The sequence below is a fragment of the Bufo gargarizans genome, chromosome 1 (genome assembly GCF_014858855.1).
Source record: "Bufo gargarizans isolate SCDJY-AF-19 chromosome 1, ASM1485885v1, whole genome shotgun sequence".
NCBI lineage: Eukaryota > Metazoa > Chordata > Amphibia > Anura > Bufonidae > Bufo > Bufo gargarizans.
The window spans coordinates 755,719,078-756,286,876 of NC_058080.1; the positions used below are offsets into that span (position 1 = coordinate 755,719,078).

The following is a 567,799-nucleotide window of genomic DNA, read 5'->3' on the forward strand; positions in this document are numbered from 1 at the left end:
TGGCCAATCCATCCCTGAGGGCCAATAAAATATTAATGTGATACCTGATGGAAAGATGAATACAAAGTTTCGGAATTTCCTGGTATCTACCATGGGTCTAATAAGGTCCTACATGGTCACCTGCATAGTAAAGGCTATAGAGAAGTTTCCTTCATTTTCCTATTGGGTCACATTAAACAGATAAGCTCCACCTCTGCTTAGAAAAGCCCTTTTCAGACAACTAGGAGAACCCTTGCCTAAGAGCGGAGATGAAGTTGGGAGCTTCTCTTTTGGTAGGACCAAGTAATCATCCCTGAAGTTTTCTTATGATAGCTATGCATAGGGCCGGGAAGGAGAATCTGAAACCGTTCAGAGGGTGGTGTAAACCCACAGAAACCCAAGTATATACGGGACACTGACAGAAGACATGAGGTACTTGTAGATCCACCAGAAAATATAACATGGCTACTAATTCAAGGGGCAACTCCAATCTTCTTGCCTTGAAATTAAAAGGTTGTAGGGAAAATAGTTCAAGATTCGGTTTAGGAAAGATTCCAACTTCTTAAGGAAAATATGGTTTCTATTGCAGGCTGAAGGCCTCCTGTGACCTGTCTACAGTAGATATTTACTTCTTAGAATCTTTTTGGATGAATCTACATGGAGTTCATCAAATTGGTAGCAATGTCTTCATAAAAATTATTGCTACTCTATTGCTACTTTAGACTCATAAGATCTAATTTCCTACATAATTTACCCAAAGCATTGTCCTTTTTTGCTCATAGAAACATAGAAACATAGAATGTGTCGGCAGATAAGAACCCTTTGGCCCATCTAGTCTGCCCAATATACTGAATACTATGGATAGCCCCTGGCCCTATCTTATATGAAGGATAGCCTTATGCCTATCCCATGCATGCTTAAACTCCTTCACTGTATTTGCAGCTACCACTTCTGCAGGAAGGCTATTCCACGCATCCACTACTCTCTCAGTAAAGTAATACTTTCTGATATTACTTTTAACCCTTTGCCCCTCCAATTTAAAACTATGTCCTCTTGTAGCAGTTTTTCTTCTTTTAAATATTCTCTCCTCTTTTACCTTGTTGATTCCCTTTATGTATTTAAAAGTTTATATCATATCCCCTCGGTCTCTTCTTTCTTCCAAGCTATACATGTAAAGGTCCTTTAATCTTTCCTGGTAGGTTTTATCCTGCAATCCATAAACCAGTTTAGTAGCTCTTCTCTGAACTCTCTCCAAGGTATCAATATCCTTCTGGAGATATGGTCTCCAGTACTGCGCACAATACTCCAAATGGTTATCATGTCAATGGAGAATAGAATGGCATCTTCATTTTTGTTCTGGAAGATGTGCTGTGGACAAACAAAGGTTTAAAGGGAACCTGTCACTGCCATAACGGCCCCGCAAGTGCTTGGAGAACCTTACAGCTCTGTTCATCAAGTCTCCAAAGATGTTTTCAGTTACTCATCCGATGGCTAAGTCCAAGTTCACACTCAGCCTAACTTTGAAGAATAATGTCTTTATTCCCCCCATGCATCATATGTAAAGAGACCTTTTGAAGCCAAGGGGGCAATGGACCTCACACGCCAAGTCAAGCTTGCAGAGCTCTCAAACCAACAATATTGATGGACACCTCTCAGCTTAAGTCATACACGATGCATCTGAGATCCAGCGCATGTGCTATTTTCAAGTGTTTTTTGAGTGTCTGCACAGTGAGTCCAACTGTCATGTACCTGGCTCCAGAGGCTCACTGTCCAGGCGCAGAACTTCATGAGTAAATCCATGAGATTCTCTGAAGCCAAGTACACAGCAGTTGAGCTATCTGCTCAGACATCAAAAATAGAAGATGGTGGCACATGTCCAGATCTCAGGTGCATTGAGTCTGACTTAAACAAGCTGCAAGCGTCCATCAAGACTGAAGAGGCGGGATGAGGGCTCGGCAAGCTTGACGTGGAGTGTAAAGTCCTCTGCCTTCTTGAATTACAAAGGTCAACTTGCATCCGGCACGTGGGGAGGGAATAAAGAGGTTTTTCTCCAAAGTTAGCCATCAGACAAAGTAACCAAAAGCATCCATGGAGGTTTGATGAACATAGCTATAAGGTACTCCAGGCTGTTAGGGTGGGGAAAGGTTTCCTTTACGGTGCGGCATAAAAGACTTGATCACCCAGTGTTTTCTTGCTTGTTGAGTGATCAGTGGGACATTTACATAGGCCGATTACGAGAAACGAGCGTTAGATAGGTCCTCTGATGATACTGTGATCAAAGAGACCTTCAGCGATCAGTGTTCAATTTCCCTACAGCGCCACCACAGGAGAAAAAAAAGCATTACATCATTCTCAATGATATGATGGGCTGTCTGTGTACAAAGAGGTGATTCCTCCAGAGAGAGATGCTCTCCACTCTCGCTAATGTATGAGGATATTGAATGTCACCATCTATTTGCACAGAATAAAAAAAATAAAGAAAAATGACCGCTAGTCAATGGGATAAACTGAAATTTTGTATCATTTTTGCTATAATTGCCCCATTTTCTGTCATTTTATCAGAGCAATTTCCTAACAAAGTAAATCTTCGACAATCTAACCATAAATATCAAAGCTATCGCTGGAGTCAATGAAGCATCCAAGGGATCAGTTGCGTCCGTCTTGGATTCCAGTCACATGACGACATGGCAGCCGCCTGCAGACACATTGATTTATCACTGATGGATGCGGCTGAAGGATGAAGCTTAATGCGGCAGATCGATGGCATCCCAAATGAAACCATAAAACTTACTGGCGGCCTGTGATTTGTCACCTTTTGCAGCATTATTTATCTCTCGAGCCCGGCCAGTACCTGACTCCAGCGTAAGTGCAGACAGACGGAGCGACATTCAATGCATATAACGCTGAGCTAGCATAATAGGGAAAGTTGCCGACTGGTACTTTAAATAAAGTCCTCCCACACACTTTTTTTTGCCTGTGTGCATTGATTTAGCTCCATCGTGAGGAGCTTGGGGGTTTCCCTAATGTCTCTTTCAGTCATATTATTCTCTGTTTCAGCTGCACAGATAGATATATTTCTCTCACAAGCAGGGATGTGTCCCTCCTGTGGAATCTGCCAGCACTGTACTGCTGTGGCGTCATTTCCCTTACTTCCCACTATGTTTTTTTTAGCTCCGAAACTCATAGAACAGATAACGAGGGACAAATCACACTCATAGACACATAGACTTCTATGATGTTCAGAAGCAGTGTAGAAGCAGTTCTTTTATCAGGCTTAGTATCTCAGCTAGCTCTTAGATGCCCCCACTTTCTCTCTGCAGTCTTTTTAGTCTATGTTACACAACAGGCAGTAACCTGCAGGTTAGAGGGAAGTTAGCCCCCTAGTGACCATAACTTTACAGCTTTTTTCAGCTAGATGCAGGCAGATTTTTTAACTGAAGTAATTTAGAAATTTGCTATTTACACCATTTTCTATTAAATGAAATGAAATTGTGTGAAAGTAGAGTGACTCTTTAAAATAGTGGTAGTGAGCAGGGCTGCGGATTCTGCGGCATTTTTTGCAAATCTGCTCCATTTTACTGAATTAGCTGCAAAATACCACATACCACAAAGCGTGATATCAGGATCAGGATTTTAGGTTAGAAGCCCCCTATACTCTGCCGGGGCGGCCATACTTTGCTGGTTCTATACTATACTTATACTGTAGATGCTAAACCTTTCTTTCCATTCCATAAATGTTCTAGAAAACCAATGTCAAGTGGTTTGTGTTCTCTGCTGTTTAATGGCCTTGTAGATAAGAGTGAAGTGCTTCATGCAGGCAGAAGAACTTACTGTGAAACCGCTAAACTTGTCCGAGGTCATTAGCGCATCGATAAAAAATATTTCCTTCAGTCTTTAACGTGATGTTCCCAGACTATAATTGTCCCTAATAATGTCACTCTATTTCCATACAGAGAATTATACTGAATGTTTCCCACCGCTGTGTACGCCCAGAGCACTATTTAATGGCACGGAGATGCTCCGGTAAATTATATTGCTTAGTGTAAGCTACCGCCAAGGTGTTATTGGATAGAATTAGAAAAATAGATATTTGTTGCAACTGTATTTAATGTAGAAGCACCTCTGACTTAAAAGAGGGTTCCTATAATGTAAATGTGTACATAAATTACATTACTGATCCTGACTTACATCCTGTATTATACTCCAGAGCTGCATTCACTATTCTGCTGCTGCAGTCACTGGGTACATACATTACTTATCCTGTACTGATCCTGAGATACATCCTGTATTATACTCCAGAGCTGCACTCACTATTCTGCTGGTGGGGTCACTGTGTACATACATTACTTATCCTGTACTGATCCTGAGTTACATCCTGTATTATACTCCAGAGCTGCACTCACTATTCTGCTGATGGGATGTCTCTTTACATACATCCTGTTACTTATGCTGTACTATCTGTACTTACATAAGTTGCAGAGAAAGTTGTGGAGGCAGTATTGTCCAGCTCCATATTATTTACATATAAAAAAAAACAAGGATGCAGTACTATCTGTATCTAAATCATTTACAGGGAGATACAGAGAGGTAGTACTCTGTATGCCAATAATGTTTACAGCCAAAAATGGGGAGGCAGCACTATATATGCTTAAATCATTTACAGGAAGATATGGGGAGAGAGTACTATTTGCACCTATATAATTAACAATTAGAAACAGGGAGGCAGTGCTATCTGTACCTACATCATTTACAGGAAGAGACATGGAGGCAGTACTATCTATACCTACATCATTTACAGGAAGAGACAGGGAGGCAGTACTATCTGTACCTACATCATTTACAGGAAGAGACAGGGAGGCAGTACTATCTGTACCTACATCATTTACAGGAAGAGACAGGGAGGCAGTACTATCTGTACCTACATCATTTACAGGAAGAGACAGGGAGGCAGTACTATCTGTACCTACATCATTTACAGGAAGAGACAGGGAGGCAGTACTATCTGTACCTACATCATTTACAGGAAGAGACAGGGAGGCAGTACTATCTGTACCTACATCATTTACAGGAAGAGACAGGGAGGCAGTACTATCTGTACCTACATCATTTACAGGAAGAGACAGGGAGGCAGTACTATCTGTACCTACATCATTTACAGGAAGAGACAGGGAGGCAGTACTATCTGTACCTACAGCATTTAAAGAAAGAGACAGGGAGGCAGTACTATCTGTACCTACAGCATTTAAAGAAAGAGACAGGGAGGCAGTACTATCTGTACCTACAGCATTTACAGGAAGAGACAGGGAGGCAGTACTATCTGTACCTACATCATTTACAGGAAGAGACAGGGAGGCAGTACTATCTATACCTACATCATTTACAGGGAGGGACAGTTAGGTAGTACTATCTGTACCTACATCATTTACAGGGAGAGACAGGGAGGTAGTACTATCTGTACCATTATCATAGAGAGTCTACGGTCAAAGGAGAGCTTTGTCTAGATCAATTTGTTGCCAAAAACATTTTCCCTTCTCCTCCTATCAGCTCAACTTCCAGAGTTGAGGGTTTCCAATACATGAGTCCTGGAGCTTGCATTTTATAGGGCCACCCCAGTGGTGTACCTACCATGAAGACACAATTCCCTGCAGCCGCCAGTAGAGATGTGTGGCGAAACCAACTTCGCCACTGGGTTTTGGAGGGGCCTGGTTGCCAGCCTCTTGCCCCAGGATTATGGCCCATACTAACTTTGAAGAAGAAGACAGACCGGCCGCACAGCTTAAATCTGTGAAAACTGTTTTGGGCAGGAAAGCCATGCTTGCGGCCAGCCAAATGTGACTTCCATGGAATTCGGGAACCCCTGCCCGGATCTGGGTGATTTTTGGATATGTTGTTCGCACAGATCAGAGCTATCCATGGATGTATACATTATGGGGATGTGTGGGGTTTTGAGGTGTTTTCTGTGTGTTGGGAAAAATGTGTGTTTCCTGTCTGTGAGGGATTAAGTTAGCCCATTACGTTTGGTAATTGTATTTTGTTGATTGCGTCTCAGACAATGCCAGTGTGTTAGTTAATTGCGTCTCAGACAATGCCAGTGTGTTAGTTAATTGCGTCAAAGACAATGCTCATTGTATTTTGTTGATTGCGTTACAGACAGAGGGAAGGGGGTTTTGTGTACAATTGCTGGGAAGGTTTCAATACTGTAAATGCATGTGATTGGCTAAAATATAAACTGTCACAGTCTTTTACAAGTGCCCCAGGGGGAGTGTCCCTTGCTAGGAGACCTGCATAAAAGCCTGAAAAATAACCCTTTAAAGAGTTGTTGCTGTTTTACATTCAACATAGAGCCTCGGCTCATGTGTGTGGGGATTGCTATACGTGTATACTACCCTGGCTATTACTTCTAGCTCTTATAAGAGCTGTTCCTGTTCCTGGCTCCCGTTGTGGTTTTGTTGTAGAGCGGAGTGCTTGGAGTCCTCGGGAAGCACTGGGAGCATCCATCAACGGAGGTACCCGGTCGGGGTGCTAGGAGATCCGTTACAAGATGTATACAGCTTCTACTGAATTTTGTTGTGGCTATATAAATTCATATGCACTGTTACCACCTTGTAGAGGTCTAGTCATCCAGAAATAAACTTTCTGAATTATATAGATGCAGTAACCAGGCACTGAGCTTCGGACTCGCCATGATGCTGCTAATGGATGTAAAGCTTCATCTTATGTATGATTTTGAGCTGTTTACTGCAGTAATTATGCACAGACACATCTGCACTGGTTTGTCATTCCCTCGATGCTCCTGTAATCTCCTAGAAATTATGCTATTAGGGCACAACATGACTTCAAGACCAAGAAATTAGCAACTGGGAGGAAAACTTTTAGCGTTAATGTGTCAGGTGCTAACTATACCTCCCCCCCGGGATATGCTCTCTATATGAAGATAATGGAGTGTCTGCATGATCCTTTTGGTAGACTCTGCAAGGTAGAGGAGCAAAAATAAGATTCCTTGCTTATATTGAGAAGTTCATATGTACCTCAAGACAAGTCTCTATGAAAGTGTTCTCCTGCACTTTAAAGTGTGGTTCAGCTACATAACACACAATCAGTTGTACCGCTTTTGTCTTTTATTGAACACATGGAGAAAACATCCAAGTTGCAGTGGAAAAAAGTGATTCCTTAAATTTGATAAGTTGCAGATTTCCCTTTAGAAGCCATCATCTTCATCAAGTGTTCCCTGTAGCTGCAAATAAGAGTTGCACATGGGTTTCATCAGCATATCTGGGATGACACATGTGCAAAGCTTGAACTTATGCCACAGCATTTCCATAGGGATAAGGTCAGGATTCTCCTTGACCATTCCAAAACACAAATCTTCTTCTTTATCCTTTATTTTTTAATTTACATATATGCTTTGGGTCATTGTCTTGTTGCATCACCCAATATCTCTTCATCTTGAGGCCATGGGTGCTGCCATTACACCCTCCAGTAAAATGTTTTTATATACCTTAGAATTCATTGTTCCCTCAATTATCTCAATTCATCCAGAACCTGAAGCAGCAAAGAATCCTCATACCATGATTCTTCCTTCATTACCTCTAAACCATAATACCCCCTTCATCATCCCCATACCATGACACTCCCTCACCGTGATGCTCCCTCCTCCAACCCCATACCATGATGCCCCTTCTACCAGCCACATACCATGATGCTTCCTCCACCAGCAAGTGTATAGAGTTTGTCAGCTTACCTCATGTGGGTGCACAGGATTCAGGACGCTTTCTATGACTATGGACCCAGGGGGTCGGAAACACATCAGATGGTGTGCTACCTTTGCACTTTGACATGATGTATCGTATTTTAACAAGTATGGAATAAATTTTATATTTTATTAAAAAATGTTGTGCTGTATTTGCTCTCTTCTTCTGAAATTCCTCCACCAGCCCAAAACTATGATGCCTCCTTCACCAGCCCCATACCATGATGCCCCTTCTACCAGCCCCATACCATGAGGCTCCCTCCACGTGCCGCAAACCATGATGTTCCCTCCTCCAACTCAATACTACGATGCCCCTTCTACCAGCCCCAAACCATGATGATCCTTCCAGCAGATCCATACCATGATGCCCCCCACCACCAGCCTCATACCATGATACTTTCTCCACCAGCCCCAAAACCATGATGTTTCCTGCACCAGTCCCAAACCATGATGCTCCCTTCAGCAGCCCCAAATCACGATGTTCCCCCTTCCACTCCCAAACCATGATGCTCCCTCTGCCAGCCCCTAATCATGATGGTCCCTCTACCAGCCCCAAACCATGATTCTCCCTCTGCCAGCCCCAAACCATGATGCCACCACCACCAGTCCCATGCTCCCTTCACCAGTCCCAAACCACGAAGCCACCTCCACTAGCCCCAAACCATGATTTCCCCTCCATCAGTGTCAAACCATGATGGATCTTCCACCACCTCCAAAGCATGAGGTCCCCTGCACCATGCTTCAAAGTTTGGATGAGGTTTTGGTATTGGTGCAGTGTTCTTTTCCACCTAAACTTTGTGAAGAAAGGAAGCCACTGCTGTCCACAAAAACAGTGCAGTTTGTCTCAAGTTTGCTCAAGACCACCAGGATGTTCCACAATTTGTTTTGGAAAATGTTCTTACCTTTCTTAGTAAATACTAGCTAATCCAAATTAGCATAAACTTTCTCCATGGTTTGTTTTCTCCCAAGGATATAATAGAACCAGCTGTAGGATTTTGTCCATGCAGGGCAAAGGTTCAGTTTACTACCGTAGCTCTGCTTCTGTATATCCCACCCAATTTCCCCACTTATGCGCCTGCCATGGGTAACAATAGAAACCCCGACCCTATTGTGAAGGAAAGGCAGGATTAAACCCATCTGTCCTCAGATATTAATTCTTTTGCACTTACTTCGCATCTGCAAATTGCTTCTTCTGATGTATTTTCCTCTAAGAATAAAGAGAAACATTGAGATGACACAGATCCAATAAACCAGCTCATAAATTATTAATATTGAAGATTGAAATCTGAATGAAGAAACCCTATAACTCCACAGATTCTCCCTGCAGATGAGTCGTTCTCATTACCCCCCATCGCTGATCATATTAACATCTTTAATCCTGCCATATACAAGGAGGACAATTTAGAAATGCTAAAAGCACTATCTATTCAGACCCCACAATGGAGGGGGTTAATTACCACCTGAACTACCAAGTTCGACTTTCACGTGTGAAAGTTTTGTGCTTTTTGAGAGATTATGCAGCTGCCTCTCTCCTCCAGATGCTGAATGTGAAATGTCTCCTCATCCTTCATCACGACATGATTAATCTATACTGGAGGATGCTGCTTGAATTTAAGAAGATAAACTAAACTTTCATGTTCATTAAACCAAATTTTTTGCTAATTTTACTCTCTGGTGTTAATGAAATAAAAATTCTACAAAATTTGGAAAATCTGTTCATCATGTTCCCAGTCTTTGATGATTTACTTATAGCTACTTCACTTCTCAACTGTACTCTTTAGTAGCACAACGAGCAACAGCAAAATAAGTCATCAGGAACAGATTTAAAACAGAATCCAATTGGTACATCAGGTGCCTCCTGCTTTTTGCTGAACTCCTCTGCAGACATTTTTCTTTATTATTTGTGTCTCTTCTGACACTGACTGAAGACTCCCTTCAGTCTCTAGCTCTTTAATTCACTTTAGTCACCTGACTGATCTTGGTGGGACATAACCCACATACAGGCTCCACTTCTCCAGGGTACACTGCCAATATCCTCTCACTGTTTCCACTATCTCTTACTGTTTGGCAACTTCTCATGGTTCTCTTCGAGGATTCATACTGCACTTTAATCTGCTCTACTACTTGCTTGACACACAGCACATAGGATCATACCTTACATCAGACTTCCTGTGCCTCAGAAATCTTTTTTCCCCGGGGACTGGTTTCTCTCCCCGGGGGGCCCCAATAAGTAATTTACCTAAATTCTCATTTTTTTTTATTAGTGGTCACTGTTCTTGGAAGAAGCAAAACAGCCATCCTCAGGGAACCACCAGATACACCATGGGGTACATGATGGAGGACGTTGGACATAATAGGGGGTTCAGATGTCCATATTATTTGCACATATGTAGCCCAGACTTCTGATAGCTGCCTTGCCCAAAATTTGCAATGTCTATAGGTAGCACTTATAGATTAATATAGAGTAGAAAGGGATTAAGAAAGGGAGACCCATAACAAAAATGTTGCCCATTCCTGGCTCATGCTGCCACATGCCAAAGGCCCAGCACCTGTACACCCCACTGTCCTATCTCCAGCTGTTCTGTAGGAGCATAGGGCACTGTGACCCTTTGGAAAAAAAAGCCCTGTGGGTTAGACCACCCTTGATGAAGAGGGATGGAGCACACCTGGGCTGAGATAATTCCTCTCAATGGGCCTTTGGTAGGTCAAAAGAACCATTGTAGCAAAAAAAAAAGTCTTGAGTGTTTTTTATTCATTTGGTTTAATGGACCTACCAACAGTGGACATAATCCAAAATTGACTGAGACTTGTAGATGGACTTGAGAGGGTAGAAACCATCACTTGCTTATGCACTGCACCTAGTATTGTCCTGCTACTGTACATGGAGGATGAACTCGAAGAAGCACAGTCATGTATAAAAACAATATAAAACAAAACAATCCACCAGCACCAATTAATTCTATATCTTGTAGGCTTTCAGCTGAATTTTAAAAGTGTTGTTGAAAAGTGCACTGGGACAGTGTGTAAGGGGTTCAGACCTTACCCAGAATATTTTTGACCACCGAGTTGTGCTCTCCACTGAAGGATAGCAGAAAGAATCAGAGGGCCACTGTTGCAGTTTGGGACAGCATTTTTACCAAACTCACAAGAGGTAACAAACTTGGTGGTTGTGCAAAGGGTTGAAATATATTTTATTGGATCTATGCATCTTGTGTAATAAGCAGTTAATGGTTAACAGGCTGTAACAACCAGTTGCTAGGTGGCGCTGTATACCTTTTCTCATAGGGTGGAGGAGTTTAGTCAGGTAGTGTCTAGACAGTGAAGTGAGCAGACACAAGCTAAAAACAGCCCTGGAGAACCGGCCAGAGAGGAGCAAAAGCTAAAGAGAAAAGAGCAAAAGATAAATTTGAAAAGCATTCCAGTGTTGAGAGGAGGTGCATGTAGAAGATCTGTGGAGATACGTTGCCTACAAGAAGTTTAGGGACTTTACAAGCATACTGTGGAAGTTACTAAACATCCACATATCCCTGATGACATTATGGAACCATCATTTGTGAGTATAATGACCTGTGGAAAAGATGCAGAACCAGCGCAGGGCAAGGGAGAACATCGGAGCATGAAATGCTCAGATGCTCATGTTAGAGGGGCCGGAGCGGTGAAAATGGGATATGTCTGGATTCAACCCGAACAACCCCTTTATGTCATCTAGAGAAGTGCAGTGTGAGGGAAATTTGTTTAATGTTGGCAACTGGACATTTAAAAATGGTGCCCACCATCACCACTTAACAGGCAAAAGACATTTAACACTTCAGATGCCGTGGTCGGGGGGATCAGGGGAGCCGGAGACTGTATGCAGCAGCCCCTGTCCTCCTATGTGACAGGAAGCTGTTGCATATTAGTTTCTATGGAGCCCTTGCCATTATCAAAACACAAGAAAAACTCCTAACTAGGTTTCTAGGGTAGTGGGCCAGTTTGCAAGCATCACTTACCTCTACTTGGTAGCTAACTACCATCCTGGATGGCTGGTCTTCTGTAGACCAATGGCTGCAGCCTTCACCATTTACCATGAAGTCCTCATGGGCATCTCTATTTATCTGCTATGGGAAGGTGATACACAGCTCAGAGATGTCCTAGGCATAGCCCTTATGTTGACACCTGACTTAGCCCAGCATGGCCTGCATGGCAATTAATGATTATGTCCAGGTATGAACCAACCATCTTCAGTGCAATTTCTCAATATCCCTGATTTCCCGACCACCTGTGACATCACTCACAACATACATCTTCAACATGGAATGAAAATTTTTATGTAAGAAAAGGTGCAAGCCTCTTAAGTGCCCTTACAAAGCAGTTTAAGATTGGGGATGGCCCCCACCTTCAGGACCCAATCGACCATGGAAAGGCAAGAATTGCTACCTACTTCCACAGGCTCAGGACTGGTTTTAGCCTAATCAAATCTGAGTAGGGGTTTAGGCATCATGCACGGTTTTGACTAGGGTTTATACAAATGGGGACTCTGGCAGGTTGGGAGAGATGCCCAAAGGGTCATGACGCTAATCATTCTTAGAAGGTATGAAATAGGATCGAAAATCATGACCAGTACTGGGCAAGTGACAACAGGGGTACGTTTTGGTTTGGTTCCTCTACTTAGTTCTAGCCTGCGACTTCCCTCTTCTGCAACGTTTTGTTTGAAGCAATGACACATGGCCGCCATTTATCGCACGGTGGATGATGCTTTCTGTGGTTTCGTTGGCTCGTAACATGAAAGTGAAGGTGAAACCCAGGTCGGGCGCTAGACGGGAGACTGGTCTAAACACTCGATATGCTTGTATCTTTCATGATCTTGTGAGTATAATAAATGCTGATTTTAGAAAATCTACTGCGATGCTTCACTATCCCTTGCTCCTCTATCTAACAACTTACAGGAGAGACGGGTGAAAGTATAATTTGAAGCGCTGGTTGAACAGTGATTGGTTGCATTGTGGAGTATCGACATCTTCTGGAGAGGTCGGACTTGCATTTGTTGGGAGCAGCGATTTTACCTTGGAAATGAAAGCTTTGGAGACCATTCGGCTAAATGGAGAAAATTGCTGGATTTTGTGTCTATTACCGTAGTTGCATTTGTAGATGTATCTGACACCTGATGCCGCATTCTCCTCATTTCACTTGTAATTAGCTAATGTCTCCTCCCCGGTCGCCTCTGATAGAGGGCGATGGAAATATCCCGCCATAAGGACGCAAAGTGCTCTGATTTATTTTGGCAGATACTAAGCAGGAGTCAGATGTTTCATTCTGACAATATTCTGGAGCTGGACGAGAGAGGATTTCACAAAGCCAATACCTCATGTCTGAATGATAAGACCTGCTCGGGCTGCACATGGTCTGACTATTGCAGATGTCTACAAAAGTCTCCAACACCCAGTGAAGGTCATTTTCCAAAATGCACTTCTCCAGATACAAAATCATCAGAAATTTCTGAAAGGCCAGGGAAGGGCATGATGAAGCTTATTCAAAATGTGGTATTTCAGGGAAAAATACCTATAAATTACCAGGCATGAAAAAGTCCTGGGGAGGCGGGGGCGGCAAATGGTGGAACCGGGCAATTCATGATGTACTCTTTGGCCAAATACATAAGACATCGAGCGGTGAGGAGACAAACCTCTTGCTAAAAGTGGTGGATGTGAGAATTGTCCTAATTTAAACTATATCTGCACCCTCATGGGGTAGCTATAGTTTAATACAATGGTGGGGCATGGAGCTGACAGATCTGACCATTCACTCTGTGATCCTGCTATTGTTGGTTTGTGCAATTCAGTGACGTCATCAAATCTGCTGCCCCAAACCACAGGTAGCACAGACAGGGTCATATTTACAATTAGGCATTATTTTTTTTCTACCCACTTGAGGTCCAGGCGCAACAGCAGTTGCTACCAACCAGAACCTACTCTGCAAGAATGAGGTTGTGTCATCTTATCCATTGAGGGCAGATCGCTAGGATATGCCCCCAGTGTCTGATAGGTGCAGGTCCTACCTCTGGGACCTGCACCTATCTCTAGAATGGAGCCTGGAAAGTGGAGGAGGGCGCACTGCGCATGAGCAGCCGCCCTTCATTCATTTATATGGGAGTGCTGTCCCTTTGAAATGAATGGAAAGCGCACTGCGCAAGCGCAGCCACCGCCCCATTCACTTTTATGGGGCTGACGGAATTAGCCAAGCCAGTGCTCAGCTATTGTCATCAGTCCCATAGAAATGAATGGAGGGTGCCGCGCACGCGGGGTACACCTTCTTCATTACTAAAAAGTGCCCCGCGACACAGCATTCGGTGCATCTGATAATTCACTCCCACTATATGCTGACAAAAAGATCTGTTACATTGTTTCTGCTTCAGTCGTTGTCATTTCAAGTCTCCTAAATTAAATTATTTTGGAATTTTCATTCACTTGCAGATTTATTTGGATCATAAGTGGATGAAAATCACCTTGAGATTAAATAGAATGAAATTAAATTATTTTTTATGTGCCACGATAACAAAAAATGAGAAACACAATGGGAAATTCGATATTCTCACTGCTGAATTATAAAAAATAAATTTAAAAAAATCACATAATTTCCTCTTCATCCTTTAATCAAAAAGTAAAAATAAGATAAAGTGTCCCAGGAGGATTACATTTTGTCCCCTGCCAGGCAGAGAAACGGGGAGTCTGTTAAAGGGGTAAAACCCCATAAGGATTGGATGTGGAGCCGTTGGCATATATTACCATGACCAGGGGTGCACCTAGCCTTTATGCGAAAACTGAAACCGCGCCCCCCCTCCCCAATTTCTTAATCTAACCCCTCCCCTTCAGCCCATGGACCTTCAGCTGCCCCCCTCTTGCCCCTACCTAGTGCTGCCTGTTCTGTCTTCTTAAACGTTCACACAGTGTGCAGTCTGACATTCAGTATATACCATATCTGTCTTCTAAATAAGAGGACCGTTCTTTGTAAATCTAACTTGTTTTAATTGGTCAACAGGTTGTGCTCTCTGCGGGGTGCGCGTGGGTGAGAGATTGTATATGTATGGTAAAACTACAAGAATACAAATAACATGTATAAGTATAACGCATAGGATAGCATGTACTATAACATTACATTAACACAGAAGCACATGGTAAAATGGCTGCCTGTTCATAAGATTACATGTCTAGCTAACAGTAGTAACAACTCCCAGAGTAACAATTACAACTGACTGAACAGCTCTGCATAACATCTTGTCCCTTAAACAAAGGTAGATCTCTCACCAGATATGCCTATACAAGGATGGTGGAGTTTGAGAAGGAGATATGCAGAAGGACAGCTCTGCTGATGTGCCCTGGTGACTGGAGACGTCTCTTTCCCAGGATGCTTATCACTCCCACAATGCTTAACACCGTTAGATGATGCCATAACCACACTAATTACTACAGAAATACCAAAACTGAGGCAGACGTGATCTGTAATGATTCTCAAACTCAGCTGGGCAGAACACTCCCCGTCTGGCGTCAATAGATGCCACTACTGAATCCTTCATTCTTAGCAACCCATTTTGGTCAATGGTGGGCTCAAGCTTCATCAAAGCGCTATCCTTAGAGACTGTTTGACCTTTGCTGAGGTAGTCCATTTCCTTAGCATAACATTCATGTTGTATCGTGCAAATTATTATGTTCTTGGACCTTTCCAGATTAGGAGCGGTAAAGGCGTGTTTGCAGTGATGCCAACCTTTGCAGGGCTTCTGGCTCACAGGTAATGTCAATTTGTAAGACTGAGCTATATGAACTAGACAGGCTATAGCATGAACGAGTGACATCCAGGTGGAGAACTTTTTGAAACGATGAGATCTGAGTTGGTGGTCCTAAGCCACCGTATGTAGAATAGATACTTCAGGTCGGATTTCTTCATCGGCATCTGGGTCTACCAATTCAAACGTGTCGGCTCTGGTACTGCAAGACGTTAAACGATACAGGGATGCAGGACCCATAAACCATGTTGTGTCCTTAAAGTGGCTCACTGCGACAGATCTAGTCGCGTGGTCCGCAGGATTATGCTGTGTAGGCACATAGTGCTACTGTTTAGGACAAGTGGATCTCCTGATCCTTAGTACACGATTGCTGACAGACGTAAAAGCATCTGGTTTCGTTGCAAATATATCCTAGGACTACCGTGTAAAAGTCGACTTCCTCGATTTCCAGGTTCTTTACTGTTGTTATAAGCTCAGCCAACTCCACTGCAAGCACAGCAGTGCAGAGCTCTAGTCTGGGAATTGTGTGTTCGCAGAGTGGCGCCAGTTTGGTCCGGCTCATGACTAATCCTATATGGCATTGTCCTTTGACGTCTATGGTCTTTAGGTATGCTACGGCCGCAATCGCCTTGACTGAAGCATCGCAGAAGATATACAGTCTTTGCATCTTGACTTCAGTTGATGGCACAGAAGCATATGGTCGTGCCACATGAAGGCTGGACAAAGCTTTGAGAGATTTCCTTCAACCTGTCCACAGATCCTTTTTATCCGTGGGAAGCAGATCATCCCACTCAGGTGTCTCTGTGGTGAAGTCTCTTAACATCATTTTACCTTGGATGGTAACAGGCGCTACAAATCCCAGAGGATCATATAAGCTGTTTATGGTGGACATAACTCCCCTGCGTGTGAAGGGCTTTTCTTCCTTGCTGATTTTGAAGGTGAATGTGTCTGCCTTTAAAGCCCAGAGCAAACCGAGGCTCTGCTGCATGGGAATGGAGTCGGTGCTAAGATCCAAGTCCTTTAGATCACTTGAATGGTCATGGGGTGAGAAGGCCTCCATTAACTTACAGTTGTTAGAGGCAATTTTGTGCAACCTCAAATTAGATAAAGCAAGCATCTCTTGAGCCCTGTTCAGGAGACTGATTGCGGTCTCGTTCATGGGTGTGGATTTCAAGCAGTCGTCCACGTAGAAATCTTTTTCCACAAAGGATCTGACATCTGACCCATACTTTGCTTCACCCTCTCAGGCTGACTGTCTGAGACCATAGATAGCGACTGCAGGGGTAAGTATCAACACTCCTCAGAGTCTTGGAGAGCAGGTGTCATTTCTGCATGGTTGTTCTGGAATATTCATTCCATGAAGGTAAAGAAATGTTCTTTTGTCTCTGGTGTGCTCTGAAGTTTGTGCTTGAGAGAGATGAATCGACTGTAGACAAGTTCTTTGTTGTTAGGTAAGCGTTGTCTCTGGGGTTTAATCGGTAAAGGTGCGATCCAGCTTTTTGACTTATCTTTACTCTTCCTAGATCCATGATATCCAAGAACATGCTGTCTTCTATGGACATTGCAAGGACGTCCATTCTCAAGTGTGTTGGTGAGCACACTGTCGACCGAGGCCGGCTTGTGTGCTCCTCCTAGACAGACGTCTCCTATGATGACCCATCCTAGGTCAAGTCTCTGGGCGTATGGAGCATTTTGGGGACCATTAATCTGTCCTTTAGCCTTATGAACTCGTAGTATGTCTCTTTCAAGGAGTAAGACTATCGGGGCTTTTGGGTCCAGTTCTGGTATCAGGCAAGCTATATGCATCAGGTGGGGGTGGTATGCCGCTACCTCTGGCATAGTTATCTCAGAGCAGCTGTCAGGTATATGATTGCACTCCAGTAGGGTTGGCAGTGACAACAGGTCAGACCATCTATGGACTCTACCTTGTATCCAGTTGCTTTCATCCCCGCAGTCTCAACGGTGCCTGCACATGTCCTTAAGGAGTAGGGGAGTAGGGGGAACAGGGCCCTACTATGTTGAAGGTGTCGAAGAAGGTGGACTAGCTAAAGACCTGTTGCTTTGATCATCTAAGGGTGCATATATCTTGATTGCGTTATCTCGTTGGCCGACCGGATAAACTCTGACAAAGCAGATGTTGTTTTCTTTGAGGAATTCTTTGCGGTCCTCTAAAGACTTCTCCCTGAAGACTCTGCATTTTAGTAGAGAATGTGGTTCCTTGTATAGGGGGCATTCTTTGGTAAGATCTTTGTATTTGTTTTTCTTCTTGAGAAGACTTAAAAACGGCCTGTAAGGAGAACCTGTGGAAGCAATGTTAGTTTTGTGGACTGCCACTGGTGTTTTATGAGGGTTGACACCAGGGGTAGGGAAACATGACAATGTAAAGTCAAAACTGGGATAATTTCTAATCCTTGCCTGTTGAGTAGCAAAGTCTACAAACACCACGAAGGGGGGAAATTGTACATTATGAACCTGTTTATAATGGGAACCATGCATGATCCACTTCTCCTTCTGCCTGAACAACCTGTACCTCTATCAACAAGTAGCTGAGTTCCCTGAGCTTCTGGTAACCCCTACCCACTATTCTGGGAAAATGATCAATTCTGTTATATAAGGCATTTTCTATAGCTTCTATTGACCCATAACACTCATCAAGTCTTTTCCTCACCATCTTTAGGCCTTTACCCAGATAGTTTATGTTAATGTATGATTCTTTTGGCATATTCAGCATACTCGCTTCCAAGCCACTTTACCAAGAGCTCTAACTCCTCAGCACAGGAAAGATCTAAGTCTCTTATGGCATTTTGGAAGGAGGCTCGCCATGCCCTGTAGTTCTCGGGGTGATCGGTGAACTTTATAAGTCCTTTGGTAACCAGCTCCCGTTTAGCAAAGAATTTAGCAAAGTCCATGGCAGTCTGGTTAGCGCCAATACTACCCGGTGGGCTGTTATGTTGCATGTGTGGTGTATCACCATAACTTTTAGGGGTTTCTGGCTTAGGGAAGTCTGTATAATACCATTCTGACACAAAGTTTGTCCCTCTAAGTTGAAGCGATGGTTGTAGCTTCTGTTCTATAGGGCGGTAGTTGTGGTCAGCATCGTTTGGTTGCATACCGACCTGCTGTGGTCAGCATCGTTTGGTTGCATACCGACCTGCTGGAGGTACTGCGGTTCAAAGTAGGATCTTTGACACTCTGTATAAGCTGGCTGATATACTGAATCATAGTTGTCACCTGTCTTTGGATGCTGATGGACATATTCTGAGATACGCTGTCCTGCATCTTGTTGATCTAGGTCTGGCCCAAGTACTTGGCTGTGTTTCTCGGATTCGGGAAACTCCAAGGCTTCTAGGAATTCTGCTTTGGCTTCTGCGACTGCCGCTTCTTTCTCTGCGGCGAGTTTTTCCAGTGACACTTGCAGGCATGCCGTATCTTCTTCCAGTAACGCTCTCTCTTTTTCCTTTGATGCTTGCAGGCATCCTCTCTCTTCTTCCAGTAACACTCTCTCTTTTTCCTTTGACGCTCTCTCTTTCTTTAGTTGCATCTCTTGTGCAGCAAAGGAAGACCTTACTTTTGCAGCCTTGGCTTCTGCATGGGCGAGAGCAGACTTTTCTTTTTAATGAGGACTTGCTAGAGCAGTGTCACGGCTGAGGATGGGGAAAACCCTCAGCCGTGCGATGCAAGAAGATGTAAACCACTGCTCGGCCAGGACGAGAGAATTAGCGAGCAGGTCACCTCCTAACGCATCCCTAATCCGTCCCTAACTCCTAGCAGCATGGGCCGACCTTGAAGGTAGGAGGGCCCATGCTCAGGAACCTCAGATCCCTACTCACCCTCCGCCGGTCCCTGAACTAGGAGTGAAGGGTAAGACGACCTGTTCCTTCTGGACACGGAGGAACAGGAGTCTCACTGGCCAAGCTGCAGGAAAAAGGGGAACAGAAACAGGCCTATGGATATGGCAGGTGCTGCACTAGTTCCAGCCACCTGCCACAGCCTTGCTGACTGGATCCGTGTGCAGGCAAGCTGAAGTCCACAACAATACAAATAGAACTCAGCACACACACATCCACACACAGGAACCCAGATCCATAGCTGCACTGAATAATAAAGGAAAACATCAACTTAAACATCACACATAAACTTAAACTTATGACCACAAGGGTGGCCCCCACTGGCAGGTGATATAACACAGGAGGCTACTCCAGCTAGTCATGGCTGAAGTACCCCTCAGACTGGAGATAACAATGAGGCTTTATAGGCCCAAGTAGTCACACCCACACAGACACACCCAGTGTTCACACACACAGAAGGGAATTAACCCTTCCAACACCAGGAAGTGTAGTGAGACCACATAAAAGGAAATACACACAAATACTCACTGCAGCTGTTACCGATGACAACGACATGTGTGGCAAACGTGTCCTGGGAGCCGGCCAAAAGGCCGAGACACTACCACCACATGTACTAACACCAAACGTTGCCACGGGCAGCCACAGTGAAGGGAAAATGTCACAGTGCACACCAAACATAACACCAAGTGCACACCAGGCATACAGAGTGCATACATACACCCACACAAACAAAAGTCAACCGCACACATACCTGTTGTCCGCGGCAACCGCACTTGAGGCAGACAGCAAAGTGCCCCCAGCTGCGGTTGACACAACAAACCAAACCGCGGGCAACTGTATGCGGCTCCCAAGGAGTCACGGCCATAAACATGGTCGTGACAAGCAGCTTGTTTGTGACCTGGTCCTGTATAATGATGCCTGGCTAGCAGATATTGTGTGCCTTTTGCTGGCTGCTTAATGTCTCTGTGCAGACTCAGTCTATGCAGAGATGGACTTTAGAGTGGTCTGAATTGTGCTGCACTTGCTGGGGGCTGAACTCTCGCTTCTTGTGACTGTATGGCAGCTGCTGCAATCGTGCACGCAGGTCCGCGTGGCTGATGGCGACTCCGTATAGTCAGATCCACTATTGCTAGTGACTAGCATCTGTTTTACTGTTCTGTCTTCTTAAACATTCACACAGTGTGTATGTAGTCTGACATTCAGCATAAACCATTCCTGTCTTCCAAATAGGAGGACTGTTCTTTGTAGTCTAACTTGTTTATTGGTCAACAGGTTGTACTCTCTGCACGGTGCGCTGGGTGAGAGAATGTATATGTATGGTAAAACTACAAGAATACAAATAACATGTATAAAGCATAGGATAGCATGTAGGATAGTATGTACTAAAACATTACATTAACACAGAAGCACATGGTAAAATGGCTGCCTGTACAAAAGAATATATGTCTAGCTAACAGTAGTAACAACTCCCAGAGTAACAATTACAACTGACTGAACAGCTCTGCATAACATCTTGTCCCTGAAACAAAGGTAGATCTCTCACCAGATATGCCTATACAAGGATGGTGGAGTTTGAGAAGGAGATATGCAGAAGGACAACTCTGCTGATGTGCCCTGGTGACTGGAGACTTCTCTTTCCCAAGATGCTTTTCACTCCCACAATGCTTTGCACCAACCACAATGCAGCAGTCTTTTTAACAAGAAAAACAAAGTGTAATATAACTTAACACCGCTAGATGGTACTATAACCACACTAATCACTACAGAAATACCAAAACTGAGGCAGACGTGATCTGTAATGATTCTTCAACTCAGCTGGGCAGAACACTGCCTGAAGCGATCGCCTCACTTGGCCTCATTGGTGGTGCACCCCTGACCATGACTGACTGCTAGTCAATGGATATTTCCGAACTGAGGTACCAGATGTTGTTTTACAAGTTAAGTCCAAGCTTAGGGCTGGCAGAGTTCATGCACTACAGGAAACAAGTGAAATCTAAATAAATGGTCAGAACAGACTTAAATAATCAGTGGAATAAACACCAATCACCTGGTGTGTAGGGCCATTTAACAAGATATGCACCATTATGGGAATTCAGCAGCAACGGCAGGAGTAGAGTGACTGGCGGTCCATTATAGGCATCTTTCAGGTGCCATCTCTCTCGGGGGTACCAGGCCCAGAAGCAATGAGCACTTCCATCAATACAGATGGAAGCGCTCATTGCTGGAGCGGTGACGCCCACATACTGCGGCGGGGCATGGGAGCGCATAGTTCCCTGCCTGCCCGGCCGCCGATCGCCGCCATAGGCTTCAGGCCTATTATGCCTGAGGCCTATGCAGTAGCGAAATCCCGACACAGGCAGTGTGAGGGGAATTACTGTATGGGGCAGTGGGGGGGATATTACTGTGTGGGGGCAGTGGGGGGGATATTACTGTGTGGGGGCAGTGTGGGGCAAATTAATATATGGGGCAGTGTGGGGGAATAAACTATATGGGGAAGTGGGGGGGGAAATTACTGTATGGGGGCAGTGTGGGGGAAATTACTGTATGGGGGCAGTGTGGGGGAAATTAGTATATGGGGCAGTGTGGGGGAAATTACTATATGGGGCAGTGTGGGGGAAATTACTATATGGGGTAGTGTGGGGGAAATTACTATATGGGGTAGTGTGGGGGAAATTACTGTGTGGGGTAGTGTGGGGGAAATTACTGTGTGGGGGCAGTGAGGGGGACTTTACTATATGGGGGCAGTGTGGGGGAAATTAATATATGGGGCAGTGTGGGGGAATTTACTATATGGGGCAGTGTGGGGGGAAATTACTGTATGGGGCAGTGTGGGGGCATTGCTATTGGGGAGGCACTGTAGGGGCAATTCTATTATTTCTGGGGACACTATACAGGGATTATTACCTAGAGCACAATATAGGGTGTAATTATTACTGGGGACACTCTAGGGGACATTATAGCTGCTGTGGACACTATAGGGACATTTGGGGTAATTTATCAAATGGTGTAAAGCAGAACGGGCTTAGTTGCCCATAGCAGCCAATCAGATTCCACCTTTCATTTTTGACAGCTCTTTTGGAAATCCAGTTCTACTTTACACCAGTTTGATAAATGACCCCAATTATGTCTACTGGAGTCACTATATTTTCAGCAGTATAGTACCTGGGGCATTGGGAGGGGCACAACAGGCACAGTATGGGGTGGCAGCAGGATGACACTGTGGGGACACCAGGATGGGGAGGTTGATGGAAAAATTTAGAAATCTAACGTGTCTGTGTTACAAACTCTGTAGAGATGAGATGCGGCTGAAAGAATTTGTCATGGCGGTCTAACGGAGGAGAAGAGGAAAGAGAAGGTCTACATGACAGTAGATGTCCCTGGATGTAAGAGGTATGTGGTCAAGTATTGAGGGGCGGGGGGCAGAGAAAGGACCCGCCCCGGTTCATCAGTTCCTACCTAAAGAGGTGATCTACATGGGACACTCCCTCTTTTGTAGAACTCTCTTGAAAATAAGCTGAGTGTCCAGAAGCCGAGATCCCCAGCGATCTGCTGCAATCTGCAAAGGAATGCATCAGAAAGCCCTGCAGTGCCACCACAGGCAAAATGATGCATTACATGAAAAAGTAATACTGTCCCAGACATACCTCCAGCAAGACAGATGCTCTTAGTAGCTGCTCTCTGTTCAAACCAACTGATGGAGACCCCAAATGAAAGATGCCTCCCCCACCATGAACATAGATACCTTTAATAAAAGTATTTTCTGACCCCTCCTTGGTGGCCTTTCTGATTGCCCAATGCTTGAAAAAAGCCTCAATTGTGGCTGAACTAAATAAAAATACAATGATGACTGACTCCCCCGATCACAATAGTGATCAAAAACCTCAGGCACTCCAGCTGTTGTGAAACAACTCCCAACATGTACAGTTGCTCAGCTGTTGTCAGAACTCCCATAGAAGTCAATGGAGAACGCTGGGAGCTGTAGTTTCACTACAGCCAGGGTGCTGGAGGTTGCTGATCCCTGCTTTAGGAGGTGCAATTTAAGGTAGCAGTTACACCGGGGTCCTGGTACCAGGAAGGGCCTGAAGACCCCCCTGCATTGTAAGAAGACACCTGTATTATAAATGGCTGATAGTAGGAGAGGTGCTGGACCTATTATACATTTGGGCCCAGGGGCTTCCAGTGACTCCTCTGATTTAGATGCATTGTTTAAGCAGCATTTTCCACCTGTGAACCAACAGAAGTATATGACAGCAGCTTTCTCTCCCCATTGAGGACACATGCATGCTCAGCAGAGCCCAGCATGCATGTGTGTGCAGGGGGTGATACTGCTTGACCGACAACCATCTAATCTTTATTTCAGAGCTAGATTGACATTTACCATCCTGATGAACCCCCCCCCCCCCATCCAGTGTGACAGTGGCCCCGATTGATCTGTCCCTGATGTATATTTTCTATGTCAGCACAGCAGATGATCAGAAATACAGAATTGTGTAACAAAAGATTGTGAACATCAGGGTGCACCTTCATTAGCTCCCAGGCTGCCGTGCACAGATATCAGCACCATTCTTGGGATGCCGATGGAAGACATAGGAAGTCCGTTCCCTCTGTAACCGTTTAGATGCCACAGTTAATAACTATTGACTGCAGCATCTAGGGGTTAAATGGTCCAGATCAGCGCCTCTGTCGATTGGGGCCGTAAGACCAGCTATCAAGTGAGGTTTGACTGGGCTGTTGCAAATAGGTGGCAGCACAGCCTAAGACCCATAGTGACCACCATAAAAATTGTGTATTGGTGGTCACTACGTTGTTAAAGGGGTAATATGACATATAGATTGGATGTCGAGCCATTGTACATACGTGGGGACTTGGCATATGTTACCGTGACTGCTTGCTAGTCAATGGGTATTTCTGAAGCAAGGTACCAAGGTAAGTTCAAGGTCAAGGCTGGCAGAGTTCATGCACTACGGGAAACAACTGAAATATAAATGAATCCAGAAAACAGAGTTAAAGAGGAGCTTATTTATTTACTTATTTAATGCAATTATATATCGCTACTATATTCTGCAGCGCTTTACAGACATTAGCATCCAACTGTCCCCAATGGGGCTTATAATCTAAGTTCCCTATTGGTATGTCTTTAGAGTGTAGGAGGAAACAGGAGAACCCGGAGGAAACCCACGCAAAAACGTGGAGAACATACAAACTCCATGCAGATGTTGTCCTTGGTCGGATTCGAACCTAGGACCCCATTATTACTTTATAAAAGCAATACCCAACACTGTAGCCCATGTAGATATCATATCACTATGCTATATTTTTTTTCATGATATGCTCCTCTGTTCCTCCGCTGTGCCCCCCGTTAGGTTTTGGTACCTGGTATGCTAATTAATAGCATCGGTACAGGAAGAAGGGAAGAGGAAGTGGGCACATTTCTCAGTGGGCATCTCCTTCTCGGAGGAGCATATCATGAAAAATTTTACATCTACTGAACTGGCTGAGTTTGAGGTATTGCTTTTATAAAAAGGTAAAAACTGGTAAAAGGTCCTCCTTAAATAATCAGAGGTGCTCAGACATAGAATGAACACCAAACACCTAGCATGCACCGGCCATTTAAGAACTAGCCTGGCGGAGCTAGCCTGACAACCCCCTGTGTGATGATATCTCTGATCAATCTGTCCCCTCCGTATATTTTCAATGTTAGCGCAGCAGATGATCAGAAATACAGAATTGTGTAGGAAGAGGAGGCCAGGAGTTTCATTTGCTTTCTCTTGTGGAACATCTTGTGTTTGTCAGTTACGCAGCAAATAGGAGCTCACAACATCCAATCTGTTGCCTCTGCTCGTGGTGAGAACGGCGGGAGCCGATATCCGCCATCTGCAATGTGTAGGCTGTATATTTTCGAATATTTGTGTTGCTGAAGTGACCGCAGAAGCGTCGAGCAGAGCTGCAGGACGTGCACAGGGTGACCTGATGCTCCTGGGCCCCCAACTACACCCCTGACTGAGTGATGGATTATCTTGTGCCTGCAGTCACCACTAGGGGGAGCTCAGCAACTTATGGGATACAGATTATACGCTGAACTTAAAGAGGTCCCACCTTCCGGGAACCACCTTACGTAATATTTTTTATGGATCGGATGCTTCTGAAAATCCTGCTTCCTCCGACGTCAAGTCCTTTAGCAGGTTTCTGGCCTGGGCTATAGATGGGACGACATTTCTACTGTGGACAGGGCCAGAACTATTCCTCTCTTACTCCTGACTCCACCTCATCTGTGCATGGAACACCTGGCTCCGTCTATAGCGAAAGTCATGTCCCATCAATTGCCCAGGAGGCAACCCTGGTAAAGGATGTGATGTTGGTGGAAGCTGGACTTTAAGAAGAGGAGCATCACATGACTGGGGTTCCCACAAAACTTTGGGGTGGTATTTTATGTAAGTAATATGGCCATAACTACTTTCAGCTCCATAAAAAAAATATATAGGGTTTTTCATTTACCAGTATTTCATAGCATGTGGTAACAAAGCCTGTGGAATAAAGAAGCTCTCCTTCCTCTCGCAGCAGGAAGTCCCAGCAGAAGGTGAATTAATCCCAATCAATTGATGACACCCCAGTCATTATTATGTTCTCCCTGTAGTTTTGCTGTTCTGGTGACTACCCGCTGTTAATGGAAAATACTTGACATCGATCTATACAATTTAGGACGCTGCTTGAACGGTCCCTTTAAAGCCAAGAGTAACATTTTTGGAATCTCCTGAAATAAATCTACAGTCTGAACTTTGGACCATCTGCAATAATGAGGAAGATCATATTCATTTCGCCATAAGGTGTAGCCTTCAGCTGTCATTTCCCGTATGTGGTTCGGGCACCTGCAATGTCACCGCCACCCGCTGAGATTATAATGAGCGGCGCTAAATAGGAAGATCTGCAGACACTTTTTGACCCAGTTTAAATGTCAGTTCCTGTCACAGATAGAAATAGATCGGTAGAATGAGAGACTCGGGTCGCGGATCCGTCGCTGACATGACTCGCCTTTAGCTAGGACTGACAGTGAGGAAACTTTTATTTAGTTTTCAGGGTTGGTGAGATTTTAGAATTGGGGATTAAAAGGGGAAGTCCATCTTTCAAAAGTTTTTTTTATTTTTTATTGTATTTTCCAATTTCTTTATTGTAGCTTTTTTATTGTGACAACCAATATACCAATGACCACGAAGATTTTTTTTTTGTGGTTTGTATTAAAAAAAGCCACAAAATACATGCAATATTTTTTTTAAAAGAAAAAAGTATGGATGTCACATCCACAGGTCATGCAATTGACCCGATGCTTCTCAGCAAAAGGCCTCTTTCACACGACCGTATGGCTTTTTCAGTGTTTTGCGGGCCGTTTTTTCCGGATCCGTTGTTCCATTTCTTGTTTACGTTGTGTTTCCGTTTCAGTTCCGTTTTTCCGTTCCGTTTTTCCTTATGGCATATACAGTATGCAGTAATTACATAAAAAAAATTGGGCTGGGCATAACATTTTCAATAGATGGTTCCGCAAAAAACTGAACAGATACGGAAGACATACGGATGCATTTCCGTATGTGTTCCTTTTTTTTTGCAGACCCATTTACTTGAATGGAGCCACGGAACGTGATTTGCGGGCAATAATAGGACATGTTCTATCTTTCAACGGAACGGAAATGGAATGCATACGGAGTACATTCCGTTTTTTTTGCGGAACCATTGAAATGAATGGTTCCGTATACGGAACGCAAAAAACGGCCCCTAAACGGAAAAAAAAAAAAACGGTTGTGTGAAAGAGGCCAAAGGTATAAACTGCAAGAGAGGCTCTTTGTATCCTTTTTCATCAAAATGCATAACCCCAATCAGCAGAACTGCCTGACGGATCCGGAAATCCGTATGCAAACGGAAAGCATACTATGTTTCCGGATCCGGATGCGTCTCACAAATGCATTGCAATACCAGATCCGACTCTCTGGTGTCATCCGGAAAAACGGATCCGGTATTTATTTTTTTCACATTTTTAAAGGTCTGCACATGCGCAGACCGGGAAACCGGATCAGTTTTTCCAGAACACTTAGGGCCGGCATTAATGCATTTCAATGTAAAATAATGCCAGATCCGGCATTCCGGCAAGTGTTCCAGAGTGTTCGCATGCTGCGGTATTTTCTCCGTCCAAAAACCGTACAGTGACTGAACTGAAGACATCCTGAACGGATTGCTCTCCATTCAGAATGCATTAGGATAAAACTGATCAGTTCTTTCCCGGTATAGAGCCCCCGAGGATGGAACTCTATACCGGAAAAGAAAAAAAAAGTACCCTTAATCGCACAGGCGTTTTTGCACTGTGCTCACCCCATAAGGCCTCTTTCACACTGGCGTCCCGGATTTGCTCCGAATGCATCGCGTGTGCATTGCGGGAAACCCACGTGAGTGCGCACGCAATTTCAGTCAGTTTTGATTACAATTGCATTGTTCAGTTTTTAGCGCGCGGGTGCAATGCGTTTTGCACGAGCGTGATAAAAAACTGAATGTGGTACCCAGACCCGAACCCGGACTTCTTCACTGAAGTTCGGGCTTGGGATCGGTGTTCTGTATTTTTTATTATGTTCCCTTATAACATGGTTATAAGGGGAAATAATAGCATTCTGAATACAGAATGCGTAGTAAAACAGCGCTGGAGGGGTTAAAAAATAAAAAAAATTAACTCCCCTCATCCACTTGATCGCGCAGCCGATATCGTCTTCTCTCAGGACTTGCAAATGGACCTTTGATGACGTAATCGCGCTCACCACGAGGTGACGTCAGCGCATTTTTTAACCCCTCAATCGACATTTTAGTAAGCATTCTGTATTGAGAATGCTATTATTTTCCCTTCTAACTATGTTAGAAGGGAAAATAATACAGTGAATTTACTTTAATGGGGTCCGGGGTTGCTCATCACTGTCATCTCCTAGCGACCATGTGTGAAAATCGCACTGCATCCGTACTTGCTTGCGGATGCTTGTGATTTTCACACAGCCCCATTTATTTCTATGGGGCCTGCGTTGCATGAAAAACGCAGAATATAGAACATGTTGAGATTTTCACGCAACGCACAAGTGATGCGTGAAAATCACTGCTCATCTGAACAGCCCCATTGAAGTGAATGGGTCCGGATTAATGGGCCTGAGAGTGCCAAGGGCAGCACGTTAGCACTAAACCCAGTCACTGGCGCTGCATCTGACCACGCCCATGCACTGCCGAATGTACACAGCGCGGGGACCAGAAGATGGAAACAGCACAGAGGACCTGATCGGCAGGAAACAGGTAAGTATCAATCTTCTGTTTCAGCAGGCGGTCTGTGGGCACTGGCCTAAAAATCATTATATTTAGTAAAACCATTTAAGGGGTCTGGTCTGGGGTCTATATTTATTTAGGGGGGCTCTGTATTAGTTTAGAGGGTCTGGGCTGGGGTCAGTATTAGTTTAGAGGGTCTGGGGTCTGTATTAGTTTAGAGGGTCTGGTCTGGGGTATGTATTAGTTTAGAGTCTGGTCTGGGGTCTGTGTTAGTTTAGAGGGTCTGGTCTGGGGTCTGTATTAGTTTAGGGGGTCTGGGTTAGTTTAGGGGGTCTGGTCTGGGGTCTGTATTAGTTTAGAGAGTCTGGTCTGGGGTCTGTGTTAGTTTAGGGGGACTGGTCTGGGGTCAGTATTAGTTTAGAGGGTCTGGGGCCTGTATTAGTTTAGAAGGTCTGGTCTGGGGTCTGTATTAGTTTAGGGGGTCTGGTCTGGGGTCAGTATTAGTTTAGAGGGTCTGGGGTATGTATTAGTTTAGAGAGTCTGGTCTGGGGTCTGTGTTAGTTTAGAGGGTCTGGCCTGGGGTCTGCATTAGTTTAGAGGGTCTGAGTTAGTTTAGGGGGTCTGGTCTGGGGTCTGTATTAGTTTAGGGGGTCTGGGTTAGTTTAGGGGGTCTGGTCTGGGGTCTGTATTAGTTTAGAATGTCTGGGCTGGGGTCTGTATTAGTTTAGGGGGTCTGGGTTAGTTTAGGGGGTCTGGTCTGGGGTCTGTATTAATTTAGAGGGTCTGGTCTGGGGTCTGCATTAGTTTAGGGGGGTCTGGTCTGGGGTCTGTATTAGTTTAGAGCAGGCATGTCCAAACTGCGGCCCTCCAGCTGTTCCAAAACTACAACTCCCAGCATGCCTGGATAGCTTACAGCTATTAGAGCATGCTGGGAGTTGTAGTTTTGGGAAACAGGTAAGTATCAATCTTCTGTTTCAGCAGGCGGTCTGTGGGCACTGGCCTAAAAATCATTATATTTAGTAAAACCATTTAAGGGGGCTGGTCTGGGGTCTATATTTATTTAGGGGGGCTCTGTATTAGTTTAGAGGGTCTGGGCTGGGGTCAGTATTAGTTTAGAGTTTCTGTGGTCTGTATTAGTTTAGAGGGTCTGGTCTGGGGTATGTATTAGTTTAGAGTCTGGTCTGGGGTCTGTGTTAGTTTAGAGGGTCTGGTCTGGGGTCTGTATTAGTTTAGGGGGTCTGGTCTGGGGTCTGTATTAGTTTAGAGAGTCTGGTCTGGGGTCTGTGTTAGTTTAGGGGGACTGGTCTGGGGTCAGTATTAGTTTAGAGGGTCTGGGGCCTGTATTAGTTTAGAAGGTCTGGTCTGGGGTCTGTATTAGTTTAGGGGGTCTGGTCTGGGGTCAGTATTAGTTTAGAGGGTCTGGGGTATGTATTAGTTTAGAGAGTCTGGTCTGGGGTCTGTGTTAGTTTAGAGGGTCTGGCCTGGGGTCTGCATTAGTTTAGAGGGTCTGAGTTAGTTTAGGGGGTCTGGTCTGGGTTAGTTTAGGGGGTCTGGTCTGGGGTCTGTATTAGTTTAGAATGTCTGGGCTGGGGTCTGTATTAGTTTAGGGGGTCTGGGTTAGTTTAGGGGGTCTGGTCTGGGGTCTGTATTAGTTTAGAGGGTCTGGTCTGGGGTCTGCATTAGTTTAGGGGGGGTCTGGTCTGGGGTCTGTATTAGTTTAGAGCAGGCATGTCCAAACTGCGGCCCTCCAGCTGTTCCAAAACTACAACTCCCAGCATGCCTGGATAGCTTACAGCTATTAGAGCATGCTGGGAGTTGTAGTTTTGCAACAGCTGGAGGGCCGCAGTTTGGACATGCCTGGTTTAGAGGGTCTGGTCTGGGGTCTGTGTTAGTTTAGAGGGTCTGGTCTGGGGTCTGTGTTAGTTTAGAGGGTCTGGTCTGGGGTCTGTATTAGTTTAGAAGGTCTGGTCTGGGGTCTGTATTAGTTTAGGGGGTCTGGTCTGGGGTCAGTATTAGTTTAGAGGGTCTGGGGTATGTATTAGTTTAGAGAGTCTGGTCTGGGGTCTGCATTAGTTTAGGGGGTCTGGTCTGGGGTCTGTATTAGTTTAGAGAGTCTGGTCTGGGGTCTGCATTAGTTTAGGGGGTCTGGTCTGGGGTCTGTATTAGTTTAGGGGGTCTGGGTTAGTTTAGGGGGTCTGGTCTGGGGTCTGTATTAGTTTAGAGGGTCTGGTCTGGGGTCTGTATTAGTTTAGAGGGTCTGGTCTGGGGTCTGTGTTAGTTTAGAGGGTCTGGTCTGGGGTCTGTATTAGTTCAGAGGGTCTGGTCTGGGGTATGTATTAGTTTAGAAGGTCTGGTCTGGGGTCTGTGTTAGTTTAGAGGGTCTGGTCTGGGGTCTGTATTAGTTTAGGCAGTTCAGTTTCTGCAGTTGTTTAGGGGGGTTCTGGTCTGGCATGGGTTCTCATTTTTTGGTGTGATGAAGGCGGGCAGGCCATGCACTATTTATTAATGAAAATCAAGTGGAAATGTTTGCTAGCACATCGCTTAAAAGAGTACTCCGGCAACTATTTAAAACAGTCGCCAGCAACCTGTCCTAGAATTTGAACTTCCAGAGCTGCCTAGGGCAGTGATTTTTATGCCACACTGCGCTCTGGCACTTGCATATACTACACATTGGTGAAGCGTTCCTGTCAGGCTGCTCAGCCATGATGGTATATCATAGGCAGGATTGCATCATTACCATCTATTGAAGAGCAGTGTAGTGAAGCCCCATCTCCTCACCCCGCCTAGTCAGCTCTACAAGCGGTGGCCACCAGTCCTGCTCACGTTCTAGGACAGCATGCTGGCAGCCACGTTAAATCATTCCGTCTGGAAATCTTCAGGATGCTGCTTGTTGACGAGTGTGCATCGCTCTTACAGGACACTGTGGCATCATATGGCAGTAGTACGTGGGACCTTGTGGAAGCTCCGCACACATGGCGCTGTCATAGGTATGAGGCCTTATTGTAGGAGCCATGCTGGTAACTCCCCAATATACTCACACGAAGCCATGCAGTACATGGTATATACGGAGGCCACGCCCTGCGCAGACCTGTTCGCCTCACCGTTTTTCTACATGTTTTATATTTGGAATTGATTGATTTTTTTTATTTTATTCCTCTGAACATCAATATTAATTTATCAGAGGTCACCCACCTCAGAAGGCTGGAGCTCACTGTTCCCACAGCCTCCCGGACGATGTCCGCAGCCTCCGCTCGCCACAGACGTTCTCTGGATCTAAAAGAAGAACAATGGCGTCATTACCCTGCAAATAGAGGCACGAGGCGGTTTATTTTAATGCCTCCGCTCCTCGTCCTGTGGTCACCTGCTGCCTTCTATTTACAGCTCACCTTGTCCTATAGATTCCACACTTAGGAATAAAAGACGGGGGAGGGGAAGGTGACCGCGCGACATTGACCGGTCTTCAGAATAGTTTAAAAAGTCTGAAAACTGCAAGTGGAAATCTACACAAGACAGCGCCCCCTGTGCACAGGTCAATAACTGCGATGGACACCCCAATAGTAGGCATCCAAACGAAAGGCTTTTTACATTGCACAAATGTAGCAGAGCTGAATTTGTGACCATTTCTTTGATACAATGAGACAGTCATGTCATGAAATCAGGAAAATAAAACTCAGCTCCCCTACACCCAGAGGAGGACACAATAATCATCCCTGTCCCATTATGGCACTAGGAGCCGTATAAAAGGAGGGAAACAAACACCTCCATGTCTACTTCACACTTGTTGTTTTGATACATCCTCTTTTTTATGCCTCTTTTTGTCAAAAGCAGAAAGGAATAAATGAAGTAGAATTTAAATTAATAAACTTTATAACAGATTGATTTATGATAGCAGTCAAAGCCCCCAAATGATAAATTCTGTATTTCTGAGGCCACCACTAGGGGGGAGATCTCAGTATAACTCCACAACCCCCTGAGTTGGTGCTGGTGTGTGTTATACTCCTGAGCTCTAACTGATGGTGGCTGTATATAACTGTATTAGTAATCCCCTGAGCTCCCTCTAGTGGTGGCTGTATATATCTGTATGCAGTAATCTCCTGAGCTCCCTCTAGTGGTGGCTGTATATATCTGTATGCAGTAATCTCCTGAGCTCCCTCTAGTGGTGACTGTATATATCTGTATACAGTAATCTCCTGAGCTCCCTCTAGTGGTGGCTGTATATATCTGTATGCAGTAATCTCCTGAGCTCCCTCTAGTGGTGGCTGTATATATCTGTATGCAGTAATCTCCTGAGCTCTCCCTAGTGGTGGCTGTATATATCTCTATGCAGTAATCTCCTGAGCTCCCTCTAGTGGTGGTTGTATATATCTGTATGCAGTAATCTCCTGAGCTCTCCCTAGTGGTGGCTGTATATATCTGTATGCTGTAATCCCCTGAGCTCCCTCTAGTGGTGGCTGTAGATATCTGTATGCTGTAATCCCCTGAGCTCTCCCTAGTGGTGGCTGTATATATCTCTATGCAGTAATCTCCTGAGCTCCCTCTAGTGGTGGCTGTATATATCTGTATGTAGTAATCTCCTGAGCTCCCTCTAGTGGTGGCTGTATATATATGTATGCAGTAATCTCCTGAGCTCCCTCTAGTGGTGGCTGTATATATCTGTATGTAGCAATCTCCTGAGCTCTCCCTAGTGGTGGCTGTATATATCTGTATGCAGTAATCTCCTGAGCTCTCCCTAGTGGTGGCTGTATATATATATATGTATGCAGTAATCTCCTGAGCTCCCTCTAGTGGTGGCTGTATATAGCTGTATGCTGTAATCCCCTGAGCTCTCCCTAGTGGTGGCTGTATATATCTGTATGCAGTAATCTCCTGAGCTCCCTCTAGTGGTGGCTGTATATATCTGTATGTAGTAATCTCCTGAGCTCCCTCTAGTGGTGGCTGTATATATCTGTATGCAGTAATCTCCTGAGCTCCCTCTAGTGGTGGCTGTATATACAGTACAGACCAAAAGTTTGGACACACCTTCTCATTCAAAGAGTTTTCTTTATTTTCATGACTATGAAAATTGTAGATTCACACTGAAGACATCAAAACTATGAATTAACACGTGGAATTATATACATAACAAAAAAGTGTGAAACAACTGAAAATATGTCATATTCTAGGTCAGGGATCAGCAACCTCCGGCACTCCAGCTGTTATGAAACTACAACTCCCAGCATGCACACTTGCTTTGCTCTTCTCAAAACTCTCATAGAAGTGAATAGAGCATGCTGGGAATTGTAGTTTCACAACAGCTGGAGTGGCGGAGGTTGCTGACCCCTGTTCTAGGTTCTTCAAAGTAGCCACCTTTTGCTTTGATTACTGCTTTGCACACTCTTGGCATTCTCTTGCTGAGCTTCAAGAGGTAGTCACCTGAAATGGTTTTCACTTCACAGGTGTGCTCGTCAGGTTTAATAAGTGGGATTTCTTGCCTTATAAATGGCTCCCTCTAGTAGGGGCTGTATATATCTCTATGCAGTAATCTCCTGAGCTCCCTCTAGTGGTGGCTGTATATATCTCTATGCAGTAATCTCCTGAGCTCCCTCTAGTGGTGGCTGTATATATCTCTATGCAGTAATCTCCTGAGCTCCCTCTAGTGGTGGCTGTATATAACTGTATGTAGTAATCTCCTGAGCTCCCTCTGGTGGTGGCTGTATATATCTGTATGCAGTAATCTCCTGAGCTCCCTATAGGGGCCAGCAGAGTTTAACCTAAACTACTTTGTGATAAAGAAAAAAAAAGTGGACATTCACTTGACACTGGTTCTGTAATTTAAACACAGCTCTTCTCTCTCCTCGTTCTAGCCATCAGTGGGTATCTCAGCATTCAGCCCCAGTCCAATTGTCAGCAAGTTGCAGTAGAAGAGTGATCCCTACGGGACACTGGGAAAACATCCAAAGGATCAGCATAAATATTTGATGGATGCAAGTCAGGGGTATACACAGTTAGTTACCAAGGTGCCCTGTGCGATTTCCAATTTCCTTTCTTTTTTCTAGTTTGTGAGGAATTGGTCATTTTAGACAGCTTCTATTTAAAAAAACTAAAAAAAAGTGTGCTTCTAATTATCATGCATCATTCTGAATACCATATTTCTCAATGCATTTATTTATGCCAGTCGCCTGGTGATAACCCACACCCCATACAGATCCATGATTCCTGGACATAATAAAACAGTTTGGCTAAGCCACCACTAGAGGGAGCTCAGTGCATAGAAATTGCACTTACTGAAAACCATAAAATCTTTATACAGCGAGCTCCTCCTAGTGGTGGCTACAGGAAAATGCAGTGAATTTGTCAGGAAGCAGAGGGCAGAGTCCAGCAGTGAGGGCCATTCACTGGCCCCATAGCTGTGGTGTGGTATGTCTCCATGCTAAGCATGCACTTTTGGGAGAACATGGGTCATAGGACCACCATTTCATTCAGTGTGGTCATTAACAGCTACTTTTAACCTTTTGGATAAATAGATAGTGATAGACGAACATCGGCCGGGACGTTTCAAATATTCGCAAACTGCGCGTTCACGGCGGGCCCCGTAGGGAGAAGGCTACAGATTATTAACAAACCCAAGCACAAAGCCAGGGTTCACGAGTCCCAGAACCCCCCCCCCCCCCTTCTAAAATCACTGCTAGATCAATTATAGGACAATAAGAACCAAGCAAGAAGAACAGTCACCAGCGATGGAAGCGCCCGAGGGGTTCCAATTCCTCAAATTATTATCTTACATGAGTTTCTTGACAGCTCCTCAGAAGAGAGCGCAATGTCATCAGGACACAGAAAAGCCATGAGTATGGATTTCTCATTCGTCATGTCAGCCGCCTCCCGGGGTATTTTGGATGGAGAATATACTTACTAGTTTTATGGAATGTTCGCTTGGCTTCTTTCCTGAAATTTCCAGAAAGGTTAAAGAAAGAAAAACAGTTGTGTTTTTCCTTTATTTTCTTCTTCTTCTCAAGGTTTAGATGACATCTACTTAGGTTGTTACTTAAGCTTTTGGTCCCATTGCTTATTACGCCTATCCGGTTGCCTTTTTGGCATTGCTATTATCAGGTATTCACTTGTACACATACAGCTCAACAATAAAACCTCCTGAAGAAGATTATGGAGGTTCCTTCTCCTGCTCTGATCCATCGAGGTCTGGACTCCACAAGACATCTGAAGAGTCCTGTGGCATCAGATCCTGTAGGTCAGGGATGCTCAACCTATGGCCCTCCAGCTGTTGCAAAACTACAACTCCTAGCACGCCCTAACTGTAGGCTGTCCAGGCATGCTGGGATTTGTAGTTTTGCAACAGATGGGAGTGCCACAGATTGGGCATCCATGCTGTAGGTTGCTCGGTGTAGACTCCATCTTTTCCAGCACATCCCACAGATGACAACCAGATTGACATCTGGGAATTTAAGTACAAGCTGTCGATTTCATCTCTTTTTTTGTCACGTTCCTCATGTCTTGGACAATTTCTGCAGTATATCTGGGGCATAATCCTGCTGACAAAAGGGCACTGCCATTAGGGGGCAATGCTGCCATGAAGTTAGGCACTGGAGGGTAGTCTGGTTAGATATGGGTCACATCCACATGATGTCAAGGTTTCTAGCAGAACATTGTCCAGAGCATGACTCTGCCTCTACCAGCTTGTATTCCCAAAGAACACCTGGTGCCATCTCTTCTCCAGGTAAGTGAAGCACACACACCCAGCCACCCACATTACATAAAAGGTATTCATCAAGACCAGGCCACCATGTTCCATTGCTTCAAGGTCCAGTTCTGGTGCTCATGTGACCATCACACACTTTCAGCCAAGGGTAGGGGTCAGCATGGTTACCCTGCAACTATGAAGCCCCATAGACCGCAAACAGCAATGCCCTGTGTGTCCCGACACCTTGCTAACATAGCCAGCAGTAACGCTGTCAGTAACTTGCTCTCCAGTAGCTTCTGTGGGACTGGACCAGACAGGCTAGCCTTCACCCACCACACATTAAAGAACCTTAGGCATAGCACAACGCCCCAGATTGTCCTTCCCTGGACCAATTTTGGTAGGTACTAACCACTACATACCGAAACTCCCCATTCTGGATATGTTCTGACCCAGTGGTGTCCACACCACGATTTGGCCCATATCATTTACATCAATTTAAAAAAAAGGACTGGTTATTTGCTGCCCGACATATCCATAGGAGCCACTGTCACCAGATTCATTTCACCCATCAGTGGTTTTAATGTTACCAGAGAGTTCATAAAAAAATAAAAACACACACACCACAAACAAAAACACAAGGCACTGCAAGTGTTAATCAAAACTACAATTTATTTTTATTAATCCCCATCTCTCCCCCAGCCCTATGTAACAAGTCACCACTGTCAGTAAACGGGTCCTAGTTGGTAGACATCCATCTCTGTAGGACAGGGTGCTCCTCCACCACCACAAATATTCACAAAACCTTCAGTTGCTGATCTGCTGCAGAGGCTTCAGGTCAGGAGAAACCTGGAAATAAAGGGTGAAATCCATCAATTCATATTTTAGGCTTTGGAGGATAAAACACATTGAAGATAGGAATATGGCCACCGTAACGCCCACTACTCACTGCAAAGTCACAGCCAGTGCACTTCTTTATATCGTCTACGGAGAGCCCTTCGGCCACTTCTATCAGGGTCAGCCCCTTCTCCCTGTCCACATCAAAGACGGCCTAGGACACACAGGAGCGAAATCTGATCAGAAACGCATCCATATTTACATACAGGAAGAGTAGCGCCATTATACAGCGGCCCGATCCATAGTCATCCGCAGTGGACCGAAATTAAGCCACCGCCATATCCCTCACCACATGCTGCGATCGGTTCAGTTACGAAGGCTGGAAAGAATGGCCGGGCATGTTGAATTTCATTATGCCCAATCCTTCGTCCCTGCAGGCAATAAACCTCCACCTGAAAACAGCTAGTCTTCTTATCCCCAAAGGCCACAGACAGCAGAGTCTGTCAGCATTTTTTACTATAATAAACTACTGACTGCACTAGGTAGCAGATGAGGAGAGCACTATAAACATAACTTTGCTGCAGTTTTAATCATCAGGAGTAAGGTGAATATGAAGTTTTATTCTGCCAGGTTCTGCTCCTGCAAGAGGCATCGGCGACATTAATCTGTACTGGGTGCAGTAGAGCGCGGTGTCCTCCACGCTGGCACCGACTACACCCTGTGGATGTGACACTGGGCACCAGAATTACCTTCTCTGTAATGATCCGGTCCACGCACTGCATACCGGTGAGCGGTAAGTTGCACTGTTCCAGAATTTTGTGGGTTCCCCCCTGTAATAAAAAAAGCACAGGAGCGCACGATGACGACAGGAAACCAACAAGGTGAAAACAAAGATACTACACATGTGAAAATTATTCTGCATCCAGTCTTCTCCCTCAGGCAATTAAAGGAGACGTCCTGGATAACAAAAACATGGCTACTGGCTTCCAAAAACAGCACCACACCTGTCTATGGCTGGTACTGCAGCTGAACATTACTCATCACTGCAGTACCAGACACGGCCTGAGGACAAGAGGGGCACCGTTTTGTGAATCAAGCTTCCATGGTTTTTTATTAATCCTGCACCACACCTTTAGAAGTGGTTGTCCAGGATTAGAAAAACAGCACCGCCCCCCCCCCCGTCTGCGGGTTGCATCTGGTACTGCAGCTCAGCTCCGTTGGAGTCCATGGGGGGGGACCTAGGGGCAGATTACAGTACATCACACAGGGCTGGTGCTGTATGCTACATGTACAACCCTGCAGCGGGTAAGTACCTCATGCAATGAGCACTCCCGTCACAGGTGTATAAAAAAAAACTCCTCACTTTTCAAAACCTGTGCTTGCTGTCATTCAATAGAATCCTCCATAGTTTACTTTAAGGGGGATGAGACTCTGTCCTGGCCACGTAATGGGACACGGGTGCAAACGTAACAAGCTGTGCACCCGTTTCTCCATTACAAAAATTTTTAAAAAAATAAAAAACAAAACAAAAAGTATATTGGATTTTAAGAGCTCTGCTTGCCGTCATCCACTAGAGATCTTTATTGCTCACTGTCCTGGTCATGTGGCACACAAAGTTTTCAACCGAATGACAGCAAGCAGAGATCTTTCAACTGAGCAACTTACGCAAAAAGTGTTGGAATTTTTTTTTTGCATTTTTTCCAGGATCTTTGCTCACCATAATTCAAAAAATATGTTTCCAATATATTCAAGATCTCTGCCTGCTGTCACCAACTGAGCCATCACCGTTAACTTTGAGGGGGATGATGGCAGCAAGCAGATATCTTTAAAAATGATCTATTGTTACAGAAAGCATTGAAAAAAATGTACCCTTCTCAATTTTTCAAGATCTCTGCTTGCCGTCATCCAATAGGATGGTTTACTTTCAGGGGAGAATAATCGGACCTGGTCCTGTGATGGTCACAGCTCTGATCATTGACCTGTAAAGAGCAGTGCACCTGCATGCCCTTCACATGCCCGGGACAGCGAGCAAGGAAGGTTTCTAGTAAATGACCGCAAGCAGAGATCTTGAAGAAAAAAAAAAAAATAAAAAGTATAGGAAAATCGTAGGACTAGATATCTGGAAAGAATTTATACCCCAATGGTGGGGGCCAGCGGTCTATAGAGGAGGCCGAGAGAAGATGAGGACTGTAGTCAGGTTGAATGACTCCGCTCCACCCGGCTCCCGTCACATGCCGCCTTAAACTAGATTACAGCAAGCAGAGACACAAGACAGGCATCCGGAAAATGAGCCGTTACCAAGGAAACAGCCGTGGCTCCCCCTCAGTCACTTAGCTATTTAAGCGCTATCCATTAAATCCAGAAAAGCCTTCACGAGGACGTTCAGACTGAGCGCTCACACCAGAGCCACCTTAGACATGTATTGGCGCAATTCCCCCTTAAGACTCCAGACCTTACAAGACATGGCCCAGAAAAAATAAATAAATAAAATGGGCCACCCCTGTCCACAAGCCGTACAGCGGCTCAGCTCCACTGAAATCAATGGGACTGAGCTGCAATACCGCACCCCCCTGCTGACAGTGGTGGCGCTGTTCCTAGAAGAGAACGGCCGTGTATTTCCAATGCTGGGAAGGGATGTTGGCAGTAGCAGCACTGACCACGGTCACTGATCATGGAGGACTCCTAGTGCGAGGTACATAGCGGGCACGGCGGCTTTTTGCAGAGATGACACCAGTTTTACAGACATCTCCATGTGACCAATAGTGGGAATGAACGAGGGAACGCTCCGCCATATCCCTGCTGTCAGTGGTGTGAGCACAGTGCGGGGGACATACTCATCTAGCCACAGACAGCACATACGGGAGGGTGGTGCAGACCTGGTCATAAAATATGGAGGCACTAAGGGCCCTTAAAGTGGAGGGGGGATCCGGCCTGTACGATTCCCTCCATGTCCAGGGTGTGGGGTCTGCCCCCCCCAAAAAAGGCCCCCAGGGGTGAACAACCCTTTAAAAAAAAAGGGACCTCACTATTTCCCAATATTGCATATGACCCCAGAACTCCACAGGACATCCCAAATGTGCAGGGACCGTTTGCAAACTAGGGACCGATCCCGCAAATTCAGGACTGTTAGCAGCTATGTGCTGGGGATCATTCTAGCGTGCGGGGAACTTGGGGCATACTGGGTAGTGTCCGTCCTTACATTTGTTCAAACTCCAATCAGGAGCGGACACCCGGATCGGAGCATGAAGACTACCGCCTCACCAGCCGCCCCCAGTAGATGGCGGTATGACAGGCGGCTCTAGAGGACAAGCAATGTCACTCCATATTTATAACTCAAGTCATAGGTCTTCTGCGGAGCGGAGGCCGGGGGTCATCCTGACGATCCGAGCACACACAGAATCCTCCACATCCATGACCTTAAACCCAAAATATCCCACCTGCTTTACCGCCACCTTACCTTGGCCGAATGTTCCATAGTCACAACTACTTTTGTTCCGGAGCTGGAAACCAGATCCATGGCGCCGCCCATGCCCTTCACCATCTTGCCCTGAAAGTAAATAGAGAATGTCATTCATCCCGCATATGGATCTAGTCGATGCTGCAGTTGCGTTGCGGTATTACACTAAAGTGCTGCAGTTTGCCGTTACTCGAATGTCAGAAATCTAGTGCGCCTCAATGTTATTTAAAAAAAAGTTTTGTTTTTTTTTTTATAAAAACACCTTGCATTTTTATTTTTATTTTTTAATCAAAAACTGAAGTACACTCTTAACTGTGCGCCATTTTGCAGTTTCGGCCGCGGGGGGTTCCTGGGATTTTTGGTGGAAACGGTGCAGTTTGTAGGAGCGTTAATATAAAAAAAAAAAAAAAAGACCAGATCCCCAGCAGAATCCCGCTGGCCTCCACTACAAGTCAACGGTATCTGTCTGCATTTTATGGGAATCGACCAGTGTGAACAGAGCCCGAGGATTTAGAAGGCCGCTCCTTCACGGAGGAGACGCAGTGTCGGAAGGGATTTACAGCTTCTTCTGAAGTCTGCAGAAATCCTCCACAGGAAATGAGATCCACGCGTAACGGTGACCCGTGTCCTGACCACAATATACTGGGGGTCACCTACAGATGTAACCTACCCGCTCAGCAATGATCCTAATGCTTGAACAAGTCTGGAGGCTGCGCTACGACCACAGGTCAATCAGAGCGTAATCCTGGAGCCATAAGGAGAGACGATGCCGCCACCCTGTGTAATAATTGCTTCCGGCATCAGAGGAGATGAGAAGTAAATCAGAAATACCGCAGACATCCACAACGTCATGCCGCACAATACCAGAAGGACAATTCCATAAACTCCACGTTCAGGTGTTTGTGCATGACAACTGCCTAGAAGACCGGACACAGGCGCAGGCGACCTATTCTATAGTGTCCAGCGGGTGTTAACATGGCGACGTTACGGCACCATTATATATTTCTTGCCAAATCGTGGCACTCCAAAAAAGTTAACTACAACTCTCAGAACGTACAGATGCCACAGATCACAATTCAAACTGTAGATGTGATCCATTTTTGCAGTTATACAGAAAGAATCTGCAAAACCACAGCATTTATTATGGGAGAATACTCCAGAGCTGCACTCCCTAGTCTGCTAGTGCAGACACTGTACATACATTACTGATTCTGAGCTGCACTCACTATTCTGCTGGTGCAGTCACTGTGTACATACATTACTTATCCTGTACTGAACCTGAGTTACATCCTGTATTATACTCCAGAGCTGCACTCACTATTCTGCTGTCTTGCTTTTTTTGTTCTGTTGCTATGCAACTGTGCCCGCCCGCCCCCCCCCCTTCCATCAAACCACGCGATACCAGATGTAGCAACCAGCTTCCAGTGACCAGTCAATCATGGAGAAATCTAGAAAGCAGATTCAGAGCACGTCTTCTCACTCATCCACAGCTGCATTCAGAATTCTGCTAATTTTTTTTTTTTAAATATTCTTTATTTATCAATTTTCATTGTATAATCACATCGTAAAGAAGCACTAGGATGATACAAGTACGAGAACGAGAGGTAACAATACATCTAAATACCAGCATTCTAGTACAGCAGTACTAGTCATCATTAAATGAGTGCAAAATAGAGTCACCTCTTGCCGCCTCTAAACTGTCTCAAGTGCTTTACAGTATCACTATAATACTTAATAGAAGAAGAGAAAGAGAGGTAAAGAAAATAAATAAAAGAAGAGGATAAAGGAAAAGAGAAAGGTAGAGGAGAAGGCGGGAGGGGGGGGGGGGGGGGAGAGGGTGCCACCAGGCAGCCACACACTGAGTATAAACGACATCAACGACATCAACACACTCCTGCTAGGATCCATCTACGTCAGATCTCTCCAAGGGCTCCAGACCTTGATAAATTTGTCATGTGTTCTATCTATCCAGCTGGTCATCTCTTCAAACCTGCAGAAGAATTCTGCTAATTTTTTTTGATCAAATAGTTTTGCAGTCTTTACAGATGGGTGTTGCTTCTGCTAGAGCAGAGTGGTCCGATGTAGACATGCACGGCTCAGCTTCACACCGCTGCAGAGACTTTGTGTCTTCAGCTCAATGTCAAGCAGTAACTGCAAAAGCCGGTATCATTTTAGAAATTAAAGTGCCGCCCTATACTGTACTGGAACAGCCGCCCTCCATGCCGAGATGTCCTGCTGAGCCTGTCTTTATCCACAGCAGCCAAACTGAAGAGGCCGAGCTGCAGTGAGTGGGAGAATAGGTAATCAATATCAGATCGGCAGGAGAACCCCTTTAAGATGTAGTCACCTGTATGTATGATCTCTGCCCCAGAAAGAATTACATGCAAGCCTGTCCTAGAGGTTCTCCGTGTACAAATGGACATCTCCTTTAAGGCATCAAAAGCAAAACTTTATTACGGTTCTGCCAAGTCCACCACAGTTGGAGCTGCTCTGCCAGGAACAGCGCCACCCCCATCTACAGGCTGTGTGTAGTATTACAGCTCAGCCCCAATCAATGCAATAACCCAAAGACAAAGCCCCGCAGTCTCTGAAGGAGCGGATGAGTTTTCCTGATCCAGTAATGAGGTGACCCCGGCACCCGCACACTCATATCTGCAGGTTATTATCCACTTTGTGCAGGTAACTGATGTGCTGCAATTACTGCCTCCCCGGAGCAGCAGAGAAGGGTTTGTGATTATCACGTTTTGCAAATATTGCTGGGCGTAAATATTACAGATCGGGAAATGTCAGAGTCATTATTTCCTCCGAGTAGAGACTCGTAAATGCCACTTACTGGAACAGCCCAGTGTACACAGCGTTCCCGAGCAGCAGCAGCAGCAGCAGCAGCAGGCTACCCCGAGCCACGCAGCAAACACAGGGCCACTAGGTCGGGATGTTACTATACCATGTGCACATGCATTAAAGGGGGCCTCCACCCAAAAGACCCAACTGTTCACATGTTGGTATATCAGGTGTAAGAAACCCAATGACGGCACTGGGGCTGCTGACCCGATATACAGAGATTGCCAGATCCTGTATACTACACCGCACAGGAGAGCCGACAGAACCCGTATACTACACTGCGCAGGAGGGCCGAAAGATCCTCTATACCAGTGTTTCCCAACCAGTGTGCCTCCAGCTGTTGCAAAACTACAACTCCCAGCATGCCTGGACAGCCTTTGGCTGTGTGGGCATACTGGGAGTTGTAGTTTAGCAACAGCTGGAGGCACACTGGTTGGGAAAACACTGGTATATACTACACCGCACAGCAGAGCCGACAGATCGTATATACTACACCGCACAGCAGAGCCGACAGATCGTATATACTACACCGCACAGCAGAGCCGACAGATCGTATATACTACACCGCACAGCAGAGCCGACAGAACCCGTATACTACACTGCGCAGGAGGGCCGACAGATCCTCTATACTACACCGCACAGGAGAGCCGACAGAACCCGTATACTACACTGCGCAGGAGGGCCGACAGATCCTCTATACCAGTGTTTCCCAACCAGTGTGCCTCCAGCTGTTGCAAAACTACAACTCCCAGCATGCCTGGACAGCCTTTGGCTGTGTGGGCATACTGGGAGTTGTAGTTTAGCAACAGCTGGAGGCACACTGGTTGGGAAACACTGGTATATACTACACCGCACAGCAGAGCCGAAAGATCCTCTATACTACACCGCACAGCAGAGCCGACAGAAACACAGGGAACTCATGCAGATCACATTGAGGATTCTGCACCATAATATGTCCTGTGTGAATTAGAAGTGATTTTAAGCTTCCCGACTTTCCAGGAGTCCTCCAGGGGAGGTGCCGCTCGCCTCTTCACGCTGGTTTAAGCTTTCTGTAGTAAATGAGCCATTTCTGAACAGGTCCTAATGGCGCTACTTCAGCCATGACGCCAGGCGTAATAGGATTATTAAAGGTTGGAATGGAGGAATTTATGGAGGCGAATATTTAAATTGCTGAATATGTAGAGGGAAGTATTAAGTTAATTTTTAGGGTTTTTATTCTTATTATTAACTTACTGAGCCAAAGAATATGAATATATATATTTTATTATTATTTTTTTTTACAATTGGACCAGCTTGTCTTCTGCCTCTTTTCAGACACGGCTCGGGCTCCTGTCTCCTTCACCGTGAAATCCATAAGAGCAGAGGATACACAGAGCGGTCAGACATTGAATGGGGTGGAGTTGCAATACCAGACTGACAGTCCACAGACAGGTGTGGAGTCCCTGCTACAAAACCAGAAGACCCCTTTTCTAGTCCTAGACACCTTAAAGTCTCAGCAACTTCTCTGATGGGATCCCCACATGGTAAACTCTGCAATACTACAAGGGTCCAGCAGAGGATCCTCCAAAACTGATGGATTCACAAGGTTCTCAGAAGTAAGAGTTTGGTTGGTGCCTCTATTCTCCACCTTTGTGGTCCATAAACTTACAGCAGAAAAAAAAAAAAAAAAAAAAACACCTTTATGGCCACAAAAAAAAATAACCACAGAAACCCCATTCCTTAGACGGCGTCTCCACTTTTGTCAGAAGGGTCTCTTGACAATGAGCTGGTCACAAAGTGTCCTCCTGATGGAATCCCCAGCGATCAGCTGTGATCTGGGAGGGAACCTGGCAGTAAGCATTCCACTTCCCTGCAGTGCGCCCGCAGGAGAAACAAAGCATTACACTGTCCACTCCCCCCACTGGACTGTCCAGATAATACAGGACAGGAGATGAAGATCCTGTGACATTTGGAGGTCATCGGCTTGTACAGGAGATTGTATTCGTGGCCACATCTCAGAAAAGTGAATGAGCTGCAGCCCCCGAAGAACATTTGAGAGGTTTCTGGTAATCACAGCTTAGTTCCGGGCTCATTTTCTGGAGGGGATTAACTCATTGGTTTATGGCGGTGTACAGCGGTGACCCACTTCTGACACGCTCGCAGCCTACACTACTCCGCAGTGCATCAGCACTTAACGCCGATCATCTAATTATCCTGCCCAATTTAACTTCATTGCTCCAATGCATCCAAGAGGGAAAAAAAAAAAAAAGCAACCTCGCCAATAATCATTAAAAATGTCTCCCACCGTTTTGAGTCTACAGCTCAGAACTAAGTGTCCCTACGGTTACAGTGACCTATAAGAAACTGTGACAAACAAAGGGCTTGTTTGTGTGATGTGATCCGGCAGTCTGTTAACCCCTTCCCACCAGTAACTACCTTTCGGCAACCCGCTAGTGTGCATGAGTGGCGGTGTAATACAGCATACTGAAGTCCTGTCCCACAGCTTCTATCTAACCTTCCACATCTACAGTAGTAAGAATTAGGTTTAAGATGGCAGGAGTATGACTGCACTATCAGACTACATTAGATTAGCTTGTAGTCTAACGCATTGTAACTGCACCTACCACTAGGAAAGCTTATAGCATACTGATTTACTATCAAGACAAGTGTATAAACAGCAATCTCCTGAGCTCCCTCTAGTGGTGGCTGTATATATCTGTATGCAGTAATCTCCTGAGCTCCCTCTAGTGGTGGCTGTATATATCTGTATGCAGTAATCTCCTGAGCTCCCTCTATTGGAATTATAGCAAATAAGACTGTACCCAGGAGTCGTCTGCCACTCTGCATGCTTACATTGAGGGAGGACGATAAAGCCTTTTAGCTTAACTTGGCCTGACAGACATTTCTTATGACATAGGGAAGTGATGGCTAACCTCCGACACTCCAGCTGTGGTGAAACTTCGACTCCCAGCATGCTCTATTCATTTCTATGGAGTTCTGAGAACAGTCAAGAAAGTGTACATCTTGGGAGTCTGGGGTCCGGGATGTTTAGCTCACAGAGCATTGTCTAGACTGGATACAATTGTATCTACTTCTCGGCTCAGAGCAGGACGAGCTGTGGACAGGATTGCTGCCTCCAAATGGAAACAAGTTGCACCAAGGAGATCTTTTATTTCAAGATCTTATTAGAAAGCAGTTTTAATGTATACAGAGACTGGAGGACAGACACCTTGTGACTTTGGTACTGGACTTTTGAGGTTGCAGCCCTAAAAATTCCCCATTTGGTTTCATTTTTGGATCAGATACAATATTTTGCGCGTTTCCCCAACTGCCTAACCTTATAACAGGCAGCGATGCCCAGAAAGTAACAGTTTCCCAGGATCAGTTTAAGAAAAAAAAAATAATTGTCAAAGGCACAGAAAAGAAAAAAAAAGAAAAAAGAAAAAAAAACTATAAAAACACGACACCCAGACAAAAATGGCAAAACGTTCCACGTGTCAGCCGCCTGGCACAGGCAGATCGTTACGGCCACTTATCTGTTATCGGGAGATAATCGTGCTCTACAATATCTCCAGAGAACGGCAAGGATTTGGATTTGATTTCTTTCCAATTAAGGGAAGAAGCTTCATTTCTAAACTTCCCAAAGAAAAGGGGGGAAAAAAAATAAATAAAAAAAATTCACACACCCCTCCACGAGACCAATGTGGAGCCTCTGAACCCCTGGGTCATTAAAAGGAATGACCGGCAACATCCACCCATGTCATCTGGAGTTTTCTGCCCGTGTATGTAGATAGAAAATGCACAACCCCCTCTTAGTGCTGGGGAAACGCCTCCACCTTTCCTCCGAGCACATTTACAAAATTAATAGACTATAAAAAGTTAATTAAATACTTAAAAGGAAACTGCAGAAAAATACATTTATACTTTTTGCATCAAAGTATATACACAGATAAGGGTCTGTATGCAGCTGTACTTCACATCCTGGAGACTAATATTCCAAGACATTTCTTTGACAATCAAAGGCATATTCAGATCTCAGAATATGTCAGCCACGGGTGGTCGGGACAATGGTAAGAGCCATTCCCAAGTGCATGGGCGTTACGGAAACAACGTAACGCGCCCACCTGGCTGTTTGTCATTCCAACCACGTCCGGCTGCTGGGACTGAATAAAAACTTCATCAAAGTCCATTTCTGCTCATCAGATGGCAGTATAATTACTTCCAGGAAATTAACGGAGCGGCAGACTGAAAAAGCAGAGCCATTTTTCGGCAGCCCCATTGAAATGAATGGAGAGTGGTTGCGCATGCGCAGTTCACCCTCCATTCATTTCCCTGCTCTGTTCTCATTGTAGGGTCCCGCACCTATCAGACAATTGGGGCATATTCTAGTGATATGCCCCCATTGTATGTGATGGCAGAACCCCTTCAAGTTCCCAAATCTGCCCCTGGCTGAAGCCATCTGTACTGCGCATGCGCAGATTCCCAAAGAGACAGTGCATGTGCCAGAACTTGAGGCCACAGAAGCTTACATCTCCATTGCCTGGTCTGGGGTGTGGGGGAGGCCGGCAGCAGTAAAGGGAGAAGCTTTAAGCAGCAAGGTGCAACAGTGAGCCCCCGATGGTGCAATCAGCTCATTTGCGTATTCTAAACAGCAGCATTTCTCAGTAACAGACACTGAGCGGGAAGGGGGCAACGGCGCCAGGTGTGAGCTTTGCTGAAATAATGGAGCTGAAGCGTGGGGGGGGGGGGGGGGGGGGGCGCCCTGCACCTGGACACCTATCGATCTAAGTGTCTGACCTTGCAAAATTAGAGTGACAATTTAAAGGGGATTTTCCAGGATTTGACATTGACGGCCTGTCCTTGTAGGAATCGGGTGAAGTACAGATATTACATTGAATTAAAGAGTCTCTTGGGACTACAAGATGTCCAGGCTGTGGGGGTAAGGTGCAGTTTTGGGAACGGGACCAGCTTGTGTATTGTACATATGGAGGTTGTTAATAGGGAGACACTCACGGGAATCATCCAGTTTGCCAGATCTCCGTATTTAGAAACCTGCATGGCGCCCAACATGGTCAGATCCACATGGCCCCTGAAAGGGAAGGGACGAGAGAAAAATCAGACAGAGCGCCCATTCTCCAGATATACAAGTATCCCCCCAGTATAGCTTTGAGTGGTCCTCACCCAGCTTGCCCTGAACGCTCCTAACCCCAGAGATGCCAACCAGTGGCAGATTAACCAATGTGGGTGACAACACATGGACCTATTTGATCCCACCTAGTTGACAGAGCCAACATGTCTACTAAAGGACTTATCGCTCCGATTCTAGGTTAAAACCCCGCTGAATGGGGCGGATTCTGCATAAAATCTGCCATTTGTGACTATACTCCGTGAGCGCAAGATGGGTACCGGGTACTCACCCTCTGATCATGGCGAAGGAGTCGTCACTGGAGAAATACGCTGCTCCTGGAAGGACCGTGACGGTTTCTTTACCTAAGAGGACAGCCAGAGTTTAGTTATAACTAATGTACTGTACCACCCAAAGAAAGCAATAGTAACAGGGGTGGTCCGAGCTCTAGAGTAACAACCTGTCCTTCAAATAGGTCATCAATATCAGACAGCTGCACCCACCAAACCGGCTGCTCTCTGCTTGTGCGGGGGGAAAAAAATGTGGATGAAGCAGAAAGGCCATGTTAGACCCCCACAGATTTGATGACCTACCCTGAGGATGGCTCATCAGTATTTAAATACCATAAAACCCCTTTAAGCTGTAGAGTCAATAAGTACATACATTACTCTGTACTGATCCTGAGATACATCCTGCATTATACTCCAGAGCTGCACTCACTATTCTGCTGGTGGAGTCACTGTGTACATTACTTATCCTGTACTGATCCCGAGTTACATCCTGTATTATACCCCAGAGCTGCACTCACTATTCTGCCGGAAGCTACTAGAACAAGTTGACCTAGCTCAGCTCCAATACAAAGTAACCTTGTAGAACGGAAACCTGCGGAGCACTGTCTGTACAGACTCTGAACAGGCAGGAGATGCTGCTCAATGTCATGAATTAATAATTAGTTTATTGAAGTATTTGCAGAGTTACTTAATCAGGTATTAGGGAGAGGGGCAATTACTTTTATAAACGGAACCATTTGTACCTGCGTTGATGAGATCTGGATCCACTTCATCTTCTGTGGGGTAGGGGCCCTGCAGGGAACACATGGGCACAGTATTTAGTATCATGCACTTCGTCCGGTAACCAGGTTAGAATGAGGCTCATCTTTAACCCCTGATGTCTGCTAACCATTCCCCGCCCTAGAAAACCTCTATGTGCAGGGGCCCAAACTTGGTCTGGGGCCTACGGTCACTGAGGGACTGAGCTGACGAATTCTACAGCTTACAATTACGGAGAGGGGAAATGCTGAACATAGGGGGCGCTCTAAGCTGGGCTAGGCCCTCTGCACAACCTCTTTAAATAGCACCCCAATACTAAACAGGCCGGGGGTCCCTGAACAAAACAGGTCTTGTAATGTAGATTGCAAACGTACCAGGCCTAGGACGCCGTTCTCGCTCTGTAGGTGCACAGTGATATCTTTCGATATGAAGTTGCTCGCCAGCATTGGGATCCCGATACCCAGATTTGCTGGAATTTCAGTCCATTAAGGTGGAATAAATCATGAGAAACAGTGACCTTCACAGCTTCTGTGCCATGCTGAATGCCACCACTAGGAGGTGCTAGCATTACAGATGGCAGTTTGAGGTGGGACTAAAAAGAACATACATACATTAAAAGGGACACTCATCAGATCAGGTATCAGCAACCTCTGGCACTCCAGTTGCTGTGAAACTACAACTCCCAGCACACAAACATGCTTGGCTGTTCCAACTCCCACAGAAGTGAACCAAGCACTGTGGGAGTTGTAGTTTCAGAACACCTGGAGTGCCGGAGGTTGCCATCCCTGCATTAGATGAAGGTCAGCCAATCCCACATGTGTATGAGAGGGACATACAAAAACAGGTACCTGATGTGTAAGACCAGCCTTAGTCTGGGTTCACAAAGCTTCCTTGGAGAGAATGGGCCTCTGGCACTCCCATCATCAACTAGGCACCTAGATGTCACGGTTACTACTGGCCGAGGCATCTAAGGGGTTTGCTTCAGTAGCACTGTCCTGCTGTGATCATGGCACCCTGCAATTCAGCTGCCTCATAACTCTGTTCTTACATTTTTTACAGTGGTCCAAGCTCAAATAATATATATATATATATATATATTATATATATATATATATATATATATATATATATATATATATATATATATATATATATATATATATTATATATATATCCTATACCACCTTAAAAATGAAGTTAAAATTAATTTTTTATATAATATACTAGCAGAAGGACCTGGCTTCGCATGGGTATATTTAATTTTATGTTTTTGTGTGTCGTAAAAAGATATGTTTCCCCATAACAGTGACCTCCACAGCACCCGCCCCTTTAACAGTGGCCCCTGCCCCCATGCATGCAGCAGCGTAGTTGTGCAGTCATACGACTGAATATTTAAGGACCTGCGAACTGCCAAGACCTGTGATCAGTTATGGCAACTTGGAGTAGGACCTGCGAGCTTCTATTGGCTAATAAGGGACATGTGACTAAATGGCAGTTCGGATTTAAAGGGGTTGTCCAAGTTATATTTATTGATTACCTATCCTCAGGATAGGTCACCAATATCAGAGCGGCTGGGGTCCAACACCTGGCAACCCTACCGATCTCTTCAAATAGCTGAAGGCCCGTGCCAGCGCTGCCTCCTTCATTGTTTACCTGCACGCCGTTGCAGCTGCAGCGGTGAGCAGGTGTAATTACACCCAAGCCGTCCCATTCATTTCAATGGTATGGATCGCTTCTATACAAGTGTATGGGAACGATCCGTACCATTGAAATAAATGGGACGGCTTGGGTGTAATTACACCTGCTCACCTGCAGATGCAACGGCGAGCAGGTAAACCATGAGGCAGCGCTGGCACGGGCCTTCTCTTCAAACAGCTGATCAGCAGGGGTGCCAGACCCCTGCCGATCAAATATTAATGACCTATCCTGAGGATAGGTCTTCAACAAATAACTTGGACAACCCCTTTAAGTGAAAGGCTTGCTCACCTTGTATTGGCTAATGCAGGTAATTTTTTTGAGAATCTCAGGAACGGTATGTCCTAGAGAGCTAAAACCTTCCCAGACACCTGATGTACCTGTGCGCCAAATTTGATGAAAATCGGTCCAGTCGTTTGGTCGCACATATAGAACATCTAGACAGACACTCATTTTTATATAGATTAGAGAATCTCCCTGCCTGTAGTCACCACTAGAGGGACCTCAGAAAGTTACTGCATAGAGATATATACAGCCACCACTAGAGGGAGCTCAGGAGATTACTACATACAGATATATACAGCCACCACTAGAGGGAGCTCAGGAGATTACTACATACAGATATATACAGCCACCACTAGAGGGAGCTCAGGAGATTACTACATACAGATATATACAGCCACCACTAGAGGGAGCTCAGGAGATTACTACATACAGATATATACAGCCACCACTAGAGGGAGCTCAGGAGGTTACTGCATACAGATATATACAGCCATCACTAGAGGGATCTCAGGAGATTACTGTATACATATATACAGCCACCACTAGAGGGAGCTCAGGAGATTACTGCATACATATATACAGCCACCACTAGCGGGAGCTCAGGAGATTACTGTATACATATATACAGCCACCACTAGAGGGAGCTCAGGAGATTACTACATACAGATATATAACTGAAATAAATAGACAGTATACAGCAGCCTCCAGAGTTCCCTTAGTGATGGCTGCAGGCAGATAGACAAATGATGAAATACTATCAGAGCTCACACATTTTCTTAATACAAGCAGATCATGAGTCATGGATGTCCTGTAAACCACGGCAGAATCTGCTAAGGATATCTACCCAGCTCCTGGCATTGGTCCACCTACAAGAAGCACAATCTCCACATAAAGGATACCATACATCCCATCCTGGAACTCCAGGGCGGCTCGTCTGATGATCCGCTCTCTTACAAGGTCAGACTCTTTCTTCGGTTTTGGCGTGGACTTTTCCGTTTTCCTCAACGTGAGCCTCTAATGAAAACACAACAACATAAGATTAGATTACAAGGAACATCATATAAGTGGTGGTTAACGACCGACGAGGTCACGCTCCCCCTTGTAGGATCCATCCTGAAAACACGGCAAGATAAGACACCAGAGACCGAAGCCGGAAATGAGACGAGGCGAGCTCCTGACCACAGTGATCAGAGCCGACCATCAAAACAAGATGAAGGATCCTGAAGACGGTAACGAGGACCATGGTGGCAACTGCTGCCGCCTTCAGTCTAATGAGCCGGGGATACAGGTCATATGGACACCTAAACACACAAGATCATACCTCGATTTTTTTCTGATAGCCTTCACCCTTAATGATCCGATCTACGTAAATGCTGGGAATGTGGATGTCTTCTGGTGCAAAGCTTCCGGTATCCACGATCTCCTCCACCTGGAAACACAAGCAGAAAGACAACTAGTAGTATAGAGGCTGACTACCAGGGGTTGCCCGATTACAGTTTGCATGGTGTAGCAGAGGCATGCAAATGAAATGTTTTTAAATCTTGATGTACCCCGACATGCAGAAAAGCAGAAGGCAGGGGTGGGGTCAAGAAAAGGGCAGGGGACCAAGAGGAGGCAGAGAAAGCATGGGATGAAGACTGGGCAGAGAAAGCAGAAGGCATGGGGCAAAGAGATGGGCACAGCAGGAAGCATCAAAGTAAGAGAAAAATATCGCACCAGGAAGAGTCTGCCCGTCCAGAGAGCATAGCCATGCAATAGAGAACCCAAAACACACAGGTTAGGACTCGTGCAGTGGCATGGATCCTGCAGAGCAGTGCACAAAGGCCATACGGCTCCCAGTACAGAGCTGCACAGCCTCCGTAAGTACAGAGACTGGGTCTTAAACTCCCCAAACATTTTTTGAACCAAGAAATAGAATAGATTAGAGCTTTTAAGACATTTCCCACGAAACCTTCGGCGGTCTACAGAACCAAACACCAGCAGGGAAATTAAATCTGTGCAACGATCGTCTTCACTCATTGTAAAGTTTTTCCGCCAAAAGGGGCTGAGAATTTACAGCTGGTGTCACGTTTCCAGCCACACGTTCTGCCCTTCAGGGGGCGCTCTGCTTACAATAAACAGTCAGCGCCTGTCTGCATTCAGCACAACGCATGTCAACTACAGTCATTTACTGTGTTCAGGTATCTCTGCAGCTATAGACGGGCACAGGGTTGTTTTTTAGTTTTTTTTAAGTTAGTAAAAAAAAAAGCACACTTTTTGGCAAGTTAGGAATTTTCGTTTTCAATTACCTGAGAGAGAAGAATTAGAAAACACATTTGCTACTCATTTTGTTTAAAATTGCACCAATATATCAAAATACATATAAAAAAAAAAAAAGTGAAGTATATGGCTGTTAGGCAGATCCATTTATCTCCATGGTAACAGAACAAACAAAATTTTCATAGTCTGATCCCGCGGTCACATACTACTTTTGAAACCACCAAGTTTATGTCAACGTGCAGTAGGGGGACAGATGGGAGTACGATGGAAGGATCAGACTACACAAGGTATGTTTGTTACCATGGAGACTCAAATCTGCCATATTCCGCCATAATATGGCAAATTACATACTTCTCACAAGCCTCCACATATGGCATATGGATGTATAGCAGGGCACCCATGGACATCTGAGGGTCCCCATTAGAGATCTGCACAAGCCAGAGGTCGTGCACGTTCCAAATAGATGATCTCGTTACGACAAAGTTTACGCCCTGTAACCAGTCATTATAATAGACATGAACAAAACCGAACATAGTCAGGTTCATTACACACAGATAATGGAAGGCACTGGAGCCGACTCCGCAGCGTTACCAGGCAACAGCGGCGAGGAGGCCTCCATCGTCGGAAGCCGCAACGCTCTACTGCACAGCAAACCATGCAAGAAACAGGAGCCGCCCAGCCCGTCACTAGGAATCCAGCCTGACAGGCAATGCTGAGAGTTGTAGTTGCATCAGTCGTTGCGGAATGCACACGGCTGGTGACCAGTGTATTGCGGAACCACTGTATGCGGTCCGCATCACGGGCACGGAGCCCCTACGTTCGTGGGCATAAGCCCTAAACCAGAGGAAAAGTCTTGCATGACATGTTTTTAATGGCGCCCCCCTGCCGTTTTGATTCCCTTGCCATTATACAGCAGGTACAACAGGAATGCCCTAACCTAGGTGAACCCCATAACGGTCAGACCTGCTGTTGCCATCACTGGGGTGATAACCAGTGTAAAGCGAGCTCGGCCTCGGCCATGTCACATCACATTCACCGGTCACGCGGGGCCTGCCATACCAAGCACCGCCGCTATCCAGTGTACGGTGCGGAGCTTGATAAGCTGAGAGGAGGCTGCAGTATAGCGCCAAGGATTCATCATACAGCTGATCAGCGGGGGTGCCAGGAGTGAGACCCCCGCTGATCTCATGCTGCCAAAAATCACGGAATACCCTTTTAAAAACGGCCAGGATCAGACAGCGTCTCAAATCCTAAAGACTTTAAACAGGTAATGGCCGCGAGTGGAAATCTTTGACAGACTGGTTGCTACAGACTCCTGAGAAATAAGAACCACAGCAACCAGCGTCTCCGTTCTACAGCCACAAACTCCTGGAAATTCATTGCCCCTCGATGTAATTTTGGGCTGTTCATCAGGCGGTATTCAGCACCCATGTATTACCGCTCAGGGCTGTGCGTGGGGCACATAGTCCCTTCTATCTGAAGTAGCGTTCGGCCCCATAGTTCATGGGTGCATACACAGTGCTACTGGATTAGACACCCCACAGAGCATCCTAAGGAGGGTCCTGTTATACAGAGACCCTCTACACTGGCTCCCGGGGCCACAGAGTGTGTGCGAGTGTGATTTTTGACCAGTTTGCATCCCCCACCGCCCCAACAATACAGTCAGCACCTACCTCCACCACCGTCACTTTTGCTGCTTTACACATCGGCTGGTTGAAGTTTCTTGCGGTTTTCCTGTTCACAACACAAAATTATGTTCACGTTACATCAAAGATGAAAAAACCTGAACTATCCAGCATAGAGGGCAATTAAATGACATGGAGTCCGTGTATGTAGCAGAGCTGAGGGATCGGTACCAAACACCTTTAGGTTCCCATTCTGTAGATTTCCTCATTTAAATCCATAACGGCCGTCGTTATATGCGTCGGCCCTTAGCGCTATCCATCTCATGGTCAGAAAGTTTCCATATAATAGAACAGAGATCCATGGCTGGCTTATGTCATGCAGCAGAGCCGAGTGATGCACAGGCCTGCATCTAGTAGGAGGCTGCCGGAGCATACGGCTCGGCCTCTATCAATGTATGTAGACCGTTTTCTGCCCTATACAGTAATATTAGGGTGAGGAGAAGACCTATTAGAGGAGAGATCACTTCCCCCATCACCCATGGACTGCAGACAGCCACCTACAGGCCTACACAGTGTTCTCAGGCCGCTTACGTGATCTGCAGAACCTACAACCTCGTGCTAAAATAAATCCAAGACAGAACACGTGAAGCTTGGGGTGGTGCCCAGAAGACAAGCCCTTACAGTGGCCGTCAGCTCAGCATTAACGTGCATGAAGACAAGTCGCCTTCTGCATCCATGGGAGGGTTATCTGAAGTCCAATTACAATGCATTTCAGGGTCTCACATAATTTTAGATATGAGACTAAGGCTACTTTCACACTTGCGGCAGAGTGATCCGGCAAGCAGTTCAGTCGCGGGTGGTCCTGGAGGCAGAGCCGGGCCATATTACCCTGGTAACTACACATGGAGGGAACAGAAGTTACGGGCCGGGAAGAACAGAAAGAAAAAAAAATTTTTTTTAAATGGACAGAAATGTTTAAGGGCATCCGTCAGCAGATTTGCACCTATGACACTGGCCGACCTGCTAGAGGTCTTCAGCTGCCAAGCGCACATGTAACAGGTCAGCCAGTTCCATAGGTACAAATCTGCCGAAAGATGCCCTATTATGTTGTGATCCAAACAGTCACCCATGTGGCCTCCCAATTGTCACTTGAACACAAGGTGGATGTCAGCAAAAAAAAAAAAAAAAAAAAAATCACGGCGATCGCCGATGATAAAGATCCTGTCACTGGGCACACATTCCCTGCAGTGGCCTCTACAGGAGAAATGTGAAATTACACACCCATATGACCACTCATTTTTAGTGGTTTGGTCTCCTACCTATGGTAGACATTCGGACACCAAGCAGCTTTTGACAAACAGCATCCGATTAGGCTACACTGTCGTGGTGTTCATCAGTGGTCACTCCCCAAAACAGTCGCATTGAGAGAATTGTGTAAGCAGCGATCCAGCTCCAGACCTTACCTGAATACAACGTTCCCGGCACGATCCGCTTTCCAGGCCTTAATCAATGCAAAGTCTCCAGTGATTGAGTCCTCCATAACAAACTGGCGCCCATTAAACTCTTTCACCTAGAAGAGAAGGGTTGGAGGCTTCATTAAGTGGGGCGTGAGCAACATCCTACGTGTAGCAAGGCATTTTAGTGGTTCTTTCCTCTTTAATTTCTTGTAATATAGAAGGTGGTTAGTGGTACCAGGTACGTGGCCGCGTTCTTGAGGTCTGAAATAAATGTATACGACACACTGAAGACCAAGAAGCTAGAACAAAGCTAGGCAAGTAACAAAGAAGTCATCTCCATTGAAGACATCATCTGGATAAGAGGCGTATTGCTACCACTACCATCCTTTCTATCATACAAGTGTTGACCGGGTGCCATGTTGGTAACTGGTCGATGGGGAGCTTGCTAATTTGTTTACGGCTTTGGGGACTTAAGACTTTATGCACCCAAGTCATGTTAAGCCTATTTATTCCCGAACCTCAGAATTCACAGTAATTCACCCTACTATCTCCTTAGACCTTGCAAGATGACAGATTAAGTGCCATTCAGGAACCCCCCCTTCAAAGCTATAACACACAATAGGTGTAATCTCGTAAAACTATACCAGTTTATCACACGGCGGGCTCGGCAGTTCTGTACTCATGTGGATCCACATTTAATAAATGAATATAGCAGTGGCAAAAATACTAATTGAAACAAAGAAAAAAAAAAAAGATAGAAAAAAAGCGGATCCGTCTGACAAATGCATTCAAATACCGGATCCGTCTCCGGTGTCATCCAGAAAAACGGATTAGGTATTTTATTTTTCACAGATTTAAAAGGTCTGCACATGTGCGGACCGGAAGAACGGATCCGGAAATGCGGCAATTTTAACCCCTTAACGCAAAACGCTGTGCATGTACAGCGGGGGATGCATTGCCAGAATGCATTCCGCCGTAAATGCACGGCGGGCTGATCGGGCGGGCACCGGAGCGGTGTGTGTCCGATCACTGCAGCGGTCCGGCAGTCCCTGGTAGCCGGGCCCCTGCTGTGAAAGCCGATGCCGGCGGATTAACCCATTCTATGCTGCGGTCCGCGCTGACCGCAACATAGAAGTGGTTTGAGGCGGGTGAAGGAGCGAATCGAGTCCCCGTGCTGCTGTGGCAGGGACTCGATGTGTCAGAAGGCAGCCCGATGCCATGCAGAGGCTGCCCAATGCCTTACACGGCATTGGGACCTGCCTTCTACGGGTGCCTAGGAGATCCAGCCTCAGGGTGGGTCTCCTAGGCAACCTGTTAGTGTATGACTCAGTGTCATACACTAACAGGTAATGCAATACAGATGAATTGTAATGCATTGCGGAGGGGATCAGACCCCCAAAAGTAAAGCCCCAGAGTGGGACAGAAATAGTTAAAAAAAAAAAAATAAATGCCATTTGTCACCTTACATCACTAAGGCTGGGTTCACACCTGAGCGTTTTACAGCGCGTTCAAACGCGCTGTAAAACGCTCAACACATGAAAACCAATGCTTCCCTTTGGGAATGGTTCTCACCTGGGCGTTTTACAGCGCGTACGATCGCGCTGTAAAACGCCCGACGCATAATCAAGTACTTGAGCTTCTTTGGGGCGTTTTGACGCGCGTTTGTGGCCATAGGACACTGCAGTCAATCGCACAAACGCGCGTTTACTATTACAAAAAACGCGCGACAAAAACGCGCGTTTGAGAAACGCTCAGATGTGAACCCAGGGTAAAAGTGCAACACCAAGCGATCAAAAAGGCGTATGCCCCAAAAATAGTACCAATCTACTAGTCACCTCATCCCGCAAAAAAGAGCCCCTATATAGGCAAAAAAAAAAAAAAACTATGGCTCTCAGACTATGGAGACAAACATGATTTTTGGTTCAAAAATGCTTTTATTAGGTTAAATGTAAAAACATAAAATTGCCGCATCCGTAACGATCTGCTCTATAAAAATAGCTCATGATCTAACTTGTCAGATGAACGTTGTAAATAAATATAAAAAATAACCAGTGCCAAAACAGCCATTTGTTAAATTGCCTCACAAAAATCTGTACCCTAAAATAGTACCAACAAAACTGCAATCTTATCCCCTAGTTTCCAAAATGGGGGGGGGTCACTTTTTTGTAGTTTCTACTCTAGGGGTGCATCAGGGGGGCTTCAACTGTGACATGGCAACTTAAATTATCCCAGTGAAATCTGCCGTTCCTTTCCTTCTGCGCCCTGCCATGTGCCCATACAGCAGTTTACGACCACATATAGGGTGTTTCTGTAAACTACAGAATCAGGGCAATAAATATTGAATTTAGTTTGGCTGTTAACCCTTGCTTTGCTAGCGGCGGGAAAAAAAAATAAATAAAATTTAAATGGAAAATCTGCCAAAAAAGGGAAATTAATTTTCCATCAATTCTTGTGGAACACCTAAAGGGTTAACGTTTGTAAAATCAGTTTAATACCTTGGAGGGGTGTAGTTTATAAAATGCGGTCATTTTTGGGTGGTTTCTATATTATGCAAGCCCCACAAAGTGACTTCAGACCTGAAATGGTCCTTAAAAGTGAGTTTTGGAATTCTCTTAAAAAATTTCTAGATTTGCTTCTAAACTTCTAAGCCTTCTAACATCCCTAAAAAAATAAAATGGCATTCCAAATTGATCCAAACATGAAGTAGACATATGGGGAATGTAAAGTAATCACTATTATATGAGGCATCCGTTTTAAAAAGCAAAGAAGTTGAAATTTGGAAAGTTGTGAATTTTTCCAAATTTTGTATTTTATTTTTTTTTAGAAATAAAAATGAAATATTTTGATTCAAATTTACCACCGTCATGAAAAACAATGTTTTTTAATCAGATTTTTTTATTAGTTTTCCCAAAAGGTAAAAAAATAAAAATATGAATACTATTACACGTACATAATACAGCAAGACATATACACAATGTCGGTTGAATAATACTCAAAGCATTACCAAACATTGTGCATATTATCCAGAATGAAGTACAATGTGTCACGAGAAAACATTCTCAGAATGGCCTGGATAAGTAAAAACGGTTTAAAGTGAACACGTCAGATTTGCAAAAAATGGCCTGGTCCTTAAGGGGTTAATGCCGAATCCGGTATTCTGGCAAGTGTTCCGGATTTTTGGCCCAAGTGTAAACTGTATTTTCTCCGGCCCAAAAAAAAAAAAGTTAGAAAGCATTAGGATAAAACTGATCAGTTTTTTCCCCTGGTATTGAGCACCTAGGACGGAACTCCATGCCGGAAAATAAAAAAAAAACGCTAGTGTGAAAGTACCCTAACTTTTTTTTTTAACCACTACAGGACCGCCGCACACAGGATTGCGTCGGCCCTGTTATTCCTCCTGGATGCGCCGGGGCGTCATCTCGCAAGATTTCCTGTGAACGCGCGCACACGTTCACAGGAACTGCAGGTAAACTAGCTGATCTACAGCCTGCCAGCGGCGATCGTTCGCTGGCAGGCTGTAGATGCGATTTTTTTTAACCCCTAAAAGGTATATTAGACGCCGTTTTGATAACCGTGTCTAATATACCTGCTACTCTGGTGGTCGATCCAAGCAAAAGGGACCACCAGAGAACACAGGCAGCTCTGTAAAGTAGCACCAAACACCACTACACTACACCCCCCCCCCCCCCTGTCAATTATTAACCCCCTGTAAGGCTCCATTCAGACGTCCTTATGCGTTTTGCAGATCCTTGGATCCGCAAAACACAGACACTGCAGATACGCACATTGCCAGAACTATATAGAAAATGCCTTTTCTTGTCCGCAATTGCGGACAAGAATAGGACATGTTCTATAGGCTCTACAAAAAAAACGCAGTGTTCGCCCGATCTTGTGCGCACACTTGCGTTCAGTCCGCCCCACCGCAGTGACAGAAATATATATTTTTTCTGATCACTGCAAAAACACCGTAAAAGTTAGCGGAAATTGATTTATTTAATTTTTCTTACAAAGTCTCATTTTCCACTAACTTGTGACAAAACATAAAATCTCACATGAACTCACCATACCCCTCACGGAATCCAAATGCGTAATTTTTTTTTTACATTTATATTCCAGACTTCTCACGCTTTAGGGCCCCTAAATTGCCAGGGCAGTATAAATACTACCCATGTGACCCCATTTTGGAAAGAAGACACCCCAAGGTATTCGCTGAGGGGCATATTGAGTCCATGAAAGATTGAACTGTCACAAGTTAGCGGAAAGGGAGACTGTCACAAAAACAACTTCTATGGAGTCGCCATGCCCCTCACGGAATACCTTAGGGTGTCTTTTCCAAAATGGGGTCACATGTGGGGTATTTATACTGCCCTGGCATTTTAGGGGACCTAAAGCGTGAGAAGAAGTCTGGAATCCAAATGTCTAAAAATGCCCTCCTAAAAGGAAGTGTCACACATCTTGTATCACCGTACTCAGAAGTAGGGCAATGTTTTGGGGTGTCTTTACATATACCCATGCTGGGTGAGAGAAATATCTCTAAAAGGCCTCATGCACCCGACCGTTGTGTGCATCCGTGGCCGTTGTGCCGTTTTCCATTTTTTTCACGGACCCATTGACTTTCAATGGGTCCGTGGAAAAATCTGAAAATGCACCGTTTGGCAGCCGCATCCATGATCCGTGTTTCCTGGCCGTGAAAAAAATATAACCTGTCCTATTTTTTTCACGGCCAACGGTTCACGGACCCATTCAAGTCAATGGGTCCGTGAAAAATCACGGATGCACACAAGATTGTCATCCGTGTCCGTGATCCGTGTCCGTTTTTTCCTATCATTTTAATGGCAAACTTGACTTTTTTTTTATACAAAGTTGGCATTTGACAGATATTTCTCACCCAGCATGGGTATATGTAAAAAGACACCCCAAAACACATTGCCCAACTTCTCCTGAGTACGGCGATACCAGATGTGTGACACTTTTTTGCAGCCTAGATGGGCAAAGGGGCACATATTCTAAAGAGCACCTTTAGGATTTCACAGAACATTTTTTACACATTTGAATTTTAAACTACTTCTCACGCTTTAGGGCCCCTAAAATGCCAGGGCAGTATAACTACCTTACAAGTGACCCCATTTTGGAAAGAAGACACCCCAAGGTACTTCATGATGGGCATAGTGAGTTCATGGAAGTTTTTATTTTTTGTCACAAGTTAGTGGAATATGAGACTGATGATTTATTTTATTTTTTTCTTCTTACATTTTCCGCTAACTTGTGACAAAAAATAAAAAGTTCTATGAACTCACTATGCCCATCATGAAATACCTTAGGGTGTCTACTTTCCGAAATGGGGTCATTTGTGGGGTGTTTGTACTGTCTGGGCATTGTAGAGCCTCAGGAATCATGACAGGTGCTCAGAAAGTCAGAGCTGCTTCAAAAAGCGGAAATTCACATTTTGTACCATAGTTTGTAAATGCTATAACCATTTTTTTTTTTTACCCAAACATTTTTTTTTTTAATCAAAGACATGTAGAACAATAAATTTAGAGAAAAATGTATATATAGATGTAGTTTTTTTAAAAAAAATTTACAACTGAAAAATTTAATTTTTTTGCAAACATTTCTGTAAATTTCGATTTATAACAAAAAAAAAGTTAAAAATGTCAGCAGCAATGAAATACCACCAAATGAAAGCTCTATTAGTGAGAAGAAAAGGAGGTAAAATTCATTTGGGTGGTAAGTTGTATGACCGAGCAATAAACCGTGAAAGTAGTGTAGTGCAGAAGTGTAAAAAGTGGTCTGGTCATTAACCACTTAACGCAGGATCACGGTCCGGAGGCAGCTGTTCCAGGCAGAGTAACGCATCGGTGCGTCATCTCGCGAGACTTCCTGTGAACGCGCGCACACAGGGTGTTTAAAGGGGGTTGTCCAGGTTCAGAGCTGAACCTGGACATCCCTCCATTTTCACCCCGGCAGCCCCCCTGACATGAGCATCGGAGCAGTTCATGCTTCGATGCTCTCCTTTGCCCTGCGCTAAATCGCGCAGGGCAAAGGCATTTTTCTGAGTTCCGGTGACATACCGGGCTCTCTATGGGGCTGACAGGCAGCCCGGTGATGTCACCGGCACTGATGGGCGGGATTTGGCTCTGCCCTAGCCAGTAAAACGGCTAGGGCAGAGCTAAAGCCCGCCCCTCAAAGCCGGTGACGTCACCGAACACACTGCTGGGCGGAAGTTACCGCCCGGCAGTGTGTTATTGAAAACACAAGAGCCTGTGCCCTGCGCGATCTAGTGCAGGGCACGGGAGCGCATCGGAGCACGAGATGCTCCGATGCCAGGCTCAGGAGGGCTGCCGGGGTGAAAATAAGGGTATGTCTGGGTTCAGCTCTGAACCCGGACAACCCCTTTAAGCTAGAAGAGCTGAGGTGGTTAATATTAAGCACCATAGAAAAGGCTTTAGTAACGTCATTGATATGGGACTTCTATTTCTTTAGATTTGTATTAGTATTTTTGCCACTGCTATATTCATCTATTAAATGTGGATCCACAGGATTATTTTTTATATATATGTATCTACATAATTAAAATAATATTTTAAATCTCGATTTTAAAAATACATTTGCATATGTTTATTTTGAATACCTGCCCGTTATTAATTTGACAAAAAAAAAAGCTTGGCATGTGCTATATATAGCTCTATGTGTCGCCATGGTAACAGACTACACGTGGTTGTTTTGTAGTCCGTTACCATGGAGATACACAGATCTGCATAGAAGCTGTAGACAAATCATTCCAATTTCAGCAAATAAGGCTACTTTCACACTAGCGGATCCGGCAGGGTTCAGCAAAAACATTTCCGTTACCGATAATACAACCGTCTGCATCCGTTATGAATGGATCCGCTTATATTATATGTAATATAGATAAGACCAGGGATGCTCAACCTGCGGCCCTCCAGCTGTTGTAAAACTACAACTCCCACCATGCCCTGCTGTAGGCTGATAGGTGTAGGTTGTCCGGGAATGATGGGAGTTGTAGTTTTGCAACAGCCCGCAGGTTGAGCATGCCTGGCCAAGACGGATCCATCATGAACTCCATTGAAAGTCAATGGGGGACAGATCAGTTTTCTATTGAGTCAGCGAAAACGGATCCGTCCCCATTGACCCGAATTGCTCCACATCCAATAATGGAAAGAAAACCGCAGCATGCTGCTGCTCTCCGGTATGAGAAAGGAACGCAACGCATTTTGGAGGAGATCTCAGTTCTGTTAGGCTACATTTTGTCACCATTGACAATGAGGACAAAACCCTATGACAGATCTCAATACCGGGAAATAGAAATGCTAGTGTGAAAGTAGCCGAAATCGTCGAGCAATGAAAAGGTTCCATAATTTTTTACTCTGTGCCCATTTGGCGGTTATCGCAAGATCTCTGCTGGCCGTCTTCCAGAAGGACCCTTCATTGTTCACTTCCAGGGCATGTGATAGACACAGATGAACGGCTCCAATAACCCTAAGGACCAGGACAGTGAGCAATGAATGTGCCAACCGGATGACAACAAGCAGAGATCTTGAAAAGTATTCAGAAAATATACAAAAGATGTACAGCCATGGTTATGCAGACAAGTGTGGTGTCGCCCTTGTGGTACCTGGCTGCTGGCACACAGTGTCCTTTTGAAAAGATTAAATCTTATGGGGGGGGGTACCCGCTCCCAACACCGGTACAGAAGCATGTGCATTTTAACCTAAACCTTTTCAGAGCATCTGATCTAATGCACAAACCAAGTGTCTTCTGCTGCTAGAGCTCCATCTGGTGGAGAAGCACAGACATTGCCCACACCACGGACCAGGCCAAGCAAGCCAGCGCCACTTACCTATGGGGACATGTCATCAATATTACAGTGGTTTTTGGGATATCCTGTTTAGGGGAAGCTGTAAAAGTCTGCATCATATTTAAGTGGAGAAGAGAAAGGGTTCAGCACCGGGCTCCCTCTTTCATCCTTGGGCCCCATAGTCACACTGTCAGTGCACACAGTAGGTACCAGACGGGCACAAGACAAGAAGGCCAGGATCAGAGATTGACAATTTCTGGATAGGTCATCAGTATCTGATCGGCGGGGGTCCGACACCCAATCAGCTGTTTAAAGGGATTCGGTCACCAAGTTTTGGGCTATAGAGCTGCGGACATGCACGGCGATCTAGCCGTGCAAGTCCGCAGCTCTATAGCCCAAAACTTGGTGACAGAATCCCTTTAAGGCAGCACTGGTGAGCCGACGAGCCACAGCGCCGCACATTATATAGTGGCCGTGCTTGGTATCGCACTCAGCCCCATTATGGAGCTGAGCTGTGCCTAGGTCACATGACCAATGAACATGATGTCACTGCCTTCTCACAGAGCTGATCGTTGGGGGTCCCGGGTGTCAGACCCCCTACCGATCAGATACAGAGCACAAGTCATCAGTATGAAAGTCTCAGAAAACCCCTTTAAAAAGGTAAAACACTTATCCAACATGGCGACCGCTGTTTCGAACATGTGTACGTGCAGTAACAGACTCCTCGCACCTCTTTCTGTTTGCTGGCGATCGCTACGCTGCCATCTTTATTGTATTTTATAGGCGCTCCTCCTTGCTGGATCAACGTGCCGTAACCCGTGGGCGTATAGAACGCTGGGATACCTGCGCCGCCGGCCCGAACCTTCTCTGCAAGGGTTCCCTGTGGGATTAGAAAAGACAATTTCTTCATGAAACCTCCATTCTCCTACTAGAGGCCTGACAACGCTGTGAAGTGCAGGGTTGTCAGGTACCTGCATAGCGATAGGGGCTTGGCTTTTACGGCTAGAAGTCTGTATGGATCCATGGTTGTGTTGATGCTGCCTGTTTTTTTTTTCCTCCTTGCTTATGGTTTCCCTACAGTTGTGTGCCCTGTGGTGGTGAGGGGGAATAACAGTAACCAGCTGGCTGATGACCTTCTGTACCGAGATACCACATGCCCCGCCAGCCAGCCGATGACTGTGTGAAGCCCCCTCACCACTACAGGGCACAACTGTAGGGAAACCATAGGCAAGGAGGAAGAGAAATAAACAAAGCACGCAGATTTGCAGAGGATTACCCATCATGCATTGCTGCAGCATCACTTTACATGGAAGAAGAAGTCAAAAATCCCCCTGCAGGACAATTTGTGCCCATTTACACAGCGCTACAGATTTTCCCATCCATAATTCCACAGCAGAAAGTCAGCAGCGCATGCGCCCCACGTGGATGACAGACCGTGTGAGAGACGCGCCGCTGCAGGGCGTGTCATGTTGTTCCACAGGTAAAGCGAGGACAGGGAAGTCTATGGAGGACGGAGCACCTGAGGGACCAGCTCCACTTCCAGCTCTCCTTGAAGGTACTGCCTCTCAAACTCCACATTCTCCCCGACGTAGGAGGACACCATGCGCTTGATCTGCCGGCTCTTCAGGAGTAACCCCAGGCCGAAGTCGTCGACTCTGCCGAAAGAAGATCAGGAGGGGAGCAGGGTGAGAAACGAGGAGGAGGGCACAGCGCCACGGCAGGCCTAGAAACTCAGTGGTGAAGGGAGGACAATCACTTTCTGGGCCTTCTTTATAATATTTGTGCATGGAGGTGATCAATCTTACTGAAACAGAGCACCAAACCCCCTGCACAGACATCTGATTAAAGGGGTCCTCTCACTTCAGCCAGTGGCATATATCATAGAGGAAGTGAATACAAGGCACTTCCTAATGTATTGTGATTGTCCATATTGTCTCCTATGCTGGCTGGGCTCATTTTTCCATCACATTACACAATGCTCGTTTCCATGGTTACGACCACCATACAATCCAGCAAAGGTGGTCGCGCTTGCACACTATAGGAAAAAGCACTGGCCTCGCTGGCGGCAGAGACTGTGGGAGTGCACAAAGGTTGGTGCTCTTTCCAATAGTGTGCAAGCATGACCACAGCAACTAAAGGAATAATATATATATCCTGGGGGAAAAAAAAGAAAATGATTGTGGCAGGAAGGGGTTAAGCGAGGGCCTCGGCCATACACCTATATATCCTGTGGTCAGGAGAGGCCACGAGCAAAGTAAACAGAAAATCCAGATAGGGGTTATCTATGTAGTGGAGCCATCAGTGTCAGGGGTCAGATAACGGGCGCACTCCGCACACCAGCAGCAGATTCACGGATCCTCCTATAGATGCACCACACGGATCAGCCATCCCACCATCTCCTAGCAGTAGGCTTACTACAGCTGCTCTGTATGTGGCAGCGGGATAGTGCTGGCAACTGTGCTACTGTGAAGGGGGGCACAGCCACCGTGAAAGGTGGGGGGGCACCCACCTGGGCACAGCCACCGTGAAAGGTGGGGGGCACCCACCTGGGCGTGTGTAGTTACATTTTGAGCGGAGTTAGGGGCGTGGTCTAGTACGAAAAGTTTGCCGCTACGCACATATTGTTCCTGAGTTGGAGGTGAGCCTCCGCCGTCCATGAGGAAGTCCAGGTAATGGGCGACAACCACCATAGGAGCCGATATAACGGCCATAGCGGTAGTCACCCAGCTTTCCCAGAAGCAACCATAGGATAACCCTGCACGTTAGGACACGGCCCCCCCAGAGCTCTACTCTAATATAAGGTTACACTGCAATGTCGTACAGTGGGTACAGTCAGGAGATAAGAGGTAAGTGACCGCGGCAGTGCTGAGGGCGTCCCGGGAGAAGCCTCCCCTCCCCTGGCAGGGGCGCCATTAATATAAACCTCACAGCAAGGTCAGGGAAGGATTTTCCAGCCTCACAAGACATGCTAATCTCACAAGACAAGTGTGAGGTCACAGCCTTAAAGGGGCAGTCCAGGATTAGAAAAACATGGCTGCCTTCTTCCAGAAATAGCACCTCAGACCTTCCAGAAGAGCGGGTGTGTCTCCCAGGCACTGCATCCTGACTAAATGCCCCCTTTACTACCCCCCCCCCCCCCCCGCCCCCCAGGTCAGTCCTGACAACGTGCTGTCCCAGGGTTCAGCTTATTTCTTACCAGGAGTAGTGTGACTATAAAGTTTTATTCTGCCAGGCTCAGCTCTTCCTAGTGTCCAGGAGGCGGAGCTCCACTGTGAGGTGCTCTGCACTGAGCCTATTGACAACCCCTCCCCTCTGCTCTGAGTGACAGTTGTAGCCTCCAACCAGGAGACCCTACAGCTGTCACTCCGAGCAGAGGGGAGGGGCTATGAAGCAGCTTCATTGAGAGAGCACTTCATAGTGAAGCTCCGCCTCCTGGACACTTTCAAGAGCAGAATAAAAAAAAAAATAAACTTCATATTTACACCACTCCTGATGAGGAAAGGGATGTTTATTCTGCTCTCCCCGACGGCCAACGCATGCTGTAAGCAGCGTAGCATGGTCAAAACTGCTGACAGACTCACTTTAAAAAAGTACAAAAACTACTCCGGGCAGACCCCGCACAGTCTGAACACTGCACAATGAACATCATTAAAGAGGGAAACTATGTCCCAGCTCCAGAAAATCCATGAGTTGTTTACAGCCCGATTCTGAACCGCCGCACACTACATCTACAAGCTTCCTCATAGTCCGTGCTGCTCCCGTCCGCGCACCAAGTCACCTAGGCGCTATCTTGTCCCTTATGTCGCAGTGGCGGGCCCCATCACCTCATTAAGACTTAATGTACAGAGGGCGGTTAATCATTAGCAAGAGGCTATCCATCAGCTGCCGTGTGTGGAGTAGCTTCATTACACATGGGTACCGATGCAGCAGAGCTGAGTGTGCGGCCTAGTGCGACCCAAAACATGACACTGCATCAAGACAGGGTATATAGAGATCTCACAGAGTCAGCTCTGCTACATCTTCCTCAATTCTGGAGAAGACCCGGCACTCACCCGGCGTTGTTGCTCACGGCCGTTATTCCCTTCACGCCAGTTTTAAGGAGACCCCCGATAAGATTCTCAGGAATACCGCACAAGCCGAAGCCTGGGGAAGAAGCAGAACTGTCAGAGGGAAGCGTCCGCGGAAGAGCACGTCCAGAGATGAGGCGGGGTAAAACCTCTCACTTCACAGACCCCCCCCCCCCCCCAGCGACAACTATACATCCAGCCCGCGGCTGTAGGCCGCCCGTGCACTAGCCGTCTGAGCGGGGCTCCTAGTCAGAGGAGGGGATGGAAAAGGGAAGATTTACTAATGCAAGGGCCCATCGAGCGCCATAGATATGGGGGAGCCCTACCAGACAGGAGATAAAACGAGGAATTTAAGCAGCACCTTCAGCAGCATCAACCCTATTAAACTTGGCAGGGTTGATACTGATTGGTAGGGTGAAAAAAATGATACTTTTTTCACAAAAGATACTCCTAGTGGTGTGGCCCAGCTGCTTGGTGCACCTCAGATTTCAAGTCCTACAGGGAGGACAAACAGAGGACACTTACCGCCAACGAGCAGCGTGGATCCATCCGGGATGTCCCTCACCGCCTCCACCGGATCGCTGTAGAACTTGGCGCCGTGTGAACCGGATGTGGAGAAGTAACAGGCGCAGACCTGAAATCACAGGGGTCAGTGAGCAGACGGAATGTAAAGACCCCCCCCCCCCCCCCCCCCCCCCCAATATCTGGACTGAGGCTGGCGCTGCCCACTGGGCATACACATCCCCTGGTGGCGGTATTATAATGGATCCGACAACAGCCCATGTATGACAGGTGCACCTTTCCACATAGGAGATCAGCGGCGCACAGCCGCCTGTCTCCACTTCTCTCCATCTGCCTACCGCAGTAGAAAAGCACCCCGCGTGCGCCTCTGGGTGAACGGAGCCTGCGCCGGCAGCCACACGATTTCAGGGCCAGGTGCAATTACGTCTACACCTCCTGGCCCTGTCAGTGAAGTGCAACAGCAATGCCCTCATTGCACCAAAGGGACAATTTGCATACGGCCAATTTCTCCACATGAGGGATCGGAGGCGATGCGAGTCAAGAGATATTTCATGTAATGTTTGGGCGAGATTGGGACAAAACTGCATCAAAATCCGTAACCTCCCCCCCCCCCCCCCCCCATGTGCTGTATGAGGGAGGACGAGACGGTTACTGGTTGTGCCGCCACCTGCTTCACTTGTAAGTGACCTTGTGAGAACAATGCCGGTCACCGCCGCAGTCATGTGACCCCGGGGACAGTCGGAGGGCAGCCTCTCTACAAGTCAGTGTCCGGAACCTGCATAATGGAGAACCTCAGGCTCTTTTCAACAACTACAAGAATTTCTCAACAAAAAGTTTCAAATATCTCCAAAAAAAAGTAAAACTATGACCCATGGACAGGAATAAGGCGGAGCGGCCAGGGGAGGTCACCCAGCCGCCGGTTCTGCCGCTCCATTCTTAGCGCCGTTTCAATGGTGCACAGAGCAGCTGGGGGCCCGCCCTTGGTGCACAGAGCAGCTGGGGGCCCGCCCTTGGTGCACAGAGCAGCTGGGGTCCCGCCCTTGGTGCACAGAGCAGCTGGGGGCCCGCCCTTGGTGCACAGAGCAGCTGGGGGCCCGCCCTTGGTGCACAGAGCAGCTGGGGGCCCGCCCTTGGTGCACAGAGCAGCTGGGGGCCCGCCCTTGGTGCACTTAACTACTCAGGTGCATACAGATTTTTCCGATCACTAAGTGCCAGGAGTCATTACATCCCCGCCGAGCTGCACAGGGCCCGGGCATCTGTCACAGCCACGCTCCCTTTAACACCGACAGGCAGGGGTCAGGTGGCACTGTGCCCCCCCCCCCCCCCCCCCAATAAAATACTTATGTTATACTCCATAAATCTAAAGAAAAAAAAACCTCCCCCCTTTAAGTCTGGCAGTTCTGCAATAGGACAGGTTTAAGCCTCTATTCACACTGTGCGGCCACAGATTAGGTTTATTGCTGCAAAAAGGAAAACAAGGACAGACCGCAGCGTGTGAACACAGTCAGAGGAGACGCGGCACCGTGCCCAGTACCAGGCCACAGCTGGCAGCCCCTATAGTGCCCTCACCCACAGCTCGCTATGGGTGCTCTGGTCAGAACCAGGACCGGGCACCCGGCAGGGCACCGCCAGGACAGGGCACCCGGCAGGGCACCGCCAGCACCGCCGCTGTCCCCGGGGCTGGTGACGTCAAGGTCACGGTCGGAGCCGCCGTCCCGGGTCCCGTGCAGTCAGACCGCGGCGGCCTCACGGCGGCGGGACACCTACCTGGCCGGGGCTGCTCCTCTGCAGGCTCAGGCCTCTCCGGAGAGTCGGGAGGAATCTACAGACCGCCATCATCATCCAGCACCGAGGACTGAAGGCGGGAGAGCGGCCGGACTAGTGCCAGGAGGAGGAGGAACAGCGGGGCCTCCCAATATATAGCCGCCCTGCAAGGCGCCAGTGTGTCATATATAGCGATATAGCAGAGCCGAGTGTGCTGAGGTAGCTGTCATATATAGAGGTATAGCAGAGCCGAGTGTGCGGGGGTAGCTGTCATATATAGAGGTATAGCAGAGCCGAGTGTGCGGGGGTAGCTGTCATATATAGAGGTATAGCAGAGCCGAGTGTGCTGGGGGCAGCTCTCATATATAGAGGTATAGCAGAGCCGAGTGTGCGGGGGTAGCTGTCATATATAGAGCTATAGCAGAGCTGAGTGTGCTGAGGTACCTGTCATATATAGAGATATAGCAGAGCTGAGTGTGCTGAGGTAGCTGTCATATATAGAGATATAGCAGAGCTGAGTGTGCTGAGGTAGCTGTCATATATAGAGGTATAGCAGAGCTGAGTGTGCTGAGGTAGCTGTCATATATAGAGATATAGCAGAGCTGAGTGTGCTGGGCCAGCTGTCATATATAGAGGTATAGCAGAGCCGAGTGTGCTGTGCCAGCTGTCATATATAGAGGTATAGCAGGGCCGAGTGTGCGGGGGTAGCTGTCATATATAGAGATATAGCAGAGCCGAGTGTGCGGGGGTAGCTGTCATATATAGAGATATAGCAGAGCCGAGTGTGCGGGGGGTAGCTGTCATATATAGAGGTATAGCAGAGCCAGCTTTCATATATAGAGATATAGCAGAGCCGAGTGTGCTGGGGGGCAGCTGTCATACATAGAGATATAGCAGAGCCGAGTGTGCTGGGGGGGCAGCTGTCATACATAGAGATATAGCAGAGCTGAGTGTGCTGGGGCAGCTGTCATACATAGAGATATAGCAGAGCTGAGTGTGCCAGGGCAGCTGTCATACATAGAGATATAGCAGGCCGAGTGTGCTGGGGGGCAGCTGTCATACATAGAGATATAGCAGAGCCGAGTGTGCTGGGGGGCAGCTGTCATACATAGAGATATAGCAGAGCTGAGTGTGCTGGGGCAGCTGTCATACATAGAGACATAGTAGGCAGAACTGATTTAACCCTCGGTTCTCCCCTGAACAGATCCTGACCGAATACGTATCGTTTGTGTGAAAGAACCCTAAGGCCACCTTTATGTGCGTTTCTGCAGCATGTTTTGGCGCAGATTTGATGCGGTTTTGCCGCAGATCTCACCCTAACACTAAAAAGGGTTAAATCCGCAGCTAAAACCGCAAACGTAATTGACAGGCTGCAGATTCTGAAATCCGCGCGGCCGGTCAATTCCCACACGTAAAAGCCGGTTATCTCATACACTTTGCTGGTACTGTACGACGCTGACTTTTTTTGCACAGGATTCTCCGCGAGAAAAAAATCGCACGTATTCTGCAAGTGTGAAGGTGGCTTAACCCTTTCTATCCTGGAGGTTTTTAGTTTTTTTCGCTTCCCGCCTTCCCAGAGCCATAACTTTTTTACTTTTCCGTTCACATTGCCGTATTTTTTTGCCGGACAAGTTGTACAGTTTTAGGCCTCATGCACACGACCGTTGTTCTGGTCCGCATCCAAGCCGCAGTTTTTGCGGCTCAGATGCGGACCCATTCACTTCAATGGCGAGCACTCCGTGTGCTGTCCGCATCCGTTGCTCCGTTCCGTGGCCCCGCAAAAAGAATATAACCTGTCCTATTCTTGTCCGTTTTGCGGACAAAAATAGGCAGTTATATTAATGGCTGTCCCCGCCGTTCCGCAAATTACGGAACGCATGCGGACACCATCTGTGTTTTGCGGATCCGCAATTTGCGGACCACAAAACACACAACGGTCGTGTGCATGAGGCCTAACTGTGTTTTTTTACGGCGTTCTTTATGCAGTAAGGGCTCATTCACACGACCATGCTGTTTTTTGCGGTCTGCAAATTGCGGATCCGCAAAACACGGATGGCGCCCGTGTGCCTGCCGCAATTTGTGGAATGGAACAAGAGGCCTATTATAGAAATGCCTATTCTTGTCCGCAAAATGGACAAGAATAGGACAGGACTCAAAATTTTTGCGGGACAACGGAACGGAGCAACAGATGCGGACAGCACACAGAGTGCTGTCAGAATCTTTTGCGGCCCCATTGAAATGAATGGTTCCGTAAACGGACCGTATGCGGAACGCTGAAAACGGCCCGTATACCGAACGCAAAATACGTTCGTGTGAACGAGCCCTAAAACTGACAACTTTTCCTTGTGTTTTGATGCTGAAAAAAAAAAACTTGAAAAAAAAAAAAAAATTTCTGTCATTTTCGGACCCCTATAACTTGTGTAAGCGGAGCTGTATGAGGGGCTCATTTTTTGCAGGGCGATCTGTACTTTTCATTGATACCATTCTGGGGTGTGTATGACTTTTTGCTTACTTTTTGTAAAAAAAATTGTGGGAGGAGAAACGACCAAAAAATTGCAAATCGGCCATTTTGACCCTTTTTTTTTTCGTTTTGCCTTTTTTTCCGTATGGGATTAATACTTTTAGATTTTGATAGTACTGGCATTTATGCATGGGGCGATACCCATGATGTGTAATTTAAATTTTATTTTTTTACATTTTTTATTCTCATTTTGGGGAAAGGGCGGTTGTTTGACCTTTTTTTTGTAAAAACTTTATAAATTTTTATTTATTTTTTACACTTTTATTTATAGTTTCTATAGGGAACTTTAACAAGCTGAAGCATAACCAGAAGATCGCGCTTTCAGTTTCTAGCGCGCTCACATGCCGTGGTCAGGATTGACCATGGTACCTGAGGGGTAAAATGTCCGCGATTGGCATTACCGCCGGTCGTGGACATTAGCCGCTGGTGTCTGCTGTAAGAAAGCAGGCACCTGGTTTATATGGCGCCCGCTCCGCTCAACAATCGCCACGCTACAGATTTCCTAATCCACAGAGTGTCCCTGGGGTCCCTGTTCTCATACACTTTGTATTACGTAAATCCATGCGTAAAAACTCTGCATAAGGGCTCATGCACATGACCGTACGTATTTTGCAGTCCACAAAACGCGGATCCTCAAAAACAAAACAAAAAAAAACTAATGACGTCTGTGTTACATCGTTTTTTTTTGCGGATCCAAGGTAACAATGCCTGTCCTTGACAAACATAGGACGTGTTCTATTTTTTTTGCGGAATAGACTTGCGGACATCACACAGACACAGAATGCACACTGAGTTATTTCCGTTTTTTTGCGGCCCCATTGAAATTAATGCTTCCACATACGGGCTACAAAACAAAACAAAAACGAAGTGGATACGGACAAAAAATACATTCATGTGCATGAGCCCTAATCCTAAGGGTATGTTCGCACATCGTGGACGCGATGCTAATTCTCCATCTGGGAATTTGCGTGCAAAAAATCTGCAAGACCAGCAAACTAAATGGGGGTCATTTATTAAGGCTCATCCAACTGCCGAACCCGGTGAAAAACCGCCCATGTGACTAAATATTGTCGCACGGCAAGTTAATAAAGGACCGCAACTATTTTAGTTATAGAAACAATCGTGAGTCCCTTTTTTTTAAGTCGCACGGCCGATTTTACCTGTGTTCATCAGTTGGGGCGTGCAAATTTACTAACATTTACACCTGGAAACAGTTTCTGTGGCAAAAATCGCATGTAATACACACGGGAGATTTATAAGAACTGGTGTAAAGTAAAGCCCATAGCAACCAATCAGATTCTTCCTTTCATGTTCCAAAGGAGCTGTCCAAAATGAAAGGAGGAATCTCATTGGTTGCTATGGACAACTAAGCCAGTTCTACTTTGCACCAGTTCTGATAACTCTCCCCCTTATTTCTTTAAGGGGTTGTCCAGGTTCACCCTGGCAGCCCCCCTGATGTTAGCATCAGAGCATTTCATGCTCCGGTGCTCTCCTTTGCCCTGTGCTGGATCGCGCAGGGCAAGGGCTCTTTTTTTTTTACAATAACACACTGCCGAGCAGAGGCTTCTGCCCTGCAGTGTGTTCGGTGACATCACTGGCTCTGATGGGCGGGTTTTAGTGCTGCCCTAGCTGCTTTACTGGCTAGAGCAGCGCTAAAGCCTGCCCATCAGTGCCGGTGACGCCACCGAACACACTGCCGGGACGGAAGCCTCCGCCTGGCAGCTTCATGGAGAGCCGCGGTACGTCACCGGATCTCCAAAAAATGCCTTTGCCCTGCGCGATTAAGTCAGGGGGGCTGCCTGGGTGAAGATCTCATGCTGGTTCTGTACGGCACTGCACATTTGCAGCACAAAAATCCACGATGGCCTAAGGGCTCATGCACGTATTTTTTTGCGGTCTGCAAAAAGGGGTTCCGTTGTTCCGTGATCCATGTCCGTTTTTGTTTCCGTGTGTCTTCCTTTATTTTTGGAGGATCACCAGACATGAAGGAAAGTAAAAAAAAAATCTAAGTCAAGTTTGCCATGCAAATGATAGGAAAAAAACAGACGCGGATGACAATCTTGTGTGCCTCCGTGTTTTTTCACAGACCCATTGACTTCAATGGGTCCGCAAACCTCAAAATAGGACAGGTCCTATTTTTTTCACGGACTGGAAACACGGATCACAGACGCAGATGACAAACGGTGCATTAGCCGAGTTTTCCACGGACCCATTGAAAGTCAATGGGTCCGCAGAAAATCACGGAAAACCGAACAACGGACACGGGACACAACAACGGTCGTGTGCATGAGGCCTTAGGGCTATGTTCACACAGTGCAGTTTGACAACATCCACTGTGTTCTCACACTGCGGTTTTTGCCGTGTTTTTGGAGCTAAACAGTGAGCATACTCCTGTCGTGGTTTCCCGTGGTGTCCACGCTAAGAATGGGCCTGATCACCCTTGGAGCGGTCTGGAAAACCACACTCAAAAAATCAGCATGAATGGCGGTGTGGATTGCCATTGAAAACAATGGCAGGCGGTTTCAGCGCGGATGCCGACAAGTTTTCTGTGCAGAAATCCTTAGTGAACTCAGCCATAGGGTACATGCACAAGGCAGGGTAGTAAGAGGTATTTTCCGTAAGTATTTTTTTGTTGTTATTGTTATATTTCGCATTTCCGCACCAAAATATGCAGGTGTTACTTGGGGATTTTTGCACTGATTTGCTCCCATGTTAAATCTGCACAAACAATTGACCGGCTGCGGATTTCAAAATCTTGACCGCAAACTTTCACACTGTGTACGCGAGATTTCGAAAAATCGAATCTAATCAGCTGTATTTATTATACTGAGGATTTTTCATATGAAAATCTGCGCACAGAAGGCACCGTATACATATACCCTAAGGCCAGCTGCACGCGGGTGAGCTCTCATAAGATCCATGCGGATTTATGTGCGTTTCTGCGGCATATCCGCGCCAAAATCCGCAATGACTAACAGCGTTTTTGTTGCGGTTTTGCCGCAGATCTCACCCTTCCATTGAAAAGGGTGAAATCTGCAGCCAAAACCACAAACATATTTGACGTTATTTAATTTGAAATTGCACGTCAGAATATTTTGCGCACGGAAAAAAAATATGCAAAGCGTACATAAGATTTGTGTAGTCTCATACACTTTGCTGATACTGTAATACACTGCGGTTTTTCTGCGCAGGAATCCGTGCTGAAAAACCGCACGTATTCTGCAACGTGTGCTTTCACACACAGGTTTTCAGGAGAGTTTTTCTGCACTTTTGTCAGATGTCAGCTGACGTTCTTTGGGAAATATGAGACGCAGGTCACACAAGTGTTTTTTTTTACTGCTGGAGTTTTCGTTCATTAGGTGGCGGCGTTTCTTGTCTTTCTGAAATCTTTCTGACAGCGCAGCGTGCCGGAGCTCTGGGCGCCTTCCTCTGTAGGGGAGAGGTTTCCCATTCCCCTACGTCACCCCAGGTTTGCAACTTTTTAAAAAGCACTTGCACATTTTTATTTTTTTTGCACAAATTAAATTTTTACATCTCTTTGGCCATTTCTGGGAAAAGGGGAATTGACAAGGGCAGGGAGTGGGAGGCGCCATCAGGCCCCGCAAATTTGTCATCATCTCTGGTAGTTTTGTGGTGTAACAGATGATTGGTGTATTTAATAAAATAATTTTTTTTTTACAAGTTTTCTTCCTACTTATTATCACGAGAGGCAGATGGCAGGCTTCCTGTTCCCTGCGCCGCCGCCGGCCTCCGATCTCGCGGCAGCCAGGACATTCTAGTCTCCTGGCTGCGCTCTCCTGTCTGCGGCGTCCCGGTTGCCATGGTGACGGGGGAGGCGGGACGTTCAGCCGCACTTCTCCTAGCTGGGGCTGAGCGCCGAGCTAGGCACTCGGCTACTGTCAGGGAGGAGGGATCATGTGACGCTGGCCACGTCACATGACTCCTTCCCTTTACTATTTAAACAGGCAACCTGCTGCCAACAGGTTGCCTGTGATTTTCGTCCCTTAGGCTGTGTACAGTTGTTATTTTGCTAACCTCTGGAATTGACCCTTAACTTGCTTCCTGACACCTCTTCTGCCTTCTCCCTGAACCTTGACGTGACCTCCAGGATTTTGGACCTCGGCTTGCCTTCTGATTTTGTCTTGTCTCATGCCTTGTACCGACGTGACCTCCTGGACTGACCTCAGCTAGTTGACCCGCCTTGCCCCTTCCCTTTTTGGAGGTACTTGCTTGTTCTACCTCTCTGTCCGCTCTAGTGCTGCGTCTCATTGCCTGTCCGCTTCCCTGCTGTCTCTATCTCTCTGCTTGCACTTACGCAGGTCAGGGACTGTCGCCCAGTTGCGCCCCGTCACCTAGGGTGGGTGGTGCAAGTAGGCATGGACAGCGGACCGGGTGGCAGCTCAGGGGGTGCACTTCCACTCTATCCTACTACCCGTGACACTTATTACCATTTATCAATACATGGCATCACTCATCTTACATCGGTCATGTATTATATTCCAGAGTTGCACTCACCATTCTGCAGCTTCAGAGCTGAAATCTTCCAGAGTCCCTTGCTATTCAGTGTAATCTGGGAAGGATCAACTACATACCAGACAATACACTAATCACCCCCAGTACTGGTCCGGTCAGCTAATCACACACCTTCACAGTTTCTCATCTTAACATTTTGTGGCTCTTTTTTTCTCGCTGGAAAACAATTTTAAGGTGGATTTCCCATGAGATCCAGTAGCCGTTTGGGGTGGTTCCAACACTGCACAGCACGCCCTGGACAGGTGTCACCACATGTTGCTGCTCTCCGGAAGGGGTGGTAAGGCGTGGTGCATCCTAATAGGAAATAAGTGCAGAGAGTCAGGGACTGCAGTAAACCAGTGTGCTTCTTTACTGGAGAAAGTCAAGTGCAAAACAATACGGGCAGTGCACTGAGCTGGTTTCTCCAATCTCCTCCCTGGCAGAAGAAGGTTCTGTGCTGAGGAAAGGCCTGAGCGACCTGTCCCTTTCTTTTAGAAGGCTGGTACCCTGGCCAAAGGGCTGGCGACCCTGGATCTGTGACGCAGTACCGAACATCTCAGCGTCTTCTTCTGGTCACTCGCGCAGTCTGGCAGAGTCTCTCCTACTGAACACTGGTCCCCTGCAGACAACTAGGGGCTCTAACTGCTCTTATATTCAGTTTATATATATATATATATATATATATATATATATATATATATAGTTTATATACAGTTTCTATCTGAACTAGAACCTTCTAGTGGGAGGGGTGGAGTGGAGAAGTGCAGCCTTTTTTTTAAACGGATCTGTCACCCATTGACTTTCAATGTAGTTAGTGACGGATTCTGATGTACAAAATCAAAACAGATGCGTTTAATTCTGGTTTTGAGATCCTCTGCCGGATCTTAATACCGGAATTAACAACGCAAGTGTAAAACAGGCCTAAAGCCTCCTTCACACGTCAGTGTTTACTCAGTGATTTCCATCAGTTAGGGCTCATGCACACGACCGTATGTATTTTGCGGTCCGCAAAAAATACGGATGACGTCAGTGTGCATTCTGGTTTTTACGGAACGGAACAGCTGGCCCCTAACAGTACTATCCGTGTCCGTAATGCGGACAATATTAGGACATGTTCTATTTTTTGGCGGAATGGACATACTGACATACGGAATGCACACGGAGTAACTTCAGTTTTTTTTGTGGACCCATTGAAATGAATGGTTCCGCATATGGTCCGCAAAAAATTAGAGATCCGTCACTTAAACGCTAATGTGAAAGTAGCCTAAGGCTAGTTTCACTCCTCCGCTGTGAACTCCGTCAGGCTGGGATCCGTCCAGACAGCGGTTTGTGTCCAGCCGATCCTCCACATTGTCTGCCGGAATGCGTACGGATCATTGAGTAGAACGTGGTCCAGGAGAATTCCGGCAGGCGGTTCTCTGCTGGAATTCACACGGGGGTGTAAAACTAGCCTAAGGGCTCATGCACACGAACGTATTTTCTTTCCACTTCCGTTCCGGTTTTTTTGCAGACCATATGCGGGACCATTCACTTCAATGGGTCCGCAAAAACAATGGAAGGTACTCCGTGTGCATTCCGTTTCCGTATTTCTGTTCCGCAAAAAAGTAGCGCATGTCCTATTATTGTCCGCAAATCACAGTCCGAGGCCCCATTCAAGTCAATGGGTCCACAAAAAATACGGAACGCACATGGAACACATCCGTATTTTATCCGTATTTTTGCGGATCCATACTGTAGAAATGCTAGGCCCAGCCCATATTGCTCATGTGTTTGGTGATTAATAAGTTACTGTTTCTGATCCGCAAAAAATTGATTGCATACAGAAACCATACGGATATGTTTTGTGGAATAATGGAATTGAAGAGGACATAAATCAGAGAGAAAAAAACCTCCGATACGAAACAATGGATCAGTGAAAAACGGACCGCAAAACAACAACGGTCGTGTGCATGAGCCCTACACCAGTTAAAAAGTTTATTGGGGGAGATTTATCAAACTGGTGTAAAGTAGAACTGGCTTAGTTACCCATAGCAACCAATCAGATTCGCCTTTTAATGAAAAGTGGAATCTGATGGTTGCTATGGGCAACTAAGCCAGTTCTACTTTACACCAGTTTGATAAATCTCCCCCCCACTGTGTCTGTTTTTTGTCTCCAAAACTTAGCTCTGCATATTCTCTTACAGTAAGGCCTCTTGCACGCGGCCGTTCCGTACAATTTGCGATCCTCAATGCACGGGCATCATCCGTGCGGCTGCCGCGACAGATCCAGACCCATTCAACTTGAAGAAGTTCTATTTTTTTGCGGTGCGGAGGCACGTACAGAAACACCACGGAAGCACTCCTTTCCGCCCTGCAGCTCCGGATTGCGGACCCATTCAAGCTGTTTGCGGCCCGCAATACATGCCATGTGCATGAGGCCTAAGGCTACATTCACACAACCGTATGTGTTTTGCGGTCTGCAAAACACTGATACGCAAAAAAAATACGGATGATGTCCTTTTGGCATCCGTATTGCATCTGTTTTTTTGGCGGATCCATTGTAACAATGCCTATCCTTGCCAGCAAAACGGACAAGAATAAGACATGTTCTATATCCATGATGCGGAATGGCCACGGAACGGTGCCCGTGTATTGCGGATCCGCAAATGCGGTCCGCAATACGGCAACGGGCAGCACAGGTTCGTGTGAACGAGCCCTAACTGGAAGATTTGTAACTTCTCAGTGCCCAGGCCAGAAAGTCCCAAAGTCTCTCAGTATTAGCTAGCTGTGCATTACCCTTTCCACAGTGCGGTGCAGATACAGAGCAAAGGGACAGGTTATATATCAATAAATATATAAAATGCAGTCTAGCAATATAAACCAGTGTACGTGTAAACGACGGCAGAAATCACAGTGCACGTTAACACTTCAAAGTGCAATAAATTAGGGCGTTGATGGTTTTGCGTAGCAGCTATAGGGGGCAAACGTCCAGAAACGTCTCCTCGGCAGCCTTGCACCAGGGCACTACCCACGTCTTCTTGTAATAGTCTTGGCTTCAGGCTCTGCAAACAGGGTTCACCGGTTTCTCCAGACGTCTTCATCCAAAGAAATAAGGCTGAAGCTGTTTTTGGCCAGACGTCCTCCTGACCTTTGTTCACGTTTGGTGTCTCGGTCTGGAGCTAAGAAATGTTAAAACCTCTTAGGCTGCGTTCACACGGGCGAGATTTCCGCGCGGGTGCAATGCAGTAGGTGAACGCATTGCACCTGCACTGAATCCTGACCCATTCATTTCAATGGGGCTGTGTACATGAGCGTTTTTTTTCATGCATCACTTCTGCAATGCTTTAAAATCGCAGCATGTTCTATATTCTGCGTTTTTCACGCAGCCCTGGCTCCATAGAAGTGAATGGGGCTGCGTTAATAACGCATTGCATCTGCAAGCAAGTGCGGATGCAATGCGTTTTTCACTGATGGTTGCTAGGAGATGTTGCTTGTAAACCTTCAGTTTTTTATCACGCGCGTGAAAAACGCATCAAAACGCATTGCACCCGCGCGGAAAAAACTGAACAACTAAACGCAATTGCAGCCAAAACTGACTGAACTTGCTTGCAAAATGGTGCGAGTTTAACTGAACGCACTCTGAACGCACCCGGACCTAATCTGTCACGCTCGTGTGAACTCAGCCTTAAAGGGGCGGCCTGGGCTAGCAAAAACATCCTGGAATTCCATAGTAGAGAAATCAGAGTTTTTGAGGAGGGCCAGGGCCGGACAAGAAGCAACACTCGCTCAGGGGGACCCAGCACACCTATGTATTAGGGTCTATTCACACGTCCGTATGTGTTTTGCAGGTCCGCCAAACACGGACACCGGCAATGTGCGTTTCGCAGTTTGCGGACCGCACATCGCTCTCATAGAAAATGCCTTTTCTTGTCCGCAATTGCCGACAGGAATAGGACACATGTTCTTTTTTTTTTTTTGCGGAACGGAAGTGCGGATCCACAAACCTGGGGCTCCTGCCTGTATAACCCTCCCCACCCGGGAAACTATAAGAAGGATCGGGTAACATGAGATAGGCCTCATTCAGACAGCACCCGCGTCACTTCTAATTAGGGTTGCCACATTTCCCAACAAAAAATACCGGCCAAGTTAAGCCACATCCCAAAGGGGGTGTAGTTGTGGGGGCGTGGCTTAACATGGGGTGTTAAGTCGCTAATATGCTATCATACTGTGGCTCCCAATAATATTAATTCCCCCATTAGTGCTGTTCATAATTAATAATGCCCCTATTAGTGCCCCCCAGTAAGAATAATGCCCTCATTAGTGCTCCCAAGAATTAATACTGTCCCCATTAGTGCCCCCCAGTAATATTAATGCCCCCAGAATTAATGCCTCCTAGTAAGAGTAATGGGCCCATTAGTGGCCCCCAGTAAGAATAATGCCCCCATTAGTGCCCCCCAGTAAGAATAATGCCCCCATTAGTGCCCCCCAGTAAGAATAATGCCCTCATTAGTGCTCCCAAGAATTAATACTGTCCCCATTAGTGCCCCCCAGTAATATTAATGCCCCCAGAATTAATGCCTCCTAGTAAGAGTAATGGGCCCATTAGTGGCCCCCAGTAAGAATAATGCCCCCATTAGTGCCCCCCAGTAAGAATAATGTCCCCATTAGTGTCCCCAGTAAGAATAATGCCCCCATTAGTGTCCCCAGTAAGAATAATGCCCCAATTAGTGTCCCCCAGTAAGAATAATGCCCCCATTAGTGTCCCCCAGTAAGAATAATGCCCCCATTAGTGTCCCCCAGTAAGAATAATGCCCCCATTAGTGCCCCCCAGTAAGAATAATGCCCCATTAGTGTCCCCCAGTAAGAATAATGCCCTCATTAGTGTCCCCCAGTAAGAATAATGCCCCCATTAGTGCCCCCCAGTAAGAATAATGCCCCCATTAGTGCCCCCAGTAAGAATAATGCCCTCATTAGTGTCCCCCAGTAACAATAATGCCCCCCCTCCATTTGCTTGCGCTGCTGACTGGAAGCTCAGGACAGGACCTGCGCTCCAGCGTGATGACGTCTCGCAGGTCCTGTCCTCCAGTCAGCAGCGCGAGCAAATGGAGGTGTTGAGTGTTTTTGGTTTTTTTTATTAATGGGGGAGGGGTAAAGGCTGCACTAATGAGCACTCCGCAATGGAAGCGCTCATTAGTAGCAGTCCTATTAGGAAAGAAATTGTGGCAACCCTGCTTCTGATCCCCGCATGGGCGCCAATGCATCTCCCCGTTGTGCGGAAAATAGCAGGCTGCGACGGGGACAAGCCTCCCTAACATCGCGGGTGACGCCAGGGAGGCTAGTCCCCATCGCGGCCTGCTATGGCAGGGATCAGCAACCTCTGGCACTCCAGCTGTTCTGAAACTACAACTCCCAGAATCCTCCTTTTAAGGCTACTTTCACACTCGCGTTTTGGGTGGATCCGTTTGTATTATCTGTAACATAGCCAAGACGGATCCGTCATGAACTCCATTGAAAGTTCTATTGTGTCAGAGAAAACACCATTGACTTACATTGTGTGCCAGGACGGATCCGTTTGGCTCAGTTTCGTCAGGTGGACACCAAAACGCTGCAAGCAGCCTCCAGAGCGGAATGGAGACAAACTGATGCATTCTGAGCGGATCCTTTACCATTCAGAATGCATTAGGGCAAAACTGATCCGTTTTGGACCGCGTGTGAGAGCCCATGACGGACCTCACAAACGGAAACCATAACGCCAGTGTGAAAGTAGCCTTTTCTACAGGAGGTACAATAACAGCCAAGAAAGTGTGCATGCTGGGAGTTGTAGTTTCGTCTACGGTATACTTGTAGCCTACCCATGAACCTATATGCTCGTTTAAATATCGCCCTCTGCTGGTTGAGGTTGTGCATTACATGCTGTATCTGTAGGCCTGGGCTACACTGCGACTTTTTGTGACGCCACTGATTGATTTTAACTATTGAATGACCGCTGCATATCACAAGAATACACTCAACTGAATGTATTCATTCGGACTGCAGCAGTGGTTCAATAGTTAAAATCAATCAATCGCGCCACAAAAAGTCGCAGAGTAGCCCAGGCCTTAGGGTACGTCCACACGTTTATTTTCTACGTAGATTTTGGCATATACCTGTTAATTCATATGGCACGGCAGCTTCCAAAACCGTGCCGCAGAGAAAAGGAACGCCATGTCCATTGAGGGTATGTTCACACTGTGCTGTAAAAAAAACTGACGTGGAATGTGCTTCTTAGGCCTCATGCACGCGGCCGATGTTGGGGTCTGCATCCGAGCCGCCGTTTTGGCAGCTCGGATGTGGACCCATTCACTTCAATGGGGCCGCAAAAGATGCGGACAGCACTCCTTGTGCTGTCCGCATCCGTGGCTCCGTTCCGAGGCCCCGCAAAAAAAATATAACATGTCCTAAGAATAGGCATTTATAGTGCCGGCTCCCGTTCTGTTCCACAATTTGTGGAAGGCAACACGGCGGCTTCCGTTTTTTGCGGGTTTGCGGACCGCAAAATAACGGCACGGCAGTGTACATGTGGCCTTACTCCGATCTGGACGCGGATTCTGAATTAAAGGAGTAGTCCAGGACTTAAAGGGGTCGTCTCACTTCAGCAAGTGACATTTATCATGTAGAGGAAGTGAATACAAACCACTTACTAATGTATTGTGATTGTCCATTATACACCGCTCGTTTCGATGGTTACGACCACCCTGAAATCCAGCAGCGGTGGTCATGATTGCACACTATAGAAAAAAAGGGCCGGCCTCTCTGGTGGCTGGGACTGCGGGAGTGAGTGTAGACCGAAGCTTTTTCCTATAGTGTGCAAGCACGACCACCGCTTCTGGATTGCAGGGTGGTCGTAACTATGGAAACAAGCAGTGTATAATGCGATGGAAAAATGAATCCAGCCAGCCACGGAGGCAATATATTGTGAATCCCAACACATTAGTAAGTGCCTTGTGTTCACTTCCTCTACATGATAAATGCCACTTGCTGAAGCGAGACATCCCCTTTAAGAAGGGACAGTTTCTTTAGTTCACTAGAGATAATTGCAAGCGCTTTTGCTGGGGTTTTTGGGGGCAGAATCTGTGCCAAAATCCACCTCGCGAAAAAAATCCCATGTGGACATAGCGTGATGTGGATTCCACGTTCGGAGTTTCCATTGAAATGGATAGGATGAAAAACCATGTAAAAACGTGGAATAAAAAAAGTGTGTTGGAATAAAAAAACACATCCTGAAAAAAACGCACGGGAAAAATCTTCAGCCGCATGAACTGCACCACAGCCTTACAGCGCAGATTTGCCGCAGTTTTCGTCACCGAATCTGTGTTGAAACCCATGCTAAAAAATTGTGTGTGAACGTACCCTGAACGCGGGTTCTGCATCCAATTTTTTTCAGCACGGAAAAAACTCCATGTCCACCTACTCTGAGATGGAGAAGTTGATCACACTTAGGCCTCATGCCGTGGCCGTATTGCGGCCCGCAAATAGCGGGGCCGCAATATGCGGGCACTGGCCGTGTGCTCGCCGCATCACGGATGCGGACCCATTCACTTGAATGGGTCCGAAATCCAGAGCTGCGGTGCAGAATGGAGGCACGGGAGCACTGCGGAGTACTTCTGTGGTGTTTCTGTCCGTGCCTCCGCACCGCAAAATAATTGAACATGTTCTATTTTTTTGTGGTGCGGACGGTTCACAGACCCATTGAAGTTAAATGGGTCTGGATCCGTCCAGGCCACGAATTGTGGTCCCCAATGCACGGAATGGCCGTGTGCATGAGGCCTTAGGGTTCAGCTACACGTCGATCGTGGTCTCAAGATCGCGCACAAGGATCGCAGTGTGGCGGTGCTAGCATAGAAATGAATAGGGTGACAATGTGACTCTATTATCCGCATTTATGCTTGTATACAGGGAGATCTGTACAAAGGTCTGGTCTGTATGCAGAGGGTCTGATCTGGGGTCTGTATACAGGGGGTCTGATCTGGGGTCTGTATACAGGGGGTCTGATCTGGGGTCTGTATACAGGGGGTCCGATCTGGGGTCTGTATACAGGGGGTCTGATCTGGGGTCTGTATGCAGGGGGTCTGATCTGGGGTCTGTATGCAGGGGGTCTGATCTGGGGTCTGTATACAGGGGGTCTGATCTGGGGTCTGTATACAGGGGGTCTGATCTGGGGTCTGTATACAGGGGGTCTGATCTGGGGTCTGTATGCAGGGGGTCTGATCTGGGGTCTGTATGCAGGGGGTCTGGTCTGGGGTCTGTATGCAGGGGGTCTGATCTTGGGTCTGTATGCAGGGGGTCTGGTCTGGGGTCTGATCTGGGGGTCTGTATACAGGGGGTCTGATCTGGGGTCTGTATACAGGGGGTCTGGTCTGGGGTCTATGTACAGGGGGTCTGGTGTCTGTTGTATAGGGGGTCTGGGGTCTTTCTAGGGAGGGGAATCTATAAAGGTCTGTCATGGGGTCTTTATACTGGGGGTCTCAATAAAGGGAGGTCTTGTCTGGCAGTCTGTATGAAGGGGGTCTGTATAAGTGCTGGTCAGGTTAGGGTCTATTTAAAGGGGGTGGAGTCTGTATATATTTGGTCTGGTTTGGACATAGTTGGGGGGTCCATATTGTATTTGTGGTCTGTATTTATTTTAGGTTGTGCTGAAGGAAGGTCATATGATTAAAATTCCATTGGTAGGGATGGTGGTTGGGAGGGGGTGACCTATACAAATAGGTTGGGCATAAATCCAGAATTTTCTGCAGTCCACTGCCTATTCCCCGCTTCATATAATCTCCCTCAACTGGCAACCAGGTCTAACATTTATCACTCATCCAGGACTGGCACCCCTCAGTCATGAGTTTGTTCACTAGAGGTAAGTACACTAGTAAATCACTTTGTGCCATTTTGTTCAGAGCGTGGGATCTGGGTATTACACATTTTTGGGAAGATATGGGCTGTTTGCCCATTTCCAAGATGGCGCTGTCTTGTGACGTCGCGCCGTCCCGGAAGTACTTGCCGCTGATATAGCGGAAGTCTTTCCCTAGTTCCGGTCTCTATCGTATCGGCCGCTGGGCAAGATGGTGAGTGTCATGGTGTCAGGGCCGTTGAATCCGTTGCCATCGGCCTCTATCCCGTCCTGGCGGGACGCCTTCCTGTTGTCTGCGGGCGGCAGTGGCGGGGGCCAGTTATTGGTGCGGGGTTTGGGGCAGATGGCGGCTTTAGTGCCGTGTTGTGGGGAGGCCGCTCTCTTCTCCCCTCTGCCCTGGCTCCTGGGCTCTGCCTATGGTGCAATCTACCACCGGCCTTACATGGTTAATGCTGCTGGGGCCCCTATGACTGCATTATCAAGATCTCTACTTGCTGTCAGTGGATGTTTACCTCCAGAGGCTTCTCCCTCTGCTAGTTTGCTGCAGTCCGGAGTCAAGGCTGTTTTCTGGATACAATTGTAACAAATCCTCAGCTGTGGAAGTTCAGGTTTTGTTTTTTAGGAGTGTTTCTATTCACTGACTGCAGAGGTGTTGAAAATGATGCTAAATTGAAAGGCAGAGTATTTTTTTCGGAGCACACTAACGCCCCCGCAGCTCTCGCCTGTCCTGGTGCATTTATCGGTGATGTTCTGTAGTAAATGTCTGAACAGATGACTTCCGCTGATTTCTCTTCTGTCTCTGAGATGAATGCCGCGCTCTCGGGCAGCCGGAGCTGCGCTCTCTCGTCCGCCGTCTCACTGCGTGCCTTTTTGTTTTGCTCTAGACGAAGGGGACCTCGTCATTCGGAAAGCGCCGCAATAAGACGCACACTCTGTGCCGTCGCTGCGGGTCCAAGGCCTACCATCTGCAGAAGTCTACCTGCGGCAAGTGCGGCTACCCCGCCAAGCGCAAGAGAAAGTGTGAGTACCCCGAGCTATTGAAGGGGATGTGACCTGTAACGGCTGGTGTATTGTAACGTGGATATCCACAGGATGGGGGATGGCTATCAGATCTGTGGGGGTCCTGTTAACCCCATGGTGCCCCCCACCCCGTTCATTTCAGTGGGAGTGCGGTGCCCTCATGGTAATGAATGGAGCGGTGGCACTTTTCCGACTGACATGTTCTTTTCAGGGGGGCTCCTATTCTCGTGATCCATTAGGACCCTATCAATGTGATAGTTGACTCCCTATCCTGTGGATAGGGAGTAGCTTCTTTAAACGGAATACCCTGTTAACAGTGACACAAGTAAAATCTTGCGTTGGACGAGCGAGTGAACCGATGAGTGGCTCTGTGGATGCTCGCAGCTGCAGCTCTGGTCCTGTGTCCCATGTTCCTTCTGGTTTACCCAGGCTGCAGCTGGTCAGATAGCGGGGTACGGGATGGTCCTGTGATATTTATTGGCATTCATTTTGTTTTGTGTGTTTGTTTTTTTAGACAACTGGAGTGCGAAGGCCAAGAGACGCAACACCACCGGCACTGGCCGCATGCGGCACTTGAAGGTTGTCTACCGCAGATTCAAGTAAGTGTGTGCGGGGAACTGGCGTGTTCTGCCATTATTAGGGATGAGCGAATCGTAGGCCAAGTGACAGATGAACTGCCAATCGACGAGGAGGGGCCATCAATAAGTAAGTCTTAGAAACCCCCTTTAAGATAACGGCTAGGGAGGAGCGAAGCATCCGTAGTCGATTCGCATAAAACTTTGTTCTAATACTGTACGGAGTGAGCGCTCCGTACAGTATTAGAATGTATCGGCTCTGATGAGCTGATGTTACTACTTCATGAAGTCTCGCGAGACTTCATGAAGTAGTAACTTCGGCTCATCGCAGCCAATACATTCTAATACTGTACGGAGCGCTTGCCCCGTACAGTATTGAAACAGTTTTATGAGATTCAACTTAGGATGTTTCGATTTGCTCCTCTCTAGCCATTATCCTAAAAAGGGGTTTTCTAAGACTTACTTATTGATGGCCCCTCCTCGTCGATCGGTCACATGGCCTACGAGCAGCTCGGTCCTGTACAAGTTAATATGGCTGAGCTACATTACCGAACGGCCACTATGCAGGGGATGGCGCTGTGGTTGGTAAGCTGCCAGGAGGCCACTGCACTCGGCAAACCTCCTCAATACCTTGTGTTGATGAACGCGATATCGCTGGCTGCAGCTCAGAGCGCTGGGCCTTTTCTAACAACTGATCAGGGGGATACCAGGAGTCAGACCCCCGGAGTCATCTATTGATGGGCCATCAGTACGGGTCTTTTAATGTGTCCTGTTTTGTTAGAACGGTCCCTGATGTTGACGGTCCTATGGTGCCCCACTATACAACCTGTCAGAATCTTGCATCGAGCGTTCACACACAGCGTAGATTGGCTGCATCTCCCGGACAGACGGCGACTGCTCTGATCTCGCTGTATCACAGTGATAATAGTTCTTGTCTGATCGCGGTTCTGTTATGTACATGTGAGAACAGTACAATAGATCCGCCATCATATAGGCACTCGCTGCATTATATATCGCTATGAAACAGCTGCAGCGGGAAACTGTTTCTCCTTGAAAGAATGTTTTGGCGCGTATTGTGCCCAGTTACTACCAGTATGGTGCATGCGATGGTTGACCAGCCATTCATTCATTGGTGGTTCAGCCACCAGCCTACAGTTCCCAGCATGTTCCATTTCTGTGAGCCCTGAGAACTGGCAAACAAGTGTGCCTGCTGGGAATTGTAGTCTCTCCACAGCCAGAGTGCCAGAGGTTGCTGATTTCGCCCCCAATACTGAATACGTCCTCTGCAGATCTTTGGCTGTCTTGCACGTTATTGGGTTGGGTTCCTGCAGACTCTTATTAACTCTAAAGAGCTTTTCCCGCTAGATATGTCACATCTGCCTAGTTTGCCTTGAAGTTTTCGGGGTTAAAGGGGTTATCCAATTTCGCAAAGAGTTTCCCCATGTGCCGGGCCCCTCACAATATACTTACCCCGCTCCCGGCGCCGTTTTTCCTCCCTGTACACAGATAAAAAACGTCCCCGACACTGGATGTTTTCAGCAGTGTACAGGGAGAAGCAGCGGTGCGGGGTAAGAATATTACCTGTGAGGGGCCGGCACATGGGGGTCTGTTTGTGAAATTGGATAACCTCTTTATTATTGATGGCCTGTCTTCAGGATTGGTCAGTGGGGTCCTGCACCCCTCAAACTTGTCAGTGGGGGTGCAGTCAGACCCCACCCATGTGATATTGACCCATCTGTATTATAACACCAGAACTCCCCTTGAATCCCGAAGTTGCAGGTGTGCTGATCAGTGGTCCTGCAGTGAGGAGAGGGGACTGTATAACCCCCCCCCCCCCCCCCCAGCCCCCCCACCCCCAGGGACTTTGGATCCAGGTCCCCATCTACATCGGTGTTCAGACACTGCATCTAGTCAAGCCAGGACAGGGCACAGCGTGGTGCACACAGGGTCCTGTGATAAACTCTTCTGCTTATCTATGATGTTTCTCAATAAATGTCTGAACTTATGACATCCAATGATTCCACATTGTAACTGAGATAAGCGGCTCAGCGTCGCCGCCTCTCCTCTGTCTGTGATGGTTTTCTGTAACGCTTGTCTGTTTCCTCCCCCCCCTTACAGAAATGGTTTCCGCGAAGGCACGACACCCAAACCCAAGAGGGCCGCAGTTGCCGCTTCCAGCTCTTCATAAGGACAGAAACTTGTTAAAATAAATGTTGCTAAAAAAGTGTCTGCTCCCCTGTGCGTTCTCTTGGTTTGTGTATGACATGTTTTCTGATGCTTTGCTCGCTGGTTCTTCAGGTATGAATGTGGGAACGTCTGATGGGAGTTAGGTGTAGGCGATGTGCGATATAAATTTGTGCCACGATATGGATTTTGTGCATATCGGCGGACTGCGATATGACTACGGAGCGGCACCGATTGGTTACCATGGCAGCCAAGATGCTACTGAAGTCCTGGCTGCCATGGTATGTCAGTGAGCAGCATTATACTCGCGTGCGCCGCACAGACCTATGAGAAGGAGCGGGCACGGTGCACGTGAGCTATAAGCATTAGCAATGCTCCGCACAGACAGAAGGAGCGCCTGGCGGCCACCAGGGTGTAATGCTGGGGGGCGGGATGAGGCTGGCTGCCATGGTCAGCTCCCTGCTGTTGTATGCACAGGGCAGCAGGGAGAGTGTAAAGTCCTATTCACCCTAATAGAGCTCTATTAGGGTGAATATGACAAGGGTTGTAGCCCTTAAGGTGGCTAATGGTTATTAAAAAAAAAAGTTTAACCCCCCCCCCCTTAATATAGAAAACAATATATTGCGATATACGGTATATCGCACATGCTTAAAATTATATCATAATATAGATTTTAGGCCATATCGCCCACCCCTATTGGGAGTTTTTTTCCTGGACAATAAACCTTCCCCGTATCTATGTATTTGCTGTTGGGGCAGCAGGTCGCCATGTGCGGCTTAGGCTATCGTCACACCAGCGTTTTTGCTGAATCAGCAAAAACGCTTCCATTCTGACAATGCAACTGTCTGCATCCGTTATGAACTGATCTGGTTGTATTCTCTTTAAAATAGCCAAGATGGATCCGTCATTAAATCCCATTTAAAGTCATTTGGGGACGGATCCGTTTTCTATTGTGTCCGAGAAAACCGATCCACCCCCCATGACTTACATTGTGTGTCAGGACATCTTGCTCCGCACCACATCGCGGACAGAGAAACACAGCTTGTTATTGAAAATGAATGGGGACAAAACGGAAGCATAAGTAGCCTTACACGTTCATTCTGCTGCTGCGTCGCTCAGCCTATGGAACTGACAGGTAGCAGATGTCCCAAGTCATCTCAGGTAGACCCATGGAGGTGGTGAGCAGAGCGGTACCATCAATGGTAACACCAGTCTCGGATCCTGGGCCTGATGGGTGGTCCGCAGGGTCACCCCTTTCCTGGCATGTGCCATACATGTACACTGCAGTGGGATTCTTGCAAACAGAGTCATTTCTTTCCCGATCACAGCTCAGGGTGTGTGATGGAACTGAGCATGTGCGACCACCTCAGTAGTTGGGTGTGCACATTGCTATACATATTAACCCCTTAGTGACCAGACTGTTGCGCTTTTTTTTTTTCTTCCTCAAGTGATAGCGCTGTACTTTTTAATGGCCCAATTTTAGGGTACAACATCTTTAAAAAATATATATGCTATTTTCACTGTATGGGATGAATTACACTAATTGTGTAGTGAGGTTTTACTTTCCAATTTTTTTATTTTAAAGATTATCTTTTTGATTTCAAATTAGTTAATGTTTTGATTTTAACAGTTTACTAGTCCACCGAGGAGACTTGCAGGTGAACGGTTTATCGGTTATACGTTGTACTGCTAAAGCGTTATACTACCAGTGCGATACGGACAGTGATCAGCTGAGAATACACTGCAGGCAAGCCCGAGACCTTCCTTAGGCCCAAAGCTGCTATGTGAAGACGTTGGCACCCTGCGATTTCATTCATGGGATGCAAGGGGAACTAGAGGAGGCTCTGTCCCACTAAGCCACTTAGAAGACTTGGTTGCCATTGAGGGTTGCATCTAAGGAATTAAACAACCCGGGCTGGTTCTTCTGCCAGTCTGGGGACCTCTGTACGGCACAGGAAACCCATAAAGCGCTTAGACTAGGCCAGCGTAAAAGGGAATTTGGGAGGCCACTATGTATCGGATATGGAATGGGGGGGTTGAGAAACAATTTTATTTTTTCAGGATATTACATCAATCTTAAAATGGTGAGAATAAAAAACGTATCCTACAATAAGAAGCCCTTATATGGGGAAAATAAAAACTTCATGATGTATGTGGTGGGGGGGGGGAAGGAATTACTGGACCATAATAAGAGTGTAAGGGGTTCAAATAGCACCAAAAAAACGGTAATATACTGGCGCCGCTCTGGCTTCTCCCTGCACAAGGGTGAAAACATCCGATGTCTGAGGGGGCAGACGGAGTCAGGCGTCACCCGCGATGCTAGGGAGGCTCGACACCAGATGTTTTCATCTGTGTGCAGGGAGAAGCGGGGTAAGTATATTTCCGGTGAGGGGCCTGGCACTTGGGGACATTGAGAAATTAGATAACACCTTAAGGACCCGCAAGGTGCGCTAGGGAACAATCGGGGGCACCCTGGCTGCTCTTACCGGCAGGCAGCCATGTTTGGTAAGGGCACCATGGGGCTGCACCGCCTTCCCTGCAGCTCCAAGCGCTGCGATTTGACCGGCACATCGCAGCACCGTGAGCTGTATACAGCTGTGTGAATTGGTTAGCACCGATCTCCTCCGAGGTGACGCAGGAGACACCAGTGTTTTGGGTCCCCTGCCAGCGCTGCGATTGGCTGGAACAACGCTCCAGCCAATGGCAGTGCTGTAGCTGCACAGGAAAGGGCAGAACCTCCCTGCATGCAGCCATTCTAGCTGGTGACTGCGTGCAGAGAGGTTCTGTGTTGGCTTACTGCGCTTTTAACCCTTTCCTGCTGAAAGAAGAAAAAAATATCTGGAATTGCTGCACAGTTTTTTTTTTTTTTTCATTTGCAGCTGTTCCAGATCCCTAAACAACCCCCTGTCGCCGCCCCCCCCCCCCCCCCCCCCCCCGGTCTTTTTTTTATTTATTGATGCCATTTGGTCCGTGTGCTTTTTTGGGTCTTTATTTTTTTGCACTTTTTCAGCTCTGCACCACTTTTTCTGCGTGCGAGCTGTGACTTTTTTTTTAAGAATAAAATTGTAGTTAGGGCTTTATCTAAATATACAGTATAGTTATTTTATATATATATATATATATATATATATATATATATATATATATACAGTACAGACCAAAAGTTTGGACACACCTTCTCATTCAAAGAGTTTTCTTTATTTTCATGACTATGAAAATTGTAGATTCACACTGAAGGCATCAAAACTATGAATTAACACCTGTGGAATTATATACATAACAAAAAAGTGTGAAACAACTGAAAATATGTCATATTCTAGGTTCTTCAAAGTAGCCACCTTTTGCTTTGATTACTGCTTTGCACACTCTTGGCATTCTCTTCATGAGCTTCAAGAGGTAGTCACCTGAAATGGTTTTCACTTCACAGGTGTGCCCTGTCAGGTTTAATAAGTGGCATTTCTTGCCTTATAAATGGGTTTGGGACTATCAGTTGCGTTGTGCAGAAGTCAGGTGGATACACAGCTGATAGTCCTACTGAATAGACTGTTAGAATTTGTATTATGGCAAGAAAAAAAGCAGCTAAGTAAAGAAAAACTAGTGGCCATCATTACTTTAAGAAATGAAGGTCAGTCAGTCCGAAAAATTGGGAAAACTTTGAAAGTGTCCCCAAGTGCAGTCACAAAAACCATCAAGCGCTACAAAGAAACTGGCTCACATGCGGACCGCCCCAGGAAAGGAAGACCAAGAGTCACCTCTGCTGCGGAGGATAAGTTCATCTGAGTCACCAGCCTCAGAAATCGCAGGTTAACAGCAGCTCAGATTAGAGACCAGGTCAATGCCACACAGAGTTCTAGCAGCAGATACATCTCTAGAACAACTGTTAAGAGGAGACTGTGTGAATCAGGCCTTCATGGTAGAATATCTGCTAGGAAACCACTGCTAAGGACAGGCAACAAGCAGAAGAGACTTGTTTGGGCTAAAGAACACAAGGAATGGACATTAGACCAGTGGAAATCTGTGCTTTGGTCTGATGAGTCCAAATGTGAGATCTTTGGTTCCAACCACCGTGTCTTTGTGCGACGCAGAAAAGGTGAACGGATGGACTCTACATGCCTGGTTCCCACCGTGAAGCATGGAGGAGGAGGTGTGATGGTGTGGGGGTGCTTTGCTGGTGACACTGTTGGGGATTTATTCAAAATTGAAGGCATTACTGAACCAGCATGGCTACCACAGCATCTTGCAGCGGCACGCTATTCCATCCGGTTTGCGTTTAGTTGGACCATCATTTATTTTTCAACAGGACAATGACCCCAAACACACCTCCAGGCTGTGTAAGGGCAATTTGACCATGAAGGAGAGTGATGGGGTGCTGCGCCAGATGACCTGGCCTCCACAGTCACCGGACCTGAACCCAATCGAGATGGTTTGGGGTGAGCTGGACCGCAGAGTGAAGGCAAAAGGGCCAACAAGTGCTAAGCATCTCTGGGAACTCCTTCAAGACTGTTGGAAGACCATTTCAGGTGACTACCTCTTGAAGCTCATCAAGAGAATGCCAAGAGTGTGCAAAGCAGTAATCAAAGCAAAAGGTGGCTACTTTAAAGAACCTAGAATGACATATTTTCAGTTGTTTCACACTTTTTTGTTATGTATATAATTCCACATGTGTTAATTCATAGTTTTGATGCCTTCAGTGTGAATCTACAATTTTCATAGTCATGAAAATAAAGAAAACTCTTTGAATGAGAAGGTGTGTCCAAACTTTTGGTCTGTACTGTATATATATATATATACACACACACACACAGGTAAGTAAATTTTTAGGCAGTTTTTTTTTTTGAGCAGAAAACTTTTTTCTTTACTAATGTTTTTCTTTTTTTATTTTTTTTATTTTAAACTTAATTTAAAATTTATTACAAGCCCCTTCACGTGTGAACACTACATACACACCCCAATAAAATAAGTGGCCCATCCATCCCAACGAGTATACTCAGCTGAAGAGGCATATGCCATGCTTCCCTCCGATACTGAGTCTGCCAGTGAGGGAGAATAGGATGCCACTTTCCTCTACCCCCTCATCATCATCCGTTGATGAGGGACCCTCTAGAAGGCGCCCCAGGGAGGCAGCCCCCCAGAGTGAGCCCATATGGACCCCACCCCATGACAATTAGCAGCCCCAAATTCTGTATTTTGAGGGCAGCTCCGGAATACAGATAGACTCTGCGGGCTCCACTGAACTAGATTTTTTTTTCAAAATCTTTGAAGATTTTGTAAATGTAATGGTGGCCCAAAACTATACACCCAACAATTTATTGATCAGAACCCTACATCGTCATACGATAGACCCCTAGGTTGGACCCCAGTGAGTGCAGCAGAGATGGTGAAGTTTTGGGAAATCGTGCTTCATATGGGCGTTGTAAAAAAAAAAAAAAAAAAACATTAGACAATATTGAAGTTTTGCCGTTTTCTACCAGACTCCAATTTACAGTCAGACCATGACCCGGAAGCGATTTGAGTCAATTAGGAAATTCCTACACTACAACGACAATGCACAGTGCCCACCCAAAAACGACGGGACATTTGACCGTCTGTACTGTGGCTTGCGGCACAGTGCGCAAAAAAATCTGAGAGGCCTCCCTAGATCCCTGGTAGGGCAACCACTGAGTGGGTGAAAGTAGCGCTCTCCTCCATGAGAACATGCTGGTGGTTAAGTACAAGGACTAGAGGGACGTCATAGTACTGACCACCATTCACACTAACAACAGCTCCCCTGCCCCTGTACTAGGTACCACTACCCCCAAACCAGTTTGTGTCCTGGACTACAACAGGCACATGGGAGGGGTGGACCTTTCAGATCAACTTCTGAAGCCCTACAGTGCCACATGGAAAACGAGTGTGGTACAAAAAGCTGGGCATACACATTGTACAGATGGCAATGTGCAATAACGCGTACGTGCTATTTCAATCTGCAGGCCACAGTTTCCTTCCAAGAGGTGGTTATAAAGGCCCTTACTTTTCAAACCCAGGCCGGGGAGGGTCCCAGTACTTCTGGAAGTCATGGTGCCCGTGTCGTACCAGGGCAACATTTTCCAGGTCAAGTCCCCCAGACAGCAAGGAAGAGAAGGACCCCAAAAAGAGTCAGGGTGTGTCACAAAAGGGGGATAAGGAAAGACACCATTTACCACTGAAAAACCCGGCCTGTGCATGCAGGAGTGCTTCAGAATCCACCACTCATCCATGGAGTATTCATTCAATTTCATCCTTTATGCTCCCTGTAATGTTTCCACTTTATATCTCTGATTTAGTCCACCTCGCTTACAGATCCACTTTCCAACAACCACTACATATTCTTTTCTGTGAGACAACTGTTAGGTCCAAAGTGCCCTTTCCACCCCTTAAAATGTTCATACAAAGGTTTTCTTTCCAAAATGGGGTCACTTCTTGGGGTTTAAAATTTTTAGGGACCTCAGGATTTTTTTTTTATAGCGGCATGGCACCTAAAATCCATGTCTTGCTGTTTGCCTGCTGTGCGCCCATACAGCAGGCTACAAGCACATATGGGGTGTTTTCTGAATGGGGAACAAATACTGGGGTGCATTTTCTGCTTTAACCCCTTGTGAAAGGGAAAAATTGGGGTCTGCTAGTAATTTCTATTTTTTTCACAAATGTGTGCTTTGAAATCCTTTAACAAGTGTTTCTGCCTTCTGTGAGACACCTGTTTGCTGAAAAGTACCCTTTCTACCACTTAAAATGTTCGTACGAGGATGCTCTTTCCAAAATGGGGTCACTTCTTGAGGTTTTTAATTTCTGGGGATCTTAGGAATCTTTTAAATGCGACATGGCACCTAAAATCCATGTCTGCCAATTCAGGTCAGCAAAATCCATATTTTGCTGTTTGACTCTAGAGCTCTGCTGTGTGCGCCCATACATAATATTTTTAGCACATATGGGGTGTTGCCGTATTCGGGGGGGAAATGGAGAACAAAATGTGGGGTGCATTTTGTCCTGTTACCCCTTGTAAAAGTGAAAAATGTGGGTGTAAAGCAATGTTTTCCTTTTCACAGCCAAGTGTTTCCTAATTCTGTGAAACGCCCGATGGGTCAAAGTGCTCACTACACACCTTGAAATATTCCTTGAGGGGTGTAGTTTCCAGAATGGGGTCACTTTTTGGGGGTTTCCACTCTAGGGCCACCTCAGGGTGTCTTCATATGCGACATAGCTCCCAATTACCATTCCAGCTAAATCCGCTCCCCAAAACCCATATGGTGCTCCTTCCACTCTGAAGCCTGCTGTGCGGCCATACTTCTGTTTTTGAGCACACATGGGGTGTTTCTGTAAACCCCATATTCAGGGTAAAAGATTTATAGTTTTGTTTGGCTGTTAACCCTTGATGTGTTGCAGAAAAAAAATTGATTGAAATATGCAACAAATAAAGTGAAATTTTGAAATTTAATTCCCATTTTCCTTTAATGCTCATGGGGCACCTAAAGGGTTAACACAGTTTGTAAAATCAGTTTTGAGTAGCTTGAGGGGTGTAGTTTCTAAAATAGGGTGATTTATGGGTAGTTTCTAATATGTAAGCCCCAGAAAGTGACTTCATAACTGAACTGGAAAAATTGTGTTTTGGAAATTTTCTAAAAAATTTAAGATTTGCTTCTAAACTTCTAAGCCTTCTAACATCCCCAAAAAATAAAATGTCATTTTATAAAATGATCCAAACATGAAGTAGACATATGGGGAATGTAAAGTAATAACAATTTTTGGAGGTATTACTATCTATTATAAAAGTAGAGAAACAGAAATTTGTAAATTTGCTAATTTTTCAAATTTCTTTGTAAATTTGCATTTTTTTTTAAAATAAATAAAAATGAAATATTTTGACTCAATTTTACCACTGTCATGAAGTACAATATGTGACGAGAAAACAGTGTAAGAATGGCCTGGATAAGTAAAAGCGGTTTAAAGTTATTACCACATAAAGTGACACATGTCAGATTTGCTAAAAATGGCCTGGTCCTTAAGGTGAAAAATGTCAGGGTCCTGAAGGGGTTAAAGTGTAACCACCGTGTTTTCATTTAAAAAAATCAATTTTAGTATATGTTACTGCTGAAGCAGCATTATGCATAAAGCAATCTTTAGTTTCTTCAAATACCACTGTTTGCCTTGAGTTTTTCCCTTAGTTACGGCTGTTTTAACCTCTACAATATGAGGACCTTCTCAAGATGGCTCCTCTGCCAGTTCTCTGAGGCCAAAACTGCTTTCCCCCACTTCCCATACATACTTGCTGTAGCCAGCAGCTCCCTGCCAGCCAATCAGATTGGATTACTGAGAGACACGCCTCCTCACTCTGAAGCCTAATGCAGTGTGAAGGACCGCCCCTCTGTCTTCTGTTTATACTAAAGGGAAGACAGACCAGCCCTAGCAACGGTCTTTTATGGGAGCAGTGGAAAGGGACAGGAGACATTAATGACAGCTGTTATTATTACAGACTATCTCAGGTATACATGCCTAGCTCTAATAAACTAACAAATAAAATACAAATATGACAGTTACCCTTTAACATTCCAGTAAGGCCTCATACACACCATGGATAGGGGCCTTGTGCATCCTGCAGTTTCTGGAGTCCTGTTTGTCAAAATGACGTGCCACAATTTGCGGCATGACCACATGGATGAGGACCGCACACTGACATCTGTGTGCTGTCCTCGTCTTTTGTGACCCCATAGTAATGAATGGGTCCCTGTGCACCCGACCATCAGCATTATGGTGTCCACTAGGCTTGAGCAAATCTAGCTTCGGATCATAGGTCCGAAGTTAATTAGTTAAAAAAATGTCTGTTTCCGTACACAAGTGGCATGAAACTTTGGTGAATTATTTCGGTATTCTTATCTGTGCATTGAAAAACATTTAAAAATAGGAATCTGAAGTGGGCTTTGGTACTGGCTGGTACCTCGGTAAAGGATGTGGGTGACATGGACACGTGTGGGTGAAAGAGGCCTAAGGAAGGAGTGGTGCAAGGGCTTCATGAACAGGGCATACGTCCTGACTAGAGATGAGCGAATTTCATATTTTGAAATTCGTTCACGCTTCATTTGGTGGTTAAAGCAGAATTGCTAGTAGAATCAGCCGTCCCTGTCACGTTATGGGGGGTACAGGACTAATACTAGTCATACACATTGGATACAAAAAAATATAAAATTCCTGGATATCCAGGCTTAATGGGTAAGCTATAGACTTTGCCCACCTGCTCCTACGGGGACGTGTCCTAATAAAACATTCCCTGCAGTGGTTTCTGACAATGATGGCTTCCAAATAAAGACGTAAAAATGTTGCTTTCCTGATATTTCTAGTACGCTTCATGGAATTTAAAGGGAGTGTATCATCTCATACACTGGGGAATATGACTAGTATTTGCCACCAATTTCTGGCACCGGCACCTACCTCTAGAACAGAGCCCGCAACGTGAAGGAGAGCGAACCGCGCATGTCTGCCTATCCACCATTCGTTTCAATGGGAGCGCTGAAAATAGCCCAGCTAGTTTTGGAATTCCCATAGAAATGAATGGGAAGTTCTTGACCACCATGCAAACCATGAAATTGTGTGGGGCCCTCGCCTATTAAGCAAGTCAGACAGTGCCAGTTGACAGTGGTGCATGGGAGCCTATGGCTCTCATCCCACCGCCTGAAGCCTATGAGGAAGTATACCAGCACAGGCGGTCGTATTTCACACCATCCTGCACCGCAAAGATGTCACCAGGTAGCACTACTGGAGGCAATGGGACACTGCTGGGGGCCATTATACTAATGCAGAGGGCACTACCGGTGGCCATTATACTAATGAAAGAGGCACTGCTGGGGGACATACTATTGCAGAGGAACTAATGGGCGCCATTATACTAATGCAGGGGCCACTGCTGGGGCATTTTAATAATGCACGGGGCACTACTGGGGGCCACTATAATAATGCAGGGGACACAGTATTGGGGGCAGCAGGATAACACTGTTGGGCACCAGAAGCATGAGGATGATGGTGAAGTGAGGAATCTAATATGTCTGTATGTTAAACTTTGCGGTGGCGGCTGGAATACCTCGTCATGGCGGTCTGGTCTGAATAGAGAAGATGAGAAAAAATAAAGTCTACATCAGAGTAGACGTCACTGGAGGTAAGAAGTATGTGGTGCCGTATGTAATGTCCAATTCAAATATGCCTTTAGCAGTATGGCAGGGGGGAGGGGTTAGATTAAGAATTTGGCACCATTTCAATTTTCACCTGAGAACAAACTGCAGAGATGTCAACGCCCCATGTAGAAGAGCGACGCCACCAGCCGATTACGATTTGTCGGGGGAAATGTTTTCTCCAGTGGCAGGAGATCTGCATAATCAGATGTCCTCTACTGATGCTTACACCATAGCTTGATGGTTGGATGAAATCTGAGGGTGACAGATCCAGGTTTGTATTGTTGTACCTGTTTCTACACTCACCCTACACTACCCTGTCTACCTGTGGAACCCCCACCCAATATGGCTTTCCACTGTTAATCTGCCTTAAAAGTTCATGTCCTGATGGTATGTCTATCCTCGCAATCACCGCACACACTCAGCACTGTCTCACCACAGTCCTCTTATCTCTCTCCTTGTGGTATAAACATGTTTTGCTCACAGTCACCTACCTCTGTGTGCTGTACTTCATCTCAGGCTGGCTGGTCTTGGTCACAGACCTGCTTTAAAGGGGTTGTCCAGGTTCAGAGCTGAACCCGGACATACCCTTATTTTCACCCCGGCAGCCCCCCTGAGCCTAGCATCGGAGCATCTCATGCTCCAATGCGCTCCAGTGCCCTGCGCTAGATCGCGCAGGGCACGGGCTCTTGTGTTTTCAATAACACACTGCCGGGCGGTAACTTCCGCCCAGCAGTGTGTTCGGTGACGTCACCGGCTCTGAGGGGCGGGCTTTAGCTCTGCCCTAGCCGTTTTACTGGCTAGGGCAGAGCTAAATCCCGCCCATCAGTGCCGGTGACGTCACCGGGGTTCCTGTCAGCCCCATAGAGAGCCCGGTACGTCACCGGAACTCAGAAAAATGCCTTTGCCCTGTGCAATTTAGCGCAGGGCAAAGGAGAGCATCGGAGCATGAACTGCTCCGATGCTCATGTGAGGGGGGCTGCCTGGGTGAAAATGGAGGGCTGTCCAGGTTCAGCTCTGAACCTGGACAACCCCTTTAACTTCATATCTTTGTCTTTCTACCCCTATGCCTTGATCTTTATTCCTCTGTGCTGCTCGGCTGTGTCTTTCCCCTATCTTGGCTAGTTGGCTGCAACTTTATGGCTGCAGCCATTCACCTCCACTGCTAGCTAGGTGCATGCAGGAATCTGCAGTGTCTCCCAGCGTACACGATTTCTGTGTGCCTCTCTCCAGAGTGGATCTCCTGCATCTGACCACGAGGCTCCTCCTGCACAGCTGTCGTGGTGAGTAGAGATGTGTGAAATGCTCAAAATTTAACTCAGGTTCCATTCAACTGAAAGGGGCATCTAAAACTATTGGGTCCAAATCCATTCTACACAAAGTTAAAACACTACGATTGGCCAGAAATGTGTGTAGGACACTCTAAGGTCTCCTAGAACTCATTTTTTTCTCTCTAGTGTGTTCCTTTTTTATTTTTATATAATAAATTTTTTCTGCCGGCAGTGTGACCCTGTTGCTGACCTCTGACTCAGCCCAGCCCTTGGCTCATTACCAGGCAGTTAACCCTTCATCACCACCAATGGTTCATAAGTAATAAGTGCAGACCATCTATGAGGCCCCCTGACACCCTGCAAGGTATATTACTCCCCCAAGTTTTCAGAACATCATGGGAAGCCAGTAATGCCATCAATACACATCCCACCGTGGTCATCTCATTATTAATGCACATCCCATTATCAATGCTATTCCAGAGGTGTAGCTATGGGTTCAGCACAGGGGATGAGCAAAACACATCAGAGTGGGCCCCAACACATGGAACGCCCCACCATACCTACTACCAATAACACTAACGAGTGACTGAATAATATACCCATACTATTACTGCACAGACCACTATACAGTGAGCACACAATTGTATATACCAGTTCTACATAGGTCTGCAGACTGTAGAAGTGATTACACTGCAGGAAACCGAGGGCAAATTCCATAAGTTCTGGCCTCACAACCCCGCCAAACTAAAGCTGGGACAAAACAGTACAATATAGAAATAGTATCCGTATATTTATTTTTTGCATTCATAATTATTTATTCATAATTTTTTTTTAAATGTATATATATATATATATACATTTTTTTTTATAACAAAATGAAATTTTGAAAACATAAAACAAAGGATAAAACCATGGGGAAGGTGGGAGGGCTTGTCACCTTGAGAGACTGAAGTTGCAATGGACTTTGTGCTGAAGAAAACTATAGGTAGGGGCTAACCCCTCCTTCCCAAGGGGGGTGACTAATAAGGAGAGGGAAATCAAAACTAGGTTTTGACTTTTAAATACCCAGACATGACCCCTGCCTTGCTTGATGCTAGGGCTAGTCATGACCTCCGTGGCTTCCATACAGAGGCCCCGAGAGTCACATAGTGGTGCTCACCAGGTGATGGCCAACGCTCCCCGATGGGTCCCACCATGTGAGTGGGCTTGGGGCCACTTTCCTTTTGCACCCCTGCTAGCTATACCTCTGAGCTATTCAAGTAGATCTAGGTAATAACAAAGGGACCCGAGCCCAGCCCCATCTATGATGGCCATATGTCTATTTAACCCCTTCTACCCCAGACCAGTTTTCACCTTCCTGCCCAGGCCTATATTAGCAAATCTGACATGTGTCACTTTATGAGGTAATTACTTTGGAATCTAACTGATTCTGAGAATGTTTTCTAGTGACATATTGTACTTCATGTTAGCGGTAAATTTGGGTCAATATTTTTTCCTTTATTTATTAATAAAATGCAAAATTTTGAGAACATTTGGAAAAATTCACAGTTTTCTAAAATTTAAATGTATCTACTTTTAAGACAGGTAGTGATGCCTCATAAAATAGTTTTAACTCAACATTTCCCATATGTCTACTTTATGTTGGCATCATATTGTAAATTTAATTTTATTTTTAGGACATTAGAAGGCTTAGAATTTTAGAAGAAATTTTTTAAAAAAGTCAGTTATAAAGTGATTTTGTAATAAAAACCACCAATAAATTACCCCATTTTAGAAACGACACCCCTCATAACTAATGTAACTGATGTTGCAAATTTTGTTAACCCTTGAGGCGCTCGAGTTAAAATAGAATTTTTTTTAAAGCAGATTTTATGCTAATCCATTTTTTTCCTGCAACATAGCAAGGGTTAACAGCAAAATAAATCTCAATATTTATTACCCCGATTCTGCAGTTTACAGAAACACCCGTTTGTGGTTGTAAACTGCTCTATGGGCACATGGCAGGGGTCAGATTTTGGAGGGCAGATTTTGTTAAAATGTTTTTTGGGCACCATGTTGTATTTGAAGAGACCCTGAGGTAACCCTACGTTGATTCTTCCAATAAAAATTAGCTTTAGCCCCAATTTTTTTCTTTTCAGAAGGGGGTAACAGATAAGCACTCCATAATTTGTTACCCTTTTTCTCTTGAATACAGGAACACCCTATATGTGGTGGTAAACTGCTGTAGGGGCACATCACAGGACTAAGAAGGGAAGGAGCGCCATATGGCTTTTTAAGCGCAGATTTTGATGGATTGGTTTATGGGCACCATGTTGGCAATCAACAGTCTCTGGGTACCAGTACAGCTATTTTCAGACAGCCACACGCTTTTCTCCATGTGAGGACTTTTGCTATGAGTTGCTATCATCATTCATTCTATTTTGGGGCACATACAATTTTTTGATCACTTTTTATTTAGCTTGGGAAGCAGGATAAAGAAATGTAAGAATTCTGCCATTGCTTTTTGGGTTTTGTTATTGCGGCGTACACTGTGCGGGAAAAATGAATGAAAATCTTTAGCTGGTGAGTACGATTACAGAAATACCAAGTTTATATATTGTTTCTTACATTTTACATAAAACATTTTCTGAAAGCCATAATTGTATTTTTTTTTTCTGGCGATTGTCTTATGTAGGGGCTCATTTTTTGCGGGTTGAGATGACGGTTTCATTGGTATCATTTTGGGTATATATGACTGATCGCCTGGTATTACACTTTTTGTGAGGCAAGATGACCAAAAAATGATTGTTTGGCACCGTTTTCTTTACGGCATTTACCTGACTGGGTAGCTCATATGATCGTTTTATAGAGCCAGCCGTTACGGATGCGACGATACCTAAAATGTCTATTTTTATGACGTGGGGCTCATTCAAACGACCATATCAATGGGTCAGCATCCGTTCTGCAATTTTACGGAACAGGTGCGGACCCATTTATTTCAATGGAGCCACAAAAGATGCAGACAGCACACCGTATGTTGTCCACATCCGTAGTTCCGTTCTGCAGCCCCACAAGAAAGATAGAGCAAGTCCTATTCTTGTCCACAATTGCAGACAAGAATAGTCATTTCTATCATAGTGCCGGCCATGTTCGGTCCACAAAATACAGAACACACATGTGTTTTGCCGATCTGCAATTTGCGGACCACAAAACACTACGGCCGTCTGAATGAGCCCTTAATTATGGGAAAGGGGCGCTTTTTTTTTTTACCTATAACTTATTTTTTTGTTATGTAACATAATGCATAATAAAACACTTTTACATGTGGTGTATTGTAATGCACTGACCGTCAGTAATACACTGACAGAGTGACTATGAGACCCATTCAGGGGGAGGGGTCCCACAGGCTTCTGCAGGAGGCGGGCTGCTGTTCCAGCTATAGGGTACCCTACACCGCAGCACAGGGACCTGATGGGATCAGAGAGGGAGCTCCATCCCTCCGCAAACTCTGTACATGCTGTACTAGTCAGAGTTGACGACAGCATAGAAGTGGTAATATGTCGGCATCTGTGTATTCACCGAAGCCAGCATATACAGCAGGAACAGCCGGGCCCCTGCCGCTGATTGAGCGCATACAACTTCTGCAGCTGCCCAATTACAGCGCCGTAACCCTGCTTTCACACCTGAGCGTTTCTCAAACGCGCGTTTTACGCGCGTTTTTATGCGCGTTTTTTGTAATAGTAAACGCGCGTTTGACGCGCGTTTGTGTGATTGACTGCAGTGTCCTATGGCCACAAACGCGCGTCAAAACGCCCCAAAGAAGCTCATGTACTTGATTATGCGTCGGGCGTTTTACAGTGCGATCGTACGCGCTGTAAAACGCCCAGGTGAGAACCATTCCCATAGGGAAGTATTGGTTTTCATGTGTTGAGCGTTTTACAGCGCGTTTGAACGCACTGTAAAACGCTCAGGTGTGAACTTAGGGTAAATGTACGGGTCTGGGCGGCAAGTCACGTACTGCAGCGCCGTACATGTGCAGTGCTGGTCGGGAAGGGGTTAATGGGGTTATCTATAACTAGGGCCCCCCGAGTCTCCTCTTTGAAAGTAGCAGCAGTGCACATCACCCACTGCTCCATTCACTTTTGTAGGGCTGACGCACTATCCAGAGGGGACCCGGGATCCCCTCATTCTTGGGGTCATGGGAGTTCCAGAGGCTTAACCCCTGGCCATCTCTTATTTATCACCTATCCTTAGGACACGGGTCAAGTAATTTTGGTGGGATAACCCCTTTAGAGCAGCAGATTGAAATGAAAGTACTAGGAATGGCTATGACAGAGGAAACCTAAGACCATAAGTGTAGACAAAGGCCTTAACACCCCCCCCCCCCCCAAAAAAAAGCAGTACATTCTTATCATTTTTATTTAAAATACATAATTAGGGTCAATTTAGTAGGAATCAATTAACCTATCAGTATATTTTTGGAGTGTGGGAGGAAACCGGAGAACCCGGAGGAAACCCACGCAGACACGGGGAGAACATACAAACTCCATGCAGACGTAGTCTTTGGTTGGATTGGCACCCAGGGATAAAGCGCTGCAAGGCACCAGTGCTAATCACTGAGCCACCGTGCTGCCCATGATGTTGAGGAGGAGACTCTCCAGAGGACACTTCTTGGTTTTCTCTGTTGGTCAGTGATGGTCAGTAGAATCTAGCTGAGGATGAATGTGAAGCATCCAAGGTGGAACTCTTCGGAGGTCATCTGGGTGATCTTTGAGTATATTGGTGCTGATTTTTTGGCGTCCGTGATGAAGGAGAAGTAGAAGACTGGATAGTACTGGAGACAAAACAAAACATAATCAGACCTCTGATTACTGTGCAGTGCTGGTCGGGCTTATCTATAACTAGGGCCCCCCAAGTCCCCTCTTTGAAAGTAGCAGCAGTGCACGTCACCCACTGCTCCATTTACTTTTGTAGGGCTGACGCACTATCCAGAGGGGACCCTGGATCCCCTCATTCACGTCTTCGTCCTCTGCCTGGGACATTCTCGTGGTCACCATCAGTTTCCACTGATTGACACGTCCAATCCTTTGAGACCTCAGTCTTCCATCAGCAATGCCTAGAAATGACACAAGGGTACAATGATACAAGGGACAGGGAATGGGGGAAGGGGGGGCAGGCAGATAAATTGTACATAAGATTTTCTACCTAAGGTAACTGTCCCTAAAAATTCTCCTTTACCTTCATCTCCTGATTGGCTCATCCATGAGCTCTGGTCAATGGCCAGCTGCAGGAGTTCCCGGTAGCTCATCGCTCCTGGTTGTAGGCAGTAATATAGAAGACTGTAGAGTCCACAAATCGGATGGACTCTACTATTCAGAAGTTGCACTTGGTGTTTATGTGCAGTTTAAGTAGCTTTGGCAGTAGCCTCTGCTTAGGAAATGTCCCTGTGGACCAATAGGTTATGAAGTTGCCTCCGCTTAGAGAAGTTTCGGCAGAGCTTCCGCTTAGGTAATAGTCCTGTGGACCGACTGGTTTTTTGGAAGTAGCCTCCGCTTAGAGAAGTTTTGGCTGTAGCTTCCACCAGAAAATGGCGCTGGACTGACTGCGGTTGGGGACTTTCTAGAGTCATGTCTTTGTGATGTCATAATTAGTGATACCTCTGACAAAGCGGCTGTGATTGGTCTGATTGGTCCTTCTGGAATGATGATGTCATAATGGGTGCTGCACCTGACATTCTACCTACAACTCTACTATCCAGACATGGTATAATAATGTACAATATATATATTGTAGGAAGGCGCAAGGGTCCGTAGTTGACGGAAGGTATGTGTCACCGAGGTTCCTGGCCTTGGTGGAGTAAGAGCCAGTTTTCATGTGTCAGCAGCAGTTGCTGTTTGACACCTAGCTATTTAGTATAGCTTTATAGCTGATCCGGGACAGCTCTTACTGGGAGTAGTCAAAGTGCTGGGTGGATGACTACTCCCCACGTTCCAGGCCGGGTCTTGACTGGCCTATAAAAAACCCAGCCAGCAGTGTCAGCTGGGTGTGATTACCTCTCTCTGACAGAGGAGCTCTGGCAGTCGCTGGATTGGAATCTGAACCATGTGCTAGGCTGAAGGCCTGAGTTTGGGAGGTCTGCTGTGTCCTGAATAATGCCGATCGGATGTGAACTAACACCTAAGATAACAGGTGACTGTGTTGCTGTATGAACTGTCTAGGTGTGAACGAACACCAAAACTGCAAATGGACTGCCGTACTGTTTTGTTGCCATAAGTGTGAATAAAACACTGAAGTTTTTTGAATTACAAACTGGTCTTTGCCTCTATACTGCGTCCGCTTGTCCTGTCTACTAGAGCGAATTCACACAATATATATATATATATAAACACACACACATACATATAGCGGTAGTAAGCAGGTAAGAGGACCTGCTAGGTAACATGAATTCAGCATATTAAACATTTGTATATCGGCCCCTATTACTACCTGAGTCTACAGTATGTGCTGTCCCCATACAGTACTGCTCTTATACCAGTGCAGTGACCCCTGTCTGCACAGTAGAATGGTATGGTCCATGGATCAGTGTATCCATGGCCTAGAAATGGGGTCATTTATGTGACACACACACATATAATGTGACTCCTGGCATTCCGTGATTAATTGTGGACTAATCTGTGGGCTGTACCATAGTTTTTCTAGGCAGGGGACTACAACATAGAGGAACAGTACATGAGGAAGATGTTAAATACATGTATTTTTATAAGAGTATTATAATCTACAAAACAAATGAATAACATATCTATATACACCGGACAACCCCACAACTATATAAACTTCACAACCCCCCAAATATATGCTGACATTGTAGGCCTTATTTATAAAAATCACCTCATAAAAGATCAGGCCTTGTCGCCCATAGCAACCAATCACAGAGTTGCTTTCATTTTTACAGAGCAGTTTACAAAATGAAAGCTGGTCTCTCATTGGTTGCTATTGGCAACAAGGCCAGATTTATAAATGGGGCCCTCATGATTACATAGCTTATATATTATTATTACTTGGCGGCCATCTTGGAGTTAAGGCCCCCATACACATTAATGTATTGTCAGCCAAACCCATTGAGAACAGCGGCCTTGGTCAACACCATAGTTGCTGACTGACCCTAATTTTCAAAGACAGTCCCAGCAAATTCACTCTGTCTGGGGCCGACAATGGGCGGGACTATCATATGTGGGCGTTCCAGGGTGGGATCAGAGCGATCCCAGGGGCAGGGCTTATTTGCCCCAATTTTACCCACTATAGCGTTAGTAACTATGGAACACTCTAAGGTTACTTTCACACTAGCGTTTTCAATTCCGCTATTGAGATCCGTCATAGGATCTCAATAGTGGAAAAAACGCTAAGGTTTTGTCCCCATTCATTGTCAATGGGGACAAAACTGAACGAAACGGAATGCATTCCCTTCTGTTTGGTTGCGCTCCCATCGCGGACTGAATAACGCTGCAAGCAGCGTTTTTCTGTTAGTGATGTGGTGCGGAGCAAGACGGATCCGTCCTGGCACACAATGTAAGTCCAAGGGGGACGGATCCGTTTTCTCTGACACAATAGAAAACTGATCCGTTCCCTATTGACTTTCAATAGTGTTCATGACTGATCCTTCATGGCTTCAATACAACCGGATCCGTTCATGACGGATGCATGCGGTTGTATTATTGTAACGGAAGCGTTTTTGAAGATCCATGACGGATCCGCAAAAAACGCTAATGTGAAAGTAGCCTAATGTGTCGGGGGAGAGAAATATTGGGAGAAATTAATATCCTCTCTCGTGTGTATGGAGGAGATGTTAGGGGGTCGGGGGAGACGATATTGAATGTGTATGTCCAGTGGCGTTGCTAGGGCTGGTGTCACCCGGTGCGGTAGAAAATGGTGTCACCCCCCCCTGGGTGACACCTGACAGTGTAGGCTATATGTGTATAACAAACATATTTCATATGAAAACTTACAGTTACTTGGCCCTTGGGGATCTCAGACACCACTTCCACACTTGGCCGGGGGCTCGGCGGAGCTGATGTTGTGTTTTATCCTAATGAGAAAGATTTCATAATAAGTATTTGGAGAAGGGGCAGAGGGATAGCAGAGCAGGGAGAGGCTGGTGCTGATACTAGGGGGTCATACCATGGGGGAGTGATAAAGCCCACCATAATGCCCCCCCCCCCCCCGTAGAAATAATTCTCCTTATAATGTGCCAGTGCAAAAAATACCCCCCTGTAATGTCCCCAGTTGAGCTAATGTCCCCATAGTGCCCCCATAATGTGCCAGTATAAAATACCCCTATATAGTGACCCCAGTAAATGCCCCCATAGTGCTCCTCTCCCCCCTAGTGCCCCCATAATGTACCAGTATAAAATGCCCGATATATAGTGCGCCAGTAATGCCCTCAGTGTCCCCCATAATTTGTAAGCATAAAATACCCCTTCTCAGTGCCCCGTAGTAGTCCTCTCCCCCCTTCCCCATAGTACCCAACACAATGTGTCCCAGTATAAAATGCCCCTATACAGAGCCCCCATATAAAATAACCGTTCTTTGTGGCCTCAGTAGATGCCCCTATAGTGCCACCAATAATGTGCCAGTAAGAAGTGCCCCCATAGATGTCCCCCAATAATGTGCCAGTGAAATGTGCCCTCATAGATGCCCCTTAATCATGTGCCAGTAGCCTAAGCCCCCCATCAACATGTGCCAGTAGCCATAGGCGCCCCCCTATCATGTGCCAGTAGCCATAGGGCCCCCCTATCATGTGCCAGTAGCCATAGGGCCCCCCTATCATGTGCCAGTAGCCATAGGGCCCCCCTATCATGTGCCAGTAGCCATAGGGCCCCCCTATCATGTGCCAGTAGCCATAGGGCCTCCCTATCATGTGCCAGTAGCCATAGGGCCCCCCTATCATGTGCCAGTAGCCATAGTGCCCCCCTATCATGTGCCACTAGCCATAGGGCCTCTCCTATCATGTGCCACTAGCCATCAGTATTGTACAGAAAAAAAAAAAAAAGGAAAAAAACACTTACCTCCTTGGCAGCGATGCGATGCAGGCCTCTTCTGGCCTGTGTCCCGCGCTGTGTACGGCTCAGGGCTCAGGCGGTGCGATGACGTCATCGCGCCGCCTGCGCCGGCCTCTGATAGCAGGGCTCCAGACAAAAAAAAATACCTAGTAGCCATTGGCTCCTGAACTGAAAAATTTAGGAGCCAAATTACATTTTTAGTCGCCAAATCAAAACCGAATGAAAATTTTGGTATCGTGACAACGCTACGCCGATCAGATCGGCGTAGGGTTGTTTCAATACCAAAATTTTGATTCGCTTTCATCACCATAAAAAAGTATTGCGATACTCAATACCAAGCAAAAAAGCCGCGTGCATTTCGCATTTTATGAAACGTTCGGCCCATAATAGAACAGTCCTATCCTATTTTTTGAGGTGACAAGGTGACTAAAAAATGGCGAATGCTCACCGCATAGGAGATATTTTTTAATAATTTAATAGTTTGGACTTTTCGGACGCAGCGCTATGTAATATGTTTATTTATTGTATATATTTTTTATATGTAAAATTGGGAAAGGGGGGGATTTAAACTTAATATTTTAGAGTACTTTCACACTAGCGTTTTTCTTTTTCGGCATAGAGTTCCGTCACAGGGGCTCTATACCGGAAAAGAACTGATCAGGATTATCCGCATGCATTCTGAATGGAGAGTAATCCGTTCAGTTTGCATCAGGATGTCTTCAGTTCAGTCATTTTGACTGATCAGGCAAAAGATAAAACCGCAGCATGCTACAGTTTTATCTCCGGCGAAAAAAAACTGAAGACTTTCCTGAATGCCGGATCCGGCATTTTTCCCCATAGGAACGTATTAGTGCCAGATCCGGCATTCAAAATACCGGAATGCAGGATCCGTCCTTCCGGTCTGCGCATGCCGGTAAAAAAGACGGATCCGTCTGTCCGCATCACAAGCGGAGACATGGATTCATTCTTGCAATGCATTTGTGAGATGGATCCGCATCCGGATGTATCTCATAAATGCTTTCAGTCACATCAAGATCGGCGGATCTGGCACGCAGTTCTGACAACGGAACTGCTTGCCGCATCACACTACCGCAAGTGTGAAAGTAGCCTTAGTGTTTGTGTTTTATTTTCACTTACTATTAGCCCCCTTAGGGGCTGGAACCCTTGTCCTATTCACCCTTAGGCCCCTTTCACATGGGTGAGATTTCTGCGCGGGTGCAATGCGTGAGGTGAACGCATTGCACCCGCACTGAATCCGGACCCATTCACTTCTATGGGGCTGTGCAGATGAGCGGTGATTTTCACGCATCACTTGTGCGCTGTGTGAAAATCGCAACATGCTTTATGTTGTGCGTTTTCATGCAACGCAGGCCCCATAGAAGTTAATGGGGCTGCGTGAAAATCGCAGCAAGTGTGGATGCGGTGCGATTTTCACGCTTGGTTGCTAAGATGAAAGTCTATTCACTGTGTTATTTTCCCTTATAACATGGTTATAAGAGAAAATATTAGCATTCTTTAATACAGAATGCTTAGGAGAAGGTAGATATAATAAACATTGAGTGCGCCCCCCCAGTATAATAAACATTGAGTGCGCCCCCCCAGTATAATAAACATTGAGAGCGCCCCCCCAGTATAATAAACATTGAGCGCCCCCCCATTATAATAAACATTGAGAGCGCCCCCCAGTATAATAAACATTGAGTGCGCCCCCCCAGTATAATAAACATTGAGAGCGCCCCCCCAGTATAATAAACATTGAGTGCGCCCCCCCCAGTATAATAAACATTGAGTGCGCCCCCCCAGTATAATAAACATTGAGTGCGCCCCCCCAGTATAATAAACATTGAGTGCGCCCCCCAGTATAATAAACATTGAGTGAGCCCCCCCAGTATAATAAACATTGAGTGCGCCCCCCCCAGTATAATAAACATTGAGTGCGCCCCCCCCAGTATAATAAACATTGAGTGCGCCCCCCCCAGTATAATAAACATTGAGTGCGCCCCCCCCAGTATAATAAACATTGAGAGCGCCCCCCCAGTATAATAAACATTGAGAGCGCCCCCCCAGTATAATAAACATTGAGAGCGCCCCCCCAGTATAATAAACATTGAGTGCGCCCCCCCAGTATAATAAACATTGAGTGCGCCCCCCCAGTATAATAAACATTGAGCGCCCCCCCAGTATAATAAACATTGAGTGCGCCCCCCCCAGTATAATAAACATTGAGTGCGCCCCCCCAGTATAATAAACATTGAGTGCGCCCCCCCAGTATAATAAACATTGAGTGCGCCCCCCCCCAGTATAATAAACATTGAGTGCGCCCCCCCCAGTATAATAAACATTGAGAGCGCCCCCCCAGTATAATAAACATTGAGAGCACCCCCCCCCAGTATAATAAACATTGAGAGCGCCCCCCCCCAGTATAATAACATTGAGAGCGCCCCCCCCCCCCAGTATAATAAACATTGGTGGCGCAGTGGGCAGTGCCAATGAGGGTTAAAAAAATAAATCAAAATTAACTCACCTCCTCCAATTGATCGCAGCTGCCGGTCTCCTGTTCTATCTTTAGGACCTGTCAAAGGACCTGTGGTGACATCACTGTGGTCATCACATGGTACATCATATGATCCATCACCATGGTACTGGACCATGTGATTAGCTCAGTGATGTCACCACAGGTCCTGAAGATAGAACAGGAGACCGGCAGCTACGTGATCAACTGGAGGAGGTGAGTTAATTTTTTATTTATTTTTTTAACCCTCATTGGCACTTCCCACTGCGCCACCAATGTTTATTATACTGGGAGGGGGGGGGGAGGGGGGGGGCACAAAATGTTTATTATACTGGGGGGGGGGGGGCACTCAATATTAATACAAATACAGGAGGCGGGTGCCGGAATGAAATAGCCGGCACCCGACCTCTATGATAGGGGGCTGCGATCAGTGGCAGTTAACCCCTCAGGTGCCGCTCCCTGTCATAGAGGTCGGGTGCCGGCTATTTCATTCCGGCACCCGCCTCCTGTATTTGTATTACAGGTCAGTTTTCTTCATTGGTGGCTCAGTGGCCACAGCCCCTCCCCTCCTCCTCCCATCCCTCTTCTCATTGGCGGAGGCAGCGGCAGCAGCAGCACAGGGGGGAGGGAGAGAGCCCCCCCCCCCCTGCCTCTATGGAAGCGCCGGCCCTGCCTAAAGTTAGTTAGTCAAGGAGAACTCCGGCCGCGGCGGCCGGCGGGTGACACCCCATCAGACTGGTGTCACCCGGTGCGGCCCGCACCCCCCGCACCCCCCTCGCAACGCCACTGTGTATGTCCAGCTATAGACCGAGCTGTCTCGTCCTGCGGATCCCAGGACTGCAGAGAGTGACCCACTATCTTAGAATTAACCCCTTCCCTACACATGACATACTATTACGTCATGCAAGCCAGTGCGTTCCCGCATCATGACGTAATAGTACGTCATGGTTAACTCCGGTCACCGCGCTGCATCACACGGTGACCGGAATAAGATGGCTGCACTAATCGGCGGGCAGCCAACTTAGCTGAGGGCGAGGAGGAGTTTTTCCGCCCCCCTGTAGCCCTGATCTCTGCAATTGGCTGGTTAGTGAAGACCGGAGCAACGCTCCAGCCAATGGCAGTGTTATACTACTATTAGCGAATCTGTGGTGCTGCTGGTGGCTGGGACGGAGGTGATTGGGGCTGATTACATCAGCCCATGTCACCTCTGAGGTAAGGGAGGGGACATCAGACACTGATGTCCCCTCCCAGTGCTGCGATTGGCTGGAACAACGCTCCAGCCAATGGCAGCTCTATGCAGCTGAAGGAACAGTTGGTTCCTCTCTGCAGGCAGCCATTCTAGCTTGGTGACTGCTTGCAGAGAGGACTTGTTCCCCACTGTGCTGCTGGTTGTCAGCTGGGACTTGTGGTACTACCACATAAATCACTGCTTTTCACTACTTTCAGAAGAAGAAGAACAACAACAACATCTGGAACAGCTGTAGAGATCTTTGGCTCATCTGCTGCAGTTTCAGATCCCCATATTCCCTGTCCCCTGTCCCCCTCCCTGACGGAATTCAGTCTGTCCTTTTTTTTATTTTGGGGCTTTTTTGCCTTTTTTTATTTATATTTTTTGTGTGCGAGCTGTGACTGGCAAGTGCTGATCAGTACTTGTGTTTTTTAGTTAGTTTTTTAGTTAGTGCCAGCTAGATATATATATAAGTAAATTTTTATCAGTACTAGGTTAGATTTTTGAACCCACGCACATGCCTTCTGCGTGCGTGGGTCCTGCACCTGCTGAGCGCCGGTCAGTAGTTGTCAATTACTGACAGCGTCTGCTCAGATTTGAGTGCTATTTTTTTTAGCCTTTTTTTCTAAATTTTTTTCTTCTTCTTTCACTTATCTTTTTCTCTTTTCTTTTTCTCTTTCCCTTCTTTCTCTTTTTTTCTTTATCGTAAATTTTATTTAAAATTCATTACAAGCCCCCTCACGTGTTAAATCACTACATGTACTCCGCTGAAGAGGCATACGCTATCCTTGCCTCTGAAATGGAGTCTGCAAGTGAGGGAGAAGAGGATGCCACATTCCTCTACTCCTTCATCATCATCATCATCCGGTGATGAAGGACCCTCAAGGAGATGCCCCAGGAGAGATGAAGTAGCTCCCCCCCTAGTGATCCCCTATGGACCACCACGGTATGGAATTAAAATGTACAAGCTGTGCGAAAGTACCTCCGGGTACACCTACAGGTTCCGGGTTATTGAGTGGAAAGATTCCCGGATACAACCCCTTGAATGGCCCCCTGTCCTAGGAGTTACTGGGAAGATCGTGTGGGACTTACTGCACCCACTGCTGGATAAGGGTTAGCACCTCTATGTGGATTACTATTATACCAGCATACCCCTATTCATGTCCCTAAAAGCCAGAGGTACTGTGGCTTGCGGCACAGTACTCAAAAATAAGAGAGGCCTCCCTAGATCCCTGGTAGGGCAACTACTCCGAAAAGGCAACAGTAAGACTCTCCGCCATGAGAACATCCTGGTGGTAAAGTACAAGGACAAGCGGGATGTCCTTGTACTGACCACCATTCACACTCACACCAGTTCTCCAGCCCGAGTGCGAGGTACCACTACCACTGTCAACGAGCCAGACTGCATCCTTAATTACAACAGGCACATGGGAAGGGTTGATCTGTCTGATCAAGTTCTGAAGTCCTACAGTGCCATGCGTAAAACTAAGGTGTGGTACAAAAAGCTGTCTGTATACATTGTAAAGATGGCAATGTACAATGCGTACATTTTACATCAATCTGCAGGCCACACAGGAACTTTCCTTCAGTTCCAAGAGGTGGTCATCAAGGCCCTAATTTTCCAAAGTCAGGAAGGAGAGGGTCCGAGTACTTCAGGAGGTCATGGTCAGGGCCGGCTCTATAATAAGGCAGACCAAGCGGCTGCCTGAGGGCGCAGAGAAGGGGGGGGGGCACCAGGGTGGAAAGATTTAATTTATTTTTAATTATTATTATAATTTTTTAAATACATAACTTGCGGACTTGCCCCGCTGGGCCCGGCTGCCTGCCCCAGCCTGCAGGTGTGCAGTGCGGCCTCCGGCCCTCACCTCCTCACAGAGCGGCACGCAGGCTCAGCAGCAGCACGGCATCGGCAACACAGACAGTCAGGGGGTTTCAGGGGGGTGTGAATGCCGAGTGGCACTGCGGCGGGCGGCAGGCAGCAGCAACTGGTGTAGACTGGGGAGCGGAGGTCTGGAGACTGGAGGTGGAGCTGTTGGTGGTGAGTAACAATATGGATGGAGGGGGAGAAATGTGACAACAGATGGAGGGGGAGAAATGTGACAACATGGATGGAGGGGGGAGAAATGTGAGGGCTGATGTGATATAGGTGATTTTACATGGAGGGGGATAAATGTGACATGGAGGCTTTGAGGGGGAGAAATGTGACATGGGGGGATGATGGCTGATCTGAGGCATTGGGGGTCTGATCTGAGGTCTGATTAACATTGGGGGTCTCATTGCTGGTCTGACCTGAGGTGGAAAATATTTTTTTCTTATTATCCTCCTCTAAAACCTAGGTGCGTCTTATGGCCGGTGCATCTTATAGGGCGAAAAATACGGTCCTCAAACCAGCGATTGTCTGAGGCAGAGTGAAGATACCATCCATGTGTTTACTCACCACCAACATCTCCGCCTCCAGTCTCTAGACCTCCGCTCCCCAGTCTACACCAGTTGCTGCTGCCTGCCGCCCGCTGCCGCAGCACCACTCTGCAGTCACACCCCCCTGACCCCGTGACAGTCTGTGTTTTGCCGATGCCATGCCGCTGTGTGAGGAGGTGAGGGCCGGGGCCGCAGAATTAAAAAATTTAAAATAAAATAAAATGTCGGTTTATTCAGGCCTGCAAAAAACAGTTTTTGCACTTTGCCTCTAGAGACCTGCTGTGCGCCAATACAGCAGGCTACAAGCACATATGGGGTGTTTGCAAAAAGGGGAACGTATACTGGGGTGCATTTTCTCCTTTAACCCCTTGTGAAAGTGAAAAATTGGGGTCTGCTAGTAATTTTTAATTTTTTCAAATGTGTGATTTGAAATGCTTTCTCAAGTATTTCTGTCTTTTTTGAGACACCTGTTTGCTAAAAAGTACCCTTTCTACCACTTAAAATGTTCGTACGGGGGTGCTTTTTCCGAAATGTGGTAACTTTTTGTGTTTTTTTTTATTTCTGGGGACCTCAGGAATTTATTTAATGTGCCATGGCACCTATAATCCATGTCTGCCAATTCAGGCCTCTCAGGAAAATTAATATTTTGCCGTTTGCCTGCTGTGCGCTTATACAGCAGGCTACAAGCACATATGGGGTGTTTCCTGAATGGGAAGAAAATGGGGAACACAACTTGGGGTGCATTTTCTCTTTTAACCCCTTGTGGAAAAAATTGGGCTGTGCTAGTAATTTTTTTTTTCTCACAAATGTGTGATTTGAAATGCTTTCTCAATGTCTTTTGTGAGATACCTGTTTGCCAAAAAGTACCCTTTCTACCACTTAAAATGTTCGTACGGAGATTCTTTTTCTGAAATGGGGTCACTTCTTGGGGTTTTTCATTTCTTGGGACCTCAGGAAATTTATTGAATGCGACATAGCAGCTAAAATCCATTTCGGTTTATTCAGGTCTGCAAAAAACAGTTTTTGCACTTTGCCTCTAGAGACCTGCTGTGCGCCAATACAGCAGGCTACGAGCACATATGGGGTGTTTGCAAAAAGGGGAGAAAATGGGGAATATATACTGGGGTGCATTTTCTCCTTTTAACCCCTTGTGAAAGTGAAAAATTGGGGTCTGCAAGTAATTTTTCATTTTAACAAATGTGCTATTTGAAATGCTTTCTCAAGTATTTCTGTCTTTAGTGAGACACCTGTTTGCCCCAAACTACCCTTTCTACCACTTAAAATGTTCATACGGGGGTGCTTTTTCCGAAATGTAGTGACTTCTTGGGGTTTTTAATTATTTCTGGGGACCTCAGGAATTGATTTAATGCGACATGGCACCTATAATCCATGTTTGCCAATTCAGGCCTGTCAGCTAAATTTTTATTTTTCTGTTTGCTTGCTGTGCGCCCATACAGCAGGCTACAAGCACACATGGGGTGTTTCCTGAATGGAGAGAAAATGGGGAACATAACCTGGGGTGCATTTTCTCCTTTAACCTCTTGTGAAAAAAAAAAAATTGGGGTCTGCTAGTAATTTTTATTTTTTTCACAAAGGTGTGATTTGAAAAGCTTTCTCAAGGATTTCTGTCTTTTGTGAGACACCTGTTTGCCTAAAGGTACCCTTTCTACCACTTAAAATGTTCGTACGGGGGTGCTTTTTCCAAAATGGGGTCACTTCTTGGGGTTTTTCATTTCTGGGGACCTCAGGAAATTTATTTGATGCGACATAGCAGCTAAAATCCATGTCAATTTATTCAGGCCTGCAAAAACAGTTTTTGCACTTTGTCTCTAGAGTCCTGCTGTGCGCCAATACAGCAGGCTACAAGCACATATGGGGTGTTTGCAAAAAGGGGAACGTATACTGGGGTGCATTTTCTCCTTTAACCCCTTGTGAAAGTGAAAAATTGGGGTCTGCTAGTAATTTTTAATTTTTTCAAATGTGTGATTTGAAATGCTTTCTCAAGTATTTCTGTCTTTTTTGAGACACCTGTTTGCTAAAAAGTACCCTTTCTACCACTTAAAATGTTCGTACGGGGGTGCTTTTTCCGAAATGTGGTAACTTTTTGTGTGTTTTTTTATTTCTGGGGACCTCAGGAATTTATTTAATGTGCCATGGCACCTATAATCCATGTCTGCCAATTCAGGCCTCTCAGGAAAATTAATATTTTGCCGTTTGCCTGCTGTGCGCTTATACAGCAGGCTACAAGCACATATGGGGTGTTTCCTGAATGGGAAGAAAATGGGGAACACAACTTGGGGTGCATTTTCTCTTTTAACCCCTTGTGGAAAAAATTGGGCTGTGCTAGTAATTTTTTTTTTCTCACAAATGTGTGATTTGAAATGCTTTCTCAATGTCTTTTGTGAGATACCTGTTTGCCAAAAAGTACCCTTTCTACCACTTAAAATGTTCGTACGGAGATTCTTTTTCTGAAATGGGGTCACTTCTTGGGGTTTTTCATTTCTTGGGACCTCAGGAAATTTATTGAATGCGACATAGCAGCTAAAATCCATTTCGGTTTATTCAGGTCTGCAAAAAACAGTTTTTGCACTTTGCCTCTAGAGACCTGCTGTGCGCCAATACAGCAGGCTACGAGCACATATGGGGTGTTTGCAAAAAGGGGAGAAAATGGGGAATATATACTGGGGTGCATTTTCTCCTTTTAACCCCTTGTGAAAGTGAAAAATTGGGGTCTGCAAGTAATTTTTCATTTTAACAAATGTGCTATTTGAAATGCTTTCTCAAGTATTTCTGTCTTTAGTGAGACACCTGTTTGCCCCAAACTACCCTTTCTACCACTTAAAATGTTCATACGGGGGTGCTTTTTCCGAAATGTAGTGACTTCTTGGGGTTTTTAATTATTTCTGGGGACCTCAGGAATTGATTTAATGCGACATGGCACCTATAATCCATGTTTGCCAATTCAGGCCTGTCAGCTAAATTTTTATTTTTCTGTTTGCTTGCTGTGCGCCCATACAGCAGGCTACAAGCACACATGGGGTGTTTCCTGAATGGAGAGAAAATGGGGAACATAACCTGGGGTGCATTTTCTCCTTTAACCTCTTGTGAAAAAAAAAAAATTGGGGTCTGCTAGTAATTTTTATTTTTTTCACAAAGGTGTGATTTGAAAAGCTTTCTCAAGGATTTCTGTCTTTTGTGAGACACCTGTTTGCCTAAAGGTACCCTTTCTACCACTTAAAATGTTCGTACGGGGGTGCTTTTTCCAAAATGGGGTCACTTCTTGGGGTTTTTCATTTCTGGGGACCTCAGGAAATTTATTTGATGCGACATAGCAGCTAAAATCCATGTCAATTTATTCAGGCCTGCAAAAACAGTTTTTGCACTTTGTCTCTAGAGTCCTGCTGTGCGCCAATACAGCAGGCTACAAGCACATATGGGGTGTTTGCAAAAAGGGGAACGTATACTGGGGTGCATTTTCTCCTTTAACCCCTTGTGAAAGTGAAAAATTGGGGTCTGCTAGTAATTTTTAATTTTTTCAAATGTGTGATTTGAAATGCTTTCTCAAGTATTTCTGTCTTTTTTGAGACACCTGTTTGCTAAAAAGTACCCTTTCTACCACTTAAAATGTTCGTACGGGGGTGCTTTTTCCGAAATGTGGTAACTTTTTGTGTGTTTTTTTATTTCTGGGGACCTCAGGAATTTATTTAATGTGCCATGGCACCTATAATCCATGTCTGCCAATTCAGGCCTCTCAGGAAAATTAATATTTTGCCGTTTGCCTGCTGTGCGCTTATACAGCAGGCTACAAGCACATATGGGGTGTTTCCTGAATGGGGAGAAAATGGGGAACACAACCTCGGGTGCATTTTCTCTTTTAACCCCTTGTAAAAAAAAAAATTGAGGTCTGCTAGTAATTATTTTTTTTCCACAAATGTGTTATTTGAAATGCTTTCTCAAGTATTTCTGTCTTTTGTGAGACACTTGTTTGCCGAAAAGTACCCTTTCTACCACTTAAAATGTTCGTACGGAGATGCTTTTTTCGAAATGGGGTCACTTCTTGGGGTTTTTCATTTCTGGGGACCTCAGGTGTGACATGGCAGCTAAAATCCATGTTGGTTTATTTAGGCCTGCTGTGTGCCAATACAGAAGGCTACAAGCACATATGGGGTGTTTGCAAAAAGGGGAGAAGATACGGGGTGCTTTTTCCGAAATGTTGTTACTTTTTGGGGGTTTTCACTGTAGGGCCTGCTAAATTCGCTCTCCTAATGCCATATGGTGCTCCTTCCACGCTGAAGCCTGCTGTGCGCCCATACATACTTTTTTTAGCACATATGGAGCGTTGGCGTATTCGGAGGGAAATGGGGAACAAAATGTGGTGTGCATTTTGTCCTGTTACCCCTTGTGAAATTTTTCATTTTCACAGCCAAGCGTTTCCTAATTCTGTGAAACGCCCGATGGGTCAAAGTGCTCACTACACACCTTGAAATATTCCTTGAGGGGTGTAGTTTCCAGAATGGGGTGACTTTTTGGAGGGTTTCCATTGTAGGGCCACCTCATATGATGCTGCTTCCACTCTGAAGCCTGCTGTGCGCCCATACTTCAGTTTCAGGGGTGTTTCTGTAAACTCCAGATCCAGATAGATTTTGAGTTTTGTTTGGCTGTTAACCCTTAATGTGTAGAAGAAAAAATAGATTAAAATTTAAAATCTGCTAAAAAAAAGTTACATTTTGAAATTTCATTCCCATTATCCTTTATTTCTCATGGGGCACCTAAAGGGTTAACAAAGTTTGTAAAATCAGTTTTGAATACCTTGAGGGATGCAGTGTCTAAAATGGGGAATTTATGGGTGGTTTCTAATATGTAAGCCCCAGAAAGTGACTTCATAACTGAACTGGTCCTAAAAAATTTGGGTTTTGGAAATATTGTTTAAAAATTTTAAGATTTGCTTCTAAACTTCTAAGCCTTCTAAAGTCCCTAAAAAATAAAATGTAATTTTCAAAATGATCCAAAAATGAAGTAGACATATGGGGAATGTAAAGTAATAAACTATTTTTGGAGGTATTACTATCTATTTTAAAAGTAGAGAAATTGAAATTTGGAAATTTGCTAATTTTTCAAAATTTTTGCTAAATTTGGTATTTTTTTATAAATAAAAATGTTTTTTTTTTACTCATTTTTACCACTGTCATGAAGTATGATATGTGACAAGAAGACAATCTCAGAATGGCCTGTATAAGTAAAAGCGTTTTAAAGTTATTACCACATAAAGTGACACTTGTTAGATTTGCAAAAAATAGTCTGGGCAGGAAGGCGAAAACTGGCCCGGGGTAGAAGGGGTTAAACCATCCAGGCTCAACCAAACCTTGTAAATAAAACCCTCACACTTTTTGTGCAGAATTGTGGGGTGGCCACAGCTTTATTTAACCACATAAAGGGAATCAACAAGGTAAAAGAGGAAAGAATATTTAAAAGAAGAAAAACTGCTACAAGAGGACATAGTTTTAAATTAGAGGGGCAAAGGGTTAAAAGTAATATCAGGAAGTATTACTTTACTGAGAGAGTAGTGGATGCATGGAATAGCCTTCCTGCAGAAGTGGTAGCTGCAAATACAGTGGAGGAGTTTAAGCATGCATGGGATAGGCATAAGGCTATCCTTCATATAAGATAGGGCCAGGGGCTATCCATAGTATTCAGTATATTGGGCAGACTAGATGGGCCAAATGGTTCTTATCTGCCGACACATTCTATGTTTCTAATGTGAGCCCTGAAAACAGTCATTTAATGAAACCCAACTTTCCGTTTTCCAAAGACACATAACCTCCTGTTATGCTGACCGCTGTAGGCAGCGACGCACGTAGGATTTCCCACTTGTTTCAGGGCTACCTTCCGCCAGCTGTGACAATTCTGAAAGAAAAGAAAAAACAACACCACGAAAAAACAAAAACCACCAACAAAATAAACTGATATTCCCAAAACCAAATCAGGGCCGGCGGGCACGTCCTCTCTGCCACTGGTGAGCTCTGTCTTATGTAACACCCCAGAGTGGTGTTATCACGTCTGCACCTTGCTACTGTTTTTATTGGTCTAACCTGATGTCCAGTGGCGTAGCTATAGGGGTCGCAGCGGTCGCAATTGCGACCGGGCCCCTAAGTCAGGGGGGCCCACAGGGCCCCCGCCTCAAGCCAGGAGAACGCGGCCCGCAGGCGCAGCTAACTGTCTGAAATCAGATTCACAGGACAGGGGGCGGAGCTGGGGCTGAGAGCCGAGCCCTGCGTGACGCGCACTGTGCAGGGCAGGGCCAGGCGATGTGAGGAGGGGGAGCGGCTTCAGCCTTCAGTTGCGGTCGGAAGAGGAAGCTGCTGTGTGCAGCGCGCGGTGCTGCGAACTTGCGAGACAAGTGAGTGACTCACTGACTGTAGAGTCAGTGAGTGACTGTCCCTGAGTGATTCCGGGCCCCCCTGACCCGCCTACGGTCTAATTCTCCAGGTTTGCCATTCAGGGGATTGGGAAAGCTGGGTGCAGGCAGTTACAGTGGTCATACTGGGACAATTATTTCTAAATGCTTTAAAGGGTTTCTACCACTTAGGTGTCACATATTTGGCTGTCAGACACTAGCGATCCGCTAGTGTCTGCTCTGGCCAACCATCCTAATACAATTGCTTTTGGGGCGGTGGTTTGGCTAAAAAAACTACTTTTATTAATATGCTAATGAGCCTCTAGGTGCTATGGGGGCGTCATTAGCACCTAGAGGCTCCGTCTACCTTCAGAAACGGCCGCCGCCGAGCGCGTCCCTCCAGCCCGCCCATCTCCTCCTGAATGCGATCCTCGTATGTATTCTGCGCATGCGCAGTGAATGTCTGATCGCTTCCTTGCTCAGACATCTCCACTGTGCCTGCGCGATGACGCCATAGTGCTCCGAGGACAGGCGCAGTGGAGATGTCTGAGCAGGGAAGCTGTCAGACATTTACTGCGCATGCGCAGAATACATACGAGGATCGCATTCAGGAGGAGATGGGCGGGCTGGAGGGACGCGCTGGGGGCGGCAGTTTCTAAAGGTAGACGGAGCCTCTAGGTGCTAATGACGCCCCCATAGCACCTAGAGGCTCATTAGCATATTAATAAAAGTAGTTTTTTTAGCCAAACCACCGCCCCAAAAGCAATTGTATTAGAATGGTTGGCCAGAGCAGACACTAGCGGATCGCTAGTGTCTGACAGCCAAATATGTGACGCCTAAGTGGTAGAAACCCTTTAAATCTTGGCGAATATCAGCGCCACCTCTTGCAGTCATGTTCCACCTCAGGCTCAGGAATTTTCGGGTACGGCTGATCTGACGTGTCACGTAGGGAACATATGCTACTTTTGAGCTGGCCTGTGGCCCTAATGCCTGTAGGGCCCCTATGCAGCTGCACCAGTTGCAGCTATGGTATGTCTGCCCCGGAGCACTAATGTCACTTCATTAAAGCCTTGTCAGTTTGCTACACAATGGGTCAGAATTATCAAGGTGCTGCCATATGTAAGGGGCCCTTCAGGTAAATGACCTTACATCTGTCATTCAGCTTGGATGGGCCCCTTTGTGTGGCCCCTTATTCTTCGGCAGCTGGTTTGCGTAATCTGATTTCTCTCTGGGTGCCCTGATCTATTAGCAGACAAACTCAATTATATAGGGAGCAATTACAAAGTCACCCCAGTGCCTCCTAACAGTTCCCATCAGATGTGAGAGCAGCGAGATCAGCCAGGATTAATGTGCACAGTGGGAGGCCCCCCCCCTTAGGCAATTGACAAACTGCCCCCCCCCCTCATTCTTAGGCAAGTGACTAACTCAGCTCTGCTACATCTACAATGAGCAACTACAGAAAATGTAATGCCAAACTGCAGTTCCTTGTGATGCCTTGGATAGCTTCCACTGGACCCACACAGCCTGTGGGTCCAGTGGAAGCTATCCAAGGCATCACATAGAGGAACTGCAGTTTGGCATTACATTTGTTGTAGTTGCTCTTTGTAGATGTAGCAGAGCTGAGTTTGTCACTTGCCTAAGAATGAGGGGGGGGGGGGGGCAGTTTGTCAATTGCCTAAGGGGGGGCCTCCCACTGTGCACATTAATCCTGGCTGATCGATCGCTGCTGCTCTCACATTTGATGAGAGATTTCCTAGGGACGGGCTGGTAGATGAGGGCAGCCACCCGATCCTGCCTATTGATCACCCAGTTTGCACTTAGCTATGCCCAGGCCCCATGCCAGGGGGTCCCTGATGTATTAACTGACCAATAACATGGAGATCCCAGTGCCAGCTGCCTTGCTGGTGGACGATAGGCATGGGGCTCTTATCTGAGGTCTGATTGGGGGTCATTCATATTGGGGTCTGAGCTGAGGTGTGATCTGAGGTCTGATTAACATTGAGGGTCTGATTGGTGGTCTGACCTGAGGTGTAATGAAAAATATTTTTTTTCCGGAGCAGCTTGTAGAAAAAAGGCCTCACAGTCTCCCACACTCCTTTTGCCAAGCCAGCCAGCACCCCTGAGTCTTCAGAACTGTAAGTAAATTATATATAAGGGAAGCATATAATATGAAAGAGACAAATTATGTCTGAACAGACATATAGCGCAAATTCCAGTTTTTGTTTATGTTGCACTGAATTTTCTGCTATATATATATATATATATATATAATTTATATTTTATTATTATTTTTTTTTGGGGGGGGGGGGGGTTGGGGTGGCAGTGGATCTTGGGTGAGTTCCCACACTTTCTTTCCCAGGACTTGACCCCTGGAGTGGTCCCGCAGTCTGGGCGGCAGTTCTGACTAGTCCTACTTTAATACACAGACATTTAGATTCATACATTTCCTACACTGGCACAAATGCGTTGCCAGTGACCAACTGTCTATGCTCAGTCCTACGCGTAACCGTCGCAAGTGCATGAGGAGCTGCGGATGTGGGGGTGGGAGATCCGGGAGGGGGGGCCCATAAATTTTTTTTGCTATGGGGCCCAGTCATTTCTAGCTACGCCCCTGCTGATGTCATCTTGTGTATTTATTCCAGGTCCTCTACAATGTGCATTCCTATTTTGTTAAGCAACTGTTATGTTCACATGTAATGTACCTGGTTCACCAGCAGGTGGCAGGCAGCAAACACGGCAGAGCTATAGTTAGACAGAATGGAACTCACCATTCCATTCTCCCCCCCTTTGGTCAGAAGTGGGCCAGTCCTGCTCGTTACCAGAAAGAGGCGGGGCAGTTCTGGTTTGTGCTGGTTCAAACTCCATGTTAGAGCTGCCAGGATTCTAACTTATTCCTTGGCTGGAGATAAGTCCTACTAAAAAGTGAAGTGCAGCATAAAGAAGAAGCCAAGTTACCAAGTCAGCTTTGTCAGTACAGCAGAGTGAGAGAAGGATATAGCAGAGTTGAGTTTGCCTGCCAGTTTAATGCTAAAGCCTGCTGGAACCAAGACAAAGCCTGAAACAGTTTAAAGAGACATTTATTCAAAGTAAAGCTGCCATTGAACTTCACCTCAAGGTCTGGACTCAAGTTATTTCTTCAAATCCCTCAATTATTCCTCCTATTTATTGCTTTGGAGCCAAAGCCTGGGGTCCAGTCGTATCCAGGTAGGAGCACCTCCTAATCATCCAGGTAGGAGCTCCTCCTAATCATGTGGCGACAAAGTGAATAACGAGGGCGCCTGGGACTGCAGGGGGAAGGAGGGGAAAGACGCATTAGGGGTTAATGCTCTGGCGGGAAAATCCAGGCAAAGGGTTGATTAATGCACAACCATAGGAGTGCCTGGCGGGAGATATAAAAGAGCAGGAGGGAGGAGCTAAGGGAGGTGCTCTTTTATATCTCCCTCCAGGCACTCCTATGGTTGTGCATTAATCAACCCTTTGCCTGGATTTTCCCGCCAGAGCATTAACCCCTAATGCGTCTTTCCCCTCCTTCCCCCTGCAGTCCCAGGCGCCCTCGTTATTCACTTTGTCGCCACATGATTAAGAGGAGCAGAATGGGGGAGACCACTTACCTGCCGATATCAGCTACTACATACCTCATAGTGATGATAGACGGACAGACTGTGTATGATGTGTATCAGATGGAGGACTACAGGTCCCAGCAGCTCTTCACCACATCCAAGGGGGGCCTGCCGCCAGTCTGGTGCGTGATGACATCATATCCTGGGGGTTACACAACACTTAGCCCCCTTGCAGATGAGCGATCCTCCTGCAGCAAGTCCGCATCGCAGTACCCGGCCTGACCTCCCATCTCTGCCGGGAGTCACATAGCATTATATTGATTTATGATGCTATGTAACCCTTAAAGTTCTGGAATGTATTGGATAACACTGGCACTATGTCACTAGCATTTATGTCACTATGTGATAGACACGTGACAGATCTAAAGTAAGTGCACATTGCCATCTAGAGGTAGACAGGTGACAGATCTAGAGGAAGGGTAAATTGCTATCTAGTGGTGGACAGGTGACAGTTCTAGAGTAAAAGAGGACAGAAGGTCACATATTCCTCTTCTAAACATAGCGAACATGATACCAGGCCACATTGAATTTGGAATCCAGGCGCTAATCCTTGTTTCCCACTGGAGGAGACGTCTTTGAGCGAGACAACGCCGTTGCTATTGGGTTCACCCGATCACTTCAGCCCAAATGAGAAAGGGTGCATTTGAAGTTCTTTTTCCCGAACTACAAAATTATCCTGACAAGTTTAATAACTATCTACGGATGAGCGTTTCCAGTTTTGACAATCTGCTACAAAGGGTCTCTCTATTTGTGCATACTTTATTATAAAATATTTAACGGAGGTTAACCCACCTAAACCCAGACATATCTCCCTTCCCCTTTGGTATGAAAATCTGCAGTATTTAAAACAGTGACATCACCGGCTCTGATGGGCAGGCTTTACCCCTGCACAGTGGCGTAGCGTGGGTTGCCAGCACCCGGGGCGAGCCATGTATTGCGCCCCCCCCCCTCCCAACCTGTGGACACGCCCCTTTTACAGCTAATGTAGCAGTCCTATGTAACACCACAGATAACATGGTGACAACGCTCTAAGTACAGATGATGTAGTAGATGGGTATAAGGCCCCAGAATTCAGAACACGCACAGTGTGACCTGAAGTCTGGGGCCAGGATGCAGCAGGGATGCGCCAAATTCTCAATCCACCCCCCCCCCCCCAACCCTACCGTATAACAAATATGTGTTTGGACATTACATACATCACTACAAAATATACAGTATAATACAGCACCACATACCTCATCCATCCAGTGATGTCTCCTGTGATGTAGACTTTCCTCAGCATCTTCATTCAGAGATAAGACCGCCATGACACCTTCTTTCAGCCACGTCACATCTCTGCAGAGTTTTATTAATATTAGTTATTATTATTATATATAATGCCCCACTCTGTATAATGACCCCTCTGTAATATTAGGATATATAATGGGCCATTATATATCCTAATAATACAAAGGGGGCCATTATATATAATAATTATCCAGAGGGTCCATTATATATCCTAATATTACAGAGGGGTCATTATATATAATAATTATACAGAGGGGCATTATATATATATAATATTAATACAGAGGGGGCCATTATATATCCTAATATTACAGAGGGGTCACTATATATAATATACAGAGAGGCCATTATATATTATAGTTATACAGAAGGGGCCATAATAAATAATAATTATACAAAGGAGCCATTATATATTATACAGAGGGGCCATTATATATTATAATAATACAGAGGGGCCATTATATATTATAATAATACAGAGGGGCCATTATATATCCTAATATTACAGAGGGGCCATTATATATTATAGTTATACAGAGAGGCTATTAATAATGGGCCCTCTGTATAATTATTATATATTATGGCCCCCTTGTATAATTCTAATATATAATGGCCCCTCTGTATTATTATAATATATAATGGCCCCTCTGTATTATTATAATGGCCCCTCTGTATAATATATAATGGCTCCTTTGTATAATTATTATTTATTATGGCCCCCTCTGTATAACTATAATATATAATGGCCTTCTGTATAATGTATCATGGCCCCTCTGTATAATATAAAACGGTACCCATTCTTTAAATATACTGGCCACCTCCATAGTGCCCCCAGTATGACCCCCAGTACTTACATAAAAAAAAATAAAAAGTACTCACCTCTCTTCATCACCTCTTGCAGTCTTTGCTTGGGCGTCGTCCCGGCGCAGGCAGTCAGGAACACATCACCGTGGCCTCCTGCGCCGCGTCATCGCGTCATCTCGCGAGACCCGGCGCAGGCAGTCAGGAACACATCACCGTGGCCTCCTGCGCCGCGTCATCGCGTCATCTCGCGAGACCCGGCGCAGGAGGTCACGGTCATATAATCACGATCTCCTGGACTCCTGCGCCGCTCTACTGCGTTTTAAAGCTTGATGCCAGGCGGAACGGAGGGGATGGGAGCCATAGGCTTCCATCACCCTCATTTTACTGCCTTCTGCCTGGCGCCCCCTACAATTTGGCGCCCGGGGCAACGGCCCCCCTGGCCCCCCCCACGCTACGCCCCTGCCCCTGCACTAGCCATACAGGGTGACTGTCCTAAATCTCGGCCATCAGAGACGGTGACTTCACTATGAACAATGCTAGCCAGAAGCGTCCACCTATCGTTCTCCATGGAGAGCCCGTTCCATCACTGGATCTTCCAAAAATGTCCTTGGCCCTGCGAGATTCACCCCGGAACAAAGGAGAGCATTTAATGTCTAGGCTAACTGTGGTGTAAAAATGGTTATATGGCCAGTTTCTGGTCCAAACCTGGCCAACCGAATTATATAGCGTGTAGGATTTGTTTTGCCTTGTTTTTCCTTCTTGGCTCATTTGTATTTACACAGCTTTTTTTGTTTTCTTCCGATAGATTTCCAGCAACAGGAGAGAGTTTGACGTCCCTGGATTATCAGTTTGGGCTGGGAATTTCAACAGTTTCCATGATTGTTAAAGATACTTGCCGTGCTTTGGGGGAGCTGTTGTATGAAGAGTTTATACCTCACCCAAGTAGGCAACAGTGGATCGATATTTCAGAACATTTTCTGGAAGTGTGCAGTTTACTAACTGTCTTGGGGCTGTGGACGGGAAACATATCTGTATTATGGAGCCCCAAGGCAGTGGTTCTAAGTACTTTAATTACAAAAAGTATTTTTCCATTATATTAATGGCCATCGCTGATGCCCAGTACCGATTTGTGGCAATCGATGTTTGGACTTATGGCAGAACCAATGATTCAATGGTCTTCAAAAATTCGGACATGGGGCGCAGGGTGTACAATAGACAATTTGATTTTCCACCTCCCCAACCTCTACCAGGTACTGATGCTCCCTCCACACCCTTTGTGTTGGTTGGCGACAAAGCATTCCAAATGTGTGGCAACCTAATTAAACCTTATTTCAGCCGTGGATTAAACCAGAGCAAACCCATATTTAACTACTGCCTGACTAGGGCCAGAAGAATGGTGGAATGCGCATTCGGCATTCTTGTGGCTAAATGGAGTATTTTCACCAAACCCCTTCAACTAAAAATAATAACGGTTGATGAGGTAGTAAAGGCATGTGTGGTGTTACACAACTACCTCCTCAAAAGAACCACTACATGTCAAACAGATCCCAGAAGACTTGGGATTTGGCCAGTATAGAAAACTTTGGACCAAGGACCAGTGATGGCCAGTTCGCCGTGTTCGCCCGCGAACACATGCGAGCTGCTATCTTAACTCACAAGTCCGGCTATGCACAGGTAAGTCCTTACCTGTGCCTGTGCGCGAGTCGGTCTGAAATGAAATGTGGTCTCCGGGTGCAGGCACTTCCGAGAACAAAAATAATGTTATTTGAATATATTCTACATTTACAGTGTGGGTGGGCGGTTACAATTACAGTGTTTTGTAAAATTATTTTCACCTTATTACATTTTTTCTCTGTATTAATCTCCCCACGAAGGCGGAGCGACAAATACTTGTGTCGCTCCGCCAGCGTAGGGAGATTATGTGAGCCCCTCTTTTCCAAACTAGTGTTCTCTTGTCTACATACTCTACCCACGCAGGAGTAGAGACATTTGTTGCACTGCCAGAATATGTGAGCACTAGCACACTCTTGGACCTGGGAAGGGGAAATGATGTGGGGCGGTGTGGCACCTGCCAAAAGGTGCAGTCCACTTGTCTTCGGGCCTCAAACAACTGGTTGGGCATGAATTGTTCCATCACGGGGACCAGAGAGTTCAAATAGAGTTGCACCGGACTCATTTGAGACGTCAACACTGCCCCATCCTGTAGACGCCGCAAATTATGCTCCAACCTGGCAACCCTATTTGTAAATCCCATCAAGGACTTGTAAACAAGCCTTGTGAGATCCTCATAGTTCGCCTGATGGCTCCTACCTGTCCTCTGGTGACGCATGATTGCCTCAAATAGTGGGGCTAATTGGGCCATCGTTAAGTCGCCAGGGGGTGGAGGTAGGGGAACATCAGTATCACGAACCAGCGGGTGTACACCCACTGTGCCACGTGTCCTACCTCTTCTAAGGGCATTGTATAAGTGAACTCCTTGTTCTTCACAGTACCCCTCATGTTGGGGATAGACTTTCCAGGGGAGAACACCTGGTCGCTACCTCTTGTGGAGGATTGGCACACGAGGCAGCTGGTCCAGGCGGACCAGGAGGTACCTGAGCAAGGTACCAGAGGTACAGACGTAGTCAGCAGGCCGAGTCATAACCAGGAGCAACAGTGCAGGACCGAAGGATGAGGCAGAGGCGAAGTCAAACAAGCAATAGGTCAGGGCAGGCGGCACAGGTACAGGTCAGGCAATCCAGATCGGCAACAGGAAAGTCAAGGCAAGCAGGCAGGGATCAAACAGGTAGCGGAGACATTCATCCTTAATCCGGCCAGAAAGGCCCTCCCAGAACACTGCCAGTTAAGCCTCATTGTTCCATGCAAGTTCGGCAGCCAGGGTACGGAACTGGATGGCGTACTGACCCACAGACAAGGAACTCTGTCGTAGACGCAGCAGAGCTGATGCAGCGTAAGATGTGCGGCCAGGCTCTTCAAAGACCAGCCGGAAAGTAGCCAGGAAAGACCGCAGATTAGTGGTCTCTGAAACTCCATGTTCCCAAATAGGATTTGCCCAAGCAAGGGACTCATCAGACAGCAGGGACACAATGAAGGCAACCTTGGACCGCCCAGTGGGAAACTTCTGCCCATGCAACTCAAAGTGGATCAGGCACTGGTTCAGGAAGCCATGACAGGTTTTTGGATCTCCACCAGCGGCACACAAATCTGGATTCACCGGTATGGGTATTGCAGGGGTATCAGCGACTGGTGACCCTGCAGTAGATGGAGAAGAGCTGGCATCCAGACAAAAATGGAGACATTTTGTATGAACGGCATCATGACATCCTGACGTTCGCTCTGACGCCTCACTTCATGTAACAATTCCTGAACGACAGACTTGGGGTGACCAGCGGGGTCCATGGCCTCAGTGTACTGTCACGAACCAGCGGGTGTGAACCCACTGTGCCATGTGTCCTACCTCCTCTAAGGGCATTGTCTAAGTGAACCCCTCGTTCTTCACAGTACCCCTGATGTTGGGGATAGACTTTCCCGGGGAGAACACCTGGTTGCTACCTCTTGTGGAGGATTGGCACACGAGGCAGCTGGTCCAGGCAGACCAGGAGGTACCTGAGAAAGGTACCAGAGGTACAGACGTCAGCAGGCTGAGTCGTAACCAGGAGCAACAGTGTGGGACCAATGGATGAGGCAGAGGTAAAGTCAAACAAGCAATAGGTCAGGGCTGGCGGCACAGGTACAGGTCAGGCAGTCCGGGTTGGCAACAGGAAAGTCAAGGCAAACAAGCAGGGATCAAACAGGTGGCGGAGTCCAGAAACACAAGCACAAGTCAGGTACACAGGACCCACAAGCAACACTATCAGCAGCCTTTGCAGGACACAAAGACCTTTACACTGAGGCATCTGGGAAGGGGGCTGAGCCACTTATATACGTGCAGGAGGGCTAGGATTGGTCAGCGAAGTCACATGACCTAACCCATAAAGCACAGGAAGTGACGTGCGCCGGCCCTTAAGGAAGTGCTGCAGGGGACAAGCAGCAAGCATGCTGTGGCCACGGCAGAAAGGAAACTGTGGAGCGGATCACATAACAAACAGTACCTGCACGGACAGAGCCCAGGACTGCAGCGGTGAATGGGGAAGCACTGGCAGCAGATCACCACTGAACACGGTGTGTGGGACTGTAAGCAGGGGAACAGCGGCGCACAGCAGATGCTGTTACAATCAGAGTACTGACCACCTGCTTGACCAAGACGAGAGGGGCCTGCGGTGGCTGGCTCATCAGGGACCGTGTCCTGAGGAACTTTGGGCACCCGAGTACTGCTTGCTGTTTTGGAAAGCAAAGAAAAAAAACTAAATTAGGGTTGGATTACAGTAGAGAACCTCATAAATAGAGATGAGCGAAGCGACTTCTGTTGCTACATATGAAGTTGCATTGCAAAAAATTTGATCCTAAGGTCTCATGCACACGGCCGTTGTGCGGCCGTTCTGTGCATTGAGGACCGCAATTGCGGTCCCCAATGCACTTGCAACATACGTGCAGCGGGCCGGACCCATTGAACTTGAATGGGTCCGTAGTCAGTCCCCACCGCAAAAAAATATGAAACAACGGAAAGAAACACCACGGAAGCACTCCGTAGTGCTTCCGGTGTTCCGTTCTGTGACTCCGTTCCGCATCTTCGGAATTGCGGACCCATTCAAGTGAATGGGTCCGCATCCGTGATGCGGGGTGCACACGGCCGGTGGCCGCGGATTGCCGACCCGCCGTTTGCGGGCCGCAATACGGCCACGGCCGCCCAACGGCCGTGTGCGTGAGGCATAATACTGTACATAAATACTTCTACATAGAAAGTATGGTAACAGTGTCTCATCGGAGCCCATACATTCTAATAATGTACAGAGAAGTATATATGTACAGTATTATAATAAAAAAAAATTCAAAGCGACTTCAGATGTAGCATCCGAAGCTCGCTTCGCTCATCTTTACTCAATAAAATACTATGTGGATGTCCAAGACAGAGGGACAAATGTCTGTCTGGGTCATACACAGACTGGATAGCAAAATTCTGAATCACTGTATACATAATATCTTACCTGCGCAGGTCTAAGGTTCTTCGTAGGAACCCCAAGACGGCAGGATTTCTATATTCCCGAAGTTCCTCGTAATCTTTCTTAGAACGGTCCCTGATGGAGCGCCACCGAACCATGATCGTCATCCCTGCGGGAAAAAAAAAAAAGGTTATTCTTTACACTGTTATTCAAAAATGGTTTACTGTTGAATTAATGGAGCCACAGCAACAAAGAAAATAATTTTGGTGTGAAACTATTAGTGGCAGTGACCCACATCAACTGTACGGAAAACCACTTTTGAGGCATTCAAATAGATGTATCCAATCAACAAATGAAATACTGTATACTTATGGCACTGATCCCGTTGCCTCTTTCGGAGGTCCTCCCAATTCGGAACGATCGCCTCGCAGATCTCATGCCAGAGGAGCCGGCTCGTGTTGTGGTCTGCTTGACGGCGTTGTGGTCCCACAATGCTGGGCGCGCCTCCACAATCTGGAGGAGGTCATTGTCAATATAGAAGCTGACCTCCTCCTCATCCATCCTGGTGGAGACTCGGGAACCCTACAAACAAACAAAAAAATATTATTTCTAATACTGTTCACAACTTTATAAAATTACTAGATTTCAATTAAAAATACTTACACAACCCCGACCGCCGCAAGCTCCCTGACTTCCTGTGGCGGGGGCTTAAGGACCTCTCTGCGAGGCAATGGAACAAGATGGCTGTAAAATAAAAAATACATTCAATTAGAGAACATAGAATAAAATATATTTAGGGTAAAAAAAATAAAAAGATAAACACCTACCATTTGCTACTGGTGTTCAGTTTTAGCTCCACCGCCACTTTCATCTTCAATCCTTTCTTCTTGGCCGGGACGTCACTCCTCTTCAGACGATGACTGAGAGAAAAAATATAAATGCATAATTAGAACAGTGACAAAATAGTACAGTGGGGCTAAGCTGTAATCCAACTCGACATACCGTAACATTTCTGTGATGTTGGCGAGGAGGAGGGCTACCGGCTTCACTTGAAGAAGATATGTCTATAAAAAAAATATCTGAACTTTACACTAGATAAGCAGACCTATAGAAATTTTACTTACTTTTTTTTTTTAATTGGCTGGTTGGCTTGCAAAGTAGATAAGTGACAGATCTAGAGGAAAGGCATATTGCCATCTAGTGGTGGACAGGTGACAGTTCTAGAATAAGTGCCATCTAGTGGTAGAAAGGGGGAAGTTCTAGAGTACGCAGGCACGCCCATCTAGTGGTAAACAGGTCACCTTTCTAAAGTAGGACACACTGCTATCTAGTGTGCAGATGACAGTTCTTTAGCAAGCACCGACCTCCATGTAGAGGTAGACAGGTAACAGTTTTAGAGTAAGCACACGCTGCCATTTTGTGGTAGACAGGTGACAGTTCTATTATAAGTAAAGCAAATCCCAGCGAGTGCTTGTAACGAACTTCAAGGTTTTATTATTTCATATTATATCCAATCAATACAGGGACGCGTTTCAGCATATCCAGCTTTCATCAGCATAAACATAGAAAGTAAATCTCCATCCTTATACAGCAATACAATTCACATAATCAATGACATCAGACGCCCATCTGCGGGCGGTAAGTTACATGATTCAATAGCAACCAAACGTCATTTCCTAGTTCCAAAATAAGAAATCACCATATCACTACTAAACAATAATCATCAGTGTATAAATAAATAAATAGATAAATAAATAAACAGGAGCCTAACTTGATGCAGCTCATATTTCATCTTTGATTCGCTATCTGTAAGAAAAAATTCATAAAAATCAGTACATATTGCAGCTTGGTCCAGGTGCTGGCTATCCCCTGAACAGTTCTATTATAAGTGCACATTGCCATCTAAGTGGTAAATAGGTATCAGGGGGGCGCTAATGGGGCATAACTATTACTGGGGGAACTAATGGGGTATTATTAATTCTGGGCGGCACTAATAGGGGCATTAAAGGGATTCTGTCACCAGGTTTCACCCCCTCCAGATAAAAATATGGTTATGTTCAGGGAGCTTTAACCATTCCTAATGTGGTCTTATAAATGTAATCTGTAGGCTCATTTTGCTAAAAATACGCTATTACTAACCTGTCAGTGATAAAAATAAGGTGCCCAAGGGGATGTAAATGGCTCCAAGCTGCCGCCCTCACCTGCTGCCGTTCGTGCGCAGCGCCGCCTTATAATCTTCTGTGACGCCTCCAGCTCTCCCTCTGTAACATGCTGTGAAAGCCTCCCTCCTCCCTCTGTAACATGCTGTGAAAGCCTCCTGCTCGCTCTCTATCCCTCCCCCCTCCTCCCTCTGTAACATCGCTGTGAAAGCCTCCTGCTCTCCCTCCCTCCCCCCTCCTCCTGCTGCTGTAACATTGCGATGTTACAGCAGCAGGAGGAGGGGGGAGGGAGGGAGAGCAGGAGGCTTTCACAGCGATGTTACAGAGGGAGGAGGGAGGCTTTCACAGCGATCTTACAGAGGGAGAGCTGGAGGCGTCACAGAAGATTATGAGGCGGCGCTGGGCACGAACGGCAGCTGGTGCGGGCGGCAGCTTGGAGCCATTTACATCCCCTTGGGCACCTTATTTTTATGACTGACAGGTTAGTAATAGCGTATGGTTAAAGCTCCCTGAACATAACCATATTTTTATCTTAAAGGGGTGAAACCTGGTGAGAGAATCCCTTTAATATTATTGGGAGCCACAGTATGACAGCGACTTAACACCCTGTGTTAAGGCACGCCCCCACAACCACACCCCCTTTGAGGCGTGGCTTAACCTGGACGGTATTTTTTGTTGGGAAAGGTGGCAACCCTAGCCTAGCCCTATGTATGATGGCCATTTGTTCATTTAAAGGTGTTACATGGAACCAGGGGTCTTCAAGTTCCAATTTTAAATGTAGCAGCAGCGGACATGTTGGACCACTGCTCCATTTGCTTCTGTAGGACTGCGCACTATCCAGAGAGGAGACCCCTCAGTCTAAGGATGATAGAAGTTCCAGAGGCTGAAACCCCCTGCCATCTGTTATTTAATATTTAGGGCTCATGCACATGGCCGTGCCTGTATTCCGGCCTGCAAACAGTGGGTCCGATATATACAGACACTAGCCGTGTGCACAACGTATTACGGATGAGGACCCATTCTCTTGAATGGGTCTGAAATCTGGAAGAAGCGTTCTATTTTTTTTTTGCAGTGCGGACGGATCACGGACCCATTCAAGTTTAATGGGTCTGCACCTGTCTGCTGCAGCCGCACAGATGGTGCCCGTGCATTGAGGTCCCCAATACGTGGAACGGCCGGTACACGTTCATGTGCATGAGCCCCTATCCTCTGGACACTTGTTAAGTAATTTCTGTTGGATAACCCCTTTAAAGCAGCAGATTGCAATGATAGTAGTAGGAATGACAGAGGAAACCTAAGACCATAAGTGTACACAAAGCCCTTTAATTCCACCCCCCAAATAAATAAATAAAATATATATACACACAAGACATTTTAATGTGAATTTTATCATTTTTAATTAACCTATCAGTATATTTTTGGAGTGTGGGAGGAAACCGGAGAACCCGGAGGAAACCCACGCAGACACGGGGAGAACATACAAACTCCATGCAGACGTAGTCTTTGGTTGGATTGGCACCCAGGGATAAAGCGCTGCAAGGCACCAGTGCTTATCACTGAGCCACCGTGCTGCCCATGATGTTGAGGAGGAGACTCTCCAGAGGACACTTCTTGGTTTTCTCTGTTGGTCAGTGATGGTCAGTAGAATCCAACAGAGGATGAATGTGAAGCATCCAAGGTGGAACTTTTCGGAGGTCATCTGGGTGATCTTTGAGTATATTGGTGCAGATTTTTTGGTGTCCATGATGAAGGAGAAGTAGAAGACTGGATGGTACTGGAGACAAAACAAAAGATAATCAGACCTCGCTGTATCCTCACTTACATTACTATATGGAGTGACACTGGACTTACCTGTGTCTTCTGCACCCAGAGGTCGCACTACATTTTTTTCGAAAGAGTAAAAATACTTCTCTTACCGTTTTTGAGGAGTATTTTCAGCCGAAGAGGAGTATGAAAGTTGAAGTAATCAATATATACAGTCATGTGAAAAAATTAGGACACCCTTTGAAAGCATGTGGTTTTTTGTAACATTTTTAATAAAAGGTTATTTCATCTCCGTTTCAACAATACAGAGAGATTAAAGTAATCCAACTAAACAAAGAAAACTGAAGAAAAGTATTTTCAAGATCTTCTGTAAATGTCATTCTACAAAAATGCCTATTCTAACTGAGGAAAAAGATAGGACACCCTCACATGTATTCCCTCTTAAATTGGCTCAGATCTCACACAGGTATATCACACCAGGTGCACATAATTAGTAGATCGTTACTCTGCATGTTGAATGAGGCTTGCCCTATTTAAACCTCAGACATTTAGTTTGGTGTGCTCCTGACTGTTGAAGTGAGAGTGAGCACCATGGTGAGAGCAAAAGAGCTGTCAGAGGACTTCAGAAAAAAGATTGTAGCAGCCTATGAGTCTGGGAAGGGATTTAAAAAGATCTCAAAAGATTTTGAAATCAGCCATTCCACTGTCCGGAAGATAGTCTACAAGTGGAGGGCTTTCAAAACAACTGCCAACATGCCCAGGACTGGTCGCCCCAGCAAGTTCACCCCAAGAGCAGACCGCAAGATGCTAAAAGAGGTCTCCAAAAACCCTAAAGTGTCATCTCGAGAACTACAGCAGGCTCTGGCTACTGTTGATGTAGAAGTACATGCCTCTACAATCAGAAAGAGACTGTACAAGTTTAACTTGCATGGGAGGTGTGCAAGGAGGAAACCTTTGCTTTCCAAGAGAAACATCGAGGCCAGACTGACATTTGCCAGATATAAAGTTGACAAAGACCAGGACTTCTGGAATAATGTTCTTTGGACAGATGAGTCCAAAATTGAATTATTTGGACACAACAGCAGAGGACATGTTTGGCGTAAACCAAACACAGCATTCCAAGAAAAGAACCTCATACCAACTGTGAAGCATGGAGGTGGAAGTGTCATGGTTTGGGGCTGCTTTGCTGCAGCAGGACCTGGTCAGCTCACCATCATAGAATCCACGATGAATTCTACTGTGTATCAGAAGGTGCTTGAAGAACATGTGAGACCATCAGTTAGAAAATTAAAGCTGAAGCGGAACTGGACCATGCAACATGACAATGACCCAAAACATACTAGTAAATCAACCAAAGATTGGCTGAAAAAGAAGAAATGGAGAGTCCTGGAATGGCCAAGTCAAAGTCCAGATTTGAATCCCATTGAGATGCTGTGGGGTGACTTGAAAAGGGCTGTACGTGCAAGAAACCCCTCAAACATCTCACAGCTGAAAAAGTTCTGCATTGAGGAGTGGGGTAAAATTTCCTCAGACCGATGTCGAAGACTGGTAGATGGCTACAAGAACCGTCTCACTGCAGTTATTTCAGCCAAAGGAGGTAACACTCGCTATTAGGGGCAAGGGTGTCCTATCTTTTTCCTCAGTTAGAATAGGCATTTTTGTAGAATGACATTTACAGAAGATCTTGAAAAGACTTTTCTTCAGTTTTCTTTGTTTAGTCGGATTACTTTAATCTCTCTGTATTGTTGAAACGGAGATGAAATAACCTTTTATTAAAAATGTTACAAAAAACCACATGCTTTCAAAGGGTGTCCTAATTTTTTCACATGACTGTATAATACATGGGTCTAAATAACATTAAGAGGCTGCTATGTATGCAGGAAACCGTTACCAGTCTGCTCTAAAATTGTTTTCTATACATAAATAGCAGATTTAGACAATTTTACATTTCTGACTTTTGTGCAATTTAAAAACGCGTGTTTTCTCATATTTAAAATACAACGCAGCCAAAATGGCAAATTATCAGCTCTCTGCATCTCCAGTATTACATTGGCCCAGCACCATGATTGTCCCCACAATGTTCTGCTGTGTAGATCCAGTGCCCACATATAAGATGTCCGAGCAGCGCAGAAATCTCTTTGCTGGGATGATGCTGATGGGGCAAAAAAATACAGGATACACAGAGCACTGCATTAACATGATATAGACTGATAGGAGGCAAATACACTCACTGATTACTGCACCAGCAGGCCCTGGCTGAGCAACTGATCCAGAGCTTGCACTAGCAGGCCCTTGCACTCAGCCAGAACATGCTGGTGCAGTGATCATTGAGTCCTCTGACTCAGATGCTCAGTGCTAAGACTCACTGATTAGTGCACCAGCAGGCCCTGGCTGAGCACCTAACACAGGGAGAACACAGGAGAGTTTAGTGTTGTACTTTACTAGACCCTGAGAGGTATGATGACCTCTTGTCTGGCAGTCACCTCCTCACCTCTGATGTCGGCAGCTGGCTCCGCAGCCACGCTGCACTCTAAGGCTGGGTTCACACGGGCGTGTCCGGATTAGGTCCGGATGCGTCCCGGTGTATTGTGGCAAACCCGCGCGATTAGGTACGCAATTACAGTCAGTTTTGACTGCGATTGCGTTCTGATGTTCAGTTTTTATCGCGCGGGTGCAATGTGTTTTGCACGCGCGTGATAAAAAACTGACTGTGGTACCCAGACCCGAACTTCTTCACAGAAGTTCAGGTTTGGGTTCGGTGTTGTGTAGATTTTATTATTTTCTCTTATAACATGGTTATAAGGGAAAATAATAGCATTCTGAATACAGAATGCTTAGTAGTCAGTTGAGGGTTAAAAAAAATTAACTCACCTTCTCCTCTTGATCGCGTAGTTCCCGGTCTCTTCTTACTTCTTTAATGATGAACTACCGGCTAGGACCTGTGGTGATGTCAGATCACATGCTCCAATCACATGGTCCATCACCGTGGTGATGGACCATGTGATTGGAGCATGTGATCTGACGTCACCACAGGTCCTAGCCGGTAGTTCATCATTAAAGAAGTAAGAAGAGACCGGGAACTACGCGATCAAGAGGAGAAGGTGAGTTAATGTTTTTTAACCCTCAACTGACTACTAAGCATTCTGTATTCAGAATGCTATTATTTTCCCTTATAACCATGTTATAAGGGAAAATAATACAGTGAATAGACTGTCACCTAGCAACCATGCGTGAAAATCGAACCGCATCCGCACTTGCTTGCGGATGCTTGCGATTTTCACTCAGCCCCATTCACTTCTATGGGGCCTGCGTTGCGTGATAAACGCACAATATAGAACATGCTGCGATTTTAACGCAACGCATAAGTGATGCGTGAAAATCACAGCTCATGTGCACAGCCCCATAGAAATGAATGGGTCCAGATTCAGTGCGGGTGCTATGCGTTCACCTCCCGCATTGCACCCGCGCGGAAATCTTGCCCGTGTGAACTCAGCCTAAGTGATCCCATTACCCCGTTGCAGAGCAAAGATCAGGGCTCTGCTGTCCATCCGCAGCTCCTTATCAGCTTGTCCCCAGGCATCTGTTGGCCTCCTCACGGGCTGCTCTTCAGTCTTTACGGATCTTTCCTCGGCCAGCCACTAGTTAGCCTGCACAGTCAGGGACTCTGGAGAAGCAGCGCGCCGAAATTGCCCAATGAGCAGCCTCCCTCTCTAATAACAAGCTCCTTACTTGCTGCCGTCCCTACACCTGCCAGTAAGGAGCTTAGCTATTGAATGTTTTGGGTAACGCCAGTATTGCTGTGCTGCCCATGAGATTCACAGCCTGCAGTGCGCTGGTTAACTACATGAAAAGCTTTAATGCGTATTCATACGCATTAGCCTTTTTTCAAAGCGTAAAATTGCCTGAACAGGCGTCTATGACACTTGTACAGGCGTTATTGCGACCTCTGTCTGCACCACCTACATCTATTTCATTAAAAGCAGCGGATGCGGCACAGGGGGCAGTGTGGATTTGCCCGAATCCAGCGTGCGATGCAAGGCAGGTGGAATACGTGGGAACATGGCAGAACGGTGACTTGCTCTCCAATCTCAGAGTCCTCCATGCAGATGGTGCAGGACTGGAGGTCTTCATTATCAGTGGAGTTTCTAGATGGGAGTCTCAGAATCTGCCTGGCCCTCCTACCTCACAGACGTCTTCCTCGCACAGTCCTGTTGTTTGTAGCCTGTGCAGTTGGCTGTATGTTGGGAACCAGTTGGCTGGTGATTGGTGCTGGTTCCTCCAGCCTCTCAGATGTTCGCTGAGGAGATCTGCTTCGGTCTCTGGATGCTTGCAGGATATTTAGCGGCTCTCTGGTCCTGGAACCTGGTGTTGGTTCTTCCAGGGTAGATGGATCAGTCCTGGGTTGGGATTCTCTAGCAGTTCTCAGCTCAGTCCCATTATTTATACGAACGCCACTTGTTTCAGGCTGTTCGGCTGGTCGTATTGGAAACCGGCTTCTATCCGCATCCTGCCTGCGGCGTGGTGGAACTCGACCACGTCTTCGTCCTCTGTCTGGGACATTCTCGTGGTCACCATCAGTCTCAACTGGTTGATGCCGTCTAATTCTTTGAGACCTCCGTCTTCCATCAGCAATGCCTAGAAATGACACAAGGGTACAATGATTTGAGAGACGGGGAAGAGAGAGAGGGAGAGAAAGTCGGGGGGAGAGAGAGAGGGACAGGGAATTAGGAAGGGGGCAGATACATTGCACAAAAGATTTTCCACCTATGGTAACTGTCCCTATAAATTCCCCCTAACCTTCATCTCCTGATTGGCTCATCCATGAGCTCTGGTCAATGGCCAGCTACAGGAGTTCCCGGTAGCTCATCGCTCCTGGTTGTAGGCAGTTATATAGAAGATTGTAGAGTCCACAAATCGGATGGACTCTACTATTCAGAAGTTGCACTTGGTGTTTATGTGCGGTTTAAGTAGCTTTGGCAGTAGCCTCCGCTTAGGAAATGGCCCTGTGGACCAATAGGTTATGAAGTTGCCTCCGCTTAGAGAAGTTTCGGCAGAGCTTCCGCTTAGGTAATGGTCCTGGGGACCGACTGGGTTTTTGGAAGTAGCCTCCGCTTAGAGAAGTTTTGGCTGTAGCTTCCACCAGAAAATGGCGCTGGACTGACTGCGGTTGGGGACTTTCTAGAGTCATGTCTTTGTGATGTCATAATTAGTGATTCCTCAGCCAAAGCGGCTGTGATTGATCTGATTGGTCCTTCTGGAATGATGATGTCATAATGGGTGCTGCCCCTGACATTCTACACACACATACATATAGCGGTAGTAAGCAGGTAATAGGACCTGCTAGGTAACATGAATTCAGCATATTAGGGTGTAACAATCATTCTTAGTTTTTTGGTAATGTGTAGGGGCAGTGATACCAACCAATTTATAATATACTTTAATTATTGAAAAATAGTTCTAAAGTGGCCCATTTTGAGCCTTGGTGACGCCCCTCTATCTTCTGTTTATATGTGGAGCGCGTCTTCACAGTCATGTACACAGAAGACAGGGAGCATCGCTTTAGAGCTATCCTTCTAATAGAAATGTATAATTTCAGTAATTAAAGTTTATTACAAAAATGGTCAGTATCACTGTCCCTACACAACAAATGAGTTACACTTTAAACCTTTGTATATCGGCCCCTATTACTACCTGTGTCTACAGTTTGTGCTGTCCCAATACAGTACTGCTCTTATACCATGCAGTGACCCCCGTCTGCACAGTAGAATGGTATGTTTCATGGATCAGTCCTGTGCAATGTGTCCATGGCCTAAATCATACCTTCCCACCGTCCCGGATTTCAGTGGCTACCCCGCGGTCCCCGTATAGGGCAGCTGTAGCAGCTACCATAGGACGCAGAGACAGCTGTCTGTAATGATGAAGCAAGAGCCATCCATCGGCTGTCTACTCCATCATTCCTCCCCCTGTCTGTGCTCCATCCACACTGCTGGTCTAGGCAGGGGACGGGGCCAGGAGCTCTGTGTGCCCTGCTGTTGCTGCTGCTGGGGAACGAGGATTATGTGGAGTTTTTTTTTTTGCTGACTGTGAAGGGGGCACTTTACTGGGCATATTACTGTCAGGTGGCACAGCTGTGCATATTACTGCAAGGGGTCACAACTGGGCATATTACTGTGAGGGGCACAGCTGGGCATATTACTGTGAGGGGGCACAGCTGGGCATATTACTGTAAGGGGGTACATAAATGAGCATAGCTACTGTGAGGGGCACAGCTGGGCATATTACTGTAAGGGGGCACAGCTGGGCATATTACTTTGAGGGGCACATAAATGGGCATAACTACTGTGAGGGGGCACAGCTGGGAATATTACTGTGAGTGGGCATATATCTGGGCATAACTACTGTGAGAGAGCACATAACTGGGCACATTACTGTGAGGGGGCACAGGTGGGTATATTACTGTGAGGGGGCACAGGTGGGCATATTACTGTGAGGGGGCACAACTGGGCATATTACTGTGAGGGGGCTCCTATCTGGGTATCACAACTCTGAGGGGGCACACATCTGGGCATAACTACTGTGAGGGGGCACATATCTGGGCATAACTACTGTGAGGGGGCACATATCTGGGCATAACTACTGTGAGGTGGAAAATATCTGGGCATAACTACTGTGAAGGAGGCATATATCTGGGCATAATCTGTGAAGGGGTCACAATGCTGGCATAAATACTCTGTGGTGGCATAAAGGGGGAATAATTACTATGTGGGGGCATTTAGGGGACTGAGTGGTATTAGTTGTCTTGTTATGTTTTGGGCGGAGTTAGAGGCATGGCCTAATGCGGAAAAAACTTTGCCGCAACGCACACAGTGCCCTTCTTTTGTATGCCTGAATGACTAGGACTAAACATGGGGTCATCGCTGCTCTCCAGTCTCGTGATGCAATTACAACACTGGAGTGCAGCGATTTCTCTACAATTGTTGAACTGACTTCTCTGTCATTTTGCTTGCACCAAAGAAGAGCAGGGCAGACCCTACCGTTTTTACATAAACATGGGGTCATACATGTGACCCCCTCCCACACTATAATTCTATCATACAGAATGTATACAGTAGATTCTGCTGACATTGACGGCCATATTTATAAATATGAGGCACACATTTTTAATGGTTTCAATACACTCAAAGTGGTGCAGTTTGCAGAACTTAAAGGGGTTCTCCGTGAATTAAGAAAATGAAAATACTTAAATATTACTTTATTATAAATATATTCTCAAATACTTTTCATTATTTATAATGGCTCGTTTTGTCTGGGGAGCAATTATCAGGGGAAACAAAATGGCCGCTGTCCAATTAGTTCACACAAAACCCGTCCTGATCACACATGAGGACAAGTTACTTCAGAACACTGAGCTAAAGAGCTGCATCATCCTCCTCTCTACTAGTCAGGGATTATGATCCTGAATACAGATTATAAGAACTTTAGCTGAATCTCTGGGGAGTTTAGTTTATTAAGAGACATGAAGTACAGAGAGGATGGACAGGACAGACGACGGTAATGTGTTGCTGTGGTAATGGAGGCTGCATATGTAATGCCCCAGAGTGGAATTACCACCTCCTTTTGTACCCCCCACTATCTGCATTGTGTGATCCTGTGTCATCTTAGATATCTATTGCCATTTCCTGCAATGTGTGTATATATTTCCTTGTAAAACAATGTTAAAGTGTAATGTGCCTGGTTCACCAGCAGGTGGCAGTAACATCGGCAGTGTGATAGTTTTCCTGCAGAGGAACCTTCTTGTTTCTTCCAGCCTTTAGAGAGGGAAGAGTTAGTGAGGTCAGTCTAGCCTACCCCCTCCTAGGGAAAGGTTGTGTGTTGGCTAGCAGAGCACTGTCTGCTCTGATGGGCCAAGCCTCTGAAGTCTACATGGTTGCTTGTCCCCTCCTGGGCATGCATTGCCTTAACCCCAAGCTAAGAGAGCTTGATATCAGGAAGAAGTTCCTAGGATTAAAGTAAGAAACAGACTACAGCTAAACTAAGTTCCAGCAGAATAGGAAAGTTCCTGTTTTACCCAGCTAACATAGCAGAGCTGAGAAAGCTACAGCATAGCAGAGCTGAGATTTTTGCAGAAGTGTTTGCCTGCCAAACTTAAGCCAATACCTGCTGATGACCAAGATACCATTTGGAAACTGTGTGCATTATCGTTTATACCAAGTAAAGCTGTGTTCTACGTTAATACAAAGTCTGCACTCCGTTTATTCTATTTATTCATCACCCAAGTACAGTGTCTGGGATCCAAGGATATCCAGGGGTGTTAAGGGAAGAGACTTTTGTTTTGTAGTCAACACCCATCACACAAGCTGCAACATATCCATAGACCTCCACTAACAAAAAAGGCCCCTTTCATTGCCCTCCCAGCAGTCATGTTATGCTGAATCCTTGTCGGTCTCCTGGCCTACTGACGTTGACATGTCAGGCAGATTAGACCTCGTCTGTACTGCCCTGTGGACGGGAGGTCAGCAGTAATTTACTGCTTCAAGGCAGTGTTTTGTGTTCTGTGTAATGGACATCGCAGACAGTAGCTGGATCCACACATGCACGCTGCAACCGATAACATTTATTTCACAGTGCTCAGCTATTTCCAGAAGAAATAAATGGAGAGGCTGTGTGTATTTCAGACCTCAAGTGGTAGGACACCCACCGATCTAATAATTTCATGTAACCAGAGATTTCCTTTAATATTGTTTAGTAGCCTTTAAGGCACAGAAAATTCTATCCTTACAACAGGGAAGTTTTATAGTGTAGTGGTAAGTTTGCTGCCTGCTATACAGAAAGACTGGGATTCAGTTCCCAGCAGAGACATACTGCCACAAACTTACCTGTCCGGGATCCAGCGGCAAGATCTTCAGGTGTCACTGCACTGGGAGAGACACGCTGCTAAGCCACGTCCCCTGGTCATGCAACAGCGTCCTTAGCAACAGGATGCAATGCTCCTTCTAGCATTGGGCTGATTGCTCAGCTGATCTAATCCTGTGTGCTGGTGTTCTGACTAATGGAGCGCCAAGTCATGATCTATCAGGATCTGATCCAGGGACTCTGTGCTCTATTTAAACTCCTTTCTGGCCTGTCCCTGCGCTGGTAATAGTCTCTGACTCACTAGCTGTGTTCCTGGTTGCATATTTTGGATTACTGGTGTTTTGACCTCGGCTTGTCCTTTTGACCACTCTCTGTCTAATGTATTGTTACTGAGTAGGGATGAGCAAATCGACTTCGGATGAAACATCTGAAGTCGATTTGCCTAAAACTTCATTCCAATACTGTACGGAGCTCCGATGAGACTTCGCGTAATAACTTCATAAATTAATTTGTACTGTAAAAAACCATTTCCCGAACTCGGGTTCGGCTCCAAGGTACCAATCAGCTAATTGGAGGATCTAATCGTGGCAAAAGATATCACACGAACTACCCCAAACGATCAAAAATTCCAATACAGACCAAAGTAGTACCAATCAAACCGTCACCTCATCGCACAAAAAATGAGGCCCTAAATGAGACAATTGCCCAAAAAATAAAAAAATATTGCTTTAAAAAAATGGATACACAAAAACTGTTTTTCAAAAATGCTTTTATTATATGAAACCAAAATAAAATAATATAGACATATTAGGTATCACTGCTTCTGTAACAACCTGCTCTATAAAAATATCACATTATGTAACCTGTCAGATGAACATTGTAGAAAAATAAAAACTGTGCCACAACAGCCTTTTCTTGGTTATCTTGCCTCACAAAAAGCATAATATAGAGCTTTCAAAAATCATATTTACCCCAAAATAGTATCAATAAAACTGTCACCTTATCCCGTAGTTTCCAAAAGGGGGTCACTTTTTGAGAGTTTCTACTGTAGGGTGCATCAGGGGGTCTTCAAATGGGACATGGTGTTTAAAAATCAGTTCAGCAAAATCTGCCTTCCAAAAATTTCATCTCCATTTTCATTTAATTCTTGTGGAACACCTAAAGGTTTAACAATATTTTTAAAATCAGTTTTGAATAACTTGAGTATGTTTCTAAAATGGGCTCATTTATGGGTGATTTCTACTATGTAAGCCCCACAAAGTGACTTCATAACTGAACTGGTCCTTAAAAATGAGGGTTTTGGAAATGTTCTTAAATATTTTAAGAATTGCTTCTAAAATTTGAAGCCGTCCAACTTCCTAAAAAATAAAATTACATTTACAAAATGATGTCAACATAAAGTAAAAATATGGGAAATGTAAAGTAATAACAATTTTGAGAGATATCACTATCCACCTTTAAAGCAGAGAAATTAAAATTCTGAAATAATTGCGAATTTTTCTAAATTTTCTGGAAATTTAGGATTTCTTTTTATAAATAAAGGCGATTTATATTGACTCAAGTTTACCACTAACATGAAGAACAATGTGTCACAAGAAAATAATCACTTGGATAAGTAAAAGTGTTCCAAAGTTATTACCACAGAAAGTGACACGTCAGATTTCCAAAATTTGGCCTGGTCCTTATAAGGGGTTGTCCCTCGAAATATATTTTACAGTTTTCAAACAGCACCTGGATCTGGATACTTTTGTAATTGCATGTAATTAAAAATGTAGCATAGCCACTGATTTATTCAATAAAATTTATCTGTATGTCGCCACCTGCTGTTTGTTCTTTTCCTAATTTCTTTGACCTGCTCACTGAGATGGCCGCACATGCTCAGTTTCATCCTTCAACTGCCTCCCGAGTTGTGATAGGGAGAGCGTAGACACGCCCCTTAGCTGCAGCAGAAAAGACACTCCCCCTGAGCTATGATAGGGAGAGCGTAGACACGCCCCTTAGCTGCAGCAGAAAAGACACTCCCCTTGAGCTGTCAGCTTGGTATAAATCTAGCAGAGCAATGAATGGGGAGATCTCTGGATCCATGTGAGGTACAGGGCTGGATCTAGCTTTGTTAGAAAGATGTTGTCATGTCCTATATGATGTCTGAGTTTCATTTTTTACATTAGTCATGGGATAACCCCTTTAAGGTGAAAAAGTGCTTTTTATAACAGTTTTTTTTTGTATAGTAAAGCACACCTGACTATGCAGTATTACGTCACCAGCCCACTGCACGGGGGCAACTTTATGCAATGTAGACCCCCTTGTGTTTGTACTGAAACAGATCACTATAGGACCGCAGGGGGTCAGTGTTATATCCATAATGCGGCCACGTTATCAGTGTATTTGTCAATAATAGATCCACCTGAGTGAGCCCCAACCTGCAGAACGCCACACCATACCCACCAATAACACTAAAGAGTGACTGAATAATATAACCGTACTATTACTGCACAGACCACTATACAGTGACCAGTAACAGGGGAGCACCCAGGAATCTTGTCTAGGGGGTGGGTCCTGGTGGGAAAAATGCTGCCGCAAAAAATTTTTTATTATAAGCCACTCCCCTGTGTAATAGGCCACTCCTACCATACAGCTGAAATTATATAACTGTTCTTACAGCAGGATTAACAGAACAACCTGTTATGTATTTTATGGCTAGACACTTCGTCAGGTTATGATTACAATCTTGTTGCCTGTATAGAGCAACATTATAATAATTCTGCTCTCTACAGGCAACAAGATTGTAATCTGAACCTGATGAAGTGTCTAGCCTTCAAGGGGTTGTCACTCTGAGCTATCAGCTTGATATAAATCTAGCAGAGCAATGGATGGGGAGATCTCTGGATCCATGTGAGGTACAGGGCTGGTTCTAGCTTTGTTAGAAAGAGGTTGTCATTTACTACATGTTGCCTAATTAAGAAAACATTTTTATACATGTTTTGTTCCCAATAATAAAAAAAAAATTACATACAAGGAATGTGCATTGTGATACTTTTTTTTATTTTTTATTTAATTTGATTTTCATTTTTTACATTATTCACAAAACATGTTCTAATAATAAAACTTAAATTCTTGTTCATTGTGAAGTTACAAGTTTCCCTTATTTTGTCAGCACTACTAACCACCCAACGTTTCAAAGGTCCTGAGTGGTCGTAGACCGTATACTCTTCCATCTCATATACAGGTGAAACTCGAAAAATTTGAATATCGTGCAAAAGTTCATTTATTTCAGTAATGCAAATTAAAAGGAATCGCATTAATGCAGCTTAAAATTAGAATTTAGTGAAAAGGTTCCATATTCTCGGCTCAGACTGTCAGACTCTAGTCAGCTAATTAATCCATACCCCCTGATCAAAGGGGACCTCAAAATTGTGACTTTGGGTTTTTTATAAGCTGTAAGCCATAATCATCCAAATTAAAACAAATAAAGGCTTGAAATATCTCACTTTGCATGTAATGAGTCTCATATGTTAGTTTCACCTTTTAAGTTGCATTACTGAAATAAATGAACTTTGCACAATATTCAAATTTTTCGAGTGTCACCAATATCTAATGGATTCCACCAGTGGATGCCGGAAGCAGATCAGCAGCAGCTAAAGGGGTCCATGCTTCACTTTGGAGAGTGGAGCCGATCACTCTGTCTGCACCATTCTCATAGATATATATTTTATTCCCATGACGATATTTCACAGGCTTCGCCCATTTTTTCCTTTGTTTGCTGTTGTTCAGTTATGCCATCATGATGTATATCCTCCACTAGGTTAAACCACACAAAGTAGCATAAAAAAGCATACATTTGTAAAACAGGAAACAGTATGTATTCATCGATCATATGTAAGCTATAGTTCAATGTCTTTACTTGATAAAGAGACGAAACCCGTCAAACAGAAAATGAAAAATAAGTCGTATCGTAATTTAAAGGCAAGCACCAACGTCATGCTGCCCTTTCTGAAGGCATGCTAAAGTAGTGGCACAGTCCCTGGATCAACTGAGGTATAGCTTAGGGCTGGTTCGCATTCGCAATTCTGTTCTAGGTTCTTTGTGGAATATAACGTTATTCTAGGACGGAACGCAAAAGGGAAGGGTTATTCCGTTTTGCTCTGTTCTAACACGTGTCTATGGGCACACAACGGTTCAGTATGAACCTATAACAGAATTCAACGCAAATGTAAACCAGCCCTTATTCACATAGGTGCAATTGTGTTCATAAAATAAGCCTCTCTGCCAAGTGTGTAGCCATGAATATTCATGAGCGTGAGCCCAGTAGTCCTCGATCTTCATAAGCTTATCTCGACTCCTTCCACCTGCCTGACAAATGTTTTCCAGCTGTCAATCAGTGGCTGGTGGGTGGGGAAGAGACAAGCTTGTGCCTATCCAGGACTAGTGCGTACATGGATGGTAAGGATCATTTTATAACTGCTGGCTAGACAACAAAAAGTGATAGCGTGCTGGATTCAGGGACTCTGTCAATACCTTACTGCCCTCAGATTGGGCAACATGAAATTGTTGATAGTTTCTCTTTGTAGACCTTGACAGCTGCCAGCAGTGTTTCAACCAGGGTCGTAGCTAAAGGCTCATGGGCCCTAGTACAAGAGTTCAGCTTGGGCCCCCCTTCCCTCAGTGCTTTGTGGCTAGGGGCAGGGGTGCACATAGCTTCATGCTGCCTGAAGCAAAATTTTAAACGCCCCCCCCCCCCCTATGCCAAGTTCTTGACCTAACCCCTTTCCCTCTGGCCAGAGGTGTAACTTGACCAGCATGCACTTTCTATAATACCAGTGTCTTCTTATGCTGCACAAGAGTCTTTGGGCCCCCCAGGGCTCCTGGGCCCGGTAGCGACTGCTACCTCTGCACCCCCTCTGCAGCCCCTGGTTTCAACATAGCAGACTAGTAGGTGATCTGTGAAGGGAAAGCAAAGCATCATGAGCATCAAGAGGCAGGTGATTGCAGCCAAAATAAAATTAGTTCTGCAAATGAAAGCAAAAACACCATAGCATCCGGTTATAGTGGAAAACAATGTCTTAAAGAGGACCTTTCATGGGTGCCAACATTACAAGATAACTATCTGCGATTGGCCAGCGCTACAGCCTAGGAGAAGGAGACGCCCAGGAGAACAAGGGTTAGTCTCCTCCTACTATAACCAAGTGACCGAACATACCGGAAGGGCATAGCAGGGGAACGGAGCGGCGCCTGGGGATAATAGTAAGTGCAGTGAGATCCCTGGGCGCCGCTCTACAGATCATGACAATTAGTTCACCATTTTTTGCCAGATGAAAGGTCTTCTTTAACTGGAGTTTGTAAACCTAAAACTATAGCTGATAGTCCTAAAGCACTGGCTACAAAAAAATTACAGAATACGTTATCAAAGCCCACTATCAAATTTCTGTAGGTGGTTAATTTTTCTTCTCTTACCAGTAAATTTAATTGGACTCATGTTTGGAAGTAGTTAAAGGGGTTGTCTCACTCAGCAAGTGGCATTTTTCATGTAGAGAAAGTTAATACAAGGCACTTAATATATTATTATCCATATTGCCTCCTTTGCTGGCTTTATGCTTGTTTCCATACTTATGACCACCTGCAATCCATCAGTGGTGGCCGTGCTTGAGCAATATAGGAAAACGCATAGACCTCCCCGGTGTCCAGGACCGTGGGAGTGCACATAGGCTAGTGATTTTTCCTATAGTGTATAGGCGCAGGTTCCAGCCGCTGACTTTTATTGATCAGGGTGGTCGACTAGTAACCATGGAAATGAGCAGTGTATACTGTGATGGAAAAAAATGAATCCAGCCAGTAAAGGAAGCAATATTGACAATCCCAAGACATTAGCTAGTGGCTTGTATTGACTTATTCCGCATAATAAATTCTATTTGCTGAAGTGAGACAACCCCTTTAACATTAAAGGTAGGTTGAATCTCACATATTAAGATCTCTGTGCATTAAAGGCATGCTTATAATTCAGGTCAATTTAATGACTGACGGTACAAGACTATTTGTGTTATACGAGACGGTGGCGTTGACACGTATAAAACTTTCTAATACATAGACATCCAACGTCTAGGTTTCTTCATCAGCTCTTGAAGGACTTCCTCACAAGAAACACTTAGGTGGCGGTGGATGTTCAGTAAAGCAAGGCCATTAAGCCGTTCATTTCCCATGGGATTTCTTAAGTAGGATTTTAGGCTCTTCATAGCACAAAATGATCGCTCACTTGTACTAGTTGTTACAGACAGAGTAATAAAGATCTTAAACAAGTCCTTAATATGTCGGTAGAATGGCAAATAAAAGCAGGTCTTGTAAGCCTCCAACACTGAAGAAAAAGACTGACTGTCCACAGTATTCATCCAGAGCTGGTATTCTGATAATAATTGCTATTGGACTGTGCATAAAATTTGGATAACTGCAGGAAAGCCTCTTCACTCTGGTCTTCTTTACAAGCCATTAAACATGAAAACCTGTTTAATATATCAGAATGCTTGGTAAATCTTAATTTCATTTGTGACTGCGTACTTGCCAAGAAGGGAAGAAATATGGATCTTCTGTAATACTCTTCAAGGTTTTCATCAGGAATGTTACAACGGTATTGTGACCTTTTATGGGAAGAACATCTGGGAATTGTTATATCTCCACCGAGCTCAGACACCTTCTTAGAAACTTTCTCATAAATAGCTTTAAATTCACTATCTGCAGAAAGACTGTAGTCTTGAAGAACTTGTAGAACACTATCCAAATGTTTTAGAGCCTTCTGTAAATTCACATTTGCACTCTGTAGTTACCCCAAAAATATGATTTACAACATGAATTGTAATGAGGAAGCTTGGGCTGCATACTTTAGTGTGTAGCATGTCAGCTTTAGATGAGGCATCTCTATCAGAACACAACGAAATTTCTTCAAGAGATGTTATAACAGCATCCATAAATTCAACAAGAACATTTACAGAGTTGTGTCTTCCTACCCATCTGGTAGCACACATTTGCTGTAGGCTTGTTTTTTTTTGCTTTCAGAGCAATGCACTTTGTTGTCTACCTGTCATGCCCTGCCCTGTAAGTGACCTGAGAAGAGCTGTCAGACTTGCTTTGTTGTGGTGTTGGGCAGGATCCCACCTCCTCACAGGTTCTGCTAATTGGTTAGTTAGTTATGCTATTTATCTCAGCCTCTCACTATAGCCCTTGTGGTTTATAGCTTCTTCAGGAGTTCTCTGCTGGTGCTTGGTGGATCTCCTGCTAGCAGTCTGTCTTGAGATAAGTCCTCTTTTTCTTCCCTTTTGTTGTATTTCCTGGCTAGGCCTCAGGAAGACACTGGTTCCTTCATCTCGTGCAAAACAGTCAGGAGGGTAACCATGAGGAGAGAAACCCAATTCCGATCTACGGATTCCGGAAAAACAGAAAACTAGATCAAAACATATTAACAACTTGCCCTAAGTGTGAACTAGAAGATACCGACCTCTTCCATGGAATATGGAGTTGCCAGGCTTCCAGAAATTTCTCGACCCAGCTTAAAACTTTTCTCAAACAGAAGTTATCTTCTGAGTTCCCATTATCACCAGAGATGATACTTTTTCAGGCAGTGGAGAATGAGGAACACTATCCAGAAATAATCCAATTTGTTTGTTCTGGCTGCAAAAAGGAGTCTACTAAGAAAATGGCTCGACCGACAATGCCCAAGTATACCAGAAGTGGTAGAACAGGTCAAGCATTGTATGCTGCTAGAGGTGGTTGAGACGGAAAAGAAACAAGAATCACAATCAACAGCTTTTTTCAAAAAATGGAGAGCCTTTATTGGTGGATTCCTGAATGAGCTGGAAATAAACAAACTAATATATCCCTTTAGAGATTCAACCGGGCATCTCAAAGAAGACATTGCAGGCACTCTAGGCAGGCTGAAATACACCATCAGAGAAAACAAAACTTGACAGGTTAAACCTATAGAAGCTTAGTTGAATATGTACAATAAATTATTTTGAGGTTTATAGTGGTGAACCACCTGAGAGGGCAAGGGGGAAGGAGAGTTATGATGTTGAGTCATGTTATTGCTTTCTTTTTTAAATAAAATTGTGAAACCAAATGTCAAAATTTTAATGTACTGTAAATACCGTACATGTAAAAGCCGAATAAACATTTTGTTTAAAAAAAACTTTACAGCAAGAATAATACACAGAGGCCCAGCTAAGAAACTGACCTAAGCATTCAAAGAGTCGCCCCAAAAAAAATATATTTAGAGAAGAGATCATGCCATGCTGCCCATGCCCAGCCAAGAATAAGAAGAGAGAGGATAGGAGGACAGAGAGCAGATTTACTTGACTAGTCTGTGCAGAAAGATGGTGCCGCATCCAGGCATCCACCACCTCGCTCTTCATCTTACCGCGCTTCTGAGCGCTCCTCCGGCGGGGAGAAGGAGGAGGCAGCAGAAGCGCACAAAATCGTGTGGGCGGTGCCTGCATGCACAGGAAGATGGCGCCGGCATCCACCACCTCGCTCTTCTTCCAGCGCTTCCAGCGGGGAGAAGGTGGAGGCAGAAGTGAGCAAAATCCTGTAGGCGGTGCCAGAGCAGCGCGGTCAGAGGCTGAGCTGAGAACAGGGGGAGGGTAAATGAGTCCTGGGAACGAATGCTGCCGATGGGAAGCAGCAGAACTTATAAATTATAGAAAGAAATCAATAAAATTAAAACGGACGTATCTAGGGGGGGTCCAGACCCGTTGGACCACCCCTGTAGGTGTGCCACTGACCAGTATTACCCCATACAGTGAGCACAGAATTGTAGATACCAGTTCTACATAGGTCTGCAGACTGTTATGTTATGTTACTAAGTCCTTGTATAGCGCTCTACAGGAACTCAATCCGATCGAAGCGCTTGTCGACGGCTATATTGGTGGGCCCCTACGTCATCCTACACAAAAAGCCAGGTCTTAACCAACTTCCTAAATTCCAGGTAATTTGATGTTGTTCTAATGTGTTCTGGGAGGGAGTTCCAGATCTTGGGGGCCAATACTGAGAAACTGTAGAAGTGATTACACTGCAGGAAACTCCAATGACCTACAGTTGATGCATGTGTTTTCTGTTTTGAGTCATCCCGGGCGATGTTCTGTTTGCACCCCCACTAGCTATACTTTGGAGCAGATCTAAGTGACAAAAAATGGACCTTAACCCAACCCCATCTCTGATGGCCATATGTCCATTTAAAGAGCTGATGTAATCTATAAATTGGGGCCCCAAAGTACCCTCTTTGAATGTAGCAAAAGGGCACATGTCTCCCAACCTCCATTCACTTCTGTAGGGCTGACATAGAACTGCGCTCTATCCAGAGGGGACCCGGGATCCCATCATTCTTGGGATCATGGGAGTTCCAGAGGCTGAACCCTCAGCCATATCTTATTTATCACCTATCCTGAGGACACAGGTTAAGTAAATTTGGTTTTAAAGCAGCAGATACCAATAATAGTATTAGGAATAGCTATGATAGAAATGATAGAAAGAGGAAACCTAAGACCACTTGTGTACACAAAGCTATTTATAACCCACCCCACCACCCCAAAAAAGGACACATTTTTATTTAAAATACATAATTAGGGTCAATTTAGTAGGAAGCCAATTAACCTATCAGTATATTTTTGGAGTGTGGGAGGAAACCGGAGAACCCACGCAGACACGGGGAGAACATACAAACTCCATGCAGACGTAGTCTTTGGTTGGAATGGCACTCAGGGATGAAGCGCTGCAAGGCACCAGTGCTAATCACTGAGCCACCGTGCTGCCCATGATGTTGAGGAGGAGACTCTCCAGAGGACACTTCTTGGTTTTCTCTGTTGGTCAGTGATGGTGAGTAGAATCCAGCAGAGGATGAATGTGAAGCATCCAAGGTGGAACTCTTTAAAGGTCATCTGGGTGATCTTTGAGTATATTGGTGCTGATTTTTTGGCGTCCACGATGAAGGAGAAGTAGAAGACTGGATAGTACTGGAGAGAAAACAGAACATAATCAGACCTCGCTGTATCCTCACTTACATTGCTTTATGTAGTCTGGCTGACACTGGACCTACCTGTGTCTTCTGCACCACCTACATCCTCCTTCATTCATTTTATTAAAAGCAGCGGACACGACACAGAGGGCAGTGTGGATTTGCCTGAATCCAGCGTCCGATGTAAGGCAGGTGGAATACGTGGGAACATGGCAGAATGGTGACTTGCTCTCCAATCTCATAGTTCTCCATGCAGATGGTGCAGGACTGGATGTCTTCATTATCAGTGAAGTTTCTAGATGGGAGTCTCATAATCTGCCTGGCCCTCCTGCCTCGCAGACGTCTTCCTCGCACAGGCCTGTTGTTTGTAGTCTGTGCAGTTGGCTGTATGTTGGGAACCAGTTGGCTGGTGCTTGGTGCTGGTTCCTCCAGCCTCTCAGATGTTCGCTGGGGAGATCTGCTTTGGTCTCTGGATGCTTGCAGGATATTTAGCGGCTCTCTGGTGCTGGGACCTGGTGTTGGTTCTTCCAAGGTAGATGGATCAGTTCTGGGTTGGGATTCTCCAGCAGTTCTCAGCTCAGTCCCATCATTTATACGAACGCCACTTGTTTCAGGCTGTTCGGCTGGTCGTATTGGGGACCGGCTTCTATCCGCATCCTGCCTGCGGCGTGGTGGAACTCGACCACATCTTTGTCCTCTGTCTGGGACATTCTCGTGGTCACCCTCAGTTTCCACTGGTTGACGCCGTCTAATTCTTTGAGACCTCAGTCTTCCATCAGTAATGCCTAGAAATGACACAAGGATACAATGATGTGAAAAAAGGAGAGAGAGAAAGAAAGAAAGGGAGAGAGAGAGAGGCACAGGGAATTGGGGGGGGGGGGAGAGATATTCCACCCAATGTAGAGTAACTTTGCCTAAAATTCCCCCTTACCTTCATCTCCTGATTGGCTCATCCATGAGCTCTGGTCAATGGCCAGCTGCAGGAGTTCCCGGTAGCTCATCGCTCCTGGTTGTAGGAAGTTATATAGAAGATTGTAGAGTCCACAAATCGGATGGACTCTACTATTCAGAAGATGCACTTGGTGTTTATGTGCAGTTTAAGTAGCTTTGGCAGTAGCCTCCGCTTAGGAAATGGCCCTGTGGACCAATAGGTTATGAAGTTGCCTCCGCTTAGAGAAGTTTCGGCAGAGCTTCCGCTTAGGTAATAGTCCTGTGGACCGACTGGGTTTTTGGAAGTAGCCTCCGCTTAGAGAAGTTTTGGCTGTAGCATCCACCAGAAAATGGCGCTGGACTGACCGCGGTTGGGGACTTTCCAGAGTCATGTCTTTGTGATGTCATAATTAGTGATACCTCAGCCAAAGCAACTGTGATTGGTCTGATTGGTCCTTCTGGAATGATGATGTCATAATGGGAGCTGCACCTGACATTCTACCTACAACTCTACTATCCAGACATGGTATAATAATGTACAATATATATATATATATATATATATATATACATACACACACACATACATATAGCGGTAGTAAGCAGGTAAGAGGACCTGCTAGTTAACATGAATTCAGCATATTAAACCTTTGTATATCGTCCCCTATTACTACCTGCGTCTACAGTATGTGCTGTCCCCATACAGTACTGCTCTTATACCATGCAGTGACCCCTGTCTGCACAGTAGAATGGTATGGCCCATTGTTCAGTGTATCCATGGCCTAGAAATGGGGTCATTCCTGTGACACACACACATGTATAATGTGACTCCTGGCATTCCATGATCCATGTCTTGTTATTAATTGTGGACTAATCTGTGGGCTGTACCATAGTTTTTCTAGACAGGGGACTACAACATAGAGGAACAGTATATGAGGAAGATGTTAAATACATGTATTATAAGAGTATTATAATCTACAAAACAAATGAATAAAATATCTAAATACACTGAACAACCTCCCAACTATATAAACTGCACAACCCCCCAAATATATGCTGAAATTGTAGGCCTTATTTATAAAAATCACCTCATAAAAGATCAGGCCTTGTCGCCCATAGCAACCAATCACAGAGCTGCTTGATTTTTTACAGAGCAGTTTACAAAATGAAAGCTGGTCTCTCATTGGTTGCTATTGGCAAAAGTCTAGATTTATAAATGGGGCCCTCATAATTAAAAAACCTCTATGTTATTATTACTTGGCGGCCATCTTGGAGTTAAGGCCCCCATACACATTAATGTATTGTCAGCCAAACCCATTGAGAACAGCGGGCTTGGCCAGCACCATAGTTGCTCACTGACCCTAATTTTCAAATACAGTCCCAGCAAATTCACTCTGTCTGGGGCCGACAGTGGGCGGGACTATCATATGTGGGCGTTCCAGGGTGGGATCAGGGTAGGGTGGCTACTTGCAGAACCCCAAAAAGGAGGACATCACACCCCGAAAAAGAGGGCATTGTATTGGGGACAGTGGCGTACAAGAGTTCAATACTACAAATACACCATGCAAGATACTACATTATACAGATACTATTATGAACAGAATGTAAACATTAATCTACGGTATATTATAGTATCAGCTAAATAAAACAAGAAATCAGTAAGAAATGTTGTACTCACCAAACCTAGCTTCTACTTTCGATATTTCAGTTCTTTCCTCGCTGCCTCCAAGTCCACCCAGCATTAGCTGGGCGACCATTTCCCACAAGGCCGAGGCTCAACGAGCCGAGGCCCCCCCCCCCCCCCCCCCAAAAAAAAAGCAACACAGGCATTTTTCCAAAGCATTATGCAAACCTAAATTAAAAATATCTAGACCCACTTCAGACAGATGTACGTTGTCTGATCTGTACAAACCTGGTACAAAACCCTCTAGATCACTGTGCCTGTAACTAAGCCCCCCTAAAATAGGCAGAAATTTAAACATCGCTCTGTTGATTCTTTTTCTTATTCTCTCAGAAGGTCGGCCTTCTAAGGACGACCATGAGAATCTTTGGACGATTTCAGAGAAAATCAGCACAGTGTCTGGCAAGAAACTTTTCAATAAAGCCAAATCCTGTTTCATTCTCCACAATTCCATTGTTCTAATTTTGCCTAGATCATTCCCACCCAAGTGGATGATCAACACATGAGGCAGAGGCCATTTTGACATAAATTTTTTAAGCAAAGGCAATAAGTTGTTCCAATGCGAACCTCTGACCCCCCCACCAGATAACTTTAAATTCATTATAATCAAATGATAGATTCTCAGAATAATTCTTCTTGCTGGCTCTCTTCTGGGCCCAATACACATAGGAATGCTCCACCACCCAAACTATATATTGGACACCTGCAAAATTTAAGGAAACAACGAGCTACAATAAATCTGGCCTTATATATATTTTAAAACTGTTAGATTTCCAGCGACCTAATTTTTTTATGATGGCATTCTTCAATCCCAAACTCGCTGCCTCTGTAGCTGCTCCTATACGAAAGGAATGGGAGGATATTTTTACGTGCCCCATCTCCAAGGCACACAGAGATTTCTTAAGTACCGAATTAAACTGAAATCTAGTTAATGGACTCAGATCAGCATGTAGTATAAAAGAACCACGAACCGCTGGTCTAATTTGAAGCCAGGCTTTGACAGCTCTGACCGGACATAAGCTTGAATTAGCCCAACTGTTCAGATAGATAACCTGCCCTCTCCCTAACTGATCTGTCTTTGAACATCTAATTTTGATTGATATCCTGTCATCCAGAAAAGATACGTCTGAAAACAAAAGACCCGTGCACTCAGATTTACTAACAGACACTAATTCTCCTATTCTAAATGCACCAAAGAAAGCTAAAATGAAAGTTGTTTTGAACAAAGCCATTTCAAAATGATCCCTAGTTACCACCGGCAGCACATTTATTAACCACTCCAGAATATCCAAAGAAATAGGTCGCCGTATGCCATTACTAAACTTACATTTACGGTAACCCTTCAGCACCTGTTTAATGGCAAAACTTGCAGACAATGGAGACTGGCCACACAGCTTCTGGAAGAAGGATACCCCTGCTAATATTTTAGAGATATGAGACGCAGAAACATTTTTAACTAAAAGGGAAGAAACAAACATAAGTCCAATACTATCTACATTAAACTCCTCACTATGATTCATAGAACTAATGAAACATAGCCAGCTATCCCATGCGGATGCATAAGCAGCCCATGTTCTGGGAGCCAAAGAATTCCTGTAAACTGTCCACAATTAATCCCGAACCAGGTCCCATAAATGCGAGGGGCAGGGGACACCCACTTCTTCTGCTGCAGGAGCCAACTCTCGAAAACCTGAGCCACTGAAATCGACAGAGAGTCGGCTATAACGTTAGATTTACCTTCTATGTACTTTGCCTTCAACCAAATATTAAATGATAAACAACACAAAACCAAATGCCTTAATAAACAAACCGTCTTCTCACATTTCGAAGACAGCGTATTAATTGCAAATACAACCCCCTTATTATCAGAACAAAGAAGAATTATTTTGTTCCTGAAATATCGACCTCAAACAACCATAGCCACCAAAACGGGAAGCAATTCCAGTAATGTAATGTTCACTGTAAAACCTCCTTCAATCCAAAATGACGGCCATTTTTCCACACACCACTTGTTGTCACAAAACGCACCAAACCCACAACTACCTGCAGCATCCGTATACAACCTGAGCGCATCTGAGTCTTGAAATTCCTCCTGCCAGCAGCTTCTCCCATTAAACTTTGACAAACACTCTAACCATATTAACAAACCATCTTTAAGGGGCCTTGTTAACCTAATGTGTGCTGCTCTAGGAGACTTCAGACCCCTTGTCGCAAAATAAAGCCTCTTAGAGAATACTCGTCCCATTGGTATAATTCTACATGCAAAATTCAATGATCCCAAGACTGATTGTAACTCTTTTAATGTACATTTAACTCTGGTTATTAATGACACTAAACTAAACCTTAGTGATTCTAGCTTAGTTTCTGATAAACTAAATTCCATCCTAACACTATCTATGACAATACCTAAAAACTCTAATGATGAACACGGAACAATGGTTTTCTCTACTGCAATAGGAATACCAAAAACAGATGACATATTAATGAAACCATCTAACAATTCTAAACACAAACCAGAACCAGCATATCCTACAAACAAAAAATCATCCAGATAATGTAACACTCCACCCTCCGCCACTGAAACCTGCACAACCCAATGAAGAAACGATGCAAAAGACTCAAAATATGAACAAGACTTAGAAAAACCCATGGGAAAACATTTATCAAAATAGAACTTATCCTCAAAACAAAAACCCAAAGAATTAAAACCAACTGGATTAACCGGCAACAATCTAAAAACAGCTTTAATGTCGGGTTTTGCCAACAGGGCGCCTTGACCGTACTTTCTTAATAAGTCTACTGCCTGGTCAAACGAAGAATAAACTACAGACGCCTCCTCCTTACTAATCTCATCAATAAGGGAGTTATCTTTAGGGAAAGACAAATGGTGAATTAATCTAAATTCACCAGGCTCTTTCTTTGGTACAACACCAAGCGGGGACACCCTAAAATTTTTAAACGGTGCACAATCAAACCGACCTGCAATCCTACCGCTAGCTAATTCCTTGTCAATCTTATCCCGAACCACACTAGGAAACATATCAACTGATTTTAAATTCTTAACCAACAAACAACCCTTGGCTTTAAATTCTGGGACAGGAAAACCCTCTGAAAAAACTTTAAAAATTAACTTAGCTGTCTCCCTGCCTGGATAGACCCTTAACCATGGCAGTCTTTCCAGCCTCACTGGCATCAATGCTTTTTGAAAGCTGCTCCCTGGTTGACGGAAAGCTCCCACTATGTTTAAAGCATTTGGACATTGGGTGCGCACCTCCACAAAAGGAACACTCGTGCTTATACCTACAATTCGCTAACCATTTACAGGTGTTCTCATTAAAGGCAAAGCAAACTCCTTTTCTCAAATTCTGAGAAGGAGCCTGCTTGACCGGATTAGATCTCTGAGGAAGCATCAGGTTAATCCATAACCCAATGTCTTTGGTACCCCATTTTAAGGAGGGATGAATGGCCAATTTCTGCCTTAACATTTCGTCATAACTAAACCATGCCATTCCACCTAAATTCTTATAAGCTTCCAGGATTATATCCAAGTGTTGGAAAAGTCCACAACACTTGCCTGGAAACTCCTCCCCAAAACTGCCACATATATACAGAATAGCCCCCCAGAGCGTTTAGCTTGGGGGGCACAGGCACCTCGGTTATATATGTAGGCTAGGTATATATAGGTATGTTTGTATGTGTGTATGTATATATATATATATATATATATATATACACACATACAGTACAGACCAAAAGTTTGGACACACCTTCTCATTCAAAGAGTTTTCTTTATTTTCATGACCCAATTTTTCGGACTGACTGACCTTCATTTCTTAAAGTAATGATGGCCACTCGTTTTTCTTGCCATAATACAAATTCTAACAGTCTATTCAGTAGGACTATCAGCTGTGTATCCACCTGACTTCTCCACAACGCAACTGATGGTCCCAACCCCATTTATAAGGCAAGAAATTCCACTTATTAAACCTGACAGGGCACACCTGTGAAGTGAAAACCATTTCAGATGACTACCTCTTGAAGCTCATCAAGAGAATGCCAAGAGTGTGCAAAGCAGTAATCAAAGCAAAAGGTGGCTACTTTGAAGAACCTAGAATATGACATATTTTCAGTTGTTTCACACTTTTTTGTTATGTATATAATTCCACAGGTGTTAATTCATAGTTTTGATGCCTTCAGTGTGAATCTACAATTTTCATAGTCATGAAAATAAAGAAAACTCTTTGAATGAGAAGGTGTGTCCAAACTTTTGGTCTGTACTGTGTATATATATATATATACATATATGTGTGGGATATATGTATGTATATATATATCCCGCTCTTTTGTTTTAGGGTACCTGTAAAGGTGTTCTGAGGTAACAGTTTTTTTTCCTGTTCTGGGATGTTGGCTGGCTGAAGAATCCTGGAAGCTGATTGGTGGAGATTGGTTGCTGGGGGAGAATTCCGGAGATTTGATTTGTTCTGGTGATTGCGGCGGGAAGCTTGTCCCCTTTATATTGCAGCTGCTCCGGTGGTTCGTGGCCAGTCTGAAGAGTGAAGAGGAGCATCGCCCCGCCCTCCCCCCTTTTAAAAATAAATAAATAATTTTTTTTTTAAAAGAGAGGTTTTGTCGCTTTGCTGAGTTAGTGGGGCAGAATCACTCAGTGTAGCTGGGTGGATGCAGTTCTAATTAATTGATTATGCTTATGGATTATTGAATTAATTTTTTATTGGAGAAGTATTTATAATTATTTAATTATTTATGATAATTTTTTCTGGTGTTAATTTAATTCAGGTAACCCATAATAAAGCATTGCGGCCATTGTTTATCCAACCCAGATTTTGGTGTCTTATTTATTGTTAGTAAGTTCTTATGAGGAGGGTGCGATGTGCCTCCACGCCTGCAGCCAATTATTAAATGACCGCGGCTGGCTACGCTTCCTAACATCTTCAGCTTTCTCTTCCTTCCTATCCGTAACAATCTGATCTTTACTAGAAGGTAATAAAGACAACAAATCAATGAATTCCATACGCCAAATACGCTCCTTGATATTTAGTGGTAAATGAAAGCCCAAAGGAGATACCTCACAAGGCAATGCCTCCTTTGCACAAGCTTCAGATACCCCTAAACACTTGTCAAGATTAGGAGCCACTAACATTTGGACGCAAAGCCCCTGGCTGGTTAATCCATACACCAGATGGCGAGTTAATGTTCTCTTTTTGCATAAAAATCCGAAAATTTTTGGTTACACAATAAATCAGACATTGACTGTGTATTCATTTTCGCACCCCTAGGTGGCGCCTCCTGTCCAGGAACCGAGGAAACTTCAGCTTGATTTTGCCTGGAAATTCACTGCTGGCTTCAGGAACTCCTGCTTGTGCTGCTGAAGGGGGGGTCGCCATTACTGCTGCCAGGTAAGTTGCCCATCCACAAGATGTCTGGGTCAGAAGGGTCCGATACACTGTTAGCTCCTGCCGCTCCCATGCTGCCAGCTGACTGACTATAGAATCCGGAAGTTCCATCCCACGTCGGACGAATATGACGCTGCCTGAAACCAGAGGACGACGAGCGGCTCATTTCCGGGCATTCCTTACTATGCGCCCGCCTACTGCCAGCCCTGGGAGGCGGAGAACCCATGCGCTTAGACCGCTTAGCTCTTTTTTAAGGTAGCGCTGGGAACTCCGCTAGTGTCTCCCTCTCTTGTGCCGCCTCCAGAACTTCGTCTTCATGAAATCGCCACTCCTCTTCCTCCAGCGCCGGAATAGTTTGTTCAGGCTGGGCGAGGCATCGCCGCAGCCACTCTTCACCGCCGGCAGATTGAGCTCTCTGTATCAGCTGGCGCAGAAGGTCTTCCATCACAGCGCAGGTCCCGATCTTCTTCAAACTACAGCTCCTAACAGCGATCCCTCTTCTTTTATCTTCATAGGATTCCCGCCAGTGACGACTCTGCCAATCAGCTGATTCAAATATTCCCGCCGCTGGACCGCAAACCAATGGGCATCTGACTTTTTTGACAGCTGACAGGAACCAGCTGGAACCGGATTCATCCAGATAATACCTGAAACATAGAAAAGGTGGGGGGAGGGGAGAGAGAAGCAAACACCAAAACCAGAAACCACCAGCCAAAACATTAAAACACCTGAAAGAAAGTGATCATGTCCCCCAAGCTATCCGCTCTGGGGGGCCCCTGCATTCTTCTACAAGGTTCACACAGATCTGAAGCTCTACCTTTACGCTGTCCACCTCCAGACGGTTTCTCTCATTTCTCCACGCTGAAGACATCATAGAAAACGCGCGCTCTCCACGGGATGGAGAATACATAAGCACTGACAACCTTCAGACTTCTGAGGGGCACCTCAGACTTAGCAAACACCTGTAGGTATCTTTCCTGACCGCTGCTGTTAGCTGCCCCTGGAGAAGTAATAAAAGTCTCTACAATAGCATACTCCTCATAAAGGCTATCCATATCAATGCCTTGCAGAAAGCCGGCACCGGACTTCCAAGACTCAGTTTAGATATTTGGCTATGAAAGCTCTTTTCAGATAAATCATATCTGTCATTTAAGGGTACTGCCGGAACTGCCTGCCGGCAATCTGGACGCAAACTGATGCATTTGTGAGACGGATTCGCATTGCAATACCAGATCCGTCTTTCCGGTTGTCATCCAGAAAAACGGATCCGGTATTTATTTTTTTCTCAGATTTAATGGTCTGCTCATGCACCGACGGAAAGAACAAATCCGTTTTGCCAGAACACTTGGGGCCGGATCCGGAATTAATACATTTCAATGGAAATTAATGCCGGATCCGGCATTCTGGCAAGTGTTTAGGATTTTTGGCCAGAGAGAAAACTGTAGCATGCTGCGGTATTTTCTCCGGCCAAAAAACGTAAGAGGAACTGAACTGATGCATCCTGAACGGATTGCTCTCCATTCAGAATGCATTAGGATAAGGCCTCATGCACGTGGCCGTTGTTTTGGTCCGCATCCGAGCCACCGTTTTGGCGGCTCGGATGTGGACCCATTCACTTCAATGGGGCCACAAAAGATGCGGACAGCACTCCGTGTGCTGTTCGCATTCCGTTGCTCCGTTCCGTGGCCCCGTTAAAAAAATATAACATGTCCTATTCTTGTCCGCGCTTTGCGGACAAGAATAGGCATTTATATTGAAGGCTGTCCGTGCCGTTCCGCAAATTGCGTAATGCGCATGGACGCCATCCGTGTTTTGCGGATCCGCAATTTGCGGATTGCAAAACACACCACGGTCAGGTGCATGCGACCTAAAACTGATCAGTTTTTTTCCGGTATTAAGCCCCTAGGACGGAACTCAATACCGGAAAACAAAAACGCTAGTGTGAAAGTACCCTAAGTATTTCTTTGCCCTTTCTATTTTTTTGCGGTGCAGATGGATCACAAATCCATTCAAGTTTAATGGGTCTCGATCCGTCCCGGCCGCCGCACGGATGCACAACGTACGTGTGCAAGAGGCCTTAATGTAGTTTTGTGTACAGTTGCATTTTGTCACCATTTATGACAATTCATTATTATTTTTTAAAGGTGAGTTTGAAAAAGCCTAGTAGGAAGAGAAACCTGGAAAAGAAAACGTAGTAACAAGGATTCCACTAAAAATATGACTTATAAAAAAACATATAATCCTTAAAGAAAAATAAATGATTAAAAAACATAAAACAATACTAATAACTATACACTAGTGTTTATATGGGTGGCATTTGAGGGAAAAAAAGGGTACAAGCAAATTTGGTATGGCAAAAAAAAAACAATATAATAAATTATTCCTAATATAATGGTCTCCTATATACATTTAAAGTTGGACACCAACTCCAGCGTGTTGTCGTAATTGAGTGTCTATACTTTTTTGCATGTTTTCATGTTTTTTTTATGTTTTTTATGATTTTGCAAACTCACCTTTAAAAAATCATAATGAATTGTCATAACTGGTGACAAAATGCAACTGTACACAAGAAAACGCATTGGTATGCAACAAAATGCATGGAAAACGCATAACAATCGCGACGTGTTCTTTGATGGCAATACAACAATATGTTGATTAATACGAAGAAAACTAAGATATTCAAACAGGAAGACACAATTATATACAAGATTTTTTTGATTATTTGGAAAAACAAAGCTGGCAAAAAATGAGGCAAATAAAGAATCCAGTTTGGGTTTTTATGATAATAACAAAGGTGGATATAAAAGTGGGCAGGATGTTCAGGTGTATGCTGCCACTGAGGAAGGAGTTAGTTTGAACTCCCAAAAACGCATCTGGCGTGAATTGGCATACACATAGGATCCAGGACCCACCTACTAAATATCTATGGATATGTAAAGAATATACTCTTTCATCAAAAGAGTCGTGGAGCGCTCCACAGATACCGTCCCCTATCTTTGAAAAGAACTGGGCAGCTCGAGGTTGGCGTGGCGAGACACGTGGGACGCCAAGCACCGCATCAGCCTGTAAAAAAAAACAAAAAACACCATGAGTAAGGTAACATTACCCGCACTCAACACAGAGGCGGAGGCGAGGTTGTAAATCACCACGGGGGCATACATCAGCCGCTAACAGTGAGTATCCATTACCGACCACTGTTGGAGACATATCGATATAAACAATTAGCGCTAATACAGGCCAAGTGGAACTATAAATGTAAGGCTGAAACAATATAAATAAGGAATATTTGAATGTATCGCTTTACTATTTTTGCCTAGACTCATTATATTGACAGCCTTAGGGCTCATGCACATGAACGTATTTTCTTTCTGTGTCCGTTCAGTTTTTTTTGCAGACCGTATGCGGAACCATTCATTTCAACGGGTCCGCAAAAAAAAAAAAGGAAGTTACTCCATGTGCATTCCGTTTCTGTATGTCCGTATTTCCGTTCCTCCGCAAAAAAAATAGAACATGTCCTATTATTGTCTGCATTACGGACAAGGATAGGACTGTTCTATTAGGGGCCAGCTGTTCCGTTCCGCAAAATACGGAATGCACACGGACGTCATCCGTAATTTATGCGGACCGCAAAATACATCCGGTCGTGTGCAAGAGGCCTTAGTAAGCGCAAGTAGTGCGGACTTTTCATCTTTAAAAACAGAATCTCTGCACACTGCTTAAAAACAGGATCTCCGCTTACTTATACGAACAAATAGAAAGAAGCAAAGCTACTATCTATATCCTACTATAGCAATATGCAAATGTGATATTCGCCATTGGATGCAACTGTGGCTGTATGCGCAATAGATACTAATCACATACGTATTAGACGGCTGCTGTTTGAATTCTGCTGCTCAATAAATGATCAGTAGATCTACTGCACACACAACCTACAGTTAGGTCCATAAATATTGGGACATGGACACAATTGTAACATTTTTGGCTCTATACACCACCACAATGGATTTGAAATGAAGCGAACACGATGTGCTTTACCTGCAGACTGTCAGCTTTAATTTGAGGGTATTCACATCCAAATCAGGTGAACGGTGCAGGAATTACAACAGTTTGCATATGTGCCTCCCACTTGTTAAGTGGTCAAAAGTAATGGGACAATTGGCTTCTCAGCTGTTCCATGGCCGGTGTGTGTTATTCCCTCATTATCCCAATTACAATGAGTAGATAAAAGGTCCAGAGGTCATTTCCAGTCTGCTATTTGCAATTTGGAATCTGTTGCTGTCAACTCTCAAGATGAGATCCAAAGAGCTGTCACTATCAGTGAAGCCATCATCAGGCTGAAAAAACACAACAAACCCATCAGAGAGATAGCAAAAACATTAGGCGTGGCCAAAACAACCGTTTGGAACATTCTTAAAAAGAAGGAACGCACCGGTGAGCTCAGCAACACCAAAAGACCCGGAACACCACGGAAAACAACTGTGGTGGATGACCGAATAATTATTTCCCTGGTGAAGAAAACACCCTTCACAACAGCTGGCCAGATCAAGAACACTCTCCAGGAGGTAGGTGTGTGTGTGTCAAAGTCAACAATCAAGAGAAGACTTCACCAGAGTGAATACAGAGGGTTCACCACAAGATGTAAACCATTGGTGAGCCACAAAAACAGGAAGGCCAGATTAGAGTTTGCCAAACGACATCTAAAAAAGCCTTCACAGTTCTGGAACAACATCCTATGGACAGATGAGACCAAGATCAACTTGTAGCAGAGTGATGGGAAGAGAAGAGTATGGAGAAGGAAGGGAACTGCTCATGACCCTAAGCATACCACCTCATCAGTGAAGCATGGTGGTGGTAGTGTCATGGCGTGGGCATGTATGGCTGCCAATGGAACTGCTTCTCTTGTATTTATTGATGATGTGACTGCTGACAAAAGCAGCAGGATGAATTCTGAAGTGTTTCGGGCAATATTATCTGCTCATATTCAGCCAAATGCTTCAGAACTCATCGGACGGCGCTTCACAGTGCAGATGGACAATGACCCAAAGCATACTGCAAAAGCAACCAAAGAGTTTTTTAAGGGAAAGAAGTGGAATGTTAAGCAATGGCCAAGTCAATCACCTGACCTAGATCCGATTGAGCTGCATTTCACTTGCTGAAGACAAAACTGAAGGGAAAATGCCCTAAGAACAAGCAGGAACTGAAGACAGTTGCAGTAGAGGCCGGGCAGAGCATCACCAGGGATGAAACCCAGCATCTGGTGATGTCTATGCGTTCCAGACTTCAGGCTGTAATTGACTGCAAAGGATTTGCAACCAAGTATTAAAAAGTGAAAGTTTGATTTATGATTATTATTCTGTCCCATTACTTTTGGTCCCTTAACAAGTGGGAGGCACATATGCAAACTGTTGTAATTCCTGCACCATTCGCCTTATTTGGATGTGAATGTTAGAATTGTGTCGATGTCCCAATATTTATGGACCTGACTGTATAGTGCGATATGGCCATTGAATGTGGTATTTTCCATTTACTTTTTTGTTTCTCATTTTCTTTTATTTTTTACTTTTATGTTTTTTTTTTAGGTTTTTTAATATATTTTCTCTGAAGAGATTTGATGCGAACTGTTAATGAATTGTGTTATAATAAATGTCTATATAAAGAGATACCCTCATTGGTCAGTTTCAAATGCAGAGTGTTTGCCCCATCTACATATAGCTAATTGTCATATTGAAAGTGGTGACAGAGCACCATTGTCAAACTGACAAGAGGGTGACCTGTTGTGTAACGGATCTCCTGGCACCCCGACCGGGTACCTCTGTCGATGGATGCTCCTAGTGCTTCCCGAGGACTCCAAGCACTCCACTTGACACCGTAAGCACTGCAGACCCCACGAAGCGCCGAAGCTTGGTTGAGGTCTCACCGTCTCCTACCCACCCTGGACCTACGACAAGGCTCCAGGCTCCAGTGGGTGAACCTCTCCTAAATCCAGAGAGCAGGAACAGCTCTTACAAGAGCTAGGAGTTATAGCCAAGGGAGTATACAGTGTATAGCAATCCCCATACACATGAGACGAGGCTCTATGTTGAATGTAAAACAGGAACTCTTTATTGAACACACAAGCATTGACTTATATACACATATATGGACCTGGTTGGGAACTGAGGACATGACTTAGCAGCCAATCCTTTACAGTTTAAACACAAAAACTAACCCTATTCAACAAACACAATGGCATTGTCTGTGACACAATTAACAAACACAACATGCAAACAGACATCTTCACCCCCTCCAAAATGAATGAATAGGTACAGTGGAGACACATGTGATGGGATTATCTCCTGTATGTATTACCTCATGTATCATAGGGTGATCTACTCATCTAGGAGTCGGCTGCTCCTATAATCAGCTATCTTAATCCCATCACTAACACAATCAGTGGGAGTCTCAGTGCAGAGTTAACCCTTTTTGTGTTGCTGAATCCACACCATGCCTTTTTAATGGGCAATAGGAAATATGTGGCATATAAATTACACACATAAATCAGGGTTCATAGTTCCCTGTAACTCCAAAAGGTCTTAGGGGGTCTCCATAGTTCTCGGTCCATAGTCTGTAGGAAGGAGGCTGGCCCTCAGGCTTCTCCAGCAGCCCCAGTGATGGTTCAGTCCGTCACATGTTGTTATACTTATTCAAGCATCTTATATGTACTTTAACCATTGATGTTTTAATTGTGTTTATGAACTGGTTTTATTTATTATGAATTTAGTTGGGAAATATTATTTTTTTAGGATATATTCCCTCTGAATGGTTTTAGATGTAGAGTGCCTGTCATAGATACATTTAGTTATACTTGTCCTATACACACACTATATAGACTTCACTTACTGTATACACACATTATATAGACTACACTTATCCTATATACACACACAATAGAAACTATACTTATCCTATACACACACTATATAGACTACACGTACCCTATATACACACTATATAGACAAAACTTATCCTATATACACACTATAGAAACTATACTTATCCTATACACACACTATATAGACTACACTTACCCTATACACACTATATAGACTTTACATAACCTATACACACACTATATAGACTACACATACCCTATATACACACTATATAGACTACACGTACCCTATATACACACTAGATAGACTACACTTAGCCTATACACACTATATAGACTTTATGTAACCTCTACACACACTATATAGATTACACTTATCTTATATACACACTATACTTATCCTATACACACACTATATAGACTACACTTACCCTATATACACACTATATAGACTACACTTATCCTATATACACACTATAGAAACTATACTTATCCTATACACACACTATATAGACTACACTTACCCTATACACACTATATAGACTTTATGTAACCTATCCACACACTATATAGACTTTACGCAACCTATACACACACTATATAGACTACACTTATCCTATATACACACTATAGAAACTATACTTATCCTATACACACACACTATATAGACTACACTTACCCTATATACACACTATATAGACTACACTTATCCTATATACACACTATAGAAACTATACTTATCCTATACACACACACTATATAGACTACACTTACCCTATATACACACTATATAGACTTTATGTAACCTATCCACACACTATATAGACTACACGTACCCTATATACACACTATATAGACTACACTTATCCTATATACACACTATAGAAACTATACTTATCCTATACACACATTATATAGACTACACTTACCCTATACATACTATATAGACTTTACATAACCTATACACATACTATATAGACTACACATACCCTATATACACACTATATAGACTACACTTATCCTATATACACATTATAGAAACTATACTTATCCTATACACACACTATATAGACTTCACTTACCATATATACAGATATAGCAGGGTTAGCACTCCAGCTCTTAACTCAAATTTCTTAACTCATCAAGTTATCTTGAGACAAAAGCCATTGAAAAGCAATTGAAGGTGTTTGCTTAGATTAGATAACACAACTCAGAAATCTCAGAAAACTGGAGTGTTAACTCTACTCCATCTGTACACATTATATAGACTACACGTACGCTATATACACACTAAAGAAACTATACTTATCCTATACACATTATATATACTACACATACCCTATATACACACTATATAGACTACACTTATCCTATATACACACTATAGAAACGATACTTATCCTATACACTCACTATATAGACTACACTTACGTTATATACACACACTATATAGTCTGTACTTAACCTATACACACACACTATACCGTATTTTTCGCCGTATAAGACGCACTGGCCTATAAGACGCACCTAGGTTTTTGAGGAGGAAAATAAGAAAAAAAATATTTTGAACCAAAAGGTGCACTTTTGGTGGGTTTTGAACTAATTGTGGTCTGTGGGTGACACTTATGGGGGATCTGTGGGTGACACTTATGGGGGATCTGTGGGTGACACTTATGGGGGATCCTCTCTGGATGGCACTGTTATGAGGATGAGGATCTGTGAATGACAGTTATGGGGGGGATCTGTGGATGACACATATATAGCATCTTATGCTGTCATCCACAGATCCCCTCCATAAGTGTCCCTGTAGTGAATGACCCTCAATACAGGGAGTGGGGGTCGCATCTGCTTTAATAATGACAGCGGGGCCCGTGCAGTGACTATTCTACTACACGGGCCCCGCTTACTGTATAATCATATCTCTCTAATAGTTAATTGTTGTATGCATGTAATCGCATAATGAGCGCTAATGAGCGCTGTGTATTACCGTACTTAAAACTAGCAGCGCTCGCCGTTCGGAGCAGAGAGGAGGCAGGAGGCAGGCCGGGAGGACGGGCGCTTGCAACGTGAGTCATACGTCACGCGCCTGCGCCGCCTGCTTCATTCATAAGTGGGCGGTGCAGGCGCGTGACGTATGACTCACGCTGCAAGTGCCCGTCCTCCTGGCCTGCCTCCTGCCTCCTCTCTGCTCCGAACGGCGAGCGCTGCTAGTTTTAAGTACGGTAATACACAGCGCTCATTAGCGCTCATTATGCGATTACATGCATACAACAATTAACTATTAGAGAGATATGATTATACAGTAAGCGGGGCCCGTGTAGTAGAATAGTCACTGCACGGGCCCCGCTGTCATTATTAATGCAGATGCCGCCCCCAGCCCCTCCTCCCTCACAGCTGATACACCCGCCGCACGGCATCGCGGCGGGTGTATCATTGAAAACTGGGCAAAATCAGCTACATTCGCCGTATAAGACGCACTAAGTGCGTCTTATACGGCGAAAAATACGGTATATACTTCACTTACCCTTTACATACACTATGTAGACTACACTTACCCTATATACACACTATAGAAACTATACTTATCCTATACACACATTATATATACTACACATACCATATACACTGTCACCGTCCCGCCTGTGACAGGGACTAGAAGATCGAGGAGACTGGCTGCACGTGATTGACAGCCTCTATGGTTTCACTTGTTTCTGTGTTGTTGCTGGTTATGACCACACCTCGTCTCAAGTGTAGCCTAAGTGGTCATTCCTTCTCCTCTATTTAGTCTGGCCTCACCCATCATGCTATGCGGTTGATAGCTCCTTGTTTGTGGAAGTCCTGGTGTTGGTTCTCTCTAAATTCCTGCTCGTCCGCGTATTTCTGGAAGTTAAGTTTATCTTCTTTGTTGTTTTCCCCTAACTGCTGATATTAGGCCTGAGGGGGTCTCCTATTCCTTCATCTGGGAAGGAATAGGCCATCCGTGTCCTGACACTATCTGCATGGCACTGTTAGGGTGAGATTGGGCTTAGGTTCCTGCGTATGAACATTCCTACCATCAAGGTCTGTTCATACTGATAGCAGTCGGGGCTCAGCGTACGGACTTACTAGGTGGTGACCATCCCCCATCCCTAGTTTCCAGGTCTAGTACCTTTTCCCTTCCCTTCTGTGTTCAGTGTGGAGTGTATTTACCACACTGCGCCGTGACATTATTAACCGCCGCAAACCATCATTTTTTTGTCTGTATCAGTGAGGCTATGGATCCTATCGCTGCACTGGCTGGACAATTGCAGGGTCTGTCTTTGGAGGTAGCCGACCTCCGCACGCAGATCCAGGGATCACAGGCTGCGGGTGTCAGTAGTACTTACCAGGCCTGTCCTGAACCTAAGGTTGCACTTCCGGACAGGTTTTCGGGGGGAGTGACGACTTCATTCGGTTCAGAGAGTCGTGTAAGTTGTACTTTAAGTTACGCCCGCTCTCATCTGGGAATGAGAGTCAAAGAGTTGGTATTATTATTTTGTGGCTTAAAGGGGACGCTCAGTCTTGGGCTTTTTCTCTGCCGACCGGATCACAGTCCCTCCCTTTCGGTAGATGAATTTTTCAGAGCTCTAGGTCTTATCTACGATGACCTGGATCGGATTTCCCTGGCCGAGACAAAGTCAGGTGATTTACGACCAGGGCAGTTTCTAGGGAATTTTACCAACAGGACGAACATCAAAAAAGCAATGTTGCATAGCATACACAGTACAGAAAAGGTTTTGTCTGTCCATGGGCTGTGCCTGGTATTGTAGCTTAGCTCACTTCTGTTGAATGGAACTGAGTTACAATCACATCCATATCTCATCATAGGTTAGGGTGGTGGAGTTTCCAATCATGGACAACCATTTTATGTATTTCTTTAAAAAGTGTCTGTAGCAACACTTATGCAATATATTATTTTCTTACTGTGCAGTTGTAGTCCAATTGATGTCGTTCAGATGGTGCAATCCAGTTGATGTTCTTCCGATGGTGCTGTCCAGTTGGTGTACTTAAGTTGCTGCAGATCTGTGTTTCCACTTCTGATGCAGAACAAGCAAGAACCTGTGAATATAGGACAGAAGCCACCATGTAAAAATGCTTCCCATAGACTGAGTTTAAGCTAACACCAACTCTCCTTTCCAGAAAAGATTTTGTCGGTCCATGGGCTGTGCCTGGTATTGCAGCTTAGCTCACTTCTGTTGAATGTAAGTCTGATACAATCACATCCATATCTCATTAAAGGTAAGGGTGGTGGTGTTGTTTCTAATCGTGGACAACCATTTTAGGTATTTTGGTCTTTATCTAAAAAGTGCCTGGAGCAAAACTTATTCAAAAGATATTTTTTTTACTGTGCAGTTGTAGTCCAGTTGGTGTAGTTCAGATGGTGCAGGCCAGTTGGTGTAGTTCAGATGGTGCAGGCCAGTTGGTGTAGTTCAGATGGTGCAGGCCAGTTGATGTAGTTCAGATGGTGCAGGGCAGTTGATGTAGTTTAGATGGTGCAGGCCAGTTGGTGTAGTTCAGATGGTTGTAGGCCAGTTGATGTAGTTCAGATGGTTGTAGGCCAGTTGATGTAGTTCAGATGATGTAGTTCAGATGGTGCAGGCCAGTTGATGTAGTTCAGATGGTGCAGGCCAGTTGATGTAGTTCAGATGGTGCAGGCCAGTTGGTGTAGTTCAGATGGTGCAGGCCAGTTGGTGTAGTTCAGATGGTGCAGGGCAGTTGATGTAGTTCAGATGGTGCAGGCCAGTTGGTGCAGTTCAGATGGTGCAGGCCAGTTGATGTAGTTCAGATGGTGCAGGCCAGTTGGTGTAGTTCAGATGGTGCAGGGCAGTTGATGTAGTTCAGATGGTGCAGGCCAGTTGGTGTAGTTCAGATGGTGCAGGCCAGTTGGTGTAGTTCAGATGGTGCAGGCCAGTTGATGTAGTTCAGATGGTGCAGGCCAGTTGATGTAGTTCAGATGGTGCAGGGCAGTTGATGTACAGGGTGGGCCATTTATATGGATACATCTTAATAAAATGGGAATGATTGATGATATTAACTTCCTGTTTGTGGCACATTAGTATATGTGAGGGGGGAAACTTTTCAAGATGGGTGGTGACCATGGCGGCCATTTTGAAGTCGGCCATTTTGAATCCAACTTTTGTTTTTTCAATAGGAAGAGGGTCATGTGACACATCAAACTTTTTGGGAATTTCACAAGAAAAACAATGGTGTGTTTGGTTTTAACGTAACTTTTTTATTTCATGAGTTATTTACAAGTTTCTGACCACTTATAAAATGTGTTCAATGTGCTGCCCATTGTGTTGGATTGTCTGGAACAGTTTCCTGGAAAGTGGATTGGTCATCGTGGGCCAGTTGAATGGCCCCCAAGGTCTCCCGATCTGACCCTCTTAGACTTTTATCTTTGGGGTCATCTGAAGGCAATCGTCTATGCTGTGAAGATACGAGATGTGCAGCACCTGAAACTACGGATACTGGAAGCCTGTGCTAGCCCTTCTCCTGCGGTGTTGCTATCAGTGTGTGAAGAGTGGGAGAAGAGGATTGCATTGACAATCCAACACAATGGGCAGCACATTGAACACATTTTATAAGTGGTCAGAAACTTGTAAATAACTCATAAAAGAATAAAGTTACGTTAAAACCAAGCACACCATTGTTTTTCTTGTGAAATTCCCAATAAGTTTGATGTGTCACATGACCCTCTTCCTATTGAAAAAACAAAAGTTGGATTCAAAATGGCCGACTTCAAAATGGCCACCATGGTCACCACCCATCTTGAAAAGTTTCCCCCCTCACATATACTAATGTGCCACAAACAGGAAGTTAATATCACCAACCATTCCCATTTTATTAAGGTGTATCCATATAAATGGCCCACCCTGTAGTTCAGATGGTGCAGGCCAGTTGGTGTAGTTCAGATGGTGCAGGCCAGTTGATGTAGTTCAGATGGTGCAGGCCAGTAGGTGTAGTTCAGATGGTGCAGGCCAGTTGATGTAGTTCAGATGGTGCAGGCCAGTTGGTGTAGTTCAGATGGTGCAGGCCAGTTGGTGCAGTTCAGATGGCGCAGGCCAGTAGGTGTAGTTCAGATGGTGCAGGGCAGTTGATGTAGTTCAGATGGTGCAGGCCAGTAGGTGTAGTTCAGATGGTGCAGGCCAGTTGATGTAGTTCAGATGGTGCAGGCCAGTTGATGTAGTTCAGATGGTGCAGGCCAGTAGGTGTAGTTCAGATGGTGCAGGCCAGTAGGTGTAGTTCAGATGGTGCAGGCCAGTAGGTGTAGTTCAGATGGTGCAGGCCAGTTGGTGTCGTTCAGTGGCTGCAGTCCAGTTTAATGGTCTGGGATAGCTACTCCTGATGCAGAACAAGCAAGAACCTGTGAATAAAGGAAAGATGACACCATGTAAAAATGCTTCCTGTAGACTGAACTTCAGCAAAGACCAATGCAAATGATATGTCTCTTACCGTTATCTTCATTATGTTGATCTTCAAGATATCTAGTTTTAAACAAAGTTCACTTTTCTTGACTTAGCTGCAGCAAGGGCATCTATTGCTGCAGAATAATCAGTATTTTCTGCAATCTCACTTTCAATAGATAGGATTGCTTGAGCCGATAGCCTGTCTTCAGACATAGTAGAACGCAAGTACAGTATGTACTTATGTATTAGCTTTAATTTGCTAAAGCTCCTTTCACAACTTGCAACTGTCACTGGAATAGTTAATACAATTCTCATTGCAATCCATATATTTGGGAATAGGTCATGGCATTGGGTATCTTGTATGTGTTGCAAAACTTCAAGTGGTCTAATAGAATCTTTGCTTATAGTTGGTTGGATATGCTGTAGCTCCTCACACAGCTGGATGCCATTTGTATCATGTTGCAGTCTACCATCTTCAGCAGTGTGGCTTAATATTTGCTCCAAGTCCTTACATAGACCTAGAAGTTTGTCTTTTACTGGCAAATCTATAATAGTATATAGAAAACCCCAGTGCTTATTATGTCTGGATAACTATAAAAAACGGGTCTCTAAGGATGCAGTCATGTTGTCGATCAGGGGGTAAAAGACAGACGTCTTATAATGCTGTTCTGGATCTGTAACAGGTTCATCTTGACTTTCATAATCAAACATTCTTTTCTTTTTACTTTGCCTTTTCTTCACAATGAAACCTGCTTCAATGCCCAAATCCAGAGCAATTTCTGATGCAGTTATTTTTGCAGAATTCAAATCTGAGGACCGATAACTTCTGACATACTCAGTACAATTTTTCAGTAAATCGTTGCAACGAGTTAGTTCCATATCTCTAGACTGCATTGCCTTGCTGACTATGTTCACTTGAAATAGCACATCATACCAAATAACAACTGTCAAAAGAAAACTGAAGTCCTGCAGCATAAGTGAAAGGGATTTAGCTTCAGATGAAAGTTTTGGATCAGTGTTTTCTTCTAAATCCATAAGTGTAGCTGGCCAGCTAAGACCTGTCCTAGGTTCCTAGTATAGCTTATATGTGTATACAGCTAGACCTGCCAATAGCCTTAATACAGTTCCTATGTTTATGTGTTAAAGACAAAAGCAGAGTTATTGACAGTGACATCATGTTTTGGAGGTCATATAAATGTTATATTTTGTGTTCACAGAAGCAGAAAAGATAATCTGCCTTTAAGATCCATTATATTAATGTAAGGTAAGCTCAGTGACACAGCAGAAACAACAGAAAGCATAGTGTTAATCTGTTGTTGCTGGGCAGAAGTCTAGACCAATCACAGCCAGCTTCTCACACACGAGAGTTTTCACTAATCACAGCCAGCCTCACACATAGCCTGTCTGGGAATTCCCCTAGCAGGAGCTGCTGGAATCATTACTCACTAGAGAGAGGAGCTGAACAAACACACAGTTCCAGTCAGTGTCCAGTTTTATGAGAACAAGAGGCCAAAATAGGTATTTAGAACAGTTATATAATGTTCATATTGTGATTAGAACTGTATACTGAACCAGTTATATGTGTGTTTACTTACAGTTCCACCAAATCTAAATTGCCAGCAAATCAAATTGCAAGCATACAAACCAGATTCCATACAAATTTTAAACAAACTGCGAACTGCTCATACCAGATCATAAGCAATTGCATACTGCAAACCAAGTTGTGCAAGCAGAACTATTAGTTAGACCTCAGATATACCTCTCAGAGAGATCAGAAAGTGCTTAAATAACTTAAAGTGAGAGTACAGATACTGAAGAGAGAAATATATCCACCATTTTATGTTGAATGACAAGATTGAACAGTTGAACAACCATCTTATGCATACCGCCATTTTGTGATATCTTTTCAGCACGTGTTATGTACATGGACTATCTGCTGCGGAGGCGGCAGTGTTATATATGAAGAAAAGTTGAAGTTAATAAATAAGTTATTTGAAGCATTTGCTGTGCTCTTTAAACCTACTGTTTCCATAGAACGGCGCTAGAGGAATTACAGAGTAACAGACAGTCTGGTTAGACTAAAAGTCAGAGATATCAAAATTCTTCTAATGCCGCAGCGCACAAGGCACTTCATAGCGCTGCGCCTGCCACAATAAGAGCTTCATAATTCTCAGTATACTGGTAACAGACAGTTTTCAAGCTTTGAACTCTGCATTCCCAGCGTGTTGCACACACTTTCTTCAATGTTATATGTTTCACATGGTCACTTCTAATACACCATCTTTTTGAAGAAGAAGCAAATAAATAAAAAAAGCCTTTGCAGAGTGCCAAAAAGGTTCACAGACTTAACAGATGATTTGGATGCATCTGCCACTACAAGATTCAAGCTGTGGCAACCACATGGATTAAAAAAATGCTCAAGGGTATTGTTGTAAAACTCTGGTTTGCACACCTTTGTTAATGCCAATCATATTGGCCCCGTTATCATACCCTTCGCCTCTACAGTTGTCCATATCCAGACCACAATTCGATATCTCATCAAAGAGAAGATTACTAAGTCCTTCATCTGAGGTATCATTTGCTGGTCTGTAGCCAATGAAATGTTCATCTACTGATAGTTTTTCTCCTGTGAGATCTACAAACCTTAGGGTATATGATAGCTGTGCAATATGACTAATATCTTGGGTGCAATCCAAAATAATTGAAAAGTATTTAGCTTTCTTTACCTTATCTAATATGTTGTTTTTAACTTGAGAGGCCATTAAAATGATAATCTAATTTTGAATAACATTACCACAGTAATGGACGAAGGTTTTCTGAGACATTACTCTTTGTAAATGATCTTTCATTACTGGTTTAAATATTGTGAGAAGTTGAATCAGACCAAGAAAGTTGCCATTATTCAGTGTATTTAATTTATTGGATGACCCACGAAATTGTTACTGATAACAAATCCCAAACAAGCCTTCCCTCATATCCTTGAACTCTTCTCCACCTTTGGTTCCTTATCTAATTTTAAGATAAATTACTCAAAATCAGTAGCTATGGGTGTGGCCATGCCTCCCTGTTTGACGCATTGTCTCAAACTTCCTATCCCTTTAGATGGAACGAAGATTCCCTCACATACCTAGGTATTAAACTCACTAAAGACCCCTCTAATCTTTTTAGATCTAATTACTTGCCTCTCCTGAAGAGGATCCAGAATCAGCTTCAAACCTTGTCACTCCCATGGGTCTCCTGGTTAGGCCAAAAAAATCTTCTCCAAACATATATTGTTCCAAAATTTCTGTACCTTCTTCAAATGGTCCCCATCCATCTCCCTAATTCATATTTCAGAAGAGTTAGAGCAAACTTTTTCATTTCTTAAAGTGTTCGGAAAAAAATAAAAGGTGAGCTCTGGTTGGTTGCTATGGGCAACTTAAACAGTTTTCTTATTAGACATTTTAATAAATGTGCCCCCATATGTATTTTTTTTTTCCAGAAAAGTTTTTTTCTGTCCATGGGCTATGCCTGGTATTGCAGTTTAGCTCACTTTTGTTGAATGGAACTGAGCTACAATCACATCCATATCTCATCATAGGTAAGGGTGGTGGAGTTTCTAATCATGGACAACCATTTTATGGATTTCTTTCAAAAGTGTCTGTAGCTTCACTAAGGTGTATTTACACTGCCTGAACATTGGGCCGACTACCGGCCACAAGTGTTCATAGAAACGCTTGTGCCAGATAATCAGCCAGTGTAAAGATGCCACAGATCATGCGATGAACGCTTGGTTGAAATGATCAGAGGCGTGGACGCCTGAATCAATGTTCCTAGTCAGCAGCTTGTGTTGTCTAAACAGACGTCTGCCTGCAGAGAACAATGCTGGCTTATGAGAACAAGCGATAGCTCGTTCTCATATCTGGACAGACAATCGTTGTGTGTAAATGCAGAGCTTTTCCTCCACTGAATGAGCAGCAGATTGTCAGGAAGGAAGCTAGTTGCTGTGTGTAAATCCACTTTGTGCAATAGATTGTTTTCTTACTGTGAAGTTGTAGTCCAGTTGGCGTAGTTCAGAATGTGCCGTCCAGCTGGCGTAGTTAAGTTGCTGCAGATCTGTGTTTCCACTCCTGATGCACAACAAGAAAGAACCGGTGAATATAGGACAGAAGACACCATGTAAAAATGCTTCCGCACATCCTCTCATCACCCAAAAACTTAAAAGTGTTGTTCACGATTAGAAACACCACCACCACCCTTAGCTATTAAGGGTGGTGGTGGTGTTTCTAATCGTGGACAACCCTTTTACGTTTTTTGATCTTTATTTTAAAAGTTTCTGTAGCCACACTGAAGCAATAGATTGTTTTCTTATTGTGCAGTTATAGTCCAGTTGGTGTAGATCAAATAATGCCGTCCAATTGGCGTAGTTCAGAATGTGCCGTCCAGTCGGCGAAGTTAAGTTGCTGCAGATCTGTGTTTCCACTCCTTATACAGAACAAGAAAGAACCCGTGGATATGAAAATGCTTCCCATAGACTGAGTTTCAGCTAACGCCAATTCTCTCTCCCTCCACTATGATCAGTGTTATAAAAAAAAAACATATGAAAAGTGATTGTCTAGGATTAGAAAGAAACACATGCTTTTGCCCAGATTTTGTCCGTCCATGGGCTCTGCCTGGTATTGCCGCTTAGCTCACTTCTGTAGAATAGAACGGAGCTGTGTGAAGGCTTGATTTTTGTGTGACGCCTTGTGGTTTTCATTTTGGGGTACATATCGCTTTTTAATCCCTTTTTTGGTGGCAAATAAACAAAAAGCAGCAATTCTATTTATTTTTTTAAGCCATTGTTCACTGTGGCAGTAACGCAGCCAGCTGCTCTGGCATACATGCTTGCCGTTCGCCAGGCTAAAAATGCTGCAGCATGAATTTTTTGTCTGGATGAACACCGACATTTATGCCAGAACTTGTTGTGAGTGTATAAGCCCCTGGCTTGCACTGGCTAGCATTAGGCTACCTGCATACAATGTGGGTAGCATTTTTTTTTTCTCTATGGATTCTTGTGTGGAAAAACAGCAGCTTAAGGACTCATGCACATGAACGTGTGCAGGCCGCAAACAGCGGGTCCACAGTATATGGGCCCCAGCCGTTTGTGCACGGTATCACGAATGAAAGGTGTGGTGCAGTACGGAGGCACAGAACCCCACAGAAGCACTATGGAGTGCTTGGGTGTGGTTTCTCACCATGCTTCCGCACCACTAAAAAATAGTAAAAAATTTTTGTGGTGTGGATGGATCAGTGGAAACCGCACACAAATTGTGGTCCAAATGAATGGAACGACTGGTCAACAGCCGTATGCATGAGCCCAAATACAGTACAAGCAATGTGTATGAGATTAGATAAATCTCATTCATGTACACTTTGCTTCTGGGACTGTATGTTGGAGGGGCTGAAGTGAGGGAGTGGTAATGTGATTTACATGGGGCTGCATTGGAGCGTCTGATGTTATTTACATGGCACTGTAATATATATATATATATATATATATATACAGTGGATATAAAAAGTCTACACACCCCTGTTAAAATGTCAGTTTTCTGTGATGTAAAAAAATTAGACAAAGATAAATCATTTCAGAACTTTTTCCTCCTTTAATGTGACCTATAAACTGTACAACTCAATTGAAAAACAAACTAAACTGAAGAAAACAAAAAAAAAAACTAAAATAATGTGGTTGCATAAGTGTGCACACCCTCTTATAACTGGGGATGTAGCTGTGTTCAGAATTAAGCAATCACATTCACAATCCTGTTAAATAGGAGTCGGCATACACCGGCCATCATGTAAAGTGCCTCTGATTAACCCCAAATAAGGTTCAGCTGCTCTAGTTGGTCTTTCCTGAAATGTTCTTAGTCGCATCCCACAGCAGAAGCCATGGTCCACAGAGAGCTTCCAAAGCATCAGAGGGATCTCATTGTTAGAAGGTATCAGTCAGGAGAAGGGTACAAAAGAATTTCCAAGGCATTAGATCTACCATAGAACACAGTGAAGACGTCATCATCAAGTGGAGAAAATTAGGGCTGCAGCTAACGATTATTTGAATAATCGATTAGTTGCCGATTAATTTCTACGATTAATCGATTAATCGGGAAAAACGACAAAATTACAAAACAGAGAGGTTTATATGATCTTACTTGAAAAATTATGTTCAAAGGCCATATTAAAACAAATTGTGGACGACACTATTATGGGGGATCTGTGGACGACACTATTATGGGGGATCTGTGGACGACACTATTATGGGGGATCTGTGGACGACACTATTATGGGGGATCTGTGGACGACACTATTATGGGGGATCTGTGGACGACACTATTATGGGGGATCTGTGGACGACACTATTATGGGGGATCTGTGGACGACACTATTATGGGGGATCTGTGGACGACACTATTATGGGGGATCTGTGGACGACACTATTATGGGGGATCTGTGGACGACACTATTATGGGGGATCTGTGGACGACACTATTATGGGGGATCTGTGGACGACACTATTATGGGGGATCTGTGGACGACACTATTATGGGGGATCTGTGGACGACACTATTATGGGGGATCTGTGGACGACACTATTATGGCGGATCTGTGGACGACACTATTATGGCGGATCTGTGGACGACACTATTATGGCGGATCTGTGGACGACACTATTATGGGGATCTGTGGACGACACTATTATGGGGGATCTGTGGACGACACTATTATGGGGGATCTGTGGACGACACTATTATGGGGGATCTGTGGACGACACTATTATGGGGGATCTGTGGACGACACTATTATGGGGATCTGTGGACGACACTATTATGGGGGATCTGTGGACGACACTGATATGGGGGATCTGTGGACGACACTAATATGGGGGATCTGTGGACGACACTTATGGGGGATCTGTGGACGACACTTATGGGGGATCTGTGGACGACACTTATGGGTGATCTGTGGACGACACTTATGGGGGATCTGTGGACGACACTTATGGGGGATCTGTGGACGACACTATTATGGGGGATCTGTGGACGACACTATTATGGGGGATCTGTGGACGACACTATTATGGGGGATCTGTGGACGACACTATTATGGGGGATCTGTGGACGACACTATTATGGGGGATCTGTGGACGGCGTAGTTATGGAGAGGGGGATCTGTGGACGGCGTAGTTATGGAGAGGGGGATCTGTGGACGGCGTAGTTATGGAGAGGGGGATCTGTGGACGGCGTAGTTATGGAGAGGGGGATCTGTGGACGGCGTAGTTATGGAGAGGGGGATCTGTGGACGGCGTAGTTATGGAGAGGGGGATCTGTGGACGGCGTAGTTATGGAAAGGGGGATATGTGCACTGTTATGGGCATAACAGTGCACAGATCCCTTTCCTCATAACAGTGCACAGATCCCCCTTCCCATAGCAGTGCCATACACAGACCCCCCCTCCTCCCCATAGCAGTGCTATACACAGACCCCCCTCCCCATAGCAGTGCCATAGACAGATCCTCCCCCCTCCCCATAGCAGTGCTATACACAGACCCCCCTTCCCATAGCAGTGCCATAGACAGATCCCCCCTCCCCCTAACAGCCCCGGCCCCGATGCTTGCATCTTTATTTTACCTTTTTACAATGACGCTCCTGCTCCTGTAACAGCCAGGCAGAGCGGACGGCGGCGTAACGTCACTCAATCACGTGACGCGCCTGCTCCGCCCACTTCATGAATGAAGGAGGCGGAGCAGGCGTGTCACGTGAGTGAGTGACGTTACGCCGCCGTCCGCTCTGCCTGGCTGTTACAGGAGCGGGAGCGTCATTGTAAAAAGGTAAAATAAAGATGCAGCGACCGCCCGCCCGCCCGAATAGCAATGAATCGGCGATTATTCGATAACTGGATTCGTCGACAACGAATCCAGTTATCGAATATAATCGATTACATCGATTAATCGTTGCAGCCCTAGAGAAAATATGGCACAACAGTGACCTTACCAAGAACTGGACGTCCCTCCAAAATTGATGAAAAGACGAGAAGAAAACTGGTCTGGGAGGCTACCAAAAGGCCTACAGCAACATTAAAGGAGCTGCAGGAATATCTGGCAAGTACTGGCTGTGTGATGTACATGTGACAACAATCTCCCGTATTCTTCATATGTCTGGGCTATGGGGTAGAGTGGCAAGACGAAAGCCTTTTCTTACGAAGAAAAACATCCAAGCCAGGCTACATTTTGCAAAAACACATCTGAAGTCTCCTAAAAGCATGTGGGAAAAGGTGTTATGGTCTGATGAAACCAAGGTTGAACTTTTTGGCCATAATTCCAAAAGATATGTTTAGCCCAAAAACAACACTGCACATCACCAAAAGAACACCATACCCACAGTGAAGCCTGGTGGTAGCATCATGCCAAGGGGCTGTTTTTCTTCAGCTGGAACTGGAGCCTTAGTTAAAGAGGACCTTTCACCAGAAAAAAGTATGTAAACTGACTATACCGACGTGTAGAGCGGCGCCCAGGGATCCCCCTGCACTCACTGTTATCCCCGGGCGCCGCTCCGTTCTCCGGTTATAGCCTCCGGTATGTTCCTACTTAGGCTCCACCCGGGGGAACTTAGGCTCCACCCAGGGGAACCTGCCGCGGTCTCTTTCTCCTATGCTGTAGCGCTGGCCAATCGCAGCGCTCAGGCTATGAGCTGAGCGCTGCGATTGGCCAGCGCTACAGCATAGGAGGAAGAGACCGCGACAGGTTCCCCTGGGTGGAGCCTAAGTTCCCCCGGGTGGAGCCTAAGTAGGAACATACCGGAGGCTATAACCGGAGAACGGAGCGGCGCCCGGGGATAACAGTAAGTGCAGGGGGATCCCTGGGCGCCGCTCTACACGTTGGTATAGTCAGTTTACATACTTTTTTCTGATGAAAGGTCCTCTTTAAGCTAGAGGGAATTATAAACAGTTCCAAATACTAGTCAATATTGGCACAAAACCTTCAGGCTTCTGCTAGAAAGATGAACATGAAGAGGAACTTCATCTTTCAGCATAACAACGACCCAAAGCATACAAATCAATAAAGGAATGGCTTCACCAGAAGAAGATTAAAGTTTTGGAATGGCCCAGCCAGAGCCCAGACCTGAATCCTATTGAAGATCTGTGGGATGATCTGAAGAGGGCTGTGCACAGGAGATGCCCTCACAATCTGACAGATTTGGAGTGTTTTTGCAAGGAAGCAGAGCCGGTGCAAGGATTTTTGCCAACACAAGCGAAGCTACATTTTGGCGCCCCCCCCCACGCTTCTCCTCTCTGTGGTCCTGGTATCTTTTCTCTGCTTTAGACAATGGCTGGTTTAAGGACCATATTTTTCGCCCTCTAAGACACACCTAGGTTTTAGAGGAGGATAATAAGAAAAAAATATTTTCCATTACACCTCAGCTCACAGCCCCAATCAGACCCCCAATGTTAATCAGACCTCAGATCAGAACCCCATGTCAGACATCATCCCCCAGCCTTCAGCCCCCAATGTCAGCCATCAGACCCCCATGTCACATTTCTCCCCCTCCATGTCACATTTTTCCGCCCTCCCCCAGGGTGCGCCCTAAGGCGGCCGCTTGGTCTGCCTTATGGTAGCACCGGCCCTGCAAGGAAGAGTGGGCAAATCTTGGCAAGTCAAAATGTGCCATGCTGATAGACTCATACCCAAAAAGACTGAGTGCTGTAATAAAATCAAAAGGTCCTTCAACAAAGTATTAGTTTAAGGGTGTGCACACTTATGCAACCATATTTTATTTTTATATTTTTTCTTCCCTCCACCTAAAAGATTTCAGTTTGTTTTTCAATTGAGTTGTACAGTTTATAGGTCACATTAAAGGTGGAAAAAGCTCTAAAATGATTTATCTTTGTCTAATTTTTTTTACATCACAGAAACCTGACATTTTAACAGGGGTGTGTAGACTTTTTATATCCACTGTATATATAACATATTATAATATTATATAACAAAATGACCTACACAAAATAAACACGAATCCTCTGTTTCAGAGCTATGCTGCAGGAACTCGTTAAAAATTAGTTTTTAGGCCGGATTCACATCATTGTTTCGTTTTTCATTGATCTGATCTATAGTTGTTAAGGTTGGAAAAAGACTAAAGTCCATCAAGTCCAACATGTAATCCTGTTATATTGATCCACGGAAATCCCTGGATCAATGTCCATCTTCCTTTTGAAAATGGGTTGGGTCAAAGGGAAGGGTGTGTAGAACAAGATTTCTATACATTGGCATAAGCCTCAATGTTATTTTGAATTAAAAATCCATCCAAACCTTTTTAGAAGCCATCTACTGTATCTACTGTATCCAGCTAATGCGGCTGTTCCAGAGATTCACAGACCTTAAGGTAAAGAATGCTTGTCGCCTCCTATGACTGAATCTTTTTTTCTCTAGGCGTATGGAGCGGCCCCTTGTTTTTGACGGGGTTTAACACAGAATAGCTTCCCTTGATATTTTTTCTATGGTCCGTTTATATATTTGTACAGGTTAATCATGTCCCCCCTTGGACGTCTCTTCTCAAGACTAAATAAATTTCATAATTTTATTATTTCCTCATAACTAAGACCCTCCATGCCCCTTATCAGTATAGTTGCTCTCCTCTGTACTCTAACTGGCTCCAGAGCATCCTTTCTATGAACGGGTGCCCAGAACTGAACTGCATATTTCAGATGAGGCCGCAACAGCACTTTGTATAGTGGCAGTATTACATCCCTGTCCCGCGAGTCCATACCGCTTTTAATACAAGACAAATTCTGTTGGCCTTAGAGGCAGCTGACTGGCATTGCATGCTGTTATATAGTCTATGATCTACTAATACACCCAGATTGTCACGAACCAGCGGGTGTGAGCCCACTGTGCCACGTGTCCTACCTCCATTAAGGGGGTTGTCTAAGTGAACCCCTGGATCTTCACAGTACCCCTGATGGTGGGGATAGACCTTCCCGAGGGGAACACCAGGTTGCTACCTCTTGAGGAGGATAGGCACAAGAGGCAGCTGGTCCAGGTGGACCAGGAGGTACCTGAAAAAGGTACCAAAGGTGCAGGACCGAAGGATGAGGCAGAGGTGTAGTCAGACAGGCAAAAGGACAGGGCAGGCGGCACAGGTACAGGCCAGGCAATCCGGATCGGCAACAGGAGAGTCAAGGCAAGCAGATAGGGATTTAACAGATAGCAGAGTCCATGAATACAGAAACGAGTAAGGAACACTAGCGGAAAACAGGAGCCTTAGCAGGAAAATGGGAATGAAATTAAAAAACTTCACTTTTTTAGCAGATTTTAAGTTTTAATCTATTTTTTTCAAACAAAGCTCAAAATCTATTACCCTGAACCTGGAGTTTACAGAAACACCCCATGTGTGCTCAAAAACTGATGTATGGGCGCACAGCAGGCTTCAGAGTGGAAGGAGCACCATATGGCATTTGGAGAGCGGATTTAGCTGGAATGGTAATTGGGAGCTATGTCACATATGAAGACACCCTGAGGTGGCCCTAGAGTGGAAACCCCCAAAAAGTGACCCCATTCCGGAAACTACACCCCTCAAGGAATATTTCAAGGTGTGTAGTGAGCACTTTGACCCATCAGGCGTTTCACAGAATTAGGAAACGCTTGCACCCCACATTTTGTTCCCCATTTCCTCTTGAATACGCCAACACCCCATATTTGCTCAAAAAATGATGTATGGGTGCATGGCAGGGTTCAAAAGGGAAGTAGCGCCATAGGGCTTTTAGAGGACAGATTTTGCAGGATTGGCTTTTGGGAGCTATGTCGCATATGAAGACACCCTGAAGTACCGCTAGAGTGAAAATCCCCAAAAGTGACCCCATTCTGGAAACTACACCCTCAAGGAACATTTCAAGATGTGTAGTGAGAACTTTGTCCTCAAAGGTGATTCATGGAATTGGCTGTGAAAATGAAAAATTACCATTTTTTCTAGAAAAATTGACTTTAGGCCCATATTTTTAACTTTTACAAGGGGGAACTGGAGAAAATGCACCCCCTAATTTATTGCCTCCTGATTACAGCAATACCCCATATGTGCTTGTATACTGCTATATGGGCGTACCACAAGGGTCAGAAGGAAAGGAGCACCAAATGACTTCTGGAAGGCAAATTTCTCCAGAATAATTGACAGGTGCCATCTTGCCCAAGAGTGGAAACCCCCAAAAAGCCACCCCATTCCGGAAACTAAACCGTTCAGGTAATATTTCAAGGTGTGTAGTGAGCTCTTTGACCCATCGGGCGTTTCACAGAATTAGGAAACGCTTGGCTGCGAAAATGAAATTTACAATTTTATCCAGAAAAAGTTTTACACCCACAGTTTACACTTTCACAAGGGAAAACAGGACAAAATGCACCCCAAAGTTTGCTCCCCATTTCCCCCCGAATATGCCGACACCCCATATGTGCTCAAAAAATGATGTATGGCCGCACAGCAGGCTTCAGAGTGGAAGGAGCACCATATGGCGGTTAGGAGAGAGGATTTAGCTGGAATGGTAATTGGGAGCTATGTCGCATATAAAGACACCCTGAGGTACCCCTAGAGTGGAAACCCCCAAAAAGTGACCCCATTCCGGAAACTACACCCCTCACGGAATATTTCATGGTGTGTATTGATCACTTTGACCCATCGGGCGTTTCACAGAATTAGGAAACGCTTGGCTGTGAAAATAAAAAATGACAATTTTTTTCCAGAAAAAGTTACTTTTCACCTACATTTTTCACTTTCACAAGGGGTAACAGGACAAAATGCACCCCACATTTTGTTCCCCATTTCCCCCCAAATACGCCAACACCCCATATGTGCTCAAAAAATTATGTATGGGCGCACAGCAGGGCTCTACATACAAACAACTAAATATGGATTTTGTTGACCTGAATTGGCAGACATGGATTTTAGCTGCCATGTCGTATTTAAAAAATTTCCTGAGGTCCCCAGAAATGAAAAACCCCAAGAAGTGACCCCATTTTGGAACGAGCACCCCCATACGAACATTTTAAGTGGTAGAAAGGGTACTTTTAGCAAACAGATGTCTCACAGAAGGCCTAATTACTTGAGAGAAGCATTTCAAAGCACACATCTGTAAAAATGAAAAATTACTAGCATCCCAGTATATGTTCCCCATTTTGCGAACACCCTATATGTTCTCGTAGCCTGCTGTATTGGCGCAGTGCAAAATATGGTTTCTGCAGGCCTGAATTGGCAGACATGGATTTTAGCTGCCATGTCGCATTTAAAAAATTTCCTAAGGTCCCCAGAAATGAAAAACCCCAAGAAGTGACCCCATTTCGGAAAGAGCACCCCGGTACCAACATTTTAAATGGTGGAAAGGGTACTTTTTAGCAAACAGGTGTCTCACAGAAAAGAAAAGAATATGTAGTGGTTGTTGGAAAGTGGATATGCAAGCGAGGTGGACTAAATCAGAGATATAAAGTGGAAACATTACAGGGAGCATAAAGGATGAAATGAAATGAATACTCCATGGATGAGTGGTGGATTCTGAAGCACTCCTGCATGCACAGGCCGGGTTTTTCAGTGGTAAATGGTGTCTTTCCTGCATCTTTTTTGGGTCCTTCCCTTCCTTGCTGTCTGGGTGACTTGACCTGGAAAATGTTGCCCTGGTACGACACAGGCACCATGACTTCCAGAAGTACTGGGACCCTCCCCGGCCTGGGTTTGATAAATTAGGGCCTTGATAACCACCTCTTGGAACTGAAGAAAAGTTCCTGTGTGGCCTGCAGACTGAAATAGCACGTACTCATTGTACATTGCCATCTGTACGCCCAGCTTTTTGTATCACACCTTAGTTTTTCGTGTGGCTTAATAAATTGATCTGCAAGATTCACCCATGTGCCTGTTGTAATCAAGGATGCAGTCTGGCTTGTTGACATTAGTTGTGGTACCTTACACAGGAGCAGGGGAGCTGTTGTTAGTGTGAATAGTGGTCAGTACTATGACGTCCCTCTAGTCCTTGTACTTAACCACCAGCATGTTCTCATGGAGGAGAGCCCTGCTTTCACCCATTCTCAGTGGTTGCCCTACCAGGGATCTAGGGAGGCCTGTCTGATTTTTGCGCACTGTGCCACAAGCCACAGTACCTCTGGTAGTTAGGGACCTGAATAGGGGTATGCTGGTATAATAGTTTTCCACATAGAGGTGGTAACCCTTATCCAGCAGTGGGTGCAGCAAGTCTCACACAATCTTCCCACTAACTCCCAGGACGGGGGGCATTCTGGGGGTTCTATCCTGGAATCTTTCCCTTCGTAAATGCGGAACTTGTGGGTGTAACCGGAGCTACTATCACAAAGTTTGTATATCTTTATGCCATACCTTGCCCGTTTGCTAGGCAGGTACTGGCGGAATCTAATCTTCTCTTTGAACCAGGGGCGTTGCTAGGGTCTCAAAAGATCCGGGGCACAAGCCCCAATAAATATGCCCCCCCCCCCCCCCCGCACTATGCTGTACTTGCTATACAGCGGCACTTACCTGTCACATCCAGGGCCTCCAGGTGACGTCTCCTCTCTGTCATCGTCTTCTCGGTCTGGACAACTTCTCTCAGCCGCCTCGTCTCTGCAGAGTGTGACACACAGACATCTTAGCTTCCTCACTTTCTATCATTATCCCCCAACTGGAGTCCCCACAGTGTTATCCTGCTGCTTTCTATGCCAAAACCTCAACCCCCCCCCCTCATACCCCCAAATACTATCCTAAAGAAACATTACTGCCCCCCATAGTAATAGTGCTCCTCATAGTCCCACCAATAGTAATTCCCTTCTAGAATGCCCTTATTAGTAACACTGCCCCAACCGTGATAATGCTCCTCAACAATGCCCTCCCATATTAATAATACCCTCACAGAGTCCCTAGTAGAAATAAGGCCCCCTATTGTTCCCCCAGTGGCAATAAAGCTCCCTACAGACCCCACAGTAGTAATAAGGCCCCCATAGTGCGCTTAGTAGAAATAAGGCAGATCTACAAGACCCTCCTATAGAGCCCCCAGTAGTAATAAGAACGCCTATAATGTCCCCTGGATTTGCAGTGCCCCCTGCAGTTATAATCCTCCCTCCACCATACAGTCCCATGTATATAACATCACCTCCTCCCCAGCCGCCTCCAACGCACAATCCCATGTAAACATCACCCCCTAAGGCTACTTTCACACTTGCGTTCATGTACTTGTACAGGACGGATCCGCACCGATAATACAAACGAATGCATCCGTTCAGGACCAATTTGTTTGTATTAGATTTTAATTTCTAAGTCCCAATACGGATCCGTCCTGACTTACATTGAAAGTCAATGGGGGACGGATCCGTTTACAATTGCACCATTTTGTGTCAATGCAAAGGGATCCGTCCCCATTGACTTACATTGTCAGGACGGATGCGTTTGGCTCCGCAAGGCCATGCGGACACAAAAAACGCTGCTTGCAGCATTTTGAGGTCCGCCTCCAAAATGGAACGGGGGACCGCACGGAGCCGAACGAATGCATTCTGAATGGATCCGCATCCATTCAGAATGCATTGGGGTTAAACTGATGCATTTGGGGCTGCTTGTGAGAGACCTGAAACGGATCTCACAAGCGGATCACCAAACGCAAGTGTGAACGGACCCTAAACATTAAGTCCCATGTACATAAACATCATTCCCCCCCACCATCCACTTTCAACATACAGTCCCATGTAAATAACATCCCTCCCTCCCCCAGCCACCTCAAGCACACAGTTCCATGTCAATAACATCCCTCCCTTCAGCCCTAAAATACATCCCAGTTAAATAACTACAACTCCCAGTTTTTTTCTACCTCTCCCTTCACTTACCTCGCCTGTACAGACATCACTATTAGGCTCCTTCTCCTCTTGACTCCGGTCCAATCCTGAACTGGGAAGAGGCGAAAGACCTTTGGTGACATCACAGGCCATGTGATCAGCAAAACAGGCTGTGATAGGATGACCTGGATGGTGACATCATCCAGGTCATCCTATCACAGCCTGTTTTGCTGATCACATGACCTGTGATGTCACCAAAGGTCCTTCGCCTGTTCCCAGTATAAGATTCAATTGTATTTGCCGTTCTGTGTACGGCAATACAGTTGCATCTAGCAGGCAGGCAGGACATTCGGGGCATGGGACAAAACATCCGGGGCCCAGGCCCCGAATGTTTTAACCTAGCGACGCCCCTGCTTTGAACAATAATAGGGACTCATCTACACTGACATTTTTATCGGGGTTGTACACCTCAGCAAACTTGGTGCTGAAGTGGTCAATGACAGGCCTAATCTTGAACAGTCGGTCAAATGCTGGGTCGTTTTGGGGTGGGCACTGCGCATTGTCGTTGTAGTGTAGGAATTTTCGGATTGATTCAAATCGCTTCCGGGTCATGGTCTGACTGTAAATAGGAGTCTGGTAGAAAATGTCCGAACTCCAATATTGTCTAACGTTTGGATTTTTTACAACGCCCATATGCAGCACGAGTCCCCAAATCTTCATCATCTCTGCTGCATCTACTGGGGTCCAACCTAGGGGTCTAGCATATGGCGAACTAGGGTTGTGAGCAATGAATTGTTGGGCGTATAAATTGGTTTGGGCCACCATTAAATTTACAAAATCTTCAGAGCAGAAGATTTTGAAAAAATCTAGCGCAGTGAAGCCCGTACAGTCTATCAGAATGGGGGGTGGGGTCCATGTGGGCTTACACTGGGGGGCTGCCTCCTCCGCTACTCTGGTGGGCCTTATAGAGGGTCCCTCATTAGCGGATGATGATGATGATGATGATGGGGGGTAGAGGAAAGTGGCATCCTCTTCTCGCTCACTGGCAGACTCTGTATCGGAGGCAAGCATGGCGTATGCCTCTTCAGCTGAGTATAGTCGTTGGGATGGAAGGGCCATTTGTATTTTATTGGGGTGTGACGTGTGAAACGTGGAAACCTCTATTTAGTGTGAGGGGTGTATGTAGTGTTTTCACACGTGAAAGGGCTTGTAGAATTTTTTTTATTAAATTTAGATGAAAAATTGTAATAAAAAAACTTCTGCACAGAAAAAAAGTATTTTCTGCACAAAAAAAGGGACAGGGACTGAGGGATCTGGAACAGCTGCAAATGAAAAAAAAATATATAAATCTGTGCAGCTATTCCAGATGTTCTTCTTATTTCTAGTAGCAAAGGGGTTAAATTTGCAGTGATGGTACACCACAAGCCACAGCAGCACAGAACCTCTCTGCATGCAGTCACAAGCTAGAATGGCTGCATGCAGGGAAGTTCTGCCTCTTCCTGTGCAGCTATAGCGCTGCCATTGGCTGGAGCGTTGTTCCAGCCAATCGCAGCGCTGGCAGGGGACCCAAAACACCAGTGTCCCCTGCCTCACCTCGGATGTGACCGGTGCTGACCAGTTCAGCACCGGCCACCGTCCCCTGACTTCCTTCCAACCCGCCCTGCAGCTTCTGACAACTTCCTGTGCTGCGATGCAGTCTTATTGATCGGCCAATCGCAGCGCTTGGAGCTGCAGGGGTGCGGACCGGCACCATGCTGCGCTTACCTGGCATGGCTGCCTGCCGCTAAGAGCAGCCATGGTGCCGCGATTCCACCCCAATCTTCCCCCAGACCTCATGAAGTACATGTATGTCATGGGTCTTTAAGTCCCGTCCAGATATGATGTACATGTACGTCATGTGTCCTTAAGGGGTTAAGCAAGTGCTGAAGGAAACAAGCAGCAAGCATGCTGTGGCCAGGGCTGAGAGCAAACTGTGGAGCGGATCCCAGAACAACAGCACCCACACAGACGGAGCCCAGGACTGCTGCGGTGAAAGGGACACAACGGGCGCACAGCAGCCGCTGTTACACAGATCCTTCTCAACCAGTTTTACTCCCCCTAGGACACATGCTGCATGCAGATTATTTGCCCCCAGGGGCAAAACTTTACATTTATCTCTATGGAACCTCATTTGCCAAGTGGAGGCCCCAACAGTAAGTTTGTCCAAGTCAGCTTGTAACTTATTAACAGCTTCCATAGACTGGACAGTATTACAACGTTTGCTGTCATCTGCCAAAATAGAAACAGCACTACCACTCCCATCCTCTATGTCATTAACGAATAGCACAGAACCTTGGGGTACACTGCTTATAACCGGGGACCATTCTGTCACCACCAGACATCTGAGAAGCTCTGACAGACGTCTAGAACCTCCTCCTTGAGGTTCCTTTGTTTTGCTTTCATTTTCTCATCTCGTTAGCCTCTCTCAGCTGTCATGTAGTTGCACTGATTGCATCCCTTTAAATCCTTTTCCCATAGTGCATCACTTTGCGGTTTATACAACTTCCTGGAGTGTGTGCATGCTGCTCCTACTTGAGTCTTCTACAAGATAAGTTTTGTTCTAGTGTAGGGAGCCGGTGGTCGTGTCCCCTCACTATTGTAGGGTGTTCAGGTGTTATACAGTCGAGGTACGAGGATATGCGATCATCTACCATTGGGATTTTCGCATAGGCTGAGCAGTCAGGGAGAGAGACAGGTCTGATGCAGGGCTCTCCCTTTTTGTTCCTTAGTTTTGGATCCAGTCAGTCGTATATTCATTTTGTGTTTTCTAGTTTCCTGCACACCTTCCGTGACACATTCAGAGTAGAATCATTGACCACAACTCTTTGGATGCGATCCAATTACAAATCATATTTTCTAAACCAATAGACCTCAATTTACCCATTAGTCATCAAGTGTAGAAAAAAAACACAGATCCTGTATTTTCAGTATCCGTTATGCTAGTTTTGCATCCGTTTTACCCATTTCCTTCTGAGATCTGTGCATGCAGGACTTCTGTCTAAAATAATGGATCTTAGGTAGAAATGACTAAGGCTACTTGGGGTAGCAGGGTCCGACGGGAGAACAGCCTGACGGATCCGTGCTAACACTAGCCCACCGTGCCGCCAGAGGTCCGCTTCGGCCTCATTCACTATAATGGGGGAGGCGGAGGTCCGGCCGCAGCACGGCAAACAAGCCGAGAGGCGGCCAGACAAAAATCGCTGTGAGCTGCGGCCGGACCTCCGCCCCCCATTATAGTGAATGGGGCCGGTGTGAACTTCTGGCGGCACGGTGGGCTAGCGTTAGCATAGACCCTGCTACCCCAAGTGTGAAAGTAGCCTAAAACAGAGGCAAACTGTGCATCGCTGAACATAACGGATGCACGGAATCCACTTTTTTCCTTATTTTTCTGCTCTGCTGACGGATCAGATGAACGCTATAACGGTGATGTGAGCTCCTTTTACACTGCACAGTATTTGGGAACCAGTGTCCAGAGGAACGCTCATTCCTTAAAAATTCGCCCTTTGTAATCGTGCCGCTGATCAGCCGATAATTGAGCAATCACTCGTTTGTCGGCTGACTTGGATATTTTATCAGGATGAAAGATGTACGATATTCGTCAGCACTATGGATGAGCGAACCCGTGGAAGTTCGGGTTCGCCTGAACTTCAGGTCAAAGTTTAGGTTTGGGACCTGAACTTGACCCCGAACCCCATTGAAGTCAACGGGGACTCGAACTTCACTTTATTATTATTCTAACGTGGTTATATCCGAAAATAATAGCGTTCTCAAGACAGAGTCCCATGTGGAGAGGGTGGTGACGTCATCACGCACATCGCAGGTCCTTTGGCAGGTCCTGCTGAATGAAGACAGAAAAGACTGCTGCAGCGCGATCGAGTGGAGGAGTGGAGTTGTTTTTTTAACCCATAAATGGCCATATTCTTTTACATTCTGTCTTAAGAATGCTAATATTTTCCGATATAACCAAGTTATAATAGATAATTGAATGAAAAAGGCAGCTCTTACCTGCATCTCCTGCCAGAGCACGGATAGGAGGCCTGGACGCGGCTGATGCAAAACTGAAGAGAAGAGAGAAATCATGAGTAAGGACCAGCATGTAAAGGTCCGAAACGCGTAGATTTGACTGCCATGCGTATGTGGAAGTTTTTATACCGCTGTAAATAAAGGATTCCCTGCTATCAAGAGCTGGATTTTCTTTCTTCTCTTCAACCAAGTTACAATGGAAAATGATAAAATCACCTGAACACCGAACTTCAGTGAAAAAGTCCGGGTTCGGGTACCCCCAAACTTTGCAGTTCTGGTTCACTCATCCCTAGTCAGCATAGATCTGTGTGATAGGTCGATGCAATCGAGCACCAATCGCCTTTTTTTTTGCGGACCCTTGAAATAGAACAATGTGTTGATGTGGCCCTCTGACCAAAAAAAAAAAAGGTAGTGATGCCCATCCTCTTGCCTTCAGCTGTTGCAAAACTACAACTCCCAGCATGCTCGGACAGGGAATGTTGGGAGTTGTAGTTTGGCAGAGGGCCACAGATTGGGCATCCCCGCTCTGAAGGAACCAAGGATTTTATAACCGTAGTTCCTACAGAGACCTGCAGGTGGCAGAGCTCCATAAGAACACAGCAAATCTGCAGCGCATGGCAGGGTATTCGAGATGGAATGTATCATTGCTTGTTATAGACACCAAGGGTGACTTAAAAAAAAAAAAAGTATATATATATATGTATACAGGGTGAGTCAAAAAGTCTTAGGACAACCTATTATCTCAGAAATCAAAGGGAAGATAAAATATCTGAATACCCCAGCAAGTAATGTGTGAGGGGGGCCTATCTTTTAGGCCAGGCATCCTCAAACTGCGGCCCTCCAGCTGTTGCAAAACTACAACTCCCAGCATGCCCGAACAGCCTACAGGTATCAGCCTACAGCAGGGCATTGTGGGAGTTGTAGAACAGCTGGAGGGCCGCAGTTTGAGGATGCCTGTTTTAGGCTATGTCAAGAACATAGTCCCCATCTTGAAAGCCGCCACATTGGATCAAAGGCAAATTTTTCCAATCGGCAGGGGTTCACGCAGCACATCAAAGAAGACCAGAATTTTCTCAGAAATCGATTGCCGCCATCAGATTTGTGGTTCAAAAGTCAATCAACATAGAAAGTTCAAAACTTCAAACTTCTGTGTTCAGCACCAGAGATAACACACTGAACACGTCAAATAGCCGTGCATCACAGGGAACGTTCCCGGTTGTTGTTGCAACTTTCTATGTTGATAGCTTTTGAACCACAAGAGATATTGCAATCGATTCCTGAGAAAATGCTTTGAATTGGAAACATTTGCCCTTGATCTGATACGGCAGCCATATCCCAGACATAGCCTAAACGATAGGCCCCCTCACCCATTACTTGCTGGGGTATTCAGAATATTTTGTATTAAAAACACAAAAACAGTATAAACGCGATAGCGTTTTTTTGCATTGACCGGGTGAACAGGTCAGTTTCATCGCTTCCTTAGAGAACACCGTAAAAACAAAACCTATTTGGATTTTTTTTCCCCCCAGATTTACACTAAATCGGAACAATCGCAATATAAAAATAGAGCCATTAGAAAGTACAACAAGCCCTCCTGCGGCTACGTGAATGGAAAAATAAAAAAGTTATGGCTCCAGGATGCAAAAAAAATATGAAAATGCAAAATTGGAAAATCGCTCCATGCTGGAAAGGGTTAAGTGCATGTCCACACGCTGCATATTTAGTCACAGAATGAATGTGAATGGACTGCAGGGATTTCCGCCCCGTGTGAACACACACTAAGCGCAACATGTCACTGAGCCGCCGTCTCAGACTGTCTGCTCTGCGGGTGGCCGTGCAGTGGCGGGCGAGGCGGGGGCGCGCAGCGCTGAGCGACCCCTCACCTCACTGCACCAGCGCTGAGCGACGCACGACGCTTGTTTACCAGGAAACACTGGTAACCCCGCCCCCCGTCCCACACCAGCCAATCAGCGCCTCTCTTTGGCTGATAAATAAACATACGTCCCCCTAACTCCGCCTTCGACGCATTTCTGCCAGGCTCCGCTCCTCCGTGCGCGCCGCCGCCGTTTCCTCTCATACACCCCGACGGTCGGGAGCGCGCAATGCGCAGCCTCAGTTCCTTGCTGAAGATGGCGGCCGATAAACAGAAGCATCATGACGGCAGGGTGAAGATCGGCCACTACATCCTGGGGGACACGCTGGGGGTGGGCACCTTCGGCAAAGTCAAGAGTGAGTGTGGGCTGCGGAGGAGTGAGGGTGGGGTGAGAGCTCAGTATTACAGCCCGGGGGGCTTCTTTATTATTGGCCCATAGAAGTCAATAGAGTGTGACCGGTTTTACGGTATTGCGTAGCGCCGATATGGCGGTGAAGCGGCGTCTATACATACGGTCGTAGATAAGTCAGTGGTCTGACCGTAAAGGGACTTTCTAATATTACCGCCATATACATCTGCCTGTCTCAGGCATTTAGTCGGTAGTGGTCACATGACGCGTCATCCAGTGGCGGCTGTGATGGTGGCGGTGGGCGGCCGATGTCCCCTTTAAGAGACGGCGGTCAGGACTGGACGTGGCGCTGGATGAGACGTGGCCAAAAATTAGAGAGAATTTCACGCCATGTTGACCCCCTCCGCCGGTAATTGTGGCTGATGGCGGTTTTCTGTCGTGTGGGGGAGGGGGGTCACCCGTCATATGTACCCCCTGGGCCGCCCTCCTCATTGAAGAGACCTGGCGGGGGTATGGAGGGTTCAGGCAATGCTCCATGGGAAAAAAGTATGTAAAGTAGCATGAGCTCATTTGCATACTATTTTCCCATGATGCATTGCCTGAACATAACCCTCCATACATCCCCCGGGTCTCTGACTAAAGGAGCCCCCCCCAGTGTAGCAATTAATGTCCAATCGCTGGGACCCCCCACCGTCACTAGGACGAGGGGCCCGAGTCCCCCTGGACTGCAGCGAGGAGGATCCAGAATGGACTGCGCTCTGCTGTCAGTCTTGTAGCCTCTGGAGGATTGCACCGACCGTTCTAACGATCAGTGGGGCCCCTCTGATCAGACATGAGCAGTTAATGGCTGATAATTGGGTTGGGGGGATTTCAGCAGGCGTTTGAGAATCCTGTGCAGGTTGTGCTTGAAACTTTGAAGCCGCACATGTATGTGAGTGGAGAGGGGAGAAAGCTACTGACGGATCCCCCAGAACTGTTGGATTTAGCATTGTATAATTTTGTAGTTGATCACCGCTGATACCTGCCATGGGGGAGGGGGTGTCGGAGGTCCTCCATATGGTAATTTCTTTTATTCTGCATACAGTCGTGACAGACATGCTGGAGAAGAGTCCGGCTTATTCATGAGCTCTCACCGCCCACCTGTCGATGATTGACAGCTTTTTCCCAGGATCATGTCGCGCTTACGATACAGCTGTGCTGCGTGGCCTTAGGGGCCGCACGGGCCCTAATTAAACTAATGAGACCACATTGTTAATGGCCACACTATATGGCGGTTGCCACATGGCCGTTACCAATGCAGATTGACTGAACGGAGTGGTCTCCTTGTCACGTGTGGGTGGTCGTACCGCCAGTCATCAGCAGGAGCTCATGAATGGGAGGGGGACGGCTTCTCCTGCGTCTATACTGCCACACACTGCAGCGCGTGGCCTCTGCCTCATACATCGCGCGCCTGCCAACTTCTGCAGAGTGACGGTGTCCATACACTTCAGACTCGCGGACTCCTTGTCTGGATGGTCTTGACTCGGGCATGTTGAATTTTACATGTCTGATCCTTTTCTGCATGCACGCTCGGCCGTCATAAGCTGTCGGCTGAGCATGCATGTGTATGGGGGTTGGGTAGAAGAGCTGGCACTGCACGGCTGCCTTGGACATCATGGTGCGGTGTAAGGCTACTTTCACACTTGCGTTTTGGGCGGATCCGTCATGGATGTGCAAAAAACGGATCCATTCAGATAATACAACCGCCTGCATCCGTCATGAACGGATCCAGTCGTATTATCTGTAACATAGCCAAAACGGATCCGTCATGAACTCCATTGAAAGTTGATGGAGAACGGATCCGTTTTCTATTGTGCCGGATTGTGTCATGGAAAAGGAATCCGTCCCCATTGAACTTGCATTGTGTGCCAGGACGGATCCGTTTGGTGTCGCAAGCAGCGTTTTGGTGTCCGCCGCCAGAGCTGAACGGAGGCAAACTGATGCGTTCTGAACGGATCCTTATCCATTCAGAATGCATTGGGGCTAAACTGATCCGTTTTGGACCGCGTCTGAGAGCCCATGACGGATCTCAGAAACGGAAAGCCAAAACGCCAGTGTGAAAGTAGCCTACGACATTTTTATGGCGTCCTATCTGCAGGTTCACCTTGAAGACGGCATTGTAAATATAGAAGCCACAGTTCCTGAAACATTAACCCCGTCCTGTAGGTGGAGGAGGCACATTCCAGCGTCTCACACCTTACAGGCGTCTTCAGTCTTGTCCGAGGAGCTCTTAAAGGAGCAGCACAATCCTGTGTCTGAGGAGGCATTTTCTTAAACTTTTCTTCTGTATTTTCTTCTGTCCCCTCTTTCTCCCAGATCTCAGATCGGACTATCCTCTTGCTGTCTGCAGTATAGCTGGCCATACATGAGGTGATAGCTGGCGGAGGACTCCTTTAGCTGAGCAGAAGCGTATACTGATCCCCTGTGAGCGTGCCCAGAGGTGTAGAGGGGCCTCATCCATTGCAAAACCAGGCAATATCCCCGTGGCTGGCATCCACGGCTCTGGGCTGGAAAGGGCCGGTTCCACCACTGACTGGGACGCTGACTTGTAGGAAGGTCGGGGGACAGCGAACAGCAAACCCGACTGGGAAGAGGCTGCTCTCCAAGCATCTTCTCAGCTCGTCACTCTCTCCCACCTCCGCCCAGGACACTGACTTTGGGGGGGGGGGTTTGCGGTGCTTTGTTCAGAAGTCACCACTGTTCCTTCCTGCTTTTCTGCCATGATGACTGGCTGCGTCATGGGGGTCTCGGCTGCAGGTAGGAGTGGGATACATAAATCCCCCCTCTTCCTCCCTTCATCTCTGAATACATGAGATCAGCCATGTCTCACTCCTCTGTCCTGTGTGGCTGTGAGACAGCTGGCTGCAGCAGGAGCCTCCCCATCTGCCCTATCTGCCTTACAACACAAAGCCCCATCCTGTGGCTAAACTTTTTTTTTTTTTTTTTTTTTATCGGCGGAAGAACAGTCGGTGGAGATTAACCCTTTGTTCTCTGCAGAATTTTTTCCAGAATTTCTGCAGACCAACAGACATTGGGGGTCTCCTTCCTATATTCATTTCTAGGTAACTGTTCCTTTAAGCAGCATGTTATCCAGAACAGGGGTGGGCAACCTGCGGCACTCCAGCTGTTGTGAAACTACAATTCCCAGCATGCCAGAGTTCTGGGAAGAGCAGAGCAAGTGTGCATGCTGGGAGTTGTAGTCTCTCAATTGCTGCAGGTTGCCCACCCCCCTGATCTAGAATTTCCTCTGCCTTCTGTCAGGATAGTTCAGTGTATGGCTTGCACGTGGCGTCTTTGCTGTGTGGAACGTCGGGTGGGATTTTTAAAAATTTTATATTTTTCAAGCAAATTTTTGTGCAGTGTTATATAACTGGTGGTTTTCGCGAAGCTCGTGTGTGTTTTTTTTATTTTATTTTTTTATGGCTAATCTGTGGCACCTTTGTGCCTTTCTTGACAAGCACTTGAGACCGTTGTATGCTCAAACAATGTGATTTCTGACTGATCGGCGGTGCACCTTGGGTAGTTAGCGGTTTTCTCTGTTTTTGCTTGCATGGTATAGTAATAAGGCCCCTGGAGCGGCTGGGGTTTGTAATGTTTGTGCAGCCATATCGGTGACTGTCCTGCAGTGTAAGATAAAAATCAGAGCTTGCAGTGACAGGATGTCGGCGGCGCGTCCTAAGCCCCACCCTGCACAGATCGTGCGTCAGTGTATGCAGGAAGGGAGCGGGAGGCTTCCATTGCATTTATACTTTGCCTTCACATTAAGATTCATCCCTCCTTAAATAGGAACAAAATAATCAGAAAATGCATAAAACGGCTGTGGCGTCCAATGTCGGAGGGCGGCATAGGATAGAGGGGGAAGGCGCTGAGCTCCGGGATATAGTTGTCTGATTTGGGTTTATATTTCCTTGTAAAAAGCTGTATAACTGCTGCTAGGGGAGAGAGCCCAGGAGCCCTGCCGCCCTTGTCCAATCCGAGGGGGGAGAGCCCGGGAGCCCTGCCGCCCTCGCCCATCCGAGGGGGAGAGCCCGGGAGCCCTGCCGCCCTCGCCCACTCCGAGGGGGAGAGCCCGGGAGCCCTGCCGCCCTCGCCCACTCCGAGGGGTGAGAGCCCGGGAGCCCTGCCGCCCTCGCCCACTCCGAGGGGGGAGAGCCCGGGAGCCCTGCCGCCCTCGCCCACTCCGAGGGGGAGAGCCGGGAGCCCTGCCGCCCTCGCCCACTCGAGGGGGAGAGCCCGGAGCCCTGCCGCCCTCGCCCACTCCGAGGGGGGAGAGCCCGTGAGCCCTGCCGCCCTCGCCCACTCCGAGGGGGGAGAGCCCGGGAGCCCTGCCGCCCTCGCCCACTCCGAGGGGGGAGAGCCCGGGAGCCCTGCCGCCCTCGCCCACTCCGAGGGGGGAGAGCCCGGGAGCCCTGCCGCCCTCGCCCACTCCGAGGGGGGAGAGCCCGGGAGCCCTGCCGCCCTCGCCCACTCCGAGGGGGGAGAGCCCGGGAGCCCTGCCGCCCTCGCCCACTCCGAGGGGGGAGAGCCCGGGAGCCCTGCCGCCCTCGCCCACTCCGAGGGGGGAGAGCCCGGGAGCCCTGCCGCCCTCGCCCACTCCGAGGGGGGAGAGCCCGGGAGCCCTGCCGCCCTCGCCCACTCCGAGGGGGGAGAGCCGGGAGCCCTGCCGCCCTCGCCCACTCCGAGGGGGGAGAGCCCGGGAGCCCTGCCGCCCTCGCCCACTCCGAGGGGGGAGAGCCCGGGAGCCCTGCCGCCCTCGCCCACTCCGAGGGGGGAGAGCCCGGGAGCCCTGCCGCCCTCGCCCACTCCGAGGGGGGAGAGCCCGGGAGCCCTGCCGCCCTCGCCCACTCCGAGGGGGGAGAGCCCGGGAGCCCTGCCGCCCTCGCCCACTCCGAGGGGGGAGAGCCCGGGAGCCCTGCCGCCCTCGCCCACTCCGAGGGGGGAGAGCCCGGGAGCCCTGCCGCCCTCGCCCACTCCGAGGGGGGAGAGCCCGGGAGCCCTGCCGCCCTCGCCCACTCCGAGGGGGGAGAGCCCGGGAGCCCTGCCGCCCTCGCCCACTCCGAGGGGGGAGAGCCCGGGAGCCCTGCCGCCCTCGCCCACTCCGAGGGGGGAGAGCCCGGGAGCCCTGCCGCCCTCGCCCACTCCGAGGGGGGAGAGCCCGGGAGCCCTGCCGCCCTCGCCCACTCCGAGGGGGGGAGAGCCCGGGAGCCCTGCCGCCCTCGCCCACTCCGAGGGGGGAGAGCCCGGGAGCCCTGCCGCCCTCGTCCACTCCGAGGGGGAGAGCCCGGGAGCCCTGCCGCCCTCGTCCACTCCGAGGGGGGAGAGCCCGGGAGCCCTCGCCCACTCAGAGGGGGAGAGCGTAGGACTTTTGGGAGGACCCTCGATCACCATGAACAGATTGCTGGGGATCTGCTGGCCTGCCTTCTGCTGTAAGAACAGATACCGCACCTTATGGTTGTTTCGATACCAAAATTTTGATTCGGTTTCGGTACCATAAAGTATTGCAATACTCGGTACCACGCAAAAAAAAAACTCCATAAAAAGCCGCATGCAAAATGCAAATTCTCATTTTATGGAACGTCTGGCCCATAATAGAACAGTCCAATCTTATTTTTTTGGGGGGGACATGGTGACAAAAAAAGGCAAATCTCTGATTTTTATTTTATTTTTTTTCTTCCTGTTTCGGAGTTCACTGCAGAGAGATTACCATAGCAGCCAGGGCTTCAGTAGCATCCTGGCTGCCATGGTAACCACCAATGAGGAGGAGGGGAGGGGACCCTGTGGCCGCTGCCACCAATGATTTTAATACTGGGGGGAGGGCACACTGCGCCACCAATGATAATTAGCATTTAATACAGGAGGTGGGTACGGCACCTGAGGGGTTAACTGCCGCTGATCGCTGCTCACCGCCAGCACCCGCCTCCTGGATTTGTATTAAACGTTTACTTTCTTTGGTGGTGCAGTGTGCCCGCCCCTCTCTCATTGGTGGTGCAGGGGGGGGGAGAGACTGCTTCCTTCTCCCCTGTGTTGCTGAGGAGAACATGGAGCGCGCTGAGAGCAGCGTGCTCCATGTTCTCTGATACTAGATTGCTCAATTGCAAAGCCTAGTATCGGAAAAAGGCAAATCCCGGTATCTAGGTTGATGGCAGACAAGGACCCTACTGCACCTTGAGAGCTGCTGGTCTAGCCTGGATACAACTGTAGCAGACTCTGCTACGAGATGTTTGCGCTGGGTTCACGTGTGTTGGAGGCTCTACCTAATGAGTTAGCTGGGTCTGCGGGAAGGTGGCCATCATGCAACTGATGCAGCATGGTGAACACAGCCTTAGGCTCCATTCAGACGTCCGTAATGCATTGCGGATCCGCCATACACCCGGACGGCACCCCCCCCCATAGAACATGCTCTATTTTCTAGCGGAGCTGCGGGCCGGAAGATCGGGGGCGCGCTCCGGAAATGTGGATGCGGAGAGCACGTGTGCTCTCCGCATCTCTTCTGGTCCCATGGAGAATGAATGGGTCCGCACCCGTTTCAGATAATTGCGCACCCATTCTACAGGCGTCTGAATGGAGCCTTAAGTTGAAGAAGTGTACACAAATGATCCCACTCGCTGACAGCTAGCGGAGATCTTGCAAATAGAGGTTGGAACACATTCCTCTTCACCCTGCCGCGGCTTATCTTCCCTCAGCTCCGCAATAACAGTGCGTCCTGGACGTCTTATCACTGTGCATACACCGGTGAAGCAATGAGCCGCCCTGGGAATGACGGGTCAGAGGTCGGCCATGCTGCGCATATCTGCTAACTGACTAGAATAGCGTTCATTAATAATTATATCGGAAACTGGCAGCCATGCCAGGAGAGCGGTAGGTTGTTGTCTCTTCATGGCCGGCAGCTCCATTCATCTGTAGTGAGGTCAGGGAGGAGAAGTAAGCTACTTCCTGTCTCATGGAGATCCCTGGGTCCGGATCCGGCAGGCTGTCCATTCAGATCCTGACAGGGTAGCGGCCGGATCTGTCAGTTCCCATCATGGTTAATGTGGAATTAGATGCAGCAGTTTTGTCAGTCCATGTGGACCTGAGAGCTTTCCCGCCTACGTGACACCGATCACACAGGCTATCCTAATGGGCCCGGGGTGCCAATATAAAATATAGCAGTGATGGCTAACCTCCGGCGCTCCAGCTGTGGTAAAAACTACAACTCCCAAAATGCACACTTGCTTGGCTGTTCTCCGAACTCCACAAAAATGAATGGAGCATGCTGGAACAGCCAAGCAAGTGTGCATTTTGGGAGTTGAAGTTTTTGAAGTTTTACCACAGCTGGAGTGCCGGAGGTTAGCCATCACATAAATATAGTATTTGATAAGATGCTCTGTGGACCTACATTTTAAAAGGAGCTGTCAGCATGCTAAACTGCTGACAGTACTAGGTAGCGGCTGAGGAGAGCAGGAGAAACACTTCTTTTGTGGAACTTTCTCGTCAGGAGTTTTGTGACTATGAAGTTTTATTCTGACCCTGCAAGTGTCCAGGAGGCGGAGCTGACTGAACTTAAGTGATCTCTACATTCATAACCCCCCCATTTCTGAGTGACAGCTGTAGTGGTCTCCTGGTTAGATACTAAGCTGTCACTCAGAGCAGAGAGGAGGGGCTCTCCTCACTGCAGAGAACAATTCATTGTTAAGCTCCGCCTCCTGGACACTTGCAGGAGCAGAAACTAGCAGAATAAAACTTCTGATTCTCCCTACTCCTGATGAGAAAAGCTCCGCAAAAGGTTTTTGTCCTGCTCTCTCCAGACACTACCCGGTGCTTTCAGCAGTTTAGCATGGTCAAACCGTTTACATTCCAGTTGCTTGTCAGTGGTTGTCAATTCCTTAATCTATGGTTAGTACCAGAGAACAGCCACATTCTGTAGATACCTGGCACATTGTGCAGTTGCCAGTACTCCACAGTGACAATTTTGCACTTAAAATTATTATTTTATTATTTTTTATTTTTTTTTACCTCCTGGATAGGTCATCAGTATCTGATCGGTGGGAGTCTGACACTCGGGACCCCCGCTCATCAGCTGTGTGAGAAGGCAGTAGTGTCGCGCCCATCTTGCAGCTTAGCCTAGGCCATGTGATGTCACGTTCATTGGAGCAGCTCGGTCCTATTGAAGTGTACGGGGCTTAACGCAATACTAAGCGTGGCCACTATACAATGTACAGTGCCGTGAGAAGGTCGCACCATCAAACGCCTGATCAACAGGGGTCCCAAGTGTCGGACCCCCACGATCAGATACTGATGACATCCTCATTTAGTCGGAAAGCCCCCTTAATGCATAAAAAAATTGTACCTAAAGGTCCGACCTGGGAAGAGCCTAAGATATAGGACCTCTCCTATAGATTAATGTCTGAAGGGAAACTTTAGCCACATTTTCACCTGTTTTATTAATCCCTTTAAGGTGTTGCTCAGGTTTGGGGGGCCTTTCTGCCAGAGCCCCCCTCCAATCAGACCTGTGGAGGGAAGCATACGTACCTGCTCCCCACTGCTGTTTCATCTCCTCCAGTCCTTGGCTGCAGGGGACCACGAGATTACATGTCCTGCCGTGGAAACCTGTTGGCCACTGAGCTGGCAGAGGAAAGTGCTGTGGTTGCATGTGATCGGGGGATTAAACAGCTGGGATCGGGGTGATCTGATCCTGGTCATTGCAGCAGTGTCTGCTGATTATTATGGTTTTAGGAGTCCAGGGGTGGTCCTATAAATGATGGACAGCTATCTCTGAAAGCACACTGATGGCTGTCTAACTTTTAAGCACCAAGCACTGGACTCCTAAGCCTGGAATGAGCACAGGTTTCATAGCTGTGTATGTCGAATATCCTCCCATAAAACCGTAGACTAATGTGCTCAGCTCCTTTGGCTCTATAACCTGCTGTCTGCAGGACAGGTTCCTGACTTTGCCATAGTCCACTGTAGTTGAGACTCGATACTTGCTGGAGGTCAGGATGTAACCCTTGTGTTCCTAAATCCATGAGTGCCCAGACGTTAAATTACAACAACTGACGTCCCGTGGTGCTAGAACGGGGCTCCTGATCTGGGAGATGATTGGGCATGCCGTAGTCTACATGGGCAGTCACTTCTGGTTCTGGAGACCTGCGAGTCTGGCTCCGGTTCTGATATCTGATAATCTGATCTTAATTTTTTTAATTTATTTATTTTTAAATCTTTTTCTCAGTCGGGAAGCATGAACTAACGGGACACAAGGTCGCGGTGAAGATTCTAAACAGGCAGAAGATTCGAAGCCTCGATGTGGTGGGGAAGATTCGGAGGGAGATCCAGAATCTGAAGCTCTTTCGGCATCCTCATATAATTAAGCTGTAAGTATCAGCTTCTGTCCGAGGCGCTGAGAGTCCATGTTTGCAGCTGTTTCCATATCTCCAATGTATAGTAAAGAGGCACTCTCTCAAACATTTTTATTATCTGACCTGTTAGAAAGATTCATGATGTAATCTTACCAGAGACTGTATTTGTGAGTTATAACCTCCCTTCTGATCCTCAGCTGTATCACATGACCAGCACTCTGCTTCTCTAAATAACAGCATCTTATGTGTGGACAGGAAGCCAGTTTCTCTTCATTCTTATGGGAGCCTCAATGCCAATCTCCTAGGAATGGATAGAGAAGTAACTGACTTCCTGTCCTGTGTCAGCTGGAGGTGAGTGTACTGGTCACATGACACAGCTGAGGATCAGAAGGGAGGTTATAACTCACAAATAGTCACTGATAAGATTACATTCTCTACAACTTGCGTCGTGTGCCTTTCAACAGGAGATTTGTGGGAGTGCTTTTTTTAAATATGTAATTCAGACTCCCGGATTGATGTGATCTGCCCGGTATGTTTTTTGGAAAGGGTTTTTATATACTTAAGAATGATTCCCCAGAAGACTGGGTCTGTAATCGTAGCAAATCTGTCATATAGAAGGCCCGGACCGTGTCTGCCGGCTCCTGACATTCGGGGCTGTTTTGCAAGGTTGCACAATGTGACTCATGTCGGCTTGTTGCACCATCGTCAGAGGTTTGCATCATCCTGAGTATGTGAAATACAGAACAGTACGTCCAGACTGTGGACACAAGGAGCCTGCACCCCGAAGCCTAAACCTCACCATAAAATATACCTCCTCGAGTTGTCAACTATTCCTGGTAAAGCTTAGAGACAGCTGATATAACATCCATAAGGCTACTTTCACACTTGTGGCAGAGGATTCCAGCAGGCAGTTCCATCGCCAGAACTGTCTGATCTGTCAAAACACATGCAAACTGATATCATTTCTTAGCCGGATCAGGATCCTGATCCGTATGACAAATGCATTGAAATGCCGGATCCGTCTCTTCAGGGTCATCCGGAAAAACAGATCCGGCATTTATTTTTTTCCCCAATTTTTTGCGGTCTGAGCATGCGCAGACCACAATGCTAGAACACTTGAGGCCGGCTCCGGAATTGATGCTTGTCAATGGGGGAAAAAATGCCGGATCCGGCATTCCGGCAAGAGTTAGGGCTGTTTCACACGAGCGGATGCCGTGCATGACAGCCAAGACCCGATGCGGACAGCAGAAGCACGGAGCATTAAAGGGCTTCTGTCACCCCACTAAACTTTTTTTTTTTTTTTGCTTACTTATAATCCCTACACTGCGATTTATGGCTACATGATCAAATTATGTGCGCCTGCGCCAATTGAAGACAGGTACGGCCGCGGCGCAGGCGCAAGATTTTAAATGCAAACAGGCAGGGCCAGCAGAGAACGATTCCGTTCCCTGGCCCTGTCAATCACAATGCGGAGGGGGCGTCTTTAGGATCGGAGGATGCGGCTGCTACCAGCAAGTAGCCGCCCTACTTGCTGGTAGAGAGGTAATTAGCATATTTTAAAAGCTTGTTTTAAACTAAATCTACAGGACCAAAATGATTAATTTGATCATGTAGCCATAAAGCGCAGTGTAGGGATTAGAAGTAAGCAAAAAAAAAAGGTTTAGTGGGGTGACAGAAGCCCTTTAACATGACTGATAATGCTCCGTGCTTCTGCAGTCTGCATCGGGTCTTGGCTGTCATTCACGGAGCAGATGTCGCGCACGGCATCCGCTCGTGTGAAACAGCCCTTAGGGAATTTTGGACGGAGATAAAACTGCAGCATGCTGTGGTATCATCTTCGTCCTGAAAAAATACTGAACTGAAGACATCCTGATGCATCCTGAACAGATTGCTCTCCATTCAGAATGCATTAGGATAAAACTGATCAGTTATTTTCCGGTATGGAGCCCCTAGGACGGAACTCCATACCGGAAAAGAAGCGCTAGTGTGAAAGTACCCTTACCGCTCCCCTATAGGGCTGTGTTCACATCATGTTTTAACTTTTTTTTGTTAAACATAAGTTGGTGAATAAAGCTGCAAAAGCATAATACACTATCCCTTTCCATCTTGCAGAGTCCAGCAAAAAATACGTATACGTTAAATGCTACCCTATTGTGATGGATGCCGCTGTATGGCATCTGTTAATGCGTACATCGGGCTGCATCCACATGACCGCGGTTCACAAAATACAGATGCCGCCTGTGAGCATCCTGCACTCTTCTCAGTCCCCATTATAGAAATGCCAAGTCTTGTCTGCAGAATGTTCTGTAACTTGTGGAACGGCTGCGCGGATGCGAACATCAGAGGTGACATCTGGTCTAAACGTGATTTGAACACAGCCTTAGCTCATGGAGGGGGTTCTCTTGCTAAGGCAGCCCCCCCCCCCCTTCATTAGTGAGAGTGAGACACTCTTCAAACCATTAAAGGGGTATTTCAGTCTCAGACATTGGTATATCGCTAGGATATGCAATTAGTGTTGGATGCAGGTCCCTCCCCTGGCACCCACTCCTATCTCCAGAACGAGCCCCCAGAATTTGAAGGGAGAGCAGCCCCGGAAGCATGGCCACCCTCTGTTCACTGCTGTGGGTGTTCCAAAAATGACCGGCAGTCCGATAGTGGTGGATAGAGAGGTGGCCGTGCATATGTGGCTGCTGTCCCTTCACATCAACGGACCTGTTCTGGAGATAGGCGAGCCATCAACGGCTGAAAAAGGAATACCCCTCTAAAGACCTGCATAGCTATGCTTTTTCATGGCGGACCTTAAAAGGGTTGTCACTGGAAAAATATTCTATATTTTACATACCAGCACTCTTTGTAATTGCATTTAATTAAACATTTAGCATAGCCACTGAGTTCAATAAAATGGACATGTAATCCTTATTTCTCCGTCCCCCTCACTGAGATGGGCGCACATGCTCAGTTTAAATCTTTAACCTTCCCCAACTGTATCTAATATTAGAAGCCATCACAGTTATCGGGAAAGAGCTGCAGCAGAAAGGATACACCCCCTGAGCTGTGATAGTGAGCGGCTGTAGAAAGGACATGCCCATGAGATGTTAGGGCTCATGAACACGACCGTGTGCTGTCCGTGGCCGCATTGCGACCCGCAGCGGCGGGTCCGCAATACACGGGGCACCTGCCATGTTCAGCCGCATCACAGATCACACCCATTCACTTGAATGTGCCCGCAATCCGGGAGATGGGGTGCAGAAGCATGGATCAGAAGCACTGCGGAGTGCTTCCGTGGTGTTTCTGGCCGTGCCTCCACACCGCAAAAAAGTAGTGCATGCATTACTTTTTTGCAGTGCGGATCGCGGAACTCATTCAAGTGAATGGGTCCGCGATCTGCTGCGGATGCACCACGGGCACGGAGCCCTTACGTTCGTGGGCATGAGCCCTAAGGTAGAGAGCTGCAAAAGGACGTGCCCACGGGGCTGCCAGCACAATATAAATATACTGGAGCAATGAATGGGGAGATCTCTGGATCCATGCTTAGAGATTTCAATGTATTATGTGATGTCTGATTTTAATCCTGATTGAGTTTTATCAATCATGGCATCACCCCTTTAATGGGTTTTCTAGGCTTTATTATGAAGAAGCTGTAGGGACGTTGTTAATGACGTAAACTACAGCTCTCCTTCCTGAACCCCCTCTGGTCCAGCACTGCCTCTAGGTTACCCCCCCCTCCCAATCATCTTTCCTGGTCAGACCTGCAAAGTGAAGCATACTTACCTGCGGGGCAGCCTAGGCTGGAAAGCAATGGAGTCGGGACTGAGCAGCTGTGGATGCACTGAGCTCCCCCTTGTGGCGGAGCGGATGCAGGCAGTTGTGTTTGGAGAAAATATATGTTTATCTTGCAAATGCCAATAACAATCTTCCTGTAGCAGCTGCTCAGACAACGTACTGAAGATCCTTTTTTCTTTGCCCAGGTACCAGGTGATCAGTACACCGACTGACATCTTTATGGTCATGGAGTATGTCGCTGGCGGAGAACTCTTTGATTATATATGTAAGAATGGGAAGGTAAGTGATTACTGTGCTCTCCTCTGCCCCGTGCCACCTGCTGCTCAGATATGGTCATAAGGAAAATTCACTATGTATAGACAGTAATGAAATTGTCGCCCCATATAGGTTAGGGCACATCGCGACTAGTGGCCGCAGGACATAACATCAATGTTGTGCTACTACCTTGCAACTAATGATGATGGATGTGGTTATGATGTGACCCACTTCTGCTGGTTTTCGTTGACCATCGTTCGTTGCAGCCCACCTTTGCAGTCTTAAAGGGCATCTTCAGCAGGTTTGTACCTATGAACCGGCTAAGCTGTTGGCAGCTGAAGGCATCTGTGTTGGTCCCATGTTCATATGTGCCCGCGTTGCTGAGAAAAATGATGTTTTAATATATGTAAATGAGCCTCTAGGAGCAATGGGGGCGTTACCATTACACCTAGAGGCTCTCCTCTCTCTGCAACTGCTGTGCCCTCTGCACTGTCACAGGACCAGGTGTTGTCACTGTTTCATTCTGCCAATCTAAATGGAGAGGACCCGGCAGTTGCAGAGAGCAGAGCTTCTAGGTGTAACGGCAACACCCTCATTGCTCCTAGAGACTCATTTGCATATATGAAAACGTCATTTTTCTCGGCAATGCAGGCACATATGAACATGGGACCAACACAGATGCCTTCAGTTGCCAAGTGCCCATGTAAAAGGTTAGTCACGTTCATGGGTACAAAACTGCTGACAGATGCCCTTTAATGTCTCACGACCATGAGTCACGGTGTAGCCTAAATCAGACCTGAACCTACGGGTGAGAAGGAGCAGTCCTAATCGGGGTGTTCGTTCCTGTCCTCATTTTTCATACTGTTCTATTCTAGTTGGATGAGAAGGAGTCCCGACGTCTGTTCCAGCAGATCCTCTCCGGCGTGGACTACTGCCACAGACACATGGTGGTGCACCGAGACCTGAAGCCAGAAAACGTTCTTCTGGACGCGCACATGAATGCCAAGATAGCGGACTTTGGTAAGTGACTTTACTAAAATGACCAAAACCTGTGCCTACCGGGAGAAGATGTGTGGATGGTCAGCTGGGTTGTCGAAATGGGAGGATAAGTGAAGCAACCAGACACTCAGGTCTCCCAAAAATCCACTCCATGCTGCAGTCCCTTCAGTCCAAGAGGTCGGACCCCCATTTATCAGAAGGTGACAGCCTCTCTTAGCAGTGTGCTCTTCTGTGATGGAACCTGTCACCATGATGCACCTATTAGCACATAGCTCACGGGGAGGTCCTATCATTTCTACTACTTACCTTCAGGGTCCGAACCTAAACACTGGACATCAAGTGTCCCCCCCCCCCCGTCCTAAAATTGAGGACCTCTTATACTAGAGGGGTTTCTTTAAACCCCCAAGTGCTAATTACGCATTAGTTTAGCGCTTTTAGGCCTATTGGGCAGAACTATATCATGGCAGCACATTGCCTGGGTGGACACTTGCAGGAAGGCAGCAGGCGGTACTTGGCACGGAGGCAGGCCACACCACTGCTGTATGGGCTCGTGGTGAGAGGGCATCCTATCCTATGAACTACTTTTGCTCCCTGACCTGAACATTTTCCTGAAGCAGTCGCTAGCGGGGGAGCTCAGTGCATATATCATTACAGCTACCATTGAGTTCAATGGTAACGGTATACATTTCAATGCATTGAGCTCCCCCCTACTGGTGGCTGTGGGGCCCTGTGTGCAGCAGGATTTGATATTTTCTATGTTCAAAGCAGTTTTACAGCTAGTCCATTATCGTGATATCAAACGGAGCAGTCTAGGTCTAGTAATGGACTGCGCCATTCTTATGTTGTCAGGTCTCTCAAACATGATGGCAGATGGAGAATTCCTGAGGACAAGCTGTGGATCTCCCAATTATGCGGCTCCGGAAGTCATATCGGGGAGGTAAGAAAAGGACGTTGCCTCATCTTCATATAACAACTGTGCCCCGGTGTTGTGGGGTGCCCTAACTGCCCTGTAACCTGTGCCAGGAGCTGTGTCCTTCACATCTTGGCAGTGATCCTGTGTTATGTGGCCCCTGTGCCACTCAATCATCAGAATTAGAGGGACCCTTGTTGTGAATGCAGTGATAGAAAATGGTGGCGAATGTTGTCCATGAGGTCCTGCCTTTTCTCTAGATGGTTGCAGACATGAATCGATCCTTGATAGTAACCTGTTCGTTTTGTGCCTCAGACTGTACGCAGGTCCAGAGGTGGACATATGGAGCAGCGGGGTCATTCTCTATGCGCTGCTGTGCGGGACTCTCCCGTTTGATGATGACCACGTGCCAACGCTCTTCAAGAAGATCTGCGATGGCATCTTCTACACGCCACAGTATCTGAACCAGTCAGTCATCAACCTTCTGAAGCACATGTTACAAGTGGATCCCATGAAGAGAGCGACCATCAAGGACATCCGGTAATGAAATGCTTCCTGGTGGTTATATACGGTAAAGACGGGAGGGCAGCTATGGGGACGCAGCAGGTTCTGTGGTTTATGAATGTGTTCTCACTTGGTTTAACGCGCCGTGTTTATGAATAGGATGATGGACTGGTCTCTGCTCTCTCCTGCACCCTGACCCCACGGTCCTGTACCGGAATTATCAGTTCCCATCACGCCCCTAAACGCGTCGCTTGTGTGCAGAACTGTGTTCCAGAGTTCAAAAGCGGATGGTAGGGAACTTTGGAACTTTAACCCCTTAAGGATGACTGCAGTACATGTACGGTGGAAGTCCTGGGTTTATACATGGCGCCTGCTCAGAAGATTAGCAGGCTCCATAGCCACCAGGTTTGTTTTACACAGCAGAAACCAAGAGGCAATGTCTGATCGGCGGTATTGCCGATCATGAACATTTAACCCATTAGATGCCATGGACAGTTCTGACCATGGCATCTGGGAGGCTTTTCCCCAGGAGTGCTGCGATTGGGGAAGCCATTCATTCGCCGTGGTAGCCTCAATCCTTAGGTAGGATCCAAGGGCTACCACAGCAAGAGTTTCTATGGAGCCCTGCCACAGGAACGTATTAAATAACCTATAGGCTGCTGTAGTCATTTGTAGCAGTTTATGGGACAAGCAATCTAAGGATCGCATTTTCAAGTCCCCTGAGAAGACTTAATATAATAAAGAAAAAATAAATGTTTTTATGAATATAAAAATTCAAATCTCCTCCCTTTCCCCCATAATAAAAATTAAATAAACCTCATTACCACCGTGTCCCAAAACGCCTGAACTATGAAAATATAAACGTATTTATCCCGTACGGTAAACACCATTACGATTTGCTGCTTTATCACCGCTTGCTTTGATGCAAAGAAAACAAATATATATTTCCCATACTTTTTGTCACGGTGTTTATCCTGCAGCTTTTTACTGTTTTGTTTAATCTCCATTTTTAATTTAGAGAACATGAATGGTTCAAACAGGATCTCCCCAAGTACCTGTTCCCCGAGGACCCCACCTACAGTACAAACATGATTGATGACGAAGCCTTAAAGGAAGTGTGCGATAAGTGCGAGTGTACGGAGGAGGAGGTGCTCAGCTGCCTGTACAGCCGCAACCACCAGGACCCTCTAGCAGTGGCGTATCATCTGATCATAGACAACCGGCGGATAATGAACGAGGCTAAAGACTTTTATTTGGCCACGAGCCCTCCGGATTCCTTTGTCGACGAACCTCACACACCCCGTCCCCATCCAGAAAGAGTCCCGTTCTTAGTGGCAGAGTCCCCTCGGCAGAGACACACTCTTGACGAGCTGAACCCTCAAAAATCTAAGCATCAGGTTGGGGTCAGAAGAGCGAAATGGCATCTTGGAATTAGAAGTCAGAGCCGGCCGAATGACATCATGGCCGAGGTCTGCAGAGCAATGAAACAGCTGGACTATGAGTGGAAGGTAAGTACAAAGTGCCACTGACCTCACCAGAAAGATCAAATATGTCTCTGAAGAATCTGGTCTTTGTTCTTGGGCTCCAGATTCCTTCTTCTCTTCACACTGCCTGCATCCACCGCTATGGCGAGCTGACTGACTGATTTATGCAGATCCATCTTCAGTAAGCTCCTGAGCTCCCCCTAATGGTGGCTGCAAGCAGACCGGTTTTAGAAATGACAAGGATACAGTCACCAGTTTTATGCAACATTGCTTAGCGACAGGTCCCCTACGCAGAATGCTGGGTCACTTTCTTAAACTGACCCAGCCATTTTCCTAAAATCTGTATTGAAAAGCTCCAGCACAGTCACCATTGTCCTTACCCCTCTGCTCGCTGTAAATATTTTCCCCACTAAGTTCACTAGTCAGTCTCCTTTCTCCTCTGGCAGCTGTAAATAGTTTCCTAGTCCGTGTCCTTCCTCGTGGCAGGCATGAATATAGTCTCCAATAAGTTAAATAATCCGTTTCCTTCAGCCTGAGCATCACGTTCCAAATCTTCTGACTATGGCAGCAGTAAATATAGTCCCCGGTAAGTTCCCAGTCGGTCTCCTTTACCTCCTGGTAGCTGTAGATATAGGCCCAGCTTAAGGGCTCATGCACACTAACGTATTTTCTTTCTGTGCCCGTTCCATATTAAAATTTTATGTTTTGCGGACTGTATGTGGAACCATTTATTTCAGTGGGTCTGCAAAAAAAGAAGCAGTTACTCCGTGTGCCTTCCGTTTTCGTATTTCTGTTCTGCAAAAAATAGAACATGTCCTAATATTGTCATTACGGACTAGGATAGGACTGTTCTATTAGGGGGCCAGCTGCTCTGTTCCGCAAAATACAGAATGCACACAACGTCATCCGTTTTTTTTTTTTTTGCGGACCGCAAAATACATACCATTGTGTGCATGAGCCCTTACTAACGTGTCTGAAGTGGTGCAGTTTGGCACAACTAGGGTTTCTACACTTTTCCCGACATGCTTGACAACGGGATGGGACTTAATTGAAAGGGTGGAGCATCGCACAAAAGGGTGTGGGGGGCCTGCGATGCACCAATAGTTGTGCTACAATTCTGGAGTAAAAACCTGTCTCATAGTAAGCCAACCCATAGCTGGTATAGAGTCAGAAGTGTCTGTCCCCGCACCACATTTATCATCCGGCCTGAGCTCCTGGGATAAATCTGGGGCAGGTCCAGAAGTGTTGTCTAAGCCTCTGCCATCCGCAGGATTAGTAAATCTGGGCCGTAGTCCCCAATAGACTCTCCTGCTCATAGAGAATTAGATGAGCTGGATCTACACACTGATGAACACCAGGTGGCGCTATAGTAAATGTCGTAAATCTTCACTGGTCGTTTTTTTTTTTTTTTTTTTTTTTTTTTTTTTTGACATGACATTTTTTATGGTCTGTACAATAGACAGAAGACCTCTTTAACGATATAGCTGTGCACTGACGAGTCTCATGGCTCTGGTACTGGAGCTACATGAAGGATAAACCTGGTAATGGCTGTTGTCTCTTGTGCTTGGATCCTGTAGGTGGTGAATCCGTACTATCTACGAGTCAGGAGAAAAAACCCGGTTACTAGCATGTATACGAAAATGAGCCTGCAGCTATACCAAGTGGACAGCAGGACGTACCTGCTGGACTTCCGCAGCATTGACGGTAAGACGGGTCCCCAGGAGAGGGCTCATCATTCATGACTGGCAGGAGGAAGTCCTGATGGGGGTCCTCTTGACTCCTCTGTACGGCTCTGCCCTCATCTGACAGGTCTCTCCTTATACGCAGACAGGGAGAGACTTGAGAAGCGACACTAGAAAAGTGATGGGACAGAACCCGTCACGGGCAGATTACACCCGGATATACACTGATTTACGACGTTCCCGGTGAAATCTGTAAAGGAGCAGGTTGTAGAAGGAGAAAGAGGGAAGCGTGGAAAGAAAAGGGTCTTTAGAAATTGGGAAGCTTTTTTCCAAAGACCTTGCATGGTCACAAGGCTGGTATGTGTGCAGTATACACCAGAGCTGTTCCTGTGGCGGATGTAGATTATGAAAATATATAATGGCTGTATGTATATTATGGTTTGGTATTTCCTTTTGATCCTGGCTGTTTAACTCCTTAGACGCCGTAATCAATAAAAACTGCAGCATCTAAGGAGTTTAGCAGAGGAGGCTCCCTCTGTCAGCCAACCAGTGCCCTGTGACATGATCACAGGGGCACCAATAGGTTTCCATAGCAACTGGGGGCTAATAGTTTAACACTGATAGACAATTGTGCTTTGAAATACTGCCATTTTTGCGCAAAGATTTGTTACTTTTCACCATTTTACGCTTCTATCGCCACTTTTTAAAGGGGGTGAGGTAGATGGGTGGGGTTTAGTGGGATGGGCAGGGCAGCCTTAATATAACTTATGCCAGAAACTGGCATAAATTCGGGTACAAATGTAAGCCAACTCCTAGCCGGCATAGACTTAAATTTTTGGCGCAGAGACTGCCAGATTTATGAAGAGACCTGTGCAGTCCAGGTTAAGACTGGTGTATGAAGTAGCAGATTCTTGTATTCCCCATGAAGTGTCTATTCTGGGGAGTTTATTTCTTAGAATTCTGTTTTATGCCATTCCTCTGTTATTCCTCCTAGAGAATAATGAATCAACTGACACCTGGGTGTTACTATTCTTGTCAAAGGAGTGCGTCCCTACAGTTTGAACCCGTTGGCTCTGATTGGACAGTGTATGGATGCTCCCTCCCGCCCCAAACTAGTGACACCCAGTTTTCATAAATTGGAATAACAGAGGGACAACATAATAAAATCCTAAGAAAAAAAATTGGGAATGTAAGCAATTACTAAAACAGACCTGTCAGGGGTTTTTTGATAAAAAAAAAAAAAAAAAGCAACAACGTTGGTGCTCATCAGAAAAAGTCACCCCTGTGTAGAACGCCCTGCTCCAGGTGTGAGATGGGACTTAGCAGGCGGGGAGTATATTATGCTTGATCCTGGCTCAGTTTCAGCAATGTATGCGGGTTGCGCCTGTGCAGTCAGGCAGCCTCAAACTGCGGCCCTCCAGCTGTTGCAAAACCAACTCCCAGCATGTCTGAACAGCCTACAGGTATCGGCCTACAGCAGGGCATTGTGGGAGTTGTAGTTTTACAACAGCTGGAGGGCCGGAGTTTGAGGATGCCTGCTCTAGCACTACGCAGGCACCACCCGTGTACTTTGTGGGTTGAAACTCTGCACGGATCACAAGTGCACGGTGCATGCACACTGCATGGAACGATGCTGCTGCCCACAATGGTCATCGCAGTGCGCATGCGCTTGATCTCGGCCAGTACACTGGATGACGTAAGAGGCTTACAGGGCAGGCCAAGAAACAGGCTGGGGAGGGGTTATGTGAGGACGGCAGAGCGGCCTGGGCACTTGCGAGCCCTCATTTACGTATGAATAAAACTCAGTTTTTGCACCTGGTGAACATCCAAACAAAAAGACAAAGGTATTCCCTGGTCGCTCTTGACACGCAGGAAATGACCGCTCACCCTGTCACTGGCTGGGGCGGATCACTGCTGTGATGAGGGGGACCAGAAAGCAGAGACCAGCAGGGACCTGGGCAGCAGCGGAGAGCCCCTTTATTCAAGCCAACAGGCCACATGGCTGATTATCCGTAAGTGTTAATTATGTTGGTGTGATTGGCAATGGCAACTGGTACTGCCCAAAAAACAAAATCTACCCCCATTGGGGCACAAGGTCTAGTGTGGGGTATGTAGCAGTGTATGTGTACCCTATCCACAATCAGAACAGCCGGTGACATCTTAAGCGCCAGGTGGTCCCTTCAAGTAGTGGGCATCATGCCCACTTGGTGGTGAGATCCTCCAGTTACAACAGCACGTCTTGGATCTACTCGCTTTAACAAACGCTTTTATGTCTCCAACCAGACGAAGTAACAGACCCCAAGTCTGAAGCTGCCCCCCGAAGACGCTCAGGATCCGTCAGCAACGCCCGCAATGCCCAGAAAAGCGACTCCGACGCCGAAGGCCCGGGAAAGTCGTCTGACGGTTCTGTCCCCTCCTCCCTGACCTCCTCCGTAGACTCCTCCAGCAATGACTTGGTCCCTCGGCCGGGAAGCCATACTATAGAGTTCTTCGAAATGTGTGCAAACCTAATAAAAATCCTGGCGCGGTAGGCGGAGCTCTAACTTTCATATCCAGCAATAAACATGCAGTAACTTGTAGCCAAATGCTTCCAGTTTTAATCCAGTCCTACTTATACCAAGAGCTGAAAGCGACGCCACAAATGCTATTTGCACATAGAAGTTAAGCTTAATGTGTGATTCCTTATCCTAGCGATCGGATTGTATATACTGTTTCCTTCAGGTTGACAACCTTTTAATTGCACATTTTATCGAACACTGGGCGTTGTCGCGTCTCTTTAATTTTTACATTTTTTTTCTTGCGTTTTAATTTAGCATTATTTCTGGTTATGAACATATCGGGGGGGCATTGTATCTGCACAACGGGGGTTAATGAATGATCAAAGGAATCGGTAAAATGCAGTGAATTTTTATTTTATTTTTGCTTGATACAGGACGTGATGCAATCGGCGAAATAAAACAGATTTTTATTTCTCACTGATTAAACATTCCTCAGATCTTCTATTATAATTCACCTTGTTAATTGTAAAAAAAATCTTTATTAAAAAGAAAAAATGCAAATCTGTGTGAAATGTAGATATATTGATGTCATTGGCAGCTCGGGAGGATCTTTTTTTCATATCGGTTTAGGACTATTTGACCAGTGCATGTTTTTCTGATACAGAGATCCAAACCTCCTGCGTATAAATGGCTAGATGATAAAATTCTGCCTGTAGCCACCACTAGGGGGAGCTCAGGAGGTTACTACATACAAATCTAGAGCTCCCTCTAGTAGTGGCTGTATATATCTGTATGCAGTAATCTGAGCTCCCTCTAGTGGTGGCTGTATATATCTGTATGCAGTAATCTCCTGATCTCCCTCTAGTGGTGGCTGTATATATCTGTATGCAGTAATCTGAGCTCCCTCTAGTGGTGGCTGTATATACCTGTATGCAGTAATCTGAGCTCCCTCTAGTGGTGACTGCAGGCAGGTAGCAATTTATTATGTAATTAGTTGGCATTGCATAGGTGGTCTAAAGTGATGTTGGAATTGCATCAAATTTTTTAAGGGATTCTGTCACCTCGTTTTAGCCTATAGAGCTGCGGACATGCACGGCTAGATTGCCGCTAGCATGTCCGCAATATACCTGTCCCATAAAGCTGTGTCCTTTTTTTTTTATTTATTGTTTAAAAAAAATATTTTTTTTTATAGATATGTAAATGACCCTGGTAAGAGCAAGGAGGCGATTTCGGAGGACGCAGGCGGTGCTGGGCTCCTTCACAGGGGGCGTGGCTGGGCTCCAAGAAGGTTAGTACAGCCCCTTGGACACCTACCAGGGTCATTTAGAGATCTATAAAATCCTCTTTTATTGTTTATAAAAAAAAGACTGCTTTATGGGACCGGTATATTGCGGACATGCTAGCGGCGATCTAGCCGTGCATGTCCGCAGCTCTATAGGCTAAAACGAGGTGACAGAATCCCTTTTTAAAGGGGTGTTTTTTTTTTTTTTTGTTTTTTTTTGCAATTTGGACTTTCTAGTCAGAAAATGAAACCAGCTGTGTCATTTTCTGGCTTTTGTATTAGTAAATCTAAGTTTTTTATTTGTTTGCATCATTTATGGTGTGGCTGAATAGTTGTAGGCCTGTGTCTGTCTGTTCAGGGGATTTTTTTTGGAGCTCAGAAATATAAATTGTAATACCTCTGCGATCTGTAGCTGCTTTTTTTTTGCATCCATACCAAATTCTCTGGGCTGGCAGCTTCCGATTCTAAGACCAGTGTAAGCCCCCCTCCCCCCCCCCCCCCTCCCCTGCCATGTGTTGGCATTGCTGCGAAGCACAGAATGATGCCAGTGAAGGCAGGCACGCTGTCATTCTCTATTTTTAGATCTACCTTTCGGCACTGATTCATTTCATAATTAAAAAAATATATATTTTTTTTTATATACAGAGCGCAAAATCCTTTGTATTGATGTAGCGTTTAATGATCTGTTACCTGCAGCCACCACTAGGGGGAGCTCACTGTATACGGTGCTATTAAAGAGCTATTTACAGAAATTGTGGTCATTCCATGCAAAAATTAAACGTGTAGGCCAGGGATGCTCAACCTGCAGCCCTCCAGCTGTTGTAAAACTACAACTCCCACCATGCCCTGCTGTAGGCTGTCCGGGAATGCTGGGAGTTGTAGTTTTGCAACAGCTGGAGGGCCGCAGGTTGAGCATGCCTGGTGTAGGCAAAGGCTTTAGAATCCCCCTCGTGTGAGCGACCAGTGCTGTTGCTTCCCCCTCTAAAGGTGTCTTGTGGACGCACCTTTTACGTGACTGGACCTCAGTGTCCTCGTTTTCTGTATGGCTCAGGGCTTGTGCAGCGGGCGCACGTTCAAAGGAGATCCTCCCAACCGATCAGACATTGACCTATCCTGGTGCCATCAATATGAAAATCCCAGAAAACCCATTCAAAGTATGTAATAGAAACAAAAGTGCACAGTATAGATTGAGGTTCAGCGGTGGACACTCCCTTTAAGTAAACACCAGCCTCACGTACAGTTTTTGTCTTCTAGTATGTGCAACCCTACCCTGTCTTCTGTGCTCCCAGGATGCACTGCTCTCTGGTAATGGGAATCCTGCAGCTTTCTGTGTGACTGGAGAACACAAGGCAGAGGTTAGACTGAGACTGGGGAAGCCATCTATTCCTGCATGTCATGGTGGGGCCCTGGTCTGCCTGCTGTGAGGGGGCCCCGGGTTATTGGCTGCTCTGCTACACGTGCCCTACGACGTCCACTACGTGCATTCATTCTGTGACCATAGAATTGAGCAGTGTAATGGTTGTACAATCGGTCATGGTGTTTTTTTGTTTTGTTTTTTTAATTCATTTTCTTCAGTACTTTGAGTATTTTTATACTCCGTTATCATGCTGCTAGCCTTCCAGAGCACTTTAGCCATCCATGGACATAAAGGGTAATAGTGCTAACTTTAGTCTATACCTCAAAGCGATTTTATTAAATTAGGAAAAAAAGTGATGGTGCCCCGTCTTGTCTGGTGGCTGTGTGGGGTACTGCTGTTCAGCCGCAACCATGGACCAGAACCTTCTAGTATAATGGCTGATGATGTAAGTAAGGCTAGTGTTGCACTAGGGATGTGGCATGCTGCACGCAGCGGTTTTCCGCTGGACGATACGCTCCATATTTGCCAGAATGCAGCTGGATCTCCGCCAGTCCCCATTATAGTTCATGGGGCCCAGATGGAGATTTACAAAGTTCTGGCAATGCCAGAATGGAGAGAGATTGGACTGGCTGTTCCCTGTCGGAACAGGATCTTGAGCACTATTTTTTTTTTTTTTTTTAAAAGCCCAAAGTTGTGCTTTCTCACCCCGAGCAACAAAAACATGCACTAGGTTGCGGTCTATCGCAGGCCCTCTCCATAAGAGAAGGGCCCCCCACAAACCATTCCTTGCAGGAGCTTCGGCCCGGAGGGATAGGGGACTGGGACAATTGGCAACCCTCAGCCGAAGCCAAGGGTACGCCCATCTATGCTCCCAGCTCTCGCCTAGGCTGCCGCCCAAGGCGTCAGCCAGGAGCTTCAACTAAGGTTACCCGTTAGACCTCAGGGTTGGGGGGGGGGGGGGGTTTACCCGTAAGGGTGCCGCAACCCTGAAAATCCTAGTGGACACTACAAACGTGCACACAAAAATAAATAAGGTGAATGTGTGCCATTACGGCCCGGACATTCGACCGGAATTCTAAAAAGTCCTCGTATTTTCAAGGCCGAAGCTGAGCAAATAGAGGCGTGTGCGCTAAAAATGTGAGAAAGAAAAGTGCATGTGCAAATGTGCCATCACTCTGTGGGCCGAAAAGAACCCAGTGAGTTAAGGCACCCCTGGGCTTTCAACACAACCCGGCCACGTGGCTTTGATCCAGCAGAGCCCAAAGGTCACATCGCATAGGCGCTCGCACTACACCCACGCTCCGTAACCCAGGGTTACTGTGTGGTTCTCCGTTCCGCTCGACAACCATGGCCGTAACACCATAGTTGGAGTACAGCCGGGATCTTAAACACTAGTGTGAAACTAGACTAAAGTAGGCGATTACCAATCTGTCCTACTGGGTAGAGGTGGGAGGCTCCTGCTGCAGCCACTTGTCCTACAGCCTGACACAGGACAGGGAGGGAGGGAGGGGGTCATGAGTGACCACCTAGGACATATAGGCAAAAAATTTTTATATAAATATACTTTCTTTTTTTTGTTCTAAAATGACGAATAAAGGCTAGGAAGGGAGGAAGATTCTCCATAAAACACTGAGGCTATTTCTTACATAGGAGACCATGTAAGACCTCTCATTAGGGCCCAGCGATGTCCAGAACCAGCAGCTCTGTCTACAGGATTTAGGGGTGTGATGGCCGTGCATGACCAATCCTTACGACTTGTACTGTTTCCCCTTTTTTTCTTCTTTGTGGCGTCTATGACCTTCACTAGGCCGGCTGTATGTGACCTGCCCCTGGAGGCCACCTGTATCCCTAGGACTACTACTGCTGCTGTTTCCGTTCTGTATGCTGGAGAATGGGTTTAGTTGTTTCAGAAAATAAGCTGAAGCTGGGACTTGATGCACAATGTGTAACCCTCCCCCGGTGCTGTAGAAAACCCGCAGGCTTCCCGCTATACAGTGGCTTCCACATCAAACCACTGCCAGAAGCGGGAGTGGCATCAATGTGCAATGTAGGGGAGGGTATGTACAGTAAAACCGATTGGTGCAATACAACAGAATATTGTTGTAAATCGTGGAGAATTTTTTATTTTTCCACTTATTTCTGTATAAAGTTTGAATAAAATCTGGAGATTGTCACCACAGCGTCTTGTTCAGTGTCCTTTTGTTGGAGGTGGATATTTTGGTTAGATACAATCATGTATAGGGTAGACTGGGCTAGTATATAGATCCGTCCACTAGGTGGCGCTCACGTCTATGGATTTATATAGCAGGCATTGAGCTCAACCTGTCGGTGTGCAGTAAGCTCCCTCTAGTGGTGGCAATGTGGATATTATAATCTGGAGCTGGGTAGATTGGGGTCCTCTGTTTCGTGGAGGTATGGACTTTGCTGCAGTGGTGTCAGAAGTGCTGATCTGTAGCAACATAGTGAAGATCAGAGAAAAGGGTCAGTCTGAGAGTGGTCTGGATGCAACCAGTCAGAGGACAAGAAGGGAGTCATAGTAATTTTTCCATTTCCGAAAGTAGTCTTAAAGGGGTAGTCTGGCTTTGTCATTTTCATACCCTACCCTTAGAATAGGTCATCCATATCACATTGGTGAGCTCCACTTCTTGCCACCTCTGCCAATAATTTGCCGTAATGATCCCACACTGCCGGTACTGTACAGACTGCAAGCAGAGCCCACAGGAGAGCCTTGACCGCTTCTAACTACAGCCTGGCGGAGATGCCAAGAGTCACCAATCTGTTTATACCGCTTTAATTTTCAGCAATTTCCTATGTTGCCAAAAGGCAAACTGTAATGTAAAACTATAAATATAAGATGAGACTGCAGCAGTATTCTACAGATCAATACATTGAGTAACGAGTACTCTAATAAGAAAAAACAAATTTAAATAACGCTTTCTATAAAAACGTATCAGTCCTCAGCACCATCACCACCCCCCTCCCTTGTGCCATCGACTCCCCATGCCATCAGTGTGCCACCAGCTCCTTCCCCTATACCATCAGTTTCCCCATTCCACCTCCTAGCCATCAGTGACCAGCCGCAGCACCAGTGAAATCAAATACTTACCTCTCCTGTAGGGGTGCTGCCGACACTCCACAGCTCTTCATCATCTTCTTCACGTTACTGTCACGCTTCGGTGTAGGAGGGAAATGCCACACCAAGCATAAGAGGGAAGGGGGGGACAGGGAATCAGGTCTGAGAACTAGGGAAGGAAGATGGACACCTCCTAGTAAAACCCTGACTGACTACCAGTATGAACAGACCCCCAGAGGTAGGTGTTCATACACAGGGATTGCTAGAGTCCTATCTAGCCCTATATGACCCTGGCACTAATGGCAGGGACGAGACTACCTGTTCCTCCAAAAGGAAGGACGAACCGGAGTCTCCTACAGGCCTAATACAAACAACAGGGAAATGCAACACACAGAACCCAAACAAAATACAAAAGGGAATAGAAAGACTTTACTTCAAAGGGGCTATGGAAGCACCAGGAACTCTGCCGAGATCCACACACAGCTATCCACAACTGAAACTGCATTGTGGGAGAAGCAACAATAAATAAGGAAGGTAAAATGACCACATTAGCAACACCTGAAGCAAGGGGTGTGGCCATTACCAGAAATAACACAGACGCCTATTGATCCACAAGGAAAACCTGTCGGATCAAACCACGTGTTGCGGGAACATCCGTGACAGTGCCCCTTCTTCTACGGGTGACCTCTGGGCACCCAGGACTGACCTTATCCGGGTGAGACCTGTGAAAAGTTTTCACCAAACGACTGGCATTCACATCAGATGCCGGTACCCACATCCTCTCCTCTGGTCCATAACCCTTCCAGTGAACAAGATACTGAAGAGATCTATGGAGAACTAGAGAGTCAATTATCCAAAGCACCATTTTACTAAAGCTATCAACTACCACCAGAATAACTCTTTCCTGAAGAATTAGGTAGATCAGTGATAAAATCCATGGATAAGCGAGTCCATGGTCTGGACGGGATGGGCAATGGAAGTAGAGATCCGGAAGGCCGAGTATGTGTCACCTTAGCACGTGCACAGGTACTACACATAGTCCTCAACAGACTTACGCAACCCCGGCCACCAGAATCTACGAGAGATGAGGTCGGCAGTGGATCTACTCCCAGGGTGCCCAGCAAGCACCGTACAGTGATGTTCCTCAAACACTTTGTGACGCAATTCCGATGGCACAGTTTCCCAGAGGGACAAGAATCCAGTGCGTCTCCCTGGGCCTCTTAACACCTTCACTTCTAGGTCAGGGTAAAGAGCGGATATCACCAGGACTCAGATTTTCAAAATCACCACCTCCAGGAAAACTATGTGACAAGGCACCTGCCTTGACGTTCTTAACCCCAGGACGATAGGTGACAATGAAATTGAATCTGGTAAAGAAAACAACGACCATCTGGCTTGTCTCGGGTTCAGTCGTTTAGCCGACTCCAGATAAGTAAGGTTTTTGTGATCAGTGAACACCGTGATCGGATGAATAGCCCCTTCCAACCAATGATGCCATTCCTCAAAAGCAAACTTAATGGCCAGTAACTCTCTGTTCCCCACATCATAATTTCTCTCTGCGGAAGAGAGTTTTTTAGAGAAAAAAGCACATGGACGCCGTTTACCAGGTGGTGGGCCCTGCGATAAAACAACTCCTACCCCCACCTCGGACGTGTCCACTTCCACAATGAAAGGTTGTGATACATCCGACTGCACCAATATAGGGGCAGAAAAGAAGAATTCCTTAATCGCAGAAAAGGCTTGCAATGCCAAATCAGACCACACTGAGACATCTGTCCCTTTCTTAGTCATGTCAGTTGAGGGTTTTACATTTGTCGAATAATTCTGAATACATTTTCAGTAATAGTTGGTGAACCCCAAAAAACGCATAAGAACCTTCAGATTTTCGGGTCAATCCCAGTCCAATACAGCACGGACTTTCTCTGGATCCATTCGAAAACCTGAAGATGACAGCAGGTAGCTCAAAAACCACCTCATGTACAGCAAAAACGTCTCTAATTTTGCGTACAATTTATTGTCCTTTACGATCTGTAACACCTGTCTAACGTGACCCCGCTGTCGATAAACACCTCAATCCCTACAGTTTTTGACTCTAGCGCCACCTCAGCAGCCAGGAGGAATTGGGTGTGTTCATACATAGGAATACCTAGAGTCCTATCTAGCCCTATAGGACCCTGGTACTAATGGCAGGGATGAGACTACCTGTACCTCCAAAAGGAAGGATGAACAGGTGTCTCCTTCAGGCCTAATGCAAACAATAGGGAAATGCAACACACAGAACCCAAACCAAATACAAAAAGGGAAAGGAAAGACTTAACTTGAAAGAGGCTATGGAAGCACCAGGAACTCCGCCGAGATCCACACACCAGTTATCCACAACTGAAACTGAAGCTATTAACCGCACAGCATTGTGGGAGAAGCAACTATAAATAAGGAAGGTTAAATTACCACATTAGCAACACCTGGAGGGAAGGTGTGTGGCCATTACCAGAAACAACACAGACGCCTATTGATCCACAAGGAAAACCTGTCAGATCAAACCACGTGTTGCCGGTCTCACAGATCTCCTGCCACTTGTCGCGGGAACGTCCGTGACAGTTACACAGCATTAGGTCATAGTGCGTGCTTATGTGCGCTGTGTCCTGACGATTTGTGTACGTCAGGTTACAGTGCAGTGCGGGTGACCACGGAGCGGTGAATAATAGCAAGCATTTCACTCATGCTCCGTCGTCACATGGTACAAATGAATCCTCGATCCCCAAAATTTGCATTGAAGATTTTTTTTGTGTCGAGTTACTCAATTAATTTGAGTAATCGTTTCAGCCCTAGCTGCAGAATAATTTCTCTTCTTCAGTGTCTGTGAAGCTCATGCTGTGAGAGGGGAGAAGGAGAAGCTGCAGGCCATGAGAACTCTATGGGGGAAATGCACCAAAATTATTAAGAAGTGCACTTGGTTTTTGCGCATCTCGGCATGTCGTGCATTATAATCTGAATTCTATGCCAACTAGGATCCGGCATAGGTTTCAGGCATTACTGATGGTAAATGTATTTGGTCGCTTAGCCTTCTATCCACATTTAATAAAAGTGGCAAAAAGTCGCACAGAGTTTTGCACCAAACGGAGCTTGTGCAAATATCGGCATTTTTTGACACCATAATTCAGATGGCAAATCTCCTCCACTGGCTCCAAGAACGAGGTTTATTTATTTATATTTTTCATTTTATCGTTATACGTCTAAAAATGAATGAAGCAACTTTGCAAATGCTCTTAATTAAAAATCTACTGTTCTGTGTCTACAGCTGCTGTACAGGCCTATGTGTCTCCATGGTAACAGACTACAAACAATCCCTGTAGTCTGATCCTGCAGTCCTATTGATCTTCATCTGTCCTGTTCTTCTTGCTCGTCTGCCAAAGGTAAATAAAAAAGAAGTAGGGAGTACGACTGCAGAGGCTGCTTTGTAGTCTGTTGCTATGGAGACACATAGGTCTCTACAGGACCTGCATGATAAAAGCTGTAATATGTGTGATTTGTGAAGCTTCTATGAATATTTATTATTAAAGAGGTTTTCCAAGCTTTTACTTTTGATGACCTATTCTTAGGATAGGTCATCAATATCAGATCGGCAGGGGCCAGCTGTTTCGTTCCCCAAAATACGGAATGCACACGGACGTCATACGTATTTTTTGCGGATACGTGTTTTGCGGACTGCAAAATACATACGGTCGTGTGCATGAGCCCTAAGGGTTCCACATCCAGGATCTGCACCTACGTTGTGAACGGGGTGTCTCCTGTCCTGCCAACTGCAGTGTTTTATACGGGCGAGTGGACTCCTAGTTAAGTCCTTCAGTAGGACTACTATAGAAAGAAAATAAAAATAAAATGTTCTTCCTATCAATGCCTGACTGATATATCCATCACATGTGTGCGGGGTATGCATGAAGCTGGCACATATGCTAAGCCCACCCAATGCACACAGCCAGCACCCGGCCACAATGTGTGGGATCGTGGATTACGCTGACCCTGGTCATTTAACCCTTCAGATGCCGCTGTCAATAGTGACTGTGGCATCTGAGCGGTTAGACATAGGTAGGGGGCTCCGATCAGAGCCCCCGATGGCAAAATTGTGGCACTCTGTTTGACTGATATGACAGCCTGGGGCGTTGTGAAGGCTACCAGGCCTGTCATAGTGAGCTGCCTGAAAAGCCATGTCTAAGGGCTCATGCACACAACCGTATGTATTTTGCGGTCCGCAAAAAAGACGGATGACATCCGTGTGCATTCCGTATTTTGCGGAATGGAACAGCTGGCCCTTCTAACAGTACTATTCTTGTCCGTAATGCAAACAATAACAGGACATGTTCTACCCCTTGGCGGAATGGATATACGGAAACTGAATGCACACAGAGTTACTTCCGTTTTTTCTTGCAGACCCATTGAAGTGAATGGTTCCGCATACGGTCCGCAGGAAAAAAAACAACGGAACGGACACAGAAAGAAAATACGTTTGTGTCCCTAAGGCAGAGCCTGACAGGCAGCCTGTAAAAAATCCCATAGACCGCAATAGTATTCTATTGCAGTCTATGGGAAAAGTGATCAGGAGATCACATGTCCAAGTCCCCTAAGGGGACTAGAAATTACAGTAAAAAAAATGTTAAGTTTTTAAACATCTAAAAAAAATATCAAGAACTCAAATCACCTGCTTTTCCTAATTTTACCTTGAAAAATAACCATAATTAGTATTGCTGCATCCGAAAAAAATAAATGTATTTATCATATGCAGTGAACACTATAACGGGGGGGGGGGCTAATTTGGAATTTCTTTGATCTCCTCGCTGCCCCCCCCCAAATTGAATAAAAAGCGATCAAAATGCTGTATGTACACCAAAATGGTACTAATAAACACTACAGCGCGCCCCACAAAAAACTGGCTTTTACACGGCTGCATACAGAATATGGCAATGCAAAGAAAAATATAGATTATTTTTAAAAGTTTTTTTTATTTATTTTTTCAAATTAGTAAAATAAAATGTATATAAATTTGGTATCGCCGTAATAGTCCCGACCTGCAGAATAAGTCTGCCATGTCACTTTTAGTGCACAGTGAACGCCGCAAACAAAACCCCAAAAACCTTGGCGTGAACTGCGTTTTTTTTTTCAATTTTGCCTCACAAATATTATTTTTTTCCTGTTTCCCAATACAAGATATGGTAAATAAAAAAACAACTTATTCCCACAAAAAAATACGTCCTCTTATGGCTATGGGAACGGAAAGCAGGCAGGAAAACGCAAAAATTAAAACTGGCCCAGTTGTAAATGGGTTAAAAATGTAAAGGCGCATGTACCCCAAAAATTAGGCCTCCTCCATCTATAAAAAATAGAACATTCCTTCCTTTCAAAACATGGCGCCTCAAAAATTGAAAATTACAACTGATCCAGCGGAAAACAATGGTATCTCCCAGTCTGCAGCGGTTACTAATAGCAACCAATTAGATTCAAGCCAAAATGCAAGCAACAGTCTGATTGGTTGACGTGGGCAGTGCTACTTGATTGCTTCGCTCATGCAGTCTGTAAACCTGCCATAGCGACCAATCAGAGTCACTCTAAATTGCAAGCAACCATCTGATTGGTTGATGTGGTCAGCGCCACTACGTTACTCTGCACATACAGTCTGTAAAACCCGCCACAGCGCCCACACGTAACCCTAGGCAACCGCAACAAACCGGGCTTAGACCATAATTGGCCGAAAACAGTCACATGTCCCCGCTCCGTGGCGCGCAACTTTTACGTCACACCTGACAAGCTGACGACTGCCGTAAATAAACACACTGTAGGCCGAATATAAACCAACCCAGGGAAATTAATCCACCAGACGTGCATCTTCAACGTTTGCGTCTGGTTTCCTGTGAATGTTTATGTTTGTCCGCAGGACGCTGCGAGCTCACCGCCACTGTGCACGGAGGAGGAAGAGGCTATAAGTAGCGCCTGAAGGTAAACGCGGGAGTGTGAGCTTGAGGCCGAGAGCTGCCTGAGGGTTATAGGCGGGTGTACAGACAGGGCCGTGCGCGCCTGTATACTGCGGGGTCGTCATGTGGACTGTGGAGTCAATTTAAAGGGATTGTCCATTTTTATGTAAATAAAGCTCGTAGAACAGGACAGACCTCTCCCCATGGTTTAAAGGGCTTCTCCAGGCTGTGTTACAGAATTATGTGGTGGCAGGAAAAACCAGCACATCCATTATATGTGACATGTTATCTGCGGGTTATGTTCTGGAAAATGTGCATTTTTTTTTTTTATGGTTTGCTATTTTATCTCTTAAAGGGAACCTGTCACCGGGATTTTGTGTATAGAGCTGAGGACATGGGTTGCTAAATGGCCGCTAGCATGTCCGCAATATCCAGTCCCCATAGCTCTGTGTGCTTTTATACAATAAAAGCACACAGAGCTATGGGGGCTGTGTATCGTGGATGTGCTAGTGGCCATCTAGCAACCCATGTCCTCAGCTCTATACCCAAAATCCCGGTGACAGGTTCCCTTTAAGCATTAAGTAATGATATTTTTAGTCCCACCAGGGGGCTTGAACCTGTGGTCATCACATGATGTACTCCGAAGCGATATGGTCTATTATTGCTCTCGGATGGGTCGCGCCCTCGGATCCTGCACCCGCTCGCTCGTCAGGTGGCGAGTCCTTTGTGGCATGAAGATCGCAGTTGGGACGTGACTGTGCGGTCAGATGTATACCGTCCCCATTGTAGTGGACAGTTTATGTTGCGTCCTGATAGTTGGGGGCAACTCGTATTATGGGTTCTGTCATAACATGCCCACCCCCGCTGCTCCCCCCTCCTCCATGCTGGGAGGCTGGCTGCATTACCGTGCTCTGTCTCAGGCTGTATAGCAGCTACAGATGTGAAACAGTCTAAGCCTTAAAACCAGACCAGGATTGCGGTGCCGCCTTTACATCCAGAAATACGACCAAGTATAGTTTTCCGGTTTCTAAAGGCCCAGTGTCCGGCTGTATGGAGGCCGCTGTGATCCTGCTCTCGTTTTATTGAACGGGAAATTACCGCCCGTCTGGGCCACAAAACGCAGAAGTGCTGAAAACAATTCCACAAAACACCTCTGAGATCCAGACTCCTGCTTTAGGCTACTTTCACACTTGCGTTTTTCTTTTCCGGCACTGAGTTCCGTCCTAGGGGCTCTATACCGGAAAAGAACTGATCAGTTATCCCCATGCATTCTGGATGGAGAGTAAGGCCTCTTTCACACTTGCGTTCAGGGCTCCACTTGCGAGTTCCGTTTGAAGGCTCTCACAAGCGGCTCCGAACGCATCCGTCCAGCCCTAATGCATTCTGAGTGGATGCGGATCCGCTCAGAATGCATCAGTCTGGCACCGTCTGTCCTCCGCTCACAGCTTGCAGCGTTCGGGTGTCCGCCTGGCCGTGCAGAGGCAAACGGATCCGTCCAGACTTACAATGTAAGTCAATGGGGACGGATCCGTTTGAATTTGACACTATATGGCTCAATTTTCAAACGGATCCGTCCCCCATTGACTTTCAATGTAAAGTCTGGACGGATCCGTCTGCGGCTACTTTCACACTTAGAATTTTTTCTAAACTATAATGCAGACGTATCCGCTCCGAGCGCAAGTGTGAAAGTAGCCTAATCCGTTCAGTTTGCATCAGGATGTCTTCAGTTCAGTCATTTTGACTGATCAGGCAAAAGAGAAAACCGCAGCATGCTACGGTTTTATCTCCGGCGAAAAAAACTGAAGACTTGCCTGAATGCCGGATCTGTAATTTTTTCCCATAGGAATGTATTAGCGCCGGCCATTCAGAATACCGGAATGCCGGATCCGTCCTTCCGGTCTGCGCATTCGCAGACTGAAAAAAAGGTGAAAAAAATAAATGCCGAATCCGTTTTGCCGGATGACACCGGAAAGACGGATCCGGCATTTCAATGCATTTTTTTCGACTGATCAGGCATTTTTAAGACTGATCAGGATCCTGATCAGTCTTACTAATGCCATCAGTTGGCATACGTTTTGCCTGATCCGGCAGGCAGTTCCGGCGACGGAACTGCTTGCCGGGTCTCTCTGCCGCAAGTGTGAAAGTAGCCGAAGACATCAGATTTCTGGCAGCCTTCTCTGTCACGCGCGAATGGAAACGCCGCCTTGTCGCCAGTAATGACCAATCTGTCATGGCGAGAAGTTGAGGCTAAACTGGAGTCAAATTGATGCAAACCTGTGATTTGGTGCAGCTGAGCTGAAGGTATTGCAGAGTTGATGGTGCAGCGGAGCTGACAATGATGCTGAGTTGCTGGTATAGCAAAGATTGCAATGTCCTGAACAAGGGATTTAGCAGAGCTCATAGTGTTCTGAACAAGGGATTTAGCAGAGCTCATAGTGTTCTGAACAAGGGATTTAGCAGAGCTCATAGTGTTCTGAACAAGGGATGTAGCAGAGCTCATAGTGTTCTGAACAAGGGATGTAGCAGAGCTCATAGTGTTCTGAACAAGGGATGTAGCAGAGCTCATAGTGTTCTGAACAAGGGATGTAGCAGAGCTCATAGTGTTCTGAACAAGGGATGTAGCAGAGCTCATAGTGTTCTGAACAAGAGATGTAGCAGAGCTCATAGTGTTCTGACCCAGGGATGTAGCAGAGCTCATAGTGTTCTGACCCAGGGATGTAGCAGAGCTCATAGTGTTCTGACCCAGGGATGTAGCAGAGCTCATAGTGTTCTGACCCAGGGATGTAGCAGAGCTCATAGTGTTCTGACCCAGGGATGTAGCAGAGCTCATAGTGTTCTGACCCAGGGATGTAGCTGAGCTCATAGTGTTCTGACCCAGGGATGTAGCTGAGCTCATAGTGTTCTGACCCAGTGATGTAGCTGAGCTCATAGTGTTCTGACCCAGGGATGTAGCTGAGCTCATAGTGTTCTGACCCAGGGATGTAGCTGAGCTCATAGTGTTCTGACCCAGGGATGTAGCTGAGCTCATAGTGTTCTGACCCAGGGATGTAGCTGAGCTCATAGTGTTCTGACCCAGGGATGTAGCTGAGCTCATAGTGTTCTGACCCAGGGATGTAGCTGAGCTCATAGTGCTCTGACCCAGGGATGTAGCTGAGCTCATAGTGCTCTGACCCAGGGATGTAGCTGAGCTCATAGTGCTCTGACCCAGGGATGTAGCTGAGCTCATAGTGTTCTGACCCAGGGATGTAGCTAATCTAAAAGACCCACCAATGTCATTTGCTATGCGATTTATTACATGATCTGTAACATCTGAAATTGAAGAGAAAAATTAGCATAAAATTTTCAGCAACAATGTGTCCATATTACAGTGCATTGAAAAAGTATTCATATCCCTTGAACTTTTCCACTTTATTTTTCACGTTGCACCGACAAACTTAGTGTAACTGCCATTCTATTTTTTTATTTTATTTTGTAATGTGTAGGGACAGTGATACTAATCATTTTTGTAATATACTTTAATTACTGAAATCGCACATTTCTATTAGAAAAATAGCTCTAAAGTGGCCCATTTTGAGCCTTGGTGACGCCCCCTCTATCTCCTGTTTACATAACACAGTGTAGTCTCCACTGTTATGTAAACAGGAGATAGAGGGGGCGTCACCAAGGCTCAAAATGGGCCACTTTAGAGCTATTTTTCTAATAGAAATGTGCGATTTCAGTAATTAAAGTATATTACAAACATGATCGGTATCACTGTCCCCATACATTACAAAATAAAAAAATAGAATGACCGTTACACTTTAACTACCTCAGCCCCCCTAGCTGAAACCCCCTTCATGACCAGAGCACTTTTTACACTTCTGCACTACACTACTTTCACCGTTTATCGCTCGGTCATGCAACTTACCACCCAAATGAATTTTACCTCCTTTTCTTCTCACTAATAGAGCTTTCATTTGGTGGTATTTAATTGCTGCTGACATTTTGACTTTTTTTGATATTAATCGAAATTGACCGAAATATTTGCAAAAGAATGACATTTTTTTTCACTTTCTGTTGTAAAATTTTTCAAATAAAACTACATTTCTATATAAATTTTTCTCTAAATTTATTGTTCTACATGTCTTTGATAAAAAAAAATGCAATAAGTGTATATTTATTGGTTTGGGTAAAAGTTATAGCGTTCACAAACTATGGTGCAAAAAAATCAATTTCTGCACTTTAACTTTCTGAGCACCTGTCATGCTTCCTGAGGTTCTACAATGCCCAGACAGTACTTTTAGGATTTCACAGGGCATTTTTACGCATTTGGATTCCAAACTACTTCTCACGCTTTAGGGCCCCTAAAATACCAGGGCAGTATAAATACCCCACAAATGACCCCATTTCGGAAAGTAGACACCCTAAGGTATTCGCTGATGGGCATAGTGAGTTCATGGAAGTTTTTATTTTTTGTCACAAGTTAGCGGAAAATGTTTTTTTTCTTTTTTCTTTTTTTCACACAGTCTCATATTCCACTAACTTGTGACAAAAAATACAATTTTACATGAACTCGCCATGCCCCTCACGGAATACTTTGGGGTGTCTTCTTTCCAAAATGGGGTCACATGTGGGGTATTTATACTGCCCTGGTATTTTAGGGGCCCTAAAGCGTGAGAAGTAGTTTGGAATCCAAATGCGTAAAAATGCCCTGTGAAATCCTAAAAGTACTCTTTGGAATTTGGGCCCCTTTGCGCACCTAGGCTGCAAAAGAGTGTCACACATGTGGTATCGCCGTACTCAGAAGAAGTAGGGCAATGTGTTTTGGGGTGTATTTTTACATATACCCATGCTGGGTGAGAGAAATATCTCTGTAAATTGACAACTTTTCCCATTTTTTTTTTATTTTTATTTTTTTATACAAAGTTGTCATTTTACAGAGATATTTCTCTCACCCAGCATGGGTATATGTAAAAATACACCCCAAAACACATTGCCCTACTTCTTATGAGTACGGCGATACCACATGTGTGACACTCTTTTGCAGCCTAGGTGGGCAAAGGGGCCCAAATTCCAAAGAGTACCTTTAGGATTTCACAGAACATTTTTACGCATTTGGATTCCGTGAGGGGAATTATCGCCGCTGGCAGGCTGTAGATCAAATCGTTTACCTCGCGATCCTGTGAGCGCGCGTTTTCAGGAAATCTCGCGTCTGGCAAGATGACGCCTCGGCGCGTCACGGAGGAATAACCCACACGGCCGCCCGCAGGACTCATCCCTGCGTTAGGCGGTCGGGAGGCGGTTAAATGTATTTTATGTGAAGTGAGAAGACAATGATACAATGTTTTCCAAGGTTTTTAATAAATAAAAAATTGGCAAAGTGTGGTGTGCACTTGTATTCAGCCCCCAGAATCAATACTGTGTAGGACCATCTGTTGGGGTCTGTCTCCACCAGCTTTACACACCTAGAGGATGAAATTTGCCCATTCGTCTTTGCAGAAGAGCCCGCGCTCAGACAGAACGGATGGAGAGCGTCTGCAAACAGCAGTTCTCAGGTCTGGACTGTGACTGGGCCATTCTAAGGCCTCATGCACACGACTGTTGTGTGCATCCGTGGCCGTTGTGCCGTTTTCCGTTTTTTTTCGCGGACTCATTGACTTTCAATGGGTCCGTGGAAAAATCGGAAAATGCACCGTTTTGCAGCCGAGGCCGTGATCCTGTCCGTCAAAAAAATATGACCTGTCCTATTTTTTTGACGGACAACGGTTCACGGACCCATTCAAGTCAATGGGTCCGTGAAAGAACACGGATGCACACAAGATTGGCATCTGTGTCCGTGATCCGTGGCCGTAGGTTGCTTTCATACAGACGGATCCGAAGATCCGTCTGCATAAAAGCTTTTTCTGATCTAAGTTTTCACTTCGTGAAAACTCATTTCCGACAGTATATTCTAACACAGAAGCGTTCCCATGGTGATGGGGACGCTTCTAGTTAGAATACACTGCAAACTTTGTACAAGACTGCCCCCTGCTGCCTGGCAGCACCCGATCTCTTACAGGGGGTTATGATAGCACAATTAACCCCTTCAGGTGCGGCACCTAAAGGGGTTAATTGTACTATCATATCCCCCTGTAAGAGATCAGGGCTGCCAGGCAGCAGGGGGCAGACCACCCCCCCTCCCCAGTTTGAATATCGTTGGTGGCACAGTGTGCCAACCACCATCGGCCCCCCTCCCTCTATTGTATTAAATCGTTGGTGGCACAGTGTGCCAACCACCATTGGCCCCCCTCCCTCCCTCCCTCTATTGTATTAAATCGTTGGTGGCACAGTGTGCCAACCACCATCGGCCCCCCTCCCTCCCTCCCTCTATTGTATTAAATCGTTGGTGGCACAGTGTGCCAACCACCATCGCCCCCCCCCCTCCCTCTATAGCAGTAACATTGGTGGCAGTGTGCGGTCTCAACAGTAGAAGATTCATACTTACCTGCTTGCTGCTGCGATGTCTGTGTCCGGCCGGGAGCTCCTCCTACTGGTAAGTGACAGTTCTTTAGCAATGCGCCGCACAGACCTTTCACTTACCAGTAGGAGGAGCTCCCGGCCGGACACAGACATCGCAGCAGCAAGCAGGTAAGTATGAATCTTCTACTGTTGAGACCGCACACTGCCACCAATGTTACTGCTATAGAGGTGGGGGGGGGGGCGATGGTGGTTGGCACACTGTGCCACCAACGATTTAATACAATAGAGGGAGGGGGGCCGATGGTGGTTGGCACACTGTGCCACCAACGATTTAATACAATAGAGGGAGGGAGGGGGGCCGATGGTGGTTGGCACACTGTGCCACCAACGATTTAATACAATAGAGGGAGGGAGGGGGGCCGATGGTGGTTGGCACACTGTGCCACCAACGATTTAATACAATAGAGGGAGGGAGGGGGGGGGCGATGGTGGTTGGCACACTGTGCCACCAACGATATTCAAACTGGGGAGGGGGGGGGCTGCCCCCTGCTGCCTGGCAGCCCTGATCTCTTACAGGGGAATATGATAGTACAATTAACCCCTTTAGGTGCCGCACCTGAAGGGGTTAATTGTTTTATCATATCCCCCTGTAAGAGATCGGGTGCTGCCAGGCAGCAGGGGGCAGTCTTGTACAAAGTTTGTAGTGTATTCTAACTAGAAGCGTCCCCATCACCATGGGAACGCCTCTGTGTTAGAATATACTGTTGGCTCTGAGGTTCACGAAGTAGCTCATATCCGACAGTATATTCTAACATAGAGGCGTTCCCATGGTGATGGGGACGCTTCAAGTTAAAATATACCATCGGATTGGAGAAAACTCCAATCCGATGGTATAAAAGAACTCCAGACTTTACATTGAAAGTCAATGGGGACGGATCCGTTTGAAATGGCACCATATTGTGTCAACATCAAACGGATCCGTCCCCATTGACTTGCATTGTAATTCAGGACGGATCCGTTTGGCTCCGCACGGCCAGGCGGACACCAAAACGACTTTTTTTTCATGTCCGTGGATCCTCCAAAAATCAAGGAAGACCCACGGACAAAAAAACGGTCACGGATCACGGACCCCGTTTTTGCGGACCGTGAAAAAAAACTGTCGTGTGCATGAGGCCTAACACAGGAATATGCTTTAGTCTAAATCAGGGATTCCCAACCTGTGGCCCTCCAGCTATTGCAAAACTACAACTCCCAGCATGCCTGGACAGCGTACAGCTATTAGGGTATACTGGGAGTTGTTGGGAATCCCTGATCTAAACCTTTCTTTTGTAGCTCTGGCTGGATGTTGAGGGTCGTTGTCCTGCTTGAAGGTGAATCCCCTTCCCCAGTCTGAAGTCTTTTGCAGCCTCTACCAGGTTTTCCTCCAGGATTGTCCTGTATTTAACTCCATCCATCTTCCCATCAACTCTGACCACCGTCCCCGTCCCTGCTGAAGAAACGCCTCCCCCAGCATGATGCTGCCACCTCCATGTGTCACGGTGGAATGGTGTGTTCAGGGTGATGGGCAGGGTTAGTTTTCAGCCACACATAGGGGGGCATTGTCTAAATCTATGCCAGCTCCCTTGGCGTAGATTGAGACCCTTTTCTACACCTAAAACACGCGTAAAAAATCATAACTGTGTATCCGTCCCGTCCTTTTCTCCGTCTGTGCCCCGTCCCCTTTTTTAGACATGGCGTGAGCGGCAGGAAAGGGGAAAAAGTCTCCGATTGCACTGCAATCTGTGACAGATATACGCCAAAAACTGTTCTATATCTCAGTGCTCCAGACTAAAAAAAAATACCTAGTAGCCATTGGCTCCTGAACTGAAAAATTTAGGAGCCAAATTAAATTTTTAGTCGTCAAATCGAAACCGAATCAAAATTTTGGTATCGTGACAACGCTACGCCGATCAGATCGGCATAGGGTTGTTTTGATACCAAAATTTTGATTTGCTTTTGTCACCATAAAAAAGTATTGCGATACTCCATACCATGCAAAAAAATAAAAATAAAAAAAAAGCCGCGTGCATTCCGCGTCTTATGAAACGTTCGGCCCATAATAGAACAGTCCTATCCTATTTTTTTTTTGGGGGTGACAAGGTTACAAAAATGGTGAATCGCATGGTTTTTATTTATTTCTGTTACAGCGCTCACCGCATAGGAAATATTTTTTATTAATTTGATAGTTTGGGTTTTCGGACGCAGCGCTATGTAATATGTTTATTTATTGTTTATATATTTTATATGTAAAATTGGGAAGGAGAGGATTTAAACATAATAATTTTATATTTTTTTTACTATTAGCCCCCTTAGGGACTAGAACCCTTGTCCTATTCACCCTGATAGATCTCTGTCAGGATGAATAGGACCTCATACTGTCCCTGCTACCCTGTGCTCTGTGCACACAGCAGCAGGGAGCTCACCATGGCAGCCAGGGCTTCAGTAGCGTCCTGGATGCCATGTAACCGATCGGACCCCCGCAATTACACTGCTGGGGCTCCGATAAGAGCTGCGGCGCGGGTCTAGTCGCAAATGGCAAGAAGACTAAAGTCTTGTCGCCATTTGTAAATTCTCAGTCGCGTTGGCGACCATTTTGGTCGCTATCTGGAGCCCTGTATCTGTTCTTAAATGACCCCCATAGTGTTTTGCATTTAAAGGGCTTCTGTCATTCCACTAAACTCTTTTTTTTTTTTTTTTGTCTCCTTAAAATCCTTATGCTGCGATTTCTCAATATATAGGGCTATTACTCCGTTTGGTTCAGTAGTTATATAAAAAAAACTGACTTTTATAATATGCAAATTACCTCTCTAGCAGCAGGTAGGGCGGCTACCTGCTGCTAGCAGCCGCATCCTCCATTCATAATGACGCCCCCTCCTCATGTTGATTGACAGGGCCAGCGGACGCGCTCGTCCTCTGACTGGCCCTGTCTGCATTTTAAATCTCGCGCCGGTCTTCAGTTGGCGCAGGCGCACTCAGTGGAGGCCGCTCACTCGGCCGCTCCATCCTCAGTGCGCCTGCGCCGATGACATCACATGTACACCAGGTGCACTGAGGATGGAGCGGCCGAGCGAGCGTCCTCCACTGAGTGCGCCTGCGCCAACTGAAGACCGGCGCGAGATTTAAAATGCAGACAGGGCCAGTCAGAGGACGAGCGCGTCCGCTGGCCCTGTCAATCAACATGAGGAGGGGGCGTCACTATGAATGGAGGATGCGGCTGCTAGCAGCAGGTAGCCGCCCTACCTGCTGCTAGAGAGATAATTTGCATATTATAAAAGTCAGTTTTTTTTATATAACTACTGAACCAAACGGAGTAATAGCCCTATATATTGAGAAATCGCAGCATAAGGATTTTAAGGAGACAAAAAAAAAAAAAAAGAGTTTAGTTTAAGTAAAAAAGCCAAAAAGTTCAGCTTTAGTCTCATCTGACCAGAACACCTTCCACATGTTTGCTGTGTCCCCTACATGGCTTGTAGCAAACCGCAGACCGGATGATGGCGTGATCATGGCTTTCTTCTTGCTGCTCATCCATAAAGGCCAGATTTGTGGAGTACACCACTAATAGTTGTCCTGTGGACAGACCTCTTGTCTGCTTCTCTAGTTAGTGCTCTCCTTGCCTGGGCTGTGAGTTTGGGTGGGCGGCTTCCCTTTTCGGATGAGGGATTAAACATTGCTCCGTGAGATGTTCAGAGCTTGGGATATTTTTTATAACCTTTAGGGCTGTTTCACACGAGCGGATGCCGTGCGGGTAATCCGCTGGGAGAAAGAGAGCCAAGCCCCGTTCCGGACAGCAGAGACACGGAGCATTAACATGATTGATAACGCTCCCTGCCTCTTTGTGACCTTTTTACTACAAAATCACAGTAAGATACGGAGCATTATCAGTCATGTTACTGCTCTGTGTCTCTGCTGTCCAGAACAGCGCTTGGCTCTTTTTCATGCAGCAGATTACCCTCACGGCATCCACTCGTGTGAAAGAGCTCTTACACTTCACAACTTTATCCCTGACCTGTCTGGTGTGTTCCTTGGTTTTTATGATGCTGTTTGATCACTAATGTTCTCTAACAAACCTTCACAGAACAGCTGGAGTTATACTGAGAATACACTACACACAGGTGGACTCGCTTTACTAATTAGGCGACTTCTGAAGGCAGTTGGTCATATTGGATTTTATTTAGGGGTATCAGAGTACAGGGTGCTGAATATAAATGCATTCCTCACGTTCCAGATTTTATTTATTAACCCCTTAAGGACCGGGCTCATTTTCACCTTCAGGACCAGGCCATTTTTTGCAAATCTGACCAGTGTCACTTTATGTGGTGATAACTTTAAAACACTTTGACTTATCCAGGCCATTCTGAGATTGTTTTTTCGTCACATATTGTACTTCATGACACTGGTAAAATGGAGTAAAAAAAATAAATGCATTTTTTGTTATAAAAAAATTACCAAATTTGGAAAAATTAGCAAATTTCCAAGTTTCAATTTCTCTACTTCTATAATACATATTAATACCTACAAAAATAGTTATTACTTTACATTTCCCATATGTCTTCTTCATGTTAGGATCATTTTGGGAATGACCTTTTATTTTTGGGGGACGTTACAAGGCTTAGAAGTTTAGAAGTAAATCTTGAAATTTCTCAGAAATTTTCAAAAGCCAACTTTTTAAAGACCAGTTCAGGTCTGAAGTCACTTTGTGAAGCTTACATGATAGAAACCACCCCATTCTAGAAACTACATCCCTCAAGGTATTCAAAACTGATTTTACAAACGTTGTTAACCCTTTAGGTGTTCCACAAGAATTAATGGAAAATAGAGATACAATTTCAAAATTTCACTTTTTTGGCAGAATTTCCATTTTAAGATTTTTTTTTTTTTCCAGTTACAAAGCAAGGGTTAACAGCCAAACAAAACTCATTATTTATGGCCCTGATTCTGTAGTTTACAGAAACACCCCATATGTGGTCGTAAACTGCTGTACGGGCACACGGCAGGGCGCTGAAGGAAAGGAATGCCATACGGTTTTTGGAAGGCAGATTTTGCTAGACTGTTTTTTTTTTTTGACACCATGTCCCATTTGAAGCCCCCCTGATGCACCCCTAGAGTAGAAACTCCAAAAAAGTGACCCCATTTTAGAAACTACGGGATAGGGTAGATTTTTTTTATTATTTTTTTTGGTACTAGTTTAGGGTACATATGATTTTTTTGTGAGGCAAGGTAACAAGAAATAGCTTTTTTCGCACCGTAATATTTTTTTTTGTTATTTACAACATTTCATCTGACAGGTTAGATCATGTGGTATTTTTATAGAGCAGGTTGTCACGGACGTGGCGATACCTAATATGTATACAATTTTATTTATGTAAGTTTTGCACAATGATTTCATTTGTGAAACAAAAAAAAATAATGTTTTAGTTGTCTCCATAGTCTGAGAGCCATAGTTTTTTCTGTTTTTGGGTGATTATCTTAGGTAGGGTCTCGTTTTTTGTGGAATGAGATGACGGTTAGATTGGTACTATTTTGGCGTTCATGCGACTTTTTTGATCACTTTTATTACCTTTTTTGGGAAGTAAGGTGGGCAAAATTTCAATTTCCTCATAATTTTTTTATTTTTATGGCGTTCACCGTGCGGAGAAAGTAACATGAACGTTTTATAGATCAGGTCGTAACGACCTGATCTATAAAACGTTCATGTTACTTTCTCCGCACGGTGAACGCCATAAAAATAAAAAAATTATGAGGAAATTGAAATATGTGTAGTGTATTTTTTTTATTCAGTGATAAATGTTTTTTTTTTATCTTTACTTTTTTCACTTTTTTTTACTTTTTTTATTTTTTTGACCCAGACCCACTTGGTTCTTGAAGATCCAGTGGGTCTGATGTCTGTATAGTACAGTACACTATATAGTGTATTGTACTGTATTTTACTTACACTGAACAGATCTATGCCTTTAGCACAGATCTGTTCAGCACCATGGACAGCAGGATGCCTGAGATGGCGTCCTGTTGCCATGGGAACCTTCCTCGTCACAGCACAGATGTTAGACATTTATACCAGAGTGTCAGCAATGTGCTGACTCTCTGGTATACCCACTGGACGCCAATGAATATTCAAGAGGAGGCGGGCGGGGGATCGCGATCCCGCCTGCAAACCCGCCGGCATAAAATCATTCAGGGGTGCAAAATCTTTATTTTGGGGATTTTAAAGTTTCTGATCCCCGCGGTCCCTGACTGCAGAAAGCACTGCTGTGATCGCCAATACGGGGGGGTTACATGCCCCCCCCCCCCCGGCGTTGTGACAGGATGCCCGCTGAATGATTTCAGCGGGCATCCTGTTCCGATTAACCCCCACCGTGCCGCAATCGCGTTTTAAACCCATGACATACCGGTACGTCTTGTGTCCTTATGGACTCGGGGAAACACGCCGTACCGGTACGTCATGTGCCCTAAAGGGGTTAAACATTTAGAAAACCATGTATCATTTTCTTCTCAATTCACACATACTTGCTACTTTGTGTTGGTCTATCACATAAAATCACAATAAAATACATTTTCGCTATGGCGTTGGCGCTATGAGCAAACATGGCGCCCACTCGCATGTGCAGTGGGCGTCATGGCCGGCAGGTCTCTGCTGTTTCAAACAGCAGAGACCTGCGGCTAATTACCACAACCGGCAGTAATGCAGATCGTGGTAATTAAAGCCTTTAGATGCCGTGATCAAGTGAGATCACAGCATCTAAAGTGTCCAAAAAACAAAACTGTGGTGTGGCCTGCCGAGCATGGTGTGAGGACGTCTCAGGCTTGAGCTCCCCTAAAATACTGCTTTCCAGACAGGACAGACCACAACTGAGAGCCACACTATATCAGTAGGAGGACCCCTGCCCTCGCCCCAGACCTGTGACACGCTGTCAGCGGCTTCTCTCATCCACCATCGGCTCCGGTGAGCTGCGCTCCTTCCTCCATCTGAGCGGGCGGCCATCTTCCCTGCCGGGAGTGGGTGAGTCGGCGGGACATCACGAACATTACTGAGCGCTCCCCACTACTGCTTCTGCTTCCCCCCCATTACGCCGCCTGAAGCCTGGAGGAGACACCACTACAGGGGCATCCTGACCAAAGGGCAGGAGAATGCATGTTGCGGCTGCCAGAGACAGTGGGCGGCCATCTTTCCCTCATGTGGCGCTCAACCACGTGCATCAGATAGAGGAGCGCTTTCACTGAAGCTGTGGAGGAGGTTGGAGACCCCCACTTCTTGCCCAAGTCCTAATAGAGGTGAAGTGGGGGCCAGAGCCTGGCTGAGTAGCCTTGGTCTCATTTTCGGTGGAGTTAGTCTGCAGCCCCCTCTCCCTCTGGGATTTGTCCCGTCTTCTAGGGAACCCTGTTTATTCATCATAGATGGACACTGGTGATCTGTACTCTTTAACTCTGAGGTCCTGCAAGCTGCTGAAATATCACTAAAATATCAAACCCGCACGGAGGGCAACCTGACACATCACAATCTGAACTGTCTCTGGTTCTATCCAGGGGACATCGTTGCCACAAAGTATATTCCTTCTAAGGAGAACCTGCAACGCACATCATATCTGAAACATACTTATAAGACGTAAAACCATATCTTCTACTGCACCTACATCACCGAAAGCACTGGAGGACAATATGAGTCAGAATGACTTTGACCCCGAACAAGGTTCCTCCGTGGATACTGAGTTAAGCTGATAAGATAATGTCCGCTATAGCTGCATGTTAGGCAGCGCTAACCGTGAAAATCGATCATTTACAAATTGACATTAACTGTCTGCGCCATGACCTAGACAAAATGAGAGATCGCACAAAGGAGGGTGAGAGTCGCCTGAGTGATGTGGAAGATTCAGCATCTGCTACTACTGAAGTCGCCAGAAATCTGCAAAATCAGGTGAAGACCCTGCAGGCCGGAGTGGAGGACGCGGAAAACCGCAATAGAAGAAATAACGTTAGAATTCTGGGACTACCTGAAAGATCTCTGGGGTGGAGCCCTCCACTCTATGTGGAACAGCTGATTCGAACCTTCCTTGGGCCCCAAGCTTTGTCGTGGAGAGAGCCTATAGGACTCCTACAAGACTTCCTCCGGGTTCCGCACCAATTTCATTATGAAAATTTTCAACTATAGACACCGGGATGCCATTCTAAAAGCAGCCAGGAAAAAGGACATTCAATATGAAAATGTAAAGATCTCCTTTTACTACAAGAACGTTTAGACTAGCACATTCATATTCATAGTCACAGGTGCATATCCATCAAGCAAACATTGGCTGCACAACTTTACACATACAAACTATAAAGCTCAAAAATGGGGATCGTTCTAAATTAAAGTGGTATTATACCTACTATAAATGGAAGAATGGCTCTTTGCGCACATTTTTTTATCAAACTTGTGTCGGGCCCATCTACCAGGCGTCAAGGTGGCTTCCGCAGACAGGTACCTGACACTAATATACCGCCTCTCTTGGACTTACCTAAGCCTACATTTTCAGGGCAGTGTAGGAACCAGCTACATTTTTTATTATTTTTTATCAACCAAGATCTCCTCCTTTTATCCAGACTTCACAACTGAATTGCAGAAACAACGCAGGCAATGTACAAATGTCCGAGCTCGCCTCCGTGAGTTGGGGATCAAGTATGCAATGCTGTACCCTTCTAAGCTGCGGATCCAGGAATGGTGATCGAGCCAGACTCCAGAAGAAGCATTGGACTGGATTGACCAGTTCTGCATACAACCCGCTCGCGGGAACTTCCGCTGCTCACTTTTCTTATTTCCTTTTCTGGGGTTTGAGGGAACGCCACTGCCCCTTGGGGTGTTCTTGTTTTATTATGTAGTTGTGGTGCCCTCCTGTTGGAAGTAGGATAACTTCTAACAAATTTGCAGTATAATTATTGACAGGGGTTAAGCTCTGTCCTTAGTCAGTTCTTGGCTTCATTTGTTCCATTTAGATAGGCAGATAGCGCCTTAGTCTTCCATAAGTCCTTACTACGTAGGTTAGGGACAAATAGGCTCAGACCAGTTGGGGATGTTTGGGTGGGGTGGGGGTTGTGGTAGGGAGTTTCAGGTTTTTCATACTTTGGTGTGTGTGTAAATGGGGCAGGGACTCTGAAGAACGCCGGGTGTGGTGGCACCCCCCCTCCCGAATAGAAACCTAGAATGTGTCGGAAGATAAGAACCATTTGGCCCATCTAGTCTGCCCAATATACTGAATACTACACTACGTGCAGAATTATTAGGCAAATGAGTATTTTGACCACATTATCCTCTTTATGCATGTTGTCTTACTCCAAGCTGTATAGGCTCGAAAGCCTACTACCAATTAAGCATATTAGGTGATGTGCATCTCTGTAATGAGAAGGGGTGTGGTCTAATGACATCAACACCCTATATCAGGTGTGCATAATTATTAGGCAACTTCCTTTCCTTTGGCAAAATGGGTCAAAAGAAGGACTTGACAGGCTCAGAAAAGTCAAAAATAGTGAGATATCTTGCAGAGGGATGCAGCACTCTTAAAATTGCAAAGCTTCTGAAGCGTGATCATCGAACAATCAAGCGTTTCATTCAAAATAGTCAACAGGGTCGCAAGAAGCGTGTGGAAAAACCAAGGCGCAAAATAACTGCCCATGAACTGAGAAAAGTCAAGCGTGCAGCTGCCAAGATGCCACTTGCCACCAGTTTGGCCATATTTCAGAGCTGCAACATCACTGGAGTGCCCAAAAGCACAAGGTGTGCAATACTCAGAGACATGGCCAAGGTAAGAAAGGCTGAAAGACGACCACCACTGAACAAGACACACAAGCTGAAACGTCAAGACTGGGCCAAGAAATATCTCAAGACTGATTTTTCTAAAGTTTTATGGACTGATGAAATGAGAGTGAGTCTTGATGGGCCAGATTGCTGGATTGGTAAAGGGCAGAGAGCTCCAGTCCGACTCAGACGCCAGCAAGGTGGAGTACTGGTTTGGGCTGGTATCATCAAAGATGAGCTTGTGGGGCCTTTTTGGGTTGAGGATGGAGTCAAGCTCAACTCCCAGTCCTACTGCCAGTTTCTGGAAGACACCTTCTTCAAGCAGTGGTACAGGAAGAAGTCTGCAAGGTAAGAAAAACATGATTTTCATGCAGGACAATGCTCCATCACACGCGTCCAAGTACTCCACAGCGTGGCTGGCAAGAAAGGGTATAAAAGAAGAAAATCTAATGACATGGCCTCCTTGTTCACCTGATCTGAACCCCATTGAGAACCTGTGGTCCATCATCAAATGTGAGATTTACAAGGAGGGAAAACAGTACACCTCTCTGAACAGTGTCTGGGAGGCTGTGGTTGCTGCTGCACGCAATGTTGATGGTGAACAGATCAAAACACTGACAGAATCCATGGATAGCAGGCTTTTGAGTGTCCTTGCAAAGAAAGGTGGCTATATTGGTCACTGATTTGTTTTTGTTTTGTTTTTGAATGTCAGAAATGTATATTTGTGAATGTTGAGATGTTATATTGGTTTCACTGGTAAAAATAAAGTTGCCTAATAATTATGCACAGTAATAGTCACCTGCACACACAGATATCCCCCTAAAATAGCTAAAACTAAAAACTACTTCCAAAAATATTCAGCTTTGATATTAATGAGTTTTTTGGGTTCATTGAGAACATGGTTGTTGTTCAATAATAAAATTAATCCTCAAAAATACAACTTGCCTAATAATTCTGCACTCCCTGTATGAATAGCCCTTGGCCCTATCTTATATGAAGGATGGCCTTTAGGGCTGCAGCTAACGATTATTTGAATAATCGATTAGTTGCCGATTAATTTCTACGATTAATCGATTAATCGGGAAAAACGACAAAATTACAAAACAGAGAGGTTTATATGATCTTACTTGAAAAAATTATGTTCAAAGGCCATATTAAAACAAATTGTGGACGACACTATTATGGGGGATCTGTGGACGACACTATTATGGGGGATCTGTGGACGACACTATTATGGGGGATCTGTGGACGACACTATTATGGGGGATCTGTGGACGACACTATTATGGGGGATCTGTGGACGACACTATTATGGGGGATCTGTGGACGACACTATTATGGGGGATCTGTGGACGACACTATTATGGGGGATCTGTGGACGACACTATTATGGGGGATCTGTGGACGACACTATTATGGGGGATCTGTGGACGACACTATTATGGGGGATCTGTGGACGGCGTAGTTATGGAGAGGGGGATCTGTGGACGGCGTAGTTATGGAGAGGGGGATCTGTGCACTGTTATGGGCATAACAGTGCACAGATCCCTTTCCTCATAACAGTGCACAGATCCCCCTTCCCATAGCAGTGCCATACACAGACCCCCCCTCCTCCCCATAGCAGTGCTATACACAGACCCCTCTCCCCATAGCAGTGCCATAGACAGATCCCCCCTCCCCCTTCCCCCTAACAGCCCCGGCCCCGATGCTTGCATCTTTATTTTACCTTTTTACAATGACGCTCCCGCTCCTGTAACAGCCAGGCAGAGCGGACGGCGGCGTAACGTCACTCAATCACGTGACGCGCCTGCTCCGCCCACTTCATGAATGAAGGAGGCGGAGCAGGCGTGTCACGTGAGTGAGTGACGTTCGCCGCCGTCCGCTCTGCCTGGCTGTTACAGGAGCGGGAGCGTCATTGTAAAAAGGTAAAATAAAGATGCAGCGCCCGCCCGCCCGCCCGAATAGCAACGAATCGGCGATTATTCGATAACTGGATTCGTCGACAACGAATCCAGTTATCGAATATAATCGATTACATCGATTAATCGTTGCAGCCCTAATGGCCTTATGCCTATCCCATGCATGCTTAAACTCCTCCACTGTATTTGCAGCTACCACTTCTGCAGGAAGTGACATGTAATCTGTTCTCCTGGAAAGTCTGGGGGTTAAATGATAAGGTAAAGAGGTCCTTAGTGTTCAACTATACACTCACCTAAAGAATTATTAGGAACACCATACTAATACGGTGTTGGATGCCCTTTTGCCTTCAGAACTGCTCAGGTAGCCCGTGGCATTTAAACGATGGCCAATTGTCACTAAGGGGCCTAAAGTGTTCCCAGAAAACATCCCCCACACCATTACACCACCACCCCCAGCCTGCACAGTGGTAACAAGGCATGATGGATACATGTTCTCATTCTGTGTACGCCAAATTCGGACTCTACCATTTGAATGTCTCAACAGAAATCGAGACTCATCAGACCAGGCAACATTTTTCCAGTCTTCAACAGTCCAATTTTGGTGAGCTCGTGCAAATTGTAGCCTCTTTTTCCTATTTGTAGTGGAGATGAGTGGTACCCGGTGGGGTCTTCTGCTGTTGTAGCCCATCCGCCTCAAGGTTGTGTGCGTTGTGGCTTCACAAATGCTTTGCTGCATACCTCGGTTGTAACGAGTGGTTATTTCAGTCAACGTTGCTCTTCTATCAGCTTGAATCAGTCGGCCCATTCTCCTCTGACCTCTAGCATCAACAAGGCATTTTCGCCCACAGGACTGCCACATACTGGATGTTTTTCCCTTTTCACACCATTCTTTGTAAACCCTAGAAATGGTTGTGCGTGAAAATCCCAGTAACTGAGCAGATTGTGAAATACTCTGACCGGCCCGTCTGGCACCAACAACTATGCCACGCTCAAAATTGCTTAAATCACCTTTCTTTCCCATTCTGACATTCAGTTTGGAGTTCAGGAGATTGTCTTGACCAGGACCACAACCCTACATGCATCGATGCAACTGCCATGTGATTGGTTGACTAGATAATCGCATTAATGAGAAATAGAACAGATGTTCCTAATAATTCTTTAGGTGAGTGTATAGAGAAACATAACCCAGATGTTCTTATCTTCCAGGAAACACACCTCCGAGGTCAAAAAGTATTGGCGCTTAAAAGACCATGGGTAGGATACGTGTACAATGCGACCTATTCTAACTATGCCAGAGGTGTATCCACTAGGGATCGACCGATATAGATTATTATTATTTTTTTTAGAGCCGATACCGATAATCTGTGAACTTTCAGGCCGATAGCCAATAATTTATACCGATATTTTATATCTCATAATATATATATTCTATTAATTGGTAGTCACTGAGGTGGTAGAAATTTGCATTTGGCACAGTATATTGTAAATTTATAATTTTAATAAAGCCTTTAGTTGGTAGTCAATTTATAATTTACATAGTGCCAAATGCCAATTTCCACCCCCCCTCACTGACTTTATTAACCCCTATCAGACCTCAGATCAGACCTTAGTTAACCCCTATCAGACCTTAGGGGTTAACTAAGGTCTGATAGGGGTTAACTAAGGTCTGATAGGGGTTAACTAAGGTCTGATCTGAGGTCTGATAGGGGTTAACTAAGGTCTGATCTGAGGTCTGATAGGGGTTAACTAAGGTCTGATAGGGGTTAACTATCAGACCTCAGATCAGACCTTAGTTAACCCCTATCAGACCTTAGTTAACCCCTATCAGACCTCAGATCAGACCTTAGTTAACCCCTATCAGACCTTAGTTAACCCCTATCAGACCTCAGATATATAAAATAAAAAACTCCTCACCTCTCGTGCGCCGCGGCTCTTCTTTATCTCCGGGTCCGGCGTCTCGCTCCCCTGTGTTCTCCGGCCCGCGCTGCACTGTCACCTGACAGTGTGCAGCGTCAGGTCATGGTGCGTCAGGACAGTGCAGCGTGGGCCCCATCAAAGAAGACCAGGGAGTGTGAGTGTCGGGAAGCGCTTGCTGCGCTTCTTCCCCGTCCCGGCACCCGATGCATACTAGTGCGTGCTTCCATAATGGAAGCGCTCACTAGTATTTGCTTTATACGCATTATCGGTATATCGGCAAGGTTAGATGCCGATACCAATAATGTACAAAATCCAGAATATCGGCCGATTAATATCGGTACTTCCAATAATCGGTCGACCCCTAGTATCCACACTGGATAGTAAAGCATTGCCGTTTCAACTGATTTCTGTGCACATTGATCCGTCTGGGAAGTACGTACTGCTGCAGGGCACTATTACAGGCCGCGCTGTTATGGTTGCAGGGATATATGTCCCCCCACCTTGACGGGGAGGTTTTAGACCAGATTATGGCCCGGGTAGCCGTACTACCGCCGGCTCCACTATTTCTGCTGGGTGATTCCAATGCTATATTGGACAAAAAACTGGACAGGCTGCATCCAAACTGCCTTTCTTTCCATGGCGGAGGGCATGGATGTCAAACTCATGGCCCTCCAGATGTTGCAAAACTACAACTCCCATCATTCCCTGATAGCTGTAGTATGCCCAGGCATGATGAGAGTTGTAGTTTTGCAACAGCTGGAGGGCCACGAGTTTGACATCCCTGGCGGAGGGGGAAGACCCCCGGTCCGGATGGCTTTCCGGTTGAGTGGTATAATTTTCAGATAGAGGAAGTTAGCCAAAGGCTGAGTAAGTTATTTGCACACACACTGGAGCACAGGTCACTACCTGCGTCTTTTTATGAAGCCACTATAGTTGTGATCCACAAAGCTGGGAAGCCACCGGACCAATGCAGTTCTTATCGACCCATTTCGCTGATAAATACGAATTCTAACTAAAGTTTTAGCACTCTTCAGTCATCCTATCTATTGTTGGTACTGACCAGTCGGGCTTTATGCCAGGGAAAACCACCAATATAAACCTGAGGCGCCTATTGCCTCACTAGATTTGAGAAGGCATTTGACTCGGTCGAGTGGAGCTTCATGTGGGAAGTATAAGAAAGTGGGGGTCCCCCAGAGCAAGTGTAGCCATGTGAGGAAGTTCTATCTGCAGCCGACGGCCCGGGTGAGAGTTAATGGGTATTTGTCCAAATCATTGTTATTGGGAAGGGGTACTAGACAGGGGTGCCCATTGTCTCCCCTCCTGTTCGCTTTGGTAATGGAGCCATTATCTGCGCATAGAAGGGGAACTGTGAGAATACAAGGTTGGGATATCGCTGGCCTTTCTGAAAAAATATTACTATATGCGGACGACATGTTAATTTACCTGGGAGATGTGGGCCCTTCTGCTCGAGGCTCTACTTGAGGTGGTCAACGAATATGGTTCATACTCGGGGCTGAGGGTCAATTGGGGTAAATCATTACTATACCCGGTGTACGATGTCCATGCACGATCTAGATCCTCCTACTCGTCACTGCAAATAGTAGATAAATTTACACACCTGGGAGTAGATATTCATAAGGATGCCACCCGGTTCTTTGCACTCAATATGGGTCCAGTGATGATCTATGCCTCACAAAAGCTTAAAGCCTGGGAAAACTTACCCTTGTCCCTCATAGGACGAATCAATGTTTTTAAAATGGTTATCCTCCCTAAGCTCCTTTACCTCTATAGGGCGGCCCCCATGGTACTGCCAAAGTCAAATTTTCAAGCACTTGACCGCCTGTTGACCCCCTTTCTGTGGCGTCGGTCGGTGCCCCGCATTGCCAGGGAGACTCTTCGAGCCCCTTATGGGATGGGTGGTTTGGCTCTCCCCGACATGTATCTATACTATATAGCCACACAATTGAATTACGCGTCCCGGTGGATTAGGGCAGATTAAAAAACAACCCTGCGATGGTGCTGGAGGCGGCTCTGATGGGATCATACAAGGCCATGACGAATTTGGCCTATAGGGCAGGCAAATACCCAGTGAAACATCTTACTTCCCTTATGGCGGGGGTGATCAACGCATGGAATTCATTTGTCGTAGTGAGGGGGGGGATAAGGGACAGAGTGCGATATGGTGATCAGTTTTACCTATGGAGAAACCCTAAACTCCAAGAATTATTTTCTTTGCCAGACTTTGAGTTCTGGCCGCAGAGGGGCATTAAACACCTCACCCAATTGTATGAAGAGGGGGGTTTTAAGACCTTCTCTGCTCTGCAGCCCGAATACAACATTCCACGCTCATCCCTTTTTAGGTTTTTCCAATTGAGGCATGCATCTGTATCACAATTCGGGGCTGGCCCTCTGCGGCTAGACTATAGGGAGGTGGAAAAAATTGCGCAGACCCTAGAAAAATAGTTTCCTCCTTCTACGGGACACCAATATCCTACCAATCTTCTCCTATAGCCAAGGCTTTTACTAAATGGAAAGGTGATATTATGACTCTAGACTTGCAACGTGAGAAGGAACTGGCTTCCTCATGGAGGTCAACGGTGATTTGTGCAAGTGGCTAAGTGGATACACAGAGTATATTTGACTCCTGTACGTCTGGCACGTATGCATAAACTCGCATAAGATATCTGTACCAGGTGTGGTGGAGGCAGAGAGATGTTGATACACATGATTTGGGAATGTCCGGTTATTGCAGATTTCTGGGAAGAAGTGCACAGATATCCTAATTCTAGACTGGGTCTTCCAGCAGTTATATCCCCAGAAGTTAGTCTATCGGGCCTTGTCATTGAAATTTTTCCTACCAAGTATAATAGAATCCTCTATAGGTTATTACTTATTAATGCAGCATTACCTATGTACAAATTGAACTTTGAAGCTAGGTTTGAAAAGATTTGGGGTCTCTGGTTGAGGGCCAGCTTTGTGTCAGGATAGTCCATAGCAATGACTCAGGTGTCTGTGGGTCGCTGCCCATGTGAGTGCTGTGTGTGAATGTTGGACAGTCGCAGATGAAGACCATTTGCATGAAGGAATGCTAGGGTTGTGGGCTGAAATTGGAAATGTATTGATCTGGAATGATATGCCAATGCTGCGTAACCCCCTTTTCTCTGACTGTAACTGAATGTAATGGTGTTTTTTTTTATTTTATTTAATTTTTTTTGTTTGTAATTTCATTGTTTTATCCTTAAAAAAGAAAAAGTCTAAAAAAGTGTAAAAAACCCCCCAAAAAACTGCATCCTCTCTGGCCTCGCTGCAATTCTTATTTTGGCCACCAGGTGACAGGCTAAAAATTCATGGATGTCAAACTCATGGCCCTCCAGATGTTGCAAAACTACAACTCTCATCATTCCCTGATAGCTGTAGTATGCCCAGGCATGATGGGAGTTGTAGTTTTGCAACAGCTGGAGGGCCACGAGTTTGACACGCCTGGGCTAAATAAATGCATTTTAAAAACCCATGATTGTTCAAAAAAATAAAAATGCATATAAAAGTTTAAATCCCTCCCCTTTCTAAATATCTAAATAACAAATAATATAAAAATGATGGGTATCACCGCAAACAAAAACGCCTGTACTATTTAAATATTTAAAATATTTTCCCACTACGGCGAATTGCGTAACGGAAAAAAGGGTTAAATGTCCAATTTGCCATTTTTCATTGCTTCTCTTACCCAAAAAAAAATTTGATCTAAAAGTCACACACACTCCAAAATGGTATCAATAAAAACTACAGATTTGTCCTGCAAAAAATGAGCCCAGACACAGCTCAGTAGATATAATTATCAAAAGTTATGGGGGGTCATAAAATTCCAATTCCACCCCATTTGGAATTCTTTTACCGCTTCCCACTACATTGTATGCCATAATAAGCCCTCATACAGCTATGTGAATGGAAAAATAAAAAAGTTATGGCTCAAGGAAGATGGGGAAGAAAAATGAAAACACAAAAATGAAAAAAAACAACAACTGTATCCTAAGGGTTAAGTTTGTTGCTGTAAGCTGAAGAAAATATGGAGAAGTTCAGGGGGTATGAATACTTTTTCAAGGGACTGTATAACATGAAAAAGAAGATGCATAAGATATATATGAAAATAAAGAAACACATCCATAAATGCTAAATATTAATGAAGCTCTCCACCCCAAAAAATTATTCTCTGACCTGTTAGAAATCTCCATGATGTAAACTGTAGTGAATGTAACCTTCTTACCAGCGACTGTATTTGCAGATTATAACCTCCCTTCTGATCCTCAGCTGTGTCATGTGACGAACACCCTGCCTCTCCAACTGACACAGGACAGGAAGTCAGTTAGTTCTTTATTCATTCCTATGAGACTGACATTGAGGCTCCCATAGGAATACATGGAGAAGCTGGCTTCTGGTCTACACATAACACACATGACACAGCTGAGGATCAGAAGGGAGGTATAACTCACAAATACAGTGAAAGTGATCTACCAACGGGGGCCTTGCTGGCATATATCTGATTATACAATGAGTCGGTCGATGCATCAGTTCTGGAGCGTAAAAATCCATAAGTTATGGTCCGCGGTAGCGGAATCCATAACGGAATTCTTAGATAACCCGAACCTTGTACGCTGGACTTGAAACACAAGTTGGCTGAATACTAGAAGCTGACACTACTGCAGCTCCTGCATGTGAATATACAGGACACCAACCTGCACTAACAGAGGGCTGACCATATCATGTGCTCACCTGGGATGGTGGGGCCACTAAGCCTCTGGTCACTTTTTTAACACTAATGAATTTTTATACTACAGTTTTTGCATGCACTCACGATCTCTGTGCGTGCTGCAGAGCACCAATCAGTAGTGTGCTCATTTGCATCATAGCTCCCAATTACCATTCCAACTAAATCCGCTCCCCAAAAGCGATATGGTGCTCCTTCCACTCTGAAGCCTGCTGTGTGCCTATACATCAGTTTTTGAGCACACATGGGGTGATTCTGTAAACTCCAGATTCAGGGTAATAGATTTTGAGTTTTGTTCGGCTGTTAACCCTTGATGTGTTACAGAAAAAATAGATTAAAATCTGCAAAAAAACAAAGTGAAATTCCCATTTTCCTTTAATTCTCGTGGGGCACCTAAAGGCTTAACAACATTTGTAAAAATCAGTTTTGAATACCTTGAGGGGTGTAGTTTCTAAAATGGGGTGATTTATGTGTGGTTTCTATTATGTAAGCCCCAGAATGTGACTTCATAACTAAAACTGGTCCTGAAAAAATTGGGTTTTGGATTTTTTTTTTTTTTAATTTTAAGATTTGCTTCTAAACCTCTAAGCTTTCGAACGTCCCCAAAAAATAAAATGTCATTTTCAAAATGATCCAAACATGAAGTAGACATATGGGGAATTTAAAGTAATAACTATTTTTGGAGGTATTACTATCTATTATAGAAGTAGAGAAATTGAAATTTGGAAATTTGCTAATTTTAATTTTTTTTGCTAAATTTAGTATTTTTTTTAAATAAATAAAAATGAAATATTTTGACTCCATTTTATCCTTTTCATGAAGTACAATATGTGACGAGAAAACAATCTCAGAATGGCCTGGATAAGTAAAAGCGTTTTAACGTTATTATTACATAAAGTGACACTGGTCAGATTTGCAAAAAAATTGCCTGGTCCTTAAAGAGGACCTTTCATGGGTCCAAACATTGTAAACTAACTATCAGGACATGTAGAGCGGTGCCCAGGGATCTCACTGCACTTACTATTATTCCTGGGCGCCGCTCCGTTCCCCGCTGTGGCCCCCGGTATATTCTACCGCTCTCTTTGCTAATTGCTAGCATCGGAGCAAAGGGGAGGAGACTGTCCCTTTTCTCAATGGGCGTTCCTTCTCCCTGGCTGTAGCGCTGTCCACTCAAAGCACAGAGCGTCACAGCCAGTGAGGAAAAAAAAACTCACCTTCACCCTGGCTGTGACGCTCTGCACTTTGACTGGACAGCGCTACAGACAGGTAGAAGGAACGTGCATTGAGAAAAAGGGCAGTCTCCTCCCCATTGCTCCGATGCTAGCAATTAGCATACAGAGCTGGAGAATATACCGGGGGCCACAGCAGGCGAACAGAGCGGCGCCCAGTAATAATGGTAAGTGCAGTGAGATCCCTGGGCGCCGCGCTACATATCCTGATAGTTAGTTTACAATGTTTTGGATCCATGAAAGGTCCTCTTTAGGGTGAAAAATGGCAGGGTCCTTAAGGGGTTAATTGCGCTTTCAAATAAATAATAATAATCATTGTTTACCAGGCGCAGCGCCACACATTTCCTAGTGGCTGTGCTGGGAATTACAGCTCATTTCCATTTGAATGAACTTGCAGTACATTTTATAGCCACTAACCAGTCTACAGAGCTGTGCCAGTTTTGCTGCAATCTGATTCCTGCATTCATCATCAGGAGCAGTGTGGATATGAGGTTTTACTCTGCCAGGTTCTGCCCCTCCAAGTGCCCAGGAGGAGGAGCTAAATTGTGAAGTGCTCTTTGCATTGAGCTGCCTCTCAGCACACAGTGAAGCCCCGCCTCCTGGCCATTTGCAGGAGCAGAATTTAACTTCATATTCACACTACTTCTGATAAATAAATAAAAAAACTCACAAAAGGTATGCTTGTCTTGCTCTCTCCAGCTTACCTAGTGCATGGTCAAAACTGCTGACAGATTCCCTTTAAAGGGTTTCTGTCACCAGAATTAACTCTATTAAACTAGCTGACATTAGCGATGTGCTAATGTCTGCTAAACCTAACTAGCCTATTCCTACTTTTATCTATGCCCCCGTTACTCCAGAAATATAACTTTTATAATATGCTAATCAACCTCTAGGTGAGGGGGGGGGGCGTTGCCCCTGCTCCTAGAGGCTCAGTTCTCCCACCTCCCTTGTCACGCCCTTCTACACTACACTCTGCCCTAACCCCTGAAGACGCCTTGATACGGCGAAACATGTCGGGGGACAGCGTGAAGCTCTGATTTTTATGGCCGTAAATCACTATGGCCTAGCAGTATAAGAAAAATGAATCGCACAGCGCATATCTAATATACAGGCAGCGCGCAGCCTGTTGGCATAAGTGTGTATCAACCTAGTAACCTAGTCAGGTGACAGTCCTGACAAGGTGGTCTAAGTGACATATAAAGGCCAGTGATCACTGAAAATTTAAACTAATTAGCTATTTACACCAGTATTATTAAACAAATAGGAAATAAAAGTTAAGTCTTAGTTAAAGGGCTTCTGTCAGCCCACTAAACCGTTTTTATTTTTTTAATTTTTTTTTGTTAATAATAATCCCTATACTGCGAGCTCCCTATACATAAGCTAAATATTCATTTAGGTTCAGTAGAATTTGATAAAAAGCTATTTTTATAATATGTAAATTACCTTGCTACCAGAAAGTAGGGCGGCTACTACTGGTAGCAGCCGCATCCACGATCCTAGTGACTCCCCCTCCGCATTGTGATTGACAGGGCCAAATATCGCGCCTGCGCCGTACCTGTCTTTTAATCTGCGCAGGCGCACTGAGAGGCGGCCGCTCTCTCGGCCCCTCCATCCTCAATGCGCCTGCGCCGATGACGTCACATCTACACCCGGCGCAGGCGCATTGAGGATGGACCGCCTCTCAGTGCGCCTGCGCCGATTAAAGACAGGTACGGCGCAGGCGCGAGATTTGGAATTCAAACAGGGCCAGCAGAGAACGATTCCGTTCCCTGGCCCTGTCAATCACAATGCGGAGGGGGCGTCATTAGGATCGGAGGATGCGGCTGCTACCAGTAGTAGCCGCCCTACTTGCTGGTAGCAAGGTAATTTACATATTATAAAAATAGCTTTTTATCAAATTCTACTGAACCAAAATGAATATTTAGCTTATGTATGCAGAGCTCGCAGTATAGGGATTATTATTAACCCCCAAAAAAACAAAAAACGGTTTAGTGGGCTGACAGAAGCAGGTAGGTGCAGGAAAAATTGGTGGAATCTAGTCCAATAGGACATTAGTAGTAGTGTATGTTGGTTAACACACCATATCCCTGCTCTTAAAGGGGAAGTACAGTAATTGTACTTCTACACTATATTGACAGGCCAGGCAGCCTTCACCTCCAACTGCCGGCCCTGTGCGCTGGGGAAATCTCGTGCATTCAGTATTCAGCGCAGGTGCAGTGAGGAAGCCGGCGAGCGCCCTTTTACTCACTGCGACTGCGCCCAATACTGAACGCACGAGATTTCCCCAGCGCATAGGGCCGGCAGTTGAAGGGGAAGGCTGCCTGGCCTGTCAATATAGTGTAGAAGGGCGTGGCCAGAGGTGGGAGAACGGAGCCTCTAGGAGCAGGGGCAACGCCCCCCCTGCACCTAGAGGTTAATTAGCATATTATAAAACTGTAATATGAAGACTGAAGATGACATGTTGGGTATGTTTTAGTAAATTATATTTGCAGAGAGATTTCTGGAGAGGACAGGTTGTGGCGAGGTATCAGTGGAATGGCTGTAACATCAGCATACATAGCGTTAACATGAGAGCTAGGGAAGACAGCAGCACCATGGACTCACAGATCTATCATGTATTACTGGGAGGGACTCGTCCTTTTGAGAAATGCAAACTGAATATCAGGGGTCTGAAAATGAAAAAAAATGAAGATTAAAGGGAGTCTTTCACCTAATCTGAGCGTTTTAGACCGAGTGTCCCTCGTCCAGATCATGAAAATAACACTTTAAATTAAACGTATGCAAATGAGCTTCTGAAGGTGCCCAGGGGCGGCGTTACTGGGCGATGTGCCCAGAAAAACACACCTCTTTCAGCCCTTCTGTCCTATTATTACCTCCTCCAGCCGGCGGACGTCACGAGCGGCAAGAGAAGAAGTCAGGCTGGGAACTGGCCCGCACCTGCGCACTGCTCCTGGGCAGAGGAACCGCTTTTCATTATGCGCATGCGCCGGCCAGCTGTCTTTAGTTGGCCGGCGCATGCGCAATATGAAAAGCTGTTCCTCTGCCCATAATTAGGTGAAAGACTCCCTTTAAGATTGCAGCCTGAAATTTAGTGCAACTTTTCTCCTTACTAAGGTAACTAACATGTGAAAAAAAAACGATGTATTGTATTTCACAACCTTTAAAGGGGCCATCCAGTAAATGAATAACGTACCTTGAGGACTTTCTTCCCATTCTGTGAGTGAGCAGCAGCTCATTAAGTATCTGCCTTCCTCCCATGCATAGAAAATAGTCCCAGAGATACTTCTAGTATGTAGTGCCCCCACAATTCCCTCCTCCACAGCCTAGAGAGATAGATCTATATACATCTATGTGCGGATGAATGAGTGAAAGGTGTGCGAGCGCTGAGGGCAGCGGGGAAGCTACTGAATGTAGGAGAAGGTGGACCAGAAGGAGAGACAGCAGGGGGCGCTACCAGGGAGGAAAATGTCAGGTACATAAAACACACCAGATGCATCAGACCTGGACTGACAGTAGGTTTGATTGGTCTGCTGTCTCTTACAGTCCGCCATGGCCTCCTTTGGATGGAAGAGGAAGATTGGTGAGAGAGTATCAAAGGTGACTTCTCAGAACTTTGAAAAGGAGTCCGCCGATGAGTCCATTAACGCGGAGAGCGATGACGTGGACTGGCTGCACTCCATTAAGCGCAAGAAGGAAATTCTTCTGGAGGACAATATCGCTAAAAGTAAACGGCTGAAGGACGAAGGAGCCTTACTGGCCCTCAACGGAAGGTACGAGCAATGACCGTCACACTTATCCATTGTCTTGTGTCATCAGGAATGGATGGAATGAATTGTATATTAGATGTGACTTAAAGCGGCTCTGTCACCCCTATAGCCTGGTGGGGTTGATGATGCTGATTAAAACGATACCCGTATTTTTCTCTGCAATGATACCATCGACAGACCCCGATAGGGTTGATCCAGGTGACTGAGCCTCTTTAAAGGGAGATGAAGCCTTGAAATAAGGGAACGGGAGAAATGTTCTTCTTAATATTTGCTTTGTACTCTTCAATTTTCTTGCCTGGGAGATGGTAGAAGGGGTGGAGCTTAGTCATTGGGCGGAGTCATAACAGTGGGGAGAGGCTCCTGCTGCAGCCAGGTACCTGAGGCTAGGCTCACATCTCTGTTTAGGAGTGTCCTCATTATCTGTAATGACCCCTTCTGTAGTGCCCCCATTATCTATAATGACCCCTTCTGTAGTGCCCCCATTATCTATAATGACCCCTTCTGTAGTGCCCCCATTATCTATAATGACCCCTTCTGTAGTGCCCCCATTATCTATAATGACCCCTTCTGTAGTGCCCCCATTATCTATAATGACCCTTCTGTAGTGCCCCCATTATCTATAATGACCCTTCTGTAGTGCCCCCATTATCTATAATGACCCCTTCTGTAGTGCCCCCATTATCTATAATGACCCTTCTGTAGTGCCCCCATTATCTATAATGACCCTTCTGTAGTGCCCCCATTATCTATAATGACCCCTTCTGTAGTGCCCCCATTATCTATAATGACCCTTCTGTAGTGCCCCCATTATCTATAATGACCCTTCTGTAGTGCCCCCATTATCTATAATGACCCTTCTATAATGACCCCTTCTGTAGTGCCCCCATTATCTATAATGACCCTTCTGTAGTGCCCCCATTATCTATAATGACCCTTCTGTAGTGCCCCCATTATCTATAATGACCCTTCTGTAGTGCCCCCATTATCTATAATGACCCTTCTGTAGTGCCCCCATTATCTATAATGACCCTTCTGTAGTGCCCCCATTATCTATATTGACCCCTTCTGTAGTGCACCCATTATCTATATTGACCCCTTCTGTAGTGCCCCCATTATCTATAATGACCCCTGCTGTAGTGCCCCCATTATCTATAATGACCCTTCTGTAGTGCCCCCATTATCTATAATGACCCCTCGTGTAGTGCCCCCATTATCTATATTGACCCTTCTGTAGTGCCCCCATTATCTATAATGACCCTTCTGTAGTGCCCCCATTATCTATAATGACCCTTCTGTAGTGCCCCCATTATCTATAATGACCCCTCGTGTAGTGCCCCCATTATCTATAATGACCCCTCGTGTAGTGCCCCCATTATCTATAATGACCCCTCGTGTAGTGCCCCATTATCTATAATGACCCTTCTGTAGTGCCCCCATTATCTATATTGACCCCTTCTGTAGTGCACCCATTATCTATATTGACCCCTTCTGTAGTGCACCCATTATCTATATTGACCCCTTCTGTAGTGCCCCCATTATCTATAATGACCCCTTCTGTAGTGCCCCCATTATCTATAATGACCCTTCTGTAGTGCCCCCATTATCTATAATGACCCCTCGTGTAGTGCCCCCATTATCTATATTGACCCTTCTGTAGTGCCCCCATTATCTATAATGACCCCTCTGTAGTGCCCCCAGTGTCCATAATAGCCCCAGTTTATATAAGGCCCTGAAAGAGACTTAATGTCCGTTAGATGGGTGCACTTCTGTCTATACGGCTGTTAAAGGGGTTGTCTAAGTTATTACTATTGATGACAAGTCCTCAGGATAGATCATCAATATCAGATCGGCGGGGGTCCGATACCCGGCACCCCCGCTGATCAGCTGTGTGCCTGTGCCGCCTCCTCTTCACTGTTTACCTGCTTGCTGTGAATAGTAAAGAGCCGTCCCATAGAAGCGAATGGCTTAGGTGTAACTACACTGCTCACCTGCGGATGTGACGGCGAGCAGGTAAACAATGAAGAGGAGGCAGCGCTAGCGCGGCGCGCGCCTTCTCGTCAAACAGCCGATCTGATATTGATGACTTATCCTGACTATAGGTCATCAATATAAATGCAACCTTTTACCATGCTTTTGAGAATTAACGCCTTGCCCATTTTCAATTTCTGCTTGCTGTCACTGAACGTGAACATTGTTTTCATCCAAAGGCTGAATGCATATTTTTGGACGACCCCTTTAACAACAGGCCCATTCATTTCATTGAGGTCCGTCTGGCCGTGAAAGGAGATGTCCTATTTTTTGACGGCTGCTATTCACAGGCGGTTAAAAAAAAAAACAGCCATGGGAGTAACCCCATAGACTTTGGTTCACCGTTGTGCGAATTTAGTCTTAGCGGCGTTAGTATTCGTGATGACCACTCCGCATGAAATGCAGCTTTTTGAGGTCCATAGCTATATGACCTTTTTAGAAAACCTTGGAGGAGACCGCGAGTTGGGGTAAGTGGAGTCCACAACCTGTCTATGGGCCGTTCACCAGGATGATGTGGTTTACTTATTTGGCCACATGGGGGCAGTGGAAGCCTTCGAGATGGGATTTTTGGGAGGTGGAATGGAAGCTGTTCTGTTTTCTATTGGAATTTCCTGGTTTTTAGAAAGTTGGTGAAAGTCATTCCTTTGTCAGTTGTGGTCGCACTCTCAGCGGGAGTCTCATAGACCTGCATGTCCGTGACATGGGATTACAGACACCTGCATCTCATCCGACTTTTTGGAGAGACACTTATGGTCCGTTGCGTGATCCATCTGTTCGCCAGAATCGTTTTAAATTCGAATATTTATCCACAAATGATATGAGACATTTTTAGGGCGCAAATTGCACCAAATGATGGGATAAAGTGCACGTCGGGGTCTGATATTCAGGTAGGAACCAGAAAAAAAGTTTCTGGTGCAAGACGGTCCATGTAGTTTTCTGGGTTTTACTAAGTGCACGCCATCAGTGGGGGGGTTCAAAACCTATGACCTCACTGATCGGCAGAATAAAGGGGCCACAACGCCAGCGCGCCTAATAAACTATGAAGGGGAAGCTGCCCCTTCATTCTGCTGATCAGTAGGGGTTAACCCCCTGCTTATGGAATATGGATGACCTATTTTAAAGGGGTTCTTTGACTTTTTTATACTGGTGGTCTGTCCCCTGGATAGGTCCTCAGTCTCTGATTAGTAGGGGTCCGAGACCTGGGACCCCCACTGATCAGCTGTTTGAGGAGACCAATGCGCTTTGCTGAGCGCCGTACGTTGTATAGTGGCTGGCTCGACTATTGCCGTCTACTCCATAAAAATGAATGGGAGCATGCGCGGTGCGCTCCCATTCACTAATATGGGAGCAGCTCTTGGTGGTGGACGGACCCTGGGAAATCCGGAGTCCTCCAGCCACAGCGCTCCCCGCTTCGTTCTCGTTGTAGGTGCGGGTCCCAGCGGTGGGACCCGCTCCCATCAGACAATGGGGCATATCCTAGTGATATGCCCCCATTGTATGTGATGGGAATAGCCCTTTAAGGATAGTACATAAATATTAAAGGGAGTGTCAGCAGTTTTGACCAGGCTAAACTGCTGACTGCACTAGGTAGGGGATGGGGCGATTAAGAGCAGACATACTTTCATGGCATGTTTAAAACAGAAACCCCACTGAATGGCGGCCATGTCCATCGTCGCCCTACTTTTTCCCATATGTAATTTTTTTAACAATACGACAGAGAAGGGTGATACCAAGCGTTGGGGTGGAATTACACGCCCCCATAGTCCCAGTAACGCACCGCTCCGATCTCTCCAGAGGTGAATGTTTCGGTCTCTTGTGATACTTTGTGTCCTCAGCCTCACTGTATGTAGCAATAATATAAAGTGGACTCACTCGCCTCCTCTCCTTTGTGCGGCCACTCCGGTATTCATCTGGCAAAACGTTTCGTTTTTGTCCTGGCTTCTCGGATACAAAGTGTTTTCCTACTCTCGGAGAAGATTTGCTTCGTCATCGTACAAACCACTAAATCCTCAGTTATTAAACTTGTAAACTGCCAGATAAAAAATAAAATAAAAGGAAAAAAAATCTGATTACTAATGCTTCATCCAGTCTGTCTGAGAGTGTCAAGGCATTGGATCCTTTATTGTGACCATGGAAGGAGGTTTATTAATACCGTGCTGTGCCTATGTGGTCAGTGTGGTCGGATGGCGGTAAGTGACCGCTGCGAATCCTCTCATTCTGACGTCAAACCCCTTAGAAGCTGCGCTCAATAGCAACTGCGACATCCTGGTGGTTAGACAGAGGGAGGTGGCGCCCTGTGACAGTTACGTGGCGCAGATGGCAACTGGGAGCCTAAGAAAGACCCTCAGTGAGTTTATTACATTACGAGAGTTTATAACACTATTATTATAGCGTGCAGATGTTGGGACCTGACGGCGTGGGATGGTGTGAGTCCTCGCTGACTCTTCTCCTGGAGCTCATTAGTATTCTCAATGAGAATGAGCATCTCTCGAGTGCCACGGGTCCGTAGGAACTCTTGAGTCGGCGGTGTGAGATCTGCAGCTCATAAATCACTGCTGCTGGCCGCTCCGCCGTGTAGGAAGCGTTCTGGAACAACTCTCAAGTTATTCTCTGCCAGAGATTTCCAGGACCTTAAAACTCTGAAGAAGCATTTGTGCTGCGGTTTACAATCCCGAGTCCTCCTGGCTCCCATCGTCGGTTCTCAGCATCGCTGTCCAGTTTATGCTCTGCTCATTACATTCTCATGGCTTCATCAGATTTAATTTTTTTTTCCAGGTTGGGAAGGTCATCGTACAGAGAAGGGCCCGATTATGTGCTTCTTCACTTACCTTGTCTTGACCCTTGAGGAATATGGTGTATGGCACTTTAAAGGTGTCAAGTGTCACGTATGGGGCCCCATGATACGGCAGATTGATCACTGAATTTCCCATATCTTTATATCAGTTAGAGCACTGTTTTTATGAAGCAGAATGCAGACTGTTTACACATAGAACTTAATGATAAAACAGTATGCAGTAATCTCCTGAGCTCCCTCTAGTGGTGGCTGTATATATCTGTATGCAGTAATCTCCTGAGCTCCCTCTAGTGGTGGCTGTATATATCTGTATGCAGTAATCTCCTGAGCTCCCTCTAGTGGTGGATGTATATATCTGTATGCAGTAATAGCCTGAGCTCCCTCTAGTGGTGACTGTATATATATGTATGTAGTAATCTCCTGAGCTCCCTCTAGTGGTGGTTGTATATATCTGTATGCAGTAATCTGAGCTCCTTCTAGTGGTAGCTGTATATATCTGTATGCAGTAATCTCCTGAGCTCCCTCTAGTGGTGGCTGTATATATCTGTATGTAGTAATCTTCTGAGCTCCCACTAGTGGTGGCTGTATATATCTGTATGCAGTAATCTCCAGAGCTCCCCCTAGTGGTAACTGCATTTAGCTGATTTTTTTTCATATAGCTCTATGTATATGCAGTGTCGGGGATATAAAGCAAATGCTTTATATAAAAGATAGGATCAAAGGAAAAATTTGAAAGGGAGTTGGACATATAAAACACCTCAAAAAGAGATCGTTGTTAATTTAATTATGTTGTGCAATCAGTAAAATAAGGTACAAGCATCTATGCAAAAATATAAATGATTTATTATACAATTATTTAAAATGCAATCAAAGCTTAATGAATGTGACACTCAATAATATGCAATAACACAGTGATATGCAGTACCCAAAATTCGCCACTAGATGGCTCTAATACGACTACTAGTGTTCCATATCACCTCTCAAACATAAAAATGTAATACAAGCGTCTCGACGACAATTATGAGATCTACAATTATTAGTGATAAGGACAGATACGAACCCTTGCTCTTCTCAAACTATGACCAATCTCGGATATCAGGTAGTATTGCTACATAAGTTATAAATTATCAATCCTAATATGACTATGGAATGAATATTCCAATCAGAGATTCCCTCTGATATCAATATTGGATCTTTTATTCAGTAATATGCATTTTTACTGAATAGCGATAATATTGATGTAGTACATCTAACCTTACACATCAGCAATAAAGCGGGGATTTTCCTAAATATCAAGCCAATTAATTCAATCAATACTACACATAATAAAGTTATATAATTAATTTTGACTCCAAAAACAATTAAAACACAAAAGTTTGGGTACCATTCGAGACACTTTCCCAAGATGCCAGATTTATGGTACTGATAATAATACAATGGACCTTGTACTCTCACAGATATGTGTGTCTCCTCTGTCCCTCCCTCCTGAACCAGGACTCATTAACACAGTCTACACTTTAAATTCTTCTCATCATGCTTTAGGAGTGTATGCGTTCCTAGTGAGAAATATATAAGATAATAGACGCATTGATGTCCTTCAACAATATAAAACGATACATATGTCCTATTGATTATTTTATACTAAAAACTTGATGTTCATTATATATATATATACATACACACACACATATATACATCACAGATTTTCTGCTTCATCAATAGACCTTAAACCATAGGGATAATTAGCACCAAATGCGTCTAGAAAATATCCTTATCTCAGTCATAAATCCACAAGGAGACAAGAATGACTCTTCTCAGACTGGTACATCTGCAGAAAACATTATATGAACTGTGTCCTTTCCATGAACCTCTTTCGGCCTTCTTTAAAATACACACACACAGTGGTGAATATAACACAACATGGCCTATTATATATCAGGTCCACTGTAATTAGGATATTTTGATATAAATGTTATATGCCTATAAAAAGGCACAACAGCAGGGGATTTGGAGCTGTGTATTAGGAAACTGACACTGTACCGCTTTAAAGTCACTTTAAGACATAAATTGGAAGACAGCTGCAGTTCCTTTTTCCTACCTCTGTTTTTTTATATATTTGCGGAGGTTAGTATGCCATGTACGCTGCCCACTGTTTAGTAGCCACAATAATATGTAAAGGCGTTGTTCACCCTTGTAGCCGATTCTTTTACTTTCCCGAGTAAATCTGAAATGAAAAATGAAGCAACTTTTTTTTTATTTTTTTATAGCTCTTAATTTAAAATGTGCTCTCATTGTGTCTGCAGCTCCTATGCATACTATGCCTGCTGTCCGGGCATGCTAGGAGTTGTAGTTGTACAACAGCTGGAGGGCCACCGGTTGGAGACCACTGTCATAGAGCAGTGCTTTGCAATATATGATCAGTAATTGCACATACTCTGGATGTGAGGGCACCGTCAGCTCCACTGGTGCAGTTCTCCTCATGACCTGAAGGTGTCACTGCTGCTCCTTGGTGCTGCTGGTGGCGGTCGTAAATCTATGTTTATAATGAGGGCAATCCGGAGGCATTTACTGAGCTTTTCACCCCATAATCACCAATGAATAGAAGTCTGAGTGTCGTTGTGGTGACAACCTGTATGGCCACCTTTGTATCTGCCGTGCAGGTTGTCACCCGGCTGTCCCGGATTCCTGAACGGCTAATCTCCCTAGTTCAGTGCAGAACTGAAGCAGGCTTTCATCGCTGCAGATTAGCAATTTGGGAATGTGGACGGGCAGGTGTCGGGGCTGTAGGGGCAGCCTTGGGCCTCTTTCACACCAGCGTGACTTGAACGCATAGCGCCCGCACTGAATCCTGACCCATTCATATCAATGGGGCTATGTTGTGTGTTTTTTTTTTTTTTTTTTTACGCATCACTTGTGCAGCATGTTCTATATTCTGCGTTTTTCACGCAGCCCTGGCCCCATAGAAGTGAATGGGGCTTCAGTGAAAAGCGCATCGCGTCCGCAAGCAAGTGCGGATGCAAGGCGTTTTTCACTAATGGTTGCTTAGGAGATGTTTGTAAACATTCAGTTTTTTTATCACGCGCGTTAAAAACGCATGAAAACGCATTGCACTCACGCGGAAAAAACTGAACAACTGAACGCAATCGCAGACCAAACTGACTGAACTCGCTTGCAAAATGGTGTGAGTTTCACTGAACGCATCCGGAGCCAATCTGTCACGCCTGTGTGAAAGAGGCCTTAGAGGTGATCACCCAGCTTTCCTAGCGACAGACCTGATTAAAGGGATGTTCCTGACTCGGACACCTGTCCACAGGATCGATGCACCTCTGCACCAGTATGGAGGACGGGGAGGACGGGGGGGGGGGGGGTGCCACATCCTGCAGGGGTGGCCAGGGTGAGCCTCCGGCTCTGTCCATTCACTTGTGTGGGATTTACGGAAAACGCAGAGCGTGGCTTCATTCTCTGCCTCTGTGCCTCACTTGGCGGGTTGGGGACCCCCATTCTTCACATAGGTGGGACTTTTTTCAAGGGTCAGTAACTTTCCCAAAAAAGTTTGGTGTGTCATAGAGCAAGATCGATGGGGGTCTGAACGCTGAGACCCCCGCCGATCTCCTGCCGCGTATTGCCCCCTCTCTCCTTGCTGCAGATGGGCCCGTAGATTTCTATGGAGCCGTCTCATGCAGCGAGGAGAGAGCGCCTGACATTTGCGCAGTTCTGTCCTCTCGTTCTACAGATCAGTGGGGGTCTGAACGTTGAGACCCCCGCCAAGTGGGGAGTCTCAGCCACCGAGCTGAACTTGGTGATCTAACATTTTGCCTTTCTTCTGTTATTCCTCCTGAAAACATATGAATAACCTGAGCATTGGATGTTACCATTCTCCTCGTCAGTAGGGGTGTCTGTACACATTCTGACACCTTCAGCACTAATTGGGTAGTGTCAGGCTGTGGAGGGACACGCCCCTTTAACACGGGGAATGGCTCTGAAATTATTCAGACGTTTCCTGGAGGAGTAACAGAGGAACAGCACACAGATTTCAACCAAGGAGAGAAAGGAGCAAACAAATGGGTCTATGTGAAACTACAAATCTCAGCAGCAGACCTTCTAGCAGTCAGCAGGCTGGGAGTTGTAGTTCCACAGTCGCTGGGGAGTGAGTGGCTTGGCCAGTGTCACGTGTTGGGAAACGTTTTTCTGTGTCACTCATCGTCCCTCGGTGCAGATTTTGGATGCTCACGACCGGGGTCAGTAAAAAATAACTTAGGTCTTTGGCTCTGCTACATCGTGCCCATATTATTTCGTCCCTCTTGCGATGATTCATCGCCCAGATGTGGTACCGATGCGGGCAGAGTAATTAGCTTTGCCAATGTGAAATCTCAGTCTGTCATGTCTGTGCCTTCTTTGCGCCTCCCTGTAAATGAGGCGCTTTGCAGTTTTTCCACACATCCTCCACGTCACGGCCCAGGGTGCTAATTGGTGAAATTACCGAATACTCAACGGAACGAAATGAACTCGGAATGTGTGAGCGCTGCTCTGGAGTATATTAGTGGACTTCTCCTTTTTATCAGGACTTATCCAACAGGAAATCGCATCAGATATAGCAGAGCCGAGTCTTGTCACCTGTGAGGTCACTCTGCCTTATCTGTGTGAATCACGATGAAAGGACACACAAGGTAAACTACAGATTGCTTCATCTGTAGCACAACATCACAGAATCCATTAGTCCCTCCTGTACTGTATTAGGGGTCTGGGAAAGCTGGGTGACTGCCTCTACTGGGCTGTACTGGTGTCACATTGTACCCTGTCCGGGCTGTTTAGCTCACAGAGCATTGTCTAGACTGGATACAACTCTGCTGGTTTGCTACAATGTATCAGTCTGGAGTCCGGGCTGTTTAGCTCACAGAGCATTGTCTAGACTGGATACAACTGTGCTAGTTTGTTACAATGTATCAGTCTGGAGTCCGGGCTGTTTAGCTCACAGAGCATTGTCTAGACTTGATACAACTGTACTAGTTTGTTACAATGTATCAGTCTGTAGTCCGGGCTGTTTAGCTCACAGAGCATTGTCTGGACTGTATCCAATTCTCCATTGAGAGCTATGGACAGGATTACTGCCTCTGAATCGAAACTAGAGTGGTCTCTTTCACTGACGACAAGCAGAGATGAGAAAGTGAGACATATCGACCGCCAAGTTAATAGTCCTTAGTAAGGGCTCGCGCACAGGGCTGTTGTTCGGCCGTGCCCATATTGCGGCCTGCAGACAGCGTGCACCCCGCACCCCGCACGATGGATGTGGAGATTTCTAATAAAGATGAATTGCGCGGTTGCCTCAGTTCTGATGCGTTGGAGCGATGGAGAGTCAGCTGCACATTTGTCATTTCCGGTATCTGTATTTTTGAGGCCTCTGACCATATCAGGGAATTATCAGCGGTTGTCACGCATCTGAGTAATATTATATACAGCCGCTTTTCCGTATGGGCAGCGTTACGCTCCATAATCATTTTCTTAGCGCCACTCCCTGTTTATCACAGCTTTTATGGCCCCATACCTTAGATTGTAGGATTTATGGCGCAGGTCGTATGTAGCGGGAGGTCCAGCTGTTTCATAGATGGGAGTTGTCCTGCTCAGACTCATAATGATATGAGTAGTAGTTATTGACGTGTATTTGAATAGCGCTGTTTACGTTGTATGTGGAGACTCCTGTGGAGAGGTCGCCGCGTCTTACCGCTCACAGGACTTTCTATAGTGGAACCGAAGAGACGACAGATTATCGGATATATGGGACTGAATTTCCTAATCCGCTGGATTATCAAAAACTTGTTAAAAGTAATTTCTTTATACATTACGAGGCAGAGGTCCGGACACCCCATTATAACTGGTGACTCCCAGTGTGTGACAGTAGGCTGCGTTATGTGGTGGAGCACAAGTTTTTGGCCGCCATTTTGAAATTCGTCATATTGGCTCAGGTTTTTCCAGTGGGACGGGCTCATTGTAAGTCGGGACGGATCCGTTTGGCTCTGCATCGTCAGCAGCGTTTTGGTGTCCGCCTCCAGAGCGGAACGGAGCCAAACGGATGCATTCTGAGCGGATCCTTATCCATTCAGACTGCATTGGGGCTGAACTGAGCCGTTTGTGAGAGCCCTGAAACGGATCTCACAAGCGGACCCAGAAACGCCAGGAACACTATGAAGAACCGCAGGTGATGCTTCTTCGCAGCGCTGGAAGATTCACCCTTTCAGGTGAGCAGTGCGCTATGTGGCGAATCCTGTGAAGAAGCTTCACCTGCGGTCAGGGCTCGGAAGATTCGTCCTAACAGATCCTATTGGTCACCTAATGGCTCCAGCCGCGTTCTGTTCAGCAGCAAAAATTAGCGATGCGATAGGGCCGGTATTGCAGACGACGAGGACGTGTTTTATGATGAATTCAAAAGATAAACAATGAAAAAATTCCACTTCGCTCCCAGAAAAAGAAAAAAAAAAGTTAATTAACAGTAGTGTTCCCCGATCACCAGACAGCGACGTTTCAGCCCTCTCGCTGTCTGGTGATCGGGGAACACTACTGTTAATTAACTTTTTTTTTTTCTTTTTCTGGGAGCGAAGTGGAATTTTTTCATTGTTTATCTTTTCGGATGGTGGATCGCTTCCACAGCCGCTGGCACACCGTAACTATTGGAGCGCTGCGCTGCTCACACTGTTTTAGTTTTCTATTAGATAGATAGTGTGGGGACTCGCTCTGGTAGACAGGATTAGCGGACGCAGCATAGAGGCAACAACAAGTTCTTGGCATCAAACAGTTCAGTGTTTTATTCCACACTTTAAGTAAGTGACAAAACAAGCAGTCATACAAAAAGTCATCTTGCGGTGTTGGTGGTAATTCACACCATGCGGCAATTCTGCCTCAAAGAGTCCTTGCTGACAGCAGCACCAACCTGTTTTCACACCAAACAGGTAGCAAGCCTTCATCCAGACACAAGGCTCCCAGATCTCAACACACAGACATGGCTTCTGAGCCCAGCTGCTTATTTAAGGACAGCCAGGTGCTGCCAAAACCCGGATCTGCACTTAAAATCCAGTTCGGTATTTGACCTCACATGTCTGTAAATCAGCTGAGCAGCACATGCTGGGAGGAAAATACCTGTTTCCCAGACAAAACCTCTCACTCACAATAGATATAACATAAATATAAGCAATAGACAGATATGAGAGATAGATGATGGATAGAAGATAGATATGATATAAGAGATAGATATTAGATATCGTAAATACAGAATGAAGATATCACGCCCGAATACCGTATTACAATAGCACCGTACGTTACGATAGCGCCCACACAATCCCTCCATTAAGTATCAGGCAGAAGAGTGGTTGCACCCAGTTACCAATTCAGTCCTAAATATCCAGGAGGAACAACAGAGGAACAGCGTAACAATTGGTTGGACATCTTACTGTAAGGAGAACATACCTTTGTGCCTTTCCTCTGTTATTCCTCCTGAACATGTTGTCATTTACTTGCCAATCGGATGCCGCCATTCTCCTTGTCAGTACAGGTCTCCATACACCCTTTTACACTGTGGCGGGACACCCAGCTGGGAATGTATTCCTAAATTTTCAGAAGGAGTAACGCTGGGTTTACACCTGAGCGTTCGCGATGGAGCGCTCTGTATGCGCGATTCTCCGGGCGTCTCGCATACGCGGCTCCGGAACAAGCGAACGCCCATTGTCGCGCGTTCCCGCTGAAGTCTATGTACGGGAACGCGCGACAAGACGCCCCAAAAGAAGCTCATGTACTTCTTGGGGCGTCGGGCGTTTTACAGCGCGATCGTACGCGCTGTAAAACGCTCAGGTGAGAACCATTCCCATAGGGAATCATTGGTTGTTGCCTGTTGAGCGTTTTACAGCGCGTAGGAACGCGCTGTAAAACGCTCAGGTGTGAACCCAGCCTAACAGAGGAACAAATTTCAACCCAGGAGTGAGATTGGCAATCACGGCGATTAAATGTATCTATGCGTGTGATGTGGGACTGAATATCTCTGCATGCCCTGTCCACCCCTAGCAGTCGGCATGCTGGGTGTTGTAGTTTTACAGCAGCTATAGAGTTAATGGCTCGAACCACATCTTGTGTTGGGAAACCTGTTTTTCTGCGTCGGTCATCGTCCCTAGGCGAAGATTTTGGACGCTCCCAAGCGGGGTCAGGAAAAAAAAATAAACTTAGATGATTTCATTTTCATGATGGCTCTGCTACATATTAACCATTCGTTGCCCACATGTGGTGACGATGCGGGCAGTGTAATTAGCTTTGCAACGTGAATTATGAAAATGTCATTTCTGTGCCCGTTAATGAGGAGCCTCAGTTTTTTTTTTCCTTACATCCTCCGCATTTAAATAATACCGCCATACAGCACTTAAATAATTCCTCCACACGGAGTGCCTGTATAACACTGCATGTGGAAATAAAACCTGCCATTCATATCCAAATAATACCGCCATACCATGTTAAATAGTGATGGGGATCTTGATAAGTCTCTGGTGGTCTAGGACAGTGAAGGGGTTATTGTCCTTTCCGCAGGGGACATGGGATTTGGACGTGTTTTTTTTATTTTTTTTTCCTGCTCCACTCTTAGGTCGCCCCCTCCCAAAGAATGAGGGCCCTGCCAAGTTTGCCACCCCCTAAAACCAGCACTGGGCCGCACACAACACTGTTCTTTTCAAAAAGCAAGGAAGGCTCAACAGAGAGCAGCGCCTAGATAGCCTGTGACGGTTAAGGGCAATATATGTCAGTGAGCTGCAGCGTAAGCTGACGCATGTTTGTTGTTTTGGAAAACCAAGTCCAACGGTAACATCACTTATGACCTGCCTAGTCTCCCAGCGATCCCCAGAAAGATGTCTGATCTATGGCTCCATGAAAAATAGCCGTGGCTTTAATTCGCTGAATGTAATTGTTTTAGTTTCCATGCTCTTTTGGAGCAATTCTCGCTCTCCTGCGCACGACCGCTGTGATTGCATTAGACTTTAATTTCCCGACCCGGCCACAGCTGTCTGTGTGAGATATTACCAATCATTAATTACTGTAGGCAGCTGCTGCGTCCGAGGATGGAGAGATCGGGGCCGAAAGTGAAGTTTAGCTTTAATAGAAAAGAAGCTTAAAGGGGTTGTACGAGATTGGGAAAAACATGGCGGCTTTCCTCCAGCTGCGCTCTTGTCTATGGGCATGTGGGTCTCTGGGTAGCTATTCATCAGCAGGAAGTGGGTGTCACACTTGGATTTCTCCTGGGGCTGCGGTCTGGTCTCCCGGTCTCCTTTCCCAGAACCTGCATGGTTTCCCATAAGGCTGCACTCTGGTCTCCTCCCTAAGAACATACGTGTTTTCTCATAGGGCTGCAGTCTGGTCTCCTGCATGATTTCTCAAAGAGCTAGACTTTGGTCTCCCGGTTTCCTCTCTCAGAACATACATGATTTCTCCTAGGATTGCAGTCTGGTCTCCTCTCTCAGATCCTGCATGATTTCCCACAGGGTTGCAGTCTGGTCTCCTCTCTCAGATCCTGCATGATTTCCCACAGGGTTGCAGTCTGCTCTCCCTGTCTCCTCTCTCAGAACATGCATGATTTCTCCTAGGATTGCAGTCTAGTCTCCTCTCTCAGAACATACATGATTTCTCATAGGACTGCAGTCTAGTCTCCCGGTCTCCTCTCTCAGAACATACATGATTTCTCCTAGGACTGCAGTCTAGTCTCCCGGTCTCCTCTCTCAGAACATACATGATTTCTCCTAGGTCTGCAGTCTAGTCTCCCGGTCTTCGCTCTCAGAACATGCATGATTTCTCATAGGACTGCAGTCTAGTCTCCCGGTCTTCGCTCTCAGAACATGCATGATTTCTCATAGGACTGCAGTCTGGTCTCCTGGTCTCCTCTCTTAGAACATGCATGATTTCTCATAGGACTGCAGTCTAGTCTCCCGGTCTCCTCTCTCAGAACATGCATGATTTCTCATAGGACTGCAGTCTAGTCTCCCGGTCTTCGCTCTCAGAACATGCATGATTTCTCATAGGACTGCAGTCTGGTCTCCTGGTCTCCGCTCTCAGAACATGCATGATTTCTCATAGGACTGCAGTCTGGTCTCCTGGTCTCCGCTCTCAGAACATGCATGATTTCTCATAGGACTGCAGTCTAGTCTCCCGGTCTTCGCTCTCAGAACATGCATGATTTCTCACAGGGCTGCAGTCTGGTCTCCCGGTCTCCTCTCTCAGAACATACATGATTTCTCATAGGACTGCAGTCTGGTCTCCTGGTCTCCTCTCTTAGAACATGCATGATTTCTCATAGGACTGCAGTCTGGTCTCCCGATCTCCTCTCTCAGAACATACATGATTTCTCCTAGGATTGCAGTCTAGTCTCCTCTCTTAGAACATACATGATTTCTCCTAGGACTGCAGTCTGATCCCCTCTCTCAGAACATACATGATTTCCCATAGGACTGCAGTCTGATCTCCCGGTCTCCTCTCTCAGAACGTACATGATTTCTCCTAGGACTGCAGTCTAGTCTCCTCTCTCAGAACATACATGATTTCCCATAGGACTGCAGTCTAGTCTTCCGGTCTCCTCTCTCAGAACATACATGATTGCCCATAGGACTGCAGTCTGGTCTCCTCTCTCAGAACATACATGATTTCCCATAGGACTGCAGTCTAGTCTTCCGGTCTCCTCTCTCAGAACATACATGATTTCTCCTAGGACTGCAGTCTAGTCTCCCGGTCTCCTCTCTCAGAACATACATGATTTCCCATAGGACTGCAGTCTAGTCTCCCGATCTCCTCTCTCAGAACATACATGATTTCCCATAGGACTGCAGTCTAGTCTCCCGGTCTCCTCTCTCAGAACATACATGATTTTTCCTAGGACTGCAGTCTGATCCCCTCTCTCAGAACATACATGATTTCTCCTAGGACTGCAGTCTAGTCTCCCGGTCTCCTCTCTCAGAACATACATGATTTCTCCTAGGTCTGCAGTCTAGTCTCCCGGTCTCCTCTCTCAGAACATACATGATTTCTCCTAGGTCTGCAGTCTAGTCTCCCGATCTCCTCTCTCAGAACATACATGATTTCTCCTAGGACTGCAGTCTGATCTCCCGGTCTCCTCTCTCAGAACATACATGATTTTTCCTAGGACTGCAGTCTGATCCCCTCTCTCAGAACATACATGATTTCTCCTAGGACTGCAGTCTAGTCTCCCGGTCTCCTCTCTCAGAACATACATGATTTCTCCTAGGTCTGCAGTCTAGTCTCCTGGTCTCCTCTCTTAGAACATGCATGATTTCTCATAGGACTGCAGTCTGGTCTCCTCTCTTAGAACATACATGATTTCCCATAGGACTGCAGTCTGATCTCCCGGTCTCCTCTCTCAGAACATACATGATTTCTCATAGGAGTGCAGTCTGGTCTCCCAATCTCCTCTCTCAGAACATGCATGATTTCTCATAGGACTGCAGTCTGGTCTCCTGGTCTCCTCTCTTAGAACATACATGATTTCTCCTAGGACTGCAGTCTGATCTCCCGGTCTCCTCTCTTAGAACATACATGATTTCTCCTAGGATTGCAGTCTAGTCTCCTCTCTTAGAACATACATGATTTCTCCTAGGACTGCAGTCTGATTTCCCGGTCTCCTCTCTCAGAACATACATGATTTCTCCTAGGGCTGCTGACTTGTCTCCTTTCATAGATCCTGCATGATTTCCCATAGGGCTGCAGTCTGGTCTCCTCTCTCAGAACCTGCTTTTTGATGATTTTTCACAGCTCAGGCATTATTAGCAGTTCCACACTGCTGGACCACCAACAACTGTATATTACATTATAGTGTGACCACTCTGTCACCAACGTGAGCAAGTGTTTTCTGGACATATGGCTGCATGTTTTTTTAATTCAATTTATTTTTTTACTGAGGGGCTGATGAGGACAAGATCTCTGGCCTTGTCAATCACAGGGGAGGGGGGAGTGCACATAATTGATGGGCGTTACAACAGTGGTGCTCCAAGCTTTCTGCCTGCCCCTTGGTACTCGCAAGAGCTAATTTGCATAATAATAGAAATTCTGATATTTTGGGAACGCTGCAAGCTACAAACATAACTAAGGTATGGTTTTAACCAGCATGAACAGCCCTACCTGGCAATATGCCTAGTTTAATAGGGTTGATCATGCTGACAGATGCTCTTTTAAGGCCTAATTATGCTGGGGCTACACTGTGATCTTGACCCAAAAGTAGTCATGCTACCAAGGATCTCTGTGTTGCAGTGCAGCCATAGAAATGAATGCGGTCGCAGCTCAACTGGAAAGTTGCCACGACACCAGAGTAGCAAAAAAATCCAACCCTGCACCAAGAGAAGGATCAGGAGAAGTATCCTTGTCTGAGTAGCCTGGCAGCATCTTTCTTCCCTCTCCCTATGGGATACACATACACCTTCAACCAAACAGTAAATGTATGCGTATGGGAGAGATAGCTGTCGGCCAAATGTTTGGTCAGCAGCTATTGAATGTGTATGATCGCCTTAAAGGGGAGTGCAGGCAAAGAAGTAAACGCATCCTGCAGTGACTTGTATTGGAAATGGTCTTATGAAGCTGGCGACTTTCAGATTCTTGAGGATGGGCGGCAGAGATGCTGGAGTCTTCTTCTCGAGACGGTGCTCGGTGCCCTTTGCAGAGCTGTTTACTTTGTAAGCTGGCTGCCCCAGGCTCTCTCTGTGCCCACATCACAATGTTAGGACGGAGTGGTTCAGACTAATCCATCAGTGTGACAAGATGAGATCTCTAAACAAAGTGAAATGAGCGAGACGAGGGTGTTTAAAGTGAGAAGGCGCCATGTAAACCAATCAGTAAGAGACGGCTATTACCGGCCCCTGTGAAGAGGCAGAAAAATTACTTGGGAACCTGCACCACAAACACACTTCACCAGCAGAATAGTGAGCGCAGCTCTGGAGTATAATACAGGATGTAACTCAGGATCAGTACAGGATAAGTAATGTATGTACACAGTGACTGCACCAGCAGAATAGTGAGTTCAGCTCTGGAGCATAATACAGGATGTGACTCAGGATCAGTACAGGATAAGTAATGTATGTACACAGTGACTGCACCAGCAGAATAGTGAGTTCAGCTCTGGAGTATAATACCGGATGTAACTCAGGATCAGTACAGGATAACGTATGTACAGTTGCAAGAAAAAGTATGTGAACGCTTTGGAATTATATGGATTTATGCACAAATTGGTCATAAAATATGATCTGATCTTCATCTAAGTCACAACAATAGACAATCACAGTCTGCTTAACTAATAACACACAAAGAATTAAATTTTACCATGTTTTTATTGAACACACCATGTAAACATTCACAGTGTAGGTGGAAAAAGTATGTGAACCCCTAGACTAATGACATCTCCAAGAACTAATTGGAGTGAGGTGTCAGCCAACTGGAGTCCAATCAATGAGATGAGATTGGAGATGTTGGTTACAGCTGCCCTGCCCTATAAAAAACACACACCAGTTCTGGGTTTGCTTTTCACAAGAAGCATTGCCTGATGTGAATGATGCCTCGCACAAAAGAGCTCTCAGAAGACCTACGATTAAGAATTGTTGACTTGCATAAAGCTGGAAAGGGTTATAGAAGTATCTCTAAAAGTCTTGTTGTTCATCAGTCCACGGTAAGAGAAATTGTCTATAATTGGAGAAAGTTCAGCACTGCTGCTACTCTCCCTAGGAGTGGCCGTCCTGTAAAGATGACTGCAAGAGCACAGCGCAGACTGCTCAATGAGGTGAGGAAGAATCCTAGAGTGTCAGCTAAAGACTTACAAAAGTCTCTGGCATATGCCAACATCCCTGTTAGCGAATCTACGATACGTAAAACACTAAACAAGAATGGATTTCATGGGAGGATACCACAGAGGAAGCCACTGCTGTCCAAAAAAAAAACATTGCTGCACGTTTACAGTTTGCACAAGAGCACCTGGATGTTCCACAGCAGTACTGGCAAAATATTCTGTGGACAGATGAAACCAAAGTTGAATTGTTTGGTAGAAACACACAACACTATGTGTGGAGAAAAAGAGGCACAGCACACCAACATCAAAACCTCATCCCAACTGTGAAGTATGGTGGTGGGGGCATCATGGTTTGGGGCTGCTTTGCTGCGTCAGGGCCTGGACGGATTGCTGTCATCGAAGGAAAAATGAATTCCCAAGTTTATCAAGACATTTTGCAGGAGAACTTAAGGCCATCTGTCCACCAGCTGAAGCTCAACAGAAGATGGCTGTTGCAACAGGACAACGACCCAAAACATAGAAGTAAATCAACAACAGAATGGCTTAAGCAGAAGAAAATATGCCTTCTGGAGTGGCCCAGTCAGAGTCCTGACCTCAACCCGATGGAGATGCTGTGGCATGACCTCAAGAAAGCGATTCACACCAGAAATCCCAAGAATATTGCTGAACTGAAACAGTTCTGTAAAGAGGAATGGTGAAGAATTACTCCTGACCGTTGTGCACGTCAGAAAACGTTTAGTTGAAGTTATTGCTGCCAAATAAGGGTTAACCAGTTATTAAATCCAAGGGTTCACATACATTTTTCCACCTGCACTGTGAATGTTTACATGGTGTGTTCAATAAAAACATGGTAACATTTAATTCTTTGTGTGTTATTAGTTAAGCAGACTGTGATTGTCTATTGTTGTGACTTAGATGAAGATCAGATCACATTTTATGACCAATTTGTGCAGAAATCCATATCATTCCAAAGGGTTCATATACTTTTTCTTGCAACTGTCTGTATGTATGTATGTATGTATGTACACAGTGACTGTACCAGCAGAATTGTGAGTGCAGCTCTGGAGTTTAATAGAGGATTTTAACTCAGGATCAATATGAGGTAAGTAAGGTAATATAAAAATTCAAAGTAAAGCAGATGATCTGCAATATTTATCATTTTATCCTTTTTACAATTCAAATAACTTTAGTTTAATCTAGCAGAGATTTTCCCTTTAAGTGTCCTCTCCTCGCAGTGTACTGATGGTGACAGCGGGCTAAAGTACTGTTTATGAGAAAATCAATTTCCAAGGCCGCTTCTTAACTCTGGATAACAGCAGTAAATGAAGTTCAAGTGCGTCAGATCACGACGTTACTCATATACCCGTTTCCATTTCTCCTTAATCTCTCTTTATACACTGAGCTTTAAAATGGAATCAAAGAATGGAAAACCAGAGAGGAAGTAAACAGGACCATGAGGGAGGCTGCTGAATCTGAGGCGATCACATCTCCATAGTGCAATAATATTCATAAAACAGCCATCATTTTCTTAATTAAAACTATGGTGGGGCCAGTTCCCATGTGAGCAGTCGGTGGAAGGAAGCGCCCTGTGAGGTAAAGCAACTAGCGAGAACAACATATTCCTTGATAACTACTGTTATCGGCTTCAGGCCCGGCAGTTAGGATAACAGGTACCTGCCAGTTGCCAAAAAAAACACATTGTAATGTGCTGCTTGTCCTGACCTCTGCCTGTTTAGTGGATTGACCCTGTGCTGCTTGTCCTGACCTATTGCCTGACTACTGTACTGTAAGAACTCTGCCTGTCCTGACCTCAGCTTGTGCACTGACTACTCTCTTGCCTGTCCCTTTGGTGCCACCAATGTGTCTTCATACATTTGGGTCAGCAGTTTCTGAACGGAGTCTACTCCAAGAGGTAGTAGCCTGGTCAGCAAAGTCCAGATCCCCTACGGGGATGTAAGGGGGAAAACCTGATGTCACCTTGACAATACCCTCAAGAGTAGCACCGAGCCAAACTCATTCAGTAGGCACCGTGGGGCAACACCATCTGCTTTATATTGTGAACTTTTTGCCATGCGGTTCTAGACACGTAATAAAAAATGCTACCTATATGGGCTCAGTTAAAGGGTTACAACATTAGAAAATTTATCAATTGAAATTAATTAAAAAATGTGCTCTGGTTCCCCACTTCTGGAGTGAGGAGCATGTTTTCCCTACTTTTATTAATATATTCTGCTGATAGTTAAAGGGGTTCTGCACTTTATTTAAACTGATGATCTATCCTCTGGATCAGATGCTGATAATCTATCCAGAGGATAGATCGGTTAAAACAAAGTGTAGAACCCCTTTAAAGGTGGTTTTCTATTTCTCCTATGACAGCACCCCTGGAGACTTCTGGGTTGCGGCGGTGGGATGAAGCCGACGCTGCAGACCGGAAAGGTGGTGGTGGTGGTGGTGGGGGAGCCGGAGAAGTTGGCAGTTCCTCCATTCTGGCTGGTTTGGCTTTAGGAACAGGGAGCAGGCTCAGCGCGCTGAAACCACCAATGATACACCGGTACCACGGTGGGGTAAGAGGGGTCGTACCTCTGCATATTTTTATAGTCCCTGATGGGCAGAATTAAACAGATGATCCCTGAAGAAGTCAGGGAGCCGGTTAGCGGTGTAATTAAAAGCCACCCCAATACTTCGGCGGCTGCAGCTAAAGATTCCCCCTCCAGTGGCAGTGATGTACTTTCTGGTTTGAAAGAAGGAGAATGGGTGTCATCAAATGAGTCCTCTGAGGACGAGTCCGCAGGGAAGCCACTGTTTCATGCTGAGAACACTAGCTCCCTAGTCAAGGCAGTTAGAGCTATCATGGGGTTGGATGATCAGAAGCCACCGCAGTCAGTCTAGGACTCTGTTTGAAGGTTTAGGTCCCAGAAGAAAGAAAGGTGTTTGACGTGCATAAAAACATTCAAGCGGTTGTTGCCAGAGAGTGGAAGAAACCTGATAGGAAGCTTATTGTTCCTTCTTCTGTGAATTGGAAATATACTTTTGATGAAGAGATCTCCGCTCCTTGGGATAGGGCCCCAAAGCTTGATGCTCCTGTGGCAAAGATGTCCAGAAAGGCAGCACTTCCTTTTGAAGATATGGGTTCGCTTAAGGACCCAATGGACAAAAGAGCAGAGATTTATTTAAAAAACAATTGGGAAGCCTCTACGGCGGCTTTTAAACCCACTATTCCCGCTACTTCTGTTGCTAGGTCCCTAAAAGTGTGGATGGGAGAGTTAGGCTACTTTCACACTAGCGTTCGGGGCTCCGCTTGTGAGTTCCGTTTTAAGTCTCTCACAAGCGGCCCCGAACGGATCCCTCCAGCCCTAATGCATTCTGAGTGGATGTGGATCCGCTCAGAATGCATCAGTCTGGCACCGTCCGCTTGCAGCGTTCGGGTGTCCGCCTGGCTGTGCGGAGGCAAACGGATCCGTCCAGACTTACAATGGAAGTCAATGGGGGCGGATCCGTTCGAAGGTGACACAATATGGTGCATTTTTCAAACGGATCCGTCCCCCATTGACTTTCAATGTAAAGTCTGGACGGATCCGTCTGAATATAAATTGTACTTAGACTTTTTTAGTAAAATATAATGCAGGCGGTTCCGTTCTGAACGGATACCATCGTTTGCATTATAGGAGCGGATCCGTCTGTACAAATACAGACTCCGAACGCAAGTGTAAAAGTAGCCTTAGAGGCTCACATTAAGGGGGGTACCCCTAGGGAGCAGTTACTTTCTTCCTTCCCTACTGCAAATAATGCTTTAGATTTTCGAAGCTTCTGCGGACTATTTAAGATTTTCCGCTAGGGCTTCCGCCATATCTAACTCTGCCCGGAGGGCAATTTGGTTAAAGGGCTAGAATGGGGATACTAGTTCCAAGGCAAAGCTTTGTGCTATTCCTTGTCAAGGTGAATTTTTATTTGGGCCGGTCCTTGACGATTTACTAGACAAATCCTCAGACAAGAAAAAATGCTTTCCCTCCGTAGTCAGCCCCCTAGGAGGTCTTTCCGTCCCAGATTTAATAGAGCGAGCTTTAAAGGGAAGGAGAGAGCAAGGCAGTTTACAGGAGCTGCTAGGAAGTCTAAGGGTTTTCTTTTTCCGGGTCCGATGCCTCAAAAAAGCAGTCCCAGTGACACCAGGCCCCCAGTTGGAGGTCGTCTGTCTCTCTTCTCATCAGTGGCAGAAGATCTCCAACAGCCCTTGGTTAAGTTCTGTGATAAGGGAGGATTTAAAACTAAAGTTTTAATGTATTCCAGGAGAGAGATTTGTGATGACAGATTACCGTTCAGATCCCTCAAAGCAGTCGGCCATCATTTTAGAGGTTTTTTCCCTATTAGAGAAAAAGGTGTCGGTAAAGGTTCGTTTAGAATTATAATAAACTTAGTGTTTTAACAGGTATCTGCTGTACGAGACATTTCAAATAGAATCCATCAGGTTAGCTGTGAGCAATCTCTTCCCAGACTGCTTTATGGCCACAGTAGACCTGAGGGATGCATACTATCGTGTCCCTATCCATTTCAGCCACCAGAGGTTACTGAGGGTAGCAGTCCAGCTAGAAGAGGAAATTCTGCATCTTCAGTTCCAGGCCTTTACACTTTGGGCTCTCTCAAGCTCCAAGGGTCTTCATAAAGATTATATCAAAGATGATGGCCCATGTGAGGGAGAAGGAGATCGTCATTGTACCCTACCTGGACGATTTTCTTCTAGTTGCCTGGTCAGGTCAGATTCTTCAGGGACAGAGTGCCTGGTTGAGGGAGGTTCTGGAGAAACTGGGATGAGAGATAAACCTAGAGAAGTCCAGTTTATGCCCAAGCCAGATATGCAGCTTCTTATTAATGATCCTGGACTCCAGTGCCCGGAGGTGCCTGTTACCCCTTCAAATAGCTATCCTTATAAAATCAAGGGTTCAGCTCCTGCACTCGCATCTGTTAGTCACCTTGAGGGAGGCCATGTCTGTGTTGGGTTTCATGACAGCCGCTATTCCAGGAGTAGATTGGGCCCAGTATCATTCAAGGCTTCTCCAGCTTCAGATTCTGCAAGATTAAGACAGAGGCCTTCTCTCTCTGGACGCGGGGATCTATCTATCACCCCAGACTCTGATTTTATTGGGGTGGTGGATGGATCTGCGGAATCTACGGAGAGGGGTTCCTTGGCTCAGGGAGGCAGTTCTCCCCTTGACCACGGATGCCAGCCCATACGGATGGGGAGCCCAAAGTGGGGTCTCTTCTGTTGCAAGGGAGCTGGGACAGCGATTCTCTGTCCCAGTCGCACAATTTCAAGGAATTGAATGCAATCAGGATAGCCTTAGTACAGAGTCTCCCGGTTATCAAAGGCAGGAATGTGAGAGTTTACTCGGACAATACAACACCAGTGGCCTATATCAATCGGCAGGGAGGTACAAGGGCTCAAGGCCTCATGTCTCTCACTCATCAGATTTTCAGTCTAGCAGGAGCTTCTCTATTATCTCTTTCTGCAGTACATCTAAGAGGTACAGACAATGTAAAAGCAAACTTCCTCAGCCGTCATCTAAACCAGGGAGAGTGGTCCCTAGACCAGGGTGTATTCAATCAAATTACTGCATTATGGGGGATTCCAGAGATAGATCTTTTTGCCACCAAGTCAAACAAAAAGGTAGAGGTCTTTTTTTCCCTGTCTCCAGCAGAACATCTGAAAGCAGCGGATGCATTGGCCCCACCATCATGAGATCAGGGCCTTCTTTATGCCTCCCCCCCTTAAAGTTGTTACCAAGGGTTCTCAGATCAGAAAGGAGAGAGCCACAGTGATAGTTATAGCTCCTTTTTGGCCAAGAAGGGTTTGCTTTTTCTGACTCCGCAGGATGTCGATAGCAACCTCCTGGGTGCTTCCAGAGTTTTAGGAGCTTCTGTCTCAGGGTCCTATCTTTCACCCAGAGGTGAAGAATCTGCACCTGACTGCCTGGTTGTTGAAAGGGAGATTTTAAAGAAAAGGGGTCTCTGAGGATGTGGTTAACTCTCTGTTGGCCAGTCGTAAAAAGGTCACTTCTGATATCTATCTGAGAGTTTGGAAGGCCTTTTACAGATTCGCCAATACACCTGTGAATGTTCTAGATGTTCCTAACATCCCACTTGTATTCGATTTTTTTTTACAAGAGGGATGGAAGAAAAAGCTTAGGCCTAGTACTTTTAAAGGTTCAGATTTCAGCATTTAAGCGCTTTATTTGAGTTTAAGTTAGCCGAACATCCTTGGGTTAAGAGGTTTGTGACAGCAGTGTCCAAGTTGTCCCCGGTCTGTAAAAGTAGGGTTCCTCCCTGGCATTTAAATGTGGTCCTCTCAACTCTCACTTCTGATCCTTTTGAGCCTATTGATAAGATCTCCTCAAAAATGCTCTCCCTTAAAATTGCGTTCCTTCTGGCCATTACCTCTGCTAGGAGGGTGAGTGAGATCGCTGCGCTCTTCGTTGACCCTCCCTACTTGGTAATCTTGGAGAATCAGGTGGTGATTACTCCTGATATTTTTTTTTTTTTTTACCAAAGGCCTCTTACAAGTTTCTCGTTTGAAAGAGATAGTGTTACCTTCCTTCCGTGCCTCTCCTAAAAATAGGAAGGAAGTGCAATTCCATTGTTTGGATGTTAGGTGTATTATGCAATATCTACAGGTCACTCAGCCTCCTCACTTCTGATGGTTTTGTTTCAGGGAGCAAAGAAAGGATCTCCAGCTTCTTCTCAGACTATTGCTAGGTGGATTAGGCAGGTTATCTCCTTGGCTTACTCTTCTAGGGGGGTTGTTCCGCCCTTGGGATTTGGAGCTTACTCTACCAGATCAGTCTCCACTTCTTGGGCAGAGAGAGCTTCAGCTTTCATAGAGCAGATTTGTAGAGCGGCTACCTGGAGCTTTCCACATACTTTTTTTTTAGGCACTTTAGACTTCATATTTCTTCTAATGAGGGCCTTACCTTTTGGCTGTAAGGTGCTTCATGCTGTTGTCCCACCCTAGATAGAGTATCTTGCCTATTCTCCAGGGCTGCTGTCATAGGCAAAAGAGAAATATTGGTTTACACTTACCAGTAATCGGTTTTCTTTGAGCATATGAGAGCACCCGATTAAGTCCCTTCCCAAAAAAATTAAATAAAATAAAACATGACAAATATATAATGTTTAGGTTATTAAAATGTTATGTTTCTTAGTTCTTGAAAAAGGACTGAAGGTAGAGGGGATGGTCTCTCCTTTAAAAGGCGGTTCTGATTCTGGTTTCCTGTCCTGAGAAGGTGGTGCTGTCATAGGCTCAGAGAAAACCGATTACCTGTAATTTTAATCCAATATTTCCAGTCTTGCATTATTGGTGACCATGGTCATCAGTATCAGATTGGTGGGGATCCGACATCTAGCACCTTCACCGATCAGCTAACTTTGGCAGCTGATTGCACAGCCACTACAGAGTGGATGATGGTTTCTTTTGATCAGTGAGGATGCTGGGTGTTGGACCCCCACTGATCTGATATTAATGACCTATCTGGAGGTTAGGTTATCAAGAGGCTGGAAATCTCCTTTAAAGAAGCCAAAAGCCTCTGTGATCCACTGTTATTGTTATTGTTGATGTTCACACATCTCTGCTGCAGCATCCTCTGCAGGAGAACTGTGGTACTACATGTTGCCCATCCAAATGAATGGCAAATATTGTAATACATAATCATGTAGAGTCTTTCTAGAATGTGGGGCACAATTGTAAATACAAGTGCTGTACTTGGATATTCAGGCACCTACATATTGATGATTGTAGCGGCTCCAAGGGGTCGTACCTTAACTATTCACACATTGATAGACTGTCCTAAGGATTAATTGACTATCCCAAGGAAAGGCCTCCACCAATCCAACATTTATGGACTATCCCAAGGAAAAACCTCTGCCATTCCAACATTGATGGAGTATCCTAAGAATAGACCTCCACCAGTCAAACATTGATGGACTATCCCAAGGATAGACCTCCACCATTCCAACATTATTGATTTTCCTAAGGGAAGACTTCCACCAATCCAACATTGATAAAGTATCCCAAGGATAGACTCCCACTAATCCAAGATTGATGGACTATACCAAGGATAGACCTTCACTAATCCAACATTGATGGACAATCCCAAGGATAGACATTTACTAGTCTAACGTTGATGGACAATCCCAAGGATAGACTTCTACCAATCCAACACTGGTAGACTTTTACTAATATAACACTGATAGACAATAACAAGGAAAGACCTTTGCAAATCCCCAAATGATGGACTTTCCCAAAGATGAACCATTTTTCGTTTTTGCTTAGAAAAACTTTTAATATCTTAGATGTTTCCCAATTATACCTCATTAATTCATGTTCCCTCTATTTCCTGGTGAGCATCTCAGTAAGTACAGGCCATTTATGTAGTTACAAAGTTTCTTGAATAAAGACCTAAGTGCGTCAAGTTTAGCTGTTTAATACTTAAGTGCTAGTTGAGCCAGAGAAAATAAAACAAAACACTCTAAATGGCAGAGACCCAATTTGTCATGAAGTGGAAAAAAAAATCCTTCCTGACCTCTGCTGGCAATAGGACAGATCCCTGGATCCACATTCTCTATCAATACTAGGAACTCTGTATATATTGTTTTGTCTTACAATATAACCCCTTCTTAAAGGGGTTGGGCACCTATGTGGGAAGGGGGTTGTCAAGACTTTCGAAGAGAAGCATACTTTTCGGCTTCCTGGCTCCTTTGGTCCATAACGTCTGCTGGACTCCCTGGATCTATACTTTCTATTTGACACTACTGCAGCCAGTTGCTGGCCAAAGCAGTGACCTGCTCATCTTGTGTCATGTGACAAATGGTAACGGTGTGTTGTCTTCTTGGCGCTTGAGTTCGGCACATCGCAGATCGGGTTGACAGATTACTGTGAGGGGCTGAAGAAGATCCAGCAGTCATGATCCATATCGGAACCAATGACAAAGTAAGAGGTAGGTGGAGCTTCCTTAAAAAAGATTTTTGGGATTTAGGTCACAAGCTTAGGGCAAGGACCTCAAAAGGTAGTGTTTTCCGAAATACTACCTGTACCACGAGCCACACAAGAAAGGCAGCGGGAGAATAGGGAGGTTAACAAGTGGCTCAAGAACTGGTGTAGGAAGAAGGGCTTTGGGTTCCTGGAGAACTGGGCCGATTTCTCTGTTGGCTACAGGCTCTATCGTAGGGATGGGCTGCACCTCAATGGGGAAGGGGCAGCTGTTTTGGGGGAGAAGATGTCTAGAAGGTTGGAGGAGTGTTTAAACTAGGGACTGGTGGGAGGGTACTTACGTTATAGGATGGGAAGATAGTGCAGATAGAGACCGGGGGCAAGGTAATGGGACAGGGGGAGGAATGGAAGGAGGGACTAGAACAGTTCAGAAGGAAAGGTGTAGGGTAAAAACTGGAATTAGTGATGTGTGAGGAGGACTATGACATAGTGGGAATAACTGAGACATGGCTGGAGGATAGCTATGACTGGGCAGTTAATGTACAGGGTTACAGTCTGTTTAGAAAGGATAGTGAAAACCGGAGAGGGGGAGGGGTCTGCCTTTATATAAAGTCCTGTCTAAAGCCCACAGTCCGACAAGATATAAGTGAGGGACATGAACATGTGGAGTCACTGTGGGTAGAAATACATGGAGCTAAAAACAATAATAAAATACTAATAGTAGTTTATTATGAACCACCTAATATACCAGAGTCCACAGAAAATCTGCTACTAAACGAGATAGACGAGGCGGCAAATCATAATGAGGTCGTTAGACTTCAACTACCCAGATATAGACTGGGAAACTGAAACTTGTATATCTCATAAAGGAAACAGGTTCTTGGCAATAACCAAAAACAATTACCTTTCCCAACTGGTTTAGGACCGACTAGAGGAACAGCCATACTGGACTTAGTATTAACCAATAGACCTGACAGAACAACAGACGTGCAGGTCGGGGGACACCTGGGAAATAGTTACCATAAAGTAATAACCTTCCAATTATCTTTCAAAAGTGTTTCTTTAGGGAGGAACAAAAATGCCAAACTTCATAAAAGGAAAATTTAGCCAACTAAGAGAGGCCATAGGCCTAACTAACTGGGCAAAGTCCTCAAAAATAAAAATACAGCCACAAAATTGTATTTTTTAAAAAGCATTCTAAAATCTAATTGTGAGAGGTACATACCTTTTTATGAATAGAAGAATTACTGAGGCTCACCAGTCGGTCAATATGGATAGAGGTGCTCAATCACCGGTACACCTAAAAAAACGTGAGAATGTGTTGTATTGGAAAGGAAAATTGTGATGGCACACTCACATTTGGTTTAATAAACTGTATTTATTATTTTTAGTTAAATATTTGATTACGTTATATATAATTTATGGGAATAAAAGGTTAAGGAACAAGAAAAAAAAAACTGTGGATAAATAGAACTGTAAAGAAAGCAATAAATGACAAAGAAAGCATTTCAATCACTAAAACAGGAGGGTAGTGAGGAAGCACTGAAACTATAAGGAAAAAAATAGAATATGTAAAAAACAAATAAAAGCAGCCAAACTAGTGACCGAGAGATGAATTGCCAAAGAGAGCAAAACTAACCCTAAAATGTTCTTTAATTATATAAATGGTAAAAAGTATAAATGTGAAGGTGTCGTACTTTCACACTTGCGTTTTTCTTTTCCGGCATAGAGTTCCGTCCTAGGGGCTTTATACCGGAGAAGAACTGATTAGTTTTATCCCCATGCATTCTGAATGGAGAGTAATCCGTTCAGGATGTCTTTGGTTCAGTCTTTTTGACTATCGGGCAAAAGACAAAACCGCAGCATGCTATGGTTTTATCGCCGGCCAAAAAACCCGAAGACTTGCCTGAATGCCGGATCCGGCGCAGACCGAAAAAAAGGTGAAAAAAATAAATAAATGCCGGATCCGTTTTACCGGATGACACCAGAAAGACTGATCCGGCATTTCAATACATTTTTGTGACTGTTCAGGCATTTTTAAGACTGATCAGGATCCTGATCACTCTTACAAATGCCATCAGTTGGCATACATTTTGCCGTATCCGGCAGGCAGTTCCGGCAACCGAACTGCTTGCCGGATCACTCTGCCGCAAGTGTGAAAGTAGCCTAAACTGTGTAAAGTAATTGACTTTTTTCGTATTTTGGTGCCTCACAACCTGGAATTAACATGGATTGTTTAAGGATTTGCATCATGTAATTTACAGAACATGTTCACAACTTTAAAGATGTTTTTGTTTTTTTATTGTGAAGCAAACAACAAATGGGACAAAATAACAGGAAAAGTCAAGTCACCCCCCCCCCCCCAAGTCAATACTTTGTAGAGCCACCTTTTGCGGCAATAACAGCTCCAAGTCGCTTTGGATAAGTCTCTATGAGCAGTTGCCACATCTTACCACTGGGATTTTTGCCCATTCCTCCTTGAAAAACTGATCCAGCTCCTTCAGGTTGGATGTTTGCGCTTGTGAGCAGCAATCTTTAAGTCTGACCACAGATTTTCTATTGGATTGAGATCTGGGCTTTGACTAGTCCATTCCAACACATTTACATGTTTCCCCTTAAACCAGTCAAGTGTTGCTTTAGCCGTGTGTTTGGGGTCATTGTCCTGCTGGAAGGTGAACCCCTGTCCGAGCCTCAAATCACAGAGTGGTACAGGTTTTGCTCAAGAATATCCCTGTATTTAGCACCATCCATCTTGCCCTCCACTCTGACCAGTTTCCCAGTCCCATCTTCCCAGTATGATGCTGCCACCACCATGTCTCACTGTGAGGATGGTGTTCTTTGAGTGATGTGATGTGTTGGGTTTGCGCCAAACATAGCGTTTTCTTTGATGGCCGAAAAGTTCAATTTTAGTCTCATCAGACCAGAGCACCTTCCTCCATACATTTTGGGAGTCTCCCACGTGTCTTTTCGCAAACTCACAACATGCCTTATTGTTTTTAGCTGAAAGTAATGGCTTTCTTCTGGCCACTCTGCCATAAAGCCCAACTCTATGGAGCGTACGGCTTATTGTCGTCCTATGTACAGATACTCCAGTCTCTGCTGTGGAACTCTGCAGCTCCTCCAGGGTTACCTTAGGTCTCTGTTCTGCCTCTAGGATTAATGCCCTCCTTGCCCGATCCGTGAGTTTTGGTGGGCGGCCGTCTCTTGACAGGTTTGCTGTTGTGCTATGTTCTTGCCATTTGGTTATGATAGAGTTGATGGTGCTCCGGGGGATCATCAAGGATTTGGATACTTTTATATAACCTAACCCTGACTTGAACTTCTCAACAACATTGTCCCTACTTGTTTGGAGAGCTCCTTGGTCTCCATGGCAGTGTTTGGTTAGTGATGCCTCTTGCTTAGGTGTTGCAGCCTCTGGGGCCTTTCAAAAAAGGTGTGTATATATAATGACAGATCATGTGACACTTAGATTGCACACAGGTGGACATCATGTCACTAATTATGTGACTTCTGAAGGTAATTGGTTGCACCAGAGCTTTTTATGGGCTTCCTAACAAAGAGGGTGAATACTTACGCACAGGCCAATTTTCTGTTTTCTATTTCTAAACAATAGTTTTATTTATATATTTTTCTCATTTCACTTCACCAACTTAGACTATTGTGTTGTGATCCATCATATAAAATTCAGAGGGGTGAATACTTTTGCATGGCACTGTATATGGCCTTTTCTTCTCTTAATGCATTTTTGGTAATCTTTCATCACAACTAAGGTGTTTTATGCTTCATATTAATTTGGTGGCCCTTGCTTGCACTCTGATTACGTTTTTTTATGGATTGGTGCCCAAAACGGACTGTATGTGGTCGTACCCGTAAAGGTTTAAAATACTACTCTCCTCTCTATAAGCCCTTCCTTTCCTAATAAAGGACAATATCTTGTTGGCTTTCGATGCAGCAGATTGGCATTGAGTGCTATAATTTAGTTTATTATCAACAATTTCACGCCAATCCTTTTTCATGTAGACTCTCCTAATCCTGATCTGTTCGGGGTATAGATGGCATGTTTATTTTTTGTCTCAAAATGTATAACCTCGCACCTTCCCATCATCCTCTTTTATGTAGTGCATATAACTGGAAAATGATAGGTGTTATCATATGGAAACTGTATGGGAGAAGTCCACTGAACTCAAAGTCTATTTGGTGCGCCAAGGAAGAGATTAAGAATGCGTGAACTTGTCTTATATGGGACACTGGAAGCAGGATTTGCCTATCTGATCTACTCATTGTACGTGCCGTACTGAAGATACGTTATATGGCCCATGAGGTCGCAGTGATAAAAAACCAAGGTCAACATAAAGCTCTGTTCATAACGGAAGACAAGATGGTGATCCGTCATACGGTGAATGTCAACAGAGCCTGACGGAACCCACTGACTTATGATGGCTTATGTCTTGGTTTTCAGAGACTGCGAGGAGAACCTCAAGCACAATTGTTATCCTCAGGTTTAGTAGAGATCGGACACCCGACACCACCAATAATCCGCTATTTTGGAAGCTCCCGACACGGCCACTACACCGTGGATGGAACCTTGTGCTTTCAACTCTCTCTACTGTATAGTTTCCAGTAGCGCTGGCTGCCAAAACAGCTGATCGGTGGGTGTACAGGGTGTCAGACCTCTACCAGTCTGATATTGATGACCTTTCTTGTGCATAGACTATCAATATCCAAGTCCCAGAAACCCCTTTAACTCCTTCTGGACCTCCCCTGTATATGTCTGGCAGAAGTCTGGTCTTTAAACTTGGCGCCAGCCCATAAGGGTGCCTTAGGGTTAGGGTTACCTAACCCTTAGCCACCAGGTGGCTGTTGTGGTGTTTTGCACAGCTGACACCTAGATGCATTGTCAGTGATTGGCGATAATACCGATCATGGGCATTTAGGGGGTCATTTACTATTAGATATACACCAGTTTTCTGCCACAAATCTGTCACAGATTGCGGTGCAAAGGTTATTTGCACTGCAGTCTGCTACTTTTCCCTGCTCACGAGAGGTCTAAAAAAGGAGGCATGGCGTGGGCCGGTAGGCCCGCCTGATTTATCATTTTCTACGCCTGTTTTAGGCATAGAAAATGGTCTAAATTTAAGCCAGCTAGGAAGCTGGCTTACATTTCGACTGGCGATGGATGGATGGCGCCTCTTCATAACTTTAACGGATCCCCCGCCCGTGCAAAGGGTTATTAAGACCGGCGTTTTAAACCTCGATAACCCCTCAGATGCTGTGGTCAATTGCGACCATGGCATCTGAGCAGTGAAACCCCAGGGGCGCTGGGTCCCCACGCTGAGATTAAGTGAGCCGTTCGCTATCGCAGCCTGCCATAATGACGTTCCTATCAAGCCATGGGCTCCCGTGAGCTGTAATGGTAATTAATTGCAGACTATGGGAGAAGCATACAGATGATGAAATCTTCAAGTCCCCTAAGAGGACTTAGGACTTATGAAAAAAAAAAAGTTTATCCATAAACACTATAAAAATTCAATTTGCCCTCCTTTCTTAGAATAAAAATAAACAAAAAAATTCTAATCAAATATGTCGCCGCTTTCCAAAATGCCAGAGCTTTTGAATACAGAAATATTTATTCCATACAGTGAGCGCTTTAACGAAAAAAATATAAAAAATTCTTACCTCTCCGTCCCCCCCCCCAAAAAAAACAACAACTTACAGATCTTTCTGCTGAAAATGAGCCCTGACACAGCTCTGTAGACAGATGTCAGAATGTCATAAACATGTCATGATAAGAATTTTTTTTTATTTCAAAGTTTTTTTATTTTTTTCTTAAGTATCAAAACACAAGAAAAACTGTATAAACAAGGCATCGCTGTAATCGTACTGACCCGGAGAATGAAGGCAACAGGTCAGCTTAACCCTATAGGGAATGCTGTAAAAACAAAACCTATAAAACTATGACAGAGTTTTTTTACTTTTATTTTTTTTTCAATTCCACCCCATTTAGAATTTTTTAGCTATCTTCCCATTACATCACATAAAATGGTGCCGTTAGAAAGTACAACTCTTTCCCACAAAAAACAAGCCCTCATGCGGCTTTGTGAATAGAAGTTATGGCTCTGGGAAGGAAGGAATAAAAAACTAATGGAAAGCTGACCTTAAGGCTACATGCACAAGAACATATTTTGTTTCCGTGTCCGTTCCGTTTTTTTGGCGGATAGGATGCAGACCCATTCATTTCAATGCATCAGTATGTTCGTTCTGTAGCCCCGCAACAAAAAAAAAAAACAGGTCCTATTCTTGATTCTTGTCCGTTTTAGGCATTGTTACAATGAATCCGCAAAAAAAAACCAAAAAAAAACGGATGGCATACGGATGTCATCCGTTTTTTTTGCGGATCTGCAATTTGTGGACCGCAAAACACATACGGTCGTGTGCATGTAGCCTGATGCTGACTTTTTGGTACATTTTAATTGATTCCCCCAGGATTTTATTCTTGCTGAAGTTTTGGATAGTATCAGGACTATTTGGCTGGAATGATGTCTGCACGGCATTGTGGGTATCAGGGAGAATTCCTGGCAGAGAGAACATGGGATCCTTCAGAAATAGTCTGTTTAGCATTAAAACCGCTGCCTCTTGTCATCTCTCCTAGATTACGATGAAATGTGACTTATATATTTACTACATCACATGTAACGTCTGGTGTAACTTCCCATCAGTCTATAGGAATACATTTCCCAGGATCCTGGACGTTGGCATGGTAAATCCTCAGCCATGACCACTTGGAGTGGTGCCAATGACATGGCACATTATTTTTGGATCGCCCTATAGTGCCCCACCAGCCTAAATTTTATAAACCTGATATCTACTACCAGTAGAGTTGCGTTACGATCTTGCATATCATAGACCAGAAGTCCCCAACCTGATCGAGCAGAAGTCCCAAGGTCCATATTCAGGTCCAAGTTAATTTCTTGTGGAGCACTGTGCAAGTCCTTCAGACCTCCTTGTAGAAGATTGCTGCAAGCCATGGTTGTGCTATTTACTAACTGGTGGCAGCAGATGACCCAGCTAGATCTCCACTCTCAGGGGATTGGGCAGAATCACACCCTATTTAACTGACGGCAGGTACTGATTTATAATACACATGGATGGATGATGGCTACCTGCCCCAACAGGGACATGGAGTTTACAGTAAAATTTAGTATAATGTTGGATTTTAATAAGCTCACTGGTGGATCAGATTACATTCTGCTCATAGAAGTATGTGGTAAGGGGAGGAGGAGTGAGCTGCTAGAGGTAGATAGGGAGAATTTTCTCTGATAAGATATATTACAAAGTTTCTTATATTCACCTGTGCTATAAATTTGTTCAGTTTCTTGACAGTACAGCGACCATTTACAATATGCATTTTTTACATTTTTTTTTTTGCATTCAACTGACACCATGTCAGCACATTTAGAAGTCTCAGATTATACGTGAGTACATTATCCCCATTTATATAAGGATGAGGGGGCACACTCATAAGAAGAACACTTAAGGATGATGTACACTGAATTTAATAAACAGTAAAAACAAACCCCTAAAATACACATAAAACATACATCAAAAATATTGATTATGCGATACGCAGCAATCAAATGCAATATATAGCAACAGGATGACGCCAATGTCCCACTAGTAAATGTAATTGCTGTCGTGTTTTTAGTACACGATATGGTGATGATGTGACCTATAATATTCCATTTGGGAATTAGTTGTGTCAAACTTGTTGGTAATAAATGTCCCACACTGTAGATGTAGCACTCTGACCCCTTGGGGTGATGTTGTAGAGCCCACACCGTGTTATGTCTCAGGACACTGTTGCAGCTGAAGATTTGGTATCTTAGAATTAAAGTCCTGTGCCTTTAAATACGTGTGGCACTCCGTTCACTTAAGAGTGTTATTAGTGACCCGGATCAGATGTTAAAGTCCAATATGTGAGTTATACAGAGATGCGTGTATGCCCTCCAAGTTACTTACTAGTTCTTCGCCGCTGTGTCTTTTTATTCTTACCCCTTCCTGCTGTATAGCTACAGCGTTGATCTCCCAGGTAGCCGTACACGGCCGTGGCGTCCCACGTGACCTGGTCTTTGGAGTTCAGGGTAGACGCCTGTGAATGACGTCACTAATCTGCGGCAGTAACTTCGGTAGTGGAGGTCAATTACTTTCGTTTTACGATCGCTGTTGTTTTTCGATCTTAGTAGATGTCCAGCTTCTTTTTTATGTTCTTAGGAATCCACGCTCACTCTGATATGCCAGACGCGTTTCAAGGTATTACACCTCTTCCTCAGTGGCCACTGAGGAAGAGGTGTAATACCTTGAAACGCGTCTGGCATATCAGAGTGAGCGTGGATTCCTAAGAACATAAAAAAGAAGCTGGACATCTACTAAGATCGAAAAACAACAGCGATCGTAAAACGAAAGTAATTGACCTCCACTACCGAAGTTACTGCCGCAGATTAGTGACGTCATTCACAGGCGTCTACCCTGAACTCCAAAGACCAGGTCACGTGGGACGCCACGGCCGTGTACGGCTACCTGGGAGATCAACGCTGTAGCTATACAGCAGGAAGGGGTAAGAATAAAAAGACACAGCGGCGAAGAACTAGTAAGTAACTTGGAGGGCATACACGCATCTCTGTATAACTCACATATTGGACTTTAACATCTGATCCGGGTCACTAATAACACTCTTAAGTGAACGGAGTGCCACACGTATTTAAAGGCACAGGACTTTAATTCTAAGATACCAAATCTTCAGCTGCAACAGTGTCCTGAGACATAACACGGTGTGGGCTCTACAACATCACCCCAAGGGGTCAGAGTGCTACATCTACAGTGTGGGACATTTATTACCAACAAGTTTGACACAACTAATTCCCAAATGGAATATTATAGGTCACATCATCACCATATCGTGTACTAAAAACACGACAGCAATTACATTTACTAGTGGGACATTGGCGTCATCCTGTTGCTATATATTGCATTTGATTGCTGCGTATCGCATAATCAATATTTTTGATGTATGTTTTATGTGTATTTTAGGGGTTTGTTTTTACTGTTTATTAAATTCAGTGTACATCATCCTTAAGTGTTCTTCTTATGAGTGTGCCCCCTCATCCTTATATATATTATACCACTTTCTTTGGTCCTGAGGGTAGGACCTGAGGGTGAGCACCTTTCCATACATATTATTAGTGAGCCGCTGTACTCCTTTTATTATCCCCATTTAACCTTTACTTCTCCTTAATGATTTGTGATTTTATGACTTAAAGGGGTAGCCCCATCAGAATAATCACATAGAAAATATGATATATGGCATATAAGTTATTAGCAAGAGCAAACAGCTGCTGCAAAGAGTAATGAGATTATGTATTATATGGTTGCCCTTTCATTTTCATTGATGCCATGTAAGACCACATTTCCCCTGCAGTGGCCACTATAGATCAAATGTGTAGCTTCCCCCAGATATAGCAGTGGGTCTGCATTTACAAAAAGAGTTGTCCACTTTACTCAGTACCTTTTTGTTAGACTGGTCCCTTGATGATGACCCGACCACCTGGTCACCCACTGCTGGCTTTCTAGAGATCAACTGATTCAGATTCCCTGCAGCACCCCCAGAGGCGAACTTAAGCATTACACTGTTAATATTGAACTCTGTGGTCTATCTGTACAGCTGTGTTGGGTCCATCAGAGAGCGAGACCCTCTTTGTAGATTCTGGCTGATAGATATGGATCTTCAATAGAGGACCCATCTTTATCAACTCCAAATGTCCTAATAAGATATTACAAATTGGTATGACAGCCTCTTTACAGTTAAATGGGTTGCCCCGTCTGGACACTTATAGCATATTGAAAGGATTTCCATATAAGTTTGGTAGATGCATGTCCCACCTCTGTTACCTTCTCTATTTCAAGAATGCAGCACTGACATGAACAAAAAGCATGCTGCGCCTGCGCAGTCACCCCCGCCATTCACCGTAATAGCCCAGCCACCATTCGCTTGGCTATTTTCACAGGTTCTTTAGCAGTGGAGTAGATGGCTCCATTCCTGAAATAAGAGCGGGTCACATAGGTGGGACCTGCGCCTATCGGACATTTTTGGCATATCCTGTCGATTAGGATGCCCCCACTTGGACAGTTTTTTGCAATACACATGTAGTTTCTTTTGGTAGACTAGAGTCTGCCATTATGAAGATCCCATTTATCCAAATCTATACATCGGTAAATTTTTGCAATGTTTATGGCTGAGATCACACTGATGGCTCGAAGGAGGAGCGATCACTGATGGCCGATCACTCCTCTCATCATACAGCTCTGAACTGCAGCCCTTAGGATACATACAATGACCATTTCCATGGACATCTCCTTCAGGAGCGGAGGCACTGGAGCTCTACAGGAGTGCTCCATGCAGAAGGTTCTGTGATATCTCTTTCTGTTCAGATTATATATGCCTATGACTTTAAATAAGGAGGACTTTTCAGAATCCCTCATCTGCTACTGTTCATAATACTGGTAAAAGGAAATTCTGATGCGTTCCTCTAACCTTTTTAATTGTGCTGCCGTCCTGTTTTACTGGAAAGTGAAATGACTCCGTGTGTGACGCGATTGTTCAATTTGTGGTCCAGTTGGCCTTCTGCCTCCCGTTTACCATAAATCCAGATGTTCATTCACCTTTTTTAATTGAATATCCAGTCCTCAAATTTTATTTTTTCCAAAATATTATTCTTTTTTTTTTCGGCATCAAAAGAATATTTGGGGAAATATTGAAATACTGAAGAGTCTCCATCTGTTTCTGTTTGAGTTTTTATTGAGGTCATGAAGGAGCAGATCTCCCGTAATTGCCTTCGTAGGAGACGGAGACGGCGCCAAAGTTACTCCAGTATCTTAAAGGGGTTGTCAAAAATGGACTGGACCTAGTCAGAATAAGGATCGGCTGACAATCATCTGATCACCAGGGTCTGGCAGCTGAAACCCACTGGAGATGTGATGCCATCGCTCAATTAAATTGGCTGTCTACAGTGTGAATAGGCAGCCATGCAAAACAGGATCCCACGGAGTCCTCCAAAATTGTAGTCTTCTTGTGCTCTTCATTTTGGCAGATAAAATGGGCTCCTAATCAGAGGACCCCTCAATCTATGATGTCCATATGCCCTGATCAGATAAACCCTTTCCATATACAACATTTCCTTAGGCTTCGTACTGACTTTATTTGGTGTTACAGTATATGGTTTCTACATTGTGGCAACTCGTGGTTTTGATCTCCATGACATACCTTGTCCTCCACGCCTGTTGGCAGGTGGAGGGGAAGCTTATTTGTTCCAAAATTACAACATTTTATGCATCGATTTCTCATGGTTTATTATGACGCTGTCGAAAGTTCTACTTTTGCCAAAGGCCAGGTCCTCAGCTGTATACTTCTTTGATGCTCCGCCATTCCAGGGATCCATGAGGGTCTACAGGTTCTGTACAGAGTCTGAAAGAGTTGCATGAATTGCAAGAAATAAACTATAACTTGGGCTCTTGTGGACGGGGAGTAAACCTCGGGGGCAGGGGCAGTACTTTCCCTCAAGGCAATAGTGGATTTTTGCAGATTTTCTCTGGGGTCACTCTGTTGTGGACACTCCCTCGGTGCAATCTAGCATATATTTGGAGTGTCCGAGGGGTGGATGTACCATATGGATAATTACTGCTCATTAGGTTGCACAGCATGGACTACGCGCATTATTTTAATCCGTGTCCCCCTACTGGAGGAAGAGAACAGTGAGGGAAGGGAGGAGTGCTGTAAAAGGGTTTGTCCCATATCGGTGGGGGACTTGGAGCATTCAGCTCATTACCTTGGTGGTCAATTTTTGAAAGGAGTTGTTGAGACGATCCTTTCAAAGTGTCACTGCCTGCCCTGTGAGAGATCTGAGAAGATCGGATAGACTTTCAGCATGCGAGTCTATCTGACAGGTCTTTCTGTGTTTCTCTTCTGTTTGTTGTTGTAGGTAGGATCCCACCCTCTCCACAGGTTCTGCTCATTAGCTGTGTAAGAGTCTCTTTTTAAGTCCGCCTCTTACTGCTGACTTTGCGGTTGATATTTTCCTTCTGGAGTTCTATCCAGGTTGTTTGTGGATCCTCTACTTCCCGCTCGTCTCAAGCTAAGTCCACCTGTTCTCCCCTTTATGCATGTGTTGCTTCTAGGACTCAGGGAGACGCTGGTCCCTTCACGGTGGAAGGTACTGGCTGTCTCATTCCCCACTCCCTAAGTTAGGGTTTGCTTCAGTGTCAGCAGGGCTTAGGTTCCAGCGTATGAGTTCGTTCACCATCAGGACATGCTCATATTGTCAGCAGTCAGGGAGAGACTCAGAGATTGTTAGGAGGTTACCATTCCCTCCTGCCTAGCTTTGGGACCTAGTCTATTTACCTGTTGTTGTTTGTTTACTTGGTGTTCCTCTTATCCCCACTTGCCGTGACACAAAGTCATAGTCAATTTTTTTTTAAATACCACCCCACCGACTAACCTGCTTCCCACCACCCAGTTCTGGCTCCTTGAGTCCAACGTAGTCCTCACTGTGCTTTCTACTTGTATGTAAACTTCTGTCTTGGATGTGGTCACGTCAGTAGTGACTGGCCTAAGCGGTGACGTCTCCCCAAGTAGCATGCCACTGTAAGGTCACGTGCTGGTTTTGGACACGTCACTGCTGGGGCCAGTCATTGGCTGCAGCAACGCATCTGACCACATCCAAGGAAGAAGTTTACATGTGGGGACCGAAGAGCAGTGAAGACTATGGTGGACCCACGGAGCCGGGATGCAGTTGGGAAAACTTCCCTTCAAAAGACCCCGTGAGGTGGGGGAGGTATTTAAAAAACAGGTCAGTGTTGGACAACCCTTTTTTCCTATGATTTTTCTCTGTCGTGTATCTGTTTCTGCCATATACTGTACATTTTCGGATAGGACCTCAGTTGGGAATTTGCAAATTTGTTTCTTCATCCAGATCTCGGATGATAGTGTCAGTTTCAATGAATATGATGCAGAGGTGGATAGAACATCTTTCCCGTGTGCAGATCATAATGGATTCACACATAATTGTGTAGTAAACACAGTCTATGAGTCATACACTGACAGCAAGCATATTCATAGACCCGAATGATACGTCCCAGAAACCATTCACTCACAGGTTAAATAGGATTACTGTTTACCCAGGGGTGACAATTGGGCCAGTCCAGGCTGGGTAGTGCTGATACCCCCGCCTGCTGTCAGCACAAATAATCCTAATTATACCGTATAAGTCCCTGAATCTCAGACGGGACCTAAATATAATCCCAGATATCATCCACATTATAGAATTAGCCGTGTTAGAGGGTCATTTAGCAATGTATAAAAACCATCTGACTTGTCTTAGTCTGGTCATACACATCAAATAAATGTCACCTGAATGCTCATTTGGTCGACAGCTTTCTCCTGCCGCCCCCCCTCCAACCCTTGCATGCTCAGCTCAGCCAAGTGTGCATGTGCTTTCAGTAGGGAGACTGGTGGTTTATCTCCCATTAGAGCAAGGAGTTAAAATGATCACCTTGATATCTTCGTCATATTCTTCAGTCCTGGAACAGGTTTTGCAGTGTGAACGGGGCATTACCCTGCTGACAGAGGGAAGTGCCGTTAGGGGGCACAACTGCCATGAAGGGGGGTACTTGTCTGTACAGTGATTAGGTAGGTGGTACGTGTCACATCCACATGATGCCAGGACCCAAGTTTTTGACCAGAACATTGTCGGGAGCATCATTCTGCACCACCTTGTCTTTTTTCATAGTCTACCTGGTGCCATCTCTACCCCAGGTAAGTGATGCGGACTTACCCGGCTGTTCACATGATGTAACCTGATTCATTTGACCGGGCCTCCTTCAATAGTGCACTCTGTGCCATCTTTTCCCTAGTGACACACCCTGATGTAACCTGATTCATCAGACTAGGCTGTCTTCATGCCATAGTGTACCTGGTGCCATCTGTACCCCAGTTAAGTGATGCGGACTTACCCGGCTGTCCACATGATGCAACCTGATTCATCGGACTGGGCCTCCTTCCATAGTGCACTCTGTGCCATCTCTTCTCTAGTGACACACCCTGATGTCCACCTGATGTAGCCTGATTCATCAGACCAGGCCTTCATAATGCCATAGTGTACCTGGTGCCATCTGTACCCCAGGTAAGTGATGTGGACTTACCCGGCTTTCCACATAATGTAACCTGATTCATCAGACCAGGCCGTCTTCTTCCCTTAGTGGACCTGGTGCCATCTCTCTACCCCTGGTATGTGACACACACTCGCCTGGCTGTCCACATGATGTAACATGATTCATCAGACCAGGCCTCCTTCTCCTTTGATGTGGCACCCATAATTGTTACGTGTCGTCAGGACATGGCTCTGGGCTGCGGACAGTGAATGGGGGGGATGAACAATTTATGCTAACGATCATTCATCCCCTTTCATTTTGCATCGGGCCGTATGAAAGGCCCTTTAAATGAATGTTGATCGACCTGTGTATGGTAGCTTGGCGTTCCCTTACTACCCGCCATCTGGCTCCTAAGAGGACCCTACCTCAGCCTCTTATCATCATGTAGTCATTGTGTCCTGTCTGGATGGTATTTCTGTTATCGGTGAAGCTCTATCTAATGTACTGAATGTCCCGTATCTCTCTTTATTGCCCGGACACTGTCACCATTGTTTGTTCTTTTCATTGTTCCAATTACCGTATTCTGCTAATAATCATTTGTCATTTACTGTCCCTCAGAAGTGTATGCTCTCCACATGTCACTTACTGATTTTTATTTTTTGTGTCCTTACGCTTTTTGGAAAAAAAAAATCAAAACGATTCCACAAGGGCTTGAACAGCTGGTTAGCAATGTATGAAAGGCCAATCAGCTGCCAGTATGTAGAGAAAGCTGCTAAACGATGTATTCTAAATAGGCTGGTCAGGAGATGAGACGCAAATAAATATATATGAGCAGCCATTTTGATTAAAGGGGTTGTCCAAGTTATTTTTTTATTCTTTGTATGTTTCTAACTAAGCAAATCTAAGGGGTTCTCCCAGTGGCCCCATTCTCTTAGTTAGCTGAGCGTCAAATGACCTGCGATGTCTTCTTTCCCTGCTCTGATGACATTCTGTGCACAAGCCTGAGGAAGCAGGTCTGACTGTGCACAAAACGTCACTGTGAAGGCTGTGCTGGTAGGAGTGATAAGCCACGCCCCCTGCACTGCCCGATCTGTTGGCCACGCCCCCTGCACTGCCCGATCTGTTGGCCACGCTCCCTGCACTGCCCGATCTGCTGGCTGAGCTGTCTGCCCTGTGTCTCCCCTCCCACTGGATTCTTCAGCAAAGTTTAACCCCTTCTGCCAGAAGCAGCTCAGACGCAGGGCTGGAGGCTCTGTCGCAGGTACTGAGCAGCTGCAGGGTTTCCTCTTCTCCAGGCAGTGAAAAGACAAATGCTGTTCGCAGGATCCTCCCTCCTTGCAGATACAGAGCTGACAAAGATTGGAGGAGTTCTCTCCTCTGTACTCTTCTTCTGGCTGTGAAGAAGTGTCTGCAGAGCATTGCACAAGAACAGGTAGGGGGAAGATCCTGTGTGTATCAGCAATGTCATTGTACTGTACAGCTGGGACTTGTAGTTCTACAGATACAACATGAGTATCCCAGAAGTCAGGCTGCAGACAGGGCAGCACTTTTATTCACTCCCTTTGCAGCAGTCTTTGTTGACATCCACAAATATTCATGAGGAAAACCTCACAGATGGCCCCCACAGCTCTGCAACTGCATGTCAACAAAGGGGCCAGAACAGATTTAGGAAAATGAGTAAATCTATTTTTTTTCTTTGCCTAAAACTTGCTTATCTTGTATATATCTATGTATATATTGCAGACCATCAGATTTACAGTACTTTATTTTTATTATTTTTACATAACTCGGACTATCATTTTAAGATTTTAAGATACTGAAAGCCTGGGGGGGGGGGTTGTAATATCCTTCACCTGATGTAATATTGTATCAATCCAAAATAATTGGTCCAAATGCATAGAAGATCTGACCAGTACTTTCTCAGCATTACGACCACTATGTTTAACTGTTCACATTCTCGCCTCGGTGATATTAGTCCCTCGTCTCTTTATACTCATTACTCTAACCATATTAGCTTCACTTTAGCTTGGCCTCATGTTTCTCGTTCTGTGTGTACTTTATGTTGATTTATACTAAGATTGTAAAGTGTCAATAGAAGCATTAAGCCATTCGCTCTCATTTTGCCAACAGCCGTTTACCCGAATCTTCCTATAAACAGCTTAACTCTTTTCTAACACTACAGCTTTACAATACCAGTTTCTAAGAATTCTCACCGTTCTAGCCATTTTCTAATCACTTTACTCTCTTACGGTGCATTTACACTGCCCAAGAATCGGGCAGATTATCTGGAACGACCATTCCTGTGAACGGTCATTCCGACAATCTGGCCACGTAAATGTGCTGCCGATGAACGAGCGAAACACTTGTTCTTCAGGTGATCCTGTCGTTCATGCAGGCACCATCGATCATGGCTTCGGGGCAGCAGATCGACAGTCGGCCTGTCTAAATCCAGCTTTTGCGCCTATCCATTATGTGTTCACTTTACTCTCTCAGCAAGTGTTATCCTTGCTTTATTGTCTTCTAATTATTATGTATTCTCCAATGTCGTAATTGTATACTCTCCTGGCCTGGAAAGCTTCCTAACCATCATACATTCTCTTCAGCTCCTCTTCATGCTTATCATTATATGTTCTCAGCTCTCTCTTGTCATCTCCTCATTACACAATTGTAGTTCTGTAATTTGTTCTGGCTGATTTCCTCGCTCAGACAAAGCTTTAAAAAGACCAAAAATTGCGGCTATAAACCTCAAACTTCTCGGTGACGTTGGTTGTTAATTAGATGTGAGACAATGACGAGGCAAACTCATTTTATAACACAATGTGAAGAAATGCCATTGTACGAAAAAGTCATATATGGATTGAAAAGAGAGAAATTTGTGAGCTGGGATGGCGGGATATTTCATCACCCACCGGATCTCATTGTGTCGGGATTCTTTAGCTCACTGGCACCTGCTGAAAATCCTCGGTGTCCCGCTGGGAAAGTCATCAGTGCAAGAATCATCACTAGAAGCTAGAACTGAGCTCATCTCCTTTCCATGTTCTTTTAGTCAAGAATAGAAATTTAAAAATATAAAGTGATCAGTTGATGTTAAATAAAGGTGCACCCTAGCCTCAGGGGCGATATGCCAGATGGACATCACCTCGGCTTTCAGAAGCCACCACTTCTTGTACCTCAGACCAGGGTTGCGGACTGTGGAGGAAATCACTGCAACTCGGGTGGTATTCCTCATATTCTTCACATGCAGTCTATTCCATATACCTGCTAATTGATCTACTAGAGAAATCTGGTAATCCGATCAAAAATCTGGCAAGTGCTAGATATAATTTATTTCTAGACCTCTGTGGGAAGTCTTACATGTAGGATTTATGCACATGGCCGATTTGTGGCCTGACATTATTGTACAGAACGTGTACTGTTTTCACTGCTTAGTTGGAAATCACTTTAATCATACTGTGCTAAATGGAAGCACCGTGCAGCTGCGCACCGACCGCCTCTTCTCGCTCCAGAACTCTGCTGCTCCAGCACAATAGGCGAATGTCGGCCAAATACGCCGGTTGACTATTCTGAAGGGGGTTCTTACGATTATCCTTCGGTGGCTCATGGGGGGAAAAGAAGACTGAGCATGTTGGATTTCAACATTCCCATTTCTTTATTTCACCTGTCCCCACACAGAATGATTGTTTGCCGGCTGTTTAGACGACACGATCTCCTGCTGGCAAATTATCATTTAGGTGACTGCATGAAAGACCCAATTACCCGATGAACAAGCGAGTACTGTGCAGCTGTACATGCTGCAGCAGGATCAAATTAGTAACCTGCAAAATTGTACAGGCATTAATAGTACCTCCGGACTCCTCTGTCCCCTGGGCCTCCTCCTATCTCCTCCACTGCTCTCTTTCTTCTGGTCCCCTGTGTCCCATCCAGTCCCCTCTGTGTCCCATCTGTCCACTCCGGTCCCCTCTATCTCCTCCAGCCCCCTCCATTCCTGTCTTTCCCCTCAGTTGCCCTCTATGCTCTCCAGACCCCACTGTCGCCTCCACTCCCCTCTGTGCTTTCCAGACCCCACTGTCCCCTCCGCTCCCCTCTGTCCTCTGTGGTCCCCTCTGCTCCCTACTGTCCTCTCTGGTCCCCTCTGCTCCTTACTGTCCTCTCTAGTCCCCTCTGCTCCCCGTGGTCCCCTCTGTTCCCCTCTGCTCCCTACTGTCCTCTCTTGTCCCCTCTGCTCTCTACTGTCTTCTCTGCTCTCTACTGTCCTCTCTGCTCCCTACTGTCCTCTCTTGTCCCCTCTGGTCCCTACTGTCTTCTCTGCTCTCTACTGTCCTCTCTGGTCCTCTCTTGTCCCCTCTGCTCTCTACTGTCCTCTCTTGTCCCCTCTGCTCCCTACTGTCCTCTTGTCCCCTCTGCTCCCTACTGTCCTCTCTTGTCCTCTCTTGTCCCCTCTGCTCCCTACTGTCCTCTCTTGTCCCCTCTGCTCCCTACTGTCCTCTCTTGTCCCCTCTGCTCCCCTCTGTTCTCTCTGCTCCCGACTGTCCTCTCCAGTTCCCACCAGACCCCTCTGTCCCCTCCTACTACTGAGGGAGGCTACATGTAGGCACCGCTGCAAGATTTATTTGATGTTACATGGCTGTATTTTGTCTCCATTTTGGAAACTTAAAAGCACCCTTGAGCCCTCTACTGCTCCTCGTTTCGCCTCACAGTTCATTCAGCAGTGTACAGAGTTTATTCAGTCTAATTCTGTGCACAAAAAGTCCTGTCCTGCTCCATCGGAGGCTGTACGGGGCCAGGTACGCCTTTGTTCATGTTGTCAAAATTGTCAGACCTCACTCCATGACCATAGAGGAGAAACAGGCCCCGTGTTAATCTATACTTTTTGATTTGGTTGAGGGGCAGTTTTTCCAAAGCGTGCACCCATCAGTGTGGGAAAAAAGCAGCAAAGGGCATCCAGCAGCGGTCACAGCTTTTACATGTGGTACTATGGTTATTATGCGCGTTACACCCCTTGCTGCCATATACCTAAAAGACAGAAAACATTATTTATTATGGCTTCCGGTGAGAAGACTCAGAAGCCTCTAATCTTTGCTGATAAATGGCTGATACCAGTAATTGCGATGGTAACGATGGGTTATGGGGAGCTAATTGACATGTCTGAAAAATGTTTGTGTAGAATCCCTTTAAATGATGCCTGGAGTCTGAATGATCCTTTTTGTGTAATCTTCTGAGACTCCATTATCTCCATCATGGAGGACACAGCGGCACCTACTAAAAGCACCATGCACTGTAGAAGAAGCGACGCTATAGAGACAGTCACTGCCCCCCCCTCCAAACATATCAGACACACCACAATATGCCACTCTTAAATCAGCCCCTTTTAAGAGAATTCCTTTAAAGGGCTTTTCTAGGATTTCTATATTGGTGACCTATCCTTAGGATAGGTTAATAATTTCAGATAGGTGGGTGTCTTACTTTTGGCACCCCCCTTTCGATCAACTGCTCGCACTCACTTCCAATACAGCTTCTTGCCACCTAGAAGCAAATGGAATGGGGCTAACTGTCCGGACCCTTAGTATGTGGGCAGGACAATTTGGCCTCATGGGGTCACTCCCGAGGTCTAGACAAGGTGGGTGTATGGCGTCTTCCTTCCAAAACCAGCACCACACCAGCCTATGGGTTGTGTCTGCTATTGCATCTTCGCATTGAGGTGAATGTGCGTGGTACTGCAGCCCAGCTCCAATCTGTGGATGGGTGTGGCACTCTCTCGAAGAAGACATACATAACAACAACTAAGGCATAGAGTATGACTTTGCAAGAAAGAAGGGTGTGGAAGAAGCGGACAGTGCGGTTCTATGATGGATGTAACACGCAGAAGGACGTGATGCTTTCATAGTCATGCATGTCCAGTGGAAAGTCCAGACCTTCTTACCGTATTGCGTCCAGTTCATTCTCTCTTGTCTCCCAGCACTGGGTGTTCGCCTCCCCTCTCATGCATCATATTTTAGGTCTCGTTAGTTGTTATGCCATGTCTGCCGTTCACACCTTCTTAATCTTTTTCTTGCTTTCAGGAAATTTTAAACCCTTTCGTTATAAACAGTCACTTGAGCAACTGAGAAGTATGTAAGCTGCATGCCGTCTGAAGATTGGGCATCAAAGTGATAAAGATCCCTCTAGAAATTCTGCTCCAGAAAGTGTAGAAAGTTAAAGAAACCTTCCAAGATAAGCTGATACGCTGCATTATACTTAGTGCGGGGGCGGAGCATGAGAAAACAACACAGGCAATCCCTGTGTTAGACTCTGCCCCCGAGGTCCCTCCTGTAGACAGTGGGGCAGATTTATCAATGTGTTTATGCCATATTTATTAAGAACATCTACCAGTTTAGATTCCTAAAGGCTTCTTACCTTCTTCCTTTCTGTAGAAAGAGGACCTGTCCTCCTGATGCTTGAATGAACGTGCTGCTAAATGTACCTCTAACATCTCAGTCCCAAATCGTGACACATTATACCCTCACCCAGGTCTGGTGAGGAACACAGGGAACCTGACCAGAAACTCCCCTTTTAATTGAACTTAACGTCTGTGGTTTGGTTCTTGTGAGGGTCACATGAAAAACTGGGACTCTATTATTATTTTCTTAATTTATTGTTCCAACGTGCTCCTCAGCGCTGTACAGAGGTTGTCAAAACTCACATTGGTCCCTGTCCCCATTAGGGCTCACAATCTAATTCCACAGAAACCTCTCAGTATGTTTTTGCAGTAAGGGAGGATTCTTTGTTCCTATTTCATTTCATTTTACAGTTAAAACTGAGACATATTTAAATAAATAGTCTCTCTGTGTATCTCGTAAGATCAGCCATGTCCCCCCCCCCCCCCTCCTCACTGTCCTGTGTCTGGACGTAAGACAGTCAGGGCTGTCTTTAACAAGAGGCAAAAGGGGCAGCTGCACCGGGCCCAGTTGCTTCTGGGGGGCCCAAGGCAGCTGCCTCTTGATCCCTGCTAGCCACTGCCCCGGGTGTCAGGCTGTCAGCTACACAGGGGGTGCTGCCATGCCATGCCTGCCGGCCCTCCAGGCAGCGTACTGTGAGAGCTGTGATTCTCTAGGACCTTAGATGACATCATCACCATGTGACCAGTAACCTAGCAATATTCCTGGTCACATGGATATGAGGTCATCAACGTCCTACCAGGAGTGTTGCAGGAGAAGTTTGCCTTAACTGTGGAGCTTTTTTTGTGAAGATTACATCAGAAAAAGGTGACAGGGGCTGTTATGCTAATATACAGTAAACTACTGTATAGTGGGGGCCTGTATACTGTGGGGGGCTGTATACTGTGTGGGGAGCCTGTATAGTGTGTGGGGGGCCTGTATAGTGTGGGGGGGCCTGTATAGTGTGGGGGGATGTATACTGTGGGTTCTGTATATTGTGGAGTGATATACTGCTGTACTGTATACTGTGGGGGGCTGTATACTGTGGAGTGCTATACTGCTGTACTGTATAGTGTGGGGGGCTCTATAGTGTGGGGTGCTGTATCGTGTATAGTTTGGGGTGCTGTATACGGTGAGGTGCTATACTGCTCTACTGTATACTGTGAGGTATTGTATACTGTGGGGTGCTGTATACTGTGGGCTGCTATACTGCTCTACTATATACTGTGGGGTGCTGTATAGTGTGGGGTGCTATACTGCATACTGTGTGGTGCTGTATACTATAGGGTGCTATACTGCATACTGTGGGTTGCTGTATACTATAGGGTGCTATACTGCATACTGTGTGGTACTGTATACTATAGGGTGCTATACTGCATACTGTGGGGTGCTGGGGTGCACTGTAACACTAGGGTGAGCCGAGCCCTGGTCTCCTTCCTGCAGAGCGGTGCCCACTTCCAGCCTGAGCCCAGCTGCCCAGAGCACTGATCCTGAGCCGCTGGAGTCATCAGAACTGGTAGTATTTACAGTCATTCACTGCACTCTACCAGATGTGTGGATTTTTTGTGTGTGTGTTGTGGTGGAGGGCGTGATTGCCTGCTAAGGTGTGGGAAGGCGGGATCCACGGGGCCCAAGTAAACTTTTGCCCAGGGTCCAATCAATATTAAAGACGGCCCTGAAGACAGTGGTCTGCAGTAGAAGAGAAAGCCTTATGCTTTCTCTAAGCCCTGCCCCTAGTTATTCACCACTCACACATGGAGTGTACATGATCTGCAAGGATGGATAGTCTCTCTGTATATCTCGTAAGATCAGCCATGCCCCCCCCCCCTCTTCCTCACTGTCCCGTGTCTGGACGTAAGACATTGGTCTGCAGTAGAAGAGAAAGCCTCATGCTTTCTCTAAGCCCTGCGCCTAGTTATTCACCACTCACACATGGAGTGTACATGATCTACAAGGATGGATTCATACCCGGTTCAGTTGAGAGTGCCTTCCACATGGATGAGTGGCCCAGGGAATGCCAGGAAAACCTTCCCCAGACCATAACGCTGCCCCCACCAGCTTGTGTTCTTCTAGCAATGGTTGCAGGGTGTTTGTTCTCTGATGTTTCTCTCCTGACACGCCAACGTCCAATCGTTCCATGAAGCAGAAATGTAACTCGTCGGAGAAGGCAACCCTTTATCAATCAGCGGAGGTCCAATTCTGATACTGACACAAAAATTGAAACCTTTTCTTCCAATGCAACTTAGTTATCAGAGGTGCAATGACCGTCCGTTTCCCCCTAGTCCCATACACAGTAGGGTTCTCTGACGTCTGGTAGCCCATGGTTCATTTTGGTGGTCAGCTGCTCCACTGTAGAGTGTTGGTCCGCCCTTGCGCACCTTTGTAGCCGGCGTTCACCTCTCACTTCAATGGCGCGTAGTGCTCCACAGTTTCCATGTTGCTTTCTCACAATGGCGCCATTTGTCCCCTCATGATACTTTCACCAGGAGAACAATTGTCTCACTTAAGCAGATGGCATTTATCAGGTAGAGAAAGTTAATACAAGGCACTTACTAATGTATTGTAATAGTCCATATTGCTTACTTTGGTGACTAGATTCATTTTTGTATCATATTATACAGATCAGCTCTCAGTCTCATCGAGTGCGGAGGTTTCATGAGACAGCCTCTTCAGTGCCAAAAACTGGCCATAAGTTGCTGTAGTCTGTTTCAGACAGTCACAGTGATAACTGATTATCTGGTGACCATGACCCCTGTCGGAGGGAAATATATCAGGCAGATATTGACCAGTCAGTTCTTAGAAACCGGAAAATGGTCAATGACTCTAATAAGGACCAGATTGTGATATCTAGACCACAGGGACAGAGCATCTCCAGCGTGGGTGGTCTAGTGGGATGTTCCTGGTATGCAGTGCTTAGTACCTACCAAAAGTGGTCCAAGGAAGGACCACTGATGAACTGGCAACAGACTCATGGTGGGCTCTGAAGGTTCATTGATGTGTGTGTTGGGGGTGAAGACTAGCCCGTCAGATCTGATGTCACAGAAGAGCTACTGTAGAGAAAATTACTGACCACTTTCTTGCTGGCGATGATAGAAAGGTGTCAGGACAAGTAGGGCTTCAAATCTTGCTGTGTATGGGACTGAGTGCCTGTGCACTACCGAAAGTGTCTACAATGGGCATGTGAGCATCAGAACTGGAGCAAACATAACATAATGCGTACAGCCGAGTGTGTGTGTCACTTACCTGGGGAGATCTGGCACCAGATGCACTATGGGAAGAAGGCGGCCTGGTCTGAGGAATCAAGTTACACCATGTGTGGAAGAGATGGCACCAGGTACACTAAGGGAAGAGGGCAAACTGGTGGAGGCAGAGTGATGCCCTGGAGATTGTTCTGTGACACGTACCACCACCTACCTAATCATTGTACAAAGAACTACCCCCCTTCATGGCAGTAGCGCTCCCTACTTCTTTCAGCAACATAATGCCCTGGGCTCACTGTAAAAACTGCCAAGGATTGAGGAACTTTACAAAGATCAAGGTGATGTCTTATGCCCAAATTCCCAGATCTCAATCCGATTGTCCAATCTATGGAGGCTGCACCAAGTGACTTACAGGATCTGATACCACAGGACTCAGAGGTCTTGTGGAGTCCTGGCGTCTTTTTCAAGCATTTGAAAGTGGTGTTTGTGGAAAAAGATGAAATTTTACTGATTTGCCATTCTCTCCTAATTTACATTAGACTCAGTTACTCTTTTAGGGCTCATGCACATGAACGTGTGCCAGCCATTCAGTGTACTGGGGGCTGAAAATTGCGGTTCCCAATGCACGGGGATCATCTGCGTGGCTGCCGCAGACGGATGCAGACCCATTTAACTTTAATGGGTCCGTGATCCGTCCACACTGCAAAAAAATTGTTCTGTTTTGTTCTATTCTTTTTGTGTTGTGAAGGCACGGAGAGAAACCCCGCAGAAGCACTCCGCAGTGCCGCTGTTCTGCACCGCTCCTTCCGGATTGTGTATTCCACATCCGTGATATGATGAGCACACGGCCGGTGCCCATATATTGTGGACACGCTGTTTGCGGGCTGCAATACGGACACGGCCAGGTAACGGCGGTGTGCATAAGCCCTTAGGCCTCATGCACACGACCGTATGTATTTTGCGGTGCACAAAAAAACGTATCCGCAAAAAATACCGATGTCGTCCGTGTGCATTCTGTATTTTGCGGAACGGAACAGCTTGCCCCTAATAGAACAGTCCTATCCTTGTCCGTAATTCGAACAATAATAGGACATGTTCTATTTTTTTGCGGAACGGACATACGGAAACGAAATGCACACGGAGTAAGGGCTCATGCACACGACCGTATGTATTTCACGGTCCGCAGAAAGTGGAAGCTACACATAGGTCTAAGGGAAAGATTTGCACCTGTTTTTGTCTCGTAACCACTGATGAAACTCACTGACCAAACACTGACCTTAGAGGGTTTTTTTCCCAGTTGACTTTTTGGCAAATATTTGAAAGAACTTTACTTGTAGAATCAGAAAATGATACAGAAGGACAACCACGATTCAGTAATTTCATTCCGCACCCGCCTTATGAAGTCTTGGCATTTGGTATGACGTTGCTGTGAAGCCAGGAGAGCTCCGCGGCACTGATGTTAAATATCAAGTCGTGTGTCCTGTACTCGCCGGTTCCCATGCTTTATGAGACCAATATATTTTACCGTTTATGATACTTCGGAAAGGTCAGAAGTGGATTTTTAACCCATGAGCTGCACATGTAATTTACTGCCCTTGGAAAGCCTGCGACAGTTTCAAATGATCTCCATTTGCACACGTTGGAAATACCAGTTCTCTGTTCCTAATTGGTGGACTGTTTGTGTTTGCGGTGGCCTCACAAATTACAGCGGATTAAGAGTGATTCCGTCTATGGGAAACGTGACAGATATAAAACAGATCGCTCATGTTTTTGGCAAGTTCTCCCCAGGGAACCACAGAAGACAGTAAAATGCAGCTTGATTTATGTCCAGCTATTTATGATTGTCGCAGAAGATGGAGATGGATGTGTGCTGAAGTTTTATGGGCTTGGGTAACTTTTATGGTCTACAGAGACACTCGCACACTTGCAGTAACTTGTAGTCAAACGTCGTAGGGACTTTTTTAGGACCATTGGGTCCACGTCTACTGGAAACCCTACAGGAATAATAGCACTTGTCTCCCATAGTACAAAAACACCTGCTAAGAAGTGGTGAGCTTGTAGTTCAAAGAGGTGGTCTTGATGGTGTTTGGATGAACCTTCGTCCTAGGTTCCTCTTGATGCAGGTGGAGTATGGACTGTATGTTAGAGGTCTAGTATAGGAAAGAAATACATGGCCGCTTTCTTCCAAAAGGACTCCACACCCGTCCATGGTTCGTGTCTGGGATCGCAGCTCAACCCTATTAAATGGGCATTCCCCTCTCAGAAAGTTGTCCCCAACCTTGTCCCACCTGAGTATGGTGAGTATAGAGAAGCCCGTTCGCTTTTTAATAAAAATTTTTTTTTAAATGGGGTTGACCACTAGTGTTGAGCAATACGAGCTTCAGATGCTTCATCCGAAGTCGCTTAGTTCAAAGCTTTGGGATAATACTGTACCGAGATCCGTCTCCGTACAGTGTTAGAATGTATGGGCTCTGATGAGCTGAAGTAAGTTGCGCGTGACTTCGTTAATTAACTTCGGTAGTTGATTTTTAAAGTGGAAAACCACTATTAAAACTTGAAACCGAACTCTGCTTCGGTTCCGAGGTACTACCCGGGACCTGCACCTAGAACATAACTAATAGTGACCATACTGGTTGTCCCTCCCAGAAATTGTCAGATAGAGTTTGTATCAACTTAGTGATGTGAATACCTTAATAGTTAGTGGGGGAAAGTGCTTTATGTTTTTTAGGGGACTTTTTTTTCTTTTTTTTTTTTGCCTGATGGAACAGACTTTCACAGTAGTCCCCAGGAAGTTTTTTCTTTATCACCCCGGCCCTGCAGGTGTCTGTGTAAATGAGCCTCTTCAGGTTTAGTTAGTGCCGCGCTGTGCCCCGGTCATATACCTGATGACACGGACAGTGATGGGCTGTAAACATAACTCGCCTTGACAGCCGTTTCCGCCGATTCTAGATAAGTTGTATGCGGTTGCGAAATATAAACCCAATTATTGTGCAAATCGATGACATGGGCAATAAACTGACTCGCCCTACCTGTGCCCACTCAAGAATGACGTCTTGTCCGTGGTTCCAGTGACTGATGCAGACAGATACATCCCCGAGCGGATCTGCCATCATGTGCTGCTCGGGGACACAACACTGAATGCGGTGAATGTGACGTTATCACTAGAGATGAGCCAAGTTTTGAAAAATTTGATCCGAGAGTCGATTCAAATTATTTAATGACTAATTGCTTTCTGTTGTACAGAGCAATGATGGGGTCTGGCAATTGCGCCAACCCCTGTCATTTAACCCTGCAGATGCCGCATTCAACGCTTATCGCAGCATCTGCGACTCGTATCCAGCGTCTCAGGGGTTAAATTTAAAAAAAAAAATCATACTCTCCTCATCTACTTGCTCGAGGAGAGGCCGATCACTCCTGTCTTCATTGAAGAAAACCCAACAAAGGACCTGTGGCGAGCGTGATGAGGTCCCCACCTGAGATATCATCATGCTCGCTGCAGGTCCTTTGGCCGGTTTTCTTCAATGAAGACCGGAGCAGACGGCCTCTCCACGAGCAAGTGGATGAGGTGAGTATAATTTTATTTTATTTTTTTCAGCCACCATTTTAGGAAAAATTGATTTACAGTAGTTACCACGAAGTGCAAGAAAATTTGTCTTCTTGGCGAATCAGATTTTTCCTGAAATCAAAGTCCACTTCAGATACTTCAATTCTCTCAACACTAGTCATCACTTCCAGAGACTACAGGCAGCAGAGAGTCCGCTGGTACGGAGGGGCTTTCATAAGGGGAGTGTTTGTCTTTGTTTTACACAGGTTCCTGGCTCTCGCTACTTTTAGGGGGTTGGACAACCCCTCTAACCTCTTTAATGGGTCCAAGATTTTTTTTAAAAAGGCTCCTTTTTTTCTCTCCAGAAATGGCACTACACCTGTCCACTGGTTGGTTGTGTGTGGTATTGCAGCTCGACTCTATTCGGTTCCATGGAACCAACCTGCAATACCATCCCTAGGCCTTTTTCACATGGTAAGTATTTTTTTATCACTATTTGTAAGGCAAAACTAGGAGTGGGCCCAAAACACAAATATTTCTACTATACCCTTTCTTGGTAGGCTCCACTCCTGGTTTTGGCTTATAAATACTGATGCAAAATACTGACCGTGTGAAAGTGGCCTTAATGACTTGCTAATTTTTATAAAATCTTTTCGTTTCTTGCCCATCCACATTTCAGCCGCAGCTTTTTTTTTTTACATTTCTTTATTGATTCATGCAGAATTTTTTTTAATTTTAAGCTCCTTTAAAGGGGATGTCCAAGGTAATTACAAATTTGCCCCACACCATCTAATGCAAAAATATCCTACTTTTTGGCGGCCACCATTCACTAGCCGTTAAAAAAAAAAAAAACTGCCATGTGAGAAGACCCATAGACTTTCATTAGTTATGAAAACGGAGTGAATGACCACTGAAAGATGTTTTGGCAGTCATTAAGGGGTTATATATAAATTATATTTATATATATATATATATATATATATATATATATACTATGTGTGAATGGAGTACACCTTGCGCCCCGTAGGCTGCACCAGAATTATAGGACATACCTCACTTGTATAGGCATAATAAATTCTGCTTCGGTTCCGAGGTACTAGTCGGTTTCAAGTTATAAATTTTTCCCCTTTTAAAAATCAACTTCCGAAATTATTCAAAAAGTCACGCGCGACTTCGCGAATAACTAACTTCGGCTCATCGGAGCCCATACATTCTAATAATGTAAGAAGACGAATCTCCGTACTGTATTTTTCCGAAGTTTTGAACGAAGCATCCAAAGCTCGCTTTGCTCAGCACTAATCTCAATAGTGAGGCTTGTTCACTCGTCTTCAGTGATTTTCTGCTTTTCACTCCGTTAGGGTCTATTCACACGTCCGTAGAATGGGTCCGCATCCGTTCCGCAATTCTGCGGAACGGGTGCGGACCTATTCATTCTCAAGGGGACAGAAAGGATGCAGACAGCACGCATTGTGCTGTCCGCATATCCGGTCCGCGGCTCCCCAAAAAAATAAAACATTGTGTTGGCTTGTGTTGACTCTCCAAATCCTGGGAGAGTAATGGAGACGATTCTGAGAGGAGCCTGGTGATTTCCAGTAACAACCGGCACTTAATCACTTAGTTTGTCTCTAATTCCAGCTATAAAGTTACAGCTCTTCATCCTGGAGTCCTGGAGAACTTGGAAACTGAGCCATGATGTGCTTACATTTACACCCCGCAGCCATAACATTAAAACCACCTGTCTAATATTGTGTAGTTTCCCCCTTGTGCCACCATTATAGCACTGGCATGAGCTCCACAAGAGCAATGTGGTGTACCTGATGTCATACCTTCTCCAGGTAAGTGTCTCGCACATACCTGGCCGTTCACATGATGTAACGTGATTCATTAGAAAGGCTGCTTTCTTCCATTGCTCCATGGTCCAGCTCTGATGCTCATGTGCTCACTTTTGGTGGTGGACAGCATCGCTACTCTGGTTTACAGCAATGCAGCCCCATGTTCAGCTAGCTCGTCAGGGTTGGTGGTGCCCACTCGGCAAATAATATAGTGGGGTCCCATCCCAGCATCATCGTCATTCAACACAATCTAACGTGTTTGGGAAGAGCTGGAAGGATCAGTGTGGTGGAGGCTCCATGGGTGTGGATGTCTGTTTATTTACCCCTTTTTGCCTTTCTGATATTACAACCCTTTATATGATCCAGTTTCTGACCAGTGGCTTTCCAGTTGGAGACCACAGAGTTAGAACATATAAAGGAATCCATACTTGCTGACTGGTGGTGATAACTGTAAGATACTGTATCTTCTCCATTATGACCCACATATGAGGAACATTCTGTGAAGGTCATTGTACAATGGTGGACAATACAAGAAGCGACTCTTCTGGATGATTCCTGGATGCAACCTTGTTTTGGAGACCGCATGAAGTCCATCTAAGAGTCATTAGATCATAATTTAGGGCAACCAGGTTTGTGTGAACACCATTGTGGACGCATTCTCTTTACAAAAAAGGTCACACATAAAGGATTACGTTGGATTAGTCTTTCGCCCTAAGGGTCCTTTACACAATTTGCTCAAGAAGCACAAACTGATAATTGCTCCTGGAATGAGAAGATCTAGGCCGTCCATGTCACCTTTTACCTCAGCTACTTAATCCCCTGTGTTCATCGCCTGCTAATCTTTTTACGAGTCTAATTTTAGCTAATGAGGTGAAATCTTTACCGTAAGTCCAGCGCACAAACCCTATAGAGAGCATAATCCAAATGTAAGAAGAGCAATTTTGTCAGAAGATGGTCATCTAAGGACAAAACTCTCCCCCACCCAATACCACTCAGTATCTCTGTTATCGTCTCCTCAAGATTCAAAGATCTGCAGTGTGGTCTTCAAAGCTAAAAGATCGGTAGTTTCTTGACAACCTGAAAAATTTATACTAAAAGGGAATGGCTTTTGTGTATGATTTTAGCGTTGTTAACGGGTTTTCCAACTTTATAAAAACAAAAAAAATGAATGCTTTAAAATAACAAAAAAAGTGCTTGGCTTTATCCGCCCTGATCCAACGCAGACTCTCCATTGATCCTCCATGGTCTTTTTTGCAAGCTTCTAGCATGTGACCAGTGCAGCCAGTCGATGCCCCATCGGCCACATGTCGTAATACTGGTGTCACCAACACATATGAGTCTATTTCATTAATAGACAGAAAAGTCTCTGTAGATTTTTAACAGTCTCCTGGAAGGGAAGCCCCTCCACTAGAGGCCAGAGAGTGACAGGGGGCTGCATATAGAGCCTTATCTGTTTGTATAGCGATCCTGTCCCACCATATTCAGGCCTCCAGCAGTAGAATGCAGTTGTTATAAACTTCTTCACTCTCCAATGGTAATGAGATGACTCTGCTCATTCTGTCCCAGTCTATACAGCAAAGCTGAGCAAGTGAACTGCAGTATATTGTGTAGTCATGTGGACAGTAACAAGAAAGTAAAAAACACCACCAAATAGAGACTAGTCTTCACTTAACAGTGCATTATTCGTGATACGAATTCCCTATTTGTGATAATTATTAGGGTCCTGTAAGTCGGCATGCAGAGGTATAGCTGTAGGGCATACATACTGTAGGTAGCAGTTGCATTCAGTTCCTGGTGCCTGAAGATTGGTGGGGGTCTGTTTATAGATTTTTTTTTACTGTGCAGGAGCCTAATGCTATGCCTCTGCCTGCGTAGAAGAGTGAAGATCGGAATTGGCTACTGTTTTTGGCAGCCTGTATACACCATATTGAGTGAATAGACCTTTCACCGGGGTGGTCACCATGTGCTGACCTCACTTTGAACCACTTTCCAGTTAAAGCAATGAGCTGTCGCCCAGGAGAGTCCGCATCTGTTGCTTACCCTCTGGTCTTCCAATATTCGGGGGGTTTAGTTTACAGAAGTAAGTAGCTTTTCCACAATAGACATGTAAACAGCAGTCCATTAGAAGACGCGCCGGCGGGGATTTGGTTTTAGTCACTGCTGTTTATTGCGTGACCAATGTAAATCCTTATAAACTCCTTCCGAATGGGAAAATAGAGCCGGCGTAATAGTCGTAGGACCATATCGGTGTGACTTCGGGACGAGTTCCTGTCTCTGCTCCTTTACACCTCCTGTGATGTTCTTCATTCACAATTTTTATGATAATTTTATCTTCTCCAGGTCTATGCTGTTGATGTCCTGTCCTTATATGATCCTTGGAGGGGGGGTGTTGACTCTTAACACCATCGATAGGGTGAACGAAGGGGCTCAACGTCCCTGTCTTTATTTACCTGGGACAGCACCATACACTGGGTAGTGGCCATGTCTGGCATTACAGGACTAAGCTGCAGTACCAGGAACAGCCACTATGAAATGTCTGGCACTGTTCGAGGTGACCTGCTGATCAGGGGTGGTACTAGAAACCTGCCGATCCGATAAGGATAGGCCGTATGTATTATAGTCCTGGGAAACCTGTGTACTTTTTTTTTTACTGAATCATCTTTGACAGATAACATAACTTCTTCTTTTAGATTTAAAGGAAAACACCAGGCAGTGAGTATCATACTTAGTGCGTGGTTTGAGGGGGCGGAGCCTGACACAGGGCTTCATAGAACACAGAAGAGACAGTATGTGCCACGCTCCGCCCCTGAGACCCTGCATTTGGTATAACACTGTGCCCACATTTACGGATCTTGCTCTGATCTGAGAAAAGGAGGGATTTATGAAGCGCTGTGGAATAGGTTAGCGCCATATAAAGATTATTACCACTTTTATTAGTTGTGCAAAAACAGGCGTAGATTTTCATAGAAATTTGTGCCATTTTCAGGCTAATTTTTCTTGATGAATTTGACTAAATCTTGGAGACCTACCTGCTGCTGTAAGTGCAAGGAGATGAAACTTTAAGGCCTCTTTCAGACGGGCGTTGCGGGAAAATTTGGGGGTGCGTTGCGAGAACACCCGCAATTTTTTCGTGCGAGTGCAATACATTGTAATGCACGATTTTTCTCACGCAAGTGCAAAATTCGTGTTTGGTACCCAAACCAGAACTTCTTCACAGAAGTTCAGGTTTGGGATTGGTGTTCTGTAGATTGTATTATTTTCCCTTATAACATGGTTATAAGGGAAAATAATAGCATTCTGAATACAGAATGCTTAGTATAATAGTGCTGGAGGGGTTAAAAAAAATAATAATAATTTAACTCGCCATAGTCCACTTGCTCGCGTAGCCGGCATCTCCTTCTGTCTTCATCTTAGCTTTGTGTAGCAACAGGACCTGTGGTGATGTCACTCCGGTCATCACATGGTAAAAGATCATGTGATGACTGTGACGTCACCAAAGGTCCTTGTTGCTACACAAAGCTAAGATGAAGACAGAAGGAGATGCCGGCTGGGCGAGCAAATGGATTAAGGTGAGTTAATTTATTTTTATTAATTTTTTAACCCCTCCAGCGCTATTTTACTATGCATTCTGTATTCAGAATGCTATTATTTTCCCTTATAACCATGTTATAAGGGAAAATAATAATGATCGGGTCTCCATCCCGATCGTCTACTAGCAACCATGCGTGAAAATCGCACCGCATCCGCACTTGCTTGCGGATGCTTGCGATTTTCACGCAACCCCATTCACTTCTATGGGGCCTGCGTTGCGTGAAAAACACACAAAGAGGAGCATGCTGCGATTTTCACGCAACGCATAAGTGATGTGCAATGTGTGAGGTGAAAGCATTGCACCCGCACTGAATCCTGACCCATTCATTTCTATGGGGCTGTGCACATGAGCGGTGATTTTCACGAGTCACTTGTGCGTTGCGTGAAAATCGCAGCATGCTCTATATTCTGCGTTTTTCACGCAGGCCCCATAGAAGTGAATGGGGCTGCGTGAAAATCGCAAGCAAGTGCGGATGCGGTGCGATTTTCACGCATGGTTGCTAGGTGACGATCGGGCTGGGGACCCGATCTGTATTATTGTCCCTTATAACATGGTTATAAGGGAAAATAATAGCATTCTGAATACAGAATGCAAAGTAAAATAGTGATGGAGGGGTTAAAAATAAAAAAAAAATCAACTCACCGAGTCCACTTGATCGCGTAGTTGTGGATCTCTGTCTTTTTCTGTAATGTTGAGCTGCCAGCTAAGGACCTGTGGTGACGTCACATGACATGGTCCCTCACCATGGTGATGAACCATGTGATTGGACCATGTGATGAGCACAGTGACGTCACCAAAGGTTTTATTCCTGTGCACAGCAAAGAAGAAGACAGAAGAGAAGCCGGGCAGCGCGATCAAGTAGATTAAGGTGAGTTACATTTTTATTTAATTTTTTTTAACCCCTCCAGCCTTATTGTACTATGCACTCTGTATTAAGAATGCTATTATTTTCCCTTATAATCTACAGAACACCGATCCCAAGCCTGAACTTCTGTGAACTGCCTAAGGTTTCCTGTTTCAATCAACATCCTATAAAATCTTTATTTCTGAGGGTCGATAAATTTTCTAATGTATTTCTTTTACCTTTTTTGCATCTGTCTCCCGTTCTGGGCTGTGGTCACATGACCATGTCCATGCAGCTGTTTCCTATTTCCTGTAATGTTATGTCCATGGGCAGGGCAGTGATGGGGGAGTGTCTATGTAACTAATTGGGTGGGAGGAGCTATTAAATATTTGGGTGTTAGGAGCACCAAAGCAAAAATGGCGGCACCAAACAAAAACAAATAATCAGTGCAAGCCCAGGGGGTTTAGACCAGTGCCCAATATACAAGTAGGCAGCACTCTCAGCAGGTTGAAGTAAAAATGTAGCGTTTATTCCCCCATGTGGACGCAACGTTTTGGCTCAACTTTAGAGCTTTTCTCTGGGTGTTAGGGGCAGTGATGGGGGGGGGGGGTGTCTATGTAACTAGTGATAGGGGGTGTCTATGTAATTAATTGGGTGGGAGTAGCTATAAAATAGCTGGGTGATAGGGGAGTGTCTATGTAATTAGTTTGGTGGGAGGAGCTATAAAACAGCTGAGTGATAGGGGAGTGTCTATGTAGTTGGGTGGGAGGAGCCATAAAATAGCTGGGTAATAGTGTCTATGTAATTAGTTGGTTGGGAGGAGCTATAGAATAGCTGGGTGATAGGGGAGTGCCTTATGTAATTAGTTGGGTGGGAGGAGCTATACTATAGGGGAGTGCCTATGTCATTTGCTGGGTGGGAGTAGCTACAAAATATCTGGGTGATAGGGGGAGTGTCTATGTAATAAGGTGGGAGGAGCTATAAAATAGCTGGGTGATAGGGGAGTGCCTATGTATTTAGTTGGGTGGGAGGAGCTATTCAATAGCTTGGTGATAGGGGAGTACCAATGTAATTAGTTGGGTGGGAGGAGCTATACAATAGGGGAGTGCCTATGTCATTAGTTGGGTGGGAGGAGCTATACAATAGCTGGGTTTTAGGAGCAGTGATAGGGAGTGTCTATATAACTAGCTGGGTGGGAGGAGCTATAAACTAGTTGGTCGTTGTTAGGGGCGGTGCTGGAGCTGTGGCAGAGGAAGGAGAAGTGCATCATGGGTTTGGTTGGATACAGAAACAGGAAGTGCTACAAACAAGATGGAAAAAAACCAGAGGGATTGGTTTACATGGAGAAAACGGGTCAGAAGAGTCCAAACTGAAGAAGAAAAAGCATTGGGAAGATGTACATGAAGGAAGAGACTACATGAGCATATCTGCTGAGAAACCATAGTAATCCTGGAAAACCCCTTTAAGTTCCCCCACCTACCATGTGCCACTTATAATACTGGGGTCTTATGTAGCAGGGGGGAGTGATCTCCTCAGGCACCAGGGTCTGGGTGCACCTGCTGCCTCTGCCCTTTCAGGATCAGAGTTTCACAGTATCGGAGTGTCCAGGCGTCCTGGTGGGTCACATCACTTAGTGCTTTACACCCGTGTTTAATGTCCTGCAGGCCGGTGTTAGCTCTCAGTGCGGTCCTGCTCCTAACACTGACATAATCTCCTCCTCTTGACTTCTCCATTTCCATCTTCTGGATAAAAATCCCATCATCTTGGCGTGAGATTACACAGAAATGTGTTTAGTGCTGAATATTTAATATTGTGGCTGTAAGATCTGCAGGAGGTAGTGCGACCGCATTGCACATTTACTGGAACCCGCTGTATACACGCTTGTTAAAGGGAAATGAAGCTGAAGGCTTGAACGGGATCCACGCGCAGACTGTGCGGTATGACGGATACTACAGTTACTTTAAGGGGTACTCCAGCGAAAAAAGAAAAATAGGTTCTCATTAGGGTTCATTATTAGAGTCACCTCCAAAATCAGTTTCCAAGTATGCATGCAGCCATGTAGGGTAGGTGCCCCGAAACATCACTGTATCTCGCTTGTGAATATCCAGTCTTCTAATCCTGAGAAATGCTTATTTTTATTTTTATGCAAAAAAGGTTTTCGGTGCACCCTGGGCAGGGCTGTTCCAGGGCAGGGCTGTTCCATTCAGTGCACTTGGCTTCACCTTTGTCATCACTACTGGGTCTGTGGGACACCAAATGGAATGCCACCTACAGTGCACCAAGCACTTTATTTGCATAGGTATTGGAGGGCTAAATTTTCACAGGAAAGGTATGGTCATGTTTTGGGTCATCCACCCTACGTGGCGGTACGCTCATTTTGAAACCAATTTTGGAGGTGACAGACTCCCATTAAATTCCATAATAGCCCTTTGCTGTGTAGCCAGTGACTGCTGGAGAACTGCGGCCAGCCGGCAACAACCCTGGATCTCCATGCTTGCAGCAGTCACCCCCATTACGTTGCAAAAGCACTGGAACAGCACCTCCTGCATTTTTCAAGGGAAGATAACCCACACTGGTCAGCCATGATTTGCAGGAGCTGGCTGACAAATTACTTTTGAAGTTATTTAATGTTATGGCTTATCAGTGGCGGACGGACATCTAGGATTCCCGTTGTCCCGGAGAATTAAGGAACAGAGGTCACCATGACGTTTAGGCCTTATCGTGAGGTACCCAGTCAACCACCTTTGCCCAGCAGGGGTCCAGGTGCTCTGCTGTCCAGAAGAAGGCCGTAAAGGAGCTGCAACAGCTACCTGATTTTGTGCATCTGCATTGTGGGGAGCAGTGGTCCTCTCCGTCAGCCCCCACATGGATTGCAGAATACCATCACCTACTATAGAAGATAAGATGAAGATGAATGTTCCTTCTCGTATTTGTCTCCTTTGAACATATACCATTTTTTTTGTCTGGCACATCGGCTGATGATTAGGTTAAGCTGCTCCTGAGACATTTTGCAGTCCTTGAGATCATAGAAGAGCGTTCCATTAGAGATGGTAAACTCGTTATGTCTTGTTCCCGATGTATCATCGTTGTCCAGATCTCCTCTTATTCATCAGTCTGAACACTTGACGCTGGTTACGCTGACTTCTGGGATTGATCTGCCTCAGTTACTGATGTGGACATTTCTCTAGTAAAGCAGCAGCCTCCTGCAACGTTCTCCACAGCGGGAAACATGAAGAGGATGCAGGAATCATGGCTGAAGGCTCCAGCAAGTAACAATTAGAAGTGTAGAGATGGGACTGAGCGGAGGAGGGACCTTTATATTGTGGGACTGAGGATTTAGTAGGACCTGAGAAGTCAGTCTACTCAAATGGGCTGATAATTCCTGTAAGGGGTTTTTTCGGGCCAGGGTGTTATTTTGTACACTTGAGGTATTTTTTGCAGCCTCATTCCCATATTTGGTACCTGGTAGTAGATCACACATACAGATCTGTATGGATTTAGAATATCTGTCTTACAGACACTCTGCATGTCCTGTGTCGGCAGCCTTCCCCTTGTTCCTTTCCTGGAGATCCTCCTCTGCAGCCATCCATTGCTCTTACATGGGTATCCTCATTTGCTGCTATCCATTTGCCCTTTCCTAGGTATCTCTGCAGGCACATCCCCTCTCCTCTTTCATGGGTATCCTCCTGTGCATCTATGCCTTTGCCCATTATCCTGCTATTTCCTTGCCCCATCCTTGTTATCGTCTGCTTCAGCTGACCCTTTGCCCATTCCTGGTTATCCACATCTGCTATACATTTGCCCTTTCCTGGGTATCCTCCTGTGCATCCGTCCCCTTGCCCTTTCCTTGGTATCCTCCTGTGTAGCCATCCCCATGCTCTTTCCTGGGTATCCTCCTGTGCATCCGTCCCCTTGCCCTTTAGTGAGTATCCTGTGCATCCACCCCCTTGCTCTTTCCTGGGTATCCTCCTGTGTATCCACCCCCTTGCTCTTTCCTGGGTATCCTCCTGTGCATCCATCCCCTTGCCCTTTAGTGAGTATTCTTCTGTGCATCCATGCCCTTGCCCTTTCCTGGGTATCCTCCTGTGTAGCCATCCCCTTGCTCTTCCTGGGTATCCTCCTGTGTAGCCATCCCCTTGCTCTTACCTGAGTATCCTCCTGTGTATTCATCCCCTTGCTCTTTCCTGGGTATCCTCCTGTGTATCCATCCCCTTGCTCTTTCCTGGGTATCCTCCTGTGTAGCCATCCCCTTGCTCTTACCTGAGTATCCTCCTGTGTATTCATCCCCTTGCTCTTTCCTGGGTATCCTCCTGTGTATCCATCCCCTTGCTCTTTCCTGAGTATCCTCCTGTGTATTCATCCCCTTGCTCTTTCCTGGGTATCCTCCTGTGTATTCATCCCCTTGCTCTTTCCTGGGTATCGTCCTGTGCATCCATCCCCTTGCCCTTTAGTGAGTATCCTTCTGTGCATCCATGCCCTTGCCCTTTCCTGGGTATCCTCCTGTGTAGCCATCCCCTTGCTCTTTCCTGGGTATCCTCCTGTGTAGCCATCCCCTTGCTCTTCCTGGGTATCCTCCTGTGTAGCCATCCCCTTGCTCTTACCTGAGTATCCTCCTGTGTATTCATCCCCTTGCCCTTTAGTGAGTATCCTTCTGTGCATCCATGCCCTTGCTCTTTCCTGGGTATCCTCCTGTGTATTCATCCCCTTGCTCTTTCCTGGGTATCCTCCTGTGCAGCCATCCCTTTGCTTTTTCATGAGTATCCTCTTCTTCAGCTATTTCCTTTCCTTGGTATCTTCGTCGGCAGCCCTTACATGATGACAGAGTATTTCCAATAAGGCGCTGAGGATAGCTCTTCCTTCCCCTCCCTGCACATGACACAGAGCATGCCCACACCACTGTCCCACAGAAGCCATTTTTGATGTCCTGGAGCCTGTTGTAAAAACAAATCTCTGGACCTGTTTGATCTACTCAGACAAGGTGATCGCCTCCATAATCGTGAGAAGTATTCAGTCACAAGGTTGAGCTTTCTGTATCCACTGAGACACATACGTGTGCACCAGAGCTGCAAACACAAAACGGTGGTGCAGCTTCATTTTTTATTTCCATGTACTGGAGAAGTGAATGTCATAGTTTATGGGAGAGAGGTCCGGTGATGCATATGACGCACGTTTCCGTATTCCCTGACATACTCTACAGTTCATCACATTTTGTGCAGAACACACCAATAAATATTGCCCGCTGTGTCCCTCTCCATGTACCCGACCCCTGACCCCTCGCTACTTTCTCAGAAGTCATGTTTGCATAATGTGCAGAGTCCTTCCTCAGTCTTCTTCCTCCAGGCGGCCAGTAACGGATTTTCCTCGATCAAAGGCTTCAGTTCTTGACTTTTCATAATGTCATTGATCTCTCATTGACCTGTCACTTTGTATAATAGGAGGCCCCTTTATTAAAGGGGTTATTCCATGATTAATGTGGACAAAATGAAAATCCGACATCACATACTACATGACAATGTCACTGCTCCGCTAGATTTATTTCATGATGACAGCTCAGTAAGTGTGTCCTTTCTGCTTCAGCCCTCTCCCTTTCACAGCTCAGTGGTTATGTCCTTTCTGCTGTAGCTGTCTCCCTATCACAGCTCAGGGTGTGTGTCCTTCCTGCTACAGCTCTCTCCCTATCACAGCTCAGGGTGTGTGTCCTTCCTGCTACAGCTCTCTCCCTATCACAGCTCAGGGTGTGTGTCCTTCCTGCTACAGCTCTCTCCCTATCACAGCTCAGGGTGTGTGTCCTTCCTGCTGCAGCTCTCTCCCTATCACAGCTCAGTAGAGGTGTCCTTCCTGCTACAGCTCTCTCCCTATCACAGCTCAGGGTGTGTGTCCTTCCTGCTGCAGCTCTCTCCCTATCACGGCTCAGTAGAGGTGTCCTTCCTGCTGCAGCTCTCTCCCTATCACGGCTCAGTAGAGGTGTCCTTCCTGCTACAGCTCTCTCCCTATCACAGCTCAGTAGAGGTGTCCTTCCTGCTACAGCTCTCTCCCTATCACAGCTCTGAGTGTGTGTCCTTCCTGCTGCAGCTCTCTCCCTATCACAGCTCAGGGTGTGTGTCCTTCCTGCTACAGCTCTCTCCCTATCACAGCTCAGGGTGTGTGTCCTTCCTGCTACAGCTCTCTCCCTATCACATCTCAGGGTGTGTGTGTCCTTCCTGCTACAGCTCTCTCCCTATCACAGCTCAGGGTGTGTGTCCTTCCTGCTACAGCTCTCTCCCTATCACAGCTCAGGGTGTGTGTCCTTCCTGCTGCAGCTCTCTCCCTATCACGGCTCAGTAGAGGTGTCCTTCCTGCTGCAGCTCTCTCCCTATCACGGCTCAGTAGAGGTGTCCTTCCTGCTACAGCTCTCTCCCTATCACGGCTCCGAGTGTGTGTCCTTCCTGCTGCAGCTCTCTCCCTATCACAGCTCAGGGTGTGTGTCCTTCCTGCTACAGCTCTCTCCCTATCACAGCTCAGAGGGTGTGTGTCCTTCCTGCTACAGCTCTCTCCCTATCACAGCTCAGGGTGTGTGTCCTTCCTGCTACAGCTCTCTCCCTATCACAGCTCAGGGTGTGTGTCCTTCCTGCTGCAGCTCTCTCCCTATCACAGCTCAGGGTGTGTGTCCTTCCTGCTACAGCTCTCTCCCTATCACAGCTCAGGGTGTGTGTCCTTCCTGCTGCAGCTCTCTCCCTATCACAGCTCAGGGTGTGTGTCCTTCCTGCTACAGCTCTCTCCCTATCACAGCTCAGGGTGTGTGTCCTTCCTGCTGCAGCTCTCTCCCTATCACAGCTCAGTAGAGGTGTCATTTCTGCTACAGCTCTCTCCCTATCACAGCTCAGAGGGTGTGTCCTTTCTGCTGCTGCTCTCCCCCTTGGACTGTCAAAGCTTATAACTTTGTTATAGTCGGGCCGATGGCAGTTGAAGGGCAGAACTGTGCATCCACCTCAACAAGGGGGACAGAGAAATAACGAAAAGAACAAACAGCAGGTGGCGCTATACAGATACAGTTTATTGAATAACTTGGTGGCTATACTGAATTTTTAATTACATGCAATTACAAAAGGATTCAGATGCAGGGACTGGTTTAAAAATGTGGACTTTTATTTAATGGGACAGTGCCTCTTAATGTAAATCTCCATCTTCATTTCCTCCTAATTTCCCTCAGTTTGATTGATGCAGCTCTCGTAGGCGACCACTTTTTAGATTATAGGTGCTGTGGCAATGGACTAATTACTACAGGTCCAACTCCTGGCATTCCCCATGATTTTCCCCATGATTTTGCCGTGGGAGGTAGCTGCCAGTCATGCATTTCCACTGCAGCGACCACTACAGGGCATATGTGGTATTACATGATGGTCATTCAGATGAGCGTCTGTCTATACGTGGATGGCCTGAGTCCGTCCTCCGTGTCTGACATTCTGGACGGTTTCTTGATTTCCTCAGATATTTGGATTGTCAGATAGAGCTACCTGTGACTACTGCAGTGCCTGTAGCATGCTGTTTAGATGATAGTTACTGTATTTTTCACCCTATAAGACGCACCTAGGTTTTAGAGGTGGAAAATAAAATAAGAAAAAAATATTTTTCATTAGACCTCAGCTAAGACCCCCCCAACGTTAATCAGACCTTCAATGTTAATAAGAACCCCATTCAGACCTCAGCTCGGGTGCCCAGTGTTAAGAAGACCCCCAGGGCAAAGAATATGGTAGGTGATTTTTAGGCAATCGCATGTTCTTTAGTGTACAGAATTTACTAAGTGGGAATGTAAAAGTAGAAATGAAGATACCTTCTAATATCGTGTACATTCTGGCGCGGTTGTCACGATTTATCCGTATCCGCCTATAGTGACCATATAGACTCATCTGCAGACTCGTGGGAGAATCTGTGAAACAAGAATTTATTATTATGTTCCCCGTTCTTATTTCTGCCCCCTCCATGTTTTCTTTGGATGCAAATCATGAGCAGTGGACCCTTCAAGACGAGACATAATCCATTAGTAAGACAGGAGGATCCTGCAGCTACTTTTCTGCTTCCATGACCCTCATACCATGCAACTTAAAGGGGCCGTCTGCTCAGCTAAGGCTACTTTCACACTAGCGTTCCTGCTGGATCCGGCAGGGCTCAGCAAAAACGCTTCCGTTACTGATAATACAAGCGTCTGCATCCGTTATGAACGGATCCGGTTTTATTATCTTTAACATTGCCAAGACGGATCCGTCATTAACTCTATTGAAAGTCAATGGGGGACGGATCCGTTTTCTATTGTGTCAGAGAAAACGGATCCTTCCCCATGGACTTGCATTGTGGGTCATGGCGGATACGTCTTGCTCCGCATCCCAGGACGGAAAGCAAACCGCAGCATGCTGCTGCTCTCCAGTATGAGAACGGAATGGAATGTATTTTGGAGGATTCCGTTTCGTTCAGTTACGTTTTGTCCCCATTGACAATGAACGGGGACAAAACTGAAGCGTTTGTTTCCGGTATTGAGACCCTATGACTGATCTCAATACCGGAAAATATTAACGCTAGTGTGAAAGTAGCCTAAGAGTATAGAGTAATACATTTGTCTGCATTATACAGGAAACTTGCCAAGTGCACAATTTGGCTGTGACCCCCTTCTGGCCGATGGTCAGGTGAGCGGAACACGAGCTGTACTGTTGTGATCATGTGATCGGCTCTTTCCCCGCTAAGACAGAGCACGTAGATCATTTGGACACACTGACTGGTTACTGGCATACAGTGCTCCAAAGAAACAAGCATGGCCGCTCCACTCATTCTCTATGGGACTGCACTTGGCCATCTCCAGCAGTCCCATGTAGGTTGATACTCGACTGCTGCTCCATTCATACAGAACGTTGCCCCCATTCTCATGGTAATGGGATCCATGTAGCATAATAAGATTTAGAGAAAATCAATGCATTAGTGGGACCGCCAATCCCATAGATTCAGACCTACATGTGTCATAACGAGCCTCCTCCCTTCCTTATCAGGGGCACAGTGCTGATATCTGGTCTACCTTCCAAATATAAGACATCTCTTTCCTGGGTCCACAGTAAATCCCAGTCCACTTCACGTCTTCGGTGAGCCTACCATCTAGGAGCTTTTCCTGTCCAGTACCTGATTCTGCAGGGGTGAGACGTCTGTCTGAGTCTCTTCCAAATGGAGAAGATTCTGGTTTGGTTTTTAGGCCAACTCATGTTAAAAGCACATTATAAAGGGCCTGACACTGACTTATAAGGCAGCTGGACCCAAAAGGTGGCACCAGAGAGCTTGTTTTCTTGCCTCTGGAGGAACCACGTTGCATGCCTTTTTTTTCCCCAGGGAGCATTGCAAAGCCTATAAGACTCCCTACACCAAATTGTTGTTCACCACAAGGAGAAACTTTATTCCTCAAGACCTCCATTCGTTGTGTAAGAGAAGAAAAGTCACAATAGACAGTAACGACCACCAAGGCTGTTTCTTGGATACTGTGTAATGCTTCATTTGCCCTGAGGGGGAGCTGCAGGGAAACTCTACACTTATTCCCACAGATTGCAGCTGATCTGGACATGGAGACAACATGTTATTGTTGGATGATCCTGTTAACTTAAAGGGATTTCTGAAGTGGACAGCCCCTTTTAAAGAATTTTACCGTAGAAAAGTGTTTCTTGGTATAAGTTCTGTTCAGCTCATTTTAGTTATGGGTGTCAGCCAACATGACTTCCATCAGAGCTCCAGTATGGATTGTGGCCTGCTTTCCAAGACTCCCGAATGGAAACTCTCTACCTTGTGAGGGTATAGTCGCATATATGCCGGGAAAATCTTTATGGGTCGGTGGGTGATGTATGTCAAAGAGGCTGGCCCATCTGGGGCATTGATGACCTATCGCTAGGCTCCACCATCGATGTCAGGTGCTCTCTAAAGTACACGCCATGCACTGCGCTGCATGCTCTCCGTTCATTGCTATAGGAGTAGCATTTGCACTTCTCTTTTCGGAAGAGGTGGACGGAGAGCTCACTGCGCAATATAATTTTCAGAACTCCCATAGCTGTGAACGGAGGGCGGCTGCACATGCGCACCTGCTCTCTGCTCAATTCGGGGTCCAGTTCTGGACATAGGTGCGGGTCCCGCCTCTGGGACCTCTCCTATCTGACATTGCTGGCATATATCGCTAGGATGGGAATACCCCTTTAAGAGTGGTACACCAACATAGCACTTTCAGCTCAGTGTGAATATGCCCTTATCGCCCATTCTTACAGAAACAGATGAGGTGGATGAAGAGGAAATAGATGTCCATTGTCTTCTTCTCATGGGCATCGGGTCATGACGACACCTCGGCGAGGAAGGAACTCTGGCCCGGTAGTAGAGGATGAGTATCAGTGATTCAGCGCCATGCTCCTGTATTCTCCATATGACTGCAGGTTAATGTCGGCATTTCTTGGATTGCTGCCTGATGTCCTCCGAGCCCCCGCGTATGATAACTGCTGTCTATAGATATCTCTTCCGTTGATGTCATCCTGCTTCTCCAGACACCACTTCTCTCTTATTAGTACCGACCCGGAGTTGTATTGACGTCGTTCAGCAAACGTCAGTTTTGCTCTCCTGCTGGATGCCATCATGTTTCATGGTCTGGTCCTCGAAGAAGCCTGGAAAGATGTCAGTCTGGCTCCCTCCCATGTTCACAGCTGTGTCCTGCGCGGAGATTTGTATGTAGCTGACTACCCTGTAGTGAATGTTAGAGGAATAGAGGAATGGAAGTGTCATGGATGATCAGATGGATGCCTTCAGAGAAGAGGAACTGGAACAGGTTTGCTACCCCCATGGTGGAGAAAGCTGAGCTGGACCCACTGATACAGCGGGTGTTCAGGTCCAGCTTCTCCATCCCATGATCCCTGGTGGGCACCACTCTACAGCATCTCGCAGCTCGGCGTTGTGGGGTTGGGGGAGTCACCCCCCTCAGGGTTATGCCCAGATGGCACAACCACTTTAAAGGTTACCTGTCTTACTGAGGGCAGCATAAAATAGTGACAGAAATGCTGATGTCAGCGGTGTGTCACTCATGAGCTAAAAGCAAGTGGTTGCCGAGAACCAACATCATAATCATTGCAGCCCAGGCCTTGAAAAGAGTCAAATCTACCTGAGAAGAGTCATGGTCATTCATAATCTCCTGCACTGTCACCCATCTGCAGTTCTCTCCTAGAGAGAAAGAGAGAAAACTAGGTAGAAGACTGTCAGCCATCAGCAGGTGGGCAGGAGAGCAGGAAGTCATGAATAACCAGGACTCTTCTCAGGTGGCCGTGACTCTTTTCCAGGCCCAGTCTGCAAGGATTGTGATGTTGGTTCTCGGCAACAACTTAATTGTAACTTATAAATGACAGACCGCTGACATCAACTCACCTGTCTGTCCTTTATACGGCCGTTAGTATGGGCAGAACAAAGGTGATGACAGGTTCCCTTTAAGCCTCTTCGTTGGCATGGGGCTTTTATTTAAAGCCTTTATGCTTGATATAAAGGGATTTTCTCAGTTTAATGTAAATTAAGCTTAAAGGGGTATTCCGGTGGTTGGACGTTTTCCCCTATCCACAGATACAGTCCGCTGCCCCTGGTGCTGCATTTATCTCTAGGGAAATTCTGGAAACAGCAGAATACAACGCTCCGCTATTTTCAGATCTCGGATGAATGGAGCAGCAGTTCTTGTGTATTCCAATTCTGCTAGTTGTCAGTGAATGAGAACACTGTTGTTTCCCTTCAGGGGCAGTAGTCCTGTCCAAAGTTAAACCGCCCGGACTCCAGACTGATACATAGTAATAAACTAGCAGAGTTGTATCCAGTCTAGACAATGCTCTGTGAGCTAAACAGCCCGGACTCCAGACTGATACATAGTAATAAACTAGCAGAGTTGTATCCAGTCTAGACAATGCTCTGTGAGCTAAACAGCCCGAGCAGAGCATTGTCTAGACTGGATACAACTGTACTAGTTTGTTACAATGTATCAGTCTATAGTCCTGGCTGTTTAGCTCACAGAGCATTTTCTAGACTGGAAACAACTCTGTTGGTTTGTTACAATGTGTCAGTCTGGAGTCCGGGCTGTTTAGCTCACAGAGCATTGTGTAGACTGGATACAACTGTGCTAGTTTGTTACAATATATCAGTCTGGAGTCCGGGCTGTTTAGCTCACAGAGCATTGTCTAGACTGGACACAACTGTACTAGTTTGTTACAATGTATCAGTCTGGAGTCCGGGCTGTTTAGCTCACAGAGCATTGTCTAGACTGGACACAACTGTACTAGTTTGTTACAATGTATCAGTCTGGAGTCTGGGCTGTTTAGCTCACAGAGCATTGTCTAAACTGGATACAACTCTGCTAGTTTGCTACAATGTATCCGTGTGGAGTCCGGATTGTTTTTAGCTCACAGAGCATTGTCTAGACTGGATACAACTGTACTAGTTTGTTACAATGTATCAGTCTGGAGTCCGGGCTGTTTAGCTCACAGAGCATTGTCTAGACTGGATACTATTGAATCCAATGAGTGTTCCCATTCCCTTACAACAAGCAGAAATCTTGAAATTGATGAGGAATGAAAAACAAAGTCTACTGAAAATTTATAAAACTATTCATTTTTAGGGTAATTAACCTTTCTTTACATAAAAGTAGAAAAACTCCAAGAATATAAAAGTAATAATCCTAGCAGCGGTATAGTATAGTGTTATAAAACATGACTTATCCAGCCTCTGTGGTCCGCCACCGGTGTTTGCATTCCAGGAGTGATGACTTGTTGTGCAGTGACTCTGCCCCTGCGGCCGGCGCTTGGTCAGGGCACGGATTTGCGTCAGTATAGAGCCCCCGGCCGGTTTTCATCAGGTTTACAGTATTACAAGGTCGGTCTTATCACCCGCTTCCATCTCATGTGCATCCCACAGAGGGACAACCAGTGCATTGGATGATAGCATTCCATTAAGGACAGGAAGCGCCCGCGCTAATGTTTGGTTACGCTTAGTGGTCATTGCCCGGTGCTTGTCACAAACAGATGTGAAGCACTTACAGCACCGCAAGGTTTTCTATTTATCCTTCCATATGGAGCGTTTTATGTGCAGAGCGAGTCATCTGGACGTATAATGCGGGGAAATGACGCCCCTGCGTCCTGCAGCACGGTCACGTCTGCCGATGTTTGCTGTGGGAGCTGGTGACAGGGCATGAGTTATTGTCAAGATCTAATAAGAATCATTTTATTTAAAGCGCCAACATTTCCCGTATCGCTGTACAATAGATTACAGGTGGGGATGAGCGAATGAAACATCCGAAGTCGATTCGCATAAAACTTCGTTAGAATGCTGTACGGAGCGCTCGCTGTGTCCAGTATTCTAACAAAGTTTTATGCAAATCATCGACTTCGGATGTTTCATCCAAGGTTGATTCGCTCATCCCTAATTACAGGTAAACATCAGGAGAGAAGGTCCGTAATGGTGCGACCTAAGAGGAAAGGAGAGTAACAACCAGGTGTAGCAGCTGCTGCGGGGCCCATCACACAGGGGGCCATTAGTGACGATTCTGGGAGGGGTTGTGCAACATTGAATGTAGCCCCGTGCACTGCCCCTTCTTTGTTCTTTTCTCAGCCACGCGGGCACATATCAACATGGACCAACACAGATCTGTCTTTAGCCGCCAAGCACACATTCAACAGGTCAGCCAGAGTCATAGGTACAAAACTGCTGACAGATGCCCTTTAAGGTTCTCTCCACATAGATGCCAACCATGAAAGGGGATTAGCTTTAAAAGTGGGGGGTAGGGTATTTGCTTCTTGGTCTTTGCTGCACCTTTTATAGCACCTTAGCTCCTGCCCGAAGAGTTACTGCATATTCTATACAGTACAGATGTAGCAGCCTTTATCTTGACTCTTAAAGGAGTTATTCCATGATTAATGTAAAAACTGGAAATCGGTCCTCATATTGTCATGTACTCACGTGTCAGCGCTCCCGCTGCGAGCTCGGCCTCTCTGCTGCTGCGCGCTGACGTCTTTCCATTGTTGTGATGACCAGCCATACTGACAGTGGAGCCGGTCAGCCTACCAGAGAGCAGGGACGCCAGTCTAATAATGATCGGCGTCGGCATCCCGTACTCCCTGTCAGCGGGTTATTAGGCAGCAGGTCACAGTCACCTGTGATTGGTATTACTGCCTTACTTGCGGAGTTTCGTGTATTATCCCGATCGTCGACGCTCTGCTTGTTTTCTGACATTATCTTTGACTTCCGATTTTTGCCTCCGACGTGACCTCCTGGTATCTGACCCTATTTTGTATTGGACACTGCTTGATATTTGACTCTGTTTGGCATTGAACTCTGCGTTTTTCTCTCTCCTGGCTCTGACGTTACCCTCTGTTTCTGACTGGCCCTTCTCTTTAGCTTCAGGCTAGGGACTATCGCCCAGTTGGGGGCCACTATTTAGCGTGGATTGTCCCATTAGGTAGGAAAAGTGGTGTGGGTTGAGCTCAGGGCTACACTCTTCCCTACCTGACGCTACACATATAGTACATGACAATTTCTTTCTAACGAAGCTAGAGCCAGCCCTGTACCTCGCATGGATCCAGAGATCTCCCCATTCATTGCTCCATTTGCTCTACTAGATGTATTTTAAGCTGTCAGCTCCGGGGATGTGTCCTTTTTCAGGGGGGATTGCTCTGTCTACTGGAGCTGGTGGCAGTTAGAGGATGAAACTGAGCATGTGCGTCCAACTCGGTGAGACGGACAGAGAAATTACAAAAAGAGCAAACAGCAGGTGGCGCTGTACAGAGAGATTTCATTCAATAACTCAGTGGCTATACAACATTTTTAATGACATGTAATTACAAAAGTGCTCAGATTCAGGGGCTGGTTTGAAAACTAGAAAATATTTCATGGGACAACCTGTTTAACTCATTAAATGCACAGTTGCAGCAAAAATTAAATTTACTTTTTTCACGGCTTTAGTTGTGTCACTTTGCTTCAACAGTCTACTTAGTGTCAGGTTAACGTTTCCTACATCTGTAACTTGAATATTATGTATTAGGTTTAGCCTGTACAGTTATATTCACTACTGGCATGTTCATTAATATTTCGGGCACCTTACATACCGCCTGGCAGCGCCACAGACGGCTACATACATTACCCAGACCCTCCTGTCCGTGATTGATGCTCTCGAAAATGGGATGATAAAGAGAATGAAATTTGCAAAAGACAAACTTGCATTTTTCCTGGCCGGCCGGGGGTTTCAGCTCTTCAGTGTAGCCCCCGTTTGATTAACGATGCAGACAGAGGGTCTCTGAGCCCCCACCAACTTACGTCAAGCATGACCCTGAAATATACACTAAGCCCCTATCCTTAAAAACATCTCAGGCGCAGTATGTAAAATACAGACATAGGAAACCGTCACCGGGCTATGGCGATATATCATGTGATGTCCAGATTTACGGGAGATGATGATGGTATGTGTCTGCTGCGGAGAGCTATGGACGTGATCAACCTGCGCTCCGTATTCTTGTATAGTCTGGGATTCTCAAGCTGTCGCGGAACTACTACTCCCAGCGTACTCAGAGTTGTTGATTTGCAATCTCTAGCGGACCGCAGGTTGCCATTGATGAAGGTGTGGATATCAATCTTAGGCCTCCTGCACACGAACATGTGCTTACTTTTGCCGTATTGCGGACCGCACTTGCGGATCCGCATTACACGGGTGCCGTTCCGTGGCCATTCCGCATCACGGATGCGGACCCATTTACTTCAATGGGTCCGCAAATCCGGAGATGCGGAATGATGCGGAACAGAAGCACGGAACGGAACCTTATGGGAGCACTATGGAGTGCTTCCGTGGGGTTTCGTCCCATACTTCTGTTCCGCAAAAAAAATAGAACATGTCCTATCTTTTTGCGGAACGGCCGGATCGTGGATCCATTAAAGTAAATGGGTCCGCTGCGGCTGCCCCACGGGCGGTGTTCTTGCATTGCGGCCCGCCTTAGGCCTCTTTCACACAACCGTTTTTTTTCCATATAAGGGGAAGTTTTTTTGCGTTCCGTATACGGTCCGTATAGGGAACCATTCATTTCAATAGTTCCGCAAAAAAATAAAAATGAATGTACTCCGTATGCATTTCATTTCCGTTTTTCTGTTCCGTTAAGGGTCCATTCACACATCCACAAAATGGGTCCGCATCCGTTCCGCAATTTTGCGGAACGGGTGCACACCCATTCATTTTTAATGGGGCCGGAATGTGCTGTCCGCATTTGCGGATCCGCACTTCCGAATCCATGCTTCCGTTTCCGAAAAAAAAATAGAACATGTCCTATTCTTGTCCGCAATTGCGGACAAGATTAGGCATTTTCTATTATAGTACCGGCGATGTTCGGTCCGCAAATTGCGGAATGCACATTGCCGGTGTCCATGTTTTGCGGATCCACAAAACACTTACGGACGTGTGAATGGACCCTGAAAGATAGAACATGTCCTATTATTGCCCACAAATCACGATCCGTGGCTCCATTCAAGTCAATGGGTCCTCCAAAAAAAAACAAAAAACGGAACGCATACAGAAATGCATCCGTATGTCTTCCGTATCCGTTCCGTTTTTGCGGAACCATCTATTGAAAATGTTATGCCCAGCCCAATTTTTTTAATGTAATTACTGTATACTGTATATGCCATACGGAAAAACAGAATCGAAACGGAAACCCAACCGAAACCAAAAACGTAAAAACGGATCCGTGAAAAAAAAGGCTTGCAAAACACTGAAAAAGCCATACGGTCGTGTGAGAGAGGCCTTAATCAGCTAAGATGGCTCCCATATACTCCAGCTCTCAGACAACCGATAAGTAGTAACCAAACAAAAATTTGCCTCTAAAATAGCAAATAGTCATATTTTTCGACAAAAATCTGGGTGACAACCTTATGACCTCGACTACTGCTCACCCATTGGTTGTCACCCAGCTTTTCCCACAGCCCTGAAAGGAATATTTACTAGTAATGCATTCATAAAGGTGTAGAACACTCCAGCTGTGGTAAAACTACGACTCCCAGCATGCTCTATTCATTTCTATGGAGTTCTGAGAACAGCCAAGCAAGTGTTCATCTTGGGAGTTGTAGTTTTAGCAATGCTGGAGTGCCGGAGATTAGCCATGACAGATGTAAGGGATAAAGCAGGTTTGATGTTCAGGGGCCCGGGAAAGTTTGGTGACAATCCAGAAACAGAACCAAAAAAAAATAATAATCTAAGCAAATATTTGACAAAAGAAAATGATTTTTTATTAGGGGCGGGGCACATTTATTATTGGGGTGTCCTCTTTTAACGATTGCTTTTTGTTAGAAGGGACCCCTAAAAAACTAAATTTGATCATATAATGTATTGGAATTGTGACCTCCAGCGATCAGCTGCTTCATTTTGTTCTAAAGTTGTTCCATTTCCCTGCAGCGCCACCACAGGAGAATTGTGGTATTACACAGTTCTTAATAAGGCCAATGGGCTTTTCATGCGATTCTGAGATGTGACGGGTCCTCCAGAGAGAGATTTTCATAGCTGGCTGATATTCGTAAATTGGGGACCCCTTTCCTTTTCTACACCAGTCAATGTACTTTGTACATTTTGCACAAATGTTATTATTTTCTGGAATTTTTGTAATGTTTGGATGCTCGAAAATCATTCAGTAGACAAAACAAGAACGGGAATTGTGTCCTCGGGGGAAAATACTTTGCATTTGGAGAAATTAAAGTCAATTTTGGTTTCTGACTTCCTGCGTTTGGTGATTGCATGTTGACTTTGGCGGTGGTGCCGGTCCTGGGGGGGGGGGGGGGGTTTACACAATGGTCAAGTCAGTATTTTTTAGAATAAGGGACGTAGAAAGAATATCAGTAAATCTCTGTAAGGATCTGATCAGTATGTAGGAGGACCATTGAGATACGGTTTACTGAACAACCATCCAAGCTGACAGCTATCTGACCCCTCCATTAACATGCAGATTGGCATAAGCTGATATTTCAACCCTGGGTGGCCGGGTGGGGTCATGAGAGAATCAAAGGATCGGGCAGGTAAAAGTCCAACCTGTGGGGGCCTTGTTTTCTTGGTGGCAGACGTCTGGGGATCTTCTGGTAGCTCCCATAGCACTTTTTTCTATGTGATTGCGGTAATCTGGTGGTGCTGAGGATGAGGCAGTGAGCTCTGATAATAGCTGACTTGGGAAACAGATTATGGCATAGATGTGGAATGTCCGCCGGCCTCACCAGGGAATACACTCAGCTCCATGCGTCCATCTCCAGAAACCTTATACTCTTGTAGAACTGAGGGGAGCGGGATTGAGACTGACACATCCGACATTTGCTGGGCCTCAGTGTAGAGCCGTCTTGTGTGTGGGTTTGACCACCATGTGCTCGGTGATGAGCTATGAGAAGGTTGTGTGAGAGGCCCCGACACTAGATCTCCTCAAGGAAGGAGTTATATGAAGGTTTCTCACCATTGAGAGTTACAGATGCAGCATAGCTCACTTTGTCATTCTGCACAACTCATCAGCATATTACAGTGTGTTTCCTATGGTTTGACTGCAGATAACCTACACATGATCTTACCCAGGATCAACATAACGTATAAATGATTCTGCCAAACCTTCCATCACCCCTGGCCACTTCCATCTTCAGCTAGGAAATTACTTCTCTGCTCTCTATTGCAATCAGACCACTGTGGCATCTTGATGTTGTAGAAACCTTCCCAGTGGGAGGACATGGGGGTCTGGAGGAGGACAGAGAAATCAGGAGGAGACATGGGGTCTGGAGGAGACGGATGATTTTGTAGGTGACAGGAGTCTCGTGGTGGACCATTGGGTTTGGAGGGGACAGATGATTCTGGAGTGATGTAGGAGTCTGGTGGAGGACCATGGGGTTTGGAGATGACAGATGATTCTGGAGTGATGGAGGAGTCTGGCGGAGGACCATGGTGTTTGGAGGGGACAGATGATTCTGGAGGGATGGGGGAGTCTAGTGGAGGACCATGGGGTTTGGAGGGGACAGAAAAGTCTGGAGGCAGACAATATTGCAGAGGAGTCTTAAGGGGAGAGGAGTTTGATGACAGAATGGTCTGGAGGGGACTTAGGATTCTGGAGGGATAGAACAGCTTTTTGGAGGACCATGAGGTCTGGAGGGAACTGAGGACTCTAGATGGACAGAGGACTCTGGATGGTAGAGGACCAAGGGGTTAGGAGGGGACAGAAAAGTCTGAAGGATGACAATATGATGGAAGAGTCTGGAGGAGACAGAAGTCTGGAGGGGAGTGAGGATTCTGGAGGAGGACAGAGGAGTTTGGAGGAGGATCATGGTGTCTGTCTGGCACAAAGGAGTCTGGATTAGGATAATGGGCTAGAGCATTCTGGAGGGGAAAAAGCGGGTCTTAAGGGGACAGAATTCAGGAGGGGACAGATCAGTCTGGTGGACACAGAGGAGTCTGGAGGAGGATAATGGGCTAGAGGGTTCTGGAGGGCATAGTCTTCACGATCTGGAGGTTTGCACGTCTCAGCAATGTGTGTGGAGTGTGTCAGCCATGTTTATAGTGGAGATGAATGTAGCTTCGAATGTTCACCATGTTCTCTGTATAAACATCGGCTCAGTCTAATCCAAAGAAGAACCCTGCATGCTTCACAGGGACCTGGAGTGATGGCAACTCCCATCAGATAAACTTCTGGTAAAGACATCACTGATTTATAACGGACTTAATGTTGATTGGGGCAGTTCAGTAATAGAGTAGTCAGACTTTAGGGACTTCGGTGTGTCTGCAGCCCATCTGCTTCCCTGACCGATTCATGCTCCTTGAGGGACTGGTGGTCATGGTGTAAGTGTTGGCATGTATGTAAGAAATTGAATATTTTAAGCAATTATTTTTTCTATTATTTATATGTATATTTTTGGATAACATTTAAGGGGGATTCAGAATGAAGCTTTAGTGCACTTTGCTCTGATCCCCCCTCTTTACTATGAGTTCCCCTAGTGCAGGGCTGGCCAACCTGCGGCTCTCCAGCTGTTGCAAAACTACAACTCCCAGCATGCCTAGACTGCTTACAGCTATCAGCCTACAGCAGGGCATGGTGGGAATTGTAGTTTTACAACAGCTGGAGAGCCACTGGTTGGCCAGCCCTGCCCTAGTGACTCAGGTGATGAGTTCTCCCCCATGTCCTCTCATTAGTATTATTATGGTCTTGTATCTGTTTTATGTGTTTTTTTTTTTTTCCTGTATTGATTGCTGTTTTTGCTTTTTTTTTAGCCACTGGGAGGCTATAAAGAAATGGGATGAGGGGATCAATTTAACCCCAGAAGACGCTGCTCTGTATGAGATGAAGGCTCAGGTACGGTACATTTTGGGGTCAGATGATGTGAGATGTAGTTATTTGGTGGCCAGTATGGATGATTTACTAACACGGACGTTTCTAGTCTTAGTGTACTTTCACACTAGCGTTTCTTTTCTGGCATAGAGTTCCGTCAAAAGGGCTCTGTGCCGGAAAAGAACTGATCAGGCATATCCCAATGCATTCTGAATGGATAGAAATTCGTTCAGTTTGCATCAGTATGCCTTCCATTTAGTCACTGTTAGGCGCTTTGGCCGGACATAATACCGCAGCATGCTGCGGTATTATGTCCGTCCAAAATGCCTGATCAGTCGCCGGAATGCCGGATCCGGCATTAATTCCCATTGACTTGCATTAGAGCCGGATCTGGCATTGCAAAACAACTGAAGGACGGATCCATCCTTCCGGTCTGCGCATGCGCAGACCGGGAAAACTGTAAAAAAGACCAAGACGGATCCGTCCATCCGCATGACAAGCGGAGAGACTGATCCATTCTTGCAATGAATTTGTTGACTGATCTGCACCCGGATCCGTCTACAAATGCTGTCAGTTATCACACTGATCGCCTTATCCGGCAGGCAGCTCCGACGGCATAACTGCCTGCCGGATCACACTAACGCTAGTGTGAAAGTACCCCAAGTCAGATCACATCTCTTTATAAATGTGATCTTCTGGCAATCCCTGCGCCGGATAATCAGATGTATGCTAGCTTATGAGCCGGGCTATATTTGGGCTATAATTTCTGCCAGTTGTAAATGCTTTACGTTTGTCAGACTGTGGCTGTCCTGTCCTGTCCCTCCCGCCAAACCCTGTCAGTGTGCACGGTATTGTGGGTAAATATGCTGCTTACCTGCAAAACTGCTCCAAGAAAAACGCAGGTTGGTGCAGTTTTTAGCGGCGTCCTTGGATGTGTTGTGGCTGCTACGTGTGCACTCCTCTTGGATTTCTAGGAATGCGGGGCCCCATGATGGTCTGCTCCAACTGCTGGTGTGATGATCTGTGGAGCCATCACATACGACACCCCATCGGTTACCCCTAGTAGTCATACCAGGGACACTAACAGCTCAGTGATATGTGCAGGACGTCCTTCCCGGCTAGAGGCCGTATCTCATCTTGTATCCAGGCTAGAGGCCGTATCTCATCTTGTATCCAGGCTAGAGGCCGTATCTCATCTTGTATCCAGGCTAGAGGCCGTTTCTCATCTTGTATCCAGGCTAGAGGCCGTTTCTCATCTTGTATCCAGGCTAGAGGCTGTATCTCATCTTGTATCCAGGCTAGAGGCCGTTTCTCATCTTGTATCCAGGCTAGAGGCCGTATCTCATCTTGTATCCAGGCTAGAGGCCGTATCTCATCTTGTATCCAGGCTAGAAGCCGTATCTCATCTTGTATCTAGGCTAGAGCCCGTATCTCATCTTGTATCTAGGCTAGAGGTTGTATCTCATCTTGTATCTAGGCTAGAGGCCATATTTCATCCTGTATACATGCTAGAAGCCATATCTCATCCTGTATCCAGGCTAGAGGCCGTATCTCATCTTGTATCCAGGCTAGAGGCCGTATCTCATCTTGTATCCAGGCTAGAGGCCGTATCTCATCTTATATCCAGGCTGGAGATGTCAACAGGGTCCTATATTGAAACATTATATCGCTTCATTATCCAAAAAGTAACATTGATTTGTTGAAATTGGGACATAAAAATAAAATAAAAATGAATGAATATGGTTTTGTAACCTACAGATCTGTATCTGAGCGGGGTTTTCCTTTTGTGGCATCAGAATGTATTACTTGCGGTTTAGAATAGGGCTAAAGGTAAAATGACAAAGTCAGCGTTGCTACCCTCTGTAGGATGACGTCCATGTTGCTCTTCCTTCCCCTTTAATAGAATCATCCACTATCAGCAGATCCAATAACATGACCTATTAATTGTGGAATCCTGGGATCATCTGATATCCATAGATCTCTGGAGGCTTATAGCGGTGGGATCATGTTACAGCCGCGTTCAAGGACAAGTCGGAGATTTATTGTCAGCCCGTAAAGTCTAATTCCCTCGTTTCTGCGAGTCCAGAGCCTTCCTGGAAGGATCGCGCCGCTGCCAGAGCTGGAATCCTCTCAAAACAACATTTACATGAAACTCTTCTCCCGTGATGAGAATTACTGTGCGGTTCTCACAGTACCAGGTGGCGGTAGAATTTATCATCCCGGGTTTATTTAGATTCCTGATAGAGATACATTAGTCCCATAAGTAATCCAAAACAGTGCCTTAAACCACCTTCAGCTCTGACCGCTTGGTGGTGCCAGTCACATGCCCACAGTGCCAACCAACCAGTCTTCTCTGGAACTGTTAATAGCCTTTCCATCTGGACCTGGTGATCAAACCAACACCATTGTGTCTCTGTGACTGTACAATAGTGCCTTGTCACAGTGGGCATATAATAATACACATCGTATTTAAAGGGGTTTTCCGAGATCTCTTTACTGATGACCTATACTCTGGATAGGTCGTCAATAGCTGACTGGGGGTCGGGGTTCTGACACCCAGGACCCCCCGCCAATCAGCTGGTTAAGAAGACACCACCGCTCGCAGTAGTGAGGATAGGTCATCAGTTGAAAAAATCTTGGAAAATGCCTTTAAATACCACATGTAATTACAATTCCCAGCAGCTGTAAAACAGGGTAAGGCAATATAATCACATAAGATCACATCCATGTGAATACAACATTAAAAAAGCCAGATATTTGCATACATATAAAGACAGAAATGTGAAAACTAAAAAAAAAATTATGTACACTGGCTAAAATAATCTTATGTGATGCAATCTTATGTGATTACTGTATTTTTCACTTTATAAGATGCACCAAACCATAAGACGCACCAAGGTTTTGGAGGAGGAAAAGAATAATAAAATAAAAATCTTCATCAGACCTCAGATCAGACCCCCAATCTTTATCAGACCCTCAGAACTCAGGTCAGACCCCCAATCTTTATTGGACCTTCCGACCTCAGGTCAGACCCTCAATCATCATCAGACCTTAGATCGGACCTCCAGTCTTCATCAGACATCAGATCAGCCCCCTAATCTTTATCAGACCCTCAAACCTCAGACCAGACCTCCAATTTTCATCAGACCTCGGATGAGACATAATATAAATAAAAGAACTTACCTCTTCTCCTCTGGACTGTGCTGCCACTCATAGGATCCGGCGTGCTCTTCCAGCACTTATTGCTATCTGGTCTTATACCGATACCTTGCTGCACTGTGACCTGATGTCCCACTACGTCCTGACGCTGTATGCCATCGGGACACAGCACAGCAGGCGCCCAGAAGAAGACCAGGGTGTGGAGCGTACAGCCAGCACCAGGTCCACTACGCTCGCTGCTCCCTGATCCTACTGTGAATTAATGAGCACTTCCGTAATAGAAGCACTCATTGGTATTCACTTCATAAGACACACCACCATTTTCTCCCACTTTTGGGATTTTGATCATACCCCCATATCAGAACTTAGATCAGACCCCCATATCAGAGTAGACCCCCACATAAGACCAGATCCCCCATATCAGAACTTGGATCAGACCCCCATTTCAAACCTCAGATCAGACCCTCATTTCATACCTCAGATCAGACCCCCACATAAGACCAGATCCCCCATGTCAGAACTTAGATCAGACCTCCATTTCAAACCTCAGATCAGACCCTCATTTCATACCTCAGTTCAGACCCTCTTATCAAACAGACCAGACCCCCCCATGTCAGACCTGAGATCAGACCCCTATACCAGATCAGACGCCCATGTCCCACCTCAGACCAGACCCCTCTACCTGATCAGACCCCCATGTCAGATGTCGGATAAGACTTCCATCAGAGCTCACACCAGACTCCCCATGTCAGACCTTAGGTCAGATGCCCATCAGAGATGAAATAAATAAATCCACTTACCTTTCCTGCCCGCCGCTGCTCTTCAGGTCTGGTGGTCTCTGCTGCAGTCACATTCCCTGATCTTCTCCGAGTCCGCGCTGCACCGTCACGTGACTGTGTGCAGCTCCAGGTCGTGGTTTGCGCACCATGTCCAGACACTATACACAGTCAGGACACGGTAGCGCGACCCGTAAATCAAGCAGAAAGAGGTGAGTGCCGACAGCACTTCGCTTCCCGCGTCTCCTGCATTCTAGTGAACACTTCCAACTTTTAGGTGGAAAAAGTGTGTCTTATAAAGCGGAGAATACGGTATATACTTTCTTAAGCTTTTTTCCTCATGTATTGATAACTTCTGGTCGGGGTTAATTGGCCGGGCGTTCGGTAGATGATGCCACGTTCTACCTCCTGATCTAAACACTGTCCACGGTTGCCATGATTACCTGCGGGGCTGTTATACCTCATTGTCTGGAGTGATATATGGCAGTTCATTTACACGTCATGTGGACAGCAGAGGGCTTTGTATACAGAGAGCGGAGCTGCTGTACATCACCCGAGGTGCCGGTTAAAAGCATTCCTTCGATAATATTTTGAGAACAATTATCCCCCCCCCATGGAGGAGAGACGTCCATCGAGAATTTCCCTATTATTTTTGAAAACGTATAATAATGTCTGCCTGGTACAGTAAATGACAACGTGAGTCAATTCCGGTAAGTGGTGAGTAGCTCATACCCCCCTTGTGCCAGAAAGTCCGTACCCAGGACAACCACCATTGTCTTCTGTTCGTACCACGGTAGGAACTCATTCATTGCAAAAACTTTTTCGGATATTGTAGTCTGAAACCCTTGGGAATATTGCACACCACACAGTAAGAATTTGCGGTCGTGACTTGTTGGGTAGAGGGTCATAAAATCATATTTTTTTGGCTTCTGCCCCGTTGCAGGCTCGAGGTTTGGGAAGGAACACAAGGCTCTTATGAGTAAGCCCTATTGGCAGGCATTCATTATAATGTGAGCTGAGGAGCAAGGGGCGCGCTATTCGCAGAGACGAGGAGCATCGATCCTAATTCTAGATTTTGATCTAATCTTCTAGAATTTCCATAAGAGTGAGGTATGGCTATCGGGTAAATTGTATTCAGCTCGTATTTAAGACATAGCCTTATTTCTCTTCTTCAGTCCGAGGAACATATTAAGGCTCATTATGTTGACAGTGGCACGGAGAAGGGCGCAGGGTCACACAGAGGTGACTGTCATCTTGGAGGCACAAGACCTTACATCGTACACTGCCATACAGTGTACAAATAGCCGTAACATACAATGCCTATTTGACCATGCCATACAGTGCAGTACTCAAATAACGCTGCCTTGCGGTTGCCTAAAAAAAATGATGCTATACACCACCATCATTCACTGCTGTAACTTATTAAAAGTGTTGCGCAATATCTTTACCGTCATACAGTGCTTGAATAATACCAACATAAAGTGACCAGTTAACAGCTCCATACATAAATCCATCTAATGTCCCCGCTGTACAAGGTCTACATAATACTGCTGTACACTTAGTGCCAAGTTGAGTCTTGGGAGACAGGAGATCGATAGCAAGAAGACTGCAGAGACCTTGTGAATTTTCTCCAGCTGCGTTGGGCGGGTTACGGCCCGAGGAGGTTATCATGTTTCAGTGTGTGCGCTGTATACATAAAAACCGTTATCCCAGGTTCCAGCAGATACAGAGGATGAGCTGGAAGGTGTCACTGTTCTCTACACAGGGGCCATAAACGTGGAACTTGAGTAAATCCGCCAATTTATGAGAATTAAGCCTGTATTACACCTGCCAATTTTTCGGCAGATGATCGATAACAAGTGTTCGTTTGAACGTTCGTTAGTGATCATCTGGCAGTGTAATACTGCCACCGGTTGCCTGGTGAACGTTCACCAGGCAATTGTGATTTTTAAACATGCTTAAAAATCATTGTTTGCAGGCGGCAGATACTGCTGTTTAATAACGATCTGCCGCCGGCTAACCACTAGACAGTATGGGGACAAGCAATGGCATAGCGATCATTCCTCCCCATGCTGGGAAGGAGATGGCTGCATGTAATAGCCGGCGATTGCCGAGAGAGAGCGCTTCCCTCCCGACAATTGCTTGCTCTGATTGAGCCTGTCTAATGCAGGCTTTAGTCACAATCCTATGTGTATTGTATTCCCAGATCTCTGGATCTCAGCAAACGGGATCCTTTGTTCCTGTAATCGGTAAGCTGCCACAGAGGGGTCTTGGAGGTGGACAGAGGGGTATTGGAGGTGGACAGAGGGTTATGGAGGTGGATAGAGGGTTATGGAGCTGGACAGGGGGGTTCTGAAGGTGGACAGAGGGTTATGGGGGTGGACAGGGGGGGTCTGGAGGTGGGCAGAGGGGTCTGGAGGTGGACAGATGGGATTTAAAGAGGGGAAAGAGGAGTCTGAATAGGCACAGAGGTAGTTGGAGGGGGCTGAGGGCCCGGAGAGAGACAGAGGAAGTCTGGAGGAGCACAGAGGTGCCTTGAGGTGGACAGGGGGGGTCTGGAGGTGGACAGGGGGGGGTCTGGAGGTGGACAGAGGGGTCTGGAGGTGGACAGAGGGGTCTGGAGGTGGACGGATGGGATTTAAAGAAGGGAAATAGGCACAAAGGTAGTTGGGGGGGGCTGAGGCCCGGAGAAGGACAGAGGAAGTCTGGAGGTGGACAGAGGGTTCAGGAGGTGTACAGAGGGGTCTGGAGGTGGACAGAGGGGTCTGGAGGTGGACAGATGAGATTTAAAGAGGGGAAAGAGGAGTCTAAATGGGCGCAGAGGTGGTTGGAGGGGGCTGAGGTGCCCGGAGAGGGACAGAGGAAGTCTGGAGGGGCACAGACGTGCCTGGAGAGGGACAGAGGGGTATGGACAGAATAGAGGAGTCCGATAAGAGACAGAGAAGTGTAAAGCAGGGGCAAAGGTGCCTGGAAAGTGAGCCTGGAAGGGCCAGAGGGTTCTAGAAAAGGACAGAAAGTTTTGGAGAGAACAAAGGGGTCTAAAGAGAACAGAGAGGTGTTGCAACTGTTCTCCTTTCATCCCATTGAAATAAACATTCCTGTGGCACCCTGTGATGGTTGTGGTACTTTCTGTTTGCCAGTAACTACTTTGGTTCTGTCTGGGTGACCACCTTTATGCAGCTACATGTGCTGAGTGGTTGCAGAAGAGACTCCCTCGACATGATAAACAGGTTTTCACTCAGAACATTATGAAGCAAAATAATACTGTGCAGCTGCAGGATATAAACCAGGGATCAGCAACCTCCGGCACTCCAGCTGTTCTGAAACTGCAACTCCCAGAATCCTCCTTTCACTTCCATGGGAGTTACAGGAACATCCAGCATGCTGGGAGTTGTAGTTTCACGGCAGCTGGAGTGCAGAAGGTTGCTGATCACTGGAGAAGGTGCAGCAGAGAGATGAGTTATTAAAGAGCCCTTTACATTGCCCAATGTTCGAGTGTATGGAATCTCAGTACCAGTAACCTGCCGGTGTAAAGGTGCCGGCAAAACGCTCGATCAGGTAATAGATCAGTCACCAGTAGATTGGGTGGTCTGAGCGGCACTCTGCTGCAGGCAAACGATGATTCTGTATGCATCAGTCTTCTCCACTGACGAGCAATCGATTGTCGGGAAGGAACGCTTCCTTCCCATGTAAAGGGGCCTTAAAGGAGTTTTCTGAGATTTTGATACTGATGACCTATCCCTAGGATAGGTCATCAGTATCTGATTGGTGGGGGTCAGACACCCGGGACCTCCACCAATTAGCTCTTTGAGAAGGCACTGGCGCTCCTGTGAGCACTGCGGCCTTCTCTCAGCTTACCAAGCATAGTCACCTTAATCCACTTGCTCGCGTAGCCCGGCATCTCCTTCTGTCTTCATCTGAGCTTTGTGCAGTAACAAGGACCTGTGGTAATGTCACAGTCATCACATGATCCATCACATGATCTTTTACCATGGTGATGGATCATGTGATGACTGACGTCACCAAAGGTCCTTGTTACTGCACAAAGCTCAGATGAAGACAGAAGAGATGCCGGGCTACGCGAGCAAGTGGATTAAGGTGAGTTAAAAAAATGAAAAAAATTTTTTAACCCTTCCAGCGCAGATTGACTATGCATTCTGTATTCAGAATGCTATTATTTTCCCTTATAACCATGTTATAAGGGAAAATAATACAATCTACAGAACATCTAACCCAAGCCCGAACTTCTGTGAAGAAGTTCGGGTTTGGGTACCAAACACACGCAATTTTTCTCCCGCAAGTGCAATATGCATTACAATGTTTTGCACTCGTGCTGAAAAATTGCGGGTGTTCCCGCAACGCACCCGCACATTTTCCCGCAACGTCCGTGTGAAAGAGGCCTTAGGGTGAGGAGGCAGCCATGACTGTAAATGTTGTCCTCAGCCCCACGTGTTGTGTGCATGTACGTGTTCTACAGAAATCATGATCAACACAAGACAGCAAGTGCACGTACATCATCAGTATCTTCTCCTGAGTCACGTAGTCGCCATCTAGACAGGATGACCCTGTGACACAGAACGTAAAAGATAATTGAAAGAGAAATGAATTTATTGCTGTAGTATGTAAGTTGTTTGTTAATGTTTTTATGTGACCATCTACTTAAAAACATCTTCAAATATTGCAGTTCTCACACTGGCCACTAGGGAAAACAGTAGGTTGACATTTTCTGAAGCTTATTTTTCAGCTTTGTACTAGACCTGGGCACCCATGTGCTGTGCCTGCTCCTGCGACCCACGCTGCCACCATTTTCCTACTTCCTTGCAGGCACGGCCACCAGAGTACTGATTCTCTGTCCCCTCTGTGCTAGGCCTCTGCAACCTATTCACATCCTGCCTGGAGTCTCTCTTTCTTAGGGCATGTGGGTTCTTCAGCTTTTAAATGGCCAACACATACTGTAACTTGTCTCCAGCCTGTAGATGACCTTCTGTGGGTATTTGATGTGCCTTCCCATGTGGGATGGTGCCTGAGCAACAAGGTTCCCTAGCTTGCTAGAGTCCTGTTAATGTGTTCACCTTCACTGATTTACCGTACCTGACTTTCTCCCATATCTCTGTGTTTCTTGTTGCCGTCCCTAGACCTCATTCTGACCCTTTTCTCCCGGTCTCGACCTTTGGACTTTTAAATCGATTGAATGCATGCTGCCTGCCTTAACCTTGGCTTGTCCACTGACCTTGATACTACCTGTCCCCTTGGTACCATGAACCAAAGTCTCTTTACTTCCAAAAGATTATTTCAAGAGATAGCGGCCTGGTGTTTCCCCTTCAGCGCAGTACAGATCTCTGTATAGAGATGTTAAAGGGTGAAGAACGGGGGTGCCACTTAGAAGTCTATGTCTCCAGTATGGCCACCTCTATACAGACAATACAGGAAGAAAGTGTGTGTCTCCAATATGGCTGCCTCTATACAGACAATACAGGAAGAAAGTGTGTGTCTCCAATATGGCTGCCTCTATACAGACCATACAGGAAGAAAGTGTGTGTCTCCAATATGGCCGCCCCTATACAGACAATACAGGAAGAAAGTGTGTGTCCCCAATATGGCCGCCCCTATACAGACAATACTGGAAGGAAGTGTGTGTCTCCAATATGGCAGCCCCTCTACAGACAGTACAGGAAAGAAGTATGTGCCTCCAATATGGCCGCCCCTATACAAACAATACAGGAAGGAAGTTTGTGTCTCCAATATGGCCGCCCCTATATAGACAGTACAAGAAGTAAGTGTGTGCCCCCAATATGGCCGCCCTTATACAGACAATACAGAAGAAAGTGTGTGACTCCAATATGGCCGCCCCTATACAGACAATACAGGAAGGAAGTGTGTGTCTCCAATATGGCCGCCCCTATATAGACAGTACAAAAAGTAAGTGTGTGCCCCCAATATGGCCGCCCTTATACAGACAATACAGAAGAAAGTGTGTGACTCCAATATGGCCGCCCCTATACAGACAATACAGGAAGGAAGTGTGTGTCTCCAATATGGCCGCCCCTATACAGACAATACAGGAAGGAAGTGTGTGTCTCCAATATGGCCGACCCTATACAGACAATACAGGAAGGAAGTGTGTGTCTCCAATATGGCCGACCCTATACAGACAATACAGGAAGGAAGTGTGTGTCTCCAATATGGCCGCCCCTATACAGACAATACAGGAAGGAAGTGTGTGTCTCCAATATGGCCGCCTCTATACAGACAATACAGGAAGGAAGTGTGTGTCTCCAATATGGCCGCCTCTATATAGACAATACAGGAAGGAAGTTTGTGTCTCCAGGGAAGATTTTAAGAATAAAACAGCATTAAAAACATTTATTAAAAGAATAAACACGTTACAAACAATATTAAAGAAGTGATTATAATGAACGACTAATATTTCAGCGATGACACTTTCCCTTTGATGAGTGCAGGTTGCGTTGAGTCCTGCTGCCCTTCGCTTTGTGGTCGCAGTCGACCCATCTACTTCCAGCAGGTTTTCTCACTATGTCACACAGGAAACGTCATCTCAGGCCGAGTCACTGCTCGATACCGTCCTATGGCCGCGCTCCAGAATCGCCATGATCCCGGCACTTTAGTGAATATATGACAGAATGAGACGAGTGATCAGCAGGTGATAACGATGCAGAATCACGGACACCTACAAGCCACAGACCGCTTAGTAGGGTAAACCACAAAGATGTCAGCAAGCGTCTCCGCAGGATGTAGCCTCGGTGCTGGTCACTAAAGAGCGTTCAGCAGAGAGATGTGACATCCTGAATATCGCAGGGGAGCGATGTACCGCATACGGGGCTGGTATATGTGGTAGACATGTCCGCTGCAAACAATGTATCACAATAGATAACTGTCATGACGAAGAAAGAAGCAAACTTATGGAAGCAGCGGCTTACAAAGGATGAGTTGAAGGTAATTAGCAAGTGACAGCAGCGAACCTGATAATTATCTGAGACACTGGATTACAGGAAAGTAGTACTAATTCTCCAGAGATGATGGTGGGAGTATCCTAAGTGTCAGACTGCTACTACTATCGTATACTGTATAATATAGACCGCAGCGTTATGAATACTGCTCTGACGTAAGAGTAAGAATGCTGTATAAACAGTAGTGTAATGATAGGATCCCGGAGCAAAGTTTAAAATTTTCCACCCTTTTCGGTTGCCAAGTGTTACCTCCCCGGATAGAAGGGAGCTTCTTCTTCACCCAGTGCGCGCCCAGCTGAGCATGCATTTGTACAAAGGGAGTGAGAAAAGAATGGCGGCCGGTGCTCAGTTCTTGAATGTCTTTAAAGGGGTTGTGCAAGAATGGGGCGAGATTTGGGGCAGCCACTTCTCCTCCCACAGCTGGGCCCCCTCGCTGTGACATACCTGCAGTCAATCACTGGTCGCGGTGGAGACCGGATACCTTTGCGTCATGTGACCATTTGTCATTCTGCAGCCAGTGGTTGGCAGCAGTTGGCGTCAAACAGGATGTTTTTAGGCGGGGAGACCGGAGGAGCGTTGCAGGCCTGGATGAGAAGGAGCGGGAGGCAGGTAAGTGAGCTTCCCTTTACAGGTCTGCACAAGACTTGCCCCATGCTATCCTATGGGGATGAAAAGCATCACTCCCTGTGCAGAGTTCCTGCGGCAGAATTAACCTTCCGCAGCGTAAATAGTGATTTGTAATCCGCAAAGAAATCCGCATCCTAAGGGCTCATGCACATGGCTGTTGCCCGGCCGTGGCCGTATTGCAGCATAGAGCGTGTCCGCAATACATGGGCACCGGCCGTGTGCACCACGGATGCGGACCTATTCACTTGAATGGGTCCGCATTCCGGGAGATGCGGTACGGAACGGAGGCATGGATCGGAAGCTCACGGATTTACTACGGAGTGCTTCCGTGGGTTTTCTGTCCCTGCCTCCGCACCGCGAAAAATTAGTGCATGCACTACTTTTTTGCAGTACGGGCCCCATTCAAGTGAATGGGTTCTCGATCCGCATGCGGCAGCCCCACAGTCGGTGGCCGTGCAGTTTGCGGTTCCGCAGTACGGGCCAGGCCAGCACACGCTCGTGTTCATGATCCCTCATCAGTGCATAAAAATCCACACTATTGTAAAAATCTGCACCTGGGGATTTTCCGGTTTCTAGAGAGAATACATTATCTTCCTTCTAAAGCTCAGCACAGCCCGTAAGTGACGAGATCCCGTTCACGTTCTATTACAGTCTCTACAGCAGATTTGCGAGCTGACCCTCCACTGGTAGAGAAAAGTGACAACTTGTATCGGGCTGAAATGTGCAGATTTTGTCTCGGTTTTACTGTGGATTTGCTGCAAAGGGTAAAATCTGCAGCAGATCTCTGCAGCATCAAGTGGCATGCTGCGGATATTGTCAGAAAACGCTCCCGAGGCGCCTGGTGCGAAATCAGCAGCCCTTAGGATATGTCCACACAGGACATAAAATGCAGCAGAAGCCGTATAAACTACAGGATGATCTTGCTGCAGAAACGGCTGCGGATTTCACTTTCCGCATTGCAGAGGGTAAAATGTGCAGCAAGTCCACAGCATTTCCAGACTGAAACCCACAGCAAAATTTGCGCAAATTTCAGGCAGATCCATGATGGAAGCTGCATCTGCTTTTCTCTACCCGTGGAAGGTCAGCTTTGCAAATCTGCCTGTTTCTAACCCTTTGTAAGCTGTGATAGAACGCGAGCAGGATCTCTCCCTCAGGGAGTATGAGAAGGAAGGCAGTATATTATGTCAACGTGATGCCAGGAAGGTGCACGGCAAATCCGTACCGCAGGTCAGTTTATACTGCTGTTTTTGTTTGTTTTTTGCAGCCTGTAGATAAGATTTCTCAAAATCTCATCTACTTTCCTGGTACTGCACAATGCTGCAGATTTGCTGCATGGAAATCCACAATGCTAATGTCAGGTGTGAACGTGCCTTTGAGCTGCTTCGATCGTTGCGGCTGGATGCAGGAGATGACCTTTGTGTGGCGGTGTAGTAGGCCTCACCTAAAGAGCCAGAGGCCTCCTCTGCTCATAAACAGGTTGTTTTTCAGTTGTTCTTCTGACGTCTGAAGCTGAGCAGAGATCAGCAGTGGTAAGTATGTACATAATATGGCAGACCACAGAGGTCTCGGTGTTCTTCTTACCGGAAGTAACCCCTGGTCAGTAAGGAGCACATAAGTGAGAAAGTAGCAGAACTGAGTGAACATTACTGATCACTGCGACTCTAGTAGTATATATTATTATATTATTACGGCCTGGATCCACATATAGGATGAACTGGGTGATATCACGTCATCCCAGTAGACCTATATGTATTTCACCATGTATGTAAATGACTATTTGTACATGTGAGGATAGAGCACGGGTGATTCAGCAACCGCAGGGACTGTCTCCAACTCACAGGTGTTATGGGACTCACCAGGACCAAGGAACGTCTAGTATGGGGTGTGTTTGCCTGAGGACGCGCCATCTGTAGTGGTGATACATCAAGGGCGCAAAGTCCTAGGAACCTTCTGATCTTCACTCTGAGCCCCATCAAGGAGATGTTGGCTTTCTTGGTTGTTACCCAGTCATTTCTCCCTCGAGTAGTCATCACATGGCGGCAGGTGCACTCCAAAAATGTCAAACAGAGATGTGAAGTAGGGTGCAGATGGCTACTTTCACACCAGCGTTAATATTTCCCAGTATTGAGATCAGTCATAGGGTCTCTATACCGGAAAAAAATACGCTTCCGTTTTGTCCCCATTCATTGTCAATGGGGACAAAACGTAACTGAACAGAACGGAGTGCTCCAAAATGCATTCTGTTCCTTTCTTATACCGGAGAGCAGCATGCTGCAGTTTTCTTTCCGTCCTGGGATGCGGAGCAAGATGGATCCGTTATGACCCACAATGCAAGTCAATGGGGACGGATCCGTTTTCTCTAACACAATCTGACACAATAGAAAACGGATCCGTCCCCCATTGACTTTTAATGGAGTTCATGACAGATCCGTCTTGGCTATGTTAAAGATAATACAACCGGATCCGTTCATAATGGATGCAGACAGTTGTATTATCAGTAACGGAAGCGTTTTTGCTGAGCACTGCCGGATCCAGCAGAAACGCTGGTGTGAAAGTAGTCTAAGGCTTCATGCACACGACCGTATGTACAGTTGCAAGAAGAAGTATGTGAACCCTTTGGAAGGATAGGGATTTCTGCACAAATTGGTCATAAAATGTGATCTGATCTTCATCTAAGTCACAACAATAGACAATCACAGTCTGCTTAACTAATAACACACAAAGAGTTAAATGTTACCATGTTCTTATTGAGCACACCATGTAAACATTCACAGTGAGCTAAGGCTACTTTCACACTAGCGTTTTTCTTTGCCGGCACTGAGTTTCGTCACAGGGGCCCTATACCGGAAAAGAACTGATCAGGCATAGCCCCATGCATTCTGAATGGAGAGTAATCCGTTCAGTTTGCATCAGGATGTCTTCAGTTCACGTGGCCGCCGGGCGCTCCTTCTTCTGTCTGTGCGGCGCATTGCTACTGCTTATGTGGCCTCCAATGATTAATACTGGGGAGGGAGGGAGGAGGCGGGGGGCCCACTGCCACCAATGATAGGGGGGGGGGGACCCAGTGGCCTCCAATGATTAATACTGGGGAGGGAGGGAGGAGGGGGGGCACACTGCCCACTGCCACCAATGCAGAGATTTAAGAACATTCTCGGCACCCGACCTCTGAGAGGACGCTGTGATCACCTGAGGGGTTAATTGCGCGGATCACAGCGTCCTCTTAGAGGTCGGGTGCCGGGAATGCGAGTCACAGAATTCCTTCCCTCCCCCACACCGGCCGAACTGCTAAGAGCGCTGCCGCAAGCTGCCAGCAGGTATCGGGGACATTTGCACGAGTACAAGTACTCTGCAAATGTCCCGTATCGGTTCATGCTGGGGCGGGCGGCCGCGGACGCAGATTTAGAAGCGGTCAGCGCACATGACCGCTTCTATGACGTCACGAAATACCGCGGTATTTAGGAAACAGCAATATCGCCTTTTTTTTATAACGCGGTATATCGTGATACCGGTATATCGCCCAACCCTAGTTGTATCCAGTCTAGACAATGCTCTGTGAGCTAAACAGCCCGGACTCCAGACTGATACATTGTAACAAACTAGTACAGTTGTATCCAGTCTAGACAATGCTCTGTGAGCTAAACAGCCCGGACTCCAGACTGATACATTGTAACAAACTAGTACAGTTGTATCCAGTCTAGACAATGCTCTGTGAGCTAAACAGCCCGGACTCCAGACTGATACATTGTAACAAACTAGCACAGTTGTATCCAGTCCAGACAATGCTCTGTGAGCTAAACAGCCCGGACTCCACACTGATACATTGTAACAAACTAGCAGAGTTGTATCCAGTCCAGACAATGCTCTGTGAGCTAAACAGCCCGGACTCCACACTGATACATTGTAACAAACTAGCACAGTTGTATCCAGTCTAGACAATGCTCTGTGAGCTAAACAGCCCGGACTCCAGACTGATACATTGTAACAAACGAGCACAGTTGTATCCAGTCCAGACAATGCTCTGTGAGCTGAACAGCCCGGACTCCACACTGATACATTGTAACAAACTAGCACAGTTGTATCCAGTCTAGACAATGCTCTGTGAGCTAAACAGTCCGGACTCCAGACTGATACATTGTAACAAACTAGCACAGTTGTATCCAGTCTAGACAATGCTCTGTGATCATTTATAGATCCAGAGAGCACCAAGCTGGAGACGTGCCATGCACCCCTTTTTTACAATGACTTTTGGAACTTACCTTTAAGATATTCTGTATCAGGAATTTAGAGCAGATTTCGATTCTTCATTTCGGATGTTGCACTTGTGATTCGCTCATATATTTTGTCGCGCAGAAAGCACAGTGTTAGGAACAGAAGGCCGGATGTGGGAAAATTGTGACAGATGTCTGGAAACATTCTGCGCAGTGTGTCCCAGCACCAGCTCAGCCATCAGGAGTGATGAAAGGTTTGATGGAGGAAACTGCTGAAGCTTTGACTGAAAGACCCTTGAGAAATCGTGTAGAAGGTGCCAGATGCCAGCAGACTCCATCTTGGGGAAGAACATTGAACATGGTTAAGAAATAGAAGCGCTCCCAAGAGACTGATGAGCGAGAAAACAGCAAGGACGAGGAGGAGGAGGAATGTACCCAGAGAGTTTTGTAGTTGACTCTTTTGTGACTAACCCCCTACGTGTGCAGCTGGCGCCGTAGCCTTCGGGTTTCTGCTGTTTCAAACAGCAGAGGCCCCGGCAAATGTATGCAATCGGCCAAAGGCTGTTTGCACACAACCCCTCAGATGCCACGGTCAAATGTGACAACACATCTGAACTGTGCAGACGCGGGAACCAAGCACTCCCGGGCGCCCGTAACAGCGTTCCCCGGCTGAGATCGGGGAAGCTGTAGTACTCCGGTGATGGCTCGGAGCCTCAATCCGGCTCTAACCCATCACTGGAATATTCCAAGACAGGCCAGCAGGTGGCAGCAACGTATTGGGATACAATGAATGGTGTATTCTGTGATAAATATATACTAATCACCGAACACACTTGACAATCTAATGATTGATAGTTATAGTCACCTAGGATAACTTAGAAAAAACTAAAAAAAGAAAAAAAAGTTTTTTAAAATATTTAAAAAAAGTTCTAATCCCACCCTTTTCCCCAAAATCAAAATAGAAATAAAATGTAAATAAAACCATTGCAGAGAGACCAGAGACTCTCGGTGTAATGATAACGCCCCCTTTGCTCCCAGAGGCTCATTTGCATATAATAAAACATACTTTTTCTCAGCACTGTGGACACATTCAGAGCTCAGATCAGACCCCAAATGTGAATGACCCCCAGACCTCAGATAACAGCCCCATTCAGAGCTCAGATCAGACCCCAAATGTGAATGACCCCCAGACCTCAGATAACAGCCCCATTCAGAGCTCAGATCAGACCCCCCCATGTGAATGACCCCCAGACCTCAGTATAAACCCCCTTGCTCAGATCAATTAAAATAAAATAAAGATCTATAATATCTCTTGCGCCGGACGCCGCCAACTCCGTTCCTAGGATCCAGCTCTCTTCTTCTTGCTGCACGCCCTGCTGTGACCCAACGCACACAGTGTGAGGTCACAGAGCGCCAACATCCTTGCACTGTGCGCAGTCACAGCACAGCGAGTGGCCGAGGACCATGAATCGGTGAGTACAGAGCCCAGGGAGTGCTACATTCACCGCTTCCCGATCCGGTATTAATGAGCGCTTTTATAATGGAACTGCTCACTAGTATTCGCACTATAAGACGCACTGACATTTTCCTCACATTTTGAGGGGGGGGGGGGGGGGGAGTGCGTCTTATGGGGTGATTTAAAAAAAAGGGGTTTTCTGAGATTTTTATATTGATGATCTATCTTCTGGAAAGTTCATCAGTATCTGATCTGTGGGGTTCCGACACCCAGGCACCCAGCCGATCAGCTGCTTGAGAAGGCACTGATGCTGCTGTGGGTGCCGCAGTCTTCTCACAGCTTTTCCTAGGCCGGTGACGACGCGTTAATGGGTCGCGTGGTCTAGACACGGCTCGATACCAAGCGCAGCCGCTCTACAATGTACGGCTCTGTGCTTGGTAAGCTGAGAAAAGTATAAAAATCTCGGAAAACCCTTTTAAAGGGACCGCTAATCACCACAAGGACATATCCTGACACACCAAAGCCACCCCACCAACAATCAGTCTAACGATCTAGATCAAGGAAGACAAGGCCAAGGGTCTGACTTTTACATAACTCCATCTGCTTCCGAATGTCAGACACCAGCAATTACTGTGATAAAATTATTAGTGTTTATGACATTAGTTTAATGAGTGTGCAATAAACTTACCCAGGGAGGTCTCCCCGAGGCTCCGGGGCCACACTTGCCTTGACTCCTATTATAAACCCTTGTCATCAAGACACTTTATACATAAAACAGATAGAAAAATGAGTAGAATGAGGGTGATACGTGACAACGCTGCGTGCTGCGTTCATAGATCTTTTTCACATAAACCATTCTCTCTATTCTCCAGCTGGTGTCTAGTATCTGCATGTCTTCATAAAACCACTCTAGCACACGATAAAACAATTAAAAAAATGATAAAACATAGGAACTTCAGGTCATGGTGCAGAACCAACCAAGGTTTTACTGTAACTAGTGCCATGGTTTCATGAAGTCGGGTAATCTCTTCGGATAGAAAGGTCACAGCACCAAAAACAAAGTGTTCATTTTCCCTGCAGCACCTCCGCAGGAAAAATAAAGCATTACATGGTGTCTGTGGATGCGCTCAGGCCACCAGAGAAACAAATGCTTTTTTTTGTAGCTGCTCTGGTTAAAAGGTTTGTGCCAAGATTTTAACTTGCCCCCTATCCACAGAATTGTGATGGAAGTCTGTGGAAGTGATGGAAGTCTGACTCCCGATCAAGAGCACTTTTGCGCTGCTGTACGAGGTATGGGAGCGCTCTGCTCTCCAGCAATCTCATAGAGACAGAATAGATTGGTAGCATGCAAGCACGACCTGCTGTTCCATTCATATGGGAGGAACAGAGGTTCCAATCTCAGGATCAGTGGAGGTCCCAGCGGTCAGACCCCAACCAATCAGATACTTGCGGATAAGGGATAATTAAAAAAATTACCACAACCCCTTTAATAAGTGAAGGTCCTGAACAAGCTGCACCCCCTCTATTATTGGTGTTGTCTCATCAGACACAGACCCTTACAAAATGAAGCTGTCGTGGCGATCAACTGATTTCCCTAGGTCCCGCTCCAGGCAGACTGGTATTTTTGCTGAGGGTGGAGGTTGCCACCCTTGTAATGGCCACTGTAGAGAAGTGTAATATTACATTCAAAAGAATGGACATCCATGTAATACAAGGACAGCTTGAGTCCTGCAGAAGAGTTCTCCATTTTGGCTCATGGAGGGGGTGAAGAATGCAGGTTCCTGCTCTGTGATGTCCATTGATTTTAAAAGGGCATATAGACAGGAGTTATGTTTTTCATTAGACAACCCCTTTAAATCAGAGCTAGAGTATTTCTATACCAGAGCTCCCCTTTATGGAGACCTCCCCCAAATGCCCATATCTGAGGCTCCTTGGAACACACTTGGAAAAACACTGATAGTATTAATGTAATTTTGTCCTTAGAGAACGTCTTCCACTTGTGGATGCTGATGTCTTCTTACTTGAAGACCCTACTTTAGGTCCTACCACATCATTTCTGAGGAATGAAAGGAAAGACTGACTCACTGGGGCAGATTTACTATTGATTATGACTTGATTTGTGGCAAAAATAATTATGTGCATGCCATGCACCCTATTTATTAACCATTTTAGGCACTTATAGACACTTTTTGTGCCGTGTCTGGATAGAGGTTGTGGCTTAAAGTTGCCACTGTTTGCCAAAAATGCGCCAACATTTTGCACAATATTTGGAGTAAACTAAGCCAGCAAATAGGAGGTGTATCATTAGCTAGACTGTGTAATGGTGCTCTAGATTTATTATTCTTTATAACCCATTGTAAAAAATCTGGCGTGACAGTCTAATCTATATTCACGCTCTATTACTATTGGACAGTATTAGTAAATCGGCGCCATTGTGTTATGTCTAGTGCAGAGGCTTGAGTGGGAGGAGCATGACACAACAGTAAAGATAAATGTCAGATCTGACCCCTGAGGATCAGGCAGTAGTCTCCCATTGTGTTTATACCTTGAGTGGGAGGAGCATAACAGCACCAAAGATAAATGTTAGACCCCGCCCCCGAGGATCCGGCAATAGTCTCCTTTTAACTTTCATGATTCATTGATGAAGAAAACAAGTCTAGAGTCTTTATTCCATATTTGATTCATGACCTGGCAGCTCCTAATGTCCTGACACTGACAATCTTTTTATGGCGGATCATTGCGTTGCCATGCCTTCCTGTTACTATTTGCATACATTTCCCTTCTCCATTAATTACAGCTTGGTCGCTTTTCCTACATAAACAGTGTAAATGATTGGCTTGACCCAAGGATGAGAAAAGGACCTTTAAGAGCGTCTTACTTCTTACAAATTAATATGAACACCTGGAAATCGAGTGAAATTATTAGGAGCCTCTTGGAAGGCGGTAATGAGAGTTTACATCTCATCAGCCTTGCAGGAAATTTATGAATGTACCCAAGTGACCTTATTAAAACCAATGGGTAAGATTTAGAAAGCAGATTCTGACCTTTATTGCTTCACAGACTGGGGCGACTGTAAATAATAGCATCTGAAGGTTATATCACAGTGATCGCAGCCTTCATTTTTTATCCTGACTCGGTATATTACTTTTAACTGCTGTTTAGAGCTTGAGCATTTAAGTTGTACCTCCAGTGAAAAATATAAACTCCTCAATGCTGTTAGATCGTCATCTACAGAACATTTAAGAACCCTTTCAGTTCAGTGCTTTGACATTTTTTAAATTTGTCGGACGTGTTGCACATACCGAGGAGCTGCGGCCTGGTCTCAGTCACTTATTCTACAGACCTGCTAGCTGATATTGCCACGCCACTCTTCAACCCTCCCATAGGGCACACACTGCTTAAAGAGGACCAAACATTGTAAGATAACTATCAGGCTGTGTAGAGCGGCGCCCCGGGGTCTCACTGCACTTACTATTATTCGGGGCCCTGCTCCCTTCTCCCACTATGTCCCCCCGGTATTTTCGCTGATTTGGTTATACTGGGAGGAGTCCTCCCTGTTTATCCCTGGGCGTCCCTTCTCCGAGGCTGTAGCGCTGTCCAATCGAAGCGCAGAGCTCAAAGCCTGGGAGAAAAAAAACTCCCCGGCTGTGAGCTCTGCACTGCGATTGGACATCGCTAGAGCCTGGGAGAAGGAACGCAGTGAGATCCCGGGGCGCCGCTCTACACAGCCTGATAGTTATCTTACAATGTTTGAAAGGTCCTCTTTAAAACATTGCAGAGGCTGCTGTAATCACAGGATATCGTTAAAGGGGTATGCCCGCATTGTCTGATAGGTGCGAGTCCCACCTCTGGGACTCGCACCTACAAGGAGAACGGAGCGGGGAGAGTGGTGGCTGCGGCCCCTGCTCCCATTCAAGTCTATGGGGCAGACGGAAATAGCCGAACCAGCACTCGGCTATTTTCGGCGGGCCCATTGAAATGAATGGAGGTCAGCTGTGCATGCGCAGTGCGCCCTCCATTCATTTCCCCGCTCCGTTCTCAGAGCAGCAGTTGCAGAGAGAACAGAGTCTCTAGGTGTAATGGTAACGCCCCCTTTGCTCGTAGAGGCTCATTTGCATATATTTAAACATAATTTTTCTCAGTAATGTGGACACATATGAACATGGGACCAACACAGATGCCTTCAGCTGCCAAGTGCACATGTAACAGGTCAGCTGGTGTCATAGGTACAAAACTGACAGATGCCCTTTAACTCCAAAAGCAGAAATTAAGCTTTAAATGGAGACCATCCAAAACTGTTACACTCTCAAAATGCGGATCTTTCCCAAATGCGATTGCCGCCTCCGGTCCTGTGAAAAAACTGAAAGTCCGTTTTGTTGTGGACTGAAATGCTACTGTTTTGAGTTGCCTGTAAGAAGCGTTTGAACACGACGACGTTGGAAAAGAGCCAATCTCCATCTGCAGACATCTGTTTTCTGGGAGATACCTCTGCATATTACTTTCCCCTGGCACATTACCACTAAGTCTCCATTCACAGCTGGTCTCCTTAACCCCTTCATTACAGGGCAATTTTCAGTTTTTGCATTTTCATTTTTCACTCACCGCCTTCCCAAAGCCATAACTTTTTTTTTAAATTTGGTTCACATAGCCGTATGAGGGCTTGTTTTTTCAGGGATAAGTTGTACTTTGTAAAGGCACCATTTAGTATCGCATACGATGAAAATTCCAAATGGCGTGGAAAAAAAAAAACGAAACGCTATTCTGCCACAGGTTTAGTTTTCACAGCATTCGCTGTGCGGTAAAACTCTCTTGTTCTCTTCATTCTCCTGGTCAGTACAATTCCAGCAATACCACATTTATATACTTGTTCTTGTGTTTTAATCACTATATTCTGATCCCCATAGCTTTTTTATGTCCATCCATCTATGGTGCTGTGTGGGGGTCATTTTTTGTGGGTTGAGCTGTAGTTTTTCTTGATTCCATTTTGGAGTGTGTATGAATTTTTTATTACTCTTTATAGAATTTTTTTTGTGGGAGTGAAGCAACAAAAATATACTGAATTAGCTATTCCCCCCCCCCCCCCCCCATTACATCGTTAATCTTACAGGATACATATGTTTATATTTTAATAGTATAGGCATTTTGGGATGTGGCGGTGCCTATGGTCATTATATTTCTGTTTATTTTTAATATGGGAAAAGAGTGATTTAAATTTTAATATTTTTTTTATATTTCTAAAAGCATTTCTCTTTTTTTTATACCTATTTTAAGTCCCCTTAGGGGACTTTAACAGGCGATTATTAGATTGCTTGTCCCATTGGCTGCAATTAAATAACACTATGTTCCTGTGGAGCCCTGCCGCCTGCAGGACTCCATAGAAACTACTGCTGTGATAGCCTCTCATCCTTCAGAGGAACCGAGGCTAGCACAGCGAACGAACGGCTCCCCTGATCTCCACCCGGAGCTCAGCACTTCCAGGGAAGCCGCTTCAGATGCCTTGGTCTCAATTGACCATGGCATCTGAGGGGTTAAATGTCTGGGTTTGGCGTTATCGTAGACATTTCCTCCGAATGTCTGCTGTGTGAAACAGTAGAAACCTGGTGGTTATAGTGCCCACTTTTCTCCAAAGCGGGCGCCATGTTTAAAGACCAACGTACAGTAGAAACCTGGTGGTTATGGTGCCCACTTTTCTCCGAAGCGGGCGCCATGTTTAAAGACCAACGTATATAGTCATACGGCGGTAGGGAAGTGGTTAAAAAGAGGCAGTACAACGCAAGCTACGTTTAAGAGCTAGCCAGAGTCCTTTACCTTACTGATCAGGGGCACACCCCCCAAAACAGCTGTCTGCAGATGGATATTTGGCTTGGTTATTTTCCCTTGTCATATTCCAAGACTTGTCAGACTTTGACTCATAGCGAGCCACTTCCAAAAGGAGGCGCTAGCAAGACGGTTCTCTTTCCCTGGGAGATACCCCTTTGCATGTTACTTTGTCATGGAGCATTTTCATAGATTTTCCATACAGAGAGCCGGTACCTCCCCTAGGCTGATATATAGATATATGGGGTGTTTGGTAGGGTTCACGCACGGGAGAGCTGCAGCTGCTGGCCACATGGTTACCAAGGATTTTTCCTTCCCTAAAAAAAAAATCTCTCTTTGAGTTTCTATTAAGCAGGTTAAAAAAATATCCATTAACTGCGCTTGTTTGCACATCTCTACTGAGTAAGGACCGTACCAGATAGCTCCACATATCTCAGCTTCTCGACCCCTTCAGAGATTAACTCCTTAAAGTGTAACTGCCGTTCTATTTTTATTTGTGTAATGTGTAGGGGCAGTGATACCAACCATTTTTATAATATACTTTAATTACTGAAATCGTACATTTCTATTAGAAAAATAGCGCTAAAGTGGCCCATTTTGACCCTAAAAAACGCTCCTCTGTCTCCTGTTTACATAACAGTGGAGACTACACTGACTGTGTTGTGTAAACAGAAGATAGAGGGGGCGTTACCAAGGCTCAAAATGAGTCACTTTAGAGCTATTTTTCTAATAAAAATGTATAATTTCAGTAATTAAAGTATAATACAAAAATGGTTGGTATCATTGCCCCTACACATTACACAAATAAAAATAGAACGTCAGTTACACTTTAAGGACCCAGCCAGGATGAGACACATTTTAGTTTTTCCATGTCACATGTTTTTTCTAGTGCCAGTCTTACGTGGACGGTTTTTCAGGCCATCTGCACTCATGCTTGTATTTTTTTTTTTTACAGGTTTGGACATCTTCCTCTGAGCAGGTGCCATTTGGACATATACTAAAATTCCTGCATATATTCATTTATATCAGCTCCCTCATATATTTAGGATAAGAACATATGATCCACGTTACATCAACTCTAAAGCCTACGGTCACCTTTGTAGTGAATTTATTTATTGTTTTATTTCAAATGAAAATGAATCAACTTTATAAAGTTGTCACACTGTTCAGGTGTATAAGTCCTTCACCTAGCCGCTGGTGCTGCTAACGCTGGGTTCAGACCTGAGCGTTCGGGGGGGGGGGAGCGCGCGATTGTATGCGCGTTTACAATCGCGGCTCCAGAACAAGCGAACGCCCATTGTCGCGCTTTCCCGGAAGTCTATGTACGGGAACGCGTGACAAAACGCCCCAAAGAAGCTCCTGTACTTCTTGGGGTGTTGGGCGTTTTACAGCGCGATCAAACGCGCTGTAAAACACCCAGGTGAGAACCCAGCCTAAGGCTACATTCACACGTCAGTATTTTTCTATAATCCGAATTTCGGTCAGTTTTTTGCGGATCCGTTGTTCCTGAAAATGTTTCCGTATGTCATCCGTATGTCATCCGTTTTTTGCGGATCCGCAAAAAACGGAAACATGTATACATTTCAATAATCAAATAAAGTTGTTTGGATTTTTTTGAAAAAAAAATGAAAAAAAAATTTGCTATGTGTTTCCAGGAACGGATTCCGCAAAAAACGGAAGACATACGGAATGACATCCGAATGTCTTCAGTTTTTTGCGGATCCATTGACTTTGTATATTGTACCAGGATCCGAATTTTGCGGAAAAGAATAGGACATGTTTTATATTTAAACGGACATGCGGAACGGAACAACGGAAACGGACAACACACATTGTGCTGTCCGATTTTTTCCAGGACCCATTGAAAATGAATGGGTCCAGATCTGGTCCTGATCTGTTCCGCAAAAAACGGAACAGATCAGGAAAGAAAAAACGGACGTGTGAATGGACCCTAAGTCTAATATAAATCTGTCAGAGCTCTGCTCCTGTTTTTGATGGCTCTCTGCTCTCCCCCTCCCTTCTCTGAGTGGTAAAGAGAGCAGCAGGGAGGGGGAGGAGGTTGTACTCAGCAGATCACAGGAATTGCTGTTTTACTAGGTTTATATTACTAATATCAGAAAACAAAACAGAAGCGTAAAATGCATAAAAGAGACAAAAAGCCTTGCAGAAATCTGGTGACTATCTCCTTTTGTCCCCATTCCTAGAGATAATTGTAGGGGAAGAGGCTTAGCTTCCTTGGACTTTGTAGACTGAGCATTGGAGTTCCTTAAAGGGGTTATCACATATGTTGTTGTGTAGGTATAGAGCGGTATACCTTGCAAATAGGCTTCCATTGTAAGAACAATGTATGCCACGTGCTATGCTAGATTTTACTGTATGCTTCTGTATATAGGAATAGTGTAGTCTATAGGTATACCGGCCTGGAGGATGCTAGAGGACACCCTGTATACTGGGAAAAGGGACCCTGTGGATATGCCAAATGAAGTTCAGAAACGAGCCTTACAAAAAAAAAATATATATATTTTTCATAAACCCCATTAGGTCTCAACTCCTGGCACCAGCGGTGATCGGTTTCGTAGTGCGTCTCCCGTTCTGGATGACCTGTCCTGTACTGCATTACACAGACTGCCCACCGATATGAATGGACCTTGTGCAATGCCTTATTTCTCCAACGGAGGTGCTGCACACATTTATCTTCCTTTTTAATGAGATGCTTGAGGGTGGATTTTCACTTTGTCACTTTAAAGGGGATGTCTGATTGTTGGAAGAACCCCTGTTGTTAAGCTGATCACAGGGTGTCCTCCTGCTGGGACCTCTGGGGGGTCAGCTGTACTGCGTCCCCACTGGAGAAATGAAGTATTACACTGTGTCCATTGAAATACTGTATAATGCTTGGACACACTGGGTCCTCCAGAAAGGAGACACCCTTTTAATTGAATTAATTTAATTTAATAGATGATGCTCCTTAAAAGGGTCATTCCAATGTTTTGATATTTATGACATATCTTCTGGATAGTGAGGGTTCGACACAAGGCACCCCCGTTGATCAGCTGTTTTGGGCAGCCATCGGTGCCGGAAACCGTGGACAGAGCTGGCAGCAGAAATCTCCATCCACTGTGCAGTGACCGTGCCGGGTTACCATTCACTTGAATGGGAGCTGAGCTGCAGTACACTGGCATAGCCCATACACAGTGGACAGGGCCTTCTGCTGCTGGCTCCATCCACTATTTAGTCGCCACCCAGATGGAGGTCCGAAAAAGGACCTGATCGTGAAGGTGTTGGGTGATCTGATGTTGATGACCTGACTGAAAGATACATCATCAGTATCAAAAAGCTGGGATACTCCTATAAGGTGGAACCCCTTTATTTACAAAAAATTCACTAATAGGGCGTGGAAAAGGGTTTTTCGGTTATTTTGTGCCGGTACTGTTCCAAGGAAATATTCGGTGGTCTGTTGTTCACCTCTGGATGTGATATATTGTCCCTGGCTTAATTGTAAGTCCTGGCACTCCTTGACCTCAGCAATGAATTCTCCATCTGGCATTGAATCAGAAAACCTCCCCCACACGCTGCTTACTTTTTAGGATCCGTTCTGGAGCACATATTACCAATATTAATTGGTCTGTTTTAAAAATGTTCAGTCGTTTCTGAGATACAAGGGTTAAAAATCTGTCTGTTTGCAAGCGGTCGCAGTCTATTTTCTTTGAATCCTGCCATCTGACCGCTCATGTGTAGCTCTTATCGCTGATTTTCTGACTTGATAAACACTTATTTAAGCCATATTCTTATCAGTTTGATAAGAACTCCGCTATCTTAGGTGGTTTTTTTGGAGGTCATGAGATAAGAGCTACACACATGAGATGTCTGATGACGGGGTTCAAATAAAACACACTGTGACACCTTGCAAGCAGACTGATTTTTAACCCTTGTAACTTGCAAATGGCTGAACATTTTAATTGAAAAAAAAAATAAAAAAGATTTTTCAGCCCAAAATGAGTAAAATGCATTAAAAAAAATTGCCTCGAACGTGTCCATAGCCTTGAAGTCCACTATCAGGGGACTGTCCCCAGGTAGGGACCCCCTCCTCTATGCCTCATGAGACATATGAACAGGGAATGTCCATAATATATACAGAATGAGACAGTAGTGTCCAAACATTACAAATACTTGTAGAAACCCAAAGTGTAACCTCAACCCCTCCAGACAGATTGTCTGACCTGACCGCCCCTGATGCTTCCCGGGACTCTGGATTTTCTCTGGATCCTCACAAGTCTAGGTTAATTGATGGATAATGGCATGAAGGCCAGACTTGGATAGTTACAATAGTTCATCATAGGCTGATGAACTTTTCCTGTTTTCTGTTGAGCAGCTGTCATTCCTCCAGAGCTGCGGTTCCTCAGGCACAGGTTAGGAAATGGTAACCGTTGTCAAACCTTTTCAGGAGACAGTTTATGAAATTTTAAGGGCACCAAAGGGGCACACATTCATTTCAATGTCCTGTACATCCTGGGACACATCAGCAATAATAATAATTTAGGATATATAAGGCATCTCCCATCTCACTAATATTGAGACAATATCCCCCCCCCCCCCCCCCAGCATTATAAGGATATAATCACATTCTGCATTACCCGGCAGTAAGTGCACGGCCATCAGCTGGTAATGTGTGTTTGGAGGCTGCCAAGTGGCCGCCCATCGACCTGTTATAAGTGCGTATGATCTGATTTATTATTTTGTTAAGTCGTAGACTTTAGCGGGTGCCATTTGTCGTGTTATGGCGGAGATGACCGCTCTCGCCTCTCCAAATTTACAGATCTCATAATCCAGCGCGGATGTTGGTTTTATGCGGCTGTTGTTTTCTCGGCTTCTTCGCCTTCTGGTTCCAAATCACTTTTCTTTAATGCAGTTATTATTTTTTTTGTCATCAGCGTGTTCTTCGCGCTGCCCTGTGTTGTATCGTTCATCACCTGTGGCGCTTATTCCACCAGGCAGCGGGCACCAAGCACAGGACGCCGTCGTCACCTTGTGTCATGATGTAGATTGTTCTGCAGTTTAGACACATGGGTGCAAGTGGGAATGACTTCTAAACACCATTTTGGTTTTATGTTGTAATTTATTTTTTTAATCTCAAAAGGTCCAAAATTCTGTGCTTATAAATTTCATAATATATATTTACAGCAGTCGTAAAGTTTAGGGATAATGGGGTTTCGGTACATGTGGGCAGCTGCTTACAATGGTGCTGGATTAGCTTGTCTGATCTAATAGTATGGAGTCCATATAATAGCCACCACATTGAGCTCCATAATAGCATAGTATGCAATAAGCTCTAATCTCCTGCTAGCGGTAGCTGTATATATCTGTATGTAGTAATCTCCTGAGCTCCCTCTAGTGGTGGCTGTATATATCTGTATGCAGTAATCTCCTGAGCTCCCTCTAGTGGTGGCTGTATATATCTGTATGCAGTAATCTCCTGAGCTCCCTCTAGTGGTGGCTGTATATATCTGTATGTAGTAATCTCCTGAGCTCCCTCTAGTGGTGGCTGTATATATCTGTATGTAGTAATCTCCTGAGCTCCCTCTAGTGGTGGCTGTATATCTGTATGTAGTAATCTCCTGAGCTCCCTCTAGTGGTGGCTGTATATATCTGTATGCAGTAATCTCCTGAGCTCCCTCTAGTGGTGGCTGTATATATCTGTATGCAGTAATCTCCTGAGCTCCCTCTAGTGGTGGCTGTATATATCTGTATGTAGTAATCTCCTGAGCTCCCTCTAGTGGTGGCTGTATATATCTGTATGTAGTAATCTCCTGAGCTCCCTCTAGTGATGGCTGTATATATCTGTATGTAGTAATCTCCTGAGCTCCCTCTAGTGGTGGCTGTATATATCTGTATGCAGTAATCTCCTGAGCTCCCTCTAGTGGTGGCTGTATATATCTGTATGCAGTAATCTCCTGAGCTCCCTCTAGTGGTGGCTGTATATATCTGTATGTAGTAATCTCCTGAGCTCCCTCTAGTGGTGGCTGTATATATCTGTATGTAGTAATCTCCTGAGCTCCCTCTAGTGATGGCTGTATATATCTGTATGCAGTAATCTCCTGAACTCCCTCTAGTGGTGGCTGTATATAGCTGTATGCAGTAATCTCCTGAGCTCTCTCTAGCGGTGGCTGTATATATCTGTATGCAGTAATCTCCTGAGCTCCCTCTAGCGGTGGCTGTATATATCTGTATGCAGTAATCTCCTGACCTCCCTCTAGTGGTGGCTGTATATATCTGTATGTAGTAATCTCCTGAGCTCCCTCTAGTGGTGGCTGTTTATATCTGTATGTAGTAATCTCCTGAGCTCCCTCTAGTGGTGGCTGTATATATCTGTATGTAGTAATCTTTTGAGCTCCCTCTAGTGGTGGCTGTATATATCTGTATGTAGTAATCTCCTGAGCTCCCTCTAGTGGTGGCTGTATATATCTGTATGCAGTAATCTCCTGAGCTCCCTCTAGTGGTGGCTGTATATATCTGTATACAGTAATCTCCTGACCTCCCCCTAGTGGTGGCTGTATATATGTGTATGCAGTAATCTCCTGAGCTCCCTCTAGTGGTGGCAGCATATATCTGTATGCAGTAATCTCCTGAGCTCCCTCTAGTGGTGGCAGCATATATCTGTATGCAGTAATCTCCTGAGCTCCCTCTAGTGGTGGCTGTATATATCTGTATGCAGTAAGCTTCTGTGCTCCCCCTAGTGGTGGCTGTATATATCTGTATGTAGTAATCTCCTGAGCTCCCTCTAGTGGTGGCTGTATATATCTGTATGCAGTAAGCTTCTGTGCTCCCCCTAGTGGTGGCTGTATATATCTGTATGTAGTGAACTCTTGAGCTCACTCTAGAGGCAGGCAGAATTTTACTCCATGCTTTTTTTTTTTTTTTTTTTTTTTTTTTTGGAGGTGTTCTAGATGATAATTTTTTTTAATTAAATCCTAAGGTGGCCAAATTGGAGACGAGCACTTCCTTCTTGTATTTTCTGTACAGACAGTGCAGCAGGGAGCGTGGACTTTGTGGCAACAGCAGTTATTAGGCAGAAAAGCATTATAGATCTTTACAGTCCCCATGAAGTGACGAAGCTTCTCCATCAGAGCCATGGGAGTGACTGGAGAGCTGTGTCCATAGCCTTATCCGTGTGTATAATGTTGGTATTCTGCCTTATCTAGGCCTCCAGCAGTACAATAGAGCTGTTTATTACCCTCCACCATCTAATGCTAATGAGATGACTCTGCTCATTCTGTCTCAGTCTACACTGCAATGTTGAATATAGGAAATGACAGCCTATTGTGTGCTTTTAGTGTGAAAACTGGGATTCTGTATATTTTATATATAGTTAATGTTTTGTTATATAAATATTTTTATAACTTCTCCACTCAAAAAAAGTAAAACCAATTAATAAATTTTAATGTTTTGTTTAATGTTTAATTTGCATTCCCATTAAGTTTCTAGACTAAACACTGTGTTCTTTTAAGTTCTACCCATATCCACATATTTAGTGTCTGCAGTACGTTCCGTATAATGGATTCCCCCCCATCCGGCAGTGAAATAATGAGACATGTCAGCGCTTCATCCTACTTCAGCCTTATTTTTACTGTCGCTCTTAGTGAATTTTTGTTTCTTTTACGTTCTGCATTTAATTCCAACATAATTAAAAAAAAATCAAATTAAGAGGAATGTAGAAGACTCCGGATCCTGCTGTGTGTGAAGTGACGGGCGCGGAGTGGACTCAATCAATGAGACATTATGGAAACTGGATGAGCAGAGAACTTGTGTGGGAGGAAGACCCCACAACTGATCATTTCCATATGGGCAGAGACGCGACTGGATTGTAGCTGATTGCTAGCACGTTTGGGAATGTGGAACTAATGAGGACAGTAATACTTAATAATCCATATTTGGCCTCAATAAAATTGTAAAAGTGTGTTTGCTTAAAAAATACAAAATTAGGAACAGTATTTACATAGGGACAAACAAGTAGTTGAACCTGGATGCTCCTATGCGTCTAAAGTACACTGTAAAGCCTCTTTGTAACTAGACTTAGTAAAATATAATCCTATGATCTATGTGTCTCCATGGTAACAGACTACAAACAAACCCTGTGTAGTCTGATTCTGCAGCCGTACACCTTGCCGTCTAACCTCTACTTGTTTTGCTAACATCTATTCAGTGCAGTGGAAAGGAGTGTAACAGCAGGATACAGTCTGTTTGCATAGGAGCTGTAGACCCAAAACAATTGGTTTTTTTAAAAAATATATGTTTTTCTTCCCTGCCTTCCAAAAGCCAAAACTGTTATATTTCCCATGACATAACCGTATGACGTCTTGTTTTTATGGTCGAGTTGTAATTTTTAATGGCACCAGTTATTACTCCATATAAAATGTATTGGGAAAACTGTAAAATAATTAGTGGGTTGAAATAAAAAGCAAAATTGCAATTTCACTGTTGTTTTGGGTGAAATAAGTCAAATTTTATTTTAGTAGACCTGACATTCTTGGACGCGGCGATACCAATTATCTTCATAGTTTTGTTGCTTTTTATATTTGTCTGACGAATGGACGAAGAGCTTTTTAAATTTTTTTTTTTTTTTTACTGAATTTTGATGCAGATTCTGCTTCTAATTTTGAAGTGGGCCAATACAGCAGTGTGAACATACCCTAATGGTTCTTTAACATGGGAAGGATATGCCGTGGATTGGTGACTGTGGATTTGCATGCGGCAGATCTGCAGCATTTTACAGTGCCAGCAAAAGGGATTTGATTTTTAGATTTATTTTTATTTTATTTTTTAAAGCTGCACCGTACATTAACCTGCAGTGTGGATTTTAAATCTGTAGCTCTTTGCAGTAGTTCTCCACTACTGGATACAACTCTGCTAGTTTGTTACAATGTATCAGTCTGGAGTCCGGGCTGTTTAGCTCACAGAGCATTGTCTAGACTGGATACAACTGAGCTAGTTTGTTACAATGTATCAGTCTGGAGTCCGGGCTGTTTAGCTCACAGAGCATTGTCTACACTGGATACAACTCTGCTGGTTTGTTACAGTGTATCAGTCTGGAGTCCAGGATGTTTAGCTCACAGAGCATTGTCTAGACTGGATACAACTCTGCTAGTTTGTTACAATGTATCAGTCTTGAGTCCGGGCTGTTTAGCTCACAGAGCATTGTCTAGACTGGATACAACTGTGCTAGTTTGTTACAATGTATCAGTCTGGAGTCCGGACTGTTTAGCTCACAGAGCATTGTCTAGACTGGATACAACTGTGCTAGTTTGTTACAATGTATCAGTCTGGAGTCCGGGCTGTTTAGCTCACAGAGCATTGTCTAGACTGGATACAACTGTGCTAGTTTGTTACAATGTATCAGTCTGGAGTCCGGACTGTTTAGCTCACAGAGCATTGTCTAGACTGGATACAACTGTGCTAGTTTGTTACAATGTATCAGTCTGGAGTCCGGGCTGTTTAGCTCACAGAGCATTGTCTAGACTGGATACAACTGTGCTAGTTTGTTACAATGTATCAGTCTGGAGTCCGGACTGTTTAGCTCACAGAGCATTGTCTAGACTGGATACAACTGTGCTAGTTTGTTACAATGTATCAGTCTGAAGTCCGGGCTGTTCATTTATACAAAGATTGAACTCCATTTATATAAAACTGAAAATCCCCTTTAAGTGATATTTTAGGCACAGGGGAGGAAAGGGAAGTTTTCTGTTTGTTTCTGGCAGGTTCCCAGAGTTATTATCAGGCCTCTGAAGTTCTTCTCTGTGGTTTTGACATCACTGTTCAGCCTCCCTGCATTAAATCACTTGTTTGTAAGCTTCACCAAATATCATTCTGCAATCTGTTATAATTGGATGGTTCACAGCAAGCAGAGTATGTGCCCAGCACACGTGATTCGAGTAATTTACTGTTCTAGGAAATTCCCAGATGATCAGTAATGTAACTTGTGTGCCAACTGTAATGTCCCATGTCATATCTTCCACTTCCTACGCATCAGTTTATCAATGCCGCAGGGTTCTCACCTCGAAAAGATGTCACATTGTTATGATATAGGTGTTCATGCAGGAATTTCCACAGCACAAGACCACCACTAGGGGGAGCAAGCTGGAGGCCGACAGGTACAACTCCTGTTGAAGTAAGTCTGCAGTTCGCTCCCTCTAGTGGCAGTCTTGTTCTGCACAGATATGATGGACTTGTGATTACTGTGGCCCCTTTTACATCTGTTTTTTTTTTTTTTTTCTTTTCAGTCTCTTCTGTGTCTTCAGGAAATGTTTCCAGCTGTACAAGCCGCAGAAACCGCAGTCAGCAGGAACGCAAAGTTTGTGGAAGGCTGGCAGACTCTAGGACGGGCACAGCTGGGTATAGGAGAAATAGCGATGGTGAGTGAATAGATGAAGAACGAGGCGGTTACATTTATTTTATCTAAATTCACAGCGGTAATTGTTTAGATGTCATTGCTTTACATTACATCGCCTCTCTATGTTCCTCTTGTTGTGACTTTTCAATGTATTCTGCAGCCTGTGGTCCCTCATGTTCCAGAAGACGTCTTTGTTTCTCGGTGATTACCATTCAGTATATGTAGCTACATAGATCACCGAGAGCTTTGTCTGCTGTACAAGGCACTGTCTCTCCATGTTGCACTGACTTGTTTGGACTGATTAGTCTACGACTGGTCAGAACACCAGAACTGGAGTCGTGTGTCCACCATTGGAGTCGTGTGTCCACCATTAGGAAAATGGAAGGAGAAGCAGAGAGAGGCTGCAGTGCACGACACTCATCATAAACATGTATGGGGATTCATAGAGACAGTGGAGCGAGTGCACTCAACTGTTACTCCCATCCAAGTGGAGGACACTCTAATGGAGAGTGCTGTCTGCCGGAGCTGTCCAATCTGCTCCCTTTTTCTATGACTTCTGAAATATGGGAGAGGTGGGGGGGGCACAAGGCCCCTATTCATCTGATTGTGGGGGGCCTTGATATCTACTTAAAATTAGATCTTTTAAAATAATATGTTTATTAGGAAGTTTAATGCTGCCAGAGAATGAGGTTTTCCTGCAGCCCAGTCCCGGACACTTTGTCCTCTAGCCTGTTAGTTTCCCCTCTGTTTAGTAGACTCATATGGTCATGCTTCTCTAGTACAGTAAAAAAAAGAGAAAATTGAATAGAGACTGCCTTCTGAAATCGGCGCAGAGGCTGCAGTAATCACAGGACTTTGTTATCTAGCAAGGCCCTCTGTACACTCACACACAGCTTGTCTGTCACGGACGTTCCCGTGGCAGGAGATCGGTGAGACTGGCAACACGTGGTTTGATCTGACATGTTTTCCGTTTGGATCAAATGACGTCTTTCTGGTGCTTGCCGCACCTTCTTTCCCCAGGTGTGGCTATTTGGGTCATTTAACCTTCTCTATTTATTGTTGTTTCTCCCACTATGCTATGCGGTTTATAGCTTCAATTTGAGTTGTGGATAGCTGGTGTGTGTATCTCACGCAGTTCCTGGTGCTGCCATAGCCTTTTGAAGTTAAGTGTTTTCTTTCCCTTTTGTATTTTGTTTGGGTTATTTTGCGTGTTGCATTTCCCTGTCATTTGTATTAAGGCCTGAGGGAGATTCCTGTTCGTCCTTCCTTTTGGAGGAACAGGTTGTCTCAGTCCTGACATTAGTATCAGGGTCCTATAGGATGAGTTAGGACACAACGTATCCACTGTATGAACTTGCCAAACTCTGGGGTCTGTTCATACGGGTAGTCAGTCAGGACTTTGATTAGGGTTTTACTAGGAGGTGTCCGTCTCCTTTGCCTAGTTTCCAGGCTTTATTCCCTCACCCTTTCCCTCTTATGTCCGGTGTGGTGTTTCCCTCCCTCCCACACCCAAACAGGACATTGTCATTGTCTATATTTCTTTATTTTGTGAAAGGTGCAGATCTTAAGAGGTATTTAATTGAATCACTGGAGGTGCCCTTAATGGAGAAGAGATGGAAAGACTTTGTCCAATGCCGTAGACTGTAATGTCCTGCAATAAAACGATTGTCACCTATATTCCTCTTCAGTAAGAGAGGATGATTTAATAGATGTTGTTGTGTGCTGCATCTAAATCAGTGGACCTGGCAGGAGGTGGTAGACGCTCCACTTCTGGTCACTTCTGCTCCGTTAGTGTGAGATCCTGCACCCATGCCGCTCCGCACCCATGTCTAGAGCTCGGAGTCTTATGATGCTTTTATCACAAGGTGAATTTGCTGCTGTTGTACATGGTAATGCTGCTGTAGAATAAAGCCTGGCCGGGTTTCCAAGCCTTTAATGGCTCGGTAGAACAGCTTAATGTATACATAATGCCAGCCCCATCTTCTGCTAAGTTGACTATCTCGCATTAGCTTTCACCAAGCAAGTCATTGTCTTCACGACCTTTGTATATTTAGCAATTTGTAGAAAGTTATGTGGAAGAACATGACTGCAAGACAGAAGCAAGTCCTTAACCCTTTCATAGCTAGCCCATGCAGGTATAACCTCTCTATCAGGTCTGCCGTATCCATGGGGCATATAATGCAGCTGCACAAGACCCTCTACAGCTTAGTAGGTGATGACATCATCATCATATGACATGTGGTGAGAGATTGGTCATTGCATCAGATGTAGTGCACAAAGTAGGTGCATGTCCTGGGGCTGGGTGACACTGTCAGTGGCTACCTGAGGGGCATCTGTGTCTGGCAATCTGGGGGTAATGATGTGCTCTTAATCAAGGTTCCTCTTTTCAGGAGCAGAGTTACCTATGGCTACAAAGAGCATCTCTTGTTCTGGAGACCTGCTATATTAGGGCATTACATATACAATGTGTGTAATGCTTCATACGTCCTGTGGTGGCGCTGCAGGGAAACTGAACGCTTGTTACCTGGTTTTCCCATAATCACAGCTGATCACTGGGGATCCCTGCAGTGGGACATAGTTTGATCCTTATTCCTCCTAATAAAAAGTGATTTTTCCCAAAGCGGAGAACCCCTTAAAGGGGTTATGCCCTGACTGATTTGAAAAATGGAAATCATATAGTACATGATAATTTCTTTCAAACAAAGCTAGAACCAGTCCTGTACCTCACATGGAGCCAGAGATCTCCGCATTTATTGCTGCAATTGTTCTGCTCGATTTATTTCAGGTTGCCAACTCAGGGGGTGAGTCCTTTCTCAGGGAGTGTGTCCTTTCTGCTGCATCTCTCTCCCTGTAACTGCCACAGCTTCTAACAGAAGATATGGCTGGTGGCCGTTGAAGATTTAACCTGGGCATGTGCGACCACTTTAGTAAGGTGGACAAGAAATAAGGAAAAGAGCAAACAGCAGGTGGCGCTATGCAGATACATTTTGTTGAATATATCAGTTGCTATACCGAATTTTTAATTACGGTACATGCAGTTACAAAAGTATTCAAATCCAGAGGCTAGTTTCAAAAAAGTAGAATACTTTTTGTGGCACAACCCCTTTAAATGATTACTCCACTCTTCAATGACATTTTACAATATTTTAGTTTCTGCATAAAAAAGTTGAGTCATTTAGTAAATTGCTTTGTCTTTCTTCTTCCTCTTTTTTTATTGCATGATGTTTTATTAGCTTTTCATACTAAAAGGTAAAATTCAGAATTCTTCTGGACTCCTGTTTTCAGAGAGCAATGTATTGCGGGAGCTCAGAGGACACACTTTGCACCAGTGATGGTCAGTTCGCATTGTTCGGTAGCGAACACATGCGGGCTGCCATCTTGACTCACAAGTCCGATGATTCACAGGTAAGCCCTCACCTGTGCCGCGAGCCGGTCTGAAATCAAATGCGTTCACTGGGAGCAGGCAGTTCTGAGAACAGCCGCCGGGGGCCTTCATCGGGCTGTTCTCAGAACTGCCTGCTCCCGGTGACCGCATTTGTTTCAGACCGGCTCCCGGCACAGGCACAGGTAAGGGCTTACCTGTGCCTCGCCGGACTTGTGATTCAAGATGGCAGCCCGCATGTGTTCGCTGGCGAACACTGCGAACTGGCCATCACTGCTTAGCACTACTGTTAGGTGGTAGCCATATTTTCCATATCTCTTCAAACATCTGGGAGGCTCCTGGAAACAGCAGATAGCTCCCGGACTCCTGGAAAGGTTATGAAATCTCCCGCCAAAATGTCCCAGAAGCGAGCCCTTCACAAACCTTCCCTCTGCCTTGGTGGTAGATGCTGCATCTTCAGACTCATGCCGCAGTAGACTACGTACAGTAGCCTCCATGGTGGGACATTCTCTGTAGCGGTGGAGAGTCTGTCATGTACGGCCAGGCACTGTAGTTCTGATCTCAGGTCTGGCTGAAACCTTATGGGGGTCAAGGGTCTGAAAAAACTTAATGGGGCTCTCTTCAGTGTTTGTTTTGAATTTAGGGTCTGCACAAAGTTTGTCGGGCAGTTTGGGGTCTGGGCAGGTTTTGTGAGGGATCTGGGGCATGTTCATGTGTTCTACTAAAGATTCACAGGCCTATATAAAGGGGCATGGTTTATGTAATGAAAAATTCTCCTGCAGCCTATTTCCAAACCTTGGCAAGCCACGTCCGACAGAATGATGGAGCTGAACTGTGGTCAGTGGATTCAAATTTTCTGATGATGTCATCGGAGACAGCCCTGGGCTATCTGTACAATCGGCCTGTTCTTAAGGCCCAGAATCATTCCCCCCTTACTAATAGCGTGAATTTCCGTTCCCCATTCTGCTACCTGTACATACGAAGCACGGGACTTCATGTGGTTTGCTGTATATCTGAAGTTTCCCTGTGGTTACTCGAGAACAAGAAAAGAGGAAGTCAAGCCGGGTTTTCCCCAATAGCTGAGACATGTTTACGAGGTTTGTTTCTTCTTTGCTTTTAGTCTGTGGATGATGGGTGTAGTAGTAAATGTAAATTTGTTTAGTGCAGGCTCCCAAAAAAAAATCACAAACAGTGAGTTGAACTGATGCTTGTATCATCCGGATGTTTCACGGCATATACCTATATAGTGATGAGCCGGGCAGCCGGGGGGACGTTCTGCTCTGGACCTACAGTTCTGTCAGCAAGTTCCTCAGAGTGAAGACAATTAAAGGGGTGTTTCCCATCTTATAAAAATGGCATGGTACCATACAGATGTCAGCCAGGGATGTAGTCCTCATCCCTTAAAAATAGTGTCAAGGCTATAGGGTCTGAGGCAGAGTAGGAGGCACTATCAGCATAGGGTGATCCACCAGTCAGTCATATTTGTGGTCATGCTCATGAAAATACAGTAAAGGGCTTAAATTAAGCAGGTACTTTGGTGAAGTATTGCTTGATACCACCATACACTGATCTCAAGGTCGTAGTCCTTTGTAGACAGTGGAGATCCAACCCTATCCTGAGATTGAAATGGTGGTGGAGTCTAGTGGGGACCATAAAGTGAGCAATATACCACCGCTTTATAAGATGGAAATGCCCCTTTTACGCTCTGGTCGCATTTACATTGCTTCATTATTCTTCCCATTAAAGCGATGGACTCCATTATAAGGAAGTGGAGTCTGGTGGGCATTTGGGATACCTTTTGGTCCAACTCAATCCAGTATAGTACAAGTGTGAGCATTGCCTAACCACCATATCCCATATGCTGCCATAGGGAATGGTAGCTAACATACAACCGACACATTCCCTAGAAAACGTGGGACAAACATATCCTGAAGGTAACAGCCACCACTTGCTACAATGTAGGAACCATCCAGTACCAGGCAAAGCTCTGAGCACCAAGCCTCTACAAGGAACATGTCCAGAATCGTGACTGGAGTTTTCCTTGAAGGACTTCTGCTTCCTGTTGAGTTTTTTTTATTTTCAGGTGAACGTCCCTTTAGACAATTGATATTCTATTTTTGCCCTATTGTGGTAGCAGACGAGTGCATTAACTGCAGGGTTATATTTGCTTATGCTCCACCTTGTATTTATAGTCCCCCGATCCTGACAGCTGCTCCACGACGTCCATAGACTTCAGCTATTGATTAACTTGGGTTCATGAACTCATGTCGAGCGCTATCGAGGTCTGTTCATATTCAACGTGCAAATATGTGCAGAACATGAGTGGAGCTGGTCACTGTCGACCTGTGTTTGTTGACTGAGCGCTATGGAGATCCCCGAACAATTCGGAAATACCCTCTGCCTGATAAAAAGTCATCACTTTCTCATTTACTACAAGATATGCAATGGCCTTTCATCTATTTCTTCTCCTGCCAGAAGCGTATCTCTCTAAAATCTGTAACAGCCCCCACCTTCCATGTTGTGGGATTTTCCTTCGTGGTGGAGTGGCATTTGTATATGTATGCGGCGTCACATTTCTAGAAAGTAAGCATTGCACTCCATTCATTGGTGCCAGTACTCCAGCAGACTCCAGCACATCAGCTGTTGGGAAAGTACAACTCACATGCTGTTGTGAATTTTTTATTTATTTTTTTGGGGCAAACCCTCCCTCTTGTTCAGACCTGTTTTAAAAAAATGACTTACCTGCTTGCTGGCACTGGCTCCTTCCCCTCGTGGCCTCCAGTGCTCTGCTTGGCTCCCTCGATGTCAACATCCAGTTTGACATCGCTGCAGCCAATCATTGCCACATGAAGCAAGGAGATCCGATCTCCGCCATGGTCAGTGATTGGCTGTGGTTATGTCAAACCAGATGTTGATGGGGAGGAAGCCCAGCAGAGCATGCCAGGCTTGGAGACGAAGGAGCAGGGAGCCGGGAGGTAGGTAAGTCATCTTTCTTGTGACCTCTGTGGACAACCACTAGCACCAAAATGTTCCGGAAGGCTGTTCAGCATAGAAAACTGCTGGAGCACCTCCAATCCTCGTTGACCATAATAGGATCTAGCTTGTTTCTGGCTTTAGTGCCGAGATTCTGCTGAACAAGCAGCATTTTTTTTCCTGTTGAATCCCGGCACAAATTTCAGAAACAGGCCAAATCCATGCCGAGGCCCATTATAATCAATGGGCTCCTGCGGGAAATGGTAGTATCCAGCTATCCCGGATACAGTGAACTATGGCAGGGCTGTTCCTCTGCCTGAACAGCCTGCTGGAACGCTTTAATGCTAGTGTGAAGTTTAGAGCTACGAGCAAGCATCGGAACGGCAACAGTGGGAGATCAATGAGAATATAGTATAGATTCTTAGCCTTTTTTACACCATTTTGAGCACTTTACTAAAAATGTTGCCAAGCTGGACAACCCATTTAAGCTTCATTGTACGACACCAAGATTCTGCATAGATGGGTCTTCAGGATTTCACACGACATTCGCATCTCCTAGAAAAGTCGTAACACACATGGCTCAAATAGTCGACAGCCCGTTAGCCCCGCAAGGTTGCATCTGGTGCTCATTTTACTTGAAATAGCAGCAAGAACACAAATGATTGATGAAATGCCGCTGAGGAGCACACTCATCCCATCCAGTACCCATCCACCCATAGAGCGTCTACGCTGCATGCTCAGTGTCCATAAGGAGTCATTTTCCTTGCCATGAATAAACGCCCCAGTGCTATAGGCCTCTTCCTCGGAGATAAGCGTCGTCCTTTATTAACTATTCAGTGTATGAGGAATCTTCAGTCGATGACGGGATTCATTTTACAGGGAACAGAAGAAGGTAATGAAGTAAGTAAAAGCTGTGTGATTAAACTCTCATATCATCTCAGAAAACCACAGCTGCTGTTGATTTAGCCTCCTAAAAGCAGAAGTGTTGTTTAGGTTACTACGCTAAGGGTAAGATGTTCGCCAAATCTTGGGCTTTTCCCGTAGACTTAAGATTGTCAGCAGGCCAGGCCAAAATGATCAGGAACCACATATAGCTGACTGTATGGCTTAGACTACTTTGGTTCATGGAAGTAGTGTGGGAAGTAGTCACTAGACTATAGCTGGTCATCAGGTGGACAGACTGCTTTTCAACCAAGTTCCAGGCAACATCTACCAATTTAGGTCCAGGCCATGGAAGCTGTCACTAGACGAGTGATTAGAATCTTTGAGTGTCCCATGATAAAATTTATTCTCGTGTCTCATGGTTTGTGGGTACCAACACAGTCATCCAAAATTGTCCATCTCAGAAGTGTAACTTGAAGCTCCTGGACGCCGGTGCAATATAACTCACAGTTCATATGGCTTGTATAGCCCTGCTGTCCTCTTACATGGCAGAGACAATTGGGAAACCACCACAATAACTGATTTCAAGGGTCCAAATACAAACCCCTGCCAATTCCTGGAACAAAGGAGCATGGAGCCTTCGTAGTGCTGCTGTCACTTGATCGTGGTAGTTGCCCCAATCAGTGGGAGCGCCTAGCTTTAGTCTGGACTATCTGGAGGTACACAGGATGGTATATTATGAAATTGCAACACGTGCTGTTCCTTGGAATACTTTTCATAGCTCCATAGAGCAAGAGGTTACAAGCTGTTTTGTTGCTTCTGGAGACACTGCAATGCTGCATTTTTCCTGTAAGGGTGCTGCAGAAAAATTGAACACTAACTGCCAGGTTCCCCACATATTAAAGCTGATCAGTGGGGTTCCAGGCATGAGGACTCTTTGTCATTTTGTTTATTGTCACTGGACCCTTCTAACAAGTAGGGAATGTCTGAAACGGTGAACCCTAGGTTGCAGTTTGTGGCACTTTTTTTTTTAAAATTTTTGGCCACCAGAGCAATGGTCACACTCCAAAAAGTTACCCAACTGAAGATGTAGTTCACCTCTGGATGAGGAAATGTGATCTATAAGGTCACGCTGTTGGAAAACGCTCATTATGAAACCCACGAGTTTATAGCATTTGTAAAACAGAAGGTCCAGGTTATTATCATGATATAACCCAGACGTAAAGAGTACGTTTTTATCTAATCTAGAACATAAGGCTGTAAAGATCAATAGCTCTACTCAATTAAATCTGCAGCACAGATTCTGTCCCTTAATGACAAGATTTCTTTACAGAAGAGGCCGGACACTCACAAGCGTCTTATCTGATGACAGACCACTCCTTCAGTGTATCGTTCGCTGGCTCCACTTCTCCTCTCCCTCTTGCTGTTGGGGTTCCTCACGGTTCAGACCTAGGTCCTCTCCTCATTTCTCTCTACACAACCCCTGTCGGACAGATTTGGTTTCCAGTACCATCTCTATGCTGATGACACCCAACTACAGTCAGGTCCATAAATATAGGGACATCGACACAATTCTAGCATTTTTGGCTCTATACACCACCACAATGGATTTGAAATGAAACTATCAAGATGTGCTTTACCTGTAGACTGTCTGCTTTAATTTGAGGGTATTTACATCCAAATCAGGTGAACGGTGTAGAAATTTCAACAGTTTGCATATGTGCCTCCCACTTGTTAAGGCAGTGTTTCCCAACCAGTGTGCCTCCAGCTGTTGCAAAACTACAACTCCCAGCATGCCCGGACAGCATTTGGCTGTGCGGGAATGCTGGGAGTTGTAGTTTTGTAACAGCTGGAGGCACACTGGTTGGGAAACACTGTGTTAAGGGACCACAAGTAATGGGACATAATAATAATCATAAATCAAACTTTCACTTTTTAATACTTGGTTGCAAATCCTTTGCAGTCAATTATAGCCTGAAGTCTAGAACGCATAGACATCACTAGACGCTGGGTTTCATTCCTGGTGATGCTCTGCCAGGCCTCTACTGCAACTGTCTTCAGTTCCTGCTTGTTCTTGGGGCATTTTCCCTTCAGTTTTGCCCGAAACACTTCAAAATTCATCCTGCTGCTTTTGTCAGCAGTCACATCATCAATAAATACAAGAGAACCAGTTCCATTGGCAGCCATACAGGCCCACGCCATGACACTACCACCACCATGCTTCACTGATGAGGTGGTATGCTTAGGATCATGAGCAATTCCTTTCCTTCTCCATACTCTTCTCTTCCCATCACTCTGGTACAAGTTGATCTTGGTCTCATCTGTCCATAGGATGTTGTTCCAGAACTGTGAAGGCTTTTTTAGATGTTGTTTGGCAAACTCTAATCTGGCCTTCCTATTTTGAGGCTCACCAATGGTTTCCATCTTGTGGTGAACCCTCTGTATTCACTCTTGGTTGCTGACTTTGACACACATACACCTACCTCCTGGAGAGTGTTCTTGATCTGGCCAACTGTTGTGAAGGGTGTGTTCTTCACCAGGGAAATAAATCTTTGGTCATTAACCACAGTTGTTTTCCATGGTCTTCCGGGTTTTTTGGTGTTGCTGAGCTCACCGGTGCGTTCCTTCTTTTTAAGAATGTTCCAAACAGTTGTTTTGGCCGCGCCTAATGTTTTTTCTATCTCTCTGATGGGTTTGTTTTGTTTTTTCTGCCTAATGATGGCTTCACTGATAGTGACAGCTCTTTGGATCTCATCTTGAGAGTTGACAGCAACAGATTCCAAATGCAAATAGCGCACGTGAAATGAACTCTGGACCTTTTATCTGCTCATTGCAATTGGGATAATGAGGGAATAACACACACCTGGCCATGGAACAGCTGAGAAGCCAATTGTCCCATTACTTTTGGTCTCTTAACAAGTGGGAGGCACATATGCAAACTGTTGTAATTCCTGCACCGTTCACCTGATGTAAATACCCTCAAATTAAAGCTGACAGTCTGCAGGTAAAGCACATATTGTTTGTTTCATTTCAAATCTATTGTGTTGATGTATAGAGCCAAAAATGTTAGAATTGTGTAGACATCCCAATATTTATGGACCTGACTGTATATACTTCTTCCCGTGATATCACCCCTGCTGTACTACAGGACACTAGTGACTGTCTGTCCGCTGTCTCTGACATCATGTTCTCTCTGTATCTGAAGCTGAAACTCTCAAAAACTACTGGTGTTCTCTCCGTCTACTAACCTACCTAAACCCCATTTTTCAGTGTGTGGCACTATCATGATGCCTAGGTAGCACGCCCGCTGTCTCGGTGTTTTGTTTGACACTGATCTTTCCTTTACCTCCTATATTCCATCTCTTGCCCACTCATACCACCTGCACCTCAAAAACATCTTTAGAATCTGACCCTTTCTTACTGTGGAAACAACAACAACTCTGATTGTTGTCCTGATCCATTCCTGTCTGGATTACTGTAACTCATTACTAATTGGCCTCCCACTTACCAGACTCTTTCCTCTCCGATCTATCCAGAACATGGCAGCCAGGCTCATCTATCTATCTAGCCGCTACTCCGATTCCTCTGCCCTGAGCCAGTCACTATTCCAATAACTGTACCCCGTGCCAATCACTACTCCGGTGCCTCCGCCTTGTGCCAGTCATTGCACTGGTTGCCCATACAGTACAGGATTTAATTTAAAGTTCTCATTCTCACCCACAAAGATCTCCACAGTGCTGCATCCCCTACATCTCCTCCCTCATCTCTGTCTACCATCCTACCCATGCTCTTCTTTCATCCACCATAATCCAAACCTCTCACACCCGTCTTCAAGACTTCTCCCGAGCTGCACCAGTTCTCTGGAATGCCCTACCCCAAGCCATTAGGTTAATTCATAACATCCATAGTTTTAGGTTCTTCCCGAAAACGCATCTTTTTAGGTTAGCCTATCACATCCCCTGATCTAAAGGCTGTATTACACTGGCAGGTTTTCTTCCAGATAATCGCCAATGAGTGTTCGTAGTAAAGCTCATTAGCGATCATCTGGCAGTGTAATACTGCCGCAGATTACCCTATGAACGAGCAAACACAGTATACTAAAGATCTAAACACGATCTGCTGCCGGCAAACAACTAGACAGCATAGTGACGAGTGATGGCATAACGATCGCTGTGGAGGAAATCGCTGCATGTAATAGCACTGTATCGAACGAGTGAGGGGCAGTAACGTTTTAAAACTTAAAGTTTAATTAGGACTGTTTTAAGAAAAAGCCCCTACCAGACAAACAAGACAAACGACAATTAACAGTGTGGGACCCACATTAATGAGTCACCGTTGTACGAATCCGCAGATAATGTTCAAAACTGCGGAGCCGGACAAAAAAGCAGCACCATATGCGGTCTTTTGGTGGGGTGCCGCAGACTAATAGAGATGCCAGAGGCAAATAAAAGGGTAGATCTTACCGGTGGTGCCAGTTGGAACTTTGTAGTCCAAAACCCTGGAGGATGAGGGGCTTCTCGGATCCGAAAAACGCATCCTCTTTACGATTTCACCAGGTGCCAGGGGCTGCAGGGAGAAACTATCCCTGTTTTTGCCCTACTTGGCCTATAAATCCCTAGGTGCCTCCTAACACGGGGTCCTTGCCCCGCAAGGGGTGGCCTCGTCCGGAACCTAACCCTAATAAGTGAACCCTAATTGACCCTATAGGGACAGCATAGATTGGCCCCAGGGGTAATGATAGCTAATAGGGTGAAAAATGATCTAAGTTCAGATGGATTTATTCTGCGTCCCTACGCGTTTCATCTAATGGAGAATAAATCAAAGCTACAAAAAGTACCTCCACTTCATAAAGATAGAATGAAGACCCCCCGACTCATCAGGGGACAGGGGTCATAGGTGGAGGATTAGGTCTATACCCCTATCCTATTGTGATGGATAATGGGAAAGGGTAAGCAAAAAAGGATTGCGCAGACCTGACTAGACCAGTGTGGTCCTGAATCAGTCCGGATACTGTTGAGATCATGGGAGCCGCGTGGCCGGTGCCATGAAAAGCGGGAGTGTGGTTTAACTCCCGCATGTGATATCGGCGTCTGTCAGACGCCGATATCACATGCGGGAGTTAAACCACACTCCCGCTTTTCATGGCACCGGCCACGCGGCTCCCATGATCTCAACAGTATCCGGACTGATTCAGGACCACACTGGTCTAGTCAGGTCTGCGCAATCCTTTTTTGCTTACCCTTTCCCATTATCCATCACAATAGGATAGGGGTATAGACCTAATCCTCCACCTATGACCCCTGTCCCCTGATGAGTCGGGGGGTCTTCATTCTATCTTTATGAAGTGGAGGTACTTTTTGTAGCTTTGATTTATTCTCCATTAGATGAAACGCGTAGGGACGCAGAATAAATCCATCTGAACTTAGATCATTTTTCACCCTATTAGCTATCATTACCCCTGGGGCCAATCTATGCTGTCCCTATAGGGTCAATTAGGGTTCACTTATTAGGGTTAGGTTCCGGACGAGGCCACCCCTTGCGGGGCAAGGACCCCGTGTTAGGAGGCACCTAGGGATTTATAGGCCAAGTAGGGCAAAAACAGGGATAGTTTCTCCCTGCAGCCCCTGGCACCTGGTGAAATCGTAAAGAGGATGCGTTTTTCGGATCCGAGAAGCCCCTCATCCTCCAGGGTTTTGGACTACAAAGTTCCAACTGGCACCACCGGTAAGATCTACCCTTTTATTTGCCTCTGGCATCTCTATTAGTCTGCGGCACCCCACCAAAAGACCGCATATGGTGCTGCTTTTTTGTCCGGCTCCGCAGTTTTGAACATTATCTGCGGATTCGTACAACGGTGACTCATTAATGTGGGTCCCACACTGTTAATTGTCGTTTGTCTTGTTTGTCTGGTAGGGGCTTTTTCTTAAAACAGTCCTAATTAAACTTTAAGTTTTAAAACGTTACTGCCCCTCACTCGTTCGATACATTCCCTGTCACAGAGCAGTATACCCTGGGAGAGTGCTTTCACACTATCTCCCTCTAGGGACCACCCTTTTGTCTTTCATGTAATAGCACTGCTCTCCTCTGCTAGCGAGCAGGCGATTCACAGGAGGGAACGCTTCCCTCCCGATAATACCTGTATGATTGCTATTCCACAAGGCCGATAGGATATGTGGACCCACTTGGACGCTGTCACGCTTCACTGATGAGGTGGGAGGTAAACACCACACCGAGCATAGGACGGAAGGGGGGAACAGGTAATCAGGCCTGAGAACTAGGGAAGGAAGATGGACCCCTCCTAGTGAAAACCCTAACCAAAATCCTGAAAGATAGGCGAGTTCAAATGCAGGAATACCTAGAGTCCTATCTAGCCCTATAGGACCCTGGCACTAATGGCAGGGACAAGACTACCTGTTCCTCCGAAAGGAAGGACGAACAGGAGTCTACTTCAAGCCTAATACAAACAATGGGGAAATGCAACACAGAACCCAAACAAAATACAAAAAGGGAATGGAAAGACTTAACTTCAAAGAGGCTATGGATGCACCAAGAACTCCGCCGAGATCCAACCACAAACAATCCACAGGCACAGAAGCTATAAACCGCACAGCATAGTGGGAGAAGCAAATATAAATAAGGAAGGTTAAATGACCACATAAGCAACACCTGGAGGGAAGGTGTGTGGCCATTACCAGAAATAACACAGACTCCTATTGATCCACAAGGAAAACCTGTCAGCTCAAACCACGTGTTGCCAGTCTCGCAGATCTCCTGCCACTCACGTCTCAGGGACGTCCGTTACAGACGCCTGCGGATTTGGCTTAGCTCCAAGGAGTGTAAGAGATGCAAGGGAGTATGGTCTTTCCTCAGATCCCCAGGCTACTACCATCTGAATAGTTTCTGCTTGCAAAGGTTGGTGCGTATTTAAGCAGAAGTCAGCAAGTTGCAGTACCCAGGCAGCGGGCAGGAATCAGTGTCAGATGGTACATGAGAGGCACAGTTCGGAGCCATAGGCCGATGTCTGGCTGGGGATAATGTGGTCATTATCAAATGAAACAGGAACAACTTCATCTTTGCAAATGCAAGAACCAAGAGCAAAAACCTTTAGTTTCAAAAATCATTTATTTTAAATTTTGTGATTCAAAAAAACTTCAGTAGGTTAGTACAATACGCATCAATACAGCAAAAAGAGGCAAGAGCAGTAGGTTTTGTCAGAAAAAACATAACAATAAATACAACTCGGATCAATCATCATCAAAGAAAGACAGGTACAAAGAGTGACTGTACAGTTTACAATTATCATATTATAGCGTGAAGGTGTATCTAAGGTCCACAGAAAATGTGGATGACAGCCACGGTTCCCAAACCTTCTCAAAATTAGCTATCGTATCCAACCTGATTGCCGTCAGTCTCTCACAAAGAAGCAACTTGTTAACCCTAGCTATAACCGCTTGTTTGCTAAGTGAGGGTGTGCGCCATTTGAAAGCAACGTGAATTCTCGCAGCTAGCAAAATATATTGCGGCAATTTGAATTTGGGCGTGGATAGCCCTGAAGGCTTGTCGCCTAATAGGCAGTGAGGGATTGTAGCGGAATAGTTACAGCCTAGGGCAGTGGCGATTAGTGAACAAATCTGATCCCAGAAGCGCTTTACCACAGTGCAGCTCCACCAAATGTGTAGCATCGCACCATCCGCATCACACCCTCTAAAACATTTCGGAGAAACCTCTGGATACATAAGGTGTAGCCTGGACGGTACCATGTATGTCCTATGCAGGATTTTTATGGAGGTTTCAGCCAGCGTGACCTGCCAGGAACCCTTCGTAAGCGTTTGAGACCGCTGAAACCATGTGGAGATAGAAGATTCTGAACCCATGTCATTTTCCCAAGCTAACATATAAGGAAGTTTTACCCCTTCTGGATGGACATCAAAAAATCCATATATTCTGGATAGTAGACCCTGCTTATATAGGGAGTACGCGATCCTTCTTTTAAAATGGGCAAAATCTAGCTTTTGGGTTGGTCCAACCAATGACCTTAGAAAGGAGAAAATCCTGTTAACATTGAAATGTTCTCCTACAGGAGGAGAGTGTTTCCCCAAAAAGTCGCCCTTGGATTCTAGTATACCCCTTCGTAGGAATTTATGTAGAGAGCATAGGTTCTTGCCAATCCACCAGTGGAAGGGCGGGTAATGCAAACCTGGGCGAAACAATGGATTACCAAAAATCGGGGTCAGTGGAGATGGTGTGGATTGTAGCTTATATTTAAAGCGCACTGACCTCCAGGGTATCAATGAGTAATGCGATAGGAGGGATGTGGTGCGGATGGTCGGCGGTAATGAGGGAACCTATCCATATCAAGGCTGTCCAAGTATAGGGTGCCATGTTAGACATCTCTAGAGAGACCCAAAGTGGCTGTTTTTTCTTATCTAAGTGTGTTAAAAATTGTTGGGCCAGTCTTGCTGCTCTGTAATATTTCAAGAAGTCTGGGACTGATAATCCCCCCTGGGTCTTGTGTTTACACATAGTAGACTTAGAGATGCGTGGTCTTTTATTAGCCCATATGAACTTCATGACGTCCCTCTGTATGGATTTTAAATCTGCTGAGGGGACTGGGAGGGTCCTAAACAGGGACAGAAGTCTTGGAAGTACTACCATTTTTATTATATGAATCCTGCCAACCTATGAAACCGGTAATGAGGTCCAGGATTTCAAATCGATTTGTAAACTAGCTCAGTTTTGGTCGGCAAAAGCGTCCCTAGATAGGAGATGCAGTGTGGTTTATGCTGGAAGTGAAAGTTGCACAACAGCTGTTCTTTCTTTTGTGGGGGAACATTACAGAGGAGGAGTTCTGACTTATTGTGATTAATTTTAAGGCCCGAGACATTTTTTTTTTTTTAGCAGTTGCATTAAATTTGGGAGGGACACTATGGGGTTGGTGACGGACATTAACAAGTCATCAGCAAATAGGCTCAGTTTGTACTCTGTCCCCTCCACAGTCAATCCACTGATGTCAGGGTTGTTCCTAATATGAATGGCCAAGGGCTCCATTGCCATAGCAAAGAGGGCAGGGGATAAGGGGCAACCCTTTCGTGTACCTCTGTGGATCCGTATAGGGGATGGACAAGAGGCGGGAAGTTTAAGGCTTGCTTCAGGGCAAGAGTACAATGAGCCCACCGCTGCAAGAAAAGGGCCAACTACCCCGATTCTAGTAAGGACTTTGTTCAAATAATCCCAGGTGACCGAGTCGAAGGCTTTTTCTATATCTAATGCTAACAGTATTAGGGGAGTGTTGCGCTGGTTAGCTCCTTGAATGAGGTTCAATACTTTTCTAATGTTGTCAGGGGCTTCTCTCGCGGGTATAACCCCCCCCTGATCCTTATGTATAAGGTCTGGTAGAATGGTGTTCAACCGCCGGGCCAAAATGGAAGTGAAAATTGTATTATCCAAATTGAGGAGGGATATTGGTCTGTAGTTGGAAGGGTTCAATGGGTCCTTGTTGGGCTTGGGGATAACCGTAATGTTGTCTTGCAGAAATTCTGCTGGGGGGTATGATCTTGTAGGAGGAGGTTGCAGTATTTTGCAATATGAGCGGAGAGTAACGAGGCAAATTTTTTATAATATAAGGCCGAGAAACCATCAGGACCGGGAGCTTTACCTAATTTTAGGCCCTTTATAGTGTCTTCGACCTTCTCCTCGGAAACCGGCCTGCCAAGCGTTGACGAGACCTCCGGCGTTACTCAGGGGATAGGGACTGAAGAGAGAAAGCTCTGTAAATGGGAGTCAAGGGGGGGGGGGGGGGGAAAGCTTTTGATAGAAGGAATGAAACATTTGGTGTATAGTGTCCGGGTTAGAAGTAAGATGTCCTGAGGATGTGCGCAGCTGGAACACCCGATTTATCTTCTGTTTAGCCTTAAGCTGAGAGGCCAGCATTTTATCAGGCTTATTGGCATATTTATAGTAATATGAGGCTGTCCAGCGTAGTGCTTTTTCAGTATTGTTGGAGAGAATAGTATTCAGCTGTAGTTTAGCATCTTTTATAGCTTTTAGCAGGTATAAAGAGGGTGACCGTTGGTGGGCCCCTACCAGTCTCTCAAGTTTAGCCTCCAAAGCTCTCTGGGCTTCAGTGCGTTCAGGTTTCAAACGTGAGGATACACTAATAAGTTTCCCCCTCATAAATGCTTTGTGGGTTAGCCACACAATCATTGGGTCAGAGTCAGCCGTAGTATTATCCCTTAAAAAATCACGGATGTCTGTATGCATCTGGTCAACCAGACCAGGTCGCGTCAACACTGATTCATTTAGTCTCCAGTTAAAGGCCAAAGAGGTCCGGTCTAAATAAGCTATCTCGGTTAGTACTATGTCATGATCAGACCAGGAAGAGGGGATATGTCTAGAGTAAGAAACAAGAGGGAGAAGGATCGAGGAGGTGAAGATCATGTCAATGCGTGTATATAGCTGATGTATGGGTGAGTAGTAAGTGTAACTCCTTTGTGACCCATTATGTTCCCTCCACGTATCTGCTAAGTTTAACGATTCTAAAACCTTGCGGATTCATATATCGTGTGAACGAGGACGCGGGGGAGGGGATGAACGGTCCAGGACAGAATTAATAGTGAAATTAAAGTCCCCGCACCATATGATCTTATGATATGTGAGGGATTCGACAATAGAGCCCATTTCACAAAAAAATGAGAATGGGTCTTCATTAGGCGCATATACATTAACTAGACATAAGGTTTCTTCCTGGTATGTACCTATTAAAATGACAAACCTCCCGTTAGGATCCAGGATCGACTGTGTGACTGACATTGGAAAGGAATTCTTTAGTAACGTTATCACACCCCTACTTTTTGATTGGAAGGTAGATGAGAAGAACCTAGAGTACTGTGGGTGGAAGAATTTCGGGTGGGACCCAGGTGTGTAGTGAGACTCCTGTAGGCAGAGAACGTCTGGTTTGTGTTTCAAGTAAACAGCAAATGCTGTCTTCCGCTTTCTAGGCAAGTTTAAACCCTGCACATTATGAGATAGAACTTTGTACATGGTCTATATAATTTAAGGGGTTCAGATGTGTGCTAAAGGGAGTGACGCTCTCTGACTCGGGGGCCCCCACCCTCCTCTCCACGCTTACCAACAAGACCTTATCTATGTTGTGAGATGGTTGATCCTCAAAACAAAAATCAAAGAGCCTAACATGTAACAGCACAACTAGTGCATGAATGGCATAGTAGAACATTGACTGACTCAGGTCAGCTAACAATGACGGGTTGTATGAGGGGAAACCTCGCCCAAAAATGGTGCGAATCTCCGTCTCCATCAACCCTCTTAAGTGAGGCAACATGAAAGTCCACTAGGCCAAATCCCTGGTGTAGGACTCCAGGATAGGGAGAAAAAACTGAAATAAAACAGTTGAGGGAAACCCATTGTGGTTAGGTTTCAACCAGAAAGTAAATAGGACTGTTGAGAAAGTCAAGGTGAAAGAAAACAGGAACAATTGCGTCCCTTGATGACAGAACTACATTAAGTTCGATTGCTCAGGAAATCGAGTCACCTTGATCTTTGCAGTTCAGGTTCTGGGCGAACGGCTCATGGTACCGGATGACTGAGCCACTGTGGTCTAGACTCTAGCTGGTTATTGAGGCTTGGGGGCAGGTTCTGGCCCATCTCTTTGATCATGCGGTATGCCTGCACGCTGTAAGGTCTCCAGGCCTTCTGATAGCGAACGGACTACATGGGTCCGAGAGTTGAGCTGAAAGGAAAGCGCAAAGGGGAAGCCCCATCTGTATTTGACTTGTGCCTTCTGTAATGCTTGGGTAACCGGCCGCATCTCGCGACGACAGCGGAGAGTTGATGGCGCCAAGTCCGCATATAGATGTACAGACGATGACAGGCCCGGTAACTCTGAGATGTTTCTGGCCGCCGCCAGGATCAGGTCCCTGACTTCAGGGTGGTGAAATTTCAGGATAACATCCCTAGGCAAATCATTTAAGCGCGGCTTGCCCAAGGCCCTGTGGACTCTGTCCATTTTCAGGCGGCTTTGATCCTCCTGTGGTAGGAGGGCAGAGAATAGCGCTGCCATGGTGGAAGGTAAGTCCAAGTATAATTCGGGCAGACCCCTTACCCGGAGGTTTCCTCTGCGGGATCGATTTTTAAGGTCTTCTATCTTGGACTCGAGCGCTTCTAATTACGCTGTGTGCGAGTCAATGTCCACTCTGTCTGCCCCCAGAGCGTCTGCCATATCATCAGTCCGGGACTCCAAGTCCGAGACCCGCTGCCCCAGATCTTGAATCTGGCGTGTGAACTCTGCCACCGCTTGAGAAAGTTCTGTGCGGAACAGCGCGGCTATGTTAGTAAAGAGCTCCGTCTGACCTGGTTGCTGGTCTCGTGGCTCCAGCATGGAGCCGCTAGCAGTGGAGGAGGCGGGTCTAGATGGAGCCGGAGAGGGGTCCGCCATTGCTGTTCGTCCAGCACTTCTGAAGAGTTCCGGTAAAGTCTGTGAGGAAGCCGGTGTGTTTGCCGTTCTTGTCTTCCCTCTGTTACGGGACATTCTCAGACAGCTGGACACCAAGTTTGGAGGCTTGTGGAGCCGGTATGACGGCGCTTATGTAGAGATTATAACGACCTGAGGCACAGAGCTCAGAGAAGCATGTCTTCCTCCTCCAGGCTTCGCGCATGCGCCTCATTGGCAAAACCTTTAGAGGTGAAAAGCCAAGACATGCCTACCACACACAGACCAGGTGGTGCAATGCTGCAGGAGAGCGGATATAGGGAGTAGGATGCCAGCCGACAGATAACTATAAAGTTATCTCCTATCCGCAGGATGGAGCCCCCAAAAATCTAAAGAACGTCCGGTCGGGCCACTCCATTTCTTTCTATGGGAATTCCAGAGATAGCCAAGCAGTGTACTCATACCATCTCCGCAACTCCCATAGAAATGGATGGAACATCAAGGAGCATGTCCGACTGGCCACTCTGTTCATTTTAGGGGGGCTCCACGGGGTATGGGCCCTTCCGTTCTCATTCTGGTATAGGAGATAACTTTACATATCCGGAATACCCATTTAATATCATCGGTATGGTGCAGTTCCATACGGTCATCCTCACCACTGACACCCCTGTGACCTCTGAAGAGCACCTTCATGTAGAATTCTTCACTTCCCTTGTAAGATGACTATGGTTACCGGAATAACAGCCGGACTCTGTGCACGTCCTACGTATGACCGTGAATTCTCCTGGGAGAATATATATCGTTCTCAGTCACCACCATAAATAATCGGATCACACCTGTAATGTCTTTGTTGCTCAGCTTACGCTTGGCTGCCTGGTAACAACATTCCCACCAGACACCACTGACGCGGGGCCCCTTTTACTTCGACTAAATCCAGGTCCACTGACGATTTATGTGTCCGGATCCTCTGCGTAGCATCACCGAGATAAAAGGCCGGAATGAGGGTGTTTATTTCTGGGGCCCCTCCAAATGATCTACTTCACCCTACTCCATAACACTGCATCAATTCTTACACGGCGAGCAGGTGCAGTCTGGGATATGTTGCCATAGAAGTTACATCTGGGGAAATTTCTTTTTTTTGGTAGAATTTTTATTGGTAAGGCTACTTTCACACTCGCGTTTGGTGCAGATCCGTCATGGATCTGCACAGACGGATCCGTTCAGATAATACAAACGTCTGCATCCGTTCAAAACGGATCCGATTGTATTATCTTTAACATAGCAAGGATGGATCCGTTTTCTATTGTGCCAGATTGTGTGAGAGAAAACGGATCTGTCCCCATTGACTTACATTGTGTGCCAGGACGGATCCGTTTGGCTCCGTTTTGTTAGACGGACACCAAAACGCTGCAAGGAGACGGAACGGAGGCAAACTGATGCATTCCGAGCGGATCCTTTTCCATTCAGAATGCATTAGGGCAAAACTGATCTGTTTTGGACCGCTTGTGAGAGCCCCAAACGGATCTCCCAAACGGAAAGCCAAAACGCCAGTGTGAAAGTAGCCTTAGAATGAAAGTCATATACAACTAGTTGACGTGCACCGTATTAGCAGCAAAAATGCCCCCCACCAACCAACAGCCATGTTCCTCCCATCGAAAATAACATGTGGGTGAATGTAGTCTATATGAGATTCTGCAGTGCATAGGGCTACACAGAGCAAGAGTGCAGCCTGGTGCAAGAGTGCAACACTCACCCCTACATTAAACCTAAAATCTTACCTACTAACGACTTCACATAATTTGCCCACCATTACCCAGTGCCTGTATTTGAGCCGAGAAGATATATCTTTAAGATACCAGTGTATACTTTCCTTATTATATGAGTAACATATATCCATAGACCTCCTTAGAGTATGTAGACCAGGCATCCTCAAACTGCGGCCCTCCAGCTGTTGCAAAACTACAACTCCCAGCATGGCCGAACAGCCTACAGGTATCAACAGGGCATTGTGGGAGTTGTAGTTTTACAACAGCTGGAGGGCTGCAGTTTGAGGATGCCTGATGTAGACAATATAATAGAGCATGTTCGGTACCAGTTGAAAGTCTACGGCACTGGTGCCAGCTCTACATGTATTGTCAACTGTTAGGTACACACAGGATGTGGTAATATACACCACGTAAGGGATCTCCACCTTGTTCGATTTCTGCTTGAAATTGGACTAGATAATTGGCAGACACCTTTTCCATGTGCCCACAGTTGAGGTAGGGTTCTCATTCTTCCAGGTCATGGTATATTGAGTTGAGATAAGTCAGAGCAACTGGACTTGTTGTATATATTTTTTTCTCTTGAAGACGTTTCGCGAGTCATCCAACTGATTCTCTTAATAAGAAAGACTTGTACATGGAATCGCTGGCATTAAATACTGGTGACTCATGCTTCAGTCAGCATAATCTGTTTATTATAATCAACACAAAGTCAAGGACCTCATTGAGGTAGGATGTTGATTGCATTTGCATGACTGAAGCTGTCCGGTTCAATTTAACCTGCCTCGGGAGAGAGGTTAGAACAGCATTGTAAGTGGCAAGCAATAGATGTCTCACCCCTCCACCTCTATGCAAGCTTGGTTTCTCCATGAGTTAGGCAAAAATGTTTCCATTCTGTGACTGCCAATGGAGCTGAATTAAAAAAGCAGCAGCATGGACACCAATAGGTACACACAGGATGTGGTATTAGGCACCATGTATGGAACCTCCACCTTGTCTGATTTATGCTTGAAATTACACTAGATAATTGGCATACCATGGTTGACTTTCTCTGTGCCCAAAGTCTGCCCTTTTCCTCCTCGACACCTCTTTGATGTGCTCAGAGGGCTTGTTCAGCAGCTTGTTGAGTCCCCTATCCAGACAAGTTGACCCCCGTCCTCCTCAGTCCAGGACAAGGTTGTAAAGACTGCTGGAAGGAGACAACACTTAACAGCTTGGGAGTGTACTGTAGGAAGATGATCGCCTTGAATTTTGAAAGTGCATAGCTGTGGCAACGAGGACCGTAAGACCCCCCTAGGTTAGGGCCTGATAGCAACTGCAGCCAATTAAACCCCCCATAGCTGCACCACTGGAATAACTTAGTGGTTTCACTTAGTTATGCAGCTCAAGTCAAGCGTTAGTAATTCCTGGAGGGCAAGAGAACCAATGTCTATGGGCGTCTTTCAGTATTGTTTTCTACATGCACGAAATTACAATAAATATTCACATAAAATATAATGATGGAGAGATATTTCCCAATTCCAGGGCGCTGCCAATAGTTGTACATTTTGGAAGAAACCCACACAAAAACAGAAAACACATTTCCTTCTTTGGGTTCATTCCCACTGTGTTACTTTCTGCAGCCAATTTTTGAATTTTTGGGGAATTCATCGTTTTATAGATTTGTGATGTTAACATCAGGGACCAATAAAAGACATCTGAACCGTCTTCTAAACATGTGCGGATGTTGTATAATCAGCCTTTGATAGCTGCACCCAATATTACTGGGCCCATCTACAAAAGACTCTGGAGGCTATACCAGAGCCATAGGTCAAAACGAATGCAGACATAAACTGGGGCAGAAATTACAAAATAAATTTTTCCAGTTACGCCCCGAAAATGTAAGAAGGAAGACTGGTCCCAATGAGCTATTGCTCTAATTTAAAGACAATAGCCACCGTCTTTTTTGAAATATGGACGTTTGCCCCAATTGAATAACAATCCTCCTGCACCGAAAACTTGGCTTCTCTTGTGAATTTAGGTGAGGCTTGAATATTTTTATGGATATCCCTTAGTGTGCTGTCCAACACCCAAAAACGGCCATTGGTTTTCAGTGCTGGGGGTTTCCTAATTGAAGACAAATTGTAACAAAACCGGAGCTCTGACACACTGTAACAAGCCACACACTTATATCAGTTGGGCATGATCAGGGCAGGTTTCCAACCTCTTGTGGTAGTTGTGAAGGTTCTCATTCATCATGGTATATCAGTAGAAATATGTCAGAGAAACTGGACTTGCTGTATTTTTTTGCCTAGTCATCCGACTGACTTTCTCAATTGGAATTACTTGTTACAAGGAATCTCTGGCATTAAATACTGGTGACTCATGCTTCAGTCAGCGTAATATGATTATTATAATCAAGGGTCTCATAGAGATAAGATGTTAATTGCATTTGCATGACTGAAGCTATCAGGTGTGATTAAACTACCTCGGGAGAGGTGTTAGAACAGCATTGTAAGTGGCAGACAATAGATGTCGCACCCCTCCACCTCTCTTCAAGCCTCGAGGTAGGATTTTTTTTTTCCATTCAGTGACTGCCAACAGAGTTCATGGAAATGGAGCTAAATTTTTAAAAAAGTACCAAATGAGCACATTTTCTGAGATTGTTTCTGACGGATGTGCACAGCTTTGTATGATTTCATCTACATTACATATGGAGGGTCTGATTGTGCAGGACTATAACATAGCGTGTACTATAAGGCACCTGTACATTACTAAACTTGTAACCGCATTATCTCTCTGCTAAATATTACTGAGTGCTGAAGAGCGGAACGTGCGTCTATTCATCTCACATTAATAAGCGCTTCCACCACCGGCTATTAGCAGAATGCATCTTCGCGGCACGCCGTCCTGGGGATTAGATCTCTTCTCGCTTTCTATATTGATAGATGACTATTTGCTTCATTACGCTTTCTGCAGAAAAGAGTCTTCACACTGACGAATGCGAGGAGCCCCCCCCTCCCGCCTGTACATATACCATGAGTGTCTTTGGTGAAAAAAAAACATTTGAACTCCTTCCTGCACCCACTTTAACACATTGGACCTGGACCTCGTATGGATCCAGAGATCTCCTCATTCCTTGATCCAATTGCTCTGCTAGATCTATTTCAAGTGAACCGCTTGGGGGGGGGGGGGTGTCCTTTTTTTCTTGGGGTGTGCCTTTTCTACGGAAGCTAGTGACAGTTGAAGGACGGAACTGAGCATGTGCTTCTGTCTCGGTGAACAGGACAGAGAAATTAGAAAGGGAGCAAACAGCAGGTGGCGCCATACAGATAAAAAACTAAGAAGCTATAATACATTTTTAATTACATGCAATTACAAAAGTATTCAGATCCGGGTGCTGGTTTGACAATTTTTCGAGGTACAACCCCTTTAAGTTAAGTTTTTCACCTTTGTCGCAAGATATGCAATTGCTTTATGATGCCATGTGAAGGGTGGGAAGGTGGACAGCTACCACCAGTGGTATCTGCAGGACTTCCAGTAGATTGCCTGGATGTGCTCCACTGGCAGTGATGCCGGTTGGTGATTGTAGCAGGAAAATGGGAAGAGGAGGAGGTGAGTCTGCTGCTGCGGAGCCTAAGGGCGAGCTTTTCTTACTGTAGATGGACAGCGTATTTGCAGCGACTACTTACAGAGACTGATTTCCAGCACCCCCTGACGTCACTCACGTATTGTAAAATGGTCATATTATGTTTCCCCTACATCGCCTCTTGTAAGCATTTCTAGAAATTACAAAACCAGCTTCCACGGATCTCTATGAGACTTGATAGTAATATACAGGCTGCTGGAGGTGCAGGTCTATGATTCAGGAAAAGGCACAGGAGAGGCTTGAGACTGCGCCTGAGCAGCAGCGTGCACTTCACAGGCAGTGATCAAACTCCAGTTGACTGCAGGGTGCGAGTTCATATGGGAAACTATGGGAGGGTCTCTGTAAGCAGTCTTACATATGTCTCATAACCTAAAATTGAGGGATGCGTGTGCAAGAGTCTTCTCAGCCATTTTCTAGCCTCGCTTTACTTGTACATCATTAAAAAGTATTGCTGGGTGCCTCAGGCTTTATGAGCTGTATTCCCCGGCATAATTGCGCCATTTTAACAGACTGAACTTTCAGTCGGATCCTAAGGGTCTATCAGAGTAGCGTTTCGTCTTGCGGAGACCACCAGTTGGCGTACGGAGGCTTATAGGCCAGGCAATGCTCCCTAACCTCTTTAGTGCCACCTACTGGAGGTAGCTAAACTAGAAGTCAGCATTTCCCCCTATAAATTCCGATGGGGCCAGTCTCATTGACTGGTGTTTGTCAGCCTTTTGACCAGAACCTATCTAAGAATCTAGAAATGCCAATGTGAAGACTCTGAAGAGTACCTGTGATGCTCCTGCTGTCCCACAAGATGGCAAATACCGGGCATGTTTATTCCTCCTGACCTCATTTGCTCCTGAAGAGACGTAGCCTGCAGATTGGCGCCTGTCCATGCAGCAAATATTTGTAATTGAGAACTATTACTATTTGCACAATAGTCAAGAAAAGGAAGAGCAGGATTTCTACCACGACCGTTGCGAACCACAAATCGGCTTCCACCGGATGCATGTTAATAATGAGGTTCATGGTTCAGACATGTAACGAAGCCCGTTGTGTTTGATTCAGATCTGATATTCTTATTATTCACATCCCCCGCTCTCCTGCACCTAAATCTTCACTGGAATAGCCTGGCGATTATCTGCCAAGAAGACCACCAGAGGCCGAAGACAACTCTGAGATTACAGCGCATACGCATCAACTGCTGCCGGTGCCTTAAATACAGGAAAAGTCTGCAGGAGACGTAGAGGAATATCTACACTCCATGAGCTGTAGTTTCACACAGATGGCAGAGGAATCTGGATCCTGCTGGATCCTATTATAGTCTATGGGGTTCGGTGGGCACTCAACACTGTCTGTCTTGGCCAGATCTGAAGACCTCTGGCAAGCTGTTCCTCTGCCGAAACAGCCTGTGGGATTTATCTGCCGCCTGTGTGAAAGAAGCGTAGGCCGTTACGTGTAAGGGTTCATGCACACAAACTTATTTTCTTTCCTTTTCCGTTCCGTTTTTTGTGCAGCCCGTATGCGGAACCATTCACTTCAATAGGGCTGTAGAAAATACGGAAGTTACTCTGTGTGTATTCCGTTTCTATTTGTCCACATTGGCCGTTCCGCAAAAAAGTAGTGCATGTCCTATTATTGTCCGCAAATCAGGGTCCGAGGCCCCATTCAAGTCAATGGGTCCGCAAAAAATACGGAACGCACACAGAACACATCCATATCTTAAATGCTATGCCCAGCCCATATTGCTCATGTGTTTGGTGACTAGGTTACTGTTTCTGTTTCCGATCCGCAAAAAACGGATCAAATACGGAAACATACGGATGTGTTTTGTGCAATAACGGAATGGAAGAGGACTTAAATCAGAGGAAAAAAAAAACTCAGATGCGGAACAACGGATCCGTGAAAAACGGACCGCAAAACAACAACGGTCGTGTGCATGAGCCCTAAGGCGGAGTTCTCTTGCAGACTGCAGCAGGTTTTCCTTTTCTACACTGAGCAAATATATAAACACAACACTTTCGGTTTTGCTCCCATTTTGCATGAGCTGAACTCAAAGATCTGAAACATTTTCTACAGACACAAAAGACCCATTACTCTCAAATATTGTTCACACATCTGTCTGAATCTGTGTTCGTGAGCACTTCTCCTTTGCCGAGATAATCCATCCCACCTCACAGGTGTGACATATCAAGGTGCTGATTAGACAGCATGAATATTGCACAGGTGTGCCTTAGACTGCCCACAATACAAGGCCACTCTGAAATGTGCAGTTTGATCACACAGCACAATGCCGCAGATGTCGCAATGTTTGAGGGAGCGTGCAATTGGCATGCTGACTGCAGGAATGTCTACCAGAGCTGTTGCCCGTACAATGTATGTTCAATTCTCTACCATAAGCCGCCTCCGAAGGCCTTTCAGAGAATTTGGCAGTACATCCAACCGGCCTCACAACCACAGACCACGTGTAACCCCTCCAGCCCAGGACCTCCACATCCAGCATGTTCACCATCAGCTGTTTCAGAGTAGCTCCAGAACCACTTGGCTCCGGAGGTGGACACTGCAGCACTGCTCCCATTTAAGCATTGACTCCCAATGACTGGTAACCAGCTCGGTCCACTACACAACTGGCAGAGCTGTATACCGTAGATCCGAGACTGGAGCTGCTCGGGAACGGTCCAGGGTGTCAGACCCTTGAATATTGGTCATCAATATTGAAATCCTGGACAACACCTTTATCATTCCATGTGAATGCCCCCTCCCCCACATCGGTCCAAAATGTGCAAACACTTATTTGTTGGGTCATCAGATCTTATGCCAACTTAAAACTTGTCTTTTCTCAGCAGAGCTTCTCCCCGTGTAAACAGGGGATGTGCTGCAGTTGTATAGACCATGGGCCCCACGAATGATCTGATTGCTCATACAGCTGTTCGGGCAATTATCAGCCCATATGGAGGTCCTTAAACAAGCCCCATCAGCTCCAATCATCAGGCAAAGTGAAAAAGCATCTGTCAGTTACTTCAGTGACATTGCCTCTTGCTCGCTCCCCGATACCAGTGCCAACCTCTTCTTTACCTGTTGTTTCCTCTGTTTCGCTTCTTCGCCATCTTCAGCATCTCTGCCTTCCTTCAGTGGACTCTGTTGCTTCCATTCAGAGGCAGTAATCCTGTCCATAGCCGTCCTGCTCTCAACTAAGAAGTGGAGACAATTGTATGCGGTCTAGACAATGCTCTGTGAGCTAAACAGCCCGGACTGCAGACTGATACATTGTAACAAACTAGCACAGTTGTATCCAGTCTAGACAATGCTCTGTGAGCTAAACAGCCCGGACTCCAGACTGATACATTGTAACAAACTAGCACAGTTGTATCCAGTGTAGACAATGCTCTGTGAGCTAAACAGCCCGGACTCCAGACTAATACAATGTAACAAACTAGCACAGTTGTATTCAGTCTAGACAATGCTCTGTGAGCTAAACAGCCGGGACTCCAGACTGATACATTGTAACAAACTAGCACAGTTGTATCCAGTCTAGACAATGCTCTGTGAGCTAAACCGCCCGGACTCCAGACTGATACATTGTAACAAACTAGCACAGTTGTATCCAGTCTAGACAATGCTCTGTGAGCTAAACAGCCCGGACTCCAGACTGATACATTGTAACAAACTAGCACAGTTGTATCCAGTGTAGACAATGCTCTGTGAGCTAAACAGCCCAGACTCCAGACTAATACAATGTAACAAACTAGCACAGTTGTATTCAGTCTAGACAATGCTCTGTGAGCTAAACAGCCGGGACTCCAGACTGATACATTGTAACAAACTAGCACAGTTGTATCCAGTCTAGACAATGCTCTGTGAGCTAAACCGCCCGGACTCCAGACTGATACATTGTAACAAACTAGCACAGTTGTATCCAGTCTAGACAATGCTCTGTGAGCTAAACAGCCCGGACTCCAGACTGATACATTGTAACAAACTAGCAGAGTTGCATCCAGTCTAGACAATGCTCTGTGAGCTAAACAGCCCGGACTCCAGACTGATACAGTGTAACAAACTAGCACAGTTGTATCCAGTCTAGACAATGCTCTGTGAGCTAAACAGCCTGGACTCCAGACTGATACATTGTAACAAACTAGCAGAGTTGTATCCAGTCTAGACAATGCTCTGTGAGCAAAACAGCCCGGACTCCAGACTGATACATTGTAACAAACTAGCACAGTTGTATCCAGTCTAGACAATGCTCTGTGAGCTAAACAGCCCGGACTCCAGACTGATACATTGTAACAAATAGAGGTTTCTGCATTCGCTGCTGATGGTTTTAGCTCCCAGAGTATTGTTTGGCTAATTACACATCATTCGTAGACATTCTAGAGAAGGTTGCATATTAGGGCACTTTCGCACTTGCATTTTTCTTTTCCAGCATTGAGATCCGTCCTAGGGGCTCTATACCAGAAAAGTCAGCTTTATCCCCATGCATTCCGAATAGAGAGAAATCCGTTCAGGATGCATCAGGATGTCTTCAGCTCAGTCTTTCTGACTTTTCAGGACGGAGATAATAGCGCAGCAGGCTACGGTTTAATCTCTGGCCCAAAAAATTGAACACTTGCCGGAATGTATTAGTGCCGGATCCGTACCTTCATGCTCAGACCGAAAAAAAATGTGAAAATAAATAAATGCCAGATCCTTTTTTCCGGATGACACCGGAAAGACGGATCCGGTATTTTAATGCATTTGTAAGACGGATCAGTTGGCATACGTTGTGACGGATCCGGCAGGCAGGTCCGGTGACGTAACTGCTTGCCGGATCACTCTGCCGCAAGTGTGAAAGCAGCCTTAAGACCTGCTCCGGTGTGTAAAGGGTTACCGCGCTCTTTTATCATCTCATCTATATTTAATATGAGAACATTTTGCTTTGTTTCGGAAACAAAAGTAGAAGCCGTAGACGCCAAGTCCTGGTACATTTACAAACTGTATTGTTTGACCTGTTAATGCCTTTTGGCGGTTCTCCCGGTGGGATCACTTAGTGTAGATGGTCTCGCACTCAGCAGGATGGCGCAGTCACCATCTTCAGGCTTTTAGCTTCCCAGAAGCATTTGAGGTTTCTTACATTGAACAGTCGCTCGCTCTTCCAGGAAGTTTGAAATGATGCGACCGCAATGGGAAGAGATGCAAAATTTAACAGTGAAAATGCTGCACGTTTACTATCAATTATATATAAAGGAGGATGATAATAAATGTATTATACAAGAGATGGCCTGCAGAACAGTGAGCGCAGCTCTGGGAGAATACTACAAGACATAACTCAGGATAAGTAATGTCATGTATGAACACAGTGACTGCACCAGCAGAATAGTGAGTGCAGCTCTGGAGTATAATACAGGATGTAACTCAGAATCAGTACAGGATAAGTAATGTATGTACACAGTGACTGCACCAGCAGAATAGTGAGTGCAGCTCTGGAGTATAATACAGGATGTAACTCAGGATCAGTACAGGATAAGTAATGTAATGGATGTACACAGTGACTCCACCAGCAGAATAGTGAGTGCAGCTCTGGAGTATAATACAGGATGTAACTCAGGATCAGTACAGGATAAGTAATGTAATGTATGTACACAGTGACTCCACCAGCAGAATAGTGAGTGCAGCTCTGGAGTATAATACAAGATGTAACTCAGAATCAGTACAGGATAAGTAATGTATGTACACAGTGACTGCACCAGCAGAATAGTGAGTGCAGCTCTGGAGTATAATACAGGATGTAACTCAGGATCAGTACAGGATAAGTAATGTAATGGATGTACACAGTGACTCCACCAGCAGAATAGTGAGTGCAGCTCTGGAGTATAATACAAGATGTAACTCAGAATCAGTACAGGATAAGTAATGTATGTACACAGTGACTGCACCAGCAGAATAGTGAGTGCAGCTCTGGAGTATAATACAGGATGTAACTCAGGATCAGTACAGGATAAGTAATGTAATGGATGTACACAGTGACTCCACCAGCAGAATAGTGAGTGCAGCTCTGGAGTATAATACAGGATGTAACTCAGGATCAGTACAGGATAAGTAATGTAATGTATGTACACAGTGACTCCACCAGCAGAATAGTGAGTGCAGCTCTGGAGTATAATACAGGATATAACTTAATGATTTTCCTATTTCATGACGTAAAGTCATAGTTTTATTAAAGACACGGAGGCGAGTATTGCTATCTCCTTCTTTACTTCCACCAATAGCAGCAAAGGAAAAATTAACATAATCAAAACAACCCAGGACCCTCCCCTCACAGATCCTATAATAAGCAGTGTCCTCTTCATATCTTCCTCTTTCTTTGAATCCACGACACCAACCGCCAACCACAACCGAAAACGAACCGAACCGGAACTGGAACCGACGCCGACCCTTCTGGTCCCTCCAACTGAAGAACTCAAGCCAACATGGCTAACATCTCAGGAAACCTGGAACAACACGGAACGCCATCCGCCAAGGAGTTCTCAACCTGAAACAGAATAAATAATATAGCCAGTGTAAGCACATGGGTACACAATGCGCAAACTCGACCCTATAACGGCCGCACATCAAAAGGGGTCGCTGAAACAACCATAATAAAACTGAACGGCAAAACGTCATAAATAACAATAAAAGACAGTCTAATAGTCAATAACAATAATACCATAACAATAGGGGGGGGCAAGAGAAACCCAGGGCGGGCAATACTCGCCTCCGTGTCTTTAATAAAACTATGACTTTACGTCATGAAATAGGAAAATCATTAAGTTTTACAGCAAGACACGGAGGCTTCGTATTGCAAGTTCAAAGCTGCTCAATAATAGCTGAAAACACGTGAGTAGGAGGACGGAAATAAAATTCTGTGAACGTCGTGGCCCTAGACCAGTCAGCCAGACGCAGAATGTCCTCCAAACGAGCCCCCGAAACCGCCAGGGCAGTAGCAGCCGCGCCCCTGGCCGAGTGAGCGGTAAAGATCGTCGTATCAATCCCGGAAAGGGACATGACCCACTTCATCCATCGCGCCAAAGTGGGACTGGTCACTGGGCCAAAGGGATGGCGAATAGAGAGGAAAAGCTGTGGAGTGTCCGCAGAACGGAGAGACCGGGTGCGCAACTCATACTCCCGCAGGCAAACTACAGGACAGAGCGCCGGAGAAGACGGAAAACTGGGATAGGACACCGACCGAATATTGGTCTTGGTACGCCGTGTGATGTTAAAAGTAACACCCTCGGGCGTAAAGGACCTGGCATCATGATCCAGAGCCCTAACATCCGAGACCCTCTTACAGGAAATCAGGCAAAAAAGAGTCAGCAATTTGGCCGACAGCTGACGGAGGGAAAGAGACGCGTTGTCGGGCCAGGAAGAGAGAAAAGACAGGACCAGGGAGACATCCCACGTAGCGGTGAAACGCGGCCGAGGAGGCCGAGCCAAACGCGAACCACGTAAAAGCCGAGATACCAAGGGGTGTTGACCAGCAGGAACCCCATCAAAACCCTGATGAGTCGAGGAAATCGCGGAACGGAACAAATTGATGGTCCGATAAGCCTTCCCTGCTTCAAAAAGAGACGTCAGGAATTGCAATAAATGGGTCACAGACGCCGAAACGGGATCCAGGTCCCGTTCCATGCACCAGCCAACCCAAGATCCCCAAGCTGCCCGGTAAGATTTTCGGGTGCCGGGAGCCCAAGCGTTGTCCAGGAGGCGTCTAGTTGCCTCCGAAACTCCCTCGACCTCGCCTGGAGTCCTGAGATTCGGCACGCCAGAAGCTGAAGGGAGCCGTCGACCAGGAGGGGATGCGGGGCACCCAGCGGGTCCCGGAGGAGATCCGTCCGCGTCGGGAGTAGGAGAGGCACATCCACCAGGAGTTCCAGGATAATCGGGTACCAGGCCTGAGACCCCCAGAAGGGAATCACCACCACCAATTCCGCCGCCTGACGACGAGTCTGTAACAGCATCCTCGGAATCATGGCGAACGGCGGAAATGCGTAATGTAGGGCTGCAGACCAGTCCTGGAGAAACGCATCCACCGCCTCTGCCGCCGGATCCGGACGCCAGCTGAAGAACCTGGGCAGGTGAGCGTTGAGACGGGACGCGAAGAGGTCTATGGAACAAGGACCCCAGATGTCCGAGATCATGGAGAACATCTCCGGATTCAACCTCCAGTCGCTGCCGTCCGTGAAATATCGGGAGCTCCAATCCGCTCGGTAGTTGTGGAGACCCGGAAGGTACTCCGCTTGGACCATGATGTCCCTGGACAGACAGTAGGACCAGAACTCCTTCGCCAGTCGGGCTAAGGTGGCCGATTGAGTGCCGCCTAGATGATTGACGTATCGGACCGCCGATACGTTGTCCATGCGTAGACGGATGCAAGCATGAGCTATGCCCTTGGTGAAACTCCTGATGGCAAACGAACCCGCTAGAAGTTCCAGAGCGTTGATGTGAAAACGGGTCTCGGACTCCGACCATCGACCGCCAGTGGAGATGCCCTCGCAGTGGGCCCCCCAGCCTTGGAGGCTCGCGTCCGACTCCACCGTGAATTCCGGTTGGAATCCGAAAATTGCTCTGCCGTTCCAGGCTTCCAAGTTGCACAACCACCAACGGAGTTCCTCCTGAGCTTCCTGATCCAGAATCACCGCGTCTGCAAACGAGGCCCCGGCACGGAGGTGGGCGATCTTCAGACGCTGTAAAGCTCGATAATGGAGTGGAGCGGGGAAGACCGCCTGGATGGAGGAGGCTAATAGCCCAATGATGCGGGCCAGATGGCGTAGCGATAGGGAGGGAGTAGAGAGAGCATGTCTCAACTCCTTGCGTATCGTCCGTAACTTCTCCGCCGGAAGACTGAGGGATTCCGCGACAGAGTCCACCGTGAAGCCCAGAAACTCCATACGTCGAGACGGCGTGAGACAGGACTTCTCGAGATTGAGTAGAAAACCCAGATCCGTCAGCAGATCCGAGGTCCACTGGAGGTGCTGTAGCAGAGACTGCTGACACTGGTGCATAATGAGGATGTCGTCCAGGTATATGACCAGACGCACCCCCCGACTCCGCAGCCAGGCCATGACTGGGCGCAGCAACTTGGTGAAGCACCAAGGCGCCGAGGAAAGGCCGAACGGTAGGCAAGTGAAGCGCCACACTTCGCCCTTCCACAGGAAGCGAAGAAGGTCTCTGGAGGCGGAGGCAACCGGAACCGTCAGATAGGCATCCTTGAGATCCAGCTTCACCATCCAGTCCCCTGGAATCAGCAAGTCCCGAAGGAGGTGAATCCCTTCCATCTTGAAGTGGCGGTAGCGCACCACGGAGTTCAGAGCCCGGAGATTTATGACCGGACGAAATTGTCCCCCTTTTTTCTGAACTAGAAAAATGTGGCTGAGAACGCCCCTTCGGGTAGGAGGGGCCCGTTCTATCGCACCCTTGTGCAAGAGGGAAACAAGTTCTACGTCCACCAGCTCCCTGTCCGGAAGCGCCAGGGGCGGGGGAGAAAGGACGAAATCTGGGGCACCCGTAAGCTCTATGTGGAACCCCTGTACAGTGTTCAGCACCCATGGGTCTGAAGTGATGTTGGACCAAACGTGGGAACATAGACGGAGTCTGCCCCCTACGCGAGGGGTGGAAGAAGTCCCCACTGGGGAAAGACTTACCGAAAGATTTTCTGTAGCTGGGATTTCCTCGAACCGACCTGGAACGCCATTGGCCGCCTCTGGCCGGGAAGAACGAGGGAGGATTCCTTTGGTCCTGGAAAGGAGGCCTCTGGTTGAAGGAGCCTCTGCCCGAGCTGCGGGCTTGATAACTGGAACGGCCGGACAGACGGCCCCTACCACTGCCGGCCCTAGTGGAGACCCGTCCCTGAAATACCCTTTTCATGGAGGACTGGGCCTTGTCCAATGCGGTAAACGCTCCAACGTACCTGCTGAGGTCCTTAATGAAGGAATCCCCGAACAGTTGACCCTGAGCCTCCTTCCCTGTCTCAGTGAGTGCCAAGTTGGCCAATTTTGGGTCGATCTTAAACAGGATGGCTTTACGCCTTTCAATAGACAGGGAGGAGTTAGTGCTGCCCGCAATGCAAATGGCTCTTTGAATCCAGCCAGCAAGCTCCTCCGGGTCAACCGGAGAGCCGTCCACCTTGGCCGATTCGGCCATCTCAAAAATTTTGGCTAGGGGGCCAAAAATGTCGAGGAGCTTGTCCTGACAACTCTTTATAGCGGAATCTAGCCCTTTACGGGGATTCCAGCCGGTTTTGGCCAAAAACTGCGTCATCTTTTGATCCACAGCTGGCGTTTCGCAGACCTTGTTTGGGATTAATGGCCTGGGGCATTCCGCACGGAGCTTACTGCGCGCCTCTTTGCTGAGAGGACGACGCCCCCAATGCTCCAGGTAGTCGCTCACATGAGCCACAGGTATCCACTCCGCCGACCTAGGGTGGTGGAGGGCATCAGGGTCAAATAGTGGGTTACCAGAGGGATCCACCAGGCTAGAAGCCGTGTTAGGGGCAGAGGTGGATGCGCCCACGGACCCAGATGTGGACGGCCTAGGGCCTGAGGTACCTGGAAACTCCTGTTCCATCTCCAACTCTCCATCAGAGTGGTCACCTGCCTCCGCATAAGCCTCCATGTCCGATTCATTATCAGAATCAATATCGTAAGTTTGTGCTCTAGCACTTTTCCACGTTCGCGCCCTTTCTGCCTGGCGCGGCAAGGCTCTTTTGCGCGATCTAAGCGCGCTATCCTGGGTGGCTTGGATCACACCAATCAAATTCTCCTGGGCAGGAGGTTCAATGGCAGGCTGCGGGATAGTGGGTGTAGGCATTAGGCCAGAGGGGCCTGGAGCATGGGCAGATAAGGCCTGAGAAATGGTCTGCGAAATCATAGAGGACATGGAGCCCATGGCCTCTATAATGGCGCTAGACACTGAGCGTTGTAGCTCCAGTGCCTGAGCGCTTATGGCTGGCAAGCTGGGGTCCCCAGAGGATGGGGGGGGATTAGGCCCAGAGGGAGAGCGGTCTGAGGACATGATTTTATAAACCTAAACAAGGGACTTATTGCAGGGCAATCGATGGGGGCACCTAGTCTGATGGTGGCTAGCAGAGGAGCCTAATCTGTGGCAGGGAAACTAACCTATCTAGGGGTTAGTCACCCCAAACGCCGCAGGTAGCAGGAGCCGATCCGGAGGTGAGCACAGTAGCAGAGCACTGGTGAATGCTCCGAAATCTCGCGAGATGACGGGCCGGGAGCTCCCAAGATGGCCGCCGAGATCTCGCGAGATCTCGGAGCCGCGGGAAGCTACAGAAGAAAAGCCCGCCGAAAGACTATGTCGCCGGAGACCCGGGGAGAGGAATCGGAGCGGCGCAGAGGTAGGGGGAGAGGAGGGGGGTTAAGAAACACACCCCCAAAGTGAAAAGGCTGAGGGGAAAAGAATAAATGCCAAGGCAGAGAGGAGAAAGGAAGGGAGGGGGACGACCCCCAGATGCAGGCCGCAACAGGTGTATGGGGAATAAGCAATACAGGGATAAAACCCCACAAGGAAGTGAAACAGGGGGGGGACCCTGCAACAGTTCAGTACAGCATAAGTATACTAGGCCAGAATTGAAATACCAAGCAAAGACACAAATGCTTCTGAATCAAAATCACATAATCAGATAAATAGATCACTTATCTTTGGTGGAGCAGCAAAGAAAGAGGAAGATATGAAGAGGACACTGCTTATTATAGGATCTGTCAGGGGAGGGTCCTTGGTTGTTTTGATTATGTTAATTTTTCCTTTGCTGCTATTGGTGGAAGTAAAGAAGGAGATAGCAATACGAAGCCTCCGTGTCTTGCTGTAAAACTCAGGATCAGTACAGGATAAGTAATGTATGTACACAGTGACTGCACCAGCAGAATAGTGAGTGCAGCTCTGGAGTATAATACAGGATATAACTCAGGATCAGTACAGGATAAGTAATGTATGTACACAGTGACTGCACCAGCAGAATAGTGAGTGCAGCTCTGGAGTATAATACAGGATGTAACTCAGGATCAGTACAGGATAAGTAATGTATGTACACAGTGACTGCACCAGCAGAATAGTGAGTGCAGCTCTGGAGTATAATACAGGATGTAACTCAGGATCAGTACAGGATAAGTAATGTATGTACACAGTGACTGCACCAGCAGAATAGTGAGTGCAGCTCTGGAGTATAATACAGGATGTAACTCAGGATCAGTACAGGATAAGTTATGTAATGGATGTACACAGTGACTCCACCAGCAGAATAGTGAGTGCAGCTCTGCAGTATAATACAGGATGTAACTCAGGATCAGTACAGGATAAGTTATGTAATGGATGTACACAGTGACTCCACCAGCAGAATAGTGAGTGCAGCTCTGGAGTATAATACAGGATATAACTCAGGATCAGTACAGGATAAGTAATGTATGTACACAGTGACTGCACCAGCAGAATAGTGAGTGCAGCTCTGGAGTATAATACAGGATGTAACTCAGAATCAGTACAGGATAAGTAATGTATGTACACAGTGACTGCACCAGCAGAATAGTGAGTGCAGCTCTGGAGTATAATACAGGATGTAACTCAGGATCAGTACAGGATAAGTAATGTAATGTATGTACACAGTGACTGCACCAGCAGAATAGTGAGTGCAGCTCTGGAGTATAATACAGGATGTAACTCAGGATCAGTAATGTAATGTATGTACACAGTGACTGCACCAGTAGAATAGTGAGTGCAGCTCTGGAGTATAATACAGGATGTAACTCAGGATCAGTACAGGATAAGTTATGTAATGGATGTACACAGTGACTCCACCAGCAGAATAGTGAGTGCAGCTCTGGAGTATAATACAGGATGTAACTCAGGATCAGTACAGGATAAGTAATGTATGTACACAGTGACTCCACCAGCAGAATAGTGAGTGCAGCTCTGGAGTATAATACAGGATATAACTCAGGATCAGTACAGGATAAGTAATGTATGTACACAGTGACTCCACCAGCAGAATAGTGAGTGCAGCTCTGGAGTATAATACAGGATGTAACTCAGAATCAGTACAGGATAAGTAATGTATGTACACAGTGACTGCACCAGCAGAATAGTGAGTGCAGCTCTGGAGTATAATACAGGATGTAACTCAGGATCAGTACAGGATAAGTAATGTAATGTATGTACACAGTGACTGCACCAGCAGAATAGTGAGTGCAGCTCTGGAGTTTAATACAGGATGTAACTCAGGATCAGTAATGTAATGTATGTACACAGTGACCGCACCAGTAGAATAGTGAGTGCAGCTCTGGAGTATAATACATGATGTAACACAGGATCAGTACAGGATAAGTTATGTAATGTATGTACACAGTGACTCCACCAGCAGAATAGTGAGTGCAGCTCTGGAGTATAATACAGGATGTAACTCAGGATCAGTACAGGATAAGTAATGTAATGGATGTACACAGTGACTCCACCAGCAGAATAGTGAGTGCAGCTCTGGAGTATAATACAGGATGTAACTCAGGATCAGTACAGGATAAGTAATGTATGTACACAGTGACTGTACCAGCAGAATAGTGAGTGCAGCTCTGGAGTATAATACAGGATGTAACTCAGGATCTGTACAGGATAAGTAATGTAATGTATGTACACAGTGACTCCACAAGCAGAATAGTGAGTGCAGCTCTGGAGTATAATACAGGATGTAACTCAGGATCAGTACAGGATAAGTAATGTATGTACACAGTGACTGCACCAGCAGAATAGTGAGTGCAGCTCTGGAGTATAATGCAGGATGTAACTAAGGATCAGTAATATAATGTATGTACACAGTGACTGCACCAGCAGAATAGTGAGTGCAGCTCTGGAGTATAATACAGGATGTAACTCAGGATCAGTAATGTAATGTATGTACACAGTGACTGCACCAGTAGAATAGTGAGTGCAGCTCTGGAGTATAATACAGGATGTAACTCAGGATCAGTACAGGATAAGTAATGTAATGTATGTACATAGTGACTCCACCAGCAGAATAGTGAGTGCAGCTCTGGAGTATAATACAGGATGTAACTCAGGATGAGTACAGGATAAGTAATGTATGTACACAGTGACTCCACCAGTAGAATAGTGAGTGCAGCTCTGGAGTATAATACAGGATGTAACTCAGGATCAGTACAGGATAAGTAATGTAATGTATGTACATAGTGACTGCACCAGCAGAATAGTGAGTGCAGCTCTGGGGTATAATACAGGATGTAACTCAGGATGAGTACAGGATAAGTAATGTATGTACACAGTGACTCCACAAGCAGAATAGTGAGTGCAGCTCTGGAGTATAATACAGGATGTAACTCAGGATGAGTACAGGATAAGTAATGTATGTACACAGTGACTCCACCAGTAGAATAGTGAGTGCAGCTCTGGAGTATAATACAGGATGTAACTCAGGATCAGTACAGGATAAGTAATGTAATGTATGTACATAGTGACTGCACCAGCAGAATAGTGAGTGCAGCTCTGGGGTATAATACAGGATGTAACTCAGGATCAGACAGGATAAGTAATGCAATGTATGTACACAGTGACTGCACCAGCAGAATAGTGAGTGCAGCTCTGGAGTATAATGCAGGATGTAACTAAGGATCAGTAATATAATGTATGTACACAGTGACTGCACCAGCAGAATAGTGAGTGCAGCTCTGGGGTATAATACAGGATGTAACTCAGGATCAGACAGGATAAGTAATGCAATGTATGTACACAGTGACTGCACCAGCAGAATAGTGAGTGCAGCTCTGGAGTATAATGCAGGATGTAACTAAGGATCAGTAATATAATGTATGTACACAGTGACTGCACCAGCAGAATAGTGAGTGCAGCTCTGGAGTATAATACAGGATGTAACTCAGGATCAGACAGGATAAGTAATGCAATGTATGTACACAGTGACTGCACCAGCAGAATAGTGAGTGCAGCTCTGGAGTATAATGCAGGATGTAACTAAGGATCAGTAATATAATGTATATACACAGTGACTCCACCAGCAGAATAGTGAGTGCAGCTCTGGAGTATAATACAGGATGTAACTCAGGATCAGTACAGGATAAGTAATGTATGTACACAGTGACTGCACCAGTAGAATAGTGAGTGCAGCTCTGGAGTATAATACAGGATGTAACTCAGGATCAGTACAGGATAAGTTATGTAATGGATGTACACAGTGACGCCACCAGCAGAATAGTGAGTGCAGCTCTGGAGTATAATACAGGATGTAACTAAGTGATTTTCCTAGTCTACGACGTAAAGTCATAGTTTTATTAAGACACGGAGGCGAATATTGCTTTCTCTTCCTTTACTGATCACCATAGCAGCAAGGAGAAACAAAAACAAATGCAAATGGTCACCATAGTAACCCATATGTCCCACCCCTACAGCCCCAATATAAGGCTGCGTCCAAGGTGGTACTTCCTCTTTCTCTGCAAACCAGTCCATAAAAACCGATGAACAACAACTCAGGAACAGTCCAAGAACAATCCGCGCCAACGAAACCCTCAGAATCCAAGCAGGAACTCTCCAGCGACAGGGTCCACATCAGGAGACGGACTGGAACCAACATCCAAGACTCTCAGCAGATCCAACGTGGAAGAAGCAGGAGCCGGAAGAAACAACCCCATCCAGAACAGGAGCAATCAAAGGCAGGAAGACTCAACCTGAAAGAACAAGAGAAATAAACTCCGATAAAGCGAGGTCATGGCCCAGCCAAAACCCATCTCCAGCGGACACCTGAGGTCCAGGCCGATGGTAAGCATACATACAAGCATGAGCACATAATGGCGAACAACTGAACCCTCCCAGCGTAATAACAGTCCCAAACCGGCCTACCCACAAAATAGAGCTAAGCGGCCAAACACACCCCCATACTACCAGAGCCCAGGGGAGGGAAGGGAGGGCAATATTCGCCTCCGTGTCTTAATAAAACTATGACTTTACGTCGTAGACTAGGAAAATCACTTAGTTTTACATCAGACACGGAGGCTTCATATTGCTAGTTCAAAGCTGGTTAACCAAAGGATCAAACAAATGAGGAGGAGGACGGAAATAATACTCACGGAAAGTGGAGGCACTCGACCAGTCCGCCAATCGCAGGATGTCCTCCAGGCGAGCACCCGAGACCGCCAAGGAGGTAGACGCCGCCCCGCGCGCCGAATGAGCTGTAAACACCGAAGTGTCCACACCGGCAAGAGCCATAACCCATTTCAACCAACGGGCCAAGGTGGGGCTAGTCACCGGGCCGAACGGGTGACGGATGGAGAGAAACAACTGTGGCAAGGCCGGAGACCTGTGAGGACGAGTCCTGGCCTCGTACTCTTTCAAACAAGCCACCGGACACAAGGCCGGGGAAGCCGGAAAGCTGGGGTACGAAACGACCCGGATGTTCGTCTTCGTGCGTCTCGAAATGTTAAATGACACGCCCTCCGGGGTGAAGGACCTGGCGTCGTGGTCCAGAGCCCGCACATCGGAAACTCTTTTACAAGAAATTAAGCAAAAGAGAGTGAGCAACTTCGCGGAAAGCTGACGTAAGGAAAGGTCAGCATTGGTAGGCCAAGAGGACAAAAAGGTAAGCACCAGGGAAACATCCCAAGTGGAAGAAAACCTCGGGCGGGGAGGCCGAGATAGGCGCGCGCCTCGGAGGAGGCGCGAAACGGAAGGATGCTGTCCTGCCGGAACGCCGTCAAACCCTAGATGTGACGAAGAAATCGCCGAACGAAAAAGGTTGATCGTTCTGTAAGCCTTACCCCCTTCAAAAAGAGAGGTGAGGAATTGAAGCAAATGAGCTACAGGAGCTGAAACGGGATCCAGGTCCCGTTCCAGGCACCAGCCAGCCCAAGTTCGCCAGGCCGCCCGATAAGATTTTCGGGTGCCGGGAGCCCAAGCGTCGTCCAAGAGGCGCCTAGCTGCCTCCGAAATTCCGTCGACCGCTCCTGGAGTCCTGAGAGCCGGCAGGCCATCAAACGTAGGGATCCGTCCAGGAGCAGGGGGTGGGGAGTCCCCTGAGGGCAGCGCAGGAGAGAGGTCGGGTTCGGCAGAAGGACTGGAATGTCCACCAGAAGCTCCAGGAGAGACGGGAACCACACCTGAGAGTCCCAGAACGGGACTATCGCCACCAACTCCGCCCGATGGCGACGCACTTGGAGAAGCATCCGAGGAATCATCATGAATGGGGGAAACGCATAGAGAAGGCCGGAGGACCAGTCCTGCAGAAATGCGTCCGCCGCCATCGCCTCCGGATCCGGGCGCCAGCTGTAGAACCGAGGGAGGTGAGCGTTGAGCCGGGAGGCGAACAAGTCCACGGAAAAGGGTCCCCATCTGGATGACACCTCCGAGAAAATCGACGGGTCCAACTGCCAGTCGCTGCCGTCCGTAAGATGGCGGGAACTCCAATCCGCCCGCACGTTGTGAAGTCCCGGCAGGTACTCGGCTTGCACCATGATGTCCCTGGAGAGACAATACGCCCAAAAAGCCTTCGCCAACCCCGCCAGGGTAGCAGACTGGGTTCCGCCCAAACGGTTGATGTAGCGAACCGCTGAAATATTGTCCATCCGGAGACGGATACATGCATTGGCCAAACCGTTGGTAAAACTCTTGACGGCCAAAGAGCCGGCCAGCAACTCTAAGGCATTGATGTGCAAGCGCGTCTCGACCTGCGACCAAGGTCCCCCGGTGGAGACCCCGTCGCAGTGCGCTCCCCAGCCCTGAAGGCTCGCATCCGATTCGATGGTGAATTCCGGCTGGAAGCCAAAGATCGCCCTGCCGTTCCAAGCTTCCAGATTGGCGATCCACCAACGGATCTCTTCTTTGGCCTCCGAATCCAATTCCACCATGTCCGCAAAGGAGGCCCCCGAGCGGAGGTGCGCAATCTTCAAGCGCTGAAGGGCCCGGTAATGCAACGGCGCCGGGAAGACCGCCTGTATGGAGGATGCTAGCAGGCCGATGATGCGGGCTAGATGACGCAGGGACAGGTGGGCACTGGTCAACGCCCGTCGCAGTTCCTTGCGAATGGACCGTAACTTGTCCCCCGGTAGGCTGAGGGATTCCGAGATCGAGTCCACTGTGAATCCGAGGAAGTCTAACCTCTGGGAGGGAGTGAGCCAAGACTTCTCCAGGTTGAGCAGGAAGCCGAGCGACTCCAGGAGATCCGACGTCCAACGGAGGTGTTGCAGCAGCGAGGATCTGGATTGATGCATCAGGAGGATGTCGTCCAGATAAATTATGAGGCGCACCCCGCGACTCCTCAGCCAGGCCATGACCGGACGCAGGAGCTTGGTGAAACACCACGGAGCCGACGACAAGCCGAATGGAAGGCATGTGAATCTCCAAACCTCGCCCCTCCAGAGGAAGCGAAGGAGATCCCTGGAGTGGGGGGCCACCGAGACCGTCAGGTACGCGTCCTTCAGATCCAGCTTCACGAGCCAATCCCCGGGGGAGAGGAGGTCCCGAAGTAGATGGATGCCCTCCATCTTGAAATGTCGGTACCGCACGATGCTGTTTAGCGCGCGGAGATTGATGACGGGACGCATCTGCCCCCCTTTCTTCTGGACCAAGAAAATGTTGCTTATCACCCCCCTTGAGTGGCCGTGAGCTCTCTCTATGGCCCCCTTGAGGAAAAGGGAAACGAGCTCCTCGTCCACCCGAGCGGAGTCCGATCCCCTCCGAAGAGAGGCCGGCGGGAGTTGCACTGAGCAAGGGGTGTCTATGAGCTCTATGGAGAAGCCCCTGACCGTCATCAGAACCCACGGGTCTGATGTGATTAGTTCCCAAGCGGGTAAAAAATGCCGAAGCCTGCCCCCTACATAAGGTACCGAAGAATCCCCGTCCGGGGTCTGACTTACCGGATGACTTGCGGGGAGCCGTGTTTCCTCGGAAGGAACGGGAGCGCCATTGTCCCCCTCTGGATGGGAAGAACGTCTGGGAAGACCGCTGGTCTTGAAACGCAGCTCGCTGGGAGAAGGAGCCTCTGGATACACCCCTGCCTCGGGTGCTGGAGCGGCCGGACAGACGGCCCCTGTTGCTGCCGGCCCTGTGAGAGACCCGGCCCTGGAAGACTTTGCGCATAGTGGCCTGCGCCTTGTCCAGAGCGGAAAACGTGCCGACGAAGCGGCTGAGGTCCTTTATAAAGGAGTCCCCAAAAAGCAAGCCTTCCGCCTCTTTGCCCGTCTCCGTCTGGGCGAGATTAATGAGCTTGGGGTCTATCCTAAGCAGGATGGCCTTGCGCCTTTCCACAGATAGGGACGCATTGGTTCCCCCGGCGATGCAAATCGCCCGCTGGGCCCAGCCCGTGAGCTCCTCAGGGTCAATGTGGGAACCCTCCTGTCTGGCGGACTCCGCCAACTCCATAATTTTTGCCAGTGGACCGAAAATATCCAGGAGCTTGTCCTGGCAGCCTCTAAGGGCCGAATCCAAGCCCTTCTTGGCATTCCACCCCGACTTAGACAAAAATTGGGTCATCTTTGGGTCCACGACGGGCGTGTCGCAGACTTTATGGGGTATAATGGGCCGAGGGCACTCAGCCCGTAGTTTACTGCGCGCCTCCTTGGACAGAGGACGGCGGGCCCAATGCTCCAGGTAGCTGCTAATCTGGGAATCAGGGAGCCACTCCGCCGATCTGGGATGGTGGAGGGCCTCAGGATCAAACATGGGAGCCCCGGAGGAATCCAAAGGGAAATTGTCAGCAGAGGCAGCGGAGGAATCCTTAGTTAAAGGCATAGCAGGGGGAGTGGCAATGGGGTCGGACCCCCGAGGGGAGTCATCCTCCTCAGAAAAATCAGTAGCCTCTGCTGGATCCTCCGGGCCCGAACCCAGATCCGAGTCAGAGACGGCATCCGCTAGGGCTCTAGCGTGCTTCCACACCCGCGATTTATCAGCCTGGCGGGGACAAGCTCTCTTACGCGACCTCAGCGCGTCGTCTGGGGTGGTCATCAACACACCGGTCATTGTCTCCTGTCCAACAGGAGGTTCAGCAGCAAACGAGTGCTGTGCAGTCTCAGGGGGAGCAAGTCTGGCCCCAGCTAGGGGGTGTGCAGACAGGGCCTGGGAGATGGTCTGGGACAAAACAGTGGACATGGAACCCATAGCCTGTAGGATTGCATCAGACACAGAGCGCTGGATGAGCTGCGCCTGTGAGTCTGAGCCAGGGAGACTAACATTGCCAGGGAGGGGGGCGGGGGGGGATTGGGCAGAGGGGTCCATGCTGGCCAAGCAAAATTGAGACAGGGTACCTGTAGGAGGAGGGCTGGGAGGAGAGCCGGAGGCAAAAGGAAAGCAGCGCTAGATAACTGAGGGGTTAATCACCCCAGGAGCGAGAGGAAGCGAGCGCAGCACAGGAGAACCGGCAGCAGGCACGCAGGAGACCGGAGGAAGCGAGATCTCGCGGGAACGGGAACCAAAATGGCCGCCGGATCTCGCGAGATCTCGCTCCAGCCAGCCAGAGAGCGCGAAAGCGGGGAGAAAAAAGGCGCCGATCCGCGCGGCAGACGCGCGCAAGACGGGGGGCGTGGCCCAGCACAGGGGAGGCAAGATGGCGGTAAGGCCAGCGATCCTGCCCGGCGCTAAAAGGGGGGGCCCCAAGAAAAAGTCCCAAGGGGAGAAGAGAGGGAACGAGCGGAGGGGGTCCCAGGGAAAAACGCTGCGCGCGATAAGGCCCCAGTGCTACTGGGGCAGGCAGAGGCTGCCCAGACAGGGGAAAACTAAGGGGCAAGGAACAAGATAAAAAATATATCACTGCTCAAACGTAACCACCAAAAGGGAGGAAAACAAGCCCCAGGGGATAAAAATAACCCGGGGAATAGACCGAATTAAACACTTAGGGAATAACAGTCAGCAGATAAAATTAACATGTCACTTATCTGGTGAGCAGCAAGAAAGAGGAAGTACCACCTTGGACGCAGCCTTATATTGGGGCTGTAGGGGTGGGACATATGGGTTACTATGGTGACCATTTGCATTTGTTTTTGTTTCTCCTTGCTGCTATGGTGATCAGTAAAGGAAGAGAAAGCAATATGAAGCCTCCGTGTCTGATGTAAAACTCAGGATCAGTACAGGATAAGTAATGTAATGTATGTACACAGTGACTCCACCAGCAGAATAGTGAGTGCAGCTCTGGAGTATAATACAGGATGTAACTCAGGATCAGTACAGGGTAAGTAATGTATGTACACAGTGACTGCACCAGCAGAATAGTGAGTGCAGCTCTGCAGTATAATACAGGATGTAACTCAGGATCAGTACAGGATAAGTAATGTAATGTATGTACACAGTGACTCCACCAGCAGAATAGTGAGTGCAGCTCTGGAGTATAATACAGGATGTAACTCGGGATCAGTACAGGATAAGTAATGTAATGTATGTACACAGTGACTCCACCAGCAGAATAGTGAGTGCAGCTCTGGAGTATAATACAGGATATAACTCCAGGATCTAGTCTTGAATTTTCTAGAACTGCCTACGTACATCAAACCGCAGTCAGTGCACTGTATAATATACACTATACCAACTGTATTACAGTTGATGTATCTTTTTATAGAATATTAGAATATATCAGTTATAAAACAAATCCATCCTGCCTGGGTACATCAAATGCAGCCAAACACGTCATATCTTCTCACGATCGCAGTTTAAGAAGTTTTCAAACTTTTGCAATAGAAAAAGTTGTGGTTCCCCCTAAAGGCGGAGATATTAAAACATTTTTATTTACAAAGAGAGGCAATCTGGATCTTCCAGCTAAATACCAGGTCTCCCATGGGATTAAATATAAGAAAGGAGTTAATGTATTATTATTGGATATTGAATTTCTGTTGATATTTATTACCAATAATATATATTTTTTTCTCCTTCCTTATATTTCCCATGCACAAACAACAAGCTCCATTATATATTGTCGAAAGGTTATTGATATAATTTATGATAATGTCCTGACCATGTGATTTCAGGAAATTAACAGAATGGTTGTTTTTCATTTTTTCCTCCTTTTTTAAAAATTCTGTTCACATTTTGCGTTTTTTATGTTTGCAGACTTCATTTGAGGTCTGGACTATATATTGATTGCTAATTCAAAACATGAAAAGACGCATTTTATATGAGGAATTGATGTGTTCTATGTGGCAAGTTAATGGGTTCTTCCCAGTGCTGGCTTTATGTAGTTCCACTCCTAATTTGATTGGAGGTGGGATATGTATTTAAAGCCTCATTTGGATCTCATTTAGTTACGACGAAGAACACACCTGTGTTCGAAACGCGTCAACTGTGCTGGAGTGGAGGATTGTGTCTGTGCGTGTTATTTGCTACAAGAACAAATGAAGTGCAATGAAGTTTCCTCCTATCTTATATCTGAGAGATTTGCTTGGCTCGTTCCTTGCACAGGGCTGTGGATTATGAGGTGAGCTGGATATTTTTTCCATGGACATCTTTACCTTCCCCAGGAGTTGTCGACCAACAAAGGTCACGCCAAGAACAAGGCGTGTAACAGTCTGCGAGGCCACAAAGGAACCCAAGGTAACCTCTAAGCAACTAGAGACCTTTTTCATTAGCTAATGTTAATGTCTGTTAGACCACCATCAGGAGGACACTGAACAACAATAGTGTGCATGGCAGGATTGCAAGGAGAAAGCCACTGCTCTCCAAAAATAACATTGCTGCCCATCTGCAGTCTGCTAAAGATCACCTGGACAAGTCAGAAGGCTACTAGGACAATGTTTTGTGGATAGGTGAGACCAAAATAGAACTTTTTGGTGTAAATGAGAAGAGTTATGTTTGGAGAAAATAAAAAAACCTGCATTCCAGCACAAAAAAGTGTATCTGTGAATCACGGTGGTGGTACTATCATGGTTTGGGCCTGTTTTATTGCATCTGAGTCGGGAAGGCTTCTCTTCATCAATGAATAGTGAATTGTAAGTTATATCGGCAAATTCTAAAGAAAAATCTGTCTGTGAGCTGAATCTGAGGAGAACATGGGTCATTGGACAAGACAATGACCCTAAGCACACAAGTCGTTTTTACCAAATACTGGTTAAAGAAGAATAAAGATAAGGTTTTGGAGTGGCCAAGTCAAAGTCCAGACCATAATCCAGTAGGAATGTTGTTGAAGGACCTGAAGTGAGCAGTTCACGGGAAGAAACCACCAACATAGCAGAGTTGAAGCTGTTTTGTACAGAGAAATTGGTTAAAATTCCTCCAGGCAACAGATACTGGAAGCAAAGGTTCACATACTTTTACCACTCGGAGCCATGTGATATTGGATAATTTGGCTCAATAAATAAACTATAGACAATTAATATGGTGAAAAAAGGTATACGTCCAGATTGATTATTCAAGCAAATATAAATATTCATGGACGTTGAAACTCCAAAAACTTTTTTTTTTTTTAATGATATTCAGTATTAAAAAATTCAAAGGGGTGTGTTACCTCTAAACGTGATATAGTATTAAAAGAGCCCCTAGGGTGATCTGTGGCATCTAGTTTGTAATGCCACAATGGCACACCTCTCCGGTGTAATTCACCAGGGCTAAATGTACTGTGTGGTGTTTTAGTTGTCACATTAGACGTGCCTGCCCAACATGTGGATAGATATATTTTTTTAAACAAAAAACCTCTGTGTCACGAGGTTATTATCCACATGATACAGGGATCAATTTGGGCCATATAACGTGCAATAACTGTTGTGTGTTAGGGATAAAGACCTCCGGCCTCTACATATAGGCAAGAAACCCAGTGCTCGGCACGGTAACCGCACCGCTCTCGCCACTGGGATATAGGCGTCACCCAGGAGATATTTCATCCACCCGGGACGAAACAATGGTGCTATACCTCCGCTAGCAGATGTATCAGCTGATATGGCTTATATACAGCCAACTATCAGCCACAGCTAGCAAGAAGTACTAGTACTGGACAGCTCGACTCGTTTCTGTGCGCCTGTTACGCGCATTTCTTCAGGAGCAAGGAGCACCAGTAGTAACAGAAGAGCCCTGCCTAAGCCACACTTCTCTAGTGTGAGAGTAGGCGTTCTAATGTGGCTTGATGTGAGCCACGGCATACAGATCTAGACAACCACCACTAGAGGGAGCTCAGGAACTTACTGCATGCAGGTATATACTGCCGCCATTAGAGGGAGCTCCAGAGATTACTGTATAAAGATATATACAGCCACCACTAGAGGGAGCTCAGGAGATTACTGTGTACAGATATATACAGCCACCACTAGAGGGAGCTCAGGAGATTACTGCATACAGATATATACAGCCACCACTAGAGGAAGATTAGGAGATTACTGCATACAGATATATACAGCCACCACTAGAGGGAGCTCAGGAGATTACTGCATACAGATATATACAGCTACCACTAGAGGGAGCTCAGGAGATTACTGCATACAGATATATACAGCTACCACTAGAGGGAGCTCAGGAGATTACTACATACAGATATATACAGCCACCACTAGAGGGAGCTCAGGAGATTACTGCACACAGATATATACAGTCACCACTAGAGGAAGCTCAGGAGATTATTGCATACAGATATATACAGTCACCACTAGAGGGAGCTCAGGAGATTACTGCATACAGATATATACAGCCACCACTAGAGGGCGCTCAGGGGATTACTACATACAGATATATACAGCCTCCACTAGAGGGAGCTCAGGAGATTACTACATACAGATATATACAGCCACCACTAGAGGGAGCTCAGGAGATTACTACATACAGATATATACAGCCACAACTAGAGAGAGCTCAGGAGATTACTGCATACAGATATATACAGCCACCACTAGAGGAAGATTAGGAGATTACTGCATACAGATATATACAGCCACCACTAGAGGGAGCTCAGGAGATTACTGCATACAGATATATACAGCCACCACTAGAGGGAGCTCAGGGGATTACTACATACATATATATATATATATACAGCCACCACTAGAGGGAGATCAGGAGATTACTACATACAGATATATACAGCCACCACTAGCGGGAGCTCAGGAGATTACTACATACAGATATATACAGCCACCACTAGCGGGAGCTCAGGAGATTACTACATACAGATATATACAGCCACCACTAGAGGGAGCTCAGGAGATTACTACATACAGATATATACAGCCACCACTAGGGAGAGCTCCGGAGATTACTGCATACAGATATATACAGCCTCCACTAGAGGGAGCTCAGGAGATTACTGCATACAGATATATACAGCCACCACTAGCGGGAGCTCAGGAGATTACTACATACAGATATATACAGCCACCACTAGAGGGAGCTCAGGAGATTACTACATACAGATATATACAGCCACCACTAGGGAGAGCTCAGGAGATTACTGCATACAGATATATACAGCCTCCACTAGGGAGAGCTCAGGAGATTACTGCATACAGATATATACAGCCTCCACTAGAGGGAGCTCAGGAGATTACTGCATACAGATATATACAGCCTCCACTAGGGGGAGCTCAGGAGATTACTGCATACAGATATATACAGCCACCACTAGAGGGAGCTCAGGAGATTACTACATACAGATATATACAGCCTCCACTAGGGGGAGCTCAGGAGATTACTGCATACAGATATATACAGCCACCACTAGAGGGAGCTAAGGAGATTACTGCATACAGATATATACAGCCTCCACTAGGGGGAGCTCAGGAGATTACTGCATACAGATATATGCAGTTACCACTAGAGGGAGCTCAGGAGATTACTGCATACAGATATATACAGCCACCACTAGAGGGAGCTCAGGAGATTACTGCATACAGATATATACAGCCACCACTAGGGGGAGCTCAGGAGATTACTACATACAGATATATACAGCCTCCACTAGGGAGAGCTCAGGAGATTACTGCATACAGATATATACAGCCTCCACTAGAGGGAGCTCAGGAGATTACTGCATACAGATATATACAGCCTCCACTAGGGGGAGCTCAGGAGATTACTGCATACAGATATATACAGCCACCACTAGAGGGAGCTCAGGAGATTACTACATACAGATATATACAGCCTCCACTAGGGGGAGCTCAGGAGATTACTGCATACAGATATATGCAGTTACCACTAGAGGGAGCTCAGGAGATTACTGCATACAGATATATACAGCCACCACTAGAGGGAGCTAAGGAGATTACTGCATACAGATATATACAGCCTCCACTAGGGGGAGCTCAGGAGATTACTGCATACAGATATATGCAGTTACCACTAGAGGGAGCTCAGGAGATTACTGCATACAGATATATACAGCCACCACTAGAGGGAGCTCAGGAGATTACTGCATACAGATATATACAGCCACCACTAGGGGGAGCTCAGGAGATTACTACATACAGATATATACAGCCACCACTAGAGGGAGCTCAGGAGATTACTGCATACAGATATATGCAGTTACCACTTACTGCATCCCGTATTCACATTATTCTCTCTAATTATACAGTAAGGTTCTGATTTTCCCTTACTGTTGGCTGCTGGTAGACAGAATTGTATCATGGAACTCTATGTCAATGCAGGGGATTTGATGCTGTGTATGAGGAAAATGGAGCTTTCACCCCCTATAAAGATATAAGCAGTTAGCGGAAGTTTATGATCAGAATGCACAAATCTTGAGTGTGTGGAACCTGTGGAATTCCAGAAATCCAGATGGTAAAAAAAATAATGTGAAAGTCTTTACACGGCATGATCTTCGCCATATGATTTTTGCAATATTCCCTGATATTTTCAGTAAAGTAATGCACTTACATTTCCCAGATATAAGCATAAGATATTCTTTGTAGGAAGAGCAGATGTGTAATTCTTTCACTTCCAAGAAAACATGAAATTATCGGTCATGCTCAGGGGAGAATTTTTTCACGCACATATTTGTAGGACTTAATCAAACTGTGAAGCATCAGACCCGTGTTCTCTGGGGTGAGAGCAGCGGTTCTACATACATTCTCTGATACTGATGATCTGTAGATGGTTTTCTAATGACAGCGTGAACATGATTCATCTGCTCAGAAGTTCATGAATCCTCATTTGTGGCTTTTAGTTGCCTAGCGCTACCTGCCCTGTGTATTTTCCTTTTCGGAGATTATTTGCACACTGTAACGTAGCCTACAGTGGGAAGTCTTCCTGTTTGACTAACCTTCATTTTCGGCAGGACTGTTTTTGCAGCTGTTTGTTGTTCTGACCAGTTGTACAGGTCAAGGTTATGTCACCGTCGAGATTCTGGCTCGGCACCCAGCATAATCATATGTCATTCTTACTTTTGTCAAATAATTTTTGCTTCTGGTTTTTATGATGAGCTACTCGTTGAGTTATGTAGCCTCGTGATACTTCTTTATTTAGATGGGACTGATTCTCCAGGAGGGCAAGGTGGTGTGCAGAAGATGATGGAACTGACCCTAATGGAGGAGAAGGGGTTGTGAAGATGATGATGGAACTAACCCTAATGGAGGGGAAGGGGGTGTGAATGGAACTGACCTCAGTGGAGGAGAAGGGGTTGTGAATGGAACTGACCTCAGTGGAGGAGAAGGGGTTGTGAAAAAGCTGAACAGAACGGCAGTGTGAGGAAGGGTTATGGAGGACCTCATGGAAGTGATCCTATCGGAGGCAAAGATGTTATGGAAAAGTTGGTGGAGCTATCCCTACATGAGTGAACAATGTATGTAGAACTTGATAGAAGTGTCCCAACCACAAGGGAAGGGGGTAGGGAGAAGATGGAACTGCTGACTGTACTTTAGGGGAAGAGCGTGTGTAGAAGCTGAAGAAACTGGGCCTACAAGAGAGGAAAAATTGTGTGGAGAACCTGATAGAACTGACTCTTTCACAGGGAAGTGGACATGGATTAGTTGATGAAACTGTTCCTACCAGAGGAAAACTGGATGTGAAGAAGCTCATGGAACTGACCCTAATGGGGTAGGAGGGGGGTGTAAAAGTGGTGATGGTATTGATCCTGCTGGAGAGGAAGGGTTCTGTGGCGAGACTGATGGAACTGACCCTAAAGGGTGAGGAAGGGTTAGGCCTCTTTCACACAAGCGGGACGGATTGGCTCAAGGTGCGTTCAGGATGCGTTCAGTGAAACTCGCACCATTTTGCAAGCAAGTTCAGTCAGTTTTGTCTCTGATTGCGTTCAGTTTTGTCTCTGATTCGCGAGTGCAATGCGTTTTGATGCGTTTTTCACACAAGCCCCATTCACTTCTATGGGGCCAGGGCTGCGTGAAAAACGCAGAATATAGAACATGCTGCGTTTTTCACGTAATGCAGAACTGATCCGTGAAAAAATTTGCTCATGTACACAGACCCATTGAAATGAATGGGTCAGGATTAAGTGCGGGTTCTATGCGTTCACGTCACGCTTTGCACCTGTGCGAAAAACTCTGTTTTGTGAAAGAGGCCTTATGGAGAAGCTGAAGGCACTGTTCCTTTCAGCTAATGGAACTGATTGTACTGGAGAGGAAGGGAGTGTGGAGAAGCTCATGGAACTAGCCCTACCAGAGGTGTATTTAATATGGAGAAGGTGATGAGATTGATCCTACTAGAGGAGAAGTGGAAAAGCCAACAAAATCGAGCTTATCGGAAAGTGAGGCGAAAAAGCTTACGAAATTGATCTTAAAGGTGTTCTCTGGGAATTGAGAAAATGAAAATACTTAAATATTACTTCAATATAAATATATTCCCAAATACCTTACATTAGTTATAATGACTCGTTTTGTCTGGGGAGCAATGATTAGGCGAAACAAAATGGCCGCTGTCCTATTACACACAAAACCTGTCCTAATCACACAGCAGGAAAAGTTACTTCACAACACTGAGGTAAAAAGCTGCCTCATCCTACTCTCTGCTCTGCTTGTCATGGATTATGATCCTGAATACAGATGATAAGATCTTTGAATCTCTGTTGGAATTAATTTCATGAGCAGATGTAGCTAATAAGCAGCAGCTCTTGTATGCAGTCTCCATTACCACAGTCTGTCCTCTGTACTTCGTGTCTCCTCATGGACTCCATTCCTACAGAGATTCAGTTACCGTAAATATCATATTAAACTGTATTCAGGATCATAATCCCTGACAAGCAGAGCAGAGAGGAGGATGAGGCAGCTCTTTACCTCAGTGTTGTGAAGTAACTTATCCTCCTGTGTGATTAGGACAGGTTTTTTGTGTACTAATAGGACGGCGGCCATTTTGCTTCCCCTGATGATTGCTCCCTAGACAAAACGAGCCATTATAGCTAATGAAAGGTATTTGGGAATCTATTTATAATAAAATAATATTTTACGTATTTTCATTTTCTTAATTCCCGGAGGACCCCTTTAATGGAGGTTGAGTAAGGGGGTGGGAAGGTGAAAGAACTGATCCTAAAGGGAAAGGGATATGGAAGAGCTGTGTGATGCCTGCACTCTCTTAAAGGGTTTGTTCCATGACAAAGACTTACGGTATCTCCCATGCACAGGATTGGGTTTTCTGTGTTTGATTAGCAGGGGGTCTGACCTCTGGGACCAGCGCAGACCACAAGAACAGGGTACTTGTGTTCCCATGTTTGAGTGGATGGCGATCACACATGCGTGCTGCTGCTCCACTCAACTCTGTGCCTGCCGGACGCTTCTACTCTGCAGTCTCCAGCGGTCTTTTATAGTGGAATGGAATTGCAGTGCGAATGTGTGACCGGTGCTCCAGTCAGGTGGGGAACACTGAGCCCCGTTCTCATGATCGACGGGGCCCCAGCTGCTGCAACCCTGCCGATCAGACACTTATAACTTATCCTGTGGATAGGGGCTATGTCTTTGTAATGTGACAACCCCTCTAGTTCATTCTTACCTACTATTTTCCGTTCTTCTGTTCCGTCCATTTGTCTACTATTTTCCGTTCTTCTGGCAAAGCTGTGATGTGTCTCAGTGTCCTCAGAGATTGTGACCTAGTCTGATCTCCACCTCCTGTCTTCTCCTGCTCAGAATGCTGCTCTGTAATTTACACTGCAGCTCAGTTTTTTTGGATTGGCTTCTAGATATAAGCAGGAGCTCAACACCAGAACCATACCTATCAATGAATGAGTGATTATCAGATAACTGCTGAACATACGCTGAGGAAAATGGGACTGCAGGTCTTCTTTACTTTATGAGAAAGTAGTAGCACCCAGACCCTGGCGCCTTAGGGCCCAAAGGCCCATCTGCCCCATATGACACCAATAATCTCAACCAGGGATGTCAAATTCGTGGTTGCAAAACTACAACTTCCATCATGCTCGGACAGCCTACAACTAGTAGGGCATGCTGGGAGGTGTAGTTTTGCAACAGTTGTTCTAAACAGTACATCATATTTGGGGCTCTGTTGCTGGAGCTTCAGGTTATGTTTCTGTTGCGTAGTCCGGAGTATAGGATGTTAGCGTGTACAGCAGTTGGGGCGGGTGTATATTAGTAATTATCACCCGTCCTGATTACTGATCTTGAAATTGCCCCTGTGCACCTATAGATAGTGGACGGTACAGAACCCGTATCCTGGGCAGGACGCTGCTATCTCCGGTGCTGTTTGGCTATTTCCGGGCCGTCATGTTTGCATGTCTCTGTTAATTCAGATTGACCTGCGTTAACCACATGCTGCGTGCACTGAGCTGATGGCAAACACTGGTTTATTAGGTGTTTACTTAGTCATTTTAGGACTTGTCAGAAATACGAGATGTCTCCTTGTCGACAGTGAAGCCCTGCCGCCAAGCATTGTTCTGTAGATGTCACCTCGCTGGGAATATAATGGGCACTTTTATTACCGGCTTGTAGAAGCTCAGCGTTGCTGCAGGCCACTGCCAGAGTCGTGATTGATTTACAGACCGGCTCTTATCGACAGACAAAAGAAACACGCTGACATGTCCGCTTGCTGGGGGCCTTTTTTGTTTTCTTTTGTTCCTAAAGTGCTCATAGTAATATTAAAGGGGTTGTCGCATCTTGGTCTTTAGGGGACGCGCCTTAGAACGGAGCCCACAAAGTGACGAAGGGCGCACTGTGCATGTGCGGCTGCCCTCCATTAATTTCTAAAATAGCCGAGAAGTCCCATTGAAATGAATAGGAAGCACACCGCATAAGCGTGGCCGCCGCTCCATTCACTTCTATGGGGCTTACGGAAATAGCCGAGCCATGCGCGTCGCACCCGCCATCACTTTGCAGGCTGCGTTCCAAGGATAGGCATCAGATATGTGCCCAATGTCCAAGATGGGACAGCCCCTTTAAAGGGATTTTCCAGGAGTAGAATATTGACAACCTATCCTTAGGATAGGCCATCAATATCTGATCAGTGGGGGTCCGACTCTCGGCACTCCCGGCGACCAGTTGTTTGAAGAAGCCACAGTGCTCCTGTGAGTGCTACTTCCTCTTCCTAGGCCAGTGACGTCACGTTCATTGGTCACTTGGCCTACGTGCAGCTTAGTCCCATTCAAGTGAATGGGCCTGAACTGCAATACCAAGCACAGCCACTATGCAGAGTATGGCGCTGTGAAGAGTCCGCAGCACTTGTCCCTTTCAAACAGCTGATTGATGGGGGTCCCGAGAGTCAGACTCCCACTGATCTCATAATGGTGAACTGTCCTGAGGGTAGGTCATTATTATTCTGCTCCCAGAAAACCCCTTTAAAACCTACCTGAATTGCATTAAAGGGGTTTCCTTTCCACTCTAAGTGACCACTTCTAGATTGGGCAGTCAGATGGCAGGTCCTCGCTGTGAGAGAGAGCTGGGGTTTGTGGAGAGAAGACGGAAGCTATTTCCACGGCTTCTATCTTCTCTCTTCTGTCCTCTATTAGCGCTGTGTATAGAATATAGATAGCGGGGTTTCCATTGTCTCTATTGGTCCCACTGGTCATGTGACTGGTCACATGACTGCTGGGATGCCGATACTAGAAGACTGCTGCTGGATCTGTCTAGAGAGCAAGCACGGCCCGTATCATTCATCATTTTCTATGCCATGGGTATCCTGATCATTCAGGCATGTGTTACTCCAGTCTCTGTCTCCTGCCGACCTAAATATGGCAGGGAAAGTGCGCTAAACAAGTATGAATAGACTTTAAAGGGGTTGTCCAGGGTTAGAAACCCATGACTGCATTCTTTTGGGAACCGCACCACCCCTGTCCATGGCCTGTGTCTGGTATTGGGGCTCAGCTCGGTTGAACTGAATGGGATGAAGCTGCAATACCACACACAACCTGTGAAAACAGTTGTGGCGCTGTTTTTGAAAGAAATGTAGTCCTTTTTTACGAATGAGAAGAAAAGTCTTTGATAGTAAAAGCATGTTTGATGTCATCTACAGGCCATTCGGAGCTTCCAGATTGGGATCCACATCTGCCCTTCTAACATGGAGTTATGGGAGGAAGATCTGAAGTGGGCTTGCAAGCTTCTCCAAGAGAAGAGAGAAGTGGACGCCGCAGAAGCTCTGGAGAGGAAGCGGGCAGGTTTCAGTATTGAACAGGCCTTAATCCCAGACTATGACTTTGAGGGTGACGAGGTGGTGGCGGCCTGTGATGCCATCTCACGGATCCAGAAGGCGGCGGCTGCCAGCGGCAAAACTATACTTGCTTCTTCATCAGGAGAGGTGGCGAATCAGGAGCCAACGAGAGACAAGGCCTCGACCTCTGGTGATGACCAAAAGTTGTTTATCAAAGCTCGATGATTGGAAGTTTTTTCATCTGTGGCGCTGAGTGTCCCCCGGGACGCGGCTGTAGAAGGAAAAGAGACTATAAAGATATATCTATACCCAGATTTTATCGATCCGTATGCAACTGTCAGCTTTGCCCTTTGTTGTGTTTATGGTGGGGGTAGTTGTAAAGATGTCTTCCCAGGATGATAATAATAATACCTTTTCAAAGGTTTTTCACATTTAAGGTTTTTTCTTACTGGCCATTCTTACACTTTAGACCAGGGGTGCACAACCTGCGGCCCGGGGGCCACATGCGGCCCTCGATACAATTCTGTGCGGCCCCCAACCCTCTGGTAACAGAAATGTATGTCTAGGTCTTGTGGTTGCTCACATGTATCTTTCATGTATTCTTCCATCAGATGGGAATCCTGGAAGTGTAACTAGACATTTCTGATATATACTGTATGTTCAATATGCTGTAAACATAGTATTTCAGTTGGTAATACCATTTTAAGTTTTATTTTCGGCCCTTGGAAATGGTTCAGGCTGACGAGGTGGCCCCCAACCGGAAAAGGTTGTGCACCCCTGCTTTAGACGGTCACATCGGTGGGATACTAGGTGGTAAGATGGTCTCATGTCCTGAAATAAGGTGTCCCAGCCATGTACGTTCTCACATAACCACCATTGACTTCATTGAGTAGACTGGTGCAAAAGTGGAGCAATGTCTACACCAAACGAAGTCCCGACCCCCAACATTCCCACCCATGTGAATCCTATACACCTCTGAATGACAAGCCAAAAATAGTAAGACCTCATGCACATAGCAGAGACTTTTGCAAGGAGGCACACTAAGCCTCAATATAAGCCTAAGCCTGCTCCGATCCAGTGCTGCCGCTCCGTTATCCTTCCTACACACTGCTGCAGCCAATCTCTGTACTTAGAAGTCTCACGCCGTACACTGCTGAGGCCAGTGATTGGCTGCTGCGGTATACGGAGCCAGACAATACGTCACTGGCTGCAGCTCAGAAAGAGGACCGAGCAGTGGCGCTTGATCAGAGCAGGTGCAGGAAGGGAAGTTTATTTTATTTTTATTTTTTTATTATTTTACCTCTGGCAAATAAATAAATAAAACTCTGACAGCCCCTTTAAGGGTTCCTTCAAAGATGATTATATCCAGTGCAGCCTTTGCAGGGAATTTTAGTATTAAGATGAAGAGCTCCTTGAAGAGAAAACGTCTGACAATAATGGAGAAGAAAGAATGCGGTATTGCCTGTGACTTCATCGATTAGGCTCGGTGGGTAAATACGCAGTATATTATTAATCGCTTCCCTCCTTTGCCTTCTTAGGCCCCTTTCACACGGGTGAATGCGTTCACCTCACACATTGCACCCGCACTGAATCCAGACCCATTCACTTCAATGGGGCTGTGCAGATGAGCGGTGATTTTTACGCATCACTTGTGCGTTGCGTGAAAATCGCAGCATGTTCTATATTCTGCGTTTTTCACGCAACGCAGGCCCCATAGAAATGAATGGGTCTGCGTGAAAATCGCAAGCGCGGATACGGTGCGATTTTCACACATGGTTGCTAGGAGATGATAGTGACGAGCAACCCCGGACCCCATTAAAGTAAATTCACTGTATCATTTTCTCTTATAACATGGTTATAAGGGAAAATAATAGCATTCCTAATACAGAATGCTTACTAAAATGTCGATTGAGGGGTTAAAAATGAAAAAATATTAACTCGCCTCAAACACTTGATCACGCAGCCGGCATCGTCGTCTTTCTTCTTTCAGGACCTGGAAAAGGACCTTTGACGTAATCGCGCTCACCACGTGGTAAGCGAAGGATCTTCTGTCTTAATTCAGCAGGACCTGCGCTAATGTCGCCACTCTCACCATGTGGTGAGCGCGATTACGTCATCAAAGGTCCTTTGGCAGGTCCTGAAAGAAGAAGAAAGAAGATGATGCCGGCTGCGCGATCAAGTGGTTGAGGGGAGTTATTTTTTTTTATTTTTTAACCCCTCAAGCAACATTTTACTAAGCATTCTGTATTAAGAATGCTATTATTTTCCCTTATAACCATGTTAGGCTACTTTCACACTAGCGTTCGATCGGATCCGTTCTGAACGGATCCGCTCATATTAATGCAGACGGTGGCTCCGTTCAGAACGGATCCGTTTGCATTACCATGAACAAAAAAAAAAATAAAAAAAAATTTTTTTTTTTTTTTTTTTTTTGTTCATGATAGTGCAAACGGATCCGTTTTGACTTTACATTGAAAGTCAATGGGGGACGGATCCGTTTGAAAATTGAGCCATACTGTGTCAACTTCAAACGGATCCGTCCCCATTGACTTACATTGTAAGTCTGGACGGATCCGTTTGCCTCCGCACAGCCAGGCGGACACCCGAACGCAGCAAGCAGCGTTCAGGTGTCCGCCTGCTGAGCGGAGCGGAGGACAAACGGTGCCAGACTGAGGCATTCTGAGCGGATCCGTATCCACTCAGAATGCATTAGGGCTGGACGGATCCGTTCGGGGCCGCTTGTGAGAGCCTTCAAACGGAACTCACAAGCGGAGCCCCGAACGCTAGTGTGAAAGTAGCCTTATAAAGGAAACTAATAAATTCTACAGAACACCGAACCCAAACCCGAACTTCAGTGAAGAAGTCCGGGTTCGGGTCTAGGTACCACATTTAGTTTTTTATCACGTGCGTGCAAAACGCATTGTACCCGCGCGATAAAAACAGAACAATACGGCGCAATCGCAGTAAACAAATGACTGAAATTGTGTGCGCACTCGCGCACCCGGGACGCATGCCGAGCAAATCCGGGACGCCCGTCTGAAAGAGGCCTTAGAACTACAGGACGCTCCAGCTCACAGGGTGTTCAATGTGTGGAAACCAAATGGCCTATGCCAGTGCTCTGCAGCTGGTGGCTGCTGGGATTGTCCCTTCACCAGAGCTGGAGAGCTGCCTGTGTCAGGCCGGGAGGATTTTACAATCACAGACAGATGAACATTGAGGATTCCCCGTGTGACAGTAAAAAAAAACACTCCCTGTAGCTCGCCAGCTGCTAGGGATCATCCGGAACAATAAAAGTGTTTCCAGCAGCAGCAGAAAAATAGTAGACAAATGGCTTTTTCATCCAATAAACACTTCAGCTCTTAGTGGATTTGTCACCTTGTATTTCTTTAAATCTTGAAAGAGCTAAAAAGAAGTGATAAATCTTCATATCCCTGCAGGGAGGAACCGGCGTGACTTTCAGACTGAAGAGGATGTGAAAGCAGCCGTTGCTCCATATCTCCCTGTCCGTATCGCCCAGGAGTGCACTAGAGAAGAAGCCAAAAAGAACAATTCCTATTTCTAGCACCAAGACGCTGAGTCTTGACAATGTTCATAGTTCATTGTGTCTTTTTAACTCCCGGAAGATGAGTGTGACCCCCTCCCCCCATACCATGGCACCTAATAATGCAGTTAACGAAGCATTGTAGTCCAGATTGGAACAGCGCTGCAGTAAACAGTTCCGTCCACTACGCAATGGAAGAAGCTGTGTGGTACAGGCTGTGGGGATAAACAGTGCAAAACCATTGTAGTTTGGTGCAATTTGCATAGAGGAATTTGGATTAGGGTCCTTGAGAAACATTGGTCTAGGGCAATGAAGGGGAAAATTGTGAATCCCTTGTGGTCTAGGGCAGTGAAGGGGAAAATAGAAAATCCCTTGTGGTCTAGGGCAGTGAAGGGGAAAAATAGAGAATCCCTTGTGGTCTAGGGCAGTGAAGGGGAAAATTAATAAATCCCTTGTGGTCTAGGGCAGTGAAGGGGGAAAATAGTGAATCCCTTGTGGTCTAGGGCAGTGAAGGGGAAAATTTAGTGAATCCCTTGTGGTCTAGGGCAGTGAAGGGGGAAATAGTGAATCCCTTGTGGTCTAGGGCAGTGAAGGGGAAAATAGAAAATCCCTTGTGGTCTAGGGCAGTGAAGGGCAAAATAGAGAATCCCTTGTGGTCTAGGGCAGTGAAGGGGGAAAATAGAGAATCCCTTGTGGTCTAGGGCAGTGAAGGGGGAAAATAGTGAATCCCTTGTGGTCTAGGGCAGTGAAGGGTGAAATAGTGAATCCCTTGTGGTCTAGGGCAGTGAAGGGGAAAATAGAAAATCCCTTGTGGTCTAGGGCAGTGAAGGGCAAAATAGAGAATCCCTTGTGGTCTAGGGCAGTGAAGGGGAAAATAGAGAATCCCTTGTGGTCTAGGGCAGTGAAGGGGGAAAATAGAGAATCCCTTGTGGTCTAGGGCAGTGAAGGGGGAAAATAGAGAATCCCTTGTGGTCTAGGGCAGTGAAGGGGGAAAATAGTGAATCCCTTGTGGTCTAGGGCAGTGAAGGGCAAAATAGAGAATCCCTTGTGGTCTAGGGCAGTGAAGGGCAAAATAGAGAATCCCTTGTGGTCTAGGGCAGTGAAGGGGAAAATAGAGAATCCCTTGTGGTCTAGGGCAGTGAAGGGGTGCATAATTTCCTGGGTGACTTGTGTAGTCCTAGACTTAATTGTAGAATACTTGGTGGTCTAGGGCTTAAATATCTGTTATGCAGTGGTGACCTTCCTCACAATATGTGTACCACACCCATGGTTCTCTCTATTGTCAGGTAGTCCAGTACCCGTAATATCTACTGTAGGTTCTCTCCTTGTGGGGACCTCCTAGAATTGCAAATGGTGAGTTTAGTGCCTTTCACAACCTGTTCTTGAGAAAATTGGTGCCTCTGGAATTTTTATGAAGCCATAGTCCTATGTCGTACAGATGTAACAAAGATGAGTTTGTCTATTTCACAGCTCATAGTGACCATCATCATAAGGCGCAGGAATAATTCTGCCCCAAACATAAAAGGGTTGTCTGGGATTTTTATATTGATAGTCTATCCTCAGGATTGGCAAGGGTCCATTATCCAACGGCCTTGCCATTCAGCTGCTCTGGAAAAAGAGCCGGAACCCTATGCAATGGATGGAATTGGTTAATGCAGCGCTGTCCACATTCACTTCAGAAGGAGCTTCCCTGCAGTAAGCAGATCTGTCCATGTCCACCACACAAAGGCTTATGCTGTGTAGTTCCAGTGCCGCAGTTACTTCTGAACAGCTGGTCATTGCGGAGTTTCATGCCTCCACCGATCTAATATTGATCTCCTATTTTAAGGTTAGAACAATAATATAAAAATTTTGGAGAATCTCTTTAAACGACCACTTTAGCACTGCTACTTCTGTGGCATACATAATTGCGTTCTAAGACAAACACTCTCCTCTTGTGTATACATTGTGGAGAGGACTCCATAGATATCTTGCTGACTCAAGGAAATTCTGTAAGGTTAATATTTACATTGACATTCTGGATTACCTCTCTCATAGACACCAGATTGATCCGGGAAAACAGGAGGAGCGCCATCTTCTTTAATGGCATATTATGTTTGCTCAAGAGATAGAATTGCGCAAATGACTTGCTCAGCATTTCCTCCTGTCGCCCTTAAGATCGATACAGCTATAAATATTACACGAATGACTGTGCCAATAGATATGGAAGCTCGAGCTTTTGTTAGTCCATTTATAGGGATCCTACTTCATATGGGAGCTGCTCACGACGCTACCCAGCAAGTTGCTTATTTTGGGGTTGACCAGGATAAAACTGATCTGTGGTATTGAACTTTTCTCCCAGCTCTTCTCCTGGTGTATGTGGTTATGCTCCACCCCCGAGGAGCACTGTTTACAATATTTATTATTTTCCCTTTCCTGGCACAGGCTCCTCCTACGTCCTTGACATCGACCAATCATACTGCAGCATGAGTGGCTATTTAACGACTTGCAGGAATTTTATCCCTCTTCATTAACCTATTGGAAACACTTTCGCCCTTCTCAAACCTAGTTGCCAAAAATGAGCCAAATAACGTGTATAATGGAGGACGGATCCTTAAAAGGGTTTTCCAGGATTTTTATACAGATGACCTTTCCTTTGGATAGGTCATCAGAATCTGATCCGAGGGGGGTCCGACACCCAGGACCCCAACCAGTCAGCAGTTTGAGAAGGCACTGTGTCACGGCTGAGGATGGGGGAAACCCTCAGCCGTGTGATGCCAGATGCTGTAGTGGCTACTCGGCCAGGAGAACAGGATAGGGAGCAGGTCACCTCCTACAGCGTCCCTAACCTGACCCTAACTCCTACCTGCATGGGCCGACCTTTAAGGTAGGAGGACCCATGCGCAGGAACCTCGGAGCCCTGACTTACCCTCCGCAGATCCCTGAGCTAGGAGCTGGGTAAGACGACCTACTCCTCCAAGGTACGGAGGAGCAGGAGTCTCAAGCTGTTGGGAAAAGGGGAACTCATACAGCCTTACGGGAATGACAGGCGAACTATTAGTTCCACCAACCTGCCACAGCCTTGCTGACTGGATCCCTGCGCAAACAGGAATCCAGAACCGTAAGCTGCACCAAAACACAGGAAGGTCCCAACAGAACATAACATACAACATCACACACATAAAGACATCAACATAAAGACAATATCTTTATGACCACAGGGGTGGCTCTCACTGGCAGGTAATATGCACAGGAGGCTGCTCCAGCCAAGCATGACTGAAGCAACCTACTGAGCCATGCCAAACACCAAGGCTATATAGGCCAAGAAGCCACACCCCACAGTCGGACACACCCAGTGACATCACACACACACTGGGAAGGGAGTTAACCCTTCCAGCACCACAGAAGGGAAATACACATAAAGGGAAAGTGACCAAACTAGATCACACTGTGGCTGTTGCCGCAGGCAACGACATGGGTGGCAGCCGTCCTGGGAGACAGCCCGAAGGCCGGGACACTGCCACCACATGTACAACATACCAAACGTTGCCACGGGCAGCCACAGTGAAAGGACAGTGTCAAAGTGCACACCCGACAACACGAAGTGCACACCAGACATACAAACGTGCATACACCCACGCACACAACTCCAAGGGAACCGCACACATCACTGTTGTCCGTGGCAACCGCACTTGAGGCAAACAACATCATGCCTCAAGCTGCGGTTGAAACAACTACCCAAACCGAGGGCAACTGTATGCGGCTCCCAAGGAGTCACGGCCATAACCGTGACACACTGTTTCTTCTGTGAGCGCCGCAGCCTTACCCCGTGCTCACCAAGCACAGCACTGTAAATTCTGTGGTGGCTGTGCTTGGTATTGCAGCTCAGCCCCATTCACTTGAATTTGACTGAGCTGTGCCTAGGCCACATGACCGATGAACGTGTCGTCACTGGCCTAGGAAAAGCTGTGAGAAGGCAGCGGTGCTCACAAGATGTTGGACCCTCACTGATTAGATACTGATGACCTATCCTGAGGATAGGTTATCAGTATTAAATACTCGGAAAACACCCTTTTACCCGGCTTTAACTAAAATAAGGTGCGAAGTCTCCATGACGTCACTGAGTCTTTCCCGTTCCAGGTCAGGAGCCTCAGAGTAGTCACCAACTCTAGGTGCCCTGTCAAATGTACCAGGCTGCAAATCCAAAGGAGCCAGAAGATGGCTAAATCCAGATGCAAGGCTAAGGTCGAGGTCGTAGCCAGGATCGAAACACTGGTAAACTAGCTCAGAATGCACCTTATCTTCACCTGACATTATCAGACCAGGTTGGCCATCAAGGAGACCCAATGTGGCTTGTAGACATGGAAAGGAGAGAAACACTGGCGTGGAGAAAGTTGAGTAATTTGTGTGCTGGGGGAGATCCTGTTCCTGGTGCATTCCAGCTTGTACAGGCTTAGAAATAGGCAGACGAGCAGCTGACGTTCCAACAGGCTGAGAAAGGCAGCTGAAGCCTGAGAATGAGGAGAAGCTGCAATACCAGGCCTGTAGATAATGGACAAGAGTTTTTGCTAGTTCTTCTAGAAAGAAGACCTTTCTTGTCCGTGGACTAAAAATGGTGCTGTTTCTAGAAGAAGGCAACCATGGATTTGTAATTTCACAACCGTTGTTACTAGGGAACAAAAGCATGTCCATCACTAACACTTTAGTGGCAACTTCTCCTTTCCTACCTATAATAATCAGTGCACCGGTGATGACCAATGGGTTGGCCGCACCTGCCCACTTTATCTTTATAATGGGATATATTTATAACGACCATTCTTGTGAATTGCAGGCAGGCATTGCCAATAATCTTTGGCATGAATGGTGTGAACAGTAGTTATATTGTGGGTATCTGTACATCTCCCAGACAGTCCCATACGTGATGGTAATATTGCATGCGCTGAGATGTCTTCTGTCCTATGCTGTAGTGAAGGGTTTTCAAGACAAATGGAAAACAAATGAAACGCGTTATGTCAGATCCATGAGCATAACTCATTGAAAATCTGTCAGGGGGAAGCAGATGGCCCGTTCACTGCTCCCTGCTGGTTATTTGAACAAGTCTTTTATATGTCAATCTAATTTATTAAGCAAAAGCTCAAACAGACAGAAAAAATAACCTTAATGAAGGCAAGAAGACGGGAAGGACTATTGTACGGGACCTCGTGTCGCCATGGAGTTTGTGTGTGTTTGTACACGGAACGTTTCTTTTATCTGCCTTGGACAGACCACTGACAGACGCGGAGGAACCATTGCACCCATCCTCCGCAACAAGCTGCTTTTTTCCATCTGCTGGAAAGAGGTCATTCACTTTGTAAAGAACCACATGGGCCATACCACTTACATACAAGACCCATGCGTCGTATCCATCGGAGCTCCAATCCTTGGTGGACAAGATACAGAAAAAACAATTACTCTAAGAGCAAGTCTCATGAAGGCGCAAATACTGTATATACACTGATATCAGAAAGTATATGGTGTGCCGATACATATAGGTCACAGTGAGCAGTTCCTTTTCTCGAAGAGCTTGATCTGTTGGAAGTATGCCTCCTTTTGCAGGTCTAACCAAGAGGGGGGGGGGGGTGCCAACGCCTTTAATATTCATATGCCGAGCATGTGGAGGTATAAGAAGGAGGTATAAGTACTTGATGGGGCTCTACAGCAGCAGACAGAGGCTGTGCAGCATCATACCGCAGAGTACTGCCAAGTGTATGGGATCCTAAGGCCTCGTTCACATAGGCGTCAGGAGTCTCCATATCAATAGACAGAAAGGAGCAGCAAGCAGAGCTATTCTTATTGTGTAAATAACAGAAACCTTGATGGAACCATCAATGAACTCCATTGTAAATAATTTGGATTTATAAGTCATTTGGATCTGGCATAGCGTCACAGCTTTTGTTATAAAGGGAAGCCATGGTGCTAGTGTGAACAGAGTCTAAGTGAGAAAGCTAGTATGTGGGTTATCCACAGTGGAGAACGCCCTCAGCTGTTGTGCCGCTCATCGCCTGATCATCTCATGAAGAATTGCATGGTGTCCATTAATGCCAACTGGTGTCCATCTTTCGAAGGCACATGCATCTTAGAAGAAGACCATACGACTGATCCAGGGCTCTTGGAGAGAAGGGGTCCAGTCTTCGTTAGTCCTAGCCCCTAGGTGGCTAGAAAATGTGCAAGATACCCCGTTCCAAATGAGTTGTATTGTTACCAAATGAGGACGGAGAGTTGATCATGGAAGTGGGGTGGAAGGAGAATTCAACGCCAGGCTCTTCTGTCTTGGAGGCCGGTATTTCACAGCATAATGAATGGCACCAGTGTTGATCTTTACTATGGGTCCCCTGTGTAGACCACTTCTTTTATTTCTGGTTAGTATAGGGGTACTTTTTGGTAGTGGCTGGGGGATCTAACCCCTTTAATGTCATATACTTGTCAACTGGAGTGAATTTCAGCTTTGTGGTATTTATTCTACATACCAATACTAGTGCCTTTCGTGTACCCGAGGGACCTTTGAAACCCATCAGGTACTAGGACCAAGTTGCAGCTGCTACTTCTGTACCCCCTATAGCTGCGCCCATGAACAGTTTGCGTCTTCTCACTTTTACAATCATGGCTATTACATCACATGCTCTAAAGTTGCTGAGAACAGTTTTGTTCCACTTTTTACTTCCAGTTACTTCTTTTCATAAGAAGCTATAGGGGAAATAATCTTTACATCTGGTTTCAGATGATGGTTTGCAGCCTGTATAGAACCCTCTAGCGATCTAAGCTTGGTTTTCTTGACTAACAGGGGTCCACGGAAATGTGACCACAACACGACTGCTTCTAGCTCAAGGCTCTATATCTACTCATGATGACACCTGCCACAAGAACCATGTGTGATGCGAGTCACGTGAAGGGACTTTTATAAGTTTTCACTCTTGCAACTTACACTTTTTTTAATATAGAATTAGTGGCGTACATAAAAAAGTGAGGGCCCCATAGCAAGGATCAAACCCGGCTCCCCATACAGGACAGAAGGGTTTCTGCCTAAACCCTTTTCAATGACCCTTGGGCCATTTTTCCACTGCTTCGTTTGCTAAAAGTTGTTCCTTTAGAGCAGGGATGGCCGACCTGCGGCTCTCCAGCTGTCCAACTACAATTGCCACCATGCCTAGCTGTAGGCAGTCTGGGCATGCTGGGAGTTGTAGTTTTGCAACAGCTGGAGAGCCGGAGGTAGGCCAGCCCTGCATTAAAGGGTAGAGTCCTGACCAAGTTTTCACCTCCAGTAGAAGAGGAGATAATCCCAACTAAGACTGGGCCCTCTCTTGCCCTGGGCCCCATAGCAGTCACATGGTCTGCCGCTATGGTAGTTACGCCCCTGTATAGAATGTAAAATTAAAAAAATTTCCACTATGTCCATACTGCAACTTTTTTAATTCTGAGCCACTCCTAGTCTATAGGTTGTATCTTCTACCCAGGTGTGCTTCTAACTTTAACTTTTTCAGTGCCCGGGACACAGTGACCTTTTGCAGTTAGGAAAGTTGGAGTTCTCAGCTCGCCTCATGGATGGTGCACCCCGTTTACTCCTTTATTGTCATAACCTGCCCCATTGTCAGGAAAAATGAGCCATTGCACAAAACGTGATGAGTTCAACAACATAATTTTATTGTGATTCCCCCCAAACACAAACTATTGGTCAATCAAACGGTTTGACGAATACAGATTCAGAATGCAATTACAATAAAACAATTCACATGGCCGCGGAAAGCAACAGAACATGCTCCATGATAATGTTCCTTCAGAAAAGGAGTAACCAACCCTAACTTGGTAAGTGCTCCATTTGGTTGAACAATCTATGAAGGTTGGGGCCGGACTTGGCATTAGGCACGGTTGTACAAATTCATTGGGGGCTCACACTGCACAATAGTCAATGGATAAAAGAGTGTTATATGGAATGGACGGAACAGCGCAGAGAATGTACTGTGCAAATGGTGGAATGTTCTCCGAAGAAGGGTTGTGGTCAGCCGACGGGGTCATGACTCGGCTTATGGTGGTTCTCTCTCCTTTCTGCAAATTTCCCCCTTGATTTACATGATTGATTCTCATTCTTGTGCGTCCTGTTGCCTAAGGGTGAGGAACCTAAACAAGTCTGTGCAGCATGGAGAGGCAGCCTGATGTATAGCAGATAGAACCTGATGTGACCACTTCTGGATATGAACACAGCATCTCCAGACTGCACATAACATTGCAATGACATAATTATAAGTAATATACCCATCAGTATCACATAGAGAAATTTTTGTGTACGCAGGCTCAATGTTCACATGCATTGTGCACAACATAAGTCACTGGTGGAATGTCCTTCCCTGATTTTTTTTCATGGATAAAAAATAGATTGGACTGGATATTTCTAACCAGACTTGACAAATTCAGCTGTGCTAAATCTTTATATGAATTTTTATGGGAATATGTTCTACCTGGCTCCTCTGGCACCAGCTGAATCATTGAAATCAATGGCTGTCTGCTATTGTTTCCAATGGATTTTGATGGTCTTAGAGAGCTTAAGTGACATAACTTCCAGTGGTCTCTACTGTAGATACCAGTCCTGATAACAGGATGCCCCCCTTTATAAATGTACCCTAAGAGCGTAAAGGTAGGACCCTTTTAAAGGCAGGAAAATGTTCTACAAACTGGTTATCTTTATCTTAATGAGAAAGTTATAATCTAAGTAAACCAAGAAATGATTGTTCTCCCCAACTAAATATTTAGTGGTTGAATCTATGCCCCTACTACGGCTTGGGGCCACCTGAGAAGTGATAGCAGAAGTCATGGTAGAAGGGCCTCAACTAGCTACTAGCCCATCTAATATCTGACAAAATTATCAAGTTGAGCCGTCCGTTCTATGGACTGCATTATGTTCGAAAGATCATACGTCCATTCCCACACGGTGGTGGACGTGCACAAAGTCCACCACTGGCCTAGGTTATCAATGTTGCCAAAAAGTGTCTCAATTTAGTGCAAAACTTTATTTTTTAGGACGTTAATAAAAGCTCTTGAGCAATATTCTTGAAAAAGGAGGACATTGCCCTTTAATTCTTTTATCTAGACGTTTGAATCTAAAAACCTTCTCACGGAGAAGACAATAAATACATTAAAAATCCCATATACATACATCAATGAAAATTCACATTTGTTAAAGCTTTGCTAGACATATAGACATTCATCATCTAGAAGACAAATTTGATTTGTCAGAGAAAGTGTCAGGAGTCTTACAATTGATCGTCTTATCTCCTCTAAAGCAGCCACCACTGGTGGAACTGATCATCAAAAAGTGCCAATGGAAAAGTCAATGGTGCCAGACAACCCAGCACATCGGGACAACGTTGGTGAAGACCGCCACATCCTCAAGATCTATCAGATTTCTGATGAAACCCTGTCTTAGACATAACTGGACCATTGTGTTTTGGCCTCAACGCTGTTATCTAGATCTAAATGTGCAAGGCGGGCAACCTGAAGTTCCTATATACATTTCTCGGATACATTCAATGCATCATCTGGAAAAGTGACGTGAAGTGGGTTTCCCTTGGATGAATTGCCATTCTGAGTGACTTGTGGTGGCTGAGTCTCGTTTACTAGAAGTACTTGCTCAGAATCTGGACCCTGAGAAGAAACTGACTGGTCAGAACCACGTAACGTCCTGTCTGGAGCTCCTGGGAGATTTATAGCTGTCATAGCCCCTGGTAAAACTGTGCTACTCCTGAAGCTCCCATCACTCAGTTCAAGAGGGTAGAGTAAAGTCTGCGACGTAGAACTAACTTCTCTGAGCTCTCTCGACACAAACGAAGGGGAATGACTTGACATAACCGAGGAGGCTCTTCTGCCCTCGGTGCAGTTGAAGCTTGATGCAGAATGTGGCCTCCTGCCACTGCCGATCCTGCAGAAGAGACACTTGATCTTTTCAATGACTTTGCTAAGTACAGTCTTCCTGAGGAGAATATAAATCCATGGATCCAAGATAGGATTCACTGACGCAATTCTGATGGCCCTCAGATCTAGGTTGCTTGCAATGTCTGTCTCTACTGGAGGTCGATAGAGCTGGTTGACAAAAACCCGAACCTGCATGAGGTAGATGAAAGACATAAAATTAGTTTTTTCTGCTGAAAATAAAGCAAGGTAGAAAGTTTCCAGAAATAGATTATTGAGATCATATGGAAAAGGAACAGAATTTGAAGGAACATGTTAGATGCTTTTATATTTGCCCGTGAGGTATGAAACCACTGTATCTTCAGATTACCAACAATTGTACCGTCACATACGTAAGACCGCAAAGTCTCAACGTACAACATGTCTACAGCCTGACGATTTTATGTGGCTTCTTCTAGAATATTGACTGGCACGATGCATGACCATCTGCTTGGCTGAGCGTATTTGCCATAGACAAAACATACCATTGAGTCGTCGGAGCTGGAACAATATCACCTTCTTAACCAAGTGGAAATTATGTCTGAATTCTAAGTACAGATGAATGGAATGGGCCGGAGGCTAACAAATACCAGACAAAGATTTATAGACCAATCAGCCTGTAAATTACATTTGTGGTGGGATCTAGAAGTCAAGTAGAACTATGTACCTCTCAAGACTCACATGAGGAGAACGCAATACTTCAGAAGGATCTAAGAACTTTAAGCAGTTATCCGAAAATGGAAAATAGGGTCTGATTTTTTTTTTCTTCCAGAAACTGCGCCACTGTTTTTCATTGGTCATGTCTGGTATTGCAGGTTATCATGAATGAAGTGCATGGGCCGAACTGCACTACCAGTTACAGCTCATGGACATTAGTGGGTCTCATTAATCATGTAAGAAGCTCATATTGATTTAGGAGGTACTTGTTATTTATCAGCCACTGACTGACCTTGACCACACTTTTATTATATTTACATTTCACAAGATCAGTTGATTGTATCATCTATTTAGGAAGAACCAACACTAACACCTGTTCCAACAGGGCAGTATCATCCACATCTAAAGTCAATGTGCTGACTAGGGTTCCCTTAGGTTTTTCTTTCTACTGGTTGAATTTGGATGGACCTCATGGTGAGACACTCCACTATCATTAAGTCCCTTTGTGGACCAAAGATGGTTTTATGCTATGTAAGATAAGGTGGGGACTAGTGAATAACTTCGGGCCAAGTATCTACATTGCTTTGAGTTTTAGGAGAAGATAGTGATCAGCAGTGAACAGTTTTATGAGACTCTTCTCTAATTGCTTTAGGTTATGGGCCAACAAGGTTTTGCGAAAAATTAATTGAATCTACAAGGTAGACAATGGTTATGGGGACATTTATCTCTTGAAGAGAGGTCTAACAATGAGTATATATATATGCTTGAGACGCTTCTCCTGCAACATGAGGAGGACCAGAGAACCTGCTGCACTAGAGAGCCGTTCACATAGAGCTTGTGTCCAGAATTTAATCCTGCTGCCAATCACTGGATGACCCTAGAGGTCACAAGAAATTAGCTGAATTATTCCATTCCAGGTATCAAAGAAACTAGAAACTTAAAAGGGTTCTCCAGGAATTTGATATTGGGGATAGGTCATCAATATCAGATCGGTGGGGGTCGAGCCTGTTTGAAGATGCTGCCCTTACCGGACTGAGCTGCGCCTAGGCCACGTGACCGATGAACTGGCCTAGGAAGAGGCCTAACCGCTCACGGCCTCTTTGATTGCCAGGGGTCCTGGGAGTCGGACCTCCACCAATCTGATACTGCTGATCTATCCCTGAGGATAGGCCATCAGTGTCAAATTCCTGGAGAACCCCTTTGAAGGGGCCAACGATCCACATGGTGTTCCACTGCTTGATCTTCAGCGATCAGATGCAGTCTGTAGAGGAACCCAGCAATAAGTATTCCATTTCCCTGCAGCGCTACCGGTGGTGAAGTGAAGCATTGCACAGTTCTCAGTGACTTCAATGGACTGTCCATGTAATGTATGGATGTGTGGGTCCCCCGGACTGTACCCCTATTCTATACCCCTACAAGATGCTTTATTCCTAGCAGCTATCCTCTCTTTTATCAGCCATTACAGACAGGGCTGAATGAAGATGGGTGGAAGCCCCTGGGCAAAAAATTAGGTGGGGCTCTTCAGCTGTGGGAGTCGGACCCCACCTAACTTCCTACATTCACCTATAGGAAAGGTGGGTTATGGAGGCAGTGGAGAAACCCCAGGGCATGTGGCCCTCCTTATATCCAGCCCTACAGGTCGTAAAGTTCTAGTAGGTGACCAAATTAACTCTTTCATCTCTGCAGTTCAGAGGCTTGTTCACCCTTTGATCTGGCAGAAATGTTTGGCCGGACTCTTCTCTGTCTTCTGTGTACCGGATAAATTGCCCTCATGGTAAGACAAGGAACTGACCGGCAGCGCTGGACCGCCTCGGCGGCCTCTAAAGGCAGGCGTCGGCACAAACACTCGATATACTGACAGATCCCTCGCTTTTGGCTCAGCCGTGTGTGCTTTCAATGGGGAGAGTGGAGAAAGCAGGTCAGGCCATGCTGAGAGTTGTAATTTTGCAACAGTTGGAGGTTAGCGAGGCCTGTTGTGCAGCAGCGATGGATGTCATGCTCCACATTGACCAACAGGTGGCAGCTGTGCAGTGGACTGTATGTGCGTCATTATATTCCAGGGGGTGTAGTGCCTGAGCCGGCCGCGCGGTTTATTTTAATTCACTTCTATAGCGCTGACATATTGCGCAGAGGTCTACGGACATTATCATCGCTCGCTCTCTCCACTGGAGCTCACAATCTAAGTGACGCCGCTCACAATCTGATGCCTTTGACAAACAGAACAGAAATCTCTAATCGTCCAACGCCCAATTCATTATTGTACCTGATATCACCGCAATCCCCATTACCTGCAGTGTGTATGTGGAGGCAGAGCGGTATTATGTAATGTCATCCAATCCATCCACGCTGGAAAATAGCTGTTGGACTAGAGAAAGCAAGTAATGCAGATATAGCAGAGCTGGGTTTGTAATCTGGCACAGCCCTTGATTATTATATCATCTGTGCCCTGTAGTTTTGCATAGGACTGCAGTCTACACTACTACTATACTCTGAAGGTGAAAGCAAGTAATGTAGATATAGCAGAGCTGAGTTTGTAATCTGGCACAGCTCTGTGGTCTTGCTACACTACTACAATATTCAGTAGAAGAAAGCAAGTAATGCAGATATAGCAGAGCTGGGTTTGTAATCTGGCACAGCCCTTGATTATTATATCATCTGTGCCCTGTACTTTTGCATAGGACTGCAGCCTACACTACTACTATACTCTGATGGTGAAAGCAAGTAATGTAGATATAGTAGGGCTGAGTTTGTAATCTGGCACAGCTCTGTGGTCTTGCTACACTACTACAATATTCAATAGGAGAAAGCAAGTAATGCAGATATAGCAGAGCTGGGTTTGTAATCTGGCACAGCCCTTGATTATTAAATCATCTGTGCCCTGTAGTTTTGCATAGGACTGCAGCCTACACTACTACGGAACGTGAAAGCAAGCAATGTAGATATAGCAGAGCTGAGTTTGTAATCTGGCACAGACCTGTGGTCTTGCTACACTACTACAATATTCAGTAGGAGAAAGCAAGTAAGGCCTCATACACATGGCCGTGGCCTGCAAACAGCGGATCCGCGATATGCGGGCACCGGCCATGTGCGCCCCGCATCCCACTTGAATGGGTCCGCAATCCGGAGCAAATCTATTTTTTGGCGATGCAGACGGATCACGGACCCATTCAAGTTGACCGGACTGTTTTATAGAGGGCCAGACGTTTATTCCACAAAATGTGGAATACACAAGGCCGGTATCCGTATTTTGCGGATGCGCAATTTGCGGACCGCAAAACAGCCAGCGGTCATGTGCATGAGCCCTTATTGTGCTATAGGGAGATCAAGGGTCTCTCCTGTTCACCTGACCTGTTCTTCTGGATCATGCATGTATTTTGCAGTCCGCATCCGTGTTGCATCAGTTTTTTTGTTTTTTTTTGCGGATCCATTGTAATAACGCAAAATGCACAAGAATAGGACATGTTTTATTTTTTTCTAAGGAATAGACATGGGGGCATACGGACACGGAGTCATTTCCGTATTTTTTTTATTCAAGCCCCATTGAAATGAATGGTTCCATATATGGACCATTAAAAAAACAAAAAAACGGAACAGAAACAGAAGAAAAATACATTTGTGTGCATGAGCCCTTAAAGGGATATTCTCATCGCCCTGTGTGCAGCCGGTGCCTGGCAGCTACACAGCAGCGGGAGGCTCCTGGAGGCGTGAAAAAACGGACGGCGCCGACATTCCAACAAAATCAGGGGATCACAGTTCAAGAATTTACATCAAAAGGCTTCATGACCCCGCTGACCCCCCGCTGACCCCTAATATGGGCATGTCCTGCTAAGAGGATGGCAGAACCAGGGCCTGGAGTCCCCAGAGAGAGAGAAAGGCCCTCAGACTGAAGTCTACATCCTCAAAATAAGAAACAAAGCGAGCAAAAATATTCAAAAATAAGAATTTCTTACGTATCGGTGTAGTTGAGATGAGTTTGTCATATGGCACAACTTCTAGCAATATTAGTTTCGGCTGCGGCTAAACCTAAAACAATAACTTGAGGGTCATTACGAAATGCTCACGGTGGATAAAATGACAAATTCAGCTCTGCTACATCTGTTCAATTGATGAGCAAGGCTGGGGATAACTAATGCTCGGCGTCCTGCGGCTCCGCGGATTCTCATGTCACCAGACAATGAACCTTCAATACAAAGTATCTTCTAGTGAAACATATAAAAAAAGAGAGATAAAGACGTTACGGGGCCGGCACATCTCACACAAATCCAATTACCCCCCAGATGCCTGGGGCTCATTTCCAGAAGCCACTGTGAGCGCAGGAAGCACAGAATCCCAATCCGGTCTGTCATTGAATACACTCAAGACCCCCCCCTCCCCCCACTGCATGGTAATATATGTCTGGTAGGTTTACCAGATGTAGCAGTGTTGAGGTTGTCATTTGGCACCTCTGATTGTAATATTGCAATGTGAGTTTACATAGAACCGCTGCCACAAAGTACTAGACATATTCAGTTCTGCTATATCTGTAGTGTATGTGATTTCCTGTATGCTGTAACAAGATGACATGTTCAGCTCTGCTATATTCCTGTGGTATATGATGTATATGATTTCCTGCATATTCCTGCACTTTATATGTGATTTCCTGTGACACTATGACATTCAGCTCTGCTATTTCTATAGTCCGCTGCGTATTCCTGTTAAGTATATGTGATTTTCGGACTCTTAAGACATATTCAGCTCTGCTGTATCTATAGTCTGCTGTATATTCCTGCACAGGAATATATGTGATTTCTTGACACTATAACACATTCAGCTCTGCTATATCTATAGCCTGCTGTATATTCCTGCACGGAATTATATGTAATTTCTTGACACTATAACACATTCAGCTCTGCTATATCTATAGCCTGCTGTGTATTCTTTGTAGTATATGTGATTTCCTGACACTGTGACACATTCAGCTCTGCTATATCTATAGCCTGCTGTGTATTCCTGCACAGTATATGTCATTTCTTGACACTATGACACATTCAGCTCTGCTATATCATAATCCTTAGTATATTCCTGCACAGTATACGTGATTTCCTGACACTATAACACATTCAGCTCTGCTATATCTATAGCCTGCTGTGTATTCCTGCACAGTATATATAATTTCTTGACACTATAACACATTCAGCTCTGCTATATCTATAGCCTGCTGTGTATTCCTGCACAGTATATATAATTTCTTGACACTATAACACATTCAGCTCTGCTATATCTATAGCCTGCTGTGTATTCCTGCACAGTATATATAATTTCTTGACACTATAACACATTCAGCTCTGCTATATCTATAGCCTGCTGTGTATTCCTGCACAGTATATGTCATTTCTTGACACTATAACACATTCAGCTCTGCTATTTCTATAGCCTGCTGTGTATTCCTGCACAGTATATGTCATTTCTTGACACTATAACACATTCAGCTCTGCTGTATCTATAGCCTGCTGTGTATTATTTACAGTATATGTCATTTCCTGTGACACTGACACATTCAGCTCTGCTATATCTGACCGACAATTGAATGGTCATGTAAAGTTGTCACCTATGTCCTTCTCCTGTAACTAATGACATCCCAAGCCCTGTGTGTTGCTGTTGTTCTCTGTTATCAGCCCCCAGCAGTGTGGCCCCGGGGCACAATCCTGGGACCCGCAGTCAATCCTGGTAATAATACCCCTGCCGTCCGGGGCGAGTCGCTGCGCGTCGCTGTGTGTGTGACTCAGAGGAGACGTAAACATTAGGATCTCAGGTGACTTCAAGGGGCCACAATGCAAAAACTTCAAGGGGCCCTCACTTGCATGTGCCATTTATAATACTGGGGCCCAAGAGTAGCTGCGGTACAGGGACCTCCGCCTGCCCCCCTGTCCTAGTCCCTTCTACTGCACATAGCATTGCCGGTGACCACTGCTGGAGACATGTAGGGAACTGGTGGTCACCCGGACAGGAAGTCTGAAGACCAACACGCCTTGTAGAACATGTGACGGGGGAGGGGGGAGAGCAAACATGTGTCATACTGATGTAGCTATGTGTATGTAGTGGGTGTATGATTTAAAGGAGAACTCTTATCGGGAAGGGGGGGCGGGGTAGCAGAGCCGCGGGGTCTGTATTATAGACGGCACATGGTAGGGCCCCAGGACCTGCTCTGTGCAAAGCTGATGGGGGGGGGGGGGGGACACACACAGGAAGTCTCTACTGTTCTGCGAATCCCTGTGTCATGCTCCGCCCCCTTAACCTCTGCACTGAACGTGGCACAGTGTATCACTAACGAGATCACATGTAGCGATTTTAAAACCAAATTGACACAGCTGCTCCGCGCTGCGTCCAGTGATCACACCACAACATGACGCTTATCACCGGAGGCCACGCTTATCTCCGGCCTGAGTTAATATTTGCCTGCGCAGTGAAATCGTTGATAGGTCGGCGCAAACAGCGTCTGCTGGGTGAATTGCCCTGAACTTGTGACTCCTCACGGGTAGGGGGGGGGGGGGGGGTTCTTCTTACTTTAAATAGTACAGTAAATATGGGCAGAGGGGGCGTATAAAAATGTACAAAAACATACGTGACGGTAGAAAATAAACTCACGCCCTGCTGTGACAGGGTGGTCATAGCAAGTAGGCGGGGGGGGTCTCTACAGAGGAGCTGGGGTCAGTAACCGAAAAATACAGCTGATGCCACTACAGTGGTCGGCCTTACGGTGTACCACCTGGGTCAGCGCAAGGGGCCCCCGATACCTGGGGTTTGGGACCACCACACCTATTAATATAAATTATTTAGCAGTATTGGTTAGACATTGTATAGGTTTTTTTTATTTTGGCACTGTATGGCGGTATTATTTCAGGACTGTACAGCAGTATTATTGAGCATTGTATTGTATTATTTCAGCACTGTATAGCGGTGTTATTAAACGCAGTTTAGTGGCATTATTTCTGCAATATATGATGGTATTGTTCAGCAGTGTATCATTTGAGCACCGAACTGCAGTATTTGACCACTGTGGCAGTATCAATCTGAGCACCGTGCAGCGATATTACTGAGCACTGTATTTTAGTATTATTTCAGCACTGTATGGCAGTTTCATTGCAGCAGTTCTACTTCAGCGCTGTAAAGTGGTATTATTATTTCTGCACTGTATAGCGGTATTTACTCTACAGTATATTTTGCAGTGTTCAGTGGTGGCAGGCATCTATACACATAACGAGGGGGGGGGAGACTGCTGTATGCACATAATGGGGGGGGGGGGGGGGAGACCAGGGGCGTAGCTATAAGGGGTGCAGAGGTAGCAGTTACTACCGGGCCCAGGAGCCTGAGGGGCCCAAAGACCCTTGTGCCACATAAGACACTGGCATTATAGAAAGTGCATACTGGTCAATTTACACCTCTGGCTGGAGGGAAGTGGTTAGGTTATGAATTTGGCATGAGGGGGTGCCCTTTCAATGTTTGCCTCAGGCAGCAGGAAGGCTATGTGCTCCCCTGCCTCTTTCCAACAAGCACTGAGGGACGGGGGCCCAAGCTGAACTCTTGCACTAGGGCCCATGAGCTTTTAGCTACGCCCCTGGGGGAGACTGCTGTATACACATAACGCGGGGGTGGGGGAGACGCGTATGTGCTGCCCCCGCTCCCATTAATTTCTATGGGGCTGAGGGAAATAGCTATTTTCGCCGGCCCCATAGAAAATGAATGGAGGGCGGCTGCACATGCGCAGTGCGCCCTCCTTCACATGCGGGGCTCCGTTCTCGATATAGGTCCCCGCACCTATAAGACAATGGGGGCATATCCTAGCAATATGCCCCCATTGTCCATGATGAGACAACCCCTTTAACGCGGTAACCATCAAGCTTAGCTCGGCTGCATCTGTATTAATCACGTATAAGAACAGTCTGATAGACCCGGGGAGAACGCTCTAGAGATGGCCTCACCGCCCCTACATATGCACACTCGGTTGAGCTGAGCAGTGTTTCCTATGGGGATTGGGTTGTTTGCTGCAGCCAGACACCTCCCGGGAGGGTACTGTGCACCCTCATGCAGTACCGAGAACCCCAAATCTACCTGGGGGCAGCTGCCTATGGAGAACACAACATTTCAGTCATGAATTCAAGCCCTTGACATGAAGCTGGCTGATCGCCCTGGGTCCGTCTCCTGCCAACCCTTGGCAGGGTAGTCCTCCTCTGGGCAGGCATTCTTCTACATGACGGCCGTTCACATATATGCAGGCATGGGATCCAGCCGGTTCTCTCCGGTTCTGCCGAACCGTTTGTTAAAATTACAGGCGGTTCGCAGGACCGGTGAGAAGCAGGGATCCCGACCCGGTCCTGCAGCTGCAGCTGCGCCTGCACCAGTGGCGTAGCTATAGGGGTGGGGGCGGAGCGGAAGCCGAGAGGAGAGGCCCTGTGTGACGCGCACTGTGCAGTCACGTACCTCACTGTGACCTCCTGCGGCGGATCTCGCGAGATGACGCGATGACGCGGCGCGGGAAGGCACAGTGAGCGAGGCATTGGTGACCGCCTGTACCAGGATGCGGCTGCCACAAGCTGTGTAGGAGAGAGGTAAGTATTAATTATTTCTCCTAAGCAGGTGCCTACTCTACTCCACCTTCCCCTCATCCTGACCCAATGTTCAGATTCTTTTAGGCTAGCCAAACAAGAGTTATGGATGGGCCCTTGATGACAATATTTAAGGTGGCCACAGGGAAACACATCTATTTTGCCCACAGAGTAAGAGCAGCTTTTTTAAGCGGTACTCCACTATGTAACGGCCCCCTCTTTATTATTATTATTATAATGGCCCACTCTTTATTTTTAATGTAATGGCCCCCACTTTATTATTAATATAATGGCCCCCACTTTATTATTAATATAATGGCCCCCACTTTATTATTAATATAATGGCCCCCACTTTATTATTAATATAATGGCCCCCTCTTTATTATTAATATAATGGCCCCCTCTTTATTATTAATATAATGGCCCCCTCTTTGTTATTAATGTAATGGCCCCCTCTTTGTTATTAAAGTGGGGGCCATTATATTAATAATAAAGAGGGGGCCATTATATTAATAATAAAGAGGGGGCCATTATATTAATAATAAAGTGGGGGCCATTATATTAATAATAAAGTGGGGGCCATTATATTAATAATAAAGTGGGGGCCATTATATTAATAATAAAGTGGGGGCCATTACATTAAAAATAAAGAGTGGGCCATTATAATAATAATAATAAAGAGGGGGCCGTTACAGTAATAACAAAGAGGGGGCCATTATATTAATAACAGAGGGGGCCATTATATTAATAATAAAGAGGGGGCCATTATATTAATAACAGAGGGGGCCATTATATTAATAATAAAGAGGGGGCCATTATATTAATAATAAAGAGGGGGCCATTATATTAATAATAAAGAGGGGGCCATTATATTAATAATAAAGTGGGGGCCATTATATTAATAATAAAGAGGGGGCCATTATATTAATAATAAAGTGGGGGCCATTATATTAATAATAAAGAGGGGGCCATTATATTAATAATAAAGTGGGGGCCGTTACAGTAATAACAAAGAGGGGGCCGTTACAGTAATAACAAAGAGGGGGCCGTTACAGTAATAACAAAGAGGGGGCCATTATATTAATAACAGAGGGGGCCAGTATATTAATAACAAAGAGGGGGCCATTATATTAATAACAGAGGGGGCCAGTATATTAATAACAAAGAGGGGGCCATTATATTAATAATAAAGAGGGGGCCATTATATTAATAAAAAAGAGGGGGTCATTATATTAATAATAAAGTGTATGTAAATATGTCGTGACTGTGTTGCATATATATGGTGTATGTAAATATGTGTCATGACTCGTGACGCGCTGCGTATCCACCGCTGAGTAGGGAACCTGTTGTTAAAAATTTGAATCCCACCCCTGCATATATGACAAGCTGGGTCTGCCGGAGCAGGAGACCCCATCTCTAGGATGTCCATATGCCCTAATAGAGACAACCCCAAGGTGATAAAACCCGACTCTCTGGTCAGTGCTGCACACGTTCGGAGAAGGACGCGGACGCTTTCTAGATTTGGTGTCAGGTTGTCACACGCACCCGAGTCGGATTAAGAGCTTTAGAGCTAATTGTTGACTTTGCGGCAGTAATGCCCGGGCTGAGGAGCACTGAGGGCGCTGACATTTCTGCATCTCGTGTTGTCATGGTACTTAAATATTTTTGCAATTTATTTTCTCAACTGGTGAAGACTCAACAGCAAAAAATGCTGATGTGACTCAACCTTCGGGTCCTGCCCATACTCCCCGCTGAAGAAGCCTAATGACTTTTTCCAATTAGTTCCCCCAATGCCAATTTTATTGTAGTCTTGACCTTTCTGTTTTTTGGACCAGACCCCCCCCCCCCCCCCCCCCCCCACACACACACACTCTACTGTAATGACGTCACCGGTCTACATCCCAGGCGTGTTGTATGGAGACGGGCCTGGCACCAGTTCTGGTAAATAATAAAGATTTTCACATAGAATGTCCCATGGTATAGGAGGTAACAATGGGATACACACGGTATGCAGAATGAATGACAGCACTGTGCGGCCTGGGTGAAATTACACTGAAATTCTTAAGGAAACTACTGTTTTTAAAGAGTTTTTAGGTTTACAGCTCCCCCCACCTTTCATGGCCATTTAGAATCAGGTCTATTAATATCTGCACTAGAAATTAGTAATAGAGAAAGAGAGGATCAAGTGACTACTTACTGTGCGCCGTAGAAAGATTGTTTTGTTTTTTAACTTAACTTTTGAATAATATTTCTATCAATATTGAGATCTGTTTCATTTCTTAATGTATCTTTATAGTGGTCAGAGCTCAATTTTTCTGAGCTCAGGAGATTACTACATACAGATATATACAGCCACCACTAGAGGGAGCTCAGGAGATTACTACATACAGATATATACAGCCACCACTAGAGGGAGCTCAGGAGATTACTACATACAGATATATACAGCCACCACTAGAGGGAGCTCAGGAGATTACTGCATACAGATATACACAGCCTCCACTAGAGGGAGCAGAGGAGATTACTGCATACAGGTATATACAGCCACCACTAGAGGGAGCTCAGGAAATTACTACATACATATATATACAGCCACCACTAGAGGGAGCTCAGGAGATTACTGCATACAGATATATACAGCCACCACTAGAGGGAGCTCAGGAGATTACTACATACAGATATATACAGCCACCACTAGAGGGAGCTCAGATTACTGTATACAGATATATACAGCCACCACTAGAGGGAGCTCAGGAGATTACTACATACAGATATATACAGCCACCACTAGAGGGAGTTCAGGAGATTACTGCATACAGATATATACAGTCACCACTAGAGGGCGCTCAGGAGATTACTGCATACAGATATATACAGCCACCACTAGAGGGAGTTCAGGAGATTACTGCATACAGGTATATACAGCCACCACTAGGGGAGCTCAGGGGATTACTACATACAGATATATACAGCCACCACTAGAGGGAGCTCAGGAGATTAGTGCATACAGATATATACAGCCACCACTAGAGGGAGCTCAGGAGATTACTACATACAGATATATACAGCTACCACTAGAGGAATCTCAGGAGATTACAGCATACAGATATATACAGCCACCACTAGAGGGAGCTCAGGAGATTACTGCATACAGATATATACAGCGCCCACTAGAAAGAGCTCATTAGATTACTGCGTATAGTTATATACAGTCACCATTAGAGGGAGCTCAGGAGATTACTGCATACAGATTTATACAGTCACCACTAGAGGGAGCTCAGGAGATTACTACATACAGATATCTACAGCCACCACTAGAGGGAGCTCAGGAGATTACTGTATACAGATATATACAGTCACCACTAGAGGAGATTACTGTATACAGATATATATAGCCACCACTAGAGGGAGCTCAGGAGATTACTGCATACACATATCTACAGCCACCACTAGAGGGAGCCCAGGTGATTACTGTATACAGATATATACAGTCACCACTAGAGGGAGCTCAGGAGATTACTGTATACAGATATATATAGCCACGACTAGAAGGAGCTCAGGAGATTACTGCATACAGATGTATACAGCCACCAGTAGAGAGCGCTCAGGAGATTTCTGCATACAGATATATACAGCCACCACTAGAGGGAGCTCAGGAGATTACTACATACAGATATATACAGCCACCACTAGAGGGAGCTCAGGAGATTACTGCATACAGATATATACAGCCACCACTAGAGGGAGCTCAGGAGATTACTACATACAGATATATACAGTCACCACTAGAGGGAGCTCAGGAGATTACTACATACAGATATATACAGCCACCACTAGGGGGAGCTCAGGAGATTACTACATACAGATATATACAGCCACCACTAGAGGGAGCTCAGGAGATTACTACATACATATATATACAGCCACCACTAGAGGGAGCTCAGGAGATTACTACATACAGATATATACAGCCACCACTAGGGGGAGCTCAGGAGATTACTACATACAGATATATACAGCCACCACTAGAGGGAGCTCAGGGGATTTCTGCATACATTATACTCTATAGTAAACCAGTATACCGAAAGCTTCTGTTCTCCCCCTACTGTTTGCTGCAGGAGGACATAATTGTTTTCAGTTATATCTTTGTAGGGGATTTGGAGCTCTTTATGAGGAAACTGTTGGAACCCTATGCTGGTCTAAGTTCAGTTCGGTAGAAGCACTGGTGTTTTGCCGTATTCAACCTAAAGGGATTGTCCAGTTTTATACACCCCATTAGGCAATAGATGGGGGTCTTCAGTCCCGAATTGTCTTCTCTTGACCAGATGGAGAACTGCTACAAAGAGCATCTTGGGAGGTCCTGTCCTGCATTACACAGAAAACCAATTGGTGTGAATGGACACTGTGTAATGCTTCATTTTTCCTGTGAGGGCGCTGCAGGGAAATTGAATGCTTACTGCTGGGTTTCCTCACAGATCCCAGCTGATTATTTCGGATCCCAGCAGGGGGACACTTTTTGATTAGCTTATTATTTGTTACGAGTCCCTTCTAATAAGTAGGGGTTGCCCAAAGTGGCCATCAGTGGTAGTCACCCTTGATATTTTGGGTTACTTTACTAGACCTGTAATGGAGGATCATGCCCATACAGTTGCCTTTGTTTCCTCTTGGCCGTATCCCAGATTCCCTGCCCCCTCCTGTCACCTGTCTGGGGTGGAACGACAAGTTAAAGGTTGGTGAACCGGCAGGACGAGGAAATCGGTTCAGAACAGGAGCAACCAGAATTACTTTACTCCTGGAATAACCCTCATCATCCATAAATCTCCCTTCATGCTAGGACCACACATAGACCCACGTGGTCTAAGTCCTGGCCGTGCTCTCAAAAGTCGCCATCCGCGACAGTTCATCAGTGAGAGTGTGACCGCCACCCCTGCATTTTTATAATATCGCTAGCTATAATTAGCCAACTACGCACAGATGTAGCAGAGCTGAGTTTGCACTTAAATACATTTATCTTCCGATATCTGTCCGCATCTCGGTGATCACTTAGATGGGGCAGAGCTGCATTACCAGACACGGTCTATGGACAAGGGGGGGCGCTGTAGTGTCACACGCAGCAGGCTCCTCGGACCTGGCTGGCGGCTCGTTTATCTCTCTGCGGTGACGATGACACGGAGCTGACACTTCCTGTGACGTTTGTAGGGATTTGGTGTGAATTCGAGCCTAGGTGAAAATCGACGCAGTTTGTCCGGTTCTCAGAATCTCCGAGCCTCACATATCCGCAGTCCACAGGAGTCAGGACTGTCACCCAGCTTTGGCAAATCTGCCTTCTTATGTAATGCTTAGCCTATCGGAGCGTGCTGGAACTTGTAGTACTATGCGTTTTCTTCTCTGCAGCCTCAGGTCACAATATCTGTCAGGACATCATGATGGGTCAGTGCAGATTCCAGGAGGACATAGGAGTCCCTGACGCTGGATCCTTGGGATCTGTAGGACACCTGAGACACTTGTGCAACATTTTATGTAAAGGGTCTCGGCAGTGGAGGGGTTAAATGACCCCTCACAAGGTGTAGGCACCAGGGCTGGGTGGACACCACATCTGCACCCGATGGGATGGATCCAAATGTACACTGTGCAAATGTATGGCCACATGATCGGACATGTCTGACACTACAGAGGAGCACAGCCCTGCAACATGTATGCAGAAATCCTGCTGCCCCATAGAAGCCTGTGGAAACCGTAGGGGCTGCAATGTGTGCGACAAGAGCCGGGGGTGACACGTCTGAGAGGCTGCGCTGGAAGAGCGAGAGCAAAACAGCGAATGCATCAGGTGCAGAAAGGAGGGAAGGAGACAGAAACACATGGAGGTGGAAAGAGAGGGAGAAGGATACAGTGAGAGGGAAGAAGAAGAGAAAGATACAATGAGAGAGAAGAAGAAGAGAAGGATACAATGAGAGAGAAGAAGAGAAGGATACAGTGAGAGGGAAGAAGAAGAGAAAGATACAATGAGAGAGAAGAAGAAGAGAAGGATACAATGAGAGAGAAGAAGAGAAGGATACAGTGAGAGGGAAGAAGAAGAGAAAGATACAATGAGAGAGAAGAAGAGAAGGATACAATGAGAGAGAAGTAGAGAAGGATACAATGAGAGAGAAGAAGAGAAGGATACAATGAGAGAGAAGAAGAGAAAGATACAATGAGAGAGAAGAAGAGAAGAAAGATACAATGAGAGAGAAGAAGAGAAGAAAGATACAATGAGAGGGAAGAAGAAGAGAAAAGGAAGGAGACATTTATCAATCTGCTACACTAGTTTTGTGGCACACAAATGTTGGGAGTGATGCCCGCGTGCGACATTTTGTGAATTGTTTTGCAAATTTTTGTGAAATTTTGCGACTCTTGATGAACTTCATCACTTTCAAAACTGGAGAGAACTGTTGCTCGGGATTACAGATTACAACACATTTATGTCTTATTTATGATGCGCAACCCCAGGGCGGACTTTCAGTGACAGCGGGGAAACCACATCACACCTGCACCAAATTTAATAAAACCGAGCGCCATCCTCAGAAATTTGGCGTAGGTGCGCAAAGCAGCTCCAGTCTAAAAAATGGCCTCAAACACACCTACAATGCTAATCCCCCCCACAATGTAAAGGAAGAGGAGAAGACCTGCAGATACAATGTGAGGAAAGAAGAACAGAAGAATGTGAGAGAATCGGCGGGTCGCCATGATACAGAATAAGGGATAGAGAGCCGGGGTGTACAGTAGAAGGTAACTACTGCTGGGGGCACATGGGGCTGGCACTCACCACAAGAGGGATGGAGCAGATGAGAACCACCACTGAGGTTCCTATGAGAATGATAACCATCTGGATCTCTGCCCCGGCCATTCTCCTGAAGCTCCTCCGTCTCCTGATATCTGTGATCCGGTTATCGGTCCCCAGGGAAGTCCTGCGCACAAACTGCCGGTGCATGCGGATGAGCGCCACGCACACCAGCACATTGCACAGCACGGTGACCATGATCAAGAAGGAGCTGAAACCGGCGTACATGTACGAGTAGGCAGCATGGGTGGCCACGTTGGTCCTCCAGTCTATGAAGCACCAGGTGTTGGGGTACTGGAAGGTGGACTTCCCCAGTCCCATGCTGGGCAGGGCGCAGAAGATGACATTGGATACATAGATGGCACACAGGGTGAGTCCTGCCAGCTTCTTGTCCACATAATGGTTGTAGAAGTAGGCATGGTTAATGGCAAGATACCTCTCAATGGACATGGCACAGATGATGCTGAGACCTGATAGTCCAAAGAAGAGTAGGATGAAGGAGCCGTACTCACACAGGGCTTCGCCGCCGGGCCACCGGTTCTGTATATAGGTAATAATGGTCACTGGGCTCACCAAGCAGGTGCCAAGCAGATCAGTCAGTGCCAGTCCACAGACCAGGGTATAGAAAGTGGTCTCCTTCTGCTCCTTGCGGGATTTGCACAGGACAATGATGGCAATCAGGTTCCCCACCACCCCAAATATGAACATGACCGCTGGGATGGTGGGGGGTATGCTGCCAGTGGGGCTGCCCGAGGTACCCAGCACAGTGGCATTTGGAGCATCTATGGTTATGTTCTCCTCTGTGTACATGGTGTCACTTTGTAAGGTTAGATCCAGCAGAGGGGCATCATCAAGGCAGCTCCAAAGGGTCTTCGGGGGGCACAGGACAGGTGCCAGCGGGTCTTATTCCAATAATGCAATAGTTGTGAGTAAAGGAGAAGTCGGTGCCAGGGGGTGAGGTGCTGGGGGTGGCTTCTCAGCCTGGTAGTCCAGCTCTGGTGGGTGGCATTGTATCCAGCAGGGTGTCAGCCTGGCATGCTCTCTCCTCATGGAGCGCACACTTCTGAGCCTCTGCTCTAAGTTTCCTCTGGTGAAGTTACTCAAGAGGGGTGAGGTCTGTGCTCTCCTCCCCTGCCTTGTCTGATTGGTAGCACTGATGATGGGGGGAGTAGTTGGGAGCAGGCGGTGCTGCTGTCACTTGTAATGTGAACTGCTGCAGACATCACTCTCCCTTTTATCTCCTTCAGTGATGATCTGGTGGTCACCAGGGTCTCCTCACCCCCACCCCATGACCACCTGAGCTCTGCTATTCTCTGGGTGCAATCACCCAGCTCTTCCAGGTTCCTGAGAGGTTCTTCTAGTTGTGTTGCTTCTAACAGTGCACCATGATCAGAAATCAAATGAAGCTGGGTGGCCACTTCTGTCTTGGTTGTCACCCAGCTTTTCCAGGCTCCTGGAAGGTCTATCTGTCTACTTAGGTGTGTTGTTTCTCCCAGTTCACGGTGGGTTGTCAGGAATGTAGGAAAGCTAGATTAGTGGTTGTCACCCAGCTTTTCCAGGCCCCTGGAAGTTCTATCTGTCTACTTAGATGTGTTGCTTCTCTCATTTCACTGTGGGTTGTCAGGAGTCTAGAAAAGCTGGGTGGTCACCTCTGTCTTGGTTGTCATCCAGCTTTTCCAGGCTCCTGGAAGGTCTATCTGTCTACTTAGATGTGTTGTTTCTCCCAGTTCACGGTGGGTTGTCAGGAGTCTAGGAAAGCTGGATGGCCACCTCTGTCTTGGTTGTCACCCAGCTTTTCCAGGCTCCTGGAAGGTCTATCTGTCTAGTTTAGATGTGTTGTTTCTCCCAGTTCACTGTGGGTTGTCAGGAATGTAGGAAAGCTGGGTGGCCACTTCTGTAAGGGTTGTCACCCAGCTTTTCCAGAACCAGATTGCTAACCAGACAGAGGAGGATTGATGATTCTTTCATTTAGGGGTCGGGCAGGATTCATGTGACCCCTCATTAGTTCGGGGGCCGGGGGGGACATAACCCACTCTGCTGATTCTCGTGTGAACAAGTGCAGGGAAGTAGAAAAAGCAGAAGAAATCTGACCACAAATCTGGGATGAAAGTGATTGTGTCATTGTCCGAGCAGCAGATATATATTAATAACAATCCTGTGACACTGAGATGCAGATGTAGCAGAGCTGGGTTTGTCATGAGGCCAATATGTCATGTGTTATCTATAGACTGCGCAATAGAAAGCACAAACAGACTCAGCTCTGCTACATCGGCACAGGAAATGTATTATTAGCATTAAGCATGAACGCTTACAGATTAGCACAGTGTTCCAGCTGTTGCAAGACTACAACTCCCAGCATGCAGTCTGATGGAAGCTGCAGGTTAACCCATTCTGCAGATAGCTTGCACATTGGTCCCTGTACCCCTGGGGCCTCACAATCGAATTTCCTTATCTCTGCAGCCAGTGCCATAGAAAGCCAGCTTATCTCCTCGGGAGCATAGTGTGTGGGAGGTGACACATGAAGAACAACTAAGCCTTGTGCAAAAGTGACAACCAATATGGCCGCCCTCCCTGGTGCACTGTATGGAATAGTATCGGCACCGTCTTGCTCCGGTGGACCCAGGTTGTCCATGTATTAAGTAGTCGATTCTCATAAAACGTAATTTCAATACTGTACGGAGCGAGATGTTTCATCCGAAGTCGATTCGCTCATCCCTAATTACAAGGATGCAATACCGTAAGGGCTCATTCAGACGGCCGTATGCTGTCCGCAATTGCCGATTAGATGCTGTCCTATTCACTTCTGTGCGGCCATTTTCTTCCATTGCACGGCTCAGCAAAAAAATGAAACATGTCCTATACTTGTCAGTGAAAATCAGGGCATGGCCCCATTGAAGTCTATGGATCAGCAAAAGAACGGAATGCAATCCGTTTTTTTTTTTTGCGTACCTGCTGAACTGCATTTTTGCAGACAGCATACGGCCGTCTGAATGAGCCCTAAGGATATCATCCCCTGGCAAAGTAATTGTACGACAGGGGTCCTGAAAACCAGCGGCCGTTCGCCTTAAAGGGGTTGTCAGCGAGGATATAACCCCTTTAAGGAAATGCAGAAGGCATAAATACCCGAAGAATAAACTGCATGTTCACTAAAAATCCGCAGTCCTTTCAAAATCTGACAAACTCAGCTCTGCTGCATCAGCAGGAAGTTTTATCTGCCAAGGGTAGGGCTGAAGCATTGTGTGACGGAGGCACCCAGGGGTGGCATTTCTAGGGTTTGATAGGCACCAAACTAATAGACTTCTCTGAGGCCGGCCTCCGTTGACACAGGCGAGAGCGACGTGACGCCACCGTGTGTGTCATGTTCACCGTCAGAGCGCACGGGGTTGGAAACCAGTAGACATGACATAAATCACTGGGATGTACGGGATTATTTGCAGGGTGACAGCTTTAGGAGGCTCCAGGGTATATATACTGTGTGCAGCGGAGGTAGTGATATATCATATCACATCCCTAATGAGATGAGGAGGCAGGAAATCTGCAAACCCCAGGAAAATCCTTGAATTTACCTTTTTTTAAAAATGTATCCAACCAGTTTCTAGCTTTATCCTTCTCTGCAAAAGCTGGGTGACAACTGGCAGGACCGTTATTTCAGCCTCCAGGGTTGTCAGGTATGGTGGCTCAATGAAAATGAGCTGCAATACCAGAAATAACCACGGAGACAAGTGGGCGCTATTTCTGGTCATTAGGCTTGATTGATGTTGGTGGTAGTAGTTCAATCTATGAAGTATGTTTGTTTATCATCATGGACGTCTGGCATGAAGGGCAGATGCAGATGTGCAGCAGGAAACTATATTTCCTTCCTTTATGAATCTAGATTTGTGCAAACAAAGCAAGATATATGCAAAGTGTGGGGTGAAGCTTATGTGGCACCTTCACTTGGCATGCCTACATCAGCGGTTATATAGAGGAAACATAAAGCCAAGCTTCCTGTCAGTTTAAAGTCCACATTTCTGTGCTGATTCATTTCTTATTATATCTTTATAGCGATCAGAGCTTTATTTGCACAGATATAGTTACATGATAACATCTGATACCTGCAATCACTGCTAGAGGGAGCTCGGGAGGATACTGCATACAGATATATACAGCCACCACTAGAGGGAGCTCAGGAGATTACTGCATACAGATATATACAGCCACCACTAGAGGGAGCTCAGGAGATTACTGCATACAGATATATACAGCCACCACTAGAGGGAGCTCAGGAGATTACTGCATACAGATATATACAGCCACCACTAGAGGGAGCTCAGGAGAATACTGCATACAGATATATACAGCCACCACTAGAGGGAGCTCAGGAGATTACTGCATACAGATATATACAGCCACCACTAGAGGGAGCTCAGGAGATTACTACATACAGATATATACAGCCACCACTAGAGGGAGCTCAGGAGATTACTGCATACAGATATATACAGCCACCACTAGAGGGAGCTCGGGAGATTACTGCATACAGATATATACAGCCACCACTAGGGGGAGCTCAGGAGATTACTACATACAGATATATACAACCACCACTAGAGGGAGCTCAGGAGATTACTGCATACAGATATATACATTCACCACTAGAGGGAGCTCAGGAAATTACCACATACACATATATACAGCCATGATTAGAGGGAGCTCAGGAGATTACTGCATACAGATATATACAGCCACTACTAGAGGGAGCTCAGGAGATTACTGCATACAGATATATACAGCCACCACTAGAGGGAGCTCAGGAGATTACTGCATACAGATATATACAGCCACCACTAGAGAGAGCTCAGGGGATTACTGCATACAGATATATATACATCCACCAGTAGAGGGAGCACAGGAGATTACTGCATACATATATATACAGCCACCACTAGAGGGAGCTAGGGAGATTACTGCGTACAGATATATACAGCCACCACTAGGGGAGTTTAGGAGATTACTACATACAGATATATACAGCCACCACTAGAGGGAGCTCAGAAGATTACTGCATACAGATATATACAGCCACCACTAGAGGGAGCTCAGGAGATTACTGCATACAGATATATACAGTCACCACTAGAGGGAGCTCAGGAGATTACTGCATACAGATATATACAGTCACCACTAGGGGGTGCCCAGGAGATTACTACATACAGATATATATAGCCACCTCTAGAGGGAGCTCAGGAGATTACTAATACAGATATATACAGCCACCTCTAGAGGGAGCTCAGGAGATTACTAATACAGATATATACAGCTACCGCTAGAGGGAGCTCAGGAGATTACTGTGTACAGATATATACAGCCACAACTAGGGGAGCTCAGGAGATTACTACATACAGATATATATAATTACCACTAGAGGGAGCTCAGGAGATTACTAATACAGATATATACAGATACCACTAGAGGTAGCTCAGGAGATTACTACTTACAGATATATACAGCCACCACTAGAGGGAGCTCAGGAGATTACTACATACAGATATATACAGCCATCACTAGAGGGAGCTCAGGAGATTACTGCATACAGATATATACAGCCACCACTAGAGGTAGCTCAGGGGATTACTGCATACAGATATATACAGTCACCACTAGAGGGAGCTCAGGAGATTATTAATACAGATATATACAGCTACCACTAGAGGGAGCTCAAAAGATTACTACATACAGATATATACAGCCACCACTAGAGGGAGCTCAGGGGATTACTGCATACAGATATATAGTCACCACTAGAGGGAGCTCAGGAGATTACTGCATACAGATATATACAGCCACCACTAGAGGGAGCTCAGGAGATTACTACATACAGATATATACAGCCACCACTAGAGGGAGCTCAGGGGATTACTACATACAGATATATACAGTCACCACTAGAGGGAGCTCAGTAGATTACTAATACAGATATATACAGCTACCACTAGAGGAAGTTCATGAGATTACTACATACCGATATATACAGCCACCACTAAAGGGAGCTCAGGGGATTACTGCATACAGATATATACAGTCACCACTAGAGGGAGCTCAGGAGATTACTGCATACAGATATATACAGCCTCCACTAGAGAGAGCTCAGGAGATTTCTGCATACAGATATATACAGCCACCACTAGAGGGAGCTCAGGAGATTACTACATACAGATATATACAGCCACCACTAGAGGGAGCTCAGGGGATTACTGCATACAGATATATACAGCCACCACTAGAGGGAGCTCAGGAGATTACTACATACAGATATATACAGTCACCACTAGAGGGAGCTCAGGAGATTACTAATACAGATATATACAGCTACCGCTAGAGGGAGCTCAGGAGATTGCTACATACAGATATATACAGTCACCACTAGAGGGAGCTCAGGAGATTACTGCATACAGATATATACAGCCACCACTAGAGGGAGCTCAGGAGATTGCTACATACAGATATATACAACCACCACTAGAGGGAGCTCAGGGGATTACTGCATAAAGATATATACAGCCACCACTAGATGGAGCTCAGGACATTACTGCATACAGATATATACAGCCACCACTAGAGGGAGCTCAGGAGATTACTACATACAGATATATACAGCCACCACTAGAGAGAGCTCTGGAGATTACTACATACAGTTATATACAGCCATCACTAGAGGGAGCTCAGGAGATTACTACATACAGATATATACAGCCACCACTAGAGAGAGCTCTGGAGATTACTACATACAGTTATATACAGCCATCACTAGAGGGAGCTCAGGAGATTACTGCATACAGATATATACAGCCACCACTAGAGGGAGCTCAGGAGATTACTGCATACAGGTATATACAGCCACCACTAGAGGGAGCTCAGGGGATTACTACATACATATATATACAGCCACCACTAGAGGAAGATCAGGAGATTACTACATACAGATATATACAGTCACCACTAGAGGGAGCTCAGGAGATTACTGCATACAGGTATATACAGCCACCACTAGAGGGAGCTCAGGGGATTACTACATACTGTGCATACAGTACGTCTGTTGTGGGGTCTGTATTAGCAGTCTACCACACAACACGTCCCCAGGTCGGCAGGGCCATCATTTCATTTTGCCGGGTACTTTCCTGCAGCTGTAATATCTTTCTTTTGTGAATCATCCGGTGACACTTTTCAGAAAACTTTCTGCCAGGGGATCATGATCTGAGTTGAACCCGATAACCATACAAGCTGCATGGCGCCCCCTACAGGAGACCCTTAGAAGCAGTATGTTGGCATAGTAAGGACATGGCAGTGTAGTTAACATTGCTGTCGGAGCAGCTTTGACACAATTTACCGCACACATTACGAGCCATGCTGGTAAATGTGACCCTCCGAGGAGAATACATGGCAGTTTTGGGTAGGAGGGGAGACACGGCACAGCCATGTGATGAATGCAGTGACTGTCTATTCACTGTTCTGCCTCTGTGTTCTAGGATGAAATATTACTCTGTGAACTCGGTGATACTCTATAAAAGTCGTGAGTACGCGTGAAATATACCAAGAAGACAGGAACTCCTTGTTTCGGTCCTCTGTCCACCTTCGGAAGTATTTTCATGTTTGCAGTGCATCTAAAATGAAGCCACTTTGCCAATTATCTTCATTAATAATCCTCTACCGTTTTGTGTCCACAGCTCCTAAGCAGGCCTATGTCTCTCCACGGTAACACGCAACAAACAAACCTGGTGTCGTCTGATCTTGCAGTCATGCTCTTTTCAATCTGTCCCCTACTTCATAATAACAGACATAGGGTAAATTAGTAACAAGAAGACTGATGGACTGCAAGATCAGACTACACAAGGTTTGTTTGTTGTCTGTTACCATAGAGACACACAGGTCTGCATAGGAACTGTAGACACAAAACTTTTGCAGATTTGTAATGCTTGCAAAGTTGCTTTATTTTTTTTAATTTTTTGTTTGTTTGGTTTTAGATGCATCAGACATTTTACCCATTTGTCATCAGGAAAATAAATTAAAAAAAAGACCCAAAAATGGAAGTTCTTCATCATTTCCAAGATTTCTGCTTGCTGTCAGTGAGTGGGAACACAAATTTTTCCATTCAGATGCAGTAATCCTGTCCATAGCCGGTCCTGCTGTCATCTCAGAAGTGGATACCATTGTCTCTAGTCTAGACAATGCTCTGTGAGCTAAACAGCCCGGACTTCAGACTGATACATTGTAACAAACTAGCAGAGTTGTATCCAGTCTAGACAATGCTCTGTGAGCTAAACAGCCTGGACTCCAGACTGATACATTGTAACAAACTAGCAGTTGTGTCCAGTCTAGACAATGGACTGTGAGCTAAACAGCCCGGACTCCAGACTGATACATTGTAACAAACTAGTACAGTTGTATCCATCCTAGACAATGCTCTGTGAGCTAAACAGCCTGGACTCCAGACTGATACATTGTAACAAACTAGCAGTTGTGTCCAGTCTAGACAATGGACTGTGAGCTAAACAGCCTGGACTCCAGACTGATACATTGTAACAAACTAGTACAGTTGTATCCATCCTAGACAATGCTCTGTGAGCTAAACAGCCCGGACTCCAGACTGATACATTGTAACAAACTAGCACAGTTGTATCCAATCTAGACAATGCTCTGTGAGCTAAACAGCCCGGACTCCAGACTGATACATTGTAACAAACTAGCACAGTTGTATCCAGTCTAGACAATGCTCTGTGAGCTAAACAGCCTGGACTCCAGACTGATACATTGTAACAAACTAGCACAGTTGTATCCAATCTAGACAATGCTCTGTGAGCTAAACAGCCTGGACTCCAGACTCTCACAGCCTGACAGCCTGAAGCGCCGATTCAGGACATTTAATCCCTTTCATACCGTGGTCAATAGCGACCGTGGCATCTAAGCGGTTTAGAGGGAGGGAGCTCTCTATTTTAGGTATTGGCACCCATTGGTGTCCCCAAGAATGGCAGCTGGAGGCATAATGAAGGCCCCGAGACATGCCCTCAGTGATTGCCTAATAGTGCCTGTCAGTATTGTATTGACAGTTAAATATACTACACTTCATGAGCAATACAGTGTATTATAGAAGTGATCAGAAAATCACCTGTCAGAGTCCCCTTGTGGGACTAATAAGTGGTCTAAAAACAAGTTAAATAAAGTTTTATTAAGGGGAGTCATCAGCATTTCACCTTTGTAACCCTTCCCATAGCTTTCTAGCATGCTTACAGTTAATAAAAACATTACCTTTAGCAACATTCTTTGTAACATATACAAATGAGCGTTCGCAAGTGCCCAGGGGCGGCGTTACCCTCGTAGGTACCCTGCTTACTCAGCCTTTTCTTCGCTTCCCCCCGCCCCTTCCTTCCCCCCGCCCGCCCATCCTTTCTCTCTGACCGCCTATCTACTAACTTGTTGTTTTGCCGAGATCCCTGCGCACTCAGTCCGTCGGCCGGTGCATGCGCACTGCGATGCCCATTCCTTGTACGGCATCACAGTAATTATTGCGCATGCGCCGGCTTCGCGCCGTTAGCCTGCGCATTAATTACTGTGATGCCGTACAAGAAATGGGCATCGCAGTGCGCATGCGCCGGCCGACGGACTGAGTGCGCAGGCGCGGGATCTCGGCAAACAACAAGTTAGTAGATAGGCGGTCAGAGGGAAAGGATGGGCGGGCGGGGGGAAGCGAAGAAAAGGCTGAGCTAGAAGGGCACCTACGAGGGTAACGCCGCCCCTGGGCACTTGCGAGCGCTCATTTGTATATGTTACAAAGATGTTTTTTGACGGTTTTATAAGTCCAGGATTGATGCTAAAGGTAACGTTTTTATTTACTGTAAGCATGCTAGAAAGCTATGGGAAGGGTTACAAGCGTGAAATGCTGATGACAGACTCCCTGTAAATAAAAATTAATCTCCAAGTTAAAAAAGCTATTGAAAAACACAGCAAAAATAAAATCCCCTCCACGTTTGGTATCACCATGTCTGTAACGACCTGCACTATACAATTATCATGTGTCCCGCATGACGAACGCTGTAAAAAAAATTGCCAGAAATGCTGTTTTTTTGCTTATTTGCCACCAAAAATCAGAATAAAAAGTGATGAAAAAGTTTAAAAAAAAAACTAAATGGTACCAATGAAAGGTACAAGTCGTCCTGCAAAAATCAAGCCCTCACACAGCTCCGTAGATAGGAATATAAAAAGTTATGGGTCTTGGGATGCAATGATGCAAAAACATTTTCTTCTTTTTAAAAAAGGGTTTTTATTGCGCAAAAGTAGTAAAACATGAAAAAAAACCGACATGTATTTGGTATCGCTATAATCGTACTCACCACTTACATGCACTTGACTCACTTCTTCTTCTGGCTTACAAATATTGACCAAGGCCGGGCATGATTGACATCCCCACAGACTGGATTCTTCATCACAAGCCACCTCCAGCGCAGGGAAGTAAGACATACTAATAATAATATGCTGTGGATGTGGCAGAAAATTTTAAGATCGGAATACCCCTTTAAAAGGAATCTGTCACGTTGAACATGGTGTCTGAGATGAAATCGGCATGTGATAGAGCAGGAGGAGCTGAGCAGAGCGAGATATAGTTTTGTGGGAGAAGATTTAGTAAAACTTATATTTTATTAATTTATATCTCTGCTCATTCTGGGCTTTAAAGTCCGGGAGGCGGTCCTATCTGTGATTGACAGCCTTCCCTCTATGACTGTGTATACAGAGATAGCTGCCAATCACTGATAGGACCGCCTCCTGGACTTTAAAGCCCAAAATGATCAAATTTTGCTGAATCTTTTCCGATAAAACTATATATCAGTCGGCTCAGCTCCTCCCGCTCTGTAACACGCTGCCTGCAGATTGCACTGTATTTTCATGGTGACAGGTTCCCTTTAAAGGGAGACTGTCAGAGCCATGTACCCCATACAGCTAAAATTCACAGTGCCCGGTAAGGGTGTGAAGGACATTCCTTGATTGAAGTGCATTGTAGTCTAATTATGCATCAATTAAAGTTTAACCAATAAGCAAATGAGGCCACAAGTGCCCAGTTGGCTGTCCGCATCATGGTGAGTGCTCAGGCTGTCAGCCATAATCCCTGACCTGTGCCTCCCACTCTGTCTTGATTGATGGTTCCTTTGTTGTCCAACATCACTGATTAAATCAAGGTGAAAGCTTGGAGTTTACTGTTCATACGCCATCCTGCTACTGTACTGCACATGCGCGAGGCTAATTTGTTGTATGATGTAACATACAAAACAAAATTAGTTTTTAACCTTTCTACATTTGGGACATTTGCTCAAGCTCCTCGGCCCCACCAGAGATGATCCTAGTGTCCACGCTCCTTCTATAGGACATGTACACGTCCCTAAGAAATCAGGTGGCCAGTCCAATGTTTTTTTTATTTGTTATAGTGCACCAGTCACAATCCTTGTTGAAGCTCCTGGTCATTCTGTCTTTGTTTGCACAGACTTCCACCTCTGCTGGAGTGGGCTAGGTCATAGGTAAGACATCACCTCACTTCCGGAGAAAGATTCAGTTTGCTGTTCCACTGGACTCCATATGTAGAGAAGACAGTGATGAGCCCGAAGAGATTTCTTCAGCTTCATGGACAGGGAAAGACAAGGATTTTGGTGTCTAGCTGCTGGAGATGAGGCTGGGATTTCCCACTGAGAGAGGGGAAGAGAAGGCTGGTCACATAGCTGGAACAGAGACCAGTCTCTGCTTAAATAAAGTGAAAACTTAGCGTGGCCTGTTATCTTGTGATGGCTCACACTAGTTTCCTCAGATAGTCATCGGAACAATTCAGTAAACAGCCACACATATTTATAGGAATGACCCGGGTGTGACTTCCACCACTGTAACTTGCATGTGTTTCACAACAAGTCAACAGGAACCACAACTAGTATCACAAGACTTTAATCTGCACTGATATTCTAGGTCTAACCCAAAATCACGAGGACTGCACCGAAGACACGCCGTAACGTTACAAAACTGTTCCTGCTTATGCCTAACAAAAAGAGCCCCCAATTTTTTTTTTCATGAGTTTCAATCCATTGAATTGAATCCATTGAATTGTGGAGGCTCATCAGTGAAGGAGGTGCTGCTTGTGAGGTTATAGAACAGCAAAGGTGAACATGATTTAGGAGATAATCCCACCTCTGGTAGTGCCTAAGAAGCCACAAATGTTGCTGAATCTGTCATAACATGTCCCAAATGACAACTCCTGGATCCCAATGACTTTTGATGGGATTGTTGGGGCATCTTTTGACAGTTTTGTCAATTTAGATGTCAAGAATACTGTTGCGTGTCATTAAAACCCTTGATATAACCCCAATGGAAGTCATGGAGGTCCAAGGGTAGCCAGTTGGATCCATCATGCAATGGATCTGGCACTGCGCCACGGCCATAAAGTAGATGTGAACAGAGCCTAAATCTTAGTTCTATTACAGTAGACCTTGAAGACAACCTGTCACAATAGCACCCCCTGTAATGGTCCCCCAGTGTTGTAAAACAGGTTGGTCAAGTGTTCTTTCCAAGTCAGTCAATGGAAGCGGCACTCTGGTGGGATTGGGAGTCAATGGCCTATTCCAGTGCCATAGTTTTATGAATGCATGGTCCAGGGTTAGTTGTGTCTGGTTACCTTTAAACCTTATGTCACCTACTTCTTTCAGTTTCCGCCTTTAAAGCCACCATATCCGTTTCAATTACCTCAAGTTGGAAATGGTCGATTACATAATAAAAGAGACAAAAAACAAATAAGCCTGGTTACATAAACATGAAATCCGAGGAGGATTATTTCCCCTTCAGGTGTTAATCCCGCGTCCCTAATCTGGGGCGCAGTGAGCATCGAACATCCAGTCTGGTAACCTGATACATCAGGAGGACATTTGGATTTCCCCTGGGCGATGTTCCCTTCTATACATAGGCTATAAATACATATTGCATTGTCCTTGTCTATTCATGCAGATTTATAATATCTGATGCCAGGCCTCTCAGCAAATGTCCCCGCTCTTCTACAAGTTGAATGTCTCTTTATATTACATTTGCAGCCAGCCACCTGCTCAGACCTGCAGCTCAATCAACGCCCATCTCCTGTGCCTGTCAGCGACGTGGCGGTGTAATCTATTGGTCACACTTATTTTCTGAAGAAATTACTGTAATTTATTCTCGTGTCACATCGAGGCGGAAGGGTAAATAGAAAAGCCTGGCATTTGTATGCCCAAGAGCATCATGGGGTACAGTACATTTGGAAAGTCTTCAGCCCCTTTCACTTTTTGCACAATTTTGTTATGTTGCTACCTATGCTAAAATTAAAAAAAAATCCAGTTCTTATCAATCTGCACTCAATCCCCAATAATGAGACAGTGAACGCAGAATTTTAGAAATTTTTGAAAATTAATGAAAATGGAAAAATTTAGATTTTGCCTGGACATAAGTCTTCAGACCCTTTGCTATGACACATTTAGCTCTGCGGCCTCCCATTTCTGTCCACCATCTTTGAGTTGTTCTACACCTTGATTGGAGTCACCTGTGGAAAATTCAGTTGATTGGACCCGATTTGGAAAGACACAGCTCTGTCTACATAACATCTCACAGCTGACAATGCATATCAGAGCAAAAAAACAAGTCATGAGGATAAAAGAACTGCCTGTAGAGCTCAGAGACAGGATTGTGGGGAGACACAGATTTGGAGACGGGGACAAAAACATTACTGCTCCACTGAAAGTTCTCAAGAGCACAGTGGCCTCCATAATTGTTAAATGGAAGAAGAACAACCAAGACTCTAACTAGAACTGGCAGCTCCACCAAACTAAGTAATCGTGGAGAAAGTCCTTGGTAAGAGAGGTGACCAAGATGCTGCTCATCTGCCCAATACCATCCCTACAGTGAAGCATGGTGGTGGCAGCATCATGCTAAGGGGACAGGGAGGCTTAATGAAAACCTGATCCAGAGCTCTGGACCTCAGACTGAGCTGAAGGTTCACCTTCCAACAAGACAAGAACAGTTTAGGGACAACTCTGTGAATGTCCTTGAGTGGCCCAGCCAGAGCCCTGAACCCAGTGGAACATCCTGGACAGATCTGAAAATGACTGTCCACCGACGGTCCCCATCCAACCTGACGGAGCTTCAGAGGATCTGCAGAGAAGAATGGCCAAAAATCTCCAAATCCAGGGATTTAAATCTTGTGGCATCATACCTAAGAAGACTGGAGGCGGTAATTGCTGCCAGAGGGGTTTCAACTAAGTCCTGAGTAAAGATGCAAGGTTTTTAATTTTCAATAAATTAGCAGAGATTTCTAACATTCTGTTCTCGCTTTCTTATTTTGGAGTGCTGAATGCAGAATAATGGGGAAAACTGGATTTTTTTAATTTTTTGCGCAAGGCGACAAGATGTGGAAAAATTAAAAGGGCCTGAAGACTTTCCGAATGCACTGTATGCAGGTTGTACATCAGCTGGAAAATTACTATACAAAGGCAATGGTCTAGAGACAGGGGTGCACCACCAATGAGGCGAGGTGAGGCAATTGCCTCAAGCAGCACCAGGTAGGGTAGGGGCAAGAGGGAGACAGCGGAAGGAGCATGGACAATGAGCGCTTCCAGAAGGGGGGAGGGGTGGCCTTGTATGTGAAAGATAGCATAAAATCCAATTTGATACAAGTTAGCTAGAACAATTTAGAGTCAGTTTGGGTTACCTTGCAGCTTGATAATCATAAGGTAACTCGTGTAGGTGTGATATATAGACCACCTAGCCAAGTCAAAGAATTAGATGATCTACTAATTGAGGAAATAGCTAAAATTACATTGAAGGGGGAAGTTATCATTATGGGAGACTTCAATCTTCCTGATGTAAACTGGAAAACCAAAATAGCTAGTTCTGCCAGGAGTACAGATATTCTAAATTCCCTACTGGGATTATCTCTACAGCAAGTAGTGGAGGAGCCAACCCGGAAGGAGGCCATTTTAGATTTAGTATTCACAAATGGGAATTTGGTATCTGATATTACTGTAGGGGAAAGCTTGGGATCTAGTGATCACCAGTCAGTGTGGTTTACTATAAGTACAGTGACTGAGTCACACCACACAAAAACAAAAGTTTTAGATTTTAGAAAAACTGACTTTTCTAAAAGTAGATCAGTGGTACACGAGTCCCTATCAGACTGGAACAGTTTCATTGGAGTCCAGGAGAAATGGGACTACTTAAAAGTGGCACTATTGAAGGCAACAGAAAATTGCATTAGGCTTGTCAGTAAAAGCAAAAAAAGGAAGAGATCACTGTGGTACTCAGCAGAAGTGACCAAAACCATTAAAAACAAAAAGATAGCTTTTAGGAATTATAAAAAAAAACTAAACGAGGAGGACAGGCAAATTTATAAGATTAGGCAGAGAGAGGCCAAACAAGTTATAAGAGCTTCTAAAGCACAGGCAGAAGAGAAATTAGCTCAGTCAGGGAAAAAAGGCAATAAGACATTCTTCAGATACATAAATGAAAAAAGGAAATTAAAACAAGGAATTACAAAATTAAAAACAAAAGAAGGAAGGTATATGGGAGAAGATAATGAACTAGCTGACTGCCTCAATGAATACTCTGTTCAGTTTTTACAAAGGAAAATGAAGGAAAAGGAAGAAGACGAATGAATCTTTTGATGCATGTGTCTTTACAGAGGAAGAGGTTCTAAGTCAGCTCTCTAAAATTAATACAAATAAGTCACAGGGGCCTGATGGGATACACCCAAAGCTATTAAAAGAGCTCAGCGGTGAACTAGCAAAACCATTAACAGATTTATTTAACCAATCACTGGCAACAGGAGTCGTCCCAGAAGATTGGAAATTAGCAAATGTTGTGCCCATTCACAAGAAAGGTAGTAGGGAGAGATCGGGCAACTATAGGCCAGTAAGCCTGACATCAATAGTGGGGAAATTAATGGAAACCATACTTAAGGAGAGGATTGTGGAACATCTAAAATCCCATGGATTGAAAGATGAAAAACAGCATGGGTTTACTTCAGGGAGATCATGTCAAACTAATCTTACAGATTTTTTTGATTTGGTGACTAAAATAATAGATGGAGGAGGTGCAGTAGACATCGCTTATCTAGACTTTAGTAAGGCTTTCGATACTGTCCCACATAGAAGGCTTATCAATAAAGTGCAGTCTTTGTGCTTGGACTCCCATATTGTTGAATGGATTAGGCAGTGGCTGAGGGACAGACAACAGAGGGTTGTAGTCAATGGAGTATATTCAGACCAAGGTCTTGTTACCAGTGGGGACCTCAGGGATCTGTTCTGGGACCCCTATTGTTTAATATCTTTATCAGTGAAATTGCAGAAGGCCTCGATGGTAAGGTGTGTCTTTTTGCTGATGACACAAAGATTTGTAACAGGGTTGATGTTCCTGGAGGGATACACCAAATGGAAAAGGATTTAGGAAAACTAGAGGAACGGTCAAAAATCTGGCAACTAAAATTTAATGTTGATAAGTGCAAGATAATGCACCTGGGGCGTAAAAACCCAAGAGCAGAATATAAAATCAGTGATACAGTCCTAACCTCAGTATCTGAGGAAAGGGATTTAGGGGGTCATTATTTCAGAAGACTTAAAGGTAGGCAGGCAATGTCATAGAGCAGCAGGAAATGCACATAACAACAGTCTGGTTGTATAGTCTGGAGCGCCCCCTATAACAGCAGTCTGGTTGTATAGTCTGGAGCGCCCCCTATAACAGCAGTCTGGTTGTATAGTCTGGAGCGCCCCCTATAACAGCAGTCTGGTTGTATTCTGGAGAGCCCCCTATAACAGCAGTCTGGTTGTATAGTCTGGAGCGCCCCCTATAACAGCAGTCTGGTCGTATAGTCTGGAGAGCCCCCTATAACAGCAGTCTGGTTGTATAGTCTGGAGAGCCCCCTATAACAGCAGTCTGGTTGTGTAGTCTGGAGCGCCCTCTATTACAGCAGTCTGGTTGTATAGTCTGGAGCGCCCCCTATAACAGCAGTCTGGTTGTATAGTCTGGAGAGCCCCCTATAACAGCAGTCTGGTTGTGTAGTCTGGAGCGCCCCCTATAACAGCAGTCTGGTTGTATAGTCTGGAGCGCCCCCTATAACAGCAGTCTGGTTGTGTAGTCTGGAGTGCCCTCTATAACAGCAGTCTGGTTGTGTAGTCTGGAGCGCCCTCTATTACAGCAGTCTGGTTGTATAGTCTGGAGCGCCCCCTATAACAGCAGTCTGGTTGTATAGTCTGGAGAGCCCCCTATAACAGCAGTCTGGTTGTGTAGTCTGGAGCGCCCCCTATAACAGCAGTCTGGTTGTATAGTCTGGAGCGCCCCCTATAACAGCAGTCTGGTTGTGTAGTCTGGAGTGCCCTCTATAACAGCAGTCTGGTTGTGTAGTCTGGAGCGCCCTCTATTACAGCAGTCTGGTTGTATAGTCTGGAGCGCCCTCTATTACAGCAGTCTGGTTGTGTAGTCTGGAGCGCCCTCTATTACAGCAGTCTGGTTGTATAGTCTGGAGCGCCCCCTATTACAACAGTCTGGTTGTGTAGTCTGGAGCGCCCTCTATTACAGCAGTCTGGTTGTGTAGTCTGGAGCGCCCTCTATTACAGCAGTCTGGTTGTATAGTCTGGAGCGCCCCCTATTACAACAGTCTGGTTGTGTAGTCTGGAGCGCCCTCTATTACAGCAGTCTGGTTGTATAGTCTGGAGAGCCCCCTATGACAGCAGTCTGGTTGTGTAGTCTGGAGCGCCCTCTATTACAGCAGTCTGGTTGTGTAGTCTGGAGAGCCCCCTATAACAGCAGTCTGGTTGTGTAGTCTGGAGCGCCCCCTATTACAGCAGTCTGGTTGTATAGTCTGGAGAGCCCCCTATAACAGCAGTCTGGTTGTGTAGTCTGGAGAGCCCCCTATAACAGCAGTCTGGTTGTGTAGTCTGGAGAGCCCCCTATAACAGCAGTCTGGTTGTATAGTCTGGAGCGCCCCCTATAACAGCAGTCTGGTTGTATAGTCTGGAGAGCCCCCTATAACAGCAGCCTGGTTGTGTAGTCTGGAGCGCCCTCTATTACAGCAGTCTGGTTGTATAGTCTGGAGCGCCCCCTATAACAGCAGTCTGGTTGTGTAGTCTGGAGCGCCCTCTATTACAGCAGTCTGGTTGTATAGTCTGGAGAGCCCCCTATAACAGCAGTCTGGTTGTATAGTCTGGAGCGCCCCCTATAACAACAGTCTGGTTGTGTAGTCTGGAGCGCCCTCTATTACAGCAGTCTGGTTGTATAGTCTGGAGCGCCCCCTATAACAGCAGTCTGGTTGTGTAGTCTGGAGCGCCCTCTATTACAGCAGTCTGGTTGTATAGTCTGGAGAGCCCCCTATAACAGCAGTCTGGTTGTATAGTCTGGAGCGCCCCCTATAACAACAGTCTGGTTGTGTAGTCTGGAGCGCCCTCTATTACAGCAGTCTGGTTGTATAGTCTGGAGCGCCCCCTATAACAGCAGTCTGGTTGTGTAGTCTGGAGCGCCCTCTATTACAGCAGTCTGGTTGTGTAGTCTGGAGAGCCCCCTATAACAGCAGTCTGGTTGTATTCTGGAGAGCCCCCTATAACAGCAGTCTGGTTGTATAGTCTGGAGCGCCCCCTATAACAGCAGTCTGGTTGTATAGTCTGGAGCGCCCCCTATAACTGCAGTCTGGTTGTGTAGTCTGGAGCGCCCTCTATTACAGCAGTCTGGTTGTATAGTCTGGAGAGCCCCCTATAACAGCAGTCTGGTTGTATAGTCTGGAGTGCCCCCTATAACAGCAGTCTGGTTGTGTAGTCTGGAGTGCCCCCTATAACAGCAGTCTGGTTGTGTAGTCTGGAGCGCCCCCTATAACAGCAGTCTGGTTGTGTAGTCTGGAGCACCTCCCTGATATCAGAACTCAGGTTGTGTATTCTAAATCGCCCCCTATCTATCTGTGCATAAAGATATAGGATGACTATAATATTGTCCCATTTCGAGCCTTTCTTGCAGAACCTCTCGGCATCGCTTCGTTACCTTCAGAAGTTTCTGACCATTTATAAGGCAGTAAACCTCCACTGTGACGACTTCTGAAATATTTCAGACGTTGATTCAATCTCATAATTGTGGGTAATAAACCAACAGGTAATAAAAGGTTCCTTAAAGAAGAAGATCTGTGGTTAGAGTGCCAGAGAGCAACACTGCCATTCTGAGATCATCTGAGAGCTCTCTTCTAGATGTAGCTCACAAACGTCCTTTCCAGTTGGATGCCAGGCAGTGTATATTTCCACCCATAACAGAGCAGTGCTTTATCCACCCTCCAAAACACAATGAGCATGGACTTATCTCTTGGTGTGGGTCCCCAGTAAGCACTTTAACCCCTCCCTCACTTAGAATCTGTTTGTTTACACCACATTAAAGCATCTCGTTATATTCTGACCACCAGTTATGAGTGATCAGCGGTTTATTATAAGTGTATTATAATCACCTTGTCGTATGAGGACGGAGGGCCCTTTATTGCAGAATGCTGGCAAGTTATTCATAAACTTCTAGTAGGAATAATAGCATCATGCCAATAAATGCTATGGAATAGGTGTTGTATAGGAAATACAAGTAGTTACTAAATCAGACATGTCAGGAGAGGTTAGAGCTCCTCCACATGGTAGCAGGCTTAGTGAATGACCTTCAAGCAAACAATGGCAGATTACAATAGAGGAGTTTAGGGCAGCTGCCCCGGGCCTGATCCTCCTGGGGGCCTATGGCCGCCCCCAAAATGTCCATTAATATTCTTGGGAAAAAATCCAGGGTTTGGGCCCTGTATGTTTTGCCCATTGCTCTGCATTTAAATACTGTGGCGGGGTACGGGACCCCATGGCTCCTGTCCCCGCCATTCACTCTTATAGGCAATAAACCTCTAGGCCTGAAGCCTATGAGGCCATAGAGTGGCACAGACGGGCACAATGAAATTATTACAACTGCCTCCATCAGGAACAGGCATTACAGATGGTAGGACTGATGTATTTTTTAATATTTTTAATTTTGTCACTACCTATGGCACTACAGGGACACTACTGGGGGCACCACTGGGGGCTCGTATAACAACTTGGGCACATGACTTCTGGAGGTGCTACAGAGGGCAGTGTAACCACTGGGGGTGGTATAGGGGCATTATAACTGCTGAGAGTACTTTAGGGAGCATTATTACTACTGTGGCCACTATAGAGGGCTTTAGTAATACTTGGGGGCAGGGCAATATTACTACTGTGGGCACTATGGGTGCATTATTACTACTGGGGTTACTGTTGGGGACATTAGTATTAGTGGGCACAATATGGAGAAATTTAGAGTTGGTTGGACTTTGGGAGCACGATTAGTATTTGGGGGCTATCTGTACGGCACTATTATTTCTTCAATATAATATTTTGGGGCATTGGGGAGAACAGCAAGCACAGCATTGGGAGTAGTAGCAGGGTAACAATATTGTGGTACCAAGAGGGGAAGGATGATTGAAAACTGAGGAAAGTAAGATGTCTGTGCGAGATGTGGCTGAAATATGTCATCATGGCGGTCTGCTTCCAGTGGAGAAGATGAGGAAAGAGAACGTCTATATCAGAGGAGACATCCCTAGAGGTAATAGGTATGTGGAGCTGTATGCTCCTGTATGTGTGATTTAAAGGCTATGGACATCATTTTGTATGATTGCATTTTACACATTTTGGCCTAAAAATCTGTTTTTCAATTGGTCTTTATCAAAAATCTTCAGCCGTTTCTGAAATACAGGGGTTAAAAACCAGTCTATTTGCAAATGGTCACTTTCTGCTTCCTTTGAATCCTGATTGGATCCTGGTGGCTCATGCACAGCCATTATCTCTGACCTCCTGACTTCTTTAAGGAAATCTGTCACCAGGATAATCGCTATTGAAGTAAAGCCCTGGCCTAATAGCACTCAGTACCTTGCTTCTAGATGTGCCTTTGTTCCAGCAATAGACGTTTTCTATCTTCTGAAAATCCAGTTTGTTTGGTATGCAAATGAGCCAGTAAGGTGCCCCGAGGGGTTTTACTCTTGCAGGAAGGAGCCCAGGCCCCGCCCTCCTGCTGGGAGCGGGGGAAAGGGGGGCAGAGTTATTATTATTTTTATTTTTTTATTTTTTTATTTATGTTTTAATTTATTTTTGGCACATAATACAGTATGTCCCCCAGGAGGTCATTAAAGGAGTTCTACAGTTTGTTTTAACTGATGATCTATCCTCTGGATAGATCATCAGCTTCTGATCGTCGGGGGTCCGACGCCCGGGACCCCTGCCGATCAGCTGTTTGAGAAGGCAGCAGCGCTGTTTACCGCTGGCCCAGTGACGTCACGACTAGTATCAACTGGCCTGGGCGCAGCTAAGCTCTATTCACTTGAATGGAGCTTAGCCGCGCCCAAGCCAGTGATACTAGTCGTGACGTCACTGGACCAGTGGTAAACAGTGAGAAGGCCGCGGCGCTGTTGGTGCGCCGCTGCCTTCTCAAACAGCTGATCGGCGGGGGTCCCGGGTGTCGGACCCCTGCCGGTCAGATGCTGATGATCCATCCAGAGGATAGATCATCAGTTAAAACAAACTGCAGAACCCCTTTAAAAGAACTCTGGAGGACACTGACTTTTTTTTTTTTTACTTTTTTCCCCCCACTGTTTCCACTGTTTCCACTGTAACTGGGACATTCACAGAACCCCCTACAAGGGAAAACACCACCTTGTGGGGGCATTACACACAGGCAGACCCTGAAGCTCTGATCCTGCCCCTGCCCCAGACGTGACCGCCGGGACTAACAGAGGAAGCGGCTCTGCCTCATCCTGCTCTCCATACCTGCGCTCGTGTAGCGCTGTCCTCCCGGAACAGGAGAAGACGGAAGCGGTAATAAACCGCTCCTGTCTTCTCCTCAGGGTCCCCGCTGTGTCTCACAACCAGGACCCGACCTGCTCCTGATAGCTTGCAGGAGCTTTAATCCCAGAGCTGTACAGTACAGTAGGATTAAAGGGCTGCCTGACCGTTTATATATGTGCTATCTGCAAGGGGCATGTGCAGATAGGGTGTATATACTCAGTGGGGCAGTCGGGAAGGGGTTTAGCCATATTCTTAGTTTGATATCGGTTTGAGTGTTTATGAGGTCAGGAGATCAGAGATAAGAGCACATGATCCACCAGATGACCGGGATTCAAAGGCTGGGCTCACATTTGCTTTTAATTCCGGCAGTTTGTAAATTCACTGTATCCGGCGTAAATGCCGACTTTCAATCCAAACAAAAAATACTACACGCAGCATTTTTTGTCCAGGCGCCATATATTTCGGAAAGCAGTGAATGGGGTTCCAGGGATGCAGGGTGATATCTGACTGTGCTGGAAACGGTAAACTGTGCCGGAACAGACTGCCGGAGTTAAAAGTACAGATGTGAACCCAGCCAAAGAAAACAGAAAGTGACTGATTTTTAACCCCTGTAACTCAGAAACGGCTGAACATTCTTGAAAAAGACCAATTGAAAAGTGATTTTTAGCCCAAAATGAGTAAAATGCAATCATAAAAAATTGTCCCTAGCCTTTAACGTCCATCTAAATATCTCTTTAGCACTAGGCCTGGCGGTGGGCAGGAGAGGTGGTGCCCAATCTTGAAGAACAGCCCAGGTCCTTTGCGACAGTTAATCTGCCCCCCCCCGGTAGCTCCTGGTAGAGTACATTAAGGTTCATTGTAACAGGCTTGGTTGCAGGCAGTGAATGTGCAAGGACTTGTTAGTATACCTGACTGAACACAATGTAGCAGAGCACTCGCAGTCCTGTCCTCAGCTGGCAGTACGAATGACGAGGCGGGTAACACCCGCAGAACTATCACACCCTGCTATCCTGTTCCTCTCACAGAAATCCCTCCACTCAGCACATTGTGACCACGGAGTCTCTTTTTATTCTGCATTTTACTTTCATCCGATACAGTCAGTCCGTGTACGGGAGCAGCAGCACGTTATCTCTTACCGTACATGTAATAACAGGGTACGGGTCACTGCTTTACCCTGGCAGTCTGCAATCTGTGCCATGCTGCGGGAAAAGTCACATGGATCAGGAATAATTCTTTACATGCCAGAGAAGTTCTTGAGAATATATCCTGAATAGGGTTGAGTGAACCCAAACTGCAAAGTGCGGGCTTGTACCGAACTTTGCGAGTTCGGGTACCCAGACCCGAACCCGGACTTTTTCACTGAAGTTCGGGTTCGGGTGACTTTATTCATTTCCATTATAACATGGTTATAACGGAAAATAATAGCAATCTTAAGACAGAATGCTAAAGAAAATGGCCATTGAGGGGTTAAAAATAATTTTAAAAAAAACTAATCTCATCCACTTGATCGCGCAGCCGGTATCCTCTTCTTTCTTCTTTCTGCAGGACCTGCAAAAGGACCTGCGATGACGTCACGTGATGAGCGTGTTAATGTCATCGCAGGTCCTGCAGAAAGAAGAGGATATCGGCTGCGCGATCAAGTGGATGAGGTGAGAATTTTTTTATTATTTTTAACCCCTCAATGGCCATTTTCTTTAGCATTCTGTCTTAAGAATGCAATTATTTTCCGTTATAACCATGTTATAACGGAAAATAATAAAGTGAAGTTTGGGTCCCCATTGACTTTAATAGAGTCCGGGTTCGGGGTTAAGTTCGGATCACGAACCCGAACTTTGACCAGAAGTAAGGCCGAACCCGGCGAACCCGAAATTCCACGGGTTCACTCATCCCTAATCCTGAAATAAGCCAAAGTACAAGTCTTCTCTCATTTTCCTCATTGAGCAACATCCTACAGGTAGTTTTATTACATCCGTACGACGCTGGAGTTGTACTTTGGAACTTTTATAATATACTGTAGGTCACAGAGCACCGCAGCTTGTTACCAGTACACAGTAGAGTCACATTATTATGACCACTTCCTAATTTGATATCGGTGGCGTGTAGCTCATGAAGAAAGTCCTGTGTTGAGCTGCCTCGGTGGGTATATGTTAGAGGTGAACCTTGGCTGCGAAGGTGCACAAGGGCATATCGACACGCTACACTGGAACAGCTCACCGGCAAAATGAACCAGGGGCTACGAGTCATGTTTCTAACACAACAGTTCAGTGAACCCTAATGCATATAAGGCTCCGAAGCAGATGGATGGTTACTGTGCAGTGCCACAGAGCAATGGTTTGTTATATAATGTTATGTAATATTACGCCATGTATTGTATTATGTATTATTCCCAGTGTAACCAGGTGTGGATGGCATAGCCAGGGTTAACAATCCTGTTTCAGCCCTTGCAGGAGGTTGGGTGGGGGGTCAGCTCAGTAAAGTCAGTCTAGATTAAAGTGTAGAGAGAGTAGAAGTTGTTGCCCTGTGCTCCCTCTTCTCAAGGCCAAAAGGCTACAGAGACTTACCACTCTGCATGATCTACAGAAGGAGAAATGGACAAAGTCAAAGGAGAGAATTGCAGAACTTATCGTCTGCATGGCCAAGCATTGAAATCAGTAAGGTAACCTGCTACCAAAAGTTGCCTAGACTTTACTGCTGTGAGGGACACTGATATGTTGCTTATTATCTCTGTACTGTGTCATGAATGTATTTAATATCCCTGTATTGTGACATCCCTGTATTTATTATCCCTGTACTGACTGTGACATCACTGTGTGTATTATCTCTGTACCATGACATCACTGTTTCTATTATCCCTGTACTGTGACATCACTGTTTCTATTATCCCTGTACTGTGACATCACTGTGTGTATTATCTCTGTACTGTGACATCACTGTGTTTATTATCCCTGTACTGTGACATCACTGTGTTTATTATCCCTGTACTGTGACATCACTGTGTTTATTCTCCCTGTACTGTGACATCCCTGTGTTTATTATCCCTGTACTGACTGTGACATCACTGTGTGTATTATCTCTGTACCATGACATCACTGTTTCTATTATCCCTGTACTGTGACATCACTGTTTCTATTATCCCTGTACTGTGACATCACTGTGTGTATTATCTCTGTACTGTGACATCACTGTGTTTATTATCCCTGTACTGTGACATCACTGTGTTTATTATCCCTGTACTGTGACATCACTGTGTTTATTCTCCCTGTACTGTGACATCACTGTGTTTATTATCCCTGTACTGTGACATCACTGTGTTTATTATCCCTGTACTGTGACATCACTGTGTTTATTATCCCTGTGCTGTGACATCACTGTGTTTATTATCCCTGTACTGTGACATCACTGTGTTTATTATCCCTGTACTGTGACATCACTGTGTTTATTATCCCTGTACTGTGACATCACTGTGTTTATTATCCCTGTACTGTGACATCACTGTGTTTATTATCCCTGTACTGTGACATCACTGTGTTTATTATTCCTGTACTTTGACATCACTGTGTTTATTATCCTTGTATTGTGACATCACTGTGTTTATTATTCTTGTACTGTGACATCACTGTGTTTATTATCCTTGTACTGTGACATCACTGTGTTTATTATCCCTGTACTGTGACATCACTGTGTTTATTATTCCTGTACTGTGACATCACTGTGTTTATTCTCCCTGTACTGTGACATCACTGTGTTTATTATCCCTGTACTGTGTCATCACTGTTTTTATTATCCCTGTACTGTGACATCACTGTGTTTATTTTCCCTGTACTGTGACATCACTGTGTTTATTCTCCCTGTACTGTGACATCACTGTGTTTATTATCCCTGTACTGTGACATCACTGTGTTTATTATCCCCGCACTGTGACATCACTGTGTGTATTATCTCTGTACTGTGACATCACTGTGTTTATTATCCCTGCACTGTGATATCACTGTGTTTATTATCCCTGTACTGTGACATCACTGTGTTTATTATTCCTGTACTGTGACATCACTATGTTTATTATCCCTGCACTGTGACATCACTGTGTTTATTATCCCTGTACTGTGACATCACTGTGTTTATTATCCCTGTACTGTGACATCACTGTGTTTATTATCCCTGTACTGTGACATCACTGTGTTTATTATCCCTGTACTGTGACATCACTGTGTTTATTATCCCTGTACTGTGACATCAATGTGTTTATTATCCCTGTACTGTGACATCACTGTGTTTATTATTCCCTGTACTGTGACATCACTGTGTTTATTATCCTGTACTGTGACATCACTGTGTTTATTATCCCTGTACTGTGACATCACTGTGTTTATTATCCCTGTACTGTGACATCACTGTGTTTATTATCCCTGTACTGTGACATCACTGTGTTTATTATCCCTGTACTGTGACATCACTGTGTTTATTATCCCTGTACTGTGACATCACTGTGTTTATTATCCCTGTACTGTGACATCACTGTGTTTATTCTCCCTGTACTGTGACATCACTGTGTTTATTATCCCTGTACTGTGACATCACTGTGTTTATTATCCCTGTACTGTGACATCACTGTGTTTATTATCCTGTACTGTGACATCACTGTGTTATTATCCTGTACTGTGACATCACTGTGTTTATTATCCCTGTACTGTGTACATCACTGTGTTTATTATCCCTGTACTGTGACATCACTGTGTTTATTATCCTGTACTGTGACATCACTGTGTTTATTATCCCTGTACTGTGACATCACTGTGTTTATTATCCCTGTACTGTGACATCACTGTGTTTATTATCCCTGTGCTGTGACATCACTGTGTTTATTATCCCTGTACTGTGACATCACTGTGTTTATTATCCCTGTACTGTGACATCACTGTGTTTATTATCCCTGTACTGTGACATCACTGTGTTTATTATCTCTGTACTGTGACATCACTGTGTTTATTATCCCTGTACTGTGACATCACTGTGTTTATTATTCCTGTACTTTGACATCACTGTGTTTATTATCCTTGTACTGTGACATCACTGTGTTTATTATCCCTGTACAGTGACATCACTGTGTTTATTATCTCTGTACTGTGACATCACTGTGTTTATTATCCCTGTACAGTGACATCACTGTGTTTATTATCTCTGTACTGTGACATCACTCTGTGTATTATCTCTGTACTGTGACATCACTGTGTTTATTATCCCTGTACAGTGACATCACTGTGTTTATTATCTCTGTACTGTGACATCACTCTGTGTATTATCTCTGTACTGTGACATCACTGTGTGTATTATCTCTGTACTGTGACATCACTGTGTTTATTATCCTTGTATTGTGACATCACTGTGTTTATTATTCTTGTACTGTGACATCACTGTGTTTATTATCCCTGTATTGTGACATCACTGTGTTTATTATCCCTGTACTGTGACATCACTGTGTTTATTATCTCTGTACTGTGACATCACTGTGTTTATTATCCCTGTACTGTGACATTACTGTTTATTATCCCTGTACTGTGACATCACTGTGTTTATTATCCCTGTACTGTGACATCACTGTGTTTATTATCCATGTACTCATGTACTGTGACATCACTGTGTTTATTATCTCTGTACTGTGACATCACTGTGTTTATTATCCCTGCACTGTGACATCACTGTGTTTATTATCCCTGTACTGTGACATCACTGTGTTTATTATCCCTGTACTGTGACATCACTGTGTTTATTATCCCTGTACTGTGACATCACTGTGTTTATTATACTTGTACTGTGACATCACTGTGTTTTATTATCCTTGTACTGTGACATCACTGTGTTTATTATCTCTGTACTGTGACATCACTGTGTTTATTATCCCTGTACTGGTGACATCACTGTGTTTATTATCCTGTACTGTGACATCACTGTGTTTATTATCCCTGTACTGTGACATCACTGTGTTTATTATCCCTGTACTGTGACATCACTGTGTTTATTATCTCTGTACTGTGACATCACTGTGTTTATTATCCCTGTACTGTGACATCACTGTGTTTATTATCCCTGTACTGTGACATCACTGTGTTTATTATCCCTGTACTGTGACATCACTGTGTTTATTATCCCTGTACTGTGACATCACTGTGTTTATTATCCCTGTACTGTGACATCACTGTGTTATTATCTCTGTACTGTGACATCACTGTGTTTATTATCCCTGTACTGTGACATCACTGTGTTTATTATCTCTGTACTGTGACATCACTGTGTTTATTATCCCTGTACTGTGACATCACTGTGTTTATTATCTCTGTACTGTGACATCACTGTGTTTATTATCCCTGTACTGTGACATCACTGTGTTTATTATCTCTGTACTGTGACATCACTGTGTTTATTATCCCTGTACTGTGACATCACTGTGTTTATTATCTCTGTACTGTGACATCACTGTGTTTATTATCCTGTACTGTGACATCACTGTGTTTATTATCCCTGTACTGTGACATCACTGTGTTTATTATCTCTGTACTGTGACATCACTGTGTTTATTATCCCTGTACTGTGACATCACTGTGTTTATTATCCCTGTACTGTGACATCACTGTGTTTATTATCCCTGTACTGTGACATCACTGTGTTTATTATCCCTGTACTGTGACATCACTGTGTTTATTATCCCTGTACTGTGACATCACTGTGTTTATTATCCCTGTACTGTGACATCACTGTGTTTATTATCCTGTACTGTGACATCACTGTGTTTATTATCTCTGTACTGTGACATCACTGTGTTTATTATCCCTGTACTGTGACATCACTGTGTTTCATTATCTCTGTACTGTGACATCACTGTGTTTATTATCCCTGTACTGTGACATCACTGTGTTTATTATCTCTGTACTGTGACATCACTGTGTTTATTATCCCTGTACTGTGACATCACTGTGTTTATTATCCCTGTACTGTGACATCACTGTGTTTATTATCCCTGTACTGTGACATCACTGTGTTTATTATTCCTGTACTGTGACATCACTGTGTTTATTATCTCTGTACTGTGACATCACTGTGACATCACTGTGTTTATTATCTCTGTACTGTGACATCACTGTGTTTATTATCCCTGTACTGTGACATCACTGTGTTTATTATCTCTGTACTGTGACATCACTGTGTTTATTATCCTCTGTACTGTGACATCACTGTGTTTATTATCTCTGTACTGTGACATCACTGTGTTTATTATCTCTGTACTGTGACATCACTGTGTTTATTATCCCTGTACTGTGACATCACTGTGTTTATTATCCCTGTACTGTGACATCACTGTGTTTATTATCCCTGTACTGTGACATCACTGTGTTTATTATCCCTGTACTGTGACATCACTGTGTTTATTATCCTGTACTGTGACATCACTGTGTTTATTATCCCTGTACTGTGACATCACTGTGTTTATTATCTCTGTACTGTGACATCACTGTGTTTATTATCCCTGTACTGTGACATCACTGTGTTTATTATCTCTGTACTGTGACATCACTGTGTTTATTATCTCTGTACTGTGACATCACTGTGTTTATTATCTCTGTACTGTGTACATCACTGTGTTTATTATCTCTGTACTGTGACATCACTGTGTTTATTATCCCTGTACTGTGACATCACTGTGTTTATTATCCCTGTACTGTGACATCACTGTGTTTATTATCTCTGTGCTGTGACATCACTGTGTTTATTATCCCTGTACTGTGACATCACTGTGTTTATTATCCCTGTACTGTGACATCACTGTGTTTATTATCTCTATACTGTGACATCACTGTGTTTATTATCCCTGTACTGTGACATCACTGTGTTTATTATCCCTGTACTGTGACATCACTGTGTTTATTATCTCTATACTGTGACATCACTGTGTTTATTATCTCTGTACTGTGACATCACTGTGTTTGTTATCTCTGTACTGTGACATCACTGTGTTTATTATCCCTGTACTGTGACATCACTGTGTTTATTATCCCTGTACTGTGACATCACTGTGTTTATTATCCCTGTACTGTGACATCACTGTGTTTATTATCCCTGTACTGTGACATCACTGTGTTTATTATCTCTGTGCTGTGACATAACTGTGTTTATTATCTCTGTACTGTGACATCACTGTGTTTATTATCCCTGTACTGTGACATCACTGTGTTTATTATCTCTGTACTGTAACATCACTGTGTTTATTATCTCTGTACTGTGACATCACTGTGTTTATTATCTCTGTACTGTAACATCACTGTGTTTATTATCTCTGTACTGTGACATCACTGTGTTTATTATCCCTGTACTGTGACATCACTGTGTGTATTATCCCTGTACTGTGACATCACTGTGTTTATTATCTCTGTGCTGTGACATCACTGTGTTTATTATCCCTGTACTGTGACATCACTGTGTTTATTATCCCTGTACTGTGACATCACTGTGTTTATTATCTCTATACTGTGACATCACTGTGTTTATTATCCCTGTACTGTGACATCACTGTGTTTATTATCCCTGTACTGTGACATCACTGTGTTTATTATCTCTATACTGTGACATCACTGTGTTTATTATCTCTGTACTGTGACATCACTGTGTTTGTTATCTCTGTACTGTGACATCACTGTGTTTAATATCTCTGTACTAGAGAGAAGAATAAACAGTGGTGCTCCCTAGTGTAGTACCTTCAGGATAAGACACGAACAATACGAGCGGATTTACTTTACCCAATATTGTTGCGCAGGCCAGGCACAACTCTAGAGAGGAGCGGAGTAACTCCCAAAGGGAGATATGCTGTGCAGCTGCACCCGTAGCCGGACGAGTCTCAGAGGACGCCAGAAGGACCACATGGAGATTGCACATAACCAGAAAAGAAAAAAGGGTGCGTTGCACCGGAGGACTTCAATAAAGGATGGTTTATTAAGGGTTTAAAGATATTGCAATGCATAACAATAAAAGTATAATACAAAATATAAATACAAAAAATTACAAATTTTAAAAAGTTTTAACAGTTTAAAGTTAAAGGGGGTGTCTCACAAGTGGCATTTATCATGTAGAGAAAGGTACTATAAGGCACTTACTAATGTGTTGTGATTGTCCATATTGCCTCCTTTGATGCCTGGATTAATTTTTCCATCACATACACACTGTTGGTTTCTATGGTTACGACCACCCTGCAATCCATCAGCGGTGGTCATGCTTGAACACAATAGGAAAAAGCGCTGGTCTCTCTGATGGCCTTGACTATGGGAACGCACATAGGCATGTGCTTTGTCCTATAGTGTGCAAACACGACCACCGCTGTTGGATTGCAGGGTGGTCGTAACCATAGAAACGAGCATATGGAGGCAATATGGACAATCACAATACATTAGTCAATACTTTGTATTCACTTTCTCTACATAAATTCTAACTGCGGAAGTAAGACAACCCCTTTAAACCTTTGCATCAATAAAAAAGTATTTATTTCTTCCAAAATTCAACCTATGATATAAAAGTAATAAAATGTAATAATGGACATATTTCATATCCCCAGGATAATATCAGTGTAGAATACATGATGCAGAGCGCTCAGTGAACAGCAAACCAAGACACAACGGCGGAATTCATTTTTTTAATGAATGGTTTGAAATAAAAGTAAAAATTTGAAATGCAAAAATCAGACCTCGCACAGTAACATCAACGTAAAAGACGTAAAAACCCAAAGGCAGATCTCGGGACCATGGCAACACAGGAGTTGCCTGCAGGCTACATGAGTGGCGGTAACATTGTATTACTGCATCATACTCCCATCACGTCACGCTGCCTATTATTAGATCGAAAGGATAATAACTGGAAAGATGTCTCTGGAGGGGTTCCTGCCGTCACGGCGCCTCGTCACTTTGCAGGAGGCATCACAGAGCACTTAGCTGACCTTCCATTAATCATCATTGGTCATTCCTCTGCCGTAGACTAGTTACACCCAATGAATCTCACGGTAACGGCAGTTCTATCAGAGATCAGTCTATGAATGTGCGTCCTCCGATAACCCCACTTGGCCATATTTTGCTATCCTAGTCATTAAACTATCCTCTGCCATCTGTTACTATAGAATTACCTAATATAAAGCTCGTCTCGGACTACAGACTTCCCGTCTCAATGTCAGTAGGCAGCCGGTAAAGCTTTGTTGGAAAAAGCAGAGACTGCTTTCTAGGCAAGGTTTGGCAGACTTTTACAGCAGGGGATTTATTTTTCTCGAATGTCCAATGTATTAGGACCAGTCAAATTGGAACAAAGTGATGGGAACGCCCAGGGGTGCACCGCCAATGAGGGATTGCCTCAGGCAGCAGCAGGTTGGAGCAAGAGGGAGGCAGCGGAAGGGCATCCATTATGGAAATGCTCATCTCTACATATTGAATGCTACGACGGGGCACGGGAGCGATGTCTTCCTGGCCCACCGTTTCCTCTATTAGGCTTTAGTCCTAGTTCCTGTAGACCAGTGTCATCATTATCGCGCTGCCTGAACCGGGCTGTATAGAGTTCAGGGTACAGACTAGAAGAAGTCTGTGTCTTGGACTTGCTGGAGGGAAGAGGTTAGGTTAAAAAATTGGCATTGGGGGGCGCCATTTCAGTTTTTGACTCAGGCAGCAGAACGGCTAGGTGCACCCCTGGGAATGCCCCCCAAAAATGTTAACAATAAACAAACTGCTTTAGAAAACGATACAAAAAGAAATGCATGGTACAGAAAAAGGGACTGCTTGGTCTTGGACATGGAAGGAAGACACTATAAAGTTTTACTTAAACTTTTTACATTAATTCAGAGCTGGCAGCCATATTTAGTTGCTCCTAGTTGACCAACTATTGCACTTGCCCTTTGGCCATCTTTTCTAACGTATCTTTGAGCTATTTTCATTATCAGTTCAGAAGCCAGAAGGAGCAAAGCTTGTGATGTTGCCTGAACACCAAGATCTGGCGGCCCCTGCCCTGTGGTCCTCCTGAAGATCACCGTCTACTGTTTGGCTCCTGCCGGTGGTTTCTCGATCTGTTGATCTCCTCACTGTTCTGGAGCTTTATTATGTGCTCCTAACGTGGAGGGGAGAATTCAGTGTGACATTCCTCTCCCCCTGTGATGTATGGAGCTCGGTGACATGGAGGACGGAGGAGTAATTGCCTCTGTATAAGAGCATTGTTGGCAGCACCCGGTGCGAGCGCGGCCAGAGCTGGAGCACCATAGGACGTCTCACAGCTGGAGCTCTGGCTGCTTCTCCTCTTTTGTTCTTTGTGAAGTAGAATTTAAGAGCTTTTCTAATAGAAGGACACGTTGTACTGCGAGCACCTGAGCGGCCATAGGAGACTCCAAGGAGATGCTTAATATTCCTTAGAATTTATAGTACAGTGATTCTTATAATACACACCTCAGCTTCTGCAGAACCTCATCATACACACCTCAGCTGCTGCAGAACCTCCTAATACACACCTCAGCTGCTGCAGAACCTCCTAATACACATCTCAGCTGCTGCAGAACCTCCTAATACACACAGCTGCTGCAGAACCTCCTAATACACATCTCAGCTGCTGCAGAACCTCCTAATACACACCTCAGCTGCTGCAGAACCTCATCATACACACCTCAGCTGCTGCAGAACCTCCTAATACACACCTCAGCTGCTGCAGAACCTCCTTATACACACCTCAGCTGCTGCAGAACCTCATCATACACACCTCAGCTGCTGCGGGATATCTTAATACACTCCTCAGCTGCTGCAGAACCTCATAATACACACCTCAGCTGCTCTAGAACCTCCTAACACACACCTCAGCAGCTGCAGAACCTCATAATACACACCTCGGCTGTTGTAGAACCTCATAATACACACCTCAGCATCTGCAGAACCTCTTAATACACACCTCGGCTGTTGTAGAACCTCATAATACACACCTCAGCATCTGCAGAACCTCTTAATACACACCTCGGCTGTTGTAGAACCTCATAATACACACCTCAGCTGCTGCAGAACCTCATAATACACACCTCAGCTGCTGCAGAACCTCATAATACACACCTCAGCTGCTGCAGAACCTCATAATACACACCTCGGCTGTTGTAGAACCTCATAATACACACCTCAGCATCTGCAGAACCTCCTAATACACACCTCGGCTGTTGTAGAACCTCATAATACACACCTCAGCTGCTGCAGAACCTCATAATACACACCTCTGCTGCTGCAGAACCTCATAATACACACCTCAGCTGCTGCAGAACCTCATAATACACACCTCAGCTGCTGCAGAACCTCATAATACACACCTCAGCTGCTGCAGAACCTCATAATACACACCTCGGCTGTTGTAGAACCTCATAATACACATCTCAGCATCTGCAGAACCTCATAATACACACCTCAGCATCTGCAGAACCTCCTAATACACACCTCGGCTGTTGTAGAACCTCATAATACACACCTCAGCTGCTGCAGAACCTCATAATACACACCTCTGCTGCTGCAGAACCTCATAATACACACCTCAGCTGCTGCAGAACCTCATAATACACACCTCAGCTGCTGTACAAAGTCTTTTTGAAGAGTAAAGGAGATTTTAGACGGACAGATTATTGGGCAGTTTGTTCCTGATAATCTGACCGTCTAAATGTGCCGCCGATCACCCAATGAACGGTTGAAACGCTCATTCATCGGGTGATCCTGTCGTTCGTGCAGGTACTTAAATGATCGTTTCTGGGCAGCAGATTGTGCGGTCTAAACAGCGATCTACCGCCCAGAAACACTGCAGCTCTACGAGGACGAGCGATAGCTATAGCGGCAGCTCACCCTCATACCCTGGAGCGATCGCTGCATATAAATCCACTGAGCGAGCAGCCGACTGTCAGGAAGGAACGCTTCCTAGCCGACAATCAGCTGCTCGCCGTCCCGTGTAAATCCACCTGAATGGCTCATGCACACGAATATATTTTCTTTCCGTGTCCGTTCCGTTCTTTTTGCGGACCGTATGCGGAACCATTCATTTCAATGGGTCTGCAAAAAACAAAAAAGAAGTTACTCCGTGTGCATTCCGTCTCCGCATGTCCGTTCCGGAAAAAATAGAACATGTCCTATTATTTTCTGCATTACGGACAAGGATAGGACTGTTCTATTAGGGGCCAGCTGTTCCGTTCCGCAAAATATAAAATGCACACAGACGTCATCTGTATTATTTTGCGGATCCGTGTTTTGCGGACTGCAAAATACATATGGTCTTGTGCATGAGGACTAAGGGTGATTTGATGGGTTGTCTGCTTTCAGAAGTAACAGGACAATGGCCTACAGTAAACTGAGCCGTACTTACCTAACAGATCCAATGCCACTGCTCTGGTCGCCTGGCCGGGCTCTGCTCTGGAATTAAACAGTACAGGGTACTACTAAATGACAGCAAGCAGAGATCTTGACATCTGTGTTAAATTGATACAGAAAGAATACTGGAAAATGATGAAACTGGAATATCCCTTTCATCTCAGATTCTTGGCTGAACTATATCATGTGCCAGGCTGGCAGCAATTTATAGAGATATACAGAGTGATAATATTTACTCACATATATATTCCCTATCAGTACGTCTATGGAAGGAAACCGGAGAACCCGGAGGAAACCCACGCAGACACGGGGAGAACATACAAACTCCATGCAGACGGACTCTTTGGTTGGATTGTCACCCAGGGATGAAGCGCTGCAAGGCACCAGTGCTAATCACTGAGCCACCGTGCTGATATATAGAGATGTAGTGATATGCTGTAATATGTAACAATATACTGCCTCATAATACACTGAGATATATAATGATATACTGTGATATATAGACTGGATACAACTGCGCTAGTTTGTTACAATGTATCAGTCTGGAGTCCGGCTGTTTAGCTCACAGAGCATTGTCTAGACTGGATACAACTGTTGTAGTTTGTTACAATGTATCAGTCTGGAGTCCGGCCTGTTTAACTCACAGAGCATTGTCTACACTGGATACAACTCTGCTAGTTTGTTACAATGTATCAGTCTGGAGTCCGGGCTGTTTAGCTCACAGAGCATTGTCTAGACTGCATACAACTGTTGTAGTTTGTTACAATGTATCAGTCTGGAGTCCAGACTGTTTAGCTCACAGAGCATTGTCTAGACTGCATACAACTGTACTAGTTTGTTACAATGTATCAGTCTGGAGTCCGGACTGTTTAGCTCACAGGGCATTGTCTAGACTGGATACAACTGTACTAGTTTGTTACAATGTATCAGTCTGGAGTCCGGGCTGTTTAGCTCACAGAGCATTGTCTAGACTGGATACAACTGTGCTAGTTTGTTACAATGTATCAGTCTGGAGTCCGGGCTGTTTAGCTCACAGAGCATTGTCTAGACTGCATACAACTGTTGTAGTTTGTTACAATGTATCAGTCTGGAGTCCGGACTGTTTAGCTCACAGGGCATTGTCTAGACTGGATACAACTGTACTAGTTTGTTACAATGTATCAGTCTGGAGTCCAGGCTGTTTAGCTCACAGAGCATTGTCTTGACTGGATACAACTGTACTAGTTTGTTACAATGTATCAGTCTGGAGTCCAGGCTGTTTAGCTCACAGAGCATTGTCTAGACTGGATACAACTGTGCTAGTTTGTTACAATGTATCAGTCTGGAGTCCAGGCTGTTTAGCTCACAGAGCATTGTCTAGACTGGATACAACTGTGCTAGTTTGTTACAATGTATCAGTCTGGAGTCCGGGCTGTTTAGCTCACAGAGCATTGTCTAGACTGGATACAATTGTATCCACTTCTCAGCTGAGAGCTATGGACAAGATTACTGCCTCTGAATGGAAACAAGAGTGTCCTTATTCACTGATTGCAAATATAAAACATTATAATGGATTAAAACAGAATCTATTAGGAGGTTGAAGAAATGTCATATATTTAGTGATTAATCTTTATCGTGCCACTAATAGCATTCCAGCCCCTGGATCTGAATACTTTTGTAATTGCAGATCATTTGTATAGCCACTGAGATATTCAATAAAATGTATCTGTATAGCACCACCTGCTGTTTGTTATTTTCCTTATTTCTCTGTCCACCTCACTGAGGTGGTCACACACGCTCAGTTTAAATCTTCAACTGCCACCAGCCATATCTTCAGAAACTGTGGCAGTTACAGGGAAAGAGCTGCGACAGAAAGGACACGCCCCTTGAGCTGTGATAGGGAGAGAGCTGTAGCGGAAAGGACGCCCCCCTGTGCTGTGATAGGGAGAAAGCTTCAGAAAGGACACACCCCTCATTGTGGAATGCCGTCATCGGCAATACTTGGGTCACCAATGGACATGCTACAGGACAGCCTTCACAGAACCTGGACAACTAGAACCCATAGTAGATCTTGTCTTTGTAGAAAAACTTGACTCCGAGGTGTGAGATCATGAATTCCAGCGCAGTGGCCGGAGCATATTACAATCTGACCTTATGATGAAAAATTATAATTTCAAATACAACAGAGTCATTGTATGAAGACGAGATGGGAGCAAATCAGAAGCATCCGGTGACCCAGTGTCAGTATGGCTGTGTAAAGTAGCTCGTATTTTCATCAGACACAAACTATCGCGGATCACAGCAGATAATTCCATCAAACCTCCCGGATAAATCTTCTGGGTGTCCGGTATCTGCTTAAAGGGGTTCTCTGAGGCTTTAATACTGAGGGCTCATGCTCTAGATCTGTGATCGGTGGGGTCCGACACCCAGGACCCTCGCCGATCAGACGTTTGCAGTAGCTTTCCTAAGGTTGCTGTCCGCATCCGTAGTTCCGTTCCGCAGCCCCGCAAGGAAGACAGAGCAAGTCCTATTCTTGGACCGCAATTTGCAGAGCTCAAAACATTGCGGCCGTCTGAATGAGCCCTCAGGTTGTATGTCCTGACATGTTACGATATGTGTCACCTATATGACTGTAGGGCAGGAGCTGGATGAATGAGAGAAGCAAAGTCCCGCTGCGCAGGTAAGTGCGGGTAAGTGCGGGCTGCTGTGGGGCGGCTTGTGTCACTGAGGAATGTGGACGTTCTTACGATTGAGCCGATCACTCAGGAGAAGTGTCAGAAGAGCTGATCGGGCGCGGCCTGGAAAGTAAATTCACACAGAGGAGCAGCGTTATCTCTATTCCTTCAGGGGATGTATGAAATCTGTGCGCTAATACCGGGCGAAGGACGGCGAGGGCGAACCTCTGTAAGAGACGGAATGTACAGCATGCATCCTCTGAGGTCAGGGCTCTGAGAAATGAGATCTATCTCCTATCTATCTATCTATCCATTCTATCTACAGTGGATATAAAAAGTCTACACGCCCCTGTTAACATGTCAGGTTTCTGTGATGTAAAAAAACGAGACAAAGATAAACCATTTCAAAACATTTTCCACCTTTAATGTGACCTATAAACTGTACAACTCAATTGAAAAAGAAACTGAAATCTTTTAGGTAGAGGGAAGAAAAATAATAATAATGATAATAATATGGTTGCATAAGTATGCACACCCTTAAACTAATGCTTTGTTGTAGCACCTTTTGGTTTTATTACAGCACTCAGTTTTTTTGGGTATGAGTCTATCAGCATGGCACATTTTGACTTGGCAGGAATTGCCCGCTCTTCTTTGCAAAAACACTCCAAATCTGTCAGATTGTGAGGGCTTCTCCTGGGCACAGCCCTCTTCAGATCACCCCACAGATTTTCAATCGGATTCTGGCTGGGCCATTCCAAAACTTTAATCTTCTTCTGGTGAAGCCATTCCTTTGTTGATTTGTATGCTTTGGGTCGTTGTCATGCTGAAAGATGAAGTTCCTCTTCATGTTTAGCTTTCTAGCAGAAGCCTGAAGGTTTTGTGCCAATATTGACTGGTATTTGGAACTGTTCATAATTCCCTCTAGCTTAACTAAGGCCCCAGTTCCAGCTGAAGAAAAAAAGCCCCTTGGCATGATGCTGCCACCACCATGCTTCACTGTGGGGATGGTGTTCTTTTGGTGATGTGCAGTGTTGCTTTTGGGCCAAACATATCTTTTGGAATTATGTCAAAAAAGTTAAACGTTGGTTTCATCAGACCATAACCCCTTTTCCCACATGCTTTTGGGAGACTGCAGATGTGTTTTTGTAAAATGTAGCCTGGCTTGGATGTTTTTCTTGGTAAGAAAAGGCTTTCGTCTTGCCGCTCTACCCCATAGCCCAGACATATGAAGAATACGGTAGATTGTTGTCACATGTACCACACAGCCAGTATTTGCCAGATATTCCTGCAGCTCCTTTAATGTTGCTGTAGGCCTCTTGGTCGCCTCCCAGACCAGTTTTCTTCTCGTCTTTTCATAAATTTTGGAGGGACGTCCAGTTCTTGGTAATGTCACTGTTGTGCCATATTTCCTCCACTTGATGATGACGGTCTTCACTGTGTTCCATGGTAGATCTAATGCCTTGGAAATTCTTTTGGACCCTTCTCCTGACTGATACCTTCTAACAATGAGATCCCTCTGATGCTTTGGAAGCTCTCTGTGGACCATGGCTTCTGCTGTGGGAGGCGACTAAGAACATTTCAGGAAAGACCAACTAGAGCAGCTGAACTTTATTTGGGGTTAATCAGAGGCACTTTACATGATGGCCGGTGTATGCCGACTCCTATTTAACAGAATTGTGAATGTGATTGCTTAATTCTGAACACAGCTACATCCCCAGTTATAAGAGGGTGTGCACACTTATGCAACCACATAATTTTTTTTGTTTTGTTTTGTTTTCTTCCCTCCACCTAAAAGATTTCCGTTTGTCTTCCATTTGCGTTGTACAGTTTATAGGTCACATTAACCGCCTCCCGACCGCTGTACGCACGGATGCGTCCGGGAGGCGGTTGATTTATTCCTCCTGGACGCATCCGTGCGTCATCTCGCGAGAGGCGAGATTTCCTGTGAACGCGCGCACACAGGCGCGCGTTCACAGGAATAGAAGGTAAGCGAGTGGATCTCCAGCCTGCCAGCGGCGATCGTTCGCTGGCAGGCTGGAGATGCGATTTTTTTAACCCCTAACAGGTATATTAGACGCTGTTTTGATAACAGCGTCTAATATACCTGCTACCTGTTCCTCTGGTGGTCCCTTTTGCTTGGATCGACCACCAGAAGACACAGGCAGCTCAGTAATAAGTAGCACCAAACACCACTACACTACACCCCCCGTCACTTATTAACCCCTTATGAACCCCTGATCACCCATGATCACCCCATATAGACTCCCTGATCACCCCCCTGTCATTGATCACCCCCCCTGTAAGGCTCCATTCAGACGTCCGTATGATTTTTACGGATCCACGGATACATGGATCGGATCCGCAAAACACATACGGACGTCTGAATGGAGCCTTACAGGGGGGTGATCAATGACAGGGGGGTGATCAATGACAGGGGGTGATCAGGGAGTCTATATGGGGTGATCACCCCCCTGTTATTGATCACCCCCCTGTAAGGCTCCATTCAGACATTTTTTTGGCCCAAGTTAGCGGAAATTTTTTATTTATTTTTTTCTTACAAAGTCTCATATTCTACTAACTTGTGTCAAAAAATAAAATCTTACATGAACTCACCATACCCCTCACGGAATCCAAATGCGTAAAATTTTTTAGACATTTATATTCCAGACTTCTTCTCACGCTTTAGGGCCCCTAAAAAGCCAGGGCAGTATAAATACCCCACATGTGACCCCATTTCGGAAAGAAGACACCCCAAGGTATTCGCTGAGGGGCATATTGAGTCCATGAAAGATTTAAATTTTTGTCCCAAGTTAGCGGAAAGGGAGACTTTGTGAGAAAAAACAAAAAAAAATCAATTTCCGCTAACTTGTGCCCAAAAAAAAAAATTATATGAATTCGCCATGCTCCTCATTGAATACCTTGGGGTGTCTTCTTTCCAAAATGGGGTCACATGTGGGTATTTATACTGCCCTGGCTTTTTAGGGGCCCTAAAGTGTGAGAAGAAGTCTGGTATCCAAATGTCTAAAAATTCCCTCCTAAAAGGAATTTGGGCCGCTTTGCGCATCTAGGCTGCAAAAAAGTGTCACACATGTGGTATCGCCGTACTCAGGAGAAGTTGGGGAATGTGTTTTGGGGTGTCATTTTACATATACCCATGCTGGGTGAGATAAATATCTTGGTCAAGTGCCAACTTTACACAGTAACATAGTAACATAGTATATAAGGCCGAAAAAAGACATTTGTCCATCCAGTTCGGCCTGTTATCCCGCAAGTTGATCCAGAGGAAGACCCCTCTCTAGTAGCTATAGCCTGTAATATTATTAAGCTCCAGAAATACGTCCATGGCCCTCTTGAATTCCTTTATTGTACTCACCATCACCACCTCCTCAGGCAGAGAGTTCCATATTCTCACTGCTCTTACCGTAAAGAATCCTTTTCTATGTTTGTGTACAAACCTTCTTTCCTCCAGGCGCAGAGGATGTCCCCTCGTCACAGTCACAGTCCTGGGGATAAATAGCTGATGGGATAGATCTCTGTACTGACCCTTGATATATTTATACATATTAATTAGATCTCCCCTCAGTCGTCTTTTTTCTAAAGTGAATAACCCTAATTTTGATAATCGTTCAGGGTACTGTAGTTGCCCCATTCCAGTTATTACTTTAGTTGCCCTCCTCTGGACCTTCTCCAGCTCTGCTATGTCTGCCTTGTTTACAGGAGCCCAGAACTGTACACAGTACTCCATGGGGTGTCTTCTTTCCAAAATGGGGTCACTTGTGGGGTAGTTATACTGCCCTGGCATTTTAGGGGTCCATATGCGTGCGAAGTAGTTTGCAATCAAAATGTGTAAAAAATGACCGGTGAAATCCGAAAGGTGCTCTTTGGAATGTGGGCCCCTTTGCCCACCTTGGCTGCAAAAAAGTGTCACACATGTGGTATCGCCGTACTCAGGAGAAGTTGGGGAATGTGTTTTGGGGTGTCATTTTACATATACCCACGCTGGGTGAGATAAATATCTTGGTAAAATGCCAACTTTGTATAAAAAAATGGGAAATGTTGTCTTTTGCCAAGATATTTCTCTCACCCAGCATGAGTTTATGTAAAATGACACCCCAAAACACATTCCCCAACTTCTCCTGTGTACGGTGATACCAGATGTGTGACACCTTTTTGCAGCCTAGGTGGGCAAAGGGGCACACATTCCAAAGAGCACCTTTCGGATTTCACAGGGCATTTTTTACAGATTTTGATTTCAAACTTCTTCTCACGCATTAGGGCCCCTAAAATGCTAGGGCAGTATAACTACCCCACAAGTGACCCCATTTTGGAAAGAAAACCCCCCAAGGTATTTTGTGATGGGCATAGTGAGTTCATGGAAGTTTTTATTTTTTGTCACAAGTTAGTGGAATATGAGACTTTGTAAGAAAAAAATAAATAAATAAATCATCATTTTCCGCTAACTTGTGACAAAAAATAAAAAGTTCTATGAACTCACTATGCCCATCAGCGAATACCTTAGGGTGTCTACTTTCCGAAATGGGGTCATTTGTGGGGGTTTTCTACTGTCTGGGCATTGTAGAACCTCAGGAAACATGACAGGTGCTCAGAAAGTCAGAGCTGCTTCAAAAAGTGGAAATTCACATTTTTGTACCATAGTTTGTAAACGCTATAACTTTTACCCAAACCATTTTTTTTTTTTACCTAAACATTTTTTTTTTTATCAAAGACATGTAGAACAATAAATTTATATATGGATGTCGTTTTTTTTGCAAAATTTTACAACTGAAAGTGAAAAATGTCATTTTTTTGCAAAAAAATCGTTAAATTTCGATTAATAACAAAAAAAGTAAAAATGTCAGCAGCAATGAATTACCACCAAATGAAAGCTCTATTAGTGAGAAGAAAAGGAGGTAAAATTCATTTGGGTGGTAAGTTGCATGACCGAGCAATAAACGGTGAAAGTAGTGTAGTGCAGAAGTGTAAAAAGTGGCCTGGTCATTAAGGGTGTTTCAGCTAGGGGGGTTGAAGTGGTTAAAGGTGGAAAAAGTTCTGAAATTATTTATCTTTGTCTCACCTTTTTTACATCACAGAAACCTGACATTAACGGGGGTGTGTAGACTTTTTAGATCCACTGTACATCGAGGACAATCACATGACTTGTGGAGCCAGATACATCAGGTGGACGATACAATCTGCAGTATGAAAAATCTCAGCCCCCGTGTGAAGCTCCCAGAGACATTACACATGTTCTTCATTATTTTTAACCAGACGGCATCTTGAATTTCCCCTAATTCTTACGACAGTTTCGTTTACAAGGTCACACAAGTCTGGTATTTGGGAGCTTAACAGGCCCTTATAAATCCTGGAAATTCGCCCCTTGGGTCTATCTACCTTTGTTATTTCCAAAACCCTGGATCCAGACTCAGACATATTCCTTATTGTGCCCTAAATACGGCTCAGATTTAGGGAGGACACATATATCAATGTCAGATGTTTAGGTCATATTGTCGACGTGACTCCCATATTTGACAGTATTGGATATATATTATTCTCACACTGGAAGAATTTATTAGAAACTGAACAAGTAAAAAATATGTAAACATCGAGGCAAATACAAACTCCAAACAAAAATTTTAAACTTTTAAAAAATTTCAGCCACTCATGAAAAAGTAGGGCTTAAAGGGGTTTTCCAGGAGTTTTATACTGAGACTGATTCCTCTGGATCTGGGATGCTCAACTTGCGGCCCTCCAGCTGTTGCAAAACTACAATTCCCTGCATGCCTGGACAGCCTACAGCTATTAGGGCATGCTGGGAGTTGTAGTTTTGCAACAGATGGAAGGCTGCCGGTTGAGCATACCTGCTCTAGATAGGTCATCTGTATCTTATTAGTGGGGGTCCGACACCTTGGACCCCCGTCGATCAGCTGTTTGAGAAAGCACTGACACTCCTGTGAGCACCACTGCCTTCTCTCTGCTTTTCCTACGCCACGACACGTTCATGTGTCACTTGCCCTAAGAGCATCTCAGCCCATTTTAAGTGAATGGGGCAGAGCGCGATACCAAGCACGGCCACTAAACAATGTCTGGCGCTGTGCTTGGTGAGCTGCGAGAAGGCCGCGATGCTCATGAGTGCCTTCTCAAAACAGGGGTGTCGGACCCCCACTGATCAGATACTATAAAAATCTCAGAAAACCCTTTCAGCCAACAGGCGGCCGACAGATTTATTATAATTTACCCCAGAAACTGGTCTAAATTATAGCAAAATTATATGCCAATTCATCACAGCCATAGATTTGCGTTTCCATTGCAAGGACTCCTCTCAAATCCCTAATTGTTATGCTTAGGAGTCCAGTGGGCGGCCCTATCAGTGATTGACAGTTATATCTATATACATGCTCATATAGGGAGGCTGGCAATCACTGATAGGCCCTCCCACTGGACTCCTAAGCATGGAAAAAGCAGAGATTTAAAGGTAAGAAATTCAAAATACACTGAAACGTTTTTCCAGAAAACGACACAATACAGGTCCTTCTCAAAAAATTAGCATATTGTGATAAAGTTCATTATTTTCTGTAATGTACTGATAAACATTAGACTTTCAGCTATTTTAGATTCATTACACACCAACTGAAGTAGTTCAAGCCTTTTATTGTTTTAATATTGATGATTTTGGCATACAGCTCATGAAAACCCAAAATTCCTATCTCAAAAAATTAGCATATCATGAAAAGGTTCTCTAAACGAGCTATTAACCTAATCATCTGAATCAACTAATTAACTCTAAACACCTGCAAAAGATTCCTGAGGCTTTTAAAAACTCCCAGCCTGGTTCATTACTCAAAATCGCAATCATGGGTAAGACTGCCGACCTGACTGCTGTCCAGAAGGCCATCATTAACACCCTCAATCAAGAGGGTAAGACACAGAAAGAAATTTCTGAACGAATAGGCTGTTCCCAGAGTGCTGTATCAAGGCACCTCAGTGGGAAGTCTGTGGGAAGGAAAAAGTGTGGCAGAAAACGCTGCACAACAAGAAGAGGTGACCGGACCCTGAGGAAGATTGTGGAGAAGGACCGATTCCAGACCTTGGGGGACCTACGGAAGCAGTGGACTGAGTCTGGAGTAGAAACATCCAGAGCCACCGTGTACAGGCGTGTGCAGGAAATGGGCTACAGGTGCCGCATTCCCCAGGTCATGCCACTTTTGAACCAGAAACAGCGGCAGAAGCGCCTGACCTGGGCTACAGAGAAGCAGCACTGGACTGTTGCATGTCATTCGGAAATTAAGGTGCCAGAGTCTGGAGGAAGACTGGGGAGAGGGAAATGCCAAAATGCCTGAAGTCCAGTGTCAAGTACCCACAGTCAGTGATGGTCTGGGGTGCCATGTCAGCTGCTGGTGTTGGTCCACTGTGTTTTATCAAGGGCAGGGTCAATGCAGCCGCTATCAGGAGATTTTGGAGCACTTCATGCTTCCATCTGCTGAAAAGCTTTATGGAGATGAAGATTCCATTTTTCAGCACGACCTGGCACCTGCTCACAGCGCCAACACCACTGGTAAATGGTTTACTGACCATGGTATTACTGTGCTCAATTGGCCTGCCAACTCTCCTGACCTGAACCCCATAGAGAATCTGTGGGATATTGGTAAGAGAAAGTTGAGAGACGCCAGACCCAACACTCTGGATGAGCTTAAGGCCACTATCGAAGCATCCTGGGCCTCCATAACACCTCAGCAGTGCCACAGGCTGATTGCCTCCATGCCACGCCGCATTGAAGCAGTCATTTCTGCAAAAGGATTCCCGACCAAGTATTGAGTGCATAACTGAACATAATTATTTGAAGGTTGACTTTTTTTGTATTAAAAACACTTTTCTTTTATTGGTCGGATTAAATATGCTAATTTTTTGAGATAGGAAATTTTGGTTTTTATGAGCTGTATGCCAAAATCATCAATATTAAAACAATAAATGGCTTGAACTACTTCAGTTGGTGTGTAATGAATCTAAAATATATGAAAGTCTAATGTTTATCAGTACATTACAGAAAATAATGAACTTTATCACAATATGCTAATTTTTTGAGAAGGACCTGTATAACAGTTTGCTCCCCCGACTATAACATGAAGCTTGCAGATAGGACTGCATTCCCTGGCAACAGATTCTCTTGAACATCCCAAGAGGTTATGGACTATGAACGACTTTCCAGGTGACAGTTCCAAGATGGATGTACGTTACACAGTAACCGCTGTACTGTAGTCGTAGTCAGGGGCTTATTTGGTGTGTAATCAGACGGCAGAAGAGGGAACATGCGGGCTTGGACTGAATTTTTATGGTGATAGGTTCTCTTACGGATCCCAAGAGGTTATGTACGATGAGAGACTGCCCGATTATCGGGAATGAACGTTCCTGCGTATGCTCGTTCCCGACAATCTGCCCGCCTAAATGTTCCGCCGATGAACGAGCAAAACGTTAAGATGATCCTTTCATTTGTGCAGGGACCTAAATTATCATTTCTGTGCTGTCTAAACAGCGATCTGCTGCCCAGAAACAGCGCAGCTTTATGAGGAGGAAGGATCGCTACTGCTCATACTGTGAAGGGGATTGCTGCGCTTCACCTCCACTGAACAAGCAGCCAACTGTCAACAATCAGCTGTTAGATCGGACCTTGTAAACCCGTCTGAACGCATACTTCCCGACAATCAGCTGTACATCGGAGCGTCTATACCCGCCGTACTGTAGTCGTAGTCAGGGCCTTATTTGATTTATAATCAGACAGCAGAAAAGGCCAAATTGGACTGAATGTTCATGGTTACCCTCAAGTTACAAATTGGTAAATTCCCCACTGGTTAAAGCTGGTACAGATCTTAGAAACATGGAGACCGTGTGGACACGTGACAATATCAAATTTAAAGGGAATCAGGAAATTTGGAGAACTCCTGGTTAAACTGGTGGATTGTATTTATTTGCTTAAAGGGGTTGTCCAACACCAAAATCATTTTATTATTATTTATGGTTGGGAAACTGTTCAACTTAAAGAAAAAATGTCCCATTTTGCTGCTTCCGGTCCCCAGCCGGTCAGCAGCAATGACGTCCTGTCTGTGTCCCTGCAGTCATTCACTGGCCTCAGAAGCAAGTGACCACAGAGGCTCAGCGGTCACACACCACTGCTGATGCCAGAAAATGGCTGCCGAGGTGCATTGACCATGAATAGGATGTCACACTTCTGGTCCACAGGGGACAGGAGACTTGCCGCTGGACTGAAGTGGAGGTGAATAGGTGAGGGCTTTTTTTATTTATCTACTTTCCAGGCCACTTTTTGGTTTTGGGATTGGACAACCCTCGTCTCTCATCATGCTAGGGACCATCTCCTCTATTGGGTTCAACAGGGAAAACACCATCCCATTCCTTAGGGTGGTCTCAACAAAGACGTTGGTGACATCACTAGGATATCCCACCATTGTCTAAGCGGCATCGGTGCCAGAAAAGCCTGAGCAGAAATCCTGCCGAGAAGAACATGGGTTGCTTCCTCCTGATCCTTGTTGTATTTGCCTGAAGGAGTATAGGGTGGGGATTAGAAGTCCTGCCAGAGCGGTGGGGGAGAGCTCCTGATGCAGCTAGTTGCCTTACAGAAAACAGCAAGGTTTGTGAGAAGGAAAAGAAGAAAAGGCTTAGAGAAGAACATGTTCTCTGTATAAGTAGAGATACCTCTTACATTTCTAGGGCCCCGAAGCAAAGTCTGTAACAGGGCCCCATGTGCCATTTGTAGGGCTACTATCACATCTCCGTCGTAAAACTCAGACATGGCCCTTCCGGTAGACAATCGGAGGATCGGCCGGACACAAACCGCAGCATGGAGCTCCACTGGGGCTGGCGGACATTCTGTTTGCATCTGGCAGCGCCGAATCTGGAGAATTTCGACAGCTTGCCAGAATACAAACTGGAGATGTGAAAGTAGCCTAATACTGGTGTCTTCTAAAGTGGCAAAGGGGGCTCTTGGTAACAGGGACCATGTGTGACTTTTTACCTCTGCACCTCCTATAGCTATGTCCAAGGGGCCTAGCTGCAATACCCACAATGGCCTATGGACAAGAGTGTCGCTGTTCCTGTTTCTCTCTATGCCATAGATTATTTATGGTCAGATAACATTATCATAGATGTCACCGGCGACGAGATGTTAATAACAATCTAGTGTACAATAGACCGCTGATATGTCAGTAGTGACATCATGGCTGTCTACGGAATGATTTGACCTCTAGTACATTGTATCGCTGATTTTGAGTGTCCCCGATGACATCATCGGTTAATTTTTACAAATGTGACCTGATTATGTCAGGCCAAACAACATCAGCTATGTTCTATTTAAAGGGTTACTATAGATATCTGTCAGAACAAATCCCGGGGCCAATTACCGTCATATTTCTGTAAGGTCTCATATCGATAACAGAGCAATACATGAGATGAATCATCCTCTGGAAGACTAATTGCGGTGACGGTGACACGGAGTGTGGTTGTATAATGAGGACTGCTCAATGGACTGCATCACCAGTAACACATATCTGAAGTACAGGTCACCTTAAAGGGGTTGTCCACTTTGAGCATTACCTTTTTATCAGAACCGCCAGGATCCTCAGGGATCAGCTACGCAGGAACCTGGTGGCAAGTGTTCAATTTCCCTACAGTGCCCCCACAGGAGAGATGAAGCATTACACAGAGTCTACTAAAATGAATGGGCTGTCTGGGTAATGCATGCACAGGATAGGTCCCCCAGAGAGAGAGCGAGACGCTCTGTAACTTCTCTCTCCTAAATAAAGGACTTTCCAAGATTTTGATATTGATGGCCTATTCTCAGGATAGATCAATACCTGATCAGTGGACGTCTGACTTCTGGCACCCCCCTCGGTGAGCTCCACGGCCTCTTCCTCGGCCAGTGACATCAAGTTCATATGGCACATGGCCTAGGCTCAGCTCAGTTCCTTTCACGTGAATGGCCCTATGCTGCAGTACCAAGTACAGCCACTATGCTATGTACAGCGCTGTGCTCGGTGAGTTGAGTGGGGGCTGCGAAGCTCACCGGTGCGCTGTGGCCTCTTTAAACAGTGGATCGTGGGGGTACCTGAAGTTAGACCCCCACTGATCAGATATGAATGACCTATCCTGATGATAGTTCATGAATATCAAAATGTTGGACAACCCCTTTAAAAAGGTGTGTGTGACCGGGGCTTCTAGACCGGTCGTTCCATGGACTGAACATAGTAGATAGCTTTCTTCTGCTTGCTATCCCTGCACTATAACATATAGAAACTGTAAATTATAACATATACTGTCCTAAAAAAAGGCCTAGCCCATACGATAAGAATATGGGCAGGGCCATACTGCAGCAATATGGAGGCACAATGGTAGCAGTTTCACCTGCCCAAGAGCCGCCTGATTATAAGCAGATACCAGCATTACAAATGGCAGATTGTAGGTGGGGGGGCTTGTTAGAGTATTGGCATTGGGGCCCGGGGGTTATGTAGAGCGCCTGGTCTTTGTTTTGGAGATCACGCGATACATTGTATAGGCCGCCTACTCTTTGTTTTCGCCACCAGTCGATACATTGCAAAATAATTACTGACACTTTACTATTCTTAATACATTTACAATGTCTGAGTCACTTCTAGTCACATGTTTGAGCGTCATAAGGAACTTTCACCTGAATTCTGTACGTTTATGATCTGTACATATTGAAAGGTGGACACAAATATAGCATACATAAGAGTGGCTGCTGGGAGGAAAGATTTCTCTTCTCCCACTGGTAGACCACCATGAGCATGTCTATTTCGAGTCATGTCTAGAACCAGCCCTGTGGTTCAGTTCCTGCAATGGTGTGCTCTTTTATATGTCTTTGCCTATGTACTGACTTTTGCCTGTTTCCTGGATTTGACAATGCACTGCCTGACCTGACCCCTTCCTGTTCTCCATTCTGTCCCTGAGCTACTCGCCCTGACCTCCGACTGTTTATTGGATTAGTATTTATTTCACTCACTTATAAAGGACTGACCTATTTTGCAGCACTTTACAGACTTCATCATCACTCTGTCCGCAGTGGAGCTCACAATCTAAGTTCCCTATCAGTATGTCTTTGGAGTGTAGGAGGAAACCGTAGCACACAGAGGAAACCCACACAAACAAGGGGAGAACATACAAACTCCATGCAGATGTTTTCGTTTGGTCAGATTCAAATCCAGGACCCCCAGAGCTGCAAGACGCCAGTGCTAACCACTGTCCTGACCTCAGCCACTCTCTCACTAGGGGTTTGCCTGATTCGTTGGTGCTCCCCAACAGCATCTCTTGACTCAGAAGTCAATTGAACAGAGACCACAACAAGAGGTAGCAGCCTGGTGGTTCCTCCGCAGCAAAGTCCAGATCCCTGTACAGGGGGGTAAAGTTGAAAACCAGGGGACCGCCAGGATTACACCCTTAGGAGCAGCCCCAAGCCAAATCTTTTCAAGTGACCCAGGGGGTCCACACTCACTGTGTAACACCAGCGCACTTCTGCCCGTAAGAGCATACACTCTACAGGAGAGAGGTTCCTGGCCATAAGAGATTCCACTTTACAGGAGAGAGGAACCTGCCCATAATTCAACGTACTTCCAGGACCTCAGGGCAGATTCTGTACCAAGTTCCGTCATGAACCATGTGCCATTTAAAAATAAATATTGGCAGAGGGGTCTTTGGACCACCTTAGGACCTGGTACAACGGCTAGCCCTGTATACTACAGCAGAGATATACAGTATATAACATAAAATTACACAATCCTATATAATGCACACACATTGCCCCACTTAGCTGTGCGTGACTACTATTATATTATGATGAGAAGAGTAAAATAAATACATTTTTGCACGCCGGGTAATAAAGAAAACAGAGTATTTCGGTTGTGTGGAGACGTATCTGTGAGATTGTCAGATAACACGCCCTTGGTGATGGAGAAGATGATTTGCAGATTAATTGGAGTCTTTGCGCTCTTTCCTCGGGCGTGCTTTTCTTGGCAGGAGATCCAGCGCTGCTCTGTTGGTGTTGTGCACTAAACAGAGAGGCTTTAAGCGTGATTAGCCCCTTACAAGACTTTACACGTCCTCCTTGGGCTGATTCTAGAAAGCAGGCAGTTCTGAGAGGCGCTCCTAGGAACAAGCAGTCCCGTCCCTCTCCATGTCCTGTGTGTACTTGCAGAGGAGCTTCCTAACAAAATTCCTCCCAGTGAAGATGGAGCAATAGGAAGATGCAGTATGTGCTGCAAAAGTAACACGTATGGAAGGGTCATAACCCTCAGGGACCATTCTGTTCTTTTATAAGGCATCAGCAAAACATGCTTCAGATGACATATTATGTCGTTGCGACAATTAAAGGGAATGTGAAAAAATAAGATTATTTGAATTATTAAATTCAAAACAGTTTTGGACGTTTTACATTGGCCACTAAAGTCCACAATAGGCTGATACTTCTTGTGTTCTACAGCTCACTTATCAGCTTTGCTGTACAGACTGGGACAGAGGCAAGTTAATGAGGGTTCCCTTTGTGCTGTGTGATCTAGAGGAGAAAGGATATTAACACTATCCACTAGAAACACAAAGTTTTGTAGGCAGCTTCTCTTTCATGATCTCTGGTAGAGGGAATGAACCCAACCATTTCCGATAGACTCTTCTCTGTCAATTGACATATTGCAACTGCCATAAAGCACAAACCCTTCCTTTGCAGACAATACAGGAATAAAATGTGTGTGTGTATCCAGTACAGTGACATCACTGTGTGCATTGTAGGTGCACCGTAACTGGTTATACTAGCATACGCTCTACAGGAGGGAGGTCCCTATATATAAGGGCAGCATGGTGGCTCAGTGGTTAGCACTGGTGTCCATACCAGCTTACACTCTACAGGGGAGAGGTCCCTGCCCATAAGACCTTATGCACTACATAAGAGAGGACCCTGTCCATAAGAGCATACACTCTACAGGAGAGAGGTTCCTGGCCTCAAGAGATTCCACTTTACAGGAGAGAGGAACCTGCCCTTAAAAGCTGACACTCTACAGGGGAGAGGACCCAGTCCATAACAGCTTACACTCTACAGGAGAGAGAACCCTGCCCATAAGAGCTTACACTCTGCAGGAGAGAGGTCCGTGCCCATAAGAGCTTATGCTCTACAGGAGGGAGAACCCTTTCCATAAGAGCTTACGCTCTACATGAGAGAGAACCCTGTCCATAAGAGCTTACACTCTGCAGGAGAGAGGTCCGTGCCCATAAGAGCTTATGCTCTACAGGAGGGAGGACCCTTTCCATAAGACCTTACACTCTGCAGGAGAGAGAACCCTGTCCATAAGAGCTTACGCTCTACATGAGAGAGAACCCTGTCCATAAGAGATTATGCTCTACAGGAGAGAGGACCCTGTCCAAAGGACCTTATGCTGTACAGCAGAGAGTACTCTGCCCGTAAGAGCATACACTCTACAGGAGAGAGGTTCCTGGCTATAAGAGATTCCACTTTACAGGAGAGAGGAACCTGCCCATAAAAGCTGACAGTATAAGGGAGAGAGAAAAATGCCCAAAAGAGCTTACACTCTACAGGAGAGTGGACTCTGACCAGAAGAGCTTACACTCTGCAGGAGAGAGGTCCATGCCCATTAGAGCTTACACTCTACAGGAGAGAGGACCCTGCCCATAAGAGCTTACGCTCTACAGGAGAGAGGACCCTTCCCATAAGAGCTTACACTCTACAGGAGAGAGGTTCCTGGCTATAAGAGATTCCACTTTACAGGAGAGAGGAACCTGCCCATAAAAGCTGACAGTATAAGGGAGAGAGAAAAATGCCCAAAAGAGCTTACACTCTACAGGAGAGTGGACTCTGACCAGAAGAGCTTACACTCTACAGGAGAGAGGACCCTGCCCATAAGAGCTTACGCTCTACAGGAGAGAGGACCCTTCCCATAAGAGCTTACACTCTACAGGAGAGAGGTCCCTGCCCATAGGAGCTTTCGCTCTAAAGGAGAGAGGACCCTGCCCATAAGACCTTACATTCTACAGGAGAGAAAAACCTGTCCATAAGAGCGTACCTTCTACAAGAGAGAGTGGTGCATTGTGGGTAGCTAGATGACAGTGTGCAGTGGCGATATCTGTGACCAGTTCAGGTTGTGTCTGGACCATACACTATACTTATGAGCAGTGGCTAGGGATCGCCATAGCAGCCATAGCAATGGCTATGGGGCCCTACGCCACTGGGGGCCCGGGCTGCCAGCTGAGGATTTGTAAAAAATAAATAAATCATGTGGCGAGTGGCGGTGTGATAGGGGGTGGCCGGAGGCAGAGAGTAAGTGGTCCCGCAGTCTGGGCGGCAGTTCTGACTAATCCTACTGGCCGGAAGTGAAGGAGGCGGACTCGGCGCGTAGAGCGTAGAGCAGAGCTGCGCGCTGCTGGAGTGTGGCCGGCTGGCACGCAGACGCACGGTTCAAGTGGCTAAGGTGAGGGCTGGTTCTGGCTGACTCTGGCTGGAGAGTGGGGACTGTAGTGGTGTGTCCGAAGCCCATCTACAATATTTAGCCAGGATACCAGCTGGCAGCTGCATTATTTAATAGTATGGTTGATGGCGAAGACACAGCCACCTATCTTCACCTTGCTCAGAGTCGCCTTCTGTTCTTCCCGTTGTTTCACGATCGTTGTCGTTCCGCTCAGTTCCACATCTCGACAGTCACTGGCACTGGCGGCTCCTGTTTCCCCTCAGCACGGCCGGCTGCGTCTCCCACTCACTCCTCATGACCGGTGTGTAGTCCCCAGCAGCTTGTAACCTTATTTACCGGAGCCGTTCCTGAGATTTTTACTTCTGAAGATAGCCAACAGATGGTTAGTACTTACTGTCCCTAATACCCAAACTACACAAGATCCATATCCCTACCTTCTGTCTAATACACATACACACCCCACGATATGTACTTTCACCTTCTTGTGTTACAGACCCCTGTACAATTGAACAATCTTCTTTAATACACAGACATTTAGATTCATACATTTCCTACACTGGCACAAATGCGTTGCCAGTGACCAACCGTCTGTGCTCAGTCCTACGCGTAACCGTCGCAAGTGCATGAGGAGCTGTGGATGTGGCAGCGAGGTCCGAGAGGTATGTGAGGGTGGGAGATGCGGGAGGGGGGGGCCCATAATTTTTATTTTTTTGCTATGGGGCCCAGTCATTTCTAGCTACGCCCCTGCTTATGAGACATGTTTCCTTGGATAATTCAGGGTAATGATTTCCAGTGAATAGGTGCAGCATGAGACAAGTCCTGTAGATAGGAGTGAGAGGATGAGAGTTGTAGGCGAATGTATAATAACAGTGTTTGATGATGATATTCACATGAGCTGATTTATGTTGTTTTATTGGAGGTGACAGTTTATTTTGCTAATATTCAGAAGCTGAAACCTATAACTCTGAGCGTGTAATGACGAGCCTTGTTTATTACACCGCTTCTAATCTTCTCAGGATATTATAATTGCAGTTGTTGACAATTCAGGTATTTTAAACTAATTCTTCAGATGATGAGAGCTGGTTAGGATATTAATATCTCTTCCCAGGAGCATTGTCAAGTGTCTGCAGGAGAGGATTATATATGGGATAATACTTAATATGTGGTATTTAAAGCAATATTACAAGTCACTGAGGAGACTTTGGACCTGTAAACATTATGTATAGATACTCCTTAGCATTGAAATTGCAACACCAAGAAGAAGAAATCGTGGCATTATGGAAATCACAGGATCGATAGATATGTTAATGATATACCAGTGATAAAAATAGAAACAAAATGTTCAAAACGTCTCAATTTATTCAGTATGAGCGCCACACCCAGAAAAACATGCATTTACATGCCTTGCAGTGCTATCAGCGAGAATATTAATGGTTCTCTGAGGAATGTTCTGCCCCGCTGAATGCACTTGGGCATGCAAATCATCAAGATCTGCTGCTGGCAGCTTCCTTTGCAATTGCTGACCAATGGCCATGGTAGCAGGTATAAGCTACACAGGCTGCTCACAGATCAATGTTTGGCCTGGCATTGTCCTGATACACCTTGGAGAAATGGCCGTTCCAATGGTTCCAAGACTAAATCAAGCTGTCAGTGGACCTGAAACGAAAACTAGAGGAGTCTGGCTAACATACATTATGTCACCCACACCATAATCCTGTGAGTAGGAGCAATGTGACATTTACTTGTGAAGGCCTCTTCATGGTGTTGCCCATGTGGTTTCCAGACCAATCTCCGACTATCATTATGACCAAAACAAAATGGGATACACCTCCTTTCCAGCCTCTATTGCTGTGCACCATGAGCCTTTAAGAGCAGTGGCATGAGGTCAGTGGAATACTTGTAGCTGGACATCTGACTAGAAGCACAATGTAGTGCAGATGCCTTCTGACGGCTTGGGCTGTGATATCCACTTTAACTTTCAGTACAGTATGGATCACTACGCACCATTCTTCTAATCAGACGATCCATCCATGTAGAGGTTCACCTCTATACACCTCTTGCTGTCATTCTAGTTCATTACTGTTCTCCCAACCACCGGCACAAATAACGTTGAACACTGCTGACATCTCGGCCTAGGCACATGGCAATCTGCCGGAGTGGTAAACCAAGGTCTCTCAGTTCAAGGATTCTGTCCCTCTCAGTTTGTGACAAGTGGTACAATCATCCATATTCATAGTAGAAAAATCAGGAGACAAAATTTGTAGTTATTCAAGCAAAAGGGTCAAGGCTGGCAGAGTTCATCCAATACAATAATCCAAGCAGAGGTTTAAAGCGAAGGGCAATTCAAGCACTACAGAAACTACTAAAACCTTAAATCCTTAAATAGATTTCAGTACTGAAAAAATTAAGGACTAAACTAGGTGTTGTCAGGTAAAATAGTGGAGTCAGGGTAGATTTATATAGCAGTGTTCAATTTTAAAAATGGATGCTATAAGTGAGGATACATGTAGAGGGCAGAGAAGAAGAGGGTATTGCTTGGAGATGTCATAATATTCTGATAGAGAAAAGGTGTCTGAGCTCTGCGACACCCTCTAATCCCAAGAACAAAGGGACCAAGGCACTTGTCATGCACAGTGGTGACCTTGGTAACCTGCTACAGGTAATTGGAATATACAGTAGCCTCTTTCCGTGAAAGGTAAGTGACCAGGAGCATCACTGTGATTAAAAAGCTGTAAAGAGGCCATATTATTCTGAGGATCAATGGACCCCAACCAATTAAATGAAATATTTAAGAATATGATTCTTGCAATGGTTCCTAGAAAAGGCACCTAAAAGCTTAAAACTCCACTAAATAATCCTCCGAATTGTTGGGATGAAAGCAAGCAGGTACTATATATAATTAGTATGACTCATTAAGCTTCTGCCTATGTAAGCTTCTGCAGGGGTGGGTCTGGAGCAGTCTCATTTCTCATTTGATGAAAACCAGATTGCACATACGAGTGAGCGGGGAGAGAGGTTGCACATCAGGGGGCCCTGGAGTCAACATGTTACATCACTACCTCCTTGGCAGGTGCAGTCCTCTGTGCGTCCTGTCTGGCCTTATAAAGCGGAAAGGAAGAGGAAGCTGAAGATGATGTGCCTGAGGAATGTTACCATTAACCCCTTTATCAGGCAAGACCTAACTATTCACCATTCTGCTACCCTTGACCACCAGGACTAAGATCAACCCCCAATTTTAAAAGTTATATTGATGTTGTCAATGGATCCAATCCAAAGGGTGCTGTTGTGCAACTTGCCGGATCATGATTCCACCCTAGCGTCTGGTGTTGGTAGACAGTCAGGTGGTCAGATGAGTGACCAATCAAAGTTGACTTGCCATGCCGACTTGCCATATCTCATGTGTATGTCCAACTCACTGTATGAAGCATGGAGATTATGGTCTTATTCTTATGTATCACCGACTTCTGTGTAATTCACTGTGTATGAGCCACCGAGGAGTGGGAGAAGGGAGGTGACAACTACCCTTTGCCTATTTCTTTCACAGAAAGTATCCAGTTGTCGGGCACTTTAGTTTTAACAAACAAATCTGAAATTCCTTACTGCATCAGCACTAATTCATGCACTACTGCCCCCTATGGGTCATAATGGGGATCTCAAATAGGAAAATTCTACTTTTTTATTGGAATCTCTCTTTAATAATGACAATGTCTATAGTGTCAATATATCTGGCAAGGTTAAGGGAGAATATATAACGTTGGGCCCTGAGGTACATTCTTGATTGCTGCAATAATCCCTTTACTGCAGCAATCAATATAGTGGCCCATGTAGTGGGGGTTATAATGGTGACATGGCTGTAATGTAGCATGCGGGGTGACCCCAGGGATTGATTGCAATAATAGGTCCAGCCTGCTGCTCATTTATAACCCGCTCTCATTCATTTTCTATTGATTACGTTTGCCCGGAACCCATGACTTTCCCGGTAATAAGATTAAGCTCCCATAAGAAATAAGACTTTCATGAAGTTTCATTGCAACGAGGTCCATCAGTATGTGAGACCCGTAGTCTGCGGCCTAATAACCCGACTCATAGCCAACGTCATACATGACTCATGTGACCTATGAAGACTCCATGATGCCACCAAGGTTTATTAACCCCGGTGATTTACGAGCTTCTACCAATTGCTCTGTAATTCGGTCCCAATTTCTAATTTGATTTGGAGGATTATAAGGAGAGTATGAGTCACATGGGGGCAAAAATATATATCTGTAACCCTTTATCTCCTAGATGTGAATGGGAACTATTGCCAATACATCTAAGAAGATCTGAATACCCCTTTAATTGTTCGATCAACTGGAGACATTGAGGGTAGCCACTCATCCTGAAGGCTCATGCATGGCCGGAGGAGGACCTACAGCCTAACTAACTGATCAGTGGGGGGTCAGACCTCTGTGACCCACATCAATCCTAAGAACAAGGGTCCACCACTTTCCATCTTGATGCAGCACCACGCCGCTCAATTCATTCTCTAATGGACTGCTGGAGATAGCCATGCTTGACCTGCCATCAGGATGGGGGAATGAGACCTCCATTCTTGGGATCAATGGGGGTCCCAGTGGTTGGACCCTCACGGATCAGTTACTCGACACAACCTCTTTATAGCCTGGTGGTGCAGGTCCTACTGTCTACTATTGGCTTGTCCATTTACTTCAATGGAGAAGTGACCGCTCCTGCATGTGACCCTCTCCATTGATGCCGGTAGGTTTATCTGGGCGCTGTATGGCGCTATTCTTTGTGTACTGTGGTCTGGACAAATGTTTTCTCTCTTCACTGGTTTTGTGTTTACCTAGTGAATGCGATAAGTGTATCAGTTTGCTGATAAGTTACATTACTGATACATTGTTTAATCAGTCACTGTAGAGGTTTAGTGTTACTTAGAGGGGGTTGTCTCACTTCAGTAAGTGGCATTTATCATGTAGAGGAAGTGAATACAAGCCACTTACTAATGTATTGTGATTGTCCATATTGCTCCCTTTGCTGGCTGGATTCATTTTCCCATCACATTATGCACTTCTCATTTCCATGGTTACGACCACCCTGCAATCCATCAGCGGTGGCCGTGCTTGCATAATATAGGAAAAAACACCAGCCTATGTGCGCTCCCATGGTCCCGGCCACCAGAGAGGCTGACGCTTTTTCCTATATTGTGCAAGCACGACCACCGCTGATGGATTGCAGGGAAACGAGCAGTGTATAATGTGATGGAAAAATGAATCCAGCCAGCAAAGGAAGCAATATGGATAATCACAATACATTAGGAAGTGGCTTGTATTAACTTTCTCCACATGATAAATGCCACTTGCTGAAGTGAGACAACCCCTTTAATGTTTTCTTGGTCACCCTGCAAAAGGTCCACCATGAGAAGGTACATGGAAAGGTCCATTTCATCCGTTGCATGGCCTAAGCACAGCTCAGCCCCATTGAAGTGAATAGGACTAATCTGCAATGCCAAGCACAGCAGACCCGTCTTCTGCCACCTTCCTAGCCTTCTTTTTATTGAAATGTGGCACTTTTTGGAGGCAGCTGAACTTTGTTATTCTGGATCCTTTGCTTTTAGTCTGTGGCTGATAGGTGGTGTAATTGATGGGACATCTACCTAAGAGGGGCCAGGGTGGGGTAGGAGACCAAGAAGCCACTCTGCCCTGGTCACACACTACAAGATAGAGCAGGGATCAGCATCCTCCGCCACTCCGACTCTTCTGAAACTACAGCTCCCAGAATGCTCAAAATTACAAGGCCAGCTGAGCGGGTGCACATACTGGGAGTTGTAGTTTCACAGCTGTTGTAGTGCCGTAGGTTCTGACCCCTGGATTAGACTACGGTCTGAACTTCTAGACTCTAGTGTGTAAATAGGTGGTGTGAGGTCTGTACTGGAGTCTGTATACAGGATGGTTCGGTCTGGGGTCTCATCTAAGGGGGATTTGGGATCTACATTTTCTTAACTGTCTGTATTTTTTGAAGGGTCTGGTCCAGGAGGGTGTGTTTTTTTTTATTTATTTATTTCATGGGATCAGGTCTGAGGCGTATATTTCTAAGTGGGTCTGGTCTGGGGATCTACATTTTTGGAAGGTTAGGTCTAGGGTCTGTCTTTCTTAGGTTACATTCAGACGACCGTAGTGTTTTGCGGTACGCAAATTGCGGATCTGCAAAGCACGGATACCGGCCCGTGTGTGTTCCGTAATTTGCGGACAGCACATGGCCGGCACTATGATTGCGGACAAGAATAGGACTTGCTCTATCTTATTTGCGGGGCCGCGGAATGGAACTACGGATGTGGACAGCACGTGGTGCACTGTCCGCATCTTTTGTGGCTCCATTGAAATATATAGGTCCGCACCCGTTCCGCAAAATTGCGAAATGGATGCGGACTCTTTCATACGGTCATCTGAATGATCCCTTAAGGAGGTCAGGTCTGGGGCTTATATGTTTAGAGTGTCTGGTCTGGGGTCTGTATGTTTTTTTAAGTATCAGGTCTGAGATGTATATTTTTTAAGGGGCCTCGTCTGGGGGGGGGGGGGTCTGCAGTTTTAGGAGGTCTGATCTGGGGTCTGTATTTATTTAAGGGCTCAGGTCTGGGATCTGTATTTTTTATAGTTGCTTTTAATTTATGCAGTCTTTTTAGGGGGATCTGACCTGGGGTTTCTATTATTTTGGGAAGTTTAGGAAAAACTGAATGTACACTGATGAGGGTAACAATGTTTAGAACTTTTGACTTTCAGGCTCCATATCTCACCATCCACTGCAGCTTCCAACGTGAGACTCCCATCATCTTATAGACAATCCTCTTGGCTATCTCATACATAAATTGGACTTGGAACTAATTATCCTGTGATTAGTTCTGCAGATTCTTCCCATGTAACTGCATTGTTACTGTATTGCTCTTGGTGGTGGAACAATCTTTTTCTTCTTGTAGACTACAAATTACAAACCTATTCTCAAGAAGTCGGCTCATCACAAGGTCTATCAGTTCTGGAGCGACAGACACGGCAGTGGAGGCGGCTCGTGTGCTTCGTAATAGTGAGATCACAGATGTCCATGCAAGCACCGAGCGACGAGCATTACACAAGTCTGGAAAGGCGAAGAAGCCTCGACTTCAATGTTGTCATAAGAAGCATTGGCTCCAGCTTGCAAAAAAAGTATGAACAGTGGACAGTAGAAGATTGTAAACGGGTGATTTGGAGCAATGAGACAAAAGTCATTAGACTGGGCTCTGATGGGTGCAAAAGGGTCTGGAAGAAACAAGGGAAAAGGGGGCTAACTAATCGAGAAATTGAAGGAACTGTCAAGTTTGGTGGAGGAAGCCTGATGTTGTGGGGTTGTTTCGCAGCCAAAGGTGTTGGATACTTGCCCAGGGCGGATGGTGGTCTCAATGTTGAGCTATATGCGAGTATCCTACAAGACGAGTTACTTCGTACACTCGAGTACTATGGGTATGAAAAGGACGACATAGTGTTCCAACAGGACAATGGACCTGAAGCATACGTGGAGATTGGTGAAGAAATAGTTCAATGATGATGAAGTAGAGGATCTGGATTGGCCCTTACAACTGAACCCAATCAAACACTTGTGGGTAGAGATGAAGAAAAAGCTGTATTCCTACCCAAGTGAGTCGACCAGTATGCACCAACATTGGGAACGTGTAGAAGAGACCTGGGAACAGATATCGGCCCAGACATGCTTGGATCTGATGGAGAGCATGCCCAGAAGGATTCAGGCAGTGCTGAAAGCCAAAGGTGGATTTACAAAATACTAACAAAATAATACAAATACAAATTTAGAATTTTAGGAGCAAATCAGTAACAATGCAGTTACATGACAGAAATCTGCAGAACTAATAATAGGATAAATAGCTGCAAGTCCAATGTATGTCTGAGATAGCCAAGAGGATTGTCTATAAAATGAGGCTAGTCTCACGTTGGAAGCTGCAGTGTATGGTGAGAGATGGAGCCTGAAAGGCAAAAGCGCAAAACATTGTTACCCTTTTGCTCGTCGGTGTATTTATGAGTTCTGGTCTGGGGCCTGTACTGATTTTGGAACCATAAATGACTAAAATCCCAAAAGTTGGGGTACTGCATGTCAAACATTTTGCGTGCACCGGTTTATATTTCTGCCTTTGATATCTGCTCTTTCTCAAAAGTTGTCAGATCTGTCATGTAGTAAATGCAGAGCTATTAATACCGCGGCCTCTGAGCGCGGCAGATAGTGAGCGGTACACAGCAACGTACCATGAATAGCTGTGAGCAATATAGCGCACCATTATCTCCAGCCCGCAGGCACGGCTGCCATCGTGACAGTGCACTTGTAGTGATCTGCTGGGGAATGTTAAGATGTCACATAACGGGTTTCCCTCTCCTGGAAGCAGGGGCATGTCACTTTGCTATGTATTGCTCAACAGCATTAAGTTACTATGACAATTAAATACTGAGCCGCAGATTAAAGCTCCGGAGCCCCAGGGTATGACGTGTACCTGTTACCATCATCTAACCTCCCGTGACGTCTATTAAAATAGATAACAAAATATTTTGGGTCAATATACACTGTAATAACTTGTATAGTGACATCAGAGGTGACTACATGTGGTGGCACCTCCGTCAGGACCATCCATGGTTCTCTAGATTCTAGAAAAGCAGAGGCCGAGCCAAAGTGGCTCCTCATTCTATTCATGAGTGGCGACTATTGGCTGGGCCCCTAGTGTTTGGGCTCTGGTCTGATGTCATATCCCAGTCTTACACAATTACCTCTGTAGTGAGGAAACCCCTTTAAGAGATTCTAAAAGAAAGGAAAAAAGATAAAGGTAATAATGTTCTGAGGAAGGAGTCAGATTTCCTATTTGTCTAATAATTACTGAAATCCCTTCTAAATATCAGGTTACTAATGACCAATTATTTAAATAAGCAACAAAAACTATAAGATACGTTACATCTGAGGATTAGACACTTGATCAGCAGACGTGATGGGGCCCACTTCACCATGACCATCAGCAAGTTCAGAATATTGAAAGTAGGGGTTTTCCTAGACTTAAATAATGATAACCTATATCTGATCGGCGGAGGTCCGACACTGGGGACCCCCGCAAATCAGCTGTTTGAGTGATGTCACAGTACAAAGATAATAAACACAGTGATGTCACAGTACAGGGATAATAAACACAGTGATGTCACAGTACAGAGATAATAAACACAGTGATGTCACAGTACAGGGATAATAAACACAGCGATGTCACAGTACAGAGATAATAAACACAGCGATGTCACAGTACAGGGATAATAAACACAGTGATGTCACAGTACAGGGATAATAAACACAGTGATGTCACAGTACAGGGATAATAAACACAGTGATGTCACAGTACAGAGATAATAAACACAGTGATGTCACAGTACAGAGATAATAAACACAGTGATGTCACAGTACAGGGATAATAAACACAGTAATGTCACAGTACAGGGATAATAAACACAGTGATGTCACAGTACAGGGATAATAAACACAGCGATGTCACAGTACAGGGATAATAAACACAGCGATGTCACAGTACAGGGATAATAAACACAGTGATGTCACAGTACAGGAATAATAAACACAGTGATGTCACAGTACAGAGATAATAAACACAGTGATGTCAGAGTACAGGGTAATAATCACAGTGATGTCACAGTACAGAGATAATAAACACAGTGATGTCACAGTACAGGGATAATAAACACAGTGATGTCACAGTACAGGGATAATAAACACAGCGATGTCACAGTACAGGGATAATAAACACATTGATGTCACAGTACAGGGATAATAAACACAGTGATGTCACAGTACAGGGATAATAAACACAGTGATGTCACAGTACAGGGATAATAAACACAGTGATGTCACAGTACAGGGATAATAAACACATTGATGTCACAGTACAGGGATAATAAACACAGCGATGTCACAGTACAGGGATAATAAACACAGCGATGTCACAGTACAGGGATAATAAACACATTGATGTCACAGTACAGGGATAATAAACACAGTGATGTCACAGTACAGGGATAATAAACACAGTGATGTCACAGTACAGAGATAATAAACACAGTGATGTCACAGTACAGGGATAATAAACACAGTAATGTCACAGTACAGGGATAATAAACACAGTGATGTCACAGTACAGGGATAATAAACACAGTGATGTCACAGTATAGGGATAATAAACACAGTGATGTCACAGTACAGAGATAATAAACACAGTAATGTCACAGTACAGAGATAATAAACAGTGATGTCACAGTACAGGTATAATACACACAGTGATGTCACAGTACAGGATAATAAGCACAGTGATGTCACAGTACAGGGATAATAAACAGTGATGTCACAGTACAGGGATAATAAACAGTGATGTCACAGTACAGGTATAATACACACAGTGATGTCACAGTACAGGGATAATAGACACAGTGATGTCACAGTACAGGGATAATAAACGCAGTGATGTCACAGTACAGGTATAATACACACAGTGATGTCACAGTACAGGATAATAAGCACAGTGATGTCACAGTACAGGGATAATAAACAGTGATGTCACAGTACAGGGATAATAAACACAGTGATATCACAGTACAGGGATAATAAACACAGTGATGTCACAGTACAGGATAATAAACACAGTGATGTCACAGTATAGGGATAATAAACACAGTGATGTCACAGTATAGGGATAATAAATACAGTGATGTCACAGTACAGAGATAATAAACACAGTAATGTCACAGTACAGAGATAATAAACAGTGATGTCACAGTACAGGTATAATACACACAGTGATGTCACAGTACAGGATAATAAGCACAGTGATGTCACAGTACAGGGATAATAAACAGTGATGTCACAGTACAGGGATAATAAACAGTGATGTCACAGTACAGGTATAATACACACAGTGATGTCACAGTACAGGGATAATAGACACAGTGATGTCACAGTACAGGGATAATAAACGCAGTGATGTCACAGTACAGGTATAATACACACAGTGATGTCACAGTACAGGATAATAAGCACAGTGATGTCACAGTACAGGGATAATAAACAGTGATGTCACAGTACAGGGATAATAAACACAGTGATGTCACAGTACAGGGATAATAAACACAGTGATGTCACAGTACAGAGATAATAAACAGCCCAGACTCCAGACTAATACATTGTAACAAACTAGCACATTTGTATTCAGTCTATACAATGCTCTGTGAGCTCAAAAGCCTGAACTTAAGACTGATACATTGTAGCAAACTACAAGCTGATGTTTGGCACTCACAGCAGAGCATTGTCTAGACTGGATACAACTGTACTAGTTTGTTACAGTGTATCAGTCTGGAGTCCGGGCTGTTTAGCTCACAGAGCATTGTCTAGACTGGATACAACTGAGCTAGTTTGTTACAATGTATAAGTCTGGAGTCCAGGCTGTTTAGCTCACAGAGCATTGTCTAGACTGGATACAACTGTGATAGTTTGTTTCAATGTATCAGTCTGTAGTCCAGGCTGTTTAGCTCACAGAGCATTGTCTAGACTGGATACAACTCTGCTAGTTTGTTAAAATGTATCAGTCTGAGGTCCAGGCTGCTTAGCTCACAGAGCATTGTCTAGACTGGATACAGCTGTACTAGTTTGTTACAATGTATCAGTCTGGAGTCCGGGCTGTTTAGCTCACAGAGCATTGTCTAGACTGGATACAACTGAGCTAGTTTGTTACAATGTATCAGTCTGTAGTCCAGGCTGTTTAGCTCACAGAGCATTGTCTAGACTGGATACAACTGTGCTAGTTTAGCGCACAGAGCATTGTCTAGACTAGATACAACTGTGATAGTTTGTTTCAATGTATCAGTCTGTAGTCCAGGCTGTTTAGCTCACAGAGCATTGTCTAGACTGGATACAACTCTGCTAGTTTGTTACAATGTATCAGTTTGAGCATTGTCTAGACTGGATACAGCTGTACTAGTTTGTTACAATGTATCAGTCTGGAGTCCGGGCTGTTTAGCTCACAGAGCATTGTCTAGACTGTATACAACTGTGCTAGTTTGTTACAATGTATCAGTCTGGAGTCCGGGTTCTTTAGCTCGCAGAGCATTGTCTAGACTGGATACAACTGAGCTAGTTTGTTACAATGTATAAGTCTGGAGTCCGGGCCAGGGGCGTAGCTAGAAATGCATGGGCCCATAGCAAAAATAATTTTATGGCCCGCCCCCCCAAGGCCCTCCACAGATCCCCCTCCCCTAAACAGTGCCGACCACAGATCCCCCTCCCCTAAACAGTGCCATCCACAGATCCCCCTCCCCTAAACAGTGCCATCCACAAATACAGATCCCCCTCCCCTAAACAGTGCCATCCACAGATCCCCCTCCCCTAAATAGTGCCATCCACAGATCCCCCTCCCCTAAATAGTGGCATCAACAGATCCCCCTCCCCTAAATAGTGCCATCCACAGATCCCTTCCCCTAAATAGTGCCATCCACAGATCCCCCTCCCCTAAATAGTGCCATCCACAGATCCCCCTCCCCTAAATAGTGCCATATCCACCACAGATCCCCCTCCTCTAAATAGTGCCATCCACCACAGATCCCCCTCCCCTAAATAGTGCCATCCACCACAGACCCCCTCACCTAAATAGTGCCATCCACCACAGATCCCCCTCCCCTAAATAGTGCCATCCACCACAGTTCCCCCTCCCCTAAATAGTTCCATCCACCACAGATCCCCCTCCCCTAAATAGTGCCATATCCACCACAGATCCCCCTCCCCTAAATAGTGCCATTCACCACAGATCCCCCTCCCCTAAATAGTGCCATCCACCACAGATCCCCCTCCCCTAAATAGTGCCATCCACCACAGATCCCCCTCCCCTAAATAGGGCCATCCACCACAGATCCCCCTCCTCTAAATAGTGCCATCCACCACAGATCCCCCTCCCCTAAATAGTGCCATACACCACAGATCCCCCTCCCCTAAATAGTGCCATCCACCACAGATCCCCCTCCCCTAAATAGTGCCATCCACCACAGATTCCCCTCCCCTAAATAGTGCCACCCACCACAGATCCCCCTCCCCTAAATAGTGCCACCCACCACAGAACCCCCTCCTGACGCTCACAGGAGCACATTTATAAACTAATCAGTAACTTTAATAATTTAATCATTGACATCGCTGATCTCTTTACTTGGATTGGATTTGGATATCTTACTCTGTCTTAGCTCTGGTAACGGTAACAGCAGGCAGTGCAGGCGGGCGGCGCTCATTAACTGACGTCACGCGCCTGCACCGCCTAGTGGGAAGAGCAAGCGCGTGACGTCAGTGAGTGAGCGCCGCCCGCCTGCACTGCCTGCTGTTACCGTTGCCGGAGCTAAGACAGAGTAAGATATCCAAATCTAATCCAAGTAAAGAGATCAGCGATGTCAATGATTAAATTAAAGTTACTGATTAGTTTATAAATGTGCTCCTGTGAGCGGCGTGGCCCTGTATATTCTAACCCCCAGGCAAGCGTCCCTGTCACCATGGGAACGCCTGGGGGTTAGAATATACCATCGGATTTGAGTTTTCACGCTCTCACTGAGAGCGTGAAAACTCAGATCCGATGGTATATTCTAACCCCCAGGCAAGCATCCCCGTCACCATGGGAACGCCTGGGGGTTAGAATATGATCGGATCTTCTGAGTTACTCAGTGGCCTGGCTGGAGCCTCCCCAGCCTCTGTGTCGGCCCGGCACTGCGTGCGCCCTGCTCCAGTCCTGACTCCTTCTCCCCAGCCAGGCCCGAGCCGCGGACCGCCCGCGCCCCGCCCACTACACTAGTGTAGTGGGCGGGCGGTCCGCGGCTCGGGCCTGGCTGCCTGTGTGTGTGTGTGTGTAAATAAAAAATAAAAAATCAACAGAAGGCGGCCCGGACGGGCCCCCAATGGCGTAGGACCCCATAGCCACTGCTATGGTTGCTATGGCGATCCCTACGCCACTGGTCCGGGCTGTTTAGCTCACAGAGCATTGTCTAGACTTGATACAAATGTACTAGTTTGTTACAATGTATCAGTCTGGAGACCGGGCTGTTTAGCTCCCAGAGCATTGTCTACACTGGATACAACTGTGCTAGTTTGTTACAATGTATCAGTCTGGAGTCCGGGCTGTTTAGCTTACAGAGCATTGTTTAGACTGGATACAATTGTATATATGACAGCACGACCAGCTGTGTACTATATGCTTTATTGTTTGTGGTATAGCATCGTAGGACACTATTTTGACCTCCACTAGGTCAATGAAACCCGACAGACTCGTTTAGCGTGAATATCAGGAGCTTCACATAACATACACACCAAGTAGAGATCGCAAAGATGATCTGAACAATGCCCAACGAGTCTTGAGTTTTTTGCGGTCGGTTTTTCACGGATCCGTTGTTCCATTTTTTGTTTCAGTAGTGTTCCCACTTCCATTTAGTTTTGCCGTTCCGTTTGGTTTCTGTTTTTGATCCATTTTTTTGCGGATCGCAAACGGAAACGGAAGCGCATACAATAATGTTTAAACAGTAAGTACATGAAAAAATTGGGCTGGGCATAACATTTTCAATAGATGGTTCCACAAAAACGGAACGGATATGGAAGACATACGGATGCATTCCATTTGCATTCCGTTTATTTGGCCGACCCATTGTCTTGAATGGATCCTCGGATCGTTATTTGCGGGAAATAATAGGACATGTTCTTTGTTTGAACGGAACGGAAATACGGAAACGGCAGGCATACGGAGTACCTTCCGTTTTTTTTGCAGATCCATTGAAATTAATGGTTCCGTATTCGGAACGCAAAAAACGGAATGTAAACGAAAAAAACAAAAAACATTCTTGTGCAGGAGGCCTTATACTGCTTTGCTTTGATTCAGGAAGCTGCTTGCTGATGACAGAACTTGCCTCGTAATGCAGACTGGGCTAGGTCCTACTCCAACAGGTAAACCTCATTCTTTTGACTGTTTTCCAGGTTATATAGCGACACCGATAGACCAGTGCCATCTTTTTGTATATTACGTGTCAGTACCAGGAGGAGTTATAATGTGTCTTACTAGTTATTCCTGTCACTGGGATACATGGTCCTACCAGAGGAGATGATTATAGGGTCACACCTCCACATAGACCCTAGTGGTAAGTGATTGCTCCAAAGTCATCTCCAATCGAGGTTGTCTTTTGCTGGACCAATTGGTTCCTTAAAACCACTTCCCATCTGGGCCATTTGCCCCCCTTCCTGACCAGGCCTAATTATGCAAATCTGACATATCTCACCTTATGTGGTAATAACTTTGGAACTCTTTTACTTATCCAAGTCATTCAGAGAGTGTTTTCTCATGACACATCGTACTTCATGCTAGTCATAAATTTGAGTCAATATATTTCACCTTTATTTATGAAAAAATCCCCAATTTACCAAAAGTTTTGAAAAATTTGCAATTTGCAAAATTTCAATTTCTCTGCTTTTAAAACAGAAAGTGATACCTCATAAAATATTTATTACTTAACATTCTACTTTATGTTGTCTACTTTATGTTGTCTACTTTATGTTGGCATCATTTTATAAATGTAATTTTTTTAGGACGTTAGAAGGCTTAGAAGTTTAGAAGCAATTTTTAAAATGTTTAAGAAAATTGCCAAAACTTTTTAAGGACCAGTTCAGGTCTGAAGTCACTTTGTGGGGCCGACATAGTGGATACCCCCCATAAATGACCCCATTGTAGAAACTACACCCCTCAAGTTACTTAAAACCGATTTTACAAACTTTGTTAACCCTTTAGGTGTTCCACAAAAACTAAAGGAAAATGGAGATCAAATTTAAAAATTAAACTTTTTGGGCAGATTTTCCATTTTAATCCAATTTTTTCTTTAACACATCAATGGGTAACAGCCAAACAAAACTGAATATTTATTACCCAGATTCTGCGGTTTACAGAAACACCCCACATGTGGTCATAAACTGCTGTATGGGCAAACGGCAGGGCGCAGAAGAAGAGGAGACCCACATGGTTTTTAGATGCCATGTTCCATTTGAAGCCCCCTGATGCACCCTTACAGTAGAAACTCCCAAGAAGTGACCCCATTTTGGAAACTAGGGGATAAGGTGCCAGTTTTACTGGTACTATTTTTGGGTACATATGATTTTTTGATCATTCATTATAACACTTTATGGGGCAAGGTGACCAAAAAATTGGTTGTTTTAGCACAGTTTTTATTTATTTATTTTTACAGCGTTCACCTAAGGGGTTCGGTCAAGTGACATTTTTATAGAGCAGATCGTTACGGACGTGGCGATACCTAATATGCATACTTTTTCTTATTTATTTAAGTTTTACACAATAATAGCATTTTTGAAACAAAAAAATAATGTTTTAAAGGAAACCTGTCACCAGGATTTTGCGCATAGAGCTGAGGACATGGGCTGCTAGATGGCCACTAGCACATCTGCAATACCCGGTCCCCATAGCTCTCTGCGCTTTTATTGTGTTAAAAAACCGTTTTGAGTGATATGCAAATGACCTGATATGTGTCCTGTAGTCAAGCGGAAAGGAGCCCAGCACCACCCCGCGTCCTCCGAATCTCCTCCTTGCTGGCTGACGTCACAGAGCTGGAGCGTCGAAATCTCGCGATGCGCGAGCTAGCGCATGCGCAGTGTCGGCATCATGTTCATTCCCTGTGCTGGCATCAGCACAGGGAACGAACTACGCATGCGCTAGCTCGCGCATCGCGAGATTTCGGCGCTCCAGCTCTGTGACGTCAGCCAGCAAGGAGGAGATTCGGAGGACGAGGGGCGGTGCTGGGCTCCTTTCCGCTTGACTCATCTCCGGCTACAGGACTCATATCAGGTAATTTGCATATCACTCAAAACGGTTTTTTAACACAATAAAAGTGCAGAGAGCTATGGGACCTGGGTACTGCAGATGTGCTAGCGGCCATCTAGCAGCCCATGTCCCCAGCTCTATGCGCAAAATCCTGGTGACAGGTTTCCTTTAATGTGTCCATGTTCTGAGAGCTATAGTTTTTTGAGCGATCTTCTTATGTAGGGGCTCAATCTTTGTGACGGTTTTATTGGTACTATTTTGTGGGACATACGCCTTTTTGATCACTTGGTGTTGCACCTTTTGTGATGTAAGGTGACAAAAATTGCTTTTTTTTACATCTTTTTTTTTTTCTTTTTTTTTTTACGGTGTTCACCTGAGGGGTTAGGTCATGTGATATTTTTATAGAGCTGGTTGTTACGGACGCGGCGATACCTAATATGTATACTTATTTTATTTATTTCACTTTAACACAATAATAGGATTTTTGAAACCAAAAAAATGATGTTTTAGTATCTCCATGTTCTGAGAGCTATAGTTTTAGCTATATTTTTATATTTTTTTTAGCTATTTTCTTATGTAGGGGTTCATTTTTTGTGGAATGAGGTGACGGTTTTATTGGTACCATTTTGTGGGACATACGCCGTTTTGATCACTTGCTGTTGCACTTTCTGTGATGTAAGGTGACAAAAATGGCTTTTTTTTTTACACCGTTTTTTTTGTTATGGTGTTTATTGGACTCGGTCGATCATGTGATATATTTATAGAGCCGACCGTCACGGATGTGGCAATACCAAATATGTCTATTTTATTTATTTTTTTCAATTAAAAAAAAAAAAATTATTCCTTACTTGTGGAATTTATTTTTTTACATGTGAATTTTTTTTTTTATAACACTTTATTTTTTAATTTTACACTTTTCGTCCCCCATAAGGTCATATAAGACCTCTGGGGGATATTTAACTTCACTTTTTTTTTTTACTGTAGATTTCTCCTGTAACTGGGGCTGACGTAGTAGCCCCAGTTACAGGAGAAATGCACCCCCCCAGAGAGGCTGTACAGCGCTGTACAGCCTCAGTGCAGGGCTGATCGAGGTCTTTGAAAGAACTCACACAGCTCCTGCACTCACCCGGCATTGCGCTTCCTGCTCTGCAAACACAGTGCTCGGTAAGCGCTGTGTATACAGCAATCTAGAAGGCAGGGACACCTGGGCACTGTCCCTGCCTTCTCTAAGGGTTGCCCTGCTGTCACTGACAGAGGGCAACCCGATCAGCAGCTGCACGATTAGCGTGCAGCTGCGATCTCTCAATGGACGTTTTAAAACGTCCATTCAGAGATAGAGAACCACCTCCCGGACGTTTATAGTCTATGGGCGGACGGGAGGTGGTTAATGGAGTGAGAGCTGGGGCCCCTGTAGATTGTTTGCTACCCTGGGGACCAGTCCAACCCTTGTTATTGAGCTGTATATGGCGTGTACCCGACATAGCAGCAGGTCTATTGTCAGGGCGAACTTTGCTTCTGCAGCCCATAAAGTGTTCTTCCACTTACACAGTATTACCTTTTATATATCCCCGGGTGAGTCAGTGTCAGATTTTTTTTGCAGATTACACAGTTTTGTTGTTCCCGAGGGGAAGGGCTCTTTTATGTAACACCCTCGTGTGACTTTATCATGTGGCCAAGATTTACAAAACATTAAAGTATACACTTCTGATGTGTATCAGCTTCCTCTTAGGAATGTCTGCAGTCGTCTCAGTTACTGATTAAACTTCATTGCATTTTTTAACTGGCCTGAGTGTCTGCTCTACCAAACAACGACTTATATTAGATTTTATGGGTCAATCTGCAGGTTGAAATGGCAATGACATGTTTGACTGTGCTCAAGGGGAAGCTCATAATAGTGCAGGTGAAGAGAAGCAGAATGGGTTGCTGGAATATAACTACAAGGTTGAGTCTTTGTTATTGTGAGATCTAATCCTGGAGACTTCCATAGTGTTACCTGTTAAAAATCTGTGTTACTGCAGTCACCACTAGGGGGAGCTGAGGATGCATTCTATATATATTGTACTGTGTGATAACACAATCTGCAGTAAGCTCCTGAGACCCCTCTAGTGGTGACTGTATATATTTGTATCTTGATTTATTCCTGTTGAAAAACAGTTCCTGGGACACCTTGGAGAAATAGGCGTACCATTGGTTCCTTGTCTACGACCAAAACAATGTAACACTGAGCTGTTAGTGTACTTGAAATAAAGACTAGAGGGCCTGGCTACCGTAAGCCACCTGTCACGGCTGTTTAAGGGTAACAAGAGCATACACAGTAAAAAGAGCTACTGACCGGACCCAAACTAGGGAAGAGAAAGGGTGACCCCTGTCAGACCCTCAACACTCTCCCTATGCTGCTAAAGCACATGCCCGGATCCATGTGGTGGAACGAGGCATGCCCGCGTGCCTAAGACTGATGAGCCCTGTAACCCCTACAATAGTGGAAGGGGCACAGCCACCGATGCCCTGCTCAGAATATGGAGGGAACCGTGGCCACCTCAGATCCAGTCAGAAAATCACCAGGTACACAACAATGTCTGCACACTTAGCTGATGGAGCTGCAGCCACAGAGATGACGGATGCAAGGGCCGCTGGCAATATCCGGAGTGCTTGCAGCAACAGAACACAGGTCCAGAGAACTAATAGCTTAACAAGTGAAGATACTCAAGGCAGAGCTACAACTGAAAAGAGAAATATAATCCACGCCCTGCAATACGAGGAGGGGTGATTTAAAGGCAGGGAAATCAAATGCAGGAGGAACAGCTGGGAGTAAAGACCTCATCACAGGGGCGGAGAAACAGAACAGTGAGAACACCTCCAAACTCTAAGTGACATCATCACAGGGGTGGAGACACAGAGCTGTGAGAACGTCTCAAAGCTCTGGTAGTGACAGTACCCCCCCCTCTACAGGTGGACTCCGGACACCCAGGACCCACCTTCCCAGGATGAGCCCTATGAAATGCCCTGATAAGGCGAGTGGCTTTAATGTCCGACATCGGAACCCACATCCTCTCCTCAGGACCATAACCCTTCCAATGAACGAGGTACTGAAGAGAACCGCGGACAATGCGAGAGTCCACAATTCTGGAAACCTCAAACTCCAGATTGCCATCAACCAAAATCGGAGGAGGAGGCAAAGAGGAGGGTACCGTGGGCTGGACATATGGTTTTAAGAGAGATCTGTGAAATACATTATGTATCTTCCAAACCCGTGGAAGATCAAGGCGGAAGGCAACAGGATTGATGACTGACAAAATTTTATAAGGCCCAATAAACTTGGGACCCAATTTCCAGGAGGGAACCTTCAGTTTAATATTTCTTGTAGACAACCACACCAGATCACCCACATTCAGGTCCGGACCAGGCACACGTCTCTTATCAGCCACACGCTTATACCTCTCACTCATCTTTCTGAGATTACTCTGAATCTTTTGCCAAATGGTAGACAAAGACGAGGAAAATCTCTCCTCCTCAGGTAAACCAGAAAGAGCCCCTCCCGAGAATGTCCCAAACTGCGGATGGAACCCATATGCACCAAAAAATGGTGACTTATCAGAAGATTCCTGACGACGGTTGTTCAAAGCAAACTCAGCAAGAGGGAGAAATGAACACCAATCCTCCTGGTTCTCTGCCACAAAACAGCGCAAATATGTCTCCAGATTCTGATTGAGGCGCTCAGTCTGACCATTCGATTGCGGGTGAAAAGCAGAAGTGAAGAACAGCCGAACCCCCAGGCGAGAACAGAAAGCCTTCCAGAACCTGGACACAAACTGCGTGCCTCTATCGGAAACAATATCAGAGGGAATGCCGTGCAATTTAACAATATGGTCGACAAAAGCTTGCGCCAACGTTTTAGCATTGGGTAAACCAGGGAAAGGAACGAAATGAGCCATCTTGGTAAAACGGTCCACGACCACCAGGATCACCGACTTCCCCGAGGAACGAGGAAGATCCGTGATAAAGTCCATGGACAGGTGTGTCCAAGGACGGGAAGGTATGGGTAACGGGAGAAGGGAACCTGAAGGTCGTGAACGAGGGACCTTAGCGCGAGCGCACGTCTCACAAGCCGCCACAAAACCCTCCACAGACTTACGAAGAGCCGGCCACCAAAATCTCTGAGCAATGAGATCTACCGTGGCTCTACTCCCGGGGTGACCAGCAAGAACCGTATCATGATGTTCCTTAAAGAGTTTGTGACGTAGCTCAGGAGGCACGAACAACTTCCTGGAGGGACAACGGGCAGGTGCCTCAGACTGGGCAGCCTGGACCTCGGCCTCCTAATCGGAATATAGAGCAGAAACAACTACCCCCTCCGCCAAAATGGGACCCGGGTCCTCGGAGTTTCTTCCTCCCGGAAAACAGCGAGAGAGAGCATCAGCCTTCACATTCTTGATCCCAGGGCGGAAAGTAACAACAAAATTGAATCTGGAGAAGAACAGAGACCATCTGGCCTGTCTCGGATTCATACGCCTGGCCGACTCCAAGTACGCCAGATTCTTATGGTCGGTAAAAACTGTGATACGGTGCCTGGCCCCCTCCAACCAATGGCGCCATTCCTCGAAAGCCAACTTGATGGCCAACAACTCCCTATCTCCCACATCATAGTTTCTCTCTGCCGGGGAGAGTTTTCTAGAGAAAAAGGCACAAGGTCGCCATTTGGCAGGAGAGGGGCCCTGGGACAAAACTGCACCCACACCCACCTCGGAAGCTTCCACCTCAACAATTAAAGGTAAGGAAACATCGGGATGCACCAAGATGGGAGCAGACGCAAAACTCTCTTTAATCTTAGAAAAGGCTGCAAGCGCCTCCTCCGACCAAGAGGAAAAATCCATCCCCTTTTTTGTCATGTCAGTAAGGGGTTTGACAATAGAGGAATAATTCAAAATGAACTTTCTGTAGTAGTTAGCAAAACCCAGAAAGCGCATCAATGCCTTCTGATTTTCAGGAAGTTCTCACTCCAGCACAGCACGGACCTTCTCCGGATCCATGCGAAAACCAGAAGCAGAGAGGAGAAAACCCAGAAATTGAATCTCCGGTACCATAAAAAGACATTTCTCCAGCTTGGCATACAGTTTATTTTCCCGCAGTATCTGCAGGACCTGAAAAAGATGATCCTGATGGGTCTGAACATCAGGGGAAAAAATCAAAATATCATCAAGATACACCAATACAAATTTCCCCATTAAATGATAGAAAATACTATTAACAAAATGCTGAAAGACGGCCGGAGCATTCATCAGGCCGAAAGGCATAACGAGATTCTCGAAATGCCCGTTAGGGGTATTAAAGGCCGTTTTCCATTCATCCCCCTCTCTGACCCTGACCAGGTTGTACGCGCCTCTCAGATCCAATTTGGAAAACACCTTGGCCCCAACAATTTGGTTGAAGAGGTCCGGGATCAGAGGAAGGGGATAGGGATCGCGAATCGTGATACGGTTCAGCTCCCTAAAATCTAAGCAAGGTCTCAGAGATCCATCTTTTTTTTTAACAAAAAAAAACCCGCGGCAACAGGTGACTTTGAGGGACGAATATGCCCCTTCTCGAGACTCTCAGAGATATAGGTTCGCATTGCGAGTCTTTCCGGTTGTGAGAGATTGTAGAGGCGTGCTTTTGGCAGCTTGGCACCGGGAATGAGGTTAATGGGACAGTCAAACTCCCGGTGAGGAGGTAGCTCCTGAACACCGCTCTCGGAAAACACATCCGAGAACTCAGAGAGAAATGATGGCACAGTTTTAGTAGACACCTCTGCAAAAGTCGCTGTGAGACAATTCTCTCTACAAAAGTCACTCCACTCATTTATTTGCCTTCCTTGCCAATCAATAGTGGGGTTATGTCTAGTGAGCCAGGGTAGCCCCAAAACTAGAGGAGAAGGCAATCCGTTAAGGACAAAACAAGATATCTCCTCCACATGAGTGTCACCTACAGCTAGCCGGATATTGTGAACAATGCCTTTCAGAGATCTCTGCGAGAGTGGGGCAGAGTCAATAGCAAAAACAGGTATATCCTTTTCTAATGTACAAACCTGAAAACCATGCAAGGCTACAAATTGAGTGTCAATAAGATTGACGGCCGCTCCACTATTGACAAAAATCTCACAAGGAATGACTTTGCTCTCTAGCGCCACCCTGGCAGACAGGAGAAAACGGGAACTGCAGGTCAGAGGAATAGCATCAATTCCTACATCAACTTTGCCCAAAGTAGCAGATGAAGCAGAATTTGACGATCTACCTCTTGAGGTTTTTCTCTTATTATCGCTCTTAGTACAGTTCAGGAATCTCCTAGACGGACAAACATTTGCCAAATGACCTATGCCCCCACAACAAAAACACACCATATTCTGAGGACTAAATCCTCTTTTATCAGGGGCAAGTCGGCCTAGCTGCATGGGCTCCTCCTCAGAGGGGAGCGAGATAGGATGAGACCCCTGCATACTGAATGATTCCGCACCATTGCCCCTAGACTGACAATGGCTGGACGGAGAGGTCTTGTTTCTTTCCCTTAGACGCCTGTCAAGGCGTACCGCCAATGACATGGCAGACTCTAAGGACGTTGGTTTCTCATGGAAAGCAAAGGCATCTTTCAAACCCTCTGAGAGACCATGACAGAACTGACTTCAGAGTGCAGCATCATTCCAGCCTGAATCAGCTGCCCATCTCCGAAATTCAGAACAATAAAGCTCCGCAGACAGTTTGTTCTGGCATAAAACACGTAAGTTCGATTCTGCCAGAGCAACACGATCCGGGTCATCATATATCTGCCCCAGGGCCACAAAAAATCTTTCCACGGATCGAAGGGAAGGATCCCCTGATGGCAGCGAAAAAGCCCAAGTCTGAGCATTACCCCTGAGCAGGGAGATGACAATCCTCACCCTCTGTTCCTCATTACCAGAGGAGTGGGGACACAAACAAAAATGGAGTTTACATGCCTCTCTGAAGCGAACAAAATTCTCACTGCCCCCGGAGAACGTTTCCGGAAGTGAGACCTTTGGCTCGCAACAGACTCCATGAGCCGGAGCAGAGCCCAATGCTTGTAGCTGAGTCACAGATTGACGGAGATCCGCTACTTCCAAAGAAAGACCCTGCATGCAGTCAACCAAGCCAGAAAGCGGATCCATGTCAACAAGGACGGTTTTGGTGGATTATAATGTCACGGCTGTTTAAGGGTAACAAGAGTATACACAGTAAAAAGAGCTACTGACCGGACCCCAAACTAGGGAAGAGAAAGGGTGACCCCTGTCAGACCCTCAACACTCTCCCTATGCTGCTAAAGCACATGCCCGGATCCATGTGGTGGAACGAGGCATGCCCGCGTGCCTAAGACTGATGAGCCCTGTAACCCCTACAATAGTGGAAGGGGCACGGCCACCGATGCCCTGCTCAGAATATGGAGGGAACCGTGGCCACCTCAGATCCAGTCAGAAAATTACCAGGTACACAACAAAGTCTGCACACTTAGCTGATGGAGCTGCAGCCGCAGAGATGACGGATCCAAGGGCCGCTGGCAATATCCGGAGTGCTTGCAGCAACAGAACACAGGTCCAGAGAACTAATAGCTTAACAAGTGAAGATACTCAAGGCAGAGCTACAACTGAAAAGAGAAATATAATCCACGCCCTGCAATAGGAGGAGGGGTGATTTAAAGGCAGGGAAATCAAACGCAGGAGGAACAGCTGGGAGTAAAGACCTCATCACAGGGGCAGAGAAACAGAACAGTGAGAACACCTCCAAACTCTAAGTGACATCATCACAGGGGTGGAGACACAGAGCTGTGAGAACGTCTCAAAGCTCTGGTAGTGACACCACCCCTCACCATAAACCCAGGAGTAGGATAGGTGTGATGTTCCCTTGTGAAGGCATCTTCAACCTCAAGCTATTATTGCATCTAATACAAAATTTGGACTCATCTCTGAAGAGGATAGACCTCAATTTCAGCTCCCTCCGCCATCTTAATGTGCACCATGATAGCCTTTGAGAGCAGTGGGTGATGTCGGCGGAACACCTGTATCTGGACTCGTAGCCCGATGTCATGCAGACGCCTTCTGATGGTTTGTATAGACACTGTTTGCCGCCCTAGGCTTTGGATGTGGCAATTTCACTTTTAGTACAGAATGGATCACTACACGCCATTCTTCTAATCAGACGATCCGTCTGTGCACAGGTTCTCCTCTCTGAACCTTTTGCTGTCATTTCAGTTCCTCATTGTTCTCCTAACCACCAGGACTCAAAACGTTGACCAGCACTGACATCTCGGCCTAGGCGTGTAGTTATCTGCCGGAGTGATAAACCAAGGCCTCTCAGCTCAAGGATTCAGTCCCTCTCAGTGTGTGGTAATTAGTGATAACAGGCACATCAATGAACAGGAGGCATCACACAATCATCCCACATGATCAATTTTAAAATTTCATATGGCTAAAATATTCTGCATTCAATCAGGCTTTTATGCCCCTCCCAAATGCCCCAGCATAGATCTAGGTGCTTGAAAATGTTATCATCTGCTGATGTTAGCGACTCCTGCTACTTCCTCGGTTTGTATAACGTTACAGCTTGTCCTTGTTGGTGGTGCAATTTTAATTGTGATCAGTGTATCTGTATGTAGTAATCTCCTGCGCTCCCTCTAGTGGTGGCTGTATATATCTCTATGCAGTAATCTCCTGAGCTCCCTCTAGTGGAGGCTGTATATATCTCTATGCAGTAATCTCCTGAGCTCCCTCTAGTGGAGGCTGTATATATCTGTGTGTAGTAATCTCCTGAGCTTCCTCTATTGGTGGCTGTATATATCTGTATGTAGTAATCTCCTGAGCTCCCTCTAGTGGTGGCTGTATATATCTGTGTGTAGTAATCTCCTGAGCTCCCTCTAGTGGTGGCTGTATATATCTGTATGCAGTAATCTCCTGAGCTCCCTCTAGTGGTGGCTGTATATATCTGTGTGTAGTAATCTCCTGAGCTCCCTCTAGAGGTGGCTGTAAGTGTCTGTATGCAGTGATCTCCTGAGCTCCCTCTAGTAGAGGCTGTATATATCTGTATGTAGTAATCTCCTGAGCTCCCTCTAGTGGTGGCTGTATATATCTGTGTGTAGTAATCTCCTGAGCTCCCTCTAGTAGTGTCTGTATATATCTGTATGTAGTAATCTCCTGAGCTCCCTCTAGTGGTGGCTGTATATATCTGTGTGTAGTAATCTCCTGAGCTCCCTCTAGTAGTGTCTGTATATATCTGTATACAGTAATCTCCTGAGCTCTCTCTAGTGGAGGCTGTATATATCTGTGTGTAGTAATCTCCTGAGCTTCCTCTAGCGGTGGCTGTATATATCTGTATGTAGTAATCTCCTGAGCTCCCTCTAGTGGTGGCTGTATATATCTGTGTGTAGTAATCTCCTGAGCTCCCTCTAGTGGTGGCTGTATATATCTGTGTGTAGTAATCTCCTGAGCTCCCTCTAGTAGTGTCTGTATATATCTGTATGTAGTAATCTCCTGAGCTCCCTCTAGTGGTGGCTGTATATATCTGTGTGTAGTAATCTCCTGAGCTCCCTCTAGTAGTGTCTGTATATATCTGTATACAGTAATCTCCTGAGCTCTCTCTAGTGGAGGCTGTATATATCTGTGTGTAGTAATCTCCTGAGCTTCCTCTAGCGGTGGCTGTATATATCTGTATGTAGTAATCTCCTGAGCTCCCTCTAGTGGTGGCTGTATATATCTGTGTGTAGTAATCTCCTGAGCTCCCTCTAGTAGTGTCTGTATATATCTGTATGCAGTAATCTCCTGAGCTCCCTCTAGTGGTGGCTGTATATATCTGTATGCAGTAATCTCCTGAGCTCCCTCTAGTAGTGTCTGTATATATCTGTATGTAGTAATCTCCTGAGCTCCCTCTACTAGTGGCTGTATATATCTCTATGCAGTAATCTCCTGAGCTCCCTCTAGTGGAGGCTGTATATATCTGTATGTAGTAATCTCCTAAGCTCCCTCTAGTAATGGCTGTATATATCTCTATGCAGTAATCGCCTGAGCTCCCTCTAGTGGAGGCTGTATATATCTGTGTGTAGTAATCTCCTGAGCTTCCTCTAGTGGTGGCTGTATATATCTGTATGTAGTAATCTCCTGAGCTCCCTCTAGTGGTGGCTGTATATATCTGTGTGTAGTAATCTCCTGAGCTCCCTCTAGTAGTGTCTTTCTATATCTGTATGCAGTAATCTCCTGAGCTCCCTCTAGTGGTGGCTGTATTTATCTGTGTGTAGCAATCTCCTGAGCTCCCTCTAGTAGTGTCTTTCTATATCTGTATGCAGTAATCTCCTGAGCTCCCTCTAGTGGTGGCTGTATATATCTGTGTGTAGTAATCTCCTGAGCTCCCTCTAGAGGTGGCTGTAAATGTCTGTATGCAGTAATCTCCTGAGCTCCCTCTAATGGAGGCTGTATATATCCGTGTGTAGTAATCTCCTGAGCTTCCTCTAGTGGTGGCTGTATATATCTGTATGTAGTAATCTCCAGAGCTCCCTCTAGTAGTGTCTGTATATATCCCTCTAGTGATGGCTGTATATATCTGTGTGTAGTAATCTCCTAAACTTCCTCTAGTAGTGTCTGTATATATCTGTATGCAGTAATCTCCTTAGCTCCCTCTAGTGGTGGCTGTATATATCTGTGTATAGTAATCTCCTGAGCTTCCTCTAGTGGTGGCTGTATATATCTGTATGTAGTAATCTCCTGAGCTCCTTTTAGTGGTGGCTGTATATATCTGTGTGTAGTAATCTCCTGAGCTCCCTCTAGTAGTGTCTGTATATATCTGTATGCAGTAATCTCCTGAGCTCCTTCTAGTGGTGGCTGTATATATCTGTGTGTAGTAATCTCCTGAGCTCCCTCTAGTAGTGTCTGTATATATCTGTATGTAGTAATCTCCTGAGCTCCCCCTAGCGGTGGCTGTATATATCTGTATGCAGTAATCTCCTGAGCTCCCTCTAGTGGTGGCTGTATATATCTGTATGCAGTAATTTCCTGAGCTCCCTCTAGTGGTGGCTGTATATATCTGTGTGTAGTAATTTCCTGAGTTCTCTCTAGTGGTCACTGCAGGTAGATATACTTTTATCATGTACATTTGGGGATTTGGAGCTCTCTATCAGGAAAAATGAGATATGACTACGTGGGGATGGGCATTCAGTGAGCTTAGTTCCCGTTCTTAGTTCCTTTTTACAGGACCCCTTTGCCCTTTCTGTGAACTGGGTTATTCTTTTCATTCATGCTAATGCATTTGTAAGGGGGGGGGGGGGGGGGGGGGTCTGTATTATACATGTGTTTTCATTAATAGTGCACCACCAAGCTGCCAGCATTAGGACCTCAGCAACAGGAGACTGAGACGGACCTGTGTTTGGTGCCACCTATGTCACACAGTCCATTATCCACTACAAGCCGACATCTTCAATTTCTTTTCGATCTCTTTTGTTTCAGGATAGCAAGATGAGTTTAAATATTTGAATTAAGAGGTTGAATGCTAAATCTGCTACATCCGTATGTCCATATTGTCCAGGTTGTTGGAGAGATGCAGTATGTTTCTAAAGACAAACAATGGCAATGCGAATTTGTTGTAAATATAAGGTAACCTATGTTATCCTGACAGTCACCATGTCACCAAAGCCTAGAGGACCTAGTTCTCCAATATGGTGGCATCCGCTACAACTAGGTGAGCAGCATCAAAAAGCTGGTACAATCCTATAATATACAGTAGGTGATCAATCAGTACTAATTGCATCCTTGACTGTCCCAATGTGTTTCCCTACTGTATGGATCATCAGGGAGCAAAAATGATCATAAGTCACCATAGACACAGGTGCCAATTAAAGGCGAATTTACAAGCTCAGAACAGATCCGTCCAGGTCCAAATTACTAACTGATGCCCGGTACCAAGAAAAGGTCCATTCATCGGTGGCTGGTGTATAGGTGGAGCCTTAGACGGTAATTTACAAAAAGGACACTGAGAAATAATAATTCTGTGTATAAACAAATAAAACTAATAAAAATATGTTTTACAATAAATAAATGAATAAAGAATGTAGTAAGTAATAAATAATTATACAGTAAGTGATTAAAATTCCCTAGTACACAATGGAGAAGGTCATACTCGTCCGGTGAACCATTAGAAGGATAAATGTACAATTATAAATACTGTAATCACCAAGGCTGACTACATGAATTCATAATAAATCTATAAATGTACAGCTGACCCTGAGGATCAATACTTAATGAATATAAAAACACATTCTGTAGTAAAAAGGACAGTAATATTCTCCAAGGAAATGAATAATGAGTTCAGAACTGCATTACATGAAGTATCTAAAATCTACTTACCATTGACAGAGACTAAGTGGATGGGATCGATCCCCCAGTTACACTGAACATGAATAGAAAGCTGATTACAAAGTCTCATGTCTGTGAAGATTTTCATTTATCCGGGTGATGGTAATAACTCCGAGCAACTGGACTTGTTCCATTTTCTCTTGAAGACATCTGCTTTCTCAATTAGAATGACTTGTACAAGAAATCTCTGTCATTAAATACTGGTGACTCATGCTTCAGTCAGCATAATCTGTTTGTCATAATCAACACAAGGACGCCTATTCAAAAAAGGGGCTCAATCACAAGACAATGAGAGGCAGGTGCTACCCAAAATCTATGAACACCAAAAATATCTAACAAAGTGCACTGCCAGTATAATAATATAAAAAATACATCTTTATCAAATAATTCATATTAAAAAAAGACATATAGCATAATAATGGATAGACATAAACCACATAAAGTACATAACGGATGCCATCCTAAATGGTATAAAAGCACTATAAATATGTCAAATGGGCAATGTACATTCAATAGTATAAGTACAACTCGAAGCAATATATAAATGCATAGTGCCAAAATAGTATAAATGTGCCCAAAACACAGTAAAAATACACATAAGAACACCCCATATGTGTTTTAAAGTCCCTTCCTCAGACGTTATTCATGGACACCGCTTTAGTATAAGTATCTTGCCCTATAAGGACTGCAGTGAGCACGTTGCGAACTAATGACCACGTGCGGTCCGTTTGTATTGGGCATTCAAAAAAAGACAAAAAGGGAGAAAGGGCAAAATACACTGATGTCAGAAAGTGCAACGTGCTAAAAGTGACAGTGCAACGTGAAATATGTGAAATCAGACCAAATCACACGCCGAAGACAAACACCGGAAGTGCCATAAAGTGCAATAAAAAAATAGACCAAAAAGGAGACCAAGATCTAACGGTCCAGTATACACTACAATCCCCAAAATAAATCATTGATAATCCAATTCAGATAAAAATGTGCGAGGGTGTGAGATTAATAAATAATGACCTGTACTGATTCATCACTGAAGCCCAACAATTAAGACTATAGATAGAGAGATCATTAATATGAATCCCTTACAGCTTGTGTAGTCTATGCGTCCTGTCTTTTGTATACAATGGTAATAATTCCACTAGGGGATGTAGAACGTGATCGATCAATTTATAAGGCGGATTCACAGAGACTATTGATTCCTGATACAATTCGATGGCCTGGAAGGAAAAAAACATCAGTTTATGCATCACTGCATGGCCAGTCACGTCCGAAAACAACTTATTCGTAACGTACCCGCAGGGCAGTTTTTGAGAACAAGATGGATCTGCTCCACTGAAACACTTTTTGAAAAGCAAGTGCAGAATCTGCGATGTAGATTCCCAAAAAGGGGATATCACTAGATCATAAGAGCAAGACGTAAGACCAGAGGCTCTCTGCTGAGGACACACAAAACCAGGAATCAGGACAATGGTCAGGTACAATTCAGCTCTACCTATAACTCACTAAGGAGAGATATGAGGGATGCTTTGGGATATTCTAAAGTTGGATCTGACTTCCAATCATACAAAAGATTCAATAATCTAAGGATCTTTTTGATTCTCTCCTCCAGGCCCCTGCTTGGAGAGAATTTCTGTCTCCAGAGGCCCAAGTTGAGACTGTAAACCTTGTAACCAATGGGTAGCGTGAACCAATTTGGATTGGGCACAAGCTATTTTTTAGATTCTGGTGGAAAAAGAGAGTTTAGGATTCCCTGTACCATCACAAGAAGCACTGTGTGAGTGATTTATTATGTGAAATGCACATGTTATCTTATTTATGTCGGCCTTTACGTCACAGGAGTTTCGCGGATGCATGAGGGAACGCGTTTTAGGTGTGGAGGCTGCAAAGGATGTGGAGGATTTTCCAAGACAAAAGACCATTCTGAGACACTTTAAGGAATTTCATCAATGAGACAGCGGTTCTCCCAGGTTTATAAGCATTGATCGGGTGTTGGTATTGACTGGGGGGATTGGAGGAAGCTGCTTACGCAAAGAGAAACAAGATGGATTTATACATTGAAGACCAGGACTCCATTGGGATTAAAGGGACATGTGAGATTTGTCCTGTTTCTGTAACATCTTTCGGAGGATTATCTGTGTATTATATGCACTAATAAACTGTTCGTCTTGTGCCTTCTAGTAACCTTTTGGCACATATTGGAGGTGATATACTTATTTTTTTTTAATGTTTTTATATTACTATGGTAACGTGTCTAATGTAGTTTATTCTTCTAGGTATTTATTTTATTTATTTATTTTACTCACTTATATAGCTCTACTATATTCCGCAGCGCTTTACAGACATTAGCATCCAACTGTCCCCAAAGGGGCTCACAATCTAAGTTCCCTATCGGTATGTCTGATAGGAAACCCACGCAGACACGGGGAGATCATACAAACTCCATGAAATACCGACACAACATCAGCATCTGGCGAGGATATTCCCGATCTCTGGACTGGAGATGGCATAGGGGCTTTTCATGCTCACTTTTCAAGAGAGGTTTGTGGTGAGTGGGGGGTTGTATTAGAGCACTTGTAAATTAATCATATTTTTTTGGCTATTGATTTTTCAATTCATCTGTTTATTATTATGGGGTTAGTATTGATAATAATAATAACTAGAAAAGCTACAATTTCTGGGGAAATTGTGTGAAGTGTTCTTGCCTCCACCAGTAATCTACAACTGGAGTGGGAGGAGTAACTGGGTGGAGTGGCTGGAGTAACTGTTGTGTGGTTGGAGTGGCTGGAGTAACTGTGGAAAGGTTGGAGTGGGCAGAGTAACTTTATGGGTGGGCAGAGTAACTGTGTGGAGTGTTTGGAGTGAGTAAATATAGTAAATATTACACTAACCAATTGATTGATCAAATTTAAAAAGTGCACATGGCAAGCTTAATAGAGTGAGAAATGCATTTCAACTTTTACTTATTTACATAGCGCATTTAATTGCAATGTTGTTGCCCAACGTGCTTCACAGTTACATTAAAACATACATTTATAAAAACATTAGCAGCCGATTTGTGTAGGTGGGCTTGAAAATGAGGGAGTGGTGGCAGTTTAGAAATCATGTCCTGATTTTTCAGCTCGCACTCTAGCTTTTGTCACTCTGCTGGCTGCTCACACACCTGGGTTCCTATGGCAACTCACTCTACAGCAAGGGCAGAGAAGAGCGGTTAAAAACAAACTGCTCCAACTCGCTCACTTCACTGGCGGTTGCCATATTCAAACGGTTGTAGTTTAAAAGTTATAAATCCTACAGCGAAAAGCTTTATATTGTGAGAATCACAAGACCCAGACCTACATTTTGATGCATAGAATGTCTCTGAAATATTAAAAATGAAGGCACAGTCGCAGTTTAGAAATTGCCCTTCAAATTTGAGGTGGCTAGAGTGGAGTTTCAATGAATGTCAATGGGCGGCGTGAGTTGCAAACAAACGGTCATATTGTGAAAACTAAGAGACGGGTCAGAGACAGGACTCATCTCAGGGTAATTTGCATATGTATCAAATCGTTAGCACACAGAGCTATGGGGACTGGGTATCGTGGATGTGCTAGCGGTCATCTAGAAACCTCAGCTCCATACACAAAATCCCGGTGACAGGTTCCCTTTAATAATCTAATACCAATAATAATAATAATCGTATAATAACCCTAGAATAATCTTTTTATACTGGACTTTCTCATCATGATCATCTTTTTGGAGTATTATATTTATTGCACTTTATGGTGGGATTTCACATATTTCACTTTGCATTGTCACTTTTAGCACATTGCTCTTTATGACATCACTGTCTTTTGCCCTTTCTCCCTTTTGTGGCTTCAGTCCGGTGTTTGCGCATGCGCTATGTCATGACATATGCTGGTGCTGTTACCCGATTTAGGATACTTTTTCTTAATTAGCAAATTAAGCCTTTGGTGCACGGAGGGCGTCACCATTGCTCTTATTGCACCCGAGCTCCGCTGCTTTCTGTGGCCAGCCCCTCCCTTGCTGCTTTGACACACTGATAGTGTGTCCGTTTTTCATGGCCAGTTTTTTTCACTGTCCTAATCAGAATAGAAATGAACCCACAATAGGATCCGCCAACAGCGACTAACCTGCTTGTACGTACGTGGTGCAGCCGTATGTGGAGTCTCCTATTTTTTTGCACCATCCTTTGTACAGCGGTTCCTATCAGTCATGTAATCGTTCTCCGATAATAATCCAACACAAGCAGTAACCTCATCCGACGACTGCGGATTATCGTCACGTTATCATTTCCTAAAAGGGTCGCCTGACTTCAGCAAAATCGCATTTATCGTGTAGAGAAAGTAAATACAAGGCCCTTACTAATGTATTGTGATTGTCCATCTTTCCTCCTTCGCCGGCTGAACTCATTTTTCCATCACATTATACACCGTTCGTTTCCATGGTTACGACCACCCTGCAATCCATCAGCGGTGGCCGTGCTTGCACACTATAGGAAAAAGTGCCAGCCTCTCTAGTGGCTAAGACCATGGGAGTGCACATGGGCTGGCACTTTTTCCTATAGTGTGCAAGCACGGCCACTGCTGAAGGATTGCAAGGTGGTCGTAACCATGGAAACAAGCAGTGTATAATGTGATGGAAAAATGAATCTAGTCAGCGAAGGAGGCAATATGGACAATCACAATACATTAGTAAGTGCCTGGTATAAATTTTCTCTACATGATAAATGCAACTTGACACAACCCCTTTGAGGGCTCATGCACACGACCATATGTATTTTGCGGTCTGCAAAATACGGATCTGCGAAAAATACAGATGTTGTCCGTGTGCCTTCCGTATTTTTCAAAACGGCACGGCCTGCCCCTAATAAAACAGTCCTATCCTTGTCCGTAATCCAGACAATAATAGGACATGTTTTATTTTTTTGCGGAACGGACATGCGGACACAGAACAAACACGGAGTAACTTCTGTTATTTTTTTTTTGCAGACCCATTGAAATGAATGGTTCCGTATATGGGCCGCAAAAAAAAACAGAACGGACACCGAAAGAAATTACGTTCGTGTGCATGAGCCCTAAGTGCGGAGAATGTAGCGTTATCCCCAGGGACACATTCTCGTGAGAGTCTCTGAAAATCAATAGACTTTACTGATGTTATCTACAAGGGCCACTTGTAACATGCCAGGTGGAGCGGGTACAGATTTGGCACCGTGGCCCAGGAGTTTTAGAGGGGTGGGCCCACCTTGGACACTAGGATATGCCATCAATGTAAGATAGGTGCGGGTCCCACCTCTGGGATGCAGTCCATAGCAGTGAAAGGCGATGCACAGTGTGATCGCCTTTCACTGCTATGGGAGTTCTGAAAATGGCCGAGCAAGAGTGGCCACCTCTCCATTTATCGCTAGGCCAGCGCTCATCTATATTTTGAGAACGCCCATTGTGATGAATGGAGGGTGGCTGCCCCCACTTCATGTAAGTCCTGTTCTGAAGTTAGGAGCGGGTTTCAGAGGCGCGCGGCATCATAACCACATCCAGTTTAACACAAAATATGGCTGAACCATTGTATACTTTTTACTTTTTGTGTCACCCCTAGTTCCTCATAGAGCGTAAGTTCTTGTGACCAGGATGTAACATGTATTGGACGGCAAGATAGCTGTTTTATGGAGGATCCCGTGGGACAGAAATCTGAGAAGGCCTGTGGGCTCTGGCAGAGAGTGACGCCAAAGAGAGCGTGGTCCATGGTTGTTGGTGGTGGAAAGACAAGACAGAACGGCAAAGAGAACACTGGAGAACATGACGAGCAGAGAAAGAACGGCGGGCACCCGGTGTGCTGATGGCACCTTAGTGTGCAGGACTGTAACCAATACGTTCGGCAATCTCTGTCAGAAGTTGGACCCCACATGTGCTATTTCCAGTTGACTCAAAGACTATTTCACTGAGACTGATCAAGACCCGTTGGGCCCCTCTTTAATGTCCATTGCAGTGGCGGCTAACCACCGCTCAGACCGCTGTCATGTGCCTGTTCTGCCCTAGACGCCTGGTGCACCCACTTCCTACTGGAGATTCTGTGTTGTAGGTGGTTCTATAGATGGGTGTCTCGGCATGGCCAGACTCTGGTGGGACCCTCGGCACCGGTTGAAGTCCTCCGCTCTTGGTAAGGTCCTGTTGGAGTCATTAAAGTTTAAAGAACCTGTGTATTGGAGGCTCGTCACTCCGTACATATATAAATAAAGAATGTTCTTATGTTTTATTATTTTATTCTTATTTTATTATTTTAATTACAGGGAAACCGGTCCCTGTCCTGTAATCTCTGAAGTCTGCGAGGACTTTGTTTGTCTCCTTGTGGTTTAACACGCCGTAAGAATGTCCTGACTCCTCGCAGATAATAACTACATGTGACACCAGCAATACGTCGCCGGCTCTCACCTCAGTGCACGCCACTAGATTTCCTGTTTGCTCTTTAGCTGTTCACCTTGTGGTCTGCGAGCACATTTACTATGCAACATTAGGTGCTGTTTTTCTGCGGCCATGTCCGTTTCCCGTAATGTCTCCTCGCCCTCTGTGCTAATATTCTATGCTCGCTGGCTAATGACATCATCGCTCAAAAGTGTCAAGGGCGAGCGGTCACCGTGAGATGTCGGCACGCACGCATAACCCAAAACGCGTCATTCAGAGAGACACTTTATTTGTAATTTTTTTTTGGTATCTTTGCTTTTTTTGTGCATTTCTTTTCATTATTCATTTAAAGTGCACCTATCACCAGGATCAACCTTATTAAACTAGGCATACTGCTTGGTAGGGTTGGTCCTCCTGATTAAGAAGATACCTGTTTTGTGAAAATCGGTTGTGTCGTTCACAAGAATGCAAGAGTTTTATTCTTCATCTAAAAGATGGCCTCCGTGCACTGAGGGGCGTGGCCAGCACTAAAAAGCTGAGGAGTGGTTAAGCCCCGCCTCTCACACATAAACTCTAATTTGCATATTGCAAGACAGGTATCATTTTAATCAGCAGGATCAGCCCTACAGGTGGTATGTCTGGTTTAATAAGGTTGATCCCGCTGACAGGTGCTCATTAAAGCCGATCTCCACCTAAATTGATCTGTGGTAAGTTTTCTTGGTTGGAACAAATTCATGGATTGATAAGAAATCATCAATTTAGCTATTTTTGCATTTTTCTCATATATTTCCAAATACTACTGGGATGCACAGTAGGGAGCGCTATATCCTATGTGTGAGCGGTGCATGTGTGGTACGTATCCTGGTAATAGGTGGCAAATGTGTGGCAAAGGTCCAGAGTAAGAGTGGCGCACATTATGACATTGGTCCAACCTGAAGATGGTGCATGTGCCCATGGGATATGTGAGTGGGTGATGCGTGTGCAGCATAAGTTCAGCATGTGTGCGGTACATTTGCAGAATTACTGGTGCATGTTCAGTATAAAGTGAATTTGGAAAGTCTTCAGACCCTTTGACTTTCTTCACATTTTGTTATGTTGCTCCTTGTGCCCAAGAGGTGCCAATTTCTTAACCTAACCCCTTCCCTCCAGCCCTAGTAAAGACATTAATTAATCTTTTTACTCACAGGTCAAGAGACCTTTAAAAGCATTTAAGCATTTTTGGAAACTTTCATGTGTGTTTGTCACTGATGTAGTAGGGGAGAACACTAAAAAGACAACAAGGAGGAAGGGGTAAGACACTAGGCCTCACCGCTAGGGAAGGAAAAGGGTCACCACCTACAAAAACCCTGCTCCTTACCCTAACTCCTTTCCGTATGGGCACCTCTCGATAGTAGAGATACCCATACACAGGAACCTAGAAAACCCTGGTGACCCTCAGATGCCCTAAAGATAATGACAGGGCAGAGACTACCCATTCCTTCCCTGGTGAAGGAACTAGCATCTCACTGAGGGGGGGGGGGGGGGGGAGATACAAAACACAACAGTCAGTGTTTTACTGAGGAGAGGCTTCTTCCTGGCCACTCTGCCTTAAAGCCCAGATTTTTGGAGTGCTGCAGTTAAGATTGACCTTCTGGAAGACTTTTCCATCTGCACACAGGATCATTGGGGTTCTTGGTCACCTCTCTTACCAAGGCTCTCCTCAATTACCAAGTCTGGTGGGGCGGCCAGCACTAAGAAGAGTCCTGGATGTTCCCAACATCTTCCATTTAAGAATTCTGGGTCATGGGCTCTGGGGAACTTTCAGTGCAGCAGAAAGGTTTTTTCCCCCTTCTCCAGATCTCTGCCTCCACACAATCCTGTCTCAGAGCTCTACAGGCAGTTCTTTCTTCCTCATGGCTTGGTTTTTGCTCTGATACACATTGTCAGCTTTGAAACCTTATATAGGCAGGCCTGTATCTTTCCAAATCACATCCAGTCAACGTAATTTACCACAGGTAAATAGAATTATATGGTGTAGTTATAGTAACATGGTAATCCGGTCCTAACCAACCTCTCCGAATGGTTTATGGGGTGATTAAATGATAAAAAAAAAGTTCCTGTCCCCCCCCCCCCCCCCCACTGTGGTCACTTGAGGCTGTAGAAGGGAAAGGATGACAGGAGGCTGTGATTGATAAGGGGGTTGATTACATAAAAAATAAGTTCCTGTATTTCCCCTGCGGTCACTGGGTAGATAACAGTAATAAGCTGTGGCTGGTAAATGGAAACTACTGCATCTCTACCCTGCAGTCACTAAAGGCGGTACAAGGGAAAAAATGATAGTAAGAGGCTGTGAATGATAAGAGGGGTGATAGCAAGAAGACAAGTTCCTGTATCCCACAGGAGAGAGATGACAGTTCCAAGCTGTAATCTTTCTTCTTGCTCTTATTTGCAGTTTCCTTCCCCTACAAAGACACGGTATCATAAAGTAAAACCTTTCATCCTGAACCCCGACTTCAACATATACTGCAAACAGAATATTGCATACGATATGGAACCCTGGCTTTAATATGATCCAAGATCTAAACTTTTTATTCTAATTGAAGAGATCTTTCAAAGTCACAGCATGTTCCATATGTCCTTGGCAGTGAATGGGTGAAGGCCGTCTTGTTGGGACATGACCTGATAACAAGCTCATGATACATCAATATATAATGGCCACAAATGATCATAACTGAGAATATACAGTGTATTTAGAAAGATTTTCTTGGTCAATCAGACTAAGACTGCTGGCAAAATACAATTTTATGGGAATCGATGCAACTCGATTATAGTTATAAGGGCATTGGTCACACATCTAAACATTTAGATAGTACAGACGTGTAATAATATAGTACAATGTGTCTTCACACTGTCACTCATCACTCATGACACATCTGGTAATTAGTAAGGCGTAGCTTTCTCTAGATTGTATCTAATAAACATCATGTTACATTCTTTAGTTCCAGAGCGATAGAGCTACTGCTTAGCATATATATTGGAAATCATTTACATTAACTGCCCCCCGAATTCATAATTGTCATATTTCATTGCTTAATGCTTTTACAAATGATATATTCGTTAATACCGGGCATAGCCTTCCAAAAAATGCCAACACTGGTGAATGACCCACCAGATGTTCCTACGAATACATTTGTGTCCCCAAGCCTTTAAAACAGGCATGCTCAACCTGCGGCCCTCCAGCTATTGCAAAACTGCAACTCCCATCATTCCCGGACAGCCTAGAGCTGTCAGCCTACAGAAGGGCATGGTGGGAGTTGTAGTTTTACAACAGCTGGAGGGCCGCAGGTTGAGCATCCCTGCTTTAGAGTATATTGGATCTGACATGGATTTCTATACAGATTCCATTCCAAAATCTGGAGCGAAAATCATCAGTAATCCGTGAGTCATGCATGTGGGTGGGACCCTTACAAAACCCTGTTAACATGCATTGGGAATTTTCGGGGCGGATTATTTTGTGTCGCCGCCAAAACAAATCTAAAACGCGTATCGTACTATATATATATCAGGAGGAAATGATCAAGGTCTGACACATACTTCTACGGCAAATCCATAGCATAAATTCAAGTAAAAATCTCAGATTTCTACCATGGATTGATCCTTCAGTAAAATACATTGCAAATGCAACACATGTGAACATAAAGCAAACTAAAGAAATTCAAATGTTACAATAACTGTGAGCAGCTCTACGAACATAGGCGGGAAGGTTGGCAAAAAATACAGGTCCATCAAATCTACTTTGTAATCCTGTTGACTCAAAGGAAGGCAAAAGTAACAAACACATGATACGGATGATAATGGCCTCATATTAAGGGAAAAAAACTTCTTCCCGACTCCATGCCTGGCAGAATAAATCGCTGGATCAGTGTCCCAGCTCCAGAAATCTGGTGCCCATAGCCTGGAATACTTCCATATTCAGGAAAGGCATCAAGACCCTTTTGGAACTTGTATCATCCATCACAGCCTACTCTGACGGAGAGCTCTCTAGTGTCACTGCTTGTACAGTAAAGAATCCCGTCTAAGATGACCTTCTTTCCTGTAGACCTAGAGAATGCCCTTTCATCATGGGTAAATACCTAGGTCTAGGGATAGCTAGAGATCGGTATAGAAAGATCCCCTTCTTTTTTCCATGCTGAACATCTGTCTTATACTGCAAGCCACCCATTTCCTTAATTACCTTGGTGGCTCTACATCACTTATGCCCTTCTTATACATGGGTGCCGAGTACTGGGCACACTACTCCATGTGTGGTCTTGACTAGTGATTTGTATAAAGACTCAACTATGTTCTTGTCATGACTACTATTTTATTAGCCTTGACAGCAGCTGCCTGGCATTGGTCACTACAGTTAAGCTTACTGTCCACCGATATCCCCAAGTCTTGGCTGTTTTCCCCCCTGCTTTATGATTTAATACGTAATTGCACATTTTGTTTCCTTGGCCAAAGTGCATGACCTAAAAATGAATCCACATTGAGCTTCCTTTGCCATTTCTCTGCCCTAAATCTCTTTGCAATGTTATATTACCCTCTTTTGTGTTAATTATGTGTCAAAGATTGTATCTTCTGCAAATAAGGCAACTCTGCTTGGTAAGCCCTCTCTACCAAGTCAATAATATATTAAAAAGAGGGTCTAATACTGACCCTTGTGGTACCCCACTGGTGACTGTGATCTCCTCCAGTACTGACCCCTGTGGCACCCCATTAGTAACGATGATCTCCTCCAGTACTGACCCCTGTGGCACCCCACTGGTGACTGTGATCTCCTCCAGTACTGACCCCTGTGGCACCCCATTAGTAACGATGATCTCCTCTAATACTGACCCTTGTGGTACCCCACTGGTGACTGTGATCTCGTCCAGTACTGACCCGTGTGGCACCCCATTAGTAACGATGATCTCTTCCAGTACTGACCCCTGTTGCACCCCCATTAGTAACGATGATCTCCTCCAGTACTGACCCCTGTGGCACCCCATTAGTAATGATGATCTCCTCTAGTACTGACCTCTGTGGCACCCCATTACTAACGATGATCTCCTCTAGTACTGACCCCTGTGGCACCCCACTAGTAACAATGATCTCCTCCAGTACTGACCCCTGTGGCACCCCATTAGTAACGATGATCTCCTCCAGTACTGACCCCTGTGGCACCCCATTAGTAACGATGATCTCCTCCAGTACTGACCCCTGTAGCACGCCACTGGTGACTAATCTATTTATTTATTGTGTGCACTTATATAACTTACTGTACATTGGCATCAAGCTCCCTATCAGTATGGGAAGAACATACAAACTCCATGGAGATGTTGTCCTTGGTTGGATTCGAACCTAGGACCCCAGCGCTGCAAGGCCAAGGCCACTGAGCCACCATGCTGCCCATAACTGTGATATCCTCTAATGCTTACCTCTGTGGCACCCCCCTAGTAACTGTGATTGCTTCCAATACTGATCCCTGTGGCACCCCATGAGTTACTGTCACCTCCTCCAATACTGACCCCTGTGGCACCCCAATAATAACGGTGTTCTCCTCCAATGCTGACCTCTGTGGTATCCCATTAGTAACTGTGATCTCTTCCAATAAAGACCCATGTGGCACTACGCTAGCAACTGTGATCTCGTCCAATGCTGACCTCTGTGGTACTCCACTAGTAACTTTGATATCCTCCAGTGCTGACCCATGTGACACCCCACCAATAGCTATGATATCCTCCAATACTAATACCATGTGGCAACCCATTAGTAACTGTGATCGCCTACAATAATGACCCCGATGGTATCGAACTAGTAAATGTTATGTCCTCCAATACTAACCCCTGTAGTACCCCACTAGTGACTGTGACCCAGTTTGAAGCTGTACCATTAGATGGGTTTTCCAGGCTCCTGATATTGATGGCCTGTCCCCAGCATAGGTCATTAATATCCGATCGGTGAGGGTCCACCAGCCTGCACCCCTACCAGTCAGCTGTTCTCTGCAGCCTCTGGTCCTGGAACTAGCACTTTGAATAGAACAGAAAGCACAGCGCCATTCAAAGTGTAGTGGCCGTGCCAGGTTATTGCAGTTTATCTCCCATTCACTTCATTGGGAGCTGAGGTGCAGTAACCCATCATTACCCCGTGCCAGTCTGGATGTCCTCATAGACTGGACCAAACCCTCATGAACCCATGTCGATGCCTTGTTATCATGGAGGTACTCCAGGATAACATCTCTAAGATAGACTGTTTATCCGATAGTTTCCAGAATCACTGTTTGACCCCTTTTTGAACATTGCCCCGACATTCACAATGCGCAAGTCCTGCGGAAGAGAAGTTTCTGTCTGCAATGGTACTCAGTTCCTTGAGAACTCAGGGGTGAATGTTATTTGGATGCATTGATTTGTCTGTTTTAGTATTTTTAGGCTGCACTTCTAACTGGGATAAACTGGTGACATGTAATGTAGAATTTATAGTACATTACCCTAATCCGGTCATTGGATTTCCCTGTGTGAATACAGTAGAGAAGAAGACTGACTGTTTCCTCATCCTCCTGAACCATTGCACCCGGATTTTATTTCAGGAGGCCAACACTATTAATAAAAATTTATTTTTTTAACTATTTATTTAATTTAAGAATCTTTTTGGATTATTTTTCCTTTCTCTGTTTCAGTCTGTATTTGTCTTTTACACTATTTTTTTCTAGAAATTCTTTTTTTATTTTTATTATTTTCTTGAATGCCTCGTAGCTGCCTTTTTGTTTTAGTTGTCTAAACACATTCTTTTTCTCATTTTTTTTAAATCATTTTTATAATTTGTTCTAACACGTTAAGTTCCATAAGATATAGATCATATAAGGAATGATTTAAGATGATTTTTATATCGTGTCCTGTTTAGCCTACCTTTTTTTGATACAATTCAGCTACTGCCTGGTAATTGGAATCTTACTGTGACTTCCTGCTGGTAGAGAAGCACACAGAGCTGCCTCATTCACAGTCTGGAAGGAGAGTTGCTTACATTTGATATTTTTTATGGATTAGTTTTCACACTAAGTTCACGCGGTGTGGGCGGTATTTAAAGTTATCTATACTTTAAATATTATGTGCTGGTATTGAATTGCAGTCAGAAAAAAAAGGAGATAAAGCTCAACAATGTGTAAGAAACTGAGGTCATAAACACCTATTTAAGCCACATTCTTATCAGTAAGATATGAACTGAGCTATAATTAGTGTTTATAATGTCAGAGGGCAGAGATAAGGAGCCCATCAGCTCCCCAACTGACGGAAAAGACATAAAATCCACAGGCAGCTAGTAGAGCATCTCAGCTCTGTACAGCTACAAGGGTTCCATATTTTTCAAAAAGACCAATTGAAAAAATGACTTTTAGCTCAAAATAAGAACAATGTAATAATAAAATAAAAAAATACCCCTAAAGGTGTACATGGCCTTTAAAGGCTATGGTCAGTTTTGGGGCAACGTTGCTTTATTATTGCATTCTGCTCATTTTGGGCAAATTTTTATTTTATTTTACTTGGTCTGGAGAAAAAATGCCTGGATCTGGTGTCTCAGCAGTGTCCAAAATAAAACAAGAAAGTCCAGCTTCTCATAAAAGTGTAGTTAACCTTTATTCTTCAAGTAGATAAAATCCAAAAGTGACACAAAGCAGAAATATTGCGCTGAAGTCTACGCGTTTCGGATATCAAACAAATGTGTGATCGTTAGTCATGACAGGTCATGAGTAAGGATTACACATTTTTTTGATATTTGAATCACACACCGGAGCAGCGAAGTACCATGACCTGAAGCCGTCCTGTAGGTTCTATGGGTGATTCTTTTCCCTACTGATTGACCGTTACAGTCAATATACAGAGACATAATGCAGATACAGTATAACTTATACCCCCCAGCCTCTGTCAGAGGACATAAAGCCATCACTTCTATGTTATGTCACCATTTTGGCCCCCACTGTTCCTTTCATTATGTATTTATGAAAAGGTAACTTTGCAGGGAACATGCACAGTATTTACAAAATGTCACGCACGGTTGGCAGCCATTATACTCGCTATTATACACACACTTGCTTTAAATACACCTGTTCTCCATTGTCTATTCAAATTGCATTGAAATAGTCATTACCTGGAATATGGATGACACGTCTGCTTGTGGTTTCTGCTTTACATTGTCCATTAAAGGGAGTTCTGTCATTTCCTAGCCAAGATCACAGAAAATGGAAAATTCCTGTAAATGACTCCACCAATGTATTTGTCCTACAGAAACTAGGTTAGGCTAATTTCACACTATTTATTTATTTTACGCACTTATTTAGCGCTACTACTAGGAATGAGCGAATCGACTGGTGAGACCCATTAGGGACAGTGCGATGCTAATGCTGCGGAATATAGTAGTAGCTAGGGATGAGCGAAGCGACTTCAGATGAAACATCCAAAGTCGTTTCGCATAATACTTAGTTTGAATACTGTACGGAGCGAGCGCTCCGTACAGTATTAGAATGTATTGGCTCCTATGAGCTGAAGTTATTATTTTGCGAAGTCTTGCGGGACTTCGCATAATAACTTTATAAGTTAATTACTACTGTAAAAAAACATTTCTCGAACTCAGGTTCAGTTCCAAGTGGTACCTTGGAACCGAAGCCGAGTATGGGAAATGTTTTTTTACAGTAGAACTTGATTTATGAAGTTATTATGCGAATCGACTTCGGATATTTCATCTGAAGTCGATTCGCTCATCCCTAGCTACTACTATATTCCGCAGCATTAGCATCACACTGTCCCTAATGGGTCTCACCAGTGGCGTTGTGTCATGGAACCATGAACCAGACGTACAACAGAGATGAGTGGAAATAAGAAGGCTTTATTGGAAATCAAGCCGTAGCCAAAGTCCAAACGGATGGCTAAACCGAGCAGGGTCTTGCGTAGACAGAGGTCAGGAACCAGGAGGGTGGTCAGACGAAGCCAGGATCAGGAACCAACGGGGTAGTCAGACGAGGCCAGGATCAGGAACCAGAAGCAGCAGCAGTCTTAGAAGCATGTGAACACAGGAGGACCAAGCAAGGAACTGAAGCCACAGACCTTCTATATATATGAGCTAGGCATCCAGCTCCTCCCAGTGGGAAGGAGAAGCCGCAGGGTGGGAGGCTACAAGAAACCCAGAAACCAAGATGGCCGCCAGCACATGTCAAACGAAGGTAAGACCATGACAGTACCTCCCCCTCAAGGGCCCCTCCTCCGCGGAGTAAGGAACGGTTTCTGAGGGAAGCGTGCGTGGAAGGCTCGGAGCAAAGCAGGAGCATGGACATCTGCGGAGGGAACCCAGGAACGCTCCTCTGGACCATAACCACGCCAATGGACCAAAAACTGCAACCGACCGCGGACCAGGCGTGAGTCCAGGATATTGCTCACCTCATATTCCTCATGATTGCCCACTTGGACCGGACGGGGCCGAGGAACCGAGGAAGTGAAACGATTACACACCAACGGCTTCAACAGGGAGACATGAAACACGTTGGAGATCCGCATGCCAGGAGGAAGCGCAAGGGCATAGGCTACCGGGTTTACCCTGCGAAGCACTCGGAAGGGACCAACAAAGCGAGGCGCCAGCTTGGGAGTGGGCACTCGAAGGTTGAGGTTGCGGGTGGACAACCATACACGGTCTCCGACCTGGTAGGAAGGAGCTGGCGCTCGTCTGCGATCAGCTTGGAGTCTCTGGCGCTGCGCAGAGACCTCAAGGGACCTCTGGATCTGTACCCAAGAAGCACGTAGGACGGAAAGGTGATCCTCCACAGCCGGAGTATCCTGGGGAGAGAATACCTCCGGTAACACGGCAGGTTGGAACCCATAATTGGCCATGAAGGGAGACGTCCCAGAGGAAGAGTTCACCGCCGTGTTCCTGGCAAACTCAGCCCAAGGCAGGAGGTCAACCCAATTGTCTTGGTGATCGGAGACATAGCAACGAAGGAATTGCTCCAAGGCCTGATTAGATCGTTCTGCGGCCCCATTGGACTGAGGGTGGTAGGCCGAGGAGAAAGAGAGATGAATCCCCAACTGGGAGCAAAAGGCGCGCCAGAACCTGGACACAAACTGACTCCCCCGATCCGACACAATCTCCTTGGGCAAACCGTGCAACCGGAAGACCTCCCTGGCGAAAATCGTGGCCAACTCTTGTGCAGAGGGTAACTTCTTGAGAGGAACACAGTGGCACATTTTGGAAAACCGGTCCACAATCATGAGAATGACCGTATGGCCTCGGGATGCAGGGAGGTCCACAATGAAATCTATCCCCAGGTGTGACCATGGGCGCTCCCCGGTGGCTATGGGTTGCAAAAGGCCCAACGGAAGGTGCCGAGGGGACTTACTCTGGGCACAAACGGAGCATGCCGCTACATATGCGGCGATGTCGGAACGTAGAGAAGGCCACCAGAACAGACGTGAAACAGCCCAGGACAGCTGGTTCTTTCCAGGATGCCCCGTGGCCTTGGAGTTATGGTAGGTTCGCAACAACCGAGTGCGCAACTCCTCAGGCACAAAACACCTGCCGTTGGGTCTCCCAGAGGGAGCACCAGATTGAGCCGCCAAAATCTGCTCACCCAGCGGAGAGGTCAGGCTGGTGCGAATGGCGGCCAGGATCTGATTCGGAGGTATGACTGAAGTCGGAATCGACTCCTCCCCGGACAGCTCGGAGTACTGCCGTGATAAGGCATCCGCTCTGATGTTCTTGGAACCGGGTAGGTAGGAGACCACGTAATTAAAACGTGACAAGAACAGAGCCCATCTGGCCTGACGTGGTGTCAATCTCTTGGCCTCAGAAAGGTAGGTCAGATTCTTGTGGTCCGTCAGGATGAGAACCGGAACCACCGAGCCCTCGAGCAAGTGCCTCCATTCTTTAAGGGCCTGCACGATGGCCAATAACTCCCTGTCACCAATCTGATAGTTGCACTCCGCGGAAGACAGTTTCCGGGAGTAAAACCCACAGGGAAGCAGAGGACCCTCTGGTGTTCTACGCGGAGACAGAAGGGCGCCTACTCCCGTCTCAGACGCGTCCACCTCGAGGACAAAGGGCAACCCAGGGTTGGGATGCGACAGAATCGGAGCCGACACAAAGGCGGACTTTAGAGCCTCAAAAGCTCAGATGGCCTCGAGCGGCCAGACCTGGAAATTACTGCCCTTCCTGGTCAGATCCGTGAGAGGCTTGGCTAGCATGGAAAAGTCCCTGATGAACTTCCGATAATAATTGGCGAAGCCCAAAAAGCGCTGCAGGGCACGGAGACCACTGGGCTGGGGCCACTGTAAGACAGCCGAAACCTTCTCAGGATCCATGGAGAACCCCTCAGCGGAAATGATGTAACCTAAGAAGGTTTCCTGGGATCGGTGAAATTCGCATTTCTCAAGCTTACCGAACAGCCTGTTCTCTCGTAACCGTTGCAACACTCATCTGACATCCATAATGTGGGCCTCCATGGATTCAGAATATACCAAGATGTCATCCAAATAGACCACCACACACTGCTGCAACAGGTCACGGAAAACATCGTTGATGAATTCCTGGAAGACTGCGGGCGCATTGCACAACCCAAAGGGCATAACCAAGGATTCATAATGACCGGTCCTGGTGTTAAACGCGGTCTTCCACTCATCGCCCGCCTTGATCCTTACCAGGTTATATGCCGCCCTCAGGTCGAGTTTGGTAAAGACCGTGGCCCCTTTGAGGCGATCGAACAGCTCGGAAATCAAGGGTATCGGGTAAGCGTTCTTGATCGTGATGCGATTGAGACCCCTGTAATCGATGCAAGGCCTCAACTCACCGCCCTTCTTTTTCACAAAGAAAAATCCAGCCCCTGCCGGGGACGAGGATTTGCGAATGTGTCCGCGTGAAAGCGCCTCCCTCACGTACTCCTCCATGGCCTCATTCTCCGCTACCGACAGTGGATAGACTTTGCCACGAGGAGGAACGGCACCGGATTGTAACTCTATGGCACAATCGTATGGGCGGTGCGGAGGTAGGGCAACCGCGCGCACCTTATCAAATACATCCCGGTACTCTTCGTATTCAGGAGGCAACAGAGAGTCCGAGGAAGTACACAACAACTTGACAGGCCCATGGATGCAACTAACCCCACACTGCGGTGACCACGAGAGGATCTCGACCGATCTCCAATCGAAAGTCGGATTATGCTTCTGGAGCCAGGGGTACCCCAAGACCACCGAGTAGTGTGGAGACGAAATAACCTGGAGACAGACCGACTCTCTGTGAACGGCACCAATGGCTATCCCCACTGGAAGGGTCTCATGAGTCACGTGTGGCGGCAGAAGGGGTCTGCCGTCTATCGCCTCAAGAGCCAGTGGAGAACCTCGAGGCTGCAGAGGAATGGAATTGGCGGCAACGAACACTCTATCAATGAACAAACCACCAGCACCAGAGTCCACCAACGCCTGGGTCGTCACCGAGCCCCCGACCCAGGAGAGGACAACCGTGATCAGTGGTTTGTCAATACGGGAAACCGGGGACGAGGAGACTCCACCCAAGATCTGCCCCCGACAAGACCTCAGGTGCGAGCGTTCTCCCGGACGGTTCGGACATGCCAACCGAAAATGCCCACCGAGACCACAGTACATGCATCGGCCCTCGCGTCTCCGGAGTGCCCTCTCCCCCTCGGACAGGCGAGCAAACCCCCCGCTGCATGGGTTCACCCCCAGACAAGTCATCCCCAGGAGGCGTGGGAGGAGAGGGAGGCACGGGTGGGACCGCAAACGTAGGCGCCAATCTGTTAGGAGACCTCCGCAGGCTCTCCTTAAAGGAAGGTCTCTCCCTGAGTCTGGTGTCAATCAAAATCAGGAAAGAAATAAGCGACTCGAGCTCCACTGGTAGGTCCTTAGCTGCAACCTCATCCTTCAAGGTATCCGAGAGACCATGAGAGAAAGCAGCGACCAGAGCCTCATTATTCCAGCCCACCTCTGCTGCCAGGGTACGAAACTCAATGGCGTATTCAGCTACGGATCGTGAACCCTGTCTGATGCGAC

The 567,799-nt window shown here is 45.6% G+C and overlaps 5 protein-coding genes, 1 long non-coding RNA gene and 2 other non-coding genes across 8 annotated transcripts; 5 read left to right on the plus strand and 3 right to left on the minus strand.

The window, feature by feature from the left end:
- Window positions 1-36,930: 36,930 nt before the first annotated feature.
- On the minus strand, window positions 36,931-71,222 carry OXCT1 (3-oxoacid CoA-transferase 1). The gene is made up of 17 exons (XM_044276702.1): window positions 71,063-71,222; window positions 69,299-69,407; window positions 68,759-68,849; window positions 66,226-66,361; window positions 65,437-65,586; window positions 56,894-57,000; window positions 55,479-55,539; window positions 52,868-52,975; window positions 52,446-52,560; window positions 49,941-50,035; window positions 49,551-49,599; window positions 48,810-48,882; window positions 48,406-48,481; window positions 40,573-40,662; window positions 37,865-37,945; window positions 37,228-37,329; window positions 36,931-37,127 (listed from the first exon to the last, which is right to left on the minus strand). Exons 1-17 carry the CDS (start codon window positions 71,135-71,137, stop codon window positions 37,086-37,088), a joined length of 1,560 nt encoding a protein of 519 aa, XP_044132637.1. The 5' UTR covers window positions 71,138-71,222; the 3' UTR covers window positions 36,931-37,085.
- Window positions 71,223-87,094: 15,872 nt separating this feature from the next.
- On the plus strand, window positions 87,095-90,800 carry RPL37 (ribosomal protein L37). The gene is made up of 4 exons (XM_044293619.1): window positions 87,095-87,163; window positions 87,834-87,969; window positions 88,484-88,568; window positions 90,663-90,800. Exons 1-4 carry the CDS (start codon window positions 87,161-87,163, stop codon window positions 90,730-90,732), a joined length of 294 nt encoding a protein of 97 aa, XP_044149554.1. The 5' UTR covers window positions 87,095-87,160; the 3' UTR covers window positions 90,733-90,800.
- On the plus strand, window positions 87,683-87,760 carry LOC122925307. Its single transcript, XR_006387616.1, has one exon. It is a non-coding gene; the product is annotated as a small nucleolar RNA SNORD72 (small nucleolar RNA).
- On the plus strand, window positions 90,511-90,587 carry LOC122925306. The gene has a single exon (XR_006387615.1). It is a non-coding gene; the product is annotated as a small nucleolar RNA SNORD72 (small nucleolar RNA).
- Window positions 90,801-200,565: 109,765 nt separating the features above from the next.
- PRKAA1 (protein kinase AMP-activated catalytic subunit alpha 1) lies at window positions 200,566-222,738 on the plus strand. Its single transcript, XM_044276703.1, has 9 exons — window positions 200,566-200,698; window positions 209,936-210,077; window positions 214,031-214,124; window positions 214,976-215,120; window positions 215,949-216,036; window positions 216,325-216,549; window positions 217,532-218,021; window positions 219,575-219,701; window positions 221,963-222,738. The coding sequence occupies exons 1-9, from the start codon at window positions 200,572-200,574 to the stop codon at window positions 222,208-222,210; spliced, it is 1,686 nt and encodes a 561-aa protein (XP_044132638.1). The 5' UTR covers window positions 200,566-200,571; the 3' UTR covers window positions 222,211-222,738.
- A 10,968-nt stretch (window positions 222,739-233,706) lies between these two features.
- Window positions 233,707-436,565, plus strand: TTC33 (tetratricopeptide repeat domain 33). The gene is made up of 5 exons (XM_044276705.1): window positions 233,707-233,877; window positions 263,463-263,689; window positions 345,165-345,246; window positions 378,505-378,636; window positions 436,007-436,565. The coding sequence occupies exons 2-5, from the start codon at window positions 263,469-263,471 to the stop codon at window positions 436,364-436,366; spliced, it is 795 nt and encodes a 264-aa protein (XP_044132640.1). The 5' UTR covers window positions 233,707-233,877; window positions 263,463-263,468; the 3' UTR covers window positions 436,367-436,565.
- On the minus strand, window positions 332,111-361,131 carry LOC122925189. The gene is made up of 3 exons (XR_006387552.1): window positions 361,009-361,131; window positions 332,709-332,804; window positions 332,111-332,464 (listed from the first exon to the last, which is right to left on the minus strand). It is a non-coding gene; the product is annotated as an uncharacterized LOC122925189 (long non-coding RNA).
- A 10,751-nt stretch (window positions 436,566-447,316) lies between the features above and the next one.
- PTGER4 (prostaglandin E receptor 4) lies at window positions 447,317-466,791 on the minus strand. Its single transcript, XM_044276706.1, has 2 exons — window positions 465,678-466,791; window positions 447,317-449,789 (listed from the first exon to the last, which is right to left on the minus strand). Exons 1-2 carry the CDS (start codon window positions 466,500-466,502, stop codon window positions 449,193-449,195), a joined length of 1,422 nt encoding a protein of 473 aa, XP_044132641.1. The 5' UTR covers window positions 466,503-466,791; the 3' UTR covers window positions 447,317-449,192.
- Window positions 466,792-567,799: the final 101,008 nt, after the last annotated feature.

What these genes read in the sequence shown, in the direction of transcription:
- OXCT1 (XM_044276702.1), bottom strand. Translation starts at nt 71,137, where the DNA reads ATGATGATGGCGGTCTGTAGATTCCTCCCGACTCTCCGGAGAGGCCTG. An exon ending in GCCGGGAACGTTGTATTCAG is followed by an intron (nt 55,540 to 56,893) that starts GTAAGGTCTGGA and finishes TGTTGTGAACAG; the next exon opens with GAAAACCGCAAGAAACTTCA. An exon ending in AGAACGGCGTCCTAGGCCTG is followed by an intron (nt 49,600 to 49,940) that starts GTACGTTTGCAA and finishes TGTTCCCTGCAG; the next exon opens with GGCCCCTACCCCACAGAAGA.
- RPL37 (XM_044293619.1), top strand. An exon ending in CGCCAAGCGCAAGAGAAAGT is followed by an intron (nt 87,970 to 88,483) that starts GTGAGTACCCCG and finishes TTGTTTTTTTAG; the next exon opens with ACAACTGGAGTGCGAAGGCC. An exon ending in GTTGTCTACCGCAGATTCAA is followed by an intron (nt 88,569 to 90,662) that starts GTAAGTGTGTGC and finishes CCCCCCTTACAG; the next exon opens with AAATGGTTTCCGCGAAGGCA.
- PRKAA1 (XM_044276703.1), top strand. Translation starts at nt 200,572, where the DNA reads ATGCGCAGCCTCAGTTCCTTGCTGAAGATGGCGGCCGATAAACAGAAG. An exon ending in ATATATGTAAGAATGGGAAG is followed by an intron (nt 214,125 to 214,975) that starts GTAAGTGATTAC and finishes GTTCTATTCTAG; the next exon opens with TTGGATGAGAAGGAGTCCCG. An exon ending in GCGACCATCAAGGACATCCG is followed by an intron (nt 216,550 to 217,531) that starts GTAATGAAATGC and finishes TTTTTAATTTAG; the next exon opens with AGAACATGAATGGTTCAAAC.
- TTC33 (XM_044276705.1), top strand. Translation starts at nt 263,469, where the DNA reads ATGGCCTCCTTTGGATGGAAGAGGAAGATTGGTGAGAGAGTATCAAAG. An exon ending in TTACTGGCCCTCAACGGAAG is followed by an intron (nt 263,690 to 345,164) that starts GTACGAGCAATG and finishes CTTTTTTTTTAG; the next exon opens with CCACTGGGAGGCTATAAAGA. An exon ending in TGTATGAGATGAAGGCTCAG is followed by an intron (nt 345,247 to 378,504) that starts GTACGGTACATT and finishes TTTTCTTTTCAG; the next exon opens with TCTCTTCTGTGTCTTCAGGA.
- PTGER4 (XM_044276706.1), bottom strand. Translation starts at nt 466,502, where the DNA reads ATGTACACAGAGGAGAACATAACCATAGATGCTCCAAATGCCACTGTG. An exon ending in TCTGCTCCATCCCTCTTGTG is followed by an intron (nt 449,790 to 465,677) that starts GTGAGTGCCAGC and finishes TACCTCATGCAG; the next exon opens with GTTCGGGTTTTTGTCAACCA.